At 39.4% G+C, this 482,022-nt stretch overlaps 3 protein-coding genes across 24 annotated transcripts; 2 read left to right on the top strand and 1 right to left on the bottom strand.

Annotated features, from left to right (window-relative positions):
• Window positions 1-79,359: 79,359 nt before the first annotated feature.
• On the top strand, window positions 79,360-153,945 carry LOC112978825 (protein patched homolog 1). 4 transcript variants are annotated; one of them, XM_064502405.1, is made up of 24 exons: window positions 79,360-79,518; window positions 85,743-85,935; window positions 107,303-107,492; window positions 108,789-108,858; window positions 108,978-109,069; window positions 110,468-110,666; window positions 111,290-111,411; window positions 112,807-112,954; window positions 113,800-113,931; window positions 114,233-114,388; window positions 115,016-115,114; window positions 116,507-116,632; window positions 123,734-123,852; window positions 125,877-126,279; window positions 126,794-127,103; window positions 132,816-132,958; window positions 135,035-135,218; window positions 136,833-137,113; window positions 138,653-138,790; window positions 142,486-142,628; window positions 145,658-145,757; window positions 147,132-147,386; window positions 148,496-149,024; window positions 150,716-153,945. In XM_064502405.1, the coding sequence occupies exons 1-23, from the start codon at window positions 79,516-79,518 to the stop codon at window positions 149,021-149,023; spliced, it is 4,134 nt and encodes a 1,377-aa protein (XP_064358475.1). In that variant the 5' UTR covers window positions 79,360-79,515; the 3' UTR covers window position 149,024; window positions 150,716-153,945. The 4 variants fall into 4 exon arrangements, with proteins under 4 accessions (XP_064358475.1, XP_025948353.2, XP_064358476.1 ...); XM_026092568.2 differs by lacking the exon at window positions 79,360-79,518 and adding an exon at window positions 84,481-84,684; XM_064502406.1 differs by lacking the exons at window positions 79,360-79,518; window positions 145,658-145,757; window positions 147,132-147,386; window positions 148,496-149,024; window positions 150,716-153,945 and adding exons at window positions 84,481-84,684; window positions 145,432-145,467.
• Window positions 153,946-175,054: 21,109 nt separating this feature from the next.
• On the top strand, window positions 175,055-260,144 carry LOC112978819 (Fanconi anemia group C protein). 6 transcript variants are annotated; one of them, XM_026092555.2, is made up of 17 exons: window positions 175,061-175,172; window positions 185,620-185,716; window positions 187,177-187,197; window positions 190,445-190,618; window positions 192,142-192,226; window positions 198,057-198,151; window positions 229,256-229,375; window positions 230,151-230,215; window positions 233,317-233,481; window positions 236,945-237,101; window positions 243,005-243,057; window positions 245,679-245,778; window positions 249,374-249,449; window positions 250,296-250,368; window positions 254,415-254,586; window positions 257,618-257,815; window positions 259,764-260,144. In XM_026092555.2, the coding sequence occupies exons 4-17, from the start codon at window positions 190,454-190,456 to the stop codon at window positions 259,905-259,907; spliced, it is 1,668 nt and encodes a 555-aa protein (XP_025948340.2). In that variant the 5' UTR covers window positions 175,061-175,172; window positions 185,620-185,716; window positions 187,177-187,197; window positions 190,445-190,453; the 3' UTR covers window positions 259,908-260,144. The 6 variants fall into 6 exon arrangements, with proteins under 6 accessions (XP_025948341.2, XP_025948340.2, XP_025948339.2 ...); XM_026092554.2 differs by having other exon boundaries at window positions 187,177-187,294; XM_064501428.1 differs by lacking the exon at window positions 185,620-185,716.
• A 12,029-nt stretch (window positions 260,145-272,173) lies between these two features.
• Window positions 272,174-476,486, bottom strand: LOC135323554 (aminopeptidase O-like). 14 transcript variants are annotated; one of them, XM_064502218.1, is made up of 18 exons: window positions 476,407-476,486; window positions 471,128-471,182; window positions 459,169-460,136; window positions 447,229-447,395; window positions 438,186-438,342; window positions 434,645-434,893; window positions 392,123-392,312; window positions 390,168-390,274; window positions 385,079-385,181; window positions 384,853-384,960; window positions 375,000-375,043; window positions 366,620-366,680; window positions 351,865-351,927; window positions 351,117-351,200; window positions 296,237-296,353; window positions 278,892-278,978; window positions 276,078-276,222; window positions 272,174-273,751 (listed from the first exon to the last, which is right to left on the bottom strand). In XM_064502218.1, the coding sequence occupies exons 3-17, from the start codon at window positions 459,972-459,974 to the stop codon at window positions 276,082-276,084; spliced, it is 2,484 nt and encodes an 827-aa protein (XP_064358288.1). In that variant the 5' UTR covers window positions 459,975-460,136; window positions 471,128-471,182; window positions 476,407-476,486; the 3' UTR covers window positions 272,174-273,751; window positions 276,078-276,081. The 14 variants fall into 14 exon arrangements, 6 of the variants coding, with proteins under 6 accessions (XP_064358288.1, XP_064358286.1, XP_064358287.1 ...); XM_064502216.1 differs by lacking the exon at window positions 471,128-471,182; XM_064502217.1 differs by lacking the exon at window positions 471,128-471,182 and having other exon boundaries at window positions 272,174-273,050.
• Window positions 476,487-482,022: the final 5,536 nt, after the last annotated feature.

The raw sequence follows: 482,022 nt of genomic DNA, 5'->3' as shown, positions 1-482,022 counted from the left end.
TACAAATAGGTCATACATGGCAGGCAACGGCAGAGCCAGGCCCTCCACCTAGCTCTTCTCTTGCTGAGCTGGATCGCACAAAGAGGTGAAAGAGAATTTCGTTCCTAATATTCCCCCTCCGCAATAATGTCCAAACAGTTTTGGGTAATGGAAAGCTTTCCTCACTTCTCAACCCTTCTTAACAGGCTACACAATTGTTTCCATGACATAATGACTTTCAGCTATTGCTATCCTGGCCTGAATTCAAGCTGATGATCTGTTTCTGTCCCAATTCACAGCTATAAAGTTCTGTGCTCATTATCATCATTATCAATTATTTTCTGCAATTGCACGCTCAAGGGCATAGACTTGCATCTGGGTTTGCACATGAAGAATTCTGGACATCACACTAAAAAACTGTGATAGGTGATTCCAAGGGATATTTGTTCAGTTTTGGTTTGGGATTTTTTTTTCATGCTTTATCTATTGTTGCACACACTGATGAGAAAGAGACTAAGTTGTTTGGAAAGGAAGACTCTGCCTGACTGCTTAACAAAGTGAGCCTTTGCTTAGGTTTCTGTAGCTTCTTGCCGTTTCTAGCTCCCTTCCACCTGTCTTTATGAGGCTGTACTGAAATCTATGTGGGGACTCATCAGGCTCAGTACTTGCTGCCTGGGCCCTCTTGAAGCAAAATTCCAGGCCTTCACCAAAGCCGGAGAGGATATACTCACCATAAATATTTGATACTAGACACTTAAAGTTATTGCAATATACCAGGAATAGTAAGGAATCAGACAAGATTCTTTCCTAGAGATTGGCAGGGCAGCCGATGTTTAGGGTAGGCTGAGGGTTAAAGCCTCTTGTTTAGTAACAGTAGAAATTGTCAAATTTGTTGATTCTTTACAAATGACATAATGGTGCAATGCATTCTGGAGGTTATGTGATTCATGACCAAATTAGACTAACACTTTGAAAACAGTCAACCATCAGAGAAAGTGTAAGATATCCTTCTTAGCAAGGTCATGGGGTTGTACCTAGTGGAATTCACAAAGAAGCAACAGGAAGGGAGAGGCAATGGAGACAAGAGGGCAGAATATCACTCGAAGTGCAGATAAGAGCCACCTTTCTTAAAAGAATGTGCACCAAGAATGTTCTCTATTTTTAAAGTTCTGAAATTTTCAGGTTGCTTCCTCAAAAAATATTGCTTTGTACAATTGAATATATCATGTTAAAAACTTATGAAATATTTGCAATGAAAAGTAACATTTTCAGCAATTTTCACGCTTCATTTTTAGCCTATAAATGAGTCTGTCTTGCCAAAAACACTGTTTTGTTTTGCAGATGTTTTAAAAAGGGAGATCGCTAATGGAAAAATATCTCTTTTCCAGGAAAACAGAAGTTCATCTGGACAGAAAGTATTGCTGAAACTAGAAAGGTTAGACTAGCGCAAGAGCTTTAACTGGGAGAATTAGTAAGAACCTCCAGTGATCTCTACAGGCACATAGTCCCAAACTAGATTTTTCATTCAGCAGCAAATCAGTGCAAAATACAGTTTTTCCACACTGCAAAGCACTGTTACCACCATTGCGAAACAATGTAGCTTACAAAATTGCTGCAACAGAGAGGACCCAAGTCCACCTAGTCCTGCATAGTGTCTCCAAAGGTGTCTAGTATCAAATATATATGGTGAGAATAGGGTGACTATTCCTCCCGTGTACTGCCCAGCCATTTTGTCTAGGCCCTTTGAGACATGTATAAGCCTTACAAGTTCCAGGTGTGCAGGTGTGGAGAAAATCAGTACTTCTTTTGTTAGTGTTAAGTCTGTGTATGATAATTTCACTGGATGTCCCTATATTATTAATTTCATTAGATCCTTCTGTAGTTCTTCCTCTTCACTATAGAAATAATTTCATTGATCTCTGTGATTTCTTCCCCCTTCCTTCATCCTCAATCATCACTTCCCAAACAGAAGAATCCTCTTTATTTATCTTTTCCCACATGACAGCTGTTTCATACCTCTCTTCATTGTTACCCTTCTCTGTTTTTTTCTTGTTCTGCAATGGCCATTTTTAGATAAGAGTTCCCGAACTGCACAAAATTGTCAAATATGAATGCATAATAGATTTCTATAGCATAACATTTGTTAGGTCTTCTGGATGATGGTCTTAGAGCAGAACTTGAGAATTTAATTCATAATTAAATTTTCAAGTCGCCACCACAAATAAATGCAGTGTTTAAACACTTAGCAGTGCTACACCAGTCAGTGACTGTTAGCTAAATATTATACCAGTATGTATGCTTTGCTTAAGGAATTTGAGACAAGCTGTCAGAGCTGATAACATGGAACAGTTATGAATACTTTCAGTGCTGAATAGCACTAACTTGACAGTTTGTCACTGAATGTCTGCAGAACTGACAAATTAAAACTTTCACAGGATTTCCAGATGAGAGTAGTTTTATCATGTACAGAAGGGGGGCCTTGGAGGCGCTGAAATGCCAAAACCAATATAGTAAGCAATTTATGTAAAATTCTTCAGCATAATTTTCACCAGTTCTAGTTGTCAAGAGTTTACTATACAAGCCTGTATATCACAAACAAGCTTTTGACTAGCACGTTTATAAAAGATGGCTTTCTCTATTTCTTAAAATATAATCTTACTATAAGGGAGTGTTACAGAGAGGAATTCACAGCCTGTCCAGTTTGCACCAAAGTCAAGAAGAGGCCAATACCTATGAATAGCATTTCAAGGATAAGTTAATTCAAAACCCAAATGAAAATTCTGTGGAAGTTTTCTTGAATGGGATGTGCAAAGCTAAAAGGGCTAATTGCATGTATGCACTCATCTCTCTTTTTCTTCTCTTTTGGGAATCAGCAAGTGTTGATCTTTGGGCTTAAATAACAAATAGGAATTGATTTAATCAAAGGCAAATAAGACTGGTATTCACAATATATTCCTAATGGGTGCTGTATTTACATCACATATCATTCCAAATAACCAGTGCTAGTTCAGGTTGATCACAGATAGTTTTCACTTAGATCAGCAATGACAGAGGAGAATTTATATTACTGCTAACATAAATTCTAAAGCGAATGCCTTTAAAGAGTAACGTAGGAATTATACAGCTGTAATTGGGTCTGGATATACCTCCCTCTTCTTCATTTTCATATTCACCTGAGTCATACATTTAAAACCATTTTTTTTGCTCAGTTTTAGTCCATTTAAACTAATAGCATGTGTAAGGTTACCTTTTTTTAAGATTAGTTTTATTGACATCACTGAAGGTTGAGATAATAGCATTTCCGCACTTGGTGAACATCTCTGAAGGCTGAGAAATGATTGAACATGATGGGCATCCTTATGGAAATTCTTTAAACTAAAGAAAAGTCTTCACACTTAGGCAGCAGATTGAGGTAAAGATGAAGGAGTAAGTGTAAGGAACAGATACCATTATCTCTGACAGAATCTGTTAAACAAGTAATATCACCTACATGCATTCTCCCTTTGTACCCCTTCAACATGTATATTCACCACCCAAAACAGTAATTGTGACATCCTGTAACTTGAAACCAATACTTTAAAGCAGTTGAGTGTAGTGTAAATTACAGAGTCTGCTACACAAATAATTTGCACTGAAATGTTTATCAGCTCCCTGACGTAGCTGCTTCCATTTATTGCTTATAAACTGTTTTTTACTGGTTCTTTCACATCTGATAACGTGGCTTTAGAACAGGTGGTGAAAATGTTAGGCAATTATGGGAGCCTCTGTTTGTGCATGTGTGGTCTCCTGGTTTGCAAGGCCACTGCCCACATACAAAGATATTGTAAAAGTCTCATTTAGATTATCAGCCTGCACTATCTGTGTAAAGTACTGCCCTCATTGCAGCTGGATTCTTTCTGGACTGCAAACAGCTCTGTGGAAGGGTTAAAAGTTCAGAATTATCAAACCTACATTTAAGAACAAAATTTGCTTAAAGCAAATCACAAAACATTTTTAAATCTTATATGTTTAAGTAGTGTGGCATTCTGGAACTGATATTCCAGCCTAACGCTGGTTTCTTGGTAAGACCAAGAAAGTGGTATGTTGACCGAGGCAGGAGTGGTTATTTTTGGTGGCATGTATCATGCCACCTTTAGAGATTTTGCAGCAAACCTTGCTGAAATAAATTGACTGTTTGGAGATAAACTAGGATCAACCTAATGTTACATTCTATCAGGGTTGGGAGAGGGAGGGTTGTTTGGTTTTCTTTGCAAAGAAAGGTAAAAGCCCTGTGCAAATATTTTATGAAAATATCCTTTGAAAGGTTCCTTGCAAATTCTTCTAAATCACGCAGATATATCCATCTATATCCATCTGTCTAATTCAAGATGATGATTCCTGTATTCCAAGAAATCATCAGATTTTTATTTTAGTATCACAAGAACAGAGTTCTGCGATTAGTAATCTCTGATCGAGAAAGGGTCAAACTAATGGTCAAATCTTGCAAATTGTTACCAGTATAAAGCCTTTTAGCCAGAGTAAAGAGCTAGACCTTTCTGCAATTTGAAATGCTTTCTGTCTTTAGTACCCTTAGTGCTAATAGCTTTTTTGCCTTGAAAGAAGCAAGTGCTTCTGGACAGTTTCTCACCAGTGGGCATAGGCCCACTCAGAACATTTCCTACTGTTCTCCTGCATTTTGATGTTACAAGTGCCATTTGACTTTATACAGAGAGACACAAAGAACTTCAAACATTTGCCCTAGGGTCACAATAGGGATGTGCATCTTAGATTTCAACAAACAGAAAAATAACCTTCATAGAAATCAGAGGAACAAAGAAGAAGTAATAGGATATTCTACGGATTGTGACGTTTAGCATTACTCCTCCCTTCTCTGTCTTCCCTCCTAACACACATGTATCTGCCCATGACCCCTTCCCATTCAGTGTGTGTTCATAACTCCAGAAGGAGAACATATGCTCTCGTCCAAGATTTTAAATTCTCTTCCATCTACAGTGCATATACTTTCAAGGAGAATTAAACAACAGGACTATGTGGTTTATTTCATCAAAATGTTTCCAGTACATATTTCCAGTACTATTGACTGAGTTGGAAAAAGGGCAGCAGTCTATACATAAAAAGTACATGAACCTTAATCATTTTGAAAGAAGCATATATCAAAAAGGTTAACTGCATGGCTTTTGCAGAGCTCCTTTGGGACTCAGTAATGTATAATATACCCTGAGCTCATTGTACTCATGTCCCTAAATATTAAGGACAAATTTAGCTTTTTACATTTTCCTTTCTTACTATTTCAGTTGCAAATAGTCCTGAAAGATAGTCAGTACCTGACACTAAACATCAATTTGTGTTTCTAATGATATACTTTGAAAATTCCAGGCAAGATAGGCATGCCTGCTGCTCACACTCTAATATTACTGCAAATATCAGTTTTCAGCTGCTTGGACATGAAAATATTTTTCACAAGTTAACTCTTTTATGCAGACTCAGTTTTGGTTACTTCTACGTCCCAGCATCAACTTTGTATGTTCTTCTATTTATTTGAGTTTACAAAAATGGACATGTGTCCAAATAGAGAGAGATAGGCTTACAATTCACTATGGTTGCATATTTGACAAGAGTTTTTTCAATTTATGCTGTTCTAACACTTTCAGCATGAGCTTATATCAGAGTTTTAGCTTACTCTATCAAAATGCATTTTTTAAGAAAGCAAATCTTTATTTTCATGTTGTTACTGACACAAGATGTGTAACATCATATGTGTATTAAGTCTATATCAAACAGAATTTGTTATGAAAATATTTTAAGATTCCAAACGACATGTCCAGAAATTAGTAAGTGCCAAATCTTGGTTCTGTCCTTTGGGGAATTTTGAAAGAGTTTTTAAGAACAGGATGACTTATTTTTCCGGTAAACCTCTGACTTGTGCAGTATACACAAAAGCTATTATTCAGTGAATGCAACACCTGGGGAAAATTTTAGAAGTCCCCCAGCACTTAATGCTAACAGAACCTCTGTTTTTTTCCATTCTCCATTATTTACATACTTAAAACGGCTTTTTGGCAAAGCTTTTCTTAAAAAATTGCAATCTGCAGTCAGCATTAAGAATGGGAAATTTCAGTTCAAACAATTAGTTTGTCAACATCAGTAAATGACTGAAAACAGGTTTATAATAGAAAGTGTTAGGCAACTTGCACCAATTCTGGTATGATTACAGCAATAATTATGTGTTCTTAAAGGATCCAATTCATTAATACAATTTAATATCACTAATACAGTGGACCATGGTGGCTTTGCAGTGCAGATTGCAGTGGTGGAGTGTTATCATAGGATTGTTCTGCCTGCTTCTGCTCCCATTACAGTTAATACTGAGATCATGTCCCTCTTCAGGAATGTAGAGAAAAAGTGAGAGAGAGAAGTGTGGCCTAACTGGAGCCTCTTTTCCTCCCTACTGCTGGGAATTGTGTGTGCCAAAGGCTCTAAACACTTGAAGGAAACAAGGAAGTAGGAGATAGAGATTTTCAAAGGCTTGAAGTTAAATATGTGTGTCTGTGTAAGGGTTCCTATCCATAGGACAGGTGACACACACATAGTCTGATCTTCCCTCTTTTACTACCTTTTTGTCATGACTTTACTGCTTACATGATACCCAGTTGTGGAGAGTGTGAATATAAACCAGCAGTGAACATCTACATCTCTATCTACTGTGATTTCATTTTTCTAGTTTTCGCTACAGTCATGCAACAGAACGTATTAAATCAATGGTATAAATTATAACTGACTTCTTAGTATTAAATGTGAAATTTTCTGGAGGCATCTTAACCAACACTGAAGTTTGCCGAAGTACGGAAGCCCCTAAATACAAAAAACAGGAGCCTAACATAAGATGAAAAAAGTATACAAAACCTTTTGCTTGCCTTTTAGCTTTTGAGCCTCAGGGATACATTCGGTTATGTTTTCAAGCTTTCTTTGAAATTGTGGGAGATAATGTTTATAAATAAAGCTGAGGATTCTCACATATTTGCAGGCTATTAGGATCTGGGACTGAAAAAGAGCCCCATGATATTGCGAAGCTTGCAATGCAGTGCAGATGTTCTTTAAAGCTCAGCTTCCATCCCTCAGAAATAGTATTCCTAGCTTTTGGCTATATGTATAAAAACTGTTGTACACACAAAGTCTGTGTAACAAATGTGAAGATACATACTGAAGGCTGCAGGGATGTAAAAGAATACATTTGAAATGGGTGTCTGACTCAATGTATGTAAAATCAAACAACAGTGTTATTTTACATGACAAATTTCTTTATTGTTTTGTTGTTCAGATGTCAAAAAGGGTTAAATGGGATATCATATGAAAAACTGCTTCAAAATTTCTGTGAGTGTGTGTGTTTCGAGGTACTAAGAACTGGTGAAGTACGTGTGGAAAACACGTAAACTGAGATATATTTCATATGCAGCAGATTGTACTGTTACTAGTGAGGGCATGAGAGGTTTAACATTCCGAAAGAGAGGTTTTGCTCTGGGGAAAAAACAAAAGACTCCCTCCAACAGAGAATCCAAGCCCTGTTTTTCTTTTTCCATTTATAGGACCTCAGTAATGGGAGAGGTAGCAGGGTGTTTGGGTGTACAGCCATAGTGTGTAGCCAAGTTTGTCACTAAAAGATGCATTGGTGCTGGACACCATGTGAGAACATGATGGTGTAGAGTTGGTTTCTATGGAGATCCTGGCTTGCATCAAAAGATCAGTATGAAAATGCTGTATGCTATTCAGAAAATCATAGTGATCTATAGCAGGCAATTTTCTTTTTTCTTTTTGCGCCAGTTTTATCATCTGCTTCAGAACTTCAACTTGGGAAATGAAGCCTAGTCATAGTTTACATAACTGTATAAATAATGCCAGCTGTAGAAGCGTTTACACAACATTGACAGCAATGGATAAAAATACATAAAAACTCAATTGCTCAAACATTGCCTTTTAAGTACAGTAAATCAATGAGCATAAGTTCTCTGAAGCAGCAACTGAGTTTAAATAGGAATGTTTATAAAATCTGGGGCTTCCAAGTAGATGGTCCAGGGGCTGCTTGGCAACTTGCATGTAAAAGCAAAAATTTTCCAAATGGCTGCTCTTCTGGATCCTTTTACATTTAAGAGGAAAACTGGAGATACCATGATCCAAGTCTGTAGAAGTGTTAACCTGTCACAACTTTAGATGAGGTTAATGGGAGCTGCAAGGGTTTGCCGTTTTTGAAAATCAAGAGCAAATGTCACACATTGGGTGCCCAGAAATATATAGGTCCTTCATTCCTTTTCATTTTTGCATTTTTTTTGTAAATTGTGGTTGATAATTAAGTTTATTTAACTTGATTTTCTGTTCTATTAATACGAGGGGAAGTAGAAGTCCAGAAATTTGAAGTGCTTATATGTTGCCAGAGAGCAATGAAGGGAGAATATTTGCAATCTTGGAAATTCTTGTGTAGTTTCATATTGTATGTTACTCTGACAAGTTAGGCTTATAAATTGCTTTTTAATTGTCTGCTCTTTCTTTCCTCCACTCCCAGTCACCTGTTATATAAGGATGTTAGGGCATAACACGGGTTACCTCAGGCAGTTAAAGGAGAGACCGTATGTCCAGCTAGCAAGTAGTTTTTGTTCACTGTGCTGCTTCTTTACAGCCCAGCAACTGAGCTTTCCAGTACCCCCCTGATATTTATACTGCTGTCCGCTAAACGATTTTGGAGTCAATCAGCATGTTAAAAATAGGAATTTGCCAACAACCTACATGTAGGGGATTTACATGTGATGAGGCCTCAAAATACATGCAGAGTTTGCTTTTGTGAGTAGCTTGGAATTCTATTGTCAGACTCGTAAGAGCCGAGAACAGAAATATTGCAACAGCAGAGACAAAGACAAATGATCAGGGCTGCAATTCCTCCAACTCCCTCACACCAATAAAGAACAAAAAGCAATGACAGAATTGATTTTTCAAGTAGATATACATAAGAATAAATATCTCATGCCCAATTTTGCAACTCATTCCTTTAGCCTTACCACAGTCTTCTATTCCTAACAGATATTGTTCTAACAGATGGATAAAATTAAACTAACTTTTTACAGATCTTTAAACCTTTAAGTATTTTTTCAAAAAATGTAGAAAATGATCAGTGATCAGCAACACTCCAATATCTGCTCTTCAGCTAAGTACCTATCATCACATGCTTTGTGAAACAGACTAAATATTTGCTGTCTTCTTTATATAAAACTACTTTTCACACAATAGTTACCCTTTACTGATACCAGTGATAGTTATAAATGGGATGCAGTGATGGATGCAGTCTATCCTGGTGCAGGGTGAATTTAGGAATTATTTTTCTACATTTTTATGAAATGGAGCTTATATTATATTAGCACTGTTCTTTTCCCCATTCGCTGTCTTAACTTAGCCGCACATTCATGGCCATCTAAATACTCATCAGGAATATGAGTGTACCAGCTCTTGTTTCCAATGAAAGAAGTTTTTATTTTGATTAATTTGAAGGCTTTTGCTGTTTAACCTGCTAATGGATAGAATTATGGAGTTCTTTCTTATGCTTGATCACACCAACAGATAACACACACAGAGTAAGGGAGCTGCTCCTTCTGTTTTCTGCTGCCAACCTAATATGCTTCATACCTCTATAAAGTTTAGTTTGTGACTTTTTTCCATTTCTCCTTTAGGGCTATTTATGAAGTATATAGTCCACAGCTTTATTTCAACACAGCAAAATTGTTAAGAGTTTTGAATAAACAGACTGCACAGAAGGCTATTCACTTCCTGACACACAGGAATTCATTACTCTAGGCTTGCCTCGCATTCTGTTTTACAGTTCAAGATACTGATGGAGTTCAAGGTCAAAACTTGCTCACTCAGTCTGAGCCTTGAACTACAACAAGCCAGTGCATTTTTTCTCACTTTATCAAGGCCCAGATACACAACTTCCTATGTATGTAGTAGAAGCTAAGCAACCTGAAAAACCTGTGGGAAGCCTGGAGATTTTATTGGAAGTCAAAATTTGCCTGAAACTTGAAATATTGTCAACACCAGATTTGACTTGCTAGTGCTTAGGAAATTCTACAATTATTAGAACTTGAATTTCAAAAAAAATTTTGACCATGTAAAGGTGTGAGGACCAAAAGGTTTCCATTCAGGACTAAGAACAGTCACTTAGCCCAGGGCACCTTGACAGAGCCAAGGTTCAAATCCTTCTTCTGAACCAGGCAGAACAGGCTGTTTTCCCACATTTTGGGCGAGTTCCCTGAACATTTTCCCACAGTGGTGCATTTTCTGTCTGACTTGACTTGAAATTTCTGTTTTGTCAAAACTGGCATACATTTGAAAGTTTCAAGTTTTGTAATTTTTTGATGAAAAAGCAGCTCACCTGAAAACATCTCACTAGCTATAATCAATGTATGTACAGATTATGAAGCTTTTATTTAATGCTTTCAATCTATTGATAGGTGTCTGTGGAGGCTTAATACTGTTAATAGCCTTTCATAAGTGTCCTCATGTTAAAGGATCCAGTAGTTACAAAACTTGTATTCCAGTGCTTCAGTCCTTTCAAGTGGCTTTTAATCAAATTAAAACCTAGTTTTAGGCTGTATTATATTTGCTTTATCTAATTTGGCTTAAGGCTGTATGTGAACAAGTCCTTTTACGATAAGCAGATAAGGACCATTTCACCAGTCTGCTATTTTGCACTGAAATCTAAAATTAATTTTAATGCACTGACTTTTCCGAACTGTGCAAGTATTATAGAGTCATCAGGCATTGGAATTAAGGGGGCATATGGAAAGGCCTTATCATTCAATTCATTAACTTCAAGAGAGAGAGGCTGTATCTTCTCTGTTTATATTCAAGGAAATGAATGTCAAAGATTGCCATGTGTGTGATGTAAATAAGAAAGGCCACCAGTGGAGAGCTTCCATTTTTGTGATGAGAACATAAAAGTCAGTTGCTTCTGTTTCAGAGGTGATATTTTACTTAGATGTCTGCTCTGTTTGCAAGGCAAGGAGGTAAAATGTCTTTTGTTATTGATTTGCAGACTGAGAGGGTTTGGACATCAATTAAGTTTAAGCCTTTTCAAAGTCCTTCTGTAAACCTTCATGTTTTAATGATAGACTGAACAGTTCTTTGTAAAAATACAATTTAGATGAGAGACAGAGGGAATAAAGCAAACAGAGGGTGTGGGTTATCATGAGAATAATTATACTGCATCCCTGGAGCATTTTGCTGCTTGTCATTAATTCTCCTAGACTGTAATTTTACTATGAAAACTTTGCCTTGGGGAATTATATCATGCCATTATAAAGTCTTCACTGTAGAAGAATGCATTTTTGTATATGCTTACTGGGGAAAAAAAGATGATGAATCTGGCCCTTTATAATGGCCAAAGGTGACAGAATTCTAAGGGAATTAAATCAAGGGTTTTTGTGTGCTCTACTGTTCACTGACATCTTCAAGCCAAGTTCCTTATCCTTTGAAATAACCTTTAGATGAGTAAAAGTAAGGCCAATGATGAATATTAGGATTTTTGTTGTAATTATGTGATTCAAAGAGCTTTGAAAATTAAGCTAATATATTTAGCTATTATATATTATTTGCATCCTCCACCACTGTTGTTCAAATAATTCATAGGGAAAAGAACCTTTCTGTAGAACATGTTTTAATCTCTGAACTTATGTTTAATTGCTAAATTAAACATAAAAAAGGGACAATGTGCCCTTGTGGCAGAGAAGGCCAATGACATCCTGGGCTGCGTTAGGCAGAGCGTTGCCAGCAGGTCGAGGGAGGCAATCCTTCCCCTCTACTCATCCCTGGCAAGGCCACACTTGGAGTACTGTGTCCAGGTCTGGGCTCCCTAATACAAGAGAGACACAGAGCTACTGGAGCAAATCCAGTGGAGGGCTACTAAGATGATGAAGGGACTAGAGCATCTCTCGTATGAGGAGAGGCTGAGAGAGCTGGGACTGTTCAGCCTGGAGAAGAGAAGGCTGAGGGGGGATCTTATCAATGGGTATAAATATCTGAAGGGAGGGTGTAAAGAGGATGGGGCCAGACTCCTTTCAGTGGTGCCCAGTGACAGGACGAGAGGCAACAGGCACAAACTGAAAGACAGGAAAAACTTTCCTGTGAGGATGACTGAGCACTGGAACAGGTTACCCAGAGAGGTTGTGGAGTCTCCATCCTTGGTGATATTCAAAAGCCATCTGGACACGGTTCTGGGCAATATGCTCTAGGGGGCTCTAAGGAGCAGGGGTGTTGGACTAGATGATCTCCAGAGGTCCCTTCCAACCTCAACCATTCTGTGATTCTGTGATTCTGTGATCCCTGTTACTAATGCCATAACTAACATTGAGATCAGTGTGACTCTTCCATTACCTTGAATAGTCATTTGAACTCTTGAAGAATGAGTGTAAGGTATTATGAAAATAAAGTTTCTATTCTCATAGCATCATTAAAATTGAGAAGGTGCAATGTAGTATAAACTCACACTCTTTAATACTTCCCTATATGCAAATGATACGATTTTCCTTTAGGTTATGATACACAAAGGAATCTATTACCCTTTAAGTAATATTGACAGATGATGCTATCTAAAAATGCTTATTTAATTCCCAGGTATTTTATTCTTCACATACCTCCTAATGTAAATGGTTGAGTTGAGTAAAGAAGCACAAAATACAGAGGGAATACCCCTTAAAATATATATATGGTAAAAGATCTGACATTGCAAAAGGTTATGTGTTAGAGTAAAAAAAAAAAATGAAGGCAAAGACTGCTTACATTTTCCAAAGTATAATTTTGTATATATTTGCCCACTTAGTATTTTTGATGCAGCTTAACAGAAAGTTGAAATTTGTATGCATTTATTCTATAATGAACCCATGGTAATGTAATTGTAATATATAATTAGTATTGTATTGTGCCACAGCCTCTCTGATCTAGACAAAGATAGCTGAATCAATAGATAGTTTGCTGTAGTAAACTCACAACCATGTGTTTAACAGAATGATTTGTTTGACATCTTTAAAAGTGATAAATGTTACTTAACAGAACCAAAAAATCTCAACTGTCATACTTAATAGGCATATAGAAAACACTTGTTTTTATCTTCTGTTAGAAGTGCTTTTAAATGGTCTTGAAAGAAGATATCATCAGAAAAATATTTTAACCATGTTTACTTCACAGGAGAAAATTAATTTTGTTTTCTGTTTGGATTAGAGTGCTCTCAGTACTGACTGTACACAGATCACACATAAAATCCTTCTCTTCACCGTTACTATGAACCAGATTTTTCCTTCAGTTGCAAGTCTCAGTTGCAATTCAGCAAATAAATTAATACTTTATATTAATTTGCATCTGTCCCTAAAATTTTGGGAAAATCCTAGAGCTACACATAGGTAATTTACCTTGGTGAGAAGGTTCCTGTGACTAAAGTTATTGGTAAGCAAAATGGTTATAAATGGTTGCCACTATAATACCGAAGAAGACTCCTGACTGCTGTTTATCATCTTGTAAGGACTTTTTGTGACCTTGTACAGTCATTTCTTAGAGTAGTGAGTACATAAGTCTGCACTGACACTCTAAACTATTTTGCTGAAGTTAAAACCATTTAATTTTATGATAAATTTCAACAAATGAGAAACACATATCCTGCCTTTCTGGATATACAATTGCAAGATATGTAAAACAAGAAATAAATATTACCTGGATTAAATTAAGATTCTTCTGCTCCTAAAACCACCATGTAGACTTTCCCTTAACAAATTTTCCTTTCAGAAGGAAAATAAAACCACTTGCATCTTGAATCTTGAATCCTCTTTGCAAAACAAAATTACACATAAAGTAGGTGATAAACATAGATGAATTTTCTGAATTTCTCAAGATTTTAACCACTGATGAAACTGGTACTGGCTCTCAAGTGTTAATCAGCAAGCTGGACACCCTTTTGCCATATGCTTCAATATTAAAATGTCACCTAAGGTCTAACTACAGAATGTTTTATTACTAATGATGATGTAAGTGGCAAAATATTCTGCTGCAAAGTTGTCAAGTTGTTTGCAATGTTGAAAGTTAGGATAAATGTATTTTAATTTGTAAGCTAAGTTTATCATAAAAATAACTGAGAAAGAATTAGCAAGGAATGCTTTAATACACCAGTCATACTACACGTTTTCATATTTGCCTTTTTTCAGCTGAAGTCAGTGGAGCTGAAACTGCTTAACTAAGGCTGAGTTAGGCTTTTAAATGTCAAGTTAGTTTCACACTAAGTTTTGTAATATATGGACAGTTCACAAGCTAGTTTTGTAAAACTTCTGTATTGGCTTTTAGTTTTGTGACCCAAAACAAAAGAGATTAAGGATTGTGATTCTATTATTTTCAGCTTTTTAAAGTAGGCTGGCAGCCTCCTTCTTTGGAACCATTTTTAGTCACTGTCTGTTATTACTGCAGTGTGAATACTGTTGAGAACTAGGTTCAACTGGCAGTCAAGTTCACAGCCTACATTGTGGTTGCTAGAAACTATTTCTTTCCTTCTTGGATTATTTTTATTTAATTGCTAAAAGGCCACAGACTAGCCATTTCAAAGTAAGAGACCCTTCTGATGTGCAACAGCATTTTCACCCATACAAAATGAAATAAAAATGGCTTTATGTGTCCAGAAGAATCAGTGAACAGCTCAGGCTTACGGTCTTCACACTGCAAAATTTTGGTTTCCTTTTTCAAAGGAAAGGAAAAAGGCAGTGTGGGGAAGTCATGGATTTTAGCTAGAATTACTATGTCTCTGCACACTTAAAAGTGCAGGGCAAGGCAATTACCTAGAAAGGCCCATAAACATCTAGAAATAAAGCATGACAGATACCGGACATGCCCAGTAAAATACAACTCTATTTTATGTTTTACTCATGAGCAGGCTATGTCATACTCAGCTATCTTGAGAAAATTAAATTAGTTAGTACTTGGTGGGGGAAAAAAAGCATTAAAGACTGTCTTGTAGGCTCAGTAGGTCCAAAATATGTATTTGTAGAGGAGGCAAAGTCTGTTTGTCTAGGCATTTTGAATTCAGACAACAAATTGCTTTTTTACCAGCAAGGAAAGATTGTCTAGCTTTGAACACAAGGACCAGCATGCTATCAGCTGGGGAAATCACCAAACTGTTTGTGTGTTGAAAGGGTTTTGGAGTGTTTTCAAAGGCCTAAGAGACTGCTTTTCTACTCAGGCCTCGGGGAGTCCAGGTGACAGAGTCTACCTATTATGCAGAGATCATCTCCGGAAAAAGATCGGAGAGCCATGTATTTAAATAAATGGGCCAAAACAAGGAAATGTAAATGGCATGCTAAAAATTTTCATTTAAATTTAGGTATGTGACAAGAGCAAAGAAATTGGTGATGTTTGGAGTCTGAATATGGTTATTATGATCAGTTTTTCTAAAAAAACAATCCAGAAACTGAAACATACAGAAAGTTGATTTTACCACTTGTGTTTACATGAGGAAAACTTTGTACATATACGCATTCCCTAAAAAATCAGTTGTAAATCTTCATTACCCCTCATGTGTCAGCGTTTCTTACTCTTTTGAAACTTCTGAGTAAGACCATCATTTTTTTTTAATTCTCAATATGAAGAAGTTGTATTTAGCCAGACAGAGCATTTTAATAACAAATCATTCAAGTTCATAAGCCACTTATGAAATCTAAAGAAGAGGAGAAAATTTAAAGCAGAAGTTGCAAGGTAGAAGTTACCATCCATTGTCATTCCAAATGTACATTAATCTAACATAGCAATTATCTGAGATGTTCTTTTTATGTCTAATGCAGAAGCTAAATGTCAACTGAACTGAAAACTGAGGGTTCATACCAAAAACGTGATACAGCTCTCACTGAACAGAAACACCCACATCTAAGATCACTCTTGAGGATTTTTATGTGTTTTGAGGAGAGGAAATTAATGTCACCTATATTGAAATAACTCTGAATAAAAATTGCATATCACTATATTTGATCTTAAATGCAGTGATTCTTGCTTGAGTATGCATTATTCTTGCAAGGCACTGTAGCTGGAACCTTGCTATTGGGAAATCTCCCAGCAGTTCATATGGCTACTGTTTTACTTTGCCTGGCTTAAAGGAAAGGAAAAAAGCTGTGTGGAGAAGTCATGGATTTTAGCTGGAATTACTGTGTCTCTGCACACTTACAAAGTGCAGGGCAAGGCAATTACTTAGAATGGCCCAGAAACATCTAGAAATACAGTATGGCAGTTACTGGAGATGTCCAGGGTAACAAGAACTGCACTGCATGTTTTACTTGCAGGCAAGCTATGTGGTAGGTCACAATCAACTTGAGACAATAAGACACTCAAGTGTCATGTCCATGGTGGTGGTACACGAGCCTTGTACTTCTGGCGATTCTGATGACTTCCACTTGTAATGCCACAAAGAAGCTGAAAGAAAGAGGAGATGACATTAAACTTAGCAAGACTCCATGAAGCAGAGGTATCACTGTGTGTACAGTAGTCTACAACATAGTAGAAGGAGTTTTTATGAGGTAGCTTCAATACTGGATGCAGTCTGGTTCCAGTTGGCAATATCCACCTCATCTGATTCTTGAGATACTTTTAATACTTGATGCTGTAATGACTCACTATTAGGACAGTATGTATGGCCTGACCTGAAAAGGCTTTGCCTCCTGGGTATTTCAGACAGTTTCAGCTCAGCAGAATACCCTACCCTGGTTTTCACAGGTTAAACTGCTTCTAGTCTCCAGCCTAGATATTTGGTGATGAAGAACAAGTATCCTCCCAGATAATGGACATCTGTTGCATAGGAATGAAATAACCTATCAGGTGACTTATCTGTTTCCCCATTTGTCCCATAAGCACTGTATAAATGACAGCATCAAAGGCCAAGGAAGCATAGCAGTTTGAGCACAGAGCTGCTTTTTCACTCCAGCATCAGAAAAAGTCAAAGAAAGCTGCTTTTGTTCCTACTCTGGTGTGAAACCTAACCAGTGTAACCAGTCTGGTAGCATCCTAGTTACCGCTTTCAGATAAACTTGTGCAAAAATAGGAGCTTGCAATTGAATAGAAGTCATCAAATTCACTGGTCTTAAGTGGTAGCTTTTTCAAGCATCCCATGGAGCAATACAGATCTCCCAGTATATGTATGACAGGAATTAGAGGGTTTTATCTGATTGTTTTCAGATCACAAGATCTCTCATGTAGGTAACTATGACAAAGTTGAAGGATTTTTATTTTGAAACTGAAAGGGAAAAAACACCTCTACAAAAGGAGGGAAGGGAGGTAGGAACTGAAGTTTCACACAACTGATTAATTACTAAGCTCAGATATGTCACAGACTTTTGGACTGTACTTTTTATAATTCCTATCCAGAGAAGCATCTGTACCTGATAGTCAGGATGGATTATTTTAATATGTTCATTTCCTAGAAAAGATATTCAAATGAATTAATGTTTAGCTGAATTTCAATAGTTTTGGTTTGCTAACAAAACAGAAATTCTGAATGTGATATCCAAGCCCAGGAGCAAATTTATGTCTATGCAGTACCAGAAGTTTGAGGAGCCAGTTTATTGTAATCTGTAGCTATTGTAAAGTAGTTCAGGTTGGAATTAGAAGGTAATGTTAGTGGACACTTGAAAGCTGCCTGGCTATACAGAGATATACATGCACCTCACATACATACAAGATGCTTGTAATGATAACTTAGATCATTAAATTTTAGAGGCAAGATTAAAGTTCTGTATAAACACAATGGCAGATCAAGGAATATAAAAATGTGCAGAGATGCTTTTTCCTATATCCCTCTTCATATGCCTTATATTAAGCCATATTAATGCATTATATAGTTCAAGTGGATGGTATCTGTTTTTGGCACAACATGTTGGAAATGTATCTCATTTTTTGCTGGATGAGTGAGACGGTTCAGTGAAATTTGCAATTATCAACTGTCACATTCTGGCCAAAAGTCAGACGTCACCCACAAGCACAAATCGACCTACTTCCCAAAAATATGTCAGCAAGAAGAAGGGAGATTTTCTTTTCCACATTAGCACCATATAACACCTGCTGGCCTGAACAGCTTCCTAAAGAGGGAAGTGCTTATTGGTCACCAGCAGCTAGAAGTAGTTAAGAGCTGGTGAACATGACTTTACCATATGTAGAAAGTAGTGTCAGCAGAAGCCTGTACAACTGCTGGTCCTTTAAGCTGGAAGAAAGAACTGCCACAGAGAGAAGATTACGTTTTTACAGGTCACTATCCAGCATCAAAACACGAGGAAGACAATTCTCATAACTCTTCTCTTTTTCCTTGCAGAAATAGATTTGGCTTCTATAAAGATCTGGTTAGGTGTTATGTTTCCTCTTCCCTTTTTCTTTTTTTTGCTTTTACTAGATTTTGGAGGACTATGAAAAATACTACTCATGCGTATCCAAACCCTCGAAAAAGAAAAAATAATAACTTTCTCAGCAAAAACCTCTACTGAGAACACCAACAACACTTTTTTCCCCTTCAGAATGTTCACATGAAAAAACAAAGCAGAACCCACAAATGGGCCCTATTCAGCACTCTTAGAAAATTTCTTAGACTCAATGGGATGTTGTTATGTGGTTTGCTGTGGGCTAAACTTTGCTTTCAGCCACAGCTACCAGTGAGGGATAGTGCGGGGGAATCATAATCAAATGGGAGTTTCAGAGGATGTCTTGGCTGATGCAGTCAAAACTCAGCAGAGCTGTGCATGCGACAAAACACACAAGGTTTTCCAGCCTGTGGAAAGAGTAAGCCCCCTCCCACACTGAGATTTCTAGCAGTGCCAGAGACTCTCAAGTTTATAACACAGTGACTACTGCAGCACCTAATTTTTAGGTACCTTCCCAGCTTGTGGAACTCACTGTCCTAGTTCTGGATGTCTGGGTTTCCTTAGACGATGCCCCAGACAGACAGAAAGACATCTAAGCAGAAGACCTGCAATAGTCACCATGCTGTACAGAGAACGGACTTTTCCATCCTTTCAACTGAAGCCACTCCATTTTTGGAGAGAATAATTAAATAAGTATTGGAGCAGGAACTGAAACCTCTTCTTTTTTATTTAACACAGGAGGCATGTTGTTATGCCATATCAAACTGCGTAGTTTCTCTGCACCTGGGAGCTAGGGTACTCTTTGCTGAAGGCAGGAAGCCAAGCAAGAGAGGCGGCACAATGGGCACCAGTCATTTGTGAGAGCGGGTGTAAGGCACAAAGTGTTCACTTGCTACTTAAGGTTACATAAGATATCCATTACTTCATACAACATAACAATGGCCTTTTCCCTTAAATTTTCAGAATTTTACATTACAGGAAAAGCCAGCCAAATTGATACAAATGCTGAAGGAAAACTGAATTTACTAGCATTCTTCAGTTTATTTTCTAAGAAGGGCTCTGTAGTCAATGAGAACTTTAATGTAAGATAGCAACTAGTACAGGTGGGAAGCCAGCTCAAAAAATACAAGGTCCTTGGCTTACTGATGCTGATTACTGCAATGTTACTTCACTGTGTATGAAGAAAGGAGCACCAAGAGGAAAAGAGTGTCAAGCATATGGCACTACTACCTTTTGATTTAGGAGAGGAGTTCTCCTTGGGACTTGAGAGTACCGTGAGTCCTGTCACACATGTACCAAGAACCTGCAACAGATTTGCCCATCTTTACCAATAAAACTCTGAGTATCTTAAGAGATTTTAGATGTAAGGGAACTCGTGTCTCAGAAAGCTTAAGCATAGCCATAAAGAAGTTAAAAATCCAGTGCAATACTTAATAAGTAGGATTTGTGTGCTGGTGTACAAAGTAGTAAAGTGATATTAATTTGTGGCTGACAGCAACTGGACTGTTGAATTCTGCTGCCATTGATCGATGCTTTCAACTCTAAGTAGGGTGTGTTGTAGTAACTGCTTTATCTCTCCATCTACTAATAGGTGTTTATGAGCTTCGATCATCACAGTGTTTAAAAATACAAAGAGTTATTTCCCTCTTTTTTTTTTCCAGGCAATTAGTGGAAAGATTTGTTTCATTTGCAGGTTCTTTACTTTTGTATTGGGTAACTTGTTGGTGAGATCTTTATGCGTGCAGAGAACAGGTGCACTTCATGACATTAAAGGAACGTACGGTGTGCTTTCCAAGGCCCACAAACTACAGATTCTAACATTAGTGATTTCCATCACTTGGACATTTTTGCAACAGGATATTTGTTTTCTTAGGATTACCAAAATAAAATACTTCAGATTTGCTTTTTTAATTGTTGCTTTACATTTGCACTTTAGATCCCAGCACAGAATCTTTTATTTAAAGACCTTACTCTGTTACTGTAACTCATCTTGCAGAGCTGGGTTTGCTAAACACTCAAGACATGCAGTAGGTTTCTCTCAGTCAAGTCTGAGGGACCTGAAAAAAACTCAGTTAAGAAAGCTATATGTTTTAAGTTGAACGATTAGCTGAGCTGAGTAGGTTTGAAGAAAATCTTGTTTTCAGTAGCGATATTTTAGAACATTGTTGATGATGTAACATAAATGCTTACCGGTAAAACAAATAGTGTTTGTCATATATCTTTAGAGCTCACTGTTGTACATTTTTACTCATGAAGATCACTTATATTCAGGGGGAAAATTCTGAGGAAATTGATAGCATTTGATTATATATAACTCATTTCTTATTTGCCCATTGTTGGAGGTTTCCAAATTTTTCTTTCATTATCTATAGCATGGAGAAATAAAACTGTTATGTTTATGCAATATAAATCACTTTTCCAAGCTGTTCCTTCACTTGCCTCTTTTTGGGGGATGAGATTATCTTAGGTAAGCACTTGCCCCCAAAATCACAGCCTTGGAAAAACTGAAAGAACAATTCCAGAAATGGTGGTTTAGAGGTTGGGAAGGAACCAGTAGAGAGCATCAGTTTTACTGGCAGCAACTTTTACTGTCTCTTGACTCATCGCGCTTATCTCGGTATGCCTTTTGGCCAATCTTCAAGGAATATGCCATCTTTTCCCATAGTACTGCTTGCTGTCCAGTGCCTCCTACTGATGGAGAAAAGTTTTTTTAATATAACTTCTGAATATAATTTCTGTGCTGAAGAACGCACATTCTACCTCACCTATATGTAGGTTCCAAAGGCTGTGACAAGTCCATTCACACTGCTATATTTCCATGGACGTTGGCTATATGTTAATATACTATACTTGTGGAGACTTTAAGTGACTGTCAGATGTTTTTTCTGTACTAACTATGCTAAAAGTTCTGCTGCTGCGTTCATAAATTTAAAGAGGGGGAGAACAGTGGTTGGTTTAATGTTACTTAATAATTCACTGATTTCAGCCTTCCTTTCTTAGTTTATAATGTCCAGTCTCTGCTACCAAATTCATGTTGTCAATTATATATCTTTCCCACATAGTTCACTCAGTTTTTAACAAGGGTGTGGCAAAATGTATAAAGTCGTACTTTACCATATAAAAGAAAAGCCAAATTCTTTCTGTTGTTTTTTTTTTCTACTCCCTTTTTCACATTCTTGCTCAGCTCTTCTGGTCTCTCATTATGTACAGTGTATTATGCTAGAAAACCTGTCCATAACAGTAATACACCACATCCACAGTCAGCTCTTGAAGTGTCCATTTTCATGATGATAGGAAACAGGACAGCCAGCAAAGCCCTGATCTTTTATAGTCCTGCTGTTAAAACTACAGAATGTCTTCATGTCTCCATCGTGTGACAAACATAAAACAGTGATAGGGTTCACTTTTGAAAGCAATGCTTAATTAAAACAATATTTGCACCATTATTTTATTTAATAATAAAAAGCAATATGGAAAACTCTTAAACTATTTGAAACAGCCCCGTACAAAAATAGAACTCTTGAAAGTGTTTCTAGTCCTTCTCACTAAAATAAAAGATTTAACTGATTGCCTTCAAACATTTTTAATAAGGATCTTGAAGGTGTGACATCATCTAGAAAAAAAACCCACAACACTAGAATTTCTCTAGAAAAAAAAAAGGGAGTCAAAAATAATATCAGAATGAAAATGTTCTTCTAATCTGTGATGTTTTCCCCATAAATACTGTAGATATCATCTCTTGAAGATAAAGCTTTACACACAACAAATTGCTTGGAAATCTAGCATAAAAAACCTTCTCAGCACAAGGCTGTTGAGTGAAACCCCCGGAAGGGTGCATTAAGTGCCACATGGCTAGAGCTGCGTTTGGAGAGCGAATAGAGTAGTTCTAAGGCAGAAGGAAGGCAAGCAAAGAGGCTAAAAGAGAGAGACAGGATATTTCGGTACACAAAAATTTTACTCAATAAATTTTATTCTTCAGAAAAGTTGCACTTTCAAGAGTTAATGTATTGGCTGGATGAAAAAGATAGATGCAGATAATATCAGTACAGCTAATACCATTGCCCTTTACAGCAGCAAGAGGCATCATTACAGTACAGATAAACAGTTTCTCTCACTTCTTTGGCTTAAGTTTCCTGTTGAGCTTATCAACGTTTATTTTCTTCCTTTTATTATTTTTAACAAATTAGACCCCCCAAGCCCCAAAGACATGCCTAACGAAGGCAAATAGCTTGTCAGGGAGCAGCAGAACTGGGCTGCTCCAAAAGGGAAGGCGAGCCCAGAGCTGAGCTGCTCCAAAAGGGAAGGCGAGCCCAGAGCTGAGAGCAGCAGCAAGGCAGGTGGAGCAGTGGCCTCACAGATCTGGGGCTCAGCCCCACAGTACTTGAACAAGAATTGCAGAGCAGTCTGATGACAATAACTAGGGTCAGCCACAAGTCCAGCGATCACCCAGCAAGTTCACTGTGACAAGACAGCTCTGAAGTCAGACCATGAAGTCCATGGGTCAAGGTCCGGCTCAGCTATGTACAGACCAGGTACAGGCATAGCTGCAATGTAGCTTGGCCAATGACCAAAGATGAGGGACAGAGCTTATATGTAGCTTCCAAGCAAAGTGGGAAGCCCCAGTGGTGCTTCTCACTGCTCTTTCACAGCACTTTTAGCAGCAGTCTGATCCCAGGTTACACAGTTGTACTGTATCAGAATGGGCTTGAGCACAGGCAGTCAAACCTGTAGAAAGATGATGCACCAAGAGAATACCTGGAGAGAGATGTTGCACCAAGGGCCATGACAGACCTTTTGGACCTGTATCAAGTTCCTTTAAGAAAAAGATTTTCCTTCCTTTACATGGACTTCAGAATTTGTACTAGTGTGCATCTTATTCTGGGGACTTCTTCAGCCATACCTCCTACTTTATGGCTTTATGGACATGTAGCATAAACATACCTAAGGACAAGCCCCATGAAGAAAGATGGGAATCTTGATCAACCCGAAGGAAGGCAACTGGCTTACTATCTGAGAGTATCAAGGATGCTATTTAAGAGAGCATAAAACTGAGAAGAATCGCAGAACATGTATTTGAAGCAGCACATCCATCACAGTCTTTCTAAGGCAACTACATATGAAACTGCTTTGAGATTCAGAACTGGAAACTTTAACAGCTTTGTTGGTGATCATCATTTTGGGGTATATTATGTTCTCTTTTTATTTGACAGAACCAAGCAAAGACAATACAATAGTAATTGCTACATTTAGTAGGAATTAGCTCCTGCCATGGGACAGGGATATTTAATTTTGGAACCATCGCTTGGATCTGTGTGACCAGAGCAAGAAACAAGTTTGTTTTCTTTCCCTTTTGATGTTCATCTCTCTTCTTTTCATTTGTGACCTATTAGGAAACATGAAGAGGGAAAATTATAAGACAGAAAAACTCCTGTATCTGGCTGCCCTAAAGTGAGAGAGCAACCTCCAAGTCTGGAGCAAAAGAACTTATTTCACTTCCTCGTATTTCACCTTTTGGGTATAAGAGAGCGAAACTCTCAGGCAGATCTTCTCTCTTGGAAAGTCCGAATGAGAATTATTCTTCCTTTCTGAAACTGATGCTTAGATAGAAAAAGGTGAGACACAAGCGATACAGAGTTTCATCACTTACGCAGAGCTTAAGATACCTGTTTTTTAACCTTGTAACTAGTCCAGTAGACAACAGATCAGCTGGATGGTCTTTTCAACATAAGCAGCAAGAGGTGCTGAGAGTGCATAACATCTCCCAGGATCATCACTTTGCAAATATCTAGACAAAGACATAGTGATGAAGAAGTCAGGAGAGGCCCATCAAATTTGCATTAAATCTCAACTATTTTAAATTTCTTTCTTGAATAATAGCATTAATCAATTAGTGAAAATATTAGAAGCTGTGTATGCTATACATATGAAAGGAACAATCCGAGTATATGAAAGAAGCTGAGTACAACTCTCAGGATGATAATACTTCAGTAGTTCTGTTGCCATCGCTGGGGTTACCTGCATGAGCAAGGAGAAGCAGAGACTAGTCTGCCCTCTTTTCAACTGTCATTTATTTAAGTCTTTTTTTCTTTGTGGTCTATATGAACTTCTGTTCAGATAATCTGCTGCAGACTAAATGACCTTCAATTAATAGAAAGACAGTAAGCTTTTGCATGGTTTTAATGTAAAAGTCAATTTAAACTGCCTCAGCACTTTGATGACAAAAAGATTTTAAATGCCTGATATGCATGGATAATTAACAGCACAGTGCCTTCCTCTGCCTCTCTATTTATAGGAGATCGTGAGCCTTCTCCACTGACACTTTGCCCAGAGAAATTCAAATAGTAAGTTCAGCAAACCAGGTGCAGTCACATGATGTGATGACTACTCTTTGTTAGGCATGCTGTGAGAACGGTCCTCAGGCCAGCCAATGAGACTGGAACCAGACCTGGATGCTTAAAACAAAAGAATCCAAAGCCGAGCCTATAAACAGTTCTGTGGTTTTTATTTAGCTAATTTAATTACATGAACTTAAAACAGACCAAGTGTGTGCAAGCAGCAACGTTCTTCTATAACTTGATGCATTTTTAAATGCTTTGAGTGTTTTCGTGTGGGAGAGAGAAGAGGGGCACACTGAGCTCTCTCTGAAAGCAATTAAATACTAATAACAGTGGATGACATCATGCTGCATGACTTCTTCAATTAGAACACCAAGTCATTTCTGCCTTAATCATTCCCACTTGTTAATTCGTTCTCTAGAAGACTTAACAGACCTGCTTCTAGTCCGTATTTAGGAAATGATTTCTGACTCTGACACCTTTTAAACATAACTCTGCTTAGATGCAACTTTGTATCGAAATAGAACCTGGTATTTTTCCTACAGCAGAACAAGACCTCAATAGCACAAACAAAAAACTCATACAAATTAAATAAATGAATGGGAGTGCTGCGTTTCCTATTTAGCAAAAATATGGACTGAGTCCTTCTCCTGTTGGGATTAGAAGCTTTGCCATTGGCTCTAGTAGAAAGCAAATGTAGCCCAATATATGGAAATTATTATACAACTTCCCAAGTGCTTACCTTATAGTTTATGAGAAAATCATGATTACATATCTAATCATTTATTTAAAGTATATGGGGAGAATAAGGAGAATTTATAATATTGAGCATTTAAAGAATATTACCAGATTAGAAATAATTGTGGATATTCCTGTTAATCAGGAAGCAGTAAGTACATGATCCGAATCTTGTTTTGCATAAGTATTTTTGTATCTATACTGTTTTCACTCTGAAAAGGTCGTTCTCAAGATGTTTTCCAAGTTAAGCAAGGCAGCGTAAAGATATCTAACCTGGAACATGTTTAAAATGTAAAAATCCCATTCTTTATCCTTAGTCATGAATATTGGGATGTTGCTATAACTTCAAGCTTTTTGTACCTTTTGTGCTGTAAATATTTGCAAATCTAAATGACTGATGTTGCAGCTACCTCTCTGCTGAAATTCCCACTAATTTCAATGGAAGTACAGCAACAGATTACTACACTATTCCTTAAAATTTAAAGTAGTAAACTACTTCATAAAAATATATTTAAGTCAAAATCCATCCTCAACCCAAATTTAATTTTTAAAAGTCATTTTTGATTGAAGTCATTGCACCCTATTGGTTCCAAAATCCTTCCAATATTCCACAGGCTTCTCTGACAGTTGTGACAGCTCTTAATCTTATATATGATTTTGACAGATTTGACAGCGTTTGTCAGGGTAATTGCTTACGAGACTATAGAATCCATAATCAGGGCTGTCAGATGGATTTGGGGCCTGTCTGAGCTCAACGTGTTCTGGACAGTGTGAAATTGAAGTCAGCTCCATCCTGAACCAAGTGAAAAAAGACACATTTGACAATCTTTTGCAAAAATATAAACAGAGAGGAAGGAGGAAAAATTCGTCCAAAAAAAAAGGAGGGTCTCGAGAAATGTGTAGATGGTTGAATAAGAATAAATGCCATGAGGGAAAAAAAGAACAGGGTCTGTGATACATTTGGAGGAAAGAAAATACATCATTGTGTTGGAGAAGATTCAGGCAGACTTTTAAATAAGATTTTCAAATATTCTTTTTAATGAGATTTAATAAGATCATTAAGTTTTTTAATGAAATTTAAACAAATGTAGTTAAACCATCAGCATATCAAGATCTCACCTGAACTGAAGCATCTATGTACATTTTTAAGGATATCTTCAGCTCTTTTTCTTTAGAACTACTTTAGAAACTCGAGCTAATGAACGTAATGGCCACATGAACATAATGAAGCATAAGCCCTGCATATATGCATACTAGTGTCCCCATTTTACAGGTGAAGAAAGATGAAGTAACTTGGCTGGGATCACAAGAAAATGATGTGTCAGAGCCAAATTAGAAATTTATGGTTTCTAGCTCTGTGCTCAGACCATGAAATCACATCTCTCAGTCCAGCAATCACTATTAACAAATTGCCTTCCAAATTCATAGTGAAACACAATCTTGCAGACCTTCTGCAGTTTCCCTTGTGTCTCTTCTTCCTTTTTCACCAGAGTACTCGCAGAACTTATTTCCTAGTGGAAGTTAAAATACTGAAATCTACTTTGGGTATGATATTAATGTTTAAAAGTCCCTGCACAACAGAAGTGATCCAGAGCTTTCTATAGTGCAGAAGGTCGTGCATCTGGCATTTGCACCTGGTGAAAAACTATTCAAAAGAAAACAGTAGAGCCATTTTCCAACGGTTACGTACGTGCCCCCCACAGAGAGCTGCAGCTTCTGGCTCAGGATGGAGAGAGGAACCCTGTTACCTCTCTCTATATGTTTTTGAGAGAACTTGTGATGTGAAAAGCTGTGACACCAATTCAAGTGTCTCTTCATTACTAAGTACTCTAGTTTGGACTGTAGGTCTTTTTTAAGTTGGTTTTCTTCCCAATTAATAATATGCAAAAATCTCTAGTTATCATCACCTTCATTAAGCTTTATTGTCTTTCATATTATAATAGAATGTAGAAGAAGAAATAAAAATATGTTCCAGTTAGGCAAACAAGTCCCATATTATTTCAGATTACCAAAAAAAAAAAAAAAAAGATCAGTCAACAACCTCTGAAGATTTCATGAGATATTTGTCTCCTTCTAGTGTTCTGCTCCTTCTTATTGCTTCCTTTTGTTTAACCATTTTATTTTCACTTGAATAGTACAGGAGAAATTCTGATCGCTCTGCAGTCAAAGGCAATGGTGAATATACCCCTTGCTTCAGAGGAGTCAAGGTTTTATCGTATGCATGCAGCATACAAAAGCTTCTTGCCATTTTATAATATTTTTGCTGTAATAAATCTTCAAATATAAAGGGAGAAATTGGTCCTGGCATAATTCCAGTGGAGTAATTACTAATTAGTTATATCAGGACTCAGTTTGTCTCACAGCATCTGGTTCAGGAGTTAAGGACCCTCTTGCCAAGACATGAAGGTGTGAAGAATTTACCACCGTAAGAAAACTAAGAGTTTTTAATTCCTTTCCTAGGCTTGTAATTTCCTATCGCTGCATGGTAATTGTTTAGTAGCAAATACAGTCTCACTGCCCAGAGATGTACAATGTACAGAAATGTAAAAAAGATGTAAATCCTGACTAGAAGAGCTCTGAAGGGAAAAGAGTCAGTAGAGAGAGAGATAGATCAGTTATGATACTAAATTACATTATGTCCACTTTGTTCCAAAGACTACCTTCTTGTAAGCAGAGAGTTGCTTTGGAAAGGCAGCAGACATCCTTGTGGAATAGGAGAAAAGTTTGCCGAAGAAGTGGGGCAAAATTCCTCATACCTTTGCTTGTTCTGTAGACTGTGGGGAAGTAAGGTCGTATGCCACCTCAAAGCCTTGAGGTCTGGATTCTCTCCTACCCACCACAGCTGCTGCTGGACCAAGGAGATGAAGCCAGGGCCAGATATTAATTCCTGTTTAGTAGTGGCTAAGAGGAATTGCATTCAGCTTTGCTGCCAAGGTGGAAGCCACAAAGCAGTTTGCCAGCTTTGGCAACTGCTTTCAGCCCCATCCTTCTCACCCTTCATTGAGTTACGAGACAGTTGGTAAGGTCAGGGGACTGGGTTTGGAAAAGATTTTTCTTTTTTCAGTGCTAAAACTACCTAGAATCTGGCCTATTTAATCTCTGGATTTGAACTGCAGGTGTTGCAATAGTGTTCAATGCAGCTGGGAGACACCATTCAGCCAACTTGCTGGGAGATGCCCTAGCGTTACCTTCGCTTACCAGTGAGGGGAATGTCCCTGTATGTCTCATGCAACTTGAGGTTACCCTTGGCTTGCTTATCTTACCTTTTCCATGACAAAAAGCTGGGAAGCTAGACTGTATTTAGGATCTTGGGGGTACTGCCTTGAGAGTCACACAGGGCAGTGGTGTCAGCGGAAGTCTTTTTGCCAGTACTGTGGGCTGAATGCTTATGTAATTTTAAGAAAAGCGTGGTCTCTGAATGCAATCATATACTTACGTCTGTGTCTCATTGCTTCTGTGTTTGCATCAGAGATGCTGCGCCAAAACAAAGACCACAAAACATGAAATCTTTGAGAGACTCGTGGGTGTGTTAATATTCCAAAACAAATATATCTATACTTTACCAAGCATCCTACTTCAAGTACTGCTTTGAGGATAGTTTATAGAGACATAAGTACTGAACCATTCTAAGGCCAGCAAAGAACCCAAAACAAGTATAACCATGTTTACTATGTTATTTATATAATTACATTTGCTTTCTAACCTCACACTATAGCTTAGCTGAGAAAGCTAAAATGCAACAGTTTTAAATATCTCAATCCATGTTTGACTTGGTCTTGAAAAGAAAAAGTCAAATTCAGCCCTAATGTAAACATTCACTTTCCATTAAAATCAAGAGGCACTGTGCTCACTTACACCATGGTTGAATTTGGTCTAATGATTTGCAGAGCTCCGAAGTGGCTGCCACTGCAAATGCAATTTATGTTATTGACACTTATAATACTTTATTATCGATATTGTACTGGCCCCTGGGGGGCCAGTCACTCAGGTCTGAAGCTCCCTACAATACACACCATTACATGTTTTAGTAGGAGAACATCCTTGGTTTTATATTTTATAAGTAGGCAAAGAAAGTGCTGTGATTTGTCCAAGGCTACCTGGCAGGCTTATGAGATTTGGCCTAGTTGCATTCTCATCACCTTAAAGGAGACTGAAGTAGTTTTCTTAACTTTTATTTCTACACAAATAATAGTCCAAAACTTCTCCTACTATAGAATGCCTCTTGTGCATCCTTCAGCAGGGCAGGAAGAACATTTTGAACTAAACCGGATCTTTGTGTGCTTATATACCTTCAAGATCCACCAAACACAGCCTGGAGATTCCTGTTACTATGACTTGTAAACAGTGTGGCTATCTTACACTAGGCTCTGAGAATTAAATGCCATTTACATCAACAGTAATGCTCCCATTGATTTCATCTGCCTTGGAACATGATCAGTCAGGTGGTGACAGACATCAGCAAGGACAGAAAGCCAAGGCTTAGCTCACTGCTGGATGTCACTTATCTGCAAAAGATATGGCCTGACATAGCATTTGAAGGCTATTGCCAGCAGCAGCCCTGTGGAGATAGCCAGGAAAAGGCCCAGCAGCAGGCCTCCATCGCTTCAGTCCCGGCAAAGTTTGTCAGGGTTTGAGGTTGGTAATGTGAAATCAGGTGAAATCAGCTGCAACAGGTTTCAGTTCTCAGAGAACAATATAAGATGTTTGTCCTTGACCAGGCAGGAGTCTCCGCTGGACATTGCTAATCTAATATTCTCTCAGAGCAGTTAGTCACAGCAATGAACTACCAAGCTCTAATCTAAAGCTGTGATTTTTTTCTTCCATTCAGAGGACATACAAGGCCCCGAGTACAACAAAACTTGTACAATTCTGAGATTACTTCCAAACGTATGTTACCTAATAATTAATAAAACACCGATCTTTCCATGTTGACCTTCAAACTGAGCGAGCAAATAATTCTCCTTTTTTCAAAAAAGAATATTTATTCAGTTTCAAATCAGTGTGCAGCCTATGATTCATTTAGGGATTTTTTTGCAAGAAGTCAGTGAGAAAAAAGGGATTCTAGAGTCATTGTAAACACATTTCCCAGATGCCTTACACTTCAGTTGGGATTTGTACAAATGGCCTTTCAAACTAAATGGACCCCACTAATCTGTAGTGCAAAGCTGGCTCTATTGCTTTTTCTGTGTTTGTTACCACAAGCAGTAGGATGACAGTTTGATTACATTTATGACATTTAAGGAGCCAGAGCTTTTCTTCTGTTCCCAGAAGAACAAGAGAAATCGCTTGCTTTTAAAGAAAAGAGCCTGAAAGTTCATCTTTAGTTTGAGACTTAATCAATAGCTCTTCATTAACCTTTTATTTTAGAGATTAGAGGAAATTATCTCAGACTAAAAATATGTGGTTATGCATGACCATGAAAAAACTTGGTATTCCATGCTAACACACCATTCAAGGACTTCAGTCAAAACTAAAGAGTAAATGTCACCAAGCCATAATTTCTGTTCACAACTGTAGACTCTGCTTGAAATGCATGACCTTCTTGTACTACAAGTAAGAGGCAGCCTTTCTTCAGAAGAGACAGCAAATCCAATGAGTGAGACACATATAACGTGACTCAAAAAAGAAACAACAAACTTAAAAGGAGATGTAATTCAAATAATGCTGCAGTGTAATTTAAAACTAGATTCCGCCTTCACTGCAGTCACAGAGCTCCACTGCAGTCTGTAAAGTGAGCAGTAAATAATGGGAATACTAGGCTGGATCTTAAAGTCACTACTTCAAGAGGGCAGAAACCTCAACTGAATTCACAATGAAATGGGTCTATTCAGCAGGATTCTTGCTGGAGGATGAATACAGCAAGTCATGCTGTATTGATTTTAAATATTTAATCATGTCAGCAATCTTTTTAAATAGTCCTTTTGCTTATCAGATTAATCTTGTTAGGAATAAGATTTCACTTCCATTGGAATCAGAGGAAAAATTTCCATCAAAAGAAGTATGAATGTGTCCATTACTAGTTTATTTCAGACAATCCTGCCAATTTTATTTTGTGTCTACTACATCTTGCCAAAATTTGTCTGTGAAAAGAGAGGCAAGAATGGCTGGATGCTTGGAATGGTTGGAGGAGACTGTGGAGGTGATAATCTTTATGGAGATTCTTGAATCTTTTACAATCTTAATAAACCTTGCAGTGTTATCTGGTAATGTCCTTTAATATATCTTTCAGAATTTATCAAGAGACCTTGCTGCTTAGGATGGATGTTCTCTTTCCTAGCATAGTATAAATTATATATATATTAAAAATGCTTTAATTATTATATAGTTCATAGAACAGGTAAATATTAGTTTGGCAATACCAGTAACATCCTTCCTATGATTTCATCTCTTTGTTGAACTCATGAAGTTCTCCTTCATTCAGAATTCACAAATGAGCCCTCAGCAATCTGGTACGTATTTTATTAAGAAAAATAGGTTAGTTTCTCTTGTGGCAGTACTTCAGATCTGAGAAACAGGCCTCCATTATGCTCTAAAGTAACACAGAGGTTTTGAAAATGATGGTAATTAACTGAGTATTGCATTATCAAGAGCAGAGGGAGAGAAGAACATGGTGAAGGTACACGAGTTTTGCACAAAGTTAGTTTGGTTTCAGCACTCACTGGTCACAGCTGGCTGCTAACATTGGTAGGGTGAGATGTCGGTAGTTCACGGACATCTTAGCAAAAATAGATCTATACATTTCAATGAAAAATTCCGAAGCACAGATGACAGCATGGGAAAAAAATTGAAAGTTTCCTGGGAAAAGTGACCCAAAAACAAAGAAGGCCAATTGTTTATTGTCCATCAACAGTACGAGCATATTTTTTCCTGTGAATCTCAAGTCTCTGAATACTGCAGTTCTGCCTATTTCTGATGCTCTGATTTTAATTTCTACTGATATTCATTTTTCAGTCTTTTTTTTCTAAGCAGAAAGAAGCAGGACCAAAATCATAATTATCTTCATGTTCAAATGCATGCCTCTATTTTGTATTTCTACTCTCTTTGCAGGCTAATAAATGCCATTTAATATTTTCAAGACAATCTATTTTAAACATAATAAAGTATATTTTAAGAAGTAATTTCAGATTAAGCCCACAGATAGCCTCTGCCAGACCTAGTTGTGAAAGTTAAAGGTGGTATCCTCTCTCCTGTTTTTTTCTGCCATCTCTCTGCCAGAGTTTACCAGACCTGCAATTTTGCTGACAGATTGTGCGAACCATCCTTAATCTACTTTGGGCAAAATCAGGCAAGTTAACATCAATTCATGAAAACTTGGCCAATTATGTCTGAAGCTGACTAGGGAACTTCACACCATCCCTGCTGTTGGCAGAGTTGAGGAGGTCATAACCTCTGGCCAATAGGCAGTGATGAACAATTTGGGGTTATAGTGTCCTCAGCTGGTGCAGATACTTGCATAATGAATATTCAACTAGGAAATAAGAAAAAACAAGGAGATTTTATGTGTTTATGCAGAAATGTTGTGAATACAAAAGCCCAGCATGAGGCATGCCTCTGGCCAATGTAATGTTTTTCTGCCTTGTAAATGGCATAGACTGCTTAATAAAAAAGGTAGTTCTACTAGTCTAACTTGTGATACAACTGTGACTTGTAATTAATGTGAGACATTATAGTAACTCAGCAAATAGAAAGTATGATAAATGGATGTGTTTAACCTGAATTATCACAACCAGCTTTTTAAACTTAATATAAACATAAATAATATTCAGCAGAGCAAGTCTCCTGAGTGATCCTAGAACCATTGCTCCCAGTTGCATGATATGTAAATAGCCACAACTAACACTTTATTCATTAAGTGTCTTTAGTAGCTGTACCAAATAGTTATAGTTGTATTCAGACTATTTTCTCAAATCCATTTCTTTTATTTCAAGGCTTTAAACTATTTTACAGAATATGGACTAATTATGAACAACTGAGTTTCTTGGCTATTTGGTAATGAGACACATACTAAGAGCTGTGATTTCTACTCTTCTGGTTAGTTTCAGCTAATTCATGTCACATTGTTGCTAGTCCCAGATTACATGAATGTACAATAATACTTCTGACAAGAATACTTACAATTCTTAATTTAAATGTTCGTCTCCATGCATAGTAATAAATGGGACTCTTAAATTCAATCTTTTGGGCCGGTATAACTCAGTTGCAGGACTGCTAATAGCAATGAAGACATAAAAATGAAAGGGAGATAATATAAAACCAAAACAATGTTGTTGCACTCACCCAGCCATTTCAATTCTATAGAACCGTATGGGTATTTTGGAAACATTTACTCCTTATTCTTAGCGTTCAGAACTATATATACATTCAGTGCTGTGTTCCATGGGTTTTTTTAAGTTCCACATGAAGAGGCAAGTGCAGTGCCAAAGTCCGTAAGAGTTTCTGCTGTCATTCCATGTTACACCACAAAATGGGGATTTTATAAAGGGCTCTGGATGGCAGAAGTTCTCCAGGCCCTCACCGGGTTCTGCTTGGTCTGTGGGCTTAGAGAGGCAGAGGCAGCTTGAGATCTCAGCAGAGTGGCAGGAAAGTGGGATTTTCTCCTCATTTGCCTACAGTCTGTGTAAATCTGTGCCCAGATGCTAGATGGGTCAGCCAGGGCGGATGCTTTCGTGGGTCTGGCACTCATTGACAAGAACTGGTTGATGATGTGATAGTGAAAGGATGGAGCTCAAGGGCCTGAATGTGAAAGGAATGCAAATAGCGGAGTAGCAATCCTATGTTTCGGTAGAGCAAACTTCAGCTTACTTAGGGGGCTGATCATTGGGATCTTGCTGGGGGCAGCTCTGAAGACCAAAGACACTCGAGAGAACTGGCATGTCTTCAAGAACAACTCCCTCCAAGCACAAGAAAGCTCAGGAAAATGAGCAGACATATCAGGAGACTCGCTTGGCTAAACAGCCTCCAGTGCAAAAAGGACATATAGAGGAGGTGGAACTAAGGACTGGCTACAAACGAGGAATATAGGAACATTGCCTGGGGCACACAAGGATGGTGTTACTGCTCCTGATGAGCCAAAGCTCAGCTAGACACCAAACTGGCAAGGAGTGACAACGACAACAAGAAGAGCTTCTGTACCTGCATTAGCAGCGCAAGAATAAACGAGGGGAAAAAATGGACAAAGCCCTACAGAATATGCTTTGAGCAGCTTGGACTAGGTGTCCTCCAGACGTCCCTTCCAACCTGAGTGATTCTGTGATTCTGTGAATATGCAAATCAAGCAACAATAATCCTCATCAAAACTATGCTAAGGCAGAAGAAAAAAATTATACAGCAAAACTTTCTTCATTCCAAATTACTTTCGTCAACACTGATGTTTTATTTTTGAAAAGTATTTCTGCTTGAAGCTGCCTTTTTATCCAGATTTTTCTTTTTGTTTTTATATACTCCATTCCTTGTGGATTTCACAGTAACCATTTTGAAGGGAGAAATACATTCCTAAAAACATCCCCAAAACTGTTTCTAATTTGAGCATGCAGCAAATAACTTGAACATAAGTGTTACAAATCCCTTAACTTTAAACATGTGAATAGTCAACAGAACTCAGAAATTGAAAGCTAAAATCATATTTAGGTGTTATGTTTGGATTGCTGTTCTGGAAAGCAATGAGAAACAGAATCCTTGCTCCCCTTTTGATTCTGAGTAATTGCAGCCTTCATAACGAGATAAACCGTTTGTGTAATCTTAACCACTGGAAGCTAGATGGTCACAAATTGGATATCTAGAAAGAGGTATCTCGAAGGTTATCTGAATAAAACACAATTCGTAGCCATTGAAAGTTATGAGCTTTCCAAGGCAGAGAGAAATTTTAGACATGAAAATGAACTAAACATCTTGCTGGATGCACTAAGCAGAAGAAAATTTTGAATATACACTTTACATTTCTAGTGTTATATTATTAAATAGATGTTTATAATATCCTTAAGCCAAAATAACCCAGTCCCTGGGAAGCTAATGAAGACTTCACAAAGGCAAGCAAAAAGGTATTACTTGTCAGTGAATCTTTCAAATCAAAACAAATCAAATGAAGCCTATGATCAACCTTATTTGAAATCATATAGTTCACATGGCTATAGTGATACAGAAACTAACTTACAGAGATACCTCATGTAAGAGCATGTTGAACCCCCAACTCAGCTATATTTAGCTATGACTTCCCCCAGAGACTGGGGAATAAGCTGCCATTCTTACGTAGTACTATCATATGTCAGACTATCAAATTGTCTGAAATCTTTCTACCAAGGAATCAGTAGTGCTGTAAGCAATTTATCCCAGCTGATCCTTAATTGCATCGTGTCAGAAACAGGAGAATTCTGATAGAAATTTACAGTCTTTTGATCATTTGAACCCACTGAACGTTTCTGAGTAAGCAGGTAGTTGGTTTCAGGATGCATTTGTTGAGAGAAGGAGGCTGTAGCTGGGAAGGCTGAGGAGCGAGACCGTGAACCCAGCCTTGCTCTCGCTGAACGCAAGATCAAAAATGGAGCTTGTTGGGGCTCTGTGAGGCCTACAGTTGCTCAGAGTTGCAATAGGAATGCATTTGGTCACTCAGCATCTGATAATTTAAAGCCCCTCTATGTCTCTTCCTTTATCAATGACCAGTCTCTGGTGAAGATTAGACACTATGTCCTAGGAGGAAATGTAGGGTTTCCTCTTCAATCTTTAAATCCATTTCTTTCATTCATGTGCATCCTTATGATTGCTTTACTTGAATTTGATTGACTTTTACACAAATAAAGCTAAAATAGAAAGGGAAAGAGAAAGGATAGTTTCAGTTCCTCAAACATCCATTTGGCAAAAGCCATCTGGTATTTATCCACATCATTAATTGATTTCACAGCTGAAGACTTCAAAGAAGAGCTGTGTGGGAACTGGAAATTAGGTTATTTCAAAATTTGTTTTCATTTTAACTCAAATGAATGTGCATATTTAGAAATTTCCTGTAAAAGAGAATTTCAGTAAATAATTTTGGTCTCATCGTGTTCATTTAAGAGGGAATCAAAATATTCCCTTTCAGTTTTGATATTTTTCTTCTGTGTTCTAGTTTAAATTATAAAATCTTTTTCAAAGTGACTTTTCAATTTGAATTAAAAAAATATTCTCTTCAAAATTCTGAATATTTCATACTGTTTTATTCTCTTTTGGTTTACTGAACTGCCTTCCAAATCAATGCATTCCCATATTTCTATGCAGATTAAATGTCATTAGGTTTCACTGGAAAATTGTATAAGATCTGCTTACAAAGAATCAGCTGTCTAGAGGATGCCATTGAACAACCTTTGAAAGAAAAAGAGAAATTCTGCAGATATTTGTGCTGACTGCCCCTAATCTTTATCAGTTGTTATCACCACAATTTCATGTGCACTTTCTGTCGATGTTTCATCTAATTGGTTCTCCTGTCAGCTCTGTCCCATCTTCCTCGGGCACAAGTGACTCCATCTTGCAGCCTTCAGGAAGAAAACTTGAAAGCTGCCTCAACCATTTCTTAAAACTGGACATACACTAAACTCTAGACGCATGCAAAATTCATCCTGCCATAACTGCTACCTGGTATCCCACAAAAAGTCCCCGATACATACTTAGTTTACCTTGTCAAATGATTCTTGCTAGAATAAACCAGTCCTGCTTGTTTTGGTTTGCTTTTGTCTCATTTTGTTTCAAATAAAGCAAAGCATGGCACTGTTTATTAACATTTTGCATTTCAGTGGTCCGATTTAAATATGTTTAGTAGAGAGTTTAAACTTTTTGACAAGTAGAGAAAAAGCAATCTTCAGGAAAAGCATGGACAGTTTCCAAATCATAATTTTATTGGAAGTAAGAATGTGCCAAATTACAGTGGAAATTACTGTGTATTTTTAACCTTAATGGAAGGCAATAGGTAGCCTTTGTATTACAGCTGCAAATCACAAGTATTTTATATCATGTGTTGTTGTGATATAGTAATTTTATGCTTTCTGCTTTACAAATTTGGAAAGAAAAAAATAGAATCCAGTTTGTTCCCCTCACAAAAATTATTTGCAGAGTTTCTAGAAGCATTTTCCACATGTGCCTGTGATGCATGCCAGAAATAGTAAATGAATGTCATTTATAGTGGCTCTGTTGATATCTACAGCTACAGAGAGTACAGAATAAAGTTATGTTTTTAAAAGTTTGTTAAGAGCAGCAATATTTTTAAAGTTCTGTTTTAGCTAGAACAGGGTGGGGGAATAGGTTACCAAGAGGGATTTTAAAAAGGTGGCTATGTGAAAACATAGGCTTGAATTTAGGAAAGCTCCAAAGTAATATGTACAGTAGCTTTTGCCTATACTGTGTTGCATGTATACTAATATGCAGTGGTACATAGGCCTAGAGTCTCAGGAGAGATTAGTATCTGAAGTTGGAGCCATATTTTTTTAAAAAACTCGCCTCCGATTTATCCTATTTAGTTCTGAGTACTTTTGAAGATCTCCCAATTTACTTGCCTAAATGGGAGCTAAGCTCTTTACAACATCTGACCCCAACTGTCGGCACTGAACACTTGAAAATCTGGCCCCATAGTGCGTATGTGCACAGCACGCATCATTGTGTTTGTAATTATATGCTCTGCACAGATGAATAGATAGTGAGACATTTGATTATGATTAAGCAGATCACATTCATTTTAAGCAAATGTTAAGAAAAAACTGCTAAAAAAATCCAGCTGAGTTCTAGTGAATGTCTAAAACCTGTGTTCACAGCAAATGTGGGTGGGCGGTCCTGAACTGTTTATGCATGCTGGCCGAGAGACAACGACACAACGAATTCCAACTGCTGGAAACCAGATGAGAAGGTCCAACAAGCTTAGTGGGGTAAGGAACATGCCTCTGGAAGAAAGCCTTGCAGGGAAAAGGTACAGGTCAAAGTCACATCGTGCACAACATTTGGAGACCTTTTCTCAGCCATCATTTGAAAAACGGTTTTCAAAAATCATCATTTATTAAAAATTGCAGTGATTACCAAAATAACTGCAGTGTGGTTTGGAAAAAAAATAGAAGAAATCGAGGAAAAAAAAGTTTTCCCATTATTTTAAAAGATGTTTGTAGTTTTATGTTAGAAAGGCTAGAAGAGTAGTTTCCAGGGCTAACAACGCATTTAGCTGTGTTACAATCTGTTTACAAGTTGTTAACTTTTCATAACATACTTCCTTCCAAGACAAAGGGGGTAGGGAGAAAATCTCATTGACAATATGGATTTCTTCACAAAAAGTAGATGAGGAAAGTATACTCAGATTTCTTATAAAAACAACTCCTATTGATTTTCTTTGAATACATGTTTGTTGGCTAGTTAAGTACAAGGAAAGGAAGTGAAGCAGCAGTCTTTTGTTGGTAGCATACCCATGCTGATCAGACTTAACAGTCTCCCCATCAAAGATAGCTCTCTTAAAGGATGAGTCATGGGAGGAGACAAAGAATAAGAGATGGGTTAGATTTTACTCTGCAATAAATTTTGACGTACTTGATGGGTCGGTGCCTTTTTAATATGCATTGGAAACATACCCCAGTCATCTTTCTGGGAAAAGTGGAGTACAGTAGTGACACACTGATATTTAGATCCTGACACTCAGAAAAGTTCTAGTCTCCCTAGAGAACAGAAGAGACAAAAGAAGATCCATCTCCAGGCCATCAGGACCGCAGCCATAATTTAATTTGTCATCCAAGAGGGGGAATGAGAGTTTATTCCTGCTTTTTCTTTTTTTTTTCTTTTTTTTTCTTTTTTTGTGAGCCTCCTTAACTTTCTAATGCTATATTGTAATATTTTTTCAGTAGCAGCTTCAGCTTCCTGGAAATGAAAACTAGTGAGAAGAAGAAGAGTTTTGTCTGGGGTTTGTTTGCTGGTATCAGATCCCCTAAATGTTCTGGCTTTGACTGGATGTGGGTTGGCAAGTTAACTGCCTTCAACAAGGAAGGGGAGGTTGCGTCTTTTTTCTGAAATACATACTTCTTGGCTTCAGCCTGAAAGCTTTGACTCTGTGCAGGGTGCAAAGACCCCCCACGTACCTCCCTCTGTAGGTACCAGTGAAAATAACCATAATCACAGAATAATAGCCATAAAGAGGGAAAAGGCTGTAGGTGCATATGCTCGCTATGCATATGCAGCATTAATCCATACAGTACCTTTATTAATAAGCTGTGACACCTGGTTTTGGCTGGCAAGTCTCCCATTTGTCTCCTAGAGGCACCATTTTATAGCCAAGCAGATCGTACTGTTAGGAAGTTTCCTCTCTTTCTTTCCTTACCTTTGTTTTGTCCCTTTCATTTCAGTCCACTGACTTATACCCAAATCACCCTTCCTCCTGGTTGCCTACTCTCTCAAAATGCTTGCAGAATCTGGATGACCTCTTGTAGCTGTCTCCATTTAGGCACCAGAAATATCTCACAGAAGGAAGCAGGACCATGTTGACCCCAGTTCCCAGAGATCCACCGTTATTCTTCTCCTGAGACTAAGTAACCATTTTTTTCTCAAGATATATTTACTTTACTCTGAATATATTTACTTAACTTCTCATTCTAGAAATTTGTGTAAGGCTACAACATTGAAAACTGATAGTGAGATTAAATTCTGCTGTCCGGTTACCAAAACATCAATCGATAACGATGCTAGGATCTCCAGTCATGGGGACCGGGAAGAGCTAGGTATAATGAAATTCAGAGTCTAGTGTGAAAATAAGACCTGCTGTAGTCTCTTGCAAATCAAACCATTGATTCTATAAATTTCCAGATCTGCTGTGTCCTTAGTCTGAACAGGTTCCTGTTGAAGCCTGTGGATTCGAAACTGATACAGGTGAAACTACATCTTCCTGCAGTGTGATTCATGTTAAGAAAATAGGAATTCCAGCTGGCCTAGGGTCTTTTCACCTCTACTATTCTTGTCAGATCCTTTGCTCGAAGGAGGAAATCCTGTATGAGGGTTGCTGACAGCAGAAAGACAGATATATCTATTTAGAAGAAAACTGTCTTTTGAGTTGAGTAGTAGGTCTTCAAAAATAAAAACATGAATAAAAACTGTTTTACTGAGGAGTCATTAAGCAATGGCTTTCAAAATGGCAACTGAAGTGAAAATTAAAAATACTATGTTTTTCTGAAGAACAGAAATACTGTATACTGATCCCTTCTTACCCATTAAAACTGAGAGTGCTGGTCTACCACAGTACATAGCTCATATCAATTGGGAACAGGTAATGGAAAGGTAAGAAACTGCCAACAGCAAAAAGCTTTCACGTGGCATTTGTTGCATAAATTTATAGGCATAAATTCAAGAAGTTTTTAGAATAGGTGTAAATAGCACAGTATGTTAATTACGGCACGCAGTTAACAGGACATTTTATCTCATGACTAAAAAAGAGAAAACAAAACGAATCCTTTTTCAGCCTCACTCAAAAAAAGAGAACAGACATTTATGAAGGAGTACCAGAGAGTATAATTAAAAAAGAAAGACGTCTGTGGGTACTGGAAAAAGGGGTTGGTTGAAGATATACAGGGAGAAGGGCCCATGCAGTTTGTCCTCTTTGGCACATTTACCTATAAATAGCTGATTTACAGTACACCAAACCCTCCCTTGGGTCATTCAGTTTCTGAAGCATGATAAATACCAAAGGAGATGCTGTAACTCTCCTTCCTCTAGAAAAAAGTTCTCTCTTAAGTCTATCCTTCAATATTTAAAGAAATGGATTATAAAGAGGGCATTATATCTCTGTGTGTGTGTGTGTGTGTGTGTATGAAAGAGGGATATTTAAGGGAAAGGAGAAATGAGAGTTATTTAAGTAACAATGAGAAATGCCAGACAGCGTTTCATTCTCTGAGAGGGTATCTTTTTTCATGGGTAATTAGTGACCAAGGTTTATGCTGGATCTATATCATTATACATTTCAAGCTAGGATCATATTAGTAGATTCTGTCTTCAGACCATCTTAAAATTATTTTTCAGCTTCTCTCTTCTCCCTTAAAAGGCTCTTTCTGAAGTAATCACTAGTAACAAAAGTTCTGCACGCAAAGCACAAAGCGTGGGTCCCTGTGCTGACTGGAATTCGGTGTAAGATGGCTGGCTTAGCAAATGCTTGTTCATGCTAATACTTGAACGAAAAAAAGAATCTAACTGTGTTGATGCCACAGTGCTAATTGGAGTAAAATGTAAGAAGGAAAGGTCTCTTCAGAAAAGCAAATATGTATTTCCTAAATGCTTATTAGAAGCAGATCTGTGAAATTAAAAGCTAACCAAATTAAAAAGAATACACACAACCACCTTTCAGTTCCTTTAAGGAAATGTTATGATCAAAAAAAATGTAATGATATGAAAGAATGCTGTAAACATAGAAATTAGATCTTTTTGTAAATAGGACTCCAGTACTCTAAACTCAGAAAAGCTGACGTCAAGTTCTACACCCAGGTGAGAGTAGCATCACCTTATGTTGCCAAAATGTCTGGCAGCATTTACTTTTTAGAGAGCTGCTTCCTAAAATAGATCTGCCAGTTGAGACAATGAAACTCTAAGTGCCTTCATTAGTCATCACCGACTAATGAGCTGCTTTTGAATAAAATGGGTTGTTTAAAATTACTAAGCGCACTAGCTTTTTGCATAGTACAGAGAAAGGTGATGAAAGCGAAAGGATGCTGTGAAGCTGACCGTATCTGGGCTTTACTGACTTGCTGTGATAGCAGTTACGCTGTCAATGAAAGGTTGATGGACACCACCAAGTCTTGCACAAATGAAGGGAAGAAAAAGCCTGCCAGAAATATCAATAATGGATCAGGCTTCAAACTTAATGAGAATAATATAAATGTCGGCAGAGATTACAGGGGTTGAAATATGTAATTTTACTACTTTAGCTCTTGTGAAACAGCAATAAAACCTATCACAATAGGGGCTTGGCAAAGCCGACACGTATTTGTTTTGCCTTTAAAAAGAATGGAATCATTTCAACATTTGTTTTTATTTTCTTTTGTTAAAAATGGCTTTAATAAGTGGCAGAATTTCATTCTCTATAATTCTGAAAGCATTCTTTGCTAAGAAGCAAGTTTTCCCCTCTCAATATTCTTATTCCTTGAAAAAGTAGACAAAATCTACAAAAAGCAGCCATCAACTTCAGTAGAAATAGAATTTCACAATGGCTTTATGAAAAGTCTGCATTTGCGGTGTTTTGGTACAAGGAAGACATTTAGCTAGACTACCCAGATGGATGCTCTCTTTTTTTGACCAGAAGTGTTTATATATATTTACATATATATATATACACATATATATACCTGTGTGTGTGTATATATACATATATATTCATACACCTATATGTGTGTATACATATATAGCTATGTGTATAGATAATAAATGCAATGTTGGCAAGTGAATTTCACAATACTTGATCTGGGTTCTCTTCAGTTAATATCGTAGCCACTGGAATCACAACGCTTTACTTTCAAAAATTTAGTTGCATAAATATCTGCAAATGACCCTGTTAAAAGTAAGAAGACAAAGAAAAAGATGCTCTATCTTTCTTTTTCTTCAGTCCTAAAAAATAAATATTATGGTTCTTGAACACTTAGAGAGCGGCAATACTGTGAATGAAGATCAGCCCAAATCTAGCACTTAATGAGTGCCTTTCCAACAACCGCAGAGAAGACTGAATTCTGAAGAAATATCACAAACCTCTAGCCAAAGTCTGGTCACTATTTCACCACATTAAACAACAGAAATAGTCTAATTACTGGCAAATACAAAGCCCCCTAATAGGCTCTTATACCTCTGGGAGAATTCATTTTCTGCAATCTGGAATTGCTCCACAGCTACTAACTATACATCTAACTAAAGATGCTGCAAGTGCATCTTGGCTAGAAATGTAGTCGTGCAGGCAAAATGTAATTTTGAAAGCAAAATGAAAGTTAAGCTGAAGCTCCTCCTGCCAAAGCCTGGCAAGGGGAGAAGCAGAGCTGCGGGAAGACTTTGGAGAGCTGAGCAGCTGCTGCTGCTGCTGTGGGATGGAAAGGATGAGGTTCGCAGAATGGTTTCTTAGAAAGTGGCTCCTATGGAGCTGCTGCTCTACAGATCTGTACCTCTCTTGCAGCCGCCACAGTATCAAATTGCCTTTCTAGGACTTGGAAAGAGGCTAAATGGCTGGTTTACTGCTTCTTGCAAGCTGCTGCACTAGACAGCTGCCTGTTTTTCTTATGCTTAGATTCATGAAGCCTTTGTTCATTACAACATAATAGCTGCAGAATAAGGTTCATTTACTCCTTCTATAAGAGAAAGCTGCTGAACACAAGCTTAAAAAAACACAAAAACGCAAGTTTGTCCTTGGAAGGTGTTCTCATAGGAACCCAGGTGCTTACAGACCTCATGGGATGGATGTCTATCTGCATCATATAGCAAACATTTCTGTTATTTGCTTTGGCAGAAGACCTGCATGGTGTTTGCACCAGGAGGAGTCCTTCCATTCCCTCAAAGTTACAAAATTTAACCATACACCTGTTATAGTGAGGAGCCACCAATATAAGTACCAATTTTCAAGAATAATGTTCAGGATGATGTAGATATTTAACAGCATAAGACTTTCATGAAGTGTAAGAGATGCTGAGGTATTCAATATCAGCTTTACATGAAACTAGAGTATTAGCAGTATCCCATCAGTTATTCTAAACTCCACATCTGTTTTCTGTCCTTGGCAATATTTTTGGACACTTCTGTGCTGGTTAAAAGCAACTGGATACAAATCAGGATGTCCTTTCCTTTCCCTCCTCCTCCTTTAGACTTTAATAATAGACATTTGATTCTCTGCATAGAGACTTCCATGAATGAAAAGTTTAAAGGACTGTCAAACGATACAAAATGCATACTGCTCAGAGCAGTTTTCAGAGTTATGTACGTCATTTCTCCTCTTCTAAACTGCTGGCTAGAGCAGAACCTCTCTTTCATAAATTTTATGTGAGAGGGAGCATTATGATTACTTAGCCAAGAATCAGAATTGTTACAAAGGGTTCATGGTAGAAGAGTCTGCGTTGTCTCTGTGTGCTCCTACAAGCGTACTGTATGGACCAAATCTGCCCAACCCAGAGGGTCAGATGTTTCAAAATGTGAACAGGGGTCAGCTTTCACCATCTGACCTAAAAACCAGCTAGCACTCTGTAACACACACTGTCGTATAGACACTGTAGATGTATCCATAGTGCTTCTGTCAGAATTCAAACCTCAAAAACATTCATTTTGTTGCACAGCTAGTCTTTCAGGACATTTCCAATCCAATCCAATTCACTTAGTTTCCTGAATTCAGGGCTTGAATAGGCATTAAGTTATTCCAGAAGAGCTAACACATTTTAAATTCACTGTAAAATAACATTTGTGCATTATCCTTTCCAAAGCAAGGTTTCCTATTATGTAGTCACTTAGTTATCCTACTCTGATCATCAGTTCACTTAAACAGAATACGCAGTTACCATGATTAAGCTAGTCTATAATCAATATACTGATTCAACAGTTCTGAAACAGTAATACAAAGAAAACATTACTATCTCAAAATAAGCAGAAATGAGTTCAAGAAAGAAGTATCTCATAAAGGATTCTGGCCAGATAATCATTTCGTAAGAGCCCCAAAACCTGAATTTCAGAGTATATCTGCACAAGGTTAATTTTGTGCCTACTAATTACCTCACCCAAAATTGATCTAATAGTAAAATAGAATATAGAACATACACATATAAAGTGTGACATACTAATTCCATATACGTTCAAGTAGATATGAAACATTTTAAACTACAAGTAAGTCTTGCAAACTGTTTATAGTGGTTTTCTTTTTTTAATTGACTTCTGTAAGAGTAACAAGATCCCAATTTCTCAGTTTTGTTTTATACCATAGTTTAAATGTTGACAAAATAGATTCTGTAATGAAATCAGATACATCTAAAGTGATCAGAAACCCAACTGTAAATTCACTGAAGAAAAATGATTGTAGTTTCTGGGATCGGAGACAGTTTTGAATGTACAGTAGCTCATTTGTTAATGAATGCAGACAGAGCCAGTAAATAAGAAACCTGCTTCATTATGGCTGTCCCACAGTTACTCTAAACCTTATTTTGCAACAGCACGGAGAGAATAAAAACTTCTTAAGCTGGTTGTCCTTCGCTCTGAGACAGGATAATCTTTGAGAAACATTTTACGGTGCATCTTTTGAAGAAAAGTGCATTAGTCTTAACTGAAAAAACATTTGGTTGACCTTGAAAATAAAGCATTCATGAGAAGTATGAGCAGAAGTTTTCATTATTCCTTAAGCCCTCCCTTCAGAGAGACAAAAAATTCCGTCCTCCATTGCAGCTCCACAATGCCAAGTTGCCAGGCAACTGATCTTTTATGGTGGGTCGCCATGGTAACTGATGTAAACAAAATCATAAATCCCATTACCTAGATAAATACTAGGACTATGTTATAAAAGAAGAAAGAATCACTCTGAAGTTTAAAAAGATAACATAAAAGGCTGAAATGAGATTTCAGAAAAAATAAATTGCTATGGCTGATATTATAGTTAATATGGCTCTTCTTACTGGACTTTCTCTTTTCCCACTTTTCTACAAGCCATTCCAAACCACATTTCTCCTAATTTAGTAAGTACATTTGCAGCGTAATTAAGCCGGCTAAGGAAATCACTACACTCATCAGGTAAACCTTTATTCACAGTAAGACCAATCTAGGCACAGAGGAATGGTACAAACATTGTTACAGTGGATTGAAAAGCCTTTCAGGAAGATAAAAGCAAAGCTAAAAATTGCCCGTGTGCTAAAGTGGCTACACATTGCATGACTTTTGCCTTGCGGAAAGTCAAAATAGACAACACTGAGAAAGTCAGATTGGCTAAGGAACCAGGTCAGATATGAAAAAATGTGTGTGCACTCTCCAGAAGGGTCCCGTAGCTGGTGAGGCAATGGCAAAAGACCAGGAGGAGACAAGAGCAGAAACTGCAAGCAGACTTTTATTGAGCTTAGTGGTAGTAAGTCTAACATCCATTTGGCTGCCCATGTCAACAAAACACTTTAGAAGCACCCTTAAAAGGTGGAAAAGATGTTGTGTTGCACCTCTGAGTGGAAATGGCTACATTTGCATTTATATTTCTACTGTATCTTTGTTTATGTCCTTAAGTGTATGTCACAGGCAGGGAACCTTTGGAGATTATACCTTCTTAAATCATACTTCCTTCTTGATAGACCTACTCTTTTAAATGCCAGTTGGAGCAACAAGCTGCCCTAAGATGATGTCTGTTTAGTGACATAGTGCTGTCATTACTGTCACTCTGATTATACTTTTGAATAAGACCAGTATATAATACTTTCAAGTATAAATATATTAATATACATGGAGGTCTGCTTGAATTCTTTTTTGATTTACCCATATGATTTCTTTCTTGAGCAGTGTGTATTCAAGTTACACTCCCAAGAAGGAAAGGAAAGATTACTTCCAAAAAGTGCACAATATTTTTCTTATTTGCATTTATAGTACAGAGGAGCTAAGTAATTCTAGAAGCAGATGTATGATTTGTGATTGCATGGTTAATGATTTTTTCAAAAAGACCCCACAAGCTGAACCTTACTGCAGACTAGCAATAGTAACAAAGGTATTATAGTTTTGAGTGAATACAGATTATGCTAAAATATTGACTGTTCCTTATGTGAACTCCTTGAGTCTTTTAAAAGCATTATATATTATAAATATTTCGCTTAGATCCAGCAATAATATAAGAAAAATAAGCTTGTATAGATATCTTCCTTGGAACACATTGCCTATTTTCTCTGCTCCCCTCATCTCCTCAGAGCAACATCTTTTCAAAATGGGCTAGTTGATGGTGAAGCAGGACTACAAGGCTGCATCTTTTGATCCATACAGTTTTACATTCTAGGTCATGCGATATACTTTACAGCTTATACTTATCATTGTATTATGGTGTTCCATAGCCAAAATTAGTCAATCAGGTACACAGTCTTTTATAACTGTTAAGTGAACTCTACCATACTGCATGTCAAAGGCTATGTGTTAACTCATTTACAACTTTCCAGTCTCTAAAAACTTGTTTTGATAGGAAGAAGCCAGACATATCAAAAATGCCTGGAAGTTCCTCTTCTGACTGTGTGAAGAATCTGAGTTTGCTTGTACGAATGTTTTCTTTTCTAGGTCCCCTGCTCTCCCTTTCTTGATTAAATTATTCTCCAACTGCTTTACAAATACAGTTTGATTTGGAAATGGATTGGAACAGCAAATCCTCTTCTGAAGCCTTAATTTACCACAAAATGGGCATGAATACAAGAAAAGTGAATAGGCCAAGTGGGGACAGTAAAGGAACAGTGTCATTTATTGTTGGATGAGGAAAGCTTTGTGTGGGCACAGAAGCATGAGCAGACCTCATATATAGCTGGAGATTGGTTGGCTCTTCTTGTGCATTACCCAGAAGGATCAAGACACCTCGAGAAATTATGGCTGTGCCACTGTCGGAATAGACCAGGCTTGACAGCTGGGGTTTCAAAAACTGTAACTGGAGGATACTGTTCCTTCCTATGACATTTTGGAGTTCAGGGAGAACGAGGAATAAATAAAAAAAGACTTCATGAGGCTGCTACAAAACATTACTATTAACCACAATTACTCTCTGCTAGCAGAGAGAAAGAACAGTTATTGGAAGGAAATAGTTGCATCCCTCTGACTGCTCTGTCTCGCTCATAGAGCTCCTGCCAGGAACTTTGTCCAGCCTTCTCCTGCAGGCTTTCCAGGTAGAGGTTTAAAGAAGCAGCGTCCGTACCCCCACAACCTTTCTGGCTTTGTTCATCCCCTTTTTGATGCATGACTATTTTCTCCAACAAAATATGAAGCCTCTTGTCCAGTTTCAATGAAAATTTAGAAATTGATAAGGCTAATGGCTATGTCCTCAGTAGAAAATACTGTAGTCCTTAGTAATAGGAAGTCTAACAAATACAGTTGTTAGTTGTTCTTTTAAATGCTTCTTCATTTATGTTCATTTCCTTCTTCCAGGCTAATGCAGATACTTACTGAATACATAAATCTGCATCAACTAGCACTATGCTCGCTGAAAACATGACACAAGCTATTTTTTTACCATTGTTTAGCATTTGCTGTCACTTTTAGACATCATGAGAATACTGATATATTATCAACTTGTGTTTAATGCCATGACACATGTATTATACATTTCATAAAAGAAATACAGTATGACAATAATGGTATTCTGTTTATAGTTACAAAAAGCAGCTATTATCATCCTTTCAAAAAAGGCCAAATAACTATTATGTCTTTAATCTCTATAATCTCTCTGTTATAATATGTATTTTATTGTAGGTATATTATAATTATAGATTGAAATAATAAGCTGTAACTAGCATATCACGGGATTGGCAATTGCAAAGGCCTATACCATACTTTCCATTATTCATTATACAGAACTCAGTATTCTCCCACTTTTGCTATGTTCTGTAAAAAGTATGCCTCTCAAAGGAGAGCAGTAAAATGTAAATTGCCCTGGCCTACAGTCATCTAAAATACAGCAAACTTGTCAAACTATTGAAAAGTATGTGCAGCTAATAGGATATTTCAGAAATTAGAGGGCTTTTAATTGAAAGCATGTCTAGTCTCATGGAGGCCCTGGGGTTTCTCGCATAAGTAAGGACAAGGAAAACAACAGAATTAAGTATGGAACAAGATAGCAGAACGAGAAGAGATTCTTGAGTTTTTCCTCACAAAAGTCTAACTTTAGGATAATGCAGAATTAGATTCCTTTCAAAATGAAAAACAGGGTGTCTATGGAACATGAAAATATTGGCCTCAAATGAGCATAGCAGAAAACCACTCTAGATATTCCACTATTATTATTATTATTTTTCATTTTTTCCCTCACACAGACTTAAAAAACTGGGCCATAACTAAATCTGTCTTATAGATTTTCCACCCAAGTGTTTTGCTGAATCCATCTGACCTTCTAACCACAGCATTAATGACTGTAGTTTATTTTGGCATTATGTGCAGATTCTCCCAGCTTCATAAGTCAGTTCGAAATGATAATAAATGGAGTTGGGCTGTGTAGGGGAAGTATGAGCAGGCAAGAAAAATAAGAGTAACTAAATACTTAAGCTTTTGCTTGTCTTCATGTTGTTTGGATGAGAATAATAAAAAAAGGCTCATAGCACCAATTGATCTTTGTCCACATCACATAACCACCACAGAATTTGGCACAATTCAACACGGTTTCTGTTTCTGAGAGGCCCAGGACTGGAAACACATTGATGCTGCAATCAAAAATACATTACCAGAACTGGGTACAAAAAACTTACATTGTGCCTGACTATCCTTTAGCAGACTAGCAGAAAAGGAAGAATTAAACCTGTGGTGTCCTCCCAGTATTTTGGAGGGCAATGAATAGGCAGGAGACTTGGTGATAATTAGGGTAGTTAATACACTCCAAGTTGGTTTAACTGGCAACTCTGATTATGAAGTTGGCTGCAAACAGCAAGGACTCTGCCCAGGTGACAGCTGTATGGAAATTTTATCTTCCCCACCGTTTTCTACTGCAGTACCTCTGCGCATCCCACCTGTGCTGATGTGCATGAATTAATAAAGGCATGAATTAATAAGAGAAGCTAGTGATCTCCCACAAGAGGAGAAAATCTCAGGTTAACTTATTTGAGGTCTCCTCTACCAAAATAAAAAGGCTCTTATTTGTAAGTAACAGGAGTTACTTTTCCTTTTTGTGTCTAGAGAGAGCCAGGCTATGAGAAACTGTCTGCTGCTAGAGTGCCGTTAAGAACAAAACAGCCCAGCTGAGGAAATGTAAAAAATGACAGGTAAGACATCCAGGACCACATGAAAAAGGAGGAAATGAGGTATTGCTCTGTATCAGAAACTCAGAGGGCTTTACAGTTGGGAAATTTATGAATTATTACTGTTAGAAAAAGGTTTAAGGAAAATTGTATCCTTGGTATTTTGATTGACTCAGTTTGCTGTCAGGAATTTCTTAATTTTCTTAAATTTCAGGATATTTTTCTACTCATTTAACAGAGAATGTTTTGCCCTCAGATGAGGGACACTTGAAGGAGGTAGTTAGCCTTCCTGCTGCTATTACTCACTTCATCAAAGAAAGATCATTTGGATTCTACTAATATGTGACCCCTGAGTGAAAAAATGTGGTGACAGATTCTCCTGCCCTGTTTTCAGGTCCAGTCATCATCCTTTGTTCCCATTCCCCAAGAACTCCTGCTTTCCCATGTGAAAAAATGGTACCCAAATAGCAATGTAACAAAGAAGTACGGATGCTTACCAGGGACATTCATTGAAATTTATTATGTGGCTAATTCTTCTGGTGGCCAAAACTTTTGAGAACCCAAACTGAAATGACGAACTGCTCACCTTTCCTTTGAAAAGACTAAGAGGAATGTGTTAGCCTCTCTTTCTGAAGAGCAGAATCACTCGAGCCTTGTATGTCTCCTGTGTGCTCAGGTAGGAATCCACAGACAGGTATGTGTGTACTGAACAGTCCAAAGATGACATAATGTGTCCTCTGTACACCAGACCTGTCTGTATCACTGCAAATATTAAAATCCTAAATAAGTAGCTAGTCATTTAATGAAGCCCCAGATTCACCCCTAAAAGCACTTAGCATGTTCAAATACCTGCTTGTAACTAACTTGCTCTTCAGAAAATCCCCCATGACCAAATACGCATTGCCTGAGCAAGATTTCTAAACATCTGGAATAAAGATTAGCCAGTAAATGAGTTGCACACATTTACATGTCTATTATCTCTTTTTTGAGTTTTGTTTTAAAATTGTTTTCAAAAACAATTTTAAAAACAGAACTTTTTTCCATTTTCTATTAATTCAGTTAATTTTTGTTAATATCAGAAATAATTTAACTATTGATATGAGTACTATTTATAGACAGATGCAAATTGTGAGAGCAAGACCTCTGTCAGCTTGATTTCCAAGTGCAACCAGACCTAGTTGTTATCATCTGACTTTATGGTATTTCAACAATGAGCTGAATTCTGTTCTTCTTACAGTTAAATCAGTATTGCTGCAGCTGTGGAGCTTCTGCTTCAGAATGTACCGAAAGGTCAGCAGCAGAAATACTATCCTACTAATAGTTAAATTAAAATCCTTTTTTCATTCATGTAGTTCAAACATCATGAAAAATTCTCACCTTTTACATCAGTGTTATACAGACTCATACAGCCATAGGAGACCACAAAAGATCACCTAGTTTGTCCTCTTATCTGAGGTCGAGGTGGGATGAGTTACGCTTGTCCAGTGCGAGAGACCCCACGGACTGCTTATTTAATCTGTTCTAGTGTTGTTAACCTTATCATTAGAATGTTTCTCCTGGTGCCTTCTAAGTCCTTTGCAAGTCTCCTAAGTCCTTCTAAGAATAATTCCACTTTTTTAACTTTGATGCTATCAGAAAATGAATGGAAATCCCTATTGCTGATCCCACAGAACATAAGCTGTTTTATTTTCATACTGTAATATCTAGCCTGAGCAGTCTGATATTATGTATATGATTTGTCTGGAGAAGAAATATTCTGCCATGAATATCAGATCCCATTTATAAATGTCTCAGTGGTGGACAGAAGAGGGATTGGATTGGATTGTTGCCATTTGTTGTATTTTAGATTTTTTTGCCAATGTCATGTCAAAGAATCTTTTCACCACCAAGATAAAGCTACTTTTAACCAGTCTTTCCAATAAAGAAACCTCAAGAAAAACAGAAATTAGGGAAAGGGAACAGACAAGGACTCACAAAATCCAAAGGACAATACATTTACTTCCAAAAATCACCACATTCCCCTGGAATCTATAGCATACAGCCAAGATCTCAAATACCACTGCATTTGTTCTGAGGATAATGTGCATGATATCTCTTACGCCACCTTACAGATGATCTTCACGTGACAAGCATTCTTGTCCAGAGAAATGTATTATATCTCTGAACCGACCACCCAAATGAAACATGCAGACATACTGTGCTCTACATGGATTCTGTACAAATTCATACCAAAATATGATATATTTCTTGCAGTACCTTAATCATTTCATGGAAGGAGAAAGGATGAAGCAAACATTGCTTGGCCCAAATGAATATCAGTGAATGGATATAACCAGATGCCAATAGGGAAACATTATTCAAAACCATAGTTCCACTCCTCTCTCTCAAGGAAGGCCTAAAAACCATATATTCTTACTGGAAACTAGCACGTAGTCAATACAGTTACTGATTTTGTGTCGCATTACAATCTTCCTGCTACTCCTTCCCCATTACATAAGCATTAATGATATTTTTTCCCTCCATTCCACCATGTCTTGCTGTTTTCCTGTATTCTGTCTCTCTCTGGTACAAGCGTCTCTTGGTCAGTGTTATTAACAGCCTTTCTCTCTCAGGTGCTCCAATCAAGCAACGTAATCAAAGTTAACGAAGAGCAATTACATTTAATGTGTATTTAGATTAGACTTTCCTACTTCTTCTCAAACTTCATGGAGGATTGCTGAATCTGAAAGCTTTGCCTCCTTTTTCTGCCTATATCATCTCATCTAATAAGACATGACCTCTTCCTATAGTCTTCTCTGAAACAAAGGCTCTCTCTAGGTTAAGAATAAACAGACTATATTGACTAGACTTATCTTCATCATATACAGTTTATCTCAACATTTTAAAATGTTTATAAGTTTAAGAGAGAAAACTTAAACAACTGACTAGTTTCAATAAATTACACCTCTTTATTTGCTTTCAGATGCTTTTTAGGGGCAAAATCTTTGCTTCTCTATCCCTCCTGCGCAACTGCACAGCTCCTTGGTGGTATGAGCAATGTTTGGATATGGCAGAATACCAATTGTGTGTGAGGCCAAGAGCTTAGCAGGACTCAAGACAGGATTAGACATTTATATGGATAATGAGAACATCCAAAGTTACATTAAACAGTGTAAAAAATTAAAGGAATAAAGCTTAATTCTAAAATTCTGAAAACAACCACTATCCAGTTGGGAGCTATGTAGAAACTTTTACCAGTAAGTAGGTTACAGTAGAGTTTTGCTACAATATTTTCTGCAGCAATGGACAGTGATATTTATTCTGTTTAGATGGACTAGCCTACGGATGTAGTGGTAAGATTCTTATATTTCTTCATCGCTATCTAATCAAACCTGTTCTAGTTGCACCAGCATTTCAGAGCAGTTTGTCACCTAAAATAAAACGGATGCAAATGTATCTTGGCAAGCTAGTTTAATTTAGAATAAGTGAAACAATAATGTTCTCTGCAGAAAACATGCCAAGACTAAATGTAGTAAGTATACTGAAAATACAGCAAATATTTCCTTAACTTGATTTTTTTTACAAAAGCACATCAGCCCTTCAGATTCATTTTTCTGATTGCTGCTAAATTCTAAAAGCCTCTTGCTCCCTACTATAAACACTAGAGATTAGAAATAAGACAAACAATAGAACAAACAACACCATTTTTAAGAGAAGCGCAGCCTGGAAAAGAATTCCTCTATTTCTTGGTATTATAAATAAAAAGCAGTATTTTTTTTTTAAAGATGATTCAACTTCAAAGACTTCCTGTGATTTCTAACAATTGAAACAAAATTAGATTATGAAATCTTTTTTATTTTCTTGTCTCCCCTGTCTAAAGAAGAGAGAAGTCAGAACAAATGAAAACACAAGACTCATATACCTCCAGGAAATGCTTGCGTAAGGCTTATTTATCTTTTAACTAACATTTGTGAACCATGGATTAGTGGAACAGCCTCTTGTAATTATGGTTACTGTTCCATTTGTGGCTATCTTCATGAGGCCAGTGGATCTTTAAATTACAGGCTGACCACCCGGGAGCACAAGGATTGAATCAGCCACATCTCCATGGGCACCACATTTGGATGATTATCCCAAAGATGACATGCTAACACACACATACACAACAAAGAAGGTTTATGCTCACAGCTTCAGAGTCACTTTCAGTCCCTGTAGTGGTTTCAACTTCAATAAAACCAGGGTGGCCCCTGACATAATGTGTTCTATTTTGGTAAGGGAGAATTAGCTGGTGAAGACAGTCTTTGTTAAATACCTATTCTGATACCTATCATAGGCTTCTTCAGATATAATGCCAGAAATTAAACCATAATAGAATTTAAGAAGCTGGTGCAAGGAAAAAAAGTTTTAGTTGTCTTAAAAGCTTTGCTGTTCAAAATATACATTTTTTTAATTTTTATATTGTAAATATAAACAAGATCTTACTGCAAACTTATACCTAGCAAAAGGCAAGAGGAATAAAATGATTATTTTATTCTTAAGAGTTTGTATAGTTAAAGGGATTTTGCTATGGGTTTGTTATTGTCAATGTAGCCCTAAGGGCTTGTCATTCAAATCACTGCTTCCGAGATAAAAGAACTTACGATCTTTATGAACAAGGAAAAAAACCATTCGTCTTGAGACTCACCCTTCTGCAGTCCCTTGGGATCAGTCTCTCGGGATCAGCACAGAGATCCAGTTCTCAAATGCCAGGATCCAAAGAAATCCACAGTCAGCCAGCAGAGTACGTTTAGGGGCTCAGTGCTGCACTAGCTCTCCCCTCTCCCGTGGCTCCGTGTAAGTTGCGCTGGCATCAGGGATGCACCCGGGTGCCATCCGAAGGACTTACAAAGAAAGTAGTACAGTCCCAGTCTGAAATTGATAATGATAGATTTACAAATCTGAACCAAATCTTGACTGAAGGGTTTTCTGCAGGACTTAGGTAGGGATGACAGAGCCGGCATCACAGAGCTGTGAGCTTGCTCTGTCCCAGCGCATAGCTATAGGTGGATAGGCAACATCATACAATCACTGTTCTTTTCTTCCAGAAAATTAACTCTCATATATTTATTGTCTAGTAAATTAGCCCTTTAGGACAGAATTTCAGAAACAGATGCAGCACTCTTCAAAAATCCTTCTCTAAGTAAATAGGGGCAGGAAATCTGGATTTTACTTAGTTGTCATTCAGCTCTTCTATAATGCATAAGTAGTATGTGTGTAATATATACACACTTATAGACAGATTTTGATGGCATCTAAGAATTCAAAGAGAGTTTGGTTTCCCATTGTGCAGGGCATTATACAAGCACTGATTTAAAAGGTGGGCCTTTCCGCAGAGGCCTTTTAACATACAGTCACAACATCATGCTGAGGGATGCCCCACTAGCTATACAAAATCAATTACAAAATCATTGCTTAATTATATATATGCACAATGAACATCTGAACCCAAAAAATTGTAGCGTAGAGAATTCCATGTAGACAATGTAGGCCTGCTTTGATTTTGCAGTTGCAACACATACTTTGTATTTCAGGATTTGAAAAAATCAGCTGCACAGCTCTAAATGGCATCATCTGTACTGTGCCTTACTGAAGAAGGAGGGCTTGGCTCTTTGTTTATACAGTGTTTCTTATATTTGGAGGATGAGCCCTAATTCACTCTCATAGTTTCTCTTTCTTGGAGGAGCAAGTCTAAGGTGCACTAATGGATCACACCTGCCCTGCCACAAGGATATGGCCCAATGATATGGTAGGTACTGCAGGACCGCAGCTTCAGGAAAGCACTATGGAGCATGCTTTGCAGCATTATTCAGTAGATTATAGCCTTTGTGTTACCCTCTCTTCTTCAAAGGCAGGTGAGAGGTATTGGGGATCAATAAAGAAGTGTTGGAGTATTGACTCCTATAGGTTTCTTCCCTTGAACAGTCCATGAAAATATTCCTGTGAAACATCATCTCTTGCTCCCTTATCTCTTGGCAAGAATGGAAGCAGACAGAAAATAGTTATTTCTCCTGCAGTTTGCAGGCTTTCTCTGAGCACTCATTCTGTGCTACCATTATCATCACATACCACCTCGCCTGCCTGCTTCTCTGAAACTTGGGATCCCTATTCAGAGTCCAGTCATTTACACCAAATGGCCTTTCTGCTATACGGCCTTTCTACAACACTGATGTTGTTTCATTTCTTTTCTCACAGTTGGCCATCTTGAGGCTTTCAACTTCATACCGCTTTTTTCTTCTTTTATATAGCCACAAGTATATTTTATGTAGCGTGAATATTACTCCTTTGGCTCTTTCCTTCTGGCAACAAAATACTGCCTGTGGAGAGTGGTTGGAGTTCATTCTGTTGTTTCTCTATCCAAAAGAGTTGGGGGAGGAACAGAGGTGGAACAGTAGCAAGACAAAATAGCCACAGTTGTTGTTATGCTGCATTCTTTTCAGGCTGCTGCAACATTTAAAGGTAGTTTATTTCGGATATCACAACGGTTGGGAAGCATTACTGAGGCATTAGATACAAAATCTGCCATGTACAGAAAAAAATACTTCTGTCTAATAGGACAGATGAACGGATAAGTGCCAAGGCTAAGACTACAATTAGCAGCATTGACAGAGGGAAGCTTGTTATATCAAAAAATCTCTGTGACAATTTTAGGCAACACCTTCACAGTAATGTTTTTTATTATTCTTTAAGAATGGGTAAGAAATCAAATTAACAATTGTCCATACCTATAAAAGTGCACAAGTGCATTCTACTGTAATGGTGATTTGGGATGGTCACAAATATATTTAAGCATAATTCTAAGAAAGTTTACCTTTTGGCTGAGATACAACCACTTGTCTTTCACTTCTTGGGAGAATGGACAAACGTATTGGTACTACATTCACCCACGCTAGAGCTGCAGCTAGGAGACCCAAAGACCAAATCAAAAATATACAGACAGCAGCCTTTTTAAACAGTCTCGGTGCTGTCTTAAGGGTTCTGGAGGTGTTGGGTATCATGGTATTTAGGGCCTCTGTCATGAGAAGCTGGCTAGGTCTGAGATGCCAAATCCTGGGCATTGCTGAACCAGTATTTCACACATGCACTATTCAACTCAGGATTGGATGCATGACCAACCAGATTCATTGCAGATACGGTACAGAATGCGTATGCAGTTTGACATTGTGTATTACAAAATTTCTGTGCATACACAGTAGATATTTTTTTCAGGTGACTGAAAACCTGGGCTGACACGTCCATCCGCCGCAAAACTAGTGAAAAGAGCTGTGTCCTGTGTCCTTCTCAGATTGGACTGGGGAACTGATTGTAAAATATGAAAAATGTGTTATTCTCTCGTATATCTAGTCTCTAGCATTAGTCCAAGGAGTCTCAAGAGCCTTTTCTGAGTGGGCCCCTAAGATTCAGTGGGGTCATGCCTTAGGCTGGCACTAGGATATCTGTTTTTAAAAGGGATGTTTGTACTTGTCCCCCATTTTGTGACTGAGAAAAGGAGTGAGTGAGAGTCAATGACTGGTAATTGCTCTGAAGTAGAGGCTTAAGCTAAAATTAATCTTAGAACCACAAGCTGTTTCACAATATCTTTCATAATCACAGCCGTTTATTGCCTTGAGATGCTCACTGTTTCTTCACTGTGAAAAACCTCTATTGTACTGGCTTCTTCCTGTTTCATTGAAGGGAACAGCTTGTATGAATCAGGGATGAGCTACTCTCCCGAGTTATGTCTTGACTGCTCAGAAAGACCAGAGTTGCGTCTTCAAATGCCCTTCCGCCCTTCCATTCTTTTCCCACATTATAAGGGAGCCCAAGCTGAAAGAGGAGTATTGATCAAGAGGCTAGCATATAATAGGGATGCAGGCCTACTAATAGTATGAGCAGCACATACTAATAGTATGACAGGTGTCAGTTTGTGTCCCATATTTACTAAAAATTGATTTATGTTTTTAATTTGTTTGTACATTTCTTAAACAAAATTAACTTCCTTGTGAAAAAAATTGAGAGAATTTGAGACTCCCAATCAGGATGTTTTTCACTGAAACTGTAAGGATCATCTTAAGGTATTGTAAAGTCTTATGATACACAGACATCAAAGACCCCAGCTTTAACATCTCAAGAAACAATTGGCGAAGTCAGCTCATAACAAAATTGGTATTATTTGTGCAGTTGTCAGTCTTTTAAGAATTTCCTCAGTCTTTTCATATGCTCAGTCTGTTTTCAGATTTTCTTGTTCTCCTGGGAAATTTTGACTGGCTTAACAGTGTCCTTAAACCTTCCTATTCCTTCTTTGATGGCACAGAAACCCCTATTTGCTCTCCTCTGCTTCTCTTAATCAAAGTTTTCACAAATAGACTGAAAGAGTTAATGAGCAAGCTGTTTTAACTCAGCATAAATATGGGATTTAGAGCCCCAAAATAAAATTGTAAAGCATTACTGAATCCACTTTTTCCCCTAAACCAAAGTAAAACCACTAATGTTAAAGGATGGATATGACAAGCTCATCTGCAGAGCTTTCACAATCAAATACTCTACACTTGGTATTATACTGTAATTATTACATGCAATGCTGGACACTGTAGGGTTTCATTGTGAATCTGCAAGCAAATGACTGTTCAGCATTTGGATGGACTACACAACCAGTTTGCAGATTACCGCAGAAAACATGGGACATGAGAAGAATATTGTTTTCTGACCATGAAAGGACCACACACATGGTCCGTGTGGAATGCACACTGGACCATCTTCAAAAACATAGACATTGCATTCTCTGTTATGCTCACAGGCTGGTTTAATTATATATAGGCATTAGGCAGTGAATGTGTTGGCAGTTTAACACTGAAATGCTGCTGTTCTACAAGTAAGTTCCTCACTGTAGTTTATTCTTTTAAAATGGTACCATATTTTTTCATTCTACTTATGACTGTAGAGCCTTACAAAGGAAGATATTTCTTTAAATCAGAATTGGAAAATACAATATGATACCGAAAGTAATTTAATTAATAAATATTTATAAATTAAATAATTAAAAAAAGAGAAATAGGCATTTGCAAGATTTAGGCTTCAAAAGGTAGTTGTGGGTCATATTATAAATTCACATGGTTATCAGTTTTCTAGTTTAATTATGAATTTTTTTGGCAGCAGTACTTACTACTTACTACCATTATATTTTTTATATAAACATATATTTATTTATGTAAATGGCATTTATACTTTATAGAGTTTACAATGTCAAAGCTAAACTGTGACTGAAAAACATACATTACAATATTTGTGACCCCAAAATGTGATTGAATAAAACTTGCTATATGAGCTTTGTAAGTTTTAGGAATATAAACCTCAGCTATTCTGTTAGTGTATGCATTTTTAGCCTTGAAGTTTCAAGATCCGATGAAAGATCTCAAACAGTCCATATAACATTGCTTTTCTTCGCCCAATAACATCCTTTCAGTGATAAAAGCAATCATTGCTAGTAACATTTTACTTTCAAGGTACATTTTCTAATTGCAGGTTACATGCTTACATAACACGTTGCTATGAAGTCATGATCTATACAGCTCACTGATTTGTATGGCTGCAAGCTTGCAGTTTATATCATTATTCCGTTTTACATGAGCAAAAAGAGGAAGAGGTACAAAGCTCATCTTCTCCTTTTATTTTTCCTCTTTCGAAGTAGGAGACACAAAGCCAGACTAAAAAAGATGCACAGACTAAAAGGGGCATTGCCATTAGCTGGCTTGCCAGTTAAGAAGATGTCTTACCTGGAGAACCCCAAAGTCTGTGTTTACAGAAGCAGCAGTTATATATATGCATACCTTCCTCAGCTAAGTTCATGGCTTTCCCTAAGCACTGTCATTTCAGCATGAAAGATGAAATTATACATTTCTCATGTATTTGGGAGACAGTAAACTTAGTGTTGAGAAAGATACTGATTCTCGTTGAACAAAACTGTTGTTGTTTGTTGTTGTCATCATTGTTGTCATTGTTGTTGTTTTGACCCACCTGCAACTTTCCATGGGTTCTACTTTATTTGATTAGTGGAAATTAGCATAAACTAGGCAAAGAAACAATGCTAATGAGAAATATGTGCCACAAAAGTGATTACAGGCAAGAAAAGATCAGAAATGAGTGATGTGAGAAGGCTTTCAAGCTCTAGAGTCAGCTTAGAATCACCTGCAGGCCAGAGAGCCTGTAGAAAAAATGGTATGTCCCCTACCGTTTCTTGTCAAGCATTTTATCTATGGGATGAGATGGTGGGAGGAGACCTCTTCCTCAGATGTGCATTCTTCTCACACTGAAGGCCATTACATCAGCTGTTGTTACCTTTTTTATTTTGGGACTGAATTTGGTCAGGTCTTGCTAACAGATTGGCCAACCGTTAGCTACTCTTAGGATGTGGAAGCAGCATTTTCAGGTGTTTTAAGCTTTCCGTGATAATTTTAGAAGTAATTTCAAAGCATATATCTTTTTTTGGGGGGGGAGGGGGGAGATGCATTATTTGTGCGGCTCTCAATTTACTAGCTCTACTACTGTTTTAAGACCCAGAATAAAATGCTCTTAAACTCACTCCTTTGAAGTGGCCTCTCTGAGACAAATCCCTTGAATTCCACTTGGTTACCAGGTCATGGCTGAGGGTCAGTTTGCCTGTGTTCAGGATACTCACTTGACACTTCCCATGAGCGTTATGGTCTTTGAGGTGACATGTCCTGTGAGCTTGGGAAGGTTTGCTTTTTTATCGCGTTTCCACATCACAGACATTTTGAAGCTGTCTTGAAAGACATCAGTATGCTTAATAACCTGTTTCCAGGCCGCACTGGTATGATAAATATGTCCAAATTATTGAGCAGTACAGTGCGTGTAGAAGTGGCTTTGTAGCTGAGGTATCAGCACTGGCCTGGGTGAAGCATTCATGGTCCCCTGGTGACTGGGGATATACATCACTATATAAACAAATGAAAGCTATTGGTCTTTAGGAGGCACAGCAGTATTTATTCTTACTCTGAGGAAGAAGATTATTTTAGTAGATGGCATAGATGGAGCCAAATTATTTGGAGGAATGGAGTGACTATTCGGGCTTTTACAACTTAAGTTACGCCTCTCCTGCCATTCCCTATCATCATCTGTGTAACCCTCGGGCATGAAGTCTCCTGGTTTTTCTGATGTGCATGGAGAGAACTGTTGAAGGACCTGTCATTCCCCCAAATTGACAGCAATATATTTATTCTGTTTTGAGCCTGCATGTGCACACATCTCAAGTCAGAATTTAGTACTGAAAACATATGTTGTTTTAATCTGCTTTATGTCTACTATCGGCAATAATGGCAGCAATATAACCCATTTATTTTGCCCAAATGAAAGAAGCCAAAAGCCACCCTTTTAATGATTTTTCCATTCCTGCTGTTTATATTTTTATAGTGCCTATTAATTGGAGACTATTAGTAAAACAATACTGCGTACATTATTTAGGAGCCACGTTTAAAAAGAACTCATTAGCCAACAAGTTGTTACAGAGGAACATTTTGGTGGTTAAAATAAATAAATAAAAAGTGCATGCACTTTAATCCAGTGTTCTGTCGCTGGCACTAAAAGGAATTCCCCCATTTTCTGGAAGCCCTTCCATGGGGGAGAGTGAGCTTACTTCCTAAGGAAATTGCTGTAGAGGTGTCTGTAAGAGAAAACCAGGCACTGCTTTGCGGCTCTACAACTGCAATGAGAGTAGTCATGAACGGACGCTGAGCCAAAAGAATGATGCATATTTACATTATGCTTACTATATTATTCCCGCAATGCATAAAAATGTAACTGCCGTGAACAACTGCCATGTATAGCACTTAGCATTTGGGAAAGCATTTGCTTCTGGGTATCGGACTCTGCGTCAAACTTTTGCTTTAAGAAATCCTCCTCCAGACAGCTTCAGACTTGGAAAGGTGAAGGCTCTGGCACGTATTGCAAACTGCAGCAGATGAGCAGTGCCTGCTGGTATGTTTAATCAGAAGCCGTTCTTTTCTGAACTGGATTTTCATTTATGGAAACCCTGCTGCTGCCCCTTACATTGCCCTGGGAGTTTAAAGAGAACGAGGCTTCCTCAGCGCTAGGCAGTCACTTTGCACTGCCGAAATGACAGAGACGGAGGTAATGGATTACATGCCTATTTCCTTTGGCAACCGGAGAAGCTCCCCCCGCGCTTTTCCACCTGGCACAAGTTATGCTGGTACCACTGTTTGCGGGACCGCAGGATGAACTGGGTCACGGAGTGAGCCAAGTTTGAAGTTGGCCTTAAAAAAAAAGAAAAGAAGAGGGATTATTTTTAACCTGGTGTATTCCCTGATTGCTTCATCTTGCAGCTTCATAAGCACTTATACTGACACCATCAAGAGCGTGGCGTAGGAGAAAAAATGAACAGGTGGAAGCCACTTAAATGACACCACTGAAAAACAGGCATGTGTAAACCATGCCCTTAGTGTAGACAAGATGAAGAAAATCAGTCCATGGGTATTTGTCTTGTGATTCCTCTGCGACCAGTATTTTGTTTCGGTATTATGAATTCTTTTATTCCTCTTAACCAAGAGCTTTTCCCAGACTGATACATTTAGAGAGGTCAGAAGAGTTTTAAAAGTTGATTTAGAAAAACGGTTGTGACTGAAGAAACAAACACTTTAATAATTTCTTTCAAGATTAGCAAATCAGCCTGATAAGGCAGAAATGTGTGCTACCAAGCCTGTAATACATCTGGAAATCAGAGGCTAATATCAGAAGATGAATTGCATATAAATTTATTTTTCATAACCCTAGAAAATGAGCATCTTCACTAAGTCTATCTTGGAGAAAAATGTTTTCACAAGCAATTCTTCCCTTCTCTTTTGCATATTGTCTTTGTGACTAGTGCATTAGCATTTTAACATGCATCACGTGATGAGTTCCCCAGCTGCATGACTTCTTAAATAGGAGCAGAAATACACGTTGATTAAATTCTTTCAAACTCCTTGACAAGAAAATGAGTGTTATAAAAGAGTGCTGAAATGGAATGATTCAAGTAGTGCTACATTCACAGCTTAATTCCTTGAGCCTGCCTGCTTCCTCCGGACTTATTAACTTCTGAAATCCTTCAATGCACCATGTGGGCCGACACAGAACAAATTAACCCAGGGCTGGCATTCAGGCACACCTGTAAATCCTGGCACAGGTAGTACACCTACTGTGAAGCTCTGTGGTCAGTAAAATAGGAGTCTGCAGGCAAACAGGAGATTGATAAAGTCTCTGCCTAATTTCTGTAACCGTCGTGCAGCTTGAGTAGTCATATGTAACAACATCCTGTGCTCCTACCCGGGCGCAAAGCTCGCTATCTCCTGAAGGCAGGGTGCTGCAGGGAAGAGGGGAGCAAAAGGACTGTCAGCGTCTGGTTGCACCAAAACGTTACTAAAGCTGTGGTAGGTACAGCATAAATAAGATTTGGCTATGTTTAAACAGAAATCCTGTACTGACTTTCAGTTCACTTTCAGTTCTCAAACACTTGAAATCCACATTCGTGTCATGTAGTTGGTCATATGCTCTGTGCATATGCACATCAGGTGATCTTCCAATACTACTATTTTGCACCTAGTTGGCATGTGTAACACTTTATTAAGTCTAGCCAATTAACCCTACTTGTACTGATAATTCAGAAAGAAATCATCACAACTGCTCTACTGCCAGTTTTCACAATTCCTTTGAACAATTAGTCCTGATGACTTTCACTAAATGTACATAAAATACATCCTTCCCTTATAGTCATTCTTCCATGTATTTATATTGTGCTTTCCAAGCTGACATGAGAGCATCAGTGAGCATGTGCCTCCAGCAAGCACTCCAGGAAGTCTGAGGGCAGCAAGCTCCCTGTCTCCTTGGTCACCCTCCATGTATTTACATGCCAGAGTAATGAGAGTGGATGACAAGCTGCTGTTCTTCTTCAGAAGCCTTGCAGATCCCTCATTAGAGAAGTTTTAGGAGCAGATAACCTCTGCTTTTTAAAGTCCCACTATGAATGTATGGACAGGGAGAAAATAGTAGCTGGTAGATGTAAAGCTAGAGACAGAAAAGAGTCACCAGAGGTTTGGACAACCTCAGGAAGTGAAGCTGGCAGGCTGCATCAATTATAAAAGGCAAGACACAGCAGGGAGGATGAATTATATTATTTGTACATGTTTTCTGTTCACTTGAAAATCAGCTCGATTAAAGACTTTCCTGCTCAGTATTCAAATCCTGGATATTTTAACATCCACAGAGGATGATGTGAAGTGTCGGATCTTGAACATTTAGCCCAGTGTTCACTTGCAAGCTTGGCCAGTATTTTTAGAGGTCCAAGGCTCCAGGTCTGAAACTCAAGAACATGATGACAAGGAATGTTAAGGCAATTGTTGGAGAAGAGTGGATTAAACCGCTTTAGAGTGGTCTGGCCAAAGAGTTATACATGAGGGATTTCATACTGAGAGTCTGCTTAAAAAAAATCAGTTTCAACAGAGCTTTTCAGTACTGAATGTGTGAGTTTGTAGGAAGCCCAAATATCACCGTTTTAGCTTTCTATCTTGTTAATTTTTTGAACATACTCTACTATATTTACTTCACAACAACAAATCTTCTTGCTCCAAAAAAGCAGTCTGCCCACCATACTTTCCATCTCCTAACTGGCTTTTTTCAGCTCACATTATATGGAGCTGGTCATGAAAGCAAAGAAATAGACTATAACTCAGGCAAGATGAGGCTATTTCACTGTTTGGATGAGCTGCCTTCAACACAGCCGTAGCTGTCATGAAGACACAGTCTTTTGCAATAAGGCAGCTTGTTAAACAGAGTACCATCCAGAAATAGAAATAAATATTCTCTGGCAGGATCTGTATTTGAGAGCTGTTTGTGTGCTTATATAAAATCTAGTTCTCTCCATTAAATCATTCTTAGATATGTGGTTGCTAAAAGATACACATGCCAGCCCTATTTACAGTCTTTGCTTTGCTACCAGGGTTCATAATGGTATGTAGGAAGAGTGGTGTGAGAGCTCAGGCAGCTAGACTACAAAAACAGTGGATCAAAAACAAATATCTAAAGGCCCTAGAACATCATAGTTGCAAACACCTGTGAAATTCTCATTGACAGGCTATCACACAATAAAATATCTTGACTTTTTCAGCATGCGCGACCTTTTTTTGATCAGACTGTTACTAATGTACTACATATACCTCCAATATTCTACACCACCAATGCATGATTGCTAACAGCTAGAAAAGGTGATATTAGTGAGTGACAATATTTTGGCTGTACAAGGATCTATAACCGTTCTCAGGCATATTCCTCTCAGGGAGCTAGGCTACTGCGGGTAAGGGCAAGAGACTGCAAGTATAAATAAAATCCTGTGCAAACAGTGGTTCTACTAATTGGTCTTTCTTGGCAGACACTGAGTTGCTCAGAACTAGTGCTTTACCTACAAAGCACTGCTTGGTCATCTGTTTTAAAGCAGATGACTGCATTAGCTTGGTTTTCAGAGGAAATGAGAAGTGTGGAGCTGTGTGGTCTGTTTGCTTGTCCATTCCTCCTTAAAAAAAAATTGGATCTGTTCACTGATTTTAACCAGATTTGAAAGATAAGAAGTTTTACAAGGTATTACAAGGGATTGAAATAGGTCAGGGAAACCAAGATTCATTAGTGCCTGTTTGAATGGAAGTACTTATTCTTCTGTTTCCATATTCAGTCAATAGTACATACCACCCGCTTCTTTTGTCATCCTTGCTGACACCCTCAGAAAAGAGACCTGAGGAAGTTTTGCTTCTCAACTGCAGAGAGACTAAGACTCAGCAAGAGCACAGGGAAGGCAACATAGCTTCTATACAGCCTATATCCATTCTGCAGATGGCAGGCTAGACTGTGTTTTACTTCATTTTTTAAAAGGTTAATAAAGTAGGTATCTAATTATTTTTTCTGATGGAGGACTCAGAAACATCTAAAAAGTTTCTTGCTGATTTACTACGTTATGCTGCTTGCACTGCTTTTCTGCTTTATCGGATGTGATAAGAACCTTTTTGACCTTTTCTATGGAATGATTCTCCTCTTCTTTTGATGTTGTTTCCATGTGGCCATGTTACTAGTTGCAGTATCATGCCACCCAAGTGTGAAAATCCAGGAGACGAGTTCCTTGTTATATATTTATATGGACCTACACGTTCTGCTACCTCCTGGGATCAGAATGGAACAGTGTTGGTTTTTATATGTTTTTCCTACTTCTCTTGATTCATGTCAGACATGCTGCTGTGAGGCAGCAGAACAGAATAGGTTCTTTGCATTAGCATTTGGGGGATCTCTGAAGCGCCGTAGCTGATACTAATGAATAATTCATAAATCTTAGTAAAGGAGCCATTCAATTCAAACAGGTGAAGTAATATTAGAGGTTATCAAATTTTACAATTATTTGACTTAAGACTAAGTCCTTAGTCAAAAGTTACAGATTGCTTATGCAACCTTGATGTTTAAAACTTAGCAGAGTTTGCACAGCTCTTTTGCCTTTTCAAGAAGCAATGCCAGTGATAACTCTGTCTGCACAGCAAAACAGCAGCAGGATTTTAAGGCCAACAGGAATGGCCACATTGCTTATTATGGGTGATGATGGCCACCTTTCTCTTTACTCTGACTTCATATCAGCCTTTCATGCATTCAGATTCCCGCCTGCAGCTGTTCATCGCCATGCAGGTGCCCCGTGTGGGCTGCTCGCAGGAGGGCTTTCCAGTGCTCCTCCCTTGCTCGAGGCCATGCGTTGTGCCAGCTCTGGTGCCTATATGACCGTGTGGTGAAATAGATCAGGAAACTGCTCTGACTGGAAGCTAACCCTAAAGAAAAAAAAGACTGCTTGGCTCTCGGTCATCAGTTCTCAGCCGCAATATGGTGTAAATGCTGCACAGTTGTGTTACAAGAACACCTCCCCGGTTATTTTGCTTTGAGCAATGCAAAGCAGTCAGATAATGGCCTTGAACTGACTCATAATATTGGACTACAAGAGTTGCAACTGTTAGTCAGACAAACATTTATTAGATTTCAAACGTCACTTGTCCAATGTCTCTTTTTTTAAATGTAACTGCTTGCACTTGTAACTAGCCCTCAGTGTTCTAGTAAAGTGACTTTGCCACTGGTGCTTTTTTAGAAAATGAAACCAATTACAGGGATATGGGTATAGAGTTTAGCATTTCTGCCTAGGTCTGTTTTACCTTATGAGAGAAACTGCTTTGGAAAATACAGTGCTGGTAGGATACAGACCACTTCTTGCAGCCTTGTTGCAGCAAACACATTTTTCATTCAATTTTAGTGTTCAGATGTCATACAGAATAATAAAATATTCATGCCATTGTATGAACATACAAAGAAATTTCATGAAAAGACAATATTAAAAGAATCTTAGGGACATGTTGTTACACATTTTAAGACCGGGAAATGCCAAAATTAAGTGTAGACTTTCAACCTTGTTCTGAACTACTTTAAATTCCTATTGATAAAAGATAGTCCAGGGTTTCACCTTAAATTTGTTATTTGAAACCCTGCAACTGATAACCATCCCTTTGTTTTTAGGCCTCAGGTCGAACACCAGAAAAACTGGAAGCTTTGTATGGGTACCAGGGTCTGCCCATGGCTTTCTGGTAGTGAAATGTAGCCAAAAATGCTTCTGTAAAAGCCCATTATCATTTGCTTAAGTTAAGCACCTTTTTAAGTATTTAGGAGGAAAATTTTAACAAGTATTATGAAGGCAAAACTGAACGAATTACAACTTTCAACATTCAGAGGTTTCTATTTTATTTCAGATTCAGAAGAACTTCTGTCAGATTAAATATGCCCTGTGTTCTCTCAGCCTAACTGAATAAATTCTGATTCAAACAATTTATTTTATAAGCTGTAATAGGTGATCAGAGAGGCAAAGCTTTGGCTTAAAAAAAAGAGTAAAATAATCAGATTCCTCTATGACTGCCTCTTTTAAAAGTTTCTCTTTATCTTTAAAAATCTGAGCTTGGAAGGGCCTTGCCGGAGTTTTGGAAGTGCTAACCACCCAAAGCTGTGCTGGCTAGTGCCCACAGTAGCTTGAATGAGCAGGCAGGGTCTCAGGCAGAGAACTACAGCGAGTTCAGCTCTTTGAAAATACAGGCTTTAGTCTAACTGTGTAACTATGGATTTAGGTACTAATGCTAAGCACATAAAAATCTGAGCTCTACACAACAGTGGGCGAACTACTAACATTCTTCAAAGTTTTTTAAATAAATACAAGATATTTCAAGCCTTACTATGCAAAGAAAGGCCTTTCCATAATGGACTTTTAGTATAGCCTTTTACGAAGAAGACTGGTCTTTGTTGTTAAGCAGCAAAAACCCAGTACCTGCTATACTGTACATCATGTCCACCTTTTCCATACGATTGACTGTAGTCAAAGAGCAAAGATTCCCATATGTTAACTTCTACAACATAGACAAAAAATATTTTTTCCTCTTCAAGGATAAACTTGTTTTAAGAAAAGTCTTAAAACAATTTCAGTAATGTTTCATGAGTCCTAAATTCATTCTAAAGCATCCTTAGTGCTTTATGCCTACTGACTGTTAAAAAGCAGCCTTTACATTACAAAGCTGCAGCTTAGTTTCATGAAGCACTAAGCTGAGGCAGCCATTGAAAACCACTCAACCAGTGCTAGCCAAATATACCCATTAATCAGTGCTATTTGCCTCTTAAAGTTAGGACCTAATCCCTAATGTGATCCCTAAGAATCCTCTACTTTAGTTTTGTTTTTTTGCCCTTGGAATCTACTGCCTTCTTCACCGCAGAAAACAATTGATGTCTCTCCCCCTCTCCCTCAGTTGTGTCACACCCAAAATTGTAAGCAGAGCTGGAGGGATCAGTTCAGAACAAATACAAGCTCAAAGCAGGCCTTGCTGGCAGTTTGAAAGAGTGTAATTGCTTTATTCCATTGTTTTTCTTTTTTTCCTTTTTTCCTTTTTTCCTTTTTTCCTTTTTTTTTTTTTTTTTTTTCCTGGGTCTGTATGTTCTGATTCCTGCAGGGCCTGGAAGTGGAGACGGGGAAATGCCATAAGAAAAGCTGTTTTTATGCATAACTGTTAGCCTGCTCAGAAGCATTAGAAATCTCGTGAGGACCCTTGTAACATAAGATTTTCAGCCCAAATGTACAAACTGGAGAGTCCTGTCAAAGTTTCAGATCAACACCCATGCATCAGGTGATAATTACTATTTATTTGTGGTGTGGCAAGAAGAAGAGGTGCCACAAGGTTAGGTACAGTGCAGAAGAGTCTCTCTTCTTCAAGCTTCAGGTTAGCAATAGATTTTATTAAAGGTGTTATGTGTCATTTGTACTGTGATGGCTCAAAAAAAGTGTTAGGCAGGATCATAACCCTCTTGAAGTAGATACAAGAAAAAAGCCTGATTACACATAAAGTAGGATAGCTGTCCCCCAAATAGCTTCCAGCTTATTGTTAAGTAAGAACGCCGTGTTCTAAGGTATCCTAATTCATCCTGAAAATGAGTAAACTAAACGGGAGCAAGGTCCCTTCACTCTCCAATGAGATTGTTCACAGCTGAAGTAAGCCAGGAATAGCTGGAATGCCATAAATTCAGACCCTTTCATCTGAACTCACTTTCAAGTGTTATCAAACCCCTAAGAGATAGTCCCTATCCTATACTTCAATTTACTACCTAAACATAAAGATGTTTGTTCAAGCCAGTCTCCTGAAACACATGAAAACTAAACATTTTTCACTTAACCACCCTTTGCCCATCAGATTACCACAAGAGCTCTCAGGGTCTTAAATTCCTCCCCCCATACTATAGACCTACCTAATGTCCTCTGAAGACTGATACGCCACACTAAACTTAGCCTTATTATTATATCCTATGCACTGTCATTGGCTTTATTGGAATTGAGTTTGTGAGAGAATTTAGCTCTTTAACTGTATATGATCTGACCACTTCAATTTACAGAATTTATTTATAGCTGATGTTTTAGTAGAAGTGGCCAGCATTCTACTAAAAAAAACTCACTTTCAGCAAAAACTCTCCTGCTTTTGAGAACTTTCTTGGTGCAAGGAAAAGTAGTGTTTCAGCATCTCAGGTTTCAAACAGAAGCTCAATGAAAACTGAAAGAGCAAAACCGAGGGACTGGTTTGGAGGGTTTGGGAAGCCTCCGGTGTACTCAAACTCTCCAGACCAGTTCCTCAGTTTTGTTCTTTCAATTTTTGTAATTTTTGTCACTCCTTTTTTTTCTTCCTTTCCTTTTTGCTCTTTTCCCACTTTTCTCAGAAGAAAACTGGAAGAGAAGTGTGGGGAATAGGCACAAGAAGAAGAAATGCAAAAAGCAGTTTGTGAAGGGTTGGGTGCTATAAAGGCTACTTGTGATAAATTCACAAGCTGCTGGCTCCAGTGACAAGACTGTTCTAAAAGTTCCTATAATATTTTCTGCCTATGCCTGTCAGTTCAAACCAAGACCTTGTTACCCTTAACATTCAACCCTCAAACTACAGCAACAAAAACAGCCCTTGATTTTTAATTTTCAGTTTTCACCGTGGGTAAAAAAGCACCGTGTTCTGCAAGTTTCAGTGAATTTAATATTTCCAAAGTACTGACCATACTGTATGAGAGAAGTTGATTGTGTCCTCCTCTTAATCTATCTATACTTTGAAGAAGAGGGGATGGTAAAACTCGGATTCTACAGCTTGGGTAACAAGGAACGATGACTAAATTTGTCTTCCTGTTATTAGGTCTGCATATTGTGGTAGCCACTGGTCTCATGTATTTTGGAAGAAAAAATACACAGACTATTACACATTTGCAGGTTTCGCTTTTTATCCAACTAACATCGAAAAACCTAAGTTCAAAACAGTTGCCTTTTGGTCTCATACAAATATCAGGATAATTAAATGGCTAAGGGGGTTTCTGCCTGCCATGGTAGCTAAAAACAAAGTATTAGGAATTCTAGCAATGAATGCATTTTTATTTGGTGTATTTCCTACTTCTCCTTTCATATAAGAAAAGCCAGTTCCAAAAAGACATTTATTATGCAAGCAAGCATTAACAATTACTCCCTAGTGATACATATATAACCTCCATGTCAGTTTTGCTCGGTTTATAGGTCAACAGCTTATTTCTTAATGAAAGAAGAAAAAAACAGTGCTGTTATGACACAGGTGCTGAAATCTTAGTTCCAGAGCAACGCGAAACCCCTGTGAACCACGGTTCCCTCACAAGGCAGCCAACACGAAGGATTTCCCCAAACTACTCTTATTTTGCTAAGAGTGTCATCTTGTGGAATTCTTGGAACACTCTTCGGCCCTGATTGGCAGCTAGAGAGGAGGAATAGTTTTCCTCCTGGTGGAGTAATCCATTATAGCTGAGGGTGATTGCTTTTAGGAGAGCAGTGTGTCAACGAAACGCAAGAAAATGTGGTTCCCTGACATATACCAGTAATGAGACACCATTCTTCTGTGTGCTCTCCGGTGTGCTTTCCTAACGACAAAGTTGGGATTTTTGTTTGTTTTTAACCTATGGCAGCTGCACAGACTTTGATATCAAGCTATTGTAATCGTAAATCAAAAGGCTCTTAGCACCTGTAGGACTGTACTGGCTTCATTACACCCGATGAGCTTGAATCTCCTGTTTCTGCTATCACAGTTATCCTCACCTGCAAGGCTCTGTGATACTGATAAAGTGATAACCTTAACCTATGCGGACATCTTCCTCTTGACGTCACACTGCAAGAGGAGTTTCTTCACATTCTCGCTGTAGTGCCCGCTGTAGGCCATAGTAGTGTCAAATCAGAGTAATGTCAAGTCAGTCAAAAATATCAATTCTGAGAATGGAATTTATTTCCTGTATCTAAAGCTGTATGCCGTGGCAGTATGCCAAAAGGGAAGTTCATTTGTCTTTAATCATCTAAAGTAATTAATGTTCTAAAGCATTTTTTAAAACTAATAAGCCAAGAAAATATGGGCTAGAAGCTTTAATGATATTATATAGGTCAGCAGACAAGGACAGAGTTTTCTCAGACAAGGACAGTTCAGCACAATTCATTGTACAGTGGCTTAACATTTAACTTTGTGCCCACAGCTTCTATATAGGATAGTCAATCTAAATACGAAAGGTTAGAAAGGCTGCTAGCTGGAGATTTGGAAAAGGAGCTACTGCTCTTCTTTATTTGCCGTATTTGATAAAAATTGGCTGTAGGCAGATACCTTCTGTAGGAAGCACACAGGCACCTGGCCTGCAAAAAACACTCTTTATAAAGAAGAGAAAGTAGACATTTCTGAATGTTCACAAATTCTGAACTGAAATTGTTTATTAAAGAACACATGAACAAGTCAAAATGAGTAGCTTTACTGATATTGAACGTAGCAATGAACTCTTTAACTAGCTCACAATGCGAGTGCTCACTGCGATAGAAGAGTTCTGTCCAATAAATCAACAGTACTACTTCATTCGAGAGCAGTTAATTCTCAATGAAGTCAAAGCAGCTGGATTTAAGATCATGGTTCTAAAAGGCTGCATTTTTCTAAGGTCTTCCATCCAAACGTCGTGTAGCCTTGCCATGCTCAATTTGCAAGAAATGACTGAATTATTGTACACAAAGATACCACTGCAGGTATTTTTGAAAGGATGAATTTTACCAGGAAACAAACACTCACCTTTATTAAGTGAGGTCTCAGGTTTTTAACTGGATTTTCACTTGCCTATTTATATGGGGAGGGGCTCCTGACTGCCTCGGAAGTGGAGAAAATTAGGTGCTTCTCCAATCAGGAACACAGCAGATAAAAAGAAGGTACAAATCATAAGTCTGCAATGAACAGAAAAAATCACTATCACTACTACCAATGCAAGCTGTAAATGGACACTTGCAGAATAAAAGGTAGTGTAGTAAATGTAATGTAAATGGCATAAACTGTAAGAAAAGAAAAGAAGTTTTTCCAAATAAAGCTCAAATAAGTAGTAGCAATAATGATGAGATATGGAAAAATGAGTAAGCATGAGTTGCTGGTTTGGTGAATCCTAGCCTATTTGTCCAGACGACCTGTTGCAGACGCTCACTAGCATATGCCATAAAACTTTACTAATATGGATACTTTCTTAAGTTCACAGTTAGCAAAGATTTAGTCACAGAGCATTACAGTGTGCTTTCCTATTACCGTAGTAGTATAATGAGTGCTAAGACTTCATTAACTCATTTGCTAGGGGATTAAATACTATCATTAATAAGGAAAATGAAACTGCCAAAATAAATGTAGAAAGTGCACTGTGATGCACGAGTCTTGGGGCAAGCGGGAGAAAGTTGCTCTATGCATTCCCTTTCTACTTTACAAAATAAAAGGCACAATTTTTCCAGTGTTATTTAAGAGGAAATACTCTACCGCAAGAGTGTTCTGGGTTACAATTTATAATACAATATTTTTATGCAGGCTCATTAGAGAGAGAAGACCAACTGGCTGCTCTTCCTCCATTGGAACATGAAAGTACTTGACGAAGTGAAAAAGCAAAAAAAAAAAAAAAAAAAAAAAGTAAAGCACAACTTCATAACGTTACTGAGACAAATAGCTGTCAGTCATATGGGAAGAAAAACTGTACAGCTAATTTAGCTGGGATGAAATGCCAAGAGCAGTCTTTCAGTTCTCGTGGTTCAGGGCCTAAATGCACCAGCAAAGACCAAAGCAGATTTCTGTCCTGCCATCAGCTAAGTGCCTGAAGAGGAGAGGGAAGTTAGACTTTCTTCTGAACAGTTTGGCATTCAGACCCGCTGGACTTTTCTACGGCTGAACTGCCCATTTTTTACAATGTGTGCAGGTAGAGCTATGTCAGTCCAATTTGTGCAGCTGGAGGGAAGAGGATAGCTTTGGGGTGCACAAACCTTTCTGTTAGTAAAAACTGCTTTTGAAAGATGAACATGGGAACTAAAACTCATAGCCACAGCAGAAACTAGAAATACTGGATTCATTAGCAGTTTTAGGGCATGCTTTCCTTCTTCCATGTTCCCCCAGCTCCCTCCAAAAACTTGTGTGTGTTCCCCAGGCAATAAATTACCTGTTTCTCAACTATCATAGGAAATAGTACCTCTTAACACTTGTCCCCTCTACTCTAGAGACCTAAATACCTTTTCGCTCATTTCTAATTAAACTCAGCATAGTTAAATTCACAAGCACTGTTCATAACTTACACGTAGCTTTGAAGTTTGCTGCTTCTATTTCTTAGCTGAAGCAAGGCTTGGGTACCCACGAGTTCGCCTGGATTCCCAACTCTTCCAATTGTTCCAATTAAAAAAGAAATATTTCTGCTTACAAAACTGCTCTCTGTTTTCTCTTTACTATATGGGATCCCAGCACCCCAGAGTTATTCACTGCTCTTCAACATGTCCTCCCAGCCATATATCCCAAATTCTCATTTACCACTGAGGTTTCAGTAGCTATAAGATATGTTTCTGTTTCTTGTGTCCAAACAAATCCCTAACAACCACTTGGATCCGTGGTGCTGCTTCTGTTGCTTTTCTGCACCACACCAAATCTTCAGTCCCACAGAGACAGTTTGCACCACCTCTTCAGGCTAACGTGTAGCCCTGGCAAAAGGCCATGAACACTTGCACCCACGTATGAAACTTCCCAGTTCCAGCTTTGAGGCTAGTGCAAAGGGAGAGACCGTGCAGAAGATCTGCCTCTCTGTTGCCTTTTGTTGCTTACCTACAACCAAGACATTCTGCCTGAGAGCCCACCGCCCACCGTGAACACACTGCAGACCTTACGCATTTGGTTTATTACCTGAGGAGGCTCATCAGGGACAGCCTAAAAGTGCGGCCTGGAGACCACTTATTTGTTTTCAGCAGAGGGCTTCCCTCAGTTTTAAATTTGTGTTAGGTATCAGAGTATGGCAGGGCTCCTTGATATGACATGGGGTCTTGTATCCTTGATATGACATCCTGAAACTGAGCCATCAATTTCAGTAACTTGTACTTAATGAATTAGCAGATGTAAATCACTGCACTCTTGCTGACTTAGGGAAGATGTGCTGAATCACAGCAGCTGAGCACACACCCTTATTAATTTTCAGAGTACTCCTAATCAAAAAAACTTTTTAGCAGTATCTTTGAATTAAGCCATTGCGTTTCGGGTTCCCTTAAAAGATCAACGAGCATAATTGTTCTAACAAGGCCCAACAGAGTTATGGTAAAACACTTCGTGTTTTCATTGACGTAGTGATGGCTAAACTTTTGTTAGAAAGCTTACTGTATTGCAAGATGATACCAAAGTAAAGTGGATAAGAAAATCATGAGACTTCATAGCATTGAGTGGTGTAATAAAGGTGGAATGTAACTGTTTTCCAATGGTATATAGACATGCTTAAAAGGAAGACTTCAATGAAGGGTACTGCAGGAAAGGCTCTGGGGATCATAGTGGATCCTATGCTCAGCATGAGCAAAAAATGCCGTGCTGTTGCAAATATGGCAAACCCCATGCTAGAGTCTATAAAGAAAAGTCCCATGCATAAGCCATGATTCCCCACCTTTTGAACCAGCTGCAGAGTGTCCTGGGAAGAATGAGAACAGTGATCAGAGGTTTAGAAAATACACCCCTGGAGAAAGCTTGAATGAATAGTCTAGAGACTAAAGACTGAGGAAAGACATATAGTTCAATGTATTTTTAAAAAGTAGAGAGGAAGGAAGTAAACTGTGTATTCACTGTGAGAAGGACAAGAAGCAGCAAGCCTAAACTATAGAAAAGGAAATTTAGGTTTGACACTGGGAAAAACTCTGAACCAGTCTCCCTACAGGCTGAGTGGGAAGACTGTGAAAGGGGGTTTTTAAGGTCAGACTGGACAAGCATCTTTCAGGAATGTAAGAAGAACCAATCCTGTCTTCAGGCAGAAGAACAGCCTAGGTGACCTAGCTGACCCTATTTGCTAATGTTTCTATGACTTCTAGAAGCTTTCCTTGGAGATCTTTTTGCCACGTGAACATATCTTTCCCCAGGATTTCCTGAATTGCCAGCTGTCTGCGAGATACTCATGATAGCAGGTTACAAAGGACAAGCAGATCTAGATTCACAGCTGTATATCTTCTCCATACCAAATGAAAGCAAAGGAGTCACTGTCTTCCTCTTCCCCCTCTCCTTGTTCTGCTCCAGAGATGGACACGCTCAGGGCTGAAAATCATGGGAGTTTTCTGTCTCCTTAACAGTGTTGTGTCCCTGATGGAGGTGTGACACATAGTCATCGACATCGTGGCACTGTCCACTTTTTCGGAATCGTTTTCTTGGCAGCACTGTCTGTCATTACAACCAGGACACACTTAAGACCCACAGAAGTGGCCTCAGAAGAAAAGAACAGTTGGGCAGAGTTGAACTGAAATACGGTCTTTAGTAGCACAGAAGGAAAAGGGGACTAAAACAGGATGAGATCCTGCAGTGGGACACTGTTTACAGAAAAGATACTTCATTTTAAATGACAAAATCTTAGAAAAGTCGGTTTTGGCATAGTTTTTTTACTTTTAACATGGAATAAGGTTCCTTCCTTCCTTTCCCTTGTGAAGCACTGAGATCCAAGTACAACCAGAATGAAAGTCCAGGCTATTATTTGTAATTATCAGTAGAGTAAATACTGAAGCACTGGCCGGTGTAGGGTTACCTGGAAGGGGAAGGGGGGAAGCCGTGAGGGAGATGCCTTTGGAAACTCTCCACCAGAAGCCTCTGAGCTTTCACGCTCGGGTAGCCTCCTCCCAACAATTAAATCCATCAGTGAGGGCTCTCTCAGTCGTTTCCGCTCAGTGGGGACGGCGTGATGGTTCATGTTTGCCCAGCTATGAGTTGTGTTCCCCATCACTTGCAAAGGTTATTGTCGACTGGTTATAATCTTTACTCATTTTAAGAGTAGAGGTTGTGCAGTAGCCGGACCTCCTGTTTTTTGCCGAGAGTCCCACTATGCATACATAGACAGATGTAGATAGCTACTCACTATTTAGTAATAGCTACTACTAGTAAATAAGAATTTAGTGAAATAACAGTCAAAAGAGCAAACTATTTGCTATATAAGACCTTAAATAAAAACACTGTGTGTCATGTGAAACTCCAGCCTGACCAGCATGCCATCCCCAACCGGGTCCAGTAGGAGGTGCTTAGGGAAATAATGAAGAAAACAGGATGGTTATGCAGTAATTCTTCCCTGGTTTATTCTTCCAGATACACATAACCATACGTATTTGTATTTTACCTGATAAAATATTTTTGTCTAAATAGCTGCATTAAAGAATGCAGAAGCTAGCACTCTTAGGTCTGCCCTCCTCTTCTGAAATATTCTAGGTAATCCCTATCCAAGTCGAGCTTTTTCTTTCCTGTGTGTCATGTGTCTGGGTAGCTCATGTCTAGTGATGCTACATTTTCTGAACACAGGAGGCACGTCAATGACATGGAGTGCAGAGCACTCAGGTTTGCTGGGCAGGACAGGAGTAACTATTGAAATTAGGCTGGCAAAAAATAGAGGCAGTGAACACTGTGGGATTTACCGCTGATGGACTGTTCGATGTTGAACAAGAGAGGAATTTTATAACATATTTCTGGTGTTATTTTCTCTGCTACTTCCTAACTTGCGCTAGCATCCCACTTCCTTTATCATTTCTAATTCCTAGTCTATATTGCATGCCTCTTTCTAACATGTGCACGCACATATTGCACTGCGTTCACCCTCATCTTCTTCCCTAGCAGGAGAGTTGGCAATTTTTAGGTGACTTTTCTGCTGTTCCACCTCCTACCAGTTTAAGTAACATTACTGTGGCTACGTGGCGTGGCTAGGCTAGGCACCGTGAACACTGTCCTGTCGGATATGTAGAGCTGGAAACCACTGGAACTTATTGTCAGGAGTTGTGATGAATTTCTCTGGAAATTTTAAATCAAGATTGAATGTGGTATATAACTAGAGTGTGCTGGGTGGGAGGAAGACTCGAGGATTACAGCTGTGACATTTATGCAGCCTCTGCCCCTGTAGTCTGCCTGCTCCTTCAGTAGTCTCACTCTGTGATTGATCAGCGAGGCCATAAAAGAGTGATGTATGTTTTTCATACACTCTTTAAAAATTCCTGTGAAATATCTTTTCCCATGCTCCTCCAGCTCTTTATCATTGACACAGGCCCCCTTGTCATGTAGAAATAGTATCAGTTTTGTAGGCAAAATATGCTTTTTGCTCTCACTATTTTGATGCCTAGCCTGGTTTAGTGCAGATAAGACTATATATGGAGTTGGGCTGTTTAATGCAATCTGATCGTGAGATGTTCCCTAACAGTGTCGCTTACGTATTTTTTGTATTCTTAGTAGTGAACATATGACCTTGCAATATGCAGTCTTTTCTGCTGGTGGCATTCTCTAATAGGAGTGATACGGATGGAGCGTGGCTAAAGGCGTATCCAGTGAATTCAGGTGGGACCGCTGAACCCGACCGCGAAGCACCGTGGGCCGCAAAGAGAAATACCCGGGCCACACCAGAACACGCCCGCGGTCCGTCCCGGGAGCGGTGGCGCTCAGGTGCCGTTCACCCCAGCCCGCTGCCTTGCCTCGCCACCTGGGAGCCGGCTTCCCGCTGGCCCCGGCGGGACGGACCCGGGCGGGCGCGAGCCTGGCGGCGCGGGGGCGGCGCGGGGGCGGCGCGGGGCGCGGGGCGGGGGGCGGCGCGGCCCCGGCCCCTTCCCCTCGGCCGTCGGGGCGCGGGGGCGAAGCGTGCGGCCGTCACGTGGGCGCGGCAGGTCCTGCCTATTGAGCGCGGCCACCCACGTGGAGCGCGATGGAGCTGCTTAATAGAAACAGGCATGTAATTGTGAGCCGGCCCAGCACTGCGCGCAGCGCCCGCCACCCGGGAGGGGCACTTGTGTGCACTTTCGGCTCCTCTGGGGCAAAAAAAAAGGAGAGAGAAGGAGGAGGAGGAGAAGAGAGAGGGAGGGAGGGAGGAAGGAAAGGAAAGGAAAGGAGGAAGGAAGCAAGCAAGCGAGGAAGGAAGGAAGCAGGGAAGGAAGGAAAAGGAAAGGAAAAGGGAAAAAAGGAGAAAAGAAAAGAGAAAAAAGGAAAGAAGAGGAGAAGAGACCAGAAGAGACTGATGTCCTATCAAAGCCATTGCTGGCACTGAGCGAAGTCGCACCCGGCCCCGCGGCCCGGCTCCCCCCGAGCGGCTCCGCCGCGGGCAGAGATGGTAGGTGCAGCCCGGGGCCGCGGGGGGCCCGTGACAGCCGCGCCGGGGCCGGGGGGCGGCGGAGCCCGGCGGGCAGCGCCGGGGCTGGGGCGGCGGCGGGGGCTCCCCGGGCGCCGCTCGGGCCGCTGCGGGCGGCGGCGCGGGGCCGGGGCGGAGGGGCCTCCCCGCCGCGGCCGGGGCTGGGGCCGGCACACGCCGTGCGGGGCCGGGGGGCTCCCCGGGGGCCGGCACTGCCGCTGCCGCCCCCCGGCCGGCTCCCCGCGCCTCGGGGCTGCTGCCGCTTTGGGCCGCCGGGAGAGATGCTCGGGGGGAGGCGCCGCTGGGGGGAGGCGGCTCCTGCGGAGGCTGCGCAGGGGCCCCGGGCGCAGCATCCCGGCACCTGCGCGAGGTGCGGCGCAGCGGGCAGGGAGCCCCTCGGGGGCAGCTGTGCGCGGGGAGGAGGCGGTGCGCACCTCCCCTCCCGCAGGGAAAGCCGAGCGGGGCTCCCCGGCGAGGGGCGCGGAGCAGCCCTCTGCCTGCGGCCCCGAGCGGGCGTCCGCAGGGCTGGCGAGGACACGTAGCTGTGGAGCACGGCGGTGACAGCCGCCTTGTGCAGCGGCGGGCTGGGCGCTGTGCCCCGGGCTGAGGTGACAGCCCCTCGCCAAGGGCAGCAGGAGCCCCTGTGTTCAGATCCGTCGGGATAAGCCGGGTACCAGCCGCAGCCTCTGGCTCCGCGGCAACGCCGAGGGTGCGGCCGGTACCTGACACCTTGCCGGGGCCGGGTGTTGCGGGGGGGTTAAAAAGCGGCGCCGGGGCCGAGGCGGGCAGCGGTTACCAGTTCCGGTTCGAGGGTCTCTGACGGCGCCTCAGCACCGGGCCGGTAGGTGTATCCCATTTCTGGTCAGGGCTGTTAGAGACCGGATTATAATCTGACACTGTATCTGAGCAGGAGTTGGTACTGCTGAGAAATGTTAGGGCTGAGGAGGGGGGGGGAGGAGGAGGAATCCTTTAAAATCTATTTGCTTTCAAGAGCCGGTAGATATAAAACTGGCAGCTCGCTCTGAATTAAAATGTCTTGAGCTCCTCTGTTTTTATCCGTATTTCACACACACATGCACACGCACGCACGCACTCTCACACACACACCTTTTATTTTCTTCTGCCTTTGCCACAGTGTATAAAGCCCTATTGAGACATGTAGGCGTGATGTGTAAACCGGATTAGCAGTATGAAAGAAAGACACACAATGAGCCTGAATTGTTTTACTTCCTTTTCATTTCTCACGCCTATATCTCTAATAAATTTGTTGCTCCAGCAGTGGGTCAAAGAGATCGTGTCGCTCAGCTTTTTTTCGGCAAGACCCGATGGCAGAGATCATGAAAATGAATGCCCTGCCTTCTGCCAAATGCAAGGCTTGAGCTATATCGTTACACAGGCTCGGTGTTGTCCGGACCGGCCGAAAACCGCTCGGCGTAGCTTTCCCCCCTCTGTGCGCATTAAAGTACTGCAAGTGGCAGGGCGCTGTGCCAGAAGGGGACTCGGTTTGCAGAGCTGGAGCCCCTCGCGGGGCAGGACACGGCTGCGGGAGCCGGGGCGCCCTCCAGCCCTGCGAGCGCGCAGGCGGCCGCGGCGCGGAGCCGGGCGGGCGCCCCCGGGCCGCCGGCGCTGGGGCGGCGCGTTTCGCCGCGGAGGGAAGCGCCGGGGCCGCAGAGCCCTGCTTTGCCGCTCGCGGCGTGCAGAGCGGCTTCCCATTAGAGGGGCTCAGCGGTAATTAGCCGCGTTATTTTGACAAGCTGGCTCGCGCGGGGCCGAGGAGGGGGAGAGGGCGAGCAGCGGGCGCGCCGCGCGGGTCCCCCCGGCGCGACGCAGGTGCGGGGCAGGCGCGGAGGAGAGGCGGCTCTGCGCCCCTCGTAGCCCCGGGCGAGGCGGGCGGGGGGCAGGTGCGCCCGTGCCCCCGCGGCAGGGCCGATGCGCAGCCTGCAAAGGCGCGTTAACGTCAGCTCGGCGCAAGTATCCGCTGCCCACCGTTAGCCTCTATCGGATTTGATCTGCCGGCTGGGGGAAGTGTAAAGCTCTGCAGCATTAGGGGCCATAAAGCAGCACCTCTGAGCACAAAGGTGGCCTAAGCGGGAGGCAGAACCGCGCAAAATGAGGTTATTTGTGCAGAGCGGAGCGCGGGGCTCCCGCACGGCAGCCCGGGCCCCGGGAGCTCCGGCCGCAGGCCCCTGCCTGGCGCGGCGCCGTCCCGGCCCCCGGCCCGCAGAGCCAGCCCGCGAGAGCACGTCTGCGGGACCCCTGCGCCGCGCTGAAACCAGGAAAAGTCGCCTTCGCGCTGGCGAGCAGTTGCGCGCACAGGGCATGCATATCACAGCCAGCAGTGCTTACAAATGTAAATAAGGGCAGATTGATTAGGAACAACAGTATCGCCGGGAATGTAGCGCGCATGCATCAGCTATGAGGCAAACTGGGGGCAGCCACTGCTCTGACCACCCAAGTGGAGACTTTTACACTGACACTTCTTCCTTAAGGGAAAAAAAATACAGAAACAAGGCCAATTAGATCCCTGCAGTAATTCATCTCTTGTGTATACTAAAAAAAAAAAAAAAAAAAAATCCCTCCAGACCACAGGGAGAGAGAGAGGAGATTAAGATAGCGCTCGTTAAATCTGAGTCTTCAGGCTGAGTTTTGGAGCCCGAGGCGGGCGCTGACGGGCCCCGCGACGGCAGCAGGCCGGCCGGGCTCCCCCGAAGGCGCCCGCACTCGAAGGCGCAGCCGCGCCTGGCTTGGGATGCTGACGGGCGGCCGAGCCCCTGCTCCCCTGTCCCCAGCCCTGACGCCCCACCGGGTCACGCCGAGTGGGAGCCAGGGCGGCGGCGCGCCGGTCCCCGACGAGGCGCGAGGTGGCTTTCCCGAGCCGAAACTCGGGTCAGAGGTGCCTCTCGGCCTCCCGCGAAACCGGCCCCAACCTCCGGCCTCTCCCGGCTTCTTTCGACGCGGTCCGCGGCTCGCAGCAGCCTTCCCGCGAGGGGCGCGGGGCCTGGCCCGCACGGGACACGGGGACGCGGCGGGGAGAAACGGTTGCCCTGCAGCCCCCCCGGCTGCCGCTACGCGGTTTCCATCGGCGCAGCCTCCGCGCCCGCGCTGCGGCGCGCAGCCGCCGGCCTGGGGGAAACCTCGCCGGTGCCGCCGGACCGGGAGGGGAGCCGGCACCGGGCAGAGACCGCCTCGGGCCCGCTCGCACGCTGCGGTCCGCCTCTGCCGCCGCCTTTTTTTAATTTTTCCCCCTTTTTTTTAATGAACACACACCGTGCGCGGGGAGCCGCGGCGGGGCGGTGCGCGCAGCTGCAACGGCGGCGATTAATGGCTGGTTCTCAATGAACAGAGGCGGGGGGAGCGGTGCCAAAAAAGTCAGCGCTCACGTATGGTCTGTGGAGCGCTCGGCGCGGCCGGGCAGGCTGCGTTTCGTGAATTTCTGCACTAAAAACATATTAAAACTGGCTTTCCTCGGGTTTCAGCTAAAGAATGAGCCCTAAGTTGAAACAGGCTAGCTACTGCGCGGCTTTAAATCCCTCCAGTGTTAAGTTTTCATTGTGTTTTTCTAAGTGGACGGAGTGGTTTTCTCGCAAGGAACTAAGGCTCCTCTTTAGTTAAAAAAGAAAGAGAGAGAGAGAGAGAGAGAAATCTGGCACTTTCCACCGCGGTATCCACCACCCTGTCATTATTTCTGCAAGCCTGGGAATTCAGCTTGGACCTCCCAGTATTTGTTGCAGCTTGAGGCCAAGGTGCCGCTAAAAGGATTTTCTTTTAAGGGCTTTAGAAATCGCTTAATGCTCCTTTCCCCCCGTTTCCCTCTCTTTTCTAAAAGGAAAAAATATGTATTTCCGTACGCCGATCGCGAGAAAGTTCTGCGCGTGCATTTGTCCGAAAGCATCTCGGAAGAAGGGGGGGAGAAAAAAGCTTTCTTGAAAAGAAAGCGGCGGCGAGGAGGGGGGAGGCATTCCTTAATGGAAGTATTGCATGCAAAGGAGGCTGGATCTCTTTAAGGCTCCCCCTGAAGCTGGAGATGCACACACAAGGGTTGCCTGCCTGGGTGGTCTCTCTACTTTGGTGAGCTGTTGCTAAGCAGCTAATAATAGTCATGTTTGCTGAGTAATTTCTGCCCGCGCCGAGCCAATGGCGGCGCGCAGAGCCGGGCCATCTGACAGCCCCGGGGGCGGGCCCTCCGCTCTTTTTTTTTCCTCCCTCTCGCTCGCTCGCTCTCTCTCCTCTCTCACTCCCCCCCCTTCCACCCCTCCTCCTCTTTATCCAAATGGAGAGAGTCCCTTTTTTCTTCTTCATCTCATCTCCGGAGCCGAGGGGCTGCAGCTCGCTGCTGCCGCGCACACGCCGGGGGAGAGCGACAGGCAGCCGCCCGCCCGCCGCCGCCGCCGCCGCGGGGCAGAGCGCGGGGCGCCGCCGCCGCCGCGGCCCGCGGGCAGCACCTCGGCGCTGAGGCAGGATGGTGCGGCGCGGCCGCGCGGCGCAGCACCACCAGCAGCAGCAGCAGCCGCCGCCGCGCCGCCGCCGCTGAGCGCCGCCGCGCACACCGGCGCCGCCGCTCCCCGCGGGCAGCGGCGGCCGCAGCAGGCGACTCGGGCGGGCGGCGAGCGGAGCGCGGCGGCGGCAGGCGGGGGGGTGGCGGCGGCGGCGGGCCGGTTTCGCCCGCGGCCCGCGCGCCCCCCCCCGCGGCCCGGGCCCGCGCTGGGTGCGGGGAGCGGCCGGCGGCTCCGCGGGGTCCGCGCGCGATGTGGCAATGCGCGGCGCGGGGCGACCCCCGGCCCGAGCGGCCGCCGCTGCCGCCGCCGCCCCGCGCCCCGCGTGAGCCGGCCGCGCCGCCGCAGCCCCGGCCCCCGCGGCAGTCCCGGCCCCAGCCCGCGGCCCGCCGCGCCGCCGGCCCCCGGCGCCCCCCGCGCCCCGCCGCGGCCCCGGCCCGCCGGCGGCGGCAACATGGCCTCGCCCGCTAGCGCCGCGGAGCCGGAGGCCGGCGGCGGCGCGGGCGGCGGCGGCGGCCACCCCGGCCGGGCGGCGAGGAGCGGCGGGAGGCGGAGACGGAGCGGCGGGGAGCGGCGCGCCGCGGCGCCCGACCGGGAGTATCTGCAGCGGCCGAGCTACTGCGACGCGGCTTTCGCCCTGGAGCAGATCGCAAAGGTGCCCTCACTCCCCCTCCTCCTCCCCCCCTTCCTCCTTCCCTTCTTTTTTATTTATCTCTTTCCTCCCCTCGCAGACCCGCGCTGTTACTACTGTTATTGCCGCTCCGGCGGGGGCGGGGGGCGGTGTGTTTTCTCGCGGGGGTGGAAGGAGGAGATGGGAGCGAAGCGGCCACCAATAAAACGCTGGGAAAAAAAAGAGAGGGACGTCTGCGACTCCTCTTTGCTGCGGCGGAGCGGGGCCGCCGCCGCCGCTCTTCCCTGCGCGCCCGCATAGAGCCCCGCGGCGCCGCTCTCCGCGCGGGGAAGGGGCGACAGCGGGCGGCCGCTTTCTTGGCAGAAGCGGCGCTTTTGTGGAGCTCCCCGCCGCCGCCGTGCCGAAAGCGCGGCGCCCCTCGCGGAGAGGGGCCGGGGTGGCCCCGCGCAGGGCGAGCCCGCAGCGGCCGGGGGAGAAGCGAAGGCCGTGAACAAGCGGCCACCTTCGGCGCGGCGGGGGCGCCTGGCCGCTGCGCGGGCACCGCCGCGTTGCGGGGAGCGGATTTCTGGGCTTTGTGAGGCGGGGAAAGGCCAAAAGCAAAAACAGGGGGAGAAAAAACCCCCATGTGGCTGCCCTCTTCCGTTCACAAATACTGCCGTGACTTACACATGGCTGCGATGCTCCCTAGCGCGGCTCGTACAGCGTCTCCAGCCTCTACGGGAGCGAGTTGCGGCGGCCCGCAGCGCTGCGCACCACGTGCACCGCGATCGGCGCTGGCAGACGGGGCAACGCACCGCCGCCGAGGGGCTTTCCCTCCTTCCTCCCCCCCGCTTTAGCCCTCCGAGAGGCCGGACGGGGACAGGGCAGGGGGCTCCTCCTCCTCCTCGGGGCGCCCAGACCCCCGCGGCTTGCTGCCGGGGGCCCTCAGCCCCCAGGCGTTTGTGCGTGACCCCCGGCTGTGTGTGCTGCTGATCTGGGTTTTTTCTGGAGGGGGGAGGCTCTTCCCCCCCCCCGCCCCGGCCCCGCAAGGAGCGAGCGCGGCGGCGCTCCCCGGCGGCGGCTAACCTCTGCTTGCCTTGCAGGGGAGAGCGACGGGGAGGAGAGCGCCGCTGTGGCTGCGGGCGAAGTTTCAGAGACTGTTGTTTAACCTGGGCTGCTACATTCAGCGGAACTGCGGGAAGTTCCTGGTGGTCGGACTCCTCATTTTCGGGGCTTTCGCTGTGGGATTACGGGCAGCCAACCTGGAGACCAACGTGGAGGAGCTGTGGGTAGAAGGTAAGCGCGGGCCGGCCCCGGCCCCGGCGACGGCGGCGGCGACGGCGGCAGCAGCAGCAGCGGGCGGTGTACGCGGGGCTCGTGGGCCCCCAGGCGCCTCTCCCGGCCCGGGCGCCGCCGGCGAGCCGCAACGGCCGCCGTGTGTACGTTGGGGCGGGGCGCCCGGCAGCTACCACCTCCCCGCCTGCGGGGGGGGTCGGGGGAAGCGCGGCCGCGGCGGCGCTGCCCGGCCCTATCGGTCCCGGCTGCCTCGCGCTGCCCCCCTGCGGGCTGTGCCCGCGGGCGGCAGCGGTGCCGGTAGCGGTGTTTCTCCGGCGGGAGGAGGCGGCGGCGCGGCGCGGCGCGGCGGGCCCCCCCCCTCCGCCATTTTGGGAGTGCGCGCGGCCGCGGCGGGGGGAGGGGGCGGGCGGCGAGGAGCGGGGCGGGCGGCTGTGTGTGGTCCTGTTTTTTTGGACAGCGTTCAGCTGTGGGGGGAGACGTTTGTCTCAGTGTAAAAAGGGGGAAAAAAGATGGAGAAAAGAGAGAGGAGAAAAAAACCAAAAAAAGGGAACGAGAGCGAGCGCGGTGAAGCGGAGCCCGGCGCGGCCGTTGGGGGGCACCGCCCCCCGAGGCGGCCGTTGGTGTCCGCGGCGGGCGGGTGACGGAGAGGTGCCGGTGCCCGGGGGGCCGCGGGGCGCCGCCGGGGGGTCCCCTGGCGCCGGGCGCCGCTCGGAGGGGGCCGCGGGGCAGCGACGTTTGCGCAGCGTCAGGTTTCCCCCTTCGGCTGTGTCGCTGTAAAGGCAGGCTGCCTTGGTTGACGCGAGTCCGGCGTAGCTTGCAGTGGGGTTTGTGGAAGTTAACGGAGAGCTGCCTAAGTGCGCCCTGCTAGTACGTGTGTGTGCGCGCACGTATGGTGGATGTGGTCTGTCTTGCCCTGTGGATGGGCTGTAGCACCTAGGACCGGATTTCATTCTGGCGGATGCCAGCCATACTGGGGTCAGGATGAGGTTCACGGGGCATTTAGTGAGCGTTGGTTTTTCTGCTTTGGAAGACGATGTGTTACTAGCTGGGCTTTCTTGGTACGTGCGTTCCCGGGACCTAAATACAGGGAGAAGGGCTCCCACAGACCAGAGAAAGAGCAAGGACTGTGGGAGCCCATCCATAGCCAGAGATAGGCAGTCAGAAACTGCCTGTCATTAGCCATATGCTTTACTCACAATTGTTTGTATTAGTAACTATCTTTTTTTCTTTCACTTTTTTTTCTTAATTCTTTGTGAGGTTCCCTTGCAGCAATTTTTTTGTCAATTTTTGCTCTTACTATTTTGCCTCTGCCTTTTTTTGTTTGTTTGATAAACCATATTTGATTGCAGTCTCATCCGGCACTCTTTCCTGAGGTTTATTACCCTGATATCACTGGGTGGGTGGTCTTGTCTTATGCCACCTTACCAGGAAGGGTGCTCCCACCTTATGCCACCTGCTTTTCCAGACAGTTTAATCCAAAGAAACTGCCTGATTAATGTGCTGGCAACTCGTGTGTGAGTCGCCCAGCAGTAAAAATACATTTCTCAAGGAAAAATATGATTTGCCAAATAGCTGTTTAGGTCAGTTATGGCTTCAGCCTTTTCTCATGTCACTATTGCTTCATGGAGGCAGAGGGGAAGTTCCTAGTATAAAGCCTAGATGAAACAGGCCTTGGAGTTCTCATGGCCAAGATTAACTCATAATGCAGTTGGTTGTCAGAGTTGACCTAATTTCACATTCATTGAGTTTAGTTTTCGTAACAGAAGTTAAATAATGTCAATATTAAAACTCTGCATTTTGAAACCCCTTTGTTTCTAGTGTGCAGAACAGGGTTAGCAAATTAAGATGAAAGAAAATACTCTGAATTTAATTTAAATCAATTTCTGGTCTTCTCAGACAAGCACTATATGACCATCAGCACAAAAGGGCTTGCTCATTGGTATTTTCTCTGTGGAAACTATATAAATGTTCTGGTTGTGAACAGGGGTGTTAAACCTATATAGCAGTTGCATACTTCCTTGGCTAAAGTATAGGCAGAAGAGGTGCATAGTCAGAATTTGAGATGGCATAGAAAGAGGTGGTGTGGAAAATGCTGTTCCTCCTATGCATGACTAGAAAGCAGTGACCAAACTTTTGTTTTTCTGTGCATGTATATACCTAACTCGTAAGCTTACTATTTAAAGTATACACTGTGAAAGCTGTTATACCAAGGAACCCTTTAGATCAAACTTTCTTTAAGCAGTGACTGAATTGCACCATTTAATTATAATTTAGTTAAATCTCTTATTTTACCTTTATATTTTGTTTAAGAGTTTGAATGGACTAAGCCATATTGGCCAAATATGGTAAATAACTTGTAATGTCTTTCAAGTAACAGTTGCAATAAAATGAGTTTTGCTTTGCTACTAAAGCTTTTTACAATGATTACGGCTGAATAAATTGTCAGTATTTATATAAGGAGACCGGTTTTATATGGTGTATTTCTGAATACCATGGAGCATAGAACATAATACAGCACTGAAGTTCGCTAGAAGTAAACGATCGCTCTAAAACCATAACACAATTAATTAAAAATAGCCAAGTGAAGTTTGAATGAGTTTTAAGACCATCCACATTCCAAGATAAATGATTAGTAGTCTGGGCCTGAAGCTATTATGGCTGAAGTATTTACATAAGAAGTTCAGAAACCCACCTGGTAGGCAAACTTTCCAAGCAAGAAAAAGAAAAGCAGATCTCCAAAGCTTCATTCTTTCAATTTTCTTGTAGTAGTCTTCTTCCTTCACAACTTGTGCCAACACACTTGGCCTACTGTGAGCCTACTGATACCAAAGTGGCGTTCCTCCGAAATCGTTTCTTGGCACTAAGTGTTGTAGAGGAGCTTTTTTTTAAACCCAGTCCTGCTCTGGCTGCTGTTCAGAGTACTTCAGTTATTACTGTGTTTCCCACAGCTGATGCTCTTAATCTGCTTCCCAAGTGCTCCTCTCTCAAAGTCTGATTCTAGCGCCTTTGGTGACCAGGACTCTCATGTGTCTCCTGTCAGCCCGTCATCGGGGCTGTCAGCTCTGCATACCTTGCTAGTGTGGGATGCTCATTTTAGTTTCTTGGGCAAACAAATTCTGGACTGGCATTTTAATGGGAGTTCTGTTTTCAACTAAAACTGTGTGGCTCTGGATCTGCTTTTGGGGGGTGTCCATGCATGCTGGAGTCACAGAGTCTGTTTAGCATCTTTACCCATCATACACCACTGAGAGAGCAAACAGGGCCTTGCACTGATTTCCTCTGTGACTGAGTTTTGTTGGGCGCACGCGTGGTTTCAGAAACATCCATTCATAACTATGAAGTACACTGCATGGAAAAGAAGTCGTGTCTGTAACTGGTAGTGTTCTCCACTGCCACTCTGGTCAGCACTAAAAGAACATGATATTTGAGCAGCAGTCACACATGTAAATTTGCAGACTCTGTAGAGTCTGCAAAAGAAAATGATTTTATGGCTCCAGAGAGGATTCTGTTACGTGGAACCTGAAATGTGACTACTTGAGCGCATTGACTGGAGCAGATCATAAAGGTAGAGATGCTCCAGTCTTGTTCCTTGATACTTCATTTCATGTCACCATTGTCTTGTTTTTTTTTCCCTTGACTTTCTTTGTTCTTCCTTTTTCTTTATTTAAGAGGTTAAAGATCACATTGCTCCTTCCTTCCTTTTTGGCTTTCTGCAGTTTTTGCACCAGCTATAGCTCAGTTGAATCTTTCCTGCTTTAAGGAAAATAACTGTTTCTGATGCCAGCCTCTTTCACAGAGCTAACCAAGGTCTAATATGCAGAGCCCCTTCTTTAAGCCAGCTGGAAGCAAGAAGGTGGGTGATACGGATAGGGATAGGACAGACTGGAGGAGAGGAAAATGTCTCAGTAACAACGTAAGTTCAGTTTTGGTGCTTGGAACAAAATAAGTGTATTCTAATTGTGAGTGAATTAGCATTGAGCATGTAAGACAGAAACAGCTTCTAAGGGAAGATTTGAGCTGCCTGTAGTATTGTTTCCTTTTGCTCTAAAGGAGCAGAAATGCAGTGCCCCTACTGTTGTATATATATATATAGCCTGTCTTAAAATATATTAATCTACCTGTGCAACATAAGAATGAGATGAAGATGCAGAAAGTGTGCTGGTGCTTCAGGAACCAGTGTTATTTCCATGGGTTCTGAGTTTGCGTAACTGCAAGATCAAGTGCAGGCGGAGGAGAAAGTTACTTGCAAGTTCTGCCTAATGCTGTCAGTTAACTTTACGCTAGTATTCTTTGGAGGAACAACAGGGAGAAAAAGGTAGTGGAACAGATCTTTGTGGATTTATTGTTTCAAGGGGATGAATTTATGTGAGCGGGCTAAAGTAGCATGTTTTGTTTGAATACAGTTAGTGGGAATTGACCCAGTTGGTAATAATTCAGTTCTCTCTGCACCCTTCCCCCTAGTTTGCTCACAGTAGTGGAATAGTAGTGTTTTTAGATGTGCTTGCCTTTGCATCGCTACAGTGACGCAGAGCAGATGGCGGAAGAACAGAAGTTACTCTGCTGGTGAGTTGGAGGTGGCACGTCAGTAGGCTGTGGGGCAGTCTGGGGGATCTAGCAAAGCCTGTGTCTCTGATCACGTTTTGTGATTACTGGCCCTGTCCGTGCGGCAGAGGGGTGAAGTGGGATTTAGCTCCAAAGGAACACAAAAAGCTCTTTTGATCGTTTACTCTATTTGTCTGTTTGGTAAATGGCTAGCTGCTGGTTATAACACAGCTTTTAATAAATATTGAAGTTGATGTAGTTGGATTGCACGTGGTAGGTGACACCAAATCCATTAGATTTGTAGGGATCAGGTGACGTAAGAGCTTACTTACCTCTGAATTCTCTCCAATACTGTGTTGTGTCCCTCAACATGTATATAATGGTTCATTGAAAAGTTTTTTATCTGGAAAACTTCCAAGTCTGCTATTTTGTTTGAATAAATTGTGGCTTGCTGTGTTGTCTCTCAAATGGGAAAGCAGCAGTGGTGTTCCCATATGACAGCCAAAGAGTGGAAATCCAGGCAATAGATTTTCAAAGTTTAGAGTCTTTTTGAAGGTAATTGATCAAAATGGAAGAGTGTTTCAGTCCATGCTTCTATTTTGAAGATTAGCGTCAAATTCTAATACTTAAGCTGGATAAAGGATCAGGACGATGAATGTTATGTTCCAGTGGAGTTGAACTCCCTCTCATTCCGTATATTAAAATATGTTAAGAAAAGAGGTGCAACGGATTTTCATTATATGGACACATACTAGCCTTCTTTCAAAGGCCAGCTATTAAATTCAGAGTTATTGGGGGTCTGTGTCAGTTTCCATCTTGACAGGTGTCCACATTACTAAAATTATTAGAAGAATTAATTTTTCGCAAAAGTCTTTTCAGAGAAGCCAAGGGTTAAACGAGAATGGAGAACAAGCCACCATCTCTATTTAGATACAGCCTGCTTGGGTCAAGGTTGATACTCATTGTTGAAAAGCTCATACTTAAAAAGAAAAATAGAAGTATTTAAGATTCCTTTTTCATCTTTAAGGGTTTTAACACAATGAAGGTATTGCACATGACTGTTCTTTGGTCATTGAGAAGGTAAAAGGTGAAATTCTGAAGTCGTGGATGACAGTGGCAGGACTAGGAATGACTTTGGTGTAGCCAGGCCTTTGCCCAGCATTTGTACAAAAGCACGCCAGGCAATCCATGGCAGGTGCCCCCCTCCTGTACCTGCTTTGGGAATGGCAAGAGGAAGGCCTTGTTCTGCAGAACTGGCACCCCTCCTATGCTCTAAATGCACAGTAGTGTGACTCCTGTTTGCTTTTCAATTCAGAAAAGTTTAATTTTCTGGAACTTCAGGTAATTTGGTGTTTTTCTCCAAGCTTAACGTGCTGTGGCTAGTGTCTGTGCCAGAATGGGCCCCACAGATCCTTGCTTGGAAGGGTCTGTTTTTCTTTTCTGTTGGCACGTATATATTTGAGAGAGGAAGCTGCCTCGGCTGCACCGTTCCCCTCTTCTTCTGAGCTTTGAGAGAATTCCTGCACCCTGGGGATTTTGCTGCTCGTGAACACAGTGAGGGGGCATTTTTGTAGTGCTGGAGAGCTTGGAGATTTCTGTGTAGAAATCCAGGAGTGAAATAGTACAGTGGAAAGCCACATTAATTTCCTGTTGGTCCTCCTATGCCGCTGCTGCTGAGCAGGTACAGAGGCAATGTAGGTGAGGTCCGTTCAGCAGTATGTATGGCTCCTGCTGGAGTTGTGGTGCCCTGTAAAGGTGCTGGTGAGTGGTCTGAGGTCTGTTACTGTCTCCTGTTACCTGTTAAGTGGATTTTTTCTTTTCTAATAGAACGAGCCTTCCTTTCTCATTATTCCCCCCCGGAAGACACCGGGCTCAGATGAGGGTGAACTCTAAAAGCAATGGCCACTCAAAATTGCTTTCAACAGAAAGTGCATTAAGGAAAACTGACTCCTCACCCTGTCTCCATCTATTTTCATGATTGATTTTTCCCATGGGAAGAGATGGTCCAAGCCTTGTTATTAAATAGTATTTGTGGAGGCTCCCCAGAAAGTAGTAATACTACACAGTGTAGGCACATAATGGTTCTGGACCACTCAACAAATTTAAAGAGTATTACACGCAAGTGGATGTTTCAGTTACACATAACTGTTAGGAGGCTCCAAAATATGACAGCTTCCAGATGTAAGAACCGACTGATCCCTTTGTTTAGATTATGCACCACAGCTGATGCCTAGATTAGTGCTGGCTGGACAAAGCTATGGGAGATTTGTCTGGTTTCCACAATGCCATGTTTATATTTCATTTGGATTTCTCCTTCAAAGCTGACCTCCCTATGACCTGTTAGAGCTGCGTCCACTAGGATCCTAGTTTTAATGTGTCTGCAGTTGCTTTCCTTCTGGTGCCTAATGGAATATGTTCTCATCTTGACACTCATGGACTTTCATGCACGACTCCTGTTAACATAACAGTGAATTATGCTCTTCAGCCTGAGAGTGCTCAGGTAAAATGGTGCTTGTAAAGTTTTCTGCCCCACAGCTAGCTATGTAAGAATATTCTGATTGGTTAAAGTACTGTTTTGGTTATAGACATTGCAGTACTGTTCCTTGTCAAGCTTTTTCCTTATGCATATAGAGTAAAGCCTGGAAGATTGAACTTTGCATAGTGTTTTTTTCCCCCTATAGACAAAGGTGAGGATGTACGTGGTCCTGGCTGCTCTTTTGGGAGTGCAGCAGGAGCTGAAGTGTGGATTCCTACTGAGCAGCTCATTATTTTTTTATGTCTACCCTGTGTGATGGCAGTGGTGTATATATTTTTCTTAATCTTCCATATTTGTCTTTAATACATCCTCAGTTCTCTTTGGTTCTCTAATCTCTCCAGGCTTATGCTGTGCAGGGCGTCTTTCCCCATGTGTGTTTGTGAGTAACTATCTGGGAAAACCAGAAGAAACCGGTAAAACTCCTTAACGGCTTTGTGCAGTAAGCAGTGTGGTCTCCTGTCAGAGTTCAGAAAGATGCATGGCTTTCGCTATTACTGATAGACAACTACGTAAGTTTGTATTGTTGATGCTTTACTGGGGGAGCACATTGCTGAGATGGTGCCTCACAAGAGAGAACCCAGTGAGATGAAGTATGATGTCTTTGCGCTGAAAATGCATAGTAAAATAGCTGCTTTATTTCTCTGCCCATGGATCAAGAAGGAGAATGGGAAAATATTTTGCTCCTGTTTTGTGTGATCTATGCTATTTTATTATTCCACTTAAAATATGCTAAATAGGATGAATGCCAGATAGAATAAGCTGTGTTCATCCTTGATGTTCATCCAGTGATGTCGATTTGGAATAACGTTGGCCCATTGTGCGTGGCAGGGTTTTACTAGAAATAGGTGGAGTAGAATTGCAAGGAATAATGCTGAATTCAGAATTTTAAAATATATATTTTTCTTTTTAGCTGTGTAAACTTAGTTTTTTCTTTAGCAGGAAGTTTTAATATCCATAAATACAATTTACTTGCTATTATTTTTCTGTTATTTTTATTCAGCATCACCTCAGTTGCTGTAAACATCTTGAATTTGGCAGAAGTAGTAGTTTTCTGAGGTAGAAAGCCCTTTATAGAAACTGCTGACCATATATACATTTTGATGTGTGGACGATTTTAATTTTGGTTTTTAGAATGAATGTCTTGGCTTTAACTTCTGCTTGGTTTTGTGAAAATTTAGTTATTTCAGTCCTTGAGCAAAATATATAAGAGGTAAGGGAATGAGGAAAACCATAACCTGACTCCTTCTGCAAAGGTGCTGCTCCTTTAGAGAATTGTACAGAACTTCATTCCAGCTTCAAATATACAAGTCATCATTGTATATTTGAAACATCTGTATATTGCTCATGTGCAAGAAAAAGCTGATATTTTAAGACACATGTGCAGTGTTGAACACCCATATACTTGAAGTTGGAACTGAGCCCTTGAACTGGAGTATGGTCTTAATTTATTAACAGTAAGATAAATTAAAAGAAACAGCCTTCTCTTGTTTACCAGTCTGATACGTTTCTGCTTTTCAGTCAGTAACCGAAAGCTAAGTGCAACAAACTAGAAATGAGCACTGTTAAGTCAACTTGTTTGATTTTTTCCCCCCCCCTTAAATCATTGCTTAAGGGCTTCTGGCCCCTAGCTCAGGAATCCTGCCCAAAAATGCCAGATGTATTACACAGTCAAGTATTGCAATGTAAATAGTGTTCTGTGCCATGAGAGCAGGGTGGTCCATCTCCTATTTAAAAAGAGAGAGGAAAAAAAAGGGGGGGGGGGGAAACAGGAAAAAAAAAGAGGGGGGGAAAGGTGGGGGGAAATCCACGCGCTCTGAAATAAGCACAGTAGTTGTAGTGTTATTTGTATTTTTGGCTGCCCAGCCAGTATTTTGGAGCAGAAAAAGCAGAGATAAATTAGTGCTTTGGACTGGCAGATAGTAATAACTGAAACTGAGATGCTAGAGAGCAAGATGTGGCTTGGCAGAGGCTGCTTAATTTAGTCAAACAAGGATGTAATATATAAAATACTAGAGAAAAGCAAAGGCCGTTACTGACGGGCAAAACTTTTCACTCTACCTTGCTGTGAGCAGCGATCCCACGCACGTGGAAGCGGAGTGGACAAAGGATGGGAAGTAGGACGGCAGAGGCATGGGGCTCTCGGCTCTCCTTGACCTCACACTGTGTAATGGAAAAACTGGGTGTGTTACTGCACCTTCTGGATATAAACATTGCAGAGCTGTTCTTGCTTTAATTAAACATCTTTTGGTGTTTGTCGAGAATGAATTACCTTCCAATGTGCTTATCTTTGTCAGAGGCAGTAGTGGATGTAGCAGGTTTATTTACACATCTTTCTGTTTTGTATACGAACGTGTCATTTATATCAAGTAGTTGAAAGGAGATTCCACAAATCTGACCTAAAAGGAAATTGCCGAGGGTAAGGCAGTAATCAGATTTACGTTTGGGTTATCTGACAAATCTCTGAGTTGCTATAGCTTCCTTAGGTGTGTGCAGAGGGGAAAGGGGTTATAGAAAGTTATTTGTACGTGATAAACTGTGTTTAAATAGCTGCAGGAATGTAATCCAAATGCAGATCTCAGTGTAGCCTCCTCTGTGAGACAGCCATAAGATAAATAAGCTTCAGGAACTCTTTTAACCTCTCTCTTCCCACTGGCACTATGGTAATATAATAAACCCCACCTATTGCAGCTTTAAATTCTTCTTTGTAAGTTACCTTTTCTATAATGGCAGAAAAGTACATGGTTTACTAAAAGGACCTGTTTTCCTGGATGCTGTTTCTTGTGCGTTTGTCTTTATTGTCCACTTGAGCCTGATTCTGATTTCATTTACACCAGTCTTATTCTGCAGACTTTTTGAGGGGAAGTTATACTCATAAAAGAAGCCAGTGCTGTTTAGAAACTGATGCTCTTTAAGAAGCAAATAATAGAAAATATGATATTCTAGTGCCAGTTATTAAGATGGAGAAACAAAACTGAAACGTGTTTATTATGACTGTAGATAAAAGCTAGCAACTTGAGAGAATTGCGATCAGGCCTAAACATCTATTAACTGCTCTTTCTAGAGATTTGGGGAAATAGGATGACCTTTTTTTTTCTTTTTTTTCTTTTTTTCTTTTTTTTTTAAATAGGCTACAGTTTCACATGGCTTGCAAAAGAAATCTTTCTCCCTTTTTGTTTCCCACACCAATTGATTTATCATTTTGCTTGCAAGCAGACTTAGAATGTTAGGGCAGGAACACACTCACTTTTTTCTCGTAACTTTTTTGTTGCGGACCGAAACCAGTTGACTTGAATAAATTTTTCTGTGGTCTGAATGAAGCCAGCAACGTGGAAAAATCTTGCCATTCAGGGCCGTCTGAATGTACATTTCAGCCACACAGTAAGCTGTATTGGTAGGCAGTGGACTGCTAAATACAACCATTTTTCGCAGCAGAGAGTTAGACAGGTGATTAGCATAATTAGCACAGAGTAGGCTATACATATGGTAATGTTAAGTGTGTAAATGCCAGCTGCGGTGTAAAATTTATGTCAGGGGTCGACAGGGCTGTGCGAAAGTATTGTGTTACAGCTGCAGGTCAAAGCCTCCATTGCTTTACCCCCTTTTCTCTTGTTGGTGAATGCGCTAAACAGAAGAGAAAGACAGACAGAAATATAACAGATAAGGCTTTGATTGAACAGCCCGGTTCTGTGCAAGAGGGGCTGCTGTTGGAAAGGGGAGAAGAACCCCCTCAAACTACACACACGCACACAAAACAAAAGTCCCCCTCTTTCACTCTACATTTTGTTTTGCATCACGCAGCCTGCAAATGTGTTGCTGTCTCCGAGCTGTGCCGTTATGGCTGGGGGAGGGGACTCTTTGAGGGGAAAGGTAAGAGTTTGGTAATTGTGCTCTGCGGAGCAAAAACAAACAAACTTGAGTTCAGCTTCTCCTTGCGGCGTTCCGACCCACAATTTCTTTTTCTGCGTCTCTGTTCCTTATTGCACATAGGGGGCTAGGAATTAAAAAGTCTTGAAGGTGACAGTGTTGTATGTAATAAAATCTCAACAGTGCAACAATCTTCAAGCTGCACGACTGGTTTTAGAATAAGTGCCAAAAGTTCCTCTGTGGTTTTGTGTGTGGGTTGCTACACTTATTCCCCAGGTTCCTCCCACCTCCTAAACCACTAAATTCTTTATAAATTAAAAATGACTAATACAGGTTTCTTGTTTTAAAGGAGCACAGCGTTGAAGTGTACACATCTTTTTCAACAGCTGATGGGGAAATCTGTAAATCTCTTTGTTGCCGTAAACTGTTCATTCATATATTTCACATTTGCCACTTTCTTCTTTTGTATTTTTTTTTTGTAGTCGGCTATAAGGAGTAGTGGTGTTGACAGAATATAGTTCACACCACACTGACCTTGTGATGAAACTTCCTCACAGCCGCAGGGGGTCCTTATGAATCAACCCCTAATCCAGCTAATCCTGATCGCAACAAAATCATGAAAGTGGCTCCCAGTGATGTGTGTTTCCCTGCACAGATGCAGCGAGAAGGAACAGTGCTGGAAATAAATCAGTGCAGCGTGATGCTCCTCGCGGGCTGGGGGAGCCCGCGTGTGAAGCCGGGGCCGTCCATTGTGTTCTGCCCCATGCGGCCTCAAGCGGGAAGCCAATGAAAGGCAGCTGGGCCGCACAATGGGGAGAAGAGGGCCGCGAGCGGGGCCCGGGCAGCTCCGCCGAAGGCCGGCGAGGGAGCCGGGGTTAATGTTATGCAGCGGGCCGAAGGCACCGGCGGAGCGCCGCGCTGCCAGCCCTCGCCTGGTCTCGCGGGGGCTTCGGGCAGTCTCTGCGATGGCGGGGAACTCGGGTTGTTAAAGTCGACGGTAGCTTGCGTGCGCTCTCCACCGCTACCCCGGCAGCACATCTGCTCCTCTTCCTCCAGCTTAGAGTTCTGCATTTAAAGGGAGAATAGACTGTTTCTGCAACGCGGGGAGATTTGTAGCAGAGCAAAACTGTCTGAACGGTCAAGCTAGCTGCAAGCAGAAAGTAAAGACTGTTTTGTGGGGTCGGTTTGTTCATTTGTTTAACTTTCTTTCCCAGTCCTTTGTGTTTTAGAACAAACTCGGCCATATGGTCACACTCTCAGTGTATCTGACAGGAATCTCTGAGTGCATCCTGCGCAAAGTTGAATGTGCTCTTTACTTCTTGGTGTGAATAGTGAGCAAACTATGAAAAATGGGCCTCCTGACAGATGCAGCACTGTCTTGGGAGCTGGTGGCCAGTAAGAAATATCGAGATGGGGGGAGCTGTGACAGGCAGCAGGTTCGGTGCTGGGGGAGTGCTGACCTGACCTGATTGTGTCCAACAGTGAGAGCAGTTCTGCTTCAGTGCAAAGCCATTCAGAAGGAAGCTGCTTAGGCAACAACAGATGGTACAGCAAGCAGCTGGTAGGGAATACTTGAAAGAAATTGTACCCTGTTTCATAACATGTTCATTCCTTTCATTTTTCTATATGTTAGTTTTGCTGTCTCCTAAAAGCACGGTTTAGGAAATGGCATCCCCTAAAAGGTTCTGGATGAAGAACTTCATCTTGACTGTTTTCTGTTCCTTTAAAAAAAGTATATTCAAATTTTGTGCTACTCCATGTACAGATTAAACTTGTGCTATCCCAGGAGCACAGATGAAAAGACTTAAAAATGCTGCTTTTAACCACACAGGAAAACAATTACATATTTGAGGAAAGGGCACTGAGAGGTTAAATGAAAAGTTAGGTCTAGAGGAAAGCTGACTGCTGTGGAACAACACAGCAAATTGTTTTTAACATATTACCCCGCAGAAGCTCTTAGTCAAGTTAAAGTAACTTAAAACAATTATATTCAGCTGTTTTAAAATCATTAGGTTTAGACCTTGAAGCCCTTTACATACTCTTCTCAGCAGAACTCCTGGAAGCCTCGGTCATTTTGAGTATGATTGAGGGGTTTGGCCTGTTATTAAGAATACATGAATGTTTTCTTAAATTATTGAAAAGTAAAAATTTCGGCTTTGCTCCTCAGCTGGTGTAAATTGGCGTAGGACCATGAACTGCTGGAGTGTTACAACAGTGTGCTCTTGCTATAGGTCTTCTCCCTGATTTCTAGGAAGAAGCGGAGTCTCAAGTCCTTTATTTCTTTGATGCTTCACCCAGAAAATTCTATAGTTAGGCTCCTCCACCAAAAACTGTGCCTCAGCTCTGACCTGAAGGGACCACCTCTTTGGAAGAAAGGATCGTTCACTCTCCGTATCTATTCATCCCTCAGTCTCTTTGTTGAAATGGTCAACAAGGATAGCAATTGTGACGGTGGCTTTCTATAATATGGACACCTGCCCACTAGGAAATGGACTGAGACCACCAACTCATTTCACATAAGCTACCAAACAGCTGTCAGATGGTAAACAACTTGTGGTCACTATTGTTCCTGGCTGGATTAGAACCAGTGACCCAGAGGTGAACAGCTCATATCCTGTTACCAAGGACATGTGTCCCAGCTCAGTAAGCAGCTACTGAATTTTATATTTAATTGGAAAGTTTGAATTACATGTACAAGTTTTGAATTTTTTTGTATATTCTTGTACAATTTTAATGGTGCTTGTATTTTTTCCCCACTTTGTACTGCTTTCTTTTTATGCACTTGGTTCTGATTTCTCAGGCCAGAGAGACATCAAGGAAGAAGTGCATCAAAAAATTCATCATTTTTTTAGCAGTCTGTTCTACCTCACCAGAAATACAGTTTTTTTGCCTACAGGCAAAACGCTGGTGTACACCTAAAACCAGCTTTTATTTGATTTTTTTTAAAGAAAAAAAAACATTTTTAGCTCTTAAAGGTGCAAAGAACGTTTCCTGGCGTGAGCCGAGGCAGCTGTTGTTGGGCTGTCTTCCTGGGTCTGCAGACAGCTTGCGTCCTTGTCGCTGCCCTGAACTTTGTCGAACTATGACAGGATGAAAACTGGTCTCCGACGTGTGACTTTATTTTTGCTATTCATAACCATGTTAGCATTAATGAAATCTGTAACAGCAACACTGGAGTCATCCCTAGTGTGTGTGAGGAGTGTAACTTATGTGATAGGTTGGAAAATAAAAAGCCTTTTGAAGTGCTTTGGTGTTTTCTGTAGCTTTATTGTATTTGTAGGAAATGGTCATTGTTGTTGGGTTGGGGTTTTTTGCATTTAAAAAAAAAAAAAAAAGCCTGAAGTTATCTAATTGTCAGCGTGACAGAAATGGTCGAGGTGGTCACATTGCTTCTAGGTTTTTCAAGAAGCCAGTAGGGCTAAAGAGAGATTGGAGGTGGTTAAATCCCCACATTGGGATGTGATGATATTGTAGGCAGGTTATTGTGTCTTGTTGGACCGTATCGTGGCGGGAGGGAGGCGTACGGTGTCCGTTTGGGTGCTGGGAAGGGCATGGCGGAGTGCAGGCTCCCTTAACCTGGGCAGCCGTGGTTGTATAGCTCACGTGTAATGGCAACAAATGTGGGTGCGTGTATTTAGAGGAGTAAACGCCATGCAAGGGAACCTAAATGCAGCATGAAATTTCTGACTATCCTGAGTCCAGTGCTAGCATAAATTATGTTTAATTGCATGATAAAAATTATCATTTTTTGTTGAGCTGTTGCACAGCCCTTTGGATGACCATGTAATCTCTTTAAAACACTGATTGCATACTATTATGTTCTGACTCCTATAGTGCATCATTCCTGACTTTTTTTTGTTGATAGCTCCATTTAAGATGCACCCTATTAAGTCTTTATTTTGCACAATGAAATAAATGAGCAGAAAAATCAATGCAGGTAGCAAAATTTTTATTATAATATAACCCCGAAGGACTTCAGAGATCTATCCTTAGCACTGTTAGAAAGTCAAAATATACATGATAGAGTCTTACAATCAATGGTTAACAAAATCAGAGACTGACCATGTAACCCCAAAACAGCTCTGATGACTCTCCAAGTAACAGCATTTTAAAAGCTTTAAGAAATAGATACGCCAGCCAGTCCCATTTCTTATACTGAATAACCTTACATTTCAATCAAAAAGTGTTTTGCAAGTCTTCCAGGCTAACAGTTTTACTCTGTACTCTGCCGGTCTGTCCTAGAGAGTCAGTCCATTGTTTCAAATAATTGTAAGGAAGGTGCTGTCCTACCTCCTCCCGTTAGGAAGAGTCAGGACCCGTTGGCTGTGTGTGGAAAAACAGTATCTGTTGCTGACAGAGAGCATGATGAGCAGCACACACGAGCTCAGACATCCAAGAGAACCCAAAGCCAGAACTCCCATGACAGCGATGGGAAGCTTTAAATCAAAAGGCCATTATTTTCCCGTGCCCGGTAAGAGGCAGGGTAATCTTCATCCCTGCCAGAGGACTTCCAGCTCTTGTATCTCAATTTCTTCTTATGTGGCTTCAATCCTGTATGATTAGTACTTGGCTGCTATGTTTTGTTGCCATGAAGTGTGCGCTCCTTGGGAGAAACAATGGAAATTGCCATTGGTGTCCTTAGATACTGCCTTCTGCTATGTGACAGGTGACATTTTTCTAGTCCTAGTGCACACTTAGGATGGGGAGCTGACATTGCAGCTGGATGCCTTATCCACATACCACTGTAATGGACTGAAGTTGGTTTCGTTCTGTTTTGAGAAACACCAATATACACATGCAGTAGAAATGACCTGGGAACAGCACAGAGAGAAACTAAGTGAGGAAGACGAGTAGAAGCAAAGCCTTTAAGAGCAGTCAGAGTTGAGAGGGAGATGCACTGTATGGGAGGCTGTGGAGAGGAACAGAGAAAGGGGAACCTCTTCTGGTTGCGGGCCCAGCAGGAAGAGGGTGTTGGAGAGGAGGCGAGGAGCCTGGGGCTTCCCCACCAGCACTCTGCCCCATGGGGTGCTGCAGGTGGTGTGGCATACAAGAAGCTGCGTGGTCTCCTTGCAAGTCCGGGTTGTGTTTGTCTTCCTCTGCACACTGCTGCTTTTTGGATTGGTTAGAAAAGGTCAAGTCTCAGGCAGCCGTATTGGGGTATGTTTCTCATCTTTGCTTTTATGTGGTTACCAAGTCATGGAGGATAATTCCTCTCTAGTCCCATTCCAGTGATAACACCTATCGCAGGTTGTAGATGTCGTTACTGGGTATTGCTCAAGCAGTAATGGAAGCATTGCGAGGGGCTGATCTGCCTGTCCGATTTATCAGAAAGGTATCTTTTGGAAAGGTGGAAAGAAAACGCAAAGTGTGAGGTGTCCATGACTATTAGAGGTATGATTTCAGTGCTTTGAGCTGTCAGCATCAAAGTGTTGAACCAGACTGCTCTAATGATACATATTTGCAATACTGTAAAAATAGAAAATGTACTGTCTTTCCAAAAAAAAAAAAGGGGGGGGGGGAGAATGCTTGTTGATTTTATTTATTTATTTATTCATCCTCAAGTGCTCAAATGGAAACATAGTCTTTAGGAGGGAGGTTCTCCTGAAAACTTTGCTGTGTTCTGGCACCTCAGACTGGTCATACAAAAACTGAAGCTCCAAAACCAGTAGGTCCTTCTGGAAGCTTGGCTTTGATTCCTCAAGGTCTGTCCTCCGCTTAGTAGAGAAACATTTTTATTCCAAGTGGAATAAAAGCTCTCAGGAATGTTCTTTTTTTAGGGAGGGCTTGTTCTGTAGTGAGCTATTTGTAGTGCAGTCACATACAAGGTAGCTATTGAATGGTTAATAAAGGTAGTGTTCATATCCGAAGAAATAACAAAACCTGAGGCTATATGCTGCAATTCCAGTAATTTGAAATGGAACATTGTAAGATATCCGGAAAAAGAAATACTTCATGCCTTTTGAACAACTGGACAGCAAATTAACAAGCAGTGGTTTTTGGCTGTCATTCACTGCCTGATTTGGGATCAAAATCTGCTAGTGTAGCAGAGGTCAAACTTATTGCTAAAAATATTCTGTACAGAAGGGACTGCAGTTTCTAGTAGCAGGTTCCTCAGTTCTTTATAAGCACGTTAATGTAATAGCATACAAATATTTGCATGCTAATTTTGAGAACGTTTATATGGATAAGAGTGACTTTTGAGGTAGAAATGCGTATATGAACAGAATGACCCAATAACTTCAAAATTGTTAGTAAATCAGCAGAAATCTGAGAGTCAGAAATTGCGCCCATGAAAACCAGTCGAGTGTCACACTTTTGTCATTGCGGAAGGCGCACCAGCGTAGCGGTGGCGAGCAGTTTTAGTTTTCTGATTGCTTCTCACTTAAGATGCACCAAAGCATTTTATCGTGTGATGACTGAGACGCTGGGACTGAGACACAAGTGCGCGGTAACAGGATATATAGCCTTTCACCTTTAGGTCACGGGTTCAGGTCTGCCTCGAGTTAAGGATGACTAGAACTCGTTACCACCTGACAGCTGCTCATGGCACGTGGGGGAGGGAGACGTGCTGGTCCTCAGATAGTTCTTAGCAACCAGGTGTCTGCGTTGGCAATTAAATGCTCTCTGCAGGCCCTTGAGAAGGGCAGAAGATTTAGTACGTTAGCCAGCTTCCATTTCAGCCAGGAGGGAAGTCCAGGAGGCGCAGCGATGTGTTTAATGGCCCAGGAGACCCACCGGCTCAGGTCGGCTCTCCTGTGTGCTGGCAAAGACCTGAGAGGGGAACTGTGGTTGTCCTGCGCTGGGGAGAAAAAGGACTTCCCTCTTCCCTGGAAAAGCCACTCAGGGGCTTTTAACAAGGACTAATACTCCGCAACAAAGATGCTGGCAGTAAAACTGTCTTATGTTGAACACGAGCCTTCACACACATTCTTGAGCATTAGAAACTGATATATTAAGTGAGGAATGGTGCCAGGACACTGATGTTATTACTTTGGCTTGATTTTTTTTTTCTTTTTTACTCTTGTTAGCATAATTTTACAGAGGACATAGTATCTTGTTTCCATAGACAGCCACCCAGAATCTGATGACACCACTAAAAGGGCAGTGTACCGACTGCTGCGTTCTGTTACCACTGGCCATGAGCCCATATACTGATCTGCTATTTAAATAAGCGTTCTGGCTTGTGGGCAGGAGTGCCACCAACTTGGCTAGCTAGGCACGAAATCATAAGGAATCATGTAATAAAGGGCTAGGATGCCATCAAGTGGCTTTTGACAGATCAGAAAGGGGGAGCGTTGTGTGGACTCTGTCACCAGGATGTTGCTGTGGAGTAGCTCTGTCTGTCTTCAGTGCGGAGGGCAATGGGAAGTACTGGTACTCTGTGCTGTACATACAGTTTAAAAGTCAGTAGCGTTTTAAGTGTGAAATACTGTTGTCTTCAAAAATACAAAAGCAAAGTCCAGAAAGGAGAACCACAAAAGACCATCTCTTTGGCTGGTCATAGTTTCCATTGCATCAGTTGCCCTGCAGTGTGGACATCTTCTGTTGGATGTAATATATACATACTGTTTTTCTTAGAAGTGTAAGGAACGACATTCTGTGGCGCGTGCGTGTGTTGAGCATGGTATTGCTTATCTTCAGTACAGAGTGAGGCTTCAGGTACGTTTATTTCAGTGATGTATTTAGTGGTCTCTCCCTAGCTTTTGGCACCAGTTGTGGACACCTTAAAATAAATAAATAAATAAAAGCACAGCAAGAGTGCCTGTCTCATAAAAGTGCTTATGCAGCCGACTGTGGAGGCTTAAGACCCTTGCGGATGGCGGCCTCCAGTGATTTTTGTAAACTTTGAGTTAAAAGAAGTGAAAACATACAATTGGTAGAAGCTTTCTGTAATTTTTTTGTCTTCCTTCTTGCTTTTTATTGCTTGTGATATATTGAAAGGCCACTGATGTATCCACTTGCTTCTGGTCCATCCATATGTTTTCACATAATCTGTCCTTGGCAGTCAGTCAGAACTTTCCTCTGCAATCTAAGTTTATAATTTTTTGTATGTGAGTGTTATGTTATATAAAGTATCTAAGTTTAGCCTATGGAGTTATCTTTACTGTTTTTGGCAGAAGAACTGTACATAGCAGACCCATCAGAGAAATAATGAAGTGGCGTAATGCCTTAAGGGAAATGCGCAGCAGCTCTATTGTTGAGATCTGGAACATGTGCCCACTTCCGTGGATGTTTTTGGTATTCCTGTTTTGAATGTAAAAGGGGAAAAAGCAGCATCTCCTCCGATGACTGACTTGTGCGATGCAGTTTTGATTAGCTAAATCTGCCTTGTTCAGTGATGTTAATATAGTTTGACAAGAGCTTGATTAGGACGCAATTGTTTCTGTTGATAGTAAACAGTTGGTCACTTGCAGCGGAGATGGGAATGCCTCCTTCGTCGCGCTCCAGGTTTGCACTCTCCATTTAAGTCCTGGTTAGATGCAGAAGTAAAGTGCGAACGGAAAGGAGGATACTACAGTGCCAGGAAGAGGTGTTTCTGTGGACTACATGGTCCTGATCAAATTGGGGCTTTGTTGTCTTGGGTGGCATTGAAACCAGAGGCAGGGAGGCACTTTGTGTTCGGAGGTACTTGTCGTGTAGAGGACTGCAAAGGCAGGTTTTGCTCCAGGACCTATAGGTTAGGATGCATATACTCCCCGCCACGCCCCTGTAAGGTGAAGCAAAATGTATCATGGAGTTGTGTCTGGTGGGGGATTAATGCTTGATATAACTCAACATTAGCTTTTTTGTTATGATGCATACACAGTCTCAGTGATTATATATCTCGTCATTGTAATAAGGGGAATCCAGGTGTGGAATTTGTACTTTGCTTTTTATTTTTTGTCATTGTCACCTGGTCACTGTTACAGGATGTGAAGGAGGTAATAATACATGTGATGAGCTGAGAAAATGGTTGGAGTGTGTTGTGGAAATACCTGTTTCTTCAAAGAATTCTTCAGCTAGATATTAAGAGATGTTTCATGACAGAATAAATATATGACTTAATTGTTGAGAACCTGTTTCTGACAGCTTAACCCATGCTGGGGCCCAGCTTCTTGCCTGGTGGTCCCGTCATCCCCAGTGGGATTACAGGTGAACTGAGGGTGCAGCTAACTGAAAAAGTATGTCCCAGGCCTGTTCACAGACTTGAGAACATCGTCTGCCACACTGCCAACTCACTAGTTGCAGATCAGTCTTCAGTTGGGAGGCCTAAGAAGAGATAGATGTGCATGTCCAACTTCCGTTCACACTGTCACAGAACTTCTAAACTTTGGCAGTAATTCAGATCACCGGTGCCAAGGTGACTAGAATTGACGAAAACATAACAAATTAGACCAGGTCTCTAGGCTTGGACTTAGCAGAGCAATAAAGGTAATAAATTGTGAGGGATGGAAACAATTTGTTGGTGGTGGTCTCGTCCTCCTCGTCTGGATATGGTCTTGATTCAGCTAATGGACTGAATTAGTTGAACCTCCTCCCACGTGCATTTGCTAGAGAGACTAGAGGGGAGGTTGTGGAGAGTATATGAACTCTAGCTGAATGCTTTTTTGTAAGCTGCAAGATAATTTTCCATTCTTATGTAACTTTCTTTGGCAAGGCAAATTGCATATGGCTCCCTCTAGAGCCTGCCTGCTTTGCAGTCTCCTGCCTTTTTTTAAAAAAAAAAAAACATATTTTGATACAGAGAATAATATTTAGAAACAAATGTTGAGTATGAATTACCAGCTGCATCACACCATGTTATGTAGATACCAGACCACTGGGGCAAATTGTTTGACTGCAAATGGTCCGTTCTGCTATGCTCAAAACTGCACCTCTTTATATGAACTTAATATTTTTCATTTTACCTAAGGTTCAGAGAAGTACACGTGCTCTCTTATTCTTTCCCTCCTCCCTTTTTTTAAAATGAAGAGAAACATTCCCCTTCTGCCTTTGCCAAATTATTTAGGAGAAGAGTGTAAATTGAAGCCATTTATCTTGAAATGTGCTATTGGACCAGACTGTTTATACAAGTGTAAGAAATTGTAACATAGGAATATTTGGTCTGGTCTGCAAGGAAAAGGTTTCTCAATTTTTTTTTTCATTTTTACATATGGAATATTGGTTATAACGTGGAAAAACCATGTGTGTAAGGGGCTCCAATTTACACGTCAGTGTTCTAGTGCAGTTGGGACAATGGTGTTTTTTAATGAGGAACAGGATTTTTTTTCCCCCCCTCACAGTGTTACTAAAACAAATTTGATATTTTAGAGTTGCACTGTAATCAGTTTGAGGTGGATTATTCCATGTGCATGGTAAAGTTTTTCTGACTGGAGGGTGCTGATCATGTAAATTCAGAATAACTTGTTATTGGCTAATACAAAGCTGTTAATATTTATTCATCAGTTGGTGGACGAGTGAGTCGGGAGTTAAACTACACACGGCAGAAGATTGGAGAAGAGGCCATGTTTAACCCCCAGCTCATGATTCAGACTCCACAGGAAGACGGTGCTAATGTATTAACAACAGAAGCACTCCGACAGCACCTTGACTCCGCACTTCAGGCCAGCAGAGTACACGTTTATATGTACAACAGGTAAGGGGAAAAGCAAAGCCTTACTTGGTCTTCTGTAATGACTGGGAAATGGACCCGTGCTTCTTTGCAGGTGTTTGTAAATGGGTAGCACTTCAGAGCCTTTCCTTTTGAGTGTCTGTTTTGATTTGAATGTCACTGGTTACTGATGCTTGAAAGCGTGGTGAGATAGCAGTGACCTTAAATGGTGTAAGAGGTGTTGGATGAGATTCTAAAAATGTACCCCTGTGATCAGTGCTACAGTATCCACCTTTTTTCTTGGTAAAGGAGCTATAACTGTGCTGTTAAACATAGGACCTTCTTGATGGGCTTCGTAGCAGTCAGAAACCTTCCATATTGTAGTTGAATTCACTTGCTCATACCTGCCGGAGGCATGCAATGGCTGTGAACACTAGTTACTGTCCTTTCAGTAGTGTGAGTATAAAGAGAAAGGCAAAAGGGTCAGGAATGGTAGTGGGTAGGATAAACTGGGCTATTTAATAGAATAGGCAGTCATGTCAGAGTTGGCCTTCAGAGTGTCAGTGTGCCAAAGCTGAAGGGTTGGGAGTTTTCCAGAGAGCAGGAGTTAAGAGTTGTCCAACAATACATGTATTGAAGATGTGTCTTAACTCAGTTTTGGGCTAGTGGGATCTCTGCCTAAGAAGTGGTTCCTCCAAGATTGCTCCTTGCAGGGTGGAAATGTGCCTAGGGATGCAGTCTGGGAGGCGTAAAGTCCACTGGCTTGCAGCACATCCAGCTGATGCCTAGGTGAACTAGGGCCATGGCTCCAACTGTCTTCTCCCCAGCTTTGTCTGTGGCACCAGAAGCCACAGCAGTGGTAGCTGTAATACAGCTGAACAAAGAAGGCAGAAATCCTAACCGTTTCTTTTCTCCTGCGTTCATGAGTTAGGGCTAGGAGTATTGTAGCCCTCTGAGCCTGAAGCTGACCTCTCTCTCGTGTCCTTGAGTGATATCTTAAGTCACAGGTGGTCTCGTATATAGCCAGATTTCTGTCCCTTTTAACTGTGTTGAGTAGCCTGATAATCCAAAAGTAGCTCCATTATTTTTAATAAGTTCTACAGAGACTGTTTATCATAACTGAAACAAATATTTCTAGCCTATAACTAGTGAAAGAAAGGCCTTTGCCTTTGTGAGATGTGGTATACCTACACTGAATAAAACTTGCCTTTCTCAGTAATTCGCTACTTGAGGTCAGCTTGTGTATATGAATTGCCATTTTACATGCATGTTACATTTTAAAAATACCTTTTCAGTACTTGTGAAGAAAAAAATATTTGTTGTTCTTTATATTTATTACAGACAATGGAAATTGGAACACTTATGTTACAAATCAGGAGAACTCATCACAGAAGCAGGTTACATGGACCAGGTAGGCGTAACAGGCATTTGGGTATAAGCATTTTATGTGCTCATGGTTCAGCTTGTACTGTTTGATTATGTTCTAGTCTAACTTTGTGGGTTTTTTTCACCCTTTTCTGATTTTGACAGATTATAGAATATCTTTATCCTTGTTTAATTATCACTCCTTTGGACTGCTTCTGGGAGGGAGCAAAGCTACAGTCAGGAACTGCCTATTTGTTGTAAGTGTGCTGTTTTTATAACTTTCTAGTGTGACTGGTTTTAATTGTAAAACTATGCATGTTTTTGAGTTGTGTTCCCATTGTTTATTCAGATTCTGGTTTAACCAAAAAAAAAAAATGTGTCACTTCAGAAAATATGCATCTTTTTTTAAAAATTGTACAAAGATATTCTGTTTCTAAAAGATGATTTGTAGGCATCAGTTGAAGTCCTGTGTTGTTACTTTTCTCATTCTGTTGGCATGCAAAAGAAAATATAATTTCTGAAATCAAGCTTTTAAAATTTTTTGCCTTTTGAAAATAAAAACAAAAATTTATTTTCATAAACTACAAAGCATTGGTTGGCTGGGAAGTCATTTTAGTTCTAAGAAAATGTAGCTGTCTTGGGTAAAATCTCAAGTGTTCCTAAAGAATTAAAAAAAATCCTTTGTTTATGAGATCATTAAAGAAACCAAATATAGTATCTTTTATAGGCGGTTTCTCACAATTTACAAGTGTGATATTATATGCACTGGATCCTTCAAAGAGTTAATTGTTAATCTGTGCAGGGATTTTCCGTTAATTATGCTAGAGTTAGCATTTGAGTTATTGTTTCTGTCCTGGTTTGCATGTCTCTGTAAAAGCAATTTGCAATGGCCATCTCCTAACCTTTAGTGTACAGTTTTAGATGGGGAAATAAGGGGGTTTGTGTTTTCTGGTTGGGAGATTCGGAATAATGACTTAAGCCTGGTTAAGCAGATACAGTGTGGTTTGAGCCACAGAATAAGGCAGCCAAAAGCCTTTCTGGGCTGTCAACATCACAAATTCAAAAGTGGGGGGTGGGAGATGTGATAGTGGTGACAGCCGTGGTAGCAGGAAAGCTTGATGGCTGATAGTCGAGCTGCCAAAGCGTTTGAAGGCGCACGGTATTGTTATAGATAAACAAAGATCAGCTATATTGATTGATTACATTTGCAAGATGATTATTAGACTAGCAAGAGGTAATCTGATACTATGTGAAAGGCTTTCTTTCCTCAGCTCCCTCTCTTCTCTCTCTCTCCCCTCCCCCCAAATTCTTTGAAGCAGCAGTTGGCTGCTTTTTTGTTATTTAGGTGCTTGATGGTTTGTTTTACTTTGTTTGTAAATGGAAGTATTTTTAACATGTGAATATTCCCTTTCATAGAGTAACTTGGTCTGTAATTACTGAGTGTTTGTGTTGAAATTAATGGGGCTGCAAGAAAAGTATACATACGTGAATATAATTAAAACATACATTTCATTTTATGAAACAACCTCACCAGAAGGAGTTTAGCTTGTAACAGAAAACAAGTCAGTCGTTTGTGTGGATATGAATTAGAAATTGTTTGTTCCAGTACTTATTTTGTCATTTTCTTTGTCACTTTCTCCTGATTCCCTTTACAGAGGGAAACCTCCTTTGCAGTGGATCAACTTTGACCCCTTAGAATTCTTGGAAGAGTTAAAGAAAATAAACTACCAAGTGGAGAGCTGGGAAGAAATGCTGAATAAAGCAGAGGTTGGTCATGGTTATATGGATCGACCTTGCCTGAATCCTGCTGATCCCGATTGCCCAATCACGGCTCCTAACAAAAATTCCACCAAAGTAAGTTTGCTTATCCTTGCGTAGATCTTTCCAAGGGAGGCTGTGTATGTGGGGAGAGAAGATGTTAGTTTCGTTCCAAGCAATATATGTTTCATATTTTTCAGCGATTTCATTACTCTGCTCCTATTATCTACCATTATCCCAGAGTCACTAGTATTCCCTCAGTCTGTGATGCAATACTTAATCCTACATGTTTGAAGTGAGGTTACAGTTCTCAGCTACTGACTAGGTGTGGCAATGTGGTGACACACCATTTCAGCAGGCAACATGCCTCAGGGGGACGCAGCCACTCCTGGAATACGGCCGCTTTTGTACGCTGACGCCATGCAGCAAGGCTTCCCTCATGTAGGGCCAGTTTTGCCAGCCTTTGTGAAGAATTGGAAGCTGTGAGCCCCAACTTGATACACCCCTTTCTCAGTCACGCTAGGCTTTGGAAAAGCTGCTCTCTGGTGAATGAGTATTGGGCTGGTTTGGCTATTCCATTTGTTGAACGCATTTCTTCTCATAGACTTCCTAGGCTATCTTTAATATCTGTTATTCCAGTACACTAGGTGTTCATTTAGGATATGAATTTGTTTGAGGTTGGGCAGCTGACGAATTGCTTCTTCATAACTTTATTGTAGCCTCTTGATGTGGCCCTTGTTTTGAGTGGTGGATGCTACGGACTGTCAAGAAAATACATGCATTGGCAGGAGGAGTTGATTATAGGTGGTACAATCAAGAACAGTTCTGGTAAACTTGTGAGGTAAGCAAGCAAATGCTTAAAGAAAACTTTAAAGCTTTTCTTTGGGTATTTGGGGAGGTGTGGGGGATCATGCAAAATCAATTGCCTTTCAGAATCTGTGAATGATGCATGTTATGAACCCTGGTCTAGGAGAACATCCCTGATAAGGACAGAATTTAGAAGTGTGATTAGGCAGTCGTTTAAATTTACTGCTGCCTGCTTTTAACCAAAGAATGATAGTGTACATTGCTCAGAAAGAAAATTTTTCCGTGGCAGTTTTGTGTTCAGAATGTATGTATAAAGCATTGAACAGTGTTTAAAGCATGGAACAACTTTGATCATGTTTTGAGATATGATCAAAGGAAAGGAGGGGAAAAAATAACTTGGGTAACGTGCCCGCTCACTTGACTTTTCTCAGAATTCCAATATCTCCATTGAACTGTTTGTTTAGGATCAATACCGAGAAAAGTCTGTTCTTTGTCACTGTAACTTGAATACCATTTTGACTGTTGAAACAAAACCCTTTGTTTCAGACTTCTTGAAGGAGTCATGGAACACTGGACTTTGACGGGGGGACCCCTTTGAAACAGAATTGTTCTGAAAAACATAGGACACACAAATTCATTAAATAGATGTATAAGTAGAATCCAAATCTATATTAAACTAATAGTAGTATCATGTTTGCATAGTTAATAAATATATTTTTTACCAGACATTTTGATATTAACTCTGAAGTTTTTTTTTTCATTGGCACTAAATTTTGAAGCTTATTTTCCTACAAATTTTGATTTATCCTGAAAAAAGTCACTGAAGTGTCTTCTGGCATGTACCCAAAGAATATATTGATGAAGAACGAAATAGTTCCCTGAGATTCTAAAACTGTTGGATACAGTTGCCTACTATTGAAATTTAGGATGAATAATTATTACCTTTCGAGTATTCCTTGCTGCTTGTCAAGTATTAGAAGTTTAGTCTAGCATTTCTCTCCAAGGGATGAAAAAGACCAAGGTCTTCAAATGGCAAATTGCCAACAAGTTACTGCACTTACAACATCTCATAGAAATGATTAGTCCTGTGTCCTCCTCATAGTAACATGTCTATTAATTATCATCTTTATAACTGATTTGTAGGGTTACATTCTCTGTTCCTGAAACTGTTGAAAATAATGGCAAAACTCTCATTAACTTCAGTGAAATCAGATTTAGCCTCAATACTGTATGTACCAGTACAGCTGCTCCAGATACATAGTAGAATAAATACTCTGTTCAATTTTAATGTGAGCATGTGCCCTATAAAATCAGAAATTCATGCAAGCTTCTATTAGGCTTTCATTTGGGACTTTATGCAATTGAAAATCACTTCCTGAAAATGTGTATTTTCTGCCTCTTCCTCCTCCTCCTTCTCTCCCTACAACAGTGCCCAGGCTTTGCAAACCATGTTTCAGTTAATGACTCCGAAGCAAATGTACGAGCACTTCAAGGGGTATGAATACGTTTCACACATCAACTGGAACGAGGATAAGGCAGCAGCAATTCTGGAAGCCTGGCAGAGGATGTATGTTGAGGTAAAATTGAAAAAAACCCTAGATATCATACCATAAAGTCTTACTGAGATCCAGTGCCTTCTGTCGTGACTTTACAGTATTTCTTCAGGAAGGATGCTTAAACTAGAGCTGTGAGTGGTTGTCTCTTGGTTTCAGCTGCAGCAGGCTGTTTAAAAAGGCTGATTTCTTCCCTGTTTAATTAAGAAGGTGCAGGCTTATTCACACATGAGAAGCCAGGAAGGTTTTGCTCTTTGCTGGCTAGAACTTTTTTGCTTTCCTGAGACTTAAAAGGAACTGAAGAGCTAGACTGAATTGAAAAGCATTTGGTTGGGGTGATTACTCTGAAGGTGTCTGGAAAACATTAGCTCGCCATCGACTCCTCTCGCAGCGGCAGTCCCGGCAGGGAGGCCATGTGACAGTGCCTGGCCTTTGTGTCCCGAGCCCTGACCTCTGCCGCGCTGCTGCTGACCTCTGTGAAACCGCCGGGCAGCGGGGGAAAGAGGAGCGCCCTGACGAGCGCTCTGGCCTTGGATTAAAGACAAAACTCGTACAACAGCAAATCAGCGGCAGAGTTATGGAAGGGAGAAACCTCCTTATGTTTCAGGATTTAAATGAAATGTTTTGAATGAGCTGTAAGTGCTTTGGCCTTTCCCGAAGGATGCAAATTCTGCTTGGATAATCAGTAGCTTGCAGAGAATAACTACCAAAAATACTTGTTTCATGCAGCATCAGTGAAATCCCTTGTGTAGGGTGTGTGTCTTAACAGGAACACTTAAGGCATAAGTAGTTGATTTCAAATGTATACTGTGGAAGACAGTGTGCTTTTTTGTTTGTTTGTTAAGTCACGCTATTTATTCTTTTCGTAGGTTGTTCATCAAAGTGTTGCACAAAACTCTACTCAGAAGGTGCTTTCCTTTACTACAACTACCCTGGATGACATCCTAAAGTCATTTTCTGATGTCAGTGTTATCAGAGTAGCTAGTGGCTACTTGCTAATGGTAATAAAATATGTTTTGTTTATTTAATTGTCTCTGGCAGTATAGCAAGCTTAAACAGCTTCTTTATTGTTACCGGTTAGTGGTCCAGAACATTTTCAGAATACTTAAAATTGGCAGTTTGTAAACACTGGCCTCAGAGTTGTCACCTATTTTTCTGTGTAACATCTCTAATGTGTCTATGTTTAGAAATGCTTGTAAGCTGTGTGCATTCTTGGGGGGATATAGCTGTTAGAGAAAGATCCATTCTAATGTTTTGCTTATGTCTCTGTTTTTTTTTTTTTCTTCCCTACTCTGCTTTCAGCTTGCCTATGCCTGTTTAACAATGCTACGGTGGGACTGTGCCAAGTCTCAGGGTGCCGTGGGGCTGGCAGGAGTCTTGTTGGTTGCACTCTCAGTGGCTGCAGGATTGGGCCTGTGCTCGTTGATTGGAATTTCCTTTAATGCTGCCACAACTCAGGTATCAAGGAGCCACAAGTCTGCTGCTAAATTACAAGTATTTTGTTAGTAAATGAACACATCTGAATCAATTTTTGAGGAAAAACAAAAGCTGCGAAAGTGTATTGATTTTTAGATTTTTCACTTTGCCTTCTATCTCATAGACTGTACTGTTTAGAAATCAAGAGATAGTGCTACCCTATGATATTAGAAAGAAAGGGCAGATATCCTGCAGTTTGTTTCATTAGGTAGATTCTGGGATATTTGTTTCTGTGTCGCAGTGTGAGTACAGGCGTCCATTTGTGCATAAGCTGCTGCAGGTTTTGTCCTTATATCTGAATATATCAGGATGTTTGAATTCTGCAAGTATTTTGAACATAATTTGAAATATTCTGTAGTATTCTTTGCCTGCCCAAGCCTTGAATTATTTTTAGGGAGGTTTTGTGCCCATATGTAGTCTACCCCAGGTTCTTCAACAGTGTTTCAAAACGAAAGAGCTGTATTGCATCCTTTTGATTTTCATTTTACTCTTGGATTTGAGTTCAAATGTAGTGTGAAAGTTATTTTAATTAGCCATCTAATGGCTAGCTGCATGGTAGATCATGGAAGTATTAACTTTCTTGTTCTTTTGTTTGTTTTTTCCCCCAAGGTTTTGCCTTTTCTTGCTCTTGGAGTTGGCGTAGATGATGTTTTCCTTCTAGCACATGCATTTAGTGAAACAGGGCAGAATAAGAGAATTCCATTTGAGGTAATGACAAAATGGGGAGTTGGGGGAAAACAAAAGAAAAAGCTTCATGCAGGAAAATATATTGTACCTAGAATTGATTAGTAGGGTGTTTTGGGGATGTGTGGGTTTTTTTGTTTGTTTGGTTTTTTTTAATGTGATGATGAATGCAGTATATGCGATCCTAGAATATTTTGGAACATTCATTGCTATGTAGTAGTGTCCTAGATTTATTTTATTTCAGAAATTGAATTTAGAACTGTGATATAATAGCTTATTTACATAATGCAAATTCCGTGTGTGCCCAAGACTTCAAAGAAGGTCAATGTAAATTTTGGAGCAAACGGAAATACAGAAGTCTGACATGAAAATGATAAAATATTTTTAACAGAAGAACACAAAAAACTTAAGGTGAAAAGGAAGAGGAGGAGGTCATCTTGGAGAAGAAACATTTTTACTTGCATTCACTGTTACCTTTGTTTGTGTGTTATAACCTTAAAAGTGTGATATTTTATATATTTTTCCCTGTTTCTCTTTCCTCTTATTTATAATTGACCATGACATTCCAAAGCACAGCATCTTCATGTTATGAAATATGAAATCTCCTCACTTTTATGATCTTTTCCTTTATTGACCTTTTTGTTCTCAGTCCAAAGTTTCATATCCAAAGTACAAATCATTTAAAAGCAATGTGTATTTGCCCATTTTGTTTTGTACAAGCAGTGTCTTTGATGTACTCTTTTCAGCTCGTTCAGCATGCAGGCACTACAAACGCATTCTACAATAACCTCCATATGCTTCAAAATAGCCTACTGGGTTGGGAAGTGGTCCTGTGTGTATGTGTTTGTTTCTCTCTTTTTGTGTGTTTAATCCTTGCCTTTTGTCGTTGTTGTTGCATACTTCAAGACATGTAGATACGTTATGTGTCTATGCTGTTAATGCATGCTTACTTTGTCTGAAAAATGATGAGAACGCAAAGTAACTGCTCTGATATGAAATACATCCTACTTAACAGATGTACTTAGTATCTAACGTTAGTATTCATGTAGCTTTGACTTTTGAAGCTAGAGTCAGCTTTGATAATACCTTCTGTAATACCTTGTACCTTCAAAAATGTTAGCGCTTCATGTGTCATCTGCTTTTCTCCTGGATGCTGTACTTAGTAGGTTGTTTATTGTCAGATTCTTTCAAAAATGTTAGCGCTTCATGTGTCATCTGCTTTTCTCCTGGATGCTGTACTTAGTAGGTTGTTTATTGTCAGATTCTTTCAAATACATGCTTGTATTCACAAGTTCCTTGTAATAGTTATTAATTAATATAATAACACTGTTACCATGTTATATCTAGGATGACCCCTTCATTTGGGGGACATCACCTTATTCACTTGACTTTTAAGATACACCATTTGTTTTGCAGGACAGAACAGGTGAATGTTTGAAGCGAACAGGAGCAAGTGTAGCCCTTACATCTATCAGCAATGTTACTGCTTTCTTTATGGCTGCCTTAATCCCTATTCCTGCTTTACGAGCATTTTCACTCCAAGTAAGTTTATATGCTGTTTTGTTAGCTCTTACAGACGATCTCATCATGGGAGGCCAATGATAACTATTAGTGGTAGTGTTAAAGTCCGTGTTGAGTCCTTTTGCAGTTCACTGAACCGGTATGTGATCACTGTTTACTGTAGTTCTGGATGATAACAACTGCTTTTTCCCCTTGATTCTGCTCCTCCTGTTTCTCACACATTGAGTCTCTCACATCCTTTTGGTGGGTGAATGTCCTGCCTCATCCCAGTGGGTTGAGTGCAAAAACCAAGAAGTATGCAACTAAGCAAAAACAAGTTACCAGCAAGATTTGAATTCTTAAGACAGTCAAGAGCAACAGACTGTATTCTAGTTTATAATACCATTGCATTTCCTGAGTAGAAATTCATTGCTTTCATTGAGGTTTGTCCAATTTGCTGCTGTTACAAACCACAACCAAAGTGCAATGACAGCAGTGAGAATGCGCTTGCCACGTTAATTATTACTGCAGCAGTTTGTACTGCCTTATTCTGAAAGTAAATTTAGCAAACTGTTGGAGAAAACTTCATCGAGAATTTTATGTTCTAACCGTTTTGAGAGAAAATGTGAATTTTATGTGCTGAACAATGTATCGCGCGCTCGCTCTCTCTCTCTCTCTCTCTCTTACTGTCTTCTCATATTCGTCTGTGATAATATACCTTCAGGAAGATGCAATGTTGAAGGATGCTGAAGAAAGCTGCTTTTAAAAGCAAGGGCTCTTGGAAGAAAGCTTTGGGATGTTCTCCTCTGACACAGCTTTAACTCGCAAACAATTTATAGCAGTGTCTGACCTTGGTGCAGAGCAGGAAAACTGCACTTTTTCAGTAGTCATTTTTCTTCTGTTATAGCCTGGCTCTCCAGTCATTTTTCATTCTCCTTGAGCCCTTGACCTACCCAGAGGAAGCAAGGGCTGCAATTTTTCTTAATACCTGTGGCAATTATTGCTGTTTTCAGAGATTTAAGCATGCCTGCATTAAGCTGTAAAATGGTAGAACATTGATGATTGCAGCTAAATGACCAATAAACATTAATAACTTGTTTACGATTTTCTTCTCAAAAGGCAATTTGGTAGTAAGTAATAGAGAGAGTGAAGAAAAATAAAGGCAACATTGATTTGCTGCATAGTTGTCAGTTGAGTTATCTGTGGCATCTAAAACCAGAGCTTTCATCCTGGATGCTTAGCAGTATTTAGTTCTGCTGCCTTGCCAAAACACAGATTTCTCTTCTTACGGGGAATATGACAGTGAATTGTTTTATATTAAGCCAAAGACCAGTTTGAGTGTGTGAAATATTTTTAGTCTAACCCTCCTAATTTTGGAAGAAGTGATTTATGTCGTCTAATTCTGTGGCCTAAATTCAAACATCCAACATGTTCCTTAAGGAGCAAAAAGGATACTGGAGATTTTCACTAGGAATCAGAAGTCCCATTTTTCTCTTGTCTGGTTTTGGAGTGACTGTGCCTTGTAGACACTGCTTCAGCCTAGATGCATCTGTCCTAAGAAGGACCCGATAGAGATGGGTCACTCTGTCCAAATCACTCTGCTCAACTGTGAATCACCAAAATGAATTCTTTCTTCTCTGATCAGATTTTGCTCAGCCTGTCTCCGTTCTCACTTTTCATATAAGAACATGGTAGGTTGCATTTGGAACATCTGTGGAGACAACAGCTATAACTGTCATAGTAATTTGACTATAAATTAAATTTACTTTTTCCTAAAGCCTTTACTTTTTGAACTGCTGCCATCTCTTATGACTTGCTATGAACTCGGTCAACAGAAGTTCGGAAAAGGAAGCCTGTGTTGTCAAATGCATGGTGCTTTCAAAAAACGAAATGACAAACACAGAAAGTTTCTGATGAGATTTCAGCATAGCCATGTATAAACATGTTGATATTATTCAGAATAACATCATGATCAAAGTCTTTTTTAAGGCAGTGATTAATATGGAATCTGTGTAGGGTAGGAACGTTAGTGTCCAGAAATTAACGTTTGAATTGCTCAGTCTTTTCTCACATGCATCTGTAACCTGTTTTTGCTTGCACATAGTAAACCCTGTATATAAGAACTGAAAAAACATGTAAAAAGGGCAACTGGGGACCTGTTCTGAGGATTTGTTGGTACTACAGCAATACGTGTATATAAGTTAGGAACCACTAAAATGACAGCCATTATTGCTAGAAAGGATCATCTATTACTTGCTTTGTCTAGCTTCACCAGGTATAATCAAAATCAGGTGATGCATTTAATCATAGCATTCAAAATCGGCTAACCGTGGCAGATTTTGGTGGGTGGTCTGTATTTCTATATGGATTTCTTTATTTACAGTCTTCTTCCTCCTTCTCCTCCTTACTCAGGCTTGTTTAAACAAGAACTCCTTGCTGTCTTTGAGCTTCCTAGCAAAATTTAGAAAGCGATGAAATACTGCAGTTTACTTTTCACGGATGCTGACTTCTTCTTATCTAGATAGTGAATTTTTAACACATGGGCTAAAAAAAAGGATTGCTCTTGACCTTATTTTGCTCTTCATTCACTTTTCTTAAGACCTCGCAAGATAACTGTCAAAGTTTCCATAACTTTTGAGGCCCAGTATCTTTAAAATAACGCAGCTGCTGAGGGAAAATAAATGGCTTCCTGACTAGCCCTGCATGTGGAAGCCCAACTTTTAGTTAAAACCTGTTTTGCGTATCAGTGCTTTCTTCTTTCCCAACTGTCAGCTAATGCAGTTCTTTGATACCTGAGTTGTTCATTTACTTCATGGAATTTAAACAGTGCAAGTTTGCTGCTGTCTCAGGAGTTTGATAGAGTTAGCCCAACAAAGTGGGTTAGCTCTTGCTGAGTTAAAGAAAAGGAAATCAGTGATTTTTAAAGTGAGATTTTTAAAATTAATTCCTTTATGGGGATAAGGACTGTTTTAGCTTTTTAGCTGTCAGTAGTTTTTTCCTCATCACTTGTTGATCTTATCAGCCTCTTATTTGAGGGGGGTTTAGGCTTTGAGATGCCGAATGCATCCCATGTACTCAGTCACAAGAATCACCTGCAAGGGAGTGCTCGGGACTTTGAAAGAGTAGGTCCTGAGTTTTCAGATGCGTTGCATTTCTTAAAATCTGGAGAGGGGGATATTGAAGAAATCCCCTGAAGGTTTTTGAAGTTTGCTGTAGGATGTCTTAAATACAGCACTTTGTTTTGAGGATAAATGAAGAAGGCATGGCAGAGTATAAGTCCTGCAGACAGAATATTCAGACCCCCGATGGAATATATTCTTCTCTGGAAAGAGAAGAGACACAGCTTCAGAAAAATTCACCTAACTCTTCTTGTTTACACCAGGAGTTTCCTCCTCTAGCAGCAGAAGAGCGGTATAGATTCACTAATGAATAAGGGTGGAACTTTGCCCAATAAGTCTTAGCAGTAATATTTTTTTCCTCACAGTACGGATGACAAGCTTTTTCCTAAATATAAAAGTGCATTACCAGGTGGTGGTGGTGGGTTTGTGGAGAGAAAGAATGTAAGTTTTTAAGCTTGTTCATTATCTTACTGCACTGAAGCAGTTTGTCCCCCTCCTCTTACCCAAGCCTTTTCACTTTCTCTGCTCCTGACATGAGAATTTAACAAGCAAAATTAGAGCCTAAGGAGAAGGAGGGGGTGGAAATCTGAGTCTGTGTGCTGTCAGGAGGGAGCTGCAGATAGGCAGCAGCAGGGTGGAAGTTTCCCTGACAGACCTCCTCGCCTGTTCATCACCTCTGGCTATACAGCACACCCATTCTCCCTGGGTGGGCTGCCAGGAATGGCAAATAGCAGCGCATACCTTCGGCAGGGCCCCAGCCTGCCAGCCTGGCTCGCCTCTCCCTCGCCGCCTCCAGCACAGACTGCCATTCTTCTGTTTCGCTTAACAGTTGCAGCAGCAGCAGCAGTAACATTTTTAGGCTGTGCTTTATTAAAGGATGCTTCTCAGAAAGCGACCAAAATTTTGTCTGCTTCGTGGCATTTTCCGACTTTGCTCTGATGTTCTCATTTCAGTGAACGCCTTCATTTCACACCCTAGAGCAGGCCCCGTGTTTTTTCCCCTTCTTGGACTAATCTTACCTTTGTTGATTTTTCAAGGAGAAGGCCTGAGGCCCTTTCCTCTCCCATTTGACCTTTCCTTTCTGAAAGGGTGAAAGCAGACGCCCCGCCTGTTCCCAAAAATCCTCAGCATGCTTTCCACTCGGCTGCTGCTACCAGATTGCCTGTGTGCTAGGAGCTCTGCTGCCACAGGCTTCTGTTTGTGCTTTTCCAATCAATGTGATCGTTGCAGATTGTGGATGTTACCAAGATAAAGATCACAGTCTTTCATAAGTTCCCATTCACAGCCGCCAGACTTCCACATAGTATCGGGAGGGGAAGTGGTGGCTGAGGAGTCAGTTCAGAGACTCACTTGCTTCCTTCTCTCCTTGCTAATCTGAATCTCGGCCTACTTCTCCTTCCCCTGTCTCACTGGCTGCCAGCTACCCCTGGAGCCAGGAGGTAAAGCAGGAACTGAGATCTCAGGGAGGCATGCTGCACATTGTCTGTTCATTGGGATTTTTTTGATGAGACGACAAATTGGAATGGATATAAGAGCAATATTTTATTTATTTAACTATGACAGCTGAGGAGTGACATGTCCTTGAAATGCTGGGATAAGGGAGGGGAGTGAGAGAGAGAAAAATGTATAGTATGTAGGAAGTGTGATGTTAAGCTGTAGCAATCCGTTAAAACACAAGTTTGGATAGTGAGGATTTTTAAGAAATGTTTGACTTGTTGGGTCAGTACATCAACACCAGTATGGCACGATGGAAGATCTAGATGTTTTAAAAAGAGATGCTATGTTAATAAGTGCATTTACTAGGTGTTGCTAGGATAGTTCCTAACACTCTTCTTTATAAATTCTTCTTCAGAAATCAGATGTGAATGCAACTAACTTTAATGGCTTCTCTGCCATGCACTTAAGTATTAGTTCTCAGGTTTAGCAGCATTTGGGATTCCAGGTTGTTGGCCTCTACAAAGAGAACCGATAAGGCAGGAGGTGTTTATGAAAGTGAGCAGAAGTAGAGGACTTCAGTTAGTTTTTCAGGCATGCTGGGAAGAATATGAATTCTTGGACCAGGCTTCAACTGATTTTTTCCAAATCTCAACAGTCCTTAGCTGATCCTTGGTAGGAGCTTTTGGTTAGACACAGCTAATTACTCATGTTTTATGGGTGATTCAGCTTTCACTGATTTGGCAGCAATAAATAGAGCAGTTGTGTGAACTAGGTCCTGCAAACACCTTGCTTGCAACAGCAGCCATTTGTTTTCCTGACAGATTCAATCCATTCTAGAGACGATCAAAAGGAAATCACTTAATTTTGAAGTCTTGGCTCTGACCTTACATACCTTTCTGTGTGGATATTTATAAATCATGAAATGGTCATTGGATCTTTTCTCTCAAAGATTAAAGTGATGGTTAAATGCTAATTAGGCTTTAAACACTAGATAAACTCTGTTTTAATGGTTATGTCTCCAACTAATCATCAGGACCAAAATCTTTCTTTAAGCAGGCTGGAGACAACAAAAGAGAACCACTTCTGCATACAATATATGTATGATAATATGATTGAAATAACTACAGAATATTTATGTTACTGATTTTGGCATTCTCAGAAAAATAAAAACAATAACTAGTCTTTTATTATTGTTAATAGGTTCAAAATCCTTAAAATCATTCAGTAGGTTACTACTTTGATTTTCAGATAAGAGACAAAAAATCAAAATTGCACTGTTTAGGGTCATGTAAATCAAGTATTTTTAAAACGTTAATTTTGGATGGCTTGCCTTCTGAGTTGCCAATTTTGAGGGCTGATGTTCAACGTCAAAAGCAGCCATTAAGTTATATTTGGAAAAAAAAGAAGACGTATTTACATCAGACACTTAATTTATGTAACCCAATTTTAGTCCTTTTTTGATTGTCTTAACCCAAGTGGTGCTTACCTGAGATATAGGTGGAGGATATAGTTTATATACTTTCCTCAGCCTGAAACTGGGCTATGATAGAGATTCCTATGGCTATTATAATATGTAGTAGGTAAATAATGGGTAAAATGTAAGGGTTTCAGGGTTTTTTTTTAACCTGTTAATGGCACAACCATTTTTTTTCAGTTGCTTTATTTTTGGTTAAAAAAAAATCCCGGTTGACTTTATCCTTTGTCTCTACTACTCTCTTCCAACCCCACCTGTGCCCAAATTTTCCCTTTGTGATGGTTAGCGCTCCTACCTACTCCGCACTACAAATAAATGCTGTTAACAATGATGATGGATACTGCACCATGGCATACGTTTATGGAGATTCTCTGGAAATCTTTGTGTCGGAAGGGGTTATCATTTGAAAGGGAGGGCTGTTGTTTTTCTTTAAGTAATATTCACTTTACAAATTAACTTCAGTACTCTTGTTCCAATTTAAGACTCATTTTGTTAGACTGGCTCATTTGTCAAGTTAGCACAAGCAGGAGTGTGCAACAGATAGTCCTAAAATGTTATTCTTTTTAGCTGGCCTTTAAGTACAGCAAATGCATAGCTATTTTGGTAAACGGAGCAGTTTCATTAAAATTGAATTAAACATTTATTTCATTATTGACTTAATGATGTCCTTTAATGTTACTGTGGTGCTTAATTTACATCAGATCCCTTAAACATGAGAACTTAACTCCTAGTTCCAAGTTTGATTTTTGCTTCCATCTTTTTGTACTGTGAGACTCTCCAGTAGGGCATGATCTCATACAAAAATGTAATTTATTGACTGTCTTTTCCACTTAAAAAATCTTGGTGCCACCACATCTATAGGTATAGAGGTATTAAAATAATATGAAGTTTAATATTAGAAGAAATTAATCAACTACAATAGGCCTACCATAATGAAACTGGAATATAGAAATATACCTCCCACTTTCTTCAGGAAGCAGTTTGACAGTGTCTGATGACTCAACATGATAAATGGGTTGGTAGATGAGAATTAAAAGGAGGTTTTAGGCTTGGTAAAGCTGATGCCCTAAGTGAAGCTTAGTAATGACTTATCTTCTTCTGGTTGATTTCTAGGCAGCAGTTGTGGTGGTATTCAACTTTGCTATGGTTCTGCTGATTTTTCCTGCTATCCTGAGTATGGACCTTTATCGTCGGGAAGACAGGAGGTTGGATATATTCTGCTGTTTTACAAGGTAAGAATGTGTGATAGAATTGCAGTATATGAGGTACCTCATTTTTGTGGTCACCAGTAGTGCTACCACCTCTTCTCAGGCGTGGGAGGTCTTCATTGCAGCAAGATGGCAACAGGGTCAGTATGTTAGTGTCATGGTTTTATTGCTAGAGACTGAAATACACTGGCTACCTTATGTTGTGCCTGACTGAGGGGAAAAGTTCAAACTTGGCTCTCTTACACACCCATTTCCCTTCATTCATATGCATATTCATTTTAACCATTGGAAGACAACTTTCTGGAAGCATGTGTGACATCCGTGCTCTAGTAATGTCTGTAAGTTTTCTCAGAGTTTTACAGCATACTGCAAGGTATCCAGTGCTGGTACTGGGTAAGCTTGGAAGTCCTGATTCCAGTCTCTTATGGAAGACTGTAAATAACTTGGGATACCCAGAAGCCTTAAGTATAATTAATCACTATGTGTTCATTTTTATGCTTTTTAAGCATTGAAACTTAAATACATAAAAATAATATGTAGACTATAAAAATGACCTCCCTTTAGCCCAGTTTTTCATAGGACTGTGGGGAATTCAGGATGCTCAATACCACTGCAGGATAGTACTTGGTGAAGTTTCTGCTACGGCCCCAGTATAAGCTGAGAATTGTAGTATGCACGCTCTTACCTAATACAGCTCTGTATTAGGCCAGCTCTGAGGACAGGGTTATGCTAGGAAGAGGCTACTGTCATCAGTGGAGCTACTGCTTTAGAGATCAAGGATGTTTTCTACCTTAGTTTTTGCTTTTGCCTGTAATGAAGAGGACAAGCTGCATTTCTACACATGCACTCTCACTTGCATGTCATAACCAGCATGTAGAGAAAGCACCTTGTGTCCTCTTAGCCTTTCGTACCTACTTAGGAGCAGACCGAGTTTGATCTTTTTAACTTCGAAGTCAAAGAGAGAAAGTGCTTTCCTAAATTTATTTTTGAGGGGTTGGTTAGAGCAGGGGATTGATCACAAGCCAGGACTCCTGCTTTCTGTTTCTTATTGAGCCATAGTTTTACTGGCTGGTCTTAATGTGCTTGAATTTTTGGAGCCCTGATTCTCAGGAGTACTGAGCAGTCGGACCTTCCATTTATTCCCCCATCTTCAGTTGCACCACATGTGAATCAGAATTTGAGCCCACGTACATATGAGTGAATTCAGTTAAATGAGAGTTTTCTTTGTTTAGGTAGGCAATATTCTGAATTCCTCTTTTTTGCATTTAGCATTTGTTAACTTGGTGAAAAATCTCTGATACTGTTTTCTGTTGCCACTTTGTTGTTTTTTATTTACAGAAAGGGGCTTGTTTCTGATAACTTTTTGAAATAAATTGCGTATCTATTACACTTTGGAATAGACTACAATAAAGGGAATGCTTCAAAGAAATACTTCTGTAATTTTGTCTCCATGTTGCCTCTCCTTCCTTGGAATTAGTCCTTGCATATGTTTATTTCATTTTTAAAACATACAGTCAGTATATGGCAAGTGATTTCAACCTGCCTCCCACAAGCCTGAGATACTATCCAGAAGGCCCAAATATTATTTAACAGTTACTTTAATAGTTCTAAACAGAAGAACTGAGCATGTCATGTGTTTACATTTTGATCTTCTAAATAGTTTAATCCTCAGCATGGTCACGTAGATGCAAACTCGCGCATCTATTGTGGATTCAGACTGTGTGTGATTATTTGGCTATTGGCCTGATTAGTGTGTGTAATTAATGGAGCGATGTGAGGTGGATGCCAGTGTCTTCAGACAAATGCTGTTCTTTCTTTCTTGGGCACAAGAAATGTGTATGTTCTCAGAGACCTTCGCTTTGAACCATGTCTAAGAAATATTTCCTAAAAGTGCAGAGGGAAATTCATATCAAAACATTATGCTTAATTAACATAAATCATCTAGTAGTAATAGAAGCAGGCTCGAATAGAAGCAGATTATTCTATCTAGCCTGATTAAAATAAGGACCTATCTAAGTGTGAATGGATGTTTTTCTCTCCTCTTACAGTCCGTGTGCCACTAGAGTGATTCAGATTGAGCCTCAAGCATATGCAGAAAACAGCGATAATACTTGCTACAGTCCTCCACCCCCATACAGCAGTCACAGTTTTGCACATGAAACTCAGATTACAATGCAGTCTACAGTGCAGTTGCGCACAGAATACGATCCTCACACGCAGGTGTACTACACCACAGCAGAGCCTCGCTCAGAAATATCTGTGCAGCCAGTGACAGTAACACAAGATAATCTCAGCTGCCAGAGCCCAGAAAGCACAAGCTCGACGAGGGATTTGCTTTCCCAATTCTCAGACTCCAGTATGCATTGCCTTGAGCCACCCTGTACTAGATGGACACTCTCATCTTTTGCAGAAAAGCATTATGCTCCATTCCTGCTAAAACCAAAAGCTAAGGTAACCAGAAAACTATTTACCTGTTTTTCAGAAATAGATTTCTTCCTTGCCCAATAGAAGAGTTATCCTGACGATAGTATTAAGTATAAGGAATAAATAGAACCCTTTTGGAATAACAATTCTTCATAATTTTACAATTAATTTCATAATTTAAAAGTTTTATCTTGCTGTAGTGACATACTTTTCAAATGTAAGTTATGAGTGTGGGGGATTCAGTGACTTTCAGTAACATAAGCTCATGAACTGTGAAACTAAAGCTACTTTCTAACTATATTACCATATAAATTTCCTATCCATAATCTAGCACCCCTTTACTATAACCCAAAATACTTTGGGTCTGTAGTGTGTGTGTGCGCGCACCTACGTATGTGTGCGTGTGTGTATGTAGAAATAAAAAAAGCTTAAAATTATAATGTTGCTTGCTAATTTTGAACCTGGTCCTACAGTGTGCCATTATGAGTTGTTAGTTTCTTTAGAAACATAAAACCAAATGCATTTCCATTTTCTGTTGCAGATTGTGGTTATTTTTCTTTTTCTGAGTTTGCTTGGGCTCAGCCTTTATGGAACTACCCGGGTGAGAGATGGACTGGATCTCACAGACATTGTACCACGGGAAACCCGGGAATATGATTTTATTGCTGCACAGTTCAAGTACTTCTCTTTCTACAACATGTATATAGTGACACAGAAAGCAGACTATCCCAATGTCCAGCACTTACTTTATGAACTTCACAAAAGTTTCAGCAACGTGACATACGTTTTGTTGGAAGAGGATAAGCAGCTTCCCAAAATGTGGCTGCACTACTTTCGAGACTGGCTGCAAGGTAAGAGAGAATTGCATGACCTCTTCTTATTTTAATTCTCCAGTAGCAAGCACTTGTTCTCTGTAGTAATGCTCTCCTCTTCCAATGCAGCCACACAGTTAAAGCCTGCTAGCAGCAGGGAGAATGCATAGGTGCTGATCCAAACTCTGACATCAACTCGCAGTTTGCCCAGCAGTTTGCTTGGATTCTTTGTGGCTAAGTTTACTCCCCAGTAAGACAGTTTTGAAGCTTTAAAGGACTATATTCATGAGAGGCTATCTCATGTCATTAATTTCTATGCAGCTAATGGGGAGTTCTGCTTTATAATTAATGGCCGAATATGGCCCAATGTCTTGGGAAAATAGATGTTTGCTGAGTGTTTTGAGAACAATAAGTGAGAAGCCCCAGTCCAGCAATGTATTTTGGCACAGGCTTAACTTTCAGCACATGAGTGATCCCGTTGGCTTTAACTGGGACTGCTGGCATGAAGAAAATTCAGTGTGGCTTAGGCTTTTTATTGGACTGGGAGCTTACTACACATTCTAGATTTCCTATCAAGTATCCTCACACTTTCTGTGGTACTGTTTTATCTGTGCTGAACTATAACTGGGTGTGGGGAGGGGAAGTTCTAGGTAGTCTGGTGATAAAGTGGGCTTATTAAAGTCATGCTATTACAATTATTCAAGTTGAGGCAAATAAGTTTTTTGTATTTCAAATAAATAAGTGTTTCATCTCAGGAAATTTAGCAGTTCTCTGTTGTGAAACACTTTGTGCCCAGAAATGCTTCTGTCCTACCTCTGTCTTTCTGTTGGAAGAATCTCCGGGAAGCTTTTGCCAACAGAAAAATAAATTGTGCTGACCTACTGAGACTGTAAATTTTAACCTTAGCTGTTTACAGATGGCTAATGCAGCCAATGATTCTTAGAAAACATGTACATAACTGTCAGTATTTGGCTGATTTTCTTCTTCTGAAAATATGTTGGGCAATATTAGGAAAGCTGAGGCCACCAAGTGACATGCATAATAAACAAAATGATCCAGTTTCCTGTTTATTTAATGCACTGATAAATCAGGCAAGGCAGGATTTCAGTTATTCGTTCTTTTAAATAGTTTTCTAACATTTTGGATCCATTCATTGCAATCGTCTTACTGGAAGTTTTACTTAAAATATTTTGCTCACATAAGTATATTCAACTGCAAGAGAAGGCAATACTGGCAGGAAGAAAATGCAGCATACCTTAGATGTTTCGCTCGACTGGAACTTTACTACACTTCCTAGATTTTTAAGCGAGCATCTTCATGCATCCTACAGGGCTTTTCCAAATTCTCTTTTAACTTCAGTGTCTTGTTTATTTTTCTTCTTTTTTTGGATATTTTTACCAATACAATCGGAAGAAATGCAGCAGGCTGTGGGCTGTTTGGTCCAGTCCGTCCGTCCACCCGCACCGATGCAGAGCTGTAAAGTAGATAGGAATCTGCAAGTTGCTGACTCAAGGAGAGGTTGTTTTTTGTAGGAGTGAGTTCAGTGTCTTCACGTATGAGTGCTGACCCTCAGCGGTGCAGTTTGCAGTGATAAAGGCAGGAAGAGGCAGCCTTGGATCTGCTTTGCTGCTGGTTTCTCCCACTGAAACGCTGGAGATTAGACCCCTTAGACCCCCTGGCGTTTTTGAGGCCGTAGAGCCTCCCAGCGGTGTTTGCATTCCCCTTTTCCCTCTTGCAGGCCCGCCACGTACCTCCCCTGGTGCTTCTGCTTCAGACACCTCCCATCCTGCCTATAATCCTCCCCTTGTGCCAAGGACTGTCCATGCAACCCCCACCCAATGCCAGGGGCCTGCACGTCTCCTTCCCTGCGTAGCATGTATGTGCACATGCAGGAGCTCTCCTACAACTGCACTTGTCCCGTGTTTTTGGAGTGTTCCTGCTCTCTTCTTACCGCCCACGATTACATTGCCCCTTCTGTTTCTCTGTTAGCCTGAGTTACACTGAGACGTTAAGGTGACTGGTGGTGTTTGGAGTGCTCGTTCCAGTCCTGTGACAGAATCGGTAATTTTTGCCCATCAGGTTCAGAATTAATGATTATGATTAATACTAAGCATTTAGGTCTGTGTCTTGACACCTCCCCACAAAGTGACACAGTTAATACAAAACAGCTGGTTTGTAAAGGCACAAGACCATCTTTGCAGTTTTCTACTGAATTTATAACACTAAAGGAGATGAATATTTTATCGATAGAAAGAAGTTACGTTTTAAAACATTACGAGGAATTTATGTAATAAGGGGAACTAAACTATTATGGTAAAAGCTGTCACATTCATCATAATTATGGGATTATGTGAAGGTGCAGACAGTGGAAAACAGAGTAATACTTCTGGCCATTGCTAACTGGGACTGATACTGAGGGAGCAGATTGGAGGGAAGGTGAAAACAGATTTTACAAATGAGACAGTTTTAGGCTGAATCCAGGGAAAATCCTGGGTGAGCATAGGAATGGTTATGTTGGTGCATTTTTGCATGCTGGAGAGAGCAGGATAATCAAGGTAGGGGTAACTTCATTTGAACTTCATGGCTAATTCCCACCACTTCACTGGGAATTCAGTACTAGAGATTAATGGCTCAAGATGGCCTTCTGACACCTCCGCATTCGTCCGGCAGAGTACGCGATGGATTGGAAGGAAGCGGTAGCATGTGAACAAAAGCATTTTTTACCCAGACAGCATGCTCAGTCCTAGCTACACGTTTCCACTGGTTTGCCTGCAGTGGAGTGCTTTCAGGCTAGCACACCTCTGTTCTCAGAGGTTGCCTTGTATTTTGCTTCTCCATAACAAATCCTATTAATGTATTTTCTGTTATCTGAAAATGCAGTAGAAGAGAGTTAACACTAATCATTCATTTAAACTGGAAATGTTAACATTATTGTTGTAAGTAAGTGACTGAATGTAAATGAGGTAGCTCGAATTCCCTGATGACTTGCAATTAGGCTGGGTTTTGCAAAGGGTAATCTTCTCTCCGGTTTCGTGGTGCCAGCTGTTCACATGGGTCAGAAGGAATTCCTTCCTCACCCCTCTTCCAGCATCCCACATGCCTTTGGAGGATTTCACTTTCTTCTGAACTATCCAGCAGAAGTCACTGCTGATATGAAAAGAAGTCCCATACATAACATTTTAAAAAATTGCCTTCATTTTTGTAACTTTTACACAGGAAGGGGTGGACAAATTGCTTTTATCTTTCTGCCCAGAAATATTTCATTAATCTCAGTTATTTTTACAACAGATTAAATGCGTTAGTCATTGGTGTGAACAATTTATAATAAAAATACCGTTCACTTGGAAATCAGCAGCTCTGCTATTAATTTCAAAGTGTTGTTGGAATTTTTATTACTGAAATGTTGAAATCCTCTGGAATTGAAGCTCAGCTGATGATGGTTTCTTGGTATTCTTGCCAGTCTTCCAGGTTCAGCAGTGTACAAGCTCAGTAATGTAATGACCTGAAGTGTAAAGTGGTTAAGCCAGCTGAGAAATAAAGATAAAAAAGGGAGCTGGATTTGGGGGATGATCAGACTTGTAAGGGCTGGAGTACACACTGGGGGTGGGGGGAGCTGAGTAACTACCCACCATAGTAATGTAAAATGTACATGCCATTTTTTTAACATAATTTGCAGGCAACGTTACCAATTTGTGTTTGCAATGCATATATTTGGTATTGTGTGTCTGTTCAGCCCTGAGACAGGAGCTGGATATGAAGCCGTTCTGCCCCTGAATATTGTCTCACATAGCAGCTTGTGTGCTCCCCTTGCTGAAGAAAGCCGCTTTTATTGCGGCTGAAAAGCTAAGCTGCTCTTTGGTGGTCTCTCCTGCTTTCCCACGTTCTTCTTCAGCGGCCTCCCCTTAACTCCCAAAGTGACTTTTTACGTGACTGTTACGGATAGCGCAAATGCTCTCGCGTAGCTGTTTTCGAAGAGGCTGAAACAGAATAAAACAGTCTTCAGGAAAGACGGATCTGTGTTTTTGCACTTCCTCGGCGGTTTTCCCCACGCCGAGGGCCCCAGCAAACAAGGGGGCTGCAGGGTCCCTTCGAGGTCGTCGGGATACCTAGCGTTAATCGCCCCCTCTGTGGGCAGGGGCTGGCGGGCTGCGCGTGGCAGGTTTGGCAGGCTTATTTCACTGCTTTGTTCCCAACCTGCTGCCTTTCCGAGGGGGTACGGCTTTGTCAGGATGACGCGGGAGGCAGTTTTCCAGCGGCCGGGGGTAGGGGGGAGGAAGAGTTTAGACATGGGAATGAGCGCTCGGGCCCTGAGGCAGTGTCAGTCAGGCCATGTTTTCTCTTCCAGTGCTCTTATCTCCTTACAGCTGTAGCTAACCTATCAGCTCTGCGGCGATGGTTTTCATTACAGCTCCTCAGTGCAGCTGTGAGGTGGGTCGATGATTTCCACCAGCACCTCCACCAGCAGCAGCAGCAGCAGCAGCACCAGCACCCCCCGGCCTTTTCCTTCCTTTCCCTGGACATGCGGTTTGTCATCTGTTCGCAGAGAGCCTCCTTGTGCCGGCCTGCGGCTTCCTGTGCTAAATCTGATCCAAATTTGCGCTGTGAGGTATTCCCTCCCCCTTAAAGGGTGGCAAAGAGGAAAATAACAGTTGAGAGTGAATAGGTGTTGGCTGTGATCTTTACACGTGCTGGCAGCAGATCCCACGACTTGTATTAGCTGCACAAGTTGAACAGATGGAACAAATTGACAAAATCGTGTTCACTCACACTGCGCTCGACGAGCAGCTGAGTCGCTGTTTGAAGTTGGAAGTTGGAGTGTGGGGGTTTTTTTTCTTCCCCCGGTTGTAGTGGAATTTCTGGTTATATCATAGCCGCTGCTGCCTCAGTGCTCTGCGCTCGCCCAGGACGGTTAATGGGTGGCGCATGTCCTCTTCTGTAGCTTCATGTGCCTGGCTAGGATTTGGCAGGGAGGGAGGGTTGTATGGAGAGTGTCTCTCTTCTGGGTAATGGACTAAATCTCTCACCTGGTTTTAACTCCACAGTAGGCAATGGAGTTAAATCAGGGCTGAACTCAACCCCTTCTGTTTTGCACCATCCATGTCAGGGCAAGACTTCAGCTTTGGTTTGGGGAGGACATATATGAAAGAAGTAATAAATGCAAATACGACTATAGATTTTGAGCAAGATTATTCTAGAGTTGTAGTTTTTGAGGAAAAACACTTCGTTCTTTTAGACATTTTTGACTCTTCCTTGCATACATCTACAAGCAGAGTGCTAGGTTGCTCTCTCACATCCAGCCTTGTCCTGAGACAGTGATGTGGCTATGCCAGCTCAGGAGAGGCTCTGAGAAGGACAGGGGACCCGCGAGTCCTAATCTCATCTGCACTGTCTCCTTTGCTGTGAGAGGAAGCTCTTTATTCCAGTGCATTTGTCTTTTGCTAGCTCTCCTTTACTGGTCAGCATAACGTGGGAAGAGCCTGGACTCTCCTCCCTTGTACGTTTTTGCTTCTCCTGCCTTTTTCTGGGGGAAGTACTGGACGTGCAACTGGTAATTTTATCTTCCAGCATGCTGACTGTGAGGTGAGGAGACCAAATGGAGGATGCGTAGCTTTCTCCCTGCTTCAGCTGTGGAAGGTCACAGTTTATATTAAAAAGAATCATTATTATTGTTTCTTCCTACTGAAAATTGTTTTAAAGATCAGTTTCTTAACTGCATGTTTTATCTTCCTCATGCTTCTCTTAACTCTTCAGGACTTCAGGACGCATTTGACAGCGACTGGGAAACTGGGAAAATTACTTATAACAATTATAAAAACGGATCTGACGATGCTGTTCTGGCTTACAAACTCTTGGTGCAAACTGGCAACCGAGCAAAGCCCATTGACATCAGTCAGGTATTGTATCAGAGTCCATCCTGGTTTCTGCAGGAATGCACAATCCATCAGGAGTGGGGAGAGATGCGAAGAGCATGCCAGTGTCTTTTTTTCATCTCGATGAATTGAAATGCCTGAGTTATACTGACAGCATGGCCCCGCGAGGTTCACTAGAGGTATATGTGAGCTGCAGAGTCTGGCCTGCGTTGCAAGGTGTTCAAAATCAGCTCTGGGGATGCCTGTCTGTGGTCATTACTGACTGGCATGTGTTAAATGCTGCCTCTGTCCTATACACACTCTATTTCCTCTGAAATTGGTGTGAAAGATGCTCCTCTGCATCCACAGGTAGATGGAGCCTGGTCCCAGGCCAGACATGCAGCTAGTGTTAGCTTCGTTAACCTAAGTGGCATCGCTGATGATTTGAATTAAATTTGCTTATTGAGTTCACCTTCACTCAGCCTTCTGCTGTGACTTTGAATCTAGCATTTGCAACTCTTTCGTAGTTCCTATCAATTTATTCCAAAAGCATGTTTTTAAGGAAGGTGTTTATGAGTGATAGTGAATGGAAGGGGGCTGAAGTGATTATATGCTTTGTAGTGTTCTTATGTTGCCATTACTAAATATGGATATACTGTAGTAGAACTGAGCATGGCAGTTGGTTGAGCTGCCTAAATAAAATACATCTGAGCTTCTTTCATGAGGTTATCGCATAATATGACTGTATTTGCTGCTTTTTATTATCCTATTGGAAGGTGAAATGCTCAGTTTTTACTCCTTATGGTAGAATTAGATTTTAAACCTCTAAGAAAAATTTTGCAGTAACCTAGCTTCTCCTCTCCCAGCATCATCATTGACTCTCTGTGCTTTTAGGCAGAAAATAGTCTCTCTAATGAGCTTCTCGGTAGATCTGGTTATTGTCTTTCTTATTTTGCTGGCATTAAAGGTGACAGATTTACGAAGTACATTGTTCAAAGTTACTATGGTGTGTAAAACACACTGCTGTATGGCAGCATGCAGCATGCTGTCAGGTCTGAATGAAGCTTCAGCTATGAATTAGGCAAAGGAAGGGAGGCAAAGCAGAAAACCTTTAGTGAGGTTTTGTTCAGCAATATGTACCAGGTACCCTCTGGAACAAATGTGATTGGGCTACAGCTACTGATATAATTTCCTGTGCCTGGGAGGGGGAAAAGTGTGGTGCAGCCACAGGGGCTGAGCGCTGCACTAGGCAATTCCAAAGACAGCTTGAAGACATACAGTTGTTGCATATCCTGTGGATTAATTGAATCCAGATCCTTGGAATCCAGCTTTTTTTTTTTTTTTTTTTTTTTTTTGACTGCTGTCACTGTTGTTTTTCATTTCATTAAAAAGACCTGGACCTGGAGCCAAGCCAGAATTTTAAATAAACAAAACAAAAAAACCCGGTAACACTTTTCATCCACAGAGTCTCTGTCAGGGCTCTAGCTGTGCAGTATGTGGCTGCCAAACCCTCGAGGTGCACCACTGCTGCTTACCCCACAGATGCGTTTGCCCACGGTGACCCAGGGAACACAGCGCACTCGTCCGCTTTCTTGGCGCTGGGCATTTTCTGAATACATAGGTCATAGGAGGCAAGTGTTAGCAAAATTTATACAGATGTTGTTTTATTTTTATAGCTCTCCTCCATTTACTGGGTGGCATTTCCTTCAGTGTTAACAACAGAGGTTAACTGCACACAGACGTGTATAGGGACTCTTGCCAGGTTTTTTTCCCCTTTTTATAATATGTTTTTCCAACTTGGTTGTTTTTCACTCTTGGCTGCAGACAGTCTTTCAGAATTCAGATTTAATTTGCTCAGTCTATTCTGCAACCATCTGCTGATTTAGTTGTTATTATAAATATTTATTTATAAATAAGCACTTTCCACTGTCACTGCAGTTTAGATTTTTCTTCATTGTCAAACAATAGTTTTCTGATAAGTCATTTCAAGTGGAAGTTCACACTTTTTTCTTTTCCTCCTGTATGTATGTCACATCTCCAAGCTTTTTGTTGTAAGCTTTGCAGCAATGGCCCTAAAAGCAAAACTCCTTCTAAAAGGCTTCTGATTTTTCCATTTTTCAGTTGACTAAACAGCGTCTGGTGGATGCAGATGGAATCATTAACCCAAATGCTTTCTACATCTACCTGACAGCCTGGGTTAGCAATGACCCTGTGGCCTACGCTGCCTCGCAAGCCAACATCCGGCCTCACCGCCCCGAATGGGTCCACGACAAAGCAGACTATATGCCAGAAACAAGGCTGAGAAGTAAGTAACATTTCATCCTAATGTCTTACAGTTTATATAAGTGCCCCCACTCCTTCCTTCTAGTTGTAACTAGAGTTACTGGGTTACAACCCAGTAACAACTCTCCGTTGGTTGATGCTGCGCAGGGCTCCGAGGCATAAACAGAACAATATATTGTGTTGCTCCGTAGCCTCAGGAGACGGATGCTGTTGTGGAATACAGCGTAATGTGGCACCATTGCAGGCTTTTCTCATGTTGAAAAATGAGTTTTATAACAGTTTCTAGCAAAACTCTAAAAGCTTGTACTCGAGATTGCTTTTTTTTAATGTGACCTGTTAATCTGTATGAGAGAGAAACCTGGAGATTGCATGAAATTCCTGCCTGCGTCATTCTGGAGTTTCATCACTGAGACTGTATCATGTTTATCCTCAGTTCGTAATACGCAAGGATTTTTTATCAAGTTAGCTCATATGTATAAGCCACCCCCTCTGATACAGTGCAAGAGTTATTTTGGTAGGGGAGCAGTCTGTGTAAGTGGGTGTTCTCCATCCGTCCCTCCCACTCTGTGCCATTCACCACCTTGCATCCCGAGCAGTAATGCCTGTTCTTCGGCTTTGGATTTACTGGGAGGATTTCTAGTTGGACACCGGTGGGGAAGGGGAGAGGGCATGTGGGGGAGGACTGGTGCTCTTGGAAATGTGATTGGGTAGCAAGCTAGTTGTGCTGCAGTGTATCCGAACCCTAGAGCTTTGTGGCAGTCAGCCAAGTCTTGTCTTAATGAAAATTTATAGTTGAGATTATAATAGGGCAAATCATGTTTAGCAAGTCAACTGAATGACCCTGCAGGGTCTGGAACACACAACGGCAGTAACAAAATGCTTGTTGTGGAAGCTTTTTTCTCTTTTCTATTTTTTCTTTCTTGTGGTACAGTAGACTTAGCATTACGCTCAAAAAGGAGCATGGAGAGTTTACATTTGTCAGATTATTAAAGGATAAAAAGTTATGTATTTTCTTAGTAAACAATTATGTTTATACAGTTTTTCCCCCTCTTTTTGCCTGAATAACAGAACATGCATTTATGTTAGCTTTAAAAACTATTTAGCTTTAAAACTAACTTAAAAACTTTAAAAATATTTAGTGGAAATCTTAACCAACAGGCCCAATTCAAAATCATTTTTCTCTAGTTTTATATCAATGGACCATGATTGATCTCAGGGAAGTGACCTTTGATTTCAAAGCAACTACACCTGCATAAAACCAAAGACCATTTGGATAAAACGTTTAAGAAGATTTCTCTTTTATATTGCAGATATGGACTTTCAACGAGGTATTCAGTAAAAGCACTCACAGCTCAGATGAAGATTATTACATATTGAAATATCTCTAGTTGTTAAATTACATAAAACTCTTTGGGGACTTCATACAGAATGTGTTCATCCCATAGCACTGCATGATAAAATAGAGTCGTGTCCTGTACTGAAAGCTTTTAGCATGTTAGTTGTTTCAAAGATGTAAAATTTAAATTCAGTGCCTTTAAGCATTTTGCTATGGAGGACAAAATGTTTTGTTAACCGTGCTCTCTGTGTATCTCCTTCTTGCCAAACACGCATTTAAACATTGCTATCTTTTTCCTAGTTCCAGCAGCTGAGCCCATAGAATATGCTCAATTTCCTTTCTACCTCAATGGATTGCGTGAAACTTCTGACTTTGTGGAAGCTATCGAGAAAGTGAGAGCTATCTGTAATAACTACACCAGCCTGGGGATTGCCAGCTACCCGAATGGTTACCCTTTTCTGTTTTGGGAGCAGTATATTGGACTTCGTCACTGGCTCCTCTTATCCATTAGTGTGGTTTTGGCTTGCACGTTTCTGGTGTGTGCCCTCTTCCTCCTGAACCCCTGGACGGCTGGGATCATTGTAAGTTTATTATAAGGGTCTTTGTTGAAGTCAAATTCCTTTCAGCATAGCTCTTGCTGTAGTCGGGAAGGTTTTGTTTATGTCTGGGCCTCTGGTGGAGTATGTATATTGCATCATTCATTATATATTTATTCAACTTGAGGGGGTAGGGTTCATGCTAAAGGTACAAACCTTAATAACCTTAATCCTTTGGCCACCTTTTTGTAGCTTTAAAGGTTTCTTATAAAGGCACGTAAACTTTTGCCCTTGCTCAGATGCACATTAGCATAAGAAATAAGGACACAGAGGAGAATTAGGAGCTTTATTAAATATTGCAGCCATTTCTATTTAGTCGTGCCCTCCCTCTTTTATCAGAGAATGTTATTTTTCAAGTCAGTTGCTTGTGACTAACGTAAATTTGCCCACTGATTTCTGAATGTGAACTTCTTGGAAAGACTGAAGTGGTTGCACATTACACACTGTGAAAAGGCTGTAACTGGGCTATTGAGGAGAAAGAGCCATAAAATTATAAATTGAAGAGAATACTCCTCCATACTTTCTGCAAGACACCATAAGCCTCACAGTAAACATTCAAGTTAAATTGAATGATGATGTTCCTATGTTTAAATTCCATAAACTATCATATGGTTTATAAAATGCCAGAAGTAGAAAAGCGTGAAACAGTTACTAGTTTTTGTAATGTACGTTTATACGACAGGTATGTTAAAAGGTAAATGTTTAGTCTAGAATATTTTTCATAGCACTTAATCAAGCAATTTATGTTATTAATCTTGATTCATTAGCTTATAAAATAATTTATTGTAGTGCATACTTTTTTCCCTTGGAAAAGGGGTTTATTTTCAGAGTCCACCATCACTTTTACAAGTGTGTCTTTCTTTTTTCCTGCTTGGCTTTAGAAACTTTTAAGTTGATTCCACAGATTTCTTTCCCTCCCTTTTCCTCACTTTTTTTTTACAAGGTAAATGAAAGAAAAATAAAACTTTTCCCTTAGATTAAACTGTTTGCTTGTGTATATGCCATGTCAATCCCTCCAAGTATCTTTAAAGCTAAAAGGCTCTCTGCAACCTGAGACTTAGCAGCTGATTATAGCATTCACTTTCTTCTGTGTTTTAAACCTGCTCTGGAGTCATCCTCACTTAATTTGGAGTACTACAAAAAGAATTCCTATGCGGTATTTGAAAGGTAGTTTTTCTAGAAGGATTGTCAGAGAAACGGGTGAAAAAGAGGAAATTTATGTCCCAGTGGATATCCAGGAGCGGGAAGAATAAATTATTTTTTAGATCACATTGATAAATTGTAACTGACAGAAAATTGATGCTTAATCTGTTAACTGGTTATTGGGAAAATGATTTAAACAGGCTCTTTAGAGGGTCATTGCCATTCAGCACAATGAAATAAGGAAAAATGGCTTGTCTTTGAGGATGTGAGAGAGACTGCTTTGAAGGATGTGTTTTATAGCCCCGTGTTGTTTTGAAATATCTTTCCTCTTCATTTATCTAGAGTATGAGAAGTTACTAACAGCTGTTTGAAATCATCTAGGTGGTGGTGCTGGCTCTGATGACTGTGGAGCTGTTTGGCATGATGGGTCTAATTGGAATAAAGCTGAGTGCAGTGCCTGTGGTTATCCTGATTGCTTCTGTTGGCATTGGTGTGGAATTCACTGTTCATGTTGCTTTGGTATGTAAAACTAGGAAGCATTTTCAAAGTATTTTAAAGTAAAATGATGACTAATGTTACGATCACAAATCCTTACTTAGACTCCTAAGTCAGTGACCTTGCACAAAGTTGTGTGCGCTGTTTGGAGTGTCCTGGTAGAGCACGGTTGCCCTGATGAAATAGTTCCTGACCATGGAGTCAGTCTCCCAGGAGATAAGAAGAGGGAACACATTGTAGTATTTTAGTATTTAATGATGATTCTTGAAGGCTATGATTAAGATCACGTGTAAACATGTGGTATCTAGTTGTGTGAGCCATACAAAAAAACCAGACAAAGCTGAGCTCTTAATGCCCTTTATTTTAGTCCAGACTTTCCCGTCATTATCTGCAGCCTCGCTATTGTTGCCTCTCAGTGCTATGTAGCTGTTTGTGCCCACTTGTATGTAGATTCTGTATCCTTTGATAAAGGAGCCTTTGGAGGGAGATTTTTGAAATCAGATGTCATTTAATCTCTCTGGACCACTAAAATTTGAGTGATTTGGATTCTTCACACTAAAAATCTCCACCTTCTTTCCAGAACCCATCAACTATTAATAATGAGCTCAAATATGTCATCTTTAGAGGAATAGTCTTCCAGTGTTATACAGAGAACGGATGGGGGGGAATGTTTGAATGTCCTATGTAAATGTTTTCAGCATTGTCAGACTTGGGTGTCCAAATCTAGCATGCATCAAATCACACAGCTTTGTCAACTTGGTGCACAGAAGTGTGGAGCAATGATGCTTCTCTTGCAAGGTGGTGCTCAGGATATACAAAACTCATCCCACTGTATCTGATGGCAAATAGTGGAGTAAAGGGCTATTTTTCTGTGTTCACATTTGACAGTGGTTGTGCTCATCTTGCATATCCTAAGGATGAGCTTAGACAAAGGCCCGTTTTCTATTTTCTCAAAGTGCCAATTAAGCAATTTTGACAGTAAGTTGGAGTTCTTAAATCTTTTCTTAGAAACTGGGGAATTTAAGAAATTAAATGTTTTTATACTATGAATGAAAAGCTACCCATATTTTAAAACATTTTCTTTTTATCTGTTTTTAGCAGTGATAGGTCTCAAAACTTGCTCGACATTACATACAGGGAAAGCTCTCCACACACTCAGCATAAATCACTTTGCTATAAGATTATTCTAACCCATTTTTCAGAAGAACATTATTTTAATGATATCGTTTCCTTCATGGATTTGAATTTTACTGTGTTAAAAAGTAGGAAAGCATGAGTCTAATCAATATATCATCATCATCATCTCAGGAAAGGGATGCTTGCAGCCTACTGTAATCTCTAGTATGTTTGTACCACAGCAATACAAAAAGAAGTGAAAGGAAGGGGCTGGAAAGTGGTGGCAAGAGATGGAGAGAAATTGGATGAGGGTTTAGTGGGCCTTTTATACTCAAAAGGAAAAACTTGTAGACTGCTGAGAGGATCTGGTGACAATGAACACGAGATGAGAAGTAAAGGGGATCGTAGCACACTGGAGATTGCCAAATAGTGGGAGCATGTTGCAGATGAGGTGCACAGTTGGGGCTCATCAAGTGGCAGGATACAAAGAGTAATATAAAGACAAATATTAGGGAAAGTAGGGTAGGATTAAAGAAGAGCAGCTGGATGGCTCAAGTGGTGACCCTTCCCCCCCATTGCTACGCATAGTTAGAGTTTTGGACGTAAACCTCTTTGCTAAGGCTCACAATAGCTTGGGTAGTGTCAGAGATCAGCTGCACAAGAATTTCTTAGAAGTTAAAATTTAAAACAGAAAATTGGAATAAAGAAATAAAAGATGCTTCCTTTCTAAATGGGAAGAAACCAGTCTAACTTACAGATTTTTTTTTTTTTTTTTGAATTTATGGCTTAAGTTCAATGGCCAAGCAAATTTAAAATTGAATTTTTTTCATGTTGGCATGGAGTCAAAATCTTTCAAAAGTAGGCTTTAAAATGGAAAAAAAAATGCCTAGTAGACCTCAGATGATAGGCGCACTGCTGACCAGTATGTTCTTGTAACTTACTGAATATAAATAATCAAACCAGTGTTGCAGAAACAAAATATGCAATGCTGACGCTGTTGATACAGAAGTTAATTGAACTTGTTTAAGACAAATTCACAATCCACTCGTGGCTCAGCTCTCTGCTGCCACTTGTAAGTTGTGACCTCATTTTTTTTAATTCCTGCAAATAAATTTTTGAATTAACAGTGGGCTCATTGTATTATGCATTCTTTGAATACACACAGATAGTTATGCAGTGTATATAACTTGCTAATGTGTTTGTGGATCAGATTCCCACAGATCCCATTCACATGAGTTGTCTCATTGACAGCTGCCTTTACTCTAAAGGGGGGATTCTTTATTCATTTGTGAATATGGGAATGGAAAATGTGTCCTGGATACGTTAATTTTCCATGGACCACTGTTAATCCACTACTAAAGATTAATAATACATGTTCTGGCTTCCTGTGGAAATGAGGCTTGGGAATCTCACTCTGCTTGTCTATGTACCCAGTTTTGGTCTGCTTGTCCCACCAAATAACTTTTTAATGCATTGGCTGATTTCAGCCAAAATTTGTCAAATAAGTGAAAATAAGCTGCCAGAGAAGAGTGACTTAAATTCCAGGACCAAGAGCAAGATAGCTGCATGAGCTCATTTCTTAATAGGTGCTAGAAAATTCACCCAAGAGAAAGCCATTATAAATCACTGGAAAAACATCAGCCAGGTTTTTGTCTTTTTAACCTGCAAGTTGGACAATGAGAAGACAAATTCATAAGGATCAGTGCTTTGAGTGTTGGTACAGGTTGTTCACTAAGGAGTAACAGGGAGAAACAGGCATTTCACAAGCTGTGGTGTTGCTCAGGTAGTACAGTGTTAAGCACCATTCCTAAGGCAATTTTATGCATAGGGCTGCTAGCTTTTATGTAGCAAAAGCTGCAAAAACATGCATCTTGAGTGAAATAGAAACATTAAAAAAAAAGCAGCACACAATCTGGTAGTGTTGCTTTATACTGGTGCTGTTGAATTCGCTGGCAGCTTTCCTCAGTTGGGTGCTCACTGGGTACAATACCTGATAGTCTGGATCATCAAGCCTGTGAGCAGAAATGCCCTGTATTTTTGGAGGCTTGTGTGTAAAGTTAACAGAAAGACCTGATGCACGAATAAATGCTGCTGTGCGTGCGGCTGCCTGTGGGAGCAAGGGCTGCAAGTCCTTGGTCTGTTCCCAGTGCATAGGAGAACCGGAATCAATATTGGCTATTTTTACAGCAAAGTTTGGCAGCGATGGAAGCTACGTCCCCATGAAAGTGGCAAGAATAACCCTAAAATTTTTACACCCAAAGTGTTTTCGTTTTGAGTGTAAATGAAATTAATTCTTTGTAGGTAGAAAGAAGCAAGCTCGGAAACAAATGAAGAGCCTCTTGATGCAACCAGCCATCATTTCCAAAGTTATTACTATGGCTCTGACTCTAATCAATGGCTACTCCGGTCGTGCGGCTTCAGCGGCAGCTATGTCATATGACTGCGTCATCAGACCTGTTCTTGAAGCCTAGCCAGCTTTAAGGATACATTAATACACTGTAAATTGGAGTAATTAACTGGTGAAAAACTCTTTATACTATGAGAGAGTCTGTTTGAAAGGCTGTGTGTATCTGTCTAAGGAAATGGATTTCATTGTTTTACAGGCATTTTTAACAGCCATAGGAGACAAGAACCGTAGGGCTGTCCTTGCACTGGAACATATGTTTGCGCCAGTGTTGGATGGAGCCGTGTCCACTCTGCTTGGAGTGCTAATGCTTGCAGGATCGGAGTTTGATTTTATTGTCAGGTAAAGCATTTGTGTGCCGTGACTTTCTTTTTAGAATACAAATAAGTAGGCTTTCAATATTTAGTCATTTCAGTGTATCTGTCGTTTTATTACTATGCATGGTGTGTCACGCATGCTTACATCATGGTCCTGCTTTCCCTCTGTTTTGTTAACTCCTTGTTACATGCTCGGCTTCGCAGCGCTTCCGTTGCTGGCGCTAAAATCTGTTCCAGGAAAATCTGACTCCCAGCCTGGAAGGAAACAAAAGTGGCCCTCTTTAGTGAAGTTTGCTAATGCTGGAATTAAGTCAGTTTGAAGCAGCTGGCATTGTCCAGTACTGGCTGGATCGACCTTTAACCTTAAGGTCTTTCTTACTTACACGCACAGCTTTTTGCAGGGAGAGACCACATGGAGCTACCAACATGCCGCAAGTGACACTCTCTGGGCTGCCTTCTGCTATCTCCGTGAGGCTTTTTTAATGAACAGTTTATAAATGGGGGAGGAAAAAAGCCCTTTTGGGGAGTTAGGGAGCCATAAGTTCGAACACAGAACTTAGCATTAAAATTTTGTAAAGCAAAGACCTGAAGGCGCTTCTGTTTAGAACTACAGACAGGCAGACTGTTTCTTGCGGATTTAGTTAAGAATGTGAATTTGTCAAGTGTGAGAGGAGAGCAAGTTTTTCTTCTGAGAGGAATGTGAGAAGCGCAGTGAAACGGATCCCATTCTACTCCAAACAACCTGCGGAGCTCCGCAAAACGGCTCATCTCACAAGTAACACAGGTTCTTTGTGGCAAACTGCGATGCGACGCAATGCAATGCAATGCAATGCAATGCAACGCAATTAAAAAAATAAAAAATAAAAGCCCTGAAAGAGAACGGAGGTAAAACTGGGCCAAAAAAAAATGCTCTGAGAAATAACTTAACTACTTAGGTAGACACAAGCTGGATAGATGACCAGGCTTACCTGACATCCATTTGACAACAACAGCAACATGTCAGAGGCAGGAACTGAGAGAGTGGCTGCTAAATCTCATCGGGATTTTTTGTTTATGTATGTAAGAGATTTTCAGAAGGCAGGGAGTAGGAGCTTTGCAGGTAGGCCTAAGTACATTAAATGAGGATTATTACTATACTTTACAATATCTTTGCATGCCCTGAAGTAGAATTTGTGTTTCTTTTTCAGGTCAGTATATTTTATTTTATTGGTGGTGAAGTAATAAGGTGGAATTATTCTTTTAGGACCCGATCTTGTAAGGGATGGGACACTTTGATGTGTAGGTTACTAATAGATTAGCTGTAGATTGAGCACAAATTTACAGAGGTATATTTGCTGTGATACTTTCCTATTTAACAGGCGGGATTTTGGCAAGGACATTTTTGGGTCATAGCAAATGGATGTCTGTAGCAACCCTTCACTCCAAATTTGGATTGGATGTTCTCTTAGTATATAAAATGAGCCTTTCAACTTTTCAACTTCTGTCATTTTACTTTCTTTGCCCATTAGTTTCTCATTTTCTAGCGCAATCTGACTTTAGTTTGCTGTGTTTAAAAAATAAAATAAAATAAACTTTTGGAGCCCAAGCATTGCTATAGTGGGTGAAGAAGACCCCAAACTTCCGGAAAGGGATAGATTAGTCCAACGATGTGGAAGATTAAGTAAATTAACAGACACTGTATACACCAAGTGGTCAGAGCTATAATCCTCCTGTTTATCCTAGTGTTAGATGGATGAGATGCAAATGTTTTAATGCCTGTTGTTGATCTCTGTCCCAGTATAAAGTTCTGGTGGTTTATGTTAGTGGAGTAGATTGGTTCCCTGATTTTTGCTAATGCAGATCAGAAATCTGAAAATGTTTACACTAGCAGGATATTTGTAGTTTTACAGGAGGCTGACATCCTTGATCAGATAGGGAACCACGGAGGCCGTAAAGTTTGCTGCCATCTAGACAATGTAATCAGCAGAGCCATTAGCCGCAAACTTGCCCTCGGTTCTTCTGCTGCCCCTTCTCCGTCAGGAACTTAGCCGAGGCCCGCTCCTCGAAATCATTAGTTGCAACGCAGCCTTAAGTTTAGTCTGAGCTCCAGCTGTGCCGAATACCAACTAGCAAGGCTTTCCTTTTACTGACAGGTTTACCTTGGTATTCATGAAGGATCCCAGACCTTAGCCCTCGATGGTGGGAAAGGACAACCACTTGTGCACTTTCCTCTTCTTCCATAGTACTTGAGCCTTTATGTTTGAATTGGCTGACGCAAAACAAGAGTATTCAGAGATGCTAAATTGTTCAACAAAAGATTAGCCGGCAATGCAGCTCTGCCATTGTGGAGTGCTCTTACTCGGTACAATGCTGAAGCTCGCTATAGAATGGGCAGCATTTTCTTTGCGGAAAGCTGGTTCCTGTGTTGTAAAAAGGTTGCAATTGGAGCTATTTGGTAAAAGTGGAACTCGCAGAACTCGAGGCGGAAAGTTGTGATTAATGAACAGCGAAGGAAAGCCTTACCTGATACACTAGAGATTTAATTAGAGATTCGGCTGTAAGATGCAGAAGCATTTCACAGTGGATTAGCTGCTGGGAGAAGTGGGCTTCTTTCCTTCTAGGCTAAATTGTTTAAATTCTACACCCTTCACTTCATTTGTTTGCTTCTGCTGGGTTTTCACTAATGGGGGCCCCTTTTCATTGTGTTTGTGCTTTCAATCCGTTCAGCCATTCACTGCACATTCCATATTTTTGTGTTTGTGTAACACATTCATAAATAACATTACATGCTGCCAGATTCTGGAAAATTAACAAACGTAATTTTCTCTCTTTCCTTTATCAACTAACAGTTTGGGTTGTGGAATGTAGCTTCTCTAATCCAAAAGGTAAAAAACTATATCTATATATAGAAAGTGATACAATTATTTAGTACAATGTTAGTAATACTTGAGATTGACTTTAGTATATGTGTTATTTTAATACTCATATATTTAGCAGTAGTAGGTAATCCCTTATTTCTAACAATATTTGTGGCTGCTCTTCTCCTTTCTTCCCCACCCTTATACCCTACTCCAGGTATTTCTTTGCTGTTTTGGCAATCTTAACCATTTTGGGAGTTCTCAATGGACTGGTGCTGCTTCCTGTTCTTCTTTCGCTCTTTGGACCATACCCTGAGGTCAGTAAAACTAATGGTGAACAGAAGAAATAATAATATTCTCTCCCGCCAACCCTTTTTCTAGAAACTTTTTTTTTAATTCTCTGTAATTTTTTTTCATTTTTAAGTGTATTACTCTGTTTCTATTTTAAATCTTTATTAAATGTGATTTTTAATGTATTTGATATTCTTTTATTAATTAAAGTATGTTTTTAGTAAGTATTGTTTTAAAGGCTGCAATTGGCAACCCAGACACAAATGTAGGATTAGGTAAGCTTTGAAAAGAAGAATACGATATGCAAACTAGTCTGTAAAACCAGACTTTTCCCCAGCATTTTGCAAAAGATGGTTCCTTTTGTACACACACCTTCTCCTCTCCTACCCCACTGCTTCTGTTGCTTTCCTCAAAATATTTAACTCAGCAGACCACCAGGGAGGCCTGTGTGGACCAACATGCACCAGTGGTGGTCCACAGACCACACCTGGATAACCAGGGCCACAGGACTGCCCAGGGGTCCCCAGTCCCGGCACCCCTCCCTGTGGCACCCTCTTGGCTCAAGCAAGGCTCTTGGTGGGTGGAAGGCTCCCCTTGGAGGTTGAGGACATGGCAGTGTAAAGCCCAAGTCTGGCAAAAAAGGGTTCCTAGCTGTCAAATTTGTATTTGATTGTTCATTATCTGCCCTGTAGTTGTTAGGATTATTGTGTTATGTAGGGATGTCTTTATTCTGCTTTATTAGAAGGCAGTAATGCAGTAATGGTATGCTGCGTGTTTCTGTATGTGTGTGTATATAAAAATAAAACACAGGGTATATTTACAGGGCTACTAATATTTGAGATGTATTATTTTGGGGTTTTAGCATTAGTAAAACAGTTTTGACAACAGTGCATAATCTCTTACGTATCTAACAGTGTACATGGCTGTTGCCTATTCAAACAGTATATATATGCCTATTTTATTATTATGTATGTTACAGTTATGTGCATATCCATCTTTGTAAATAGACACTGAACCAAATTAGACATGCCCATTTGAAATGATTTATGGAATGACTCTTAATGTATGCTGAAGGGGGAGGCAAACCCAGGAACTATTTGTATATTTTTAAGCACAAGTGCAAGTGTGCACCCACATACATGCACTTGCTGAGACAGTGATACGTAGAGGAATATGTATAATCCCATACACCTCCACAGATGGAGATCATGTCTCCTTTTCTTTCACACATTTTTCAGTGTGATACAAATCTTGATCAGAAAACGAGTGCTAAAGTTCTCATGGCTCAGAAAAGTGTATTTGGCAGAAGAATACTTATATTAAGCACTAGTAATTATAAGGGTAATATTTACAGAACGCTGCCGAATGCTAACGCTTGTAATTGTAATTGCCATTATCAGGTTTCTCCAGCCAGTGGACGAAACAGGTTACCCACGCCATCTCCTGAGCCGCCCTCCAGCATCGTAAGGTTTGCACTGCCACCCGGGCATACAAACAACGGGTCAGATTCCTCTGATTCAGAGTACAGCTCTCAAACCACCGTGTCAGGCATCAGTGAAGAGCTCCATCAATATGAGGCCGCTCAAGGCCCTGGGGCACCAGTCCATCAAGTGATAGTGGAAGCCACTGAGAATCCTGTCTTTGCAAGATCCACCGTAAGTTGCTCACGTATTGACTGGAGAGAGGGCAAGAAGAGGGGGAATTTCTGTTTAAATCTATTTCTGTGGGAAAGCTGCAATATTTCTTTTATGTTTCTGGCTGATTGTGCTTTGTTACTCTGTAATGCAAATAGCTAGAATTTAGACTACTCGTAGACGGGGCATGAAGGCTTTCATCACCCTCTCCTTTAGAATCAAGCTGAGGATAAAATATTGGTACCAAAGCAGAGGTCTTTGGCTCGTGTAATTGCTCTTTTATCATATTGGCACCAGCCACAAGAGAGAGATCTCCATCTGCTCGGTGGCTGTCCTGGGCGACCTGGCGGAAAGAGATGGGGGAGAGGTTAAAAGTTTCAGCGTCATCCACGCAGCGCCCGTGGGTCACCGCCTCCCCATACCTCTTCTCTGGCAGCACACTGTTGGGGAGAAAGATTGACAGAGCCCAGAAAAAAGTAGTTTCAGGGTTGTACCAAATTTTGGGCATGTTGCATCTTGCTGCTGGGTTGGTGTAACTGTGATTTCAAAGGAAAGTGAAAAAGCTCTGTCTCCTACCCCCCATGACGCTGCATGCTGAGCTGCAATGCGGATCTGTTTTTGTTCAGCAGAGGCCTAAAAATAGGTACAAGCACAGCCACATTTGAAGTTGGTCACGGTTTATTGACTGATGTGGCCGCTGTGCTTCACGCTTTTTACAGAAATCCAGAAAACAGATTCCTACAGTCTATACACAGGATGTTAGTGGGGTAGTTTGTGTGTACCCTGTGTGAAGTAGACCCTTTTCCAAATGCCTGCATTTCTGCTTGTTGAATCAGTTAAGATCAGCTGCTTGCTATTCATTTGTTTAAAGATGGAGCAGTATGTAGGAAGCATATATATTTTCAGCTATAGTCCTGTGTTTATCTGAAGTTATGCTTTCTAGCTTGTAACAACTTCAGACAGAAACCATCTGGAGAAATGAGCAGGTTTAAGACTCCAGAACACTACCTTTATAGATTCGGAACCAGGACAGTACCATCACAAATGTTACTCCTGGCACAAAATATGAAAAAGCATAATATTGTTTGCCATGCTTTGTCAGAGGCATTAACCGTGCATCTCCCTTTCAGGTGGTTCAGCCAGAGACAAGGCACCAGTCAAGTCCCAGATTACAGTCAAACCCAGAGGCCGGCACCCAGCAGGCCTGGCATCAGGGCAGGCAACCCAAACGGGAAGCGAGGGAAGGGCTGCGACCACCTCCTTACCGCCCTCGCCGGGACGCTTTTGAAATTTCTACTGAAGGGCACTCAGGACCCAGCAATCGGGATCGCTTGGGCCACAAGGCTCGTTCTCACAACGTGAGAAGCCCCGTGTTCGGTGCCGTGGGTGCCTCGGGACCGGCGTACTGCCAGCCTATCACTACTGTGACTGCTTCAGCTTCAGTGACTGTTGCTGTCCACCCTGCTGTGCACAGCCACAGCTCTTGGGGAGGGAGCTTCCCGTCCTACGAGGGGTACCATGAAGCTGACCACGGGCCCTTTGAGGACCCCCACGTGCCTTTTAATGTGCGGTGTGAAAGAAGAAACTCTAAAGTAGAAGTTATAGAACTGCAAGATGTTGAATGTGAAGAAAGGATACCTGGCAACAGCTCAGAGTAAGGTAGGTCTGTCTCCTGTAGTCAGTAGCTTTGTCCGTCTCAGGCAAGGGTGTGATCAAAAGAAAGAGGAAAGATGAGATGAAGTGCCTTTCCTTCAGGTAGGCTTTCTTCTCAGTCCCTGATCATCTGGAATCTGCTGACGTTTTTGCCCTAGAAATTCGGTTGGATAAGATAGTATTTGACAATATCTTCTTATTGTACTGCTGTACAAACATGAAGTACTTCCAAAAGCCTTGCAAAATGGGTACGTTTGTATTTCAATCCCAGTCTGCTGGATGAGGAGAATGCAGCAAGGACACTGCGTAGCCTGTTCCAAGCTGCGCAACTGCATTTCCTTTCGGCAGATCCTGTGCCCTCACTGAAGCAGGCTACCTTCTAAAACGTCACATATTGCCTCGGAGAGGGTGAAGTTGCCAGCTCCTTCAAGAGTTGTCCTCCTTTGAATAAAATTCAGTGAAAGAATTTGAAGTCCATAGAGAAGACTGAGTCCCTCTGGGAGACGGGCTGAGTGGAGAGGCAGGAAGGCCCCACCATGGGGCTGCGCTGCAGGGTGACCCCCATGCTTTGGGGGTGAGGCGCTGCCCCAGCAACCTGCCCCATGAGCTCCCAGAGTGGGGGGATCCCTGGGCTGAGCCCTCTGTTTTGTTGGGAGCAGCTGCAGTGGCCACCACAGATTTGTCTGGGTCAGAGCTGGTCTAGCAGGACACCTGATACCTTCCTGTGAAATAATATGCTGCTGGTTCACCCAGGAAGTTGTGTGACTTGAAACTTAAATCGTGGTTTCTCTTTGGGCTAGCAACAGAAAGTTGCAGGTAGTAGCGCTGTTCAGAACAGACAGGATACTTTAGAAGATGTTTGGGGAGGAATAAAGCTCTTATTTACTTTAAAATTTTCTATTAATTTTATGGGGATTGCTTTGAAGGAGAGGAACAGACTGAGTTTTTACCCTAAAGCTTTTGGGGGCTTGTAATGGGAAAGCAGCTTCTCACCATTTTAACTTATTTTTTGCATCTTTTGGGGAAGAAAAAACTGTATTAAAAATAGTGCTAAATCCTTACTTGAGCTTTTGGTCCCTGTTTTCTTTCTCTGCTTTGCTTTTCAGTGACAACACTATTTTGACTAAACCAAGTCATTTTATTTTGGTTGTAGAAATACTTTGTACTATATGTGCGCACACATACGTACGCATGCACAAAATTCTGATGGAGATTTTTTTAATACTCCTGATAAAAATCACCTTCTGATTTATAAAACTTCTCTGCAAATATCCCAAAGTGCAAATAGATGTGAATGCGTTTATCCTTACAGTCTAGGAATATGGTTAGTAGTCATATCCTCAGAATAAGGAGGTACTCAGGCTCAGAATTTCCAAGCTGAATGGCAGGCTACTAGGAGAATCTTAACTGTGCCCCGTATCGGATGCAGCTTCTTTCTCCTTGAAGAGTCCGTGGTTTTCATTGAATCTGTGGCAAGTATCTAAAGCTGGGTATTCAGAAATCAAGGCATCTACGCTTTTTTAATTGGCATCAGTATTTCTCTACTGGGAAGTCCATGACTGAGATGAAAAAAGAGCCCACATTTCCTGACTGCTAACTCTAACCACAAGAATCATGAAAAAAGTTTTGGATTAGCTTGATTTGTTTTTCTTGAACTGCAGTGAATGTTTGTGGTTTTTTTCTTTTTATTTGTAAAGGGTAATAACTGAAGCAAAGAAGAGGCCAAAGATGGAAAACTGTATTTCCAGAACTGCTTGAAGAGAATTGCTTGAAGTTGTGGAAAAGGACATGCTGCATCAGGACAACAGTTCACTGTTACTGTAACCTATTGTATTATTTTGTTAAATATTTCTATAAATATTTAAAAGATGTACACATATGTAAAATACAAAAGAACAATGTAAAGTAGTATAATCTGGAGTCATTTGCCTCCAGTTAGAGTGGGGACAATATTGTTTGTGCTCTGTACTTATTGTACATTGATCTCTGTGCCACAACTAAGCTTAATCTAGTTCTAAATTTCAGCATAAGTTGCTGCTGCTTAAATATTGTATAATTTACTTGTATAATTCTATGCAAATATTGCTTATGTAATAGGATTTTTGTTTTTGTAAAGGTACATGTCTGTTTAAAATATTTTAAATTTGCGTATCACAACCCTGTGGTAGTATGAAATGTTACTGTTAACTTTCAAACACGCTATGCGTGATAAATTTTTAAAATAAGCAGATATGAAGAAAAGCACGTTAATCTTGGAGGCTTAAATAGGTTTAGCTGTGTGCAGGTTTTGTTTTGCTGTGTGTATCCATGTGTGCATCTGGAATTGTGCATGCTTGTGTGTGTATGTTCCCGGTGTACTGTAGTTTATCTCTTTTACTGTACGGTAACCCTTAGTGGGCTTAGAAACCCCCTGATGCTGGTGCAAGTCTGGCTTTCCCTGTTAGTAGGCACTAGTGAAAACCGCATTGGTGTCTACCAACACGTACCATAGACTGCTACCATCAGAGGGCCAAGGCGAAAGAGAAGAGAAGACAGGGAGTCAGGGTTTGGGGTTGTGGTTCAGTTTCCCACTCTGTTAATGACTTGGTATACCTTGACTTTGGTCAAGTCACTTAACTGCCCTGTGCCTCAGTTTCTCAATCTGTAAAATGGGTATAATTATACTTACCTACCTCCCAGGAGAGTTGTGAGGCTTAATTATTGTTTGTGAAGTGCTTTGATGTTTTTCATAAAAGGTGCCAGGTAAGTGCAAACACTATAACCATTCTTTTTTCACTTCAAAAGGTGCTGGATATTGAGAGGTGCTGGTGGTTATAGAAATTCAATAAGCATATGCCTTATTTTGATGTCGATACTGTTAACTATGAGTGGCATTATAAGCTGAATAATGTAATTGATGGTGAGCCACAGCTCAGCTGTGTCCTTGCAGCGTTCAAAGCAGTATCCTCTGTCACCTTATTTTCATGGCAGGAAGGAGGTTAATAGTGAGTGAGAAAAGTCAAATGGAAGGATGAAAAAATATATAAAAATCTTCTATTTTCACTTATTAAATATAAATGACTTTCTATTGGGTCCAGGACTGTAATGAATGACACATAAGGCCTGGGGTGTTTTTTTTCCCCTCTGTTTGTTTGTTTTTTCCCATGCTGCATTGGCACTTTTAATTAAAACAGCTAAACTGGGATCCCTTTGCGAAACTAATTTAGCTTTTTTATTATTGTTGTTTTTAAACTAAAGATGGATTGCTGCAGGTGAAGGGCCTGAAAAAATACAATCTCTACGTTCCTGTTGGAACCAAATCCTAAGAGCGGAGAACCTTAATTTAAAATACTTGGAAGTTCTCCTTCTCTCTCTCTCCCTCCATCTTTTTCCTGCCCTTCTGCAAGCTGTTCTTCAGAGCATGTGGATGTTCAAATACGTATTCAGAGCCAAACAAAAACAGCTAATACTCTGTTTCTAAGCACAGCGCTAGTGGGGTTTTTCTTTAAAAACGACGCCTGAACAGCAGCAGCCGATGCTTTGATGGTAAAGCGCATTTCTGCAGCGGCTGCCAGGAGTCTCTCTCTGCCCGCAGACCTTCCCAGCCCGGCGCATGAGGGTGACTCGAATGCACAAATTCTCGTGCCTTTTTTTCTTTGCTCACTTGAAAACACTTTGACACGAGGCACTTGTTTACAGATCTCCAATGTGAACGTGCTCAGAGCAGGCGGGAGCCTGGCGGTGTTCCCGCGATGCATAAGCTACTGTTTCGATGCACGCTGAGGGTCAAAGTCGCGACTGCCTCTCGGTCCAGGTCACTGTCTTAACGCGACAACTCTGAACGGCAAAAAGACGAGGGGCTCCGATCCAGCACGAGCAGCGTAGCCGCCTCAGAGCAGAAAAGCTCTGCGATAAAACCTTACGGTCCCAGTTGGCAGCGACCTTCAGCTGCCAGGTGCGCGCTCCCGCCTCGGGTCGGCAGGGCTCCCGCCGGCACCGTGCTCGCTCCCTCCTCTTCCTCGGAGGCAGCGGCCGGTGGGGCGGGCGAGGAGGCGCCGCCAGGCCTCCCGGCCACCTCGGCCCCCTCCCTTGCTGCGTGCCCGGGCGCGCGTCTGAGCCGCCTGCTGCTTCGTGCACCACGTAGGCTTGCTTCTCCGGTAGTCACATTGGCAAAGGGAGAACCCAGTGGCTGGCAACATTTCCTTTGGGTTGTTTTCTTTCTTTTTTTTTCTTTTTTAACTTTTTTTTTTAATCGTGGGTGATATTTATATTTTTGTATGATAAGAATGTTTTCTTACAGTATTTGTCATGCCAGTTTATAACAAACAAAATGCAGGGATTTTATTTCTATTGGAAACACTATTACATCTATGTTTTTACTTTTTAATGGATTTTTATTTGTATAGAGTGCTTACTAATGTTAAATAGGAAAGAGTATATAACATTTACATTAAGGACTCGTCGTAGCTTTTAGCGTAAGGAGTTAAAAGGAAAAAAATATTCAAACTGGGTCTCATTGCCTGCCTATTTTGGTAGGCGTGGGTTTGTGTCATTTCAGTTACAAAGATAAAATTATGCCATATAATTTATTTATATGAAAATTTATTTTTGTAGTGTACATAGTAGTCATCAAGTCTTTTGACAGAAGTATATTTTTAAAGAGTTTATATGTAATGATGATACCATTATGTTTTGGAACACTGCTGAGATGTGATTACGGTGCACACTTTTCCTTGTAAACCCCCTGGCAGAAAAGAAAGTGTTTAACAGTGTTAAGAGAGAAAGAGAGTGTGAATATTCATATAATTCTGAACTGTGTTTTAGTTACCATTTGTGATCTAGTGTGGTTCGCATTTTAAACCTTGAATGGAAATTGTACAAACTCTCTAAATATTAATGTTCAAACACTGATAGAAATTCTAACATGAATAAAAAATATTATAACTTATTGGTTACTGATTTGGTTGTTTCTAGAATACTTTTTTATGCAGTGGCCAAATATGCAGGAACGATCATTCAGTTATATTGATCACTATGGGGAGAGTCGCAGTCGTCCTTCAGAGCCCACGCCGTATCCTGGCAGCTCTGCTATGTGCTGCCGTCAAACCGTTACTGTGTCACCTGCCAGTTTGCACATTCCTGGCCAGAGCTGAGCCTAAATCCGACTCGCAGTATCAGTCTTGCTTCTGAACCGCAGATTTAGGCGGTTCAGCAACCTCGGCGCCCACATCTGGAGCCTCCGTCATGTGGAGCGTGAATCTGGCGTGTCCCAGTGTTCGGGACGTTGGGAAGAGTCACGTTCGGCCTGTTTTGGAGAAGGAACAAATTCTAAAATTACGCCTAAATTGTGACGTGTGGGTGCTTGTCTGTTTACTCCATTGCCTTTTTTACATCTTGGGGGGATGGATAAGGGACTGGATTACACACTTCTTTTTCTTTCTGAACAAAGCGTTTTATGTAAACGATTAACACTTGGCTATGGCAGTTTATCAGACAGATTACTTCTGCTTAGAGAGCAGTGGAAATCGGTTGGCTTTTTTTTTTCTCTCTCTCTGTGGTTGTTCCTTAAAGGGATCGGAGAAATAGTCAGTTTTTCGCCCTAAAATATCAGTTCTGGAAACTGTAGCGCTCCCGAAGATGGGAGGGTCTTGGCAGCACCTCCGCTGGGAAGCCTGGTAGCAGCGGTGGGGACCAGAGTGAATATCGTGAGTAGCAGCGTCTCCGTCAGCGTTCCCGGGTGTCACAGACGCCCGTGTGGCTCGCAGCGCGCAAAGATGGGGCGCTGAGCGTACGCCAAGGTACCCCGGAGCCAGCAGTCCTTAGCTTTATCCCGTATCCCTTACGCAAATCTGCCGTGAGTCCTCTGAACTCGTAACCAAAAGCCTGAACGTGTTTTGGGATAGTTCAGCCTCTACTTTTCACGGGCCGATGAAATGTGAGTATCACTTTGTATTTTACGCTCCCTGGAAGTTTGACCATGAAATAGATAAATACAGTTAAAGGACTTGAACTGCAAAACTCTTGCATGTATTTTTGGCTACTTGCACGTTTTTTTCAAATCCACAGGACCAGTGGCGAGAGGTGTTGCTTTGAGTCAAACTGCAGATTTTAGTGGGTTACAGCCCAAAACCATCACTCGGCGTCCGTTAAAATCGTGTGCCAGCTGAACACGCTGCCTCTGCCTTTCTTGTCCCAGCCGTTAATGGAAACCGCTCCATTCACTAGCCTGGAAAGCAGAGGAATAAATCAATACCTGCTTCCAGTCAGAACACAGGATTTTTCTTTCAAAATTCCATTTTACATCAACCGTAGTTATTTACATTACATTACTTGTCATGTTTAGCTTTCTTATAAATGACACTTCTTCTCACTGTCAGCCTTATTAACCCCAGGTAAGACTTTAATCAGATTTTTGTCGGAGATCAGCCATATTTATTCAGGCCTTAAGTAAACATGCGGCCCAATTTTTGTTGGCATGACGCATGTATTTAACAGCTCCAGGAATGCTGCACGCTGCTAAACTGCAGCAGCGCCGCTGTATAAACAGGTGTTTCACTTTTGGTAACTCCCTCCCAATGAGCATCTGCGACTCCGGCTGCTTAAGCCTGAAAACCACCTTTGCCAAATCGTAATTACTTTTAACGGCTGCTGCAAGGAATGAGAACAATCGCTGCTTCCCCGCATTCCACGCGATCGCTCCGCTCCTTTCTGTTGCGGACGTGTCGGCGTTCTCGCTGGACCGGGACGCGTGCCGGGGAACGGCGCTGCCCGGCCCAAGCGGCTGAAGAAATACTGGCCCGCTTTAACTTTACGTGGTTGAAAGAAGGGAACGGAGTTAGGCGTGAATTACTCAGTAGGTAGAAAGGATCCAGAGCGCTGTTGCGCTTGCTTTCTCCGGCCTACGTAACTCCCGACTGGCGGAAAGGTTTCCTCCGCGAGCGCCGTGGGCGTGGGCGGCTGCCGGCCGGCGCGGGGCTGCACGGGGCGGCCTCCTGCGGGAGCGGGCGCTCACCGACCGTACACGAGACGTCGCAGGTCGCCAAACGTAGGTGACGGGTGACCTCTGAGATGGGCTGGATTTAAACTAATAGTCTTGAGGTTAAAATACCAATTAGCCAGTTAGCAAAGGTATAATGCACCCGTAACGATAGCTCACCTCTAAACGTGTCCTCATTCAGCGGGGGGAGCAGATATTTTGTTAGCCGTTAAGACCCAGCTGTGAGTGCCTTATTTCAGCAGAACAACTGAAAACATGTAGGATGCTCACAACTTTCACCAGCGACAACCAGCAAACACCACAGGCGAATGCACGCAAGCCTTTCTCTTTATCGCTGCCCTTCTTTGCAGCCATATTAAGTAAGCTATTTTCAGTTAAGAGTACTTCCTTTGGCAGCCGTTTCAACGTGCTTCTGTACCATTCTGCAAGATTTTAGAGGACTATAATGGAGTCAAATGCAAAGATGTAAAATAGACTAAAGGGGAGCAGTGCGGTACGGTACCACGCACCTCAGCGTAGCGCTTAGGCAGACTGTCGGATGGCACCTCAAAGACAGCGGAGAGTTTTTATTTTGGTGTTCGTATTACGCAGCTTGTCTGCCTGGTGAAATATTCCTCCTAGAGGAGGAAATCTTTGTGTTTGGTTTCAGCTTCTCCGAGTTTGGAAAAACCCAGCCAGAGAAGTTCTCGTGAAACTAAATGAATGGAATGAAAGCACCCGTGGCAGGAGCCTGGCGAACACCGCGCATTCATAGGTTTGCTCAGTCCGGCCCACACTAAAACACGTGAGGACGTGGAACTATAAATTAAGACGAGTTCAGTTATTCTGAGCCCTTAAAAAGGTCTGAATATATGAATATAACAAATTATTAGGCATATAATTGGTGCAAATACCAACAAACACATAAGCTGTGCTTTCTGACTCTTCTGTATAAGTTAACACTTAACAACTCAACAGCGCTTCATTTTGTTAATTCAATTCTTTTCACGCTGCGTCTCCATGCTATTGCCAGGCATTTCAGCATAATTTTGAGGAAAAGTACATGTATGGAGGCAAAAAGGGGCTTTTAAGCACATTGTCTGTGAGAGCTTTAATCTCATTCATTAATAGATTTCCCAATGAATTATATAGTACGTGGATTTAAACCAATTTCAATGGATGTTCGCTAGCGCAATAGACTGTAATGCTCCAAAGTAACCGTTACAGTCCATTGAATCAGTAGCCCGTGAACTAATGAGGATTTACACATTAGCTGGTTATGGTTCCTTAGGAGCTATTAAGAACTTTTTAACATTTTGTTATTGAAATGAGTGTACGTGGAGCGTCCTGGACGTTCCTGCCAAGCCTAATGGGAACAAACCGTGAGTCAGCAAGGCTGCTCAAGGACGTGCTCAGCCTTAAGCAAGTATTGCTTTTAAATCGGCTTCAAAGGGATTACTCATACAGGTAAATCTGCATTTGTGCTAATATTTGCAGGGCTTGGCCCGTAATACAGTGAGAAGCGTGGGCCTGTTTACGCTATTCACACGCTTCCTTTAATACTGGATACGCATGCGGTGACTCAACCCACGGAGATACCCATCTCTTGCTGTTGATCACGTGGGGCATAAGGATTTCTCTCTCTAGAGGCCTCAACGCACACCCGAGCTAGATGCTCAAATTAGAGGATATGAATCACGGCAAAAAAGTGTCTTTTTTTCCCTCAGATTGTAAATCGTATTTTTGTTGATGATATTCTGGAATTTCTTGAATGGCTTCACACTCTCTGGGAGCCTTTCTGATTTGCATCTGAAACAGAAAGTTGCCCAAGGAAAACCAGCCAGCGCAGGGTTTTGTTCATGGAGGTGTCCTGGCTCGCGCCCATCAAAGACACATAAGAGCTGTTCTGGGATATGCGCATGAATCTTAATCCTGCACCTCCAGGTCCCTGACATTACATTCAGGCTTTCTTTAATTATGTCGATATTTCATAATTGTATTGTTTTGCCCATTCTGAATTACATTACCACCTTTTAAATTTGTTTAAATCTTCCAAAACCTCCGAGTCAAGAAAATTGTTGTGCTCAAAGTATGATGACCCAAACTGCACCCTTTAGCTCCGTGGCAGTGGCTCTCTACGCATGGAGATGGCCCATTTTGTTCCTTTAAGATAGCGTGGCAGTCACCACTACAGTACTGCTCTTCCTCCCTTTTCCCTGCCTCTTCCTCACCTTGCTTCTCCCCACGGGGACCTCCAGGTGGCATCCTGCAAGGCTCAAGAAATCCCAGGAAAAAAATGGTCGTAAAGCTTCACCCTAAGAAGCCTCTGAGGGTGGCTCTCCTGGGAAGGGCTCACCCACTTTTGGGTTGTGTTGTTTCTCTGCTTTGTGCAAAGGTTCGTGGATGGTTGTATGGTTCCAGTTTTGCTCGAGTTTCCAAAACACATTTATATTTTTACAAGGCAAGTCATTTATACCAGACAGGTTTAGCAGCAAGCATTGTGTTAAGCAGAACACGGGATTTTACTAACAAAAAATGGTGCTTCATTTATTACGGGGAGTAAATTAAATACGTACTAAAGCATTTGCAGAAACGGGATAGCAGTGCTTCAGCGCTTGGCTAAAAAATACGTATGAAAGCGTGCGTTCTACTATGCTCACAACGGTGAAATTTGGCTCAAGGCGGGACTGCAGCGCTGGGACTGTATGGCATGCAGCGGCGCGCGCTGCGGTGCTCGTGTGCTTCCCTTGGTAGATGCCGGGATGCTGAGAAAAACAGCAGCCAAAGGGGCAGCAAACTGTACAGTACAAAGAGAGGAGAAACAGAGCAGAAGAGAAAGGGAGCGAATCACACCCGAGCGCATGTGGGTGCACCCACAAAAGTTTCCTAAAAAGCCACGTTTTCAAGCTTGCGTAACACCAGCGAGGGTCTCATTCTGCCGGGCAAGGGAGGCTCGGGAGCTTTGGCCGTGACGGGCTGCTGAGCATAAGAGCCCAGTGTTCCTGCTCATAAGGGAGGTGATAACTTGCTTTGGGGGATATTTTTTATAATGTTGATGCTGGCTTTTCGAATGTTTTTCTATGCGGCATGTGTGTGCGCGGGTCTGTGCGTGTGTGTGTGATGGGAAACACGCGAGCGCGCAGAGCCGGCTGTGGTTTGAGTGTGTGGAATTTGCTACTGGCAAGTTATTCTAGCGCTGAGGCCAAGATAAACACCAGGTAGGCCTAGATTTTTGCATGCGCTTTTTTGTTCTGAAATGTTTTAAAAAGTCTTCCAAAATGCAGGAAGTTGCACCTGGAGTTTCAGACTTTTCTTGGGGCCGGCGTTTCTGGTGCACATCATTTAATGCTTGGCTTCTGCTTTAACTTTGGTTGTTTGGCAAACTCGCCGAAGGGAAGCTCGGAGGGAGAGGCTCCAGGAAAGTGTTTTCTCTTGGGCTGGGGGCTGCCCTCATTGACGCTTCCTAAAAAATGTTCTTCTGCACTGTCCAGCAGACTATGGGAGTCTCCAGACTGCTCCCCCATGCTCCCCTCGTTTTGATTCACTTCTTCAGGGTACAGAACCAATGGAAAGGCACTGACTTACTGGAAATGGTCCTGTTAGCTTCTTTAATATATACGTAATAGAAGCAAAAGGCTTCGACTTGAAGACACTCCCTTGAGTCACTTAAAATTATTTTCTCTGGCCTTGAAGTACCTTTCCCTCTGAAGACTTCTTTGCAAGGATCTTGCACTACTCCGAGTTTATTCCTGCTGAAATTGTGTGTCAGACCTAGAAGTAGGAAAAAGACACTTTTTGCCTATCCCAGGCGACACGTGTCCCACTAATAACCATCACATTACTCCTCCCACGGCACCGAACAGGCTCAGGATGTGAGCAAGCCGGGACTCTGGGAGCCCCTGTGAAGAAGCAGCGCAGCAGGGATGTACAGGAAGGCATCACCTACGGCGCAGCTGGGAGTCTGGCTGCCGCACTGCCTTTCCTGGCGTTCCCACGGGGATTTGTGATCCGTGGCCTGCACCTCTGGTCAAGAGGAATGGAAAGAGCGGCTGGACTTGGGCAGACATGAAAGCCACTAACAGAGTGGCAGATGGGGAGGAAAGAGCCAGAAAGAGCATTATCCGGGTCTGAACTGTGCAGAGCAGCGGCAATATCCCCTTGGGAGCAGGGGAAGAAGAGCCGATATGCCTTGTGCTCAGGCAGCAGCAAGGAAGGAGGTTTGGGAAATCAGGGATTAGGCTGGGGCTCGAGCCAGGAGAGATCAGGGCTAGGAGGAGCAGGGACCTCTGAGATGGGAGTCTGGGGCTGGTGGTTCAGAAAGAGCAAAGAAGTCAGGACCAGATGTGAGAAATGGCGACTTTGTAAATGAAAATGCCTGAAAAAAAACTGCATAAACCCCACAAACCAGCATGTGTGCTTTAAAAATCTTCCAAACCTCAAAAATATTCATAGATCTTTATGACATGCCGACACAAGTCCACACAAAACAGACAGAAAGCAATGCAATCACAACTATTACCAACGAAATTAAAATCGCGATCTTTGAGTCACAGGAAATCAGGCCTTGAAATACGCCCATTAAGTACTGTACGTGGAAGGCTTATAACCTGTTCAGGCCAATCATTATATTTAAGCTACACTACACTTACACTAACAATAAATCCCACACAAGATTTAGGAACTGTCTGGCGAGGAGGAGAGCATCGCACGGGAAGGTAACGCACTTGCAGGTCACAGAGCTCAGAGCAGAAGTCTTGCGTCGGCATCTCGGAGCATGAATGTGCTTCACTTGCTGTTTTGCCCATTTTGTTGTCTTTTTTTTCAAAATTCTCACCAAAACAACAAAAAAATCCCAAAATGTAAGAGAGGCCAGTGTTGTCCTAGAACCTTTTCTTTCAAAATTTAGTTACTGATGGGGAGGAATGCATTTTAATTTTTTTTTTGTTTTTGCTGCAAGCCGGTTGTTTTTTCAAGATCAGATTCATAGTTGTCAGCCTTTTCACAAAGAAGGGTTTAAAATGCAAATGAGATTTTTGTAGTAGGCCATCAGTAGGGGCGTAAGCTTGCTAAAGGCACCTAGAATTAAACAAATTCTTTAATTTCAGAAATTCTGCTTGCACGTTCATAGGTGCACATCTGTGGTCACTGACAAAGAAGCTTCTCATCGGGTTAACGTCTTGAATATTTGTTTCTCCAAAGCTTCACGAGCAGAACAGTTTTATGTCGCCTAAAACGAAGCATGAAAGAATCGCAACAGAAAACAGTGCCACAGTGGGGCTGTGACAAGTGGATGGGGAATTGTGCTTTCCTAAGAGCTGTGGTTTACCATGTTGGACGCTGGCCCCTTTCTTTCACCCTACAGAGGTAGGAAAGGATTTTTTTTTTTTTTTTTTTTTTTTTTTTGCTATACTTTGTTCCAAAGGAAGTGGGTTCTGGAAACGTTCGCTGTTATAAATCATGGTTTAAATTCGATACTTGTTCATCTGCTTAACTGCTGCTCCGTGTTTTCAGACTCTCAGCCGGTGCTGCGTTCTCAGCAGAGCAGAGGTAGCTCTATTGCCACCCAAAAACACGTGAAAGTTATAACGGACTGCAGCAATTTGCATAAAACACTGATATTTGACAAGTTCTTCAGTCTCTAATGTGAAATTAAAAATGGTTACACAGGTTACTTACTGTGTGCTATGAATACTTTCCCATTCTTTCATGGTTTTATCCTGTACTAGGTGATAAAATCAAAGCCTTACATCTGTAGGAGGCTTTCCATACCCCGGTGAACTTCTAATCCAATATGATCTTCTTAAGCAGGAGCATTTTCTGTGGAGAGTTTTGACGTGAAGGATATTTCGCAGTGAGGCCCTTTTATTAAGTCCCAGTCTGCCACTCTAACAGAAAATATAGATGCATGATCAGTTGTTTACAAGATATTAAACAAAAATCTATGCTTTAATTACTGGATTCGTTGCCTTAGTACTTTCAGAAACGAATTCATCATTACATTTTTCTAAACAGTTTATGGCTTGTTTAATATGAACAGATTTTCTGTGGTCCTGTAACCGGGGAATTAGTAAATGGAGAGGCAGTGTAATCTTTTAGACTACTCAAAAACTGTGTGGCTCTCAGCCTCATAGAGTTAAACTTGATTTTCTGTTATTGAAATACTGAGATTTGTGTTTGCTTCCATTTGCCAGTGCTCTACTTTGGACTGCTGTATTGCTCATACATATTCAGTCTTTTTTTTTTTTTTTTTAACTAGGATAGGTCACTTGGATTTTTACATGGGTTTGGCCCTATTTCCTCTTCTGTCCCCCTAAAAAACTGACTTTCCTGAGTTTGGCCTTTTACCATTAGGTAAACTAGAGGGAATAAATGGTAAGGTGTGGAAGCACGCGGAGGCTTCCTTTTATTTTGCAACACATGCAGCTCTGGCAAGAGCACTGCTTTAGCCAGTTGAGCGATATCTAACTCTCCTAACATGGAAAGAAGTCTGCCTAATACATGATTAATCTGAGGAAGAAGTGCTAGTGCTCGGAAGATCTCAGTGAAAACAAAATTATTTCAAAGCTTTTTTTCAAGTATTTGTCCACAGAAAGATAAGCTGTGGTTTAACATCTAGCAGCATTTAAACATTTTGCCAGTATCTATTCTGAATATCTGAAATGGATTTTGGGGTTGAAGCTGTCCATTTGACGAGAAATTTTTGTTCAGAGCAATGTGCAATACATTGGACAAGCCGATGCTGCTAAACCAGGCTGTATATCTAGGGTGCTACGTTGTGTTTTGGAATAGTGGTTTTATTATTAATTGTCTGGTTGAGAGACTTAAACCATTTGGTGCTTGGAAAAAATTGGAATCCTTTAAGTAAATAGTTTAGTCTTGGCATCCTTTCACCCTAACTGCTGCAACTTATCCAGTTAATGTCGGAGGGGTGGATGTTTCATCTCGAAAGCACATTTAGGACAAAATTTGGTTTTTATACACACTGTCTCTTACACTAAAAGCACAGATTTCCAAACAGTGTATAAAAGTCAATAATTCATACCCAGCCACAAGCAGCATTTGCAACCAATTCAGTTTCCTCAACTGGGAAGGCACCTTTTTGTTCTTGTCAGAGGAACCCAAATTTCTTAGACTTCCTGACTGGGAGTCTGACTTCGTGGACTACATTCGGTTACAGCTACTAAATGCTGGGGACCGAGAGGGAAAATTTACAGATAATATAGTCATACAGCTATGAGCACACTCCTGCATGCATAATAATATGTTACAATCAAAAATAGTTAGGCTTCAATCCTGCAAATGTTTATTAAGTGCTTAACTCTCAGAGGACTCTCAAGTGTGTAAAATTAAGCAGATGTGCAAGTGTATACAGGTTTGTGCCTTAGGACTTGCCCACTGAGCTCAGTGGAAGTTGGGTTTAGGCTATTCGGAAGCCTTAAGGCAACATACACATACCTTGTGGGGGCACTGAAAAATTGCTGAAATGTAAAATAGAGAAACCCATAACACATGTGCCAGCAGAAATAATCTTCGACTAGCATAGAGTGGCTGCTGGGTTGCATATGTACGTACGGAAAACAAGCAAAACAGATGCCAGAGTATTCCGTAGCAAGGATAGGAGATGTTGTAGTGAGACAGGATGTTGACAGGGCTGCTGGAATTATCTTTCGCTCTGCAGCTCTAAGCACCTTAAGAAAATAACGATTTTCGCTGCTGGAACACTGTTTGCCAAGCAGGATGACTGGCTTTAGAAACGTCTGTATTTACTGACAACGATTCAAAGAGCAGCTGAAAGGGATGCGTTGCTACTCATCTCCATCTTATTAAAAGCAGCGATGACAAGGCCTAAAGCCCAGTCACCTCTCTCGAAAGGTAATTGCTAAGGGAATTAAATCTTGATGAAACCCAAATCTGTCATTTGACAAAGGCAAAACTGCTTTAATGCACTGACCAAGTACAGATGCTTCAAATGAGTTGTCTAACATTTATACTGAAAATCAGAAGAGAGATAAAAGACTGAAATATTATATAATTGGCAGTGTAGCTTTATCTGTACCAGTGCTTTTCTGTTATCACTGTACAAATAGGTACAACAGTAAAAAATAATGTTTTCTTCTAAATTTCCAGAATTTCCTTTTTCTTCCCTAGCAGCAATAGCAGTATTTCAAGGACAATACTTGTACAGTATTTTGTTTTTGTTAATTTTTTGGGAATCAGAATATTAAAAGCCATGTGTGGATGGCTATTCTGAAAGATAACTGATCTGCTAGAAAGCATAAGATCTGAGATTTATTTAGTAGTCTATGGAGTTTAAATCAATCCCCGCTTTATTCAAAACGGTGCAGTTCCTATCTCCACTTATGAGCAGGAATACTGCCACTAAAGGCTCCTTCTCTGTTCCGGCAAATTGATTCCAAATGTATTTTCTCGAATCCCTCTTCTGCTACTACACTGTCTCCCCAGAAGATGTTTTAAATGGAATTATTTATTATTTATAGGCTCTTGTTAAAACCTATAAAATCCTGCCTGTGTTAGATTTTCATTTTGGCCTGGTGGCCAGCTGGTACTCTGAACGGTCATGTCTTTGTGCAAACACACGAGATAATGAGGAGGAGGAGGCGATGGTGCGCTCCACGGCAAATACAGGCACATCTCAGCGTGTTTGTTTGTTTGGAAGGCAAAAAGCATCTCATGTCTGCCAAGAACTCTGAAATAATAACGAGATAAACTCTCGTTTATCGTGCTCTGCTTCCATTTTTCGTAATAAGCATAATTAAACTGAAATGATGACTGGAATGCTGAGAGGTAACTCAAGTAATTGGGCTGGTTAATATTAAGAAGGTGTAAATTCTCCAGAAAAGCCCTGTGCATACCAACTGAAAATGCAACCCATGAAATAAATCCATGTGCCTACATTTGTTATAACAGTAATACTGACCTTCGAGCAAGGTATTTCCGAAGGATTTTTAATGACCAGCTGGAGTTAATAGCCTTTGGCTGTACCTCGGGCTTTAAACTCTGCCCAGCCGGTCATTAATTCTTAGGAAATGCTCTGTTCCTTGATTGTTATTGTTTAACTGCATGACAAGCTAGAGTGTAAATAGCTGTTAGCAGAGAAAATACAATTATTGTTAAATGCCCGGAGTACCTTCCTTTAGAAAAGACTCCAAAACATACACAAGCTGAGGGTTCTGAAAAAAATCAGAAAAGGTGATTTTTGCTGCTGTGGAAAGAGGCTATGTTGTAACAAACAGGGCTCAGGAGATCCATATTCTCAGCCAGTCTCCGAGGAATCAGACCCTCTTTGGGTTGTCTTGTTGCCAACTACTGATGTTTCTGGCTGTAGGCTGGAGAACCATTACTCTCTTCTACCACTGGCTTTTGGCCAAGAGGATCTGAATTTTGTGGACATTTACTGATCTTTTGAGGAAACATGGCAAAAGCCTTCAAATATATGCCACCAGAGCTCCAACAGGCAGAAAAAATTAGGCTCATATAGGTAGCTTGAGGTTAAGTCTTATTATATAGGTGTATCATCTAAGGCAGTATAGCCTTGTCTGTGATGGGAGACTATTAGGATTGGGACATCTGATTACTGGAAAGGCTGAGTCAGACAAAATAAGCTTCATTTCTAAGGCCTCATCAAGAACATCCCTAGAGACATTAAGAACCAGAAGGATGAAGAGAGAGACCCAGCGCATCATACAGCGGAGGACGCAGCGGGCCAAAAGCCACATCTCCTGCCTTGCTCTGCTCCCCCAGCGGTCTCAAAGGGGGACGAATCACCCCATCGTTTCCCATTCAGCCATGAGCATTGGTGAGCCGCCGAGAAAGCTTGCCCCGGTGCTGGAAAACCAGGTGCGCTTGTGCTTGCCAGCGGGCCCAGCGGCAGCACTGACTTTTGCCAGGATACTCTGCTCGATTTTAAGCACGAGTAGGTTTTGCTGGGCTATCGGCAGTGCCTGTAGAGAAGGCTTTGCAAGGCCTCCAGCCACACTGCACAGAAATACAGAATTTCTGGACTCCCCTATGACTTCCAGGGAAGCCGCTATTAAAACTGTCTCTTTCTAAAGTGTGAATGAGGGGAGACTGATACTACTGACCTCTAATACCTCTTAGGTATAACGTGATCAATGACTTTCGACACAGTTAGGTTAAGGAATTTTATCATGAGACTGTGAAGAAAAAATGAAGATGAGGATTTCACTTATACATAGCTTCAAATTTATAGCCAACAGAAAAAATATTGCTTTCGTTAATATACAGAATATTTTGCAGCAGCAATCTTTTAGTTATTCGTTATCTGTAACTGAGCTAGTTTGACTTTATTACATCTAACCTAGTTACAAAGTCTCTGAACAAGAAGTAATATATTTTACTATAATTTTAAATGGCGCACTGCTAAAGCTAGCAAAATGACATTCTAAACCCTTTCTTTTAGTAGTGGCAGACTTTCTTCAAAGAACAGACTTTTTTATTGTATTTTGTATTTTACTGTATTTTCTCCCAGCAGTTTCATAATTGGGTTTTCTATATCACCTGAGCACCCTTTAATCGTTTCCCGTTTCTAATTTCCTTCGGTGCTCCAGACCACCTATGCAGCGAACAGAGCGCCCTGCGAGCTGCACAGCACGGAGATGGCAGCAGCAGCGCGAGGGCGCCTCTGGCAACAGCTGCCCCAGGGCTTGCCCAGTTTTTACTTTGCCCTTGTCAGAGCCTGAAAAAAAGTCCAGACGGGGCCGAGCTCGAATCTTGTGGCCGGCTGTTGCCATCGACAGCCTGTCTCTCACTCAGGGGCGTGGGGTGGATTTTTGGGGAGGGTGAAAGGAATGCAGCCGCTCCCATGCAGGTTTTGGATATTGAGGAAACCAAAACCACGGAAGATAGTGTCTTGCTAACTAATTCAGCTACTCGTTTTCAACTTTTCATGTGCTATCATGTAAAGCCATTTATTATCACCTTTAAGATATTTCACTGGCATATTCTGTGTTTCCAGTAAATATGCTCACTGTTTGGGAAACCACCCAGAAGCCTTTTTGTATTCTAGATGCTTTTCCAGGCTAAGCTCCTGTGGATACTTTTACAGGCCCTGTAGCCTTTAGTTAGTGCATGGCAAAGCCAAAGGTTAATAACTTGCTTGGTATCACAAAGCCAGTTAATGCAGAGTTGGAGGAATCAGGCCTCTTGACTCTTCTCCTTTGACTGGCTTCCCCCCTGCCCCCCCAGTAATGATTAGACTTATTTACATTATATTGCTTATTCCTGAATCCTAGAGCATTTTACAAGCCCAGTATTATTATTACCACTCAACATATGAGGAAAAATTGCCACACAGAGCAAGGAGATGAAATGCCTTCAGGCACCCTGTAGACTCACGGTTTATCCAGTGCACTCTCCACAAAATTCATTGCCCATGCAATACACTTGAATATTACCTTACTGCCAGGGATGTAGTTGTATGCAATGCACTGTGACTTCAGTGAGAGAGAGTAACATTTCTAGACAGGACACAAATGATGCTCAGATTACAAACCTAGCAATTTGCTGGTGAGGTCAGACTGGACACTTTTTACATCCAGGCAAAGGTGGAGATCATGGGTGAACAGGCATGGTCATTTCTTTCTGCTTCTTTCTTCAAACTGTTGACCCATCCCTCCTGACTTAAGCACCGCTTCATTGCAGGATAGAATGTCTTCTCCTACAGCCAAATACCACCTGTTTATTTCTTCCCAATGTAGCTGGCCATTCAGTCAATTTGCACAGCCTCACCATCTGAAGTAAGGGCGTTGTGACTGAGAAATTTGTGGAGTCTTGACATTCTGCGAATGGCTAGTATTTCTAAATGTTGAAATTTTAGGATGGAAAATAATAATTATTTTTCTGTTCTCACTGAAATGAACTGTAGCTTAGGAGCAAAGAAATTTCTGTAGCGGATCAGGCCACTAGTATAGCAAGCTAGGTTATCTGTCCGCAGCAGTAGTCCATAGGTACATAATTCCGAGCTGCTATTCGTGAATGGAGAACTGCTTAGTCTGGCTTTATTGCTCTGTGCAGATTCTGCGGTTTTGTGCTAGCTCAGGTATCAGTAATTTGAAGGCTCCCTTGTCCGTTCCTGCCTTCACTCTACCTCGCACAAGACAGCAGAGCTGGGCAGACTGACGGAGGCAAACTGAGGAGCTCCTCAAATACAGAGACATCAGACTTAATCTATTAGACTCAATTTCTTCATCCAATGCTTTGTCCAGACCACTGAATTTCAGATAAGAGTTTAATAGGCAAGAATTAAGATTGCATAGAGATTACATATTTCAGGTCACTGTATGCTTCACGTGGTAGCACTTGGAGGGGAGGGGATTTGGCTTGGTATTCATACTTGATATGACATTATTTTATGATAAAAACTGTTTCAGCACATTAGGTATAAAAGAACCTGTAAAGATGTTGTAGTTGTCCCCAAAGTTGCTTTAAACCCTATGAAATAATAGAAGTATACAAATACAAGGATACTTTTGGTTAAAGCCTAGGGTTGAGCTGGAGGTCTTGAGCAACCTTCCAATGTCATCCTGGAGAGAAAGCAAGGGGTGTGACATTGTGGGAGACATGAGAAACAGGGGATAGGCTACTTTTTTCAAAATTAATAGAATCTAGTACTGAGCAACAGACTGTGTCTTAATCTTGTGATTATTGCATGAATAGATTTTTGGCTCTTATTTTGTGTTTCTTAACACATTTTCATTTACTTTATGTGTGATCTTGATTCTTAATAATTTGGCATTCTGATACTTGAATTTGGGATAATTCAACACAATTTATGTTTAATTTATTTATCTGTAATTTACTGATACATATTCTCAAACTCATCTCCATCATAATTCAAACTTTTGTCTTTCCTATTTTATTATGTATTTGTATATACATCCTTTATTTATGTTATATAGATAGCTGAAACAACACCTTTAAACCAAGCTTTATATGGCTGTATAAAGCACTTCTGAACGAAAGATACCGTATTCTTTATATGCATGTAAATGATTATCAGTTGTGAATCAGACTCATCACACAAAACTGCTAGCATTTTAAGGTGACCCAATGCAAATATCCATTTAAAGCAGCAAGAAATTTGAGGAAACAAGAGAACGCTATTTTAATGAGAGAATGATAGAAAACAAATTGATATTTTGTCTGGGATGTCATAAGGAAGGGGCTAAATCTGAAGATAGACAAGGTTAAAGAAAGGTTAATACCAATAAAGGAAGAGGATTGCTAAAACAACCGAGAGGAGATTTATGAAAGAGCACATTCCACAGATTTGCAACTATGAATATTGCAGGCAAAGGAGTGTGGATGACAAACTGTTTAAAGAAGCAGTGAAGGCACTGGAGTATCAGGAGTTGTATTTCCTTTGGGAGGTCAAAGAAACACCATATTGTACTGTTCGATAAACTAAACGAAGGAATGAGGGGGAAAAAGGAGATTTTTTGGTTAATGTAAAGAAAAGGTGAGGGCGAAGTGGGCTATTCACTAATTGCACTTCTGGTTTTCTACTGCAGAGTTGTATTGTTTCAGGCCTGTTTTGAAGCATGAAGGTGATTCTGCAGACGTGCTGTACACTATCTTGGTTACTACTTTAATACTACTTAGGTTTTTTTTTTTTTTTTTTTTTTTTTTTTTTTTGAGAGAGATAGAGGCTATGCTGAAAAAATACATAATTCCCAAAGGCATGGAGGCTAGGCTAGCAGACTGGCATACCTGACTGTGAAAAAAGGATCATACACAACATTCAGCAAATGCTGAAAAAGGTAGACCATGGACACAGGTCCTCAAACTGGATAGCTAAAGCTCTCTACATAAGATCATACATACATACATAAAACCTGAGAGAAATCTTCTCTCTGTCTCTCTACTCGGTCTTCTGTTCCTATGTTCTCCAGCCTTTATTATTTATTACTCAAAATTTTTATATGCACTCTAGAAATCAGTATTAGGAATATATGGTTAATGTGTGGAATCTATGCATTGACTAAATATTGTTAATTTCCTCCCTTTTCTGCTAATGTAAGTATTTATGTTCACAGTTTGGATTTGTTTGGTTTTGAAGGACACAGATGCTTGGAAAGGCTTATAGAGGAAAGCTGATCTGATGTTTCAAACAAAACTGTATCAGTCTGGCAACTATGCTTCCATTTTTAATATATGTGCTTCATCCAGATGATAAAATGCTATATATATAATATATAATAAGAGAATTTGATCCACTTACGTGCTTACATTTCTCCCTTTCTTCTCCTGCTTGTCCTCTCCTCTATGGACAGTCATTGTGTTTCGCTGCATTTTTAGTGCAGCAGGATGTATTATGGCAACATTTTGCTTTTACCTCAGTTTGGGATTTGTATCATGCTATGAAAAGTTCAGGTATATCTTTTCTGTGTGTGAACTTTGTTTTATTTCAAAATCTGTCTATGTAAAGGAGTAAGTACTGAAATACAATTTAGCGTGCTCTGGGTTTGTCTGAAATTTAGGTGCAAGTTGTGATCAGCTTTCTCACCAATACGTATGAACTATGAGGAGAAAGGAATTTATTGAAATTTAATCTCTTGGTTTGATATTCCCACTTGGAATACTCAAGTTTGTAAAAGAAAAATATACTAAGGACTTTCAATGACTGATGTCTTTGAGTTCACTGATGTCCTTCTAATTATGCTGATAACTTCATTTTCTAAGATTGAATGCTTTGTAACTTGACACGAGTTTGAATAATGATGTGAGAATATGAAGTTTTACATTCTGATTCTGAACAGACAGTTTCTCACACCTGCAGGCCTCTGTAAATTGGTTTAAGTGTGATCCTTATCACATTTTGTTGATTTGTTATTTTAGCTCCTGCTTGCTGCTGATAAAATTGGTATTTCCCTTTTTACTATCTTTGCAGGTTCTAAAATGTGCAAATACCTCTTTTAGTTAAGGAAGATAGTCACATATATGAAACTCAAATTCTCACTAAAATATTTCAGATTGCTAAGAGTGAGAGAACAAGTAAAGGCAAAGTCATTAACTTTGTGTTCTATAGAAGGTATTTTCTGCTCCTTCCATGTAATCCATAGAAACTTTTCAGAGTATCAACAGGGACTATCATAGAAATGAGTAAGCTCTCTGCTTCTATGCACTGTATTCAGTTCCTGTGGACCGAGCTTTGGGAATGCTCCAGTATTCATCAAATGTTCAACTGTTGAACAGCAACAGGAAGTCAAGGAAGATTTCTATGTCTTGCTGCTTTCTCAGTCTTGGGAGTGATTGACTTCACTCGTTTTTTTCTACAGCACCTGCTGAGAACACAGATAGGTACAGGAATAATAATTATTTTCATGATATGAATCCATGAAGTCATGTTTCTATCTTTATAAAGACAGAAACACAATCAATAGCCAAGCTAAATACTTCAGCTTCTCTAATAACACATACAATGAAAAGACAGACATTCAGGCACATTATGAAAATCATGACTGTACCAAGATTGGCTAATTGATAGATATATGATATAATTTCCAAATTTTATGCTTGTGAACATACAAGTTGTGGAGGATTGAGAAATACCACGGGCACAGTGTTAGCAGATACTAAGAAAACTCCTAAGGTTTGTTTAAGGAGCATAAAATAGCACTGGCATATTCAGGGTCAATTTTTTAGACCCACACAGAGGCTCCCCAGCTAAAGACTCAATGGTATTTCTGTTGTAAAGAAACCAAACATTTTTATCTACCATTTGGGACAGAGAACTCAGCAAATTATACATATATTATACATATTAATATTGTAATATTAAAATATTATAATATTATACATATTGCAGTATTACGTATGTGAGGGTCATGTGCATTGATGAATTATATTTACCATGCACCTTTGAGTGCCTCACCTGCACTTTGTCCCATTAATCTATCTCCCCCAATATTTATTCTAAGATTCCAAACTTCTGAGCCACTTCAAACAGCTGGGGCTTCTTTTTTTTTTCAAAACCTGTCAAAGATGTATTTCCTTCTCTTCCCCCAACAGGGGAATTTTTCCTACCAAATTAATACTGTCCAAAAGACCAAATGGAAATATTTTGCCCTGAACCAAGGTGTACTGTGATATCTCATCAAGGTGCAAAGCTTAATGAGGGGCTTTTGCAACATATGCCAGGAAAGAGGAGATGGTTATGGTTCTAAAGGAACAGTCAGCAATTCCCTAATATTCGGAAGATCCTTGCCTAAATAGTCAAATTCTGAAGTCAGGGCATTCTTACCTATAGCAGCACTATATCTGGTGACTTTTAACAGTTTCAAATAATTTCTGGAAGTTGAGAAGATTTATAATTAGTAATTCTGTCTGAGACTAGGCAGCTGAATTAGCTACATATGTAGTACCTGCTACTACAGATCAAGGCTATGAAAAATAGCCCCAATATTTTTTAACACTCAAATGTTTTTCATTTATTAAATGTAGGAGGGTGGCAAACTGTATACAGAATATCTGAAGTAATGTAACACTTGTACTGGCAGTCATTTGATGTGTCCTACCTAATTCATTGTTCATATCACTGCCATTTATATTACGACTATTCAAAATGAGGATCATTTCAAAGGTTATCCTATTGGGTACTCTTTCTGCCAGTGGAGTTTGTACCTATTAGTCATTTGCTTTCATCTTTGCTTTTATATTTACTCCTATTTTTATACATCCGTCTACTATACCCTTTCCCATGATTTTCTTGTATGCCATTTTTTTCCCCCTTGATATATTTTTTACAGCTTCTGTTATATTATAATAATCTTGGGCCAAAGTCTGGGCGTGCATGAGAACTGGGATGTGGATTCTTGCATAGTTAGAAGAGAATGGCTCTGCCAATGGTATAAACATTAAGCTGACTAAAAAAGGCAGCATTTTACTACTCTGTGAGTACAGGATAGAAATAGACATTGGACAACAATAGAATATATTAAGTCAGAACCATGAAAAATGATGCTATCAGACTTCTTCCACTCAAGCTTCTTCCACTGTACCACAACAGTTATATGTTTCAGCACTGAAATAATTAATAACGTTGACATCTAAGGAAGTGTTAGCACAATTCATGGCAGAAAATAAATAAAAATTCTCCTGTGTTGCCATTTGAAAAGAAAGGGAAGGAGCAGAATGATTAAAGACTTGCATGAGTTATGAACTGGACTCACAGTGTGAATATGGGCGTTACACCCAATGCTCTGTGCTGTGTTCTGCAGATGTGCTGGATGTGTGGGAAACATCCCAGCCAGTTTGTGTTGGTGCACTGCCTGAGGTGCAATTGCTTTTTCTCAAAAAGTATTTTGAAACTTCCCTTTTAATTCATCGGGTGTTGCTTATTTGGTAAGACAAAATGAAAAGAAAGTAATTTAAGAAGTATTTACACAGGGAGATATTACTATACAGGGTAGGGCAAATTTGGCTTTGTACTGAGGGGATGTGTCTTATTTTAGAAAATTTAAAGCACTGGTGATCAAAAAAGATGACACAGTGCACAAAATCTGAATAGAAGAGTATGAATCATGAATAAGAGAAAAGAGTTTGGACATCAGCTGGATTGGGTAAATTGTGAAGAGAAAAAACACAACTTAGCTCTGCATCGGCTGTAGTCCTGTGTTTATACAGAGGACAAATCTTCTTGAACATTTACTATAAATTAGCCTGTTAATTCAGATTACTGATGTCAGTGGGATTTGATTTTAAATCCATCTGAAAAATTACATTCCAAGCTAGAGGAAAGATAGAAAAATTTTACTCTAGTGACTTTGTGCTTTCAAACAATTTGCTTTTTTTTTCTTTAGGCAGAATTACAGTCAGTAGCTCACTCTCCACAGCTCTTTCAAGGAAGAAATAAGGACAGAGTAGTACAAACATTAATATTTGGGAGGAGGGTGATGTTTCCTTAGGAAAGAAACAAACCATTTTAGGTGCTCCTAATACCTTCTCAAAAAGAGAGAGGGAAATATTGTAGCAATTTCCCACAAGCTCTTGGTTGGAAGCAGTTAATGCAGAAGCAGGAAAAAAAAATCACAAGTGGAAAAACCACAAGGATGAATATGGGAAGGAGCTGAGCGGATGAAGGAAAATAAGTGTATAAATTGGATAGGGAGTGAAGAACTGCAGTACTCAACAGTGCTAATGTAACCGAATATGTCTTTAGTTTATTTACTAATCAGATGCTTTTTAACAAACTGAGGGCAAGCATATTGAACCAAGTTGCACATTTCTTATTTTAGAAGCAGTGCAAATTTCAGCCATAGAAATCAAATATATTTGTAAACTCTTAGTTTATTTGAAGCAAAATTTCTCATCTACTAATATACTCATACTATCTGCATTGACGGCATTTTGGTGGAAAGGCTTGTTGATGTTGACAAAAGCCAGCAAGAGTTCAATAGGTTTTGCACTTAGGCTTAGACTGATCAGAGGAGGCAAACCCAGAGGATTTCATTCCTTCACGGTCAGAAACCAGAATGATGTCTCATGGAAAGCTGTATTCACCTGACCTTCGGAAACTGGATTAAAGCTCTTTCTTAGGTATAACATTGAACAATTCCTAACAGACTAATCACACCCATTGGGGGCCTGTCAAACGTCCTTGTTATTTTGATTCTCCTGTGGAATTACTTGTTCCCTTAATTGTATACATAGGATCAAAACTTGTTTTATTGTATTTCCTTTGAACTGCACAAAATGAATCCCCGACCTAACAGTTTTATGCACCACATTTTTTGAAATATAAGTAACAATAGCTTGGTTTCCAGTCACTAAGTGCACTTTGAGTCAGCCAGCTGTGAAGACTGATGAGGCTTTTGTTAAAGCTGCAACTTACGCCGAGGTCCCGTTAAAGTCCACTATGTGAGATGGGCAACTAAAACCGCGTGTGGCGGAGTCAGCTGCTGAGCTGGGCGCACTCGAGAAGGGCTGGCGGTTAATTAAGCTGAGGTAAATCAGCTCCGCGACTGACCCGTGCACACACGCTACCGGCCGCGCCACCCGCCCAACGGCTCCCCTCGCGCCCCGCCCCCGCGCGGCCGGGCGGCAGCGGCCGGCCTCCCTGCGCACGCGCGCGCGCCGCCCGGTGATAGGGCGGGCTCCCGCGGGCGCCCAGAGGCAGCGCGCGAAAATTCCAAACCCAGCGGCGCGAGCTCGGCGGCGGGGTGAGCCGCTGGGGAGGGGGCGGGGCCGCGGCCGCGGGGAGGGGTCCGCGCGCGCCCAGCCGTTACGGGCGGCGGGTGTTTCCCCCCCCCCCAAGTCTCCCTCGCGCAGCAGGGGCTCGGGGTGGCGCCTGAGCCAGCCGCGGCGGGGGGCGCTGCCCAGGGCCCCCGGCTGAGGCGGGGGGGAGCAGGGGGAGAGGCACTTCTGGCCCGCCGGTGCCGCGTCGGTGTCGCTGGCGCCGCGGGGACGGGGAGGTGGCGCGGGCAGGAGGGTCTGCGCATGCGCGGCCCTGCCGGGGGGGAGGGGGCGCGGGGAGGGGGCCGGGGGCGGCTTGGTGCTGCTCGCTGCGGGGCCCGCACCGGCTGGCGGGGCCGAGGTCGGCTCTGCCAGGCCGAAAGGACGTTTCCGAGCCGCTGCTAGAGATTTCGGGCTTTGCTGCCACTGTGCTTCATCCTCGCCTTAAACCCGAGAGCCTAGGGGAGTTATGCTTCCCCAAATAACCGTTCAGCTTGTTAATGCAAATGCCAGTTAGGCCGTTGACTCTCAGTGGTGGGCATGACTCGTGATAAAGGAAATGTATGGGGTCATGTGTTTAAAAATTCGCTTTACAGTCGACAGCTAATATTTGGTCGATGTTGGCTGGTATTGGAAAGAGAGAGACTTCCACATTTATGGTGTCTGCATCCTGCTATCCTCCTTTAATCCTAGGAACGGAGCAAGCGGGGCGGTGTGTCATTTTGTGGTGTGTGCATGACTTCAGCGCAACTGTAACACGTAGCTAGCTTCCTAAATGGTTTACGGAGAGAGCAAACAAGTAGTTTACAGCTTTGTTTCTGATTTAGCAGATGTGCCAACTTTTGTACTGTGCAATCTGACACTCGTAGACATCTGTTCTAGTGGAGGAACTCCTGTATGTATACAGTATGCTGTTAAGGATAGGTATGTAGCTGGCCTTTTATTTAAGGTAAAGGAATAGAGAAGACTAACTCCTCTTAAGTGTTGGGAGAAGTACCATTTTCGTTTGAGGTTTTGATTCATAAATGTAGATAGTGAATCCATTTCCTTCCGTTCTTCTCAGAGGTTTTTCCCAAAGCAGTAGCAATGAAATAATTGCCATTTTAGATGTGGAAGAATAACTAAGATGGATAGCAGTTATTGTGCTATGTCACAGTGATGAATCCTACGTTAGGTAGGGGGACAAAAATTTGTGGGACATAATGTTATAGTGTGACAGGCTTTTGAAAACGAGGAGGATCTTGAATTTGGGACTATGTGATTCATTATTATGTGATTACAATGGTTTGAAACATCTTTTCAAGTCAAAATCCTTGAATCTTTTTTGTAAAAGGAGAGCTTTCCTGCTTGTGGCTGTTATACCAAACAGCATTCAATTTCTTTTCTCTTTTACACTGATTATGTGCTGTATTTATGTTCATCCTTCCTTTGCCCAAGGCTGAAATGTTGTCTCATAAAATTCATCACCATAATCATGTTTCAAGTAAAACCTGAACTATAAGTATATTGCGAGCTACTGACAGGCGTATGAAAAACTTTTGTCCATGGAGCTTTCGGATTGCTGGAAAGCTCTCTCTTTACACTCTATTTGGTTACCGTTTTTTCCGTCTGTGTTGTACTGTCTCTTCATCTTGTGTGGATGTTTGTTCACCACTGCCATCTTTTGGATGGAAACAGGCCTGCTGCATGATTACGGTCCTTGTCCTCTAGTGGTTGGTTTGTAAAGAGAACATAAACTCTACCACACTTCTACCTCGCTGGAGACTTCTCTTTAGAGAATATGGCAATGGTTTAGTATGAGTCAGGAGCAAAGACTGACGATTATCTTTTGACTTATGTGCGTGGTTTTGATCATCGCTTCTGTGCTTTTTATTCCAGTTTCCCAAGGAAATCCGATCTATGTGATTGCACCAGCTTTCTGTCTTTTGGCTTCTAAGTATAGAACCTGTTGAACCCAATTTTAATGAAGTGTGAAAGCAAGTTTAGCGGTCTTAAAGATAATTGCATTCCTATATATATTTTCTAAAAAATAGATGCTGGGTCAAACAGAGAGGCTGAAATCTGTGCTGTTGTTGGGAGGAAGATGGGTGGAACCATGTTCCACATTCTCTTTGGCAGTAGTCATCTAGCTAGTCAGCACATGCACGTGGGCCAGCTGGCCCATGCGCACGTTGGGTTAGCCGCAGCACGCTGTCTGTTGGGCGAAAGCGTCCTGGGGACACCAGTGAGAGCTGGGATTTTTGAGGGTGGTGCTATGGAGAGTTCAAGCAACAAAAGGTATCCGTTTGTAGGTACTAGACAGAGTAGTCCTCCTGTTAATGGAGCAGCTTGTTTTATTTTATCACCCTTGTACACTCTCTGTACTCTCTTAAAGCATGATTTCTTTCTTTTTCCTTAAGCAGTATATTTCAGTATACTGACCTACAGTTGTGAAGGTGCTGTTTTTGACAAAGACCTCTTTTTAAAAGGTGGGAGATCCATTATGTAGCTCTAACAGTGGTTTCCTGAAAGTCATTTAGAAACTTTTGTAGTTCTTTGGTATACGTGAAATTGCTTTTGACATTTTTCAGGAAGCTACATATATTGTATGAGACTAACCCCAAATAAAAATCTTCAGTCTTAGAGTTATCAAACAAATTTTAGTTGATCAGTACAACATGTTTTGTACTAACCTGATATAAAAAAAAGTGTAAAAGAATGCCAGGCCGTAAAGATCTCGTTACATATATAAACAGTAGAACAGCTATAATAAATCAAGTAAAATCTCAAATTAAACAATTTAACCAAAGAGGGTATTCCCAGGCCTATTTTTGCAGTTAATGTTATCATAAATGACTGTCATTATTATTGATGTTGTTAAAGTGAAGACAAGCATACCATGTTCATTAAAAATCCATATTTTCTTTCATGTATCTTTAGAATTAAAAATTCCTTCCATCATGAAATTTGGTGGCACACCCCACCAACTTCTCAGACCATTTTAGGGGTAAATAGCTAATCTGCTTTTTAAGTTACAGGAATACAGAATATGTTGAGTATTTTCTCTTTAATGAGGACCAATAATTTTGTGGATATTGCAGAAGTATTTAAAAACTACTGAGGCTGGAGAGGCATAAGCTAGACTTTTACTTAGTTATACCTTCTAGTAGAGAAATAATATTTATTTTAGAATGGTTGTGACAAATGGTACGTGACGATCTTCATTTGGAATTGAATATTGCAATACAGAAACACTTGTGAATATTATATTATTAGTAAAGGAAGACATTAACACTGCTGTGATTTAAATCTTCTGAATTCACAATTTCTGTGTTACAGCTTCTTTAACATCTTTTCAAGAGTGGTTTTACTCTGAAGTATGTAATGGTAAAGGATGAACTCATGTGAAATTCACTTTATTTGCAAGAGGTTTCTATTGTTGTCATTTTTAACTGCCAACCTTGCATATGGTTTCAGGACTCTGACATAAAACTTCTGCCTTTTTTTTTGGTGCCATTTCAACTTGAATAGAAATTCTATGGGTAAACAATGCCTGGAATTATACTTGCACAAATCTATTAGTCATAAGTTGTACAGACATTATTGGAAGCAAAATCTGAAGATGGTCAACTTGCCTGAATGTAATCTGCACAGCATTAGTTATGGTGATCTGAGGAAATAAAGTCCACCAGGCTACTGTAGCACAAGAAACTTGGTGAATCTTTGAGAGGAACAGATTATTTTTACTTGCAAATGGAGTAAATCTGATTTTACCAGATGTGTACTTTGTGTTTGATTAAAAAATGTAGAAAGGTAGATTAATATTAAAGCTTAAAATTAGAGCAATACTAATCATGCTCCTGCAGAAGTGAAGCAGAACAGGCCTTGGAAAATGAAATTACTTCTTCAGTGTCTCATGTGGGACATGTCAGAAGTACGAATCAGACTCCTAGACCTCTGACTCTGGAGCCAAACTTCAGGGCTGTCCTTCCTCCCTACTAGTAGATTCACTAGACATGTTTATTTTATAAATCTAGATTAACTATGTGACAGTACTGAAATATTCCAAACAGTGACTGTAATAAAGTAATAAAAGTATCATAATATACAACTAAATTGACATATGTGAGTGTCCAGGAAATCTAGGCCAAGAGACATACCACTAGTTAATACTTTTTCCCTATGCTGTACATTAAAAGTTCTCATCTATCATCGACTGACCTGAATTCACAAGGAACTCCCTTCCATTAGAATACCAGAGCTATATAGCTTCGCTTTCATGCCAGCAGTGGCATTGTTAAATTGTGAGTTTTTCATTAATGTATGGGACAGAAATCTTACTGCCAACTCACAGGATCCAGTATTAGCACATTTAAAAAGTACATGGGCATGGAACATGCAGGAATAATTGAAAGTTCCCCAAATAAAAGGCCTCTTTGCTTTGAATGTCACTGGCTAGGTCTCCAGTCTAAATGCCCACATAGCTGATTGTTGCTGCAGTACCGGTTTGACTGAGTGAATCACTCAGAGCTCTTGCCCTGCATGTTTCTGAGGAAACTTATCTCTTCTTATTTGCAAAGAATGAATGGGCTAATTTAATGCCTGTGAATAGCATGAAACCTCGTCAATGGACTCAAGGGACAAGCGTCTGTGGGGGTATGTTAAAATAGTGTACAACAAAAAGGTGTAGATGTCATGAAGTTGTTTAATTCTTCTGAAGAATACATTTTGCTGTTTCTGTCAGATGGACTTCGTGCCATAAATACATCTTTATTCAGAAAATTTCATTCTGTGGATATATCTGTGTGTGAGGCATCAGGGAGAGAGGAGACAAAAGTATAAGTCTCCTTGGCAAGGTTTTACACCGAAGGGAAACTCATTCTTTCATTTGCAAAGTTGCGGCCATTGTATATGGACTATGTGAATGCTTTTCACAGAAATTCAGTAGCCTTAGCTGGCGCTAGTATAACTAAATTCCATGTTTACCTGCGCTTACTGGGCTGTCATTAGAATCCATATAAAAGTAATTAAGCATATGAAATTTGTAAAGAAAATAATCTCCATGTTTGCTGTGTGATCAGTATCTTTTTTTCTTCACCATTGAATAATAGATGATCTCTGAGCAAATCCTTGAGAAGCCGTGTTGCCTAACAGGCTAAAACATGCGAGATCTGTGTCTTGTTTCACTTTCTGCTATTTGTTCCCTGAGTGACCTTTGTCAAGTCATTTTGGGTGTTTGTTTCCTTACATTTAAAAAACATATCTAAAAACGCTTTAAGTTTGGATAGCTGATGAAAATTGCAGTGAAAGGTACATGGGTCATTAGTATAGTAAGTTTAAAGGTTCTTGAAAGAAAAAAAAATTCTAGTGTGTTTTGGAGAAAAGGAATTAGTATGAGCTTAGTATGAGCAAGACAGTTCTGTACACTGTATGGATAGTTCTGGATATCAGTACAGTAAACAGTATTTTACCTGATGTTCAGATACTTATGCTGAAGAGTTTGGACCATTGTCAGGGTCCAGTGCTGTCTGACCAGGTTCTTTTAGATATTTCACACACAGAGATGTTTATAACGTTTATATAAACATTTACTTTGAAGATATTTGAAGTTACACAGGATTTTTGATTTAGCAGAGTGATACAGCAATATACTGAAATCACAATACAAGTGCATACACTCAGCAAAAGATAGCAATTGCAATGTACACTTCAATCGCAATACCAATGTGATCCGCATTACCGGTCTCTATAACACGCTCACTGTCATAACGCTGGGCGTCCCCAGTGGCCAGGAAGGAATATGTGGGGTGAAGCCAGCTCAAGCCTGTTGCTCTCTTTGAAATTCCTTTGTCAGTTGTTCAGGTTTTATACTCGATGTTGGGCCAAGCCACGTATACACTTCTCCCATGCTGACCTCGCTAACTCAGGGAGGCATTCATGCTCTTGATAAACTTGGGAAGAAACATTTACACCAGCTGATCCGCTCAGCTGGGGTGTAGTCAGCTGATCCAGCCCTTTAGTGTTAACTCAGTACTGAATTTAAAAAAAAAGAAAGGCTGTAGTCATTTTACTCTGTCTGAAAAGTTCTTTTTTTAAAAAAAAAGAAAAAACAACCTTTTTGTTCTGTGTGTTTGTTTTTTAACATAAAACAAATTGAGTTTTTTGGAACCTGCTGCTTATTTGTAGCTGCTTATCTTCTCCACAGCCCAGCTGGAAGAAGATAATGTTCTGGTAGGATCTTCTTCTGAAGTTTTTTTTTTTTTTTTTTTTAATTGCTGTTAATTTTAATATGTATAGGTAGAAGTGAATGGTGTTCCTTGACTACCTAGTGCAAAGGCATATACTTTTTTTCTTTTTTGTTCCATATCAGGTCATATATGACTATTTTGAACAGAGGAATAATGTTATAACTCACTGTGTACAATTTAATATATGCCCTTCTCTTCTACTTATTCTTGGAAACCAGAGAATTAGTGCATTTTTGCTAATTGAAGAACTCAAAGTGAAAACTCTAAAAAGCAAGGAAGTGCCAAGGATTAATACACCCCCACCCCCCCACCCACCCCTTGCTGGTACCTCCAAGTACTGTAACTCTGGAAAGAGAGAAATGCCATATATTTCAGGGTGAAACTTTGAAACTATCTCTAGGCTAAGACTTTTGCAGAGGAATGAAATTTCAAGGCAATTATTTCTTTGTATGCCACTCAAGCAATATATAAATAAAAGTTAGTTGAGGAGGAGGTTCAATGGCAGGGGGAAGTCAAAGTAGTTGGTTTGGTGTATGTTCAGATCAGGTTGATGTTGTTGTTCTTTTTCTTTTTTTTTTTTTCCTTGAGGAAATCTTTTTCTGTAAAGAAGAGGGTGAAGAAGAAATGCTTTTAGAAACGTGAAGTTACAATAAGAATTTACAACTGTGAATTTAAGCTGGAAGAGAGTGACAAGCACATGTTAAAGTGTAACTGAGAAAATACAATTTATATTTGGTTTTTTTTAAAAAAAGAAGACTTTGCATCTAATTATAGTTCATTCATGTCTTTGCATTGGCTCAAATAAGAGTATGTGAGAAGGTGCTGTTTGCCGGGAGAGGGTGATGAGTTCATATCGGGTGACCCATGAGATTCTGCATGAAGCGTTAGGTGGCAGATTGGATTCTGGGAGGTGATACAAACAATACATTTCATCTAACAAGAATTTCCCGTTGCTGCTAATACCAATCTGACTTTGCTGGTGTTGCCAACTCTGTGGGGTTATGTGTGGATAAGGTTCCCAGCCTTCTGAATGCCCCCTGTGAAATCTAGGCTTTGCTGAGGCTAATGACGATTTTGCCGCTGATTTCAACATATTCAGATTTGTTCCTTACGCCGTAGCCTGCCAAAGAAGGTCTAAATTGTATAGCATATAAAATACTGATATTGGATGTCCATTCGCAATTGATCTGTGATATTACTAGCTAAACTAGTGTTAGCAGTGATTGGGCTTTTTGCAACGTATTAAAAATAAATTATTTTTATGTTCACAGATACTTCTCAGAGGCATTTCAGCAGTCTGCATTGTGTAGGCTGAACCAGGCCTAATTCCCCTTTCCAGAGCTGCATTTAATTTTTGTTTGCATTGTCCTCCTATCTCCATTTCTCTTTGTGTGGCCTTAATAGCAGCTGTTGCCCCAGAAGTCAGTTGGGAAAGAATTAGGCTGAGTGAAAAGGCTCTGTCCAGCAAAACAAATCTGAGAATATTTTAGCATTCATCTTCATTAGAGCCATACAAAAAAATCTTTATCCCTCAAGCAATAGAAAAGGTTGTCACATTAAAGGGACCTGATTGTTACCAAAATAATCTTGGACGGTTTGCAGTTTGGACTGTGTAAAAAGAAATAAGTACGTTTTTGCCTTACTGGGGAAATGCATTGAAAGGAGATGTTTTTTTTCCACCATTTCTGTAAGACTGTGAAGGCATGTACTTGTTTGCACTTCTGTTCATCATGTCCAGTGTGTCATTTCTAGCTTCTGCTACATTGTTTTACATATCATAAATTGTTGTTACCTTTGGAAATCTTGGTAGATTGCTGCGTTCTGATGAGAGATTAGCAATTCAGGTATAGAAGAAAAGCAAGTAGTTAAATGTTGAGCCAGAAGTCCCCTGATTCTTTCAAGTCTGGCTTCCGTTTTGGCACGCCATGTTGATCTGCTTTACATCAATGTGCACCAGTCAAACCTGGGATCTGCTCTCTTGCCTTGAAACAAATTTCCATTTTGTACATGCAGCTCATTCCTTGCCTAATAGTGTGGACAGCTTCACACGGGCCTTGCTGCGTTTGCTTTAGCTAGTTTTGAAGTTGGAATTCTGTTTTAGGACCCCGTACTGTATGGTGTTGTGTTGAACTGCGTAGAGCCTCCTGTCAGAGATGCAAATGTACTTTGCCTTATTGTCTGCTTTGTCCTGTTAAATGAAACCTATTCATTTTATACTCTTTTGACACTGGAATCTTCATTACTCTGTTGCTGAGTTGCTTCCAGAAGTGGCTTCCAATAGCTTGTGATCAGACTTTGTATTCGTTTTGCACCGAAAGACTAAGTAATCTGTTTTGGGGGCTGGCAGTTGCCTCTTTTGCCTATGGAAATGATAATTAATTGCCTCATTGACCTGTTAGGATTCATGATGGAGAACTAACAAGTAACATCTGTAAAACTGAGTGATATCATTTCTAAATATCTTTTGCATCTTTTACTGTTCCCTTGGGCAAGAGATACGAATTAGTATTAGATGTGCAGGGATATTATTTCTGCCCCTTTCCTTGAAGAAGGTTTTATTCACAGGCTCCACAAACGTGTCTGTCAGAGGTGAGATCTACTGTTGCAAGACAAGCCTGCCATTAGGACCAGAAAGTTTTAAAATCAATTTTTGTGTGAAGTATTTACTGTTATCAAGGTTTCCAAAAGGAAGGCTAATAAATAATACTTACTGGTCATAAAGCTCATGCTTCTCAGGACATCAGGTCTTTTCCAGTCCTGCAAGGTGACAGAGCACAAGCAGAAACTTCATTTTGCTGTTTGTGATGTTACTCAGATTTAAACCTTTGCAGGATATTTCACATGTACACTGTCTATAAGAATAGTCCTGGCAGTCACCACAGTCCCTTCAAGATGAAAATTGGGCTCCTTTTCCAGTGAGACGTGATAATATATTTCAGAAGGCAGATCTCACTGCGATTAAAATACTAATTCTGTGAGTAAATAGAGGAAACATTTCTCCTTCGATTCAGAGGAGCAATTTCCTTTCCCTAGGAGAACTGTCAATGCAGAGATTGAGATTATATCAGATTTTATATCTGCTTGACAACTATTAGTTTACTAAATTTTGCTTGTTTTCCAACCCACCTTAGCCAATGTTGTTTCCTTTTTTTTTGACAAGACTCTGTTCTTTTGGTTTTCTTTCCAGAGGAAGAGGGAGGAGATATTTGCATGCCATTTCTTTTAATTCAGAAAGTCTGTTTGTAGGCAGGCTGTTTTCTATCATAGTGGCACATTTGTGCTGTGAAAGATGTGTGGATGTTGGTGCAAAGAGGAATAGGCAAACTTGCAGTTATCTGGAAAGTTATTTTATTTAATAATCAACACTGCACATAAGTGTATTGTCCAGAATAGATATAAAAATTGCTCTCTAGTTTGTTTTGGACTCCGGGGCTGCCAGGAGTCTAGAATATAAATACATATAATATGCATCTAGTCTTAGCTACTCTTGAGCCTTTCTGAGGTTTCTAAAAATTATTCATTCTTTCCCTCAATAAATTTTTTCTGAATTTATTTCCTTGGGGATAGTAGTATATTATCTTTGAAGTGGGGAATAAAGAATGCTAGAAATATTACTACTTAAAAGAAAACTTAATATATGCTTCGTTAAGTCTTGGCAAGTATAAGGAGAGTTGTCAAGGTGACGATGAAAAATAGATTTGTGGGGAAAAAGATGAAGCAACCCAATAGATGTTTTATAGAGGAAAATAGTAAATGAGAAAATAGTGTCTTTGTTTCTGGATAATTACTACTTTTTTTTTTTTTTGGCATAACTATCATCCATTTGATAGTAAGTCTGTGGCGTGATTATCATCATCTTTAAAACTTGGAGAGAGGAAGTTGAGAGAGTCATCTTCTCTATCAGTGTATCAACCACATTATATCATAATTCAGTTGATGATTAACTAAGGGGCCAAAAGCATGGTATCTTTCGATTATAAAATATACTGGAGTGCTTACTGGAGTCTCCTAATATCCATCAGAGTAATAACAAACGTGCATTGAAAAGACTGTTCTGCTTTTATAAGTGTGACAGCCCTAAAAATCCTGTGGAATGTGGAATGTCTTTATATGCTCTGTTAGCTCAGCAGAGACCCGTTCTGGTTGGGGCCTTTGGACCCTGATGTCATATAAATATTTTAACTGGTTTTCTTTTCTCACAAGCTAGGGTTGCTGATAGGTATGGCTTGAGAGAGGAGATGGAGTAATGGAAAGTGATGTGTTCTTTTGGAGTGTGGAGCTACTTACCAGCAATTCAAGGAAAGGTATATGAATGAGAGTTTTATATCTTGAACACGAGGTCTTGTCACATTTGGAAACCTTGATGCTGACATAAAGCAATAATGTACCTAAATGATACCTCAGATCCTTCTACTTGAAGTGCTTTTATTTATTTAAAAAAATCATAGCTGAATTTATTACTCGTCCAATCTTTACTCTTGTAAGTATTTAGTAGTCATTTTTTGGCAATCCATTAAAGGTAGATTTGGGGACATTGAAAGCTGTAAAAGCCTTTTTTCAACTGAATTTTCTATGGCAGAAATTCTTTCTAAGGAGCTGTATGTTTTAGCAACTGCATATTTCCTTACTTTTTATTATTAGTGGGTCTATGTTTCAGAATTTGGAATAGTGAAGAAGTTACTGTGCTTTTACTGAGTTGTCTCTTACGGTTTTATTTAAAATGATTGCATTTCTGTGCTTGTAGAGGAAAAAACCGTACTCTTTTACTGCTTTACATGCTGGATGGAGGGATATTGTTTCATTTTCAGACCCTAGACAAGGAGATAGTTGTGAAAAAGTTTTCTGAAAACTTTGTTGGTGTCTCTTTGACCTTTTCAAATGTTTCATTCTCTACTGTAGATGAATAGTAAATGAGAGTGTTTCCTATGGAAGACTTTGACAGTGTGATATTTGTATATATGTGTTCAGCAGAATGTAGCTGTAACTTGGTTATTAAGTGGAGTGTGCTGGTATACTGTAGAGCTTTGCCTCAAGATGTGATAACAAAAGTTACTGACTAAAATGTTACATGTCAGACACTAATCCAGATAGCTCACTTGACAGAATAAAGCTAATCCATTCCTTGTTAGAAATGCTGCCTTCAGCTTCTGAAAGATGTAACAAATACCCTCACGCCTAAGCTCCGCAGGGTTCCCTGTGCCTGGAAGTACAAGAGCAAGGGTGTTTGACTGGCAGCTTCTGCGAGAGGAGCAATAGGACTCTTTCTTCCCCTGCTTTCTAGAAGTAAAAGATAGCTTAAGGCAATGCATAGTAAATCCAGCTTCTGAATTTCTGATATTCTTGCATAAATAGTCAAAAATAAGAGGCAATTTTTGATTGTGGCAGCTGAAACAAAAGGAATCACAACTAATGAAGAAAGTGGAAATGAACCTGAAAGAGCTTGGGAATATACTTGACAGTATGACAGGTCAAATTATGAATCAGGACTCTACTATCTATAGTTTCTATAGGCCTTTTTACATGTTTTGTACTTTACTGGAATCTAAATGTTAACTCTAAATTTAATTAACCAATGGTTTTATATTTCTTTCATTAATAAACTATATGTCTGTGATAGTTCTTGAGATGAAATCTGTGTGTTAGGCTTGGTATGTCATGTTTTTTTTAATTGTGTTATTTATACATTCAGTAATTTTACTGTATGCTTTCCAGTAGTGTTGAAGTAAAGACAGGATTAACTTTAAAATTGCTCTTTTGTTTCTAGGACTGGATGCTGTAGCATCAAGTAAGTACATAAGGAAAATTGCTATTTCACTGGAGGCTTCTGAAGAAAGCAAAGAAATAAATACAGCTTAAAAGCCATGCTTTTGCAAATAAAATAGGTGTGTAAAGTGTGAGTTTTCTTTTTCCCTGATTTTGTTTTAGTCTGGCATAAGCAAGGTTGTGAATCCAGCAAAATATTTATGTACGTTAAGTTAAGCATGTTCTTGATCAAGGATGGATTGAAGCATATTAACGTGCTAAACCAGGACCAACTGCCTATAGGAAAAACACAGAAATTTTCAGAAACGTTACTTTAATATGCTCTTTTGTTGATCTCAGTACATGTTTTATAAGAATGTGAACTGATAGTATCCCAAAACAGATAACGGCAATGACTCTACCACCACTGGATTGGCAAGAGTAGTTTATGTATAAAACCTTACAGAAATGATCAACCTTACCTTCTCTCCCTAAAAAGACCTACAACTAAGATTGTTGTTCGTGTCACTCTTGATGGTTTAGTTCTCAGTCTATGTACCACATTTTTATTACGGATATGCATTGTGAGTTATGTGCCCTCTTAATCATATAGACCACTTGCTCCTTATTTCTTATATTGTAGTCATTCTAAGGCAATTTTAGAAAACTATCAGAAAAATATCAGAAAAATATGCTTATTTGTCCTTTAATCTACTTTAGAAACTGGACAGAGAGCTGGTGTCTCTGTCTTTGTCCATGGACTTGTCCATGAATGAGTATTAGACTGTGGGTGAAACTTATAAATTTCTGAAATCTGTTTTGGGAGAATTGTGAGATACAGATGATCTGAAAGGAGCAAGTTCAGTATTGATTCTTTGGAAGGCAAGCTCTTACGTCAAGGATTTTTAAGGGGGGTGTGTGTGCATACGTGCAGCCCCTTTGCTTATGCTTTCATACATCATACAACTGTTTTATTTATGTGACTAGAACTCGTTCTGTAGACGAGATGGTACTTTGCTCATATCCAAGAGATTCAGCACAAGTATGTTAAGGGAATTAACTATCAGAAACTAAAAATAAACAAATGGATTTAGCAGTGCATTGAATATATAAATTTCTAAGACTTTCTCTTAAACTGTGTGTTGATGTTTCTCCTTTTTGTCGTAGTTAAGCAAGAATGTGCATCTCAATCTTTGACTGTTTTTCATCTAAGGAAATTGCTCTGGACTAGCTAAGGAGCTGCTAAGCAGTTGCTGTGGACCTGCAAGTTTATTTAGATGTAATTAAGAAGGGAGATAAAACACCTTCCTTATTGTGGAGCTGGGTTATCAGACTTCTGGAAAAAGACTATACTCGCCCTATGATTGTTGTGCCAGTGTGCATGTTGAAATGGTTATTGCATGTACCTTGTACAGGAGAAAAGCCTGTTTGATTTGCTTACCTGGGGATCCTCTGTTCAGTCTTCATTTCCCTCTGTGACTGGCTCAAATGCTCCCGTGTGTGGGGGGGGTTTTCTTTTGTTTGAACAACCATTCTGTTAGAACGCTTATTTTGTAATTATTCAGGGGGATTAATCTTATGTGCAGTTAAGAAACACGCTTATTAATTTATGCAGATTTGTAAGTCAAATTTCTGGGCATAACTTGTTCTTCACTTCTTTATTATGTGCCTGTGACAATAGTGAGTTTGATGGCTAATTGCAGCTGGATGTTTGACCTACGCCATTTACTAGAGTGCTATTGTGATGAAGTCTCATAGCTGATGTTTAATTCTTACTAGTTGAGGGATATCTAGAAAATCAGTAGGGTTTTGGCACTGCACAGATCCATTAAGAGTTCCACTGACAGCAACAGTTACAAATAGAAATGGGAGTATAATAAAGAATGCAGAAAGCACAGGCTTTACTTACGTTACTTTGATCAAGTTTAGAGCAAACATGCTTTGAACTCTGGCCAGCCAACTACCTTACCTTGTTTAAATGTTTTCTTGCTGGACAGGATCCAACTCATATAATAGCTGTGATTCATTATGGGGCATTTATTTATATATTCTGATTAGAAAATTTATTAATCTTAAGATTTTTATCTGGCTTGGATTAGCATGTTATTTAAGTGATGTGAATGTAAAGAGTTAATGAGAGCTGTATAAAGCAGGCTTGATTTGCAAGGCTAGTGCTTGGGTTGAGGTTTATTTTTTTTGGTCTATAGCTCCATGTCCATAGCTTACAAAAAACTGCAGAAGGTAAATATCCACCAACTTCAGTTGCTTCTACTAATGTCTGAATCTGCCTCCAAGTGGACACCAACCGATATCTGGAAACTGCTACCATATTTGGCCTTAATTGATGGTCATCTTTGTAGTCTTGGCAGAAAGGACAAAGACTGAATGGCTGAAGAGCTCATCTAGCCTGTCAGGTGTTTCTTTCAGACAGATTTAAAGGTTAATGTAGAGCCTGCTGCGCTGGTTCAAGATTTCAATATTGTGACTTGGCAATAATTCTGTTTCTTCTAGCACAGTTTTTTTTCAGTGAAGTATGTAACTAGGTATAGACTATATATCTTACAGAACTGGGTTATCAGTGATCTTGCACATGGTCATGTTTTATTTTTTCCCTCCTTTGTATGAAAATAAATAAAAAAAAATGCAGCTAAAATACTGAATTTATTAGTTTCCTTTAAGGAAAACTTGTTTGGCCAATTACAACATTACAGCCAATTACAAATGCAGAACTTAAAACAATTCCCCTGCTTTTCCCTCCCCCTCTCCCCAAAAAACCCTTGTCTTTTGAGCAAATCTTTTAATGCTTTAATTTACCTTGAAACAGGCATTTTCAGTTTTCCGTCATGCAAAGTGTTCCAAATACTTTTTTTCAAAAAATACCAGAAAAAAGAAAAATAATATTTCACAAAGAAAGCATTGCATTAATGTGTTTCTGCATACCCACGTGTGCGTGCTCACGTTATTTTAATATTCTTTGAATGAAATATTGGCGATGACAAATTCAGATAATAAAAGCCTGAGACCCAGCTGGGTGGCACATTCTGAGGTAATTTGCCAATCACTATGCCACCTTTGCTGCCTTGTCACGGGGGGGTTACTGTTTTGTCCTCTTATAATTAAAAAGCAAATTGACAGCCTGACTGAATGTGAACACAAAGGAGAAAACCTTCGTTCCTTCTCCCTTTCCCATCTGAGCACAAAAAATTAGCAGAAGTCCTTCCTCCCTCTCGCATTCTTGGTCTCAAGTCCGTGTTTAGATCCGCCTGATTGGGAGTTGCAATCTCTTTTAGGACTGTGGAATGGCCCAGGATACTGCAGTGCCTAAACTGAACTTCGAGTATTGGCTGGATAAGGCTACCGAGTGGGGACAAGCCACCACTCTGGAATCCCAGAAGGATGTGTGCCGTCACTTGCCCCAACTGCAGGAGTTTCTCCAGCAGATTTATGAGACTTTAAAACATATGGTAAGTAATTTAACAGGAAGAATGCACTGTTTTGAAGACAGCCTCAGAAACCATCTGAACCGTGTTTTGACAAAACCAGAAGCTAACAGTAGCAAAGAAGCTTGTGGTATTGACCTAATGTATTGCTGGATCAGAGAGGCAAATTGGGGAAACTGCCACAGGTAATGCAAACAGGAATGTGCTTCCTGTTTCCCTGATTTATTGTGAAGGCAGCTTTTTCTTCTTGATTGGTTATGTTGTCATGTGAGACTTCCCAGCCAATCCTGCAGCCTCCTTAAAAACCTCTTTAAAATAAACAAGAATTTGATTCTGGTTGTCAGGTCATAAATTGGATTATTTAAAGGCCTGAACATGCAAAATCGTAACTGATCCCTTAAATCTTAGAGAGTCTGCTGACATGCTAACCCCAGTGCTATGGCATACATAGTGAATTCTAGAAATATGGTCAGATCATTGGCATATGCTGCTGGCTGTTCTGTCAAGTAATTTAATTGTTGTCTGTACTCACTAGATTGCTTTTTCTTTTTTTTAATACGTTTTTGTTATTTACGTGTATACTGAAAAAGTCATGTTCAGGAAAACATATGTAGTCATTGTAGTTATCCTTAGAAATATGGTATTATGTTATGAGGTTGAGTGTTTATGAAAGTATTTCTTTTTAAATATTCTCTCAAGATTGAATTTTTCCTAAACTGAAATTTGAATTTTAAAATAAAAGATTGTCGGGTAGTGATGCTTTGTCCTTTGTGTGTATATCTGATGGAAAAGATATAATTAGACAGGGAAAAAAATATAATTAATGTTGCTACTTCAAGTAATCTGAGGTTTGGCTCGAAATGGACCTTGTGCATATGGCCCCAGAAAGTCTAGGGCTCGCCCCAAATGTGAGACAAATCTAAGGAATTTATTGCAGCAGCAGGAGATGGTTATCGTTCTTGCTACTTACACGTTATCTCAGCACAGTACCATTTTAAAAGCCTTCATTTATTAGACAGTAAAGCTACAAAAATGGAAAAATAAGACTGATTACACAGGATTGTATATAGACTACACTGCCTACTACTTTCATAGTGAAGCTGCTTTCTATTTTGTTAGAAGTTAAATGACAGTTTGCTGACTAGTCATTATGTCATTTAATTTAAAGAAAGCAAGCAAAAGCAACAGAAAGATACTTAGTTTTATGCCATAGCGTGTATTAATTTCTTCAGAAACTCTGTGACACAGCATATTAAAGCAATGAGGGGCAACAAAATATATTTTAACTGTGCTTTTGTTATCATAAAATTCTGTTTACAAATATACTTTTCCTATTATTCGAGGGGAATTTTTTTTCTACCATAGTTAAGTATTATTAGTTGAGGAAATTAGCTGATTTCAGGAAATTCTGAAGAGATTTTGCTTTCCAGAGCATTTCACAGCAAAATCATTGGGATTATAAGTTATCATTAACAATGCTCCTAACCTGCTTTTGAGGCACAGTATATTTATTATGTTTTTGTTTGTTTTTAATTTTTTTTTAACAGAATTCAATTGAGGCAATCCAGCAGTTCCCTTTAATTGGCCAGCTTCTAGGAAGGCTCTGTTGGAATCCTTTTGTTATAGGATATGGTGAGAACTTGTAATGATCTTTCTATAACAGTTCCTAAAATTTTATTGTCTAGAAAGTAGCAAAGTCCAACTTGATGTATACTTTGATTTTTATGTAAAAATGCTGCAGAGTTGTTACTATCAATAGTTGTCTATCTGTTATCCTCTAATTCTTTTTTTATTAAGTAAAATTTTGAGATAAAAGTTAGTACAATTATGTAAAATATGTGGCATTTGGCAGTCTTAAATTTACTTTTGATTCTAATTAATTTCAAGGATTATCTGCAGAATCTTGACTTGGGAGCAGTAGGCTTTAAACCTAATGAACTTTTACGTGCTTCATGATTTCTGATTTTTCTTTTTTTCTTTTCTTTTTTTTGAATTTCATTAATTTTATTTTTGTTAGGGCCTCAAAATGCATATCATCTACTGTTTCAGATTACTTTCAACAGAGATTTCTTCCAGTTACATAACAGAATATTCTATTATATATGTTAGCAAAGAAGAATTCCGTTTTCTGATACTTCTTTTGTTGTGTTTATTAATAGAAAGCTATGCTAAATTCATGATCGTTTGTTTTCATAGGTTTTATTCTGCATTTCTTTTTTTCCACCCCTTTTTAAATTAGTGAAAATGTAAATTAGATCAGAAAGCAAAACATTACAGTGGTAACATGGAAAGAAAAGGTATAAAAAATGAAGAGGCTCTTACTCTTAAAGTATGTGTGCGTGCACACGTGTATGTGATAACAAAGAGGAGGAAAGAAGTTAGGGACATAAAAAGTGGTGGGAAGTAGCGCACACTACCTGTGCTACATCATCAGCAATTCCAATACATACGCAGGGACTGAGATGTTGATAAATGGTTGAAGATCTACTGCTAAGCAGAAAATTACTTTTAAGTTACTCTTTTAGCCCCTAAAAGTATCTGTTTTCTTAAAATATTCTTTTGTCAGTATTCTACTACAACTACAAAAAAAGTTGCACTCTGTCTCCTCTGGTTCATTCTTCCTTTTGGGGAAATTCAGGAAAGGACTACTTTTGTGGTCTCCTGGAATGGCTTATTATAAGGTCAAGCACAGCATTAGGCTAAAGTGATTATGTGTCTTCTGGTTTGGATTTATCTTCTTCCAGCCAGGGCCAAGCACAGGCAGAATGAACATGTCTGTGAAGCACATGGTTGACATGCATTATGTCAGCATTTCCATTTTGTAAAGAAAATTTGGGAAGCAACCATAGATTTAAACATAGCTGACTTTCACTAAGCAGCAAATGTGTACTCTTGTGGCACCTTCTGAGAAAAGCCATGTTTTTTTCTCTCTGGACTTCTTAGTGAGAGGGGAAACCATTCTCTTGCAATGGAAAGGTTCCCTTTCTAATCATACTTTCAGTTTTGAGAATACTGATGATGATTATTAATGTTTACAGTTACATGCATGCTTTCCTTCTCAGTTTTTCCTTGGAATATGCAAGTCTTTAGACCACCAGTTTTCTTCAGCCGACAGCGTATTAACTTGTAGAATGAGACGTCCCTCACTTTTCATCAAAGATGAAAGCCATCTGTTTCTGCTTTTTGACTCCTTTCCACAACAATCCCAGGAATACCTTCTCTGTTTCCTATTCTTTTCTTCTTTGGTATCCCTCAGCATTTTCTAAAGCAAAAAAAGCACTTTTCCTACAAGTCGCTCCTTACTTCTGAAGATTGCAAGAGAATGGATTTTTACTTTCGGCTTCCGTGTGTGTGCGCGTGGGGGGCCCTGGTTTGGTTTGTTTTTTTGTTTGTTTTGTGAGGAGGAGTGAGGAGAGTTGCCTCGGAGTTGCAAGCAAGCCAGTTCAGAAAACTTCGCTTGCTCACAACGGAATCCTTCACTTGAACGCTTAATGGTGGGTCAAGGAGACTTCCTGACGTCAGTAGACCTGAAGATGTCTGCTTATGTGTTCCCACCACTTCCTCTTTTTAGAGCCACCTGAGTTCTCTTTGGACAGCTGGCATTTTAAATTCAGCTGATTTTCATTTTGTTTGGCACTAGTTCTGAAGATATTCTCTAAGATAATGTTGGCTATAGCAAATGCTGACTCTCAAGTGGGTTTCATATAATTTCTCGTTTGGATAAATAGCTCATTCAGGCATATGTCTGAGACCAGGCCACCCTTGCAGTACAAGGAACTAATTTTGTTCAGTTCAGTCTTTCATACTAATACATGGAAGAGGAAAAAAACATTATACTTCTGCTTCATGTCCAAACCACAATACCTATCACCTCAAATGTATGTCTGTTGGTGCTGGGAGCTGACATAGCTGACCAGTCAGTGCAGGAAGCATGGTCTCCAAGGGAAAATAATCTCCTCATAAACACTCCTGAGCAGGAGGTGACCAAGTTAGCCTTATTTAGAAGACTAATCTGAGGGAAGCACGACCAAACAAAATCTTATGGCCATACTTGTGGCCCTAAACCACTGGGGATATATGAAGAATTTATTCTTGGTAAGGAATTCTGGTGCTTTTTTTCTGTGGACTGGGGAGGATTATCTTCTTGGTAAGCCCTTCCCTGTTTAAGTTTTGAGCCCAAATGTCTTGAATCTCAAACTAATGCTATAAATGCCGGGGAATTTCCTGGTGGCTCTGTATATCAGTATCTGCATATGTGTATGTGTGCATGCTCATGTATCTATTCATTTCCACAAAAAGTTCAGTTGCAGCAAATCTACATTTTTGGATTTTTTTTATCAGAAATTTTATGAAAGGCTCCAAAAAAGAATATTTCTGATTTTAAAATAAGAGCTTTCTCATTAGTTCTTGCCTCTGGCCCAGTTCATGATAGGGTATTTATAAATGGACTGAATCATAGGATGATTCAGACCACACTGTGTTAGGGGAAAGGAGTTACAACCGTTCTTCCCTTTTTTCTTTTTTCTTCCTTTTTTTCCTCCTGGGAGACTGGCATGGAAAGATTGCTATATATTTCATAATAAAGCTTTTTTTTTTTTTTTTTTTTTTTTTTCCCCATACAAAGGAGAGCCCAAGCTGTCTTAAATTTCCTACAGAAAAATTTCATTCCTTTAGTTGGAGTTCCAGCATTAACCTACTTAAATTCAGGAGAAAGTTGGTGAGATTTTTCTTTGGTATAATTTCCACCTTTAAATTAGCTAATTTTGTTCCTCTGCATGTATTTACCAGGTATTTTTAGATACAGTATGCATTCTTTCAAACCGTAATAAGATCAAATGTTCTAGTTCATATCTTGATAATGGCTTCCAGTTCATACCAGGATGGTAGGCTTTTCATGGGGATCACAATTACTAGCAAAATGAGAGGAGGAAAAAAACGACCACTAACTTTTCCATGGTTCTCTGTGTTAGGTCTTTTGACGTGATTATCTTTTGCAGTTGCCGTAAATTTGATTAAAAATCTATCTCCTATTCTTAATCTTCCTGTATTTCTGTCCCAGTTTTAAAGCAGCTGTGAAAAAAATACGATGAACCTGAGAACGGCCTCCACAGTGTTACTGGGTACTTCAGCAAGAGGACTGGATGACACCTTTTCCTCCTTTTCACAGATCTAAAGGAGGCTATAGGGCATTCAGTTGTGTCCTGGCCAAAAAGTGATTTTGTCTGGGAAAATTGCTCAGCTTTACACACTCTCAATTTTGAAGGAACTGTAAGCATGGCTATGACAGAAATACATGCTCATTTCAAGTAGACTGAGTTTTGAATGTATCTAGCTAAATCTGTATAAGCTCCTTATATTGGCAAATCGCACTTCATTTGTTAAAGCTTTTCTTTCATCATTTTAGCTTTCATCGTACTGATTTATATTACTGACAGGCAATAGTATATGCAATTTACGCTGAAGTGTGCTAGAAGTCTTCTTGAGTAGCAAAAAAATCTTTTCATCTCTAAGTCCTAATTAAGCTGTTACATGTATGTTTCCTTGATTTTTCTGGTTACTGAGAAACTGTAACTTAAATAAAATGACTATATGGCTTACCGTAGATGTACAGCTACAAATAGGATGAGGCAAAAGGAGGACTGTAAGCACTTGAACTACATACATTTCTTTGGGATAGGTGGTTTGGACTTGATTTTTTTCTCTTTTCTGTTTATTTGCCTGTATATTTTGATTCTAAATATTTTTTCTGTTAATAAAGTCTGGCTTTGCAGATGACTTCAATTACTAGTATTAAAACAATATCTGTTTATAATATTTAAACTCCTTTTTTTCCGAGAAGCAAATGACTGAGCAAATCATTGAGCTGGTTGGACAATAAATCACTGTTGTTTATTTTTAACTCCCATATGATTTTTGTATCAGAGTTGGTCTAGATAAAATGAGTTTTGAAGGAGATAATATTGACTTCTAGTGCTGATATCTGAATGCTAGTTGGATATGATTGCAATCAGTGAGTATGGACACTTCAAATTTCTGCTGAGTGGTATGCAAGATGTGTCTTTTATTCTGATCTTAAACAACCTAGGAAATTATTAGCCTCATAAAAACCCATGTTAAAAAAAAAATCCCCCAGCACACAATGGCAGAATATCCCAAATTGTAGTTAGTTAAATGTGTATGTTTGATAAACCATTTCTGTGCAGAGATGTTAGTCAGTGGGAGGCCACTGATGGCCTACAGGCTTGTTAGACATTTATTGAGGAATACTGGTTTAAATCAATATTAACATCTCTGATCACCTGGTGAAAATATAGACATTGTTTAATGGAGCTTTTAGTTTTTCTTCGGGCTTTGCCAACACAGCACTTCTACATAATATTGTTTATTACATCCTGGATAAAAAATATAAAGAGAATAGCAGAAATAATTTGTTGAGCGTTATAATATTCAGATTATCTCCTAATGTTGCTTCTAAAACTCATGTAGCAATACTCTTTCGTATTATAATTAAAAATAGTGGCACTTAGTAAGTGAATGTTGTATCAAAGCTTCAATAGTACATCTAGTTTTCATAATTTGTATTACAATGATGCAATCTTACTCTGGGATGAAATTCAATAGAGAGGCTCTTGGTATCTGCCAAAGCACATTTCTATTTAAAATAAAGGCCAAATGAAAGTGAAGTTGTGGGAAACAATCATGAATTAAATGGCTCTTCAACTGCTTATTCCAAATAATCAGCCTTTCTGTAATATTCTCTGTGCATCTGAACAGTAGCAATATTGCTAAGTATAGTAGGGTTTTAGAGATGGCATCTTGTTAGCAGTAGTAGGTTAGAATCAAGTATAAACCTGATCTGATCTTGAATAGAAAATCACAACAGGATTTTTTCCATTAGTGTTCAGGTATTCTGTCTGCAGACATGTCAATGTCCTGAAGCACAGAGAATCTTAATTTGTTTTTACAAAAACCACTATGTTTTACGTTCTTGTTTTGAATGGTTTCGTGAATCCAGAAGTTAATTTTGTCAGAAGCAAATGCTCTTTAGTTGTGCAAACTTCAGACACATGTAGTAATTATTGTATTACTGTTGAATATTGTTTATTATAGATGATATTACTTAGATACTTAAATTCCTTAATGATAGCTTCAGGTGTTATTTATGTAAACAATTTGCTAGGCTGTACATCTTTCTCAAGAATGTCTAAATATTGTATAGATTTTAAACTCTATGATAACTTTTAAATTGCTATTGAAGGGAATGATTATACAAGAACTATATATGAATAATATTAAATGTGTGGTCTGAATCTGGTAGAATGGAGGCATTATGAGTTGAGACTGATATTTAGCCCTTTGGTTTTGCGGATGGATAGCGATTGTTGTGTGTAATTCTGTCTGTGTTTTTTTTCTTTTTTTTTTTTTTTTCCTAAATGCATCCTTATTTGCTTTTTTTCTGCAGATGAAAGCCAGAAGACTCTGATGTGGTGCTTATGTTGTCTGTACAGCAGTGAACCACAGAACCCTGTGGAATTGAAGGCCAACAGCTGGATACGGGTAAGTGAATGAATCCTTCCCAGAACTGCTTTGAATTAAATTGATTATTTAAAGGTGCTACATCTATAGCATAGAAACATTGTCATTTAAGAAACTGCTCCAAACACAACTTGCATACATATTGCATTGATCCGTGATCATCTCTAATTATAACACAATTTGTGCTAATCTGTCATTTTAAAAGTAAAAAGAAAATGTGGTATTTTAAAGTGGGATAGTTTTAAAGCCTTTTAATCCAGTGAATTCACTAAATCCAGTAAGTGCGAGTAGGAAGCAAAGACCACAAATCAGAAGGGAAGAAAGTGTTATTTAAAAAAAGAACCTTTCAATTAAGGAAAAATAAATAATATGGAGAAATGCCATAGTTTGTTTTGAAAACAGCTTGTATTTGCTCTTTAATTTTGTTCTCTTTTGCTTTTGTTTAATCTTCTGCCTCAAAGGCAGTCACAGAGGGGAGAGGTAGTGCTTGTGTGTGGATTTATATTTAGTGACTTAACGAATAATGAATCCTTAACTTTAACCCCAAATTTAGGGGTTTTACATAGGCACATCTGTTCATATTTTATGTATTTCCACACTGAACTAGCAAAGCACGCAAGCATGTAAATAACTTGCAGCACACTGATGCTTAAAGCTATACATTGCTGAATAGCATTTTGAGGGGGCCATGTTGTTGACTTTCCATCTTGGCATTCTCCATGGATCCTTATTTAAATATGCTATAAAATACATTAACAATTCCATTATTTTTTTTTTTACCATGTAGTCCTCACAACTAGAGAGATTATAGTATTAATTGATTATTATTAACTTACCTTCAGCTTTAGCAAAAATGTATTTTCAGGTTCCTCTGAACTGTTCATTTATCAATTATTAGTTGACTTTGCATGTACATACTAGTTTTCTAGGTATGCATATCATACTAGGATGTACAAATTATTATAAAGTAGGTAACGGTATTGCAGATGTGCGTGTTGGTAAATAACTTTTAACTGAGCAGTATTGTTGATTTTGGTGAGATGATTCTCAGCAGTTCTCTCAAACATTCAGATGCCCTGTGTGTACTTGTATGTGTGTAGGCTGCCTTTATGTATGTATTTGCTGGGTTGTACCGTAAGCCGTGAAATTCTTGATAGCTTAATATTAACTAAAATCACCTTCATTTGCTTCCTGTCTTTAATCTTTTTCCAAAAGCTTTTCTTGAGGTCAGTGTAGTTGGAATTCACTGTCACAGTGAACTATTATGGCGTTAGTCTTGGTTTGTAAAGGATTTTTTAAAGATAGACTTGAAAACCATAGTAAGGTAAAGTAAAAATGATGCAAAACTTCTACCTTTTTAAATGTATTCTAGCTGGTTGGGACGATATTCTTCATAATGACCTAGGAGATGCAGCGTGGCAGGCACTTAGTTGTTATACAGACCAAGAGCAAAATTTGTTGTTGCATTTGTTACTAGCAGCAGCACACGCGTTAACCTGGTGAGGGAGAGAGATATCCAGACCACTTCCATTCCTGGGGAGGGGAAAAGTGTCATTTTAACTTAGATCAGTTACCTGATCTGGTTTATCATGTAACTGGACTGATGCTTTTGCTGGTGTAAGAGAAAGCGACACAGAAACAGGAACAAACAGGCATGGATGGATAGAGGTGGGACTGTTGCTTTTGGCAGCACTGCTACTGTAAGCTGTCTTAAATTGGGACTAACTTGTAAGCATTCAATCCAAGGTTCACTGTAGCCTGCAGGAATTTTTCCACTGACTTTCAGTGGGTTTGAAACAACCTTAAATAGTCATTGTGACTTAATGAGTCACAAGTTAGTCTGAAAATGATAGAGAAGAGGCGTTGAAGGCACAGACATAACTTACCATGAACTATTTTTATCATTCCACTCTTCCCTGGATGCTTGAAGTGTGTGTAGCATAATACAATCTGAAAAGTAATATGCTCACATTTTGTTTGCAGGGGAAGAAATAGCCCTCGGAAAAGTTTTAATGAATAAAAAATAAACTTAAGGAAGCAAGGGAGGCTGTAAAATGCACAGCGTAAGGATACAAAAGTTGAGATTAAAAGAGAGAGTATTACTAAGTTGTTTTCTATAGCAGTTAGAATTTCTTCTCGCTGTCTGTCCAGTGTGCATCGTAGTAAAGCTTTTTGAACAGAGTGGTTTAATCCCATTTTTTGTAATCAGCATTGTAATTCTAGTCATCAGCATATGTGATATAATAAGGACTATTGTTCTTGTTTGGACAGATGAACCCATGTTAAATATCTTGCTACTTTTGAAGAATTCCTTTTGGGAACTATGATGATGATTTCTATTGTCATAAAAATAAACATACAGTAAGTTGGCCCACCTAACGCATATTTAAAATTGTTTCCTCATGGGCTGTTTGTTTTCCACGTTGTACGTGTCTCAAAAGATTGTCACAGGAGGAGATCAAGACATAAAAGCTATGGGAGCCATAAATTTGAAGTTTGCCTTGGCTGTTTTCACATTGACTTGACCACCAACTTGTGCAGTGTTTCGTTCTGACCTCAGCCTTATTCGTAGTAAACAGGCAGCTCTTTTTATAACAGGGTTATTTACAGTCTTGTGTTGAAGACTGCAAATACACTGTTGTACATTATGGAAAAAATGGCCAAAAACAGTCTAAAACATATAGTTAGAACAACTTGTTGGGGTTTGGAAGGGAGGTAATTTTGTGGCAACATGATGAAAGGAAGTTGAAATCCTGAAGTTATTCTAAATAAACCTCTGAAAATCAAGTTTTACTTAGAAGGTTTTTAGGATTATGGAAAAGGTGTCCTGCTTGGAATGAAACAATAGATTGTCTAAGCTGTTTAAGCTATACAGAGAGGGTACGTAGGGAAAGCCATTCATGCCAGAGCACAGAATGGGGTTCTGCGTCAGCTCCAGGCATATATGTTGGCACAGAAGCTGTGGAAAAGGGGAGTTCCAAATCTTTACATATAGGAGTCGCTATTCAGCTTCTGCCCAGCTGACCTTCATGGTAGCCTTGTCCTTTAGCCCTGCAGCGCAGAGTTAATTTCATCTCTTCAGCTTAATCCTTTAGCATAAAGGAGGAGATACTCATCTCCTGCTTCGCCCGAAGGTGAAGTAGTTTTTCACTGTGCAAGCCATCATGCCTCAAACCAGTCAAGGCCTCTATGTGTACATTTATTCAATCTTAGAAGAAAGAAAATGTTACAGAAAAGTTGTGTGCAATGGGGATAGGCCAAAATTAAAATCTATAAAACTGGGAATCTCCAAAGTTTGTTTTAGTGTTAAAACTAAAGCATTAATAGTAAACATAGATAAAGTTGTCCAAGATTAAAATTCTCCTTTCAAAATGCAAAGATATATATGACTACAAAATAATATTATTGAGTCAATTTAGTGGTGAGTGTTCTTCTCTTGGCTTTTATAGCTATATACATTGACTATTAAATTAAATCTTGCTTTTAGTGATGGCAGGCACCAGTTCCCAAAGAATAATTTGTGGCCTTCCAGTGAGACTGTGGTTATGTTTATTGATGAGAAGGTTGATCTCATGGCCCTTATTTTCAGCTACTACATTGCATTTTCAAAGTAGCAAAAGATATATTTGACACTAGCTTAGTTTTTAACTCTTCTGATGAACAGCTTGCTGCCACTACCATTAGGAAAGCTTGGTTACTTCTAGTGGGCAGAAGGGTAGCTGTGCACTTTGACTATATTATTAAGAAGTTTCAGAAGCCAAGTTTACGTATGCCTGTTTAAGTCCTCATAAAGAATCAAATGTGCAAAGAAATGGTTTGGTAGTTAATTAAAAGGCACAAAGTAGACTGCAGTATTTTTAAGGTTGTATGCTGTTTAAAATTGTGAGAAGTTTCTTTCTTTTTCTTTTTTTATGGTTCTGAATTATAGTATTGGAATCTAGGCTCCTTATTCATCTACCAGCCAGATGTAGTGTAGGAAGCCAAGATACGTGCTGCTACAGACTTCTCACCGATGAAATCAATCGTGACCTGGTGAACCAGTTTCCAAGAAGGAAAGTGATTTAGTTTCTCCATCTGGCCTGTTCTAAGCAGAGGATTTTGGAGCCATGCAGTATGTGTGGTTCTAAGATGGGCTTCTGTCTGGTGGGGCTAAACCAGCTTCATTTCAGTCACACTGCAGGTTACCTTTGCAATGATACTGTGCCAGCTAAAGAGCATTTCTGGAGTAGTTTCCCATTTTGTTAACGTGGTCACACCACCACCTGTGCTCTAGGTTTGTAAACTGTATTTATGAATTGTTTACTGCTTCAAGATTTGTTGGTTTATTATCCTATCACTGTTTTTTTTTTTTTGCATGGTTTTAGAAAGCCGTGCAAACTTATGAAAGCGTTTTAATCCTCCCCCCTCCTCCCCTTTTCAAATTTGGTAAAACAGGAACAATTAATATCTCTCTTTTGCCTCTTTCTTTATAAAAAGTATTTTTCTTACTACTCTAATTTCCTTCTAAGGAATATGAAGGAATAAAACGGTGTATATGTAATGCCTTAAACATAGGGGTTGGGAAGTCTATCACCCTTGATATCTAGTTTTAATGGTGTTTTTTGGTGTTGGCTAAGTTTTCCTTTTTAGAAACATAGTTATTTTGGATATCTGTATCCCATGTAAGGCCACATTTTTATTAATGCCCACAGGAGTATAAGTGTACTTTATAAGAGTAATTTTTAACAGCACTGGAATTATTTGTATTGCATTTTGCTAAAATGTCTAATGGAATGTGTGTTTTATCTTTCACAAGATTTTATACATGTTTATCTTTCACTAGTGTTTTTCTGGGTAATTTCTAAACTGAAGATGGTATGATGCCAAATTAAAATTTTGATTCAGAAAGCTTTAATGTTATTGCATCAGCAGATCTGTAAAAGTATTATTCTTGTGAAAAACGGAAACTGATTGTTTTCATAGTACCTTTACACATCTTTAATTTGAACATGTAGTATTTTGTATAATCTGGACCAATTCTGCACTGTGCTGTGTATGAGTGGGCATATGTGCAAGCATGTAACTCTATTTTGACTTGTCTGTTGATCAAACTCTGATGAACTCTGATTTTTGTCTGCTAATCATTTGTGAAGGTTACTGGGATAATCCTGTTGCCAGGTTAAGGTTTTGAACTGTGGTCTGCAGTCGCTGTCTCTCCCCGTTGTCTAAGAGTTAAACATCGCAATTTTCTGCTGAACTAAACAATGCTGGTGGAAAGCTTGTGGAAGACTTGTTTCCAAACGTATGCAATGGGTGGAAGAGACTGTGTTATTTTTTTCCTTTGGGCGTTGTGAGTAGTCAGTAAATAATGCTGTCTGCCTCTCAGTACCTCTTTGAAAATGCAAACGTAGCCTTTTCAAGTAAAGGGTCTCTGTTTTGCTGAATACAGCGTTTGCAGCGAAATTGCAACGTGCTTGCTGGAACTTGGCTATTTTTTTACAGAAATGTGAGGGACACCAAAATATCAATGTGATTTCATTAAGTGTTTTTTTCAATAGCAAACATGTAAACAGGTTTGAAAACTATTAATTTAATATGGTAAGCTTTTTGTACAGCCTCTGCTTATACAGCAATTCTCAAATATTTTCTAGTAAAAAGAGTTTTGTCCCTTAGAATTTCAGTTACAAATCTGAAAGCCTGATGTCAAAGATGGTCTTCTATTTGGGATCTTTCCCTTTAGTGTTACTGCATTTTGACTCTTTTTAATGTGTCCCCATGTGGAGGACACATTAAACAATCTGAATGAAAGTCTTATTTTCCAGAAGGAAGGCATATACCTGTCCTCCACCTGTGAACCTTTTGATGTACCTTTAAGTTATATATATTGATTTAGTTTAAATTTGATGGAGTTCTGTCTATTGTATCTTTGAATTGTATTAGAGTGTTTTGTAGTGGTTTGCCACTGCTTGAATAGGCCAGATCAAGAAATTTATTGCCAATTAAGCACAGGATGTTTGAGATTTTTAGTGATGTTCTCCGGATGACCTGGATTTTTTATGATCATCTTGACTTTTTCATTAAGCTACAATTTTAATTGAGTTGGTTCAGTTAATGAAGTAGTGACCTTTCACCCTTGGTCCTGAATCTGTGCCAGAATTTTACGCAAAATGGGTTTTTAGGGCCTTTGCTTTTTTTATATAGTATTATTTTTGTTTTATATAAGAGCATTTGCTTAATGAGTAAGAATGTCATTCTTATCTCATTATGGATGTCTAAGGCTGTGATGAATTAACCCACCTTTGAAAGGATGGTCTCTCAGCCATGGTTGCGAATGAAATCGTTTGTGATTTCCTTCTTTAGAACAGTGGCACCTGCATTTAAATGTTTGGTTACCTCTCACTGCAGAGTTTGACTTTTCTGTAGTTTCCCTTTCCTTCCTCACTGTCAAGTCTTTCTTGACTGGTATTTTTAACTATCCAGCTGTCTGATCAAGTGTTACCATATTTGTCATTCTTGAGAATAGCTTAGTGACATGTATTTTGTTTAGGCAACAATAGTCAGAAATAGTCAGAAAGTAAAAAGCATTTTTACAAAAATTCTGCAAATTAAACTTCTTAAAATTATAAGATTTGAGGGACTTATTGTTTTGTCTGTAAGGGAACAGTTGCTTATCTTTGATCTGCTGGGAGTTTGCAAGCTTATCCAGTTACTTCCGAGAAAGGAAATAATGTCTCATGCAAGTTGAAATAGAAGTATTAGAAGGAAATGTTGAGGGAGAGGGTGAGAAGAGAAAAGGAGGATGCTACTAGAGAGTTGTGCAAAATAGCTTGGAAAAAAACCTGGAAAGAAGTCCTATTAGGAAAAGGATACGGAGTGTGAAACTGTTCATGCATATTTGTCTTGTAGCTGGAATAAATTACCTCTGAAGCAAATCATCTGATTAAATGCTTTCTATATGTCTGTCACAATGAGGACAGTAAGGCACCACAGTAAAATAAGAAGGAACTGAGAGGGACTAGGTTGTCTTATGCGAGATGCATAGAGATTCTTATCATATTTTTATAACGTATCTAAATTAGCTTTTATGGATGGAAGAAAAAAAAGGCAGATAAATAATATAATGAAAATTGTAAAACAGTTATCTTTTATATTTCCTTCCTGTGTCTTTTACGTAGAGAAGCGCATTTTGAGAGGTGTATGGCTCATATACACTTGTTAAAATGCAGTATGCTGAGTCTGTAAGGAAGACGTTGTTTAAAACTGGACAGTGTTATTTGCAGTGCATAGTAATGGCAGTTTTATTGCTTACAATGATAGCTATTTACCAACTTCTGAGCAATGGTGTATATTCTTACATACCAGTAGATGGCATTCTTTGTATTATATGCAGGTATACATATGTTTATTTTGTGTACACAGCTGTCCATTTCACAGCATTCCGCTACATATTCTTCCAAGGGAATATAAACAATTTCTTATAATAATATAGTCTCTAGACTACAAACTAACTTCAGTACTCTCCAGTTTGTGAAGCGTTATTTTGAGCCTTAGTTGTCTAATGATACCTGCACCGGCGAGACTTCTGTGTTAGGATTTCCTGAAATTGTTGGCAATTATTTAGGGCATTCACTAATAGGAAGACAAATTTCATGATCTTTCTACTTTCCTGTATGCACAATACATGCAGTTGAACTGATTTGTGGGAGAATTCTGCTTGTGTTTTACCTGTTGCTATGATAATGACTAACTCTTTGTATTTATATTTTTCAGTACTGAGGGGCTTTGTATCTAGGATGCATCCTACTAAACACTGTGCACCAATAGTTTAGAAAACATCCTTGGTTTTGAAGTGGTTACAGTCAAAGACTCATTATGCAAATAGGTGGAACAAAGAATCAAAAAGAAGCAACCACTCCTTTTCTCCAGCCCCCTTCCTTCACCATTATAAAATTACAGATAGTATAATGGACACTCCAGTTTTCTCTGTATTTCCCTTTTTCTCTCTTTCCTGACTGAGCTTTATCTCTGGCTTCAGAGCAACTCATTTATATATTGTCATGCACTGTTTTGTTAAAGACAAGTCCCATATGTATTTCAGGTGGTGGTGGTTGTTTTTTACGCATCTGTCATTGTACTACTTGGTTTGCTGCTCTCATGGTTTACTGTGTTCTGTCACCTTTTCCACTGCTGCTGGCTTCAGAGGTTTATTTGCTGCAGATATTAGCATCTCTCCACGATATTTGGCTACAACAAAGCATCCATTCTTTTATTTCTAACACCTTGTTAAGAGTAAGCCTTTTGTAGTGCATTACCACAGCAACTCTATCAAATGAAATGAACTGTGAACAGGTCTACCACTAAATGCCAGTAGGTGGCACACTCTTTATTAACGAGTTACTGGTATGTACATACATAAAAACGTACATACATACGTCAACAAGCACTCACACGCAGTTTTTAAACAGCGGGGTAATTTAGATGTTGTCGGGGATTAAGCTAATGGTCATTAACGTGGCCTTTCTGTGGTCCCATCTGGATGTGTTTTGTTAGAAAATTAGTTAGTATTATGTGGTAGTTTGCCTTTACTTTGTCAAATTTGTCAGAAGGATGACAAATAAAGATGAGTGCTTTCTCTAAGGAAAGACTGGGTTGAACTCAACTTCTCCAAGCAAAACTATGTGTATAAAATAATGGTGTTACAGAGTGAACACAAACAGGCATTCACGGGAACTGATAATGAGAAATAAAAAATGGGAATTAGCTATTGTGTGCTATACCATCATATAAATTGTTTTATGTTGCTGAAGTTTTCCGCTCTTAGTAACAACTAAGAGCAATTATTAAATAAATATGCCCCATAAAAGTGGAAAGAAACAAAAACAGTCTACCAAATATCCCGCTTCTAATGGCTACCTGTTCTGGAGGCTTTTGTATACTTGTGAAAAATTCTGGAGTGGACAATTATACAATAATGATCCTTTCTATGAGATTGTTTTGTTTTATGTTTTGGAATTTTTAGATTACTCTTCTTCATGATTGGTCAGAGCATTGAAGAACTTGGACTTTAATGCAATTTTAGTAATCTGATTACTTATGCAATATAATTATTAATGATCTCATCATTCTTGCAAACTTTAACCCATGTCTAAATCCTACTTAGGCTCATATCGTGTGGACAGGATGGGAAAGGCAGATTTCGGTGGCATTTGTAAATTGCTAAGCTATCAAAGTTGCATCTAAGAAATCTGAATGTTGTATATGACTTGTGAGTCAAGGAATACTGAGGAAGAATATTGGCATTCTGAGCAAGAAAAGCTGCTTACAATTGTTTCACAGATTAAAGGGGAAAACATAAAAAATTTTGCTTCTTAATTCGATGTCAAAATTCTATTTACATAGTTTTATTTTTCTGGGTACAAAACTACATACAGTTATACCATCTTTTTCATCTTAAACCTGATCTGTTTAATAAAGAAGCTGAGTAAAGAACAGCGAGTATACCTAAATGAACATAATTGTCACAACAGTTAAACTGATGGCTTTCCCACTATTGTTTACTTAAGTTATAAGGTATCTAAAGCATTTGTTGCTCCATCCTAGCTTCTGGGTAGTTCTCAGTCCACCTTATTATACAAGGAAGTTTAAATATGTAGCAATGGCAGTGAATATAAAACTGTTCTTTGCTACTTTTGTGCTTTGCTGCTTACTCTCTTGACAGGTACGTATTCTCATTTGGATTTTTTTTGCAAAGAATAACTTCAGAAGCTATAATTTCCCAGTAAATGATGCTACTAAACCTCCATTATACTATCAAGGGATATTTTTCCCTGTGTCTAGTAGTATGAGTTGCTTCTCAACTTTTCTTCTTCTTTACTTGTTCTTTAAAGGTTCTGATCATGATAGCCTTCTGTTCTCCTAAGGACATAATTGGAGCATTTTTCAAAGTTTGGATTGCAGGGCATTAAAATGTGCTCAACAGAGGTGAGTGAGAAGCATTTAGAAGGAGATAGGTGGTGACTGTACCTATGAGAGTTACAAACCAGCTGAAACAGACCGAAGTTATACAGAGTTTTATTTGAACAATGCTGATCAACTAGATCTCGGGAACAGAATGAAACGAACACCTGAAATGCACTCTGTTCTAGATAGGTTTCTCAGTTATATGTAATAACAAAAATTAAGAAGCTATTCTGACTGAAGATAAAACAGCTGAAAATCCCCCGTCAGAGCTGAAAGGACATATAAAAGACTGAGAAGTGCCATTTTTGTCTCTGCTATCAAGCTACAGAAAAGTCAGAAGGCAGCTTTGCTCTTTATAGCTGTTGGAAATAAAGTATTCAATGTTTTAAAATAATTTTCAGTTAAATCGTCCAGAGGAAGCTGAATGGATTTTTATTGCAGGCGTATAATACAAAAACTATGCATGCACTCATACACACATGCACGCACACACACTGTAAAATGAAATGTAAAAAAGAGTTGTTATTTTTTTAAGATAGAGAATGCATAAAGACAATGGGAGTAGTTTTAAATTCTGTAAAACTGTTTGTGAATAATGTAAGATTAAAAAAATCAGTCTTGCAAACTTAAGGGCTGAATTCTGAATGACAAATCAAAATGTGACAAGGATTTGAAACAAACACTGAGAGACTTCAGCAGATTTAAACCTAACTTCTGATGCCTACTATTTGTCAGTCAGCAATGTGACCATTAGAGTTCTGTCAAAAATGAACAAACTTCTGTCAGTTGAAGCTAAAATGAGTTGGGGAAATGAAGAGCTGATTTTTATCAGAACCTGCTATAAAATGAAATCTGATGGGCAAAGGGAAGGAACTGAGGGAGCATGGCGATCTCAGAATACTAGGTAGGACTTCAAGTTTTGGTAGTGTTTGGGGCAATGGACAAGGAAAACGCTCAGAACTTTCAAGGCAGAAGAATAATACTCAGTGGGGGGGGAAAAAAAAACTGGGGAGACTAACTGTTCAGTAATTCTTTTTTGAAGGATGGCTGTTCTAAAGAGCCACTTGAAGGGTACTTTTTTGGCTATGTACAAAAGAACATAAAGCAAAAACACCAAAAGATTATGGGATTAAATATTTTAAAAGAGAATATCTGATAATGCCTCATAAGGAGAGACATGTCTCAAGAAGTGACAGATGCCAGATGTTAAGCTTGCTTATAATGTCAGGGTTTAATAGTTGGTCTTAGAAAATCAGAGCAAACATTTTCAAATTCAGCCATCTCCATAAGGAAAATTGTTCTTTTGTCGTCTTGACTCTTTTTTGGGTTGGGTTCAGCAGTCAGTTCCTCTCAGCTGAATGCAGCCGCATGTTTTTGGAAAATAAGGAAGTTACAGGAACCTGGAAGAAAAAGAAAAGCTAAAACAACAAAAAACCCAAATGCAGCAACAGAAGAATGTAATCAGAAGCTCTGAGCAGTTTTTTAAAGAAGTGGGACTGCTGAGCTAAATGAAACAAGCAAAAATAGTAGATGTAGCATACCTGTGGAGAAAGTGTTAAGCAAGGAAGCTCACAGGAAGAGGAAGAGCATCATATATGTTCAGAAAGTCTTCTGAATGGAGTTCATGTACTTAATTGAGTTGCCTGAACCAGGCTGGTGGGTGTGACATTGTGCAAAGATGCCTAACAAACACTCTGTGCAGTAATTAGAAGAGTTTGAGAAATAGAAGGGAATTAAGACAGACTTTTAAGAAAATCTAATCCTTAGGTATTATGATAATAACTTTCAAAAAGACAGAGGGTATCATTGCAGTTATGTTATATTCTTATGGTTAAAATGGGAGAACAGCACTGTTTGAATCATGGGCCTAACAAAAGCAGGAGTCCCTAACTGTCCATATTCTTTCATTGGCCTTAGTCCACTTAGTGAAATGTTTGTATTATTGAAATCAAACTTCAGCTGAAATGATGATAAACCAATTATGGCCATTCAAGAAAATGGTCTGAAGACGAATTCAGAGAATCAAACACTTTTTCAGCTCTAAATACAATGTTTGTAAACTTGAATTCAGACCTTGGACAGATTTGTTTACTGGAAAATCCAAAAAGCATTTGGCAAAAGCTTAGTGAAGCAAAGCTTAGAAATAGATTGGTTGTTTTTGATGTAAGCTCTAAGAGTGTTGAAGACGAAGACCAACTGAAAAGACTTGTAGTTGTACCTTTTGATGTTGAGTGTTGGGCCCGTAAAGTGACAGATGACATTCAGCGTAGATAAATGAAGAATGATGCATTTGGTGTGAGGGATCAAGAAGAATAAAATGCTCCACAGGACAAGGTGAGCCAGGATCCATGGATGCCAACAAGGCAGGCGGGGCAGTGGCTTTATGGGCAAGGGGCCCAGTCCCACAGTACCCAAAGAAGAAGAGCAGAGCATGTCTGGGGATAGTAACCAGGGTCTGCCACAAGTCCAGTGATCACCAGGCATGTTCACACTGACGAGGCACATCCCAGGTCAAGCCAGGAAGTCAAGTCCAGACTTGAATACATGGCCAAGCATATCCATAGCTGCAACATAGTTGAGGCAAGGACTAAAGGCAATCCCTGTGCTTAAATGTAGCTCCCAGGCAAAGTCAGGAGGCCCCAGGTTCTCACAGTTCTTGCTCGCAGAACATTTCTTACAATTATACTGTATCAGAGCTGGCCTTGAGCACAGGCAGCCAAATCCCCAAGAGGGAGGGGAAAGCAGTTGCAGTGTGGAGAATCAACTCCTTAGTTGGTCATTAAGACTGAGAAATGAGCTCATGAATAGATATTTCTGCGAAAACACTGCTCAGTGTTCAGCAGCTTTTGTTAACAGAAAGAGAGTACTAGGAGAGGAATAGGAAACAAAATGAAAAGTAACGTATGCTACTCATAAATTTGTGGTAATAGATAGTCTGCACCTTGAATACTTGGTGTAGTTTCTATGCCACCATTTTGAAAAGGATACCATAGAGCTAGAAAAGGTTCATAGGTGAGCAACAAAGGTAATCAAAGATATTTTGGCATCTTCCAGTTGAGGAGTGACTAAGGAGACTAGGAGTCTTCAAACTGAAAAAGAACCTATTCATAGAGAGAGATACCAGAGGTCTGTAAAATCACAGATGATACAGAGAGGATCATCAATGAGTGAGTGAATTCTTCATTGTGTTTCTATATAAGGATGTAGCATCATCAGGGAAAAGTGATAAGTTCAAAATTAAAAGTAGTAGTTACTTGTATGATCTATATTTAAAGTGTAGAGGCCGTAGGATGCATAAAATGTTTTGGATATTAGAAACTTACGTAAGTATAAGAGAAAATTGGATAAAATAATCAAAGATAAATTCACTGAGGACTACAAAATTAAAAGGTGCCAATTCTGGCTCAAGAAGACCCTGCGCTGCAAGATACTCCAGCATACTCCGGATACTTATATTTCTATTGTAGGAAATAGGCAGATGCCAGAATATGCTTGCTGTATTCTTGTAAGTTTTCCCAAGGCTCTGCCTTTCACTGTTTTCTGAAGCAGGATACTAGGTAGATAGAAATCTCTTTTTATGGCCTTTATGTTTTTGTGTAATTACATCTGTCTCATTTCAACATGCTGTGGGTTGTAATTGTTAAAGGTAGCACTGGAGAATATTTATATAAATACTCATGTTTAAGAATATGAGAATGTAATTGAAGTATACTATTTCAGGGGGCCACTACTGTTCCCGGTTTGAGAGGGCCAAGGAAATGTATTGCAATACTCTGTGGGTATAGGAACTGCTATCATGGTTCCTTTAATGCAGTAGAGAAAAATATGTTAGAAGAGAGAAATCTTATTTAGAGATTTAAAAAAAACATTTAGTTTTGACAGAAATATTTTAGACTGATCTCAGATGAATATGAAATGATACTAAGAAATGTATTAAGGCTTATTTCAGAAGTTAAAATTGCAAGCTGAGTCAAGTGAGAATCCCCTAAATCTGTGTAGGCATAGATTTACGTAGTCTTACAAAATACAAGTATTTTGATTATTGTTCTATTTCGTAGAGATAGCCATACAGTAAGATACTGTATTTAATAAGGTAATTGCTGCCTATTCTCTACTCTTTTTTCTTAGCTATAATATATTTAGTATACATGTAAGATATATTCTATATAGAATTCTACTATATTAGTAGGCTACAGATCAATAGACTTTTGAGGTATGCCACCCTAATGACATTTTTTGGCTTTGTTTTCTTATTGAGGTTTGTTTCAGGTCTCATTTTTGCCTTGAGTGATTTCTGTGTGATACAATGTGAGGTTTCTATAGAGGTGAATTAGGAGATGTAGGAATACAGTTTCAAAAAGTTTTGTTTGAAAAATCCTGGAAAGGCTTAGCCAGTTAAGCTAATTTTCCTGTATCTTTCAGTTGCCCCTTGAGGGGCAACTGAACAAATGTGCACTGTGAGGAGCTGCTGTGTGTATGGCAATTAAAAAGAACTTTTAATCGGGAAGTCAAACAGGTTTTTGTATGTGAGTCTCTTCTGCCCAAAGGTCGTGCTATTTTTTTCTGAGATGGCTAAAGCAATATTTTTATTTTATATTTTATTTTATATTTTATTTTATATTTTATTTTATATTTTATTTTATATTTTATTTTATATTTTATTTTATATTTTATTTTATATTTTTATGATGATTGAAATACAAAGGGAAATGCATTCATTAGAGACTGAGGAAAAAACTGGTTCTTGGTGGTGCCAGCACAGGCTTTCTGGCTTTCTGACAGATGCTTTTTTCCTGTTCCTTCAATTTAGTAGTCTTTTGTAGGTGATTCGTGTTCCTGCGAGCTGACTGCTTGACTTTGGCTCAGTCTTGGGTAAGAGAGGGCATGATTATATTGGAAACCTGCTTGACTTCTGCTCACTGGGATGGACCATTCTTCACCTTGGAGAAAGTGATCCTTGAATATCAACCAGTTTTCTTGGACCCCTCTTCCTTCTAGGGCCCTATCCCATGGGATTCTTCCAAGCAGGTCCATGAAGAGGCCAGAGTCTGCTCTCCTGAAGTCCAGGGTTGTGATCCTGCTTTTTGCCCTGCTCCTTCTTCCCAGGATGCTGAACTCCATCTCATGGTCACTGCAGCCAAGGCTGCCCCCAGCCATCACATCTCCAGCCAGCCCTTCCTTGCTTGTAAGTATGAGGTCCAGCAGAGCACTCCTCCTTGTTGGCTCCTCTATCACTTGTATCAAGAAGTTGTCATTGATGCTCTCTAGGAACCTTCTGAATTGCTTGTGCCCTACTGTTTTGTCCCTCCAGCAGATATCAGGGTGGTTGAAGTCGCCCATGAGGACCAAGGCCTGTGAATGTGAGGCTACTTCCAGCTGTCTGTAGAAGGCCTCATCTACTTCTTCCTGATCAGGTGGTCTGTAGCAAACACCCACAGCAGTGTCACCCATGTTAGTCTGCCCCTTAATCCTTACCGATGAGCTCTCTGTCAGCCCATCGTCCACCCGTAGGAAGAGGTCCATGCATTCCAGCTGTTCTCTCACATAAAGGGTGACTCCCCCTCCTTGCCTTCCTGACCTGTCCTTACTGAAGAGCCTGTATCCAGGCTCTTTAGAGCAGCATTCCAGTCATGTGAGCTATCCTGCCACGTCTGTAATCACAATGAGATCATAGCTCTGCAATTGCACACAGATCTCTAATTTCTCCTGTTTATTCCTCATGCTGCTTGCATTTGTGTACAGGCTCTTCAGAGAGGCATCTTAACTTAATCCTATCAGACTAGAGCGTCATCTAAAGTTTAGGTCACATACCTTGACCTCTTATGCAGAGCTTTGCCTGGCATCTTTAGAACGGGTTTCTCAGCATCTCATGCAGTCAGCCAGCTTTCCTGCCCCCAGGAATATCTTTTTTCCTGTGACAGTGAGTCCTTTAATATCTGTAGTAGGAGGCACGTTCACCTTCTGCCTCTTTAGTCTGGCTGACTGCTGTAGTCACCTAATCTTGGGCAGGGATACCATTTCACAGACATAACAGTTTTATGATTTTATTCCCTTGTGAAGAGAAGTTTGTGTACTAACATCGGAGAGCTCAAGGCTGTTTATAATCTCTGTCTGCAGATTATCCTGTCCAGATTATAGTGGGTAACATGTTTAAGTATTTTTTATCAGTAAAAGTGATAAAACATAATCTTCCCTGAGCTGGGAAGTGGTTCATACTGTGAATCATCAAAGCCACTTGTCTGTGATTTCTCCTTGGTCTCATGAAGCTATCTTTATGCTGCAAGGTCTTGAGCTGGAGATCCAGGGTGGTGTCTTCTGGGCTGTCTTCCAGGACTGAAGGTTTTCTGAGGTCAAGTCTTCTGTCTCAATGATGAACAAGAGATACTTTTGCCCAGAACTTGCCCCCATCTAGGTTCTTTGCTGTCCCTGTCCTCATCGGTTGATCAGAGGCTGTTATCTTCCCTCCCCCATTTTTTCCCAGGATCTATGATTGTTTTGCGTTTGCATATTTTGCAGGCTCTTTGGGCCCAGCTGTAGTCCCTGTCTATATATTTGACTTGGTAGATTTATTTGTGTTTTCTTCTCTGAAACTCAGGTTTAATATTTCTGCATACTTTAGGTATTATAAAAACCTCTTCTGTTATTCTCCCCATTCCTTTCTTTCAGTTGTTGAAATAAACAGCATAATGCTTCTATGAAGAAAATGTAAATAAAAGTAGTGAGTTTTGTTAGGACTTGCTGTAGGAGTGCCCAAGTAGTCAGATGATCCAGGCACGCTCCACCAGGAATCAGGCTTCGTTCCAGTATGTGTGAGGTAATTACTTGAAGTTCTGTTCATACCTTTACCAAATGATGGGTCATATTGGAGGCTTCCTGAAACAGTACTGTGCATGGCAGAATAGACCTTGTTTTTCTAACACAACTCCAAAATCCGCTAGTAGATTGAAATTTCCTACAGTATGAATATGTAGATAAGTATTGAAAAGAGAGAGAAGAGTTTCTCTGAAGAACCTAGAGATCTGTTGTTTGTTATACATTTCATAACCTTCCTTATTGTCCTTTTTCTTGTAGAATGTGAACATAATAGGGTGTATACTGCCCTTTTAGGGTCATGCAGCCACCACAGAGGAGGGCAGGGTATGATATGCACTTCATGCATACTTAAGGCAAAAAAATCCCTTGGTATAAATATTGAGGGAATAGATGTCTGTAGGACAACACATCTCAATGACAATTGCACTCAATTCTTTTTGGGAGAAACAGAATGAAATTAACGGAGAGTGTGCCTTCATAAAAGTTCTTTTTTAAAGTGTTGTTGCTTATGTTCCTGATTTAATATAAATTACATCATTGTGATTTTAAGGAGATGGTTTTCCATCCAATTTCCATGGTCTGTCTAGCATTACAAACTTTAATACAGAGGTATAGCTGTATATGAAGATGTGGTTTGAACATGGCAATGATATGAGTCTGTTCTTAAGTGATGTGTTGATTTGAGTTTGTGCTCAGTATACTAGTCATCTTTTTATAAAACTTGCTACGTATTATGTTCGTGTATAGTTCAGGCTCTGTTGGGCTGTTAATTTAGGGCCAAATCTGAATTTCCTAGGTTGAAAAAAATACTGGACATCAACAGGAGATCTATATGACTAATTATTTGCAGGAACACTTCACAAAATGTTGCTTATAGGAAAGAACATGATATGTTAAGAATAATCCAAATATAATCTAAAAAGGTTTTTTTTTAAGTGTTCTTATCTTTATAAAAGCAAATCTAAAAGCTCACATTTTTCTAGGGGACATGAATTTAAGGTAACATGAAGAAGATATTTGGTGCACAAATTACAGTGAACCTCAAGATCCATCCAGTCTGCTTTATTAAGTTAGCAAGAGCCTAAAGCTTTTGTCATGTATGGAAGCAAGTGGGCCTCAAGATCATTTGGTCCAGAAAAATATTAAAATAGTGTTGGATTTACAATAAATGATGTCTGTATGAGATAAGAATAATATATTAATGGCATTTATGGGTAACATGTGTCTATTAAAAGGCTTAGGAATTGCTAGAGGTCATACTGAGAAACACATTGTTTTTTTCCTTCTTATCTAGACAGTTTTGAAAGAGCGAGATTAAGAGCTAAACTGAGATACTTGAGTTAAAATTATAAACATACTTTACCTATTGTGTGTTATTAAGAAAGTTAAAGGAGAAAGAGTTTGTCATAAAATGCAGGGGTTTAGTAGGGGTTTTAGTACAAACTTATGGTCTGAATCTTTGGTTTTCCCTCCTTCTAAGAGGAGAAAATTCACTTAGTAATATTCAGACTGAAGTAAATAAATAATTGCTTTATAGCATTTCTTATCTTTGTAATAGTATCTATGTACTATTTTGCCATAGGTAAAACACAAGATAATTAGAAGGGAATGTTAGTTTAAAAGAGGAGCGGAGAACTGGAGTGGGGGATCTGTTCTGTCCCAGCAGTTAGCAGTTGTGGGAAGAGAGAGGTCTGTGTTCCAGGGCACATGCTTCCAAGAGAGAAGTGGAAAATGTTAAGTCTCTTGGAGGCCAAAGTAGTTCAAAGTCAGTTAATCACTTTGTGAGATTCAGTCTTGTGGTTTTAGGGATCTTATGGCTTTTTTGGTATGTTTGGAAAAGAGGAGTTGTCATTCCTCCTCTAACCTGTGCAAATAATTATCAGGAACTTTGATCACTGCAAAGACTAGGGTATTCCTTCAGATGAAAGACATCTGATGGCAATTAAAGTATGTATCTTGTTTATATTTTTCCCATTCACTTTTTCTGTATTTTTTTTCTCTGGTCCTTCAGGTGTCTTTGTGGCACTTTTCCTCAGTCACTGTATGTGGAATTTAGCCTTGACTCTCATCAAAGAGGGTCGAAAGACATTTCTTCAGGAAGTTGTCTGGAGTGGGTAGAGATGAGTGGGCTTTCACCCGGTCCTCGATTTTTTTTTTTTCATTCAGCCTTACCTTTGGTATATATTTCTTCCCTCCTTTGCTAGGCAGTGGCATGCATTCTGTGTAGCGTAACGCTTCATCTTTACAGTAGACAATCTGTGCTTTTCACAGAACCATCTGTGTAGCCAGCTCCTGGAAAAATTACTGAAATGGTACAGATTGCCTCATAAATCTGGAAGTGAAGGATGCAGTAACAGCTATGTGTTGTGCTTCTAACAGCAGCATTGTATGCCTAATTTTGTGTGTTACAGCACCAGACAACATCAAGAGAGTGCATGGAATAAAAGTTTCAAAAATTTTTTTTTCTAACTACTTAAAGCAGACATCAAAATTTGAAATGAAATTTTCTGCTAAGAGAATTACTACTTATTTTGATGTTTAGGTTGTCTTATCTTCCAAGTTATATTACTGCAAAGTATTGAATATCCATCCTGAAAGAGAAAGGGAGAACTTGTAATGCATTTATGTCATAGGGTCACTGGAAATGTTCGGTGTGTGTAGTCACTTAAAGTGGCAGATGGAATTGTAATATTTTGGTGCTCTCTAGATACAAGTTTAATCCACAATTCACATAGTTTCTGTGCTTTAAAGACCTAAAGTAATGATTTAGCTCATTATAAAAATGTGGGGTGAAGGATGGTATGTCAGGCTATATCTTCTGATAAGAGGGGTAAAGTGAAGGTTTTGGTGGTAGATCTGTTTTCATTATGGTACTGGCTATACTATAAGGCAAAATGTTTTCATAAACTTAAAAGAACAGTATTTAAAGTATCCAGTTTTGTAGCCATTTGTGCATATTAAAAATAACTTGCTATTCATGTTCAATGGTTTTCTTGTTGGACAATGTAGGAGACTTGCCTCAACACATGCAATAGATTATAAGAAGACTGCAAATATAATAATTACAGCATGGAGCAGACTTTGCTGGCAGATACTAGAACGCAGAACTCACTTTAATCATAGTGCTTCCCATAGTGTGGGTGGTCACAGTCTGCAGACGTTTCAGTCAATCCATTCCCCATGCAACAGTGATTGTAAAATAGAACTGAAGTAAACAGCATTCCACAGACTTCGAGGTGGTTTTTTTTTATTTATTTTTGAGAAAGTGTAGCTTCCTTCCCTTGGCCCTTCCTTCGGTCTGCTCGCTTTTGTCAACCATAACCATACAGGTTATGCTTCTTACCAAATCAATTCTGTTTGAAGTAAACAATATATAATATAATATAATACATAGATTCTTCAAAAAGGGATTTTTTTCCTTTAAAATATATGCTATTTTAAAAACTATGAATGTTTAGTTGTGTGTGACAATAAGAAACAACCTCTGCTATTATATTAAGTGCAGTATAATGTTTAATCTTTTTTTAAATGTTTCATCTTCCTTGCTTCCCCCTCCCCCCAATTTGTTTTCCTTTGATGCTCAGTGTTGTTTTACTGTTTCTCCAAAAATTTTTACTGTCACTTTAGCCATTAGCACAGCACTTTTTCCCCAACAAAGATGATGGGGAACTTATTTTTTGCACCTGGCAGCCAGTTTACTGCTTTGGAAGCTGGTTTCATCTCCTTAATGTTTGACATCTACTGACCTGGAGTCTTGAATTTCATGAAATAGATTAAAATGGTGATACTAAACTTGGTGTCATGCAAATACTTTTACCTCATTTACAGGCTTTTTTGATGTACATAAATCAATTGCAGTTGGTTACAGATATTGCAGTTCTATTATATGAAAGGATACATTTTGATGGATGAATTTTTACATTGCATTTAAGCATACCTAGAATGAAGTATTTAAATGAGCTTGAAATAAATGTCTTAACCCTTTCACAGGATAACTGACTGTTAAAATTCAGAGGTTACCCTTGAATCAAAACAGAAAATGAAAGACTGTTAAATGAGATGTATGCACACTTCTAAGACCTGACACCGCTGATCAATGACTCGATGAGTTCCTAATGTGATATGGGACCTTTTGACTTTTAAATTACTAGTTAAAATTCAGCTTGAGGATCAAGTCTGCCTGCTTTGCAATATGCCCCGAGCGAGTAGTGAGTGATAAAGGCACTTTCCTTACTCCTTTGTGCCATTTGTTTGTGTCCCAGGTACCAAGGGAAAGAGAAACAGGCTTCCCAGAGCTGCTGTCCCTCTCTTCCATCCCCTGGTGTACACATCCTGTGCACGCATAAAATGTGTGAGCCAGAGGTGGGGTGATTTTGGAGCCATTGTTTAACAAGTTTGCCTGGGGAGCTGCGCCAGCTGTTTAAGCGTACACGACTCCACTGGGTAGCCGTCTTCTCCCAAGAACTCCGTGAGAAGGTTATGATCTGTTCCAGGACTGGTGAAACATTACGTGGTGTTACTTCTTGCAGATTGCTAAATTCTGTTTAAGTTCTAAGTTACTAGTCAATTGAAGACATTATTTATTGGAAGCTTTTGAACTGTTTTTGTAAAAAGTTGCCCATTTTCATGGTGTGTTCTAGTAATGCATACTTTTATCATAAAACAGTTGTGAAAAGTCAGGTTAGCAGTATGATCTGTTCTGTGCATCATCTATGCACATGACACTTCCTTCTCGATGACTTTCATACGTTTAGATAAATTTAATGCCTGTGAAATAAAGGAAGCCCATAGATGTCATGTATTTTTCATTTGTTCAAATCTGTCTGACTATAATCACAGCATCAACACTTTATGAACATTTTAAACTGTCAGTAGTATACAAGAAAGGATTTTGGAACTGGTTAAATTTAATATAGTGAGAATACATGTAAGAACAAAGATGGATTTTTATACACAGCACATAACTAACTTTCAGTGCTTATTGTCCCAAAGTTTTACTGAGCTTACTGGTAGTTCTCCCACTTGCCCCCTTCAGTTTTTTAAAAGTCTTCCAAGGAGAAGTCTCCGTTGTTCCTCACCTATTGAAGATTACATACCTAAATTGTTTGTTAACTTTCTCACTAGTCCTTTTGTGAATCAACTTTCCAAGCTGATTTGGACCTTCTCCGTTTACCTATAGATGAATGCACTGGTAGGAGATAAGTGTTTGCAATATTTACCTTTCTTATCATATTCTTTTGGTTAAAAATAGGAATCATAAAGCAATTATATAGTATGAATGGGCTGGGGAAAACCAGACCTTGGTTCTTCTTTTTCAAATAGATAGTTGTTGAACAATGCTAAGCTAATATTGAATATAAATACTTTTTTGGCTTCCAGGCCAAAATAAACAAAAGCTCAAAGAAAATCTCAGAGACCAAAATGAAAAACTAAGGATTCTGCCTTCCTGGAAGGTTGCTTGAGCTTGAACAGCCAGTGTCACAATTTGCTAGCCAGCTGATATTTCTCAAAGCACTTTACTAGTGCCAGGTGGCTCTAGTAAAGAATAATGATTTGTCACTGACAAACAAAAAGTGGTCTCCATTTAAAGAAATAGTATTGGCATTAGGTATTTTTGCTCAGCCTGCTATAATTAGTGACCCAGCAGTTATTGCATCATCGATGTATAGGCATTTTGTGCTTTTTTGCTACTAACTGCAATGAATATTTCTCTCCCCTTAAACTTTTAACAATTTGATACTTATGAAGTCCAAAACCAACTCAGATTTTAATTGGATTTTATATCCATAATTTTTAGAGCATTAACCTGTAAATCAGGATAAAGCTAAAGAAGCAAAGCTTTGAAGTAAAAAATGTTTGATTGAGTGTCTTTTCTGCTCCTCTTTTTTTGGGCATAAAACTTGCATGAGTATGTGTTTCAGTATCCATGTGGAAAGTTGAATGGGTATGATTAAAAATAATTTCTCAGTATCATCCTAGGTTAGGTGATCTTTGGGAATTTGCACTGTGTACCTATTGGAAGCATAAAAACTTGACATTGGACAAATGTTTTTCTTGAAAAAAACATAAATTTGGGATTGTCTTTTTCTAGAAATTATTCAACTCAGGTTTAAAATAAAAAGTGAAACAATTTTATGATATGGTCAGTCTTTCTAAACTTAAATGCCTTCATCCTTTTTTTCTATATTTTTTTTTGTGGATTTAGAGAATTCTTCTGTAGGAAGCTTGCATCTTGGCTTTTGAAAATTGTGGGAGAAGAGGAAAATTAACTCTAAATCTCTGGCTAGTTAAACTAGAGAGCTAAAACTAAAGAGATTTATGGTTGACTCTGGCAAAGCTATTGAATTTCCTTTTGTAAGTTAGTGTAAATGTGTGTTTTATTTCAGCAACAAAAGTCTCTCCTTTTTAATACAAAGAGTAATAGGGCTTTCTTGGTGGTTTTTTTTTTTTTTTTTTGTTTTTTTTTTTTTTAAGATAGAGGAGAAAGAAAAGAGAAGGAGATTTGAAACTGCTTTTCCTGTTTAAGGCCAAATGTAGACTTAAGGCTTGCCAGCCCCACAATTCTTTAGCTTTTTTTCTTCTGATTTCCAAGGGTTTGTTAGTGACTTGCAGATGGAAGCTAGGCTTTGGAACGCATCCATGAAAGTTGTGTGGTCTTAGCCACAGTAGTAGTACAACATGTTTTTCCTATACTCGTTTCACAGAAGTTAACTGAGCTTGAATTGGTGGGAGAATAACAATACAGCTTCCCTCCCCCCTCCCCATAATTTTCCTTTACTGCATACCATTTGGAAATTAGGATCAGGTTCATTTTGAATCGTATGAAAGCATGTAATACTTTTCTTCCATTTTAAGAGATAGAGGTAAGCTATGAGCCTAGTCTTTTTAATAAGCTATATATATGCTTCAGCAAAATTAATAAACACAGATTAATTTCAAAGAAAAAGCATATTAATCATAATGTGTTCTTTTTTTTTTTGCAGTTAGGTTTTTCTGAACTGCAAAATGCAAAACTGCAAAAAAAACTTTAACACTCAAGTGTTCATGGTCTTTTTGTGTATTTTTGCCACTGTTAGTTCTTTAACAAGCAAATTACAATTACAGTTGTCAAAGCAAAGTTAAGATAACTGAACTAATTTAAGGGCACTTTTAGGCTCATATTCTTTACTGTTGAGCATTTGAGCAGTTAACTATGAACACTGACTAAAGGTAGGTCTGCCTACATGCTTGAAAGAAAGGATGGGATTAAGTGCTTTATTGCATTGGGTACAGTGTGGAGAACTTCATAGAATCTACTTTTTCCTGGGAATACCTGAAAAGCAATGAAGTCTGTGCATCTGGCACCATTAGTTTTGCGAAAGAATAATGTTGTTCTTGGGTTTTTTTTTTAACCCTAAAGTAATACTAACTCTTCTAGCAATTGTGATCTGTAGGTGTTCTGTAGCTCGGTCATACTCTCAAATGTCAAGAGCCTTATCTCTGTAGGAATATTTAGCAGAGTAATTGGTTAACCATCAACTAGCCTGCCATGGTTATCAGTGGAGATTCGGATGTGGGCAAATTTCAGATTGGCATTCCAAGTGAATAAGGAGAAAAGCAAGAGGCTCTAATAAATCCTAAATATGTACTTGTGGCCAACAATTTTATTTAATGTGCTGGTATAGAATTTAGCTAATGAAAACCATCCCATAAATGCAAAGAATGTGTATCCATAAACTGGGCTGAAACAAAAACATTTGCTGACAGTAAATGTTTCTAGGAAGAAAACCCCTCCCCTCCCCATGCTTAGGCACTTTGGCCCTGATCCAGTGACTTACTGCAGGATATTCTAAGCTTTCTTAAAGTTAAGTTGAAGCTTCAAGTGATTTGTTTATGCAAAGCTTTGAGCGGTTACTGGAAGGGATTCAATTTGGTAAACAGGGAGGTTGTGTTAACTATCTAATCATTGAAATGTAAGTGTGTTAGTATAACACTTTTGCCCATTTAAAATATGCTTTAAACATAACTTGAATTTTAAAGGAGAAATTGGAGATTTTAATTAGGTGTATTGGTGATGGTAAGTAGTTAAAGAAATTTTTTACTAGCTTGTAAAATACACTCTCACATACTGAAAATACTTAAGTTGTTAACAAATATATGCTAATGTCATTTCCCCATACCTAATTTTAACACTGAGACTTTTATAAAACATTGAGAAAAGAAAATTTTATGGACTAAAATAGTACTTTGAAAGCTACATTATATTTAAATGCGTGTGATGTTTCTTCCACTATATTTTCTTTTGCATTTTGGTTTTGGTTTGTGGAGAACCTATTTTCTCTCTTTTCCTGGAACTAAGAAGCAAGTGAGCAAGAGGTCCTGTAAGCAAAATTACAAGCTGCAGACTTTGTTATGATTGGATCAGTGTGTGGAAATAATATGAATTGTGTTATGTCAGCATCCTACTCTCGGAACTGGTTACGTAAACAGGGGATGTTGAGACGTTCTGTGAATGAGCAGGCTTCCCTGTCATTTACAGGCTTAACCACTACGGTTCTCCAGGTTTGACTGTTTATTTCGCAGGAAAACGGTTCTAAAAATACCAGACCAGGTTGCGTTTTATTGTTGATCGTTTAATTTGGATGGTATGGGACGCAATAAAACTTCTAAACCTTCAGGCAGGATTTTTAAGAAATAGTAACCAGAACGTGTCTGCAGGAATTTGTGTTGGATTATGCTGCTGAAAGCTAACAAACAAACAACCAAAATGTGGAAAAATAGCCCTGTGAATTAATTTATATTTAAACAGATCAGAGAAATGTTTTTACATTGTCTTCTGAGCACCCATGTCAAATGATTTAGGAAGTAAATTAGGAGTTAAGGATGCTACCTATTTAAAGAAAAAGTACATAGTTTTTTGCATTTTTTAAACAAGATTGGAAATGATATTAATCTCATTCATCACTAGTGTTGTAATTGCTTACGTAACTTTGAAATATTTTTAAAGCCAGGCTGGAAATAAAATGTAATCTCCTGTCTCGTAGACTATGTTGAAAGCAATGGACCGTCTGACTGTACAGGGTGCACTTAAGAATAAAATTGTCGTACAGCCTCTTGAAACCATTGCCATCCAAAATATCTTCATTCCAAAATGCGATAAAATGCAAAGAGGAAATAGCGCTTTACTACTTCTAATGCTTCCTCTGAATAAGATTTGTTTTTTGCTATTTTACCCTCTTTCTCTTAACACAGTTGAGAAGCTCTGGTTCCTGTCTAACAGATGGAAAGGTCAGAAAGAAACCCATTATTTGACCAGATATCAGAAGTTTATGCTTGAGTATCCATTTTGTATGAATTCCAACAATTTCACATGGATCATAATTTTCAGTAAAATATCATTAATGATCTCCTCTCCAAAAATAATGGCACTAACTTGAAGGAGAGTATATTAGAGAGAAATATCCTTTAGGATGAATGCTAGATCCTTCTGTTCCAGATGTCTCTACCTGTCCCTGGGAAGTCCGAGTTGGTGTCAGGTTTGATAGGCTCATCCCCATGAAACCATCGCTCTCTTCTGCTCTCCAAAATATATTATCTCTGTTAACTTTAACATCTGCTTTTAAATACATTGGGAATCATAAATTTTTTAGAGAGAGTGTGTTGAGAAGTTTCCAGAAACAAATTGGTTTATTTGGTTCCTCTGGAATGTCTTTGAAACTGTGTCATAAATTCCAAGATGGATTCGACACAAATACGGTCTCTAGTGTAAAACTTGCTATGCGGTCCTGTAATAAAAACCAAGTGCTATTTCTGTGTTGATGTTTAATTTCAGAGTAATTGTACCTTTAATTATGTCCCTACCCCCCTCCCCGGGACATAAGCAGGAGGATATTAACTGAGTCAGTGGATGAATAAAGGGCAGCCTTATAGCCAAACCACAGATGACAGGAGTCATGTTAAGTAACCAGGCCCCCTCCACTAAAAGACGTGGAAGATACCAAGCATTGTGTTATGTAGATAAAACAGATAATTTCATGTCTTCAAGCAAATCCTCCTAGGATTATGTGTCTTTTCAAAGATGATTAGAAATCCCAGTGCAGCAGGGAATGCTACATCGAGTTAGCTGGAATATTACTTGATACAAATTGCATTAATAAAATAACTTCAAGGGCAAGGTTGTCTTAGGAAGTTGGTCATTTTCAAGAGTTTATGAAAATTTATAAATTCACTCTCAAGCTCCCCAGGACTATGTCACAGATCTTTAATCCAAGGCCATGGGGATGGATGTATTGTCTTGCAGCTAGAACTGAGATGCGAGATGCTTTCTTTTCTGCCTCCTGCTGCATCAATGGTGAGAAGCTACAATAGGGAGAAATAACTTCTGGTATCACAGCATGCCTGACGACTTAATTTTCCGGAATCCTGCCATGTTGGTTTTTTTCCTTCTGAACACAGCACTTCCTTCACAGTGTCATTCATTTTTCTGACTTGCAGAATATGGCTTAGAAAGTGAGCATTAATTCATTAACGTTGAGAAATAACTGCTGATTTTGTAGGTCTCAAATTTTCTACTTTGTTGAAGTAGGCTGGGGTTCGTGCCTGAGACCAGCAGCGTGGAAAGGAGTTCAGAACCGGCAGCTCGCCCATCGTGGTGCTGAATTCCTGCTAGCAGGTTTGAAGGGGTTCCCTGGAAGTTACCGTTCTAAGATCACTGATCTCTGTGACCCCAGGAATCCAAACTGTGGCTATTCAGTCCCTATATAAAATGCCTGCTGTGTTTTCTTGTTTTCCAGCATAGTATGGCTTCTTACCGCAATAAGGGAACCTGTTACTTGTGTTCAGTATTCCTACAGCCTTCCATAAGACCCTCTCTGAAAAAATCCCTTAAAACTTTCTCCATTTTTCTGCAATATTTTCTGAAACAGTTAATTGCAAAAGCAAAATGAGAATTTCACAAATATGAAATGGCTGTTTTACTTTCACTCTCAGAGCTGTCTGGTTCTTACCAGGTTCTGTACTGTCCTGTGAAATACTTACGGATACTATCCCTTTCAGACCTGAGTATTACTGGGATTGAACAGTTGTCAGTGAAGTTTAAGGCTTGATGTAGAGGTGACAGTTTTCACTGCTATTTAGTTTAAAAACAGCCATTCCTGGTTTACGCTGTACTTTTCATAGCGTAGCTAGTGTTGTATAGGATGAAGGAAGATGGACAAATAGCATAAGAAAATAATTACTGATGATCTTTTTGTTCTCAGCTGTTTTTTCTCTTTAGAGATTATCTCTTGGAAGGTTTTCCTTGTTTTCACTTTCCACGTTCTAGCTGGAAAACTGGGTCTCAGATACTGCATTTGCCTTCTGGAGCTGTTCTAAGTCGTGGGAAGAGTCGTATGGAAAAAAACTTATCTCTGACTTTGGGTGGAGGTTATTGTTTATAGTCTTTATTTCTGGTCACTGTAACACTCCTTCAATGCCACAGGTGTACTTCTGTAGTAATACACTGTTATAAGCATCTTGCTCTCAAGAAACTGTTTCCCTTAAACACTAATGTAGAAGTGGGTTGTCAGTACGTTTGCTTTCTTTCAGGTGGCTATCTGCTAATATGATATATAGAATTATCACCTATAACCAGAACTAAATAATGTGTTATACGTTTAACTACGTGTACTAAATGAGCTACATTTTGGAGAGAAAGGAAAGACTTTCTGGACATGTTTTGGACCAAAGTAAACGTTTAAATCTAGTCTAGAAAAACAAATGCTTTAAACTGTTGTTATGCAGTTTCTTATCTTCGTTGCGTGTAGGTTTGTCTCAGGCTTTGCACTGGCAAAGGGGTCTGTAAAATGAAATATGTAAGAATACATAGCAATACATGAATTCTTGGTGTCTTTCACCTTTTAATACATACTTTTGTGGACTTCTTTTAATGTTGACTACGGTATCTCCCTACCCCTATTTCCTTGCCCCCTTCTGGCAGTTCAGAGCTTCTCTGTGTTTGAAAAATATAACTGAAGTGATGTGCAAAATCCCAGCAGGGATACAGTGAAATGCTGAGAAAGGAATAATGATGCAAAAAAAAGAAAAGCATTGCAAACCATATCCAAACTCTGATGATGTGTAGTAATTTTGTCATGTCTTTGCCTGTATTGAAAGGTTAGCCATAACTGTTACACGGGGACGGGGGAAAATAATTTTGAAATTAATCTTCATATAAAGAGTATTTGCTTAGTTTCATCCTTAGGAAAATGCTCGTTATGTAAAGGATGACTAAGTAATGTATTTTGTAGCATTAAAGTTAAATATATGGGTTTATAGATTGGTGCCTCACGTAGCTGTCTTTAGCTGCCGTGTCTGCCTGTCTAATCCTTTTCAGAGCTTCATACGTTTGTTGTTCCCAGCTGTGCAAACTTTTTGCAAAGCTTCCACCGAGCTGTCTAACAACATTTGCCGTTTCAAGCCCTCTCATCTCTAGCGAAAGCGACACCCCCGCCTTGCTGTTGCCAGCCTCTCCTTTATCTTGTTTTCATCGGGCAGTCTGAGCCGTTATGCCCTTCTGCTTGCCAGAGCCTGCTGCTTTGTAGGAACTACTTGTGTGACTTCGCAGTAGAGTTCTGAAAGCAGGCGCTAACACAGATAGTAGTTACGAAGAAAGAGAAAATCACATATGGTTCCAGAGTAATCAACTAATGGAAGCGTATTGGGATGCTGTAAAAGCTAATAGATTTTAGGCTTCTCTTCCAACTATGTTTGGAAGCTTGTTCGTTTTTAAAGTTTCTTAAGAATACAAAGATGGCATATAAATTACTTCTTGAAACTCTTTTGCCACAGTATTTTCCTTTCCCCTTAGTTTTAGCAAAGTCACTAGGTGGCAGTAGAACAGCAATTTCTCCTTTTAAGGGTTATTGAAACAAAAGAAAGCTTTAGCGTGGAGGAAGGTACTTAAATGTTTAACTTAAGTCTGCAACGGAGTAAAATAATTCAAAACACAAGTATGAGAAATAAGGTGTTTCTGTTAGCCCTTTGGTGTGCTTCCACTGATTGTATCTTCTCTCTTACATTAATACATCAAACAGGAATAGATTTAATTCCAGGACTTCTGAAGCAATTGATTAGGGATGTCCAACAAAAGCATATATAAATGTTTGGTTTGAATTTCTGGAAGCAGAAAATGACTTACCTGATTCATTTTTCCCCTAGAATGTTTGTTCAGATTTCCCTTTTTAAAAATATACATAGAGTAAGACCTCCTAAGACCATAAAAGTCAAGGAGCTTTCATCTGAACTTTCCTTCTAAAAACATGTTTTTTAAGTGCAGGTCTTTTTCAGTGTCACAAAGAGTTTTATATTTATTGCTATACAGGGTGTAATCTAGTTTATAATTTAAATATCAGTGATATATAAAACCCTTAAATGACCCTCTGAAAATGGAACATAGTTGTTATTTTATCAGCACTTAGCAGGTGAGGATAGGAAATTGCCTAGATTAAATTAAGCGTGGATCAGTTGATAAGCAACATATAACTACCCCAGATCAGTTATGACAGTAAGGTGCAAAAAACTAAATGCTCTAAATTTCACCCAACGGTTTTCATAAACTAGTTCACGTCGGAAGAGCTGGAGTGTTAAGATTTGCCCAAATGGCACCATAGCTGGTTAGTATAGTGCTGGAATACTGGGAAAGCAGGAAACCAGTGTTCAGGATCTTTCTCTCTACGTTTGTGCAGAATCGGTGCCTCACACAGTTAATTTCACTTTAGTTTTACAGTAAATCAATTATCAAAGTATTGGTTTGATTCTTTTAGATGATATAGTACAAAGGTTTTTTTTAAATACGGCTTAAAGCATTCAGTAATGAAATTGTTGCAGAAGTAAATGTCAAACTAAAAAGTTGTCGTTATCTCCTGATGAAGGAAATTAAATTATGATGCCAGATCCTGAGTAACAGCCAAAATACTGGGGTATCTTGAAGGAGTGATGTGAAAAGTAAACATTAACTTCTTGCTTACTCTTCTTGATTGGAGTATTTCTACATGTGCTTTTCTGCTGTGTAGCAATGCATATGCCCCTATATCCTAGAGCATCAGACTGAAATGGCTTCCAGAGGACTGAAAGCTGCCTAAGGGTCTGTCTGGTTTTGGCACTGTGTCCTCTGCTCTTCTAGAAATACTGAAATCATGTGGCGTATGTGGCATATTTGATAGTAAGCAGCAGAGACATTCTCCTTATGGTTGAAAGAAGGTGTGTGCTCTTGCATGTTGATGAGATGGTGTAAAATGTCCACAACGCATCAAAAGATCTTGCCCAGGTAGAGGTCAGGAACAATTGCTTATTTTTACAAAGTGTATTATTGCCTCAAACTCTTTTTTTTATTTCCCTTACGTTGATTTCTTCCAGAGTTTGCTCTGTCATCTCCTTTCTTCTTCTAAATGGGAAAGTAATGAAGCTGGGACCAATACATTCATTTCAGCTCTTGGCTACACATCAGCAGATTATTATTCTCACTTGGTTAAAAATGTAAGTATTTTGTGCAATTGAGATTTTGTTAATAATAAATCAACAGTCTATAAGCACATCCATGGAGTTGTCATTGTTATAAGGAACAGGAACTGAACTTTGTTTATCTTTTCTTACCTCAGTTACTTTTACAGCCTTTTAAGGGAGAAAATGAAATGGGAGATCTCTACAGAGAAAAAAGAATTTTTTTGGTTAGGTTATACTGTAGTACATATTGGTAAAAATACCTGTTGCTGTTGTGTTATAACAAAAAAATGTCTGGCCTATCCTTTTTTTTTTTCCTCCACTGTGAAGTTAAAAGTAACATATATTATTTTCTGTGTTAGAATCTAACTTTTGGAATCTTTTTTTGACTGAGCCCTAAGTCTTAGGAAAATTGTCTTTTACTACATAAAAATCATGGGGATAGTATTTCATAATATGAAATGATGCTTTATCTAATGTAATCATTAGATCAAGCATATAAAAATTATTAGTTACACTCTTCCAAAACACCCAGCTCTTGGGGAAGCAGAGCTGAAATAAATTGCTTGCCATTTGTCAAATAGGGAAGATATCTCATGGGTGTTCACAAAAAGTTTTGCAGTATAATTTAGCCATTCAGTGGTCTGGAAAACTTTGATTTGGCACCAATAATTTAAAAATTAAAAAATAAAACTGAGTGGACAAGGAATGTTACTAATTTCCAAAGGCATCCCTCTCATGGAGAATAATGCAACTAATGTCTGCTTATTTGCAGTGTGTGTATTTTAATGTCATTTATTTCATTTAACAGATGGTCTTATCGTTAGTAACAGAACTCAAAGGAAATCAGTTTAATGGACTTAACATTCAAGAGAGGTAGGTGTTATCTAAACATCATTTTGGTATGTTTTGGTTTGGATCATTACAGTTCAGTGAGGACCTTTTTACAGCCCTGGGCATGTAAGTATTTAGGCGTCAGTTGGAAAGTTTTGGGTGGTCAAGGGTTTAGAAAATTTCCTATGTGGACAAGCCTGTTAAGTTGTGCTTCACAGAAGGCTTTATACTTACATGATAGTCACAATGTAGTTACCATAAGGAAAAAGAAAAGCTTTTTTTCCAAAGGAAAAGATGTTCCTTGTGTGTGTGAGTGATAGTTTCATATGGCTGAATAGCAGTTACTTTGCAGTTGTTATTAATAAAATTTGACTGTGCTTACCCTTAGTTCCTTGGTCTGGTAACAAATAGTATTGTGGCAATACTGTGTGTTTCACATACAAATATTTTAAATGTCTTGCTCAGCAACTTGGCTGTTTTCCTTTTGATGACTGAGGTATATGAGCATTGTAGTCTTTACTTACAAAGTAGACTTTACTGCTTACTTGCTCTCAAAAGGGTAGTTTTCACCACCATTGCACAGTTAACCACAGATTGAATTTCATGCCCCATTATTGACACAGTGTAGTCCTCAGTCTTCCAAGTTACAAGTTTGTTAGACTGCATAGCTATGTCTAAACTGTGCAACCTAAGTTTTTGTGTGGGGTGAGACCCAAGCACATGCTCTCCTGCCCCTTTTAACTGCTGCCTTGCCCTGGTTTTCTAAGGAAGAAAGCCTGGGAAAGGGAGCATGAAAGAAGATGTGATGTGCTGTGGCTAGATTGCCAATCTGGATTATCAGGAGAGGCTAATAATCACTTTACCACATGATGTAGTGTGCTTCTACATGTCTAGGTGTAACCAGTGAGAGTAATCACGTACTTCATCCACGATACTTAAATATGTTGAATTAGATGATAGGACTGAGTGAGTGAGTTGTATGAACTGTAGTTGCCAAAATCTGTGATGAAGAAAAGAAGTGCCTAATTCTACTCTCACTATTTCAGACATGATTGAGCCCTTTCACTGTATATCCACAATATAATGTGGATTTCTTGAAATGCAGATGATAATCTTTTCATAAATACTTTAAAAATTATTGTATTTAGCATGCGTCAGTAGGTCCTTCTGATTGCAAGTAAATTAAGTATATTCCAGCTATTCCTCCTCCCCCTCCCCCAAAATAAAGATAGATATTTTTATATAAATCTACCGAAAGTGTGCCTGTTCTTTGAAAGGCCTGTGTGATTCTCGTCTGCATATTTTGTTGGTCTTCAAAGTCAAAGCTGCTCACGCTGGTGAAGTGAGTTTTATTACTTGTATAATGCTGCCTGGCCTTAGAAGTTACAAGAAAGAAAATAAACTAGCTTTCTTCTCATCAGTGGAAACTGTTGATAGTTTTAAGCATTTTAGCGTAGTTTAACCAGCAAAAGGAGACCAGGTTACTGGAGGATGTAGTTACCTGCATAGAGAGCGTGTGTTGCTGCCATTTGAGCTGAGGTAGTACAAATACTTCTAACAACCTTTCTGTTTCTGGAAGAGTTGGGTTGCTATAGTCTTCCTTATTTGATGATGCTTCTTATACTCCTTTCTCTTGTGTAGCTTATCTCTTTTCTTCCTTTCCTCCTTGCACCTAAACATTTGCGTGAGATAGAGTAGGTGATCTGAGTTCATTTAGATTACATTAGTATTGCAATTGCTGTAGCCCAGTTAATGAGGAGCATCACAGTTTTGTTTGCTGTAGAAAACAAACACTGCATTTTATAGATTAGGGTGAAGGAGGTTTGGCTGAAAAGCTAATAAGACTATTTTCTGCAGGATTTTTGAGGACAAAAATACTTGATTTCTACCCGAAGAACAGGAAAACTTAGAACTTCAGGTGAATTTTGAGGGTGGGAGTTATGGTATGTCTCTTTATTGAATTTGCAGAGACAGATGTAGTTTGCAGTTAGAGATGCACATTGTCTTGTTTCTGTTGTTAGTGACACTTGCAACAGCATGGATAACAAAACACCTGTGCAAATTCCTTGCACACAGTGAGCTGTATAGTATTTTCAAAAAATAGTTTGAAGAATATGAAGTTGTACTAATACAGGAAAAAATGGCTTGCAGGGTCTTTCTTGAGGAATTAAAAATAAATCTAAAGAAAACAGTTTTGGACTTTCCCTAAGTGTATGCCCCTTTTAGCAAGCAATGCAATGAGGAGTAATTTGTAGCAATTCAACAAACAACCCAACACTGACTAATTTGCTGGAATTCAATATTTAGGAGCTGTTGGTCTTCATAAATGTCTTCCTCTTTAAACTGCATCTAGAAACTATATATACTCTGGGAAACTTATGCTTTTACTTTTGTAAATGTAATCTCATGTTTTATGCTGTTTTCCTTTTTGTGTATATTTCAAAGATTGTGTTTCAAGAATATGTTTGTAAATGACCTTTTTATTCTTTGTCTTATGACAAGCTATTTCACCATTTTGAATAATTTCCAAACATGCAGTTTTAGCAAGCAGGTCAAGTGAGTGTTCCATATTTAAGATCCAGAAGTGTTATATATTCCTTCAACTGTAGATCTCTAAAACAAATAATTTTTGTCTGAACACTTGAAGACAGCAGGATTTGTACTGTTTTGTCCACAGAAGCAATTTCTATTAAAAGGAGAGAGAAAAGTCAAAGAAAAACTGCAGGAGGCCTTAAACCCAGCTAGGTTGTCTCTTCTAGAATCTACGGGAGCTGTGAAACTGTAGTCTTCCTTACCCTTGCATTGCTCTTTCTTGAAAAGGGCAAAGCGTTCCCCATTAAAAAGGGTGTAATTAATACACAAACACCTAGCTGCATTTCGGAGGTGGGTTGTTGTCCCTCGTTATTTGCCCTGAGCACTAAAATAGCAAAATTTTATCTGACTTCGTTTCAAAATTCTTCAGACAATATGTAATATTAACACAATATTAATTCCCATAAATAATCTTTATACAGTTAGATACATATCTCTTACACTTAGCCTTCTGTAATTAATTTAATCTTCTTTTGCTTTGTAGCTTTAGAAGTTGAAGTTTTGACTTCTCTAAAATAAGAACTGTATTTATTTTTTTTTTCCCCCCTCAGAGTTCCAGCCAGTCGTGTGAGTGAGGTGTCCCTTTTCTGTCTCCCTCTGATTACTTTGCCTGATTTAACTCCATTGCTGGAAACTCTCCTTCTTTGCCATGGAGGTGCATCACAGGAACTTCTCAGTTCAGAGTTTCTAGACGCCGTGAATGAGGCCTTTCTAAAGTAAGTAGCATACACTGTGTGATTTTTCTACTCTTCATGAAAAAGAATATTAAATCAATTGAAATATCTTTTCCATGGACTTGTATGCTGAATGCACCGAGCATTTTCTTTTTTATAATAAAATATTTCCTTTGCACTTGAATAGCAGACATCAAGTTGCAAGACAAACCAGGATTTTCACTTGCTGATGTACAAATTACGGCATAACAGCTTTAGATATTGACTGAACCCCTTCCCACCTTTTCTCTAAAATGGAGGTGTAAGTCTGCACCGGATTTTTAGAATGTTGCGTGAAAGATGTGATTGCTTTTCATAGAAATATTTCCCTTTCATAGAAGTGCATGAACATTCCTACCATGAGATTTTGAGAACCATCTTTAAATTTGCTCATTTTTCTGTGCAGAAAATGGATTCTTACATTTGAGTGGTTCCATATTATCTTATTTTTCCTGAGAAATTGGTTCTCAACATTTTCAATTCTCCTGTTTTACCACAGATTATTTTTAATGAGGCTCATGGAAGCAATTTGTTAAATATAGTTTTTGTTTCTCTGCTGCTAAAACAACTGTTTTGATAAAATCAGCCTATGGATGAAGGGCAGCTGAGCGAAGCTGAGCATCAGGAAGGCTGGCATTGCTAGGGAAGGAGAGGTGGTGCAGCCTGCTTTTGATTGAGAGCTGATCTACTAAAATTGTAGCCAAAAGGGGTGATCCTGAATTTCTTACTGAGAATAAGTTCTTGCATACCCATGCCACTGGATACTTTCTGTCATCTTTGGTTAACTAGAAAATTCCATTCCATGCTGGCAGACAACTATTTGGCCTTTAGTGTAGAAGTCTGTGGCATCACAGACTTGAATGACAGGCATGTGAAATACCTCTGTCTGAAGCTGCCAGACTTGAAGTAGCTTCATTTAATACAGGGTGCTGCAGCACCGCTACTAAATAGGGTGAGGTGTGGATACAAGAATATCAGGTTTGTCCATTGTTCCCTACTCAGACTCCCTGTAGGACATCAAGTTCAACATCCTTATTTTCGGAGAACTTGGCGTTTTCAGTATGGGACAAAGAAAAGATCACCTAATGCTAGGGAAGTATAATCCAAAGCTTTTAAAACAAAAATGCAAATAAAAATTGCAAAAAATTTTTAGCAAATTGCAGTTTTGTGTGTTGGTAAACAGTTTTGATACTAGAAAGGGTCTTTTGGGAACACTTCACCCTACTTACCCATTTCTCTCCTTTCTAATCAAAGTTTTAACTGCTTCCTCTGTACTCAACAGCATTACCTCTGAGATGTTCAGCTTAAGTTTCTTATATACATCAGTGTTTCCTTGAAAAGTCCATCAAAAAGACATTAACTAGTGGAAAAGAGGACTTGCTAATGTGTTACGTACGAACGCCTCTAGACATTTCTTCAAAGCTGAGGAAAATCAGTGAAAAAAGAATCTGAAGATCTTTAGTGGAAGATGTGTCCCAAAGAGACAGTGAACAATCTTTCACTTGTCTATCTTCTATGGCTTCTGATGGACCTGTTCCACAAGCAGTAACAAAATTTGGAAAACTTTCTCAGAGCAGGTACACAGCTCGGCATGGGTGGTCTGTTCTCATGTCAGTGAGGCAACAGTTGATCATGACGTACTTTTGACACTTCTTAATGTGAGTCTGATCACCTTACAGGGTTATAAAAGGTTCTTCTTACTGAAATGATCTGTCCCTTGTTTAATCTTTGAGCTACTTGTTCACCACAGTGAGTGAAAATAATTCGGTTGATACTGCTTTTGCCTGAATGACCCATGAAGGGTTTCTGACAAAAGTTTTTGGTTTCTCTGGGGATGGATGTGGACTTGCACCTCTTTTGCGTTTTATACCCTTGGCCTTTCACTGAAGCTCATGTAATCTTAGGAGGGGTGTGCATGTAATCCCCCCCGCCGTGAATAATTGAACTGCGTGTTCCCTAATGCTGTCGTTGTGTTCTGAACACATTTCCTCATTTCCTTCGGGTGTAGCCTGCTCCATGATTTAGGGTCACTAAGTGCTAGGAAGAAGCTTGTGACTTGCAGTGCTTCACAGAACTCAGAGGTGTCCCACTGGGACCGTGTACAAGTACAGTGGGAGAAAGACAAGGACTGAGGTTTATTTCCTATGTGATTTGAAGTCTGAGATTTGAAAGATGTCTGTGTAAGCTTCTTAGATTTCTATTTCTGGTATAATATCTATCGTATTATCATAAAAAAATCAAATGAAAGGGACTTAAGGGAAAATTTAAAAGTTCATGCTATTCTTAATTTACTCTAATATGCATATTTTAATAATATATATATTATACAGCATTTTGAAATCGGGCAGAGCTTTACCATTTTGAAGTTCTAAATATTTGTTTTGATATTTCTTCTTGCCTACAGACATACAGTTTTAACTGAAGCTGTGCAAGAAATAGTTTTGAATGGAAAATATATGGCTTTTCAATGCCAGTCAAAATTCTGAAGGCTGCTATTTAGACAATGATTAAAATACGTACATTGAAAAATAAAACCTAAAAAGCTGTTAAATCTTTCTGTTGATGTTTTTCTCTTATCAGTAGCTCTACGTGGTACTCTCCCTGCCTAATTTTAGTATCATCTTCACTTTATTTAAGAACAAGGCATATATTTCTAGTTATTTATATATTTTTTAATTTTGATCTTTTAATCTGAAATGAGGATAATAGCTGCAAAAATATTGCAGGATGTTTTGTGGTCCAGTATCTCTTCTTGGGTGGTTTCTGTAATGTGTTTTTGATTTGTGCCTGGTCCACACACACTATGTTGTTGTCTCACTATATACTATGCCCATCATTTTCTAATGATATAATACTTTATTTCAGCTGAGTTATAGTTGAAAGCTTCAGGTAAAAAGAGATAATTATCTTCTTAAATATTTCTTTTTCAAAAGGCTTTGGTCCATGTTGGTGGGCTCAAGAATCGATCTACCTTGTTTGTTTTCTTATTTCTTTGCAAAGGCCAGGTAATGCTTTGAATTATAGCCAGCAATAAAAATATGTAGGACCTTTCTGCTTGCCTGTCAGCTGCTGATGGTTTCTAGTAGACAGGTGCACAGGAAACAGCCTGGGTTTTAAAGAGAGGGAGCATGAGGTAGGCTGTTTCTCTAGAGAGTTAAGGAACTCCAGACTTGAACTTTCTGTTTCCACTTGCTGGGATCTGGCAAAGACATATTTTTGATTTTTAAAGACAGGTATTGAGGTTCATTTGTAGGTGATGGTGATTCTCTGTTTTTCTTTGGCATTATTATTTGATAAAGCTACGGTCACGTTTAGAAAGTATGGCAGTCCTGCCTATTGAGCAGAGCACCGTAAACCAGGTTTTGTCTCTTTTGCTGCAGGTTGAGTTCTTTGTCTTTTTTCACCGCATGTGCTTTTGTTTGTCTTCCAGTTTCTTAATGAAAATAGTATTTTCCTCCTAAACCAGAAAGAAGATCTCCCTCTCTGAAACAGCTATCTTCGGCCTATGGCTTCGTCACTTACCAAGCCTTGAAAAAGCTACTTTATATCTTTTAGACCAGCTGGTTTCCATTCAGATGACTTCACTGGAAGAAGTAGCTTGTGTCGTAAAAGATTCATTATTGGTATGTACAATGGGTAGTATATTTGATTCTGTACTTTGTGCTCAAGAGTTGACAAGGAGTTCTCAAATATATGGCAGCATCTTTGGAGGAAAAGGGCTGTTGCGTGGCATGTAACTTGCTAATACAAAGGCAAATCTTGAATCTTATAAGTATCATTTACATTTTTAGTTTTTACTCTGAACTGATAGAAGAGAAGAAAGATTTGACCCGTATACCAGGGAAAGATAAAGAGAGTGAGAATATGGTTGGTGGGGGTGTGAATACCTGCCGCTGTCTTTAAAAATTAGAAACTTTTGGGAGAGAGGATTTGAATCTGTTTTTACTTATGTCTCTGTGCCCTTGGGAGTTTAGCAGTTTAAACAATTGAAATGCTTTGTAGATTGTTTTATTGTGGAGGGTTTGGTTACTTGGTTTTGCATGCAAACATGAACAAAATACTTAATGTAAAACATTTGCTAAACTATAATTAAAATTTGATTTCAAATGCTATGATACAAAGTGCACCAAATATGTTCTTTCTTTTTAGAAAACATAATGACACAGTGCCTTCTCCAAACTTATGTTAGTTTGCAAAATTAAATGTAAATTTAAATGTAAACATGTGCTTTGCACTTGCACTCTATATTTCCTAAAGTGGAGCTCACTCAAAAAAGGCAGACGATACCTTATTTTCACCCTATGAAATTTTATAGTATGTCTTTTAAAAAGGAAAAGAAATGACATATTTAGCATTTTTTCCTTTCTAACTCAAACTGCAAATTTCTGTTTCAAGGGTCATTTACAATGCTTGCAAATCTCTTAGGTGTTTCGTGTCATCAGTACTTACGCATCATTTGGGATCTAGGTCTTCCAGAAGACAAGGCTATAAGACAGGCTATGTGCATATAATTTTTCTGTACTGAACACAATATATGAGTTGAATGTAGTACAGGGTACCATACATAGCTCAGAAAAAATCCTAGGTTTTATATATAGAAGGAAGTAAAATCTTTATCATAATTACTGGTTTAATGTTGTTTATTAATTATTTTCATACTTGAGTTGTTTTCACACCCTAATTCTTGAAATGGATGGGACCTTACTGTGCTAGCACACTTAGATTGTACCTATTTTTCTCTGCTCCAAAGAATTTGAGCTTTCGAAGGAAAGTATTCACAGGGAGGAAAGACCCCTGCAGCAGCTTTCAGTGCTGGTTTAGAGGGGACATCCTGTGGACAAGAAGTGGTATGAATGAGGGCCTAAGAGTGAGAGTAGCTTCAAGGTGGATATTTCTTGCTGATAGGAGTGATGTATTAAGAAAGAGAGTGTACAAAAGAGAGATGGAATGGCAATTAAAAAAGAGAAGGTGAGAAGCTTCAGGGAGGCAGTAAAGGAGAAAGAGATGGGATCGCAAAATTATGGCTTAAAATGTCTAATGATATCTGTGTAAGTTGTATTGTAAACATACTTGTGTGATATTAAGATCAGTGAGCATTTTGAATACAACAGTATGATTAATTTAGCTTGTCTAAAAATATCTGAATATTTATTTAGGGATATAGGAATGTATTTTTTGACAGTTGGATTATGGTATTTGCAGGAAGTGACCTCATTTTGCCTTATGAATATGGTAATTAAAATGTGGAATGGTGAGACAAAAGTTGATTGATTTAGACTTTCCTTTTTCTATTTGCAGTAAAACCGGTAGAGTATAAATAGGCAGAAATCTATTTGTGATTTGATTATATTATATGATAAGAAGGAAACTTGAATAAGCTGTTTCATAATTGCATTATTGGAGTCATTTATCAAAACAAAATATCTTGATAGAGCAACCAAATGTAGATAAACCTCATAAAGATCTAGAGTATCCAGATAGTTATAAACAACTATATTTTTATTATGAAAGAAACTTGATATCAATACTGTTACATTTGAATTCCAAAAGTAATTACAGTGTGATGGTCCACTAACTTGTGTTTTATATGGTATGCTATTAATTATGTCTGTGTCTTTCGGGGGAAACTGGAATTAATATTGGAAATTTTATAGTTACTGAGAAGTAGTAAATACAAAAGCTAAGTGTTATACATGTTGCTTATAGTGAAATGACCTTCGCAAATGCTCTTTTGCTTCTTAACAATTTGGCGTGTGTAAGGATGTCTGTCTTCTTGAAGTAGGGCTACGTTTCTCTGTGTGAGTTAATTACTAAAATTAAAATAAATACACAGATTAGGTACTTTATGCTTTACCAGAAAAGCATGGATATATATACATATGCAAACAGATTTGTAAAGCACTTACATAAACTAATGTGAACAAATTAGTGTCAATCATGTTCCCTTTTTAGTTATTTTTTCAAAGCAGTTTTCTTGCTTTAAAGTTATGTTGTAAGAAAAGCCTAATAAGAAAACCCTAATCTTCTGCTATAGGTTGAGAGTGCTTAAAATTTGTCATCTTCTCCTTCTCCGCTCTGCGATTGCTCTTTGTTGTTTTTCCACACAGTCAACTTTCCTAAGTCTGGCCCAGAATCAGAAGTGCGCTGCGCTCTACGGAGTTCTCGCCCTGGGGCTTCCCTTGCTTCTGTTTTCACCTCAGCACTAGAGTCAGAATAGAGTTGTAGTAGGTGATACAGTGACTCTTTCCTATTGCCATATAGCGTACTGAAGTTGGAGATACGCTGCAGTTCCCATGCCCTTACTTGGCCCTCTTGCTTTGCCTCATGGCCAGGTTTCTAGTCCAGCCAGATCCATGCTCGCCTTCCACTGGCCTCTGTGCCAGAAGAAGGTGGACAGAGAGGAAGAATGAGCACCGCGTTGTTCTTGTTGCTGCTGTTGTAATACAGTCCAGCTATGTCACGATTAATTTCCTTAGTGTTGTCTGTCTTCAAAAGCTCTGTCGTTATGGTAGAACATTTGAAATAGTGCACACTAATTTAATCGTAATTTTGATGAAATTTGGAGGGCTTTAAATACAAGAATTCTGTGAAAAGATAGTAATGCTTTCAAAATAATGTGAAATTAAAAACATATTTAGCACTTGGTAGAAGAAAAAGAGCAATATATTAGTTAAATAATACTTACATAAAATTCAGGAGTACAGGTAAATTTAAATTTGGAAAATGCAGACATGTTAAATAAAGAAGTGTAGTAGTTTCTTAAATCAAGTTGTGTTTAACTGTAGAAGTGTTGTGTCCAAATAGTTGCATGAGAATCTGGAAGCCAAGAGAACGGGAATTTCTGGTGGTATCGCTTCAACTCTGTTGCTGTGTGGTCTTGGGCACAATTTGTTTCCTCATGTTTATTCTTACTTGTGATTGTTATAAAGAATGCTATGATGAGAATAAAAAGCAGTAGATGATTATTACTGTATTCTTCTGCACACCATGTACACACCATCTTAATATAGATGCAAATGTATTTTTCTTATCTTCATTCAGTGCTTGGCTTTGTATTATGGTAATAAATGACTTACTGAGGAGTCTGCTTTCTGGTAGTAAATCAGGTACAAAAGTACTGTGATTTTATAGAACTTGGATGTGTAATACTTCATGTTACAATACATTTTTCACGTTTTATTTCTTTTAAAGATGTTTTTGTGTTCTTCATTTTTCTTTTTGAAGAAGCATACATGGTCTTAAACTTTGTAATCATTATATTACCCAGGCAATTCCAGTTTCCTGTGTCTGGATCTTTTTGGCTTAGCGTACATTGTGCTGTATGGGATGTGCATGTTTTAAAAGGGATTGAACAAGTTCCCAGTAGACAGGGTGTTTATTTATTATTATCTGAGCTTTATCTGGAAAATTTTGCATAGTTGCAGACAAGATTATGAAAATGTAAAACATGCCTTTGTTTTGAAGAAGTAAGGAGATGAAATCAGCAACCTAAAAACCCTATGAGAATCCCTCCCGAACACCAGAATTGCCACTGCTGCAGTGTGGACGTGCTGCACAAGAGGCGCACCTTCAAATTGCCGTGGAAACTTTTGTGCCATGATAAATATTCTCATTTCCAGGACTCGCAAATGAATTGAATACAGCACATTGATGAAAACCTTGTTATGAAATCAGATAACAATCAATGAGTTTTTTCCTGCTTAATAACAGTGACGAAATTCGTATCGATTTCAGCAGGGTAGGTTAAATACAAGGAGCTATTAGCTGGGGGCTCTTAAAATGAGTGCCGCATTTGTTGCTGCCTGTCAGGAAAGAGTGGAAAGTTTTTTTCTTGTTGCTCAGAGCACATTTATTTTGGTCTCGTTGAAAGGAACCTTGGTTTGATCTTGGTGCCTCAGGCAGGGTGCTGCTGGACCCTTCCTGGGAACGGTGGCAAAAAGTCCTTGGCAGCAGTGGGCTTGTATGTCATTAGGATAGCATGCTTGCAGAGGTATACAGAGGAGCTGAAAAGACAGAAAAAATTGGTTGAATTCAATCCTTCAGCCCACAGAACTGAAGCATGCTTTTCACTTTAGACTATTTCCCTTTAGGAAAAAAAAAAGTGTTCTTTTTTGTCTCATCCACCCAGTTTTTTTCTCCCTCAAGCAATGGGAGTTGGGAGACTTCAGCCTTGCAGTGAGTTGCATGCTGCTTTCCACACTTTTTTAACCTCTGGCTGTAAATGCTTTTGAACACAAGGTGGCATATGTTCAATAGGACAACTTTACTGCAGCCCTGTGATGGAAGAAGTATGGTAAAAGATGAAAATGAGGTGTCACCTAGTATTGCCAGTAGGGTAGAGGCAACTGTGAGAAGCAAGGAGCGGGGCTCTCTAGAGCTTTTCAGGATATTAAAGGTTGTCTAATTTCTGAGATTATTGTAGAAAGTAAAGTCCCCATTTGGCCTGTGTGTGATTTAAAAAAGTTCTCTTCCACTTGGTACTTTTTAGCCTGAGCCAGATGCATAGAAGATTTCTTTGGAGTGGTGCTTCAAGCACTTAGAGCTGCTGCAGTAAACACTGTGTGTATACACTCTATTCCTTCCATGCATCCTGAAGTCTGTCTATAAAGTGCATTTTATTAGACGTGTTTTACCCCAGATTGTTCAAGAATTATCAAATCTTCAGGTGCTAACTTCAGAAAAGACAAGGTGTGATAGGATTTGCTTTTGTTTTTTTTACTTAGATAAATATATGAGGAGGAATATATAAGTGGTTGTTTAATCCTGCGGCTGTATAAAAGCCTACAGAAATCTTAGAATTTATGAATATGGGATTAAAAAAGTAATATGTTTACTAATGCATGTTTAATGTAACAACTTTCTTAAAGCAGCCTTTTGTATGCTGACACCATGAAGATAAAAAGCTTCACTAGGTTAAAAAAATTACAGTTTGATCTAGAAGATGCACTGAGATACTTAGGTCATATTAGCAACTCTGAAATTCAGAGAACAACAGAATACTGTGGAAAAATACCTTGGATCAAAATGTGTGTGGTAGTATTAAAGACAGAGGAGATAAGGCTACAGATTTAATTTCTGATGTTTAATTTTGTTGATTTAGCAAGAATCACGAATTACATCCGACGGGATTGTCTGTAAAGGCAGGAAGAAAACTTTTAGTAAAGTTGCTCCCCATCTCTCATCTCCAGCGATTGCATGCAATAACCTGTTTCATTTCTCTGCCACCCCTAGTATTTTTAGTGATGGTTGTCATAAACAGTTTGGGATCCCAGGTGTTTGAATTTAGCAGCTGTTTAGCCTGCTTGGTCTTGCCGTGGGTCTCCTTTCTTGATCCTGATGCAGTTATGTTTAAGAAGTGAATTGTGAGAGAGTCTGAGTGTTTAATAACAGTTGATATGAGATCTATAGTTTAGTAATTGCAGCATAATAGCATCCATGGGTTAAGGTAATAAATTATACAGTGACAGTTGTTTGAGTTGCTTCTTATTAATTAATGACCCGTTTCCTTTCATTTCCTTATCATCAGCCACAAGCAGCGAGCCATCCTGCCATTTTCAGAGTTGTTGATGAGATTTTCAAGTAAGTTTTGAGATTGTATTGGGAAGTGTTTCAAATGACCAGTTTATACACTGAGAATTTATTTGTGAATATGCAGTATTATAATCTGTGATGTATTATAATTTCTGGATGTCCTGTTCTTTAGCTGCATGCCTCTGCGTACTCTTCTGTGACACATAGGACAAATAATAGCCAATGTTAGTCTTGAAATGAAACTTATATGAAAGTTACATTATAACAATTATTGATAAAATAGTGTATTTTAGCCCGTAAAGTAAAAATTTGAATTTTATCATTGAAATATGATCTGATGTAAGAAATATAAATGCTCAGTAATGACTTGGCCCATGGCAGCATGAAGGCCTTGGAGCTGAGCTAAAACATTTGTGCTTGTTAGTGTGGCCTCTCTAAAATTGTGTTAAAAATCTTTCGGGATTGACATCAGCTGTGCTCTTCAAGGCATTAAACTGTTGATCTGCCGGTTAGTAAAGAATCTGGTTTTGAATGTGTTTTAAAATACTTTTCAAGTAATATGTATTGTTCACCACATGGGGGCTTCCAGTCCTTTGTACTCAGTTTTCAGTGGCTTTTTCTCTTCCATTGACTTTCTTATTATTTTACCATTCTTTTGAAGTAATCTACCCCAATCCTAGTCAGTACTATGATTTTGATACAAAATAATGTACTTGGTGCTAACAAGAAACTGACAGTCCTCATTCATCAAAGCTCCTGCTTTTCAAGGAAAAACAGCTTCCCAGTGCATGTGTTCGGGGGCATTTATGTGTCTGTGTGTGTTTATGTGTCCGCGTGTGTGTGTTTCGGTTTGCGCAGGTACTGACAGAAGGATTGCTGCTGCAGAAACTGTAGACCGCTGTATCGTGAAAGGGAGCCATTTAGCAGCTCTTGCTCTAGCAGCCCTTTCGCTTACTGTGGCCCGTTTGCTGAGCAGGGTTAGCAGATTTTGAACGGTTGAAGTCGACACCAGGCGCTTTCCCAAGGAAAAATGCACTTGAGGGTTGATATGACTTCCGAACAGACCCGTACAAATGTCTTAAGCTGGAGGCTGTCTATAGCGATGGTGTAATGAGACAAAACTGGTTTATTAGTATTTCCAAATAATACTTTGCACTGTCTTTTTTTAATGTTCCAAATGATTTTAGAAATTCAGCATGTTTTCCTGTTGTTCAGCTGAAGAGTCAAAGTCCGTTCCCTTGCTTGTTTTCCATTGTGTCTATTTAGTATGCTCATGCATTGCATCAAGTAATTCCTTTGCATTCTTGGCATTAAACCCTTAATTTGTTTAAAAAATACTGTGTTGCTGGTCCTTTTAGTATTAAAGGAAGCAGTACGTGTTGGCCTGCTTTTGTGGATCAATTGTTTCTGCAGCTTTGTTTTCATTTTTGTTGTACTTCTCTGACATACTTCCAGCTTTTTTCAAGTGCTGCCCAGAAATTAACACAGTATTCTGTATTTAGTCCCATGGGAGGTTTTAGAGAGCTGCTGCTGAAATAGAGCTTCTACTTTATTGCTTTCTACACCTGGCACAAAACTGCAGTTATGGTTTTGGGGGCTATACTTTGTTAGAAGCATCCATCTCAACCTCATGTCTCTTACAGGAATAATTTTTCCTGCTCTTCGTATTCTTCTCGTTGAGCTTGATTGTGTTAGACTGTTTTATCTCGGACAGAAAAACCTTTTTTTCAAGTAGAAGCTTATTTTGTTATTGTGTGTGGATATACAGAATTCTAGAGTCTGTGAATTTCTATGTAATATTTCTGTGTTTATATTAGAGATTGTATTTTCCTCCAGTTTTGTGAAACTTCTGACTTACAGGAATGTGTTATTTGTTTCCATCTTGCAGATATAAAATTTCCAGAATGGATTTTTATGATTTCACCAGTGAACGTACTTGGAAATGCATTTGTCCCTAATTACATCTGTAGCAATTACTGATTTAGAGTACGCCTTTGGTATATATTCATTTCTGTTTGTGCTTCTGACTCATTGCTTAACAATCACTAATGAGTCACAGAGACTGCACACCGACTGTATTATTTAATATTAAAGTTCAGTCTTCTTGTTTAGTATTTTAAATGTGTAACTTTTTCCTATTTCCCTTGCTTCAGTAGGAGTGCAGTACTTAACAGTGATAGTCTAAGTTTCTTTTGCTCCATGTACCATATCCCAGGAGATTATACTTTTTCTCTAGCTTGAGATGGCCTGTGGGACACAGGCCAGCAAAGCACTAAAGCGTGCCTAACTGTAAGCTTGCGAATAGTTGCATTGAACCCAGTAAGACTATTCAGATGCTGAAAATTAAGGTTGTGGAAGTCGTTTTTTTTAATTTTACTCTCTTTTTTCCCCCAAGGGGTAGGGGAAATTCTTTATGTCTGTGTGTACATTGTATATACATAATACATATAGTTTATTTATATAGTTAACATATGTTTTCTCTAAGAAATGCCTGCAAAGTTAGTAGTTCTGTCAGTTTTCATGCTGGCATAATAGCCTGATGAGTTCAGACACAGCTTGAGGCCACAACATTGAAAGAATGTACTTTTCCCCCCCTTCATTCAATTAACAGTGGTGTGATTGGCACACTAATAATCTGATCTGTCATAATCTAACTTTTCAATGCTTAGGAATGCACTACTGGAAACTGATGGAGCTCCAGAAGTTATGACCATAATACAGGTGTTTACACAGCTCTTTGTTCAGGCTCACCAGAACAATAACAAGCAGGTTAGTCGAGATCTATTTTAATGACCTTTTTTTAATTTAAATTAATAAATTAATTTAAAATTTTTAAGGAAAAAAAACTTTTTTACTGTTAAGAATGGTGATTGAATATAACGAGCTAAATAATGGCTCAGTTCAGACATTTTCACCTGAGAATAAAAATGCAGTGCAAAACCAATATGTAAGAGCAGCTTATCTGACATTATCCTGGAGTAATCCCCCAGTCTAAACTGTGATTTACACAGGGGCAGTTAATTTGTTAAATGAGTTTTTCTTCTGCAGTAGCAAGGATCTTGCTAATAAGTGAAATGGAGGGGATAACCCCCCCTCCCTCCTCTTCCAAAGAATTGTAAGTAGAATATGAAATACTCAGTTTTTTAGTCAGTCTGTCCAAAAGGTCAAAGACCTGGAATACATATTGCTTTCAGTTTTTAACCTTCAACAGTGGCCTTTCGGAGATCGGAGATTTGGCCTCAGTTTAAAGCTTCAAATTTCCCAGCTCAGGAACTCTTCTCCTGCACGAGTTTTTATACTGCTCGTACTGAATTAAGTAGAATTACTTTGTTCTGTATTAGTTTAACCAAGAGGAGGATCAGTTTCTCATTTTAAAACTTCAAAATAGGAATTTGAAAAAGTCTCGTTCTGTTTATAGGCTACGTACTTCTTTTAGGCACCCGAAACACACTGTCATTTGACATTCTTACCTTTTCATAACTGCATGGCAAAAGTTTGGGAAAGCATCCTACTGTTTGCTAATTTTCCCTCTTAGACTTGAAAAAATTTTCAATTCCTTTGATTTCTGCATCTTTTTGGAAGATGATAATTAAGAGAGGTTTGGGTCTTCATCTTGGAACTTGTGATGTACTTGCGTCTAATTAGCACTGTGATCGAATCTGTCTTCTAGCTTCAGGCAATAGGAATTAAGGATGAAACTGCAGCTGTCTTGTGTAATATATAGGTGCTGCGCATGTAGATTTTATGCCACCCTGGTTGCGTGGCAGCAGCACATTGTGTAGCTCCAGGGAGGTGGGGGTGACTGGGTGGGGAACACAGGTAAAGATCCCACACCCTTCAGACACCTTAGGGCTAAACCTGTTGTGCAGGCAATGAGTTTGCTTTAGGGCAAAAGTCCTTCATCTGCTAACATTGTGACATGGACTATTGCCCACTTGTTTTTGAAGCTGGTTTTAAATGTTAAGTAGTTTCCTGTATTCAATTTATATACAATTAGATTCATGGGCCTCTAATTAAGGTAGTATCTTAAATATTAGAATTTAAAATGCCTCATTTCAGTGTTTATGAATCAATCATAATGTTGACTAAGACTTGGCATATAAGAATGCAGTCATGGACAGCTTCATAAACTTTTTTAAATCAGTCTGATCATATTTGTTTTGTCATGCCAATATCATATGTATTCATAAGGCACCCATCTTTGTGGTACCCAGGTACACTTAACAGGACATAATTTGCTCCATTAACATTTCACGTAAGAAGGATAAAACCACTTAATGACAGAGGATGAAGAGGGATCTGGCTGGGTCATCTGAGACTTTAGGAATTTATAAGGCAGTTAATTGAAGAAAGGCTAGGCAAACATGTATGTCCAAAAATTCCTTCAAAGAGCCAGGTCACGTCTGGCAGCTGCACAGGTTTGCAAGGTAGGAGGAGAATGATTCCCTGTGCCACTGTGGCAGCTGTCAAAAATAACTGTCTTTTCTAATAACTTTGCAGACTATTTAGGGAGAACAAGAAAATGTAGAGAAAAACTGGACAGCTTGAAAAAATAGTCATGTGGATTTTAGGAGTAGACTTGCTCATCTGTGTTTTGGGAGACAGAAAAAGGTATAAAGGGAACATGAAGTTTAAACCTACACAAGAAAAAAGACCATTTGTGTAGTCACCAAAAAAGAAATTTAAGAATGGGTGTATTGGAACCACTGTTGGGATGATCCTCTGTGTTTTGTACAAGCAGGGTTTCTTCAAGTTTGTCATGATAGTGAGAGCTGGCTTAAGGATATTTGGGTCGTGTTAGTTTTGAATTTATAAACTTAAAGCTTATGTATTTACTTGATAGAAATTATGATTTCCTCCGAAAGTGTTTTCCCTTGATCATTTTATGATCGTCAGCTGCTTTCACCTGGAAATTAAATATTTGTTTTAAGTAGCTGGATAAATATTTTAAATTGCTTTTCCACTTTTCTTTCCTGTTTATTGTTAAGCGAGAAACGTGGTGCTGTTATGTTAGTTATTACATCCAGCCAATCCAAACTCGCTTTATCGCTTAGTGCCTTGCTTTGTAGTTTGTGATAGTTTATGTAAGGAACGAACCGCCTAAAATACTATGCTTGTGTGGTAGGAAGCAAACTTTTTTGCTTTGCTTAAACTGTATGCTGAAAATCAGTTTTCACTTATCTTGCAATACAGTTTTCGTATGTAATTCATGCTGTGGGTTCTCTTGGCTACTAACTGTGTCAAGGGCTGCTTTTTCATGGGGATTTTTGGGGCAAGCTAATTGGCCACATGCATACTTTAGTGTAGGGATTATTAACTTTTAATTAAGCTAATTCCACTTGACAAATAGACTTTTAGAGTCTTGTCATACCAGTGATACACTGCATGTTTGAGGATACTGTATATATTAGTGCAGTGTAATTTCAGTTAACTATTATCTACAGAAGAGAAAAATACTGACAATGTGTCATTCCATTTGTTTATAAGACACATATATATTTCCCACATCTGAATGCTTAAACTAAATGCAGTCTTCACTGGATTCAGAAATTTATCACATTCTATATAGTCTGTTTTCCAAGTCTGTGTTTTGAGAGATGGTCTGTTCGTTCAATAGTCTCCTATTCTGGAAGAAAGGAGCCAGAAGAGTGCTAAGGTCATTAGTATGGTGGCTTAAACAGAGGTCACACTGCAGTTATGCATGGGTGATACATGTTAGATGTGCCTGTAGTAGATGCTTGCAGAACAAAAAGATTAAAGGTGTGCTGCTGTTAGTCCCGCAATTGCACAAGCAGCTATGTTCACAGCGTACAAATCACATGTGCCCAGCTAAACGGAGGGCAAATTTGTCATCGGTGACTACCTACCTTGTGCTGAATCAGATCCTAAGAGTTTTAGTTTTCCATTTCTCAGCGTAAGGCAATAATCTACATCATACCCTCAGATTTTGTGGATGTTACTAGTTGTTAGCTGGATAGGTCCACAAACCCATTTACGTCATAAAATGAAAGTGAATAAATAAGTATCTCTTTTTACCTCTGCGTATTAGAATAAAGAAGAATAAAGATTTTTGTGGTTATAGTAGAAAAAAAACTAGGAATAGTAAGATTTAATTCTCATCATACTCTGAATCCTTTTTAATGCATGTATTAAAAAAATCCATAAATACTTTTTTTAAGCAAGCTTTTCTTACATTTTCTCTTTCTGTCTTTATGCAAAATGTTAAAATTATGTCTAGAATAAATTGTGTGTCCTTTTACTTCAGACTGTATTGTTAGTTACTATGTTAGATGAGTTTGGTAGCTGTGGGTTTATTCTTGAAAACTGTCCAGAAAGTTCTTAAAATGACAATTTTGTATTTTAGCATAAGTTTCCACTGAAAGCCTACTTCTCTCGCCATCACCAGCCTCTCGTAATAGCTTTGCTCAGACGACCTTTCAGTAAGTTTCTTCATGAAATGTTTACAGCATTGACCTGCATTGTCTGTATGTCTTAAAATAACTTTAAAAGGGCCTAAGTCAAGATTTTACCTGCAACTTAAATTTTGGCATTTCCTGAAAATTGGGTGTTTTAACTTTGCAATTTTTATAACGTTCTTTTAGTGTATCTTTTGTAGGCACATGTCGTTATTGTGTAAGAATAATACAGCTATAACTTTAAAGAAAACTAAAACTGAGCTGGATAACAAGGGAGGAGTGTGTTATTTTTAGTATAAAAGCAGTGATGCTGGGAATTAAGACAAGTTACTGAGATCTGTAAAGATATTAAAGTATTCTTATCTTCCAATACCGTTAATTGTCATTATGAAAATTCTGATAGGTGCATTACAAGAATTAGTGTGTTGCCTTGCTGTTTGTCTCTGTAAGCTTGAATTCATCGGGGCTTTTAGATTGCAAAATTAATTTTTTTAGGTCAAGAAACCACTACTTAAAGTAGTACAGCTCTTCATGAGCAACAATTTCTGCTCAGTGTAAGAGCGTCCGAGAATGTTTTTCTACTGGTTATGTGCTAATACTGAGGTAGAATTCATACAAGGGTACATCAGCCTAATTTGAAGATAATACCTAGCTGTACCTCCTTATTTGGTGTTGTCGCTGAATTGTTCTAAGAAAACGCAGTAATAGTTATGGCTGAAAATTGGGAAATTTTAAAATGAAATTTTAAATGCTTTGTGAAAATGCAGTCACGTCATACAAATTTGCATGCTAGTTTAATATGGTTAATTTTGTTGTTTCAGTTCATTTTTCTTGAGATTTTTTTATTCTTCCTTCCTCCCTAATTGCCAGGTACGCATTGCTCTCAGCACTTGAAACATATTTCAGAAATGCTCAAAACATTAGTAGAAGATGAAAGCATTAGGTAAGCAGTGTTATAGTCTCTTTTTTTGTGCTTTACGTCTGTTACTTTGTGGAAAATCACATACTTTGCAGTCGTTACTGGCCACATTTCTTCGAGTGTAATTTTCTTAATATTCTCTAAATTCAGCCTTCTTTTAAAGATTAGGACTTAGATTACCTATAGAACTGAACTTTGTAGCACAGGTAGACCTGACCAATAAGCCTCTCACAAAACACAATTTTGTAGTTTCACTTCAGCAAACAACTGAACTGTATCAAAGAAATGCTTACTTGCCTGCTCTCCCATTTTTCTCCTGAAAGTTTTCTGGATTGAATTTCTAATCCTGAGTTTTTCAAAATCATTACCGTGTCCAGAGAGGGTCCAATGCGAACAAGCCAGTGGGAACTTGTCCTGGGCATTGCCCTTGCTCTTTCCTTGTCTTCAGGACACAGAGCCACTGCAGCAGAAGCAGAGTCCTGAAGAAGCGCTGTGAGGGGATGTACAGGGAGGTTTATCATGTGGGAAAAAATGAGTCCAAACTGTGGGCTGAAGGAAGGCGAGTTGCCTTTGAGGATGCTGGTTGGAAACTTGGTCTGGCATTTCTCCATTTCTTTGGCATAACAAGAGAACTCTCCCTACCAGAAAAGCAGCTACTATTGGAAAAAGCCTGTAGGGAGCAGGATTGTTTATAAAGGAGATGGGATTGGCTTTCTGCAGGTTCGTGAAAACATCTAAACTTCAAATCTCTTGATTTTTCATCAAGATACAACTGTTAGGCTATTCGTAGTTTGTTATATTGCACTTTGAGGCAACACCCCCTGTTTCTGACCTTTTGTCTGTAGCTTTTTTTTTTGTCTGAATAGTTGTTATAATGAATGATAGTGTCTGTCTGCGTGAATTCTGCTTTGGTGATAGATGTTGTAGGAGTATCTGAAAAGAATGAAAAAAGATATATCTCTGTCTCTTGCTGCCCTCTAATTCTTTCTTACCAGGTGTATGATGAGACCCTGAGTTGCCTAGAGTTTTGATAGGAATCTGCTTAGATCTGCTCCAAGAATGAGCTCTCCAAAGAATATTGAACAACTTTTAAACTCAAAAAAAGCCAATTTCATTTTGATTTAAAAACTGAAACAGTTTAAATAAAAACATAGAGTGACCAGGTCAGATAGATTCACAGAACAAGACTCCCAGCTGTCACCTTTTTCATGGCATCCTGGAAGGCAGGTCCTTGTGTCCACACTTGGTTTCAGTTAACTCACGGAGAGGTTTTCTTGAGTGGTAGAAAAAAGTTTTTGCAGTTCCCTCCGAGGCCTGGCTGCCTACTACCTGCTTCTCAGACTTTCTGTTTGAGCTGCGGTTTGGTGCTATGTCTTGCGTGTTCTACTCTAAAGTCTGTCAAACGCTTTCTCCCTTGAAGCGTGACTAGTAGCTGACCCTGACTTCTTAAAGAACTGTAACTCAAACATAGAACAAACAAATAAAACAAATATCATCCATCATGATGTGTTACAATAATACAAGCGTGTCTGTTCTTTTGTTGCTTAGCCCTTTCTTGGCTTATATTGCCTTTTCCCCCCTTCGGCCTTGATAGTACACCAGTTTGAATAGTACTGTACTTGCCAGAATATCCTCTTATTTCCTTTACAATTCATGCAGCAATTATGTTTCCTCTCAAATCCCTCTCTGTTACAAAGAGAATGGATCTGGCTTAAGTTTTTTAAAAAACTAATATCCATGAGGAACTGTATTTCATGCGTCTTTTATTGATTTATTCCTAATTCTGTATCCTTTTTACTTAATAAGATTAACAGAGGAGCAAATAATTACTCCAGTACAGCATATCTTATTGTCTGTTATAATGAGTGCTTTTTGTTTATACAGCCTTTTGTTTTTTTGTTTTTTTTTTTTTTGGTGCTGTCATTTTATACTAAGTATTAAGTCTTACAGCAGAGTGCTCTGTGTGCATTGCTAATACACATATTGCCTCTCTACCATTTTTTATTATTACGTGTAGTCATGTCAATAAACAGTAAATGTTACATGGCATTATAAAATAGAAATCAACTGAGGTAAGTTTACAAAGGAAGAAATATCCCAGGAAAACTGCAGGACCGCTTCTGGTAATAGGGGCAGAGTGGCTGACGTAGTAGCTACTACAGAGTGAGCAGAGACTGTGATGGGAACAGAGGTGGACAAGATGCACCTCCAAACCAGGCACTGGTTCGGGACGGTACAGCAGTTACAGCGGGTGGGGAGTGCAGTGGTGCCTTGACTGTCGAGGCAAGAATAAGATGCTAGTCTGTTGAGTACATGTTAAAGTCATTTTAATGCTTCAAGTTTAAGGATATGCATTTACCCTTTGAGCTATCAACACTTCCAATTGTAAATACTGTCTGTATTACCCTTAGTAAAGCTATCAATTCTTAGTAATTAGCTTTTAATTAAATTTCTTGTGTGACTGTAAATCTCTGAGACCTTGCCTGTCCACTTAAGTTGTCATAACATTGAATTATGGTCAGATAAGTAAACAGATTATTTTGCTGAGGGGAAGGCTATTGTCCTAGATTACGTTTGTATGTTTTTTCAAAGGTTTTTAATGTTACTTTTCCAGATTCTAGTGTCTTCAAAGACTCTGTCAGTGTTGAGCCTGTTCCTTTATCTAAGCAATTTTAGTCTCACATTTCGCCACACATCTGTTGTTCCCTGGAGTCAGAAATGGGCTGCTACCCATGCTAAAGCTGTGATATCAGCAACAGTGACTTCTACAGCAGTCACATCAGTACTGTATTTTCCAGCCCATCCTATGCCAAACTCTTATGTCTGATGTCAGTGACCATGCTGTTAGTGACCATGCTTATCCAAAAATATTAACATGGTGGACCTGTGTCCTAGGAATGGGATTTTGAGACCCCAGGATAGTGTGGCATATAGACATTATGATTTACAATATCGATAATTTTGGGGCACCTGTAGAAGACATGTCTGAACAGTATACTACTCCCAGGTGTAGATTATCTGCACCCATCATACCTTCAGCTGTAAAAGCCAGCCCTCCGACCTCTTCAGAAAGTCTAAAAGATAAAGTGGTTTATTCCAACTGTCATATTGTCACATTGTCCAGATGAGTTGCTTGTGTGAGACAACTTCATCAACTCCTGAAATTTCGAAAATCTCTGAGTTCCCTGGGAAGGGTGGCACAGCAGCTCTTGGAATCCCCAGGAACAAAACAGAAGAAAAATCTCTGATTTTTTTGACCTAACAAGTTGTTAGGACTACCCATTCTTGGTTCTTAGTCTCCTTGCTTCCTTCCTCCCTTCCAAAAGCAATCTGTTTGACTTTTTGCTCGTGGGAGGCCTATCATTACTTTGGATTTCCTCATTATTTCTCTTCTCTTAAGTCTTCAGTTGGATCAGCTATGGTGAAAATAATCTATCTTAATTTCAGATGAGTACATACAAGGGAGTGCAGAGATTAGCTGTGGTCCTTTCTGACCTTTCTTTTCCTTCCTGCAATAACTGAGATTGTAAATATCTTCCAAATTCTCATTAAAGAGGATCAGAATTTTAAAAGTCAGGAGATAATAGATAATATCCTTAAAAACTTGCATTTAGTCCACTTAAAGGTACTTCTTCCTGAATTACCAAAAGCATACGCTCTTAAACAGAAAAGAAACTGCAAAGCGATATAAGCCAATAGTATGTTAGAATAGTTTTTAAGATAGAATTTAAAGTTTTAAAAATCCTTAAATTGGAGAGTATAAATTGTAAAATTTAATTTTAAGATGTATATTTCAGTACAAAATATTTTCTCACTGCTATTTATTGGAAGCCAGTGGTATAGATACTTTGTTCAACAAAGTTAACTTTTTAATAACATTGGTGTATGTTTTCTTTGGTCTTTACTGCCAGAAGTACAGTGCATGAGTACCTGCTTAAGTGATAAGGCAGTATCTGCTGAAGAAGAGTTTAACAATCATATTTAATGCCAGCGCCCTTTGTAATTAATTTAAGACATTTTAAAATTTTTAATAACAAGAAATACTTAAGTGTCTTTATTTTTTTTTCCAGATCTTTTGTTGACCTTTTTGAAATCTGGTTTTTGATTGCTCGCTTTGGAGAATGGCTGGATATTGCGGCAGAACAATTACTGAAGGCCTCTGCAGAACCAGATGCTTTGCTGTGGCTGCTGGCATTTTACTACAGTCCTCAGAATGAAAATCAGCAAAGGACTCAAACAATGGTGGGTAGTGTAGCAATAGCAATCAGCAGTAAGCAGACAACAGCCTGCTTATATCTGATTGCTATACAACCAATTGTACACTCAAAAAAAGAAAAAAAAGGTATTGGTTTTGCAAGGTCTCATGGGAATTGTGCTGCAGCGAAGTAGTTCAAGGATAATTTTTGTGTGGATTTTCTTGCTAGTGACATTTAGATAGCTTTTTTCCTTTTTTTTTTTTTTAAGGCTATTATATAGACTTTTTGGCAGTCTTTTAAAAAACTCAGCTGCTTCTAATCAGAAAATAAGCTGATCAAGGACTGTATTTTTGAAATCTGTGAAGAAGAATTCAGCATCCTCTGTGAAGGAAACACTTGCAAGAGGAAATCGTAAGAGCAGCAGTAGAAGCAGCACTGAATCCCAACCACACCTGTCTATTCTGATTTCTCTTATATCTCTCATCACTGAATTTTTGGCACGTATGAGATTGTAACAAGCATGTTATGTTCCCATGTGTTAAGTTTCTAACAGAATGCAGCAATGTTCTAACCATACTCCCTGTTGCATGAAAAGGGGTGTGTGTCTGTGTATACATGCATATGCATGAAAATCTTTAAATTAGACCTGTTATGCAAGTTTGAACTAGCCTGGGGAATCTGTTCTTCAAAGCTCAGATTCAAAATCTGGCTGCAGTATCTCTAGTTTTCCTTAATTTTAAAACTGATACTTGTTGCTTTAAAAATGCAGTGAAATATGCTATACTATTAAAACACCATGCTTTCATTTTACATCCACTGCTCCACGTATTGCAGTGTTTTGCAGTCTTTCATTTCCTTCCCTTCCTCCTCCCCCTCCCAAAAATTTGCACTACAAAATTGGCACTACAAATGCAAGCTCCCATTCCAATCACTTTTTATTTTTTTTCTCTTGAAGTTCTCATACTCTTCTAGGATGGAGAGAGTTTGTATGCGTGGGGGTGGAATGTTGGCTGGGAAAGGTTAGGCTAGAGCTACAGCGGGGTGAAGAAACTAGAGTTTTAAAATGCAGTTTTGGGGAAGGAGGCAAGACCAAAGCAAGAAACACGAGCAAATGAAACCAGAAGACTAGGTGTTGAGATCCATATATATGGAGCATTGTTCTGTCTCCAGCACTACAAAGTGAAATCACATTGTCCCAAATCTAGTCATCTCCCTGTGTGTCCCCTATGTTATTTATCAGTTTGTTATTCTCAGTAATAATGCATGACAAACATGAGTGAGAGAAAAGCTTTTCCATTGAGAGCCCACGCAATTACTCATCTATTCCCAGAGGTCTAATATTTCAGTTCAGTAAGATTCTTTTATTTAGAGTTATTTACAGCGAAAAAGATTTGTTTTTTCTACTTATCAGGCTACTTGAAAAGAATTCCCACAGTTGATGCAAAGCTTCTGCCTTTTAGTTAGCCATCTGCTTTACTCTGCACTATGCTTGATGAGGTTGTCAAGAAAATGTCCTTTGGCAGGTTAGCTTTCAGTGGAGGTTATGGGCATATAGGCTGTGCTACCTAAGAGCCCTGTCAAACGGAGCGGTTCCCTCCCCACTTGTTGCACCTTTCACTGCTTAAGGATTACCACTTCTGACCTGCTGATCTCCAGTTTAGCTGTAAACAGGGGCAGGAAAATGGGCTGGGAACTTCTGGCAGAGACCAAGCTCGGGGGGACTCTTCACCCAGCGTATTTTCATCTGGGAAGGTGTGTGCTCGTGACTTAAGATGTTGAGTTTCTGTCACTTATTTTAGGTAGCAGCTTAGATAGGAGCAAGAGTGGAATACTGAGGGCTAAAACGATTTAAAGAAGAAAAAGGCTACTTCTGCTGTATACTAGAGTTCACTCAGATGCGCAGGCCTGTTTGAATGTTCTGCTTCTCACTGTTTTGTTGATCTGTTTAAGTTCTTTCATACATTTAGATCCCGTAACGTTGAAGAAAAAAGGTTGGAGGTTGGTCATGATAACTTTGGCACTAAGAGGGAGTCTCTTAGGATACATGAGTCTGTGGAGCAGGTCCTGCTAGCTAAAAATCTCCCATCGCTGGCACATGGGATGGAAGCACACCAAGAATGGGACGCATACAGGGATAAAGGATCTTGAGGAATTCCAGTTACCTTACTTTAGGTTCTGGTATCATTTGCTACCCCCTATGTCATTTTGAACATAATTCACTTCTAGAATAGCAGCTTTTCCAGACTATTTCATATGGAAATGATAGTGGAGGAGGGATGAGAAAAGCAAGGTCAGGTAAATGACTAAAGAAATAGCCCTAACAAACATGGTTGATAAACATAGTGTCCTTTTCCTTTGGGTCGGCAGTGATATATTTTTCCATTGTCCTTACAATTACTGGCTGCTTTTTAAAAATTTTACCAGTTTATTTAGTTTATTTTTAATATAGTGAGCAAAATTATTGTTAGCATTTTTTTGCAATAGTTGCTTATAGTTCTTTTTCTATTGTGTAGGTGCCAAAATCTTCTGTTTTCTACTCCTAATAAAAATGAGTTTGTATTGGCTAACTCAAAAGGTAAAAACATAAGTTGCAAACAACACAGGAAGAAGGAAAAAACTGCATTTTTATCAGAACATTTTATCAGCTGAAGTCAGGTTGCATGGGGATTTAATTGATTTGTAGCAGCAATATTGAAGTGAGCCCTTGAGGAGCCTCTGTTCTTTTTCTCACAATGCAAAAATCTGACTATGTTCTGCTGAGGGATTTTCTCCATTTCCTTTTATTATTAAAAAAGGTCAAATCCTGGCTTGATGCCCTGCCTGCTTAGTTTGTAAGACCAAAGAAAGTTAAAAAATCCATTCTGTCCACTTATGTGTGTGTGAATCAGTATAAAAGAAATGTGTACTGCCCTTCCTTCCCTGTTCTCCCTGCTGCTTAAATTCAGACCCTTTTCATGTTTGGGTAGTTTTTGCCAAGGATTCAGTTTCCTGTTAGTGAATAAATTCAAAGGCAAAATACCACAGATATGACCTTTACTCTTCTCTGATCCTGTGTCCTTTGAAATTTTTCCCTACAGGTAGAAGCTCGAGGAGTCTATGATCAGCTTGTGATGCTCTTCAGTTGTACAGTCCTCTCTGTCAAAGATCTGCAGGCTGCTGTACACAAAACAGATACAAAGCAAAGTTGTACTCAGCATCTTACAACACATCTTCTTACCAGCTTTTTACTTTTTTCTTCTGGTGGACATATGATTGCCCAGGAATTTATTTCCCATGTAAGTGTTACTTCCTTTTTTCAGTTTAAGTAAAATACCTTTTTCTTAGAATTCTGGATTTAAGTTCCTACCTCTTAAGAAAGAAAATACCGAACAGAGGGTTAAAGATGATTGTAAGTACAGCAACTATATCTAACCTGTTACATCTCAGTTGTAGCTGCAATCAAAATATTTTCCTTCTTGACACTGCTTTCACAGGATCCAACTGAAAAGATTGCTGTCCTGACTATAGAGCTGCAGAAATACTCTGACTAGTAGCTTGCAGTTAAGGGATACCTGCAGTTCATTTGCAGTTGGCATCGATACCATGTGCAAACATTTTGCTTTTGCCAATTATCAGTCCCTCCCTTAATTATCCAGCAACTGCAGAGGTAATCCCAACTGTCCGCTTTCCATTTTCCATTATGTAAGCAGATAGTTAGTAAGTGTTAACACCGAAGAGGCAGATGTTTGGTGCTTCAGGAAACTAGAAGGGAGAATAGTGTAATAATTGAGAGAAGAAAGAATGAGGACCTGAGAGGATGTCACTTTTGGGGTAAAAAAATCTGAAGAGCAAAAGAGTAAAAGGTTGGATGTGTGCTACAATATTTTGCTATTTTTGATGAGAGCCTTCAGATATTTTGGCACGAGCAGTGAAATGCTTGTATCTCCCAAGATGAATGGTGCTATGTGAGTATAAGATTAGAAATTTCTTCCTATCTGGTTGTAAAAACATCTTTTAAGAAGTTCACGTATCCTATGGAAGCAGGTTCAGGGCCATGGTATGGTTTTAGCACTTCAGTTCTTCCTTTCAGTAGCAGTGATCTACATTTCTTCTATTCTGTATAGGGTATATGTCATGTATAAGGAGTCTGGTTCTATGACATGGGAAACTGAAAAACTATTTTGGTTGTTATTCCTTCTGGCTGACCAAACAGACAGCATTTCTGCATGTAAGAAGGGCTAAGATATTTCAAGCATCTTAGATGTAAGTTCAGAAATGGTCAACTCCTCCTAAGCATAAGAATGTAATATTTTAAAATTAGGATTTTTGTTTGTATTCTCCCAGTCTGCTGTTGCTAGTTTTTCTCTTTTGAGGAGTATGACTGTTGAGCAAGCAGCTATGCTGTAGTATACTAGTCTGCTGCTGTAACCTGTTAAGGAAAACTGGAGGGAAGTTCCTTTTTTATTTGTAGAAAGCAGCATAAATGGATTTTAAATATATCTGAATATTCCCCAATACAGGCAGGTCATGAGCTGGTGTAGGACAGAGTATGTCAATCTGTTTTATTTTGACTGTATCTCTGGAAGCTTTAATATGTAGCTAGGATCTCCAGTGTGATTTGAAGGTGTGAAGGCAGTATGTGAAAGGCAATGGAATTGGGATGTGTGGCAGTGGTAAGCACAGTAAAATTTGGGAATAATAGATTAGCAGATACATGGAAGAAAGCCACTCCCGATCTGCAAAAGTGGCACCTTATAGTCTTTTCCTGGAACTTTGTTATGCTTCTCCATCTTTCTTGGGGGGGGATATTTTTTACTTCTGAAAACTTTAGAGAAGCTTTTTTCACATGGCTACCTAAACCCAGCAAGACCTTAACATATTTCTAAGGAGCTGACTCCTACATGGTTGCATTGTCTATCTGCTAATGTTTCCTTTAAAAGCTTTTGAACCTCTTGATTTCTTTCAGCTAAATTTGAGAGACATTAGAGATCTCAAAGGTGCTCAGTTTCTTCAAGATGCATAAAAAGAGAGTACTTGGGTAGAAGGCAAAATTTTGTGCCTGAACTCGACTATTATTAAATATTAGAGCACCTAATGTGTGTTCAATGGTGAGAGACAAGTCTGGGGGCTTCTGTGGTTTGGTTGCTAATATCAATATAAAATAATCAGTACTTCAGTGCAGGATCAGAGTTTGCATTTAGCAACATAATTAAATTATTTTCCTTCTTCTCTGTTTTCCTTCAGATTACTGGGACAAGTGATGCAAGCAAGGAAGTCTGTAGCCTTCTCTTCCGTACTGCATACAGAATTAACCGCAATGGAGAAAGAAACCAAAGGACTGTGAAGCTGGTGAATGATCTTCTTCAAAAACTAACATTGAAAGTTTAGATTTTTAGTGTAATGTATTTATCAAGCCAATGAATCAGATCTTTAGCCGGGTGGCAGCCTTTCATGACCAACTTGCACTGCTAGTTATCAAAGTGTAAAAAAAAAAAAAAAAATCTGTATTAGTTAAGGATAACCCTTACCTCTGTCTTCTCACAAATATATTTGAAAATACTGCTTTTTTTGGAAGTGTTAACCTATTAGAATATAACATGAAATATTAAAGACGGTTGAAAACTTTGTCCTTAACCCCTTTTTTTAGAAGAAAGCTATGTCCTTTGAAGCAGTTTATCACCTTATTGTTTATCTGGTTGTGAATCAGGGATTTTTTTCCCAAATTATGTATGGTTTTATTAGCAAATTGCATCAAATTGTTTGGTTGTTAAGTTGTTCCTAAAATGTTTGGTCCATAATTTTGCTTTTACGAGACTAACAGTGATCCCAAGTGAGAGGTAATGAGTCATAGTGAATGCACTCCGTGTTCTCAGGAAATCAGCAATGTTTCCTGCACTCCTTAATTCTTTCTGAAAATGTTTCCAAAATGAAAATCCTTTCAGATTTGTGAATGGTATTTGCCAGTACTGTGGCTTTCGCAGAGTGCTGTTCTCTGCAACGTGCTATACCAAACTGTTGATCTGCATTGTCAGATGCTGCAGGTGGAAGTTGGCTCCCAAACAGTCTATCTTCAGTGTGCCCTGGTTGATGCTAGTGTTTATTCCTTTAAGAAATCTTTTTTCACCTAGACAAAACACAATACAGGCTTAAGGAAAATATCTGTTTTGAAGGCCAGACTTTCTGTATGGTTGAAACTCATCTCTTTTTATGTCCAGAGGTAGTTTGCTTGCTTACTCTTTCTTTAGGTTGTCAGATAAGAAAATGATGAACAGGGAGTGATGGCCTACTGTTGTACCCTTATGAAACCATTTGTCCCCCAAAGTTTTATGAACCTGTTTCCAGTTTAACTAGAAAAATAAGCATGCAGAATAGTAATGTTCTACTTGGAATGCTACAAAGATACTACTTGGAATAGTATTGTTGCATATAAGATCTGAGGCATGTATCTTAAATTCACACAGCTTTGTGAGTGTAGCATTTGTTTTTGAGCAGGAGAAAAGAAAAATAATGTATCCCTTGGCTGTAAGAAGTGGAAGGATATTTTCTGGAATGCTGTTGAGTAATTTCTTACAATTTTGTTCCTGGTGAGTCATATCAGACCAAAATACAGAAGTTACATGTCCTCTCAGTCAGTTTATTAATATGCTTGTAATATTTGCTTCCAAACATATGAAGAAACAGTAAATATTTAATATGTTTGTGAAGAAAGTTGTCTGTCTTTTTGGATCAAAAATATTTCTGAATGAAAAATCAAAGAGAGATTTGTTGCAGCTTTTCATTTGTTGGTAGCCACACATATGTACAAAAGCAAAGTCAAGCAATCTGGTTTTCCATTCCCTAAATATACTTGAAAGGCATGTTTTTTAAACCAAAAAGTTGGTTTGTTTTCCAAAAACTCTAAGGCATTTGTTCAGAGGGAACAAATGTGTTGAGTGCTGTCCCCAGGATGACAATCTAAAACTTTGGCTTCAGCGGAAGAATGACATTCTTTGGTTTACTTCTTTTCTAATCCAGTTACATGTGAGATTCAGTGGCCTTCCTTAAATTCTCTCCATATTAAAACTATATAATTTTAACTACAAAAAAAAAAGAAAAAAAAAGAAGCAAAAGATTGGCAAAGAGGTGCAATATAAGATTCCTGAAGATCTGTTTGGTCAATCCTATAGATACCATGCTATTGGTATCTGTAGTTATCCGTACCTGGTATCTGTAGTTGTCAGTTGCTGGAGGTGAGTTTGTAACCATCCTTTTGCAGTGCTGTCATTTTTCTACCGTTAACAAAGTGTACAAAAATGCCTCTAACTTTCTGAAACAGAATCAATATCCTGTTAAATAATGAGAAGTCATTTCAAGTAGGTAGGAAATACGCAGTAAAGGTGGAAAGAACAAAATGAGCACTGAATAGCTACATTCTCGTTTTCCTGTGTTTGGCTTCTTGAGAGGTAGTGTGTGACTTAAACATTACAAGGAGGGTTTGCTGGTTTCAGGATGCTTTAAAGGAAAAAATCCGATTAATGCTATCAATAACTTTAAAAAGAGACATCTGCACTGGCATTCTTTTTGCTGTATTTAGCGTGGTTATTATATATCTTTGGTATTTCTTTTTCCTTGCTCTTTGACAGTGCTTGAATTATGATCTATCACTGATATAAACTGTGGTTTTGCGGCGTGTTGAAGCTACTTTTGTTAGTTTGCCAGTGGAAGGCAATAGCATGTATTTGGTAGATCTGAGTAATGGAAGATTTTTTTTTTTTTTTATTTTTTATATGGTGGCCCTGCATCATCCATCTAATGTGCATCTTCTCCTCTGTAATCCCCGCTTTCTGGAAGGGCTCTTTGGAGCCTGCAGGGCTGTGCTTTTATGCAGAATCAGCCAGCGAGCCCTGAAATCGGCGCTTCAAGCAGCTTGCTCCCTTCCCTCCAGTCTCCACGTTTCTCTGAACCCTAATCCTGGATTTTATACTGAATAGGGAGCTTTTCAGAAGCTGTATTTCTACTTCAGGGAGTTGTTTTAAACAAGAATACAAACAGTGTCTTTGGCTGCTCTGCTGACGATGCTTCTTTCCAGCCTTAGGCTCTCTTAAGGCAGATCCTTCTGAGTTCTGCGAGCTTCCCGCCCCACGCGTTCCCCTTGGGGCGCTTTTGTCAGCCAGGGCCTTGGCGCGCCGCAGGTGCGGAGCGGAACGCGTCGCATGTTGAGAGGTGCGCTGGGAACAGCTCTGCACTCAGGTACTGGGATTTAGCTGGCTGGCACTAACATGTTAATCTGCTGTTACTGGGATTTGCAATCAGTTTCCCCTACCCATGGCACTGCAAATGCGGCGAGGTGTTAACAGAAATTCAGGCTGAAGGTACAAGTGAGTGAATATTAGTTTAGGTAATTTAGATTTCATGCCATGGTGTTGTATGTTTTGGCTTGGATTTGTTTTTGAGGTGGGGGGGGGAGTGCGCAATCCAAAAAAATCCAGAAGCATTATACAAGTTTAGGATGAAATAGCTAGCAGAAATGGCTAGCAAATACCAATCAAAACACCAGAAGAACAGATTTAATCCATTTCTTCACTGTTTTGTCAAATGACAGAATAAAATGCTGATAGTGTGTGTGAGTGAATAATGCTGCGCTAAATAAAATGCGATTTTTCTTGTAAGGATATAGGAAGGTGAGAAGTTCTGACATTGAACTCCAGCTTTCTGCTAGGCCCCTTCTTTGAAAAGCTGGAATGTTTTATGGGGAGTCTCGCACCACAGCACTGAGCGTGCTTTTGAATCCGTGTTTTTATGCTTCCCATGCAGTCTGCAATGGGAGTGTTATGCAGCCAGCTTGTTTTGCTGGGCAGCACGAGGAATGACGCCGCTGCCGCTCCGTTAGCCGGTGCCGCAGGCCCCCCTCTAGCACTTAATTCATAGCAGCACTCACATGTGGGCCTGCTTAAGTTCACCTACCTCTCTGGCAAGTTCTGCACACTCGTGATAGATGTTTTCCTTTGAATGTTTGTCTGGACTCTTAAAGGATATGTTCATGGTAGCCATTTCAGTTGCTGCCTTAGCAGGGAGTAGCTTATTCTGGGAATTTGCTGTTAGGTGGTCTGTTCACTAGTGAATGCCAAAAAGGAGTTTCCCCTGCTTGCGTTGGCCATCTTCCTTTAACCATCTGTCTGGCTGTAGGAAAGGAATAAACCTCATGAGCCCCTTCTGAAGGCTTAAGTGTACTCATAGTGACTGAGTCCTTTTAATGGCCAAGGTTCAAGAGCCAGCTAGGGATAGGCACTGGGTTGCCATCGGCCCCTCGAACAAAAATTTGAAATGTCAGCTGGCTGTAGCTGATTTGTAGCAATACGATTTGTAGGTACAGATTGTGCCTTAGTTTGTATTTTGTATTCTTGCATGTGTGGGGAGGGGGAGAGAGAAAAGGAAAAAAGAATAACCCACAGCATGTCGAAACTCAGTTGCAGAAATATAGCTGTGGGTTTTATTTCTAATCAGTTTGCTTGTAGTATGATATGACTAAGAAATAACAATTCCTTATAAGACAGTTAACCTGAGCGTCAACAAATAGCAGGAAGAATCCAACAATATTACGTCTTTAATAGCTCTGTACATATATTGACTGTCTTACCCATCTCTTAACAAATGTTGCTACTTTAAAAGCATGCTTCACAACTCTTCTGTCTGGGATGGACTCATTTTATAAAAACCCAGTCCCTCACAAACAATAATTCTCTTTTATATTACTTCAAATAAAAATATCTGTTGGGCCCATCAGCTGTCTTGCAGCTGCATATTTCCATCCTGAAATGAAAACAATTTTCCATGTTCCTGACCATAATGAACCCTCTACTTAGTTATTCTTCCACTTTCTGAATCACACTGTCCTCGAGATTTCCCATGCGCACCTGCCAAAGCAGTCTGAAACGATGGCTTATTCACTCCTCACTGTTTTGACTTTATTTCTTAGTTTCCAGGTTTGAGCCTTCCAAAGCAGGTTTCATGCAAATGTCATTTGCATGCTACCGCTAAGAGGTCTCTTGATATTTCACGAATCACAAAGCAGCTTCTCCTTGTTTTGACTACTGATGCTGCAGCTTCTGATTTGTATAAACTGTCTAAAGGTCTGACTTCAGTTCTTTATTCCCAACTAGCTTGTAATGGTGTCTGAAGATATGAATTTCTCATCTGTGTTATCATTCCCAGTAGAGACTGCTAGTAAGTGTTTAAGCATTCATAATCTCATTATTGTGCACCACTTCCATATCAGCTTGAAAGGTCTGCAGATAGAGTGAGAAAAGCCAGTATCTAATTCCACTGGAGAAAGAGGCCTTGAAATTTGCTACAGAAGTATTTCTTAAGATGGAAATTAGTGATATCTCTGCGTGCGCGTGTGTGTGTGAACTCAGGCATTAACTGTGAGTTTCTACTAGGCAGGATCATTGTCATCTTTTCTGGAGATGCAACAAAAATATAAATGTTGTTTTTAGAGGCCACTAACTTCTTCTCGAACTTTCCTTTTTTGGGGTTTACTTCTCTCCTAACACACAGAAGATATCAGTGCTAGTCAATACATAGCATAATTTTAAGGACAGGACAAATAGCTCTGGCTGCTTGCTCTGGCCTGCTTCGCCCAGCCCAGGGAACCGTCCTGAGCAAATGCCAAGCCCAAACCTTGTGACTGAGCTGTAACATCTCTTTTGGAAAGGTATTTCTACTGGGACTTAAAGGTTTCAGATGATGGCAGATTCAGCACTTTGCAGGTAATTATTCTGTATTTGTCTTAAGAGTTGATTATTTTTCATAACAACTTCATGATCTTGGTTTCTTTTCAATAGCTTTGTTTCCACTTGCTATATTGGCAGAGAGAGCTCTCGGACAATTAATTTTGGGGCAGAAACATTGCCTTTTCTTTCTCTTCCCTCTCCTCTTTTTCTGCCCAGTGTCTAACACCCATGTAGGCAAGATCCATGACAAAGGTTTCTAGCTCAAAGCAACTCAACCAAACAAAGTGACTGGTTTGTTGCTCGGCTGAGTTAGGTAAGGGCACAAGTCACCCAGCGTGGTTGTCAGAGACGGAGAAGGTGCCTGTCTTCGCCCCTGTATGTCCCTACGTGTGTAATGCCGGCTCTGCTCCCAGGCACTACCCTAGTACAAATCTTAATATGCTAATTATTGTTAATTCACACCCATAAAGTTAGTGTCACAGTCAATTGATTTTTAGGTAAGATTTACTTTGTCACCTGGGAGAGGCTGCTGCTGTTCTGATTTGTTCTGCCTTTCCAGCAGCTGAGCTAGAGACAGGATTTCCTGTTACCTCTTCTCAGTGGATGGACAGGTTTTGCAAGCAGTAGATCCAGTCGCTTTATATATAGTGATATATTTTTAAGACTGAATACCACAAGTTATGCAATCATCATAGAATAAAACTGAAGGTCTTACATTTATAAAATTCATCTGAACTGAAAATCTGGCCTTTTTATTGAGATCCTTCACATACATACTTCTCTCTCACCAAGATCCTACCATATAGCAGTCTCTAAATCAGCTCTTCCCCGGCCCAATTTCTTCAGACTTGGTAAACTCAATTGTAATAGAATTATTTTAGATTTATGATATTGTCAGAAGACGACAGTTTGGTGTTATATCTGTGCGGTCTTCTCTGTTTCAGAAATCAGTCATTCAAAAGCCCAGTAGTCAAAAACCTGTTCCAGTGTGGCAATCCATATATATTTACAGAAAACGTGAAAAGAACTGTTATGGGAGATCATGTTGTAGTGTCTCCATCACCTTCCTGTCAGTTCAATTTTGTTTCGTGACCCTTAAGGACAATTCAGCTCTGATGTTTCGGAAGTTCTGCGAGTAGGTGCCTCCTTGCTGACTTCCCTGGGAGCAGTGCCTTCTCACCACCTCTGAAACGTGTCAGAAACCCATCCCTTTTGCTCTTTTTCTTGTACTAACTGTTTCCAGGAGGAGAGAGTAATTTCTGCTTGGTGTTCTTACCTGTTAGAAAACTGTGGTTGTGACATTGTATGCTTTTGATGCTAAAATGTAAATTATACTGCTAAAAATACATAAACTTTTAGCACTGACCTGTGCTGTTTGGTGTAAAGCAATTGCTTTTCTCAGCATCACATTCATCCCGCAGCTGATACCGGCATTACTTGATATTGGTAAGAGGGAATCAACTAGTTTAACAGACTCTAGTCTTGCCATTTTCCTAGCACAACTGCTTCGTACTTCCCACTCCCTCCTCCCATCTCCCAAGTGGGAGAAACCCTTGCCGTCCTGTGATTTGGCTGAGGAAAGGAGAGTGCTAAGCAGCAGAGGTGGTGTGCACAGAAGCCATAAAAGGACAATAGAGGACTTGCTCGTTTTTGCTCTTGCATAAAATAGACAACCTGGCGAGTGATTATTCGCCTGACTCCCCATCTATGTAAAAAAGGTGAGCATTTAAGTGATGTGGTTGCATTTTTTTGTATACAAGGAGTTGGGGGCAAATGCTTCCCTTTAGTACTAAAATTGGCTGCTGCTTCTTGTAGTCAGAGGTGAGGTGATGATGAGTTTAGGGCACGACAGGCAGTTTCAGTGCAAGTGGTGGCAATGACAAAATTGTATATAAGCCACAGTACTGCAGAGGTGGATTACTGAGGTGAGCAGTGGTGGGGGGGGGGGGGGGGGGGGAAGATGAAGGGGTCATGTGAAAGGCGTGAGGGAGGAAGGTGGAGAGTTGTGTTTTACACCAAGGAACAAGAAAGGGCGTAGTACCTTTCAGACATAAAATTGAATAAATTGGAATGGAATTTTAATTGGTCGTGCTTGGTAGGGAAATGGGGTGAGTATTAGGAACACCAAGAGATGCAGAAATGAGTAATGTGGCTGCTAAACATACTGTGGTTTTTAGCTTTGTTACGTGTTTGCGAGAGTTTACTGTAAGGGGGTACTGTCATAGAGCAGGTCACTGTTACTACTAAATGTAAAAATGACTGAAGTTAGAGGATATTGGGATATAACAATGTGAGGTAATGTAAAAAAATAAACAGGCTCCTTTTCTCTATGTAGCAGATGACCACTGTCCTTTCGGGACTGAAGATGAAGTAAACTACCTTATGGTGCCAAATACTGGCCTCTCAAACTTGCCTGTCTAGATCTAGGAACAAGAGTCAAGGCGTCTGGAGAAGAGGCCGGCAGCAGAGCAGACACCAAAGGCTCCTGAATAAAATGTCCTCGAATGAGTTTCAGCAGGGAGCCTCAGCGCTGAAACACCGCTCTCGGCAAGCCCAGAGAAAAAGCCGGGCAGTTGGAAGAGAAACAGGCATTTTTTTGAGAGAACTGAAGTGGGCTGAAGGAATGGAAGGTTACCAAGACGTCCAGCTGCTGTGCAGTGATGTGTGAGGGGACAGAAGAGCTGTCACCTCTAGCAAGGAAGCAGTAAGCAAAAATAATTTTTGTATAATAGTAGTGTGGATGTTACTTCTGTTGGAAGTAGCTATTAAGAAATGTTTTCTGGTGGCTATTAAGAAATAGGATGTAGGCCCTTAATTTTGTGCAGAAGATGTGCAGTCAGGTTTAGAGTAAATTTTGGATAAATGCAGTTCACCTCCCAACTACTGTGAAAGTATCTCAATTTCCTCATGCATTGGCATATTTCATTGGCACAAAAGGTCATCCTTTCAGCAAGAGAACTTTTTTCTTTTTTTAATAATACTTCCAATATATTGTGTATACCACTGTAGTGTGTACAGGTGCTTCAGTATTTATAGGGGCTTAAAGTGAATATACTTACGGTGAAAGTCTATGTAATTTAATCTCCTCCTTTTTTTGGTATCCTCCTTATCTTTTCTTGTAATTACTTGGTTTTTAGATTACAATTCTGGGCCTCTAAGTGCGGGGCCACGAGAAAATACGCTCTTAATTTATGTGTCTGTAAAAAGTTTCCCGTTATTGGGCGTATCAGACCTGATTCATAGATGCCAGAAATTGTAGCACAAAGGTAGGTATTTTCATAGTTAAAAAAACAAAAAAAAACAAAAAAACCCCCCCAAACTTCGGCTTTTAGATATTGAGAACCACTTTCCTGGAATAAAGCGTGCAGTGAATTAGACAGTAAGTATTTGTGTTCTGTGTGTGGGTTTGTGTCAAATGATAGTCTTGCTGTAGAAGCATGTCTCGTATCGAGAGAGCGCTTTGCTCAGAGGAAAATGCCATTAAGTTACAGACGTTGTAAAACTTGAACGTTCTTGGATAATTTGTATACATCTATTCCTGACTTTTAAATCACACATACGGAGAGAGACCTGTGAAAGCATGGAAATTCCTCCCTCTTTTGGCACAGCAGCTTCGACAGCGGTGCTATGCAGGAGGAAAATCCATCTCTCCGCACAGTGGCTTACTGTGCCGCACATGAACGTTGCAGCACATGTGGTACCTGCCGCCGCTCATGACGGGTGTTCTCTGCCACTCGCCAGTACAGCGTGACGGCTCAGGGATGACGCTTCAGCCTGGCTGGCAGGGTGCGGTTTTTCCAGTGTTCCTTAAAGCTTCTGTCAAGTTTCAGCATGGAAGAAATCAACATGAAACTGTGTGAAGCCTTTGGCTCATAGTGACAGAAAAACGCAATGGCTTGGCAGGTTTGGAAGGACTCTAATGCTATTGGGATAGGGAAAGAGAAATGTGGTTTGCTTAGATGGGGAGAAAAAAAAGCAGGGAAAGCTGAATAAAACTTAAGAATGGCTGCCTTTAAAGTGCAGCACAACATGCAAATGGGGAGAATATCACTTCTGTGTCATCACTTCTCCCTTTCAGGACCTTGATTGCTGGTTCATTCTTATGAAGATGGCACAGTCCTGTTTCCTCCTGCGTGCTTATGAGCGCAGAGGAGTCTACACCCTGAAATTTAGCAAAACAAGTAAAATTTTCCGTAATACCGCTTAGTTTAATAGTAATTCTCAAGGCCTTCATCAGCTGTGGAGATAAATTGTATGGCTGCAATACTCTGGATTAAGTTTTACCATGGTCTAACTCTATGGGACTCTTTTGTTGTAGCATTTTTCACAGTGCTCAAGAACCCCTAATTTGTCTTTGCTCTAACTGAACGGGGGGGGGGGGGGGGTTCATCCTCCTGAGGCCTTTTGCCTTGCTGTGCAGCAAAATACAATTCATTGCATGTTCATGAAGCAGGGTTTTCACTTGTGCAAGAATATGCGTGGACAGCACAACTGTGGTTTAAAACAGATCTTAATGATAGCGACTTCTATAGTGGAAGTAAGTTAGATGGCTCAGCTCTATATATTTCTTTAGGTGTAATATCATCTGTGCTGTCCTGTTCACCGTAACGCGCTCTGCTGTATAGTACAGGTACTGTCAGAAATATATACTGGCTCCTTCGGCTTTAAGCGCCGGAGCTCATTTTCCCAGGCTGCCTACTTGATAAGGCTGCATTTCTGGCTAGACCTGTTTCCAGGCTGCAAAGCTGTTCCTAGCTTGCTTGAATATAATACTGAGAGGAACATGCAATACTGTACAGTTAATGCTCCCTAAAAGGAGAAAGGGCAGAGGTGGCAGCTGCAAACAGCCCAGCAAAGATAAAGAGAGAAAATGAAGTTGAGAAACTGGTGTCAGCAAATGCATCTCATCTGAGGAGCAAGAGTTATCTCGTCAACTGGCCCATGGTAGTCTGGCTTTACTCTAAAGAGGTGACGCTGTAATATTCACAGGAAAATGGGTGTTGATCCTTGCATAACTATATTGATTAGTTGACTATTATTAGTCACTTATCAGCTTGAGACTTTTTTTATAGTTAAAAGCTATGTCCAGAAATGAATCAGAGCCTAACCATCTGCTGCGCCTTCTTGAATAAGACACTGGCTTAATGGAATCGATGGGAGCCATTCCAGCGTTCTGCACAGGGGCTTTTAACGCTATCCAAAGTAAAATTATCTGTATGCTTAGAAAGGACTAAATTAGGAGAAAAAGAACAAAATGCTTTATTTTATTGAGGGGCCGAGTATAATAGAAGTAGGACGAGGACACTCCTACAGGAATGGCTGTGCTTGTCATAGCTACGTATATTGAAACTACGTTAGCCTCAGAGGCTTACTTTTCACCTCCAAAAGAGAGCATTAATGTTGTAACTTTTTTTTTTTTTTGCCATTTCCCAAAATGCCTGCTTATACTTGAGAAAGCACTGTTTAAACAACAAACTGGCAGCAAATTGTTCCACAGGATTTCAGCACATTGACTGGGTAGCAGTATAAAATGTAACAAAGTAACAGTTTTGGCTGCAATAAATTTTGATACTCTTCCTTTGCATGCTTTTATTTACTATAATTAGGATCTACTGGGATAGACCTCCTCCTCTAAGGAAATTACTAGGCAAACACCTACCTTGGGAGAATCTTTAATAAAATAAACAGTACTGAACTTGTTTTTTCTGCAGTTTTTACTAACTGCTATTAGAAGCTTAAGTGACTCAGAGCATGGGTCACACCCAGTGAGTTGTTTTTTTTCTTTTATGTAGTTCACAAAGATTTTAAACTAATGAATGATAATGCTTACTTCTGTTTAAGGCAGTGGGAGCTACTATATAATAAATACATTAATCTTACTGTCCTTTGTTCTCCTTTGCTGCCAGTAGGTTAAGTTTGCGTGTAACTCCATGAAACCACCTTTAGCTTACTACTACGGCTGGAGCCTCACTCTGTTCAGCGATGCTTCGATGAACAGTAAAAGGGCGCACACACCCCGAAACAGGGCAGGTCTGTCCTTTCCTTGCCATTTTTTGAGGATATTTGGTGTTACGCATTAATTTTTTTCAGTTCTTGGTCTCAGTCCCTCCAATGTGTGAGGGATCATCAAGTTATACTTTGACGGAGGCAAGGAAATCAATTTTGAGATTCCTACTCTTGCTAATACAGTTTAGACAGATTGGAACAGCTGTAGCAAGGGAACTAAACTGCTGCTGTTTTTCCATATTAAAAAAAAAAAAGTAAGAAAATAATTAGATTGTTTTGCGAGAACAAAAAACTTGGTTATCATTGTGATGCCTGTCTGGAATGTGTTACTGTCTTAATTTGCAATGTTGTTTTACTTGTACTGGATATGAACTACTCAAGGCTTACAAAAATACCTGAATTCTGTGTGTCTTGTGTAAAAGCCTTATTCAGCTCTTGGTTCTTTCCCTTACACAATGGAAAAAGCAAAAAAGTAAGTAAGTTGGTTTCCCTTGCTGGCCTTTGCAGAAAAGTCTGTGAAATGAGGCGTAACTCCTTTATGAATAGGATCCCTTAATAAATACATCTGTGAGTGCAACTACATTAGAAGCCATTGCAGTAACTCAGCATGTTCTTGGACAATCTCCTACCTCTCACTGCATTTGAAAGAAGTTGCTGACTGTCCCATAATTCAGGTAATGACACTGCGTGCCTGGAAAGGCGGAGCCCAGGGACAGTACTGGGGTGAACAGGAGCTGTATTCTGTGCTCTCAGTCACCATTTAGGCAGGCTCAGGTGATTCTGTGCATCAGAACTTTAAAAGTCACTTCTGTGTTTAATTTTTCTTGTTAATATCCATTAACTAACTGCATTCAGCCTCAGGAAAAAGGCAATGAAGTGGTTTTTTTAAGCTTTCAAATTAACTTTTGAGCTGCTATACAATGGAGAAACGACACATACTTTAAAAAAAGTTATTTATTTTTACAAGAGTATTTGATGTAAAACAATAAGATACAAAGTAAATATGTTCACAAATTTTTGTGTTTTAAAGGCTCATTTACTGAAAGGAACAATTAAGATGTCTTGTGATCAGTAGAGCAGTACATTCCTGGAGAAGAGGAGCTACACTTGATATATTAGTGTACAAAAGGAGCAGCATAAGGGTAAGGAAAACATTTTCAGAAACAGAAGGTTTTACATTTATGGCAAAAAGCTAACCTATATGAGACACAGACAGATGCTGATCTTAGTATTTTCCTCGGTCCCATGTTACACCCCCCCCCGAGTGGTGGCTGGTCACTTTTCACAGACTACTCCATCTCCAAATTGGCCCCTGCTCTCCCCAGCTAATTTGTATTAACTTTTTAGTTTGGTATAGAAATTGCAAACAAAATGTTAAGTACAGAATACAGGTTCATCTAATTTCAGTGGTTCCTATGTTGGCCAAGTTACTGGAGTGCGTTAATCATGCAAATCAACAGTCCTTGACATCTGCAACCTGGAGCGGCTATAGCCTCAAAACAGCATGGTCGAAAGCCTGTACTAAACAACTACCTTGAGCCACAGGGAGAGTGTGTGTGTGTGTGTGTGTGTGTGCGCGTGCGCGCATGCGTGTGTAGGGGTGTGGGTGTGTAGGGCTGTGTGTGGGTGTGTGTGAAGTGTTCTTGGTTACAGTGAACCTCTGGAAACCATAAATACTGAGAGGTAAATGTTTCTGTCAGCTGATTGATTTAGCAGTCACATAATCCTTCCTTTGATGTCTTGGGTCAATGAAATCCTAGTACCACCAGGGTTTAGTAGCAGATATATTAAAAGAATTTCTCTGTGATCTTTCCTGCAACGGAAACAGCAGTAAAAGTTATTACTCTGTCACAGTAAAGGAGTATCTGTGTATTCTTAATTGGCCCAGTTTTTCAAATGGGGTTATTCTTTAGGTTACTAGTAGAGCATAACTGCGGTTGTGGAGCTTAAGTTACAAAGGTAAACTTGCAATTGTATTTCTAAAAACACTATTTCCTCTTATATTTTCTCTAGCAAAGAACATGAGTACCCAAGAAAGAAGATCTCTGGCTCTTCCCAGTGTGTTTTCTTGTTACAGTAGCTCTCAAAATCTTCAAAGTACAAACACACTCCCTCAGTTATTAGCAGTTTACTCTGAAAATGATGCTAGAGATCAATCAGTGGAGTAATACAGTAATGGTCTGCATATCCACATACCTTCTTGTGTTTAGCCAACGGTTCTCTAAAGCTACTGAGGTAGGTTTTCCACCTTAAGCATTTGGTGTTTAACAGCAGGACATCATAATGTGTACTAATTTGATTTTAGAGAGAAAATAGTAACAACATTTTTCATAGGTTCTTAGAAAAGGTACATCTTTTTTGCTCTAGGGCTCGACTCCTGTTCCTGCTGAACTGAGCCAGTATGTAAAATCAGAACTGATATCAGCTCAGTAGGCACCGGAGGACGGGTCCATCAACAGCTTGGAACAACAGCAGCAGCCGTAAGTGGCAGCTCCAGTCGGAAACAACCATTTCCTGCAAACGATACACATTGCTAAGCTACAATGGCAGAGAAATCAGGAGAGAACCCATTAAAGAAGAGACTACTTTACAAAACAAAGCTTTATAGACAATTCCAATTTAAAATCACAAACATTTATTTCCTCTGAAGCATTGTAACCAAATTACTGTGGATGACACCACCCTTCTGCAGTCAGACTGAGAATTTAAGGAGCACTGCTTATTCTCAACCAAAAAAGTCTTTTGTCCTAAGTCACCTCTGCCTCTTATCCTCCATGTACTGCACTTCACACACAAACATTTATTATAAAACTATATGGTGAGCAGCAATATACCTCAGCCAGCAAATACACTCCAGTCTGCGTAGGCTGACGCTTACAAAATGTTCTCATCTCACCTTCTCTTCAGGTGCAGAACTTAGCCACTGTGAACAAAGAGGAAAACAATCACTGTTCACCAATCAGCTAAGCTCTGCACCTTGTCAGAGAGGTCTTCGTCTGAGTATAACTAATTATCAGATGCGGTTCTTCCATGATGCGTCTGCTCCTTTTCTGTTTGGACTTTTTTTTAATGGATGGAGAAGGTTCCAAGGTGTCAATCAGATAGTTACGACGATTTTCATAGTAGCAGTTGGGGTCATGGCTATGTGGTAATCCCTGGCAATGTGATTTTAATCTTAAGTCACAAATCATCATGCCAGGAACCCAAACAGCCACAACATTAAAAGAAACCTGTGCAGTCACTCTTCCCTCACATGTTCAAGCTCAGAACAAGAGGTGTATTTCCTAAGGGTGTTGTTCCCGTATCACTTTGACTTTCAGACAGACTAGGAATGCATGCATGCTGAGCTAAATAAATAAAAATCTAACAGGTAATTTCTGACTACTGCTAACACATACTTACCACTGCAGATTTGTAGAAATTTTAGTTTTTATTTTAACAGGTAGGAAACTATAGGAAGACAGCAGAACAAACTGCATCTTTCTGGCCTTCAGTGCATTTCAGAACACTTAAAGGCAGTTACTAGACTAAAGAAATGTTGAACATCGTAACTCTCAGATTTGGATGCATCTTTGATAAATGGGATTGTATAAGCAAATGGCTTGTTGTTACAGCTCTACCTATTGTAGAACATGACCCCCCCCCACACACCGCTCCCATAACTAACCACCTGGCAACCTACGGTTTAATCCACATTTCCCCCAAAGTCTTCCTGGCAGGCACAGTTAGTTCTTGTCTAACCAGAAGAAGAACAGGGCTATTCATAAACAAACTTGTTTTCATGGTATCTGCTGTCTTCCATATAAATAGAGTAAATGCCACAAATTCAAATGGAACTGAGTATCAAGTACCGCCTACATGTACAGGCTTGAATAGGAGAGAATTAAGATTCCTGTTCCGTACCAATTACAAAATGTCGATTTCTGGTATCAAAATTCAGACATCTAATTTAGAAAAATCATCTGTAAAGTTATGTGAACAACCAAGGCAATCAGTCTGTCAGATGAGTTATCTCATTAGGCAAAAATCTGAGGTATGCTGTATTGGAAGAGATCTTCATACCAATCCTAATTGGCTGTGTGTTAAACATGCGTGTACAAACACTGTGAGGTTACCTCAGGCTATTCAAATAGACTGCAAGATGGAGAATATCTTTGCAAATGACCAGTTTATAACCTGTAGCCATCTTCAGCTTGCGACTATTTCATGGTATTTTGCTTTTTCCCTTTAATTTCAGACACAAACTAAATTGAGTATGAACGACAGTAAGCAGCTTCTTAACATCAAAGCCACTCCTCTTACCTCACATTCAGTCGTCAAAGACCTGACTTAACGCAAATTCATTTGAATTATCAAATTTTCTCCCATGATTCAAATTTGCTTTCAGGTGCACAATTTCATAATTCCTTTATGGGTGCAGATTCTTTTCGAAGACTGCATTGCCTAGCAAGTCCATATGCAACTTTGTTAAACATGATTGCGTCTCACACAATTGCAATTTTAAGATGTACTGTAAACAGAGTTAAGAACACAGAATGGCCAACGACTGCATGTGGAGCCTGGCTGTTCCGACTTACAGTTGCCTCTTGTACAGGCAGTTACAAAGCTTCGAACAAAGCCCCTCCCTGCTCTGTAGTTACCTTCTGCATGCAGCTAACTCACTGCTCTAGCAGCTGGGTTTAAAAACAAGCAAGATATTTAGCAGGCGTTATTTCTTGAGCTAAGCAGCCACAAATTCTATAGTATGGCAAAGTTTACTATGTTTAGTGTGCTATCATATTCTTTCTGCATGAGGTAGAACCAGGGCTTTTGATTAAAAAAAAAACAAAAAAAAAATCACCTCTTCAGAATAACATCTCTGCCACCACTTTGGCTGAGGCCACATCCATATGTTCTCGTGCTGCAGCAAAACATTTATAAGCAAGTTCTTGTTGTTTTGCATCTTCATTCACCATTAGCTCACCATAGAGGTACACACCCATTGCCTGCAAGAGGAACAAACCATACATTCATCCTGTCACCAGTTATGACCAGCTAGCAAGTTTTTGTTCGATATACCAAAAAAAAAAAAAAAAAAAAAAAAAAAAAAAAAAAAAGCCAAAACCACCCCACCAAAAAAACACACAAACATATACTCTATAACACATGCTCACACCTCCCTGCCAAATGTAGTGTTCTCTGGCTGTTTTTAGCCAAAGAAGACTATCTATATATTGTATTGAGCATGTAAAAAAAGGAACATTACTATAAGAGAGGTCTGTTATGCCATGACAGGAAAATGCCTTCCCATGCCATTTTTCTCCCCCCCGCCCTTCCAGGTTGAAATCTGTTCTCTTTTATCCACTACCTGAAATATTTCCAAATGCCCCTTAGGAAGGCAGCTTGTCCTTCCTTTGACAGAAGAAACATTTTCTGTCAAATTGTGATGTTCCCACACCCAGTCATTAAGAGCACATCAGCTGAAACAGTCCATTCTAAAATGCCCATTTGGTAATTCTGTAACTGGAAATCAATTGCAAATGGTCAGGTCTGTGTTTCAAAATCGTCTCTTCACATGCAAGCTAGATATGGTTGAACATGCAATACAGTTCTGGTTTGGTAGGAAAACAGGCTTCTCCTGACTCCAGATTTTGGAAACAGCAGCAATCAAGATAATTGAGCTTATGGGGGCAAAATCTGGGCCCCTTTGGCACCAGCTAATTAAGAGGAGACAAAATTTCATTGCAGATTGCCATTTTTTATCCCTGATGATACAAATATTTTCATCTAATTGCAAGGAATTCAACAAGTGTTAAGTTGCACTTACCAAAATAGGATTGTACATATGACTTAAAATATTAGCAGGGTAACAAATTAGCTTTTACAGTTGAACTCAATGTTTGGATAGATTCAGGAGATGAAAAAAATAAGGATATCATTGAAAAACACTATTTTTAATACTATTCCTCCCAATTTCTAGGGTTGGCTGCTAAGCCTTAAAAAAAAAAAAAAAATCTGTTTCAACAGGAGGGGGAATTTAAAGTTTAACAAAGACTTAAATTAAAGGAGTCAGGCAGAAACCTGCCAGGCTCCTTGCTGGTCCCCTAACCGTGGTGTCTTGCATTCAGAGACCCAAGAGCTCAGATTTCCCAGATCTGCAGCTGCAGGGCAGTCACACCAGGCACGCTGCCTTGGAGCTAGGCTCCAGTTGCTTTCGTAGAGAATTTCAAAATGTTGAGATTTTGTTCCAGATAGGAATTACCTTCTCTACCCAGCGTTAATAATTTTCCCCCAAACCCAAACATTAAAACTCAGTAAACACACTGGGTTTTTGTAATCCTGAAAAGGATTAAATAGTCACATTTGCATTTTTCCCAGACTTTTAAAATAGCCAAGTCTTTCATGATCAGTAAGGGCATGCAACTGCTCTAATTTCAATCATAATCATTCCAGAACCTGGTTGTGCCATAAACTGTATGCAACTGCTGGAGTAAATTAAATGAAGGATATTGGAGATTACATTAAAAAATAGTTGCAAAAATTCTTTCCTGCACTGCAGAAAGTGTTAGTCTTTATTTGCCATAATATTTGCCCCAAACAAGGCAGTTCAAAACAGGTGTGTTTGTATAAACTTGAGGATTTTTTTCGGTGTCTGCTGGTACATAGCTGCATCCTTCCATATGATTAAAATGTACACAATATATATAACTTTTTGTTTTCATAAATGGTGTTGTTTTATGCTTATATTATTTATTAAAATAAAGAGCTTGCCAGGAAGTGTCGGGCCTGTTTACTGGCTGAGATATAAATAGGAGGTATACTCTACAGCTGGAAGAAAGTATGTGGGAGACTGTCATAACTTTATTGTACTGTTGTGATAAAATATATTTGTCTAAAAGTATAAAAACCCCTCTGCTGTAAATGGCTTTGTTCACTGTCAACATAAAAGGCAAAGGCATGAATTTCTTGCAGATTTTGAAATAGCTTGCAACATTTTCTGTATTTTTATAGGAATTTTAGATATAGAACATGTATGCTAGTCAGTGAATTTCTTGATGTTACAAAGTTCATAGTGAACAAAAATAAATGAAAGTGACATTGAAAGAACAAGCAGAGGCGCAATTACAATTTTAAGTTCGTAATGGCCTAAATAAGCCACAGTAAAGGCATTGAGCATGTCCAGCCTTTGAAATCCTCTCCCAGTATTTCCCTAACCCTGGAGATGCCTGCATTCCTTTGAGGTAGATCCTTGTAATACACTTCTCTTTCTGGACATGATCTTGAAAATTTAAGCCTCTACAGCACTGACTGACTATTTTGCACCTAACTCATATCTACATGCATTAATATTCACAGCCAGGCTTGCCCTTATCATCAATGGAACCAATGCTGGGAAGCACTCTCCCAGCCCCGTTGCCACTTCTAGCTTCCAAAAAATGAAAGCAGAGGAGGTAATATATCCTATTTAACCACTTACCAGAAGATTAGCATGCTTAGGCGGGGGTTGAGTACACCTAGGTGGCTCTCATAATCCACAATGTTTAAGCAAAGGGCAAGAACTGAATACGCATTCAAGTTTTTGACAATCCAGAGCAAGAAAATATATTAAAATCAGTTTTTACTTTGACACAGTAAAAGGTGATTATTTTGAAAATGTTAATTAAATAGAACTGACCTGATCTTCTCTGAGAAACTTCTCAACATCTCCATATCCAGGCATGTATTTGTGTTTAACAACAAGTTCACACCACCGATGTCGAACCTTTGGAAAACAGAAAAAGACCCCTGTATCATATCTCTGTAATTAAGTGCTAGTAAACAATAGATTTCTAACTTTTTTTTTTTTTGCAAAAGGGGTGGCCTGTGAAACATAAAAGGTACTCTAATATGTTAAGCTCCTGTGAAATCCTACTGCTTTAAAATAAGAGCACAAAAGGTTTTAAGGGCAGATGCCATTTTGCCAGTCACATGCCTTGCAACGCCACTGGGTCAGCTGTGCTACACTGTGTGTGTGCGCGTGTGCACGTGGAGGGTGGGTGGGATTTGAAACCCCAAAATACCCAAAGACAAACTACTATTTTTGAATCAGTAAACAAAGCTGTGTATCTGGTGCAGATTTGCAGCATCTTCACCTCAAATTGCTATAAATATTTTCTTCTTTACACTAGGCTAGAGGTTTACTTTCATAATGTTAAAAGGGGTGAGGTGGGGAGAGATTATTGCTACAAACACCTGGAAGAGCCACAAGATACAAATTAAATAATTTCCTCTACGTAAGTGTAAAATCCAAGAGATTAGAAGGTTTAAGTTTACATATAATTCTGTACCAATACTACACCGATGCTAAAAGGATAAAAGTTCGATATAAAAGCATGAAACAGCTTTCAGTGAAGTAAAACACAGTTCTGCCACCATAGCTTTGCCAGGTACTAGATGTTAAGCACCTTGCAAAGGGTTTAAAATCTGTCTACACTTAAAAGAGCTGGACTGTGCTACCAAATGCACATTAACAAAGACAGTTATTAACATGCTGTAATGAAAAGTATGGAAATTTTCAAGCAAATTACTACTGAATAATATAAATAATTTAAATAGTGTGAACAGTGCACCTTTGAAATGCATGCTTTATATATGTTTTTGTTTTAAATTACTGACTTTGTTCTTAATGACTCTTGTGGCATTAGTGTCATCTTACACTGCACCAACGCTTCCTCCGTTGCCAGCAGTGATCAGGCTAATGTTTTATATTCCATTATTAGCTCAGCACTGACCCTAAAGGAAAACAGTTGAGTGCAATAAAACCCTTCCCCCTCCCTTCTGTTCCAGCCTTTGTTCTTACCATCTTTCAGAAGACTGGCTCCTAATAGCAATCAGCTTTTGTAATAAGAGTAAAATGTAAGCAGTTTTAGTATTTTTTGACACGGAGTCTAAACTCCACTATTATCAAGTAATTGAGGTCTCCTGATGATGAGCTCTCACTGTTGAGAATGAAAGTCAGAAAGGAAGGGACTAGAAAGACATTCAGAAGTAAATTGTTGCTTTTGGAAATAAGGGCAGTACTCTCCTTGCCATCCTAGTCCATGCCAATGTTACATCTCAAGAAAGAATTTCACAAACTTATTAATTGAATGATAGTCTCATTAACATGCTTGATTAACAAGTGATGAATGCTCATAGGTCCTGAAAGAGTCCTTTTTTGGGGTAGCTGGTAACTCTTTCCAGCTGACCTCATATAAAATTGTTCAAACACAGCTTCCCAATGAAATAAAACACTGAGGGAATTTGAGTCTGAACAGAGCTTGCCATGACACTATCTAAGACACTGAACAGTTAAAATGCAATGCATGGTAAGGAATGAAAGCTGTCTCTTAAAGATTGTTGCTGACAAAATAACAGCTGTTAAGATTCCTGCATGTGGAACCAGAACTAAATCCACAAAAGTAAATAGTTTTCCAAGTTTCAACTCACTTTGCTGTAGACGCCCACATCCATAATGTAGACCCTCAAAACTCTCCCCAGCTGCTGCTTCTCCCAGGAGACACTAAACATTTCACCAGTAAATCCTCCGAGGCAATCCAGCTCTGTTAGAGGGCATTTCTCACAGCACCAAGCAGATCCATGCCTGGCCCATACCTTCGAGGTTCACAAATTAAGCATTTCCTTACTTCTTCATCTGCAGGATGAGTTAACCCTCCCTTAACAGAACGCTGTCTTCTGCTACACATTATCCTGTGCAACGCCCTCTCTGCCATATAACAAGAAAGACTTTCTTATGTATCCTCATAGCATGTATGAAATAGGTGAGGAGGAGGCAGGGACTGCGGTGCTTTCCCGTGATGGCTGCCCTTCTGTGTCTCGCGCTCCAGCAGGTACGGCGCCCATCTAGGAGGTGAGCCATCGAGTTCAATTTCCATGTCTGCTCAGGATCTCGGACTGTGTCTTCAATTAGAGTATTTCAACAACCAGACAAACTGGATTCTGAGAATGGGGCTCTCTCGAACCTCCTGATAAAGCTGCTTTTCCCCATATAATTAAAATATTGATTGATCCTAAAAGGGGAAAGTCTGAGAATCTGAGCTGTCTGAAGTATAAGACACCTAAATAAGTACTTTTAATAAGAACTCAGGCACCTGGCTTACACAGTGCAAAAGTCAGCTCATGTAACTTCTGTGGATGTGATCGTAACATCTACCTAGAAATCAGAACAGGAGTTCTCAGTATGAATGTATTTATGTGGTTCTGTTTCTTAATGTACTAATATAGTATATGTCTGCCTTACGCTTTCAGCACTGATTATCTGAATTCCAACTGCTGTGGAAAACAAGGAACAATTAAGCTGCGTCCACTTCCTTAGATCATTCCTTCCTCCATAGGGTTCTCATTCTTGGCAATAAACCTCCTTTAAAATAGTTTACAAGAAAAATATTTATTTGTTGAGTAAAGTTTGAGACTTTCTTTCTCCCTCTCTTTCTTTCTCAGAGTCTTTACAAATCCTGGAACATACCCAAATCTGAGATGCTGGGGATTTGCCAGCTGGGGCAGAAGCAGCATGTCTGTTATCCTCGGATTACACGTTTGCCTCCCATTTTCTGAAAAGCCCCAAAGGCTCTTGAAGGAGAGCAAACTGCAGGAGAACCAGTTGTTATGGAAGCGCTCGTAAAACCAACAGCACCGTCAGTCCCACCAGCTTTCCAGGGACATGCGCTGGGCCCCAGCAAGCAGTGGGCAAAACTGTGCTCTATGTGCATGGTGACCTGGTCAAAATTGGCACTAAAATCTTAAACCCTGAACTGAAAATACCTTAATCGCCCTCCTGCCCTCCCACTCCCCCATGCAGTGTGGCTTGTAGGCTGCCATATACCGCAACTGCAGCTGAAGCAAATGCAGTTGCTTTTCAGATACATGCACTACAAAGAAGTAATTTTTCTAGTTTAAACCCAGCCCTAGATTTATACCACAAACATGAGAATTTTATTCGCATAAGAGGAGGATGGAAAAAAAAAATCTTTCAGTTCCCAACTTCTCATCCAATCCTTAGAGGAGAAGAAGTAAAATGGGCCCCACAGCTCTGCAGCGTAATGAATGCGTCATGTGAACAGGCACTTTTAACAAACCAGTATCAAAAGGAAATTTTGAAAACTAAGTAGCTTGCAGTAGGACCGAGCTAACCATACTGCATCCTGTGTATGCTCTTCTTGGCTTTTCTTTTCCTCCCAAGAGCAAAGACTCAGGGGCAAAAATAAGAATTCATTAGTCTTCTCCAAATTTTCTCTCTGCACATTTCTCTGTGCTCTTCTGCATGGTTCAGAGATGCACACCATATGTCGTTTTGGCTGGTTACACCATAAACAATATAAACTGAACCTGAAAAGTAATTTACAGCAACCCTTCCTGTTACTGCTGGCAGAAAGCACACACTACTTTGTCTGGCTCTTTTATATGTTCCAAAGCCGAAGTAACACCTGTAACCGCCCACCCACCTACACACGCTCTCACTGGTTTGGCAGCTGCAGGGACCTACGTGCCAAAGTTGGGAACAATTTATTTTTTCAGCCTCCGCGTCTAGGCTCAGAGTTGGCCTTCTGAGTCCTCTCAACCAATGCCTGATACTCCTCGGGATGAGGAGTGGTGGCTCCAGGGGCTGGAGGTCTGGTGGGAGCTCAGGTTCCTAATGGATCCTCCTCTCTTGGAAATTGCTCTTTCGTCTGATCCCGCTTTCACAGCTGGTGCTGAGGTTTCCACCAGCATCATTTTAAGTTAGCTGAAGATTGTTGCTCTGAGTTTTGCAAAACACTCCAGAAATTGCAGTATATTGCTGAGGCACAATTCAGCAGTAGGTCCTTGTCTCAGGTATGACATTTGAAAACTGACTGTTTCATAAATATCAGCCACATCAAGTCCCACGTGTTGATTAATATGTCTTGAAGGGACAATACTGCCAGATAGCACTCAGCTCCGACATGTAGGAGCAGCAGCTTATACAAATAATTCTCTGTAATTTCATTTTAAGAAAAATACATGGTATCGCAGAATATTGCTTGCGACTCAAACATTACCTGTATTTTGATAGTGCAATGGAAAATGTTTAGAAACAAAAATGACACTGATTTAGGTTTATTCAGTCAGCTTCAAGAATTTTCACTAAAAATAGACTATCTCAGACATCAAATATGTGGCTTGATTTTCAAAAGAAAAGCTCTCAGGGACATACCTGAAAAACAGTATTTTAAAACTATTTAAAACAGGTCTTGAAGTAAACCGATAATTTTTTGTATCTGACCCAGATGATAAAATACTGATAAAATACCGATAAAAAACAATTCATTTTCTCCTCTCCCTCACTGCAGTGGTCAGACAAGCCTAAAACAAACATCCACACAGAAAGCTTTACGTGTTATATTGTAATAATCTAGCTTGCTCATGTTCTCAGTCATACATATGCAAGCAAGAAATAAATATTTTACTTCTGAGGTCTACAAATAAGATTTAGAAAGCAAGTAATTTAAACCATGCCTTTATGGAAAAAAAAAAAAAAGAAACTAAAGAGTTGTACTAAGTCTTTGGTCTGCAGAATGGGAGACTAGCTTCAGGGAAAATGAGTACGTTTTGCTAATAGCTGGATCCAATTTAAAAGGCGCCATGAGACAACAAATCTAAATCGCAAAACAAAAGCAACATACTTGGAGATCTTAGAAACCGGGGTAATTTAAAATATAGTAAGTGCTGTTGTCCAACAAAATAGAACCTATATTGAAGGTAGGAGGCATACGCGGTCTTTATAAAACACAGGTTCCGGCACTATCGAAAAAAATCACTCCAAAAAGTAGAATCGTAAATGTTAATTAAATAGCCACAGATGCCAGACTCCAGTCTAATTTGCAGAAGAAAAAAATACAATGAAACTTTTTCAAATAACCAAACTGTGCTACTACAGATCAGTTTTAATTAACGAGGAGGAAGCTGGGTATCTCCAGAGCACCGGAATGCTGTTCTGTTCCATCTGAAAGTATTTATCTCTAGTCTCTTCCTATCTCTACATAAATTGGATTCAGCTATTGGATCATTTTCAGAGATAACGAAGGAACAATGTTACAGGCCAATATTTTGGAGAAATAAACAGGTTATTGATTAATGTACAAGAATTACAGTTAAGAATTGCCAATTTGACAATGTTACAGTGGCAGCATGTTTAACAATTTCATTTCTTCCCCTCTATCTTTGCAAACGCAGAGAGATTTAAGAACAGCTGAAATAGTTATTCTTTAACACACCAGCCAGGTTGCACCAGTGACATTTCATTCTACCTAGTCTGAGTTTTGAATGAGTATTCCTAGCTTTTATTCCACAGTACATGGATACTTTTAGCATATAAATTTGGTTTCATGAACATTTAACCAAGCTGGAGCATCAGGAATGCTGAATCAGCTCAGAAGGAGCAAGGAAAAGGCCACGTGCATTACAACTGTGCTGACAGAGTATTGGTTTGGCAATCTGAAAAAATATCGTCATTAGCCAAAAAGCTACTGAATGCAACCAGAATGGATTCATCATTCTTTTGACAAGGACTCTGGAATTGGGTTTGCTGCATATGCCAAGGGCTTGTCAGAAGTAGCCTGAGCAGAGAAGCTGTCTAACAGCTTAAAATGAGTTTATATTTTGGAACAAAAACTCCCGGACTTTTCACAGCAGAAGTTATTTCTCGGGGACCGAGTTGTAACACTCCCTTTGAGAACACTGCAGGACCAAAGAAAATATGGGCCAGACAGAGTTGCAGCAGCAGGCCTCTTTGATAGGAACCTTTTTTCCCTGAGGCCCTTATAGTGTCAGCAAGATTCAATTACGCTGTTGTTTCCAATTCCTTTTCTTGAAGTGTAATACTCTTTCTCAGTATTAATTACTTTGTTTTCCAGAGTTATGGTCAAAATTATGATAACCCTTGACACATCAAGAATGGTTTCTGCTAGCTGTACTCATGCTGTGTTTTAACTACTGGGAAGACTTGCAGTGGGAAGAGGAGTGGGAGGACTGGAGCCTCATTGACTTACTAAGCCCTCTTGTGCTCTCCACTGGCTGTCCAGGCAGCTCCGTGCCAGAACTTGCCCCCTTGGATAACAGCCTTTTCCTCCTCACATCCCACAGCACAAATATCTTAGCCCACCGACAGCCCAGCAAATTCTAGCATGGTCATTCAGGAAACCCTAAAACTTTAAAACCTGAAATACATGAACTGGCCATTAAAAAGCTAGCTAAATTCTAATCTTAACACGGGGCATCAGAGTTCGGTAACACTGATGACAATACCGTCCTATTTTAATTCATTTTACTCCTTCTGGTTGGTATTTCTGCAAAGATCAAGCAATTGCATGCTGTACAAGGGGAGCTGGCAATGGGGGAAAGACCTTGCGGGTCCTCTCGCTCCTTCCTCCACCCAGCAGCTCTTTTGGAGTGCTGTAGATAGAGCTTGTGCAGCCACTGCCTCCGTTTAGTAAGGGGAAAGAGAGGGACTGTATGATCGAGCTTTTCAAAAACAAATTCTGTATTCTGCACTTTGGCCAACTGCAGATTGCAGGCACAACTGGCAGCGTTTGAACCTATAACTGCGCAAGTGTGCAAGCAAGTCACGCAGCATGTTCTTATAGCTGGTGCAAGCCTTAATTAGCAATGGATGCAGGACTGAACCTTCCTCTCTGTATAAATTTGATTTGTAGGCATATATTCCCTTCCATCCTTTCACCTCCCCTCCAACTTCATGTTTTAGTTTTAGCATTCATCCATTTCTCCATAATACAATTGAATTTTACTTTAAAAAAGTTTCTACAATACCTAGGCCTTGTTTAAGAGCAACCTGATCAGATCCTTCTTCTCCAAGTCCCCCACACTGTAAACATATGATTCCACTTCCATTTCCAAATAAAACATGTGCTTCTCTACAACCACCATGGTAGTCTCTTTCCTACATAAACATACAGAAGCCTAGGAATCACACAACACCCTGCTTAGAAAAGTCCAAACAGAGCAGAGGGCATCACTACTACTTTCCTTTCATTTGTTATGATTAAAAAGGCGCAGTGACCAAACAGCAGTGTTTCAGGTCAAGATTTATCCTTTGGCAATGAAGTACATGCTGGGAACTTGTTTAGAAAAAAACAAGTGCACTTCTTCCCCCACCTCAGGTTCAGAAAAGGGAGCTCACAATTAGATGATCAGATGCTTTCTCCCCATGCGTGCCACATCTGTGATCAATGACATGTGTGTTCACAGAAGAAAATTTTCCAAAAGAAGGTAGAAAAGGTAGGAGAGCTTAAGAAGCCATGTCTAATCTTTCTTGAAAGGTGGCACAGGCTGCACCTCTCTCCTAGTGTCAAAGCTCTCATTTACGCTAGTGTAAAGCAGTGACTAAATCAGGACGTGTAATTCTGTAATCCCATATGCATTTCAGCCTGCCTTTTCTCTCTCCCGTTTAACAGAAGATTGGCACACAACAGTATCCCATCCCAAGTTTTTGTTCTTCTTTCAGTGTAGACCAATAAAGTGATGATAGGACAGTGATCTATAGTGAGCTTAGATGAGAAGAGGGGAAAAACAGCTAGTACCAGCACCAAGGTAGTGTGACAGCTTTAACAACATCTGCCTGAAGAGAGGCTCCCTGCTGCGCCTGAAGGCTTTTCTCATTGTGTTTCCATTTATGCTGCCATGATCTCCGTTCTAGGGGGAGCAGCTCCTATATCATAATGCCACGCGAGGTAAGGAAATGTTTAACACAGCATGTGAACTCATTTAATTTGAAAAACAAAGATTTTTAAAAATAGGCCTTAATTAAAAACATAAATACACTACTTATACTGAAACCAAATGCTTCCCCTCTCCCCTGCCTTTTTGACATTGCATGTTCAGCACGCTGGAGTGTTAGTGCCTTTCACAGCTTGCAGCAAGATGGAGATGGCAGAAAAGATGTCATCAGCTGCCTTTTTAACAAATTTCCTGGAGATGTATGCTGGGTTTTGCTTTGCTGTGGTGCTGCTAGCTCGCACAAACAGGGCTGTCTTCTGGCCCGGGGCAGAACATAGGTCCCTCGCAATCCCCCGCACCCGCGGGAATGGAAGACGCGCTGGCACCCAGGACTGAGCAGCTCCCGAGCCCAGTACCCCCCATACCTGCCCTCCGACTGGCCCCACAGCACCTCTGCCGCCCACACCTTTCCCCCTAAAGGGTCCGTGGGAGGCTCTCAGTGCAGCCCCGTGGCTCTGGCCGCAGTCCTACTTGCCCCCCATCCCTGTGGCAGTGGAGCTCACTCCATTTCTGAGCCACGAGCCATAGCGGGGTTGGCCACATGCATGAAGGCACACGGCTGGTGAACCAGTAAGGACGGCAATCATGAGAGAACAGGAACAGGTCTCAGTCTCCAGTACAACCTCACATCGCTGTCCCCAGCAAGAAATACCCAAGGGACAAGTGCCATACATTCAGCAAGATGCAATGGGGTGGGCACACGTACATGTCCCAACTGACACCTCATCCAAAATACGTAACAGGATTACAGCAACTGCCTCTCTCAGTCTCATACACAACCCCTTCCGAATGCCCCCGACACCTTATCCAGAATATCTATCTCCAGTGATGTTTATAATACTGCTGGTATCACCATAATTTTTTTGCATCAACACCATGAATGATGCCCGTCATTACTGTGCTCTCTAGCTGGCTATCCTGGCTGAGTCTGCCTGGAGTTTTTACCCATACAGTGTTTGTATATATATTTCAACACACAAGCTATTTATAAATGCACGTAAAAACATGCTAGGCTTATAAAACCAAATATTGTAGTGGGAAAAAGCACATAAACACCCTTACATCTGAAGCAGAAAACCAGCTCTTTCGGAGTTTGATGTCAAGCACGGCAACATTCTGTTACCAATTACTATTAAATTATAATTCCTGCTCAGCAAAAGCAAAGGTTGCTGCAAGTAACGACACAACAGCAAGCTATTCCCCTTGCTTATACTCCTCTCTCATTCCTTCTCCTTCTATCTCCTCCTTCCTAACTAGAGGCAAAAAAGTGCCTGCCTTTCATCTCTGGCCTCCCACAGTGACTGTGGTCCAAACATTTGTTGTTTCCAGGCAAGATTACTGTCAGAGACAGACTCTGGAGCCGAATATGAACATGAGACACAAATTCCAGGCAATGAACAATGTGGCTGCCTGGCTTTTCCATGGTTTAGGCCACAGCCAGCCTATCCAGCCTGTGCTCACATCCTTCCAACTGTGCATAGTTTAAAGCTTTGGTTCCAATTTTCAAAACAATTAAACATGAGATTTTGACTCCAAAGACAAAGACCTTTCACATCACTCTCAAACAACCCTTCCTCTGCCCTGAAAAAAATCTTAAGAGAAATGTATCTTGATTTTATAAAGCCAGAAGAAACACATACTCATTCCTGCTTTAAGAACACCTAAGTTTTACTCAATGTTTCAGTTTTTTGAGCTATCTTCTCTCCTTTTGTCCCCTGCCCCCAAGACTACCACAGCCCCTGCTGCTTAGGATAATATTTACCCCATGTGGAACACAGCAAGAGTCCTCTCCAGGGCGCTTCAATCCCAAAGGGATTCAGATGGCAGACAGCTGAAAAGACGACAGCAGAATATTACCCACACAGTAAGTCAGTGACTCAGCAACAGGACCAGATCTTTGTGGCAAAGGCAGTGACGGCAGAACCAGCTATGGTTAGTAATTTTGAATTGTCCTATTTCTTGTGCTACTCAGACCTCGTATACTTATGGCATGCCAGATTTTTTTCCTACTCTGTGGTCCCACCCAGGCATAACTGGTATCAGCAGTCAGTCTTCATACAGAAATGAGAAGTACTAAGTGAGCTGTTTGGATGCACCATCAAAATCAGTTTATATGTAATAAAAAGTATCTTCAGGATTTACTCAGAGCTTAAAAAAAAAAAACAAAAAAACCCCCAAACACAGAAGGTGCCCCATGCAAGCACAAACATGCCTACAGTTTCATAACGAAACAATCAGGAAAGACTACTCCAGATAGCTAGGGGCTTTTGTTTGTTTGTGTTTTTAAACACTGCATCCTCCTTGACATCCTGGCAGCTATGTCAGCGCTATCATGTATATGCAAACAGAGTAACCTTTTAGATCTCATGGCAAGGCCAGGCCAGGCAGTTTGTATTACAGAGCTACATTTGTACCACCCTGCACAAAAACACTCCCTAAAATTCCAAATAAAACAACTTCACCCAATTCAGGACACCTTCAAGGTGGATTCTGGAAGTCCAGGGGACTCTGTCACATCGTTCTCCTTTCCAGACAACAGACTACAGAAAAGCAGGAGCAATCTCCAACTCCTTCTTCCGTGAATTGTTTGGAAAAACAGTAAAAAGCAATTCTGTATTTGGGTCCCTCTTACTAACAGCTCCCTCCTTTTCCAAAGTCTCACTAAGTCGTTGGGTTATCAGATAAGGAGTAAATTAAGTGCCGAAGCCAGTTAGAAAATTAACCCTGATGTAGGGGACAGTAAGTGAACGGCACCGGTAATGACAGCAATTGGGGACTTGGAAACTTTTGTTAATGCCACCCAGCAGCAAGTGAGATCACTTGGAACAAACGTGTTTCTGTTGGCTCCTGCCAGCGTTTGAGATCAGGAGCGCTGACTGGTGCAAAGTTATTTCGAGTGCTCCATAAATCTTGCACTCCGAACATGTCCCTCAGAGAGCTAACGCTGATCGAGGGATTTTCTGTTCTTCAAAGTGGCCGGAAAAGCCCCCATATTTTGCATGCAACAACAAACCCAAATTAAAGCTACTTGAGATTATCCTTTGAGCAGTCTTACAAATCCATCCGAACACATCCACTGTGCTACAACAGGCACAAGAGCCAGAGACAACCCCTGGGGACAATTCCCACTGCTGTTACTGGAAGTGTTTTTCCTCATCTTGTTCCAATTCTTTTAGCCTCACACTACATTTTGGGCTTCTACTTTGGAAAGCACGTGCCATATTCCTCAAAGCTACCTTTTTCAAAGTTCTTTTCATTGGGGGGGGGGAGGGGGGAGGGGAAATGCAGGACTGTGAAAAACTGTCTTTACCAATGATAATACTGATATCGATACTCTCTTCCCCAAAGAGCCTGCAAACCACATGTAGATGCAACACTAGCACAAACATCAAACCAGATGAAGACCTCATACAATCAAGATCACAAGTGCCTTTTGACAAGTGGGGGGCACATATCTCTTTTGCAGGAGATGGAGTTACTCTACTGTGCTCTGCTATTATCCCCTTTCCTGGTGAAACTGGAAAGGATTTTTCTATGACAGTAAGATGCTCTTTACCAGTATTTGCCAGAGGAAGTATAAGGAGACAAAGCAGGGCAAAACTTTGTAAATCCTGACAAACATACTCTCCTACACAAAATAAGGCATCTCTCGCTGACTTGGGTTAAAGCTAAGGAATCATCTGTCTGTTTAAATATGAAATAAATAGATCAGAAGATAGCAGAAAATAAGTAGAAACAAGCAAGAAATTACTGTATTCACTTTATTTTTCCCCCTGAAGAAAGAAGTGTCCTGTAAAATGGTCACTAGTTCAAGCTGATTATCTTTTTCCTTTATCAAATTGGTGGTTCACACCAACCATGACATCGGTTACGGATACAGACCAAACAGGTATCTCCCAGCTTGGCTGCAATGACACTACCTTAAGCCCGCCTCCCTGTTTCTCCACGGCCCAGCTAAGAAGGCCTGGCCAGACTGTGGAGGTATTTGCAACACATTGCTAGTTTTACTGAAAAGCTGGAGATTGCTCCTGAATCCCTGCCCCAAGCACATCCTGTGAGGGACGACTAGCCCACTGGCTGCGCTGAAAGAAGAGCTCACTAAGTGCCTTTTCTGCTTGGTAGCACGGACTGACCTTTCCCTGCCAGTCCCCTTTTCCATCCAATTTTACACTATACTCCAGAGAGCTTTGTTCCATAAGGGTGCCTTCTAACAATGCTTAATGACAACCTGCAGGACAACTGAATAATACAGCGCAAGAATGTGCTTAACTTACTGCAGTGACCATCAGACGGGAAGCAGCAAGACAGATATTGCATTGTAATTCATTTGTACTTCTGTGTCTGCCAGTTTTTCACGGGCTAGGAAAGATCAATGAATCGAAGTTATTCTGCTCTAAACACAATTCTCACTACTTTAAGGACAGCAGGCACCTTGTATGGTTTGTATTAGCATGACTGGATTTCTGTCAGTGAAATAAGATGCCACCACTTTATAGCCTCGGTCTCATAGGCAGACCTCATGCACAATGAAGTAGTTGTGTGAGAATGGCTTTATGCCACCCACCTGACTTACGATATTATGATCTTAACTCATTTTACTCACATTTTCTGCAAAAACAGTTATAGTCTCTCCTCTTTTCCTCTCCCAAAATATACCAGGTTATGATCATGAATACAGGGAAAGCATTATGAACGTGAAGAGCATTACAGCCAATTTGCTGAGGAAAAAAAAAAAAAAAAACTAACAAAGCAGCTTTCCATATGCTGTGCAGGCAAGATATTTTACAAAAAAGTGATGCCTACAGTAGGAAAGAAAGAAAAGCGAACTCTACTGTGAAAATGCTGGGGAAATGCATCACAAATCTTTCTGCTTCATTCACACTCCATACTTTTTATCACTAGGTCTTACATAGTTCAGCAAAAACACTCGCAGAAATATTGTCAAGACTTAAACAGGACTCAAAGATTCACACACATTTATTGCCCTTCTCCTATGGCTACCTTAGTGATTTTTTTCCTGTCACTTTTGTTACTGTGCAAGGCTACTTGCACATCCTGTAATCTTGTGTGCTGTGTATTACAGGCCTCTCCCTGACCAAAACGAAGATTTTAGAGAGCCAGTAATGGAAGTAACTGTAGGGTTGCTAGTTACAGAGTCACTGTTTGTTATCCAGAGCTGTCAGTGCTGTCTTTAGATATTTATAACTAATTCCACTTTTTTTTAACTATAAGTCCTCAACAGACTATGGTAAAACATGGTAAGCTTGCATAATCATATCAAAAGAGGTATCATCAAGATTAGGAGGACTGAAACAAACTTTCAAACAAACTTTCCAAGTAGACCAATTCTCCAGGTTCTGTCAGAAGCTAGATCTTGATCAAATTAACTATCTGTGTAAAATGGCCACCTCAGATCAACCAACCAACCAACACTCCCTACCGACCCACCTTTGATTCTGTTATCTTACTTCAGGGTCTGATGGCAACTGTAGTTTCTTTATAACATATCCCAGTTCTCCTCAATCAGCTACACTTCCAGCTGGACTTCATCATCTTTGATTAACTGCAGCCAGCCAATTTCTATAATGCCTCTCTTGGACACCAGAGATGTGGTATATCACAGGAGATGTAGCCTGTCTATGAACTATCATATTATGTAGCAGGAAGCAGCAGAGCAAGGAAAGAGGGAATGGGAAGAAGAAACCAAGGACACAATCACTCTTCCATGCAATTGCCTACCACTTGTCAGACGAAGTGAGAGACATGATAGGCTCAGGGCATCGAGAATTGATGAAAAAATGGCTTTAAACTTTGAAAACGTCATTGCTCTCAAAACGTTGTTTAAAGATATATTGGGATATGCTCAATTCAAATAATTCATGTTAGTGAATTTACCTCTGGAAAACAAACTTGTAGTTTCCTGCTTTCTCAGATGTTCCAAGGTCTGAATGGTAAACAGACAGTGAACTCACGATTACTTACAGAAGTGGACTGAACAAACAGGAGGGAGCTGCAACTCGTGCTGCTATGCAGATGCCCTAGGAGCCTCCTGTGGCAAGGGGCAGGCCAGTCTGAAATGTGGTTAGACAATCACAATCTCACCTCTGGCCCTGGAAGGCTCAAAGGTCACTATTACAAAAAAATATGGTTTTGATTATGAATCAGAAATATGTTACCTAACCTCTGACTTTTTGAGTGAAGCATTTAAATGAATGCCTGAAGGAATTTAAGTCACTGTCTGAAGCTACAGAAGATCAGCAGTGAGACCCCATTTGAAAGAGGAGGGGAGCTACCCTGAGTCACTCCGGGCTGTGGAAATCCCTGGGCAGATACAGCACGATCTCTCCTTGAGGAGCCTAGTCACCACTTAGATTCTAGGCGAAGACTGACTCACCTCCTCTCTTCTCTTCTGGCTGGTGCAAAGGAACCAAACCAAGGCAAATAACCTGCTGCAAACTCTCCTCTCCTGTCTGGAGTGAGGTGTAGCCCTTATGCTGGAAAGCCTGGATACGCGTGTGCTAACTGGCAATGAGTACCACCAAATACTGCTCTTGGCGATCTTAGCTGAATTAGAACAAAACCTGTGTATCGCTGCGGGCAGATGCTGCCAGACACATGCAGTTTTAGGACGCCAAGTGTGTTGAACTGTAAAGTCAAACTAAAGATATTTCAGAAAGATTTTTTACATATATATATAAAAGCTTCAAGAAACGGGAACCAGGACATCCCACGCTGTATTCGCATAGGACAATAAAAAACACATACTCGAAAAGGTGAGATTATTCAAATTCTTTACATTTTTCGCATTAGTCATACAAAGCTTGGAGTGTTCTACCATTGCGAGAGTACTCATCACATCATATAGATCATATAGTCCCTCTGATGCTGTAAGAAAGCCATTTAGCTATCCGCCAATACATATGGGGAAAGCCTTCCAACTCCCAAGGGTGCATGCAACACTTCACGGACAATTTTTAAGTGTCAAACTTTGTTTAAAAAAACACAGACTACTTCATAGTGCACCACTCTCACCCATTGCTGGCCCTATCGATGCTAATCCATAGCATAAAATTAATGTGAACATAAACATTACTTGTCAAAAATAAGAGAACACGTTCTTATTTCTTATTCTGTTCTGGATGGAAAACAACTGACAGCCTTACTTATAAAAAAATCTGTGACTAAAACCTCTGACATTGACAGAGTTTTCTTTTTCACTAGGTTGCCTGCAATTTTTTATGCCTGAATTTTTAATGATCAATTTCTGACATTTAGTTACTGAAAACATTTGAACTCCAGCAACACAACTGGATGACTATACCTGATTAATGTCTCCACAAATCAAATTTAGACATGAACAGCTCAGCCAGAAGCTTGGACTGCGGTTCTTTGTTCCTGGGTCATTACAAGAAAAATCCCTGCTGCACATACTGGAGTTAGAGACATGAAAAGTTCCTCCCTCAGGTACATGAAGGCATATAAACTAACATTCCCTTTAAAGGACTGTAGGTGACTGTGATCTGATGACTGGTAAAACACTAACGGTAGTGTTATCTTAGCTGTACTTCTCAAGGTCCACTAAGCCCTTGGTTTCACCTTGTAAAATAACATGGAGATTATGGCCCTTTCACTGAGGCCATAATTTTGCTTTTAAAAAAAGAGAAAAATCCAAGAGATCACTTATATACCTTTATGTGACATTGCAAAGAAGAAAGAAAGGCATGAATGTGGAGAGAAAGAAAAAAGTGGAGAAACCTAAGCCCTTGGTCAGGTGCTCACAATTCACTGGCACGAAGCAGCAACACCAGAGCTATTGCTTTGATCTACCTCCCTAGTTATTCCTCTTCCCGTTATAGAACCTTTGACATTTCATTGGTATTCAGATGCGATTAAAATATATCCTAATTCCTATAAATAGAAAAGTTGGTTCAAGTACTAATTAAAAACAAGCCTGGCATTTGGAAACTCATATCAACAAAAAAAATAAAAAGGTGCAATAAACAACAACAGTTGAAATGTTGCCCATTTTTCTGAGAAAAAGGTAGACCTCTGTCCTATGGATCTTTTCATTAGTATTTGGATTTCTAAGTGTTTATAAGAATCCACCTAGCAATTTCAGTGTAAGAAAGTAACAAGACAGAATTTGCTCTCCTTCAATTTTAATTACTGCCATAAAATTCCAATTATAACAGGGTAAGTCATGCACACTGACCTTCCGCAGTCTTCACAGTAGTTTTTAATTAAATAGAAGTTGAGTATCTTGTTAAGTTTACCATGCTCTTTCATTGTACATTAGTTTGATTATATGCTCCTTAATAACTAGCCCTTTTTATTTATACAGCTACACATCCTTTATTTTCACGACTGGTTTCATCTTCTCATCTCCCTTCCTGCATACTATCCACTTGAAGCAAACCCTTACTCATCGCAAGGGTGCCTACAACCATAAGTTCTGCTGCCTTAATTATCACAACTCTCCCGCTTGAGAAATCCACCGGACTGCAACAAATAGCCAGCGCTGTGCGTGGCAGTAAGGATTTACTGGTTTGGCCCTTAAGACATTAAGCCCTTTGGAGCAGGGATGCTATCTCATAGATGTGTGTGATGGGGAAGGCACATTTACGGTATCATATAAAACTGTTTTCTTAAGTGACTGTTAACATCTCTGGCACTTACTAGCTGCAACTGTAAAGAACTGATTCCTCCTTGAAACTCAGGCCCAAAAGCAGAACATACTGCACTCTTTCTGGAAGGCAAACTCTTCTAAATCCTGAATAACACTTAGGAGAAACAATATGGACTGACCATGTAGAAGAATCTTAGACCACAACAGACACATGGTTGCATTTGGAGACAATACATGTAACTAAAATGAGCCAAGTTCTAAATATACAGTCAGCATTACATAGCAAGAAGTTTAACATTTGAATGAACATGCTACCTAAGGTATATGTAAAATTATATATAAAATCTATGCTGAGTTGTCATCTATTGCTAAGGTCTGCAAACACACCTGGACCTACACAACACACACACACAGAGTGAGAGAGAGAGAGATACACTGAGTAACTAAGGCATTTGAAGATGAAACAATATTCAAATAAAATATATGTGGTTTTAGTTTTAGACAAGGAAGAAGGGATTCGAATGAGTCTGGATCCTAGTGGAATACTATTATTCCTAGTCAACAACGCAATGACTCATTTTAGGGTGATTTTTTTAGTGATTTACCTCCGCATCCTGCTCACCGAGCTTGTATGTTTTCTCTAAGCATTGCAGTGTTCTAGGACATAACGTCTTCTCTTCCAAGAGAGACTCCAGCAGTAAGACCAGCTGGTCCGGGAGAAGCTAGGAGGAAAATAAATGCCTTGTGAGAATAAAGCTGTGCATACTGAGCAATTAAATGGAAACAAAGCAAAGAGGACAAGACTGTGATAACCTGTGCAATTCCAGCATGTGCTTGAAATATGGCGAGAACTTCTACTTGATTTCTGAAAAACCTCAGGCTTTACGTCTCTGTATTCTGAAAGACTGGGGCCTAATTAAGACTCGTTTTCCATGCCTTTCACTACTATATTTAGATCGGATCAAAATCATGTTTATCTTATTGAAACATTATCATAACTTATTAAGCTAAAAATCTTTATGGAATACATATGCTAAGTAATTCCATTTTATCCCTTCCAAGCCCAAACAAAATATGAGACGAATTTATAGTTCATTATTTCAGGGATCAACCAGACATACAAATGTATAATTGTAAGAGTGGCATTTTTATCTATTATATGAGCAATTGCTTGGTATTCCTACAGTAAACAAAGAAATACAACACAAGTATGTAACACACAAAACAATGACTGTAACAACACATTTTGAGGTGTACTCTAAGGCACTCTTCTAGTGCAAAGAATCAGGAGCCATCCAAAGCTACAGTGAAAAGAAGGCATGGATTTTACATCTGTGGCGCACACAGTATATATATGTGAATACACTTAGCAGTTAGTTGCTGTGACTCCAAAACCTAACATTTTCAAGTTGAACCTAATGTAGCCTGAAAACAAAAAGCGTAAGTCTGATGTAGCAAGTGCTTAAGTGCTCTGTTTAATAGGCTTATTGGATGAACAAATAAATAATTCAAACAGAGCTCAGAGAGAAATTATACCAGCTGCCAGGAAACATGCATTGGAAATTCAGGGTTCAGAAGGAGCAGTCAGAAGTTCGTTATATGCCCCTAAGCTTTCCCCACTATTCATCATTGTGGAGCACCACAAGAGGAAGGGGGAGGGAGGCAGGACGTGAATTTAAGCTTTTGCATGCAAAAAGAAACCAGAATCGCTCATTTTTAATATTCTCCAGACAGATTAATGAAAAAAAAAAAAAAGATATCCTGTTATTTCAGCATGACTGCCAATTTTTATCATGTTTGGAGACTCTCTACTCCTGCCTCATGGCCCACAACCCTCCCTCCACCTTTTTGGTGCGCTGATCAGGTCCAAAGCAAAGTTGGACACAGAGAAGACCTCTTCCACTGGCCTCTCACAAGCAGATACCACAGCTGCGGCTGCCTCCGTGGACTGAACGAGCCCGCACCCCTCATCTCCGACAGTAAGTCCGGGAAGATATCAACGATCTTCTGCTATGTCTTAACCCATAAAGATTTTGCAGTTAAGTAAATAAACAACCTGGTATTTTCTTTCCTCTTAGTCTGACATAATTTAGCACTAGTACCTAAATCATAAAAAGGAGGGAAATAGATCTCCTTAATAGGATTTTAACGATTTGGTTTCCTTGCAACGCATTCTTTTATTACTAAAGTCGTATTCTTGGGGACTGAAAAAACCCCTACGTCTTACTGGCTCTAACTGGAACATTTTCTAAGTGCTATCCAAGCCTGCCAACAAAATGGAGTTGTTAAAAATAGTCAGACATTTAAAAATATTTAATATTTCAGTTTTAGGACAACTACTAAAATGCCAACTTGAATATTTATTGCACCGTCCAAGAACAGCTGCTTGGGCGGGGGGAGAAGAATACTTTAAAAAACAGAACAGGGAAGGCTTCTGGGAAATGGCTCTGCTTGGAAACTGAATTCATTTTGAATGCTAATAAAATCTGAAATGTTGCAGAACACCACACACAGAAAGGTAACTTCTTATTTAGAAAGCTTTCACTGCTAACTACAAAGACAGCAGAGCCTTACTTAATTTGCAGAAACTGCTGAAATACATACATATATGCTCGAGAAAGTACAGAACAGCTTAGAGTTGTTATTTCATAATATATCGTCAGTATAATTGTTATACGGGTTCGCCCACAGAAAGCTATTGTTTAAGATAATATTAGGGAATCTAACTGAAGCCAACAAAAGCACAGAAGTAAAGCAGCAGCCATGTCCTTAATTTACCTCTGTCTTGGGCTGCATTATGGGTGAAGAGTTTTCAGGATTATAGTTTAAATTCTATCAGTTTGTATGTGAGACAGCAGAGAAAAAAAAATCTGAGACCACGGCTTCTGTTATTTTCCCACGTTCTAGGTACCCGAGACGAGACTTTACATACTAGCTTGCAGCTCCTGGTTTAATTAAAGGCCACGTTAAGAGCTAGTGAACATGGGTGCGGAGGGTGGGTGCACTAGCAGAAGAAATGCTGACAGACCTGTAACCAAAGTGGCACTAGTGGGCGCAGCTATAACATTTTGTTCTTTCATTTACTTCCAACAAAAAATACAGGGAGGAACACATTTTCTTTCATTTCTTCCCCTCCCTGCAAATAAGAGGCTCTGCCCAAGAGAAAATGTATCCTGAGCAAAGACGGGGAAAGCTCAGGAGAGGTTTCAAGACACGGACTACTAAAAATTCCTTTAAGGTTTAAAGTTCTTCTGCCCTCTTTTCCCCAAATAGAGCAATATGAAAAATACTGTCCCCAAAGCAATTTATTAAAGATTGTTTATAACTCCATAAAATTGCACTAGAAGTTTTATTCAACTAAACACACCCCATTACTTTTTGTTTCCCTCACCAGCGTCCTTATTTGTCCCAGCCACCTGTTAGGTCTCATTTTTCACATAGAATTGTTTGGGGTGCATGCTGTCAATTTTCCACTTGTTTGGCTCGTGCTTAGTACAAAGGAGCCCTTGCTTTAGGTGCTACCAAAAGATAAATGCCGGAGAAAACAAAAACAAATTCGGTTTCAAGTATTTTGAAACCATTTTCCTTTATGTGAATTCAGATTCTGTGAATGCATCTCAAATATCTAACAGCAAAAATACACAAGGTAGCTGTAGCAAAATACGGCAGGATAAACATCACTGTGTCAACGTATATTTTCATGCCGAAAACACTTACTGAAAACCACCATAACACCTCAAACACAAAATTTCAATCTTCCTGTAAAAAACCAAAAAACAAAAAACTATGAACTGCATGGGGGAACGCTGCATAAAAATGCTCAAATAGACATGATTGTTGAAGTAGATCACTTAGACGAGGAAATGCCGCTATTATCAAGAAACGGTATCTACAACGTGAATCGAGCACTTTGTATTATGGCTACGATTGCTGCAATGCAATCTATTTATACTGTAAAGTAGTCTAAAGCTCTCGTCCCAACCCATGCCTGCCGCATGGAAATCATATTACTTTCACAGGGTTCCCCCTCCTCCAATTGTGTGTACTGACACTACGAAAAGAGAATAAATTAATGTTTTGATCAAGCACACCAGCGTTTTTTTCGTCATGGCCCATAAAAACTAAACAACATCCCCACTCTAAAGCTGTATCTCAGCGCTGTATACTTTATCTTGCCCTTAAGACTGCACAACCTCTCTTGCAACTCTTCAGCCTTCCAAAAAAGTTTATTTTGTTTTTCCACTAAATAGCAATTTCCCCGCTGCTTCTCATGTGTGAACTGGTATGGTGGTTTTAAAGTTTGAATAATGAGGCTGCTACCTCTGACAGAAACTTGAAAAGACCCGGAGTATCCAGACTAATTCTGTATTTGAAAAAGGCAAGATGAAAAAATAAAAATAGGTAATCAAATTGAAAATATAACTGAGCCTGTTATCAAAGCAACGTCATGCTGAGGTTCAATATACACTAAACATCTGGGAATTAGGAAAAGGAAACTTTTGTATTTTATCCATATCGGTACACAAGACACTCAGAGCATTATACTGTGTTAAAAGAATATCTCAAGCTGCAAACAGTTTTGAAAGGGTTTCTACAAATAATCTCGGAAGAAAAGTACGAATTTTCTGAATCCTACCCCTAACCTGTAAAAAGCACAAAGAAAACAAATCTTGCCTCTTAAAAGCTCTGGTATTGCAGCTACAGAGGTCACCGACCTCACATCCCAGAAGACCACCCACACGAAGGAGAGTATTTATCAATACCTGCATTAACAAATGCAATAAATGCCAGATTCACCCTTTATACTAGAAAAATGCCACTGAAACATTTGACTACTGACCTTTCACAGCCATGAAATGTGACACAGATATATGTACTTGAGCATCCAGAGCACCAATGCTTGCACTGCACCCCTAAGCCAGGACACAAATCACTAAAGTAGTACAGCTGGTATGCTGAATATCCCATTTGCTTCAGCCTGCACTTGAATGAAGTCATTGAAAGCCTCCTCGGAGGGGAAATGTGCCTCAGACTAATGCAGCAACCGATTGACAGTGGCGTGATTTCTATTATTACTCCATTATCACACTGGGATCTGTGCCTAAATGAGCATACTTCCTCCCTGATGCCATTTCCTTTTATCCTGGCTCTAGTCTAAAAGCGGATCAATGGGAGTAATATATATGATGTCACTTCAATTTACAGCTACTGCCTCCCTCTCTCACATGCACGGATAGATCAATTCTTCCCAAAAATGGTTAAGAAATGCATGGGGAGACTCTTCTCCCAGAAAAGAGTTCTCTGCTATATTTGTCTATGTAGCTACAGCAAGGAACTGTTTACACTGAGCAAAAACAGGGGGGAAAGGAAAAAAATCACTACTGTATGCTGGAAAACGCTGGCTGAAATACAACACAAACAAGGCCCAAAACAGAATTAAAGCAATTTGACCTTTTAAAATTATACAGAAAAGTTTCAAGTTTCCAAGACACAACAGATTTCGGCAGTATTTCTCTGAGGGAAGGCAGCCATTCCCCCACCGCCACCCCCCCCCCCCCAAAAAAAGAAACGTAAAATGTCTTTTCATTTACATTTTTACAAGATTTTCCAAAAGACAAACCGAATTGCTTCCCACCCCTCTCATAAGAAGGGGAAAAAACCCACCCCAGAGTTCAGCAGTGAATGGTTCCCTTCAGACAGAATTTCCGCATTAATTGCAGATAAGAAAGGGCTGCTACCAGTCCAGCAGACGGGATTTATAGGGCCAGGCCATCTCCGCGCCTATATCCTGAACCGACCAAACAAATCCCCAAACGAATCTTGCGTCGTAAACTCTCCGAATAGACAATTTGCCTGGAGGGCTGTTTTCTGCAGGCTGCAATTAAACAGAAAACCTTTGCAGAACAAATCCCCCCTTCCTTACAACGTCCAGAAAATTGTTAGCTCAGAAATTCGAGAAAACTCTATTTACTTAACAATGCTTTTAGATTGAGTCGGTCACCATTTACCTCAAACAATATTCTTAGATGCTGTTTTCTTCTGCGCTGTCACTTCTTTTAAACGAAAACAGGTTTTTCTTTTTTTTTTTTCTTCCCCTCTTCAGGGACTACAACATACCCGTATCGAGTAACATATGAATTCAATAAAAATGTCCACACAAACAGCTGTTAACTAGTATGGTGCGATACACTGTACTTAAAGAGGTTCTAACTCTGAGAGAACTATTCTGTAGTTTTGATTAATACACAGAAAAGAAAAAAAGTAATCTGCAGCTGACAAAAAAATGCTTTGAACTGGTCTGCAGAATAAAACCCATCTATTCCAGTGGCTGACAAAATTTCTAAAGTGCGCATGGAAGCAGCCTGTTCTGTTTAACTTTATTTAGGTCAGTTTGTTTATGACTTTACTCTTGACAAAAAATCAACTCCCCTTCGAAGGTTTACAAAAGATAACTAGACTTCACTAAATTTAAAAGCAAAATAAGTATCTGTGTCTATTGTGGGTTCTCTTCAAGCTATACATGACAGTTCCAGCCAATGTGCCCCCAGTTGTGTGCATGTTTTCTCCGTCACTTCTGAGAGTACTCTTACTTTGCTTGGCAAAACATTTTCCAGGTTTTTTTTTATTATTATTTTTTATATTTTAAACAGGAATTGCACTGAGGTTTTATCACACAAAAGAAATTCCTACGAAGTTTGTTTTCTTCAGAAAGTCCTTCTTTGAAAAGTAATAGTCGTGAAAAAGTTTATCAACATTTGATTTGTGATACATTTAAAAAGACTGATTCTGAGACATTTAGGAGGCCTGGTATCACTTGTTGCATGCCAGTAGGCCATAGAAGTGATATTGATAGCAATTTATTTAATATAAAAGCAGTACTTGCATATAGTTCCCAGTTATTTTCCTCTTTTGAATATCAAAATAAAGGATTTCTTATTTTTGGAAGTAGACCGTCTATGACACAAATCATTTTAAGGTGATTATCTATTCAGACATGCAGCTTTGATTTATTCTTGCCATTTTGTGCATATGCAAACACTGCTGGACGAAGGACACAGGTCCCAAAGAACAGCACAAAATCATGTATACACCCGAGTATAACAACTTGCTTTTCATCGACTTTTATGACTCCCTTTCAAATCCAAGGACAAAAATAACAGTAATCAACCAACAGAGTGCAACTGTCAATATGCAACCAATAAATGCTATCTCACAAGACAGGACTACAATTTTAGACGGGCTTCTGGAGGGTTCAAAAAGGAGTTTTTGCGCACGTTTTTGTTTTTAATTGCAATTTAATCTACTATGTGTTCACACAGCAAGAAAACTTGGGAAACCTATTCTAACTAAGCAAAGTATTTGTCAAAGGGGTGTGACAGAAAAAAATCTTTAAACAATGGAACAAAAAAAACCAAAACAGTACCAGCATTTTTGAAACAGGAGTTGCTGGTGGACAAGCACTTTCCAAAATGTGCTTGCTTCTTTGAAAATCTGAAATCTTCTTCTGCAAATCTGTTCTAAAGTAGCGCTGATTTTTTCAAATAATGTTTGCAAACCCAATGCTGTACTTCCTTAAGTGTTATGGACACCCAATTCACGAAGGCTCTTGAGACTATTGATGTACTTCTTCACATTCATAAGATTTTTTGCTCCGTTGTATTTTAAAACACAATTTTGACCCTATAACAATTCACTGAATAGATCTCACTTTATTACCCTCCATCAAATTGTTTGGTACTAATGCATTAAACTTCATATTTGATCCTCTGAACACCGAACAATATTTACAGAGTAGCATTCAGGCAAAAGCAGACAGGGAAGCTATGGGTATATGTTATGATACAACAAGATGAGAATGCAAGGATTTCATCTTATCAGTATCTTAAGATGACTGCTAATATAGGAATCATCAGCATAAATAAATATTTTAAGGTGTTTCACGTTCTGAGTCTGATATTCTGGCTACGCGTTACCAGTAATGTTTTTAAAAGGCCAGCAATTGCTACCAGTCCATGAACTGATTTTTTTTTCTTAAGCTATAGTACAAAATATTTTCCCATAATTTACTTTATGGAGAGAAGATCCACTTATGAAGAAACTCAACATCTGCAATCTAATATAAATGCACTGAAATGTCAAAAATGATTAAACCTTTATGATCTAACATAGTGCTGAGCCAGCAAAATGAAAACCAGGTGGCTTCCACTACAGGTTCAGTCAGGTTATACACTGCTTTCCCTCAACTCTTGTTTTCTCAAAGAAATGTTTCACCATAACTTTACCCTTGAGCATAATAATTCCCTTTTAAGCATAATAGACTACACATTGTCTATTCTATGTAGATTATAGTCTCTGCCACTTACTATCACGCTTTCAGCACAAGTTCTTCCTGGCTTCAGATGAACTGGCCACGACAACAGAAAAGTAGACATGAGAAGAAGCCAGACTACCTGTCTGAAATCATACTCCATAGGACCATAACTTCCATGCACGCGGTACAGAGTAGATGGCCATGATAGAAACTGGAGTTGAAGCTGGTAGCAGCAAGCTACCCCTTCACTTGATCTACGAAGTCCCTAGTGCCCCCAAAGCCTGGAGAGGAGATCAGAACGCCAGCACCTCAGGTTGTGCTCTTAGACCACGAGAATGCACCTGGCACTAAGGTCATCTTTCCCATCAAACAGCAAACCCAACACAGGCAGTTGAGGTTCAGCAAACTGTTCATCTAACAAAGAAAAACAAAGCCTAAAAGAACTTTGGATTTGTTTTCCAGACTCTTAGACTACTGCAAATTAAAGGTTTCATACAGAAGCCCCACGATATTTTGTCAGCACTTGGTGGCAAGATTTCAATGTACACATTGTAACAGGTGCAAAAGTGGAGAATTTGTTTCCTTACTTGTCCACCCAAAACACTCTAGGTCACAGCCACTCCAAACTATGCAGCTGATGTTGACAGCTTAAACCAGCTCACCTTGGTTGATCATCATTTAGGTCCTCAGCAAAGAAAGAGGTCAGAGATCACTCTCTGAGCCCTAACGAAAAGCTATGGACTACAGCAAGACCAAAAATGGCCAGTTCACTAATTGTGCAATGAAGAGATAAAGAACTATTATCACTGTATGCCAGTCTCAGCCGTCAGAGAGAACACCCTCAAACAGAATTCCTGTAGTTTTTGGTCTGTATGTACTAGAGGCAGAAAAATGGACCAGGGCAAAAAAACCCTGATTGTTAAAGAAAATTAACTGACTTTTCTAGGCTTTGCTAAAGTTGAAAATTACTGGCCAAGAAGCCTCATCACCTGGCACTGGAAGTGACAGATCTCTAGAAACTACCTTGGGCAGTTAACCTACTTCTTCAATCCAAAATTCTTGCAACAGAACTGAGCAAGAACGAGCTTGAAGAAATGCCTTCTTTATTCCTTTGAGAAAATGGCATGTACATGGAAATTTCTGGAACAACAGAAATTTGCTCTACCTACACCAACCAACGGGGAGCCCAGTCAGTTTCCAGAGTTCTTCTACGATCATGATCATCAAAGATCATGGAAATTAAGAGTTTCTGGACTCTCTTATGAGGTCATGGGGTCTTATGGGGCCCAAGACTTGTTAACCAGAACATTTTTTGTCCTGATGAGTTGCAGTTGAGTACAAAGGTACTGTATCTGCCCCAAACAGTCAGTATCGGTTGGAAAAAAACCTGAGGAAGGGAGAACTTCCTTCCTTCCTCCCTTCTCTACCCGTTCAGCAGCTGGTGCTGCTGAAAAAAATCCTATCAATTCTACTTAACTCATGGCTGCAGGATACGACTCTGCTTCACCAGGGGGGCCTGACTGCAGTTCAGCACAAAGCACTAAAATGTCACAAGCCATTCATGGAGGAAAGGACCAAAGCACAGATGGGAAACTGTACTTTTACCCCTTGATCCTTTATTCCTGGAATCCACACGAATCTACTCTCTTTTCTATCCTTTCTGATTTCAGAACAATTGGTGACAGGTAGTTTCACGTATAATTATACCAGTTGCCTTAAAATTTGTATATCAACTATTTTTCCTGACCTGAAATGTGCTTTTGCTGCCTTCTTTGTCAAACACAGCCTACGCGCTCTCACATCAGTTTTTCCGACATGTCACCTGTTACGGTGCTCCTCTGTTAGGGGTTTGCTTGTTTCTCCATAATGCAGCTGACTAGATTAAATGGACCCAGCTTTCAGAAATACACACATACCTCCAAGCAGGCCTGAATTAGAAAATACCTTACAACAGATGTAACCAGAACAGATCAGATCTAAACCTAAAACTATGTAGGGGATGCTGGGGACTTAGAAGGGCAGCATGCAGAGCTTGCAGTCATGAAACGGTCTCCTTTGACCAAAGATACAGAGATGCCAATCCACCACCAAAGTATTCTTGGACTTTTTTTTTTTTTTTTTTAAAACTAAGCTCTTACAACAGCCATCACTAAAATTCTCCAGTTGTCTGGAGACTTCTTCCATCACAGCTGAAAGTGATCCAGCTCAGGATTGCCATTACTTCTCAGCCCGATTACCTCAGCGTCTCCAAATGAAGCCTTTGGCATTTCAAAAAATAACTAGTACTGAACGCTGCACCATGTCTCTGTAGGAACACAGGCTACTCCGAGCCCGTCACATCGGTCTTCTAGTTCCTACCCTGGCCCCCCCCAAGCTCCCCTCCAACTCACTCTGATTGGCATGGCACACCGCAGCCAGCACCCATGATGCCAACAAGGCCACCTACGACTTCCAAGAAAGGATCACAAGCGACAGGCAGGCCAATCCTTCCTTCCACGATTCTCCACTCAAAACATATGGGCTTGAAAGGGAGAACAAACTTGTTCGCGAGTTGATTCCAAACTGCACCAGAGGGTTGGTCACAAACACCACCATCTTCCATTCCACAGCGAGTTTTTCAGTTTTGCCACCTCTAGTACACAGCAATATGCACTTAAGAAAAAAAAAATGCAGCCCTTTCTCCCTCCCAAGAAATCCTTTATGAAACAAAACACTGTGCTGCACACAGCTCCTTCTAGGGGGAGAGGATGAGACAATAAACAACACATGACAGATGTTAGTTACATTGCTTAATGCACTTGTGGAAGCTAGTCAGATCCTATAGCGATGAGTGTGGTATGGAACAGAACAAGCATATCCATTACTTTTTATTCCTGATTTAAAAAATATGGGTAGGATTTTATTTAAAACTGTTGTGGAAGACAATTACCATTGAAAAAAAAATCAAGCCTTTAAAAGATCTGTGGACAAGTGGATGAGTGCTGCAAGACATCCTTATTATGCCCAGTGCTATTTAAAAAGATGGCATAGTTATTAGCAAGGATCTAGCTGCCAGATTCTCTGTTTCAAACTTCTATATAGGAGCATTAAAACTAACCATAAAAATAAATCCAAGTTGAAACTTGCTAGACATGAACTTTTCCAAAATGCAGTTTGACTTATGTATCTTTAGCTTGCAGGAGTGCAAGAAACTCAGGGGCTTCGGACGGGATTTGCACACCCTTAGTCTGCGCGGGAGCAGGATTTCTTAAAAGAAAAAACTAAAAGTTAGTTGAAATACTAACGTTTCCAGAAGTCATTACCAGATAACTGCGGTAAGAGATATGCTACGAAGAGCTAAATTCTGCTCATGTTTCTCAGATGAGAATTTCTGCAATGCCAAGAAAGGTATGTGAATTATTAAAAGGGAGCAGGAGTTATTTTATCATGTGTACTGACCAGTTTTCCCACATATAGATACAACATTAATAATTACTTTTAGCTCCAGATAATGGATTTGTTTCTTGACTCGTAACTACAGCTTCATGTGGGAACAACTCCATTCAATTTAACAGAATTACATCAGAGCATTAGCCGCTAAAGAGCTCTCACGAAAAAAGAGAAAAAATAGTACTTTCTTGCAACTATAGAAATGTGTGCTGGTTTTATGACAATGCAAGTGACAAAAATAGAACACAACTTGGAAAAGAAAAAAATATTTTAGGACATATTAAGCACCTGCTAAGTTGATTAAGAGGAATGAACAAAACATATGACATTTAAGGTGCACGCTCCACTATAAGGCCATTCCCAGAGCTGGGGTAAAACTGCAGGCCTAAAATACATTAATTTCTTTATAAAATATGGATAGCTAGTAATCACTGAAAAGTGACTATCCAAATCCCTCTTTTTTAACAACAACTTACAGGAAATATATATATATATATACACACACACACATACACGTGTGTGTGTGTGTGTGTACATACATATATGTATGTATGTATTTTGTTTTAATCTGTAAGGAGAATTCAATAAGCTGCTTAAGTGGTCTTAATTTTATAAACCCCCCCTCCCCACTAGGTTTATGCTTCACATTCCAGCACACCTGTATCATTTTACTTTTTGCATATTTATATAAAATGCAGGTCCTTGCAACTCCACATCCAGGCACAGACACAAGAGTTCTAGCTGAAATGGAAGAGGGTTCTAGGTCCTCCATCTTCAAACAGACTACACATTTTCTCTGACATTTTCCATCAATCATTCGTTACATCCCTCAGTTTTTAAATTTTAGAATTGTGAACAAATTTTATGCAAAGCTTTATAAATAACTGGGGAAGCAAAGGGTAAAACAGCTGTTGCGAACAAACCCAAACCAAAAGTCTCCTTTTGAAGTTGTTGTTTATTTTCATTCTGTAAAGGCACAGAAAAATAATTCAATCTACTGCTATTCACTTCCATACGGTTTTCCATTTAGCAAAATGATGGCACATGGGTAAAGCACAGAGCGCCCCATATTCCCCGCCTGACCTGTGCACTTTTGGATTCCATTCCAGTCATTTTCTGCTCTGGCTTCACTCAGAAAATTTTATGTGGACCCTGACGAACCACTACGGGCCACAGCCTGACTTCCTGATAAGCAGGCATCAAGTGAATCGACACGATCAATAGCTGGGGAGCCTATCAACCTCTATTAAAAAAAAAAGCGTATTTAGTTATTAATGTATTTGTAAGGTTGCTTGCTACTTGTCTTTTCCCTGTTCAAAAAAGGAGGGAGAGGAAAAAATACAGATCTCGAGGAAGGATATGTGGAAAATTTGCTGACCTGTGGCCTCGTTCCATACTCATTATGCAAGAAAAGCTCCCATTAACTTCAAGGGAATATTTGCTCATGTAAGGAGTATAAGATTGGCACTTAAGCGCTCAAGTTACAGACAAATGTAAAAACATTCAAGACCAGTAGATAATGTCAGAGAGCAGGAGGTTGACTGTGCAGTGGCTGGGTATTACTTATGTACTAATGGCTGGGTAACCCCTAAATTAAGTACAGTGTTTGAACAGTAGTTCACAAGCTTATCTACTAATGGAAATAGTGGCCTGAACAGTAGGTTTTAGCAGGAAGCTAAAACGCTGGGCACAGTAACAGAGCATAGCTACATGGAAAGTCGATCAATGTAACCCTACGTCTAATTTGAGGTATCACTTGGTAATTTTTTCATTTGAACCTGATTTAAGGTAAGTAATGATTGCTTCTGACCATCTGAAATGCAAGCCCATTTGCACTACAGGCAAAGTATCCCTTTAGTGTGAATCCAGTTCTTAAGAAGCAAAGGCAAGTGCCCACTCCATCAGTCTTCCCAGCTAGTGAATTCAAGCTTTAGGATTTTCTTTTCAGATATATATAGGCTGCTGTGGCTACAACAGATCTGAAGTTGCCATTATAAACTTCAATTCTCAGGTGTTTATAACTTATCTACAAAAATTACCTCCAGCAAGAAACTTGGCATTAAAGTTCTTTCCCTATGAGCAACTAAAATTTTTATTTTTATTATTATTATTCCAAAGAAACTGTCCAAGGCAGTTTATTGGATTAAGTGTGTATAACCATGCTCCTACTTTTTGGAAATAAAAACTTGACGATTGATTACCCTAGGACTAGTCTAATGGTTTCTCGTATACTGTGAAATTAGGATAGCTATGGCAGCAAACACGGTGAATAGCTACAGCACATACATACAAAGTTGTTACTTTACAGATTAATGTTTTCCACTGGTAAATTTTGCTTTTCGTAGCCCTATCTTAAATAACATATCAGAAACATTTCCCAAAAGGGTAACACTTTGTGTTAAGTTTTTTTTTTTTTTTTTTGGTTAGGAAATACAGATTAAGTTGGCTGTATATTTTGTCCCCTGTTTAAAAGTAATCCCTCAATGTCTCTCTCAAAATCTTGGCCACATCATCACCTACCCTAACAAAACCCTAAGACATCTGCAGTTTATGGGCACAACTGCAAATGCTTATGTGTCATTAACTTTGCGTGCATGAGTAGCTCCATTGAAAGGAAAAGCAGTATACACGTGCTCAGAAGTTTACAGGATCGGGCCCTCTGAAATATCCATTTTGAAAAGACATTACGGCGTTTAATAAGTGAATAGCAAAGTCATACTGTAGAATTTTGCTGCAACAATACATTTATTGTATTATTTTTAAATTGGCTCAAAACAGTATGGAGGATTCTATATTAAATTATATAGATTTATAGAGCGATTTCTATTAAATCCTGCTTATTATCTGTAGAATCTAATAAATTCATTAATTTGCATACAACTTTACCCAGTCCAATTTCTGTGTACTGAAACAAACACAACATACTCTTGGAAATCTAAAACTCATCATTACCCCTTATTTTTAAACACAGACATCCCAACTATAACAATATGTCCAATTTTAAAGCAGTTTCTGTGCACCACTGAGTAGAGCCAGGAAAGTTTCTGCAGCACTGACTTGCAGATGTGTACATACCCACAAGTCTTAAAAATCCAGGGAACTAAAAATCCCTTGACACTTCTGGAAAACCAGGACATCACGACCATAATGCCTACGTTATAATGGCCCAAGTAAAGCAGACACTGCACACTGAGATCTCCTGCTTCTCTTCAGTCTTTCTGGCAGTCTTACAGTTATTTCAACATGGATTGCTAAAAGGGCAAATCCCTGCCAACAATCAGCTCAGCTATCAATCAATATATCTGTCTTGATTTTGCCAATTATCTGTGTCTAAATTCCAGAGAAGCCAAAAGATCCACTTTACAGAAGCAAAAACATGTTAAACAGTCTTAGATCTCAACAATAACAAAATAACCTTGAAAAAAATCTGAATAGACATAGGAAGGTGTATTACATGTGTGTTGGATATTTTTTTCTGTAACTCTTCCTAAAGTAGTTGCAGGTACTTTATGTATCTCTAAAGTAATGGAATAACTATTAACCGTGCTGTAGATCTCCAAGTCTGGTACTGAGGGGTAAAACATTCTCAGCCGAGTGTTACCGCTTTAGTATTATGACTGAACTCTGCAGCAGACAGTGATTTTCTTTCATAAACACCGCTGAACAAAGTCGTTAGTGGTAATCTAAGTCCTTAACCTCTACTAATCGCAACTAGGCTACAGAAGGCAAGAAGATGATATGAAAGGAAGTTTACCAATACTCAAAGCAAGCTCCACAGCTAGCAACAGCTGAATTACTCCAAGAATTATTAAGACATACAGCAAAAGAAATGCGAGATTATTCTGAAAAGGCTGAAAGTCAAGGCTGTACTTACTGAAAATGCAATTTCAGTTCCACTCAGGTGGCCAGAGCACTAAGTCCTTTAACCTTATTACACCTTACTGCGGCGCCTCAATAATATTCTTCTTCTTTTCAAACCAAATGCACGAGCTCTTCTTAGTCTAAACCCAATCACAAACTAGTCTTGGACATGCTCCACCCTTGCAATTACATACTGCACTTGGTGATCAGATTCCACCTCTTTCCTTCCCTCCTCCTCTTCCATACTGTCTCCCTATTTATGCAAGGCCCTCCTGGGAGCATTATCTCACATCTAATAATCGCGTTAATTAGAAATTTTAATTTTGTCATTAAAACAACATGAAACTAGTTTCAACAAATCTTAGAATTCCAGCAGCAATAATAACACAAGAGTAAAGCCCTTCTCTGCTCCTCCCAAATGTATATGAATCTGTGAAACAAAAAAAAAGAAATGGTACCTTCTTGCCTTCTGTAACAAGATGAGAGCGTCCATTCACGTGAATAAGAGCTCTATTAATCTCCGGTGTTACTGCATTGACTTCAAGGAAATATAAGCAATAAACGTATCCTTTTGCTTTAATAGATGAAATACCATGTAGACACACAGGTTTGACAAGGGCAGCACGTATTTCTTAATTTTCAGAATAACTGCCCCTTATTTTATATGCAATTTTAATGTAAATAAAAATAATACAAGGAAAAAGCAACAGTATCTCAAAACCACACTTTCTGCTAATTACCAATACTATATAATTAGCATTCTTACAGTAAAATCATAAGTGCTGGTCTGCATAATTTCACAACACCAATCTCAGTTTGTAGGGAATCTGGTTAGAATAAGCAAATAAAGCAATAGCATTTGACAAGGTCTGTATTATTAACATAGCCAGCGCAAATAAGCAGCCTTTCCATTGCATATTGCTGTTCTATATTAATCCTCCTCATCAAAAATAGTTTGTCCTAAAAAAACAGAAACAAAGTGTTTACAATGCTGTATCTGCATGGAGTGAAATAATAAGGATCCATACCTTTTTGATACGTCTCAAGAGAAAGAACAGGAAAGTGGTAACAAAGACACGTTGCAATAGGTTAGCACGCACTATGTTTTTCACAAAGCTGCCTGAATTCTATACAATGGGAAGGACTGGTTCTCTCCGGAAAATGTGTTTTCCCTCTTTCCAGTCCCCATGGAGTCCTTCTCTGCACGGCTTGAACTGAGCGCCCCAAGACAGATTTGAGGAGCAGAGCGGGGGGGGGGGGGGGGAAGGCAAAACCAAACCCTCATGAGTGGCTTTTTCAGCATTTACATGGCTTAATTTATATCGCCAAGACTATTATGGCTTATTGGTCTGAATCCTGAAAATTACTGATTTATGCTTAGAAACCCTGGAAACTAAAACATGTGATGAATACAGTGAGGAAACAAAATTAAGGGCCTTTCAAAGTGTACAATACCTCCTCCCCTCTTTCTTTTTTATTTATTTTTTTAACAAGTTCAGGTTTCCAATTCTACCAGTAAAGTGCCCTCGTATAGGCCAGAGGTACTGTGACGATGCAGATGTGCGCAGCGTACCATAACATGGAGGGGACAAAAAGCAAGAGGGATTGATTTTATCTAGATTTTGGATTTGTAAAATTGCAAAACAGAATGGAAGCGGGAGAGTCTGGCTGCTCAGATCTCAAAATCATGGGAAAATATACTGCTGGCTTTTAGCCAATTATTTCTTGCATGCCTCTCCCCCTCTCCACTTGTACCTGCTACTGTCTAGAGCAGTAAATCAAATACTGCTATACATTTTTTAAAAGCAGACTGCAGATTATCTTTGAGAGAAAAATGTGAGCTCTATTACACTAAAATCTTTCTTTTTCTTTTGTAGTTATTATACCTATATTGTTTTTTTTCCTAATGCCTGTCACTGGATTTTCCTCTATTTTCAGTATGTTTACTTAATGTTTGACATCTTACTGTTTCCTCTGAACAGTCATTTTCCCCAGTTGTTTGCTTAAATCACTTACACAGCAACAGGGGAGAGAAAAAACAACAATAATAATAATTTTTAAAAACCCTCCCCAGGAAACTGGATTGTAAAACCACGAAATCTGGCAGAGTTTCAAAGTGGGGGGTAACCTTACACTATTTTTAACTAACATTTTGAAGCTGCCTGGATTTCAAGTTGAGAGTTTAAAAAACAGAAAGGAAAATGAACATAGATTTTAAAACACACTTTGCTTGATCGAAAGGGAGAGCTCTGACAGGGAATTGAGGGGAACAAAGAAGCATGCTTGTTTTATGAAATTCAACAGAAGGCAAGAAAACGCTGCAAAAAAAAAATCCATTGATAGGATGACATTTTCTTCCCACAGAGACTTTACACATTCCACCCTTTCACCACTTTTCAAAGCCCCCATATTTTTTCCAGCATTTCAATATAACTCAAGTTGAAACTCTCTCTTGTTTCTCATTTTCCCACATTTTCTGTATTTGACACTTGATTAGGAAAAATTAGACCATGCACTTCCCAAAGGAGACTATAGCCAGAACGCAGTTTGCAGAAGAGAGGGCTAAACTGAAACACTAAAATAAACTGCAGCCATGAAGTGGCTGCTTGTGTGCGTACAAAGTTGCATCCCCAATAACAAGCACACACGCACAATATGCCCACGCTCTGAGAACTGAGCAGGAAATGCTGCCACTGGGCACTTTAGGCTTGGAGAATTTTATTTCTCCTCCATTTTCAAAGCCAGTTTTAAGCTACATCTGTGCAACACTCCTGAGCTCCGTTTAAAGGCTGTCGATGGCATTGCTTACGTACAGGAGAAAGGCAAACAAACCTGGACATCAGAAAACACTACAAATCAATTTTTGCTATTTGTGACTCAAACAATTAAGTTCAGTAACACAGAATTCAAGTTGGAATAATGGTGCACTGTACCTACATAATGCTACTTTGCAGCTATAGAATGAATTTGACGGACAAACTGCATGCTGCTGTAATTCACATTTTACGACCTCAGGAAAACTTTTCGTTTCTAAAGTTTTGAGTCAAAGCAGATCTAGAAGTCACGAAATAATTACAAGAAGAAGTAAAGACCGTTGTATTTTACCCTACCACTACGAAAAGTCTACATGCTTCTACTTCCCATACAAAATATCTTCAATACTCCACAATAAGCTTCTATTTGAAACAATGGTCAAAGTTGTTTTAAAATGCTTTTTTATGAAAGGCAGATAAAAGTAGTCTATGCAGACACTGAGTTACTATTCACTGAAAAGAAAAAAAAAATACTAGCAGCAAAGTCAAGCATGGAAACAACAGGTTCAAATCAAAGATGTGTATTTTTCCACATTAAATTTGATTTTAACTTTCCAATTATATTAATGTATCGCATACATTTTTCGTAATTAAATTATGTGGTGTGATACTTTAATGAAAATACTAGATAAATATTGCAGGCACTTTATTTTAGCACAAGAGAGCTTGGCCATGTATTTAAATTAATTGTATGCTCCTGATATGCTGCTACTATGAAGAAATAATGTGAATAATTACAAATCAATTTTCCACGATTATAAAAAATCATCAAATAAACAGCAAAATTAATTTGCAGCACATTTTTAAATATGGATTTAAATTTTATTATAAGCTGAATGGTGCAATGAGAAAAGTCACCATTCAGATCAGTTGTGTGCGTTTTCTGCCCATTTATGCCTTCATCACCACTAACAAATAGAACTGTGCTTTATAGAAAGCAAATCAGCAGGTTCTGATGTAAAGTGCAGATACAGTTTTGCGTGACTGGTAAGAATATAATGACATGTCATTACTGAGAAAAAGAAAACCATTCCATGCAAGCCCTGTAAGAACAAGCAAGACAACTTTAAAACATAATCCCTTAAATGGACAGTTACAAGTCTACAAATACTGATCTCCTGGACAGAACTGACTTAAGACTAAAATCTTTTGAAGAGCATTTGAGAACCATCTTATAAGAACAGCATTCAAAAGAAACCAAAAACATGAAGAAAGAGGCCACAATCAAGTTATTTCTGACAATATTAAAATGTAAACAAATTTGGGTAGGGGACATTGACAGTCCTTTTATTTTTCATGATGCTACATGGTCTATCTACTGCTCAAAAATGACTTGCACACTGTTTCTATAAACTATGTAATTTGCGTAGCAACTGCTTTGCATCGGATTTATATGTTAAACATTTAAGACATAACAAACCTGATTTTGCAGCAGTACTTGTTGAGACAAAATTCCCATAGATTTCAATGAAACGCATCTGCATAAGGATTGCAGGGTGGGGCACACAGCACCTTCTGAGCAATCACTTTAACATACACTCACTATGATCATTTAAATTTATTTTGACATTTTATATTCTTTGGTTAGCTTTAAACTTTCAGAGCAAAGCCGAAGCATGTAAACATTAAAGAGCATAACATAACACAAAGTGCTGCAGGCAATAGCCTTGTTCAGATCTAAAAGAGACTGATGTTAACACATAACATACTCCTAAGCACCCTGCTCATGGCTTTTACTACTTAGGACATCTGCACACTGTGTCTATTCTTATGTAGGTTATCACATATACTGATATGGGTGCTAGATTCATTTAATACAGGAAAAAAGGCTTCAAAATAACATGTACGTGGAGAGCAGCATAAAATTACATTCACCTACATGATTATAAAATGATAAAATTTAGTGAAAAGGCAGGCTTATTTTTGAAATCATATTACAGCATGTTTTTAGAAAGTAGCAAGAAGCTACCACAGAGTCCAAACAAAGAAAGTGCATTACCAGTGCATTAGAAATAAATATTACCAAGACATTTTCTGATGTACACTTTGATCACTGGAGATATGTCTGAAAACCTCTTCCAGTAGCTTGACTTCAGATGATCAGCTCTAAATATTTTATAAACACAATTTGTGGCCATGTAGGCAAACAGACGAATGCTACGTCTTGGCTTTTGCAACTGGAAACAAGGAGGTTTGCCCTGAAAACAGGAACTTTGAAAGGTCCTGGATGGAATGCTTACAACTTGCATCTCAGCTATAAAACCAAGCGTAATGCATCATTACAACAACTCACTGCATGAGAAAACCAGTTTTTCTATTTATACACACACTGTGGAGCCAATCCCGACATCTCTACATATTCACGTCCAATGTCTTTGTTTGTACAGCAGTGGCAGGATGGGCTCTTTTTCTCCTGTTTTTCTACGATTCTTTGTTGGAATTAGCTAAATCAGACTTAGAGGTTCACAAGCCCCTTGCAAACTCTGAGAATCTTGGCTTCTGAGCTACAGGAAATACGTCTCCATGTATTTCCAACTTTATAAAAGGATGAGTGTACTTTTGGCATATGCTCTTGCATGCAAAAAAGATTTACCAAATGGAAGAGAGAGGTTTAAACATTTACAGTGGAGCTTAAATACGCTTTTCTACATAAACTTCCTCTCTGAAGAAATGCAACATTAAAAACAAAAGAAGGTAGCAACATGAAATGAGCTCAGTTGCCTCAGTTCAGCTCCTACTAAAACAAGTATCCATATCACAAAAGCTGCTTTCACAATTGGCAATGTTGACGGCCATCAGGATTGAATGAGTGTGGAAATTGAATTACACCCTCTCTCCCCGTAGGTGGTCCTTACAGATCAGCGTACCGGAGTGTGTCAGAAGTCTGCGCTGTTCCTGTCCCTGACGCAGCTTCTCTGTGGACACAATCCTTCAGACTGCAGCACTCTCAGTATGACACTATTCGAGAGGGCTAAATACAATTTTAAAAATCTCTCTTTGAAACAGTAATTTAAGATAAATGTCTATTTGCAATAGACATTTGCAATAGGAACTCTCATTGCAGGCTCCTACTAATCTGATTTAAGCATGATTTTGTTTCCACTCAGGAAACTTAAATTAATTTAGCTGTTCCTGAACACTGTTACAGAAAGATGAAGTATCCAGTGGCTCACGACTACAGTTCCTAGGTTCAACAGCCACATTTGCTATGCAGTCAGGTTATGCTGAAAATTTGTTTGCTTTAGCTACCATTACACAAGGGATTTATACTATTATGCTGTTATCCATTACATTGAGTTTTTAGACTCACACAGATTGCCTAGAGACTAAAAAGCAAAAGAATTCAGATCCTCATGCATGCTAAATTACCAGCTGCCAGAAAATCCTTGGCATATTCCCCACACTGCAGTCTGATGAAACTTTGTCATTAACGCACCCCAACATTAAGAAGTTTGATGCGGTCTGATTTCTCACTCTTGCCTGCTTTCTCATTCTATAATAAAAAGAAGTAATAATAAAACAGTAAACTTGCAGTCCAAGAGCTCTTTTTACTTCCAAAAATTGTTTGGTAATTTGTCCTCAACATGGAAGATTTTGATGAGTAATCATGGGCAGGACAAAAATTATGATCAAAAATGTCAAAACAGATAGGTGAGTAATAATCTACGAAGCACAAACCAAAGCCTCCTATTGTTTTACAGAAACTTGCCAAATAACCTTCAAATAAAGGCAATTCTTACATTCAGCTCCTCCACAATTACATGGAGGACTCCATCTAGTCGATTAGAAATGGAAACTGACTCTCTGTGAAGATTTCCTAACTCTAGGAGGCCTTTTTCCCCACTTTTTTCCCACTTTTTTTTTTTCCTACTGTGCCTTTCTAAACCAAAGGTAAATAACTACCAAATTAAGACAAAGAATTAGGATGACCAAAATCACTGTTCGAGGGAACTCTAACTGGATGAAGAATTCAATCCAGATGGTGAAGTTTGCTCTTCACTGTATGCCAGTCCTGCTACACATAAGAGGGCAGGTACTATGAGATAACCTACATACAAAGAGATTGCTAACAGGATACAAGGACATGCTTTGCCCTTATGCAAAAATTCACGGCATGGCTAATATAACCTAGATGTTTCCAGTCTTTACTTAGAAGCTAATGGCCACAGGCAATGCCTAAGTATCATTAGAACAACTGACATCTTAAGTTAAATTATTTGTTAGTCCTAGGTGATATGACAAGGCTCTCCCTGCTGATTTTTCATTTAAACTTAGACTGCTATCCGTGGATGGTAAGCACCCCTCCTCTCTCTCTTTTTTTACAGCTTTCTTATTAAAACAAAAATTCAACACACAGTTCAGGAAATATTGTAAGATGAAGCTGGCTACATTCCTAGAAATAAAAAATTAAAGTTTCAGTAAAACCTGACGTCTCCTTGTAAATTACACCTTAAAAAAAAAAAAACCCAAAACAAACAGGAAAAGATACTATTACCTAATGTCTGAAAATTCAGAGAATATATTCATTCATGGAAAATACTTCTGCAAGTAAAATGAACTAAAATTATTTCCCCTGTTTATTATGTAGTAAACGAGATATCCAAGTACCTTTTTAACCTGTGCCTTCCTGGAGATAGTATATTCTTTTCATTTACCAAGGAGAGTGAACACTGGCTTTCATGCAGATAATCTAATTAGCACAAAAATATGCTCGACAAGACAGAACCAGACACGCTGTTTATACTGAGGCATGCTACAACAGTTTCTGGCGTGATCCCCCAGCAATTCACCATCTCTGATTAAGAGAGCTATCCAAATGCATTCTACTGAGGTAACACACCGTATTCTCCATGCTTTCAAGTATATTTTCGAATAACTACTTTTATTTGCGAGAGATGCATCCAGAATTCATTAATCGCTAATCTCAGTACGCAATTTAACCCCATGACAATCACACCATCTTTGGGATCATTCATGTGGCCATGACTGTAAATGCAATGTTTGTGGCCAGTCCAAGAGGCAGACGAGATCAAAGGAACTATATAAAGGCAGCCCCATCAGGGCAACATTACACACTGTGCCTATAAAACTAGACTATTGCTTTCACGGCTACAGCGTTCTCTCAACATCTAAGTTGTATCATACTCAGTAACGCTCGGAGTAAACAGAAGTTTCCTTCTCAGGAAAGTAAGCCAAGCAACATTTGCTCACAGAAAAGCACTATCGTGCTGCTTTATGTCACGGTAGAAGCATTTTATTTCAAAGACAACAAGGAGCCGCAGAAACTTTTCACAAGATGGCAACATGTTATAAAACTTTTTTCTTTCACTGTATCACTCCGGCAAACTTCAGGGTTTCTGCTTTCTGGAATACACTTCCAGGAAAGCAGGCACAGATTTGTGCAGCCCACCTCGCCACAGACAACCCTGTTCTTTCTCCAAGAGGCACAAATCAGGTGTACAGCAATGACATTTTGGATACAGCATCTGTCCTAATTATAAGTTTAAAATCAAAGCTAAGTGCCAGTGGATCACAGCAGAAATTAAAGCCTGTCACTGTTCCTCCCTGCTCTGACTTGGCCTGACAGACACACAAATAGGTAACAAGGGTTCATTAAATCTGTTAAGAGATGAGCTGGCAGCAAATGGATGGACTCGAGCATTGGTAGCAAGGGCACTCTCACTTCACAAAGGACCATATAGGGTTGAAACTTATTTAGCACTGTATTTATAACTCCAAGCTCTGTGCTATACGCCAAAGATTAAAAGTATGCGTAATCAAAGCAACAATCACTGTTCTAATAGTTAAAAGAAGCATTATATCTGTGTATTTCTGGATGATTAGATCCTTAGAGTGTTCTCTTAGGACACAAAAAGGAAAAAAAAAGAAAATTATTTCCAACAGAATTATATTTAATACTTGATAATTACATGGCAGGGATCCAACAGCTATTGTGTCTCCTGGATGGCTCACTTACTACCCTGTTGTAGTTCTCTTTTGTTCCAGTATGCTATTCAGCAGAAATAGAAAGCAAAGTCAGCATGGTAAGGCCACATGAACTTGCTGAAAATGGGCTCAAACATATCGATATTTTGGATTAGTTCTATAACTGCAATACTCACATGAGTCAGCAGTCACAGAAGCTGGTATTAATTTAGCAACCACATTATTCCAGAATATATGAAACAAAGCCACTCTATCATCTTAGGCTCAGCTGCCGTTCCTGCTACTTCTGTACAGTGTATGTGACTTACGATTACACAGCACACAAATCAGAGCAAGTTCTCTAAAATTCACCATCCCTTTCTACCATTCTTTCACACCACCACTGAATGTGGGTTTACATAGTCCTATATAATCTATGTAAAGATAACAACGACAACAAAAGCTACAAATACAAGATCATTCCAACTATATCTCCTGTCAAATACAAAACAGAAATGGTGAGGTTATTCAACTATGCCCTAAAAATCCACAGCAAATTTATCAAAAATAATTATTTATGGAACTGGAGGTTCAGAAATGCTTTGTTGCTTCCACATATGATCAAAAGTAGTCAAAAGCACAGAAATGTTATTTGGTGTATGAGTACTGGGGGAAAAAATATCACTCTGAAATCCCTAACAGTTTTAACTTGATATCTGAAAACAAAAAAATAACTGTAGCATTCATTCACTTTGCAACACACAAAGAACAATCTTAACCAAAATACCACGTGGTATTACCTACTTTTAATGAAATACATACAGTATTGAAATCAATAATACTTGTTTTGACTCCTGAAATAGAGATTTACTCTAATGTGCAGTGGTCTCACAATGTTCAAATAACATTATTTCAGAAACATGCACACTTCATGGTTTGAGGTTTGAACTTTTATATTTTATTAGATGAGAGCATTCTAAGCACTTAAAAAACAAAGTTCAAAAATGTGAGCTAATAAGGCGTAAAAGGAGATATTTTTAAATATCCAGGAACTTTTCTCCAAAACTTGATCTATTTCCAGCTTGCTTCCTGACCCTATCATGACATTCATAAGTTAGTGAGAAGCCTAAAAAGAAGAAAAGACAAACAAAGGAACTCTACAAAAGTCTCTAGAAGGCAATTTTGCCTCCCCTCTACTTTTCCTTAAATAAACCCCAGTTACAAACCAGCATCATAATTCTTACTATCTCTTAAAAGTGCCCAGAAATAGATTCTAGCCTCATGATCATATGGTGGGAAAGGGGGCAAATACTCTGCCAATAAAACTCTGAACCTATAGAAGCTTTTATAATTCTTCCTAAATCCTATTTTTGTCACTCAGTTGTTGATAGCAATTATTATTTGTTTGAAGCACCAATAAAAATAGCAAGCTTCTGGGCCTTTGCAGCCGACAGTTTGAGGCCACATAAGACAGAGGTAATGTACACTTACACACTGACCAGTCTAAATACATTAAAAAAAAAAAAAAAAAAAAAAAAAAAAAAAAAAAAAGAACAATGACATCCCAATTCCATTTGACGCTGCAATCATCTCCTGACGGGAGAACTTTCTGTATCCTGAGGCCAACACAAACACATACAGAGTTACACCTTCCATTTAGGTTGCTATTTCTCAGTGAAAACTGTGTAACCAGAGAGCCACTAAAGCTGGTGAGGTTCTGGGTGGGCACAAGGTCCAACTCTGTAGCAGCATCTGCTATAAATACTTCTCTCCCTGCCTTCTAAAAACGGTCACAGCAAGTGGAAGGAGCCTGTGCCCCCAATAGTGGCCTGCTTCACCATGAAAATGAGCGTCTGCTAATGCAACTGAAACACAGCGGGAAGTTTATTTTGATGCATAATTTACTATCAGGAGTTTAGTAAAGAGACTGACGAACTTTAAATTGTTTAGAAGTAAACAATTCACACCCTCCCACAGTAGAGAACTAATACTTTTTTGAAAGTTGGTAAGCATGTTCCCCTCCTCTCCATTTCGAGAGCAAAATGACAGTATACAAAGCTAGCACACACAACTTTGCAGCAAAGCAAAGGCCCCTTCTGACAACTTGTTTTCAGCTTTACAGCTAAGTACTGCTTAGACATGATGACTCAGATAAGGCAGATCCTATGTACAGCACAAAATTCTGCCAGTTCTAGGCTGACACCAATTTCTGACTCTGACACCAGATTAAGCAGACCGATACACAAAGTAAACCTCTTTCTCCTCTCACGTTGCTCTCGCCACCCAACAGGAAACAACAGAGGAAATAACAAGAATCAAGTCTGTTTTGGTCAGCAGCTACGCACAATCCAGGCACCATATTTCATTTAGGAAGCACCATGTTTTGATGCATTTGTATAAGGTGGACAACTGTCCATAAAACTCATTTAACAAAGGACACCAAAGAACAGTGAGATGGTAATTTCTGTTATCAACCGGGATTCAAGCAACCATTTTAGCTGTAAAGGGCTCTATCAACAATTTTCTCATGTCAACTGTCTTTTTGTGAGGTAGAATTTAGGACGCAGAAAAAGGTAACACCCCCCTCCCCCCCCCCCAAACCCAAAGCTGTATTATCAGGCCGAAAAGCCATTTTATGGAAGTGTCATTTACCTGTCCCTGGAACAGTCATGTGTATACATTTCACAAGAGAAAGTTGAAGATGACAGATAATTGATCTGAGTTTGTAATCTCAGGTTCCAGCTGTGATCAGCTTCAGCACAAGAAAACCCCTCCATTAACAGAGAAAGAGTACGGTGGGTCAGGAAATCCCTGGTGGTTTCCATGGGCCCAAACAACATTGAAAGATACAGAAAAAAGATCTTTTCATAAAGGATAACTGACAGAGAGGAAGAGGGAGGTTCTACATTTGGGACAAGAAGAACTCCTAAGTATAGAATAAATTGTAAGTTGTTTGTCAAAGTCATTACTGATAGTAGGGTCATTGACATAGAACTTCACTTCATGTCAACCCCATAAAGCAGAACAAAGAAATAATTCAAGAATAGGTCTTCATGCTTCAACATCAAAACAGGACTGGAATTTAAAAACACTGCTTAATAGTCAGGCTCTGGACATGAGTTTTTCCAGTGTTTAATTCTGAATACATTGGTATTCAAAGCACACTCTCCACACCCTCTCTCACAGACATTCCCTATGAGAAAAGAGATTTGAAATAATACACGCTAGCCAAACCATAACATATTACATAGGGGAAAGAAACAGCCGTAGAGTATTATAGGTAGTCTATAGTCAGTCTATAGGGCAAAGGAACACAAACCATGAAACAAAGTAGCTATTCTCACATGAACTATTAAAACATACTCCAAATGACTCACACAGATCAGGTATTTAAAAAAAATTCTAGTGCTGTACTTGCAATATGATCGGTTTTAAAACTACACTTCTACCTTCGCCTTTATGCCGTGTTCTCTAATTAGAAAAGCTTGAAAATGGTTCCCCTACAATTAAGATCCATTTCTGGATGGCATCAACACTCACTGAGTGCACATTTTGGGGCAGACCTAGTATGTTTTGTCATGGTAGAGAACACAAAAACCTCAGTGAATTAAAATAACCTGTTGAACAGCCTTTGAGTAGGACTGAACCAACGACTCTAAGCACAGATCCTATGTACTGCAATGAGTGAAGCACTATGACATTAAGGTCAAAGTACAGCATACTAGAGGTAACTTAATAATTGATTTTTTTAAATAAAAAGACTGAAATAAAAAAATATTAATGTCTTGCTACGTTTTTAGTCAAGAGCAGAAAAGCCTTCCCCAAAAATTTCACTTCCAAATGAATGTGGTATTTCCTTCTGGTTTCCCTTGCTTTAGTGAAAGCCACTGAAAGAAAGAATAATGACAGCAGTGATTGAGACAGTGCCAGGCAACACTTACCTAAATATCGGATATACAGTTTCTACTAAATCTTTTGCCTGAATTGTTCACCTCTCAGGAGAATGTCCCCAAAACATGCAATACGGTATTGTGGCATGCACGTTCTCAGTAGCTCCCCTTGACACCGCTACAGAGAGCACTACTACTTCATTTTAGTTTAGACACTCAGGCCATGGAAGAGTCATCATCTTATGCTAACTGAAACCACCAGGCTAGTGGATCAAAGTATCATTTTTATCACTTCTTACTCATTGTCATTTTCCCCCCCAACCCATCCTAATGAGTAAGTTCTGTCTAAACTTGCAAATCCCAAAACAACACATTCAGCAAAAGTTTTTGCATTTTTTCCACAGATCTCTGCTCTAAGCTTTACTAAAAACATATCCAGACCACATTATGAGTAACAACATACTGCTTCTCTAAAGCCCTCCTATAGGATGAATTAGGTAGAGTTTTATTTATGTCCCAACTTAAAGGGTGGACAATGCTGACACACATTTTACATGTGCCACGGTGATGCCGTTCTGCTTTGCACATGCCAAATTCCACCACAGAGATGGCAGGGTGTCAGTGACAGCTGAAGAGACTTCTGAAACATCATTTTTCTTACAAACATCAAAGACACTAAGATCGTGCAACTGGACTGTGAAGGTTCGGTACACAACTGAAATACTGCTTTAGGGTAAAATAAAGAGTTATTTTTGTCTAAATGCATCAGTTAATCTTCAGACCACGGTACAAACAGACTGTTAATTCAGATTCTGGATTTTTATAAAATGCAGATAAAGAGTTAGTGTAGACGCCAAAGAAAGCCACCAAAGGCAAAGAATCAGGAAAGCAACTAAAAATAACAGTAACTCTTCTTACAGGAGGGATAACGAGATAATGACAAGACCATGCAACTTCTAAGCACTACATTTTATTTCAAGATCTTATGTGCCTAAGAGATGGTGTGAACTTGGAGTATATCTAAATATTTAAATATCTTCCTGAAATTATTCATTATCTGTGTTCAAATTCTCAGGACCGGACTTTATTTCCTTCTATGCAGCCATGATGAAATCACTGTTCCATGGAACGCTGATTCACAGGGGAAAATTTCATGCTCTATGGAGGTACTTCTTAGGCTCAATTTTACATGGTCTTTAACTTCTACCAGCATGAGAATTAAGAACACTCCATAGATATGCAGTATTAGAAAGAATTAAGAATTAACCAAAAATAAAACAGTAGTGTTGACACAACTTTGCTAGTGCTGTCAGGCTGAGCACTATTCTCCAGTATACTTTTGTGATACTGGTTATAAATGTGGCATCAGTCAAAACAACATGCGTAAGATTTGACGAACAGAACTCACTGGAAAAGGGAATGCGTCATGAAAAATCTTAAAAGACATTGTAACATTTCATTTCACCTCTTGAAATTTTTCGGAAAGAGACATAGGACTACACCCAACCTCCCCTTTCCCAAATCCTATATTTTAGGTGAAAGGTTTTCTTTGTGAAACTAAAAGGAAATTCACATGAGGTGCAAACTTCCTGCAGACCCTTTCATATCAGACACATCATTTTTTTGGGGAAAAAAAAAGTTTAATCACATGTAATCCACACATTTTAAGCACTGCTCATTAAAGCAGAGTTAGGAAGGGCACATGCTTCTCAAAAGCAAACACACTGGCACAGTTTCTCTTTAAAATCCCAAATGAATGCCTGATAATGGTGATGAAGGCATTCTACAGAAATCAAATAAAAAGTTGTCTGCTATTATACACCTTTAGCCTATGGTTCTCTCACCTAGCTAGGCCAGGTCGGTCTCACAAGCCACTCTAGAAATCAAGGTCTATTCTCAGGACAGTCACATAATCAGATTCAGGGGGAACTGAGTAAATATATCTGACTATTTACAAATTAAGGCTCAGGTATGCTTTTTTCTACGTATTTTATTTTCAGAGGCTATTACACATCATTCTTTTTGACATGGAAAATATTGCCAATCTACACAGTCAAAGTTGGAAAACCTTTCAAAGCATGATGTATTGTACTACTACATGCAACAGCTCTTTACAACATATGCAACTACTCTGTACAACAGCACCAAGGATTACTAAAGCACTGCCTGTACTACCGCAGAGGCCATACATTCCCTCATTTGCAAGGAAAGAAGTATCTGTAATCTCCCTTTTTTAAGCTGATTTTAGAATGCTGAACCTGATCTTTGAAATGAGTTGCCTTCATCTAGTGGAAGACAGTTGATGGTGTCCATTAGGCAGAAAATAAGAACAACAAAGATCACCATCCCTGTAGGACCTCTTGGCCTGGAAAGCAATAAAACATACTGCATTCAGCATCTGCCAGCTGACTTCACTACAGAGTGCTTTTGTGATGAATGTAAGGATTGATTTAAAGCAGTTATTCTTAGCATTTTATGTGTATATTACAAGAGAGAAGGATATTTAGGCATCGCTCCCACCTGGCCTCAAAAAAAAAAAAAAAAAAAAAAAAAAAAAAAAAAAAAAGACACAGATGGCAATTCCAAGTTCTTTAGAACTTCCCTGTGCCTGTCAGATCCCCAAAGAATGAGCAGATTGGATAAGAACAACAGGCATAACATCTTTCTTCTGATTTTGTTCTTTTTCATTCTCTGCTACTAGCTTAAAGAGTTTAATGGTTCATACCATGGAAACCCACAGTGAAGATTAGGGGAAACTGATCAAACCACGTCTTTTTCTGAGTTCTGTAAGGAAACTTGGAAGGAATACGCATACTTGCAAAAAGAACAGCCTGTAAGCTCTGATACAATTTCCAAAAGGTTGCTAACAGGAAAAAGAAAAAAATGGAAAGAACTCAACTAATTTAACTGGTCACTGATCTACTTTTCCTGAGGGTTGCAGCAGTCTATGCTAGCCAGAGATAGGCCTCTTAAAAATCACAAGTTTTCATCAATTTCATGCATGTAAGCACATACTATCTGTAGGTACCATCCACCAAAATATTTAGAAAGAAATAATATTTTCTTCCTCATCCTTACAATGTCAGGAATAGATGTGAATCAGCATACTAAAAATCGCCAAACAGAATCAATGCAACTACCAAGTATGAGGAAGAAGACATTTTTGCCTTTTAATGTTGTGTAATATGTCAAAAACAATCCGCTTCACAGGCTACTCTCATTTCAGTTAGAACAAGAGAGATTTGCATGCATGCTCGTTCCATACAGATGATACAAGACTTCTAGGTTCTTGCTATGATCGGCTGCTAACTGGTTTACCCAAAGTCACTAAGCATGTTAGCGTGTCTCTCTCTGTCCCCCCCGCCTTTTTTGTTTTTTTTTTTTATCATATGCTAAAGTTCACGGCATGGAAACAGATGATTGATAAAATTTAATAAGAAGAATGTACTAACAGCCCCACTTTATCAGGTTTTCCATGAAGAAAAAACTAGTTTTGCTTTGGCTTGATTTAATTAAATAAAACGTGCTACACTTGTCGCAGCATTTCTAGCTATACAGTAGCAGATCAGATGAACCAAAAATAAACTAAACGGATTTCTTTTACGGAAGTTGAGCGAATAGGTTCGTTTTCATTATCAAAGTATAATTTATCATAACTAGTGACGCACACGCAACAAATTTAATTGAATACTGTGAATTACTAGACTATGAGACAAGTATTGTACTTAAACAAGCTGGGAGGAGCTTCCACCTGTGTTTTAAATTGCAGTGCAAGGCAGTCTGAAAAATAGTTCTGTCTAGCTAATAACATTATTCACATGTACACCGCAGGAGAGACCAAACAGCATGCTCCTAAATTCAGTCAGGAGTCTCAGTCCCACCGCAGAGACTACGGAATAATGACTGGACAACATGGGTGCAGCTCGTCATTGATTCTGTCGAAAGGCATCCAGATGCAGTAGAATTCAAGTTTTTTTTAAAAAGAACAGACTCAAATACCCTAAGTTTTCTTTAAACTTGATCCACAAATAAAAGCTAGGAAAAACACTGCAAAAAGATTATACATTCTCTTCTATTCCTCTTCCAAAGTATTTTAAGAGAGAGCCCCGGATCCTAAATTAATCTAAGGACCTGATCAGAGCCTAACCACTATTTCAAAGGCCTTACATTTGTCCTATCTTCAGCTACTCTGCCTGGTCACATTATGTTCTCCTGCTTGGAGGTATGAAAAAGTATAGTCCTGTGTTCAGGAACTTGTCTTGTTCATGAAACTCTGCAGTGAATACAAAAAGCACTGAATTACTAACATTACAACAAATAAAAATAAAATCTCTTCCCCTTTACGCAGCTTTACATGCTATAACCGGATACTATGCTAGGCACTTATGCAGTAGAGGCAGTAGCAACAACAACAAGCAGCTCTGAATGATCTGTAACACTCATTTCTTCTTTTTTTTTTTTTAATGTTTTACTTTTGGGTTTACGCATATTGTTCCCGAAAAAGTACTACACAGTAAAGGAAAAGATGGACAGTGAGCTCATGAAGCTGAGAAATAATGCCAGTTTTGTACAGCCAACCAACCCATTCAGAACCAGAGGTCCTGCAGATCATACACTAGGAACCACTGCCCAAAGCTTTCTTCAGGATACCCCTGTGAAATACGTGTTACATACATCTGTACTAAAGTATACAGAAGTATTAGAGTCATTTGTAGAAAATCTAATGTGAAGGAGTTTACCTGAAGGTATTCAGTTCATCAGCATCAAAAGGAGAAGCAGGTCTTGCACATCCCAATTCCTACTTCTGGATGCACCCACCATCCCACCCGCCTCTTTGATGCTACTGTAAGAGATTTATAATGCTGCATGAGGGAAAGCTTTGCTTCATCACAATGGAGCATCATGTAGCAAAAATACGCTGTTCCAGAAGAATCAGAATCCATGAAGTTCAGGCTTCCCCTGGATTTGTGTCCTGTAGTTGACTGTAAACTCAACTGAGGTTCATTCAGGTATTTCTACAGCCTTTACACAGTGGGATCCCTCATGTCTAACAAAACACGAGCTCTCTTTCGATGATGCCATTTACTGAGTCATCTTCCCCTGTCTGGCTAGGTTTCATTTTGACATCTGTCTTTCTGGTATATTTAAATCAGCCAGGTTACTAAAAAAGACATATGGATAAATACATATATGCAGAAATTTGCCTTATGTGAGCATGTTATAGGAAAGGAGACTAAAAATAATCATTCCTTTTAGGAGGCGAACGACAATTAAAGACAGCATCTGTAAAATCTCAGAACAGCAACTATTAATACCACAATATCACAAGCCTAGCCCTTGCAGTTACCAGAAGAATTTCCTGGGAGCTGATCAGCTTTCTTCCTCTTCTCCAAAATCAGATGGGAATGTCCTTGAAGCAAATATATCGTTGTAGAAAACAATTACGGAAAAGGGCAAAGGGGAAGAAAGAATGACTTATGTAATTTAGATAAAACACTCAGTCTAAGTGACCTTGTGGCTGGCATTCAAAGCTATGCAATGGACTGAGGACTCCATTTTCAAAACCAACTTCTTCTCTGGTAGCAGTGCAGGAGAAGCATGAAGCAGGCCAGTGCCTGTCATGAGGGTGATTTCTCAAATCAGTTGGAGCAGGAGTTACTATCTATACATAATTCTATGCCTCGGAGAATCTTAAGGTTGAAAAATTCAGGTTATCCTGAAAATTGAGCTGTAAGATCATGCCTTGAAGTCATATATTGTGTATACAACACCATCCTCCTGGAAAAAAAGGATATGGAATATGGAAAATTCTTTGGCAGCTGGTATTCAACAACTCAGAAGAAGAAAACTGGAGCAAGCAGGGCAGAAGAACACTACTACCGAGCTAATGCAAACTTCTGTAATAGTAAGCAAAAAGCACTGGTAAAACACAAATGGGATTCTACCAGTTCAGAGAGAAAAGAATATGACGAATGCCAGTGAGCATTACAGTTTTACAGGAAGTAGGCCCCTTTAGACAAATCTCATTTCATTCTTTAAGAGCGCAGTGAAATTTCTCATCAAACTGCCAAGAGGGAGCCATCAATGAGCACAGAGCCTCCTACTTTACTTAGGCTCATCGTCCAGCCAAGCACACAGAAGCTCTATAATTGTCCCTCCAGAGCTTATATAGCACCACACCGTTTTCTTCGGAAAACATAAAGTCCAGGGGAACACCTCCAGGACACCCAGGAAAGCTCCTTCAGTAAAAGTAACAACCACCACGTGTAAAGCAAACACAAAGGCAAGGAACTTCAGAGCCACTGTCCCAGCACAGCAAGCAGGAGAAAACTTGCTAAAACTCAGAAAAGGAAGATGAGACGGAGGAAGCACTAAGAATAAAAAACGATTCGTCTAAACTGTAATCTCCAGCTCTCACAGAAACCCATCTAAAGCTGGTTTAAATAAAGAATAGCATTTTGTGCAGACCACTGAGCAGAAACACACTCTCAGAAACATGTATATCTGGCACACAGATGTCTGATATTGTACTTTCTGGCCCAAACCAAGGTTTCTTCTTCCTTTGCAGTTAACTTTTTATCATTTTGTCTCTCCTGCTACAGATGTGAAACTCTAAGTGCTGCTTTTATGAAAGCAAAGTACTGACCATATCTGTAAAGAACTATGAAAAGCAATTCAAGTCACTAGGCATACCTATTCTTACAGCCATGCTAATGTAATGTGGCCCAACAGACTATCCTCCCTGTTATCCTACACTAATCTTTCCAAAGTGATCTTTCTAATATTGCCAAATGATGTGATATCTCTGCACTGTGGAAGAACATTCAGAAACCAATGGGTCGTTTTAGCTATACATGCTATAGAGGCCTCAGAAAATTTACATTGTTTACATCTAACTTCTGTAATTTGAAAGGCACAAACACTACACCTACGATTAGATTACTGGAGAAGTTCGGTCACTCTCCTGTTTTATGCAAATGAATTTCTGAATATTTTCAAGATGGAGGGAGAGAAAAACTAAAACAATAGCCAATATTTGGACAGTTAAATTACTGTTCCATGACCTTTTAAAACAGAAAATTATTTGTCATGCCACTGCCAAGATATAGCAGTAGGAATGTTATAAATAGGTGAAATAGAACAATCACAAAATTATAGTGCTTACCTGTAAGTTGATGCAGGGCACCAAGTTCTGTACAGTTTTACACGCAGTACAGTGCCATTGCAGTCTCTACGTTATACAAAGTTTACACCAGTCCACAGTTTTATAAGAAGAAAACGTACATAGTGACATTTGTTTCAAATTAATACAGACTTATTCCAAGAATACAAGTGGCTTTTTGTTACATGGAAATCTGTATTCTAACTTGCATAAAGCAACTCCTTTAAATGGATTATAAAGCAGTGAATCACTGAAGCAAAATGTGACATGGGACTAAACAAAAAGACTTCATTCAAAACAGATAGCCCTCCACCATCAGAACTAATGGACTGACATGCTCTACCCAAGTCCTCACATTTAAACTCCAAACTCAAAAGTAAACTTAAAACCACAAAAAATAATTTAAAAGGCCAGATCTGCAAACATTAATCGTGTGGCTGCATTCCCAGAACAGTAAATGCGCACATACTGCTTTTGTAAAAAACTTGCATTAGTATCAGCTAAGTCTGAGCTCTACAATCCTCTCAACTTTCTTCGTACATGTAAAATGGCCAGTCCATCCTTTGGAGTATACTCCATAGGGGTTACTGTGGACAACAACATCACATGCTGTGATGAGCTTGCTTAAAGACTCGAACTCTACAAACACCACACCTCTAAAGAGCTATGTTGCCTAGATTTGAAATTGTCCCAGTATTAGAATGTCTGACCAAAGAAAGGAAAAAAAAAAAAGTCTGGGCTAGAAAGCTGCTTCTATTCTTCTACATACTCTGCTTCACAAAAAAACATGCAACATACTCTGCCCTGTGCTCCTATATACAGACCACTGTACGAACAAAAATGAAAAGTGAAGATTGAGCTTCTGACCAAAAAAACAGAATCTGCTGCATCTTGAATGTAATTAAGTTTTATGATTGTATTTACCCTCTTTTTCTTCTTTTTAGAAAGGTCATAATTTAAAAACAAAAATAAATAGCTACTGACATTTAAGCTGAAGGAGTTTAAATCAGGCAAGCTGGCCCATTAAAATATAACCAAGTTACTATCAATCCGTAATGGAGGAGCACCTGCTAACAATCTATGCTATGAAAACCTACTATCAATAATAACTATTACAGATCAACAACACAATTTTGTATTGATTTTCATTGTCCTGTGAATACATCTACAAAACATGAAAAGCTTCTGTTTTGTGAGTTTAAAGAGATAAGGGGGAAGGGGATGACAAAACAGCGATGGTTTAGAGCCAGAACCTAGGAAAGAACACACTTGGTGACCCATGCAATTTGGCATTTTTTCTGGTATTTAACTTAAAGTCTCATCTCCTTAAGTGATAAAATTTGTCAATCTGCTTGGTGAGAGTGTATAAATTGGTAACACTGGGACCCAAAAACTATTTAAAAACTTCAGGTTCCAACAAAAGGCTGAAACAAACTCCATGCTGACTTGAGACTGGCCAAGTGGCCTCTGCAGAGCCACTACCACCACCGCAGAGTGGAAAGGGCTGGGTGAGCAGGGTGCAGCAGGCTAGCTGTTGGGTGCCTTCAGAGACAGTGGGGAGAAATGCAGACCCTGCCCACCACGCACTTGCACATCTGAGGACCTGGCCTTCCACACATGATGGTTAAATTTCAAACCATCTGGCCTCACCATGGATGTCTCCCCACACTCTTGAGGAGAGTGTGCCGTGCCCCTAGCATTCACCTCAAGAAACAACAGTGAGTCTGTAAGGGGAGCTCTGCCTACACCATGCCCTGTGAACCTCCATGAGCTGCAAACCAAGCAGCTGGCAAGGACACCAGCTGGGGAGGAAGGAAGCCTTCTGTGGGTGTTGAGTACAGTTACTGTAGACCAAACCAACCCACCTTTTCAGAATTAAATCCACATCCTCTGCTGTCACAGACCCAAAACGTGTGTGTGTTCTCACTCAAGCCCTAGTTATTTTGTTGAAACGTAGACGGCACAGGAAGAGACGTGATCGTGAGATGAGATGTGCAGAGGACCAAGCAAGGACTTAGAAGGGATTTAAATGAGAGACAGGATTAATCTTCCTTTTCCAACACCTCCGGTAATGACTGAACACAAGGTTGAAATCCTTGAACCTTGTCTGCTGTATTAGAAGGTCATAAAAACCACAGTATTAACAACAACCTCCTGAAGGCTCAGCTTTCAAAACCTGCCTCTTTTAAAAACATCTCTTTTCAACTAAAAAAGTTATAGCGAAACCAATTACAAACTGACAAACATGTTTCTTAAAACACAGCATCTCTTTTCAGTCTTTTAGGAAGAAGGAGGAAAGCCATATCATATACAAGCTATGCCTTCTTTCCACATTTAAGAAATCAGTCAGCAAATTAAGATTTTTTTTAACAAATTAAGGTGCCTCCAGTCCAACAGGGAATCGAATCCTGCCTAGAGCTCTTTGTCATTCCCATTAATGGGGGTCATTCCCCCACTAATAATGGTGCCATTTCTTTAAGAAGGTTATGCTTCTCCTTGTACTGCATGTTCTCCGTACTTTTTCCAGCATTCTACTTTCACGCACACGTTTTGCCTTCTCAGGCACTGGTTTCAGACTTGTATTTTTCCACTATAAACTGACATCAACCCAAAACCTGCCCCTTAACTATTCAAGGGCATGTAGGCACAAAAAAATACTGTCCTCCTAAGCAGGTTGGGCGTGGTATTTGAATGTTGTACATTCCTTCAGTTAATTGAAAATTATATCTCTGCTTTTCAAAGGTTCAGTAAACAAATGGCTTGGCAAAAAGACATGAAGAAATAAGCCAGGAATACGTATTTCAAATAAGTTTTATTTCAAGTATGCTGTTAATATATATGTTGATATGCAACAGAATTTCTGATGCTGGCAAGCCAACATTCTCCTTTAAAAGGAAAAGGAGGAAAAATCAAAAAGTTAGGGCACTACCAAAACCTATGAACTTGGGAGAGAGGCAAAACGAAGATCTCTGTTTATGGCTTCATTAGCCTCCATGAATCATCACAGAATTGAAGCCCAGATCAGTACGAAGTAACAGAATTTCATTTAAAAAATAATAATAAAAATCAGACCCATTTGTGGCAGTTAATTCTTCAAGACACGTTCTCTCTATTACTGATATGCAACTGTTCCACAGCATTGGTTTGGGGAAATTTCTCAGCCTCTATCAGTATTATTATTTTGTTTATTTACACTTATCCGGAAAACAATTTTATATAATATTGATTCATGGAAAACTGCATACACATTCTGAGACACTTAACAAAAGTTTCAGGCATTCTTAAAATAGTACCACATGGATTACTCAGAGGAAAGTCTGCTGAACACTGAGAAAAAAATGTTTGTTTACTGACATATGCCAATTCTGAAAGTCTCATCTCCTCCAAATGCTGAAAAAGGACAGCCTAATTTTTAGTGCTTTTAATATTTTAAAAGCCATGAGTCTTAAGCCTCCTTTATATGCAAACATGCTACCAATATTTTCAGTAAGTTGAAAGATTTGCTACCAACTCTCAAAAATAGCATCTCATAATTTTTCTTTTGTTCTGTTCATGGATTAACTCCTTAAAACTTAAGACAGTTGGCTTTTCAGTTGAAAGAGATGGAAATTTTCAGATTAACAAGTACACAATAGAGAAGGTTGATTTCAGCTAAATGTCGCTGGCACAGCTGACTGAATTTCATAACAATATGAATACAAAAAATGTATTTGCATATGGCCCTAAGAGCAGCTCTGCACACTCCAGCTTTCTGGAGTCAGCCTGGCTGCCTCATCTACAATCATACAATAGGCAGGGATTGTGAACACAAATTGTTCTCTATGCTGAAATGTCAGTGCTGTCTGGTCCAGACTTTAGGCGGCAGGCACGCCTGTTTGTCTATAGAGTCGAAGAAAGAATTTTCTTAATAGTTCTACTTTAAATGGTCAATGAGGAACATTTCCCATGATGCAATGAGTGCTTACTATTTCATTTTGGCCAGGAAGCACAACCCATTTTCTCAAAACTATTGGTTTGTTAATTCGTTTGGTAAAACAAGTTCAGTAACTTGAAACAAAGTCTCTGTACTCCAGACAGACTACATCCAACTTTAATAAAAGAGAGAGGGAAATATTTTTAACACTAACAGTAACAAAACCCCACAATTCTGCTTACCACAACTCCAGGTAAAATGACAGCTTTTCGGAAAAGCTGTTTCACTATCAGAAAGAGAGCAATATACGTGCTGTTGAATATAGGCATTTATTCATTTCTCCGCATCATCCTTAAATGGTAACCAACTCCTTCCAGAAACTGCCATATTGGTGTGATCAATTTAAAAAGGATTTTTGTTCGCAGTCATGAGGCTCTCGCTGCTCTCTGATCTCAGCACAGAAGTTCAATTACATAAATACCGGGCAACTGAAACTGCACAGTTATGACCAGACATCCTGTTTGCTGTGTATTCTATTTTTAATACTTTTATTATGTTAATAATGGGAACTCCTGGTTTAACCAGTCTGCTTTTTGTTATAAGGTAATTAATCCTGCAGTTAATCCAAAAACACTTTATCAGATATCCAAGTGTGTACAAAATCCACTTCTCACTGTGAATTTTAAAGTCCCCCCTCCACCACCCAAGTTCTTCATTTGCAATTTGGGAGCTTTCCAGACTGGTGTGAGACAGAAAGACACCCATTTTCATAATGACTTCAAGAGGGTATCTCTGTTAACTAATCTTAAAGCAGTGCGGCCAAAGAAGATTCTAACATAAGGTTTATGTATGGAAACAAAGATACTAGAAAGAATACAAAACCTGAAACATTTTATGGAGAAATTTCCTAATAGCAAACTAGCCAGGAGGCACTGCGTGCCGTAAAGGGTGGGAACTGCTACACACTCTCAACACCCACTGAGAGAGGGATACTCCCATTTGGGAGAAAGCCTTTCTTAACAAGGACAGGAACTCCTCCCCTGAAGAATTACAGCTTAGATCCCTTTTAAACTCAGGTTCTTTCCTCATACTGGTTTTTCTTGAAGTATTTTTTCTTTCTCTTTGAGGCAAAAACTGGGCATCTCTCTCAGCCCTCTCCCAATTACTTATGGTCTGACTGTAAACATTCGTCCAATACTTACTAGCGATTGCTCTCTCTTACATACATTTTAAACTGCCGTTCCTGCTGAGAGTTAGTCAGCTGTCTCCTGCTTTCCCCCACTTTAACAACGAAAATGTTAACTGACTTAGCAAAGGATTTACTTTTAAAAGAGCTCTCTGATTCAGCATTTAGACTGACTGGCTTATATACTACATATTCAGTCCTTACATCTTGCTCAGTTCAAATGTGTCTTCTCTCCCTGTATGAACTGCAGATTTCCAGAATGAATACCACACTTAGAGACAAAACAAAACACTGAAAGAAAATAATGGAAAAACAGTTTTTCTTCTTTCCAGATGGAGTGACTTTAAAGGCTGCAAAAGATAGGCTGAGAAGCACTAGCATCAACTCAGAGCCTCAGATGTTGATACGCATCTTCAAATCTATCCTAGCCTTGGCTTTTGCTGAAACAATCAAAAAAGGATTTTAAGTAATACTAACTCTCGTTAGCTGTTTTACGAGCCATTTCTGCTGAGATGGAAATAGGTAACTCACTTCCTTCAAAACACTGAACAACCTTTAGATATGACTAATTTTGGCTCAATTTTTCCCACAGTCAAAGAAAGAAACAAAATGTTCTGTATAGACACTGTTCTCCCCAGAAACACAGTCCTGCAATCAAAATGGTCAACATAGTGTAAAAACATTTCATTGGCAGTGAGCTTTTAACAGAGATACTCTGTCTCCAGCTAGGTCTAAAAAACCATCTTGGAACAGTCTACTTCGTCACAGGAAGGCCTATTTCAAAAGTTCTCAGCAAATGAATGGATCTTCCTTCAGCATCTAAAATGACTGGGAGAGATGGAGCTGAGATGAGATGCATGCAAAATATGTAGCAGTTTTTTGGTCATATGTAACCCTCACCCCCAAATTATGATCCTATTTTCATTGAAGTTCTACCTTGTTTGTATTTAAGCTAAAATGAAATCGTCACAGTATTAATGTAAATTCAGTTTTTATGTTTTAATATTTTCTGTGCATTCAAAAATGCCTAAAATCCTTCATAAAACAGACACATCCATGAAGAATGCATTCTCTACAGTTGCTATTATCTGTAACAAGCACAGAAGAGCAAGAGTACAGGAAGAAAAGAAAGGAAGACAAGTGTATCAGTAGCATCACAGTTGCTCCACAGAGAAAGGTGCATTCACTTTCCATTGATTCAAATAAAGAGAACAAGCCAGACAAACATTAACCTTTAATCTTCTCCCTCTTTTTTCATAGGCAAGCCAGGAAAAAAAAAAAAAAAGGTTCAAAGATCTACATTGAGTGAAGGACTGGCATTTATTACAATAGTGTATCTAAACATTGGCTATGAATGGATTGTCACCCTTATGACAGCCTTTTTGCAAAAGGAGGAAATAAAACAGGTTACTGAAACTCAAGACTTCACAACAAAGTAATGAGGGAGAGCAGAGTAGAGAACATGGAAAGAAACCAATCTGGAAATGCATGAAGACAGGATAAAATGCAGGAAAGGAAGTGAAAATAAAAGAACTGCATTTGGTACACTGTACTGTGGAGAGACTAAGACTTAATCATTGTGCCACTCTACCTTTCATTTCCTCCAAAGCACCCAGTGCTGCTAACCCTGAAACCAACACAGGTCTAATCCAGCAGGAACAGTGGAGAAGACTCAAGTGCAGATTGACCAGTGACTGGCAGAATTTTTACCATTATTTTCTCTAATCACACAGCAACCTAAACTTGTCAAATAAAGGGTTATCGACCCATTTCCAATGCACAGCACAATTTTAGCTTGAAACAAAAATTAGTGGTGTGGTGATGGGTCAGTTCAAAGTTTAACAGAAGTTTCTGCCTGAAGTAGCATGAAACAACATTTCTTCCATGATTCTCATCCATAATGTAACCCACAACACAGGCAGGAATGCCTCCAGCACACTGCCATGGAATCAAAGCAACATAGGTATGAAGCAGGCCAAGGTAACACATGGGAAGTCCATCTGGCCATTACTACTTCACAGAAGACATTTGCTAAAATATTTCAAAAACACAGTTGCCAGCAAGTCTATACGTACAGATATATTAAAAAAAAAAAAAAAGTCTGGTTGAAATACAAAGGATAGCTGTATGTAGCTATAGGTGTTTAGAAAAAGGGGGAAGCCTTGCAAAGAGGAAACCCGGGAGGAGAGGAAGAAGTTTGAGGGTCTTATTTTAAAGATTAAAAAATATCTTCTTGGGAAAGTCCCTTCAAGTTGCTCCATAAATAAGAACCTTTTGTATCCTGAATACATTTTTGACCCAACAAAGAAAACATACATGAAAACTATCTGCATCCCAGTTGTTTGTTCTGTCAGTCACATGCTTCATAAAACTTCAAATAATTCTTGTCTTGTAACCATGCCTAATTTAATATGAAAGTCAGAATTTCAGCTCAAACCCTTTGGGGCACTTAGCTGGATTACTGTTAAATCTTTGCCAGTACTTTGGAAAGAGTCAGCATTGCAAAACACCCACCCAGTCTACTCATAACTAAGCCAAGATGGTAATAAATTCAATAAACTGGAAAGAAGCCACTTGCACTATGCTAGTTTCTAGAATATGAAGGATATCCTTGTAAGGGCATCTTTAGCTTGACATTCCCTCAATACATCTCTTCGTCCCCTCTCTCCTATCTCCTAATATTAAAAAGCAAACACAACATAATTAAGTAGCAAAGTTCTTCCTACCTGTAACTAAAAGCTACTTCACATTTATGCCCATTCTGGAGTGCTTCACAGACCAACAATGGGGCCACTTGTAATATTCCCCAAGGGGAACAGAAGCTTCTCCAGTGGGCTACATGGGCACCAGGGGCGGGGCGAAGAGTTTCAACTCTCCTCCTGCAATTCCTTTCCTACACCTACCTATTGCTCCTCCTCAGCCAAGCTGCTAAGAGCAATCAGCCTTTTATGATGTCAAGGATGTTATCTGTGTTGGTAACATTTCACAGCCGGGTCACTTTCCATTTTGCCACTTACAAGTTTATATTAAAAAAATGCAAGTATAACTGGAATTGTAATGAAAGCAATGGTAAATTGATCCAACTTCTCTCATTTTCCAGTTCTTCCTCTGTGCCATGAGTATTGAGCTATTCTGTTTTTCAGATCTGCAGGTGAGTAATCCAGAGTTCACATTTCTGTGTCCATAATCAGGCTTTCATAAACACATAACAGACACACTCGCAACGTTATGGCCAATTAAAACTCAAGTGCACATAATATTCTCCAAAAGTAACTCTTTTCCATGGCAGACTTGTTGAGCCATGAGGGATTTTTATTCTGTCATCCAAAGATGTTTTTACAACATTTTATTCATTTGGCTCATTCCAAGGTTTGAGGGTAATAAAAACATTCAGATAAAGATGACTCAGGAAGAGAGAAGCTGAAAGACACCAGGAAAACAGTCGAACACTGGCTTGCATGTGATTTGCAAACATCAAGTTGTGTTGCAGACAAATACGAATAAGATACCGAAAAGCTGATGTCTGGCACAAAGAACAATTAACATTTCTATCTCCTTACTGTGAACAATCAGTCATTGCTTTGACACGAAGCAAAAACAAACAGCAACTCCTTGAACTCTCACAGTCACCACATCTACTAATCTGAGTTTATGTTTTATAAATATTAAGTTAGCTTTCCAAGTAACAAAACAAGTAGCTAAGTGTATTTTTATATCACAAAGATGCAAAACTCAAATCCTGCTTACCCTCTCTGTACTGCCTAGCTCATCTGTGTGGCAGAAGAAAGGATAACAAGTTTCAGTAATTCTGCACCCCATGCATATTTCAGATGACATTTCCACAGAGGTTTCCCAGGTCTTAACACTGAAAATGGAATAAGGAGCAAAGATAGAGGTTACAGAAAAACACTGATGCACCCGCTTTTTCTTGGTTGAAAAGGACTCATCAACTAAAGCAGCAGCCACTCCATAACATAGGCATAAAATGCATTCAGACCTATGGTTCACTTATTCAGATGACTGCTTGATTGGAAAATAAGGGGGACAGAAGCTAAGAAGGGAACCAGAATTACTAACTCCTAATTACACACTATCTTTCTGTCACTACAAATGCAATGTAATAAAGACAACAGGTAATTATGGAGCAAGAAAGTAATCAGTCTTTTTGACATGATCATCTCACTGGACTGCAATAAATCAAACCACCCATTGTGTCTGATTTAGACACACAGTGACAAGAATCATGGATACATTAAGGAGCACTTTCCTCTGTACCCAAACAGTTCAAATATGACAATTCAATATAAATTGTTTTTTAAAGTACTTTCTTAATAAATAGGCACCCGAAATAAAGCAAAAATTGTAAGCATATGGCACAATGGAAGAGTAAACAATATTGCTTTTAGGCCTCGCCAAGGGATTACTGTTACATGAGGAAATCAAGGCTGACTTTTAAAAATCTAAAAATAATTCTAAGAATGCTTCCTGTCTCAATGCTCTGGACAAGAGAAAACAAATGAAAAGACTTACTGTCTACATGCCATCTAGGTCATTGGTATTACACAACCTCCCTTTTTAAAAACACACTTCAAACAAATTCCTATACAGGACGTTCACAGGCTATAACTGATTAAAAACAAGTGCAAGATATGAAACACACCCTGTAAGAACAAAATGGCTTGTTTTCAGAACTCTCTATGTCCCTGACAAACTGCACAGGAAACCATAAGAGAATCTGATGGTCTGGCCAGCTACCTTTAATTAAATTTAACCCTTTAAATATTTAATTATGTGCCACCTTATACTAGGAGGCTAGATCAATACCCAGACATTCACACAAGATATTTACCTCTATATTTCTGTCTACATATTTACAAAGCATCACACATCATTAGGATGAATATACTTGTACAGTGAAGAATTATGCATACAATCGTTCTTTCTCACAGATCCCTGCTTTTTACTACCTGCAGCTCAGTAAGAGAGGAGCAGATGCATCCCTCATACCTCTTTCTACGCTGAGCAGACAATACACGGGCGCATTTCCAGCTTCTATACCCAGCATCATGCCTATCATACCATGTCTGAAAGTTTTACAATCAAAACTATTTGCACTGAAAAAAAAGATTTAATAAGTTTTTATTATGTATTAAATCTCCCTTTGTGTTGTAAGTTACAGGAGAGCATACAGTCATTTTGACAAAGATAAAAAAAAGTAAATTGCTATCCATTAAATTATTATCCTTTAAAACACACTCAAAGCCAACATTTATAGTTGATGCTTACAGTCAAAACCATTAGCCATAACCTTAATTCATTACTAGAAACTATGTTCTACTGCAATATGAATATTGATAAAATGTATCCTCCCCTACATATGTTCATGTTTTCATCTATACTACTGCATGCACTGGTCCTTTTATAGTATTCTTCTGAAAAAACAAAGGTGAGTCACAGTACTAGCTTCTGTTTCCTGCTCTGTTACAGCTTAAATGTTATCACCTTAGATAAACTATCCAACCTGTCCATACTTCGCTGCCTTAAGCGCTAACTGCCTCATGGAAAACTGTGTGTCTTAATTCCCTGATATTTATAACAAAGAGAGCCTTCAGGTGAAAATTTAAGCATGTTAGGACACCAAACGGAAACTTGAAAATTTCAGTCCATTTCCTTGCTCTGCTCAACCTTCCTAGGTACCTTTGGACAAGCTACCTAGCACCTCCGTGCCTTGGCTCCCCATCTGTAAAACAAGTAAAAATATTAAAAATCTCTATATTTTTTAGCCGTGGCAGTAGAGCAAACACATCATATGTTTTTGCAATATCTCACTCTCTGGTAACAAGGTCCTTCGATGAAAAAGGCACTTCACACTCCTGGAATGGAAGGCATTTTGGAAATGTGCAGTCCTGTTACAGCTGTATCTTCACACTACTAGCTAACATGGTGTTCTGAGAAGCTACTTTAATACAACTCAGAGGTGCCATAAAATCAGGAGCAATGCATAGAACGTACAGAAAAAAACCCTGTTATCATATGCATTTCCTCCCCTTGCTGATAAGTAGGTGTGGTACTTTTTCAAAGAGGAGCAAATGTTTAATTCCCTGATAAGTATTGCAGATATTATAGAATAAGAGGGTGTGTTAGCACAAAAGTATGATATATTAAAAAATTATGTATTATGTTTTTTAAAAAAATACTTAAAATACATCTTCTGTATCTAAAAATCTCCTATCTGTATCTATAAATCCTCAATGTCCCCTCTGCTGCCTTCCTAGTCTCTTCAAGCAATCAGTTCTCCTAAGCACAAACACTAGTAGTCAATACACCCTACTACAGAAAAGAGAAACAGCAAAAAAACTGTAAAATTTCAATTTCCCTCTATTTTCTATTAAGCATTTGAAAATTTAAGTGGCTTACTCAGAGTAACATTGAAAATAAAAAAGTCAAATAAAAAAAAAGGCCATGCCATAGTGAAGTTTAATTTGGGTGTTAACCTAAGAAAACCTGCACTTAATTCTGCCTTATGGGTTTCTCACGCCATAAACTGGCATACGCTCAGAAGGGTACCTATTTTGGCTTTAGCAGGCAGAATAGTGGAGGGGAAATTGCAGGAGGCAGAAAGGAAATTCTTAAGAGCTTAAAAAAATGAATTCTACAATTATTCTCCTTCAAAATTTGGCTAAAAAATGAAAAAGCCCTACTCAATGACTTGTCTATGCTTTAAGATAAAAAAAAAAGTATTTCACATCACAGCTCCCAGAAAAAAAAAAAACACTCCAGACAGACAGAAGAAGCCAAATCTCCTCTTCAATCACAAAAGTGGTCACTTAGAAAGGAGATCTTGAGGATGACTGATTACGGCCTGGTTCAGCAAAGCATTTAAACATGAGTAGCTTCACTGAGTTCCTCAGAAGTACAGCCAAAATGCAGAGAAATCTCTTGAATTTAAACAAAAATAAGACGACAACTATAGTTATTGCAAAACTGGCACTGAGCTGGTCATCTTTTCTTTGAAATAAACAGGATCTTGGGCATGGAAACATTTAATACTCTGTAGCTTTATTTCATTTCCTTTTGCAATATGAATGAAAGAACATGAGCAAAACGCTCACCAGCCTTCCAAGCTAACTCCCAAGCCCCTCTTTTTTCTCAGGTATTTGTGTTAGAAGTGGAGGAGGAAACCAACTGTAAGGCAAATTCATTATTAGAGCCACATTTGAAAGACACGGCATGCCTGAGTTTGTGGGTGTTCACCACATTCGAGGCATGTGACCTGCAAAGTATGTAGAATACAGTTCATAAAATCAAAACAGTAAGTTCTCTAAGAATCAAAAGTAATGAAATCCAATTTCTTAGGAACTGGTGTCTCATGACCAAACAGTCTAATAGGCTCAAAGTGTCAACAGAAACGCTTCCTGTGGTTGAGACAGTCATAACCTCTCCCCGCCACGTGGCTATCAGGGTTCCCAGAAACGAGGGCGCTTACACTTCTGCCTTGCCTTCAAAGGGGCTGTCCTCACAGGATCGCCAGCAGGAATGTGGCAGTTTCAGAACACTAACAAATTTGACTGAAAATGCCCACTGGAGGCCTAAATTAAAGGGAGAAAAGGAAGAAAGACACAGACAGAACAAGATAATCGCCTAAGCTTCTTTTCCATCAATAATCAGTTTGATAAAATTAAAAGCTTTTATTGAGAACTGCTAATTAACTAGAACACAGTTACAGTACAGGAGGAAAACAACTTTCCTACACCTTCTTTATGAAGTAAATTGCTACTGGAAATCATTTGTGAATCAAACCTATGAAGAATTCAAACAATGATATTTCCTATACTTCAAGAATGCTGTTCAGATACAGAGACTGCCTGGGCAGTGCTCACTGTAGGGTAAGGACTTAGCTTAAAAAGAGGAAAGGAAAAAACTCTATTTGCACTCATCCACAGTAAGACTACCGTTTCAGTAAAACTGTTGGCAGACATTAGATAGTTCATCAGCATCAAGAATCTTTCTATAGACCTACACATTTCCATGATAACGTTTAGATACTATTGTTTAGTTTTAAATGCTGGTACAGGGCTCATAAAACCTGCCAGTAAAGCATCTGAAGAGAGAAACTAGACAATTGTGAGAAGTCACACAATCGGTGCCCACAAGAAGAGTATATACAGCATAGAGCAAATGAGCATAGCACAATTTACACATCTTTAAGAACTCAATCCTGCCTAATTAAAGCTACAGAGAATGTATTTGCTTTTTCATTGAGCTACTTGCCTGCTTTAAAAGACTTTGGTAGGGGGATGCAGGGTGAAAGGAGGGCAGTATTATGAGTGGTACCTGTATCCACTTTTAGGACTATGGTCACCAAAACACATACTAAGAACTTTGAGAATCTCTTTAATCACATTTGTAAAAGCTCTCATCTTTGCCTTCTGCGCTCATACATTTCTTTAAATGATGATATCCATTCTTACAAACTCCTATATATGTGCTTTTACAATAGTGCATATTAATTGTAATACTGAAATAAAGCACGTTTGAGCCAGCAGACAATTAAGATTCCTTCGGAGTCATTACAGTCAATCACACCAGGAAGAACTTGGGAACATTTAAATCCAGTGGATTATTCAACTGCCATGCACAAGTGTATATTCCCAAATAATAAAAAAATCCATATGAAGTTTTTGTAGAAGAAAAATTATGGAATGTTTGAGTTCAGTGCCCCACTTGTTCCCAATGTAGTAAGTTGCTCTGGTTTTCAAATGCCCTGAAAGTGACAGCTTGCTTTCTAGTTCCAAAATTCACTACATTTCTGCTTAGAATTAATTAAACAAACACTGATGGGGGGAGACATTTGAGAAGCACTAAAAATGATCAAATCCTTTTTCTTTTTCTGTATTTTGGAAAGAACAAAACTGTTCTCACATTTTCCATTTCCTGTTTTATTAAAGACAGAAGGTATTTGCAAGCAAAGATGTAAATGGAGCACATTTCAACCGCCAAACAGAGCGATTTATAACTAGAAACAACAGTAGACCCAAACTTCAGTGGCATTAGTAGATCCCAGTAATGTAATTTATCCTATTAGTATCATACAATAACACGCACAAACACTACCTAATTAAAATGCCTCCAGTGCGACTTATTAGATAGAACACTTAAAGTGTTCTATCACAGGAGTTTAACTAATTCTTCCTACAAATCAAAAGGAAAAAATTCTCTGCTAAAACGTCTTTTTCTCTTTGCTGCACAAACCTTGTGCTTTACATTAAAGTGACCTTAATCTTTCACTGCACAGGAGGGGGATGGCTGCTGGCTTGAACCGCTATAATTAACAGTGATGTAATTATCTGTAAACTTTAAACTATTTCAACACATAGCCATGCTGGCCTGAGTTCTCCTAATTTAGAAATGGTCATCTCAGACTGTGAAAGGGAGCAGGCTTATCATCATATGTGTGCTTTCATTGATCTAAAAATGTGGCCTAACGGGAATTATTCACTCTTTCACAACATAATAATAATGTCCATCTGGGGGATTAAATGTAAAATATGCTAAGCAACAACACTTCCTCACTAACTGATACGGGTGCTACTAAAAAGAGAACTAAGACCCTGACACAACATTATTGCAAATAAGATACAGCCGATATTTGGGTCAGAAGTGGACTATTTTTTTCTTATTATGGTTAAACCAAAAATTCCACTCAAATGTTTATATATTTACATATAGATGCAGTATTTTCTTATTCTATTAAATGCTTCTTAAGTCAATTTGAGGCAGAGCTATCCTAAAAACAATAAAGTTCTTTGGACGTGCATAATTACAGTTGCCAAACAACCCATAAATACGGATATTTTTATGGGGACAGAAAGCTAAATGCTGAAAATGCTTAGTTCTAATGGCCTGAAATTACATTCATATGTATTTGGAGGAAAAGATTTTAAAACTACAAGCTCTAATATGATTTAACAATATTTACTGCAATCTAACTCTTGTACATGAGGTAGATACAGAATTTTCCATCTGAATTCTCTTGCCCTGGTTGCCAACTGAATTAAATATGTTATCAGCGAAGGCCAGCAAACACATTTATAGGGTTCTTACAAAGTTCTGCAAGATGAACAGAATTTGGAAAAGTATAGTGAGTGACTCCACTGAACACTGTCTGAAAAACTCTTTAGAACTTCTTACCACATTTCTTTTAGCTGTTAGCACAACACGGTATGTAATTTCAAGCGATATGTTTCAGCTTTGGTCCTTGCTTTAATTCTCAGTATGGTAGATTCAAATAAAAACATTTATTTTGAAAAGTAAACAATATGTAAGAATTAAGATTTTAAAGTAGCTTTAATGTAATACACATTATTATTACAAATAAGCAGAAGCACATCACCCTGAGTAAATCCCCCAGTTACATGGAACCTTTCTTTTACCACATCATATTCTCTTCTCCCTACATTTTTTTGCTGAGACTTCAAAACATTTTCTACTTAAAGTAGAACATCACAACTTATTTTAATGAATTACAAGATCCATATCTTGTCTTTCAGTTATACTGGTCAATTTATTGTTAAAGTATAAAAAAACTACAGCATTTAGCATTAGCCATACATACTACAATTGCTTTTTTCCCCTTCCTTATTAGAAACTTAACAGCTATTTCACAACAAAGTCATTTTTGCTCAGGTTATTATCAGAGCTTAAATATTGCTGACAATTGTAACTCTCTGGAGTGAGAAGAAAGCGAATGATCAGTGCAGCAACCACTAGGAAAAATCAGAGGCAACCATATTTTCAGTAAACTAGCAGATAAACTTCAAAAACATGAAGACAGTATTTCCAAGAAAGCAGCAAAAAATACTCTGGAGAAGCTGAATTACTCCTCAAAGTTTCAGTGTAGAATCAAACTAAAACTGAAAGCAGACAAACTCAATTTTGATAATTTGCAACAACTAGTCTTCCTTACCTTATATATATATACACGTATGTTTCAGTGCTCCCCCTAATTACCGAATACCTTTGGTATCCTGTCCTGTGACATTTTTCTACTACTTGAATGCTTTCAAAGCAGCTTGCATGCATCATTTTTAACACTGACCTTCAGTCAAAGGCAATATAGATACCAACATTTGTAATGAATCTACGTATAAAAATGAACTAGTCACTTAATAAAGAGAAATGTTTACCCTTAAATTCCACAGTAGATGCAGATCACATACTACAATTCCACTAGTCTGATTAAAAGGTTGTTTTCTTCCACCTAACACTCAGAACTGGCAAGTACAGTGGAATCTTTTTGTCTAACCAGGCATAGTCCAGTATAATAACAACAAAAATAACAATATTCAGCACTTTTATCACACTCTGCATATTAAAACAACACCACTAATTCTAACCAGCCAACTCTTTCCAAGCTCTACTCTACCGTCTCTTCATCTTATCAGCTAGCTGGTCAGTACATCTAGTGATCAGTACTGTGTATTGATACAGTAATATACACAGCAGAATATTATGTGAGAAAAATAGAGAAGGTAGAGACAGGGAAAGATTAAATGAACAGCAAAGAAAGTATGAGAAGCGGGAGAATGACATACACAAGTACAAGGTTTGAGTGTGCATACACTTGTGTATGTGCATGCACACATATGCACACATGCACATATGCACACATATGGGGAGGTCAACAGACTATCCACAGAGTACTGTAAACAGAAAATAGGGTGAGCAAAACGGAAGAACTTAAGAAGGTGAAAAAGCAGAAAGGGGGACTGAAAATGAACAGTAATGCAGGTGACTGAAGGAGACAAAGGAGAAGAGCGAAAGAAAAGAGCAGGGGAAGGAAGCAGGGAAGGAGAGATTACAATAGAAATTGCTAAAAAATAAAATACTTAAAAGAGCAACAAGAAGGTCTGAAATAGAAAAAAGCAAAGAATTAAAAAAAGAAAGAAGAAAAGAAGAGAAGAAAGCAAAAGGAAAGGAACTTTCAGCTACTTATCTAGAAAGTCTTTCTCACCTATGGGATTTGTTACACTGCCGTAATCCATTTTGCTCCGGTCCACAGTGGCGAGTAGCACCACACAAGCTCCCCCACTGGTTTCTACACAAGCTTCCCCACTGGTTCACATGCCCCTCGAGTGCAGTTAACGCTACCAGTGACAGAGTTCTTATCCAATGCATGGTATCTTCAAATGATCTTTAAATACATTTACGCATATGTAAAGACAGCTCCTAAAAACTTAACTCTTTAGCAGGCAACTTTTTTCAAGAAGCAATTCCCAGGCAGTTGTCAGCAACCTTTCCTCCACAACTGTGTTTCACTTATCCACACAGAAAGAGTTATTTCTCTGTCCTACATTTTGTACTTGGATGAAGAAGCAGTTGCTTTGATTTTGCGATGTCTCAGTATAGCAAAGTCATCCATCTTGTATTAGAAATGGGGTTTCCTATCACAAAGAAATAAAAATGACAGAGGAAAATCGGACAGCACAGGAACAGAGAAATTTAGAAGCTACATTTAATAAGTTAGCACGTGTTCTGGAAGAATAAGCAAGATCAACACACAGTTCAGTTTTCAAGCTGTGACAAAACACATCAGTTACCTTACTTTAAGTACACTTACACAAGCATAACGAGGCTGGTACCAACTCTCCAACTTTTCTGTTTACTTATTTGCTCTGCTTCTCATCTCCCCCTTATCACTCCATCGTTTTATCCCTACCTCTACTACTTTCTTCAATGGCCCCTTCCTTTTTCATTATGTATTTTCTCTCTTTTCTCTTTCTCTTGTTTTTCCCCAGAAGTACTTCCTACTGCTGTATGATGCTATTTCTGACATAAACCAATACGGACACAGCTAAAAATCTGGAATTCCAGTCAGCACCAACCACAACGATTGGACACCAACTACACCAGCTAGGCAGTCCGTGCTGGAAACTTTTTGTTGGAATCAAGTCTGAATCCAAGTAATCCAATAAAGCTCTGCCAGCACCAGAGAGACCTCTCTCCCTTTTTCTCTTCTTGTCCCTAACTATTGGAAGAGTCACCACTGCAATGACCGACCACACTTCTAAGGAACCCAAGGAACCCCACCCTCAGCGCTCAATCAATGGTTGCAAGACCAAACAGAAGCTCAATGCTAAGCTCCTCTTTTTCTTCCTCTTGGGTTGAGTGCAGCTCTCTAGATCTGCACTGAGTCTCCAAGAATTACTAATACTTATGGATCTTAGAAGGCAATGCATATTCTTGCCACTAATTTTAATTTGCACTTCTGCTTACAGTTCTCACAAAGAGTTACTATTAGAAAAATCCCTGCACTTTCAGTTATTTTTACAGTGAGTAGATCTTATTCTTATACATTATTTTTTGCATTTCTAACATGGCTAGTCCATAAGCTAGAGTTCTTTCTCACAAACCTTGGAACAGTAAGAGCGGAACGACCCCCCTACTGCAAATGAGATTTTATCAGTACAAAGGGGTTCACAGTGAGGAAGCGTCCTCCTATAAAAAGAGATGAAAAAGGCTTAACTGTATAAGGTACTTTCAAGCCTACTGTCAAAGATATAGCAGTAAGCCTACTTTGTATAATTTAAAAATACCTCAAACTATGCAAACTCTAACTTATATTAGGGTTATTTATTCCTTCGATGCACGATTTTGCTCAAGGTAGCAAAGTTGCATGATGATACATTTTTTAACATTAAGAAAGCCTTCACTGTCTTAACATAAAGGGATCCTAAATAGCAATGCTAAACAGACATGCTTCATATCCACATACAGAAATGCAAACAGAAAAGGAATTATTTGGTGCAACTGTTTACTGCTGTCTCTGTTTAGATCATGTCTCTAAACTACAACAATACAGAACATATTTTCCTAAATGGTGTATCCCAGCTACAAAATAAAAGAAGTAGTGAATTAAAGGATGCAATCTGGCATTTTTTTAACTCACCATGGAGCTGGTAAATCACCCACACACAACAATGCACTTTGTAGACATTTGTCAAATACTGCAATGCCCATACTAAGGCAACACATCCCAGGAGTTGGCAGCCATGCTATCAGCAAGAATTTGGCTACAGAAAGAGCAATGATTCATCATACATTCTAGAAGCACTGTCGAAACAGCAAAACAACACACTGCTATTTTAATCCTTTAAAGGTAACAAGAGTTTAAAAAAATAATTAAAAACTTGATTGTAAAACTGAGGCAAGCAAAAATCATACTTCTGGTAACACATTTGGAAACGCATCTTTATTCATTAATGACCGGTATTTGAGAGAGCATTTTCTTCTTCAGAAGACAGAAAACAGCTATTTAATGCCAGTGTCAGCTAGTTACTTACCTTGCCATACTGTGATTTAAATAGCTAGCATTATAGAATGCATGTTTCAGAACAGCTGATCAAAAATCATTGGTTTAAAAATATTTTGAGTTAATTTAGCTCACAGTCAATTTTTTAAATCTTCCAAAGTAATTTTTTAGAATAACCATCAAGGCACGTTTTCATGAATTCCCTTACGCTGCAACTAGAAAACTTCCAAACACATCCTCTAAATGAAATGTCAACAGCATAGTCAGAACATTTGTTTCTGCATATTTGCTATTGTTCCAATGCCTACCAAGAAAACTGTTTCTCGATTAACAGCATCTTAAGGTTTGCAAATAATGGAGCATATTTTGTTAAAAGCTCTCAAGTACTACTGCTTTTTCTGACCAAAGCCTTCTTATCTCTCTTCCTCAGAATGTTCGTGTTAAATATAAATGTACAGAAATTTTGTCTTCTAAAGTACAGACCTCTTGAAAGATTATTTATTTCTTTCCATAGCAAATGTATAATGACACATCAAACTGTACCAGTAACTAATGCCCCTTTACTATCACCTTGTCAAAGAAGCTTAAGAATGTCTCTTTAGTGCTTAAAAGGGCATCCTCTGAAAGCATTTCAGATGTGCTGCCCTTTGTCCCACTACAAAAATGCACATCATGAACCCCTACCTTCTGGAAAAAGACTTCATCTTGCTTTCTTTTCTTTTTGCTGCTTTTTCTGATCCTCTGGTTTGTCTGAATCCATTTTGTCACCTGGAGTTCAAAAACATAGTGCTTTTTTAGGAAGAAGATGCAACCTGAGTGCGGCTACACAGAATTAGTAAGAAACTGTAAGCAGACTCAAGATACATTTTTCCATTGCTTCACTGGAAAGAGGGAAAACACTTTTCCAGTCTAGAATGACATGGTCTTAGGTAATCTGGTTAGTCACTTGTGGCATGGTCAAAGCATGAAGTAGTGTTCTTCATCTCATGCAGCATTATTTTTCCTTGTGCTTGTTCCTAAAGCAAACTTACAGCTCCCAGCTTAAGTTTTTCTAGCAAAAAGAAAACGTGTCTGATGCCAGACTGGTTTGCCAAATGGAAAGTTGTCATTGTGGTGTGCAAAAATCCTACGGAAAATCTCTCCACTCTACTCCTTACACCTTGTGCTTCAAGCAACGTTTATTTCCAGCCATCCACTCGACTACCAACACCAATTTTAGATGATGGGACAGTCATTAATAACCCTTAGTCTTTCACGCACAAACATTTATATTCTTAACACGAAAACAATTATTTTAAAGGCAAAAGCGAAGAAGGGTGGGGGTGTCAGGTGGAAAACTCGAGGAGGAGATCTGCAAGGGAGGAAGGCCACAGGGAGGAAAAACGGTCCGCAGAAAGCACCGAACAACTGCGAAAGAAGGTTTGCTCCTCACCTCGCCGCTCACTTGCTGGACGAGCTGACACTCCTTCCAAGTCTCACCCTCCTCCAGCAGAGGCTACACGGGGGAGAAAGCGCACGTTGAAGCGAGCTCGCCCGCACAGCCCCCTCGCTCCCCTCCCTTCCCCTCCCCGCCCGGCTCCGCGCCGCGGCGGGACGGGGCGCGCCGCGGGCAACCGGCCCCGGCCCCGGCCCGCCGCCCCCCACCGGCCCGCTGCCCGCATTACCCGGAGCCGCGCTCCCGCCTCGGCCCGCCGCGCCCGTGCCCGCGCCCGCGCCCGGCCGCCGCGCACCGCAGCCCTCGGTAGGAAATGAAACACCTCCGCGGGGTCCCCCGCCCCCGTGCTCCGGCCCCCGGAGCCCGCCGGAGAGGAGGAGCCTGCCTTAAAGACGTAGGGGCGGGCGGGCTCCGGGCCCTCCCCGACGCCGCCGGCCCCGGGGCGGCCCGCCGGGCTCCCGACACCGCCGGGCTGCACCCCCCCCCCCCCCTCCGGGCAGTAACGGCCGCCGCGCAGTAACGATCGGCACACAGTAACGGCCGCCGCGCGAGCCCAGCGCCAAGGCGCCGCGCGCGCAGCGGCGGCCGCGGGGGAGCCCGGCCGGGTGAGGGGGGACCCCGCCGCCGCTGCCCTGAGGGAGGGCCGTGGCCTGCCCGGGGCCCGGCCTCACTTCCCGCTGCTGCGGGGGAATGGGCTAATAGCAGCACCACCATCAAGTGCCTAAAACTTTTCCCCATTGCTCTCCCGACATCCAAGGAATCCAAAATAGCTGATGGGCTACCAGGAGGTTCCGAAATGCGTCTTAATGCGAGACCCTGACCAGCTTTTTATTCATATTATAGGGCAAAAAGCCCCTTACTAAGGCCTCAGTTAAGCACTTTATTCAACAGAGACAGCAAACAGGTGACAAAATTCAGGTGTGGGACTTCAACAGATGCCTGTGCACCTCTTCCAACTTGATACTCAAACTCCACTGTGATGGGAAAGGCTCAGCTACTCTCAGCCATGGGCAATTTGAATACTAGGAACTCTTAGGACATTATTGGAAGCTTTTGCAGTACTTAGCATTTGAAACAAAAGGCAGACTGTGCCGTATCTGGTATAATTAAAACAATGTTGGTATGGCATTTTTAGACTTTTAAAAATAATTTCTATCTGTGCTATATATGACAATTCCCTGAAAGCTTCAAAAGAAAATCTGTGCTCTTGTAAAAGAAAAAGGGTCATCAAAGCATTTGTTTGAGCAAACCCTCCCACGTATAGAATTAGATGGACTTTGCAAACAGATGTAAGTAAATAAAGGTAGGTCCCATTAGTGCCTACTAAATCTTGACAGTATCCCTTTAACTTTATCACTTACAAAAAAAAAAAAACCACTCTCCTACCCTTTTTGTTTTACTGCCACAACATCCTTCTTTCAAGATCAAAAGCTTTAGATCAAAGCCAAGATCAAACTCAATGCTTTAAATAGAAGCAACTTCACCATGAAGTATTACACAAAGAAGAACTTCTTAATAGAGATATCACAGTATAAAATCTTATTAGGGCCCTTTATTTCACACTCACAACAGGTCTACTTAAAACAGGTATCAACAGCATATTTTTATATTGTAAAACTACAGCAGATCTCCTGCTAAAGGGTAGTTCTGAAAGCTGCTATAAATTGACTCTTGAACTCTGTGTTTGAATGAAGAAAGAATAACAGAGCATAGTTCAAAGAGAATGAACGAGAATATGAGCAGAAATTGATATTAATGGCAAACAAAAATTAATGTGACTACCTAAAAAACAATGCTCCCTTGAATCAGTTAACAGATTAGATCTTTCATGTCCACAGGAAAAGTCATGGGAAGGACTGGGTCACAGAAACAGCAAAATCGATTTTTCCCAAAATACTTGAAAGAATTGCACCTCCTTTCCATCAAAAGTTTGGAGAAAACTAGGGGGGAAAGAAGTTACAGGAGACATTGATTTTCAGACCTGCAGAACCTGAGGACAAAAATCTCTGAGTGAGCAAACGCCATGTGAGTTAAAACTCAGAGCTAGCTCCTGTTTTCATCTTAAGAGCAGCATGGCTGTTAAGGAAACTCAACAAGAATTGTTAGCAACTTTTTTTTTCAAATTGCAGTATACCTGGTGGAGCCAACACCGGGGGTTCCCTTGCGCTAGGCGCTGTGCACATCACAACCTGGAGAGTCTCTACTGCAAGATGATTGCAACGTAGCGAAAGAGAAGAGCCAACACGCAGCCCCGGGCAGACTGCCGAGGAGAGCAAGCAGTGAGAGGAATAGGGTGGGCCTAACGAGCTGTGGTCACAGCACACCGGCTGTGCAGTCAGCCGTTAACTCTACTTATTGATGCTTCAATAGGATTTAGCTCATGACCAGACTAGGAAAATTTGCTTGGAAAATGAGAGAGGGAGAGAGAAGAGAAAGGATTATGCTGTTATGAACAGCTGGTCTCCTACTGCATTCTCCCATACTCCTGGAAGGAAAGACCTTACAGTAGGTACAAGGGAGACAAACCAAAATGGTAAATCCTGACTTGAAGGGAGAATGACTGCATAGCAGCCCTCCATCAGCAGTCCTCTGTGCTGTGCCACATGAGGCTGACCTGTCATACTTGAATCCCCTCGCAACTGAAACGAAGGGATTAGTCAGTCCAGCATATCCTTCTTTAATTGGAAAGACATTCTTCCATGGCTTCCTAATGGAGCTGTCCTATGTAACAATTTGATTTGAACAAGCATTTATACATCTCCAAGCATGCCAGGGTCCTTTACTCTTGAAGCAGCAGGATTAAATATAACTGAATTTTGAAGTATGTGGGAGGAGGCAGCACTTTCTACCAAGTGGGTGAAGACAGGCCCAATATTCTGGTACATAACTTAGGCAATAATTATATCTGCTATTCTTCAAGTCAGACCAGATCCCAAGCATACAGTGAACTTTCAGGATTGTACATAGTTTAGAAAACAATAGAATATTTGTACAGTGGGTAACTGTTTCATTTTAAATTGAAAAAACCCATCTTTAAACTGTTCAGGCTATGATGGCTACTAGTGGCACTTCTTGATCTTGTGAAAAACTATCATCGTGAACCTTTCTTTTGCATAAACCGTCTGTAACTTCAGTTGGTTTGTACTGCGCTCTAATGCTGAAGCATCCCTTATTGATAAACTAAGAAGGTCATCTTATCTAAGGTGAATACTGAATCAGTGCCCTGTTTTGTTGACTTGCTAATAGCCCTCAGATACCGGAAGGCAAAAATAAAAAAATGGAAAGGAAAATGGAATAAAAATATTTACTGTAAATGAATTTCAGAAGAGCTTCTGCAAAGTGGACAAAACAGAAAAGTAATTCAGTCAAGTCATATTTTCCAACCTCTCCTCTCTAGAGATTTGATTTTCCTCTCAATTACTGAGTTTTATACCAGGCATACAAACCCACTTTTATATATTCAGATCTATGTGGACACCAGCAAGAGCACAGAAGAGTTGTCTAAAGATTTTACAGTCTTATGTTTTTTTCCTAGGGGATCTAACTGGCTCTGCCAGTATACAAATTGGGATTTTGCACCTTCCTTTGCCTTCCCATATAACATACACAAACAAAAAATGGACTCCCACTCAGTTTCATTCTATGGAAATAGAGCCGCATTGACTACTTCTAAAGCATGATATCATCATCTCTGTGAAATCAATGAAATTTCTTTTTCTTTTAGAAAACTAAAGAAAAGCTTTTTGAAGGAATTAGGATAAACTATAAGGCATATAACTATTTTTCTATCACACAGAAGATTTATTGCAAAAAAGCTTGAGAACACTAGTCTGAGGTGGAAAATTAACTTATCTGGAAATTGAGAGTAAGAGGTGCCCTCAGCAGCCTGTGCAATCTGAAAGCTGCTTTGGTGGAAAGGACCTGGCTTACAACATGTTGTAAAAGGTTTCAGAAACTGAAAATTCAAAAAGCATTTTATCCAGCAGCTCACAAGATAATTAATAATGGCTTGAAACATTAGCCTGCATTCCGTGGGGCAATGACTTCAAGGGTTTCAAAGCACCGCTGTCACCAGAATTTGGCAGAAAAGCTAATAAGCAGTGGGCTACAACTGAAAATAATAGGATGGCTGGTGCATTCACACTGCAACCTGTACTTGCAAGAAAGAGTATATCAGTGGTTGATGAAAACTACTGAAAAAGAAGTCAAGCTGAGAATGTGCTTCTCTAGGAACAGCAAGTCCTCCAAGTGATTTGGTGCAGTTTTCATGGTGACAGCTTTATTCACCGAAATGAAAAATCAAGTTGTTCCTGAGATTAACTCTATTTTAGGAACTGTGTTTTGGTCATTTAAGGTTGATACAGAAAAATCCAAATGCTCTAATTCTGCCAAGAGTCTGTGGTGGCATAAACACCCTCTTTTGGGATCAGTATGCTGTGTCTCATGTTCTTCCATGACACACCCCTATGCAGAGATATTATTTTCAGGTGAAACTTGCCCTTCCTGAAAAATATCTCTACCTCCAAGAGACAAAACCTGTTGAAACAATAACTTTGAGGATGTTCTTTCAGTGCCTCTTTGAAAAAAACATTCACGCTGCAACATGATTTTCAAATACTCTGTCATGAACATTTTTTCAAAGGGTACTACAAATACATCCTTCATATCCACACTCGCAACCCTGCCTTAGGGAGAAAGTTGCTTGGTAGAGATGAATTACTGTAGTCACCTATTCAGTCCAAGATTAGATTCATAATCTGATGAAGAAAATACCTGTGAGCACCTGACCACAGGCTTTCCAAATAATGTACCTTAGAGTAAACAATACAATGCTTCCCCCCCCCCCCCCCCGGTCTTTCCTGATTTTACCTGGTGCTCTTACTCCCACATGGGTGCCTCTCTTGAGCAAGTGCAAAAGTAGATTATCTTTTTTATATTTAGGCCCTTCCGTTTGAGAAGTATTGCCATGTGCTGGAAGCCTTCAGCAGCACAGCCCAGAATGTAAATTGCAGCATCTTCCTCTAGAAGCAGCAAGACAATTTGTAAGATATAGTGATTTTTAATTTTACAGTCATGGATGAAAATGTGACCTCAGATTTCAGAGATTTCAGGTTGGCTCTTTCCTCTTTCAATTTAAAAGCAATTTGAAGCCAGATGTTTTGAATCCAGAGGACAAGGACTAGGGCTTAAGTATCTTTGACATAAGAGAATCCTCTATAAAATTCTCTTTAGCTCCATCCAGCAGCGAGATCTTGGTAGGCAATGGGTAGTTGCTGGCTGGCCAAAACTACATAGGACTTTGAAAGCCCTTTGTTTTTTGGAAATTACAGAAAAAACAAAGATAACAAACATGCTGGAAATACAGATACTGGGCAGTCCTGAAAATCACCACTGATGTGACAAATAGTGTTTTCCTTCCTTCTCAACTATAAAGAGACTGGAAGAAAATGAAGCAGTCTTTATTTCTCCCTGAAAACTACCTTAAAATATAAATGTAAAAAAGTGTCTTTCAGAGGTTTACTGATCTTGCAGTCTTAGTGATCTCTCAAAGTAATAAAAAGCCCTACCAACAGTTCTGGTAAAGAAACATATTCAAGGCAAAAGTCAATTAGCCCTCTGGCCATGAAATCCTGTTAGCCCATATGCTAAGGATAATAACCATAAGCTGAACCATGACCTTTACTGCTCATTTTTATTTTGAGCAATAACTTTGTCAGCCAGCAGACCTTTCAAACCTATCTTTCACTAGACATGTTCACTTTGGCATTTAGATTTCATTGTGCGCCTACAGAATAGTCAAAGCATCTTGGAAAAATATCCCTTTCTTATGGAGATGGAATAAGTTTTAGAAGAATCATTTATTTTCTCTGTGATTAAACAGAAGCTGGTTATCATCTATGCCTTCAATCTGACTGTGAAGCACTACTGAATGATAAGAGTAGGTAGATAAGACTGTGGGTAATATAAACCAGGAAGGATCTTTACCTTAGTCACAAAAACATTTATGGAACTGGTGGAGATAGAATGAAGACCATGACATGGTATCTTGTTGCAATCTGCTCTCCAGAAGTAGATACCAACCACTTCAGTGGTTCAGTGTTTTCGCAGAACGTGTGAAAGAAGCACTGGGTTCAAAAGCAAAAGCTCCCAGCCCCAACTTTGGCCAGCTGGGAATGCAATGGCAGGCTCTCGGCCTTCGAGATCACTGTGAGTTTCTGACTGAAGCACTGCATGAATCAGCAAGCCACAATTTTCTGGGTCTTCTCACCCACAGAAAGAGCCAAAAATTCACTGCTGTCAGGAATCATTCAGAATTCATTTGTAAGCATCGCTAGGAATTGCTATATTGAGAAATGAAAGTCAGCATTACCTAGGGCTACAGGGACTTCAGATATGTGATATGTGTTTATACATATGTATGAGAAATCTCCCCTATATATTCATTCCTTCCAAACACAAGCATGTCTCTCTAAAAGCCCAGAAAACAGGGAATTTTTCCAGGCTACTAAACAGTAATATGTGGGTTTCTTTTAAAAACCCTAGACCACTGGGAAGGTGGCATCTTATTCTTTTCACATACGATTTTTACCTCAGCTTCATAGGCAAATCTCTATCCTCCCACACTAAAAATATCTCAAATATTATTTCTTAAAGTAGCATTTGATTTCTGATTATTTCATATCCTGCATCCAACGCACTAAACCTACCTGTAAGGGACTCTAAACTGGTGACGTTTCAGCCATTTGGAAGGCTACTCTTTCCTAATTAATATAGAAAAGCTGTTTTCTTGCAAGGTACTATCCAAAATATTTGTCTCTATGAATTGTTTCCATTGGCTAAAGAAAACAATGGGTAGGGTAAAAATTAATTGGCTGCTAACTTCTGTGCTTTCTTTGGATGTTTTTACAAGGAATGGATTAAAACCATTGTTTATTGCTGTGCTAGCCCAGCTGTGTCCATATTAGGCAAGTCTCAGTTCAACATCTCTGTGCAAAAAAGGACCTGTCCTCCCTCTCTTTGCTATGTTTCCACCCCCTGCATATGTAGGTGGGAGAGTGGGAGCTTGGGAATGTGAACTTGATCCAGCATTGATCAGCCAGGCAGCAAAACCTTATTGTTCTTTAGATACCAAACATAACTCCTTTCTAGTAGGGATAAGCTCAGTCATTCTGCACATAACACAGCTTTTGTGTTCAGCAATGCAATTAACAGGAAAAGGGAACCAGAAGGACTGCTAGAGATTTATTAAACTTAAGACAGATTCTAATGAACAAACCTGCGGAATCCGGTCCACATTTACTTTAGAAATGGAACATTTATTTCAAATGCACTTCAGCCTTCTGAACAAGCTGTTACTCGTTCAGATTTACTATACTACTATTATTGTACCTCAGAGCTGGAGATATACATATATATTTATCTCTAAAATGCTGAAAGGTAGCCTAAAAAAACCCAGAAAGATGTTTGTGAAAATCTGACTTTTGACTGAAGAGGTAAGCCAATGTTTTAGCAGGTCATTAAACTAAATCCAGTGAAATATGCCTTATTGCAGATTCACAGTCCCAGTTGAGAATCTCAAAAGCATTTTTTTCTGCATTACTCAACTAATGGCTAAATTAAGGCTCCTAAAACTCCTGTAGAATATTTTAAATTTCACTTTGGAAATTAGAAAAACAGAGGCATTGAAATGTTATAGCGCATATTTTGAAAATTAACATTTAAAACTGAACATTTATATTCAATCTAGACATCCAGTTATTAAGCAGTATGTAGGTGCCTAACCTGAGGCATCATGCTTTCCAATTTTAGAATGTGATCACAGAATAACTCATAACAGTGCTATTCTGATCGTGAGTCGTGTCTCTATATTTTACTCCTAAACCCAGCAGTCACATGCAACACTGAAGAAACTTACCCCAAACTCTCCAAAACTATAAAAAATTTCTAAGCTATTCTACACACAGGTCCCTAATTTTTGTCTTGGCTCTCATATTTCTCTATCTAAAAAGACTTTTGGAAAGACAGACTTCATCTAAAAAGTCTTTCAAAGAGTTAACAGCATAGAGAGAAAGCCTGTTTGTGCAATCTGTCTTGGTTTGTTTCTTTTCATGATTCATCTGACATTTATGCACCCTACAGTACCATACAGTTTGTTTCCTATCATTTTTACACTTTCCAAAATCTTATCTTCTCTTCTGAGAAGACGGCATGCAATGCTGATAGTACAATTGCTAATTTCTGAATAAAGCACCAATGATTCCTGTTCAGAAAGATTTGCCTTATTGTGCTTATCATTAGAGATGCCATTAATCAATTTATATCGTTGATCTATGCTAATTTAAATTTTTAAGAACTTTTGAAGGCTCTTTCAAATCTTCCAATCCACAAACAGGTTAATGTCCAAAGGAAACCATTTTCATTGAGGGGAAGTGTCTATTTTTCAAAGTATGCTTTCCAAGTACAAGAATAAGTACTTCTCTCAAAGTAGCAATTAAGCTTTCTTCAGATTACTTCTCAAATACCAACTCATTAGAGTTCAAATAGCAATCAGTTATGTTCTCTGCAATGATACGAAAACGCACACGCAAGTCTCCATGTTCAGATAAAAAAACATTTCTGAGGTCAGCTAAGTAGCAAACTTGAGTATTTAAGCAGCAGCACATTATCCTTGTAACTAATATTTAATGCCAAGTTTGAAATAAAATCTGACAGAACCACTGTTAAGTTTCATTAAATAAGATAACATTATATCTCTTTGTATCCCATTGCCAATTTTTTCCCCAAATTTTGAGTTTGAATGAGATTTTCCTATTTAAGAGGTCATTCTCACTGCCAGTGTCTACAAATGTACTTTTTCTGCACAAATAATTAGGAATTCACTTGTTAACTGACTCAGTGTTGCCATCCACCAATATGTGATTATACACACCCAGACAGAAAATAATACAAGCTAAGGCATGGGTAGGAATGACAAAAAAAAGTATTAAGTTACACGCAAGCCTTAAGCTACACTCTGATCCGATGAGAATGATTTTTCTGCTGAAAGATTCTCTAATAGGCTTTGGAAAACTTAGGTACCTAACTGATAAATGTCATTCAGAATTGTAACAAGAGCATTCTTTTAAAATGTTTGGATTTGGCTGGTTTCTTAGTAATTGAGCGTAACAGCTAACCTATGATGCATTCTCCTGTAGAGCTATCCCTTCATCAATCATTTTCTCCGAGTAAAAGGAAACAAGAAATCTATATAGTTTACAACGGGCAAAAGACAGGAACCTTCTCCGTAACAAACTGCTTTATCAGAAATCATACTAAGTACTTGACCTTCTGCTATAACATCCTCCTAAAATTTATAAAGCCACAAAAAGACATTACTTGCATTGTTTTGGGACATTTGTATTTGGGACATAAAAATTATATTTTTGCTCATTTTTTAATGGTTTTATGAAGTTTTGCTACAAGTTTCCTTTCCGATCCAATCCATTTCTTTCAAGTAGGACAATCCAAGAGGCAATGTACAAATATGTCCAATGTACAAACAAAACCAAAAATACTGTGAATAAATAAATATTCACCAATGGAAGAATTCTTTTGACCATATACTTACAGAAACGTAGTTGGTTTACAAACAATATTAGTAAATGGAACTTAAACTACTGCTTTACCACAGAAGACCATTTAAACCTAAGGAAGAAAAAAAAAAACAGTGTGGAGAGGGAAAAAAATATGAATCCTTTTTAAATAGTAAAACTTTTAGTTATGTACCAGGAGGTTATATTCCAGTGTTCATTTGGAATTAGGAAGCACGGAATGGTATTCTCATGCTCATAATAAGCCGTACTTACTCTGAAATACCTGCTGGCAGTACCTATTTTAATCAGGAAATACTGTTTAAGGTAGAACAGGGTGGAAGAATTAAGTTTTAATAAGAGGATGAAGTAGAAAAGGGGACTGGGAGAACTGCTATCAACTCTTGCAATTTTTTTCATAATTTTGAGGGCATGTCTGGTGTGTTTCCCCTAGTGCCTGGAGCTATGTGATCACATGGGACTTCTAGATTTCATTGAAAGATCTGATGGAGAATGTGTGTTACGAAAGAGTGGACTAAATATTTCTTTTTTAACTCGAAGTGAATCTGGAGAAGATTGTTTTCATAACACAAGGTAGCAAATCATAGGCACACCCATGGAACGCTCCAGATAGCAAGTATACCCGTAAATAATAGTTTGCTATGAAACAGTGCAGCTTCACAGAGGAAAAGAAAAGGTGGAGAAACTGGAACATGTTCAAAAAGTGCATGTGGGAATTTATGAGATTCAGAGACTATCTAACATTCACTTGTTTATTGCTCAGTTAAACAATACACGATGGAGTTGAAAACAGGGAAAGATTTTAAAGTATATTTTAAGAAGGTTAATTGTCTAGGGTGAAATAAGAAATTCAGGTATTAGTAACTGGACAATATCAAACAAAGAAAAGTCTATACAAAATAGAAGAAAATCCTTCCTCAAAGAACATATGCTCTTTTAGTCTTAAGCTCTAGTTAAAAGAGGGCAAACCGACCACATAGCGTGGAAAATACAACAGAAACTGTACATTAGAGAACAAGTCATCAGTGGCAGGGATAAAGTGGATTTAAGTGATTTCTTAGGTGTTTTCCAGCTCTAAATGCTGTTTTGTTCTTTGACTCTACTCCTTGCCAGCTTAACTCATTGACTAGAGTTAGTGGTGTTAAGTCATTACTAGCCTCACAGAGGATGAAAGGTTGCTATAATCCCCTGGTGAGTCACCTCTGAGACTTAAGTACATGCTGAAGGTTGCTGATACTTGATTTGATAAACTGCATTTTCAACAATGCATCATGCTTCATCTTATTTAACACAGCCACAATGTGTTCCCAGAAAAAAAAAACCCACCCTTCTGAAAGCTTGTATTTCAGAAATGTTTGCTTTTCATCTCTTGTGTTGCTTATTGTTTTATGTGTGAGAAAACCTTATTGCACAGCAAGCCAGAAGAGAAACCACTGTGCTGTGGCATTCTTCTGCGTAGGAAAGGATTGGTCCATCATTACCACACACCCTCTTTTATAAGATTAATCTTTAATGCTTTAAAAAATACAGAATTTGGAACTGTAACTTGGCATGCAGAATTTTCTTTTCCAAGGCAGTAGGCCAAATTCTGGTTTATTTATCAGTATGACTCCCCTAGCTTTAGTGGAGATACTCTGGATTGGTACTGGGTTTATATGAGCTTGGAAACTGGCCCAATGATTAGAAAAAGAAAAAAATGCCCTTTCCAAGAGTATATGCTAATAGAGATTGACAAATATTAAAGTTTTTCTAGTTGTAAGTATAAAGCAGTATATTTATATGGTTCCCTGCACAGAGTGTGAAGATTTGGGATGGCAAATGGAACAGGCCACAGGTAGGAGTAAAGGATCTTCCATTACACAGATACCCTGACAGACGACTGTAAGGAACACAAAATGCCAATTCCTCCCTTGGAATGAAGATGTTAAGTAATGTTGCTTCAGCAGCCTGGGGAGTGGAAAGCGGTTACCCTCATCCATCATTTGCACAAGGACCGAGCCAATGTCCTTAAGCTAGATATTGGCAAGAGGATAACAAACTGGTGGGGTGGGCTACCAACTCTCTTTTTACATGACCATCTTGTTATCAAATTTTACAGAGTACCAGATGTGTACAGGTGATAGGTTTGGATATAACCACAGAGGAAAATGCTTGAAAACACTTTGGTAGATAATGCTGTAAATGAGCTAGGAGCAGTGAGTTTGCTTTATATTCAGTGACTCACATGAATTTCCTGAGCAGAAACCACCAAAACATAAAAATAAAAAATGCCATGGTAACAACCAGAGCCACTATAAAACATAAACACTTACATATGCTAGAGATATAAAGGAACTATGTCTTGACCTGATTTTCAAAATGGACAGCTGGATGTGTATTTCCCTATCCCACTACACAGGATAGTCTCTTTAGCAAGAAAGTTTCATATCCAAATGCAAGAGTCTTAGATACTATTTGTAAATTTAATGTTTTAAAAATGTGGCTGTTCTCAATCAAATTCTCTCTCATAGGTATCTAATGAAACACTAACAAATGACACTAACACTCTGTCCTGAATGATACCAAACCCTCTAAGAGCACGCACTGCAGAATTAAGAGCGTCTCTAGCTCCCCTGCTATAATGTTCTGTACTGCTGCTGGCAAAAAGGGCGATGAGCAGAAAGTTACCAAGTCCAGGGTAGGACAAAGGTTGCTGTTGCTCTGTTTGGGACACCTTGGGAACTGAGATTCACCACCTGCTTCTCAGTTGCTCCACTATTTAAGAAAGGGAGTCAACTGCAGCTGTCAACTCCGTCCCCCATAGAGCTCACGCTACCTGTCTGGCTCAGGCCTCTCGCCTAACACAAAGGGGCAGAGAGGAGCCTTCCTCTACTCTCATCCTAGTCAACTCACCTCCCAGCAGACGTGAGAGAGGATAAATCAGTTTTGTGGTATTCCTGGGCTGCCAGTTATGATGCAGGCAGTTCACACAGATGTAACCAAATTTATATGCCTTTGCCAGCCCTGATCCATCATGTTAGCCAAGTTAATAGCTGGCCGAAAAAAAGATAATCTAAATACTTTAAGTGGGTATCTCTGTCAGTTCCTGTACAGCACACTCATAGATTTAGATTATAGTTCTACAGTCAGTAAATAGAGCCATATTTAGATTATACAAGAAACTAATGTCTGGAGAGCTACTAAGCAACCTCTACAGTCTTGATTTCAGGAATAAGGGCTTCCTACCCCCCCGCCACAATGATTTAATGAAGCACTAAGTGAACAAGGTTTCCTATTCACTGAATGACAACTCCATTTCTTTCAATAAAGTGGAGACCAGTTCCCGCAAGAGCATGAGAAGTGCTGAAGGCAACAAGGGTATATCATCAAAAAGGTTATTGATGGAAGAGAGAGAAAGGGAAGAGGTCAGCATGCTGATTCTCAAAGGAAGCAGAATACTAAATCAGTACCATTCCAGTTGACACTGTTATTTTTACAGAACAGCCAAACTCCCAGGGAAATCTCTTTGGTCTTTAAAGAAAATTTACAACGATTTACAAGCCTGCTGGACGTGGAAATGTTTTTACTACATGTTTTGCTTGTACACCCAATAGATACTTGCAGGCGATAATGAAACTACTTGCTAGTCATGCTGGACAGTTTAAGGTACCCACTCAGCTAAACAGAGAGTTCAGTATTCACATTAATCAAAACCAGTTTCAATTCTTTAGTCTACTAATAACACATCCGCAAAGAAATAGCTGTAAATGAAATGCCAGAAGACCATTCGCTTTTGGAGTGCCAGTTCAGCATCTTACAACTAACGTTAGTTTCTCCCCTCTACTCAGGGCAGCTGCTCTACAATGCATGGAATTTTCCACCAGGAACAAAAGCTTGATCAAGGTGTCATATTAAAAATTATCCTTGATCGAGATGCAGTATTAAAAATCAATGCCCTTCTTCAAGAAATGATGGAACATCATGATAAATGATAATAGTTACTTTCCTTTCTCTCTTCTAATTAATGTTAATTTTCTCTTCAAAAATTCTACCAAAAAAAAAAAAAAAAAAAGCCCTCCACCTTGATTTTCTAGCCTCTTCAAGTATTATTCCTAGAGCATTTTGATCTCAGGACAAAGCTTCCAAAAGAAGCCCCTCTAGAATACAGGGGCACAATGGACACGTACAACACACCTTCTCTAAAGTGGCCAAGGGCAGAGCTCAAGCACAGCGCTTGAGTACGGCTCAGGTTTGGTGACCACTCCTTATCATTTTGAGCTCTCCAGCTATTTTGACAACTCTGTCTGCAAATGTGCTGACTCCACAGAGCCCCAGTTTTGCTATATATGTGCACTTTACTTTCGCCCATACAAACTAGGAGCTATGGACTCTTAAAAGTTTTTAAAATATTGCTAACGCAAAGTGGAAGCATATGCAATGCACTAGGTAAGATAAATCCCAAGCAACTGATTGCAACTTAGGCAAAATCAGTTATACACTGAGCTCTGAGTGCATAATAAAAACAGACTTTGTACAAAGCTGTTTTTAGGAAATTTCATCCAGGAAAATCTTTCTTCAGCTGATCCCCATTTTGGACCAAAATCAATAATCAGAGCCTTTGCATAGCACAGAAAATTAAGTGTTTAAGTTCACAGAATTTAAAACATTTACTATTAAAAACAAAAAATAATGCTCAGTCTCAATTACAACACAGCTGGAACGCCAATGAAATACCTGTTACCCATGCAAGAGATTCATGATCCAGTCACAATACTCACAATATACTGAAGTACAAATAATTTAACATTTAGTGAAGTTATTGCTGTCAGCATAGCTGTCAGTAATTCACATACTGACATCTGTGGACAATGCTCCTTACATTTAGTAGTGTCCACCATTATATTATATAGCCTACTTCCCAGTGACTAGAATACTAAGCAATAAGATAAGATTTTTAAGATTTGCCCTTCAGCAGGTTCTTTGAGATGACAGTAGAAGCAAAAACCTGTAAACGATAAAAACTAAGCCCATATGAACACTGTATGAAGACATGGAAAACAGTCACCATCAAAATTAAATCATCTAAAACCATATGTTATAACAACATAATGATTAAATAACACGTAATACAATGTGAAATGCAGGTCTCCAGAAAGAACTGAGAACAGATATTTTGCATTTACCTTTGGTATTCCAGAAGTGTCAAGCCAGTTCTGGAAGATACTTTCGACGGTTAACCCAGACCTTTAAGAAAAAAAAAAGGGGGGGGGGGTTAGAGGACAAACAAACAAAACAAATTTTTCACATGAAAATTAACCCTGTAGAAGCTGAGCAAAACCCTGAATTCAAGTAGTAGTTTGCAATGCAGTGGTACTACCTTCTCGATTTTTTAAAGAATAATACCATCAGAGGTGACACAAGCAAATTAAACACAGATTAGATTTTGTGTGTTTAAAACTCAAAAGATAAATTCAGCACTTATGAGGGCTGACAGAGCGCAAGATGCTAAACTGCATTTATGAAACACATGTAAAGTACGACCAGGTGCGCTACTTCTTTTTGAGTGGACTTTTGTTTCCCCTAAGGAAAAAAATTCACAGAGGAAGTAAATTTCCCTGGAGACATTCAAAACCAGTATTTTATTAAAGAACCAGTGCAAATGTAAAGACAAAATACCAAAGAAAGTGAAACGAAACATGAACTACTTTAGATGTATGGGTTTTAAGAGGCACTGCTGGATTTTAATCCTCAAAGCTACCAAGTATCTAATATATTTCAGTTTCAGCTTTTTTGCACTTTCTTTCTTTCCTGATAACATTTAGAGTGAACTCAGAAAACAGTCTGGAGCCCCAACTGCTATGAAAGGAAATAGTTTGTCGTGATCAAGCTGAATGGGACTGAAATAAGCATATGCATAGGTATTTGCAAATTCAGAAATTGTATTTCCCTTTTTCTTTTGTAAGCAACTTTTTTTGAATTTGCTTCAACTTCGACTGACGTTGAAGAGGCGTCTCAACTTACACAGGACCCAACTGCCAAGAAAAAAAATCCCTTTATTCTTTTATCTTCATTTCTTTATCACACTGTCAATACTGAAAAACAATACTTGAGTAAGCCCCGAATGAATGTAATCTACTCTGCTTCTCAGAATGTGTGTGTCATGTGTGTGGCAATGCCTTGGCGAGACTCCTTCCAGTACTTGCAGCTAACTTCACGTGTGCAGTGCTGACATATGACCAAAAAGTATCTGGGAAAAGAACAGCCATTTTGAAATTCCAGAGTGGGAAGCAAGCAACTCAGCAAAATTTTTATGTAGATTTTTCTGTTTGAATTATATGACACAAATTCTTTTTTTAAACCCTGACAAAACTGTGCTCAAAATTCTGACTCCACAGGAGATTTATTTCCGGACTGTATTGGTGACTAAGAAGGATTTCTAATGAATCCATCAGTCATTTTTACTGAATGATTTTAAAACACCTATAAATACTAATTTTCACTGTGCCCATGGGAGACACATCACTGCTCTATCTGACATGCAAATGGGAAAACTAAGGCTCAGAGACTCAAAAGCAGCCAAGCCAAGGTGACCCCAGAACATAGTCACAGAGTCAAATTTTCTGTACAGTTACTGATCATTTGTATTACTTGTTTTTGTTTAGTTTCTTTTAGAATAGCCAAAGATTTAAATTATTGATGTTGATATGTGTAACAGCAGCATCTTTCCAGACATAGGTTATATCCTGGGTTAGACTTTCTTATCCTTGTTGCATTCAAGATGAAAAAATTTACCCTCAATCTCTTCCCAGTAGGAAACCAGAACCTTTGAGGCAGAATTAACAGTTGCATCCTCCACTTCCTTTTCTAACGTAGAAAACAAACATCATGTACCCTTGGGTTGTGAAATCTGCCATCTCTACTTGCACTTAGCGGTATTCTGAAAGAAATCTCATTAAAATGAGCGGGTCTACCCAACAGAATAAAACTGCCACTGTGAATTAGGGGTGGGAGAATCCGATCAAAATAGAAAGTCAGATGGCTACTCACTGAGTAACTGTTGAATGGTATCTGCAATCTGGTCTTAATAAGCTTGTCCAAAATACACAGGAATTTTGGCACAACGCCAGAAATCAGTCATCAAGTGCCTTCGCTGTAAGAAAGTCTTTCCTTGCAAATAGTACCCTACGTCATTCAGCTACTAAGATAGGCTTGTATACACAGGATACGGCGTCATACTGAAAACCGTAAGAAACTACAGATTAAAAGAAAATAAGAACATTCAGATACAGTGACAAAAAAGCCACTTATACATGCTTTCACTCTCTATTCTTTTAGTAATTTTATTCAGTTTTTGATCAGTCATATATGATGGTGCAGGCCAAGGACACCATGTGGAAGCAGCCCTAGTGTATTCACTACCAACCATTTTCAAAGTGCGCCATCCCAGCTAAATAATAAATAAATACTGTTAAAATACTTTGATAGTTCACGCAACTTAGGCCCAAACTTTTCTTCAACGGTGTCTTCACAAGTAAGAGAGAACACATCAGCCAGGCTGAGGTGGCTTAAAGAGTCCCAGGAGGGAGAACAATTCCCACAGAGACACATGAATCTTCCCCTTTCACTAAATCTGTACGTCAAAGTATCTCTTTAACATTAGGAGACACTAGACTGGCACAGGAAAAAAAAATCCCTCAAATCATGTGGTTTAAATAATCACAGAGCAGAAGCATTTCTACGCAGCCAAGATTCTGCATTTTCAGGAAATTACCATTCCGCATGTCTGATCACTATGGAAATTCATTTTCTACACATAACCAAACATAGACAACAGGCTTATAACAGAGTATTGTTCCATGTTCAAGTGAATTACTTACATCCAGAATTGCTCAGCTTTCAGTAGTACTTTGCTATCTGTGCAAGTCTGTTAAATTTAGAGCATTTGAGTGCCGGGTCCTTCAGTATAATTACCTTTACCTTACTACAGTCTTCTACAAATTGGTGTCTAGTCTAAGTTAGTTAGCTGAGTCTCTTCCACAGATAATGGAGAGAAAGAAAAGCATCTCCAAAGAGACAGTCAGTTCACTTACATTGGGATAGCATGACATTCTTTCTTGAGGTTTTATTTCTGTCCAGTTACTACAGAAAACATATACAGGACTAGCTTAAACTAGACTCCCAAATTTTATATAGCCAAAGGTAGGTTGGATACCTCCTGATCTGCTTATCTGTCTCAAGCAACATCATCATGATAACTGGGTTTTTTTATTTGTTATTGCATGAATCAAAACTTGAACCAGAGCGAGCATCTATGGAAAATACCCTTATTTGTGTATTTAATTTTTTTTTTACCTAGGGATGAGAAACACAGCTTCACAACGCCAGTTTTTTCCATGATTTTTTCAGAACCTAAGTTAAACTTAAAGGGCAAGATTTTCTTGGAAAAAGCTATGCAAAATAATAAAACTCCACTTGCTATGTAGTACCTTTGGTCAATCTACCTTCTGTGGCCTTTAGAGCCAACAGCAGCTCATTTCAAAACACTGCCTTTGAAAGGAGCTTATAGTACTGAAGGGAATTGCACTGCTCCGACAGCACGCTAGTCCAGCCAGAAACACCACCCGTAAGTTGCGCAGCCTCTCCTGAAACTTTGACGCTTTTCTCAAGGGCAAAGACTACAAGGCTGCCATCTCTGCCTACAGCGCCCTCGGCTTCAGCTAAACCCTCGCCATATGACTAGGTAGCTTGCTTTCACTTCTTTTTTTCTTTTTTTTTAAACTTGGGACATTCTTCTTAGTACCCATCCAAAAAGCAACTCTTTTTACCCTACTCCTGGCATTCACTTTTTTTCCCCCCCAAACATATTAGTAATGTGTTGACTGTTGCAAAGATGTAATCTGAACATGACTGAGGGTCTGCCTTGAAGAACTGTGAAGTCCTTTAAGAATTCCACTAACTTGTTGGGCTTTGGATTGAGCCCCAAAAATATATCACAAACAGACTGATACTGCAAAACAAATGTCCTAGAGAAAGGACACAAAGCCTGGTATTTATAGAGGCTGCAGTTCAGTAAAGCATCCATATTCAGAAAGGGCACTTACCACCTGCTTATGTTGCATTTCAGCACCTGTAAGGACTTAAATCTGGTGTGTGTTTGATTTCCTGACTGGCTTTTTGGTTAAGGTACTGTATGGGGCCATGGTAATCTGGGTTCAATTGATTAGCACTGTAACAGTTCTTGCAAGACTGGGCAAGTTCTTAAAACTGCTTTGTACTGCAGTTCCCTGCTGTAAAATGAGAATGCTAGTACATCCGTTATCTCCTTCCTTGTCTATTTGTTTAGACTATAAGCTGGTCAGCCTAAGAATGATCTCCTAGCATGCATACATCCTGTGCATGGCCTCACTGAAGGCCTCTGAAAGCATGTTCTGTACCATACTAATGATAATTTCAGAGTTAGTATTATAAAAGATTTCTATATAGCAGGCTTTCATTGCATTGGGCCCCAAGGCATTCTAGAAACTTTATGCATATCTGCCATATCCTGAAAATACTTCACTGACCATATTTTCTTCATCTGGTATATATGTTAATTGACATCAACCATTTTCAAAGTGCGCCATCCCAGCTAAATAATAAGGTGTAGTTAGGACCAAATCCAAGATTCATGAGAGATTAGTCATTCTATCAACAGCCCATAGCTTCCTCCAGACTTTTCCTGGCCCCCTGCTTTTTTTTTTTTTTTTTCTTTTTTTTTTTTTTTTAATCCAGTATAGATGCCTTTCTTTTTTAATTTTATCCAGCATATATGTTTTGGCTTACAAGAAAAAAAAAAGTAGGTGTAAAAAACATAGGAAAAAAATCTTTCGCAACGATTTACTTTGGGAGCTGGATGCCTACCAGCTATTTGTCTCTGTGAAAATCATTACCTTTGTGACAAGTAGCCTTCCACAGGAGTAACTAAGAAAGGAAGTATGAAAGGAGGAGACAGATATACCTGTGTAGCTGAGTATTTTGAAATTACAGCATTATTTTAACATTATTTAGTACTTAATTGGCAAATTTTAAAGATACCCAAGGAATGTGGTTAGTAAGCCTGAGTTATTTACAGTACGAATATCAGAGCCGTAACACAAGCTTTCCTTTGTCTATCGCATATTATTAAAACCATAGCTTTATTAGTCCTCTTATTTATTTTATTGAATCAAGTTAAATAAAAAATACCAACAGAAAAACCCAAAGAGCAGAACTGAACTGCTCAAAAAGATTTGCAGTCATAAAGAGCACAAGCAGCTGCAACTCTGATTTATCTGAGGATGGTGAAACTCATGCTCTGTTACCAGGCCTTAGAAACACGGCGTCTTTGCATGGCTCACATGCTGGGCAGATGTGGAGAGGATCAGTTTACAGCAAGGGCTGAGCGCCTTGGGGGAAGAGAACCACTGGGAGTTTCGATCAAATTTAGTGCACCGTGATATACAACGGACAGAAAAGAAGGTTTTTTGTTGTTGTTGTTGGGTTTGGTTTTTAGATAAACTGTAATCGATTCTCAAATTACATATCAGGAAATAAGATGCCTCAGTCGCAGGTGGGAAGTAGCATGGATTTCTTGCAGAATGGCCAAGATAATGCAGGGCTATAGCCAGTGCATTTTATAGCAGAAAGGCCTTAGAAACAGAGGAGCAGGACTAACCAGGTAGATAGTTGTTTGCCTTTCTTGCCATTAGCCTTTCATAAACAGATGAAATCTGTCTTAAGGGCAAGTTAGGAGATTCTGAAGGACAAAAAGGTGGTGCTAGGCCTGTCCCACGCTGTTATTCAGCCACAGTCCAGAAACAGAAGGATCCTGTCCTGGACAATGCATTCCTCTAGCTAAGTTGCCATCAACGTTGAGTCAGAACAGGAATGGAAGTAGCCCCATAAACTAGGCATATAATCCTCCTCCTCTGGGTACAAAAGCCAGCAAAAAATCAATGACTGATACTTAAGAGGTTACGCCTGCATCTCTGAACTGCTCATCGCTGGGAATGTCTTAAAAAAATTCTCCAGTAACTAAAAACTAAAGGCCTTAAGCCCTGGAAGAATGAAAATCTTTTAGATATAGCCTGGTGTATCCAATAGCAGAAAATTCATGTAGCATTACTCCAAGGTAATGATTAGAGAAGATTTCCACACTGTTGTATGATTGCTTTCTGCCAATGTTAATGCTGTTCTCATTGCAAAAGCCTCCCATAAGCCAAATTCTACTCTTTAGCTACACCAGCTTGCCTCTATTGCCACAGAGGAGACTAGAATTTGGCTTGCTTCCATCCTACTATTTTTTTTATTATTATTATTCAGGCTAGTCCCTATTACAAACATTAGGATGTTCGATTGCTTAATATTTTTCAAGCAATGAGCTTTTTCTTAATTTTAACATATATATGTTATTTGTATAATAACAACAGAGTGCACTGAAGAGCGGATAAGCATCTTTGTGGCAGATAAGAAATAAAGGCCTCCTGTCTGTCCAGATGTTCTATTACTCTGTTGATATCCTTACCCAAGGTAATTTTGGCAGTAGATAAATTCGGATATACTATGTCTGGTTGTAATATAAATTACCAAAGATCTGAAATTTTGTCCATACATTCGAGGGTGATGCAAATCAAATGGAGCCATACTTCCTTTGCAATGCTCTCACTGAAGGTTTAAATATTTTGGCACGTACCTAGGCTGAAAACCAGATGCCTTATTCAAATAAGGCTTTGTACTAGGTTTAGGCTTTGCAGAAACAAATGAAAAAAGGAAGGAAAATGGAGATTTTATTAATAAAGCTACATATACTCATATCGATAACTAACTCACTTCCCCATATATTCCATTTCTTTTCCCTGATTATTTTTGGGCTGGAAACCCATATCACATAATGTAAACAAAATAGCACCTCAAAATATATCCTTGAAAAAAAGTAACATGCCACATGTTATTCATGATACCACAAAACACATTATCTCAATGATAACTAGCTTCCCTGCCACAAGTTTTACAGGCCATCATTCTAAAGAAAATCTACACCTTGAAGATACAGAATAGTAGTATATTTAAAATCTCTCTTCTATCTTGTTTCTGTCCTGGGAGATATTGTTACTATTTTGCTCACTACATCTGGGTTACTCAACCATGGCTACAAATTCTATTTCTATCACTGTGGAGTGTAAGAAGAGTGAAACAATTACCCAGACTCTAAAAAGTCCACAACTACAAATTGCCCATTTTTTACAGTGTATTTCCCCATGCACACATTTTGGCAGGAGGCATCAATTCAGTTACTCCAACATATGCAGAAATCTCTTAAACTGTCAAGATGACACACTTTGCTATTAGTATTATTGTGTGTGCATGCATGTGAAGCACATTTGGCAGAGAATACGTCCTTTATTTCCTTCACTCAACTAATGCTGGTAGTCACAGGTTATGCAAATATGGTGAGGGAAAAAAAAGGACATTACCTCTTCCATCTTCACAGGGGAACTGCTGCAAGTAAATGATTTTCTTATTTGCTGTTTGAAAGGACTACTTAGAAAGAATCTTTTTTCTTGAAACAACTGAAAACGAAAGAAGTTCTTTCAAGAAAAGAAAATATTCATGTTTTTTATAATCTTTTTTCCTCCCTATGACATTTTAATGCTTCTAAATAGAAACAACTTTGAAAGAAAAAAATCAAATGAAAGTATTTTGAAATGAACAATAAAAGCATTTCACTAAAAAACTCAACACATTTGACTTTCCTCTTCCCTTTTCTTCAGCAAAAACCATTCACCCAAATTTACGAAGACTTCTGGAATCCTGCTCCCCCAAACCGCATTTTCAAGTGAATGAACTATGTGAAGAAATCATCATCTGCCAAGCTCCACTACCACGAGCACCTGCACCTGCAGTCTGCAGTAGCCAGAGCAAGCCAGCAAAGAAGCAGGGGTGAACTCAAAGCTCTGCTCCAGACTAGCTGTATCATCTTCAGCCGGTCACACGCAGGAGGATTTTGAAGAGCGTGTGAGGCACTTAACACTATTTCCATTCGGGATTTCCATCTTTCCCCCATCTGACAAACTGTGCAACAGGCAGGGGCCAGGAAGGGGCTCCCGCTTGCGAGAAAGCATCTTCTGTGCTTTCCCAGATGCAGGGCAGCGGTCTGGCCTCCCCGCTCCGGGGTGCCATGTGCCAGCGGCAGCTGGTGGGAGGATCACAGATAAAGCTGAGCAGCTGGGCCTGGCACTTCAGAGCACATAGCAAACATCAGACCTCACCACTGCCCTATTAACATGCGCTAAAGGCGTTAAAGGCGCTGCTGGCAGGGAGCATGGGATAGCAACATCACAGCAAGTCTCACGTGTGTGTTTCACATGTAGGAGAATTCAGAGAAAGAGAGACATACACAGACACACGCACACACATGCATTTAAAAAACAAAACTCTGAACAATACTAAATGAGAACCTCAGCTACTACTTCTGGCTAGCACAACAGATAGTTAGGCCCAATTTCTACTTTCTTCTGTAGCTTTTCTAGTCTGCTTCTCACTTACTCTTTTTGTTCAGGGATGTCTTCCAACAGCATGTAAAGAAAATCCTGGAAAATGAACAAAGCACCACAGTTAGTATGTTTATCAAGCGATATCCCTGTGTCTACAGAACCAGCACTGGATTTAAGCACTGCAGATCGCAGAATGGTAAGAAAGAAGTTTATATATCCACTATGGTGTTATGCTGCTCAATTATTTATACAACATACATTATGTTTGTCAGTTTTCCAACCCACTCAAGCAAAAAGTGTCAACATTGAAAGAAAATGGGCTTGAAAAGCCTGCTATTTTAACACAATCCTACGTTCCCATTTTTATTTAATCTATAATACACACACACAAACTACATTAAAGGAGCACTGTTAAAGGCTGCAGATTCACATACTCAAAAGCTACAAAACACCAGAATTAAGGCTGTCCTTTATGTTCCCTCCAACATGCTTCTGTTATCACAGTCTTTAATTGCATGACCACATGCTTTTTTTCCTTTTGGTGCATATCTAATCTAAGGACCGCACCTGCTCCTCACTCCCTGATAAAATTCATGCTGTTGCTGTCAACCACACCAACCATGGAATGAAACTCCTCAAAGAAAAAGTAGCTAGAATTTTTTTTCCTGGATTTAGAAGGAAAGTGCTAGGCCAGTGGAACAGTATTACCATCATCCTCACTTGTAACAGTATGATATGCCCTCTTTATAGGTTACACCTGACATCACTCAACGGCACCTCATGCTGTACACGATCTAATTCAAAGGACAATCACTTTGACATGATGCACTACCTGCTTTGTTCCACTCAACAACCGCATAGAAAGAGGAATTATTAATATGAACTCTCCATTTATATGCTATTTTATAAAGCAATGTATCAACTTTACTAATGTTAATCTTTGTGGAGACAAGTTTCATAGCCTAATGATGTTCCTCACTGCAATGTACGAGTGCAGGCTGATTTCTGATTGCAACTACTTGCAGTCAGAAGGGACTCCTCAAACTGAAACTATTGGTAACACTTAGTCTTTCTCCTTTAGATTATGACCGAGGTCCAGGCTAGGTCACGTTGCCTGCAAAATCTGCTTATGAAGAAAGGTGAATTACACAGTGCTGAGCTCAGTGCTGCTGTGGCAAGATTGCTATCATTAACTGTGCTAGCTACATAGGGATGGCTCTGCCCAACTACAGCGTATTTCTGACATGATGATGCACTGCAAAATCCACTTAGTTCATATTATTACTTGCAGTTCTGTACCGTTATTCTGTACGTCAGTAGAGAATTACTGACTCCTTCCATTTGTGGAAGCTGTGCTGGAGGCATAGACTAAACTTCCAGGGAAATAAAGAATATGAAAAAATGGAGAAGAGACCATCATTAGAGTTATTTCAAGAATGAAGCATCTGAAAAGCAATATTGTTTATCCTTGACACTATTTTACATAGAATTTTGTATACATTAATTCAACCAGAATCCCTGATAAGATTGCATCAATGTTTTATAATCTATCCTATGGTCCACTTGAAGACAGCTTTGATACTAGAGGTGTTCTTATATTCTGTATATTGTACTGTGAAATTAAACATCTGCTTCATGAATAAGGCTGTCTTCATTTCTCCAAATAACTATTAAGAATAAAGCGCTAACAATCGTTCTACACACTTTCTTAAAATTAGAATTAATCTTTTTTGGTCTTATTTTAACTGCTTCTATTTCAATGCTCCAAAACAGAATAGAATAACAAATTATCACTTACCTCATATTGGCATGTCTTTTAACATTTGCCTATTATCAAGTCTGCCTGACACATCCCATTATGGGTCTGAGTTTTCAGTTGCATATAACTTTGCCAAACTTTAACCATCTGGACTGAAATTTTATCCTCAGGCTATTTTTTTCTTCCCTCTCAGATAAAATGGTTCAGAAGTGCCCAAGAGCAAAGTTAGGAGATAATGTGCTGTTTATAAATTTTGATGGCATTTTCTTTAAGAGGTTCTAGTGACCTTACATTTTGAAACAAGGCTCGTGATATGGCCAGGGCAAATAAATGCTGAATCAGATCACAAAACAAAATATATTGTGTTTTTTTCTTCTCTGTTACAACTAGTTCAGTGAAGCCAGAAAGAAAATATAAGTTAGTAATCACATGCCACCACAGTGCTGCATTATTACCAAATCAAGTTATATTTATATTGTTAAATAAACTCACCTTCCCTACTTACTTCTGTTGTTTTTTCTGGGCTGGAAACCTAGAGGCTAGAAAACAACATTTCCCTATATACGGAAGCTGTTATTCTGCAGCGTGTGGAATTTTATTCACATTTGGCCAAACTGAAGAAGTCTTTGAAAAATGAGTTTGCACATGTTCACAAAGGATTGCGAGACTGTCATAACTAAATTCCCTGAAGACTCTTGTCTACTCTCACCATGTTCCAGACTGAAGCCAACAATCTTCCTCACAACTGCAACTCTGGGCTGCTGCTGACCAGATCAAATCCGGAAACAGAGTGTGAATTGAGATCAAGGAGAGAGTTTCTTTGCACTGCTAATAAATGTGGCATGTCTGAGTCAAAGAAGAGCAGGGACCTAACGACTGAGGAGCAGGCTGAGAGAAGTAACCTTGAGGAACTGGGGATGGAGGCTACTTGAAGCAGGAAGCAGGCAAATCTGGGTTGAGAAGATCTTTTATTCCGTCGCTGAAGACACTGTATGATAATGCCAGTTCTTATATTCTAACAGCCACTAGGATGTTTCTATTCTTAAACTGTTGTGGGGAGTCAGACAGATACCTCTCTCTGTTCACACATGTTGATATTAAATGGGGAACACAGAATATTAAAAGGCAGATAATAGCCTCCTCTTTGTGGGAAAACTGAAATCATATTTCAAGTACTCTATGACCAATACACAATTTCGTTTAAATTCTCTAACTGCAATATGAATGGAGGTAGACAGAAGAAATGGAGATTTCATGACTAGAAGCGATATATCTAAAAGGACATTCAGTTGGCAACAAATGAACTCCAAATGCATTTACATCCAGTTTCTTACGGAAATTACAGACTCAAAGTTTAACTACCCCAACAATTACAGAATTTGTAAATGACTTAACTAAATGGTAAATGTTACTTCATCCCTTTTAGGGGGTAAAGTATGTATAATACAAATAAGCATCCTTCCTAGGATCATGATTATTTTGAATTCCCTCCCCATTCATCTTCCTGCCTTTTATTTAACAAAATCAGCAGCATGTTGAAATCTTCCTTATGAGGTTTTGGTAACAAGCCCAGAATCCCCCTCCAAAGACTACAACTTCCTATCAGAGTGAGCATTTTTAGACTCTCCAGCTTTATGCTCTATTATCAGGCAGCAATCTGTAGCCAGACAGGACAACAGCTTAAGCCCCAGGCTACAGAGCCACTGACTAGCTCCATCTAAAAGATGATTTTTTTTTGCCTCTTTATCCCTTGCCAATGAACTGCACTCCGATTACTGGCAATTCCCTACAGCAAAATGACCAACAGTCACGGCAACCAGGAAAACACAGCATGCTAGACGATCTGACAAGCATCTTCTGGTAAAGCTTTCCTGTAGACTTTTAAGGTGACAGCAGCCCCTGGATGTCCTTCCTCTCCCCCCTTCTCTGCCTGAGGTTACTGTCTTGTATCTCTGCCTGAGCTGCCCAAATTCAGAATCCAGTGGTTTTGCACAAAGCAACTTTCATCATAAGTCTAAGCTAACAAACAAGACTGAACCACTCCAGCTAAACCTAGTATACTTGTCCTCTTACGTACAGGGTGAATAACTAAGGGAAGCAAGTCCTAACTTACCCCATCTATATGTCTAAGAGGGCTTCCGTCAGAGCCCTAGGTCTTTTACACATAACATCTACCACTTCCTGCATATCAAAACACCTTAGAGCAGGTAAGCCCATTCCTGGAACAGATAAGTTGGAGGAATTATGTTGATTATCACTTAATTTACTGAAAACGTGTTTGCATTCCTCCTTGCCTTATTGGTGGGAAGGTTCAACCTAGATTCCAGGCAGGGAAACGAAAGCATCCAGTTGGAACATGCCTTCTCCAAGCATTTTGACCCTGGAGTCTGTGTTGTCTCAGACTCAACTGAATTGCTTTAATTTCCTCAGAAAATACACAGATTCTCACTGTCCATTACCAATACTAAATATACCACTGCCTAAAAATTTGAATTAAACACAGATTCCTTCTATTTTATATGTATAAACATATAAGAATACACATACACACATGAGAAAAAGATGAAGAACTATGTTTTATACCTGTCTTATACCGACGATTCCAGACAGAACCCTCAATCATTCTTTGGACTTTGGTTTAAGATTATCCAGCAGAAAATCATATAGGAGACGCATTTGACTATGATTACTTAAAATATATTCCACTAAATCAAAGAAAAGCTGGAGCTGTGATTCAGCAGGCACAAATAAAATCCACATGCTTTGGGAGTGCTCCCTTGTCTGTTTGCTCTGGTCAGAATTTAATTGTAGAGTTAATCTTTTTTCCTATCAAACTGAATTGCACAACAAGCTACCATGTAATTTTAAGCCTCAAGGATGCTAAATGGAAGCTGAGCAAACAGGAAAACTTTAGCTGAGCAGAGAAGTGAGAGACTACTATAACACAAGTGGAAATGCAAAAAAAAATTCCATAGTTGAAGACTGAAATTCAAAACTTGGTAAGTTCGGAAACTATGGGAATGATTTTTCAGAAAGGCCCAGGACACATTTTCAGATATATGGGACGCTTTCCTGATAGAAGGCTATTATACTTGCACAACTTACCGCTTCTTTTAAGATCTTTGTACTTGGGACAGGAAATACCAAAAGCTACTTGGATTTTTATATATCTATATCGTTGGATATTAAAATATGTGACAAAATTAACTTTTTTAAATCAGTCATCTGTATTAGATGTGATTATAAAACATCTGGGGTCCTCCCAGCTTCATTCCTTTCTGCTGACTTCTCCAGTCCCATTTCTAGCTCTACTGCATTGTGTTCTTTCTCTGTCCTTTAAAATGCATAGTTAACCTTATTTTGAGAAAAGTACATCAGAAAAAAGAAATAGGAAGTTTTCTCACAAAGAAAAATAATACTGCCTTATAATATATGAATCACTTTTATTCACCCAATCTTAGTTACCCTTCAAACATAATCCATCATTCCTTCTTTCAAGATATTTGCATCTGAAATAGGGATAAGATATATACTAACACAATGGGTTGTTAAAATGTGCAATATAATTAACTAGTCTATATACTAATCAATTGCCATATACGTAAGTATTTTAGATATAGTTAATCTCAGGTTAAAATGTTTGACCAAGAGAGGTAACTTTTTTTTTTTTTATTTCCCTATTCTTGTTAAAATTTAAAGAGTTACCCAGAAGGAAAAGCATACTGTACAGTAAATAAAGCACGGTGCCAAGCAGTGAACAATGAACAGAGAACAAAATACCGACCAGCTGCTTCATGTGCGAGCAACACCTACTCCACATAAATGAGGCAAAGGTCTTTGAGGGGTGGAGGGGAGCTGAAGGGACTGTGATCATACAGTAATTAAAGACTGTCCCATTGCGTGTCTGTATCAGGAAACCGAATGAAGGCTGCACAGGGCTGAGCCAGCAACAAAAAGGAGGAATCTCCTCACTCGTGCAAGAGCTGGGACAGAAAACTGACTCCATCTGAATAACGTTACCCTGCCTTTTTCTGTTTTCCAAGCCCGCGGGAGTGCAGAAGGCAGAGACCCCCGTGCTCCCGGCTGCTGCGGGCGGCCGGGCGCCAGAATTGGCGCCGAGCCCCGCTGACATCAGCGGCGCTCCGCTGCAGCTCTCAGGTTGGCAGGCGTGGGACGGCTGAGGCCAAGCGCCGGAGAGAAATTTTTAGACAAACTTTTGCTTAAAGAAAAGTTTCTAGAGGTTGGTATGGCAAAATACGAGTGCGCCGCATGCTGAGACTTCCAATTCTAGCTCCGAGGGTTCTGCAAGCAAATACATGGACGATGAGTGGTCCGCGCGGGTACCAGTTCCTCGTAGAAAACTGACAACGATGCTGCGTACCTATGCAAATGGCTGTGCAGGAGCACGCTGATGTAGGTATGCACACAGGGGTTTGTACGTATACAACACGTGCCTTTAAAGCTTTCAAGCATAGCATAAATCGTAATTTTTTGAAGAGCTGCCTTAACTGTCTTTTTACTATAGCAAATTATAAGTATCAGAATGGGCAAATGCAACAGACCTTGGGTTGTTATTATAGTAGATAAAAATGAAAGTCTGCAAACAATTCAATTCTCAAGGTGTTCTTATTTCAGTATCAAACTGAACAATAGCTTTAACTGCGTTAGGAGCATCAGCAACGTGTGCTCCTTTCTATTTATTTATAGTCAGTAACTCTCCATTCATTGTTTTAAAAGTTTATTTAAAGCAGTTACTAAGTGAATTCTCCCACAGAAAGAAAAATGGAAGATTTTTTTTTTTTAAATCCCTCTCAAAGATTCCAGACTTGCTTTACTCGTCTGTTGCTAACTCAACTAAAATAAACAAAAACTACTATTAAAAACATACTGAGCATGCAATCAAAATGAAGGAAAAAAGCAAACCGATTAATGTTTCACATCTGAAGTCATTTCCTTGCACCTGCAGCTCTCATCTAGGAAAAATACTACAAACACCACTGAAAACAAGACTAGTATTCAGAATGTGGGCAATTATTTTCACTGTTTTTACTTTCCCTCTTCCCCACAATTCCTAAGGCTCAGAACCTTTACAATTATTTTGGACAAGGTGAAAGTACAACATCACAATATTTAAACTTACCACTTGTACCTCTATTTATTTTAAATCTTTTACTCATTTAAATGCTGACAGCATGTTTGTTCAAGGAAGAACTTGAACTTGAATAATAAACTTTGTGTACTAAATTTGCTCCATTGCTTCTGCATTTCCAATTCCTACTGTGATTGCTTATCTACCTATAGCAGATACCTACATAAATATAACCTTTAAGCTAAGATTTCTTACAGAGAAAGTCAATACATTTACAGTCTGATACAGCCTATCCCCTATGCATTTTTTTCTTTAGCATAGCGACCAAACTTCAGTCTTGCCGTGCAATTGTTATTACACAGTTGCCTACGCTGTAGATTGACTCTTTCCAGCAGTTTCAAGGGGAGCTCGATTTAGGCTGCAATGAAACAAGGCAAAAGCACATGAAGCATCACTATGATTTGGTGACCCATTTATACCTGATTCTCAAGCACAGCCATCTAGGAGTGTTCCAAGCATTGCACTCAAGGTAAGAATATTTATTGCACACAACCAGTATACTTTCATAGTACACTATACAGCTTTTATTGTGTACCACACAGCTCTACTTCCACCAAAACAAATATCTTCAAAAGAAGGAAAGTATATATTTTTGATCTAAGCTAAGCACATAGCTATGCACATATTGCACATATTCAAGTAAAAAGTAGCCTAAGAAACTTTAAATAAAAGCATCTCTTACTCTTGCTTCAATAAAAAATACTCAGCATATTTTTATTCAATTACCAAAAACAGTTGCTTTTATGTACTACAGCATGCAGTATTTCAGCTTGTGAGACTAGAGTTAGTCTGCAAATTGACATTTCACAGCAGCATACAGGGCAAAAGGAGAAACCACTAGTAGACCAGCAGTTCCACTGCAATGGTATCTAGCTATAGTGACTAACAGGATAATGTGCTAGGGCTTCTAACAGGTTGCAGTACTTACGCAGTCTACTGACAACTGATTTCATGTCAAGCAGGAGACCTAAGCAGCTAATCTTTTCCTCACAAAAACATCAGCACCTTTCTTACAAGCAGATTAAAGCACCGCGCTGCTTCTTGCTTTCAGCAACTTCAGGATCTCTGTATTTTTCAAAAAGTTTCCAGCCGTGTAACAGTGAAGCGCCACATTCATGATTTTAGGCACTCTAGTACAGATGAGGCTGCTATAGTCACCGGCACTTTCCACAGTGCACCAAATATAACCGCTCAGGGTCTCGGTGACATGGCACAGGAAACAGCCACAGCAGTGGAAACATTAATTCCCTTAACACCCTGAGTGTTCCTCCGGAGTTGCTGCAGTAGAGCTACTATGCCTCCCTTTTGGGTAACTTGACATCCAAATGAATCCACAGGTCTGTGGGCTATTTGTAAAATACACAGGGACAGATATGTCTTTAAGGATGAGATCCAGAACAGCCAGCACACTGAGCAAAGACCCACTGCAGCCAGAAAAGACAGAAGTGCATTAGACCTCGTCTCCTCAAGATCTGAGGACTCTTCTCTGATGGTCACCATCCTGAAACCTTTCTACAGTTTAAAACGTATTCCAAAAAGAGAGTCTTCAGTGAAGAAACTAACTTCAAGAATTCACTCGTATCCCTTTTCTGCTCTCTTCTGCTATTCCTCACTCCTATCACGCTGCCATCTTCTAGTTCTTCTGTTTGTCATGTTGTGCCTTTCGCTCCAGGCCTGTTTTTAACCGTGATCTCTTTAACGATCTAGTTCACAGACACCTCTACGAATGGTTGTGCTTGCAACACTAAAGAAGCAACAAACTGCAGTGCCAGGGAATAAGCTGGTTTCATCACCAGTGACAAGGTTTCCTAGAACTTTAGGTTCAGAGTTACGTCATCCCTTCTCAAAACAAAATAGAGAAGGACAAGACAGTCCCTCCTTTAATAACAAAACCAGTGGTTAGAGGACTCCTTCAGAAAGGCCTGGGGGAAGGTAAACTTCTATTTATAACCCCAGGTGGATGCTCTACCTAATGGTTGCTTCCGTGGTGTGGTTTGCTCAATCTTTCCTTCTGAAGCTGTTCTACTTTGCATGAAATAATTATACAACATTTGTGTCAGGAAGAGAACAAGCTAAGGCTGTAGCTCAAGTGATTAGTATGTCTAGTTGGACTTGGGGAGAGCATATCCTGATTCCTAACTCAATGTTATTTTATTTTATTTTTAAAAGCCAAGCCTTCACCAATCCAGGAAGAAATCCTGTTCTAGGAGAAATATTGCTCTCAAGAGTGGGCAGCTACTGCAGGAAAGTCTATTGAAATAAAGAGGAAACATCTTAAATATCCCTTGTGGATTAATTCTTCAGCAACAGAGAGACAGAAGAATGTTTTAGAAAGAAAGGGTGGGAGTACAGACCATGATGAGGAATCCTATACAGAGGCTGTGATGAGACTGTACTAAAGGTGGGTATAAGGCCACAGAGTGATGGGACACTGACTTGGTGGAAAAGACACTGTCCTGTTAACAGGCTGTGCAATTTTAAGCATTGAATGAAGCAGCAAGCAGGGAGGAAGGAAATAAAGTCAGAAAGCAATACGCACACACTGTTACTATTTATGGAAGTTTTCAGTTACATTCCTACTCTGTGTTTCTCTTCTAGCAGAAAGAGAGGTATCTGGGAAAGGACTGACTAACCACAACCCAAACTCAGTAGTCAAGAGAGTACAGCAGACAACTCCAGTACAGTAAATGACTATCTTTGAAAACATCTATGAAACCATCTATGAATTCATCTATAGAAATCATCTATGAATATTGGCTTTTCAGAGTACTGGGCTGATACTTTCAAAAAAAGTTCCATCCATTGTTTACAAATCAGACACAAGCAGAGTGTCAGATTTATGCATCACCCAGAAGAGAGGTACTGCCCCCTAGAAGGTAGGGGTTTCACCAGTATTGCCAAGTTACAATTGCTGTTCCCTTTTCACACCATAACCAAAACCAGTGATTTAGTTCTTTTGTTTTTTTCAGAAAGTAAGGAGAACCCAAAGCAGAGTACCTGAGAAAGGACAAGCTGCCCGTGGAACTTATGGACAAATTTTCTTAATGATGCAAGATATGAAGCCTCTCCTATCGTCCTTGCCAGAAACCGCAAAAGGAAGTAACCCTGCAAGAAATTAAGCCAAGAACAAGGAAGAAGCTATGAATTAGCTGATGTCTAAAAGAAAGAAGTCTTCATAATATTAGCAAATCAATTCCAACAAAAAACAGCTTACAACACTCACCTTCAAATAGTGAACCTGCATGAAGATTTTTTCTGCCTTAAGACCATGTTTGACAACAGATGCTCCAGACTCACTCACTTCTCCTGTGTTCTCTTTGTTGGGCCTGAAATGACAGCAGACTAATTAAGGTTTGGATAAGAAAGTAAAGAAATAACTCACACATTACATGCTCCTACAGTTGAAAGCACTGTCAATGGCATAGTATCTCTAGACACCTGTCACTCGTTCAGTCTTTTTCTCTACTCCAAGTTAAATAATTTGGCTTAAACAAAAAGAAATAAGGAGTTGCATAATTTTAATGCAATTTTGTATATAGCTGCCCAGACAGCTGTGGTAAAACTGAGAGGCATCACTAAGTTGGCGTACGCTCTTCACTGCCAGCATGACATTATGTTGCATGTCATTCCACAGTGCACAGACACCTCATGAACAAAGGGAAACAGAACAAAACAAAACAACAGACATTTCAGACAGAAGGGAAAGGAAAAGGAGGAGACTGAAGTCATTCTGTTCGACTAGAGCTCCCCTTCTTACACCCGAACAGTGGCTTAACAACAGCTCACATAACTACACTTGCAAGAGTAATGTCTTTCATTCGCATGCCATTCACTGCAGATGAAATTATTTTCTGTTCTTCATTTTGCTGTTTCGGGTTGCAAGAAAAGTGATCGAAGTTTTAAGAGAGCGAGCCTCTTACACACAGATTTGAGAGTTTCAGACAGGTAATAGTGCCTAGAAAAAAAATTAATTCTTGACTGCCTGATTTTTAAAAGTAACAAAACAACTGGTATGTCAAAAATCTACATCAGTAAAGTCTAGAGGACTCCTAGGCTCTTGCAAGCACACAGCAAAACGAGAGAGAAGCTATGCAAATATTCTTTTCTTCGTTTTAGAAGTATTTTCGCAGACACAGCATTGAAGAGTCATTCAGTATTTTTATCTTCCATCCAGAAAATATCCTAGCCATCTGTCTGAGAACACAAGTCTTTCTTAGGAGCCTGCGCGACTAAAGCAACGTCCCCAGTTCTAAGTGTGGATTTCGAAAGGCCAGTCTCAGAAACCGAAGCTCTCTTCCCCCAGTTCCACAGAGCAGGGACAACACAGACCACAGCAGCGCAGGACTCTTCAAACCGCATCACCCACACGCTGCTCATGAGCTAATTCCAGTGATCAAATTTCTTTTCTTCTCTGTCTTGGTCTGCCTCACAGAAAACATTCTTCCTTTTTTTGTCTGTTTGTAATGGCTTCTTACTACAGTTCTGCCAAGAGTGCCAAGCCATTTTTTCCCCTTTAAGCACTACGCTTAGGACCTGGGCACATCAAATTCACTTGACATTGAAAAATCTAGATGAAAGATGACTATTTGAGATCAAATAGAAAAAGAAAATTCAGATTCAATTTTACACTGTTCCTAACAGAGTCCTTTCCCATGCTACACCTCAGATTTTCTTTCTAGGAAGATCTTTCAACAATGAAAGGAGATCAATAATTGATTTCTTATCCTAGGGTAGCTCTGGTTCCTCGAGACACTGTAACCATCACAGGCCCACAGTAGGAGATAGGAGCATGCTTATTCCCCATTCGGATCAGTCTCCTGGAAGTAAGGCCTGTTGGAATTTCATATGCAACTTTTCACGTTGTTCTCTGAGTATAAAAGAGACAACCAAAACTGCTCCTTGTTTCTCTCATGATAAATAGCTCAGTTCTGTAGACTTTGAAAAGCAGAGTTTGAGCACAGGTTATAGGACCCACGCTAAACTGAAACATCTCCCAGAATCACAATTATTTTAAATTAGGCAGTCATCCTTCCTTCCACCTTCAACTTAGTGCCTGTGTAGAGCCTGTGTAGCAGGTGTCTGGAAAGCAGTATCCCATCTGACTGATGGTACTGAAGAATTTCCTCTCGCAAAGGATGTATATATATACATGTACATATATATGCTACAGACCCCACAATGCCTGTGCAACAGTGTAAATATTCAGAACATTACCCTGTGCAGTGCAGTTAGTACTTCAGCATGCTAATTTAAAGCAATGCTTAGTATACTTACAACACATTGCAGGTCCAGAGACTGAATGATTGTTCCACTGCCCTGCAAACCTGGCATCTATTCTAGTAGATAAAGCTGGGCATAACGCTAAGGCCGAGCTGATTCAAGTTATTCAAGTTGCTACCTGGTGGATTTTAGATATCGGCATATTTCTGAAGGAAGCGGAATAGGTATCAACACTGGCTTATCCTTGTGAAAATTCACAGGCAGAAGTTGAATCAAAGGCCAGTGCAAGAAGTGATCTCAGTGCCAGCTTCACTCCAGAGAAAGAAATGCACTTCTCAAGTCTTCCTTGTTTTGATACCAGGAGAGACTTAATGCTGGCCAGAGAAATGAGTCATCTTTCCTATGTGATTATATGTCTGCAGGTTTGCTTCAAACTCTGCGAGAAAATATACAGGGCTCTGAAGTCTTTTCTTACGTAAGCACTACATGTCAGTGCTGTAAGTTTTCTTCAACACTGAAGAATTGCTTGTGCTGCCTTTCAGAGCTGTTGCCTGCTAAAAAGACACTCATCATTTGCTTTCATACCCGACCTCATTTTTCGTGGGTACCACATAAGATGGCCATAGCATCAAATATCCATAATGAGAAGAAACATAACGCTGATGATCAGTTTGGTGTGTGGCTTTCACCTAGTCATAATAGGTGCTCATTTGTTGGATCACGAGTTAACAGGATCAGCTGTCAAACTGTGGACAGGGTTTTCCTGCTGTCAGGAGAAAGCACAGAAAAAAAAAAAAACACACATGACTGTCCAGTGGGGAACAAAAAAAAGGTAGCTGAAAAATGTGTTTGTGCTAAGGAAGAGCAGGCTGGTTGATTTTTGTCTTCCTGACATGGCTGGAAAAAGAAATGAAAGGTTATCATTTACTTTTAATATGCTTACATAAAAACACAAGCCTGAACCAGTACAGGCTCCACATCCAGCACAACTGAAAGACTGAAATTTTCTCCCTGATATACCAGTACTGGAAAGCATACTGACATACTTTGAGAAGAAAGGAAAAATACTAAATATGCAAAGAGAGAACTAATTCAAGTTCATGCCACAGAGGGGGCAGAAAACATTTATGTTTGACTGAAACCAGTGGAAAGTCCTTCTTAGATGCAACTGCAGGAAACCAGGGAAATCAGAGAGGCAGAGATTCACAGAACCCCAAGCTGGCATCAAGTTCCTCTTGTGAAGTGCATATTTAGTGGCCTAGTTTTACAAACACAAACTAACTTATCACTCTTTTGTATTTGCACTGAGAATATCACTATGCAAAAGGCAAGTACGGCATGGTAACTACAGAGACACCGATGTCTACTAACTGTGGAAATTTGCAGAAAACTTCAGTTTCAATTTCCAGATAAATAGACCCTCCTTGAGTCTCAAACTGTAAAGGATATTTTAGCCCTAGAAAAAAAAGTTAAAAAGTTATACCACATGCACATTTTATTAAAAATAACTATATAATTAAAAGAAGGCACATGCAATTCCATAATATTGAACATGAAAAACAAACATCCAGATAAGTCCCCTATCACAAGAAGCAATGTTTTCAGGCTAAAAGTAATTTATTTAAAAACAAACAAACAAACTCAGACTCTGTCAATCAGTAGTTGTGTTGGTAGCAGCTGTATGGCAGCTAGTGATAAGGCTTGCTTTTGTATGTATACCTATCATCAAATTGCACACTTGCAAATGTATAATTTGACTGACTCTGCTTGCAAGTGTGACACACAATTCATCAGTAAATGTGAATTAAGGCAGATCAATGAAACACTACAGTTACACAAAGTTGATGACACATTTTTGGATGACACGAAGCCACAGGGAAGAATTTCTCCATTGGTGAACAGTACCTAGTACCCAAACACAACAGGCTTTTAGGTCCTAGAGAGAAAGCCCATAAAGAAGAGAAGACCTCTAAATGAATGGAATGACAACAGTCTTCTGAAAACACGTAAGAGAGGATTACAAAGAAGATGGTGATCAGTTTGTTCCTCCCTGCTGCTTGTTGAAAGAAAAGAAGAAATCCACGTAACTTGAAATAAACAAGATTTTGGCCGGATATTAGGAAACAGTTTTTAATTGCTAGCACTAAAACAGCTTAGCTAGATACTGCACAAACCTTTTAAGTGGAGGTTTCTGAGAACAAGTTAGTAAGAATCTGTTTTACGCGGTCCGTGCACACTGCATGCAGTGCCAGATAGGAGGATGTTCTGAATAATCTCTCTGTCCCTGCACTTCAGTGATTTGGTCAGTACAGGGCTAATTGGAGTTCAGATTAGCAAACTCAATTTTCTTGGTCAAAGACTGTTGCGGGAGACAAGCAGTGGAGACGTTAGGCAACCACTCTAGATACCTCAAGATAAAAGACTGGCAAAGTCCCAAGACACCAATTAGAACAGCCCAGATTATTAAATCATTAGCAAAGCAAGAACCCTTTTTTGATCTAATATATTTAGCTATGTGAGAAGCAGCCTTGAGCTCAGCATCTGGTACGTAAAGAACAAAATGTTGTTTAAATAGCATTAGTCATTTCTAAAGAGAAAGTACATTTAGATAGTTCATCCTGCATTTTCCTTTGTTTTAAAAGCTTCATTCAACTTGGCAGTTACATGTCATACTCCTGCAAGTGCTTGTCTTCAGCCAGAGAAAAAAAAGAATTTGTTATGGCTTCAAACAGCGAACTTTGTTCAGGAAATGGCCTCTCACTCTTTTCCCAAATAGAAGCTCTTGTAAAATGCTTAGAGACATTTTATATATCAAACTAAACCCCACATTTTTGGAAAGCTTTTTCTAACAAGCAGGAAAGCAATTACATTACACACAAGATGAATAACCTGGACAATTTAATTTGACTTTTCTTTTTTCTTCAGAAGGAAATAAGGAAATGCAGTGGATTTAATCAGATGATTTGGATGTATGTCCTTTAGAGGGAGAAAACAGAAGGAGGAAAATAGGAGAGAGAGAATGAGAGACAGAGGGAGGGAGGGAGGGAGGGAGAGAAGCAGCAAAGGCAAATGCTACACTGGCAGATCTTTACCGTAAAACTTGTAGCTCTTCTTCTGAGTTCTGCACCTCATCTCTGAGTCGTCGCCAGCGAAGTGAAGCTTTCAATTCCTGCTGCCCTTTTACTTCATCATGTGACAGCTGCCCAGGATACCAAAAAAAAAAAAAAAAAAAAACCCCACAGATCATTGATTGTTGTCTCCCAGCAGTCAATAATACTTTGCAGAAAGAGAAACTTGTTTTGCTTCCCTTTAACATGCAGGAAATGCAGGGAGCGGTGCAGGCATCCACACCCTTCGACAGCAGCAACAACAAAAATTATGGCTGCTGCTCTAAGAGTTAATAGCAGCACGGAGGGAAACGGGAGCCTCACTGGGCACATCAAATCAATAGTCGGTTAAATATTTCTGCCTGAGGAGAGAGATAGGCATGTTGTTTTCCCCTCGGTGACTGGCAATAAGTGAACTGCACATGCAGTACAGATACCTGGCATATCGGTTCTGGCTGCATCTTTACTCTTCCCAGCCTTGAAAGCAAAGAGCTGCTTTGTGTCCTGATTTTACCCCTCTTTCCTACTATTTCTGCCACACTGGTAAAAGCTCCCTGTTGTATTTTCCCCCATAAAAGCCATATTAACAGAGAAGTATGCTTATGAGATAAATTCCAGGTTGTCAGCTTACAAATCAGCAACTAACTTGCACTTTTTTTTATTATGAGGGAGGAAAGAAGGGAGATTGATGAAGGGAAAAACAGCTCATATTCTCCTGCATTAAATCAATATTTCAGTCACAATTGAAATTGCAGTATGGAACATATTCCTAATCCCACAATTACACAGCACCAAAATTACTCACTAATTCCAAAAAGGAAAAGAAACAGTAACAAATTTTCTGACCTTACAAATTAACAAGGGTAGTACTCAGCCTGTTTTGTTGCTTACTCCTTTCCACTCAGCTACACGGACAGGTACCTGCTACAGTGAAAGTGCTTTCAAGTAACTCACAGAAGTGTAGGATGAACGTGAGCAGCTCACAACAGAGGAGCAATGCTCAAGGTAATGGCAGAAAGCAGTTGGATGACCAGAAGGAAAAAGCAAAAGGTTTGGACAGCCTTTCTCTCTTCCTTGCTCCAGAAAGCGACAAGAAATTCTGTTTTATTCAGTGCTATAAACAGGCCTGATCCTCTGTAAAATGGAAACTCAGAAGAGCTTATGATGCCAGTTCCCAGTCCCACCTGCTCTTCCACACAAGGAGCCCTACTGACTTAAACGATGCCCCAGAAGACGGAGGGGAGAAGAGAAGAGAAGCAGGGCCTGACACAAGTATAGGAGGAAATGAACACACAAAATGCTTCAAGGAGCAGAGATATGACAAAAAAGAATCCGCTCGGAAAACCACTTCACTAGCTGACATGTAATCTGCGAGCTTTACACTTTAGGATGGACTAGGATGGACTATGATTTCTAAGCCTCTGAGAAGGGGGTAACTTGTGCTAGGCGGTATAAAAAAAAAAAAGTGCAAGCCTTGGTGCTCCATCCATCAGCAACCATTTTGTTTCAAGGCCTGCTTCTTGGCTCTTCATAGGGCAAACAGATACGATTCGCATCAGTGTGCCTGGAATATTACAATATTCACAGTAGGACACCACTGATTATTTCAGGTGCAGAAGTACAATACAAGTGGAAAGACTGCCAAACAACTGCTGGTAGCTCAATGGTAATATTTGAGTAGTACATTTTTGGGAAGGTAATCACTGACAAACAGATGTTTCCATTCTTTGCACCAACTTTTACCTTGGTAAAGATCAGCATTCGTTGTGGATAGGGGAGGAAGGAGTATTATTTTTTAAACCAAGTTAGCATGCAAATTCCAGTGCCACTTTGAAAGACTTAGCTTCATAACACAAGGGGTTTAGTTTAAAACTGACAGAAGGGTATATAATTTTCATTCCCACGTGACTCAATGGAGAAGTGATGTATTGTCACCTTACCTGTTGAGCCCTGGCCCAAAATATATCTTCTAAATAAGTGGCAAACCCTTCACTTATCCACTCTTCGGTCCAGTCACGAGCACCGATGGCCAGTCCAAACCAAGCATGAGCAATTTCATGACACAGACGTGCTCCACAGAGATGTCGCCCTCCAGGTAACACGCTCTGCGACAGGAAGATGATATGGGGGCTGCACAACACGAATGAAGGACAAAGTCCATTATAGACCTGTTAAAACATGCAAGGCATGGCTATAATACTACCTAGACTTTATTAGCCTTGTCAGCCTGTTATTACTGTATGCATGCTAGGTCATGACAGACAGTTTATAGCTCAGGCGTTTTTAGGAATTAGGTTGCACTTTATTGTCGGTTGGCAGAGAGTCAAACTAAAACTCTGCCAAGCAGTTGTTTTGTATTCAACCGTCAAACTGCTATTACCTGTAAGAAGTAACTTAACCCAAAAGTTCTGTATTTTTCAAATTACAAGGCTGATTTATTTCAATAGAAGCATTTATATTTAAGACAGGATAATAAAAGATGAGCAGGTGCGAATATAGGCAGCAGGTATTTATCAGTTAAATGATCAAAGCTGGCAATAAATACAGCAGAAACTTTTTATAAAGAAAACAAATCACTCTCCAAAAACAACAAAGACCACGCATAGCAAAGCACATGCACTTGTTACAGCTTAACACAAGCTAAAAAAGATACCATCTGAGGATAAGAGGTTTCGGCAGATGAAGAGGAAGGAGAACATCCTTTACCAAAAGCACATGAGCAAAATGAGGGCTAGATAGCCAGTAAACATCTACATTTCACAACAAGCAAGAACACCACAATCTGCATCTACTCTGCTTTCCCTCTGCTCCCGTCCCAATGCATTAAAATCCCTGCAACTGAAGTGCAATAGGAAAAGAAAATGGGGGGGAGGACCTGCTATGAACAGTTGCTCTGCTATGAAAAAGGCTTGCGCTGAATTGCAAGTCGCTGCAGTTCCAAACTCACGTTGTGCTGTAAGGCAATTTATGCTGTGTTTACACTGATTAGACATTAACTCCTCAGCGGTTACATAATTTCTGAAATCAAGTACCTCTACAGAAGGAGGATAGCAGAATGAGGGCCCTCCAGGACTAACGCCCAAGGGGTTAAAGGGTGCCACAGACGGGACTCTCAAGGGCACAAGTCACCTGCGCAGCCTTCCCGCGCTAACCCTAGGCCTCCGCCATCTGCGTTTCAGCTGTTTGCTCAACTCCGGCCAGCTAGAAGGCAAGGGGAGCACAACGGCGATACCTTCACGACCACAGGTCTTCAGCAGGGAGCCTAGCCTCCCTCGCGTGGGAGGGGAGCACACGGCCTTAAGGCGTTTCCAAGAGTCGAGCGTCAGCCGTCAGCGTCCCAGAGAGCCTCCCCACCCGCCCTACCCTTCACTGGAAACCTTGAAACGCCCGCGGCTCCCTCGCAACTAGCTGAACGCCTGGAACCGAGGCCGTAAAATACATGGGTTTGGATGGGGAAAACATACTCCATCGCCATTCTCCTCATAAAATATTATTAATAATCCTGCAAAGCAATTTAACACATCTCAAGCGGTTGGCGTTGTGAGAGATAACGTAAGGAACCAGAGCGCCAACAGAGGAATCGAGTCACCGCGAACAAAGCAAGAACAAACACCAGCTCTCCAAATCTTTGCCAAAAGCAATTCTGCTTATGAAAAGGGAGGGAGGGAGGGAGGAGGGAAAAAAGAGGAAAAAAAAAAGTGTGAGCACAGAAGCTGCAAAACATGATGAGCTGCTCCCTTTTATTATAAAGCCCCTGCTGAGAAGAATAACTGCAGCTTTGGGGGTATTACTTTGGTCAGTTTTAAGTAAATGACCCCTAACTGCGGCATGTGTACAGTGCTACAAGGAAAAACCTCAGAACCGGACCAAGTAAATAACATTCCAGACATACTGCTGGCAGGGATTCGGCCGTTTGGTTAAGCAAAACAAAAGTAACTTCAGGCCTTATAAACAGGCTCGCAGAATGGTTTGCATTTTAAGGGTCTTACCGGAGGTATATACAAAACAAAAATAAAAAGACCGCATTTCCCAGTTTTTGCTCATAAGAGAAACGCCACACTCCTTCACAAAAGGATTACCAAACCTTTTCTGCGAGAAACAAAAAGCACCAGTTACGTTTGTCCCTCCCCCTCCCCCCCCCCCCCCAAAATACAGCTTTCTACAAGGACAAAAACAAAAGATTACATGCGGAGACAGAATTTCATTTTAGCGATTGAGTACAGCCAGCAACTTCCTTGCCTAAGAACACCTTAAATAACTCCCATCATTTTGCTCGCCCTTAACAAGCAGCTACGTCTGCAGTTCAGAGCCTCGTATAGTGACGGATATCACTGGAGAACAGGGCAAAGCTCCGATTTATCTTAAGCTTCATTTTCTCAAAGACCAAAAGTACTTCTGGAATATGTCCAGCATTTGTTAGTTTGGACAGAAATTTGATTCTATGCACTACTTTAAAATACAGATTCCCTATTTCCAGTATATGTTTGAATGCCAGAAGCTCTACTCCACTTCTTCTGTTCTCAGCAAAATCTCTTTTTTTTTAAACATCACCTAGGATGTGCAATATTATTCATAGCTACTATCAGTGTTCTTCCTCAAAGATTCAATAACGCAAGAAAGTCTCCATGTGAAAATTAAGGTAATCAGGATGATGGCAAAATTGCAATTGGCCAAAAATATATGTATTTTTAAGTCAAAATATGAATTCAAACCTCCTGCTATGCCCCTGATTTACCAGGAACATATTATAAGGCTCGATATCCGTTGCTTTCACTAGAAATGAAAAGGAAAGAAATCTGTTTCTTACATGAAGAATGGACAAAGGTGATTCACCTCAGCAATTACTTCCAGACCCGACCAGGTATGCCCAGCTTATAAAATGCCTCGAGCTGACATCTTTTCAAGTCTGGCCCAAGTTTCTAAAGCAGGTCAGAACAGGTTGCCTGGATGTGGTAAGGAAGATGGGAAACCTCTCCCAGTTAACAAAAGAAAAACCCCATCAGTCCTTCCCAGGAAGCTGGACTCGTTCCCAGTGGCCCTTGCAGAAAAAGAAGTTAATGACTTGTTTTCAACAAGTATACACTTGGTTATACTTTTAAAGCAAAAGGTTATTATTCTGACCAGAATCACACCCTCATAACTTAGATCTTCGTATCACTTGACTGAAAGAAGGAACTAGTTCTTTTTCCCAGTTAGACTGTAGCTAAAGGACATCTCAGCTCCTTAACGCCTTCCAAAGACAGGACATGAAGGAAAGGGGAAGGAGAAAAAAGGGAAGTATTATTTCTTCATTTGGTGTGAAAGACCTAAGGGTTTTGATGTTCCAGTCACCTGAATCCACCCATGTAGATGTTTTTCATAAAAGTTCTCCACAACAAATAAAAGCTTTCCAAGGACTCCTAGAGACCTCAAAAGTAATCTGACCAGTTTAGAAGCCAAATCTCTGAAAGCAATTTTGCAAAACTTTTTCTTCAGACTGCGAGTTAGATGCAGGTGCCGCTCTGCGCACTGGCTGCCGTGGTGTGTTATCCTTGGCGGCTCACGCGCTATCAGGCAAGAGACACACAGCACAAACGGCAGCCAAACGTATGTGCACAAACTTAAGTATGCACTCAAGTTAATAAACTAGGAACACGAAGCACAGTTCTAACAGGTTTGTTCCATTCCTTTTGAAGTAGGAGTCTTTTTCCCTTAACGTATAGGGATCTGCAGATACAGTTTCTTATATGTTTATTGAAATAACAGAGCGGGGACCGTATCAGCTGGAATATTGTGCTTCTGGAGTCAGAAGTAGTGCCCAAAACCACTATCATGGATTTGAGTCAAATAATAAATACAAAAAAAAAAAAAATGTTTTGACAGCACTCCACACATTGCTTATCTTTTCCTATTTAGAAAATGGGAGTCAGATAGTAAATGGGTTAGATAGTTACTGTGCTTCTGGAAAATCCCATCTCAAACATGTAAGAGGGAGCAGGAAAAGTTCCTATAAAATATTTTCATAGGCACACACTAAAATTAAGATATACATCTGAAGATTACCAGGTATGGAATTTGATGAAGTTAGACAATTAAATGACAGCTCTTTACATGTATTTTGTGCAGTCTCTCATCAGTACTGCTGCCTTCAGCCCACATTATTCCAGCGATACAGAGAACAATATTAGCATATTGTCTGCAGTATCTGCATCAGACTTTGAATGTTAGCTTGCTTTGTGATTTATCTCCAAGGACACTTGTGTCATCGGACCACAGACAAAAACATTCAACATCCAATTATTTACGTCCATAATCTCTAGCATTGCACTATATATGTTGCAATCGGTACTGAGAAGACTACAGAGATGAACAACCTTTTTGATCACCAAGGTCTACACTGTGTCAGAGACTCAGATCTACATGCTGATGCTGCTGGAGAGACAAGGATCTGGTAGTCAGAGTACTCTGAGCATGATGCCCGAAATACCGGAAACTTCATAAAGAGGGTTTTCTCTCCCTAATAATCATACTGGAAACCACCAAGTGACTCGTAGGTAGAGATGAAGGTCATTCTGGGGCAGATCACTAACTCATGGCTTTTTACTCCATACATCCTAAAATAACATTGGGTTTGGGTAGACAATAGGGAAGAACAGCAACCCTTGCATGTTGAAAGGAGGATTGTATCAGCCAATCTCAGAGTGCAATGATTCAGCATCCAGTCTTTGAACTGCAGAGAGTCAAGCACCTAACGACCCATCCAAACACCTGAGCAGCACCTGCTCCTGCCCACAGACCGGCAGGCAATCACTTCTTCTCATTTATTTCCCAGTACCAAACCAGATTAGTCAAGATGTTTATACATGTGGGTGAATCCCTCTCAGGCGAGACTCTTATTACTATTCAGAAGCAAAGTTGATACTTGGCATAAAACTCAGAAAAAATGATAGGGTGGAAGGAAAGAGATAACGAGCCTAACCTCAAACAGTTGCTACAGAAATACCAGGATTTGTAGGAACTCCTCATATTTTCCTATCTGCAATCCCAAATTACGCATTTTCTCCTTTTGCAACAAAACTTGTTGCAAAAACTTGCATAAAGTGAAAAGACAGTACTTATCCCTTACAGCAACTGTCACACCTACCACCTTCCATAGCTTTTTATTTGAAGTTAAAATGTCTTCGGACTTGCAAATCAACTATAGATTTGATTTGTCCAGACATTATTCACACAGGAAATTTTGTAAGTCCTCTTTTGAAACAGGAATAGCTCCGGAACTTTATGATTAACAAAACCATACTGAAAATATTGTCAGGATTTGACAAATAAAATTTTCATATGCTAGAAAACCTTATTTTGCTACTGTGAAAGAAGTAATCATATTGACCTGAACAAAAAGACAGATTTTATTTGCTTCAAAAAATAAACAGACAACAATTTGATGCACTCCCAGATAGGCATAAAGGAAAACTGTAACATACTATGCGATTTTCCATAATTAAGGGCTCTTTACTTCATGTTCACAACCAAAAGGTTAACATAGGATGCTATATCAAGCAGATGTTTGCACAATTTTTCCCCATATCACAAGTCAATCGCAATTTTCTCTGAAACTTTTTACCCGAGTAAAGGGTCTAAGTATTAAAAAAAGTCTCAAATATTTTTACATTAAATTTTATAACAATAAAAAATAAAAGAAGTCAAGAAACAAAGAAGGCTATTTAGGAATATCTATATCTATATATACATGTGTATATGTGTGTGCATGTGTGTATATATATATATATATATATATATATATATATATATATATATAAAAATCAGACCAAAAAGATTTAACCATATTCAGGTTGATAGCATCTATTAACTTCTTATTTGAGCATCTGCACCTTCGTGGGACAGTCAACAACAATCGCACAACAGTGCGATCTATCTCAGGGGACTTCCAGTATAAAATGCAGAGCTGTACCTACTAAAACACAATATATATTTAGCTGAGGAACAGAACTTACATCCAGCAGAAAAGAATCATTTCTGGTAGTTTAATTTTTACATCAGTCTTACCAGAAAAGTTCCTTATTCTTTTCTAACTTTCTCTAAAGCATGCTCTGTTTTGAAGTTTTAGCTTTCTTCTGGGGCTCAGCTCAAATATACCCAAGCATCCAAGCAATCTACACGATATTAAGATGGTGGACTGAAAATATCACTTCCCACAGAAGGGTTGCAAGATTTTCCTTAGGTCCAATTCTTGAGATCCTTACACAAGAACACACTTCAAGATGAAAAAAATGGTAATAAGGCAACTCATTTCTTTGAACAGCTCCAGCTCATGCACACACACGAACAGGACACATTGACAGCGCTACAACAGAAAAAAACCTTTCATTAGTGTTTTAGAAAAAGTCACTGCACAAAGTAACTTATCTGTTGCTGATACCATTCTGCAGTCATACCATAGTAATCAACCCTATGTACTTCAAGTGTCCTGACTTGGGATGTAAACCAAGAAGAAGGAAAGAGAATTTATTTTACATATTTTACATGTGGAGTTCAATCTGAAGTCTGGGATCCAAGTGTATCGAGCAATTCCATTTTATAATGAGTTCAGCAGGAACTAGAGGCGACAAGATCAATCTCCGATCCACCCAAGCAAGAACCGTGGCATTGAGCAATGAGTCATTCGTTGACCGCTAATGGCCCCAGGATGCCTAATGACATCTCAGCTCACTTCTTATCATCTTACACAACTTTATCACATAGAAGAACTTGCAGGGCATGAAGCTCTTTTGGAGCTCTCTGGATACAACGTCCTAATGTCTTACGCAAGCACAGCAATATCAACTCATTTGGAAACTTCTGTACTCCTAGGGTTTGTACGGGCAGCAAGCTGCCTCCTGTTGTACAGAAGGGAGAATTAGCATAGGCAATCATGGGGTAATAAAGAAAGAATTACAGATCCAAAACCTTCTCAGCTCCCATTAAGTTTTTTTATCCAGATTTTTGAACTAAAACACAAAACCACTAAGTAACGGAAGTCTCTTACAAAATCAATTACACAATACTGCCTGGTAGCAAATGCTACAATGCTGTCAAAATCTTTTGAAAGCTGAGAGTTCTAGTATAAAAGAGAGATATTTGGGAGACTACAGCTTTTTGTGTTGTGTATCTCAGGATGGATTTTTCATATTTAACTGATGTTTAACTGATGAGGAAATGAAGTGACTTCATAAAAACACATGCTTGTTTTGCCCTAAAACTTAGCCAAATGGCTCAACAACTGCTCAATTTTTAACCTTCACACTTGACATACAAGTATTCCTCAACACGTACTGACATTGCTAACAGAAAATAATTTGTGAATCAGCGTCACTGATTTCCAAATCCCATACTAAGTATTCATAATAGCAAATTCCATTGTTTCATGCCAAATACTTCCAAATTATAAGTCTTTCAAGCTTGCTCTGTGAAGAGTACCTAAGTTCTTTAGCTTTCATGGAACCATCTTTTTGTGTTTGAAGCAAAATAGCTGATGCAAAGACCATGACAATTTGAAGCATCTCTACTCTTGCTGACATATGTACTGTTGCAAAAGAGTTTCAAAGGAAGAAGTGAAATTTTTGTTTGTGTCTGAGGAGCTAGAGGAAATACAATGCTCCCACTGATTTCGGTAAGAATTTTATATACACAATATACAGGCAACATTTCACCCACATTCTGGAGGAAGGAACTAAATTCCAGATTTCATAAGGAACTTTTACCACATTTTCCTGAGGGCTTCCAAATACTAAAAAATGGCAAAATGGAAAAAGATATTATGTCATTCACTATTTATTGAAAAGGTTAGTAACAAACAACACAGTTTGGGAAGTCTCTATTAGTACCTTTCTTTATATTCATTCTCTCTTATTTAGAAGTGATTCATAACATTAGGACCACAAGATTAACCTTAAACATTTGCTCAAATGAAAAAAAGTGAACAGAAGATGGCCATGGAAATTGATCACTGTAATTAATCATGTTAATGTAATTGATTATTTTATTTTAAAAAGAAGAGGGTAATGGAAACATACAGAATCTCTGAAGAGTGTATTCAAACCTCTCATTTTACAAATGCAAAATGATTTTGTGCAATAAAAAAAAGAAAAATTTCCCTTCTAATGTACTGAAGAGAAAACTAAAAAAGAATCTCTTGTTTTATATTAGAAATGCACATAGCATTTGTTTCAGAGCCTTTTCAAACTGCTCTTTGTATTGTCACTAAACTGATTAATATGATGAAGAGTGTCTAACAACGTTTCTCAGTTCCAGTCTAAATGATGATATTTGTCATTGATGGATGCTATTATTTGATCATGGATGGATTTCATTATTTGTAGCTTTCCGTCATTGCTCTTACTGGAAGCCCTGGATTTCCTTTTACTACATCGTGACGTTTCTGATAGATATTAACGGAGCTGAGAGCCAAAGTACAAATAACCTGGTAAGACAGATAGCCAGACAGAAGATGCACAACGTATCTGCTGCTCCATATTCAGCGAAAATTCACTCAAGTCAAGGGCCTGTACTTTAAAGGATCTTAAAAGGTGATGTGCACAAGAAAAAAAAAAGGAATGTGTCATCTTTTCTTTATTTAATATACAGAAGAAAGCTTTATCTACGCATACCAGAACAAGCAAGCAAACAAACAGGAAAGAAAATATTGCTTGTTCCTTTTAAAGATTCTGTTTCTCAGTGTAAAACTACTGGGATCACTGTGTTAAAAGCAGGACAGAAATGAAATGTGCTTGAAGGCAGAAGTGGCTCTTATTAAAACTGGACAAACTACAGTTAGAGGAGCTTCACAAACCAAACCTGAGAAACACTCTTGGTTTTAAGGATTCTTTTAACAAACATTTCACCTGAGAACCAGGACTACTCCAGATCTCTCTGAATCATGCAGGAAATCCCTAACATTGAGAGAGAAAGCTGCAAATCTCTGATATTTCTAAGGAAAACGCACAAATAGGTAAATCTAAGAGAGTTTAAAAGAAAAAGAATTGATCAGAACTTCTTTTCATATCATAAAAGAGGCACAGATCCAAATTTTTGTTTTTTTAATATGAGTTCCTATCTAACACACACTTGCTTCTTGTGCCAACTAGCAAATGTGGGAACAAACAGTGAGATGAAGATAACTATCCAATTTTGCATGATGAAGATAATTATCCAATTTGCATGTGATCTAATTTTTGTCTGTATAGAACATCACTCATAATTCTTGCTGGTAAGAGTCAGTATCTACAAATCTTTCTGGAGCCTTTCATCTTGCTTAAAAAAAATGGGTACCGATCCAATGCTGTCAATACCTATTTTGATATTCAACATTCCAGTTAAAACGCATTAATTCTATTACATCTGTATCCTGTATCATACAACAAATGCTACATCACTCTGCACTCCCCTACCTTAAAAAAAAAAAAAACATTCAGGCAATAGAAATTTAACTAACTAGCCCTGCTGTCCTTCATTACCTGTTTTTTTAATTTTTGTCATCTATAAACAGTATGTAAACTGCACCTGATGTAAAATACATGCTTTCAATTTACTGAATGAGGATGCAACGCTGCTTCTTATGTTGATTAATGAGATGTGTTGCTAGCAAAAAGAGAGAGAACAACACAGAAGAATAAGTAATGGCTCCAAAATTATTTTCTTAGTTTATTTTGTGCAGCAGCTATACAAGCCTTCCTTTTTGTGTGCGTCAGTCAATAAGATATCTGTTGTGCTTTTGCACAAAGAACAAAGATGCCTTTATCAATTCTCAAAAGTCTGTAGGACAAACCATTCATGCTGTCAAACCCCCTAAAACCCTTTCAGCAAATAATGAAATCCATCAGTGACAAATGTCAACATACTAATTTGTTAAATACAGAACAAAAGCAACATTCAGATGAGGTGCCTCATTTCATGTTATATCAGCCCTCCAATTTGTAACAACTTTACGGCAGCCCACGGATCATGCAATATTAAAACAGAACTGTATTATAATGATTAGAACTAGAACAATCTACTCGCCTTACAATAAATGCTTAACAGTTCAACAAAATTGTAAACAAAGTCTTTTGGGAACATCAGACTCCTTGCAATGTCTCCATCTCTCTCTTGTTTGGAAGATTATTTCAAAGTAAAATGTTATACACAAATGCAGATTCAGTTTCACACAGACACATTTATTGTGCTAGTGGAAAAATAAGATTAAATTACATCATATCCAATGATAGAAGAGCTTCAGTGTGCATGTGAGTTGCTTTATTCATCACACAAGACATCCAGCTATTATTGTCAAATCATATAGCAAAGGACAGTTTCACTAGAAATAGATAGCATAACTGAAAACTATGCTAATATCTTGTAATGTTAAATACTGTCTACTAATGAATTTTTATTCTGTTGCATCTTTTATCAATTTAGCTTTTCATAAATCTCCAAATTGATATCAGTCACGATAAGGACTAAGTATCTTACTTGTTGCCCAGTACACTACTACAGAATACATTTATCTACTCTTTTTAATTCCAAATAGAAACAAACACCATTGTATTTTATGAGCACCTATTGCCTCCAACACTCCTCTGTAGGCTTCCAACAGCAGCCTGATAACTTGCATTCTGTATATTCATCTAAAAACACCTGAAAATAGGCACTTTTGGAGTTGATAAATTGAGAATGCCAAGTTCTGTATCTGACAAAATGCTGATGAGAATACAGATTATATTCATATATATGTATGTGTGTGTCTATATATATATATATATATAAAATATATATACACACACAATATATATACACACACCCCCATCCAATAGGAGAGAGTGAGGTGATTTCCTGCCTTGCTGCTACACCACAGCAAATAAATTATCATGGGTTAAAGTACCTATTATGAGGTTTGCTTGTTTTTTATCACCAATGTTTCAAAGGAAAAAGAAAAAAAGGATTTTTTTATAGCTTCCCTTGTTCTTTTCTGAGAACAGTTCTGCCCCCGTACTAAAATCTCTCTGTTTTTGTCAGGCTACTCCTTCATATTTGCATGTGGTTATTGACCCCTTCTAAGAAGAGGACATATTCCGAAATTTCTGCCAAGACCAAACATGACTCAGGTTTCCGGTTAAAATCCAGCTAATGCTAGTTGGACAACAGATAGCTCCTGTCCCATATTTCCTTGCAAACTCTATTGGGTCTATACCTTGTCAATTTGTTAAATTCTCTTTGCGTATGTTCCACATTGTCAGCATTAACCAAATGAAGATTCTTTTTTAAAAAACTCAAAAGATATTTGGCATTTATATCAGTTTGGATTTATGAACCTGAAGACCAAAGGTCATGTAAATTGTATGATTTTTCAGAAAGTACACATTTAAGTTTCCAAATAGTTAACAGTCTTAGAGCCAAATCCAGTCACTCTGCTGTAAATCTAGATATTCTCCACAGACTTCAGTGTAATTACTTTGAATTTTCAGTTACAGGGGAATCGAATGCCAGCTGCGAGAACACCGATTGAGACTTGCCTCCATTTATCAAACAGTCCCTCTGCCATGCCTACAGGCTTGCTTGACTGCAACTTAGATTTACTTTAGTGTAGCAGTTTCACGTGATCTTTTTCATGTAGGAAACCCTTGAAAAGATAAATTCCATACTGAGGTCATCTTCCACGTTCAGGCCTTTAAGTCTACCATACGGCCCTCACCACTTGCTAGTGAAGTCACAGGTAGAAGAAAGCAGCTGATACCCTCTACACGGCCTGACACCAGGAGCGATCAGTTCTCCAGGGACAGCAATGTTTACCCCCTCCCTGCCTGTAACTATCACTATGTAACTATGCCGCCAACAGGTTAAAGTTCAGTTATGACAATTAACTGCAAAGGTTATGGTTATACTAGCCTAAGCAAATTGCTCTCCCCCCCCCCAGCATCATACAGAACCTGTATTTAATGCATATGCACTACTATATTAAATTGGATTGACCGGCTAAGCAAAAAACAGAAATCAAGCTCCAACGGACAAATAACACCTAATCTGACACTACTAAACAGCACAGTAACACCAGATTTTTTTTAAGATCTGAAGCCTGCTTCTCAAATAACATATGGAAAGAGTTGATACTCTAAATAGTTAATACCACTTAATAAGTAGAGACTGTTGTTTTATGTTGACCATAATGGCAGAATGGCTTGAACTTAAAAGTATGTGCCCATCATGTTTTTTAAGAAAAAGAAGTTGCACAGTGTAAAAATACAGTTTTGTGAATCCTACCTTCTCTGCCAGTAGCTGCCTTTTCAGAAAACTATGCGAAACTAAGACTTTACATAGACTGTATGATACAGCTTTCATTTTATCGTTTTGCTCCTTCCTTCCTTTTTGGTAGATATTAAAGGCAAATAGCTTTTTTTAAATAAGTGTAAATTAGACTTCCTCATGCCAATAAATTAATATAGTATTCCAGTATTGCTCTGGAAAGGCTACTGAAGGAAAGCAGCTCTTTCTGCACTGCTTTGAGATGTCTCTAGTATCTCACTGTGGCAGTGGAAACCTGATAACCCAAACATAAGTCACGGGGTCCAGAGAGAGGAATTTCTTTGTATATCTTTTTGTTCTAGAAGATAATATGTATATACAGCTTTTACATATACATTATGTAATGTTAATATAGGTGATGTTCAGCACATCACACAAAATCAAAATCAGAAACAGTAGCACTGACCCAAAAGATTTTGCTTTACTCTACTGTTGAAGGCATCTCCAGGAAGGTTAACGCGGTTCTTCAGAATTACACCACAGATTTACCTCAACACCTAGCGCTATCAAGCTGGTGGTGACACTGTATTCCTGACAGTGAATCCCCTGACCTTTCTTTAACAAAATAGCTAAGTGTACAAGTGAGAAAGCGTGTTCCAGCAAATTCACAGTATTGGCTCTGAACTCTATTGGTTCAGAACACTACCTTAAATTTCGGCTTCAAACTATCAAAGCAGAAGATGACAATTTTGCCCATGTAAGCTTAGAGGTGCTTGAAATTCTAGAAATCATGCTACAGAGAAATGAACCTTTGCAAACATCAGTGCAGCATCATACTATGAATGAGACAGATGATCAAGTGAATATGGCTTAGCCCTCAATTTCAACTTTTAAAACTAGACTAAGAAGTCAAAATTAGCATTAGCTTGTATTACCAGAGCACATAGTAACCCTTTTTGTTAAGCGGAGCCACAATTAATGCAATATTGTGCAAGGAGTAGGCAGTCATCACAAGCCAGATGCCTGCCACCTGGCAAAAAAATGGACTGGCCTTGGATTCACAAGGAATAAAACCATCTATTTCCTTTATACTACCACAAAGGAAACCCCCAAAAAACCCAAAACCAGAGGTGGTGTTTTAGTCACAAACCACCATCTCCCAGCAACTTTTTCATATTCTCAAAACCCAACGTCTCATCAATTTATTTCCCCCAAATACATCGTATCTCCAATTCCTGCAAAGAAAGAAGAAACATCCAGCACCCTTTTCTCCTTGGAAGTGCTGTCAGTGCTCTGTAGGTCCTCTAGACCTTCCAAAGGATAGAAGGGTCTCACAGGTGTCCCTCCGCCAATTTCAGTGGGGTAACTCCTGATTTATATTGTGAGATCCTTATAACCGCCAAGGAAGTCTCCTACAGCAATGAACTGGTGGGAAGTGCGTGTGTGTGAACACTCATATGAGGACACTCAGGCTGCAATGTATCAGCCCTTGGAAAAATGAAAAATAATGTTTTAAATTTCCAGTCAGATATAAAGATCCACAACACAAAAGGTGCTAACTTCCACAGGACGAGCTGTAATACTTTGACAATGCCCTGAAGATTTCTGTAGTTCTACGATTCAGCTTTTCTCCAGAAGCTCCTAAATAAGCATGATCAGAAAAAATCTATGTCAGAAGTTCATTCACGGAGCTGTCAAAATAAGGCAGCAAAATCTTTCTGGCTGACAGATTAAAGGTTTGGATGGTAGTTTCAACAAACACTTTGAAGGTGGGAGGGTTTGTTTTTTTTTCTAAAAATTAAAAAATATTACAATTGTTTTGGGGAAAATAATTACAAAAATGTTAAAAGGGCAACAAAAGATGGAAAAAGCTCAGGTGTGTGGTTTTTCTTTTTTTGAAAAGGTAACTGATACACTTTAACATATATTAAAGAGTTTTAAATGTTACTTTATGTGTGAAAAAAGGTATGAAAATCTGCTTGTTCCTTTCAAAGAACATTCTTTCTTACAAGAAATATTTCAAAAAGCCATCTTTAAATTGAACTATATACACCTTAATCTGATTTTGAAGAGAAATGTTACCATTTTTATTTTAAATATAGTGGAAGAGACAAGGGTTACGTGTTTGGTGTCAGGGTACGGGAGTCAGTTTCACTCCTTCTCTCACACACCAATGAATAAATATACAGATGGAGAATGGTTTGGAGAGGACCAACACATCAGAGGAAGCTACTCTGTCTGCAGCATAAAACCCTCAAAAGTTGGCAGTGGCAGAAAAAGGACAAAAACTAGCAAAGAATTTTCTCAGACACGTGGTATCGAAGAACTCTAATGACCATCCCTCATTTTATTAGCTTTATCAGTGCCTTCAGTGCAAAAGGCTCAGAAGAGGGTTAAATCAAGGCAGTACTATCACTACTACGCAAACAGACTCCCACCACTGAGATTTATGATGCCTCCTTTCCTTTTAATACATTTTTTCACTATTATTCAATGAATATTCTTAAGTTTAATGCTGAATACTTCCAAGATGAGCACATGGACATTCGTATCATGACAAAACAGCACGCCAAGTCAGTTATATCCGATTGTACTTGTACTCTGCTTGTACTTACACGTCAAGAAGGAAAATAATGAAAATCTGAACAGTTTCCTACACAACATGAAAGAGAAGTAATCCACTGCCAAATAGGCCTAACTAACACTGCTTAAAGCTTCAAATAAGCAGACAATAATGATGAGTTGAACGGGAAGTTTGTTGGAATGCTGGTTTGACATTTGAGCATTAGTAATAACAATAGACACCAGCCCCGCATTCTTAAATCAAGCAATCGCTGCAATAAGTAAAAAGGGATCAAAACATCAAGAAGTCCATGCCATTGCTTGAGGGATTTGCCAGATTCATTGTCACTGCGAAGATTAAAATCACCCACCATTAAGAACTGTATGTATGCATCACATTCAGATGTCAAAGGTCTAAAAATTATGTGATCAAGAGAGTGGTTTCTAGGCAGATGATAAATAAAGGACAAGTTTAAAATAGAAAGGTTGAAAAACATCCAAGGAATTGCATATAAAGGAACAGACCCTTGATATCATTCCCATTGAGATCAACAGGCATAGGACTGTGCTCAAAGTTATCACAATAATAGTAGCGACACCTTTTCCCGTGGCTTAAGATAGCACAGCTAAAGATAGCAAGATGAAACAAGGTCATCCGAAACTACTGTATTAACAGAAATGAACCAGCTCGCTGACACTTTGTTAGAATTATAGGGTCTGCATGGGTGTCTATGCTCTCAAAGGGCTTTCAAGCTTAATGAGTAAGTACTGAGCAAAGCCATCTATTTCCCTGAGTGTGAGAGCGAGGGGAAAGGGAATCCTTTTGGACCATGGCATTTTGGCACATCACCACCACTTTTCTGCCTTTTTTTAAAGCAGTAAAAAGAGTTATACAAAAAGCAAAAAACCAAAAGTTGCCAGTGCGTAACAGCAATAATGGAGGGCAGCACAAGACTCTCGAAACACATTTCAGATTTATACTCAAACTGGATTTGCTGGAAAACTCAGCATCTGGAAGCAGAGCTAGGGTTTTGTGGTTGTTTTTTTTAACCCCAACTTTATGGCAACTGGGACAAAACATCTTACTCTTTGAAGTTAATAATAGATTACGTGGTCCCATCCTCTGCTCCAGAAGTGCCAGGTCTGGAAGCATCTTACAGATCCCCATTTCCATAGTTCCTCTTTCAACTACATTACAAGCATCAGATGGGAGCCAGCAGTAAAACACATGACCACAAACTGGTTCCTTACCCGCACTAGGATCTGTAACTACCAGCTGTCTCCTTCAGGCCGTCAGGAGCCTTGTCATTGCAGTTTAATTCCGCAATGTTGACAAGCAGGAACTAATCCAAGACACTGGAAAGCACTGGAGATATCTGTGTTTATAACTGCAAACAAAAAGCTCTTCTGAGACGGATCAAAATCTGAGAACTTTCGTGGGATTTCCTTCTGGAGCCATCTAAAGCCCACCTCAGAAAGACTGCATGTTTCCATCCCAACTAACTCTCATGCTTCACGACAACATTAACCACGCAGAATACTCTCAGGAAGATCGGATGGTACTCTACTCCAAAAAAAAAAAACCATACTATTGAAGCATATATGTCCCCAGAAACAGACACAAAGTCGGGTCAAGAGCTAGCAATAACATTATGTTCCTTGCTGACTGTAATCCTCCCCCAAATATAACTCCTCTCAGGCATCACTGAGTCATAAGCGTGTCAGAAATCTGGATTTAGGCATAAAATACCCTGCTAAAGGCAAAGACCCACACCAGGGTTCTGAGCTGATTTATTCAAAACATGCAGAATACACTTTCCCTCAAGGAATTCCACGCTGTAGTATTTTTAAGCTGAAAATTTCCAAGCAAAGGCATGCATCTTCCCTCTCATGTAAAGATCAGATAGCGTTGTGTAGAAAAGTTAAATCAAATTATCACTCAAATAATGCAGCACACAACCCACAACATTAAGAATCACTCAGTTTAGCAACTCTCAAACTTTATCAGCTTTGTTTATTTGCTTAGGAGGAATTTCCCTCAATAAACAGGCCAGTAAATATATAAAAAATAATTCTTCAGTTACTGTAGACATCTGCAGACAAGTCTTGAACACACACATCTGACTGGTGAAATGGAAAAATGCCAGCAGCCTTAGAATTGGAAAACAGGAAGAATTTAGATTATAAACATGTTACTGTCCAGCCTCTCATTTTCCTGGCCAGTGCAGTGCTGGAGCTTTATTCGATAATTTGACATAGTTAGAATGAAATTTAAGCTGGTCGTATTACCAAAGCAGAAACAGCAGAACAAATGTGCACTAACGCAGGAGACATAAGCAAAGCTGCTAACAGACTGCTGCTCCCTCGAGGTACGGGCACTGGCTGCATCCCGGGTGCGGCGGCGATGGTGCCGCGCAAGGCTAAGGTGCTGAGCAGACCCATCACAGCCCATTAGCTGTGGGTGCCTCACAGTCATAGCGCATAGCAGATCGGAAAGAGCCAACTTCAAAGGTAGCTGTGGAAGAGAAAAAGCAGAGCAAGAAATGCAACGGGAAAGGTGAACAGTTATAAGAATCACGGTATTTCTCTGTGTTGACTGTGCTCTGAGCCCTTTTAGGGAACCCCATACTGAGAAACAAAAGAAAGTTATATTCATATGTTACGTCTGTTTGAGAAAACGCTTAAAGTCAAGTTCAGATCCTCAGATGTAGGCATATGGCTCTTATTATTTCAATGGGAGACATGTGGGTATCGGACTAGAATTTTATTCCAATATTCACATGTATAAAACATATTCTGACACGTAAAGCTTTGGGCAAATTTATAACGGAAGTGAAACAAAACAAAAAACCTCAACCCCTTTTCCATTGACTGGCAATGACTGGCAGCAGGCCTGCAATACCCCAAGAGGGGCCTATCCTCATCCCAAACAAAAACAGGCCGCTCTAAATTGACCTAAAGAGAGACGACCAGCTCATTGACCAACAACTCTTGCCACTAATTGCTCGCTTAGCCGCAATGTGCCTCTTGCACAAAAGCGGTATCCAGCACGGATTGCACACAATCAGCGGCATCTCGTAAGTCAGTGCAAGATGATTCCTCTTGAAAGAGGGCAAACCCTCTTTCTCAACAGTGGAATTGGATGAAACACCACGATTTTTTTTTGCCTGCCTTCCTACGAGCATTCCCTCCGACTGAAACTCCGCCAACTTATGCTTATCTAAGCCTATGAATCAAACCGGCGCTGGGAAAGCGGAGACTGCACCATCTGGGTATGACGACAGGGAGGGGGGTGTCTTCGGCACGCTGACGGCGCGGCAGCGAGCACAGGCCGTCTCAGAGACTCCCTCCCTTGCCCTGCACGAACATTACACAAAGGCACTGCCAGAAGAGAGCTTTGCAAAACACATTACGAAACAGACCCCCGGCGTAATGAGTACACAGCCTCCTCCTCAGCATCTCGTAAAGCAACGCGAGGAACTGCTGCACGGAGCTTCAAAGCCTGCCGGAGCAGCACCCTGCTCCTTGCAATTAGTACCATTAAAGAAAAAAAAGACACACATACAAACCCAAACCATCTGTATTTGCAAAAGTTCATTGTCCAATGAATGTTCCAGGTTGCATTCGATTTAAACACTATGTGGTAGGAAATAATCAGGTGCTGGCCTTTGCTGGAGCTGCTTCGCTATGCCTTTGTGATTTTTGCACAAAAAATAAAAAGGTAAGAGATTAGGTTTTTAAAAAAAAAAAACAAAAAACAACCCCCCCCCAAAAAAAAACCAGAAAAAACCTACGTTGTGACCACTGACAATTTAAGCAGAACAAAGCAACCTATTTGTAAGAGAAAGAATATATGGTTTTCTTCAACCTCCTTGAAAGTTCTTGTGAGCCTGTCAGTGTTAGGTCCACATCTCCCACGCTACTTTCTTCTAGCCGTAAACGGTATTAGAGTCATCTCGCAGTTTACAGGTAGCAAATCTCTCGGCATCTCCATAACCAAGGAAAGGAAATTTATCTAGAGATTCCTTGTCTCCATATGGCACAACAGATGAACCACATCAGCAGCCTATATCAGCGCAATTGTTTTTATCTGAACACTGAACATATCTGAACATTGTATGAATTATGCACTTGGGAACAGCCAGCTGGGTTGTAAAACGTTGCATGTTAACACAAAAAAAATTATGATCGTCCACTAACCATGGGAGGAGTGAAGGGGAACCAAAAACCAAAGAAAAAATGTTCCCAATTGCTTGAAGTAACACAAATGCACTGGTATAGGATTCATAGTTGCAGTTTTTGCAAACTGAGAGGATCTAAAGTACCACACAAAATAAGGAGAGCTAGTTATTTATAATTTTTATTTACTTCAGAAGTTTAGAAGAAACAAAAACACAGACTAGGAGTTACCAAATGCTTTACTTGAGCCAGAAGCCAGAACTGAGCAGCGCTAAGGAATGAAAGATGTGCATTGCCCTCTGTGCATTTGGTGCTGAACACGAAGAAAAGCAAGGTGTGTACAAGCCACACATGTTTTCGCCTAGCTAAAGCTGTATCAGCTTAGATTCACGGGTGCATGTGTGCTCCAAAGCGGAGCATGCATATTGACAGCCCCTCACAGCAGGCACCCACTGCAACCTGTTTTGAGCATGGATGGCCTCTGACCTCAACCATAAGGAGGCAGATGTGACCATGATAAATGCACAGATGTTACTACTTCCTTTCCAGTCTCTTATTTAGGAGTCCAAAGACAGCTAACTGTTGTCCTGGCAAAATTGTTAAGACCCATAGTTTTCACAGCGGCCAGGAGAGCCTAAGGTTATTTACACATGACAGCAGCATAGATACCGTAAGCATCCAGAGCAACCACCTTATATAACTCCAGTACTATCAGACTAGTACTCAGTCAATTCAGGTGGAAAACCTGGGGTGCTGAGAAGCAACTGAAACAGTGAAAGTTGCTAGTTTAATCTCATCGCAGGAACCTGCATGCAAGATGAACAAACAAACTTGGTCCTACACTGGATACCAAACACAAAGTACACAGCTAAATTCTCTCATCCACACTTTCTTTGACTCATTCAGAAACGAGCATCTCCGATATCAGATTTGAACTTAGCTACCTGATTTCTTTAATCAGATATGAGTAATACAATCTCATACCTGCTAACACAAGCAGATAATTTAGACCTGAATGTCAATGTGTAAAGAAAATACTTTTTTTTAAAGTATATCACACAAAACAACAATCAAAGATCTCAGTCTTTTAGAGTCTAACTTATTCCAAACGTCCAGCTACCAGACGCACTGATACCTTCGGAGGAAGGAAGCTGCTGTTTTACCCCCTGACTTAAAGACACCATGTATACATAACGTAATCTTTTTTCACTGTATATTCACTGTTAATGGTAACTATATTGATAATTGATATTCCATACAAAAAAGTACACGTGAGTAGATATATATACACTGCATATTCCAAAACAAACTTGTGTCCAACCAAAATAAAAAGGCATGAAACTAACTACTCAAAAAATCAAAGTACTACGCACACGAAAAAGAAAACACTAAAATGCTGTCAGAAGATGGCTAAACAGGATTTTATTTTTTTTAATACATCTGACATTTTCAATCAATTCAAGAACAGAAAAAGAAAATGATTAGTGTGATAATAGTTTACAAACAGGAAGGATTTATTCTCTTATCAATTTGGAATGGTAAAAGCAAAATCTAATCAGAATGAAAGGGAACAAACTGGCAGACTAAAAAAACCTTAATGCAATATAGCCATTTTTTAATGTGATATTATATCATTACCTTCACAACAAGATTATACCACAACAATATTACATTCAGATCTGGATAATTTGTGCTTGACTACGTCTGGGTATGCAAAAGATGTAAGGTAGAAGGCAAGTTTTCTACCACATCTGTTCATCAACTGAGACTACTTCATTTCAAGGTTTGTTTCTAAGTTTATTTTTTTATCCAAAGGAGAGCTGAATTTATTAACTGATTGGGTGTGATCGCGGACTAAAGATTGTCATTTTGTTCGGTGCAAAGATCAGCAGCCTAAAAATGCCTTGCATTTTCAGACATACTATAGTAGATCTAACCATTTATATTTTTAGCCATTCCACCCATGTCTCTCTATTTAGGTATTTCTCTGGCTCCTATAATCTTGGTATCTAAGCACCGATCCATATGTTCCGTAGTTAACAACAAACAACTACGCTCGCCAGATATGAAAGCATACCTCCTACTGACGTCAATAGGAACCCTGTGAGGAAAAGCCGAAGCCAGAATACAGCCCAGAAGTCTTTAAAAATAACATCACAGAGACTCTGTAAATCTCAGACAAATGGTTGTTTTCTCCCCCCCTTTGTGAACATGCGATGCCCATTAGCATTAGTAAGATTTATGCGTGAGTTTCAAAAGAGCAGAATATATTATATCAAATCAAAGTTTTTTAGGCTGGTTTTGGTTATCAAATTTCCTAGCTGGCTACAAAGCAAGGGCAGTGATCTGAGGAGGGCTGAGCACTTTCCAAAAAAGAGTGAACGCATTCAGCTCCTGGTGGAAACTGAGGACACGCAACAGAGCAGCAGTCAGACCTCAGCTGGGACAGCCAGGTCGTAATACTTTCATAAACTATTTTCCACATACTGCCTGCAAATGTTTCAGCTCCTTTTATCCAAAGACAAACTACTAAATATATCATACAGGTTATGTGAAGAATTAAAACTAGGGAGAATTTTGACTTTTTCATGAGCCTGATAAGTTATGGCAACTCTGAGAAAACCTGTAGGAGTAAAGATAGCGATGAGTGAATTTTAATGGACAGAGCAGAGAAAGTGCACCATATGAATGTCCTGACCTCTAGAGACGCCAGTATTTTGCTTTATTGTGATGCACCTATAAGGATTTTGGTGTGTATCATCTTTAGTGTCTATAATTTCCATTTCACTCAAAAGTAACCTATGTTCAAATGAATTCTAAGCAGCAGTAAATCACAGGAAAAAAATGAGAAGGTAACTCACCTAGTCTTGTGGCTTGCATAGCTTTTAATAGTCTAATATCACAATAATGTGATTTATGTGTGACATTAATTGTAAGTAGAGAGAAAATGTAACGACTGAAGTTTGATATCTTCATCTGGATCACCTCACAGAGCTGACAGGCCTGTTCTTTTCTGCTTTCAAGGTGGTTATTATTGGAAAGATATTTCTGTTTTGACAAGTTAAGCATTCTTGTTGAGCGGAGGGCTACACTGTTTAGAATATGGTTCTACATAGGAGTTCAAACATCTGCCCATTTTAGGTCAAATTATTACAACAACCTACAAATAAGAGACCATAAACAAATGCAGCTGTTATAAAGTGAGAAGGAATTCCCTTCTTTGCTCTCACAAGGGATCACATTTAAGAAAATATAAGACTAATGAGAAAAGTGCAAGTAAACGCAACTTTTTGCCTCAAAATGGAGAAAAATCTTAGTTGTTCCTGCTTTTACATGCCTTAAGCATTGCATTAACAAGCAATTTATAATGCAAATATAACAAGCTCAGATAGCGTGTTTCAGTCCTGTTAGGCACACAGCCTTAATTAAAAGTTCTTTTGCTCTGAGATGCTGGTCCTTTTTAAGCTTAAAGTATTTATTAGCTGAATTCTGTTTAAAAATAACACCCATAATCTGCCCTTAATGTCAAACTATTGGAAAACATCGCAGAAAAGGGAATTCTGTCTTCTATTTTAAGTAAAATGTTACCACTGCTGTTAATACTGGAAAGTTGTTTATATATTTCCATCCTGCTTTCTACAAAACCTTGCCGCCTAGCTTCCCAGATTTTAATTGAACACTCATCAGCTTTTCGTTAAATAAATCATTTTAAGGTGTCCAGAAGTGTATTATGAGAGCTTGTACAATGTAGCTTCGCACCAAATAGGCAATATATTCAATAACTTATACCTGTTACTAATTTACTGCATACATAATTCTCTTGGTAGGTATGTGTATAAAAGCAAAAGTATAATATAGAGTTACCAAGGTATGCTCCTTGCTGATTTAGTTTTATTAACTTATGTTATGCAATTAAACAATAAAAATAACAATTTACCATGCAAGTCATTTTCTAGTGTTGTTATGTTACTGAGTTATCTATGAAATACAAAATCACTGATGGTTATTTTATGCTTAGCTACACAAGTACTAAGATTTGCATCAATGTGTCCAAATAGCTTTGATTAGCTTTTGCAGCACTTCCTAAGTAAAGATTAATGAAGCACTAAAAGGCAATGCTACCAGACTTAAAACATTGCACTGTCATTAGAAAAGCTAATACAATACCTATGTTTTCAACATGCTGCTGTTCAAAACTATGAAGAGACAGTGCAAATACTTGTATTAGTAAAACAAGCTTTGTTTGGTTTTGATAACTGAAGAAAAACCCATGTGCAGACTGTAAACTATAAAATCTCTTTCTTCAGTTGTAAAGCAACACTAACGAAGAATTATAAATTATAAAATAAAAACAGACTGCTATAGGACTCATCACCTCAGAACCTTTTAATAGTCTTTAAACGTTTGAATAAATTATTCCTGAAAATATATCTTGTGTATAAACAAGAACTCGTGACTGAACAGAACTGTTTTAATTAATATAAACATACAACAATACAAAGTTTTGGAAAGTCTCCCTACAGTCTTAATAAACCGTATGTGTGGGCAGGACTAATTCTGTTCTCTTACACTTGCATAATCTGGGGGTACTTTGACCAGATTTCAGTTGAGCTAATCTACCAACAACAATGTAACTGGAAGCAAATTTGTATTCTACACAGTTTTATACATTGCTGCCTTAAGCCATGTGACTAACATCTGTTGCACATTGTTTCTTCTTTGATCCTTCCTCCAGGGGAAAAGCAGATGCAAAGATGTTTCTTATTTTGATAGGATTTCTTTTTTAAATATATATAGATGCAGTTATTAAATATTTATGACAAGCAAGAACGGGCAATGACATCCACCTTGGTCCTACAACAAGGGGGTACAATACGTCCTGTTTTCTAGTTCCTGGGAGACTTCCCAGGAAACAAAACCCCAGTAACAAAATTAGGTCAACCCCGCTGACATTTTCCCCTTGAACAAGCTTCAGTTTTCTCATGGAGAACTCCCCTCCATTGCAGATCACCACAGGGTTCACCGCTGTGAAACTTTACATGGTCTTTCAGATTTTTGTGCCCATATCACAGAGTGTCTTTAAGATCCCCAAAACCTTCAAATTAACTCTAAATTCTGTGGAAAGCTAATCTGAAGAGGAGAGGTTTGATGTGTTCCCAATACAGCCTCTGTGGCTTCAGGAAACGTGCTAAGCTTCCCTGTTTTACCTAGTTTCCTACATAGTGAATGCCTTCCTCTGCCACACGCGTTACTTAAAAGCTTGCTTCTATCAGCTGTTCTCAGTACATGAGCCACCCCTACCTAAAAACCGATGTATGATGGTTAATGATATGGTAGGTACGATTGATTTGGTAGGTACTATTAATAGGCACACAGATACAAGGAAAGGGGGAGCTGGGGAGAAATGAGACACTACTTTGCACATGCTGCGCTTGAGCAAGCTCCAGATTACCAGCTTCTCTGAGCTCATTTTCTCAATATTTACATTCTCTAACTGACACTTGGGCACAAATCTGGAGTTAACAGTTTCTCAGATCAAGGTAACTTGGCTTAAGCAATGGTCCATGTACATGTAAAACTGCCTAGCTCAGTTATTCTAGCCTACTGGACCGAACTCAAAGTTAAGGGAAGATTTAGCATATCAAGCTGCTCTCAAGGAACAGACACTGCTCAGTTTTACATTTCTAATTCTGCTACTTGCTGCTCTCATGGCAAAATCCTGTCTTAGTATAATTGTTTTGCACTTCCTAACCACAGAAACGATATCAATGTGTTGGTTTTTGTTGAATTTCCAGTTCAACAGCTCCTGCCTGCTGGTGTTACATCTACACATTGATCCCTGCAAGAGTCCTGGTTAGCTAAAGGTAAATGTAGTTAACTCTTGTGGTCAGCAGCTCAGACTTGATTGCTGTCAAGCAAGTGGCTTTGCAAGTATTATCTCAACACTCCTAGGTTATTGGGCTAGTCTTTAGCCATAGGTTGCACTACGGTTCTTTGTGGATTGTGTAGAGAGTCTTGGGCTACACAGGTTCCCAAGCAGCTCTGTCCGACTTATGAGTATATTCTCCAGGCAGAAGTTCTGGTGGGCTCTGTCGATCAGCATCTTTATCTTGCTGAGCTAGACATGGGACATAGGACTCAGTGTGGTAATGGCTCTGTACCACCTCCTCTTCTAGGACATGCCTTACATAATGGTAGCTTACTGGGGTCATACTGGCATACACATCTCACTGACTTCACTCACAGTTTCTAAGCATGTACTAGTCTGAACTTCACCACCACAGCTCCAAGCTGTCCTGCAAGTGTTCTGTGTAACAGAACTTTTGTACAAAATGTCATTGAGAGAGTAAAAACTAAGCCACAGCAGATAAAACTTGAATATTATCTGAAATGTTCTAGTAGTATTGTAGAGAATTGTAACAGTGCGCACGAACAGAGAATGGATGGGCATGCCTGGGTGCGGAGGCACCACGGGAACACGCAGGAAGGAAAGGGCCTGCAGAAAGGCCTGTGTTACTGGCACCCAGATTGGCATGTCATCAAGACCCCAGTACATCTCAATGCAGTTTCACAAGACACCTAGACCTGGACACAAAGAAAAGTGAACAAATCCGGATGACTCAAAGTGTTAAAGGATGGAAACACTGATCCCTGTCAGCTCCAAAACGGTACAGAAAGGCATATCTAAAAGCTGCACATGGCTGCCAACCTACAAAGAATCCACAAATCATGAGGAGGACTTGACAGCATGCCCTTCGTGTCATCGTAACCAATCCTGAACCAAACATCTGGACACAAGCATCATGGTGCCCGCCCGCCTGCCTGACAGATTGCTTGGACACCACATACATTCTGGTGCTTGTCAGTATGAGAGTATGAGTAAGTGAAACCTGTTTCATTTCAGGTTTTATTGGATTTATTTCAAGATAAAATCACCTTCCCCTCCCAATTGGTTCAGGTCTCAGAGATTTTGATGTAGGCAAACTAGATATTTTTAGAGGAAGATAAACAGGAACATCTGTTCCAGTGGCACACCAAATTCACTTCACACCTAACAGGAATGTAAGGGTCTGAACCACTAACCGCTTCTTTGATCACCTTCAAACCACAGGTAGGAAATTTTTTATCTCGGCGACCAGACCAAATTAAGTACAAAGTATACCTCTACAAGCCTAGGCACTCTAGATTTAGAGGCCTCCATATCGAATATTTCAACCTACTGATCCATTGTTATTGCACTGTATTACTTGCTAATGTAGACAATGCCAAGTAACAGGGCTTTTTTCTTTTTTCCAGACTTTTTTTGGTCTCATTTTTATTTTGCTTGACTCTTCTTTCAAGCAGGGATACAAAGAAATACATGAAAATCCAGAAGCATTTGTAAAGTTATTGACTCATGTCATTAAGCATGCCAATCTCTAAATTACAAATTAGGTCAGCACAGTGTCATTGTAAATTCACTTGTTTATCACATTTAGCTTTCGAGTCTGATGTCAAAGCACAACAGGGATGTAATGTACTCACTAGCTCTATCTGAACTGATTTAAAGGAACAGATTATGTGAACTCACTTTGCTCAGCTAAATTTCTCGGGTTTACTGGCCTCCATGACAAGGCATGCATGATACATTCAGCATCTGTGGAGTTCATTTTAAGCATAAAGCCAAAGGCATTAACTACTTCAGCAGCCCTTCCCTTCCTGGTTTATTACAGGCAAGAGAGCAAAAGGGAAGACCAGCCAATCCCCTGCACACACACACTCCAAAAATAACAGCGAAGGATCAGAAGTTCTTTCTACAGTTGCCGGATCCCATATTTCCTATAGTATCTACCAAAAATGTGTACTTTGCTGACGAATTAACAGTGCCTAAGCTGTTCTTAGCAGTTCTTCTGCCCATCAGACCTTGTAAACAACCAGAATTTTTCCATCTAAAAATAGAAAGCTTTCTTGTGGAAAGTGTGGTAAACCACCCAAACACTCACCTCCAAACATTCTTGCTGAAACCAAAGAAGAGGAAGGCTATTTAATTCTAAAGAAAGAAACATTATACACTACTACAGTGATGTGCAAAGTAGTTGGAAATTATACAGTGGAAGGATGCCAGGAAGAAAGAGGAAATTATGTTCCTTGGCAAAATGGGTCCAAAGCTGCCAATGTCTGATGGTGGCAGTGTTGAAAAATGAGTTTTGCATCCTCAGCCAAACAGCAGCAGCAGCAGCTTATTGAAGGTCATAATCACAGCTCAGCAGTGGATTCGGCAGCAGATTTAACTAATCAGCATATAAACGTCAGAACAACGAACTCTAGCCAAGCAGACTGGATTAACTATCCCAAAAGCACAGAACATGTGACAGATGAAAATGATGCTTTTTGACATACACTGGAGACTCCCAAAGATTAGAGTCTCAACTCAGAATCGTAAAGGCTCCTTAGGCCAACTCGCAGCCCACTGCTGCTTAAGTTGGGGGACAAGTCGGACCTCACGTGACAAGTCACCACAAACGCAGCACAGGAACGTCAGAGCATTGCTGAGAAAACTAACAATGGATCGCAAGACACAGGAGACAGGTTTGGCTGAGCCCTCTCATCAAGAGCAATTGAAATTCAACCTGGGCCCTTGCAAAGCCCCCAGTTTGCAGATGTGGGGACTGAGCAGAGGAAAAGACAGATTAATAAAACGCCAAAAAGCAAAAAGCAGAACTCTTAGGTGAAATGAGCTGCTGAACACTGTGAATTTGATAAAACTATCCTTCAGGAATGAAATCACCCAGCTCTGACAGAAGGTTATGACAACAGAGAAATAACAAGAACAGCAAATAGCAGGAAGTATAGGATCCAATCCATTAATTAGAGAGAGACTAACTGAACGGTCACGATCAAAGCTAGTACTGAATTACAACATGTATGACGAAAAGAGACTGGACAATATTAAAGAGAAGGAGAGGAGTGAATGTTATGAAAGGGGAAAAAAAAACCAAAAAAACCACACAGACATGAAGCAGCTGAAAGAAGTGGAAAAAAAAATCCCAAATCCCAATGCTATTAAAAAAAAGATATCTTGAGAGAAGTTTTCAAAGTGGACAATGATAAATAAAACCAAAAGCTGCACTGAGATCAAGGAGGATGAAGTTACCCTGGTCAGAGCCAATAAGCCTATCATAAAGTACTTGCAGAAGGTCTTAAAATTAAAAAACAAACAAAAAAAAACCTGATGAGAGAGGTATTCCTGCCTACTGATTCACATAAAGCCAGAGCTTTAGCACCAAATTTTGTTTATGTAAGAATTTACTTGAGAAATTGCATATTCTTGGGAACGGAAACTACCTCTAAAGTGCTGTAAAACTGAAGTTCAAATCCTCCACCACGAAGGAGTATAATGGTGAAAGCCTCCTCTAACCCACATCCAGCCATTAAATACTCAACCAGGAAATATATTATCAGATCGTAACAGGGACTTAAAAAGTTGTTTTGGTGGCATTGAAAGAGGAATTATTCTTAATGACCACTAAACGATTCCACTCGTTACAGAAGATGGCTGTGATAAGTCTTTTTTTCCAGCCAGAGAACGTGTCAGTACCAGTATGAATACTGGTACTACAAATGAACCAAAGTATATATTTGGGAAGGCTCATGGAGAAATGCAGAAAGAACACACGGTCATAACAAAAACAAATCATTGCAGAAAAAGATCTATTCTTCATCACTTTTAGTCTGTGTTCTAAATGTTCTGGATTATTTGGAGCCTGTGCTAATTTCCCTTTTTCTTCCTTTTTATTTGTCTGTGTTCCCAAGCCCTCTGGAAGGAAAAAAGAAGGAAAAAAGTCTTGAATCCCTACTCCCTGCTAAATGATTCACTACCTGTATACTTCACGAGGTTTAAAGCCTGTGTGTCATCTTTTTATTTTACTTCATGTCATCATTGCTCAGCTCTCCTCTCTGCCCATTTTTATTAACAACATACTTATCCATTTCACAACTGTGCCTCTGTCTTTCTCCACATTGCCACCTGGTTTCTATACCCCCCTGCAGCTGAAGACAAGAGAAAGTTGACTATTTGGCCTTTACCAAATCATTAAGTTAAGTGCACTTGAAGCTGGCCTTTATGCACAGAACTGCCTGCACAAGGCACCTCAGTATAGAGCACACGGAACAAATCATGGAATTACTTGTGATTTACATCAGTATTATGGGAACCATAATGGTCAGTTCAGGATACTCAAAATAAAAAGTTATCTTCAGCATACATGGCTGGTTGCTTAATTTGTAATTGTATGCACAAAACCACACTGTTTCTCAGAGCACAAAAAATCAACACAAATTCAAAACAGATTAAATTATAAACCAGGTGTCATGAGTACAAGGAGAGAAGAGAACTCACACCTGTTTAGTTACTTGTAAAATGTTGGTGTTTTAGACTACTTTTCCAATATTGCCAAACAATTAAATCTTCTAAAACAGGTAACTGGTCTTTGGCTCATGGCTTCATTTTTTTCCCCCAGAGCTATGCATGAATTCTCACTGTAGGATTAGGGAGGAAAGGGGAGGGTTTGTTGGGTTTATTTTTGAGGCATTGGAGGAGGCAGAAGGGAAGAGACTCAAGACATTCTTCTTGTCTAAGACTATACTGCTTGTTTAGTCTGAGCTCAGGTTACATCAAACGGAGTCTAAAAAAAATAAAAGGACTCTGCAAAAATAGTCATGATGGACACCTTTACACATTGGCACTAATGAAATATCCCTCACTACAATCCTATTGCACCTAAAATGATTTCTTAGTTGAACAGGAAACCGCAAAAGAAGAAATACATCTCAGCTGCTTTCATTCAACTGAACCAACCAGTAAAATTAACGTTAGAGAAGAAAACCTAGTACCACTTAAATCTAGAAACGAACATAGCAAAACTCCCTTCTATTGAACATGGCTGATAAAAAATGTCTTCTTGAACCATACATGCTGCAGCAGGACTTCGGCAGCACCAAAACAAGGCATCACCCAAAACTTAACCACACTCTGAAACAATTTCTAAGAAAATGGATGAAAGATGACTCCATAAGCAATACAATTAATATTATAGAACACACATCCTCAGAATATCAGGCCCTCTGTCACAAAAGATTCTACCCTTTACCCGAATTTCAATAGTTTTGTTATTTTTAATGTACTGAACCTTTTACATGCGAGCCAGGCATTTTCCAGGATTAGAAGTGGTAAGTGAAAATGCTTCTGGGGTTTTTAAAAACAAAGTGTAAAACGAAAGCACTATGCATTCCTCCAATTAAAAATACATTTAATCAGATTATTAATCAGAAGTTTGGAGTACACATTTCAAAATTGGCAAAGACCTAGCACTTGCTTTTAAAAACAAGAAGAGGTTCAAAAAACTGGTCCAATGTTGGGACAGTGGGTTTGGGCCCAAAGGACCTGAATTCAGCTCCTTACTTAACCTTAGAGGGGGTTGAGAGAATAAAAAAGACTAGTAAATTGTATGCGTCTTTGAAAGATTCTCTTGTAACATCTACAGACACCAATTAGCTACCTGTAAAATGGCAATAGATTCCTACCACTTCCTAGGATTTCCAGAGAATAAAATGTTTTAGTCCTTGAAAGTCTCTCAAAGTACCATGGCAACATGGGTCATAGAGGCAATACTGGGGAGCAAGTGGGAGGAATCAGTTACTTAATGTGAAAAACAAGGCAGTAGCTTAGGTAAAACCAACCAACACTTTAAATCATGGGCAGGGGGGGAAGGTTCAAGAGAACCTCTGGGGGTCATGTAGTCCAACCTCCTGCTCAAAGTAAGGCTGTCTTCAAAGTTATAGCAGGTTGTTCCAGGTTTTGCTGAACACCTCCGAGGCTGGAGAGCGGACAAGCTCTTTGGATAACCTGTTTCAGTACTTAACCACACTCACTGTGAAAACGCTTTTCCTTAAATCTAGTCTGAATTTCCTTACTGCAGCTTGTGAATGTTGCCTCTTATGCTTTCCCTGTGCACCTCTGAGAAGACTCTGGATTAGTCTCCTCTGTAACTACTCCTTTAGGTAGTGGGAGATAGCAATTACAGCCTCCCTTAGTCTTGCCTTCCCCAGGCTTATCAAACCCAGCTCCATCAGCCTCTTCTCATACAACAGATGCTCCACCTGCTAATAATCTTAGTGGCTGCCCAGTGGACTCTCTCCAATCTGTCAGTATCTCTTGTATATTAGGGGGCCCGAAACTGGACACGGTGTTCCACAAGCAGAGCAGTGTCACAAGCGTAAAGTAGAGGAATACCGCCCTGAGGCTGAGTGAGAGGAGGGGAAACAAACCAAAACTGTCTACTCAACTGTCTGTGACTACCCAGAAAGGTTCCTTGGCTAGAGGCAAAAGACTGAGTTCAGGGTTGATCACTTCATTCACAATGACTGGATTTGAGTTTTTGCTCAGTAATGTCACTTTTGTGGGAAGATGAAATCTCTTAGCTTTCTCTGAGGTGGTGCTCCAGAAGTACTCACAATCCTGCCATACGAAGAAAGAATTGGGACTCCAAAGTCAGTTCTCCTACATAAGCTTCCATACAGAGGAACATGATACAGCTCTACACGGGACTACCCATTTTATCATCTTCATCCTCTCTTAGCCTACAGCTTTTCTGAGGCACTCCTTTTCTCTGCCTTTAGGAAAAGAAAAGAGGGGAAAAAAAGAGAGAGAAAAGCAAAACAGAGCCATCAGTTTGCATACATAGTTTTGGTGTTTTGTTTAAACTTGAGACCATGGTTGCAATGAAAGAGACTGAAATTAGCAGCTGGCAACTGCTGCCGGAAGTAAAGCAGTATGCATGAGAGTAATGCTTTCTATGCAATATCCTTTCGCTTTGAGCATCATTTGTCCCGCAGGTTGCATTTAAAATCTAAAATCTGTTACCCAGTTCAGGTTCTTCCCAGGTGAGGCTGGCAAATTGCAGACTATTAGAGATGATGAGAGACACAGAGAGACCAAGAACGCCTAGCATACCTGGTATAGCAAGCCAGATCAGAGATAACCACATGACAGGAATCCGTGGCTCCTTTGAAGACCGCTTTTCTTTTGCTGCTTTTCAAGTGAAGCTTATGACTTCAAAACAACTGGCTGTAATATTAAGTACATTCTTCCTTAGCACTTAGAGCACACAACGCGAAAATCTCTGCTTCGATAAGCACTCTTCTACTTCTGTGACTCAGAGGCTAAAATGAAACATTTTAATACTACTGACTGTGAATACAATATTAAACAGAAGACAACTATTTTACTACTGATCTGCAACACAGTACTTTTCATCATCTTATGCAGCTCTGCTATGAGAAGAGAAAAGTTGAGTGATAAAGATGAAGGTGGATACAGACAGGGAAACTCATTCTGAAAGTTAGTTTCAAAAAAATCTCAACAGCAGTGTTCAATATTGACAATTAATTACAATTTTAGCTCTCCATATTCTACCTCCCTATACAGAGATAACTATTTAGGGAAAAAAAACCTACTTTTACTTTCTTCATTCTGTGCAACTCTTAGGACAAAAAAAAAATATTGCTCATTAGCATTACATACATGCATATATAGCTACAAAGGGTAGGTATGCGTATTTGTGACTATGCATACGTATAAATGCTTTTCCTGAGTTAAAATATTTTATGCCAGCTTTAAGTTGGGAACAAGTTTTTATGGCCAAGTTATAAACCACTGAAATACAAGTTTATATTGGAAATGCTTCGGTACCCTTAACTACAATGGTGCTAGTGGACACTGCAATAATTCCAGTCCCAGAATTTAATAAAATGCGGTCACTATTCTACAGTAGCATCACAAAGAGCCCCATTAACTCTCCTATTGCTACAAGAAGGAATAACATTTTCAGCAGCTAAAGCTGAAAGAGGGGGAACGAAAGGAGAGGGAAATGAGTCTTGTTCCAACCTAAGGCATTGGTTTAAAGTAATGAGACATATTAGGAGGTTTATTCCATAAAATGTAATGTTTATTTCACTCATTTGAAGCAAATTTCCGTACAAGAGCCAATTTAAGAATGTTTATTTAATAAATAAAGATGTGTATTTTTTTTTGAGTGCTTTTAATTGAAGCGCAGGTCCTACCTCTTCAATAGACTCAGATACAAGTCCACCAAACCAAGAACCCTTTCAACAATTCATGTCTTACAGCAAAAGTTGTGATTCTTCAAGCTAATAAAAAATATATATATTCCTTATTCATCTCATAAAATTAAAAATGGTAACTACTTAAAGTTGCATGTTTGAGTTCACAGGAACACAAGTAAATTCAGATGTTTCAAAACACCCCTTTTAAAACCTGGTGGTTTTATTTTTGGTCTGTGATCCACATCTGTGGCTGAGATCTTGTGGTACTATCCAGGAAATGAATTATCTTAGGACATGCAAATCTTACACCTTGTCTTCCAAAAGCACTAAGAAAAATCAATGGAAAACTACCAGAAATGAAGGAAAAACCCACCCCCTGATACTGAAGAACACTCATCTGGCTTATTTATTAACATACTATATTTTAGATGCTCTATGTAACATTTTAAGTACTTATTGTATCGAGTGTCATGTTTCAGAATGGCAGATAAAATCGGGGTGTGTGGGGGGGAATGGAGGGTGAGTTGTTTTTGTTTTGAATCACAAATGTGATTTCCACATACAAGCTGGATGATTGGGTTTGTCCCCTGTAAGATGGCCCAAATGCAGGACTTTGGGTTTCAGAGACTTCACACCATTACCAATGATGCTCAAGCAAGACAATTTTACCATTGTAAGACAAGAACAATGCAAGATCACTGGAAGTGGATAACCCAGAATTATCCAGTTTGAATTATCTCAAAGCTTTTACACATCAGCATACACATTTTTCAAAAAAGACAAGCCAGTAGTACTTTTCTCAGCTTACCCACTAAGGTTTGGTGCTTGGCACTTTCTAGATTAGTAAGGCATTCACATTAGTCTTTCTTCTAGACAGGAGATAGAAAGGGTGACTGAAACAACTGAGGAAATGCCTTAAGAGATAAAAGTGATCCAACACTGGGAACTCGGTTTCAATCTACTCTTTTGTGTCCACAAAGAGGCAACAGTCTTATAACTGAAAAGCAGGGAAGTCATGACTGATGGCTTGACATAATACATTGACAATGAGATCATATATAGATCTGGTCAGGTCCTGATGCGTGTCTGTTGAGGACCTATACGGGATCAACCACAGACTGCTGATTCTGCCAGGCAGTGTGGTTGAAATGTGGTTTAGGTTCAAAATTTAGTTTCAGAGGACAGAAGTTACATTTTCTCATCTGATTATCGCCCTTGGTGGGAGAAAAGCAGATAATGGAACTATAGAGCCTTTTCAATCCACCTTAAGTGGCAGGAGTTGCTTCCACAGTTTTTGTAGACTTCTAAGTTGCTTTCTGCTGTTGCTACTGAAAGGAGAACAATCTACAGCCTTGCACAGGTGCTATAAATGAGATATCACACTGAAGCAAAAGGGACCTTTCACCTGAACTATGTTGGTTCTGCAGGCCACACAAATAATCTCTCTTTAGGGATTAAGTACAAAAAGCAGCTATTGTTGATGCACTGCAAGAACGGTGAAACCAATCTAAGACAGTTTTTCTTCCTCACAGCCTCAAATGCTGTTGATATTTCATCAACCTATCAGACTGTGAAATACAAGCCTAAAAGGAAAAATCAAAAGCAACTAGTGTATGTTGTGTGTAAGTCTATATTAATGTATATCACTTGTCAGATGCTGAAGCATAAGACAAAAAGTGCATTATTTTCAGATGGCTGGGTACACAACCATTTAAAAAAGGAAAAGAAAAAACCCAGACCATATTTGACATACTTCATGAAGATAGCCAACAAACTAAAGAAACAAGTCTTTCCCTGTCAGAGTCTCACGTCTTATACTTCAACTCTGTGGTTTCCAGAACATCAGCTCCCTTTTATTTTTATTGTGTCATAGGACATAGTGAAAAAAGATTTGGCTTTTAAGTGGTGCAAGGATATAAATAGTCAATAACAACAAAAAAGTACTTGCAACAGCTAACTTCCACATCCTACTTCATCATAATCAAAGGGCTTAATACTTTGTGCTTTCTTTTCTGGGTATGCTGCAGCAGTCGAACATAATTGGTGTCAATGAAGTTGCTGGTACAAAACCAAATAGTATTCAGCTTCAGAAACGACTTCATATAAAACTTGAAATGTTTCTTAAACAGAAACAGCCATTTTATTTTCCAGTGCCATTCAAAACACAGGAAAGCTCACTTGCCAAGTTAAAATTAAAGAAGTCTCTATTTTGTAAATGCTTATTTTCAAGAACTTGAAGAGGAATAAGAGTTATTAAAGGTAAGAAATCTCTCCCCTTTATTAATCTTCTAAATAGCATTCTAAAGGGGAAAAGGACATATCCTTAGGAATAATCAGTCTTATTTCTGAGATTTGTTTAAAATAGTAATATTTCTCTGACTGTAGCAAACTTACAATATCACAAAAAACAATTCTGGAGTTCCACCAAGAGGTGAGCTTGCTTTATGCTCTTTACTGGGTTACATTCAAAAGGACATCTGTTAAGAGTTAATAGACTAACAAAGCAGCTCAGCACATTAGTAAGGAAATATCTTGTGCCTGATGTACTCCAAATACTGTTTTGATCCCAAAACGACAACTGGATGAAGGACTGTGATTGCAGTGGTAGCAAATTTCACTTCAGGCTCCAGCTAAGAGTCAGAAAATGTTCTCAGTGTCTAAATACCACTAAGTTCATATGCATGTGTTGTACAGCCACATACTCTGAATTACTGTTATCACTGCTAAGGCTCCAACAGGGACGCGTTCTGGATAGCTTTATTGTCATGTTGTAGTTGAAACTGAAACAGTAAGGCAGCACGAGAGAAAAACTGAAAATTACTAAGTTGCTACCCTGTAAGTAGTTTAATATTAGTTTACTAAAAAGTGTAATTAAATTCTGTAGGACTAACAACTGAATCCAAATTCATAGGATAGCAACAAGTTTGGGGAAAGGAAGACTAAAGGGAAAGATAACGAGCTAAATGTTTAGGTAGCTGGAAGACAGATCTCAGAGCTCTCTGTGTAGCCTACAATCAGCTTTTAATATCATGCTGCCCAGGACTGGCTGCCTTTCTGGTATTAAAAACAAAAACAATGTTTTAAATAGATATCCAACTCTTCTTCTTTCCAAAAATCTCTCCAACTAGTAATCACTTTTCCCTTTCCATTTCACAAAGCAAATCTTTAGAGTGCCTTCACGAAACATAGGTATACTGAAATTATCATCTACAACAACTTTCTTATATTGCAACAGAGCATGTGAGGCAAGCATACACCCCAAATATCTACCAGAAAAGCTACCACTCAGAGGGAAACCCATCTAAACCAAAAATCAATTTATTTATAACTCTCTATGGTGGTCTTTCTACCACAGGCAACACAGATTTCATGGATAATTTCCGCAATACTAAAATAAATATTTTTTTAAAAAACTCATTTTCACATTACTTACAAAATTCAGAATTTTTCCAAAGGAAAAACTGCCAACTTCTTCATCTGGAAAAAACTTGGTAATTTGCATCCTTCCTTAAAGAACTCGGCCAAGGTGGCCATGCAAAACAGGAAGAAAACACAGAACCTAGAGTTTAAAAAAAATGGTTTGTGCTCAATTCTGTTTTAGCACTTCTTGATACTTCCAGCCAAATATCATGCCTGATCCTTCACCTTAGGAACACAGGAATGACAGCTGTGATTCCCTCCTAGGTGGACTCCATTATGAATTTCAAGCTCCAGATTATATTTAAAAGGAACAGAGCACTGAATGTATACAAAAGCATCAGTACTTGCAAATCTTTCTAGGAAGTCTGAGCTCAATAAGCTTTTTTCTTTTTCCTTAAATTCAAATCACAGTAGTTATTTGCATCATTAAGTAAAATTTCACTTCAAAAACTTCACTTCAATTGACTTCAAGTCACGATCCTCCCAACAAGTATACCAAGTAAAGATGCAACTACACCTTCTGAATTAAACGGAAAGAACTTTTGTATATAAGCTTGAGGACATGCAAAACCATTTGCAAAAATCAGGGATTAAGTTCTCAGGCAAATTGCAATCTCCCATATAAAATATATATACCCACATGTGTATATGTGTGTGTGTATGTGTGTGTGTATATATATATATGTATACACACACATATATATATACACACACACATATAAAACATACATATACATATATAATATATATATAAATATATATATATAAAAAGAAAAAAAAAACCCAAACCACCACATCCACAAGCAACCAAATGTGCAAGATCCACATTCAGATTCTTCACTTCATAATAAATCAAAAATAGGTATATACTCCATTTTCCTTTCTCCAGACACCACAGTCTTACTTTTCTTCTTGCTTCAATTTTTGTACTTCATTATTTCTGTCTAGAAGGTCAACTAGCTATATGCAAGAAGTGGATTAAGGAGAACTCATACTTAAGGATTACTATTGGAAGTGTTTTTCTGAAATTAACCTAACTGAAAATTTTGTGCAAAAAAAGTGTGTATATATTTCTACACTCATTAAAGGTCCCTACAGCTGAGCTAAATGGCCAACTGTAGTTCTGCAAGACTGAACAATATGAAAAAGTGACATTTAGGCTTTACACTTGGATAGTTTCCAATAGTCCTGGCTGGTTTTACTATAGACTTATCAGTTGTCGTCAGAACACTGCAGACATACAGACTGGATAAATGGTGGCTACAGACACACAGATCAAAGTGGCTGCTTTTCTTTTTTTCTTTTTCTTTTTTCCTTTTCAATTTAAAAAGGTAACAACCTTAATGACATGGCCTGGAAAGCCTCAAGGGTTCTGCTGATATACTGTGTTTTGAAGAACAGGATATTCTTTCCTCTTAAAATACCATCAAGGACCATTTACATGAGAGCAGAACAACAGTGACTAAGATCTTTATAAATAGGAGCTGAAAGCTGGGTTGCTAAATCCATATTTAGCCAGCTATATAAGTTGACCTGATTTTCAAATATGCCAAGCACCCTCTATGTTGCTGTCATCAAACACCATTTGGGTTTCAAGGGTGTCCAGCATACTTGAAAATGAGGCCACTAATTTTAGAGCCCAAACAGGAATCAAATAACCTAACATCAGGCCCTTGTTTTGAAAACGTCAGTATCTTGCTTAGAAGTTTTTTGGTTCTGTTTAGCTAGCTCTACTGCAGCTAGCTTCCAGCTAGCTCTACTGAATGAAATCGCTATGAGAATAGCCAAACTAGGTCCAGAGGTCCATCTATCCCCATATTCTGTTTTCAGCAGCGACTAGGACTGGATGCTTAAGGAAGAACATAAGAGCAGGTTAAATATCAAGGGACACTTTTCTCATCATACCCTTCTAGCTCCCAGCAACATGAGGTGACTAGTCAAGTTGTTGATGCAGAGTGCTCTGCTAGAGGTTGTTTTCTTGTGCTAGCACTCATTGCAAAACCAGGACATCTGAAATATGTTAAGTCAAACAGAAAAAGCAGTAATCTCATGTTATTCAAATCATGCCTCCTGAAAAAAAAAAAATTAAAGACTGTCGTTTCTAAAATAATACTTCAATTCAAAGCAAACAAAGGCTTACAACCCTCAGGGGAGTAAAACAAATATAAGCACTTGCCTGTCAAAAAGTAGAAAGATGGTTAGCAGTTTCTAAGGCCCTAGAAGTGCAACAGATTCGTGTGACTGGGAAAAACCCCGGATAGTTAGCAAAGAAGCAATAATGACTTCTGTGGAAAAAGAGGTCTTATGTAATTAAACAACGCAAGAGAGGTTGGGAACTCAAGCACAGGCCCAGGTGGCACAAAAAGTCAGAGTCTCTCTGGACAAAAGACTTTTTTCCCCTGAGGGAAAGAAAAAGAACAAGCAATTCAGAGTCTCCTTAGGTCTCGCCAAAAGGAAAGGAAATTAAGGACTTGTACCCAGCAGAAGATTTTGAAACACAAGGATTTCAAATGGTATCAGCAGAACTGGATTGGGAACGGAGTGATTTTAAGCAGCAAACCACCAGGGAAAGCAAAGCCACCTCTTTCTCATTTGAAGTCTTTCAGCCTCCTCGTTCTCATTTGAAGTCTTTCAGCCAGCATAGCTCACACCAGTAATTCCATTGGCTCACGTGAGAGTATTTCTAACAGTGAAATAACTCGGGTATTTAAATGCTAATGGAGTCTACACTCAATTCCTGAGTGCATAATGCAACAACATCATTACAACAGATCAAACCATGAAGCTACTTTTAGTGTCCTGCTTCTAAACTGTTCACTCTCAAGAGTACATTAATGATGCCTACCTCTCCCTGCGGTGCGAGGCCAGGGATCTCTTCCCTGAAAAATCTAATTAAGAGCTCTACAGTATTTATGGTCTGATACATATCCCTTCTTTTCCTCCAGTTCACTCCTATCTATTGGTTATAGAACATAAAATTGGATAAAAAGTGGTTAGGCACTTATGAAATTCTCCAACTTCTACAGAAAGCACTGAATCTTCAGCTTTTAAGCTATTTAAATCTGCTTGACAATGCTTTTTTCATTTTTTAATGTACAGTTTAACATAATGTCACCAACAGAGGCATGTGGGCCACATTCTTCTCTTACTAGCACAAATTTGGGAGAAACTGTATTGAAGTTCACTTGAACTAAAAACAGTGTAAAACCAAGAAAGTGCAAAATTAAATCCTCCAACTTCAAAGAGTGGCAGGAAGCAAGAGGGAATGATTGCAATTATTATTATAAGCAATCAAGATCCTGTTTCCATACAGGAGTCCATAGCAAATTAAAAACACAGGAAGAGATGCACAGAAAACCTAAGTAAAATGAATACGCTTTCAACTAGAGTTTTTCCCACAAGGCATCTGCCAGGCTTTAAGGAAAACGCAGCCGAGCCACAGTAGCCGCTGCTGCTGGAATAGGCAACTTCAAGCTCCTAATCAGATTGTCCCATGCAAGAACTATCGGCATTGCATACCCTTCTAAAGCGTTGGGGAAACGTCCCCCTCAAGTCAAGGGAAGTATTTGGGGATATAAAAAACACGGTAAGTATCGGCTAATGAGGAACAGACAAAGAAAAGTGCCAAACGCTGTAAAGCTCTGATACTTAAGATAATGACTGAAATTTATGACTGCTTCCTTCCCTGGCAGACAGGAGGACAATTAGAGCTCTCAAAACAACAGCCCCTTTTGTGCTGGCATGCTGTGTTGTGTTTATAAGGCTACAGATAGACTAGAAGATAAAAAAATAAATAGTACAGCACCCCTTTTAACCCAAGATAATGGCAAACTTTCTAATGTGGGTTTGGGCATGGTTTTGCACATAGCTTATTCCTAACTGAAGTCATTTAGGTAATTATCATTGCATGGGCAGGAATTAACCATTTAAGTAACTCGCTGTAAGCGGAACCCTCTGAAAATCACACTGAACAAGAATAAGCGTGCTATTATGAGTCACCCTCATTTCCCTTGCTGTCCAAATACAGCTTGACATTTAAACAGTTTAAATTATGCCTTTATTTCAGTTTTTAAAAATTTGAATGTGCTTGGCTTGAGGAACTGTTGAATGGAAAGCATCAGGAAGCATGCATGCCCTTTCTTTCATCCTTTACTTGTACCCAGTGATATAGATCACTTGGAACTGAGAGTCATTAGAATAAGCATAAGGAAAAACGAGCACAGGTTTTCTCATCTCCTTCACAAAGAAAGCACTATTACAACAATATTCAGGATATGCAATCTGGACTCAAATAACCGCAGATGGTTTTACATCAGAATATCCTACAGGCATTTTTTCCCTACAAATTCTGGGAAAGGTACATGCGGGGAAGCTCCAACAACTTCCCAAAAAGCAGTAGCATATCCACACCCAAATCTTGAAGATTTCCCCTGTTGTGTGTGCTATCATTTTGGACTACACCTCTCCCCCGCCTTTCTCTTTCATGTCATACTCTGTGCGCATCTTGTCCCTCACGGTTCCACTGATCATTGCTCTTGCAACACAGCTAAGCAAGAAGGCTAGTTCCTTCCTCACTTACGGTGACAATCCATAAGCATCTGCGTCAGTCGTCTAGTTTTACGTCTTTCGAAACAGAGGAGACCACTGAACAGTTCTCCTGATTTCATATGGCTTGAAGAACATGACACACAACATCACACTTTACCAGTACAGGATATCTCCAAAGCAACAAAGCTTATGTGACAAAGGAGAGAGTCACTGGATTGTTAAGTCTTTAATTTTATAGATCTTTATAAAAAATAAAAGCAAACCTGCACCAAAAACAATACTGTATTACACATCAGCAAGATTTACTACTTTTATCCCTGATGAGGCTTGCAAGGGGAAAGCTGGAAAAAGAAATCTGCATAAAAAAAGATCCACATGCCATGAAATGTAAAGTTTCATTATGTGATTAATTATAGAGTAAAAAAAAGTAGCTTAGCAGTTCAAACTTCTGGTTCATCTAAGCACTTGGGCTGGCTTCACCTCTGTGTAATTTGAAGATCACAGATCAAACCTATTTGACAGCAGTCCCAAAGAGCCCCATAACGCCAAACCAACAGTCTGGAAATACGCCTTTCCTTTCAAACTACACCTTTCTAACAAGGCTTTGTCTTGAATTCTTCCTTTGGCTGTTTTTTCAATAATACATCTGCCTAAAGGATCCACTCTACTGTTAGCACTACTCAAATAGTGGAAAAACAAAAATAGTGTTTCATTCTCTGCTCTTAATACAAACTACCTCATTACCAACTTAAATAATAAACTTAAAAAAAAAAAGACACTAAAGGGGAATGTTATTTGCTAGACATTTCCTTGCTACTAATAGAGCTAAAATTTTATTGTAGTTCTGCACAACTGGAAATTAAATTGCAAAAACAAATGTATTTTGTTACCCTTTTTACTCTCCACAACTCCGTGAATATTTGGTAATACAATCTTTACGGTTTGCCTTACTCAGTTCCAAAGCCCAGTGTTTGACTAGAAAATCATAAATCACAACAGACTCATGAATAAACTCTGTAGCTGAAGTTTAGTATGTTCTTACTCTGCTAAGACATAATGGGAAAATCATCACCAAAAGAAAAGAGCATAGAACGATAGAGGTATTAAGGATTACAGGATTAAATAGAACAAAGAAAAAGAACTTTAATTTGGCTAATGGGGAAAATTCAAAGCCACAGGTCTAATGAGCTTGTATTTTCCTTCCCTGAGTCCTGTTCAAACTAAAGATCATAGCACAACGGATGCAAATAACCCTACCTACATGAAGCAAGAATTAGAGTTTTAAAATTGGCTTAGCAAAAATAGCACAGCAACCTTATATTGATAGAAACTTGACACTGTTCTCTGATTAAAAAGGAATATAACAAAATACAAAAGGAGATACTAAGATGTTTCTTTACCTAGCCATTCCCAGACTGGAAAAGTTGGAAGGCACTATCAAAACATCAAGCCTGGAGAAGGGATGGGTACCCAGTGTGGTGTAAGCAGCGGAGAGGCACTGGGGAATTAGCTGGAGTACAAGTTCTTTGCAGCTTTCCATAAGGCACCACGGAGCAAAGACTCTATAAGGAATGACTGCCTGCAACCTGGCAGCAGGATTTTGGAAACGGCAGGGATACTCCACATGACCACACCATTCTTCATGCCACCTAACAAAAAGGACAGTAGTTTAATGTAATATCAGAAATATGCACAATTAACTATATCAAGATAAGGATATTTTCTAGACAATAGGGAGACAGAAGACAAAGTTAGATCACAAAGCCAACTCATTTGTATTTTGTATTTGTATACTGTTCACATACACGCAGCAGTGTAAAAACATAGGTTAAAATTATTATTACATGTCTGACTAGAATTGATGTAGTTACTCATAACTAGAAGTAAGTGAGACTGGTCAAGACTTATTTTTACAACGGTTATGTATCAAAAGAACACATTTAAAATGTAAATACAGAAAACTAAGTGACAATAAAAAAAGATAGATATTTATTCAGGCAATTTTTAAACAAACATTGTAAAACATTCTGAATATTTAAACTCAACTACAAAAATAAGACCTATTTTCTCCACAAGTATATTAGGTGCAATTAGAATGAAATTCAAAGGTTTTTTTAAACTAAAAAATTCTCCATGAAAACTAGTAAATTCTTTTTTTCCTAAGTAAAGAAAAGCAGTAGATATCAATTCAGACTTATCAGCATAGATATTTGAAGATAACACATTAAGATCAAGCTTGCTTTACATTACTTTTACAGGATGTTCAAAGTTGTAGCTGGAAGGAGGGAGAAAATCCGATCCTTTCTAAACACTGAGTCAGATACTTTTACGATAATCCATCTGCCCAGATAAACTCATATCTAAGTAGAAATCAGCTTCATGTTTTCACCTGCTAACTTGCCTCCTGTACAGCACAGAGCCTCTCCTTGGTTTCAGATTTCAACTTAAGGGAGCCGATTCTACTGTGCCTTGACAGGCAAAGCACTTACTATTCTTGCATGAGGCATCACCCAAAGCAGTTATATTTGTAATATCGTGCTCCAAGTGAGTGCTGACACACAAAAACAAATGATAACACACAGAAAAGCACTATATGTTTCTGAAGTGCCAACATTTTAACATCTTATATAACTCTTTCCCTGAAAGAAGTGGACTCTAGGCTATTTCATGGATTATATATGCAAAGGAACTACACCCATCATTATACATTTTTTTCCCCAAGGGTGGTCTAAACCAATATCCTTCTGATCTTAAAAAAAAAAAAAAAAAAAAAAAAAAAAAAAAAAGTCACTTCGTATTTAACCAGAAGAGGTAAGATTAGGTAAGCACATGAAAGCTAACATCCTATCTCCTGTAAAAGTTGCCAGTGAGTCTTTAATGACCACAAGGAGATATAAATCTTATTTCACATCCCAGCTCAATTTTATACTTTCTGTGATACTACTTGGAACAGTATCTTCTTTCAAACTCCTCATTTCAGGTTCACTGGTACCTGCACATATATTATGTTACACATTAAAATATCTTCTTTTAGAAAACCTTCCTTTTCCTCCTGACCTAGAATTTCTCCCCATTATCCTTACCCGAGACACTTCCTTAACATTTGCTTGTCTACCTATTTTGCACTCTTTCTAGCAAACATGTCCTACTATGCATAATGCTGGTTTGATTGACTAGTCTCAATGACTAAACAAGTACTTGAGAACTGTCTGTTGTGCTGACTACTGAAATAAACGTTAACCAGATTTAACCCTAAGAGCAGATTTCTGAGGACACAGATTTTTTGTATTAATTAACTCCAAAACAACCTTATACATGTAGGCTCTCCTTTATTGTCTAAAAACACTATACATATTTCAGGGAATTTAAAAAAATTTTTTCAGTTTTTATTTTATTCTGAAGCTACTGGTTCTATTTCTTCCATTGTCACTAACTCAACTGCTGCAGATACCTTACCTTATCACCTTACCTTCCTGTATCAATTCATTCATCCATTAAAGAGGATTATAATGGTTTCCATCACATTAAGACTTGGAATAATTTTTGCTACAAAAATGCTATGAAAACATTTATTTCCCTTTCTTCAAAAGTTTTATAAAAAAGAGAAACTTTCAGTTATTCTATCAACACACTGTCAGAACAATCTTTTGCACTAAAATCAGTAAAAACTCCAAATATTAAACATGCTCTGCATTAGAGAAGGATATATAATGATGAACAACTACAGGTATATTTCTATAGAGGCAATCATACTATAAACATATAAATGGTAGAGGAATAAATACAAAACAATCTCTAAAGCTTATCAGACCTATTAACTATTTTAAAGCTTCAGTGTATGTGTCTTACTGATCTTAGATGAAACAAAGGCTCTTATTCTCAATATTTACTAGGATTTTTTTAACCAATATTAGCCAAGCTGCAACCTAGTAGAATCCTTTAATTTCAAAATTCTGTTGAGAAATCCTTATTACACCCTCAATTTCCAAAGTCTCACGAGCTCTATCAAAGCAGTAAGCACTGCCACAGTCTTAATGTTAGCACAGTACTAGCCCTAAAACTTACCTAATAGGTAAGTATTTTTAGGCCAAGCTTCTAACTGCATCATGAAAAAAGGACATAAGGAACTTGAAAAGCTAAAGGTAATATGTGAAAAAAATAAAGTGCAATGTCTGAGATTCTGTTAACTAGGGTGAATACATGTGGAAACAAACTACTGTTTCAGGGACTTAATTTTTAGCCTGAATTCTAATTTGCAGGCCTATATATAATTTAAATATAATAATAATTTAAACCTGGTGATCAGTTTCAGCTACACTGGACAGAAAGAAGTCTCCAAAATAATTGCATTTCTACAGGTTTGATGAAAGACAGCTCAGTAACCATTTTGTGTGCTGAAAAACAGACTATTTTCTATTAAACAGAATGAATACTCTGCCTTTCTTTCAAGGCACCGCTGCAACAGGTCTGTACACATCACCCCAAGGAAACCATTGCACAGGCCAGCTCTAAGTCTGGGATGTGACTGGACAGGACAGGAAAAAGTAGGTGACTAGGGGTGAGTAGGCAATATTGTAGTAGGGGGCATTAATGATCTGGAAGGGACTGAGACCACAGAAAAGAAAGATCTTCCAGCAAGTGCTGTAAGAAACACTGGAGGAGCTGGTATTGTTGCAGCAAGGGATACAGGACGCAAGTCAGAGGACACGAGGCTTCGTTAATCCTGTTACTCACCAAGCAGCCTGTTTTTACATAAAAAGATCCCCACCCTTAGCCATGAAATAATACCTCTGGAATTACTTCCCTGTCAAGATTTGGCTGTTCAGATTAAACAAGTTCTGTTTTGATTCCTGCACTGCAATGACTCATTTTCACATTCCATGGAGTAAATGAAAATGCTACCCAAATATCTTATTTTTCAGCAACAGTCTAAACACCAACCTGAGATCGGCTTGGGAAAACGGCAAGGAAAAGTCACTGTTTGTCTGAACATCAGCTGCGAAGGGATGCTGTTTAACTTCCTGCCAGCACCCGATGGCAATAGTGAAGGTGGATGCTGGCATTGGCATAGTCACATAGTAGTACCAGCTCAAGACACCTGCGAGCAAAAAGAACATTTGGGCAAAATCAGTCACAGCACAGAGCCAGTACCTGGAATTTTAATGTACTTGAGATTTTGGGCCAAGCCTCCCACTGTAGATCCTCATATTTTTGTTAAAGAAGGGAAAATTTAACTGAGATGCATGAAAGCGGTCTTATAAACTCACCATGGATTCACTATTGTTCCCTTCTGTCTGCAGCTTCCTAGATTTACAATATCTCTAGCTTTAGATTAAGTGTTACTATCTGCTGATGTCTTCATCTATTAAAAATGCATAACTGGGATGTTATTAATGCAACTTAATATGATTGTACTGTTTTTGCCCAAGAATCACATGAGATGTGAAATCAAATAGGAACTTTAAATCTACGCACACAAAAAAAAATTAAACTCTTACACCCTTGGATCACCACTTTTTTGGGTCTTAACTATATTATCTAGTACAGAACTCTTCTTTGTGTTCAGCACAAAATGGACAGGTAAGATTCAACAAACAACACTAATGAATCAGGCCTGCCAATCTGAGATACCTGATATGCCAACCAGGCAGCAAGAAATCAAAGCTCAGAATCAGATGATACTGCCAAAGTCAATGATTTGGTCGTGATAATCCAGGAGCTGCTATAACAAGATTAGAGAGTCTATCTGAAGCTAAAATGATGATGACTCTTATCAGTACGGGAACACAGCGCAGGAAGACAGGGAGTGCAGTATAGGATGACTATATCTGTGAATCCATTTGGATAAACTGGAGGTTGTTTTAGGACATTATACTTTTCATTAATCTAAGCCTTGCTTACATCTGCCTTCTGTCCCTTTAGAAAGGGTAAGGCTCAAGGGTCACATCTGAGGACTCATTTGTGCCCGCAAATAGGGTTACTACTTGATACTAATAGGTTAATTACACTTGGAAAGAGGCTAACATGAGGTACAACCTGCTGAATCATGCGCAAATAAGTGTAGCCATGGCAACTATAGAAACACACTGGCTTTAATTCTCTTAAGTGATAACTCCAATATTAATACAGCTGCAGTAGTATTCTGCACAGGACTATGGAACATTATTAAGAGAAAAATAAAAAGGAAAAAAAGGGGGGCAGGGGAATCAATCCAATAGCTGCCATAATGCACGAAGGAGAGAAAAGAAACAACGAAGTACCTCTGGGTTTCCTAACTTAAGCCCAAGCTACCCAAAGGAAGCGCAAGCCAAAAAAGAAAATCTTTGTGCTTAGCCTCAAAGAATGCTGCCACCTACTACTCAGCACAAGGAGACAATACTGTTTGCAGAGTCCTGCAGGAGACTCCTAAAGCCTCTGCTTCCTAAAGGCACTGCCAGCCACTCGCACTCCCCCACTCCACGCCGCTTTGGCCGAGATCCACCACTACCTTCAAAAAGCTTTTGTCTGTATTGCCAGCAGAACATACATTACTCCTGTAATTTTCCTGACCTCTCATCAGTATATGAGCAGGAAGAACTTATTGCTCCAAACACATGAGAAACAAAGGGGATAAGTGTTTTGCCAAATTCCCTTTTTTTTTCTTCCTTCTTCTAACTTACAAAGGCTAGGAATAAGCCAAGGCAAGCAAATCCCACCTTGAGAGAAAGAAGTCACCCAGGACAGCACTATTATTTTGAAATACCAAACTCTTGATGTTGAGAGTTTCACTGAACGTGGCTTGGCCATCGACCTCAACGGGTACGAGAACAGGCCCAGAGGCGGTCTACGACATTTTACTTTGCGTAGCCGCCATTACGCTAGAAGCGTTACAAAATGCTCCATGCAATTGTGTTACTAGTAAAACCTCAGAGTTGAGCAAGCCTTAAAGTCGAGAGGCGGCGACACAGCAAACCGTCCCGGGCAGCTGGAGGCGTAAAGGAGAAGGCTCTCACACCACCACTGGGGAGACTGTCTAAAAGCAAAGGGAGGAGGCCTGTGCTATGCAAACAGCGGGAGCAGAGAAGGTTACAGTGAGAAACGAGTTTAGCAAGACAGGCTGGAGCAGGCAAAACTACAGAGTGCTCCCAAAAACAAGACGGGTAATTCGAACACAACGTTAACAGGAACGGGGAGCCACTTGAGTGGTCCGGACAGCAGCACGGCATGAATGTATTCAGAAGTTTACATGAATTACCAACCAACATACGCTACCGGCAGCTGGGGCAAACCTTGCAAAAGCGTGGAGGCACCAATCATGAAGTTAGTTTTTCTCGGTATGGGCCTTCACACTTCTTTACACTAGGATTCCTTAATGAAAAGGAAAGCAACTGACATACAGATCCTTCACTTCTCTCCAAGCTCCCTACCTTTTTCTGGGCATTATAGAGACCATGATACACCCAGTACAAGATCTAAGATTTATATATCTAAATGGGGTTCAATCCACCCTACAAAGCTTTTAGGTGCCTTCTCCATTCACACCCTAGCACTTTGTAGGATAACTGATAAATTTATGCTACAGGTGCTGTGCCTTGAAGAACTGAAAAGAAACCCCACGCATTGGCATGATAAACAAGTTCTCTCTATAATGTGTTCACTGATCAGTGACTGAGCTGGTCTTTCTGTAGGCAACATTTCTCGACAGCGACCACCACAAGGTCTTGTTTCAGAGTCCAGCTCTCATGTATCTTCTGTCTTCTCCTCTCAGTGGTAAGGCTGTCTCCCAGCTCTCTTTTCTCCATAGCTCTAATTTCTTTCTTTAATTTTCTTCAGATCTGTGGGTTTTGCTTTGTTTTCTTTCAGCTGTATCCCTACCATGCTGGGCTCTCCCATGCTCCACTTGTTCTCCCTTCCCTCCCTTTCCCCTGCCTCCTCTCCGCTTTCCAGTGGCTCCCTTGGAGACAGCACCACCTCTAGGGAAAAGGAAAGCAGTGCAGCTGAGATGGGGAAATGGCTACCTTTTCTCCACCAACAAAGTATTTTGTACCAAAAAAAAGGAACAAGAAAACCCAAACATTTTCAGGCTAAGCAAGGGCACCTTGGGAAGACCAAGAGATTAGGGAGGGTTTATCCCACGGGAAGCAGGGGAGCACCCCATTCCTCTACTTGTGATGCTTATTCCCTCTCCCAACAACCAGTCTTGATTTAACAGCAACCTGTTCCCTGTACCTAATTATTTTAGGCAACTTGAAATATTTTCTGACAGGTAATTTTGAAAATCGTTTTCCCAAAATTGATTTTTTTTTACCACTTCTTTAAGACAAATCTATCATGTCATAATTGCACAAACTGTGCAAAAACAATCTCCTATTGTATGAGGTACAACTGGAAAATATCCCATTTGAAATTATTTAGGAGTGCATTTAACAAGAGTAGGAAATTATAAGCTATTTATAAGTGTGCAAAAACACAATTTAAAGGCAATTTATTTCCTGTACTTGAAATAATAATGATGAGGTAATTACTTCCTAGAATTTTTAATGCATTCAACTATCTTTGAAGCCATTAAAAATTGTTTTCAAATCCTGCTGAGTCCATTATAACTAAAGAAACACCAGAGAGTCAGTATCTCATAACGCCTGATGCAAGAAAATTAAAGTTTTTTACTTACTAGCATCTTTCCTCTCAAATACTTTGCAGTAACACAAACATGACCACCACAAAATACGGATGATGTATACGATTTAAAAACCACAGCTCTGTTACCTCTAGTGGAAAAGAGAGGCTGCTTAGAAGGCACAGTATCACCACTCAGCATTTGCTGCACAAAATGAGAGCCAGGACTAGTAGGTAAAACTACTATTTGGCTGGGGCACCCAGATTAAGCACCCTCTAGCTTTTTGAAAACGCTTTGCAAGTTGGAGAGCTCTTTGAGCTCCCCTGAAAGCCAGCACTTGCCACTGAGGGCCCTCACACTCCTGCCAGCACGGAGGACACGGAGGGCACAGCAGCACCTGAGGAGGTGGCAACTCCACGTGCTGCAATACCTGATCCAGGCTGCACATCAATCCACACGAGCACTGGACCGTTTCGCGTGCGAAAGGTGACAGGAGCACCGACAAAAGCTTGCTGCCGCTAGCTACAACACGGGTGACGGCTTCTCTAGCACCGGATTTCTTCCCACCAGCAGAACACATCTTTTTATAGCTGGAATCAAATTGAAACAAGATGGAAACTCCAGGACTACATGAGGATGGGGGAATCGCACAATGAGCAAGCCATTGGATTTCACACCAAATTGTTGGACATCTGTTTCTTGAACATAAATCAAAACAAATGTAAAGGGGTCCGTCACTAAATATATTTGCATGATGTGTGTGTCATGGTAATATGCTGATGGAAAGTAACACTGGCAGGTGTTGAAAAAAGTCCAGTGGTTAAATGGTTCACATTACATATGCATACATACATATTTGCATGCACACACACATATATCTACACATAAATATATATATATATATATTTTTTTATATATATATATATATATATATAGATAGATAGATAGATAGATTCAGTGTTTCCTGTAAAACTTTTTCCTCAAGGACATCATCAGTTCCATTTTTTGACAGAAACATTTTTTCCGCTCTAAATACCCCATAAGGAACGCACAATATTTTAAAGCACTTTTAGATCACATGCAAATGGTTACTATTCATACTTGAGTAAGCATATACACATGCAAGAGGAAGTACACTATTACCAAATCCTGCAAATACATGTGAGAAATGAGGAATCTGTGCATATGAGTGCACATAGTCTAGCCTATGCATAGCAATCACAGCATTTGCACATCTAGAGATGTAGGCCAGTGAAGCGGCACGCAGATGTCTGCTTAAAAGCAGGAAGGCATCATGCTTGCCGATCTTCTCTTGTTGTCTGCATGCAAACTTTTTATATTTACAATTTTTAAAGGGAAAAAAATCATCTAGCTAACTTGTAATGCTATCCATGCATAACTGCTTGTCAAAATGCTGCTTCTATCCAAGAAACTGTATTTTTTTTTAAATATATTTTGGGGTTCTGCCAGTTATGTATGATTTTATAAACATACATCACAGCAATAGCATAGTGTATGTAAATGCTTTGGGAAAACTCTTATATGCATTCAGGCCACCCTGAAAAAGCTTTTAGGGCTGTATGTATAATTACATAATGACAAGATCCATGTGGCCCAGGTCATTTAACAGTACAAACCATTTTGAACATTAACTCTTAGAAGTCCTCCTTACTAACCAACTGAATCTAGATTTCTAAATTCATTAAGAGTTTTTTCAAAGCTTCATACTAGCACTTGAGCTTTGAGTTTGTTTTTTGAATCATTCCTCACAATATTACTCCTTTCCCTTCTTTCCTCTGTAACTGCTCCACATCTTTTTTACAAGTCCAAAGCAGCTCTCCAACAGCGACTTGCCACTTCTCTCTGTAGATGAGCACCCTAATAACGGGGCTCTCATCACTAATTGAAAAGCTACTGACACACAGTGCCTAGCATTTCTAAAGAAACCCCACAACCCTCAAATCATGATATTGTAATCAGGATAACTATCGAATTGTGTGTGCTGCATAAAGCCGTATGTGGAATCTTCCATGCTACAAGGAATTCCATCGTGGGGAAAAGGGGAGGAAAAACAGTACGGGCAGAAATACAACACGTGCTCCTGCTGCTTCACTCTACTTCAGTTCGGTAAAGCTTAGCAGAAGAAACATTGCCACTGTCACATGGCTCCAGAGAAGCCAGCTTTAATGCTGCGCTTGGTTCTTGCCAGTGCACTTCACGCTTTTCACTCAGCACATCATTAGCACAGTGAAGCTAAAATGAGTCATTTCCCCTCAACTGGTCTTTGCATTAAAGACTTCTTACAGTATTTCTTGCTTTCATGGAGTTCTTAGGAATAGAAATATACCAGCTCAGACTTTGGAAAATCAAAGAAAAAAAAGAAAAAAGAAAAAAGCTTTAAACTGACACATGAATTACCAAAATAAACTGACGCATTGCAACTACTACAAAGTTTTAAACAAAAGTCCCTTCTATTCTGCACAGAGTGACAAGGCTGACTTGGGGTGACTAAGCCCCAGCCCTGTCATTAATGATAGGGTACCCTGATGTCATTTTCAACACTCCATCAACAGCATTTTAAAAAAAAATTTTTCCCCCAAATTACTTTTTCTTTAATTCAAAGAAAGGTATAGATTCTTAATGGGTTCTTTAAATCACAGAGTGACAAAACAGTGTTGATAAGGAAATAATTCTTTCACAATACTGCCTTTGCAGCTAGCTAATGTGCCTAAGAGAGAACCAATTTTAACTGACCTATGCCAACTTACGCTGTAGGAAAATCTTTCCCACGTTTCTATTTCTCGAAATTCACATAAGCATCCTCCTCAATCTTAATATTTCAGACCAGGTAGCTACCACTGAGAGACTGATAAGCAACAACTAATTAGCAAAGTGTGAGTGTGGATAAAATTAATTACACACTGATGGCAGAGCTGTTTGCCCAGACTGAAGTCAGAAGCACTCCTGTATTCTCGATGCCAAGAGAGAAAAGTATTATTGCCTGAGTGAGCTAAGCAGCTCATCATAACAGTTTTCCACAAATCAACAGTAGAGACGAGGCTTGGAACAGGCTTTACGTATGGCCAAAAATAACCAGATGGTTCCATATAAACGGACTAACTGATGGCTCTCAAATCAAGGTGACTTTCATTCATTTTTCTCCAAGAATAAGCTTTCGAAACTCTTGTCTCTTTTAAGGGGAAAAGAAAATCTTATTTCAGACACACCTAACACTAACCTTTTCCTGTAAGTTATTTTTCATCAACCAGAACTTGAATACTTTTCAGATAATGAAAACCTCTGCCGAAAACATCAATGCATTCTACAGTTCTTTTGGCCAAAAGGAAGCAAAGTTGTATACATCAAAAGTATGCCTGAGCTACTTTTCAGGATTCAAATGCTTCAATATATTCCTCAATTCAAAGAACGTTTTGGCCATCTCTAAACACAGGCATCAGTCCCATTCTGCAAGTGCTGAGAGAGTACTTCCTCTCCTCACTATAAGCTATGAACAGCTTTGAAGGTTTACAAAAGAGACCTGTTCATCACAGCAGTAGCTATAAAGCTCTTAAACTTTAATAGCTGGACTTGGGCAAAAAGTAAAACAAAGCAAAATAATTGGTCAGGTCAGAAAAAAATAGTTGATCATTTCTGAGGCTACGTAGATGGCGTGCAACACCACCTTGGTGTTGTAAGGTTTGCAAGCCTGGAACTTGCCTAAATGTTGTTACTGTCAAAAAAAAAAAAAAAAAAAAAAAAAAAGCAAACACGGTTGGTTCACATGTGCTGCCGGACACTTTTCCAGGGATTCAGAAACAACAGCTTTCTTTAACACCATTTAGTAACAAGATACTTTTAAAGACACTAACAAAAAGGTTTGTGGAGCTGAGACTGATGTGCCTTTTGTTACTCAAGCCTTTTCCTGCCTTCCGAGAGGATGACTGTAAGTATTAAGATCTCTGGAAACTGCAAAACTGAGACTTTCAAAAACGTTCAGAGGCAGACCTTCTTGGAGAGTTCCAAAAGCTTCTTTTATCGGAGTGGATGAGATACGGGGCCTACATTCCTTATTTCATCTATTTACAATTAGATGTCCGTGGAGACGTAGGCCTTATCCAAACATACACAGCACACCCTTTCCCCTTTACAAAGGGAAATGTATGCATTTATTTAAGGATTTAAACTTACCTAAATAAAATTTTGAATAAAGCTTAGAAAGCCTTTAGAATTTACTTCCCACGCTGCAGGAGAAGCTATCCCTCTAAAAGTCGGTGCGGTAAAGTAAGTTGGATTCACCCCACAGGATGCTCCCATTCAACTTGCCTCCATTTCCAGGGCAAGATTTAAACTGCCTGAGCAATCATCACTGTCTAAACAGTCAGCTGTCTCCTTCTGTCCACAGAGCTGGGCTTTCGGCAACTCCACTGATGAAAGTGCATTAACATGAGCCATGCTGCTGTTTGCACCTGGGAGAAAGTGGGCAGATGTAACAAAGAACCTAGGACTTCTTTCCTGAGGCTAGTGTTGGACCAACTTGTACTTAAATTAGACCTTATTAGGGAGAGGTAATTCTAGGTCTTATTATGATCTAGACAACTTCTTAACACAGATGAGTGCTACTTCCATAAATCCGGATACATACTTAGAGGCCTGACAACAGAACTACTTACCTAGAAAATACTGACTCTGTGTGTTAGGCAATCTTGAAACCAATGGTAGCAAGACATACTTTGTATAATTGTATGTAGTACTGCCTCAGAACCTTCCTTCTCTTTGCAGACAGAGGTTTAAGGAATGAAGCATAACTAACACAAAAGAAAAATGCTTGCTTGCTTATAGTTGCCCAAGGTATGACCTGTCAATGCCAAAAAAATCCGAAGATCAGATTTTTAGGGCACTGATGTGCTTCATCCATTTCATATTTTTCAGGAATAGGATGTGATACAATGACAGCTTCCAATCATTGCCACTCTGACCTACACATGGACTGGAGAACTAACATTGGATGCTTAATCATATACCAAGGCGTGGAGCTGTGAAGAGCCTGATATGGTACTCTATCTGCCAAATCTGTAATTGCACCATGATTAATCCCAAGCCAATTTATGATGAATGAAGCCCAGGTCTGAAAGAGGTAAAAGGAATAAAAACACAGAAGAAAGCAACCAGATGTAGCAAAATTAAAAGGCAGAAACCTTGCATGCTTACTTAGTTACTCTAAGGCCTTGAGCAGGTAACGTTTCTACAGAAAGACATGGAGACTAAAAAGATAGACATGTTTTAAGTGCTTTTAAGGCTAGAAATTGTATTAAAAAAAACATAATTACTAAGCTATATTTCTAATTATAAAATTATTTAAAATATTTTGCTATAGAACATATATTTTACCTTCTTGAAGCTGGACAGGTTCTGCTGAGTTTTCACCGCTCATCAATACAACAAAATGTGCAGCCGTTCGGACTGTAGCTTGCCACGTTGACAAGGCAACAGGTGGCTCTTGGCATGGGAAAAGGGCTCTGTTGTTTATTGGTGATCCCATTGTATAAACACATGGCCTGGATGGAAGGAAAAGAGAGACTGAAGTTGCTGTTGGAGTTGCTATAGAAATTATAATAGGAAAGACTGAATTAAGTTTCCTGTCAAAAGTCGAACCTACGGGGCTACTGTTTGTAAGCTTGTCAGCTACGTAGGTTTCAGCCCAATCAAAGATGAACCAATCAAAGTACTATCTCAGTTATTTAAGACAGGATGAACAAAAGCAAGATTACTACAAAATTTTTTACATAAACAACAAAAAAAAACAACTCCAGCCTTTCCATTCCCCTGTTTCTGCATGAGCCATTCAGCCTCAGACAAGAGCTCTCAGCTGAGCCTGTAGGGCCAAACAAAGCTTCTGAACATCTTCTAAAGCCACCAACATCCACAGCTCCTGCCTGGGGTCTTCACCAGGGACTTCCATTGCCATTAAACCCATCACTCTGTACAGCCTGGAGGTTCAGTGCAGTAGGCCTAGTCCTGAGCCTCTCCCCCATCAAAGACTGAGTAAGTTGTGACCTTCTTACGTTTCTTCTTCATGCAGTACAGAAGTGCAGGCTAGTCCACCTGCCTTTCAAGATTTCAGCCACAGGATATATGATGAGAAGAGGGTATTGCTTTGCTCTCTGCCAGCCTAGGCCTCTTTCCGACTTTCCCACCCAGCAACCTTCCCTGTGGCATTGCGCGCTCTGCAATTTCTCTAGCCCTCTTCCGGGCAGCTACTGCCCCTTTCCTATCTCAGCTGCAATTTTTCATACCAGCTGATTTCTTATTAGCAGCCTAGCCACAGCTGGGAAAGTAACAAGGCCCTTCATTAACCCCTTCCAGATTGCTACTGCACAGAGGTAATAAATCTCATTTTGCCATTTTTGCTGTATTTTTGCAGCTTCATCATGATTTCTAGTACTCACATAACACCATCCCTTCAGAATCAGCCATATACCAACAGTTTTCAAATATAAACTACGTAACACACACACAGTCAGCAGGTTTCTCCAGCTGAAGAAAGAAAATCTTGAAAGCATCACTTGATTCAACTGTGGGTTTTTTTTTCTTTTAAACCCATGATATTTAAAGCCAATATTGTGGGAGCAGAACACATTATTTTGCAAGTGCTTGAAGCTAAAAAAACCCTGATCAGTTTGCATCATAATTTGAGCAGAAAAGTCATCAAAATACTTAGGAAAATAGGAGACGTGTCATTAGGGCAAAACCTCTTTAGCAATAGCTAAGATCTGGGTATCTTGTTTACTTCTCCCACATAGCTCCTTCATTCAAATAACTCCTTACCTAAAATCAATCTAGACTGTACAGAGGGAATGAACATGGAGCTATTAATGGCCATGGATGAAAGATATTATGAAGCTAATTTTGCCCTTTTTAATCAAGTGTCATGTGTCCTACCGCACCAAGAGTTGTCCATGACACAATCAAGTTACTGCGGCTCCATTAACACACAGTAGCATGTTAGCTGAGCTGCAGTAGCTCTCACATGTGTACTTTTAACCCACAGCAAATGCAACCCATTTAAATGCTGATCCAGTTTACCTTGGACTTGTAACTAAGAGCAAATGTGGGTCGGTTACTATGATTCAGCTGATGTCTAGCACTTTGCTTGACTAAGGTAATTTGAGCACATATTTGAGTCCTCAGTGATCTAACCTCAGGGAACAAGTCTCAGAGTTAAGCAATTTAAGGAAACTTTTACAGCTTTTCTTTCCTAAGTATTTGTGAAGTTTTATCTTGCCTCAGTAAGACAGGGAAGAAACTGCAGTCTAAGCAGGCCTGCTCTTAACATGCACAAACAGGAAAAGAAGAGAAAGTAGCCTGGCTCTCCCTGCCATATATCAGACTAAACGGAGTAGGACATAGATATCCAGTGGCGCTCAGAAAGGTAACCACAGCGGGGAGAAAGTCAACTGGTCACCTCTGTCTGCCACTTTAGCCAGTAAAACACCATGTAAAGGTACAGGGCCACCAACCTGTATAAATCTTTTATTAGCTTGCATCTCTTTGGAATTAATCTCCTAAAGCTGAGCCCGTAATCAAACCAGAAATACTTGAACGGGTTTTCTCCCAGAAAAAGAAACAGTGCCTGTCAGTGAGTCCAGGAGAATTCGTTTCTGAGAAGTAAGAAGAGCTTGCTCTTTCATTTCCTAGGAGGTTCTGCTGCTTCTTTACAAAGTTAGCAGATACTGGACCTATTATTTACCTTAAAGCACACGTGGGCTGGGAGGGCACAGGGAAAAAAATGAATGGTTTCTCATTCATGAAAGCTGTATTAGAAACACAGGATTATTAAAAGGGACCCTAGTTAAGTTTATAGGAATGATAGAAATGTCGTGTTTAACGACTAACATCTACACATTTTATCAATCCATACATTCGGGCAGGCAGTTCTGCTGGGTGCCATTGGTACACCCTGGTCTTAAGACCAAATGCTCAAGACCAATATCCTGAAGAACTTCTAGAGGGCACCACTACAATGAATGAGCCAAAGGGCTGGCAGAACAAGGCTGTGCTTGCACGCTAGACTTCACCTCCCGAGGCCTATCGGGAACTCGGCACAGCGCGCAGGAGCTGGCACCACCCACTTCAAAAGGGGAGAGAGGTGCAAGTTCTCAAAGCAGGGAAATGGATGAGTTCTTCTGTATTGCACCCAAATGTGGTCTATGGCAACTGTGAAAAATCCAATGGCCAGGTGTCCCATATCCGTATTCTAAATGCCCAAATCTCAAACAGACAATAGCACATCAATTAACAGCAAAATTGAAGAGCAGCCTGTAAAGCTCTGCGATTTATTATGTTGGTATCATTTTAATGTTCAGAGATGGAAACCCAATGTCAAAAACAATAAAAACATAACATGAAACAGATGCTGTCTAGACTATTAATGCAATCTTGCTCTCAGAGAGCACTTTTTACCTGCAGATCATAAAGTGATTTACAAATAACGTCAATACCATTTTACAGATGGTAAAAACGAGACAATGAATAGACTTGCTCAGTGCCAGCGTTCAAGCTGGGCCTACAGCCTTAGTTTCTAGCCTCTCAGTCCCATAGCTTTTCCATTTCACTAGGAAGCAGCATTATGAGAAATAAAAATTACATATTGCATAACTAGCGTTTTCTTCTGAAACTCTTTAATGTTAAAATAAAGATAGGTCACAAGTCTCTTCAGTTAAGACCCAAGTAGAAGGGGAATTAGAAAGATGGAGACAGATTGGTCAAGTATATAATCTGTTTTCAAAACGAAGTCTTCTTTCCACTCCTCATCTGTTTCAGTACTATTTTTGTCCAGATGTACTTATTAACTTCATTATTTCAAACCAAAATTTATTCAAATATGTCAAAGTCTGCTGAGAAAATAGCAATAAAACATAAAGTTCTAGATTTTGAGGGGGAACTGTCAGAACAACAATTACATCAGCTTTTAGTTAGATATTCTTATATTCATGGTATGATCACCTGCAGACTTACTGGTTGACAGCATGCTATCAGCTGAGATGTCAGCTAACACTGAAGAGTCTCTTGTTCTGCTTTAGAGAGGAATTTATAAGATGAACTGATGATTATGGAGAAATACTTCTCCTTTCTCTGGGATTTTTAATCTATTTTCATCCTAAAATATTAGAATATCTCCAAAGATTTTTTTTTTTTGCTTCCCCTGCCAATCCTTGTTTTACTTTGCTATTTTTTGATACTTCATTTACATTTATATATATATATTTTATATATATACATTTTTTTAACAACCATTGTAATAGTGCGGTGTTACATTGGGGTGCACATTGCAGCTGACAGCAATCTCTGATCTGGGTTAGGCAGCACAATTCCAGCACACAAAAGGACAAGAAACACAAAATTCTTATCCTGTTTTTTCACCTGATCCAGAAGAAGTTTACAAGCTAACCAAGATACACCAAAGAAGAGCAGTGACAATTAATCAGCAGTTGCAAACTCCTTCTATCAATAGATAGAAAAATGGTGGTTTTTTCCTACTTTATCACTACCACTGCAAGCAAGAAACTTGGCAATTCCTTTCCTTTTTCCTGCTCCCTATGCTCTCCATCTCTCTTCTTTCACTTTTCATGGTCTCCTAACTTTCAAATCATCTACTTGGGTAAAATTTTCTTATGACGACCAGAATCATTCCCACCACAGGTCAGAAGAGATGAGCAAACAGAACACAGCACCAACAGATAAGCAGAGAACTGGAAGAATTTGCCTCATTACCTGTCCACCTCAATGGAAAGACAAGTTTCCACAAAACACAAAATGTGTCTCTGGTCACTCACTTGGCCAACTTTATGACTAGTAATTCCCAGTGACTGACAATCCAGGCGACTGGACTATCAAGCACTAATCGCCATACTCTTTGGTTGCGCTTCAAGAAGAGACTTGGGGCAGGACGTTGCTCCGTAATCTCCCAGAGCCACAGAGTCTGATGAAAATCTGAGTCATTCAACTCTAATTCATCCATATTCCATATATTTTCATAACAAAACCAGTTCAAACCAGCCTTTGGCACATCTCCCTTTCCCATGGAACCATATAGCAATTATAATACCAAACTAAGCTACTGAAAGTTAATAATAAATGTTCAACTGAAACTGTTCTCTGAACAGGTTGTCTTTGAGACACCTGCACTCAGACACCTAAGTCACCTCCTATGTGGCTTGACCTGCTTTCGTTACTGCCTGTCTGAAGCTTTCTCCAGCAAAATGCCCAGCTCAGCAACTCTATCCCTGTGTTTGAAAAAAAGAGACTCTTAGTTCTTCAAATGTCGCCTCCACATAAGGTGGCAACCTCTTGCAACTGCAAGGCTGCTCCCTGTCAAACCACTGCTGTTTGCAGCTGTTTCTTATTCAAAATTACATAGTGTCATGAAGTATAGTTTCTGTGAAGCAGCAGGATTTCCTGAGACCCAAATCATACCAATTTTTTTGTACTGCAAAGTGCCAATGATCATCAGAGTCCAACAGTGCAGGCATTCTTGTTTGCATTTTTCTGCTGAATAAGACACCAGTTGATGATTACCTATGCCTCTAAAACTACTCTCCAATTTAAAAGTACTAAATACAATTATGAGATGAGTGACTTTTCTGGTAATCTCTATCATTCTGATGCTGTTTTTCCAACAACTGGCTAGATACATTTCTGAACTCCCACCTCACTGCAAATTTCCTGGGCTTTTGCCAACTAATTTGTGGCTGGCATGACAGGTATATCAAATCTGCTTCCCCTGCACACAGTATGCACAATCTTCTGTTCAAAAATCATATTTTTTGGTACAGACACCACTAGGAAGCAAGGATGATAAAAGTTAGGACAGGGTAGATCTTTTCCGGATCCGAAGTAAATCAACTTATTACTTATTCTGCTCCCAGGAAGCAGTTTGCCTCTAATAATAACTATTTTTTTCCACTTGCCTTGGCATGTGTTTTTGGCAAGTGTAATAAGCCTAATAGCTTCATCAGTGTTATGAAAAAACTGCCTCTATTTGAAGTCACACACCTGACCAATGCTTTAGGTTTTTCATTCCACTTAGGCCTTTTAATACTACTCCGGTAACATGTTAGGAGCTGCCATCCTATTGCCTTTAAACACAGTTTAATCTAGTAGCTACATATCCTGTTTAAATCAGCAGTAAAAATTGAAAATAACTGGCTATTGGCCAAGATAATAGGAGATTTACTAATTGGTTTACCATTTCCACATCAGTGACCATAAAAATCCAGCCCTTCTGTCTTTAAAGATAAGACGGTTTGCCTATGGATACAAACCGTGAGACAGCTGGACTTTCTCAGCTTTATTCTGAAATCGAATGCTGCTTTATTTTCTTGCCCCTCAAGTTCACGCACACTCTTGAGTGATGGTTTGTCTCCCCATCCTCCACATCATTGCAAATGGTTGGGTTTTCCACTATATTTACTATATGCCTCCCTTGCATAATTACCTTTATTGTGCTCCTTTGCCCTTGCGGTGCACATTTAGCAGATGCTTGAAAGAAAAATCACAATATGAAACCTTGAGTTTTACCTACTACCATCAATTGCCTGTTCTGTTTTTAGCGTTTGCATCATCGTCTCTGGCAGCTCACTGCTTGACCCTGTCTAAAATTCCTGTGCATCCCATCTGAAGGAGCGGAGCTGTTGCCAAATTTTGTTCATGTTGTATGCACACTGCTTAATACTCAAAAACTCTAGCAAAGCACAGTAATCAACTATATTTGACTTCCCCTCCCCGCCCCCCATAGCGCCAGTCTTGCCTGGACTTGTGAAGCTATCTGAAACTGTGAGGAGCTTCTTTAAACAGGCTTTGATCTCTGAATAATCTTCTGCTTTGGGTCTTTTTGTTTGTATCACTTTGTCAGTAATAGCATAAACTTCACTCCAGACCGGCAATTTCCCCAGGTCTAGGAGGAGTCTCCTCCCTCCGAGCATACCTGGGTTTGATCTCCATCCACAACTCAGCAAGCACAAAGCTGGCTCTTCAAACTTCTGTGTTTTCACCTCCCTTTTAGATTTTAAGTTTGAAGCAGTTAAGTAATAATTTTACTGTTTATATGGAAAACAGTATTTCCATGATACTAATTCATTCTCAGCCTCCACTGACCAACTACGGTCTTCCCGTTCGCCATGTTTTAGTGAAGCACCCTTGCCGTCCGTCTCCCTTCTCTCTGAACAGGTACCGCTGGCCTCCTCCCCTGCCTTGCAGCGTTATAGCATCTTCCCTGGTGTGTGGTGCCCACCGCTGCCTCCCCCTGCCCTGTGCCACAGCCATCGACTTACTCCACCTACACATGAACGGCGTTGCTCCTGCAATGCCTGGAAACTTGCTATAACTCTGTAAAAGTATTAACTTTGCTAACATAAGCCTACTTTCTCTCAGTCTTCCTTTTTAGCTATGACTGCAAATTCAGAAGAGCTACTGTAAACATCATAAAAAATAAATCACTTCTATCATTGCCATCCATATTTCCAGAAAATTTCAAATCTGGAGAAAATGGTTCATATTGCTACTCAGGGTCTGCCCAGTTGTTTGGTTGATATTTCCTTTTTGTTTTACTCCTCCATTTTACACCTGCTACCATGTGTAATCACTGACTCAAAGATGAGCAATCTGCCAAACTTCAGACTGTTCATTCTAAATGTGCGGCACTGGGAACAAAATTATGCAAAATAACAGGATACAGTTCTCCACAGCTGATGGGAACCATGTCAAGACTCAGTCTGCGACCTGCTTGGATTTTGGAACATCATATTCTCTCAAACTTCTCAAATCCATGAAGAGAAGCAACCTGTTCCTTCCTTTTCTGTGTTTCTAGCATCCAAGAGCACAGAACAATGCTAGCTAGTGGCAACTGAAAAATAAGCATCTATTTTCATGACACACACTCTAATTTGTTGCTTGAAACTGTTCAAATCTGATTGTTTTTCCAATTTCTACCTTCTGTGGGTAAAATTTGCTTCGATAATATCATACACTATCAAAATGTAATGAATGACTCAGAATCCATAAAGGCTACAGGTCATACTACGTATGACAGTCTGCAGAGACAAAGATGGCTTTTTCAGAGCTTATCTTTGGAAGTACCCAAATTTATGAATAGTTCTTTTCACCAACACGTCTTAACAATTGCAGCTGCTCTCCTAGAACACTTACTTGTGTTTCTTATACGCCTTAAAGATAGACAAATTTGAAACAACTGGTTTCAAAGAAGATATAAATCTTTCCCCTTGGCGATCTTCTCCCTGTAACTCTCAAATATATTTTGTCTTCCTATCTACATACAGTTGCTGTGCTCGGCAGCTAACAAACGACTAGGAATCGTGTCAGTCTCCCTCTGCTCCCATGTTTGGTATCACCTCACTGGGGCATTCACCTCATCACTATCTACCTCTAGTCCTTCAGCTGCACATTAGGGAAACGCAAGATTATTTATAACAAAAGAACTGTGCAGTTCAGCTATGTCTGTAATACATTTGAACGCTGCAGCTGAAAAGAAGCATTAAAATGCAGAGTAAGTGCTAGCATTAGCACTTTTACTACATGATAGAGTTGTGCTTGCTGTATTCACCTTCAAAGCTTGCACAGAGGCAAAAGTATATCTTGAATTCTCTAAAAACATACTGATGTTTTAACCTAATAATAATGTATTATAAGATAGTAGACTAGACAGGTACAAAAATATTTTTTAAAAGACAAGACATTTGAATTGGTCAAACAAGAATGAAGATTTTACAGTAAGTTTTTGTTTCAGTTCATTTCACATTTTTCAATATTTTTCACTTTGGGACCTCTCAAATAAGGACAAGGTTAATTCCTTCTAAAGAGCTTCCCTGAGACTGCACAATCTTCCTTTAATGCCTTCTAAAAACACACTTTTTCCACAGCATTCTTCTAAATCACAGATTTAAAGTTACACTTAGAGTAATTTAATCCATTCCCTTTATTTCACAGAATTTCTCTTTTTCTGTATATCTAATATCTAGGCCACAGTGTAAAAAATAAATGCACATGCTTAACTTCACTCCACATAGCTTGACCTTTTCACGTATGCCAAGATAAATAATGCACAGGTAGCAACAGGATTAGGACCTAGTACTGAAAGCTTTCAGTGTCATGGAATGTCTTTCGTTGGTGTCTTTCATATCAAAGGTACTCCTTCTTTCCAAACCCCGCAATGAGGAAATAAGATCAATTCTATTCTCTTACTAATATCAACAAAATTATTAACTAATTTATGACGGTGCTAGAGGTGGCAAAAAGTAAGGCAGAAGAAAGGTGGGAGGAATCTCCCGCTACAGGCAAATTTGCTAAGCTGTCTGCTAAGAAAATTACCTCTGATTTTAACCCAAATGTGTGTAATCCTTTTCTTAAACAAAGGGATGGAATCCCAAGATAACATTTTATGCAATAAGGATTCTTAACAAAGATCATGAGGAAGCAATTATCCTGAAACGCAATGGTAGCCTTGCTCACTCAACCCTGCTATATACTCCTAAGAGTTAGGCAAACCTGCTTAAATGCTTTGATTCGGCTGGCAAAAAGTTTCGCCTTCCCAGTAATCAAATATGCATTTATATGCATTTTTCTCTCCACAAAGAGGTTACCCATACCTCTTAAATTCAGCTTTTATTTTAGAACAATTTTTATAATATTAAATATTAGTAGGAATACTTAAACAAAGCATTGTTACATTGTGTTAGTAAAGAGAAATTGGAAAAAACTTTGAAATGGAACAGCTTTCTCTTTGTTCTTGATGAGTATATTACAAATACTGTACTGAAGGCAATTTTTCTATTTTAATGATGATGTTATTGATCACTGTTAAAAGTCACTTGCCAAGTTTATGAATGGATGCAGTCTTCACAACTCTAAATTTTGGAAAGACAAAAGTGCAGGTATGTGTGTATATATATGTATGTGTGTGTGCACACAGGTGAGCACATATGTGTGTGTGCGCACATCAGGGACAGACAGATGCACACAGACAGACACACACTTGCTTTCTCTTTTTTGTCCTCTTGTTCTTCTGTATAAAGACCCCCAAAAGCATTAAGAAAATGTTATAAGGCTAAAGACAACCTCCCTTTTTGATCTTTATGTAGTTTCTAGGATCAAAAGACCAAATAGTGAAATACTGAAATTCCCTGTGCTGCATTCCTGTACAGAGAACCGAACTGTGCCCGGTTATGCCCGTATCAGGTTTCCATATAAGTATCTCAACTTGCCTAAACCCGGCCCACAAAGCTCTGTTTGTTTTAACCAGATTTTTGTGAATTACAATACAAGCATTGTTTAAAATGAATAAAATGGAAGTCTTCATAAAATAATTAGTGCATAGGGTAAACTTCAGAACACTGTACAAACATTAAATCAGAAGAAATGTATTGGAAGCGACTACCCAACGCTTGCTCTTTGTTATTCACTTGACTTTTCTTCAGGGTTAGAACCACAGATTATAGTCTCCTCTGGGAAAGGATCTGACATCTGCCTAGAGAGGACCATACACATAATTTGGAAAAATTTAAAGACTCCCCCATGAGAATAAATTGTAACAGTACTTCCCCTGTACCTTTTTAATGGGTTTTATTTATAGAAACAAGAAGAAAAATACAACAGCATTTTGCACAATGAGCTTGGCCACTGCACTTGTGGTTCATCACATACAGAATTTTTCAAAAAAATTTAACAAGAAGGCTCCTAAGAACTGTGATATGAAGACTTATTTTCTGCCAGGTGGTAGATTCTGGAACACCCTACAAGAGACAGAAAATAAAGCAGCTTGAGAGTATACGCTACCATCAGGCTACCTGACCCATGCCAAACTGTCTTTTCCTTTCTCATTACTGATTCATAAAATTCTATGTTTGTGTTCAACTGCCATGAAATGCCCCTAAAATAAGCATAAAGATTTGCAGTGAAAGCGAAGAGTCAGAAGATCCTAGTGATTTAGATGGTTTAAAGGAAAAAAAAAAAAAGAAAAGAAAAACACCACCCTTCAAAAGCGCACAATGTTTATGTGAGGCAACATACAGAAGAGGAGTCCTATACCAGGAGAGTGTAACTAAAGTTAGTCTCAAAGACTTACGTAAAGGGCAGGGAGATACCAACACAATATGTGATTACCTGTAATTGCATTACCTTTGCATTCTTCAGTCAAAACTCAATTTCTGTGAGTAAAAATGTTATATCGAGTTAAATTTCCTGCGCTCATACCCATAATAAGTTTTTGGGGAGCGTGGAGGGGAGGGCGAAAGGGGAAGAGGTAATGAATATAAGTAAGACATTCCTGGGTTTGAGGCTGATCACGGTTTAGCAGTAAAATTGCCTAAATACTAGACATACAATTCAAAATGCCTTGTTCTCCTCCCTAATGTGGATATTAGCAAGGAGCTTCTTAATTAATATTAGCAAAACTGAAATGAAAGGCAAACATAAATCTCTAGCTCAGGAATGAAAAGCAAGTATTCACTTGGACCGATTTTCTTCCTCATCTTCCAACTTTGCTCCCGGTTTTTAGCCATCACAGATTAAGAACTAACAACCATTCAAATCCAGCTTTGAACATCACAGTGAAACAATGTTACAATTGTATATATCAAGAGCAGATTGTAGTTTCCCTCCTATAAAGGGCTTATCTTGAAGATTTCTGTACAGCACTGTGTACTTTCACAAAACTAGATAAAAACCAATTCTTCTTACAGTCTCAGTTTGCAATTCATTTGCTATCATCAATGTATTTTACATAATAGATGAAGGAGATTTTAAAAGTTGATTATGAGAGACTAAGCAGGAAAAGACTGTATCTCTAAACTTATTACAATATTGACAAAAGACTAGTTGGGGAGCAATTCTATTAAATATTATGTGTACTGCTCTTTATGCTGTATGATCAGTTCCTTAACACAGGAAGGAAAACGAACACAAAGTATTAACGTGAAAATAACCTGTCTTGTATATATTCTGCTCCCTTAAGTGACAATTCCCTATTCCCTGCACACGCTTACATCCAATATACAACAGTCATTTACTCCCACTCAGAACGAGCAAATGCTATCACTGAGCCAGGCTTAAGGTCTGCAAGTGCACTGGGGTTTCCTGAGCGCACAGTTCACCTGCTCTCCTGTAAGAGTGCAATAGTATTTGAACCAAGGAGGAAACTAAGAAAAGGGAAAAGACTGCTCATCCTCTTCACACAGCTGCTCAGCTGTGACTGACTCTATTCTTGCACCCGTGCTTAAAATTAATGCATACAAAGCCTTTCAGCTAATAGCTACATACCTGCCACTCTGGTCTGTAGTCCACGTAACAGATCTTCCCTCCGGTTTGGTTTTGTACCATACTCTTATTGCATGAGGAAAGTCTCTTGGAGCGCGAATCCCCGACTTCTTTATCTCCAGGCTCCAAGTGCCAGTAGTAAACAGAAGCTCTCCACAGCCAGGTGCCTGGCTGCAGCGAGCGTAATAGTAGAGCTGTTCCTTCCAGCGATGCGCAGGTAAAGTCACAAGTTCCTGTACGATCTGATTCCTGAGATTCCCCAGCTCTTTAGCAGCATCAGTTAGCTTGGCAGACCTGGTAAATTTTTCGATGCCTGCCACAGCAGCAACATCTACCTCCTCAACCTTTAGCACGAATAAATCACAGCAGTCCAACACCAGCAAAAAATCCGTGCTCCCATGATTCTCTATGTCACAGCAGTTCTTTGAACTAGAAATCCCAGAAGCCTGTTCCCCGTTGCTATGGTTACCATTTTTATCAGAAGTATCTTTTTCACCTTTACCACAGACAGCAAAATCATTATATTCCGTTTTAGATGAGCAGGCACTTAGATTTGTCACAGGAACATGGCAGGGTTCAGACGCCCCAGTTTTGCAGGTTTCATCAAACTGTGGCTGGCAGCCTTCGTCATCACTACTGCTGGCTTTCCTGCATCTGCTCCCAGTCTCAAAGAAGAAAACGATGATGCCTTCGATAACGTGACTTTTAAAATCCACGTCCAAGTCCAATGTATAATGTTTTACAAGCATGTGGCTAGTGTTGGCCATTAAGGGCAAGTCATCCGTCATGGGGTCTAGCTGCTTCGCCATGATTCAGTTTGCTAGGCAACAGCTAGATAAATTGTTAGTCATTTCTTGCACAAAGTGTTTCCAGGAAGAGCAGGCATATCCAGCCTTGCAGTGCCAAAAATAACTTTTGACTAAATATTACATTATTGAAATTAATTGGAGTTCCTCCACTTCTCTCTCATTCTGTAAAGGGGGGGAAAAAAAAAAAAAAAGAACAAATCAGATAATCCTTTAACAACTGTTTCTGAAATGGGCATATCGGAAAGTTAGAGTTGAGTTGCTTTTATTAAAAGCAGTATGGCCGAGGATGGATTTTTTCCTCCCTCTCCATAGCATGGGATCAAGCTAGTTGCTTCAGGATTTACTATCGAGAACCACTAGTTTTATTTTTTCCAGAAGATCTCATGTGAATGTATTTCTAGGCTGCTTTTACAAAATGAAAGAAACAAGCTTTAAATATAAGGTCTCCTGTTGACTCTCTTCTGCCAAAGTAATCCTTTAGAAAAGATACACTGTTACACAACATCAAACAATTTATTACTACACTGTTTGTAGAAGCTAAATTTATATTTCAAATTCCTTACCTCAAAAGATGGTGATTATTTTTCTACTGCGATTCTAAGTAACAAGCGTGAGCCCAAATAGCCTCGTATGTCTTAAACTTTGAAAGTAGCAATTTCATACATACAATGCAGCTCCAGGGCTTAATATACTTTTCACGTTATGACTGCTCTCGTATCAGCACTTCTACTAAATTACAAGAAAATGAGCCAATTTACTACGAGTGCATTCTAAGTATTCCTTTGAGATTGCTCATGGAGATTTTTCAAATTTATAGTTAAATACTTAGAGTATATCATTACATCATAATAGCTGGAAACCCATTAACACTCTGGACAATAGCTTCTTACAGCAAACAAAAGGTCTTCTCACTGGAAAGGCAAATATACAAATACCTATAAAAGCGAGAAAATATTAAAATGCATCAACATCTGTTGCAACAATAGCCAGAAGTTCATCACAGAAGTTTTTAGCCTGACGGTCATAACAAAACAGAGAATGCCTGAAAGTTAAAAAACACACACTTTAGCTTGCTAATGTCCTTTCTGACTGCTTTCTGGACTACAATCAGAGATTAGAGAAAGGAAGATGCAATGGACCATTAAGACATGCAGCTCTTTCTCTGTCAGTTCAGAGATGCATTCACGTCATACAGCCAAGTCTGTTTTTTAAGCATCGTAAGTGACCAGATGTTCTTTTTGTGGCACTCTTTCACAGCCTTGTCAGACTTCAGTAGCCAGAAGCATCCTGCGTGGAGTTCCCAGTGTCAGCACACGAGAGAGCTCAGGCTCCCCCAAGGCTTGCTATTGCTTTTGTAAGGATCCATGGGGTGCTGTCAAGCTAGCATCAGTGAGAGAAAGGCTCATGCCAAAAAATATAATCTATTCTGTTCCCCGAACTGACTTTGGGCAAAGCTCACAAGATACAGCAAATATCTCCCTTCTTTGATGGATTTCTACCACTCAGAAAAACCCCGTACAGTGATACAGTCGAGGACAAGCTGAGGAAAACACTTTATTTCACTTCCATATCAATCTTCCTGCACTGAAGAACTTCAGCAAAGCTGTCCAGGGCACAAGGGTCACTCCAGAAGTCCATTACTCAAGTATCCCAAATACTCTGAAGAAAGAGATACTCATTGAATTTTTCAAACTATTTCTAGTAGATATTTCTCTATTCTCCATTCGAGGGTTTTCCTAGATCCTTTTCCTGAATTTAATCATCTCATCATTCATCGCAACTGTTTGCTATTTCAAGTGCTTTCAGATTTCATGCACTTGCAAGACACTTTGCAACTTGCACTGCCTTAACCGATATGTACATCGGTGTGTACTTTCAGAAGTCAACCCTATATCAGGATCCAGAAACACATTCACAGATTCCTTCAGAGTCCCAGTGAATTCAATGTAGCTTTGCAAACAGGATTTACCTTTGCAGATAAGAGTGCAGATGTGTTTTGCTATTTGACAAAAAAACAAAACAAAAACCAAAACGAAACAAACCAAAAAAAAACGTGGAGGAAGGTGAAACATTAAATACCCTGAAATGCACATTGGGCCCTAATATCACAATAGTGACTGCTTCCTACTTAATTAAAAGAAGTCTGGCAAACAGCAAAAATGTGGACTAAAGGATTTAGGAAGACTTGTAATAACAGCTGAGCGAAGATTTCGCAAACCTCAGGTTGGTGGATGAACATCTGTAAGTATCACGTGGCCATTACAATAATTTCCCTACCTCGAGACCTAACTGGGAATAGTAAAACAATTGAAGGTTCTCAGTGCAGTGACAGGAGCACTACATCTGTGATATCTGTGCTTAATGCCGCGGGACTGAAGTTGCTGTTATCTGGATTTTCATTCTGGCCACCAAAACCTTATGACTGCTGACAGGTTAACTTAGCATTCGTGGTAGAGAAAGGAAACAAAGATGAAAAACACACTGAACTTGCACTCAAGAAACACTGATTTGCACAAATACCTACAATTTTTCATTTGAAAACAGGTATAATACTGATATTGACTTTATAGAATATGAGTACTATACTAATAAAAAACATTCGAAGGAATACTATACTAAATACTTATATCCCTGTTTTCAGTTTTCCATTGGAAGGTGTAATCAGTTTCTTGCCTCAAAAGTATTAAGATCATTACATCTACTTGCATTCAATTCTCAGCTACCATGGTAAGAAACATCTCTGAACACCTTAAAATAAATAGTAAACTCGCAGAAAAATGCATACAAAACAATATTAGTTTTCTGTTTAGATGTCTGTCAGATTTATTTAACATTAATTAACAGGACAGATTAAAGGGTGACAAATAGTACCATTCAAGTAAACTTAATCTAAATTGAAAAACAATTAATTGAAGCATGATCAAAAAATTAAATTCTATAAATATAAATCCTCTTTAAAACAACTAATATGAAAATACGAAATTCATGACATTCAAGAGAGTTGGCAACAAACACTAGCTATTCTAATGAGGCTTAAAAACACTGAGTAAGACATTTGTTTTCTGTAGTAGAAAGTTTCAGATCAACACTTCTTCATTTATTGGAATTAGCACATCTGAACATAGGTTTAGGATTAGACCAACAGATATGGAGAACACACTTGTAGATAAGTAACAACTATTACTGCATATACTTTGATACTGAATTTTAATACAACTGTAATACTATGCGTCTGTTTAAGCTTTTCTACCTCATATCACCTTACCTTTTGATATCTCAGCTTTCAAAAATTGTAGTGAGTGTATTAAGATCCCTCTCTCTATCTCCAAGCACTAGTAACTGAATTTAAGAGGCCATTTGCATGTGCCTTGGCTTCAGAATCTCTGAAGAATTTTTTCATTAAATAATTTTAAGGAGTCTACACTACATCAGAACTGTACAAAGAAGCTGATATGGTATTCTGTTCTGAGAGCTCACTAATCCTAATTATTTTAATCCAATATCAATATGGAACCATCATCAAAAAGCACCATCTTCTGTGATAGTTTTACTTCTCCAGTAAAGCATCACACTGGGAGTCACATTCTATGGAGTGAGGTGGTATCTTGGGTAATTTGAGATGGTCCTATGTAGAGTTCTGAGCAGGAAAGAAAGTGAATTTATATATTAAGGTCTGAAGACAAGGTAACTGTGCATGCTTTTAATTTAAATGTTGGAATTTAAAGATAATTTCACCAATTTTAGTTTTTTAAAAGTAGGAGTTGTATCATGAGGCTACAGTGAACTACATCAATCTAAACATATGGACTTCAGGTGGGCTTGTCTACACCAAGAGATAGAAAATGACGTTAAAGAGAGCACTTAAGCCCAAGGAAATATATGACCATGAACCTATTTGACAGTCTTGGGACACACAACTTCAGTGTGAATTTCTGGCTCTCTGATGCCAAGGGAGTTCTGATACTTCAGAGGCCGAGGGTGTACCGATCTAGAGCTAACCAAACACCAACCAAATACCAAACATATTTGCAGTATTCAATTGTAAACATATATACACTGAATTCAAAGGGGGGGGAAAAAAGTAAGCAACCAAACAGCCTGCAAATTTTTTTTGTGTTATTTCTATACTACCTGGTCCACGCCTGGAGCCTCCAAAAAGTTACTGATCACCAAATAATAAGCCAAAAACATCCACCATTAACAGGATGTATATGATAAACAAAATTACATCCTTTCCTTTCCATGTTCTCTATTTTCCTATTATGTCATGCACAGCAAGCGATGCTTGCTTTAAGCATTTTTGTACTACTGTAGAGTTATATAATTAAGAAATGCCAGGTGCATATTATAAATTTTAAAAAAACTTCAAAAAATGTCACTTTTATTAGAGGCTAGCCTAAAACAACTTTTGGCCATATCTGTACAATTTCCATTTCAGTAACTGAAACACAGTTATTTCTACAACATAAATAAGTAGCCAAAAAAAAAAAAAAAAGACTAAAAAGCAGTAAAACAAACAAACAAACAAACAAAAAAACACCCTGAAGCCAATCCTTGGAACTCTAAACAAGCCTCGCAGCTGCTGCACACGCAGCCAACGTGAAGAAATTGTTCTCTAACACTCTGGTACTGGGCAGCTCCGAAGACTGTGGGAAACCAATCCACCAAAAAACCACTGAAGCACAGTTCAGCATCTTTCTGCAGCAGCAATAGGCCTTACGGAAAAATATGATTTGTAGCAAACTGAAAAGAAGCTGCTATTAGTATAATTGCTGGGATCATTTATCATATGTGACCTCCGCTTCATTTTATATCTCTACTATATACTTCCTTTCTCTGGAGGTGGGAACTCTACATTCATTTTTGCCACATTTTTCCTTACCACCACCAAATTCAGGTCTGGAAACGTAGTGATAGTCTTCACTTCACTTGAAGGTTCTGATTAGGAAAAACTCTTCTGGCAATTCAAAAAATCTCACAGGGAAAGTGTGTGCAAGAACGACAGAGATAAAGCCTCTTACTGAGGAGTACATAGCAAATCATTAGCAAGGCTTGCTAACAGAACAACATATTTTCTACTAGGTGCTGAATAGCATAAGCCATCATTGTTCTTTGTATAAAACTTTGTACAAAGTTATATAAAATAACAAAATGAGACAAAATGAATAAAAGTATTTAACACTGTATCCAAATTGAGATTTCAAAATAATGAAGTGTGTTAAACTGTCATATGCTTCTGTAACAATTTTAAATATTTGCAGCGAAAAAAATGGGATGAAGCAAGTCTTACCAGTATTTGAAACAATAGCTAGCTTCACAAGTTTTTCTTTGATGGATGATTTTTGTTCAGAAAAAAACCCAGTAAACTTGCAGGATAGTCATCCAATTAAAAAAATAATAATGTGTAACCATTTGCAGAATATACTTCAGCCTTCATTGGTGCAACTCTCAGACTAGCACTATAGGTGTGTAAAAAAAGGGCCACATTTCACACCAGCTTTTTAATGGTAACAAGGTGTTTCCCACATCACTGTTAGCTTCTTGAACCATTGGCAACTCTTAACCTTGTAACTTCAATATAGTGTACTGAATTAGAAATCTCACAGAATAGAAATATGCCTCTCTGATTGTGAAAGTAAGAGTCATATTTTTGAAGAAGAGTTTGATCATTTAAGTAGAAGCTATCACAACGCATTCACAAAGGAGAACGTGGCAAGCATATTCTTATGACCCCAGGATCCATTCCTGCTTCATGGGTAAGCAAGCATGCAAAAATGCTTTAAAAAACAATAATAATAAAAAAACCCACAAAACAACACAACACACACCTAAAATAAAACCAATAGCCAGTATTCTGTATCTGAAACACTTAGCAGTACTAAATAACGCTAGATATTGGTAGAATACTCCTGCCACCTCACTCGGGTTGCACAGATTTGCCCACCTTGCTAAGGCAAGCAACTCCCAGCTCTGGCCCACTTCTGTGTCTCTACGCACTTTCAATGGGCAAGTGAACTGTGCACACTTTGCTTGCTGGGCCTTGTTTGAAGTATTTAGAAAGCTCCTAACCTGACTCAAATCTTGCACAGCTCCAAATACATACCAAAGATTAACTCACTAACAGTTCAAACTGTCAAATACATGCAGGACATTATTTAAATAATGTACTCTGCATGTGTGAGCTGTAATTTTAACAAGTTGCCCTTCCTTCACAGCAAAATGAATTTTTATTGGACAACTCTCCTCTGTTTCTATCAAATTTGTCCATTCTTACCAATATCAACCAGACTCCAGAGCTATTAAAAATATTCTCCAAGTATATCCTTTTGTCTGCTCCATCTTCTTGTGCCTCAGCTATTGCATACATACCCACACATCTGATTGATAGATTAATTATAGTGCCTAGAAGAGTCCTCATTGGAAGAATCTAGTTTTCCCCCTTGAGATGAGATAGAAGTATGTCAAACACTCTTCTATTCTGTTTTTTAAATACCTCTGTGGAAGGGAATTGTTCAGTTTCTGTAGTTAGCCTGATCCACTTCTTCATAATAGTTAATTAAATCTTTTTTCCTGCAAACGAAGCTTTTTTTTTTTGTTGTTCTACAAGTTTCAGTAAGGTAACATTCCCGAAAGCTAAGGTTAGAGAGGACCTAGGTACACTGTCAAAGCTCTCATACACTCCTCAACCCTTCTAGTCCTCCTTCTTTAAAGGTCACTATTCCTCCCTCCATGCACATCCCAATCTCACAACACTAGCTGTTCAGAATAGGCTTAAAAAAAAAAAAAAAAAAAGTTTAAACTGTGGTCAGAGTCAAAATAGCTCATTCTGCCTGTAATAGATTAAGACCATTTACATAAACTGTTCATTCTACAAACCTGCAAGGTCAACAGAATCCCAGCAGGAAAAACGATAAATATTTGTATTGCTAAGGCTAGAAGTGGTGTTTCTCAGTAACCTAAACCTCTGAACCTCAGTGTTCTCTCCAGATTAGATCTGGTCCGATATTGCTATGATCACAAGGTAATTCTCCAAGTTTTGCACAGAATTTGTCTTTCTGTAATACTTTGTACTCATTGCTATCGATTTGCAACTTAATGTTTTCAGCTCATTTCTCAAAACCATTTCGATCCTGATGTCCAAAGTGCTTGCAACCTCTCCAGACTAACCTCCTCCCATCATTTTATTCATGCAAGCACAAAATGTGAGAACAAAATTAAGCCAATCTAAGTCTGAGATGCCACCAAGAAATCTCATTCTTCCTCAGATTTCTGCCCAGCCCTCCTTCCTAGGCAGCTATGCAAGTGCAAAGGATAACCTGGGAGGAGAGGCAGGAACAGGCAGCTGGGGACAGAGTATGACCAGCCCTTTCAGTGGCCGTTCAGATTTGGACAAACTTAAACCAACAATGCGACTGTATCTACAGTTAACAAACATTGAACCAGAACAGATTCAACTACATTCAAGTATGCCGAAACATACTTAAAATGCTAAAATGGTTGAAAAGCAAACCACTGACAAATGCTGAAAGTGTCCAAGAGTTTTGTTTGGTCAGTTTTTTAATTTTTGACAAATTAAAGTGAAATTCACAGTCAAGTTAAAGTTAGTATATGACACAACAGTCCTTCCAAAGGTAAAGTGAAGCATGTATTGTTTCTTCATTATCCAATAGTCCAGCTGTTTTGTAAGAGAGAAATCGGACTGTTAAAACAACAACTGGCTTTGACAAGTCTCTACTGACTGTTTTTCTCCTCTAAATATTCATAAATTGATTGTCGAAGAATTCATCCAGCCTAACTTCATCTGGAAAGAAAAGAAACAAGTTTCTCGACAAACTGCAAGCTCATTGATAGAATAAGGCTAGCAGAGGGCTACTAAAACAGCTAAGGGGGCTGAAGCATATGAACAGAGGAGGAGAGGCTGGTGGAGCCAGATTTGCTTAACCAGAGATAGGAAGGGTTAAGGGAGGATTTAACGGCTATCTCCAACTACCTGAGAGGGTGGGTGCAGAACATGGAGCCAGCTTCTTAGAAAGGCACAGGGGAGGAGAGGAGGGGAAAAAAAAGAAGAAAAGAAAAGAAAAGAAAGACATTAACCTGTCTTGCACATAAAACTACATACCATAAGTAATACTGCATTGCATTATATAGAGACAGTTTTTTAAAAATACAATATACCGCCCTTTTCATATTCTGCAGAGGTTGTTTTGTTAAACTAAGGCATTAAGTCAAGAATTTCAGGAAGCTATAAGAAGCAAATAAAGCATAAGAATAGAAATGCATCATTTTAAGAATGATGATTACACCAAAGTGACTCCCAGGAAACGGTAGCCTTTAAATTTTCATTAGAAGTCCAGAATGTAGCTGAACCAACAAGAAAAACAAAACAGATTAATCTTCAGCTTCAGGGTCAGCTTAACAAGAAACTGCAAGGTAGGAGGTATGTGAAGAAGCAGTCAGACCACAGCAGTTTGAGGTTGCTAGTTTACTTTCACATAGTATTTATCTTTTATATAAATGTCATTGCTGCAGTAGTAGGGTGATCTTCTACACATTATTCAGAGTGGCTACTTAAAAATGTTAACTGTTTGTACCCAGACAGATGACTACACAATATTGCCTTCACTGACTTTTAGAAAGGCTCTTTAAGGACTTTGTTAAAGACATCTTAAGACATTTTCTGCGAACTATGTGACAAATTTTCAAAATCTGTATAGGATGTAGAGAGATACACCTGTTGCTTTAATCAAAACTGGGCCAATAGATGTCTACTTAGAAATGGAGGGATGAATGCAAGCCCAAATGCTTACTGAAGGCTAATTATTGGTCAGAATTGCAAAGCCAACATTAGGACAGAAAAAAACTGAGGCGAAAAGGATCCTTAAAACTACATATGGAAAAAAAAAAAAATCACTTGTTACCTCATTTGTACCATGCATTTGTGGATGTAAGCAGAGAAGCACGGTGCTTGTCTCAGAGACAGAATACAAAATAAAAACTACAATACAGACAGGAAAAAATTTTACTGTAAGTTAAGAACCCCTTTAAAAGCTTTTAGATCCTTAAATGTTTACATTTAAAAACTGGAATTCTACTTGACTATGTGAACTTAATTTTTATAATGATTTGTCTGTAACACACCATCATAAAAAAGTGACACATTAAAAAATTGTCTTTTTTTCCCCCTGAAAACAATCTTTTGCTCATTTTCAGTCACAGAAGTTTACAATTTTTACTTAACTAAATCAAAAGGATTTTAATGAAAGATTAGTTAACTTTTGGCACATACATAAAAATATTTATACATAGCATTTGTTAAGAATTATACATGAAACCACATTCTAAGTGTGCTTTAATTGCTTTATTTGCAGATATTGATTTATCCCAACTGATAAGTCTTTCACTAATTATATTCCAGAGGACTTAGTGTGCCCTCTTGTGCGTAGCTGATGCTACACCACTATGTATTAAGCCAGCTGAGGACAAATGCAATAAAGTTATCTATTCAAAATTAAATTACAAGTGCTTCTTCCCAGTGGTTATAAAATACAAACAACAAAAAATCCATTCAAATTAAAATACTTTTCTTACAACTTCAGACTCATATCAGACCAAAGCAATTGACAGGAGATGATAAATACTATCAATGTTAACAAAGTGTATTTTCCAGATTAAAAAAAAGGAAGCGAATATTGGTAGAGCTACGAAACAGTTGTGCTTTTTAAACCTATTTTATTTACATCTGGTTTATTAACAAGAAATTTATTAGTAATATGATACATCTTTGGAAAACATACAGCATTTACAATACAGAACACCAGCATGAGGCTGCATAGAATTGAGAACAATTTAGTAGAAATATTTTAAGGCATAAATATGATAGTTACCTGATTAAGAGCCAGAAAAATGATCTGAATGTTTAATTTGGGCCCAGAGCCATTTTACATAAGAATTTAACTTGACACAAGATAAGCAGATGCGTTGGCTTCAATAGGACTGCTAACTTATGAAATTAAAATACATGGTGGCATTCCACACAAGATGGATATCTACTTCTCCTTAGGTCTATGCCTGGCTTATCTAATACTGGATCTGAACCACTTTGGAAAAATGTCTCAGTTTTCTTCAAGAAGAAAGGTCAGAGAAGAACTGTTCATTTGGCCCAAATACACAGCCTTTTAGTATTAAGAAAAAAGTAAAAGATCAAGGCAGTTGTCAATTATATACCCAACTTCTGTAGCAATGGACAACAGGATGACAGAGGAAACAAAATACAAGCAAATCAGAAATCAAACCAAGTGAAAAAAAAAAGATAAGCAAAAATTGATAAAGAAGCAAGCAAGCATGTGTTTCAGCAAAAGAGGAGGGTAGGAATTATTGCAGTATGTACTATCAAAGCTAAAAGAGGCTAATTTTTTTATTTTTTAGAAAGACCATGTGGATATCAGTAACTGAAGGTTAGGTCATATATAGCTCTGCATCTGTTCAAGTGCTAGTAATTTATAGCTTCGCTTTGAATCAGTATTGCTGTTGAAACAGCAATTAACAACCATGCTGGTATTATGTTTGAAGTTCGGTATCTACACATAGACTGTCCCTTATTGGCACAATGTGGCAAAACCATCCAGATGAGACAGAAAGCAAGTATGTGTGTGTTCACAGAACACAAAAGATGCAATGACAAGTAAAAAAGACAGATGAGAAGTATGTAGAAAAAAATATGTAGACATAGAACAAGCAAATATGCTCGTACATGCTAGGTTCTTCTCTTTATTTGAGCTGTGACATCTTTTATAGATAATAATTTGGGGGGGGTGTTAAACAGAATAGGCAGTAAATAGTGATTTAATTCATCATTTGATTCCAACAGAGACCAAATGCAAGTTCTCTCTCTTCTGCAATTAAGTCTTCTCAAATATTCACATAAATCATAATAGAATTATTCCACCGAAGTGTTTTCAATTGCAAGTCCTAAAATTCAGCTTATCAGAATTCTAAGAAAATTCAATAGGAGCTGCAATGCTAAGCACATTTGCAAGTCAAGCCTAGGTATACAAAGGCCATGTTCTTCCCTACTTCTTTCTGATTAATTGAATGCAGATTCTGACGAAGTACAGAATTAATTCCCAAACAGGGTGTTTGATCATGGAACTCACTCAGGCTAACATTTGTCCTTCAACATTCTCCTCTGTCACTGCGAGGAGGAGGGGTCTGAAAGACAGAATGAGAAACAGGGTTTTCGTTTTGTTTAGACGAAAAGAACAGACTACACTAACTACACACAAATGGAAAATCTTCCCTATATATGCGCACACACACTTTGCACATACTGATCTAATGCATGCTGTGTTGTTACTAATATGGTTTAAATAGCTCTAAAACGTTTTCCAGACAACCAGAAGCCATTTATATGCATTCTGCTCCATGAACATCAAAGCATGACTCAAAAAAAAAAGTTATCATTGGGCTTGTTTTGTGGTCCAGTTATGTAATATACTTATAACTGAACTTCTATTCATTCTGCATTTTAGTTTTTCTTTTATTCCTCCTTAATAGGACTAGAGAATAAGTTGCAGTCATGGTATTCACACACTAGAAGAAATATACCACCTCAACTGTTGAAGCTGTTGAATATCCTTGCTGTATGTTTCAGAAGTCCTCTGTAGATATCTGAGCTTTGTCTGTACATGGAAATATTAGACCTTCTACTTCTGCTTCCTAAATATGCTGGTGTGAGTCAGTATTTGTAGATTTTTAATAGGACAAGTCTCTCACTAGTTTATGCACATATCAAGGTACTGTCATCTGTCATCATACAGAACACACTGGAGTCATTATTTCTGATATTTTTTATTTCTTTTACACAGCACTGTCTTCCGCAATATTTTTCTCTATACTTTACGTGTAGTAAGAATATCCAGTTTTCATTTTTCTATAAGTGTAATGTAATTCACCTCTACAAGTGTAGGATCATTAGCTGGATCCTAAATATCAGGACAAGTTAAGAACTTCAATCTTAACCTGAGCTCTTGACAATTGTTTTTTTAAGTAGTCTTTCATTTCATAGTTCTTGAACCTCACAAAAGTAACAAATTATTAATTTTGGGATACTATGAATCCAAATTATTACAGAACACTTCAATATACCACACAGTCAATGCACCTTCTTTTTCAAATGTACTTCATAACTCAGAAATATAATTCAAGCTAATTGCTAGATGATAATTTTAATATTTTAGAAGATAGGTGTTTGCAAAAGAACAAGCAACAATAATAGCAGATGGTGGCCCACACGAATAGTCAGTCTTGAACATCTGTGCATAATACAGTTGAATAAAAGGCACAAAGAATAGTAAACAGGGGAGAAGTAATCCTTCATGGAGTGATATTTGTATAACATTGCTGTTCCACTTAATACAGGCAGCATCAGCCTGAATTAGAATCACATGCCTCTGAAAACATACCCAAGAGAAGAGCTTCCAGGCAAAAATAAAGCATCATTTTAACAAAGCAGACAAGAGTGGAGAACAAACTTCCTTAAAAAGAGCCTACAGCCAAAAAGAATGTTTGTGTCAGTAATGCAGAGTTTTGGTTGTTTTGCTACAGTTACAGGAGAAGGGAAGAATTTCAAAACATAGTATCATCCTACAGGAGAAAGTTTGGGGGGGGAGGGGGGCCACAGGGGGGGAAGAGATGCAAGTGAACTACCTTGGGAATATCTCTGGTAGAAATAATAAATTAAGAAAGTCTGAATAGCTATTATACAAGATGGAATAGTTAAACCTGTAAATAGCCTGTAAAAAAAGCCTACAGAATGATCAGTTCTGATAATTTACACTGACATCTCCTTATTCCAGGAAGCTGTTATTTTCTGTTGCTAACAGCTAGGCATTCCTGTCTATGTGTAATTCCACTTTAACACTACTAATCCACATGAGAAAAATGGATTACCATCCGAACTTCTTGGGAGACCCAGCACAGGTACTAACTACTATGCTGAAACAAATGAAAGGCAAAAATGAATTTCTGATGTTTGTAACAATTACCAACTACAAATGGCTGTGCAGAGCACAGACTATTTCACCTCCTCTAACTCTGTGCTCTTAAACTTGGCATGGTCAACAAGGACAGTCAGGACTTCTCCAAATCATTCTGAATTTCATGAGTGCTGAGGGATTTCCCTCAGTGTTTGATCCATTCCTTCTTCAGTCCCTGCACACAGACTCCAGAATAACCGGAGTCCTATTCCACTGATTTTAGAGAGATCTGAAGCCAAAGCTAGAAACATAAGACATTTCTGAAAGGGTACAAAAGATATTCCACAACTACGTGCCCACTTGCAGAACTCAGGCTCCCAGAGAGACTGAACCTGACTTCTACAGAGAATAAAGCAATAGGAATTCATATGTTTGGTGCCCTTTAGGTTTGCATGGCAGAATTACATGCCTTGTCTAAATCCAGTATTATATTCATTTTTATAATAGCAAGAGGTTTTACCAGGAATATTAAGCAAATTATCCATCAAGCTATTAAAAAAAAATCTGTTTAAGATATCGCCTTCCCAGAAAGTAAGAATGATTAAACTATTTACACATGAAAATAAAATAAGTGCTTAATGTGGTCAATTAAATAATACTAGATACATCTCTTGGCACATTTCGCAAAGGCTCTTGAATATTTTACAAAGAAAGCTACAAATTGCATGACATAAATTGATATTCCTTGCTCTTACAGTGCAGTTAATTGCAAGAACAAAACATATATACTACTTTAACTGAAAATCTTAACAAAGAAGATAAGTAGTCATTAGAGATGCCTCCATAATATAGTGACACAAGCCAGAAATACACTACAAAGAACACAGTGTAATCTCATCCTTTTCCAAGCACATACTTTATTTGATGCTACTCCTGTCAGATTAGTGAGTGAGGGATTCACTTGCATTGTCAATATGCTACAGCAAGAGATAGGTATAAAATGTAGTTGCTTAAGGTAAGTCTTTATTGCAATATGTAAGACTATGACAAACAAACGTGTGTTCTCGTCTGTGAATAAATACACAGGAAACCTCCTATTTCAGAGGACGTAACTTTAGCTATTTCCAAAATCTCAGAGAACAGAAATGAATAAAAGAGGGCTGCATTAGAAGAAAAGATAAAGAGAACCAATCTTCAACCAAACCAGGCAGTTACAATTTGTATTTCATATCTGCCAAGCACTGGAGTATTCTCAACTAAAAGCTGTTCCAAAAATTCTAATATGTTAACTGGTTGATACATGAATATTCTCACAAATAAAAAAAATAGGTCTGATGCCTTGAAAATAATCCACCAAGATACTTCTTGTGCAAAATCAGAGCTGCACAAACTTATTCACACACAAACGCTGACACAAGTTAGGCATTAACACCCAAGCTGGAAGCCAGTTCTCTCAGGTTCTGTTTTTCAGACCATACACAAACTTGTTCCCTGAAATAATAGCCAATTAAAGCAATTAAATAGAAATTTACACCAGCTGAGTTACCTACAAAACTAAGGCCCGTCAGACAAACCCTACCAATTTATGCTTGGTTTGTTTGAAAATACTTCTCCCAACTGTCTGTTCTGTCGGTATCATTCCCTTTGAACAACAGACAACAAAGATGAGTGTCTCCATAGCCTGGCACATGTAGTCTAACTGGTAATTTAAGCTAATACTCTGGACTGCAAACAAGATCTCTGAAGTGCAGACACCAACTTGTTTGTATTATGTATTCATATATGTTCTTTAAAAAGGTATAAAAGTATTTCAGGATCACAGATCTCCCTCCATGCCGCTGGCCAGTATTCAGATGCTATACATATAAGCAAACAAACTTTTCATCCACATTTAAAAGACAATGCAAACTAATGCCATGTTTGGGTTCTGTTCACTTTCAATCAAGCACGATTTGCTTTGTCCCTACATTAAAGTTAACTCAGCTGCTTTCAACATGCAGGTGTTAACTTACGCTGCTCTCCACCTAACATTTAAAGACATTCAAAATTACCAGCTACTCCTTTTGTCAGCTCAAATAGGAGCAGAAATCCAAAGACATCAAACAGTCCCCTTGCCCTCAGGAAATACCCACTTCCAAAGGAAAACATAACTCACCAAAGACTGAGTCAGAAACATTAATTAAGCTAGGAAATGCAACACGAACTCACCCCTGAGTTCATCCCTGTAAGCTTCCTGATCCCGGGTCCATTTGCAGTTCTTTGTAGTAAAGTCCAAATATCTAAGTCATTAACCAGAGCCCAAACATTTGCAACTAAAATTTTGCAAATTTACAGTTACTATGATTATATAAGACCAATTTGTGTAAAGCTGAAACTTTTAGCTTTGTATTTTACAATACCATTTCAAGATGTTGAACAGCATTATAGGATTTTATTTCCACTCAATATACACAAGGAAGTGGATCTGATTTTCACAAGAGCATGCAAGTGAGAGGGTATCCCTATAAAGGAAGCATCCAAATCTAACTGACACAGAACTAGTATGACTGTTTGTAACTCAGTGCAACTACCATATGTGAATACTACCCACGATAAAAAAGAACCATTTTCCCAGGTCTGGAATCAGAAAAATCAGTCTTCTTTTTCCAATGTTGACACTGGCAAGCCTCATAGGTCACTCAAACTGACCTCTGCAGAGCTAAGAATTATCCCAGCATAAAGAACTTAACATACCACTAATATGAAATCTGCAGATGAATTATAAAATGCCACTTGTTAAGATAGCATGAGTTTTACCTACACATTTCCAAGTGCTAGATGTGGCCAATGAGCAGAACAGCATGCAAGCCAGCTTTGAGAAGCTTTAGCATAATTATACTTGAAGTTCTTTCAGGAAATTACACTTCAGACTAGAGTCCTATAAGAAGGGCACAGATTGAAGCTGCATCAAAGGAAAAAAGACAACAGGCATTGCAGGTGGTATACACCTGACTTTGCTTCCTCATCACTGTACCTCTCCAGCTGCAGTAATTACCCTATAAACAAGGCAGAGACGGTAACTTTGCCCTTATCACTCCCAGGAGAGCCTCGCGAAGGGCTCGGCTGACCAGCCCACAGCCATAGGGGGAAACACGGCGGGTCACGCTGTCAGCGCGCCCGTCAGAGCGCGGCTGTGGCGGCCTGCGGGGCTCCTGGCCACCGCACGTCCCGCCGCCCCGGGACGGGGGCTCCGTGGGGCGAGGCCGGGCCCGGCGAGCGACGGAGAAGCGATAGGGGGGTCACGCTTATCACGGGAGCCACAAGCAGGTCGGCGCCGGAAGGGGTGCGCGGGGAGGAGGGGAAAGGGAAGCGGGATGAGCGGTGCCGGTGCCGCCGCCCGTGCCGCCGCCGGCCGCCGACCCCCTTCCCTTCCCGCCCCGCCGGACGCCGCAGTGGCCGCGGGCGCCCAACGGCTTTACCTGCCACTCTCGCGCCGAGCGCCTTCCGGCTCCCGCCCGCCGCGGCGCCTTTTGATGACCTCATCAACCCGGGGACTCCCCTCCCCACCCCCAGCACGCCGCCCCGCCCCGGGGCTCTCCGGACCCCGCCCACGCGCGTGACGTATCCCGCGGGCCCCGCCCCCTCGCCAACCGCCACCGTACCGCCTCGGACATTGGGGCGTGGCGCAACGGCCGCCTCCATGTCCCCGCGGTCCGGCGCAGCTGACGGGCTCTGTTAACACCCGGGACGAACAGAACTCACCCCATCGTACACCCCCTTTACAACCCACTCCTACCCAGAAAACTGCCAAAGCCCTACCTTGGCATCTCCACATTTACTTCGCTCTTGGTTGTAGCCAAGCAAGGAGTCACCTGCCATGATACAACCCACGAAGGGTTTTCTCTTTGGTGCCCGGCCGTTGCTGATTTACCAGGCAGTTCAACCAGGAGGCATCCTGATGGCTCGCTCCGTGCCTGGTATGCACCACCTGCCTCGTGCATCGGATTTCCCTGGAGGGCACCCAAGCCTGTAGGCAGAGCAGCAACCCCAGTGCTGTCCTTGAGCTACCAGACCGAGAGCCAGAGCCTCCGTGGTGGACGGGGTGGATGTATTCACCCTGAGTCAGCCTCCGAGCAAATGTAAAATGTGGCAGTCCTACACCTAAGCCCAGTGATCAAACAGAACGACATACTGAAGGTTCTGTACTTTGAAAACAGTGAAAAAAAGACAATCTATATGTAGATAAAATTTCACCTGTCCTGCTAGCCAATGATCCTTAAATTTAATTAAATTCTAAAAATTGAGAGAATTCTCAAATATATCAATACCTTGCACTCCCTTGACACTGTTGAATGCTGTTAAAAGCTAGCTACGTCACTATTAAATGCCGGCTACAGAACTGTGGGTGGTTCTAGGCAATGGGTTTCTGCATGGCATCGCTTCCTCTCTGTGCAGTTTCTTCACTTTAAAGATGAGCTATTACAAAATTAAGGCTTCAAATCTTTTCCACATCTTTTAGAAATTCATGCCGCCTCTTTCTTGAAAACACATATGGCCTAATTCCCTACAAATGTGGATTTATACAGCTCCATTGATCTCAGAGTTTTGCCAACTTACATCGACAGAAAAATTGGCCCACAGTGTGGTTATAATAATTCAAAATTCTTTTCTTTTTTTCAGCATGTAGGCTACCGACTTTCACCACTGCAACTGCAAGGGCATCTTATTAAGGCACATGGTACAGCTGACTAAGAATAACAAACGTATTATCAATAGGTCTGACTTCATTATACAAATTGAAAGATGTATTTCCCACTCCCAAGGAATGAGGGATAAGGAAAAGAACAGGAACTTGCCTTTTCGGATAACTCATGGTGGCTTACAGCATCAAAATTGCTTGGTTACTAGGCCCAGACTTTGCAGTCATGTTATGATCACAGGATGAAGAAACGTGCTTTTTTGCACATTAAGATATGCTATGCAAGATAGCCAAAAGCCCTGTGACCTGAGATTAGGATACACATAAAAGCATTCATCTTCCCAGAGTTAATTAGATACTTCATTTTGTCACTCAGTGTGGCATGAATGGTTAAAGCTCTTGGAGCAATCCATTTCTGATAACTGTTGGCATAGCTGTCCTGGCACTACGTCTCAGAGCTCACTGGATGCTGGAGCTCTCAGTTGGCTCTCAAACAAGCCAAGGACACTTCTAACTGGCAAATCATAGATTTTGCTACTTCTGTCAGTGAAATGAACAGCTGCTAAAAAAATCAGACAGTTGCTAGCACTGAATCAACTCTGCAGGTGTCTAGGAATGGTAGGAAGGCCACTGGTATTAAAATCAAGATCACGAAAGATCTTTGCAATGTTTGGTTTAGCTTTGAATGCTTCACTTTTTGAATCTTGCCATTTACTAAATTCTCAGCCCACAGGTGCCCAGGTTCTTGATGAAGCTAGCATATGGAGTGAGGGAGGAGAGAATGGGAAATGCCTCCACAGTTTGTCTGGTATCAGAAGAATAGTTAAAAATTCATTAGAATAGGGATTCAAACTTAACTTTCCAATGTGATTGCCTTAACCACAGCTCTGCAAAGTCAATTTCTCCTTCTCTTTAGCCACATGAATGTTTAATTATTTATGCAAAATGGAAAAAAACCAGGGTAGATTGTGAAATTGTCCCCCTGAACTCCCAAATGCATTTTCTAGGGAGGCAGGAGAGCTAGTTTCAAACCCTTGCTTACCAGGGAAATCTGAAAACACGTCTCCCTTCTCCCCAAGCAAATGCCCTTACCCTTGGATTATAGGGAAAGAAACACAGAGATCATCTTTTGTGCAAGTTTCATGTCCCCACTAGACAGAGAAATAGCCTGGCCTCTGCTGCCCAGTCAGCTGTATGATGCTGGGTCCAGACCTAGCTTGTGGGGTTCACAGGTAGGGACTTCTCCATCGACTGCAGTGTAAACCTATTCAAAGATGTCTACAAGACTGACCAGCAGAAATTTAGGTAGCTGGGAAGTCAAATCACAGTTGAACAGAAATTGTAAGGTTTCAGAGGCTCCCAAACATTGGACTCGGGAGCCTAATGGCTCCTGGGAGTTTCCACCCAATGGGAATTTGGGAGCCTAATTCCCATTGTGGATCTCTCCATGCAAAGCAGGTCTGATTGAGGTGGCTTTTAAAATGTAAAAAGCTGCCAGAAATCTAAGTCTTTCTCAAATAATTTGAACAGTATTTGCACTCGTAGGAAAGTATGAGGTATCTCTAGGGGTCCTCTCTGTGATGATCACAGAGTACCTACGGAGTCCCTGGCTAGTTGTATCTGACACAGTCAAGAAAAGCTTGAGATGGAAATCAATATACCACTTTGGATAGGCTTAAATATGGGTCCTGAGTCCACATTTGTAAGAGTTCTCCTTGAGAGCATCTGATATATGTAAATAATAGTGAATAGTAATAAAAAATACACATTAATTTGCCAGTACTGGAAAAACAACACATTTTTCTTGTCAGTACTGCCCTAGTATAAGTGAAAGCTGTGCTACCTCAGCCTTAGTGTTTTTTGTTTTTCAGTTCAGTTTTCAGAGCACAAGATGGGTGAAGTTTTCTACTGATGCAGTACTGATGTACAGTGCTCATAAAATCAACTGCGCTTTGTTAAAGCTCAATGGATGGACAACGCAGTTGACTGTGCTTTCACTTGCATGTTTGGCAGCCTTTTCCAGTCATTAAGATCTGACTGAGAAAATGCTTTGTTCTAGCCTAAAAAAGCTAAACCAGGACCTCGTCATTGACATAAATCAACTCCTATCTTGCTCCATATTTAACACAAATGTGTTTATTTCTTGAAAAAAGAGATGTTCTCTTGACAAATAGCATTTTCTGTTGCTGTGCAAATGCATACAGCATGGCACATCACCACCTTTCCCATTTGCAATAAAACAGTCTGGTTTGCTATTGTCGGCTGAACAGTAAATAGACTGCTGTAAATGAACACTGGAGGTTTGCTTTATTTGACCTCAGACACGAGCGAAGTGGGCAGGTGCTTGTAATTCCAGTAATGACGTTTATTTGCCATTAAAAATAAGAGCTTAGTGAAAAAAGCCTACTGTAATTTCCCCCCCAAAGCAATAGATTTCTTAAAAGTGTTTTTTTTTTAACGGCTTATTTGGGCAGTATTTCAGTAATAGTAATATTTTGCACCTTTCCCAACCAGGCTTAAGATTAAGATGCTACAAGTCCAAAACAGTGAAAGCAATTGCTAAATACTTGTTAGAGTATTGTTGCTTTTGTCACTATTGCCGCTTTGACTTTCTTTTGCTGCCAAACCTGACACCAGTGGCAATGATTTGGAGCAATCGCCATAGAGCCATGGTGGCAAATCACTGCAATGATGAAGAAGCACTTGAAACATGTGGGAAAGAGGGCAAAGCTCAGTCTAACAAGTTGACTCTCGAGTACTTACAATTCACACACTGTAATTATGAATCACCTTTCAACTGATTGTAAGATGCTGACCATGAAGAGCTAAAAGAAGTGAGTTTTGGATTCTGGAGTAACTAGTATTGCCATTAGAGTTATTCTAACACAGTTAATACACTAATTACTATACCAGTTATCATTCTGGTAATTTCCTCTGTCCTGTGGAGTCTAAAAGTAATAAAGCTTGTGCATAAACTCTCTTTTTCAATTCCAATATAAGGTTGCAGTGTTCGAGAACATTCTGAGTCCATGCTAAAAAAAGACCTCTTATTTATATCCATAAAAAGCAACACTTACACTTGAGTTTGGCACTTTTTGGTGCAAATTAAACTGTTAAATACTAGTTGAGGATGTATTTGACTGTGGGTGTGCAAAACTACAGGCACAGTTTGAAACTATATGTTGAGACTCCTTTGAACATATGGCTTTCCTTGCACTGCTATCTATTCTGTTTGTGGCCATAGCGCCTAAAAATCAGTTGAGCTAAAAGCTGTACAAATACAGAGTGAGAGACATCCTGTATTCCAAAGAGTGTATTGTCTAAAGAAACAAAATACACACAGGGTAAGGGAAAAGGATTTAACACACAGAGACAGAGAACAATATGATGGCAGCAAAGATCTCCTTTACCCCCCCACTCTGGTAGTTATGCTATTTAAGCTAATGAAAAACGTTATAAATAGAAAGAAAAGTGAGGAAGAGCAAGGAAGCAGGGTAGAAGTGGGTGTAAAAGCAGGTATGCATGAAGCTGATTTTAAAAGCCTGGGAAACAGGGAAAGAGAAAGACACCTGAGACAGAAAATGCTAGTCAAAAGCTACAGAAAAATCTTTGCATGCCTAAGAGCCTTTATTTCGTGCCTTGCAGGGTTTTCTCCCAAGGTCATGCATTGTTTTTAGCAACAGGAGGTAAAGGAAGTACCACCTGGGTGTGCTGCTTGCCTCATCACCTGGAGGTCTTTCCTGCACAGGCCTGAGAGAGGTAGCGGCCACCCTTTGGCTATGTTTTACCCTCAGGCCAAGAAAATCCTTTCTGCTTTAGTTGTTTCTGCAGCTGATGGCTGAAGCCTCTGACCTACTTTGTCATTATTTTGTTTAACATAAAGGGATACTAATCTGCAAGTGATTCTACAGTCTTCAAAATCTGCATGCTAAGTATACCATATGTTGAAGTCTGTAAAGAAAATTGGCTGGGGAGACATCTCTGATGATCCAGGAGAGATCGGAAAAAAAATAGTATTGCCTGGAAACCCTTCCTTGGTTGCATGTCTTAAAATGGTACAAAGGAACATTGAAAGACATCAAATAAGATAAAAATGAACTTCTGATGCTGATTTTTACCTTAACTAGACACCTATATCATTTCCACTTCTGAGTTTCCAGAATAGCTCTCATGCAGTGAAGTTATCTTTTGGAAACAGATATAAATATAAAAACAAATGCTAATCTTAGGATCAAACTTTATGAGTTTATCATAAATGAGGATTCAGTAGGTATTGCTAGCAGCTCAGCACTTAAAAAAATTAGCCATTGATAGAACTGATAAAAATGAATGCCTTTATATGGCTTTACTCTCAACCAAGTGTGTTCTGATCTAATATAACCTGTGTTTTCCTGAC

Source organism: Dromaius novaehollandiae, chromosome Z (assembly GCF_036370855.1).
Source record: "Dromaius novaehollandiae isolate bDroNov1 chromosome Z, bDroNov1.hap1, whole genome shotgun sequence".
NCBI classification, from domain to species: domain Eukaryota; kingdom Metazoa; phylum Chordata; class Aves; order Casuariiformes; family Dromaiidae; genus Dromaius; species Dromaius novaehollandiae.
This window is presented reverse-complemented; position numbering and strand designations above follow the sequence as displayed.

What these genes read in the sequence shown, in the direction of transcription:
- LOC112978825 (XM_026092568.2), top strand. Translation starts at nt 84,484, where the DNA reads ATGGCCTCGCCCGCTAGCGCCGCGGAGCCGGAGGCCGGCGGCGGCGCG. An exon ending in CTAACAAAAATTCCACCAAA is followed by an intron (nt 110,667 to 111,289) that starts GTAAGTTTGCTT and finishes ACTTTATTGTAG; the next exon opens with CCTCTTGATGTGGCCCTTGT. An exon ending in AGTTCTGGTAAACTTGTGAG is followed by an intron (nt 111,412 to 112,806) that starts GTAAGCAAGCAA and finishes TCCCTACAACAG; the next exon opens with TGCCCAGGCTTTGCAAACCA.
- LOC112978819 (XM_026092556.2), top strand. Translation starts at nt 190,454, where the DNA reads ATGGCCCAGGATACTGCAGTGCCTAAACTGAACTTCGAGTATTGGCTG. An exon ending in GGACTTAACATTCAAGAGAG is followed by an intron (nt 230,216 to 233,316) that starts GTAGGTGTTATC and finishes TTCCCCCCTCAG; the next exon opens with AGTTCCAGCCAGTCGTGTGA. An exon ending in GTAGAAGATGAAAGCATTAG is followed by an intron (nt 250,369 to 254,414) that starts GTAAGCAGTGTT and finishes TTTTTTTTCCAG; the next exon opens with ATCTTTTGTTGACCTTTTTG.
- LOC135323554 (XM_064502218.1), bottom strand. Translation starts at nt 459,974, where the DNA reads ATGGCGAAGCAGCTAGACCCCATGACGGATGACTTGCCCTTAATGGCC. An exon ending in GGCAGCTTGTCCTTTCTCAG is followed by an intron (nt 375,044 to 384,852) that starts GTACTCTGCTTT and finishes TTCATTTTCCAG; the next exon opens with GATTTTCTTTACATGCTGTT. An exon ending in TCGGTGAGCAGGATGCGGAG is followed by an intron (nt 278,979 to 296,236) that starts GTAAATCACTAA and finishes TGTTTTCCAAAG; the next exon opens with GTTCGACATCGGTGGTGTGA.